The 564,660-nt window shown below is 46.0% G+C and overlaps 5 protein-coding genes across 8 annotated transcripts; 1 reads left to right on the top strand and 4 right to left on the bottom strand.

Moving 5' to 3' along the window:
- Window positions 1–102,489: 102,489 nt before the first annotated feature.
- On the top strand, window positions 102,490–103,540 carry LOC124987299 (ribosome production factor 2 homolog). The gene has a single exon (XM_047556472.1). It carries the CDS (start codon window positions 102,490–102,492, stop codon window positions 103,387–103,389), a length of 900 nt encoding a protein of 299 aa, XP_047412428.1. The 3' UTR covers window positions 103,390–103,540.
- An 82,655-nt stretch (window positions 103,541–186,195) lies between these two features.
- Window positions 186,196–216,751, bottom strand: Fgf18 (fibroblast growth factor 18). The gene is made up of 5 exons (XM_047556160.1): window positions 216,162–216,751; window positions 215,991–216,027; window positions 203,862–204,042; window positions 193,270–193,376; window positions 186,196–187,203 (listed from the first exon to the last, which is right to left on the bottom strand). The coding sequence occupies exons 1-5, from the start codon at window positions 216,191–216,193 to the stop codon at window positions 186,937–186,939; spliced, it is 624 nt and encodes a 207-aa protein (XP_047412116.1). The 5' UTR covers window positions 216,194–216,751; the 3' UTR covers window positions 186,196–186,936.
- Window positions 216,752–222,857: 6,106 nt separating this feature from the next.
- Window positions 222,858–236,952, bottom strand: Npm1 (nucleophosmin 1). The gene is given in 11 exon segments (XM_053743417.1): window positions 222,858–223,228; window positions 225,322–225,396; window positions 227,856–227,911; window positions 227,914–227,956; window positions 229,108–229,165; window positions 233,233–233,300; window positions 233,396–233,502; window positions 233,842–233,935; window positions 234,193–234,312; window positions 234,745–234,824; window positions 236,764–236,952. Coding segments are annotated over 11 exon segments (798 nt in total). The 5' UTR covers window positions 236,822–236,952; the 3' UTR covers window positions 222,858–223,189.
- Window positions 236,953–274,084: 37,132 nt separating this feature from the next.
- Window positions 274,085–276,782, bottom strand: Tlx3 (T cell leukemia homeobox 3). The gene is made up of 3 exons (XM_047556598.1): window positions 276,275–276,782; window positions 275,685–275,928; window positions 274,085–274,769 (listed from the first exon to the last, which is right to left on the bottom strand). The coding sequence occupies exons 1-3, from the start codon at window positions 276,693–276,695 to the stop codon at window positions 274,559–274,561; spliced, it is 876 nt and encodes a 291-aa protein (XP_047412554.1). The 5' UTR covers window positions 276,696–276,782; the 3' UTR covers window positions 274,085–274,558.
- A 7,585-nt stretch (window positions 276,783–284,367) lies between these two features.
- On the bottom strand, window positions 284,368–562,379 carry Ranbp17 (RAN binding protein 17). 4 transcript variants are annotated; one of them, XM_047555336.1, is made up of 28 exons: window positions 562,259–562,379; window positions 555,613–555,759; window positions 552,673–552,763; window positions 547,542–547,708; window positions 544,477–544,542; window positions 539,894–539,998; window positions 537,862–538,027; window positions 534,663–534,736; window positions 532,128–532,247; window positions 529,785–529,931; window positions 529,000–529,172; window positions 526,601–526,794; window positions 508,691–508,796; window positions 498,245–498,380; window positions 381,684–381,757; window positions 380,619–380,699; window positions 372,100–372,163; window positions 371,901–372,009; window positions 358,288–358,391; window positions 352,518–352,606; window positions 344,774–344,881; window positions 342,582–342,664; window positions 326,849–327,063; window positions 324,761–324,899; window positions 311,167–311,333; window positions 289,404–289,502; window positions 287,397–287,524; window positions 284,368–285,893 (listed from the first exon to the last, which is right to left on the bottom strand). In XM_047555336.1, the coding sequence occupies exons 1-28, from the start codon at window positions 562,274–562,276 to the stop codon at window positions 285,797–285,799; spliced, it is 3,267 nt and encodes a 1,088-aa protein (XP_047411292.1). In that variant the 5' UTR covers window positions 562,277–562,379; the 3' UTR covers window positions 284,368–285,796. The 4 variants fall into 4 exon arrangements, with proteins under 4 accessions (XP_047411292.1, XP_047411293.1, XP_047411294.1 ...); XM_047555337.1 differs by lacking the exon at window positions 529,785–529,931; XM_047555338.1 differs by lacking the exons at window positions 529,000–529,172; window positions 529,785–529,931 and having other exon boundaries at window positions 526,601–526,745.
- Window positions 562,380–564,660: the final 2,281 nt, after the last annotated feature.

The raw sequence follows: 564,660 nt of genomic DNA, 5'->3' as shown, positions 1-564,660 counted from the left end.
GTTCAACTTAAATTACCGCGTAGGTCTTGCATATCGATGTTGTAATGTTCCCTCTGGTTTTGATTTTCCCCCCCGATCCTGGTTTTTATCTAGTTACATTTTTGCTTTATTGCATGTATTTCTTGTAAGCCACCTCAAATCTTTTGTTAGATAGATCTGTAGATCAAAACAACTTGGATTTGTGGTTCAATTTAAGAAGAAATGAACGTTTCGGTTTGGTTTCGGAGTTCAGCAAATTAGTGTGATTAGCTCTGATTTGAGGTTTACAGTTCTATTACGTTCAAGTCCTTGGTATTTAATACATCACAGGGCCCGCGAGCTCGCACTTAACCTCCCACGTGTTAACACTGCACAGTGCCTGGCGTGCCTGCTTCCAATGATACGCGGAGAGACGCCCTCCGAGGAGCAGGCGGCAGCCCCGCTCGCCCCTGGCCGGGGCCAGATGCGTGTGTGAGCTGCAACCTTCAAATGCAGATGCAAGGAAGGGCTCAGGGAGGACAGTGACCGCACGCACTCTGCACCCAGCACCCTGCCCCCGGCAGTTTTCCTTCCCGAGAGGCGGAGGCCTGAGTCTTCTGGAGACAGAAAGCACATGCGCTCCATTGCCCGGAACCCCACTTCCGGTCACACCAAGATCACACTGCCCCTGGTCCTGTCCACCCTGTCAGGAGTCAGGAGCCATCCTACCGGGGGATGGAGAAACTCAGGCCCAAGAGATGGTCTAGTCCCCCAAAGAGGAGAAAAGACCCTAAGGAGGCTCAGTTACAGTCGAGCGCTTGGATCCCCACAGCAGCCCTGGTGGCTCTCCCGGGAAGCCCTGGGATTCGGTGGAAGACCACTCATGCTAACGTCTGGCGGAGGAGTTGGGCACCCAGAGTTCTGGCTGTCGCTGGACAGTCTCTCCTAATTTGCCCTGTGTAAACTCCTTACTAGAGTCTGGATCTGCAATGTCCCCAAAAGATCCATATGTCAAAGGCTCGGTGCCCAGTTTGGTGCTATTAAGCGTGGCGAGTCATGTGCCTGTGCTTATCTAATGGATCCCCCCAGTTTTGTTTTGCTTTTGGTACCTGAGATTGAACCACTAATGTGCTTAACCACTGAGCCACATCCCCAGCCTTTAAAAAAAAAATTTTTTTTTTTTTTTTTTTTTAAATTTTAAGACAAGTTCTTGCTAAATTGCTTAGGGCTTCACTAAGTTGCTGAGGCTGGCCTTCAACTTGTGATCCTCCTACCCCAGCCTCCCAAGCCACTGGGATTACAGGTGTGGGCTACCATACCTGGCACCCCCAGTTTTCCTTAAGATGAGTTGATTCTCAGATGGGGTTCATGCCAACCTGGACCCTGGGAATACAGGTGATCTAGAAACAGGCCAGACCTATTACAAAGTTAAAACTCAGCTTGAGCAGACAGTCCCTGATGGCATCTTCTACTGTAAAAGTTTGCCAACAGCAAAAGATAATCCTCCTTGGAGGAAATAATATCCTCTGGAAGCCTCTATAATTTCTTATACAGAGTTTCTAAGGTTACATCAAAAGTTATCAGAACAGGACCAAAAATAATAGAAACAGATCCATAGGAGATTCAGATATTAGAATTATCAGGCATGGACTTTAAAAACAGAGACCAACTTTTTAAGGAAAGTACACAACAAGTTGAAAAATTTCACTAGAGATCAAAAGTCTATGTAGGAATCAAGTAAAAATCCTAAGCATGAAAAATATAAAAATTGAAATGAGGAACACAGGCAATGATTTTAACAGCAAATTAGACACAGCTGAAGGAAAGTTAAATGACCTGGAAGATGGGTCTATGGAAAATATCTAGATTGAAGCATGAAAATGCAAAGAAGGCAAATATAGAAAAGAACCTAAAGCACATATGGAAGTGGTGAAAAGGACTTTCCTACTTCGACTGAAGTCCCAGAGAGGTAGGAGGAGGGGACAAGGCATCTCTAAGGAAATAATGGCCGAGCACTTAAAACAAAACTGGTAAAAATGTCAGACCTTGCCAAGTTGCTGAGGCTAGCTTTGAACTTGAGATCCTCCTGCCTCAGCCTCCTGAGCTGCTGGGATTACAGGCGTGTACTACCGCACTGGACGAGGAGGAGATTTAAAAGTAGTCAGACTGGGGCTAGGGATGAAGCTCAGTGGTAGAGGGCTCGTCTAGTAAGCATGAGACCCTGGGTTCAGTCCCTAGTACCACGGCCTCCTCTCTCCTGCACCAAAAAATCAGCCAGACTGAAGATGATGCTTTACCCTCCAAGAAGCATACTAGGACTCAGAAACTGAAATGAGGCAAACCAGAAGAAAAAGGAAAAGTGGCTCAAGAGAAAGTGAGAGAGTTTATAACCAGGGAGAATATCCTTCAGAAATAAGGCCCAGGGACAACCAGACAAACACACAGAGAATTTGCTGTCAGAAGACTTGTCCTACAATCAACCCTAAAGTAACCTCTTCAGAGAAAACAAATCTCACCCAGAAAGATACAAAGAGGGGCAGGAAGGCTGGAGAAGCAGGGAGGGCAGAAATGTGGGCGAGGGCAGGCGAAACCTGCCTCCTGCACAGCGACAGTGGTCACATCCTGCAGGCCGCAGACGTGCGCAGAGCACGCAAAGCGTCAACGTGTTTGAGAGCCACAGCATATACATTCAAAGAGGCTACTATAATCAGGTCTCACCAAAACAGCTTAACGGGCTTGGTTCTATCACCCATAAGTGGGGGTGACCTTGACCCCTGTTAGGCCTTAATGAGCTGGGATGCCCGTTGGAGATGCAAAGACAGCTCTTTATTTGTCTTTAGATCTTTATTTCATTTACTTTTACGTGGTGCTGAGGATGGAACCCAGTGCCTCACACATGCTAGGAGGCGCTCTGCCACTGAGCCACGACCCAGCCCTGCAGAGACAATTCTTAAAGCAACAGCACAAAAAGGTAAACTTGCAAGATAACACGTCGACAATAGACAAACTATTCACTGTGAAGAAGGCCAGAAAGAAGAACATGGAGACTGGGACTCTGGAAAACAGACGGCGGGAGGAAGCCTATTCCCCAGCACGCAGGGGTCCCACCGCAGGGCAATGAGCTAAGTCCTTCCATTAGAAGACCACGGTTGTCAAGTTAGGATTAAAAAGGAGAATTAAAAAAAAAACTAGTCACTTTTAAGAGCCTCATTTTAAAACCTAAAACCTGGAGAGACTGATTGAGTAAAGGATAGAAAAAAATATGCCGCAAATGACACTCCAAAACCGAGGCAGTGATTGACACTGACAGAGAGAGAGTGACAAAGGAGAGAGTGACAAGGCCTGAATCTTGGAGGGCAAAGGGAACAAGGGACGGAGAGGTCTGGTCAACCTGAGGAGCCAACCGACCGCCTGAGCTTGCTGGCCAGCGGTGCCGAGAGCGCGGGCCTTCCCGCCTCCAGGCTGCGCTCAGCGCCAGCGGACCAGGTCCCCTCCCTCTCTGGCCCCTTCTCTCCTGTTGCCCTTAGTTTTTCCCCGGCTGCCTCGAACTTGTCTGAAAGGAGAAAAGGTATCAAGAGAGACATTGAAACCGAGGTGCGTGTCCGGGTGAGCTGAGTTTGGGAGTCGGAGTGCCTGGGTTTCCTCTCCAGCCCGGTGGCCTCCACCCCCCGAGGGTCAACGGGAACACAGCGACGCGCAGGGTGCCCGCGAGGCTTCCCTACAACAGCCCACGGCCAGTGCCTGTGTGGAGCCAGCCCGCCGTCCAGCCCGCCGTCCTTACCCTTCTGTCTGTGCCTGCCATGTGCAGAGTGGGTCTTTGAACTGAGACCCTGAACTTGCCTTCTGTCCAAACTCCCCAGTCTGCTGAGTCAGCCTTTGTGCCTGTGCGTCTGAAGAACAGGAGAGAAACGTGGTGGCTGGAGCTGGCGGTTCCTCCCAGCCGTCTCTGGGAAAACAGGCTGCACGCGTCCCTGGAGCCGGCAGGGCGGGCAGGCTGCCCCAGCGACAGGGTCAGGTGCACCCTGAAGCTCTGTGTTTGGAAAACTTCTATTCCTTCTTCAAAACCTGGGACAGGAGAAGCCTCTGGGCCTGAGCTCCCCAGTGACGTCTCGCCCCAGCACCTGCTGACAGTGACCTCTTGGTTCTGTTCCACAGCCATCAGCTGACACAGTTGTCCCCGCTCCAAGTTGGTGCATTTGTTTTATCATATCTGGATCCTCAGACTCAGCCCAGGCCTGAGGCCAGAACAGTAAAGGCATGTGGCAGGGTGACAAAAGGCAAGATGCACCCCGTCCCTCTCACGTACCGCACGCTGCTGGCTGGAAGGGAGGTCTAAAGCCTACCCAGAAGCAATGTCCCTGGCCTCCTGGAGCTGACGTTCTCGTGAGGAGACCAAGGATGTTGGCAAATAAAGAGAAGATGAATGTTTGTGGTCAGTGCCACCTCAGGGCCGGGGATGGTCCAAAGAATTAGAGAGCCCCTTCCTGGCAGAGGGCTGAGTCAGCAAGAGGACTACTTAGCATTAGGGCATTGCTTTTAGAGGGCAAGTGAAATTCTTCACTGCATTTCATTTAAAATAAATAAAACACAGTATCATTGGAGAAGGTGGTAGCCAGAGTTTAGCAGCCCCTAAAACCCTACAGGACAGGGATGGCAATTATGTGACACGTGTGCTTCCACTGCCTACTACTAGTCCCAGGGCAGACATTGCTAATCAATTGTCGAGACCATCTTTCCAACTGAGCCTAGGTTCCCTCTCAGCACCACCCTCTAGGCACACGTGAGCAATAAGGCAACTGCGCTCAAGTTGAAACGCCCTCATGCTCCCTTCCTGGGTACCCCCTCTCCCTTCTGGCTGGGAGAGTACAGCACTCTGGCAAGAGCTTCAGGGGAATCCAAATCCCTGGACCGGTCTTGGCAGCAGTGCTTAATGGGGGGGAAAAGAAAAAGGAAAGGAAAAGACTGAAAAGAAGAATTGCTTCTCAAATATTTGGTTTCCAAACATATTTATTTGGAGCGCCAAGCCTACTGACCATATGCATTGCATCTGTTCTGGATTGGGATTCAAACAGGGTTTATGATTTATTAACTTTAAAAAACGCATCTCTAGGTACCTCCACTCGAGAGGCCAGTGAAGGAGGCCTTGGTCTCATGAGGACACATTTCCTGAAAGAGCCAGAGCACCCGGGGCCCCTCCGTGAACAAATCCCAGGGCTTGATTGATTTAAAAGAAGGGGGAGGGGCGGGGGATCGGGTGTCTCCCAGTGGCTTCCCGTGAGCTGTGCAGGCTGCCGATTTCTCAGGGCCCTGTGAGGTTTCCTGCTGGGTGTCCCAGAGGCGGCCAGGCTCAGGTGGATTGGCCAGGCCCTCCTGGTGGCCTCTCCCTGAAGTCCCTGCGGGCAGGCGTCTCTCCTTCAGCCCCTGGGCTTTCCCAGGGGCCTCTGTGCCTTGTCATGGCTGTACTACCCTGGCCATGCCCTCCCCGCCCTGCGCCACCTTCGACCTGTCTGGGCCAACGATGACTCCCTGACTCAGTCTCTGGATCTCTCACATTCTCGGTTTTCTCATCTGTCAAATGGCAATTGAAAGACTCCTGTCTCTGGTTGCCACAGCGATTTGACGAACTGATTCCAGTCGGAGCACAGCTTGGGGTGGGGACGGCCCTGTAAACAGTGGCCCTGCCAACTCAGGCTGCGGCTGCATGGCTGGCTGTTTTCATTTTCACGAGACACCGAAAGGCCGGGCACACGCCGGGTGCCTCTGAATCCCGCGGGACTGCGGCAGTGCACCCTTTGCCCAGCCCACTGTGGAATCTGCACCTCAGCCGAGGTGAGATGCGGCCTGAGAATTTGCTTTTTTGGCCAGCACCCCAGTTCACCGCCCCTGAGAAACACTCCGAGTGAAGAGAGAAGCTGGCCCCAGCTCTACAGATAAGGAGACTGAGGTTCAGAGAGGTAGGTAGCTGGGGCGGGGTCTGAAGCAGCCCTGGGATGAGGTCCCCCTAGGGGCCGTTTCTGTCGGTGGGTCTTCAAGCCTACAGTGAGTCCTCCTGCCTCTGTGACCCCTCATCTCTCGTCATGCCAGCCTCTACCCCGAGAGGACGTGGCGGCTGGAGAATGTGTGACGGAAGGCTGCTCAGGATCCCTGAGCCTCGGGTGTGGAATTTCGTTGGAGCTCCATTTGCCGGTGCACCGTGCTGAGCTTGCCCCAGTGGGCACCGCCCCCGGCCCTCTCCTGGGACCAGCAAGAGGGCACAACAGCCGCAATCTGGATGAGGACGAGCAGCAGGTCAGGGTGTTCCCCAGCCTCCCTCAACAGGCAGTGACTCCTCCTCCACCTGAGCCAACCCGCACACCATCCCGGGATAGGAGCTGGCGAGAGCCTCGGGCACGGGCCTGGCACGCGGTAACTGCCGGCGAGGGCTGGCTCTCCGTGACGGGGCTCAGTGGCAGTCAGGCTCGCTTTCGAGCCAGGGAAGTCGGGAGCTGGAAAGGGGGCGGGGGAGGGCTGCCGTCTGCTTTAAGGGAGGCTGGGCCACAAAATCCTTTTAAAAGGCGAGGCTTCCTGGTGGCTTTCTGCGTCCCCATCCCCGGCAGGGCTCTGCGCTTCCGGGTCCCCGCTCCGCCTATGAACGTTTGCGGGGGATACCTGAACCCGATCAGCCACCCGTCACCGGGGTGGGCTTTGCTGAGACCCAGCTTCAAGCAGATCAGACTCCTGGGTGCCGCAGCTGTCATGGAGTCTCATCCCACAAACACCGACTTCCAGAATCCACCGTCTCCGTTCCGTCTCCTGGGCCACCACCCGCGCTCCCCGTGGATGTCCTACTTCCAGACTCCTCGGGCTGCCATCTCGCAGCCTCGAAATCATCAGGACAAGCAAGCCTCAAGATCCCGGACGCTGCCGGTGGCCTCCTGCCGCCCACAGGGTCATCTCCAGACTCCCCAGCACCAGGCCCATTTCCCCCTGGGACACCCAGCACCCTGCACTGGTTTCTTTGGAAACTCAGAACTGTGTTTACCTGCTTCCTTCCCATGCTGGACCACGCTGAGCGAGCAGGTGCCCACAGGGACCAGGGCCCTGCCTCCACCCGCTCAGGCCCTCCTGCCTCTGTGGCTGGCCGTAGCTGTAGCCCGACTGAGAGTATTTGAGGAAGAAATTGTATCTTTTCTTCTGAACACTACAGCTTTTCCGTCCCTGCCGTTGTTCCCTAGAGGATGATGTCTAACAGCAGTGACATTGTATCTGTCCCCTGGAGGGGACTCCAGCTGTGCAGACAGGCCGTGTGCAGCACTCGCTCTGACATTGAACCTGGATTTGGGATCTGGGAACAGCAGGAGTCCTGGAACCCAGCCTTTGTGGATCCTGAAGGACAGCTGTGCCCACCCAGGTTCCCCACCCTTGAGAAGGTACGGATCCCCCACTTGGAGCTGGTTAGGAGAGGCCCGTGTTTTTACCTAGTTGCTGGCTAAATACCTGGAAGTTCTTGCAAAGCTCAAAACAATAACGGGAATGAAGGCCACCTTATCTAAACGCTAAATCAAAATGCATTGCTTCAGAGAGAAGCAGCCCCTGGTTGGAATCGCAGGACCCCTGGGAAACCCCTGTGCCCCAGACGCGCCGCCTGCCTGCTCTCTGCTGGCCCGGCCGACGGGGCTGCGTGGCATCTGGCTTTGATCTGAGGTGACACTGCTCCCTTGGCCTCTGCTTTCCTTTCTCCACAAGGCCGTGTGGCCCACCACAGAGGTGCCAACAGACAGGTCCTGGTGCCGGGGAAGGAGTGGTCACTTAGCAGGGCCAAGAGATGAGAGGAGGAAGGCAGCAGGGCCCAGTGCCCCGGGAGGAGAGCCAGAGCACAGGGGACACCTGCTGCTTTTGCTGCTGGGAATTTCTCAGGAGAAACCAGGAGTATGAACCTTGGTAGGAACATTCCTATGTTTTTAAATGTCAGCAATTAATTTAAAAACTTGGAAGCCCGAGGAGGTCAAGCTAGCACCCTCTCCCGGGTGAACTCGGCCTGGTTCATGGCCTCTGCTCTTCTCTGGACCAGACGCTTGACGCTTGGTCCCCTCACTCATCCTCTCACCATCCGTGAGACCTGCTTTCTTATTAGGCACATTTCACAGAGGGGGAAACTGAGGCTCAGAGCCACTTGCCCAGAGCCACTGGGAAAAGACAGATTCAGATTCAAACCCAGCTCTGGCGATTCCATGGCCAGCTGACACACCCTGACCTCTCCTGAGGCCAGGACTACGTCAGGGCCTGCCCTGGGGTCCCGGACACGGTGGGGCCTGGGCTGGGCCCTGGGAGGCCGGGCTCCCGTCCCCCACAGCAGCCAGGGGGGACCTGTCTTGCCAGCTGGCATCTGCTGGGAGACTGGAGCCGGCTCCCACGCGTGGTCTGCAGCCATGGGAGAAGTGGACACTTGGACCCTCACACGTGTGGCTGTGGGGTGAGCCTTAGAAAGGGAAAGTAGCCTGTCCAGGGTCCTTGATTGGGTGGCAGAAGGGCAGTGGCCCAGGGAACCTTCCAGACTGACCAGGTCCAAGGTGGCGGGTCCCTCCTGGCGGGTCCCGTGCTCCCGCCTGCCCTGTGTGTCTGTGCTTGGAGTCCCTCCCCGGCTCCTCTCCCCTTCTCTCCTCCCGCGCCCCCTCGGCTCCCTGCCCTTCCCTCTCCATCTCCCTCCTCCACCTCCTGCCGGTTCTCCTTTTCAGTCCCTCTCTGCACTTCTCTGCCACCTCCCAGTTCTTCCGTTTTTCTCCCTTAATTTTCCCTCTTCGCCGTCTCTCTCCATCTCTCAGGATCACAGGCACGTCCTTCCACACGCTCACGCCAAGGGCAGCAGGAGGTCACCAGCGACACCAGCCACTGCACTGGCCTCTCTCTCTCAGGAGGGGCAGGCAAATTGCTCGCTCGCTCTCTCCTTCCCTCCCCCCGTCCCCTCCCCCTCCCCCTCTCTCCCCCTCCCTCCCCCCTCCTCTCTCTCTCTTCCTCTCTCTCTCTCTCTCTCACACACACACACACACACACACACGCACACACACAGCTTGGCATCCTATGGCAAGTTAAGTAGTCTTCCAAACACAGCCAGGCTGACGTGCCCAAGGCCGACGAGTCCAGCTAGACGCATCTCCCTCCTGCGAGCCCCTGAGATGCCCTTGGTCTATCTCCCACCTTCCTGTACTTCTCCTCAGCCCTCCCCCTCCCACACACACGCACACCCTTACTGCTGTCCCCTTGAAGGAGAGGCCTCTGTCCTCAGTGTCCAGCAAGGCTCTCCGCCTGGCCTGGGTGCCGGCCTGGGTTCCCGGGGCTCCTCCACCTGGGCAGCAGCGCTGCTGAGAAGGTGCACCATCTTCACACAGGCAGAGCCTGCAGCCCAGAGAGGCGGAGTCACCTGCCCAAAGACACCCAGCCAGTCGCGGTTGAAACCTGGAGTCCCAAGCCCTCCACGCGGCTGTCTGAGGGATTCTGCAGGCAATTTCTGAGCCCTGGACACCAGCTCTCGAAGGCCTCCTTGAGACGTGTATGCACCTCGTGCCCCTGCTTCCTCACCTCTCACAGACAACGGCCAGCTCGGGGGTCCCCCAGCCCTGTCGACCTCACACGTTTCATCTGCCCACAACCCTGGGGAAGCAGGAGGCCAGGGCAGTTACTATCCCCACTTTGCAGATGGGTAAGCTGAGCCCTGGAAAGGGAAAGCAACTTGTCCAGGGTCCTTGATTGGGTGGCAGAAGGACAGTGGCCAGAACCCATGTCCCCGTGCCCTGCTGCGGGTGGGTGTGTCACAGTCCTGCAGAGCCCATGGGAGGGGCGGCTTCCTGGAGAGCTGCGGCACCTGACTCGTAGGCATGCAACTTGTTCTGTGGGGGCAGACATCCTTCCCCTACCCTGGCCTCTGGTTTCCACATCTGTCACATGGAGGCGATAACGGCTATAGGATTTAATATCGGAAAAGGCAACAAGTTAGAGTCTAAGCAATCCTAAGAAAACATAAAACAGCAACCATTCCAGGGCCCCTGTAGGGGACAGTGAGGGTGCTCAGCATTCCCTGCAGGCACCTCTGTCCAGCTCCTGGGGCTGAGCAGGACCAGCGCCCCAGCTTTGGTCAATGGGTCTGGCCATGCACTGACCTGCTGGTGTGGGAGCCCCTCTTCCTCTCGGCGTAAGCTGGGAAGGCCTTGTGCTCCAGATGAGGCACCCGAGGACAGGAGCCAGGATTGCAGAGCCACTGTGTAGACAGAGTCGCTCTGTTCTCTGGCCCAGACCCAGAGCAGACTGCAGTGCGAGCAGGAAACTCGTGCGTGTGAGCCGCTGAGATTTGAGGGCTATCTGTTATTGCAGCCCAACCTAACTTATACTGGCACATACTCAGCATTACGTGGGCATGTATGTTAGGCAAGAGTCCCAAAGTGACATCCGGATTTTCACTTAACGGGCACCAAGGAAACATTTGTTGAGCAAATAAAGAAGATGAAGGGTCAAAACTGAGGTCTGGTTCTGCTGTCGTCTCACTGCACAATTCTGGGCAATTTACTCTTGGAGATTTCATTCCCTCAGCTGTAGAATAAGGTTATTAATGTTTTCCTTGTCTACTTATAGTTTCCACAGTTTTAAAACTCTTGGTCCTTTTGAAACTCAGGGGGTCACAATATGCCATGTCCACAAATTTTAGGGAGAAAGCAGTAATAGATGCAAAAATGCTTTGTGACATGTGCAAGTTAAGGGACAAGTGTCAGACTCAGTTCCTGCCTTCAAAGCTTACAGTCCAGAAGGGAGGTGGGAATGCATGGAACACATACTCTTCCCACCTACTCCTCATCCGTGGCAGACATCACAAATCAATCACTGCACCTCAAGCAGACATCTCCAATTGGTCAATACTGAAAAGAGCAGCACAGTTTGTTTATTTGCTATCCTGGCTACAGAAGAAGGGGAAAAAAAATCCACCAATCCCAGACACGCATACTAAGTGCCTAAAGGGCTCCAGAGGGAAGCCTCTGCTTCCTGAACATGGTCCCCCAGCCAGTTAATTCCACACATGACTTCACCCGACCTTTGCCACAAGCGTACAAGTTAGAGGTCATGATTCCCTCTTCCCAGGCAAGTCCTAAAGACCGAGGCCTGGGGCTCACCCCAGTTCCCCCAGCTGGTAACTGACAGAGCCTGCCCTTGACCCTGGGTCCACCTGTCTCCCAGGGTTGTGTCCTGACGCCTCTCCACACCAGCAGGTGAGGCAGGGCCTCAGACATACGGGGCCATCTCAAAGGTTCCAGGGAGAACCGCAACAAAGCTGCCGCTTTCCCAGCACATTTTCACTCCTGCTGGCTGCGGAGGGCCTGCCGGGACTCCACTGGCCTCCTGGGAAAGGCAGCGCATGCTATTTTGACATTGGACCCGTGCCCATCAGCCCAGCGAGGCACAAGCCTTGTACACATCTCAGAAATAAAACTCACGGGATCATCCAGCTTGGCTCCAGCTGTGGGCACAACCCCAGAGGCCCGGGCTCTGCGATCCTCGCATCAGCCTAATAGGAGAACAATTATCAGTGTCAGGGTACAAATTTAGCACCAGACACTTCTTTGGAGACTCAGAGGATTTGTGACTTGCGGCTTCATTTTGAAGAGCTGCAGATTGTTGACTCTGGGTAGTTCTCGGCTTTCTGAAGGAACGAAGCCGCCTGAGCTGCTAATGGTAGAATCATTAGGTGGTGACTGTGGCCCATCAGAGGATAGAAATCCTAACCCAGCAGCCGGGTCTCACACTGGCCTCTCTGAAATTAGCCCAAGAGTGTGTTTATTTAACAATCGCATTTAAAAACTCATTAAATGGCATTAAAAATAAAGAGGAGCTCCAGGAGCAACAGAAAGTTAGAAGGACGCTCTTCTGGCCACGCTCAATGCGACACTATTGATTGAGTGCCCGAAAGGCCCCTATATGGACAGCAGCCATCAGTAAAATTTCACACTGAGGCAGAGAGTGTGAGCAGGACCCAGCGACCACACATACCACGACTCACAGTGAAGCCGGGCAGTCGGGGTTTGAATTCCAGCTTCGCCAGCTGAGGCCTGTGCCGCCCACCTCGCCTCTGGACACCTCGGCTGCCCTCTCAGCAGATCCCCTGAACAGGTCCCCGGATGTCCGTCGCCTCAACGGCGAATGCGCTTGCGCATTTGTGTGCCGGACGTGGCCTCAAACCCTTTAGCTCTAACAACGCATCTAGTTTCACAGCTGTGCCGCCAGGTAAGCAGATCGCCACCTTCCATCACATCAGGGGGAAACTGAGGTACAGAGCCTGCTCTTCTGTCCAGGCTTTAAGCGATGCTCCAGGTGAAGTGGGGGGCGTGGAGGCTGGGAGCTGAGGTCGGGCGACCTGCTGGAGTCCAGCTCTGTGCATGGCCAGCCTCAGCCCCGCGGGGGGAAGAACCCGCACCGCCCACCAGAGTCCTCGGATGTGACCGAGTGGAATTAAAACCCTCTTCTCGCTCTTCCAAGTGGGGCTTTCTGATGAATCATCAACATTTCTCTATTTGATAAAAATAGCTTGGTGACTTCTCTCCCTCTGTCCCCCTCCAAATAGCAGGCACTCCTCGGGAGAAATAGCTGTGTCTCGTCGACGGTGACAAGGTCAGGGCTCCCTCAGAGAGGGCTGGAGGGCGCTGACTGTCCCGGCCTGAGAAATCACGGCACTTATTTTAAGGCGGAAAGTTCTTACATTTAAAGCTTGTCATCAGGCTGCAGCTTGTTTATTGCATTCCATAATTATGATGAGTATATTTTAAATAGAAAAAGATTGAAAATGCAGCACAGCTGCAGACAATACGGTGTCAATCATCGGGGATCAGCCCACATCTGGAGCTGGGACGTGGGTGGGGACGGCTTGTTTTGCATTTTTATGACCAGATGCATCCAGATTAGATGTACCTTATAAACTTCACCCAGACAACTGTCGGGGCCAATCAGCCCTAATTGAACGTGACATTCTCTCCCCCATCCACCCTGAGCCCAGGCCAAGAATCCCCCGCATCACGCACAAGCCCTGAGTGAGCTCTTAGCTGTGCGCACAGAATCTGTCAAACGCAGGCCAAATTAAACACTGGACCTCATTCCACGGCGACTACCAGTCAGAGCAGGATGGACTCTGGAGGCCTTGGGCTCCCCGGGGCCCCGTCTCCAGGAGTCACAATCAGGAGGAACCAGGGAGCCAGGCTCTCCCGATGCCCCACACCTCGCGGCCCGTGCAGCTGGCCGTGGAACCACCCCTCTCTGTCCTTCCCACAGCCCAGCCAGTGGGGACGCCTCCGCCATCTGACAGGCCAGGAGACCGAGTCCCCACGGTGGCGGAGAGTCTGGCTGGAGCGTGTGGGCAGGAGGGCAAGGGCGTCCTCACCGCCCAGCGTCATCCGAAACGTGGTGGTTCTCAAACTCCTCGGGGAGTTTGAACAGGTGGAGGGCAGAGCAGGGTGCGCCTGGCAGAGGGCACTACTGGCCCGAGTGCCAGGGACGCTGGTGTGGGACTGGTGGAGCCGCGGAGGGAAGAACTGACCCCTGGGTGTGCTGGTGCCGCCCGCCCAACCTACCCAGCCCACGGCCCCTGACCTGGCCTCGCACAGGCTGGCGCCCACGAGGAAGGGGTGTTGGCTGTGTCTTGGGAACATCAGGCTCGTTCTAGAAGGACGAGGCTCCCCCGTGGACTCACCACTGATGCCCAAGGGCCAGAGAGGGCAACCGAGAAGGGGGGAACACACAGGAGGCGAGGGGAGGAGAGTCTATTTCCAGAAATAGCCCGTAGATCTTGGCCCCAGCAACTACCCAGATCAGCACTATTACTTGGAAGGTCTGCAAATCAAAGCAGGATGATGTTACAGGTATGTGTGAACAATAAAATCTTCACGGTCCACGATTTCTACTTCTCCAGCTGGAACCAAGTCAGTCTCACATAAATGAGCAACCAATTGTAATAAAAATACTTACTGCCTCTGGTATTCTAGCTCTTATTCCACGGGGTGGGGGGTTTTGTCAAATCCCTACAGCAATGTAAATTAACAGCTATTATTCTGACCCTCGAGAGGAGAGGACACTAAGGCTCAGAGAGGTTAAGTAACAGCCCAAGATCACACAGCTATCAGGTGGCAGAACCAAATTTTAAGCCTGGTGCCATGATCTGAACTCATGGGAGTCGTGCGAATTACATTTCTGATGTTACAAATTAAAGGACATCATAGCTAGTTTTGGTGACAAAATGAAAAATGAACTTTGCCTCTTGAACTAGTTTGAATGAGAATCCAAAATGGAAGGTGACTTGACTGTTAAACCAGAGAAAGACTGGAGCCCTCAAGCACTGACAAGACCAGCCTCTCTGGAAGCCCGTCCCCATCAGCACGCCTGGCTTTAACAAGCACCATCCTTTGTATCTAGTTGAGTGGCGAAGAGATTTCTGCCAGTCGGGCTGGGATGGAGGACGTTGCTGATCTGATTACAACAAATTCTCTTCAGTGAGAGAGTCTGCCTGGCGGAGGTTTTCAGTCTCTCGCCCTCCTGGAGATGCCCTCCTCAATGAGAACACGGTTTGGGATTTGTCCTTTGTGAAACAGAAATGAAATTAACAGACAATTTACAAAAAGCTTTCAGGCAGAGAGGTTGCAAACTCGGAGGCCTCCAGGGACCGGCCAGAAGCGGAATATGAACGAAGTCAAGTGGGTAGTGTAATAGGGAGGGGAGAGGACTGCGGCCAATTGAGGAGCCTGTGCTGGGCCAGCTGCCACTTAGCTCCAGCCAATTATTTCACGGTGACATTAGATTGACACATATTTTACTTTTCAAAAGAGTATGGAATTCTGGTTTAAAGTCTCCTGGCAGTCGAAGGTTGATAAATTAAAAATGTTTAAAAATGATGTGGGCCAAACCAAACATGCCTGTTGTACAGTAAGTGACCTTTTGGATGTTGGCTTATGACCCTGGACATCCCACACCTCCTTGACCCTCATGATAGCTGTGGGGATGGACACCCTGAAGATCCTGGTGTAGTAGTGGAGAGAGGGTGACCAGAGAGGGCAACCGTCAAGTCCACAGCCCCACAGGAGGCAGGGGCCTGCTGTGGCACCAAGGACTTCACTTCAAAGTATCTAGAGTCTTTGTCAAACTGGTCAAAACATACGTCTATTTGTTCTTCAAGAAGTAGACTGTGTAGTTGGGCACAGTGCTGCATACCTATAATCCCAATGACTTGAGAGGCTGAGGCAGGAGGATCACAAGTTTTGAGGCCAGCCTCAGCAACTTAGCAAGACCTTCAGCAACTTAGTATAACCCTGTCTCAAAATTTAAAACGAGGGGTGGCTGGGGATGTAATTTAGAGGTAGAATACCCTCTGGGTTCAATCCCCAGTACAGGGGCGGAAAAAAAAAAAAAAAAACCAAGCAGTTATTGTTACTCAACTTTCTATTACTATGACAAAATACCTGAGAAAATCAAGTTAAAAGGAGGAAAGGTTTGTTTGGATAGTTCACAGGTTTTGTGTGGTGGGGAAGCGTCCCACCTCTTAGCAGCTTGAAAGCAGAGAAAGAGAGAGGAGGGACAGGAAACACCCTCCCTTCCCGGGCATGCCCCTCTTTCCTCTAGGCCCCGCCTTCTCAAGGTCTCAACACCTCCCAAAAGAGCCAGGGCAGGGACAAAGCCTTCAACCCAGGGGCCTTGGGGGACATTCGGGCTCCAAGCTCGAGCACAGTATCCCCAGCTCCCTTCTTGTCTCAGCTCCCCCTCTGCCATCGGATGCGAGGCCCCCGGGAAGAGCCAGGAAGAGCTCATCTCCAGACCCTCTCCCCCCACCCCCGACACACTGGCAGCCAGCAGGAGGGGCGCGGACGTGTCTCGGGAGACCGCTGAGCCACCATCGGCCCTTCTCCAGGCACCCGCTCCTTACGGGAGATCCGCTGCAACCTGGAGCCCCATTCTGCCTCGGGGGATGGCAGTAGCGACCCAAGACGCCTGCCTATCTGTCACCTACTTCCTGTGTGGCAGCCCTCTGGGGAGGTGGGACCCGGGACGGGAGCCAGCCCAGACGACTGTCCCCACACGGACTGTTCCACACGGTCAAGTGTCCCCAGTGAGTGCTGGGCACAATCCTGGTGTCGTCCGCATTTCCCCAGGAAAAGGGGCTTCAGAATCCCAGAGAGGAGCTACCCTGTGGCACTGGGGCCAAGGACCAGCCGGCTGCCAGGAGCAGCCCAGCCTGGCCCCGTTGGACTGTGAGACAGCGGGTCACTTGCTCGTGTGACCGCCAGGACCAGGCGTCCCCAGACCGTCTGGTCTGTGCCAGCTGCTTGGAGCTGCAGCCCTGGCCCCCCGCCACAGCTCTCCCCTAGGTTTCCTCCTTGAAATGTCGGGGTGTCCTGTTCTGTACCAACGGGAGTTGATGGCTTTTCCTTTCCCTGCACAACAAACAAACCACCAAAAAGAAAAGTTCAATCTTCAAGTTTTTTTTTTTTTTTTTTTTTAACAAGGGCAGAACACTCACTCATGTTGGAAAGCATTTGGGACACGGTCTCTGAGAGCCGGCTGGGGTGGGTCCACTTGCCGGCACCTCTGGACTCGGAGGCGGAGGAGGGCCAGGCGGACAGAAGCGAGCACCTCACTCTGCTATGGCAGCCTGAGAGCGCAGCTTGGGGTGGTGGGGAGGCACTGGGGTCCTGGCCCAGGGCTGAAGTCTCAGTGGCTCTACCTACCACGCTGTGTGACTGGACAATTGACGGCCCTCTCTGAGCATCAGTGTCTCCAACTACGAAGTAGGAACAACAGCCATGCTGTGCTGCACCCTCGGGAATCCTTTTATTTCATTTCTTCAATTGAGAAACGGACCATGCGTTTATGGGAGGGTTCCACGTTCCCCAGGGACATGCTTCGGAGCCCACGAACCTGACCTCCGTTTGTGACACTGGCAGTTACTCCATGTCCACCGAGGGGACCTCCCAAGTGCAGAGCGGGCTGGCGCCCACGCCTGCCCTGAGCCTTGTTTGCTCACCTGCAAAGAAGGACCCCGGTGACGGTGGCAGCCCGCTGACCTGGCTGGCGCCCAGTCGGGCGTGGCGGGCGGCGCTGAGATGCTGTCGCACTGGAAGGAAGCAAGGAACACGGCCCAGCTCCCACCGAGGGTGGACCGAGAGCCCTCGGCGGAGGGGCTCCGGTGGGCTGCACGGTGGCTGGAGGGTGTCTCGGGGCACACAAGTCTCCATCGGTCTGTGCCGCCTCCGCAGCAAGGGCTTCGCTCCCAAGATGCAAAGGAGCTGGGGCCTCGATTCCTGGGCCTCACGTCCGAACAGTGGCCTCCAGGAGAGGCCCCAGTGCCTCTTCTGTGACTCACTTTTAAGGAGAAAACGAAGCCCAGCGGCAGGCCTGCCCTCACCCCCCGGCAGGGTGCAGGCCCTGGCGGACCAGGGGAGGCCGGGGTGGCGGGGTCAGCCCCTGCGGCTGGTGGCTCTGCAGGCCGGAAGCGACCATCCCCGTCAGAGTTCTCTGGGAAGAAGGGTGCTTCGGCGGGGTTCTCCAGGGCACACCTGAAACTGGAGCGTCCTTCCTCGGAAACGTCACAGGAGGAGGAGGAGGGGCGAGGCGACAGCGAGTCAGTGGATCAGGCCAGCTGTCACCTGTGACCTCAGCTGGACCCACCTACGGCGTCCCGGCGGGGCCGGGCCTGGGTCTCCCTCCAAGGCCAGGCAGCCCCCTCTGCTCCAAGCCGCTTCCTTGGGCTGTCGGTGAGCAGTTCCCGAGGACAGAAAAGGAGCCTGGCGGGGAGTGGCAGGTGCTTGGGGGCGGGGCGCCCGGGGCGAGGGGCGGGGCGTCCCGCCTCTGAAACGGGGAGGAGCCTGGATTGGCCGCCAAGGTGCGCATCTTTCCCAGAGAGAGAGGTTTCTCTGCGCAGCGCAGACCGGGGCCCCAGGATGTCCGGGACGCATCTGTCCCTTGGATAAGAGTGCTTCAGCTCCTCAAGGCTTCTTCCGTCCCTTGCAGACTTACAAGTCTTCCAAATCTTTCACTTAGGTCTCCGGAGACATCTCCTGGGAACCTGGGGTCGCTGGGATTCTAGAGCAACACAAGTGACAAGTGCCTCTGGAATAGACCGCTCAGAGGACCCAGGGATTGTGCTCGATGCAAGGCACCTCAGCCCCCCCAGAGCCCCGAGGAGTGGAAATGTCACTATCCCCATTGCACAGACAGGGAAACTGAGGAACAGGCAAGGGAATGACTTGTCTGACGTCATAAGGCAAGAATTCCTGCCAAAATTCTGACTCAGCACAGTGGGCTGGTGAAAGGTGCTGGATGGGGCCACTGTCCCCTGACGTCTCCTCAGTGACAGACGGAACAGGGCAGAGGAGGAACCAGGAGCCTGGCAAGGGGCTTCCTCGGGTGGTTGGCTGCCTAGTGTCAGAGCATGTGGCGGGTTCAATGACGGCTGGTGAATAAGGAAAGCGTCCACAGGTGTCATGGGGTCACTCCCACATTCATGGAAACAGAAGGTTCAAGTGCGAGTACGTTCCGCAGGAGCTGGGATTCACAGCAAGCTCTCCCTGCCTCTCTGTGGGGTCTGAGTTTGGCCCTGTGGGGCAGCCCAGAGCCACAGAGACCAGTTGCCTTTGAAGTGGTGGCTGGCCTGAGCCCAGCTCTGGCCACTCTGCTGTCACTGTCCACTGCTTGCATCAAGGGCCCTGGGTCAGTGTGGGCCACGCTGCCCAAGCGGAACATGGAAGGGGCCAGAAGTCAGCTGCATGGGGAATTGTTAATTTTCCAGTAGCCACATGAAAAAAGTGAAGAGAAATGGGTAAAGGTATCTTTATTAGTATATGTCGCTTCACTGAATATATAGCCAAATGTAAGTTCAGCATATAATTAACATAAAACATCACAATGCTGAAATTTCTTTCTTCCTTTTTTTATTTTACTGAGGATTTTGAGTCCAGGGGTGTTTTATATTTAGGATGCATTTCAATTTAGAACGTCTATATTTCTGGCGTTGAAGAGCTACCCACGGCCAGTGGCTACCATATTGGACCAGGCAAGTCTGGATGATCCAGAAAGATGATCTCATTCTTCTCCCCTCAACTCACACACAGCCTACACACACACACACACACACACACACACACTTCAAAACTGTGTCTTACATTCTTAGGAACCAGTGCTTACTGACACAGGAATCAAGGAACTAAAAACTAACTGCAATGTTGAATATGTCTCCCCAAAACCTCATGTTGGAAACTTAATTCCCAATGCAGAGGTGGGGCCTTGGGAGGCCGTGGGTCCCTGAGGGGCCTGAAGATTGCCAAAGGGCTGGAGGCTGGGAGCTCTGGCCTGCTCGCCCTGGTCCTCTACCCTTCCACCTCAGGTGGCCCGGAGCAGGTCCTGCATTTGGTCTTCCCAGTCCCCAGAACCAGGACCCACGTAGCTTCCTACTGTTTATGAGTTACCCAGTCTCCAGCCGGATGAGGGAATGCCAGGGGGTGCCAATTTGGGCACATAACCTTTGACTCACCAATCTAAAGGTCTGATCCTGAGGCAATAGCAGGAAGTGTGTAAAGATTCGCATACAAGGATGCTCTTCCGAGCTCCTGTGGACTTCCCACCACTGCTGTAACACATTGCCACTGACTTAGTGCTTAAAGCAACACAAACTTAGTATCTTGTCGCAAGTTTAAAATGGGTGCCACCGGGTTAGCGTCAGGAGGCTGGAAGCTGCGCTCCCTCTGGAGACTCCAGGGTCCCACCCGTCGCCTCGTTTGGTCCAGCTTCTAGAGGCACCTGCATCACGTGGCTCACGGTGCCCTTTGGGTCAGCGGTGTTATCCCTCTGACCGCTCCTTCTGCCTTCCCATCTCCTCCTCTGACTGTCCTGCCCCCCTTTCCTTGATAAGGAATCATGTTTACATCAGACCCACCTGGAAAATGCAGGAAAACGCCCTGTCTCGGGATCTTTAACCACTGCCAGACCCTCTTTGCCATGGAAGGTGCCATGTTCACAGGCTCCAAGATCAGGGCATGAACCTCTTTGGAAGGCCATCATTCTACCCTGCATAAGGTTATTTTTAAAAGAAAAAGAAACAAATAATCCCTGGGGCCAGGGACTTGATGAAGAATCCCTGGCTACAACCAAAGTATGATTCATAAAATCAATCAACTGAGCTTCATAGAAACTGGAAAGCTTCGCTTGGTAAAAGACTGTGTGTTGTCACTATTTGCTGATGACATGATTCTGTATTTAGAGGATCCAAAAAACTCCACCAGAAAACTTCTAGACCTCATAAATGAACTCAGCAAAATAGCAGGATATAAAATCAACACGCATAAATCGAAAGCATTTTTATTTATAAGTGATGAAACATCTGAAAGGGAAATGAGGAAAACAACTCTGTTCACAATAGCTTCAAAAGAAATAAAATACTTGGGAATCGATCTAACCCAAGAGGTGAACGATCTCTACAATGAAAACTATAGAACAGTAAAGAAGGAAATTGAAGACCTTAGAAGACAGAAAAATCTCCTGTGTTCTTGGACAGGCAGAATTAATATTGTCAAAATGGCCATACTTCCAAAGCCGCTAAACAGATTTAATGCAATTCCAATTAAAATCCCCATGACATTTCTCATAGAAATAGAAAAAAGAATCATGAAATTCATCTGGAAGAACAAAAGATGCAGAATAGCCAAAGCAATCCTGGGCAGGAAGAGTGAAGCAGGAGGTATCACAACACCAGACCTTAAACTCTATTATAGAGCAATAGTAACAAAAACGGCATGGTATTGGCACCAAAATAGGTAGAACAGTGGTACAGGAGGGAAGACACGGAGACATACCCACATAAGTACAGTTATCTCATACTAGACTAAGGAGCCAAAAACATGCAATGGAGGAAAGATAGCCTCTTCAACAAATGGTGCTGGCAAAACTGGAAATCCACATGCAGTAAAATGAAATTAAACCTCTATCTCTCACCCTGTACAAAACTCAACTCAGAATGGATCAAGGATCTAGGAATTAGACCCAAGACCCTTCACCAAATAGAAGAAAAAGTAGGCCCAAATCTCCATCACATTGGCTTAGGACCAGACTTCCTTAACAAGACTCCCAGAGCATAAAAAATAAATGCAGGCTGGGGAGATAGCTCAGTTGGTAGCGTGCTTGCCTTGTAAGCACGAGGCCCTGGGTTCGATCCCCACCACTGCAAAAAAAAAAAAAAAAAAAAAAAAAAAAAAAAAAAAACAAAGAAATAAATGCAAGAATAAATAAATTGGATAGATTCAAACTAAAAAGATTTTTCTCAGCAAAGGAAGCAATCAACAATGTGAAAAGAGAGCCGACAGAGTGGGAGAAAATCTTTTCCACACACACTTCAGACAGAGCGCTAATCTCCAAAGTTTATAAAGAACTTAAAAAACTTTACACCCAAAATACAAAGAACCCAATCAATAATGGGGCTAAGGAACTGGGCAGACACTTCACAGAAGATATACAGGTGATCAACAAACATATGAAAAAGTGATCATCACCCCTAGTAATTAGAGAAATGCAAATTAAAACCACCCTAAGATTTCATCTAACTCCAATTAGAATGGCTATTATCAAGAACACAAGCAATAAGTGTTGGTGTGGATGTGGGGAAAAAGGCACACTCATACATTGTTGGTGGAATTGCAAATTGGCGCAGTCACTCTGGAAAGCAGTATGGAGATTCCTCAGAAAACTTGGAATGGACCCACCATTTGACCCAGCTATCCCATTCCTTGGTTTATACCCAAAGGACTTAAAGTCAGCATACTACAGAGATACAGTCACATCAATGTTCATCACAGCTCAATTCATAAGAGCTAGATTGTGGAACCAACCAAGATGCCCTTCAATTGATGAATGGATAAAGAAACTGTGGTGTATATATACACAATGGAATATTAGTCACTCATAAAGAAGAATAAAATTATGGCATTTGCTGGTAAATGGATGAAGTTGGAAAATATCATACTAAGTGAAATAGGCCAAACCCAAAAAACCAAAGGCCAAATGTTTTCTCTGATAAGTTAATGATGATATATAATGAGGGTGGGTGGCAGGGGGAAGAGAAGAATGAAGGAACTTTGGATGCTGTAGAGGAAAATGAGGTGGAAGGGGATGGGGTACAGAAAGATAGTAGAATGAAACAGATGGTATTACCCTATGTATATGTATGATTACATGAATGGTGTGAATCTACATTGTGCACAACCATAGAAATGAAAAGTTGTACCCCATTTGTGTACAATGAATCAAAATGCAGTCTGTAAAAATAAAAAAAAATTAATTAAAAAATAAAGAACAGACTCATTCAGACAGGAAAAAAAAAGACTATGTTGAAAGATTGAAAGACACTACAGACTCGGGGAAAATATTTGCAAACCACAGATCTGACAAAGGATTCATATCGTGTGCGTAAGTGTGAGTGTGTGTGTGTCTGTGTATTGTTTGACAGTAACATCACAATCCTACAAGAAAAATATATGAAGAGACAGTTCAACCAATAAGCATGCAAAAATCTGTTCAGCATCATTAACCATCAGGGAAATGACAATTAGGACTTGGTATATCAATGCACACCTCATAGGACAAGCAAAAGGAAAAACCGTGACTATATTGAGTTAGACACTTTCATCGTGACAGAGTACCTGAGATAATCGACTTAAAAGGAAGAAAGGTCTACTTTGGCTCAAGGTGGCCATCCACGGTCTTGCCTTTGGGCCGGTGACGGCACAGAACGTGATGGCGGGGAGGGCATGGTGGAGGAGGCTGCTCACCTCAAGGCAGCCAGGAAGCAGGGAAAGAAGGGGTGTGGGTCCCAACATCCCCTTCAAGGGCACACCACAATGACCTAACTTCCCCCACTAACCCACCTCCCGAATGTTCTATCGCTTCCCAATACCACCACAACTAGCGACCAGGTATTAAGCTCACAGGACTTTGGGGGACCCTTGTCCAGACCATAGTCAGGAGATAAATGTTGGTGGGCATGTGGAGAAGCCGGAGCTCACGCGCATTGCTGGCGGGAATATAAGATGGTACAGCAGGTCTAAAAAACAGTTTGACAATCTCTGAAATGAAATAGACACCAAATAACCTGGCAAGTAGAATCTGAGTGTTTCTCTCGGGTAGTGAATGACACAAGTCTACACAAAAACTTCTGCAAGATCGTTCATAGCAGTTTTGTTTGTAATAGTTTAAAAAAAAGAAAGCTATAAACGACATTTGAAATAGAGGAACAGCTAAGAGGTGTGGTACACCCATACCAGGGAATACTATTCAGCAATGAAAATGAAAAGGGAATTGACACAGTCAACAAGATGGTGGATCTCAGGTCTTTGTGCTGAGTGAATGTGATGTGCAATGCGGGACATTACCGCATGATAGTTGTAACACTGTATGATAGATGTAATATAAGACTGTTACATAACATTCTTAAAGTGGCAAAAGCATAGAGATGGAGAGGAGGTTAGTGAAGTCAAGGGTTAAGGAAAGGGGATGAGAGAGGGTGGGGTCATATGAAGACGTAACAGGAGGGAAAATCTTGGTGGTGATCAAATAGTTCTGGTTTTTGTTGTTGTTGTTCCAGGGATTGAACTCAGGGGCACTTGACCACTGAACCACATCCCCAGCCCTATTTTGTATTTTATTTAGAGATAGGGTCTCACTGAGTTGTTTATAGTCTCAGTTTTGCTGAGGCTGGCTTTGAACTCAGGATCCTCCTGCCTCAGCCTCCCAAACTGTTGGGATTACAGGCGTGTGCCACTGTGCCTGGCTAGTTCTGCACCATGACAGTGGTGGTTATATAAATCTACACATGGGAAAAAATAGCAGAGCTATGTACGCAGATTGTAGCAATCAATGTTGATATCCTGATTTTGATGTTGTACTACAGCTATGTAAGATATAACTATTGCACACAAATAGATAAAGGCATACAGAAACTGTCTACACTCTTTCCAACTTCCCGTGAGTCTACAATTATTTCTAAATTAAAAAAAAATTTTTAAAGGGAATGAAAAGAAGACAGAAATAACCTAAATGTCCAACAGTAGGGAATAGGTTAAGGGAACTGTACTCATGCAATAAAGTGATGTGGAGCCATTTAGAAAACTCAGTGACAATCACACAGGGTGATGAAGAAGAGCAGGATACACAACAGCATGTGAAGTGAGGTCCCTCTGTAGCGAGGTTTGTGTGGCACCTGGCAGATGGAAGTATGGCAGGCCACCCTGAAAGTCAGCAGCCGTGATCTCCAGGTGACTTTTGAACTTTTCAAGAATGCTTGATTTTTAATGACGTACATGTACCATTTTGATAAGGAGGGAGAAAATGGTGTTTCTCTTTTGGAAAACAGATGAGTAAAGGGCAGCGGATCGCGTCGTGTTGCCAACTTCTGTCCCCAATGCAGCTCTGTGGAGGTGTGCAAAGGGAGGCAGGTAGGCCCGCAGGGACATTCTCCCGGGGAGGGGACCGTGAAACGTGCGCTTTGCTTTGTGAAAGGAGATGGAGTGATTCCGACCGAAGACCACGGCAAGTCGGGACAGCGCGGCCCCTGCTTGGCTCCAGCTGCAGCAGAGCCGGGCGTCCCCCGGCTGTTGGGGCTGGTGCGACCCCGGCCCTGGGCCTCCCGCCCCGTCGTGCTCTGCAGCGTTCCAGCTTTGTCCTCAACTGAGAAGCCCCTGCCCTGATGTCTACAGCCACAAACTCCAGAGCCTGCCGCTCAGATGGCACCCGGGAGGCCGTCGCCCCTGAACGGATGGCCCTCAGGCTCTGCGGAGGTTGAGCAGCAGCGAGGGTGCAGCTGGGGTGACAGCGCAGGCTTCGAGGGTCGCAGCCAGCGTCCTCTCCACCTGAGGGTTCGCTGTGGCCAGGCACTGAGGAGCTGCTCCGTGGAACGGTCCCCAGGTGACTCGGTTCCCCAAGTCCGGCGGAGGGATCCAGTCCAAGGCCACGCAGCGGATCCCTGATGGAGCTGGGGGAGCCCATCCCATCTGCCGCTCCGAGCCTTCCCGCCACGGCAGCCGAACCCCATTTCCCTTGGGTCCCCCCGTGAATAGATGGAGGAGGAGAACAGTCTGCCTGTGACCCGTGGCCTCCGCCCAGCACAGGAGGCAGCCGCTCAGGTCAGACGCCCGCAGGTGCCGCCCGGACGGCCCCTCCTGACCGCGCCGTCCCTGGATGCCGAGCGGCTGTGGCTGGGACGGCATCTCCTGCGCACAGGCTCCCCCTTATGGAAATGAGGGACATTCCTCCGTAGCTCCACTGTGGCTGGGGACCTGCGGCTCCACCCTGGCCGGGAGGCTGCCAAGGCCCTCTGGCCCCGTCCAGCCCAGCACCTGGAACCAGCCCTCGGCTCCTGCCAGTCCTGTGCCCCGTGCTTCACGCTTGGTCCCTCAAAATGTCCCTCCCTCCCTGTTCCACTCAGGGTTGTGTTCTGGGGTCCACACGTTATGGAACGTTGGCAAACTGACATCAGCTGACGGATCCATGAAGACCGATGCCGTTTACAATGACCTCTGGGAGCCTTCTCCTGCCGAGACACCAGACGAGAAACACCCCTTCCTAAAAATGCATGCACACGCACACACACGCACAAGCACGCACACGCACGCACACACACGTGCACGTCACATTTGTACCGCTTTATTTCCTACGATGGCTGAGAGCTGCGTTCTAACCACAGACTGGGGCAGATCTCATCCTCACCGAGAGCCTCAGTGGCCTCATCTGTAAAGTGGGTATGACGTCGCTCAGGACGCAGAGGCCTGTGTCCATGAAGGCTTCGGCAGGCATTTACCACTCCCTCAGGTCCTTCTGGAGACGTCCTCACCCCAGGGCTTGTTACAGAGCTGCAGTCTGGGAGGTTCCAAGCCAGCCTGCGTTGCTTCTTCACCAGTTAAGCTGCTCCACAATGTTTCCTGAGCACCCACTGCGCGCCAGGCACAGGGACGCACTCTGCGTCTCTAACGAGTAGCATGGGATCTGGCGTCTGCGTGGGGGCAGGGGATGTTTGGCAGATGCCACAGGTGAAGGTGGGGGGCAGTGTGGTCCCCCTGCACCTGCTGTCCACTGCATCTGCTGGACCAGGACTCAGGGCGCCGGGCTCCAGTGCGGTCCCTACTCCTCGCTAATCTTCCTTTGTGTCCCTCCTCCCCATTCTCTGAAGTGTGACCTACCCAGCAGCAAAGTGGGAGAGCAGAAGGTGCCTGGTGGGGGTGCCCACCCTCTGCCCAGTCACGCCTGATCCAGACGGTCCCGTCTCTGTCCCCCGATGCTCTTCCTGAGTGTCCCCACCCATCTCGGTGCCCCATAGGGTCCTCAACCCCAGGTCACTGTTCCTGTCTTACTAGACTGGGCCGGGGTTGAGCACCAGGGTCCCGGCTCTGGAATCCAAACTTCAGTTTCCTTGTCTATAAAGGAACCTGTGATGGCCTGCTGACCCGATGGTGAGGACTTAACCGGGAGGATCCCTGTGGCTGGCCAGTGCCCTCCAAGATGAACGGTCTCGCCCTTGGAATTATCCTCCCTGGCAGCCCTATGGAGGTACCACCTACAAGATGGCTTAGAGGGGACAGAAAATGGGGGACCTCAGCTGCAGGGCTTGCCGGGAATATACCCTCTGGCCTCCAGAAGGAGAAGATTCCAGGGCCACCAGGATAAGAGTTGAGCTTGAAGCCGAGCAGTGGCATGCGAAAGGCATCCCGGGCGGAGGGAACACAGGGCGGAGCTTCAGGTATCACCTGGCCTGGATCTCGGCTTTGGTCCCCTCAGGGAAGATCCCCAGCTCTTGGGTGAGGGAGGGCGGCCATCGGGGGTTTGGAAGAGGAGCGTGGTGGGCAAGGCGCCCTGAACACAGAGGGTCTGTGGGCGCCAAGATGCTTGGGGTTTGGATTCTAGACTGAGGCAAGTCACGTGCGTGTCAGTGGCCAGAGCGGAGAGGGTGGTTACAGACTGAGAGGCCAGGGTAGCCGTGATCCAGGAGGGAGGAAGAGGGAGGACCGGATGAGGTCAAGGCCACGGGGACGTGGAGAAGGGAAAGTATTTGAGGGATGTTCCCGGGATGGCCCAGTGGGCTGGCTGATGGATGGACTGTGGGGCGTGAGCAGAGGGAAGCTCCTGCCATCTAGCTGGAGGGCCAGACAGACGCCCAGGGAAGGAGAGTGAAGTAGATGAGAGGGAGGATAATTAAGTGCTAAATGGTGCAGCTTCGTTTATTGTTTGGACAGTTGCCTCGTGCTATAAACCCCGTTGCTCTAATGAGCGCATGACATCAGTCAGCAGAAAAGCTTGCCTAGCCCATCGCCCGTCCCAGTGGGAGCCGTCTGTGGGCACTGCCCACATGCCTATCTGGACAGACCATTGCTCCTGGGCTTCTGGCTCGGTTCACAATGGGGGTCACCAACCTCTGGCAAGACCCTTTTCCTTTTCTTAGAAGAACCTGAAAGCCCAGCACTCTCAGGCATGTCGGTCCAGAAAAGAAAAGAAGTATAGAGTTTGAATTTGACCTTGACGCAGGAGCCTTGGGGACCCAGGGAGTTGGGATCACATCCAGCCCCTCCTGCTTTTGTGGCCTTGGGCAAGCCCCCAACCCTCTCTGAGCCACAGCTGCCTTGCATCAGGGGGGTGTCTGTGGTCTCCCGTTGCCATGAAGATTCCCCCAATGTCAACAGACCTTAAAACACCAGACAGGTAAGAGCGCCACGTGCCTGCGTGTGCCACATCCCGGGCTGCTGCTCCTGGAGGCAGAGACCGATCCTGTCCCCCTGCTCTGGATGGGGACCAACCATGTGTGCTTGAGTCTGTAACTGTGCTTATCGCCTCTGTTTAAGAGATTTTAAGTGGTGTAAAGAGAGAGGGAAACCCAGGCAAGCTTCTTGGAGAATGTGGCACCCAAAGTGGGCCTCGGATCACAGCTTAGGCTTTCTCCCCAGAGAACTGTCTCTTGCACTTGTGCTTCTGTGCAAAGTCACTCTAATGTCTTGTTGGAGGTGGCTGAGGACATGTGGGTGGAAGGCCAGGGCGCTGGAGAGGTGGGTCTGCTCTTTGGGAGCACACTGTGGCTTGGGTCTTTGATTTCTTAAGGCTCGGTCCCCAGCGTGGTGCTGTTGGGAGGTAGGAAGACTTTTAAGGGTTGGTGCCTAGTGGGAAGTTTTGATGTCCCTGGGGCTGTGCTCTTGAAGGGCACTGTGGAACCCTGGTCTCTTCTTTCTCCTTTTGGTTCCTAGCCACTAGGTAAATACACTTCCTGTGTCCTGTGTTCCTGCCGTGATGTGTTGCTTCATCATAGGTTCAAAAGCAACAGGGCCAACTGACCACAGCCCGAAACCTCCAAACCTGTGAGCCAAAATAACCCTCTCATCTTTTTAAATTGATCGTCTCCGGTGTTTTGTTGCAGTAATGGAAAGGTGACTAACACAGAGCGCCTTATGTAAGATTGAGAAGGTCGGTTGTCCACATCAAGGAAAGACAATCTGATAGAGATTAGGGAGTAGCCAGAGTTCTTACTGGCTTATCTCCCCAGGCCACCACTTCTCTGGACACTGATTGTAACAAGAATGGAGAAACTGTTTATTGGATTTTCTGCTTAAAACGTGCACCCCACCACCTCTGCCATAGGAGATACCTGGCCCAGGCCGGCACCCAAGGTGTCTTTGTTGAATAAATGCATGAAGAAAACTGAAGTAGTCACCAAAGTCCTTCACACACAAAGAAGATATTTTTTTAACCTATCCGGTCACTAAAGGTTAAAAAATGACTTGCCACCCCTGACGTCCATCCCAGTGAGAAGAAAGCGCTCTCTGGTGTAGCTGTAAGGCTTCCCCGGGACAGAACACAGCTTCTAGGCTGCCTGTGCTCTCGCATGGCGGTGGCTTCTCAGGACGGTGTCCTGGGGAGAGAGTGTACACGTGCAGAGAGAGGTCTGGCCCCGAAATATTGGAACTGTCCAAATGTCCAAGGGTTGGAGATTGGTTGAAGAAATGATGACTGTCCTCAGAATGTGGTGGAAACTTGGAAAATCGTGACTGAGGTGTGTGTATAGGGAGGGTGCCCCTGGTGCCTCAGTAGGGAGAACCTGTCACCCTCTGGGTCTGAGGGGACAGGTGTCCGGACCCCCTGCAGATACCAAACCCCACCGAGGCTCAAGTCCCTTATAAAAAGTGGCATCGTATTTTCACAGCTCGGGCATCCTTTAACAGCCTCTGGGTTCTGCAGGACACCCAGACGGCGCCGTGCAAGTGGTAGTTGGGCGGCTGATGATCAGGAGGAAGGTCTGCGCGTGGTTGGCGCAGATCCGCGCGTCGGTTTCCAGGTGTTTTCGGTCCTTGGTGGAATCCGCGGAGCGGTGCGTCCGGCTCGGGGCTGCACGCTGAGAAGGCCTCAGGGCGCAGGCCAGCTCATCCTTCCGTGTTCTCCTTCCTTGCCTGTCAGGACGTTTGACATTAGGAGCAACATGCCGTTGCTCTAAAACAGCGTGGTTTCCGCAGTGGCTTTTGTTAGGCTCGGGCGGAGGTGGGGCCGGAGTTCCCGGCGTCCCTCTGCCCGTGGCCCCTCTGCTCCCCGGAGTGCTCTCAGCTTGGCCAAGACAGGGGGCCATGGGGCAGCCCCTGTGTGGACAGGACCTGGGACATCCCCTGATGGGAAGAGCAGTGGCACATGGGGACGTGGGGACGCAGACTCGGGCCACCTCCTCCTGGCTGGGTCCCTCGGCACCAGGCTCTGGTGGCGAGGACAGCAGGCCGTCCTCAGCCATGCCCTCCTCCCCGGCCCTGGGCCCATCTAGAGTCCCAGTCGCAGTCCCTGCTCCAACTCCAGGGGCGTGACCTCACCCTCAGAGTGAAGTCACCTTCTTGTGTGTGCCCGAGGGCCACCAGGTCTAGCCTGCAGGTGTTGAGGGCACCGCCGAGGGGAGCGGGGACGTGGGGAAGGTCATCCCAGGCCCTGCTGCTGCCCGCTTCCTCTCCGCGCTGGCCGCCAACCCTGAGAGAGCCCGGGGCTCCCTCCGCCCCGCTGCTTGGATTTCCTGGGCCTTCGAATCCAGTTCCTTCTGCTCAGCGGCTCCCGGAGGAGGCGACCAGAGAGGCAGCCTTCGTCCTCTCCCCAGAAGCTCCAAGGAGCGTGTCTGTCACGGGTGAGGGCTGGAGGGAGGGCCCTGTCCAGAGGCCAGAAGGTCGGGATGGGACCCTGCAGAAGGGGCATCTTGGTTGGAAGAGCAACCTGGAGGAACGTTGCTGCCTCTCCAGATCCGAGGGTGGAGGTAAAGGGGGATAGCCTGGTGCGTGCGCGTGCGTGTGGTGCACGTGTGTGCGTGTGGTGCGTGTGCGTGCGTGTGGTGCACGGGTGTGCGTGTGGTACACGTGTGCGCGCGTGCGTGTGTTGGGGAGCTGGCGAGGTGCCCCAGGTCTGGCTCCTCTGCAAGGCCCCCTCTGTCACAGGAGGGCTGTGCCTCAGCAGGGCCCCACTGCCAGTATTCCTGCTGGCCAGGTGGGAGGGAAGTCCAGAGCCGCTTGGTCAGCCCAGCATGGGCTGGATGGCTCAGGAGTCAGGCTGCTCACAAAGCTGGCTCCCCTTTTCCTACATAGGGTGCATTTGGGCCAGTGGTTTGTCTACCTGAGCCTTGGTTTCCCAATCTATGAAATGGGTCAGGCTCTGAGATTGTCACTGGGAAGACCAGGGATAATGTTGTCCATCACCTCACCCGGCCTGGCAAAGTGTAAGAACTGTTTTTTTTTTTCTTTGAATAATTGCTTTGCTGGACTCCATATGCCACACAGGGTGGAGACGGGAGTGGGTGCGGGGGCCCAATTCAAGGAATATGATGTCGTCCTTCCTTGAGATGAAACCAGGTGGACACAAATATCCCAAAGCAAAGGAACCTGTCCTCTCCCTCTCCCATCATTCGAGACCCGAGGACCTTGCCAACCAGGTTCTCCACCTGCTTCTGCACTGGACAGTTCTCTGGGCCTGTTTTTGGTAACTGTCCCCAGCAGACAGCCACCTCAGCAACTGAAGGGTGGACAAAAGAATATAAGCCCTACTGTGTGTCGGTACCCTGCCGGCATCTGCAGAGGAGGAGCCAGGGGCTGCCCCAGCAAAGGAGCCGGCACAGAGCCCGCTGGGGACCAGTTTGCTTCCTTCCTGCCTTTGTCCTCCCCACGCTGGCTCTGATTTGCAAAGACGTATGCTTTCAAACAGGGTCCTGCTGACAAACCTGCCGTGGAGTAAAGTGTGCGAGTGTGTGTGCGTGCGTGTATCTGCGTGTGTGCGTGCGTGAGAAAAACAAAACACAACACAGACAATGTCCCCAAGTTGTCTCCCGTCGGGAGAGTGCTGCCTTTTGCCCCCACTCCAGGGTGGCTGCGGCATTGTCAGCAAGTTGCAGACCCCCAAGCCACCAGAACATTCTGTACCTTGTGGCAATTAGTCCCCACTTGCTTAAGGACTCCAACATCAAAGGAGGTCTCGCAGGCTGCCCCCGGGAGGCTGGCCCGCAGTGCTTCAGAATGAAGCGCTTTCCCCCTCATTAGAGGGCTCCAGCCCCCAGCAAAGCAGACTCTGGACAACAGACACGGCCCCATCAAAGGCCCCCTTCCCCAGGGAAGGCCTCTGTAATCCAGTGTCTGAGCACGCCCTGCCCCCTCGCCTGGACCAGCTCAAAAGCCCCCGTCTGGGGACACCTGACCACTCTCCGACAAAGCCAAGTGAATGCATTTCCAAGACAAAGCACCATTTTCCTGCCTCAGAACTCCCAGGGCCCTGCTTTGAGCTGCCTGCCGTCAAGGCCTGGCGGCTCACAATCCTGTCCACTTACAGGGGCCCCCAAGTCAGGGCCCTCCTCTGCAGTCTCCCCAGCCTTTGAAAGCCCCAGAACACAAACAGTCTAAATTAAGCCACTCTGCAACCCTCTTCAACCCTAATCTGCGCCCCCAGTAAAGTAGGTGGCTAATCCGGAGCCAGCCCTCCTGACAGCCAGGCCCTGTTGCCTGTAAGCACAAGAGGCTGCTTCCTCTACCACAGGCAGTGCAAGGACAAGAACCACAGCCGCTCCCTCCAGGGTCCAGGATTCTCAAACAGAGGGCCAGAGTTCATCATTCACTGGCCCTCTGCCTACCTGGGCTTCCATGCCTCCCTCTCCCTCCCTCCCTCCCTCCCTCCCTCCATCCATCCATCCATCCATCCATTCATCCACCCACCCACCCACCCATCTATCCATCTATCCATCCATCCATCCATCCATCCATCCATCCACCCATCCATCCATCCATCCATCCATCCATCCACCCATCCATCCATTCATCCATCCATCTACCCATCCACCCACCCATCCACACATTAGTACATCTACCACTTCATCTCTCTATCCATCCAGTCACCTATTTGTCCATCCCATCCATCCATCCATCCATTCATCCATCCATCCATTCATCATCTTTCCATCTATCTCACTGCATGCCATACCCTGTTTCATGCCCTGGTGTTCCAGAAAGGAGTTAGATGCATATCCTGCCCTCAAGGAATTCCAGTGTCCAGGAAGAGCAGACGATGCCTTGGATCCATAAGAAAGGGGTGCTCCAGAGGCAGTCGAGCTCAGGGTCAAGTCTGGGGTCACTGAGGAGATAGCCCTGCAGGTGCAATAGCAGGAGCTGGAAGGTAAAAGAATATGACCAAGCAGGAGGGGAAAAGGTCTGAGGTAGCCCGGAACGTCTGGGAAACCTGTAATTGTTTAGCTTGTGAGTTGGATGAGGGTGCGAGGTGGAAGGGATAGGGTGGGAGAGGAACCTGGGGCTACAGGGCATGGATCCTTCGTTCCATGAAATCCACCCTGTGGACTCTCAGACCTACCTGCACACACACACACAAATCTCCACACCTGCAAACAGCAGGTGCGCGCAAACACACAGAGTGAACACCTTTACGTGTTTACATGCTCATACCTGTGCAAGCACATACACGCAATTGTGTTCACACACACATGTGCCCACATTCAGACATGCTCTGTACACAGCATGCTAACACATGTGAACTCATGCACACCACGTGTCCTACGTGTAAACACAAACTGCAAACACACGTAGACAAACACAGAGACTCCTTGTGACATTTGTGTTCGCTCGTGTGCACACACACACGCAGTACCAGGGAAAGGCCAGGCATAAGACGCCTGTCTCTCATTATTCCCTGTCATGAAGCTGCGCCCCAGGCAGTGAAACTTGGCAGAGCGGGGCCATCAGCCGCACTCTGGGCTGGAGCCGGGTGTTACCGAGCTCCACTCGGTTCTGCCCGGGTGGGGGCATCCTGTCCCCATGTCAGCCTCCTCCCCTCTTCCCAGCCAGTGCTGCTCCCCTGGGAGAGCTGTCTTCTCCTGCGGCCTCTGCTCTGCTTGGTGGTGGGACAAGTCTGAATCTGTCCAGCACCTACCCAAAGGGCAGGGTGGCCAGAGCCTGTCTTATGACATCTTCCAGACTGTGCCCACTCGGCTCTGGGCAAAGCCCCAACATTCCAGGTGCTAGACCACTGGGCTCCCTCTGGCTCCTCCAGTTCCACCTCACAGGCTGCCCCCAACCCAGCCTCTGCTCCCGACACCCTGGATCTGCCCTGGTCCCCCCTTCATTCCTGATGTGATGAGACCACATGAGACCACAGCAGGAGTGCTGTGATCTGAGACTCCATTATCACCACCACCACCACCACCACCACAGCCACCATTACCATCATTACCATCACCGCTACTACCACAATCACCACCACCACCACCATCACCACAGCCACCATTACCACCATTACCATCACCGCTACTACCACAATCACCACCATCACCACCATCTACTATCATCACCACCATTACCACAACCAAAATCACCACTATCACCACCACCGCTACCATCACCATCACCACCAAAATCATCACCACCACCACCACCATCACCACCACCATAATCAGCACCATCACCACCACCATCACAACTATCACTGCCACCACCCTTACCAACATCACCACTACCATCACTAACGTCACCATTACCACCTCTGACACCACCACCACCACCACCGTAATCACCACAACCATCGGTTACTACCACCATCTCCACCCCACCACCAGTGTCAGCACCCCCCAACTCCACTATTGGGACCTCAGTTCAGACAGCACTGTGTCCCAGCATGTCCTCCAAGTCCCGCGGGGCCTCACTCTGACCTGCCCTTCATCACACTGGGTTACAGAGGGCATGAGGCAGGGGTCTTGCCAGATTCTGCCACTGCTCTGTTAGCCTATGGCCCAGGGGACACACTCCGTGACCGTCTGTGAATACAGGGATGTGCTTGGCCTCCACTGAGGCATGTGACGGAGGACGGTGTCAGCAGGAGCAGCCCTGGGCTGAGCGCTGAAGCCAGGGAGCAAGTGGGCAAGGGGACCAGAGAAGGGTGGCAGCAGAGCCACCGCCTGGGGGACAGCTGCATGCTGTGGGGACTCGGTAAGTAGGTTGGGAGGCTGCAACCCAGAGGGCAGGTCGTGTGGCGAGGTGTGACAGAGGCACGGGCAGGGTGGCTGGCGGGGCCCCACAGGCAGGGGGACAGTGAGAGGCTCTGGAGAGCGGTAAGGCTGGCGGTCAGATGTGGCTCTACGGCGAGTGGGGACGGCTAGGGAAGAGGGGTGACAGGTGGTGGCAGCTGCCTGGCAACTTCATGCTAGTGTCCGGCAGAGAAGGTGGAGATGGCTTCCGTTCAGTCCAGAGCAGTGGGTTTGGAGATGGAGAGAAGCGAGCAGAACGGGGAACCACAGGGAACCCCAGGAGCTTCAGGCGGCCTTGGACTTGGAGTGAGGAAGGAGCCATGTTGCCTGGGTTCTGCTTCCACAGCTGGATGACGGTGACACTCTTAGTGGGGGGCAGAGACCAAGGGCTCACCAGGGCGTTGGTGTCTATTGCTCGTATTGTTAGCCGTACCGTAACCGGAGCAATAACTACTGTTCGTTGCATGCTTACCAGAGGATCCGCTAAGCCATCTGCCAGAGCCACAGAGGGCTCGTCTTAGTGTGCCATCCCAGAAGCCAACCTTGAACCAAGATCCACAATCTCCTGGAGAGGAGAAATAGCAAAGTGGGAAGCGAGACGGGAGGAGAAGGCCAGCAGAAGGTGGGTCAGATGAGCACGACCATAGGAAGACAGTTTAGTCCCGCTGGGGATGTCGGGAGCTGCGGAAGACCCACCCGGAGTCATTTCACGGGGGCTAAGGAAGCCGGGGCATGGTAGTCCCCCTTATCCTTGGTTCACTTTCCATGGGCTCAGCTACCCATGTCAACCATGGTTCAAAAATATTGAGGAAAATTCCAGAAACAAATAATTCACCAGTTTTAAATAACTAGGATGGCTCATTTTCTTGGTTATTGTTGTTGGTCTCTTACTGTGCCTAATTTATAATTAAACTTTACCATAGGCCTGTCTGTGCAGGAGGGCACATGGGATGTATAGGGTTCAGTACTGCCTGAGGTTTCAGGCACCCATCGGGGGGTCTTGAACATACCCCCACGGACAAGGGGGACACTGTGTTTATACACAAACTCTGACTGGTCAGACAAGGGATGCTGCTCCCAAGGGTGTTAATTCCTCATCCTTCCCAGCCTTCTACATAGGGACAGACAAGGCTCAGAGAGAGAGAGTCCTCAGGCAAAAAGACTGAGGTTCTGGTAGTTGGAACTCAGACCTGCATGCATTGCGATGGAGAGACGGAAGGTGTGGAGAATCACCTGCCTCCACTACTGGCAGTAAGTGGTCCAATACGGATCCAAATCCAGGTCTTCTTCTATTTTTTCCTTTTCCATGGGGTGCTGGGATCAAACTTGGGGCTTGCACATGCTAGGCAAGGATTCTACCAGTGAGCTGCAGCCTCGGCTCAAATCCAGGTCTTTTTAATTTCAAGTCTATAAATAGACAAATACATGGATGTTTGGCCAACTGAATGAAAAGATGGGCCCATGGACAAATATGTGGACAGATGGACAGGTGATTGGATCAAAGAGATGGGTGGTTAGGGAAGTGGCTGTGCGTGTGGGTGGGTGGGAGGAGGAGCTAACTTGCAATGGGAGGACTGGGAAGATGGAAGGACCGATGCATGGGAGACGGTGGAGAGCGTCAGCATACGGGCACGTGGTCAGATTGCTTAAGAATTGTATGCAGGACCCCGTGGATGCAAAGATGAGCAGTCAGACAAGAGGTAGATATACAGAGAGCAGATGGGCGGGTGAACGGGAGCATGGATGACCAGGCTGTCTGTGACTTTGTAGAGCAGAACCTCAACAGGGCTTTGGTGGAAGTGAGTTCAGCTAAGGTCGCCACCATCGCCTCTCACCTCCCACTACCCAGTGAGATCCATTTTGGATTTCTTAACTATAGAGCTGAAAGGTAAGGCCTTTGTGTTATCTTAAGTCACCAATTTTGTGATGATTTGTTGCAGTAGCAATAGAAGACAAGGACAATTGCTTGATAACGATGGTGATGGAGATGATGATGAAGATGAAGGTGGTGGAGGTTGTAGTAAAATGGAGATGATGGTGGTGGTGATGGCAGAGGTGGTGATGATGGTCATGATGTAGCAGTGGAGGTGGTGGTGGTGATGACAGGATAGATGGTGATGTGGCAGTGGAGATGGTGGTGATGATGATCATGGGTGGTGTTGGAGGTGGGAGTGGAGGTGGTGATGGTGGTGATGATGGTGGTGTTGGTGGTGGTAGAGGTAGAGGTGGAGGTGATGGTGTTGGTGGTGGTAGTGGAGGTGGTAGAGGTATTAGAGGTAATAGTGGTGGTGGAGGGTGGTGGTGGTGGTAGAGGTGGTCATGGTGGTGGTCATGGTGGAGGTGGTGGAGGTGATGGAGATAGAGGTGGTAGAGGTGGTGGAGGAGATGGTGCGGGTGGTGGAGGTGGTGGTGGTGGTGGTGGAGGTAGAGTTGGAGGTGGTGGTAGAGGTAGTGGAGGTGAGGTGGTAGAGGTGGTGGAGGAGATGGTGCGGGTGGTGGAGGTGGTGGAGGAGATGGTGCGGTTGGTGGAGGTGGTGGTGGAGGTGAGGTGGTGGAGGTGAGGTGGTGGAGGTGGTGGTGGTGGAGGTGGTGGAGGTGGTGGAAGTGGTGGAGGTGGTGGTGGAAGTGGTGGAGGTGGTGGAGGTAGAGTTGGAGGTGGTGGTGGTAGAGGTGGTGGAGGAGATGGTGCGGGTGGTGGAGGTGGTGGTGGAGGTGGTGGAGGTAGAGTTGGAGGTGGTGGTGGTGGTGGTGGAGGTGGTGGAGGTAGAGTTGGAGGTGGTGGTGGTAGAGGTGGTGGAGGAGATGGTGCGGGTGGTGGAGGTGGTGGTGGAGGTAGAGTTGGAGGTGGTGGTAGAGGTAGTGGAGGTGAGGTGGTAGAGGTGGTGGAGGAGATGGTGCGGGTGGTGGAGGTGGTGGAGGAGATGGTGCGGGTGGTGGAGGTGGTGGAGGAGATGGTGCGGGTGGTGGAGGTGGTGGAGGAGATGGTGCGGGTGGTGGAGGTGGTGGAGGAGATGGTGCGGGTGGTGGAGGTGGTGGAGGAGATGGTGCGGGTGGTGGAGGTGGTGGAGGAGATGGTGCGGGTGGTGGAGGTGGTGGTGGTGGTGGAGGTGCTGGAGGTGAGGTGGTGGTGGAGGTGGTGCAGGTGGTGGAGGTGGTGGAGGAGATGGTGCGGGTGGTGGAGGTGGTGGTGGTGGTGGAGGTGATGGAGATAGAGGTGGTGGAGGTGGTGGTGGTGGAGGTGGTGGAGGTGATGGTGGTGGAGGTGGTGGTGGAGGTGGTGGAGGTGGTGGTGGAGGTGGTGGAGGTGATGGAGGTAGAGTTGGAGGTGGTGGTGGTGGAGGTGGTGGAGGAGATGGTGCAGGTGGTGGAGGTGGTGGAGGTAGAGTTGGAGGTGGTGGTGGTAGAGGTGGTGGAGGAGATGGTGCGGGTGGTGGAGGTGGTGGTGGAGGTGGTGGAGGTAGAGTTGGAGGTGGTGGTGGTGGTGGTGGAGGTGGTGGAGGTAGAGTTGGAGGTGGTGGTGGTGGAGGTGGTGGAGGAGATGGTGCAGGTGGTGGAGGTGGTGGTGGTGGTGGAGGTGGTGGAGGTGAGGTGGTGGTGGTGACTGTGAGATTCACTTTACAGAAAGTCACTTCCTGGGGTCTTCTTAGAAATCTTTGGCAACATTCTCTTTCTCTGATCTTCCCTGAATGACCCCAAATTTTGCAGTGTACTTTCCTGAGCAGGAGCTGGAGGGGAGAATGATGCAGGAAGGGACTACCGGTCTGAAAAGTGGCTCTCAAGTCACGGAGGGCTTAGGAGGCAGGGAAGAAGCAGCGCCGAGGTAGCAGGGCCTGGATTCGTCAGCCATTTCATGTGTTCATTTCCCTCCTTGACCCCTCTCTGCGGAGGGCCAGAGCGGCCTCGTGGATGGCCAAGTGTGGAGATGGACACACACTGCACTGCTGAACCTCTGGGGCCTGAGTTCAGGGGCCTGGAGGACTTAACTGTGGTCCAGGAGATTTCCCCAGCACCTTGAGGCCCAGAGTGGGCAAAGGACACTCCAGGGTCATCCAGCAGAATCGGGACTAAAACAAGGCCTATAGGATTCCCATTTTGTCATTGCCCCACAAACTCTTTGACCCCTGAGTCACCCGGGAGCAGAGAGGGAAAGAGAAGACCAAGGAGACCAGGCCTTTGAGGTCTTTCTGCTCAGGCCTCTCCCCTCCTGAGCTCTCAGCCCTGCTGGCCGGCCTGGGCATCCCCGCCCCAGCTACACCACCCAGGCAGCCCGGAGTGAGGACAGGCTTGGGACAGACTCTGGGTCTCCAGGGCGGGATCTTGGCATGGTCCAGACACGTGCAGGGCCCCCACCCCACCCCGGAGGGGTATCAGCCACCGTCACACGTGGGGCAGAGTGGCGCCAGGCCCTAGTCTGGTCACCACAGGAAGACCTGCTGGCACCTGTGGCCCAGCTCCTGGCCCCTGCCTCTCCCTGCACGGCCTCATTAACACCCTCCCTGGGGCTGGGGCGGCCGGCTCTGGGGGTGGAGGACAGAGAAACGGCTGAGGCAGTGGAAAGAGTCCCAGCTTGTGCCCTTAACTGGTTGTGGGACTCGATCCATCATTTCTCCACCAACTTTATTTTTATCTGTAACACGGAGATACCCAAAACATGGAGCCCAGCACGGGGGCCATGGTGGAGCGCTTGTCGGGTGCCAGGCCCCAACCATTGAGCACTGGCGGCTGCTGCCATCCCTGCGGGCCTGACAAAGGGACCCTGCTCCCCGCAGCAGGAGGCAGCAGGAGCCTAGGCGGCACCTTGGGCTTCTTGCGGGCGATTCCATCCCAGCCGCCAAAGCCCTGTGGTGGAGAGCAGGCCGGCGAGGCCTGGGCCAGAGCCAGACCCCGGCAGCCGCCTCTCTGAGGTCCACAGAGTGGGCATGCTGGCCCCTGGGGGAGGCCCGTGGCAGCTGTGCGGCCACTCACTCTTGGTCCGCCCCTGCAGACAGGCCCGTAGCCGGGGTTACGCCCTGTCTTCCCGTCCGCTCAATGGGATGCTGACGGTACCAGCTCAGAGGCGCTCAGGGTGGAAGGAGCCCGGGCAGCCGCCCCCCGGAGCCTGCCCTCCACCCGCCGTCTGGGGGCTGGCCTGGGGGCTCTGCTAGAGAGGCCTGGACGCTGGAGGAGGGAGGAGGGGCGGCAGAGGGCCGGCCGGCTGGGCTGTGGTTTGTGCCCTGAGAGGCCAGGGATGCCTTCTCGTCATCAGACTTTCCAGTCACCTGCCTGGGAACCGGAGGAAGAGATCAGGCAGCCAAGCGCGTGTTATTTCTTTTGTTCAAGGTGCCAAGTTTGAAGGGATGAATCGGCCATCTGTTCTCCCAGCTCCACTCTGGCAGGGGAAACCTCTGCTTTCCAAACCACCACTTCCCGTCAGTTGCAGGGGGTGGGGACAGGTTGGGGCTCCCCTGCCTCCGAGGGACCTGGCTGACTGACCGTCCATCCACCTGGTTGCCTGCTCCAGGCCGCGCCTGCTCTGGGCCTCAGGCCCTCCCCATGGTTGACCCTGTGAGCATCTCCCAGCCTCGGTTTCCCCATCTGTAAAGCGAGGATGGACGGGACCAGCACACCCTCTGGATCCGACAGGCAGAGTGGCAGTGTCCTCTGAGGCCTCATCTACATGGACAGCTTCTGGGGCAGGACCAGCAGCGAGGACCCTTCCTGGGTGTTGGACACCAGAGTCCTGAGTCCCCTTGCTGGGATCCCGTGACTTGGAACTAAGGTCCTTTCTTCTCCCTTGGTGTGGGATCAAAGCGAGGGCTCCCAGCCCAGGGACTGGCTGTCCTGCAGGAAGGGGGCCCGAGGGTGCCATCCTGAAGCCAAGGTTCTTCTGAGTCTGGGGTCTCTGAGTGGGTCTGTGCATTTTCTCAGAGGTGTAACCTCATTTTCATCTGATTCTCAAGGGACCCTGTGACCCTAAAAAGGTCCAGAACAGGTGATCTGGAACCTGGGAGTCAGGCCTGCCACTTCTAAGTGGCAGCCCCAGACTAAGGGGACAGAAGAACAATTAAGCCGTTCACACCCCAAATGCCGGTTACCCCTGTGGTGAGCCAGTGGCCTGGATGCCTCGGGCAGATGCTGGGTTTGGGGGTCCGGAGGAGACAGGCAGAGACAGCCGGGAAACCCAGGCAGGCGCCCAGCCACCGGGGGAGGAAGCAGGTCTGGGGCCGGGTGGGGAGGGGACCGTGGCTCCAGACAACAGTCACACCCTGCCCTTCACCAAGGAAGACAGAGCCCAAAATAGTTAGAAAAACAGCTTCTATTCCAGGTGATTAGGACAGGGGTTAAGAGCGCGGGACGGAGCAGGGCTCAGCTCTGAACACAGCAGCCACCAGGGAGAGGTGGTGGCCAGGGAGCAGGCGGGGGCAGAGCGTGGAACGTGCCTCAGAGGAAACACGGGGTCGGGGGATCCTGGCTAAACCCACAGGCAGACATCACCAGGGGGACGGAGGAGCAGGAGGAGCCCACAGGGCGATGAGGTACCAGGGAGGCGGGGTCCTGCTGAGGTCGGATTTCACTGGGACTTGCCTGGACGGGCCTCACAGGGTTCTGGAGTCCGGCTCAAGTGGGCCAAGCGAAGAGCGTCGCTCCTCACGGTGTCTGCGGACGTGGGCTGCCGTCGGGAATGAGGCCGAGAGCCCAGCTTGGTTTTTAAGCCCCATTTATGTTCCTCTGTGGCCTTGGAGTCCAAGGACTGACTCTGTGACCTCCTGGTCTCCAGGCAAGGGACCCTGCCCACCTCCAGCCCCTCCCCTCAGGGCAAGGAGGCAGGACAGCCGGCCACCGGCCTGCCCCAAGCCCGTGCTGGCTTACTCTGAAGCCTCCAGACTGGGACACACGGCTAGGCCCCATTTCACAGACCAGGCCACTGAGGTCGAATGACAAAGCCAAGGCCACCTGCTAAGGCAGGTCCCATCCCCCCCAGGTGCTGGGGCTGCAGGGCTGCACTCCCTCACTGAGCCACTGACCAGCCCTCCTGGGCACAGCCTCGTCCACGTCCTCAGCCCGGGCCTCAGGCCTGTGACGCTGGCAGGTAACATAATCCTGAAAGGATCCCGGCCTCCTGCGCCGGCACCCCTCCCCCAAGAGCGCCTGCTGTTCTCCTTCCAAACTGATTCCAGCCCGCACGGGGGGCAGGGAGGGGTGGGCCAGCCCCGGGCTTGAAAGAAAACTGGAAACACACGTGCACTGCCTTGGCTCCGAACCCTGCGCCCTGGCCCGTGTGGCCCGGCACCGCCCCCCTCCGCCGGGCCCACCTGCACCTCCCAGGGCCGCTCTCCATGCTCAGCCCTTGCCAAGGAAGCAGCTGGGCTCCAGGACCTGGACAACCCCTGTGCTGGAGCCCCTCCGCCTCTGAGCGGGACACTGAGGCCCCCGAGGAAAGGCTGAGTGGGAGCAAGACCCCACATGCCCCCGTGCAGGAGGGTCAAGGCCCAGGCTGCCCAGAGCCCAGGCTGCCCCTCTTGGTGTGTCCACCTGAGCTGCCCTGGCACCTGCTGCCTCCCTCGCTCTCTGTCCCCGCTGGCCTGGGCTCAGCCGCCCTCTGGGAGCTAGAATAGGAGGAGGACGTGGGGGACGGGGGCGGGGGGGAGATGGTGGGGCTGGAACAGGGAGCCACCGGGAGTCCCAGGGCTGCGCTGGCCTCCTGCTGGGCCTCCTCCTAGCCATCAGCTTGTGTCCTCCAAACACGTGGCTCCCATCTCTCCTCTGAGACGTGGAGGCCGGGGGAGCGCAGCCGCCGGCAGCACGATGGCTCGTGGGCAGCCCGCTGGGCAGTGCCGTGAGCGCTGAGCTCTGGGCCGCCCCTCCAACGCACGGCCCACCTGGTTTGCAGACTGGATTCCCGTTTGGGAGGGTGTGGCCTGGGCACCGGGCTAAGAGCTGGGGACAGGTCTGGGGCTCTAGAGGGAGAACTGGGTTCAAAACCCAGCTCAGGCACTCAGGAGCTGAGGTCAGAGCCTGGGCAGCCTGGGAGGCGTCCCTTCTGCATCTGTGAGAGGGACTCATGACTCCAACACCACGTGACGGCGACGGTCAGGCCTTGACCCGTCCCGGCACTTGGCAGGCTCAGTGTAGCCCAGCGCCTTTCGAGACCACCTCTCCTGAGGTCCACTGTCTGTCCTGGTTGGCCTGCCACCTGCCAGGCTGCTCTCTGACTTGACATGCCACGTTCTGGGGACAAGGACCTGAAAGCAAAGCTCCGTCAGAGCCATGTGTTTCTGGACAAGGCCCTTTTGCTTTTCCGACTTTGGATAACTAAACTGAAAATGCTGCTGATGGTGGGCAGGCTGGTGGGGTGGCTGAATGACGTGCCGTGGACACTCCAAAACTAGCCCCCAGGGACTCGAGGGGAAGGACAAAGACCCCAGGGCTCGCTGTCCCGGGTTGGGGTGAGGGTGGGCTGGGGCAGCTGGCCGATGTCCTCTGAGGGGTGACAAGGGCCGGGCTCCCAGGCAGGCGAGGAGGGGCCGGCCTTCTCCCCAGTTCCTGCCTCCAGCTCACCTGCCCCCGCCCCCCCTCCTTTATGACAAAGCCCAGTGGCCCCACACACAGGCCTCAGTGGACACACTTCAGGTGGCAGGAGTGTGGGGAGAAGCCTCTGCTCAGAAACCCCAGGGATGTCACCAGGAGGCAGCATCCAGGGCCACAGTGTCATCTCTGGGGACTAGAGCCCTGGATAGTAGCAGGCTGGAGGATCCCCGGCTGGCGGGAACATGAATCACCCGGACCAGGAGGTGAACGTCTGGGGTAGTTGGGGCTGGGTGGAAATGACAGATCTGCCCTCAGCTGGCCTGGGAACTCAGCAACACATTTTCCTTGCCCAGCCTCAGTTTTCCCATCTGTACAAAAAAATTGTCCCCATTCCATTTTGTTGCAGCAAGGGTTGAATGTCATCTGCATTAGTGTCCTAGGGCACCATAGCAAATTACCAGGTTTAAAGCAAAAGAAGCCCCTCCCTTCCCAGCTCAGGAGCTCAGAAGCCTGTGACACAGGCGTCCTGGGTGCCCCTTCCAAGGCCAGAGGCCCTGGCAGGAAGAAACGCCATGCTCCTCCCAGCGGCGGGTGCCCTTGGCCTTCACAGGCTTGAAGAAGCAGCGCCCTGGTCTGCCCGTCTTCGCCTGGCTCTCTTCCCCTCCTGTGTCTTTGTCTACATTTCCCTTTTCTTCCAAGGACCCAGTCATTGGACTAGGACCCACTTGGATCTGACCTCAGCTTGATTATGTCTGAGAGACTCTATTTCCAGAGAAGTTCACATTCACAGGTACCAGGAGTTGAGACCCTTTGGGGGACACACTTCAATCCAGTGCCCCAATCATAAGACCATGGAAGGTGCTCAGTAATTGGGGTTGGTTTTTGGATTCATGTGCACAGGGTGAGAGCCAAAGAGGAAAGATGCTGTGTCCCCCTGTGGAGATGCTTGCCTTCTCTGTGCCTCCATCTTCTCGCTTGTGATGGGATGATGGATATTGTCTTCCCGGTGGTGTTATGAGGCTCACCTGAGGCCATGTTTGCAAAGCCCCTGCTACACAGGTGCTCAAGAAATGGCAATCCCCTCCCCATAAAGAAACAGCAGTGCCCTGAGTTACAGTGGCTCTGCTTGTGACCAGGAGAGAGAAGGAAGGGCGGAGGCAGGTGCTGGGGAAGGTGCCACGCCAGGTTGTTTTCAAAGCCCCAGAGCCGTGGAAGGTGGGGCTGAGGAGCCATTGACCTTGGAGCCCACAGGCATCATTCCCCCAAGGCCTGAGACAGGACCAGCGCTGGCACCCAAAGGCCAGGCAAGACCCGGGCAGCCTGGTGGGTCTGGGATTGTTTGGTCCTGGAGTGATTGGAGATGGCAGGGGCCTGGGCGGAGGGCAAGCGGGTGCAGGAGCCAGCAGGGCGGAAGGTGGCGCGGGGGAGGCGCAGGCGAGGGGGAGGCCCCTGGGGGTGCAGGGGCCTGGCTGGTTCCGCAGGGAGACCCAGGCGCAGGCGCAGGGCCGTGCGGGTCCTCTGTGCCCCACTTGCACCCTCCTCTCCTGGCCGCGTCCCCTGCTGTGCCTTTCCTCTCCGTCTTTCTCCTTCTCCTCTGAGAGGCTGGATGGCGACACCCCAGATGTGTGCTCGGGAGCATCCCTGGCCCCTGTGAGCGCCTCCTCTGCAGGAAAGACCGCGGGTGGGAGGAGGGAAGATCTGGAGCTGCCTGGTTTTCCCCGACTCCTGGGTGAGCCTGCACCGTGCGAGGCGAGGACCAGTCAGAGGAGAAGGGGGGACAGCAGCAGCAGCCATCAGGGCCCCGCCATGGGAGGCGGGCGCGACCAAGGAGCAGAGCCACACGGGAAGCTGGGTAAGTCCTGAGTCAGGCTGTCCCCTGGAGCCCCAGCGGGAGCCAGACTCCTTGGTTTCGGGCCTCTGGAGTCATGTTTCTGGCCTCCGTGGCCAGAAGAGAAATCCCCTGCATGGTCTGGTCCACCGCGGGAGCCACGTCCCAGCAGCGGGAGGAGCCCTCCTGGCCAGCGCCACCTCTGCTGCCCGCATTTCCTCCTCCGCTCCCGCAGCTCCCTCTCCTTCCCCTCCTTCCCTTTCACATCAGCTGGACCAGCTCGGCCGCCCCTCCACAGCAGCCGCCACAGCAGAGCGCAGCTTTTTGGAATCTGTCAACTGCCTCCGGATGCGTCCCTGGCCGGCTGTGCGGTTAGACAAGTCACTCTACTCCCCTCATCTCAATGTTCCCAAGTCACTGGGTGCTGGGTTCTTAGAAGAAGTAGCCTTGGCCTTGGACAGGGCCTGGTGGCCACCGTGGAGATGTGGGCCTCTTTGCATGTTTCTGGCCGGCATATCATCCAAGGCTCCACCTGGGCTCTGGTCAGCGTGGGCACCTCCCTGGTGGGATGGGGCCTCCCCAAGATTACTGACCAGTCGGACGCAGACCTCCCAGCTCCTGCCCGGGCTCCATGCCCACCCGGGCTGTGGCAGACACCCCAGGCTGTCTCCACCGCCCCTGACCTGCTCTCCAGCTTTCCTCCTGGGATCCGTTGTGGGACCAGGCAGCGTGAGTGACAGTTTCCCAGGAGCACTTGCTAAAGACACAGTCACACCTGGGGGAGGACAGTGGAGCCCGGTGCTGACTGCGCTCTCAGACACAGGTGGGCGGAAGGGGAGGCGGATCCCCACTCTTCTCTACGTGCGGAGGGACTCCCTCGCCTGCCTGCCGTCCTGGGAAATCAAGCCTCCTCTTCCTGCGGCTGCGATTCCCCAGCGGTGTTCCCGTGAATGAGCCAGTGAGGGAGAGTCTCCTGTGGGTTCATCAAAAGTTCTCCCATCTCTTGGTCACGCTCGGGGGACCACATGGGCCCGCGATCATCCTTGGATCATGGTCTGGGGGCTAAAGGGATTAGGATCGGTCTCTTTGGTTCTTCCATTGTGTGTTGGCACATGCCCCCCATTTCAGATGCAGAAGCCAAAGCTCAGAGCAAAGCGAGGGCAAAGCTGGACAAGAGGCAGCAAGGAGTCACTGCCCCTGGCTGCCCCACCCTGCTTGCAGGCTCTGCGGACAGTCTCGTGGAACCAGGGGCCAGTGGACAAAGGGGCAGCTGGAAGGCACCACCCACTTTCTCCCTCGCAGGGATTGTCCCCTGCCCCAGGTGATGAGTAAGAACTCTGTGCCAAGAGGCAGTGTGCTTCTCTTGGAAGAAGGGGAAGCTTCGTCTCTGTGTGCAGTGAAGACACATATCTGCCGGGGGCAGCTAGGGCGCAGTCCCTGAGGCTTCCTGGACTCCATGTCCTGGCCACCTCTCTGTCTCCCAGGCTGGCCTTCTGTGTGAGTGGCCTTCGTCGGATCCTGAATGCCTCCTGGTCACCCTTGCCTGTTCCTCGGTGGACTTCTCTTCCAGAACTACTTTCCAGCATAAGAGGCAGTAACACACACATATTTATCAGCCATGGCTAACACTGGTGGTGGGTTTTGAAACTCAGCGGAGTTGGGTGTCATCTAACTGGACCGGAGCAGGGCTCATTCTCGTGGCCACGCCCCTTAGGCAAGAACTCACCTGAGGTGTGCGCACACCCTGAAGCAGAAGCAGCGGCCACCACCAGATGTTGACCGAGCACTGACTGCATTCGATTGCCAACTTATGCAACTTGCAGAGGCAGGAAGCACCCAGTAGAGACTAGACATCTCATTCTGAACTTTTCCTAGGTGAGCAACACACGGCGTAAGACTCTGCGATGCTGCGCGTGGCCGTGAGCCCAGCCTCAGGTTAGCCCCGCCGTCACAAGGAGAAACGGCAAGAACTCTGCACATACTGTGTGGCTAGCAGCTTGTGGATGCAAGTATCCCACAAAACACATGAGGGGTCCACGTCTTACTGTAAAGTGGGCTCTGCTACGTGATTTGACAGCTGTGGGCATAGGTCACATTCTGAGCGTTCAAGGGAGGCTGGGCTATGCCGTGTGTAGCAAATGGACTTCGGCTTAATATTTGCACTCTGGTATGTGTTTAGCAGGAAGTAGCCTCTTCACAAGTCCAGGAGCATTGATGTAGGCCAGGCACTGTTCTAGGCACCACAGTTAAGCAAATAGATACATAATTGCATTATGTTAGAGGGTAACAGGTGCAGAATGGATGGGACAGAGGGAGAATTTGGAATGGGCAGGCTGGAGGTTCCCTGCAGGAAGTGACATTGGAGGTGAGAATGGAGCTCTCCAGAGACCTGGAGGAAGAGCCCTTCAGGCAGCGAGTGCAAGGGCCCTGAGGCCAGCATGACTGGGATGTGCTAGGAGGAACTTTCAGTGGCAAAATAAAAGAGTTCAGAGAAGGGACAGGGGCCAGATCGCAGGGTCTGGGGGGCCCTAGAGAGCTGGGATTTCTCTAAATTCAATAGGGAGACATTGGAAGAGTTTAGGTACCAGGTACGACATGAACTTTTCACATATTGTGCACACAAATAAGCTTCACTTCCACTAAGTGCTTGGTTCGCACTTGGGAAGCTAACTGTCTCCAGAATAATAGTTGTTTGAATTCTTCAGTCTCCACGATGATCTGCAACTCCTCCAAGACCACTTGGGTTCATATTTTTCTGGGTGTACTTTTCAGTGTTTCTCCAAAGCACATTGTCCTAAAGTGTTGCCAGAATATTTACTTTTCCAAAGAGCAAATTGTCAACACTGCGAGCCAGAGTTTTGAAGAACTTGCTCATGTGGCTATAATCCTGGATCTCTGCTGTATTGGTTATTTTCTCAAAGAACCTCGGTTTTATGCTTATAGGCTTTTATTATTTACTTTCTTTCAAACAACATTTCAGAGAGGACTTCACCACCAAATGAAGCCCCTGGGTAACTTCCAGGTAACGGCTGCCCTTATCCATAGAGCACTTACAGAGTGACTTTATGTCATCTCACCCTAGCCCTCTTCCCATCTCATGGGACCAAGCCCTAATCGCCACGATGAACACCAGTCCCATGTATTTGAACCCCTGCTTATCTCAGCAAGAAGGGTTTGCTCAGCCCTCTCCTGCTCAGGCACTGCGCTGACACCTGGAGACCCAGCAGTGAGTGACAAGGACATGGTGGCTGCTCCCAGAGAGGGCCAGACTGGAGACCAGCAGGTCCCATGAAGAATGAGGACCAGATGTAGGAGGTCACAGACACAAGGAGTCCCCAGTGAGACTCAGGGCTCAGGGAAGGCTCCTGGTCCACCCGACAGGAAGTGGTTCTGGAAGGGGGTACTGATGCCATCCCCCCAGGCAACTGACACTCACCCCCTGCAGGGGACCTGAAGGGTAGATCTTACAGATTGTGGTCAAGGTCTGCATCCTGATAGTAGCAAAATACCCAAAACACCTTGGCAAAAAAGTGGTCATGAACATAAAAACATTCCCGACAGTACTCTCAACCACAACGAAGCTGCATTACTAACAAAAACACGCAGGTCCTCCTATCTGGAAACTTTAAACTGTCAATTAAACAACTCCTAGGAAAGGAGATGTACAAGCTGGCATTATATTGAGTCTTTGAAAATTGATGACCATGAATACAGTCCGTATCAGAGCCTGTGGGATGCATTTAAAGCAGCAATCAGAGGACCTGCCTACCTGAATACGCTAGTATTTAATTCTGGAAACAGAATTAAGCTAAATAAGTTCCTTGCTCAAAAAATTAGACCAATGACAGCAAAACAAACCAAAAAAATGGGGGGTGGGGTGGGGGCATAATAGAGATTAAAATGGAGAAAGATGAAACAGACAAAAAATCAAAATCTTCTTTTAAAAATTAGTAAAATCTATAAAACACTAGGCAACTTAATCAAGGATAAGAAGAAAGCCCTAATACAAAAAATATGAAATGAACAAGGAGACAATAACCATGCAACCGGAGGAAACCTTAAAAATCACACACAGATACTTTGCAAACTTTTAGCAAATAAATTAGAAAAAAAATGATCATGAAAGCATGAAGGTATTTCCAATAAAAAAACAGCTTTCTCATTACTGGAGAAAGATTGTAAATTTCAAAAACTCTGCAGTATTAGATTATAACATGAAATGTCAGTAGAAAGACATGTCTCTTAGGGGCAGATGCATGGGTAGACAGGCAGATAGGTAGAGGACAGCTGCACAGGTAAGGAGACAGGTGTACAGCATGTGCTAGGCGCTCTGTCCACTAGAGGGCCTAGGAGCAGTGACACTCCAGTGGGAATGAGCACACCGAGTTCTCAGATCTTGGTTTCTAAACATCATTCTCCCCCAAAAAGGAGCTAAAGTTCTTTGAATAAATAGATGATTCCAGGACCAAGTTAGGGAAAATATAAGAAGATTCTGGAACATCTTTTGGTGTTATCAAGCTAAAATGATGAAGTGTTGTTAAAAGAGTAATGGGAGCCAAACTGGAGCATTTCTAACCTCCAAAACTAGTTGGGAGGAAGGCACAGCTCTTCCCTGCAATAGAATTCCAATCTGTGCAGAAGGTAAGAGGGAATGGAAAAGCACTACTGGGTAAGCACCACAAAGCTCATCCCTGCAGACAAAATCCACTTACAGATTCTAAACTTAGCAGGGAAACATGAGGAAAACCAGAATTTGAACAGTCTCAAAATCTCTCTCCCAAGGTATTTATTAAATATGTATATTTAATATACATGTAGGAATATATCACAGTGAATCCTGCCTTTATGTATTTTTATAAGGCATTCATTTAAAAAACAATAAATAAGTAGAAGGAAGACTGGCAGAATAGGAGAACAGGAGGAGGAGAGAGAAAGAGGAGGCACTGGGGACTGGAATGGAGCCCATCACAGCCCACGCATGCAAGGTTCTGTCAAAATGAACCCCACTGTTAGGTGTGACTATAATGCACTAATAAAAACATTTTTTAAAAATTGAAAGAAGACATTGTCTTTATGTTTGCAAAACCTTTCAGGAACCACCTCGGCCAGGCAATTGAGATTGGTAATAAGACAGGTCAACATCAAGAGCTGTACCCTAGGACACACCCAGGAGAATCCAACATCACTTCTGTGTATTCTTGCTGATCATACAAATCATGAGATCTGTCCAGGAAAATATCAAATGTCCGAGAAACTATCAAACAAACCCAGATGGAGGGGCATTTGACAAAATAACCCACGGATTATCTTTGAAAGTATAAAAGTCGTGATACCTAAGGAAAGATTTGAAGAATGGTTAGTGCAGGAAACTAAGGAAAATAACCAAATGCAGTGTAGGAGCTGGGATAGGGATCCTGGAACATAAAAACGAAATTAATGGGAAAACCGGCAAAATTAGAACATGTCCTTTACTTTGAAGTTTTGTACCAATGTTAACTTCTTGGTTCTAACAACTGTGCTACCATTATATAAAATGTTATCACTGGGGAAGTGGAATGAGGAATATATAGAATTCTCTGTACACATTTTGCAACTTTTCTGTAGCCTAAAATCAGTTCAGAATTTAAAAAGTAAAAATAGATTTACAAAATAAAGCATGTGACCTGACTGCAAAGGAATTGAAGTACAAACTCATAATGGAAAGATGTCTGGAAAATACCTCAATATTTTAAAATTAAGAATACTTCTAAATAACCCATGGGTCAAAAAAAAGAGAAAGCAGACAATATTGTGAACTGATCAAAAAGGAAAACATGGCATGCCAAAATTGGTGCGAGACAGCTAAAGCAGTAATTAGAGGTAAATTTGTAGCAGTATATGCTATTATTAGAACAGAGTAAGAGTTTCAATCAGTAATCTGCGTCCCCCCTCCCTTAAGGAAGTAGAAGAAGAAGAGCAAATTAAGCACTAAGTATAGAGAAAGAATTAAATAATAAAGATGAAATGATAAATTAAATATAAAACAAAAACAGTGGAGAAAATAAATGAAATTGAACATGGTTCTTTGAAAAGATCAATAAACTTGATAAACTTCCAGCCAGACTGATGGTGAACAGAGAGGAGAAAAACCCCAATAATCAATATCAGGACTGAAAGAGGGGACATTCCAGAAGATCAGAAAGACATTAAAAGCATAATAATAAAATATTATGGAAAACTTCTAACAATAAATTTAACAACTTTGGTAAAAAGTGCAAAATTTTTGAAAGACAAAAAAAATTCAAGGTCACTCAACAAGAGATGGGTAACTCAAATAGTCCTACATCCAACAAAGAAAATCTGTAGTTTAAAATCTAGTCACAAATGAAAAGCAGGACCTGACCGCTTTAGTAGTGATTCTGACCAAACATTTAAGCAAAAACTAATAGCAAATTTATACAAATGCTTCCAGAAAATGAAAAAGGAAAAAGAATTTTCCACTACAACCTATGGAGACAGCTTTACCCCAAACCAAATCAAAGATATTGCAAAAGAACTGCAGACCAATATCCTTCATGAATATAGACTTAAAAAAAATGCTTAACAAAATTTTAACTAATTGAATCCAAAAAAGACAATATAACATGATGATCAATAGAGTTTATGCCACTTACAGAAAATTGATTTAATGTTCAAAAACCAATGCATATCACCATATTCACAGACTAAAAAAAAATGTAATCATCTCAGTAAATGCAGAAAACTCAGTTGTCAAAGTTTAGCATTAATTTATGAGGAGGGAAAAGTCCTCTCAGTGAATTAGGAATAGAAGAGAATTTGCCCAAACTGATAAAGGTCATCTATGAGAAACTTCCAGCTAAGTTCACACTTACTATGTGGCAAAAAACGAAGTGCTTTTTCCATCAGATCTGGAATAAGGCAAAAATGTCTGCCCTCCCTGCTTCTCCTCAGTATCATTGTGAAGAACCCAAACAGAAAAATAAGTAAAGTATACAGCGGACAAGATGGAGTAAAATGTCCTTGATTTGCAGACAGCCTGGTCAACTGTGCAGCAAATCCCAATGGTGCAATTTCACTCCTAAGCAGAGGTGACGTGGCGGGTTGGTGGATGTTTGAGTTTGGATATGTAGTGTCCCCTAGAAAGTCCCCTAGAAGCAGGATCCCTAAGGCAACAAGGTTCAGAGGTGAGGCTTTTGGGCAATGATTAGGGCCCTGACCTCATCAGCAAGTGGATTAATCCAGCAAGTGGATTAATCCATTGATTGCTGAAGGGACTACTGCATGGTAACTGTAGGCAGGTGGCGTGTGGCTGGAGGAAGTAGGTCACTGGGATCGTAGCCTTGAACTAACTCTCTCTCTCTTTCTCTCTTTCTCTCTCTCTCCCGCTTCCTCCCCCTGCTTCCTGGCTGCCAAGAGCTAATTGACCTTCCTATGCCATGTCCTTCCTCCATGATGATCTACCGCATCTCAGGCACAGAGCAATGGAGTCAGCTGACCATGAACTGAGCCTCTGAAATCATGAGCCTCAAATAAACTCTTCCTCCTCTAGGAAAAGGTTGGAAAAGTTATTTCAAAGAAAGAGAATATCATGGCTATTAAAATATGGAGATGCGTTAAGATTCGAAAGAGACATTAATGTCTTTCGTAAAAATGTAAATCAGGGCTACTTAGATACGCAAATTTTAAGAAATTTGACAATACTAGAGTTTGTAGATGGCTAGTTCAACAGACTCTCATATCTTGCTGGTGAGAATAAGAATTGGTACAATTAATTTCAAAATCAACTTGACTTCGTCTTTAAACTGAACTTTGCATAACCTGAAGCCAAATAACTTCCAACCCAAGGGTAGACCCAACAGAAACACATGAAAAACTAAATGCCTATCCACAGGAGAGTGGTGAAATAAATCAAGCTATACACACAGATGGTTATTTCACAACATTTAAAATGAATAAACTGCAACTCCACGCAGCAACATGGATTGATTTTGCAACCATACGTTGAAAGAGAAGAAGCAAGTCTGGGATTTCTGGAACACACTTTTTGTAACAAGAAAATTTAAACAACATATTGTTAAGCCATACATATGCATCTGGAAAAACTATAAATATATATGTTCTCGAAGCAAGCAAATAACACACACACAGTTCGGGGTAGTGGTTTCCTGTGTGGGGAAACAGGAAGAGGAGGGAAGAGAAGAGCACAAAGAGAAATATGTTGATGGGAACGTCCTGGGGTTGGGGTGGGGAGGGTCACTGGGTTTATAATGTTCCTTGTCTCACTCACAATCAGCAGTTAAAAGAGGAACACACGCCAACCAAGAACGATGGTACCTTGCCGTGTGGGTCCGCTTACCATCAGGTCTTTATCGTCATAAATACCCGAGATAATCGGCTTAAAAGGAGAAGAGGTTTATTTAACGGACAGTTTCAGAGGATTCAGTTCGTGACCAACTGACCCCCACCATGGTGGGGCTGTGCGGTGGGGAAGCTGCTCCCGTCAGGGCCTCTGGAAAGCGAAGGGAAAGACAGCAAGGGGCCACCCCATGTCCCCTCCAAGGGCGTGACCCCAGTGGCCTGACTTCCTTCCACGAGGCCTCACCTACTTAAAGTCCGCCAGCTCTCATCGGTGCCACGGGATGGAAACCAAGCCTGGGGGGACTCTCAGGGCCCAAACTGTAACAATGATGGAATCGTCCATCCGACTTGTTCTCCCAAGAGCCGACAGAATCGAATGCTTAACACCGTCTCTGGCACACTTACAGTAAGTGCTCGGCAAAGGTCAAACCTAACTGTGGCTTCCAGAGATGGCCTCTGCTCCCCAGGAAGCCTTCCCTGCTCCTCCAGGCTGGCTCTGTCTCCCCGAACCCTGGAGTCACCCCTGTCCCCGCAGCCTGGCGACTTGACCATATCTCTTCTCAGGCTGCGTGGAAATGGGCTGTCTGCTGACCCGTCTCCCCCACCAGACATGGGCTCCACAGGGCAGCGAGGACGGGAAGGGACGAGGCACAGGGTTGCAGCAGGGTTTTGGGGGGCCCCTAGAGGCGGGTGTTTTAGTCCATGTTCTGTTGCTAACAGCACAAGACCACAGACTGGATAAGTTATAGAGCAATGAGGCTTATTTTGGCTCATGTTCTAGCCCCAGGTCAAAGACCTGCATCTGGTGACAGCCTTCTTGCTGGTAGAGTCCCCAGGTGTCGGCAGTGCATCCCACAGTGAGAGCCGAGGAGCGTGTGCATGTGTCCTGTCTCTTCCTCTCGTGAAACCGCCAGGACTTAGTCGTGGGCCCCACCCTAATGACCTCCTCTCAGGCTAATCACCTCTCCAATGCCCCTGTCAACACCATGGAGACCTCACGCCGGGGATGGTTTTAGTCAGCTTTTTTGTGACGAAAAGACTGGACCAGAACAATTGCAGAGGAGGAAGAGTTTATTTAGGGGCTCACGGTTTCCAAGGACTCAGTCCGTGGACAACAGGCTCCCTTCCTCGGGGCTTGAGGTGAGGCTGAACATCATGGCAGGAGAGTGTGGTGGAGGGAACAGCTCACGTGATGATCAGAAGCAGAGACTCCACTCTCCAGGTACCGATATGTACCCAAAGCCGCGCCCCCAATGCCCGCCTCCTCCAGCCACACCCCCGGCCTCCAGTTACCACTCAGTGAATCCCATCAGGGGATTATTCTCGGATGCGTTAAGACTCCCCTAAACCACTCATTTCTCCTCCAAACCTTGCATTGCCTCACTCATGAGCCTATGGGGGACACCGCACACCCAAACCAGAACAGGGATTAAGCTCCAACACAAGTTTTGGGGCAGACAAACTCTACTCTTCTAGCCATAGCATGGGGGCAGATTGAGAATGGCCCAGGGGCATCTTCCGGCCCAGGTGCGGGAGATCAGTAAGGAGGTGCCCCGTAAGGAACGGAAAGCAGTAAGGAGACGGCCTGCAAGCTCATTGCTTTTGCAGCACCTCCCCTGGCAATTGCCCACAAGGTCAACGATAAAGTCCCGCTGCACACGTGTCTGGTGGTGGTGGTGGGGGTCTGAGTCCTGACGGGCTCGGGCTGCAGGGGCGCTGAGCTGCTTGTACAGGTAGGCTTCCTGTTCACACAGGAGTGTCACTCGCCTGCCCTACACCTTGCGTTCTGCACAAGGCAGCTGGGAAACCCCGCCTCCTGCGGCTCCGAGTGCTCACTTGGAGGCTGAGTTCCTGACACTTAGGAATCGGGGGACTAGCTTTAGGACAGCCACGGCCTCGCGTGACCCTTGAGGCACAACCAACGCTCGGTGGCTGGACCAGCCCTGGCGTCCCTGCGGCCGAGCGGTGATCGTGGAGAGGCAGCGCAGCCCCCAGGTTGCTCAGCGCTGTCGTTCTTTGTGACACTTCAAGCTTAAAATGAGAACAGGAAATGGCACAAACTGCAAGGCATATGGTTTTCGAGGTGCAAATTTTTGTTTGTGCACAATATAGTTTACCTAATCTGAATACTGTAATTAAAATCAGAATTATTTCCATTGTCAATGATTACAACTAAGGAATAAAACGAGAAGATAGTGATTGTGACTGATGGTTATTTAATTATTACTGAAAATGACTTTGAAAGGCAGAAGGTGGGCATGTTAAAGAAGATCCGTCCCAGAGGCCACTGCCAAGGGCCAGGACTCCAGCCCCTTCCTCCATGAATCCTTCAAAACTACACCCTAACCCCAGGAGGATGGGCACACCCCACCTGTGCCTGCTGTGTCCCCTGGACAGGCTCCCACAGAAAGAAGGGGGGAAGTAATGGCGGCCACCAGAGCAGGTGGAGTGGCGGCCAGCACACCCCTAGGCCAGTCCACCCAGCCCTGTGAGGCTCCCAGAGGATGGGCAGGCACTGGCTGTGCCTGTTCCCCAGAGAAAATGTCCCTTAGGGATGTTGCTCCCCAGCCCCCACACAGAGCTCATAGTTAAGAAAAAGATTCTGCTTCTACCTCTTGGTCACTGTGTGACCTTGACTAAGTCACCTCTTGAGCTGAGATCTACATCAGAAAAACAGGGAGAGTCACGAGTCTACCACGTAGCCCCGGCAAGCCACGAGATGTGCTTGACCCAGCAGCTTGACGTCTACCAATAAAGAGCAGCTCTCCTTACTATTTTTCACAACACAGCACTGGAGGACGTCTGCGAGGCCACAGGGAAGGTTGGTGGCCTCACTGGGCCAGGACCCTCCTCTGCTGAGCTCTTTGTCTGCAGCACCTGGCTAAGGATGAGCGTGGAACCTTCCAGAACAGGGTCTGCAGCGGCACCTTCCACCCCAGGTTCACCTCATCCCCCACGGTGGCGCCGGCTCCTTTCCTGGGCTCCTCCCTTCTTCCACCAGCATCTGCCCTCGAATCGGGACCAGCAGCTGCGACGTGGAGGGAGAGGTGGGGGGACCCCGAGCGTGTTGCGGGGAGGCCAGGTGCTGCTTCTGCTTCAGAGGCTCAGGAGGGGTCTAGATGCCGTGTCCACAGGGAACCCGTTCCTGGAGCAGGGTGGTGGGGTGGCCCAGCTCACCGGGGACCCAGGGGAGGGTTAGCAACTCACGAGGACAGGCTGGACCCAGACAAGGGACCAGGTGGTGAGCAAGTCACAACTGAACAACCAGGCCAGGGGCTGGAGAAAGCCACCCTCACACGCTGGTGCCCGGCTGCCAGCTCATCAGTTCCCCTCCTGGTCATTAGCCTGCACTCTCCTTGACCCTGAGCTGGGCCCCTGGTGTACCAGGCATATGGGACATTCCCCAGACACCAGACACGCACCCTATGCCAACCCCTGCGCAGGGAGGGCGATGGGTCTAACAGGTCTCCACTGAGCACCGACTACGTGCTAAGCGTTGGGTGGGGATAGAGCCGAGAGCGCACAGCAAGAGCCACAGGGAGACATGGGGCCTTCGGGAGCCCGGCCCAGCCTGCACAGAATGGTCAGCCTGGGGTCTGGGGAGCAGAAAGTGATGTACCTGACGGGAGTGACAGCAGCCGAGCAGCCATGGTCCGCTCCACCAGCAGGGACCGGGACACGGCTCTGTGGACGTGCCCACGAGTCGGGTTTTGGAAGGGAAGGGTGTTGTTTGAGGCTGTGGAACAGTATATGCAAAGTGCAAAGACGCAGAGGTATGGAGGAACGCAGCTGCCTGGCGAGCCACGGGGGATCCTCGGGAAGGACGGCAGACCTGGGTCCAGGCGGCCTGCAGGGTCTGGGAAACGCAGCAGAGAGGCCACTCCAGACCCCAACGCCCTGACGTCTGCTGGTGTCTCTAGCACCACGTTCCCCTGCTCTGGAGCCTGGCAGAGCCCAGGCGGGTCCCTGCGTCCCCTGCACCCCCAGGCCTGTCACCGGCTCTGTGCCTCCTGCTGCACCAACATTTTCCTCCTGTGATGGATGGAAATTTCCCTGCTTGGGTCGAGTCACATTTCTCCTGATTTGTTGTTCTACACACACTGAGGCTGGAGGCGGGTCCTGCATGATTCATAAAGAAAAACGCACTGTCTGTGGAGGAGCGTAATTTATAGGCGACGTTTTCCCAGGTCCCAGCGCTCAAGCTCGCCAGGGGCGGAGGGGAGGAGAGGGAGCTCGGTCCGCTGCGGGCAGCGGGCACCCCAGCCCTCCTCACTCGCTTGTCCTCCTCACTGGGAGTGTCAGCGAGTTTGGAGAAGCTGCAGCTCTGCTGGGTCCTCAGAGCCAGATCTGGGCGACCAGGAGACAGAGGGGCCCCAGGTTCCCAACATCCTTCGCTGCCCTCCTGGCCAGTCCTACCCCTCCACCCCCCTCGGGTATGAAAATAAATGAAGTCAAGTTTCCCGGCCCTTCTCTGCTGGAGGGGGCCAGGGGAAAGGGGCAGGCAGCCAGCTGACACCCGCCTGACCCAAGCCATACATTGTGAAGGTCGCGAGGCTGCTACAGACACACAAGCTAAGGACAGGTCTGGCCAGTGGCTGCCAAGACTCCCGGGGAGGACAGCCCTTTGCTGGGGAAGGTCAGGGAGTGGGTGGACTTCACAGTCGGGAGAGGAAAAGACCAAGCAGAGTCAGTGGAAGGAACCACGGGCCTCATATATGACCCGTTCCACAGAAAAGGGAACGGGGAGGGGTGGCACCGCGAGGGGGGTTGACCACGTGCCCAGAAAGCGCCAGCAAGAGTGCGTAGACCTCCTGAGTCCAGAGGCGAGAAGCAGAGAGCGTCGGCCTGCGCGTGAGGCTGGGGGACAAGAGTGGGTGCCGGCTCAGAGGAGACAAGCCAGGCAGGTGCCGCTGGGTCTCCCTCCGCCTGGGTGTGGGAGCGAGGCCCCAGGAGGGGGGTTTGGGGTGTCCCTCGCTCAGCCGTGACTCTTCTGACCATTAAATCGAACTTCCAGATCCTGGACCAGTCCTCACAGGAGCCCCATTGGCCACCTGACGGATTACTTTTATGTCCACTGTCCTCTAGATCCCAGGCCCCCGGGGGACCCTTCACCCCGTAGTCCCCTCTTCCCCTGCGCTGGCTCTGCTCTGCCTGCACGTCCCTCACCGCCTTCTCGCCCTGCACTGGGTTTGCAGAGGTGTTCTGCCATGGCCCCTGTCTCCAGGAGCTCACCGTCCAGAGGAGTGGACACCAGGGGGCCTGTCCATGACAAAAGGGCCAGGGGTTCAGCATTTTGAAGGAAAGAGGGCCGGCTCTGCCCGGAGCATTCAGGGAAGGCTGAACTGGGCTTTGAAGCATGAGTAGGAGTTCCTGGGCCAGACGGGCGGAGAAGGGAGTTCTGGACAAGCAGAACAGCCTGGGCAAGGCAGAGGCACCAGCGCCCACCCCCGTGCCCCCAGCCTCGCTCCACTCCTGTGACCCTGGCCACCATCTGCTCTGCCATTCTGGGGCCCCTTTGCTGCCATGGGGCCTGAAGTTCCAGGATCCAGCCAGGGCCACCAGCCCCTCCAGGCGTCCCCACAATGTCCTCTGGTAAATATGCCCAGGACACATGGTGAACCGTAAATCAAGCCTTCTGGGGATGGATCCTGCGGAATAAAAAGCACATTCAGTAGCGAGCTGTCTGTTTTTGTTTTCCTTCTCCGAGTAAATGGAAACACGCGCTGACCTCACTTCTCTCCCAAGCGCAGTAGCCTTCCTGAGCGCCGTCAGGCCCGGCTGCCAGGAAAAAGGGGTGGGGCGTCCAGCTTCGGGAACAAGGGCCCCAGTGGCCGCTGTGGCCGGCAGTGGAACACAGCTGTCAGTGGCTGACATGAGTTTCCCAGGGTGGGGAGGATCCGGCCTGGCCTCCCAGGGGGCCGGGGCATCGCCAGGATGGGACTAGAGACCGCTGTCCTCCCGGCTCACTTTCTGACCTGCAGGCGGAGGGTCCAGGTGGCAGGAGGGCGGAGGGCCCTTGGAGGGCTCGGCTGACCTGGGTTTCCATCCTGGTTGCCACTTCCTGACTGTGACCTTGGCTGACCACTGCCCCTTTCTGGGCCTCTCTTCCTGATCTTTCCGTGGGGCCCTCTGTGCCGACTTGCATTTCCATAGGTGATTGGTGTCGTCCTTTGGCTGTGTAAATGGAGTCGCGAGGCAGGTGTCTTTGGCGCCTGGTTCTTCGTTTGACGTGACGTGAACAGGAATCATCCTGCCGGTGCCCGGAGCAAGCAGTGGCCCATGCTTGTGGTGTGGACCATGACCTCCACGGCCCCGTGCTGGAGCTGGGCTCCTCTCTGCTGAGGTCACCTTGACTTCCTCTTCAGCCTGCCCCAGGTGTGTTCCCAGATGGAGCAAGCCCTGTGGAGGAGCTGGGCAGAGGATTCACTCAGGACAGGACAGGACAGGACAGGTGATTGGGACCGGAAGCTTCTGGAGCCTTCTCCTGCATCCCCAGGCCCTGGCCACCCATCACCCACCTCCCTAGCAATGACGCTCAGGTGCCCACACTTGGCTGGGTAGAGGTTCTGGTAGATGCCGAGCCCCAGAGGCCCCGGTGGCCAGGGTGAGGGACGTCGCGGGAAGTGAGGAGCTGCGGCCAGCCGCCAGGCGGTGACTCCACAACCAAAAAATGTGCTCTTGGCCGGCGGCTCCTTCCTCTTTCTTCTCGGCCCTTTCAGGCGGCCAGGAGTTGGCAGGCCCGGGTGCAGATAACGTCGAGAGCCCCAGGCCCTCTTCTGTCATCGCCTCCCCAACGTGAAACCCAAGATCTTGTTTATTTATGAGGAAATTCTGTTCTGCTGCTCGACAAATGGTGTATGGGGCCAGGGCACATGGAGCGTGCAGCCGCCGGCCGGCCTCGCGCTCTGCGGCTCAGCGGAGCTGGCGGCAGCTGGTGGGCCAGCTGGGAGTGAGAGAGAGGGTCCTCCCTCCCCTGAGCGGCCAAGACCCCCTGCCTTCCCCGACGTGCCCCCAGCAGCAATGGCCCTGTGGCTTGTGTGATGAAGCAGCTATGGAGTCCAGAGCAACTGCTCTCGGGGACTCTGCTCCCTCCCTTCCAGGGAGGGTGACAGAGGCAGCACGTCAGTCCCCAGGGGGTGGAGAGGGAAAGGAGAACCTGCCGGGGACCCACTATGTGTCAAGGGGTCACGTCAAGGGTTCACGTCAGCCCCTTTGATCTGCCGAGAGCGCTGGTGGGTAGACGTGTGGCCCTGGTTCCTGATGAGGGGCTGAGTCCCAGAGTGATGGAAGGATCCGAGCAGGGCCCAGTGGGTGCTGCACCAGGACGGTGAGACGCTGGGTGGGTCAAGTGGGGTCCTTCCTCAGAGACAGGCAGAGTCACAGTGGCAAACAGTATGGAATCCTCGGATGTTTGATTCCAGTCTTCCTGATGTGACTCCCTCACCTCTCCAAGTGGCTTGTCTCCAGTAACGTGTTCCGAGGGCTCCTGTGGTGACACAGCATGCGCCGCTGGAGGAAACTGCCCAAGCCGTTCCCCTTCTGTTTCAGATTAACCCAAAAGACCTGCCAGTGCCTGGGGACTGATGGCCTGCACGGGGTCAGTCGCCGACCCCAGGTTTTCTGGTTAGTTTCCTGTGTGTGTGCAGAGTGTACTGTGCTTGCATGTGGCCCAGGCAGGTGTGTGTGAGACCCCCCTTTCATCTGCTCTGGGGGAACCATAGCCCTAGACCCGGCCATGCTGGCTGTGTGGGGCCAGAGGAGCCAGACCACCATGTCAGCCGGGCAACGAGTGTGAACGGGTCAAATACCTCCGTGAAAAGGCAAAGACTTCAGCCGCAGGGCGTTCCCACAAGTTTCTTCACCCACTTCCAAAGACCACGCCAAACCCCAAATCCCCGAGGATCCCCTCTGTCCCTGCTGTTGTACGTGGCCTCCCCCATCTCTGATTCACTTTTATCATAAAACATTTCAAACAGACCTAAAACTTTAAAAATAATGCAACCCCCATGGATCCACCACTGATTTCACAGAGGCTGATATTTGCCATTGTTTGTTCCAGATCCTTCTATAGAGCCCCAACCCTTCCCTCCTAGGGATTAACTTAAAGATGGCATGCAGCACTTCCACAAAGGTCTAGCACTTTCTCCTACGTGTGGGTGTCACCACAAACTGTATGTGGAGCTGTCACGTGTGTTTAGACTTCTTTGAAATATCACGGGATAGACTTCTGCAACGTGTTTTTTTGGGAATCACACCTATTGAGACACACGCATGTCTTGCATTCATTTGAACCACCAAATAGCGCTCACCGTGTAAATAAATGACGGGGTGCTTCTGTGTTCCCCATGATGGGCAGCGGTCTTGATATCACCCGCAGCATGTGGACCAACATCTCTGTGCTGTCTCCTGTGCACTCAAGCACGCTTCTGGAGTCTCTGGACGTGCCTCTTTGATTGGTGTGAACACTGCGTGACACCTGCTACCTGCTTTCCTCTGTAAGGATGCAGTTTGAGAGGGCTTCCTGCACAGTGACGCCGAGGCAGAGCCAGCACCAGGCTCACAACCAGAGGCTACGTCCTTGACCGTGACATTTCGTTAAGGCTTGAAGAAAGAAGCTGTGCTGGACCATGAGCCACTGTGACCCCAAGCCACTGAGACCATGAGCCAAGTCAGTCTCTGTGGCTCATCAGCCCTGGAGTGGGGGCACCTGCCACTGCAGCTGAGGCCTGTGCAGAACAGTCTCTCTTTCTTCAATGGCGTCCTTGGGTTTGTCCTGTGAGCACTACGCTGATTGTCATGCCAACTCCCGCGTCAGAGCTGAGAACTGTGGTCTCCAGGCCTCTGCTGCCTCGTAACGCTGTGCTCTTGAATCCACATCCGAGATCCCAGTGTGTGAGTCTGGAGCAGGACCTGGGACTCTGTCCTTGGAGAGACCCTCCCCAAGTGACTGTGGTGCCACCAGTCCCCAGGCCAGGCACTGGGGAGTCATTGACCTAAGCTTCCTGTGGTGCTGTTGGCAAAGCTGCCAAGCCAAGCATGCAGCCTCTGGTTGTGTGCCTAAAGCCAGCCTTGCCCAGTCACCCCACTGCCCGTCACTGTGCCTGTGGGCGGGCGCTGCTCTGAGAGGCCCCACAAACAGCCCTCCCCAGGAGGAGCAGGGAAGGACCTGGCCACACACAGCAGGCCCTCGCCCTTCCCTTGTCACTGTCACCACCATGCTGACGGGAGGAGAGGGCCCAGGGGGCCTCATGGGACCCAAGACCGCACTTCTGCCCATAAAATCATGATTAAAACGATGCTATATCACTTTCAGTGAGGAGGGAGCAGCAATGACCCCATTTCACGGACAGGGAAACTGAGGCAGGGTGAGGAAGTGGTGGAGCTGGTGGTTGGGGCAGACCTAGTGCAGCTGACAGGGCTGGCTTAGAGGAGGAAAGGTTTGGGCTCACAATGTCAGAGGGCTCAGTCCTTTGCTCTGGCCCAGGGTGAGGCAGCACATCACGGGGAAGGGCCCAGCAGAGGACAGCTGTGCCCCTCACAGCGGCCAGGAGGAAGAGCGGGAGAAAGGAAGGGGCTGCAGGAAGATGCACCCTTCCAGGGCTCGCCCCCGGGCGCCTCCTCCCGCCTCGCCCCACCTGCCCGCAAAATCCAAGCCTCTCTGCTCTGGATACCCTGCAGCAGCAGCAGCCGTGGGGTACCTCCTACCCGACCAGACGGCTGGGATTCGACCAGGCACACTGGCTTCTGCAGCACCATGGAACCATTCCGCTGGGACACCCCCACTGCTGTCCCCACACCCTGGAGGAGAAGGCTCCCCAGGAGCACCATCTCAAAGGGGCTCCCGTCAGGTCTCCTGTTCTGGGGTAGCGGGGAGGCTCCAGCCTCTACCTCATTTAAAACGCAGTGCCGATGTTCCCCTGTGAGTGGTCATCCTGAGAGCGCCAGCAGCCTTGGCTGGGGGCCCTGCCATGACAACAGGTGGATGCAGGTGCGAGGCCACCTGCAACTCCGGCCCCCAGCTCCCGCCTCCCTGCACGGGCTCCCCACAGTCCTCCTGTGCGAGGTCGCTGGCCTCGCGGCTGAGCTCGGAAGGCCCGGCCCCAGGGCCTTCCCGCCACTGCTCCTCGTGCGAGCCAGCTCCTGAGAGTGAGGCCAGCGAACCCTAAGAGCAGCGAAAGAGGAGCCTCCCCGGACCCGGAAGCTCACCGGTTCTCAGGGCTTCCCTTCCGAGAGCCACGGAACCAGGCGGCCGGCCGGGCTTTCCCAGCCCCATGGAGGTCGGAGCCCCCAACGCTGGCGCTGCCTCCGCCGGGCCACGCCAGGTGAGCACCTCTGCTCTCCTCCCGAGTCCACTGCAGAGCCATCCTCGGCCGGTCCTGTCACTTCACCTCTCCGTCTCGGGCCTCCCTGCCACCAGGTGCCCCTCTCAGTGAGAACGCCGAGCCCCTCCCATCTTGGGGGCCCCCGCGGCCTGGCGAGTGCTGAGCTCCTCGGTGTTCCTTCACCAGGGCCGTGGGTCCCACTAGGAGCTGGAGAGAGACACCGAACCAGGGTGACAAATACCGCCCCAGCGTGCCGCTCCAACGCGGGGGGATCCTGGTGTCGGTTTCCAAGTCTCCCCACGGTGGCCTCCCTCCCTGAGGTCGCTGGCCTGGTGGGGGTCCTGCCCCCACCAGTGAAATCACTCTAGTGCTGTAAGAAATCGGACCCTTAATTCTTTACATTAATTTAAACTTGACGACCAATAATTCGGGTATTGTAAAACTTGCGCTCATATTTGGAACAACTTGGGGGTCTGGGTCTAGCTCTTCGACCACACGTTTCATGAGACCTAAATAAATGTCAAGTATTTCTGAGGAAAAACTGGGCAACAGAATCAAGCCATGAGTGTAATACAGGGGCTGGACGTTGAGGCTCACGTGGAAAAAATGGAAACGTTCTCATTAGTAATGTTTACAAAATGGATGGAGTTGGGGGACATCATGCTAATGGAATAAGCCAAACCCAAAAAACCAAAGGCCGAAAATTTTCTCTGATATGCGGAAGCTAATTCACAATAAGGGGGGTGGATAGGGAAGAATGGAGTTACTTTAGCTTAGGTAGAGGGGGGTGAAGGGAGGGAAGGGGTGTGGGGTAGGAAGGATAGCAGAGTGAACAGACATTACCTCCTGTACACGTGTGACTGCATGACCAATGTGATCCTGCAACATGGATAATCAGAAAAATAAGAAATTACACTTCATTTACGTATGATCTATCAAAATGTATAAATGCATTCTGCTGTCATGTTAGAACAAATAAAATTAAAAATTTTTAAATAATGTTTACATTGATCATTGAAATGATACTATTTGGATATATCATGTAAAAATACGTCTTATTAACATTAATCGACTTGTCCATTCCATTTTTGAATGCAGCCGCTGGAAACTTGTGAGTGACATGTGTCTCCCTTACCTCAGTGAACCGTGCTGCTCCGAGAGATCGCCCAAGGCAGCCACTACTAGTGGATCAGAGCTCGGCGGTGAAGCCTGGTCTGTCTGTCATCCAAGCACAGGAGACAGATCCTATGCAGGGACCTTGCCGGTGGTTGGGGAACCCTCCATTGTGACGCAGGAGAAGGCCTCAATGGACACGCACAAGATTCTGGATCCATGGACCCTACCTAGCAGAAAACACTTTAGAGATGGTTCTTGAATGGATGCCAGAGCAAGGAGGGCCTTCTGAGCCAAGAAAACGGCACAACCAGGCACAGAGGCCTCAGGTGCCAAGCAGGTGGCTGGCGGGAGCCATCAGGTGCAGCTACAGCTTTGGGCTCTGTGGCAGTGCTGTGCCAAGGCACGTGGCCTCTGCTCCCACGTGCTCAGGGACAGACGAGTGCCCAGCTCTGGTCCACGGCCACGGCCTTGCTTCCTGAATCCCCCTCCCTCCTTCCCTTGCTAACTTTGATAGGGTTGCAGACAGAAACTGAAGCACAGACAGCGGAGCAAGTGCCAAAACTTCAGTGGAAACAAACAAAAGCTCTGAATATTGCCAGGTGGCTTCTGCAGACGGCTTGGGTTGAGTGACGATGGGGACGAGTCCCCTCGTAGGAGCCAAGCTGGGCTCCCCACTGAGGCCCACACTTTGGTTCTATACGTGGCTCACTATGCTTATTTTTTGATCCATTCCATGTTTATTGAGCACCTACGAGAGGCAACCAGGATGGAGGCTCCAAAGTCCTGACCACCCAGTAGCTCACAAAGGCTGGGAGGTCAAGACATGTGCACTGAACACTGAGCTAGCATTCCCAGGAACAGAGCAAATCTGGTATGAAGTCAGTAAACGTTTTCCAAGGCATATGCGTGGATGTTCATTGCAGTAGGTTTATAACAGTAAACACCCGAGACAGCATAACCTTCCTCCGATAGGGAACTGGTTAATGGACTGCAGTGTATCACCGCTAAATGTTTTTGTTTGCTGGTTTATTTTTTGCCGACAGGTGGAGGGACTCATGAGTGGGTAGACAGAATAGAAGAAAAGAGACACAGACCAAAGTGAAGATGTTTAGGAGCAGCCGGTGTTGGGGAGTGCCTGGGGTGCAGGGCGTCTTCAGTAAACGCTGCCACGTACACCGTGTTTCCTCCAGGGTATCTGGCAGTACCACCCCTCCAACCCAAAGGTCCCCAGGAAGATCCACGCGTGCCCATGAACACACCCCCTCTAGAGCGTGACACACCTCCCCAAGTTGTTCCAAATAAATGTGCAAGTTTCACAATGACCAAATCATCGGTTACATTTAAATTAATGTAAAAAGTCCAACTTCTTACGCAGCAGCTGCTCCTGAACCTGCAGTTGCTCAGAGGTCTGTGCCCACCCTGGGGATACTCGTCCTTTCTCCCAGTCCTCCAGCAGCTGCCTGGACCACACGGTGCTGCAGAACGTTCTGCTCTGCCAACGGCCTGCTGTTAGAACCCAGATGTGGAGCCAGGAACCTGGGCTGGGGACAGAGCCTGGAGTCACTCCTGTGCAGTGCTTGGGACTGCTCACATCGGCCACCGTGCCCGTCTTCTCCTAAGCCTCTGTTCTTGGGTGTGGGCTGAGTGTCCTGCAGGGTCCACTGAGATGAACTCTCGGTCTGCAGGGCACTCTTGGAAGGTGGTGGAAGCTCTGAGAAGGGGACCCAGCAGGCAGCCCCCAGGGGACTTGGGAGGTAGTTCTCCCAAAGGCGCTCATAAAAGCCTGAGGTTAGCCCCCTTGGGTTCTCTTGGCCTCCTGCCTTGAGAAATGACTGCCCTGGCCCTTTTCCCCCATTGCCATCCATCTCCGTGGGCCCCTGTTGGAACTGAGCCAGTGCAGGCACCGTGCCCTTCAAACCTCCAACTCCATCAGCTAAATTGACCTCTTTTTCTTTATAAGTATCTTGTGTCAGTTGTTTCATCATAGTGACAAAAGCTGGCTATGAGTCCCAGGGACCTCCTTGCTCCTGCACACCCACCTCAGGACTCCTTCCCTCTCGCACACCAGACCTGCTCCAAGCATGTCCAGTCTCCACGTAAGGTGGGACACTCCTACCCCATCCACCTGCTGCCCTGCAACAGGCCCCCGTGGGTGTGGACACACAGGCTCCCTGGTTGACATGATGCAGAAACTGACCTCTGAGGACTGGTGAAAGGAGCAGTCCCTAGCTGGACTCCCTGCAACTGGCTCTCCAAAGGAAGGACCCTCTCTCCCACCCGAGCATCCTCCCAGATTCCCTGGGGAACCTCCTCTGCCTCACGACTGCCCCTCCCCCAGTTCTCTGCCACCCCCATCTGTGGACCACAGGCCTGGCCGCTTGCTACGGAGCCTCGCCCTGGTCAGCCGTCTGAGGCCTCTGAGCTCAGGACTGACCCTCTGACAGCTCCTAGTCAAGCGTCGGCTGTTCTGACCCCGGAGGCCCCGCCCGTCTCGTGAGATCGCTGAGGCCTGGCTGGGAAGCGTGAGCCTGGCCCAGGCGAGAGCCAGGTCGGGAGGCTGCACCTAGGATCCCAACCCGTGCGTCCCTGCAGATTTGGGGACACGCGTGGTCTGCGTTTTCTCCCTGAAGGCCTGGGGTTTGCAGTGATGCGGGCACTGATTTTGGAGCCTGGTGAGCTGGGTCAATCTCCCTCCACCCTAGGGCCTGTGAAACCTCACTGAGTCACTGAGCCACGGAGGGAGCCAGGGTGTCGGGAGGGAAGACCCCAGGCAGCGATGACACCAGGGAGAACAGCTACGCCCCTGGACCGGCACGGGCTGGGTCCTCTGCTGGCATCCTCCAGCAACATGGAGCCCGAATCCCGAAGCACCACTGCCAGGAGGCTCTCGCACGGCTTGACCTTTGGGTCCGGAGGTCGTACCCGCGGCCACCGCTAGGTATCATCCTCCCTCCCTCTCAGAGAACGCACGCTGCCCCTTGCAGGGAGTCTCGGGGACACGCAAACCCAGAGGCCAGCTCGCCCTTCAGAAGCCTTTGGCTTGGGGGCCACATTCCGTGGGGGCGGGTAGCACAGCCAGACCCTGCTCCCTGCAGGCTTTGGATTTGACACCAAGGAGGGTGGCCAGAGGACACGCCTCAGTGCAGGAGAGGACGTTCCCAGAAGGCCTGCTGCAAGGTGGCTGCCCTGGTTCCCAGAGGCACCCTTCCTTTCTGATCTAACTCCTCCCTCTTCCCACCACGCGGGGGCCTTCAGCAGAGTCATCCAGTGGTTGCTCAGCCAGCCTGGCCGGTCAGTCCTGGTGTCCGTGGCTTGCCATCAGTGAACTCTGAAGGACAGGCAGGCAGACCGATGAGGAGAGACTGTGGAATCGTGTGTGCATGTAATGACGTGTATGATAACGACGTGTGATAATGAGCACGTGCAATCATGTGTGTGCGTAAAGGGGTGTGTGTGATAGCGACGCGTGTGATAACGCACACTCCTCCGCCACCTTCCCACGCTCCGACGGCAGCCGCAAGGGGCTTCTTTGATGCCTCCCGGCATCCTTCCCTCCACAGGGCCTTGACACAGCCAGCCTGGAGATGCTCCTTCCTGCCCTCACTCTAACGGCTCTTAATCTTCATGCTCTTCCCCTGCGGAAGCCCTCGGTCCCCAGGCCACCGCAGGTGAGCCTTGTTACGGTGTCTCTCGTGGAGCCTGGTGCTTCCCATGGAGGCTCTCTCCATAGATCAAACGGCATTTCATGTCATTATTTCATTCATGCTTGAATGTCTAGACTCTGGTCTCCGTGAAGGCAGGGACAACGTCTGCGTGCCCAACTCCGTCCCCACACCTAGCCCGAGGCTTTGAGGACAGCGAGCATTCGACGGCTCTCTGGTACAAGCGTCCGTGAAGCTGCGTGCTCCTTGGGGGGAGAGAACAGGACCCTGACCCCAGGAAGCTCTCCGTAAGCCCGTCGTTGGATTTGACTCCAGCACAGGTCAGCTCTGATGGAGAGTCGTGATGAGTCTGGCAGAGGCCAGACTGAGGCGAGTGGGAGGCGGGCGGGAGGCTGGAGGTGTGGAGGACCCTCTCCCCTGCTCTGGGTGGAACCCAGGCCCCGGCGCCCGCCGGGTGCTGCTTGCTCTCAGGCCCTGGAAAACCTGCTCTGAATACTTATCCAGCAGCCTCATCCCCACACACCAAGAAAGGAAGGAAACCCTGCAGGAAAACAGCCCTTCGCTGCTTTAGCCGGAGCCTGGGGGACCTTTCTTCCAATTCTGCGGGGTCTGCGAGCAGCCTCCAAGGGGACAAAGGCCACAGACCAGACAACTGCCTTATTCTTGGGGTCATGAGCCCCTGACTAGGACCCCCACTCTCTATTCTGGGGCCCAACGACCTGCCAGGCTCCCCACAAGCCTCCTCCCCAGGCAGGTGACCCATCCTGGTGTGGACCCCAGCCGCCCTGCTGGGCACCAGGGACAGCTGAACAGGTCACGTGCTCCTGAAAACCAGTCCCTCAGGGAGCAGAGCAGGGAGGCGGCAGGGAGGGACACCGTGGCTCTGGGCTTTAAAAGAGAGGGTGAGCGAACTCTGCTGGAACTTTGGAACCTGGAGCTTCACAAACAGCCTTTGATCTGAAGTTTCCAGGGACTGACCGAGCCCTTCAAGGGACATTGCCAGGGAGGAAATGAGCTTCTCCCTCACTCCCTCCCCTCTCAGGTGAGGACTGAGGTCACTGGGGCCGTGTCACCAGGGGTGTGGCCCCACCAACTCACTGCCACCCACCGAGCGACTGAGGAACCACGGAAGAGCCAGGGGAGAGGGTGCGGCACCAGCAAATGGACTGACTGCCAGACGGACAGAAGGACTGAGGGCCAGTCAGCAGACCCACTGCCTTCTGACGGATCGTTCTGTCAGTGAGCCCGTGGGGCAGAAGCTGGTCCTGTCTCCTCCCCAAAGCCTGGTTAACCGGCTGACCAACTAACCAACGGCTGGTGAGCCAACCTACAGTACCAACTGGAGGATACGGCAAGGACGGCTGTGCCGTGGGGAGACTGACCCGTGTGCAATCAGAGAGAACTCAGCTGGCCAGACGTCACAGGGAGGGACAGATGTCCCCCAAAGATGATCCAGTGCAAAAAGAGAGAGACGGCAGATGCAAAAGGAAGTAGGATGCACACCTTAGAGGATGAAGAGGACCCAGAGGCCACGCCGGAGTCACCTGGCCTCACCTACGTCCAGGGTTGCGTAGAGACTGGGATCTTCCAAGTCAGTGCGGGCGTGGCTCCTCAGGCGTCCCTGGCAGTGGAGGAATCGGAAGAGCAAATGGGCAGGTGACTTTTGCATTCCTGCCCCTCTCCTGCGTCTGCCTCATGAGCTCTGCAGGCTCGTTCATTCCTCTGCGGCCCTGGACGGGGCTCTTAGAACACAGTCCTGGTGACTTCTGGCCACAGGATTAAGGGTGATTCTTTTTTCTCCTCTTTTCTAACTGCATCCTGTAATGGGGCTATACATGCTTCTGCAATGCAAAAAATTACACTTATGATTTCAGAAGGAAAAACAGAAACAAATGTGGACCCTTCCTCTCTTCCTGCTTGTTCAATAAGCACTTCTCCATTTATGGATCCAAGCTGTCTTAAAGACCTGCTTTCCTGACCGTCCGACGTCAGCGTGGTTTACTGAGAAGCTACTGATCCCTCCCCTCTTCCTCCTGGATTGCCAGATCAGCTCCTGCAGCCTCCCCTCTTCAAGTCTGCCTGTCCCTAGGTGCCAAAGGAATCCCCACCCCGTGAACTTCCGGGGGCTGCCGATGCCTAGCTGCCTCTAAACTCCACCTTTCTAACCTGGAGTCAACAGCCTTTGACGGTATTCAAACTTCCTTCCCTGGGTGCGTCTACTCACACCCGTACGTGCAGCTGTGCACGTGCACACAGGTGAGCAGCACACACAGACCCTACCAACCTCCCCGCTCTAGCTCCCTGAACCCTCAGAGCCTTTCCCGATTCTTGAGTCAAGTACAGATCTCATGGCTTTCTCTCAATCAGGACTGGAAATCCCACAACACGAGTGCCCGCCAAGCATCTTGTGGTCAAAAAGTATTTACTAAACACCCAATTATTTGCCCACGATGGTAGGTACTGTGGCACCTCCAAGGAAAGGGAGAAGGGTATTGATTCTCGCTGAGTACTTACCATGCCAAGCACTGAATTCACAGGGGATCTTTTAGTGTCCTCAGTGGCTGAAAGAAAGAAAGTCAAGAAAGATATTTACCTGAGGTCACATTGCTAGGAATCAGTTGATGTGCCAAACTCCAGTCCTCTGCTTGGTCATCCGGGGGAAAGTCCCCCACTCATCCGCTCTCCTCTCTTCTTGCCTCGTCCACTTAAACATTTACTGAGCATCTACTTTGTGCCAGGACCACATCATGGGCTGGGAATATAATGTGGACACAACAGTCATGATGTGTATCTTCATGAAGCTGTTTATTAAAAGGGAAAGAAGGGCTGGGGAGATAGCTCAGCTGGTAGAGTGCTTGCCTCGCAAACACAAGGCCCTGAGTTTGATCCCCAGTACCGCAAAAAAAAAAAAAAAAAAAAAAAAGATGAAAGAAAAAAGCCACCCATCTAGCTACCTGCCATCTGGACCATCTAATACACACCGATTTTCGATGAGGAAAGAACCCAGAACCCTGCGAGGGCGATAGGGAAGCCATCTTGGATTTTACAATACCTACTATGTGAGCTGCGCCACAGTTTCCAAAGACCCTTGCAAACTTCACATGGGACCAATTCTTGAAGGACAAGATTCCAGAGATAAACTGAAGGGCAGGACAATCAGGAGCGCTGACAGTTGGGTCCTCCCCAGAGTGTGCAAGGCTGCTTATTGTTCGGGAGGACGAACAGGACCGTGATCGGGCAGGGAGGAAGCACGGGCTTGGAAGTATGCAGGCAGCTCTCAGGGCCCATGAGACATGGAATTCAAAGTGGACTGGAGGTGGACCCTGCACCAGCACGTGCCTGCAGAACCGACCTGAGAGGTAGACATCCAGAACCTTCCTGGAAGGCCCTAACTCTGTGAGGATGTGAAGGCCTGAGACACGGGGCCTTCCCCAGGTAAACGGAGTCTCCCAGGAGCCTGCAAAAGAAAATGTGTGAAAGCAGCATTCTTGATAATGCTAAGACCAGATTACTTCTCACTTGAGGCAACTGAATAAGATGAACTGCCTACAGAATGTGCCAGGGTCAACAGCAGCATGCTTCGGTATTGGGAAGGATGAAGCGAGGCAAGCTCCTGTGCATCTTGAGATGTGCTCCTTCCGCCAATGAGAACAAGGGCCACGGCGTCCCTGCAAGAGCCCAGAAGCTTCTCCCGGCTGACTCCGGGCTTCTGGGGCCAGCTCTGTCCCTCACTTATCTTCCAAATGCTGATTCAAGACCTGCGGCAAGACTCAATTCCTCTTGTAAAGTCCAACAAAAAGCTTTAGGCTTCCTACCCCGAATCTGCCACTGTCATGCTGGGTGGTCTTGGGCAAGGTCCCTAGACTCCGAGCTTCCAGTTTTCTGCAAAATAAGAAAAAAATCACAGCTTTTCAGGATTGTCACGAAGATGAAGATCAGGCTGCTTCCCTCCCGCAGCAAATCCTGGTAATCTTCTGGCAAGAACATCCCCCTGGCCTTGGAGAAGTGCTCCGGCTCTGTCTCAGACCAGGCGAGACTGAGTCCCCCTCCAGGACTCCAGGATAGATATGTGATCAGCTTGGCCTGTAACCAAGGGCGTCCGCTGTGGTTGGGATATGAAGTGTCCCTCGAAGGTGCCTGCGACGATGCCGAAGCTCTCAGGAGTGAGATGACTGGATCGTGAGAGCCGTGACCTAGCAGACCTTCCTGGTCTGCAGGAGCGGGGTGGCTGGTCACTGGGGACAGGTGGGCGTGGCTGGAGGAGGAGGGTCCCCTTCCTCTCTCTCTGCTTTCTGGCCCCCATGACCTGAACCGCGCTCCTCAGCCAAGCCCTTTGGCCATGATTCTCCACCTCACCACAAGCCGGAGCAATGAAACCAGCCAACCATGGACCAAACCTCTAACGCCATGAGCCAAAATAAACTTTTCCCCTTGAGTTGTTCTTGTCAGGTATTTTGGTCACAGCAATGAAAACCTAGCTAACACATCATCTAGTGAAAGTCAGGCCTGGGACGTGTACTTGAACCTGGGGAGAAGCCTTCTTTCTGCTAAGTGCTGAGCTGGTGGGGAGTAGACTTCCAGTGGGCAGTCATCCTCTTAGCACAAGGACAGAGCCTGCCTGAAAGTGGATCCCAACTGGAAGAGAATGAATTTAAGAAACGGAAGAAGATTGGCTGGACAGCTAGATTCAACCACACCTGAAGCTGTATTACTCCTGTTGACAAGCTCTGCTGACAGCGTGAGGCCATTTGAGTTAAGTGTCTATCCTGCCCATTGGCTATGGTTTGGGTGAGTGTACCCGCAAGGACCATCTGTCAAAGTTGTCACCAGCCTGATGCCGGTGGCGGAACCTTTAGGAGGCGGGGCTTAGTGGAAAGAAGTTAGGCCACTGGGGATATGCCCTTAAACAGAATATTGGAGCCCTGGCCCCTTCCTGTCTCTCTTTTTACTTCCTGGCAACCATGAAATTGCAGCCTCCTCCACAATGTGCTCCTGCCATGATGTACTGTGCCACCCCAGGCCCAAAACAATAGGGCGAAGCCACTATGGACTGAAACCTACAAAATGACGAACAAAATAAACCTTTTCTCTTTTTAAGTTGTCTTACCACAGGAATTTGTTACAGTGGCCAGAAGCTGACCAACACACCATCTAATGAGTCTTGACAGTATCTTCTGAGAAGACACTTCCATGGACTGAGATACTGGTGAACATGGTGGATTGGTTTGTATCCTCCAAGAATCCTGTCTGTAATGGGTTGGAAGAGGCAGGAGAAGAGACTCGAGGACTCAAGGTCCTCATTGACACTGTGCAGGGCAGTAAGTGAAGAAAATGAACAGAGCAAAGGATCCCTAAAGCCTAAGAGGTGTCAGATTAAAATTATTCTACCGTTTGTTGAATATTGATAACGTTAGACAAGTGAAAACCCATCCCTGCATTCAACAAGCATGTGGCCACATCTGTAGCTGTTGGAGGGTCTTGCATCCCAGCAGGAGAGCTGAGTCCCACTGTGAGGCGGCTCGGGGAGCCCATCTCACAGACGGGGGCTCCCAGGGTGCGGTGGAGCGGCTGCCTAGCGTCCACCTCGGTTGAGCCTGGATTCAAGACTCCGACTTGGGTCTGACTTCAAAGCCCTGTTGTCACTCCAGGCCACTGTCTGTAAACTCCGCTCCCTGGAAACATACCCCATTTGCCCCTTTGCCTAGATGGGAAGGGGGAGGCCGGGCTCTGTGCACAGCCTCTGTCTCAAGGGCCGGCCGCCGAGGCGCAGCGCTCGGCCGCGGTGTTTATGTTCCTCATCAGACAGGCCTGAGTGTGTCTGCCCAAATGGGCTGCCAGTCACGTGATGGAGGCTGTAGGTTTTGTCTGAGGCTCCGACCTCAGAGGAACTGGCAGAGGCTGCACTTGGCCACCCTGCCCAGCCTGAGGCTGTGCATGCACCCGAGACCCCGAGTCCAGAACACACTCCATCCATCCCACTCCACCCTGTCTTGGGAAGACACCAATGCGACGTGTGGGAGGCGGGGCCTGGGCGGAGTCTGCAGCAGCTGCAGCAGGCCACTTCCTTCCTGGGGGGCTCCTCCTCTCCACCTGCAGGGTGAGAGCAGCCGGGCCCACCGCAGACTCCTGACAGGGACGAGACAAGAAGGAGACGCAGCGGTTCTTGAACCACACCTTGCACAAGCAGGTCCTTGATGAGCCCAGGGACCTTTCCCGTCTCACAGGAACCCTGCCCTGCAGCTGCCCAGCTCACCTGGGTGCCCCCCGCCTGCCCCAGCCAGTCCCTTCCTCCCATCAGCCCTATCGACTTTAGCAGCCCATCCCTGGTGGCAGGAGCAGAGAGGCCAGAGGCTCCCAGAGCCCCAGTGCTCCTTCATCAGCCGCCACAAGGGCTGCAAGTGATTCAGGCTGCACGTGATTTGGTACAGGGCGCAACAAACAGGCCTGCAGGGAATCACGGCAGCAGGAAGATGTTGGCACGTCTCTATAGCAACTCGGGGAAAATATTTCATGCAAAAGTCCATCTGCTGTAACATAAAAGGAGCTCCAGCCAATAACTGAGTTATAACAAGTTATAAATTAATCCTAATTTGCAAGCTTTATTTTACCAAACCACAAACACACACACACAAATATGTACATATACATACACACACGCTACGGGCATCTCTGCTTACACACATGCACAGACAAGTGTGGTCAGGATGCAGCGGCAAAGCAGTTGCGACTGTCCCGCTGCGTGGTGCTGATTCACCAGCCAGCAGAGCCTTCATCTGAAGGCTGGACGGGTGACCCAAGCAAGCAGCCATGGGTGGCCTCCAAAACCACTGCTCAAAAGGGAGACCACTCACCAGTCACCCAGAGCTTTTGTGCAAGCCAGAGCAAGAGCTTTCCATGAGTTCTGTCTGTTTCTCCTGAACAGGGGAAGTGTCTCTACTCTTTGGTTCCCGATGTCTTTGTAAAGAGACACTAGTGTTGACTCATGGGCCGGAAGTGCTTTGGGGAGGCCATGGAAGTGGAAAAGCCTGTGTGATAATTTGCGCTGTAATGCTTTCCATTCTCCCTGTTGTCCACGCTTAGGAGTGGGCCCCAGCGCTGCCTGGGTGACCGGGTCCCGCTGCGCCTGTCTCCGGCTGCACTACCCGTGCTCTGGAGTGGGATGCCCACTCTGGCTGCGGATCTCGCTCCTTGCTCTTTTCTTCATTCCCTGCTTCCCATGTCTGCTCTGCAACATGCATGTGACCTGGAAAACGGGAAAGAGGGGTAGGTGCCAAGCCAGCGCGAGCTGTCCAGCACCCTCCCGGCAAGACCCCGGGGCCACGCACGCCAGCGTGCCACGGGAGGCCTCCCATCACCCTGATCCCAAAGAAGAGCTGCAGGACTTGTCTCCCTCCCTGAAGCCAAGCAGAGTGGCAAGGGATGCACTCCACCCCTTGAGGCAGACGGCGTTTTGTCTGCATATGACATCATATGACATTGGTAACGAGCTCAGAGGGGTTCAGTGAATTGCTCGGGGTCCCCTAGCTGGGAAGCTGTATAATTTGAACTGATACCCGGTTATGTCTGCCCCACCACCTAGGCATCTTCTGCACGCCTCAAGAGTCACACAGGGACTGTCCCTCCAGGGTGAGCTCTAGCAGGTGACTTCTCCCTTGAAGACTCCACGCCTCGTCCAATCCGGGTCGTTAACCGACGTGCTCTTGGACTTTAAACGGTTGCCTTCTTTCAACCTCACCATGTGCCAAGCAGACGGGAAGACCCCACTTCCAGATGAACACGCTGTGACTCTGGCTGCTCAAGACGCCTTCTCGGGTGACAGAGCTGACGCCAAACCCTGTCCCGCCCAGCCCTGGTGCCCCTTCCCTCTGCATGGGCGTCACTGCAGGCCAACCAGGCCTGGAGCCCACATCCACGCCTTCCTGGGGCTGAGCAGGCTTTGGCCTGGCGTCTGAGGGCGCATGGACTTGCTGAGACGCGGCGGGTGGGGCCCAGGCAGAGGGGTCATCGGGGCAAGAGGCAGGAACACCCTGTTTCCAGATCTGCAGGAGCGGTGGAAAGTGGGAGACTTGGAAAGAGACTCGGCTGCCTGGAGGAAAGTGTGTGGGGATGTTTCCGAAGGCCGGGTGAGCAAGCCCTTCCCCACCCACCCCGGTCACCACGCTCTGGCCCCAGTCCCTGGAGTGGGGGCCACTTCCAGGGACAGTCTCTGCAGGTCTGGGAGACATGCTCCCTGAGGCCTCCAAACCAGCGAGGGGGCCCCTCTCCCGTCCTCCTGGAAGGGCAGGAGCTTCTGCTGCAAGATCTCAGGGCCCATCCAAATCTTTCCCTGAGGGCCCAGAGAGGCTTCCCAGCCAGGGTGACTCCATCGGAATCGGCATCCAAGAACTTCCATCAGACCCGCTGAGCCGGGGCCCGGGAATGGGGAGAGCCCACAGCTGCAGCCCGACCGCGACGTCCACCAGCGGGTTTGAGGCCCCTCTAGGCCTAGTGAGTGTTGAGCGGTCAGGAGACCCGACTCAATAGGCCAGGCCGCCGCCCGCTCCCGCTCTCGCTCCCCACCTCCCCAGGAAAGAGCCTGTTCCCAGGCCAGGGCGGCCTCTCCCGCGGCCGGCTTCAGTGCTGAGCGGGTCCTCGCTAAGCGGCTCTGGGCTGAGAGCTGCACGGGGATCCCAAGGTCTGTGCAGAGGCCACCTCAGGACCTCGAGGGCTGGCGGGAGATCCACCCTCCTGGAGCGCCAGCCAGAGGCAGGGCCTCCCCTTAGCCTGGCCAGAAAGGAGCGACCCCAAGCAGTGCAGGCGAGAACCACAGGCAGGCCAGCAGCCCGGCCCCTCTTGCGCATGGGAACTTGGCTGCAGCAGCAGGGACCGGGAGAGGCAGCCACGCCCGCCATCTTCACCTCCACCGCGCGGCTCCCAGGCCTCCCTCACCTCTCAGCTCCTACCCAGGCCCCTCTCCAAGTCTGCCCTCGGACGGCAGAGACCGTGCTCCCAGGAGCCCAAGGGCAGACGCTCGGGAAGGCCGTCAAGTGTGGTGGCCGAGACCTCAGAGTTCAATAGCCTGCTGTGGTCAGATGACTGTCCCCGAAAGTCCACCTGCAAACCTAGGTCCTCAGGTGGGCAGTGCTGGGAGGGGTGCGCCTGCAGGAGGTGGGCCTGGTGGGGGGTCTTTAGGTCACTGGAGGTGAGCCCTAAAGTGGGGCTTGGGGAACCCTCCTGTCCTGGTCCCTCTGCTTCCGGGCTCAAGACTTTGAACTCGATGTGGAGACACTCCAGCATACCCATGCTGTCCCGTGACGCGCCACCCTCCCCAGAGGCTCAGACTGACCTGGGACTCAGACCTGCAGAACCATCACTTCATTCACAGCCTGCGTCAGGCATCTCGTTGCAGTAACTCCAAGCCGGCCAGTACACAGACCTTGGTTCAGAGCCTGCATCTGCCCCTTTCTAGCTGTGGGAGCCTTTGATCCCCCTCAGGAGCTCCAGTGTCCCTAGCTGTAAAATGGAGACACTATCACCCATCTCATGAATGTGGTTAAGCAAAAGATGAGATAATACCTGCAAAAACCTGCCCCGGCTCAGAACAAGGGTCCAAAGACCATGGCTGTTATATTTTCATCGCTGCCCCTTCCAAACCTGGCCCTGGGATTGCCTCGTAGGTGCTCACTTGCACAGGGGTGAGGAGCCCCCAAAGGCACAGCCTGCATCTCTGTATCTTCCTAGGACGTGGGAGTTGGATAGGATGTTGGAAAATATCTGAGGCCAGACGGGAAACATGTCCTGGCCATACTCCCTGCCTGGTATGTGGCAGAACGGGACGCAAACGCAGCCCTTACGTCTGGAGATTCCTTCTCCTCATTAATCATGTATTCAACAAATATTTACGTTGACCGCCCTTTGTGTCAGGGCCGGGCTGGGCCTGGGCGACGCGAGCGAGACGGCCTGCAGCAGGCGCTCGACCTGGCGCTTCCCGCCCTCAGCGCCCAGCCACTCGCGTGGGCATATCAGGTACCCAGCCGCCACGCCCTTCCACCCGTCTTGGGTCCGAGCCTGGTTTCCCTCCTTGGTTTGGTCTCTTCCAGAGCAGACGAGCCCTTTGCCTACGCTGGCTGGGGACACACAGGTGACATCCAGGACCACACTGCGCCGCGCTCATCCGCAGCTCAGCCTCTCCCCGGCCTCACTGTGGTGGGTGAGCGGTGAGTGACTGCAGAGGGGAGAGCAGGCTGGGCGCTCGCCTGTCCCTCCATCCAGCCCCCATGCCTGCGTCATGAGTTCACAGGCCCCAGCTACGGCGCAGAGTGGGATCTGTCCTACACTCAAGGAGGCCCGGCGGACCGGCGTGAGCAAGGGCAGGTGTGCCCGGAGGGTGGCCGAGGGTCCCGGAGGGACTCCGCGCAGGGCCACGTCCTGGTCCGTTGTCCACGTCTGATGGTCCCTCCTGGGACAGTGAGAATGGACTTGGGGTCCCAGCAGCTGAGAGAGGAGCAGCAGCCTCTTGTGACGGTCAACAGGGGCATGCGCCAAAAAATGTGTGGACACAGCCTCGCGGGAACAGAAACACAAACGCCCGCCAGCAGGCGCGTGAACGGATCAGCCTGCTGCAAACGCACCGTGCCTTGTGTGGCGGTGGCAACGAGGGACGTGGCAGCGCCCAGCGATAAGCTGGCTCCGAGCGAGCTGGAGAAGGCCGTTGGGACCACCCCCTACCGATTCAGGGGCACAGGTCAGCTCCGGACTGAGTCCGGCGGGCAGGCTCCGGGCACGCTGGGCTCTGCAGTCCTGCCGTAGCGGGGCCTCCTCATGAGGCCAGGGTCAGCAGGGTCAGCAAGGAGACTGCTTCTGTTGACTGGGAGGACGGTGGCGACTGAGCCACGCGCTTCTCATCCCCCAGCAGCGCTCAGGCCCCGGCTCTGCAGAGGAGCGGGAGACAATTCCTCCTCAGGCCTGTCTTAGTCTGCTTTCCGTTTTTATAACTGGACACCACAGAAGTTTAAGACAGGTGCTGGGGCGCGTGCCTGTAATCCCAGCCACTCGGGAGGCCGAGGCAGGAGGATCCTAAGTTCAAGGCCAGCCTCAGAAACTTAGTGAGATCCTGTCTCAAAGTAAAAAATAAAAAGGCTCAGTGGTAAAGGGCCCTGGGTTCAATCCCCGGTGCCAGAAGGGAAAAAAGAAAAAAGAAAAATAAAGATGAATCTATCTCACGGTTCTGGAGGTGGGGTGTCCAGAGCAGGTGCCAGCAGCCACTGGGGCATCTTGCAGCATGGTGACAAGGCAGAGGGCATCACCTGGGGAAACGGAGCCAGCGTGCCAGCTCGGGTCTCTCTTCTTGCTTTTAAGAAGCCACTGATGCCATCATGCGGGTCACCCTCATGACCTCACCTAATCCTAATTACCCCAAAGGGCCCCTCCAAAGGCCACTGATGTATGACTTTGAGGACGAAGTTTCCAGCACAAGAACTTTAGGGGACACAGTCCAACCCAGAACAGTGCCTCTCCTAGCTCCTCACGTGGGTCAGGAGGACACAGGGAAAGCCCAGATCTGAGGGAGGGGACGAGGCTCCACCCCTTGACAGGAGGAGCTTGGCAGCCACGCAGTGAAGGGGGCGTGGAGCGGGGAAGGGCACAGGGCATCCCGCAGGCCATCTCCTGGCTCAGCAGCACAAGATCAGGCAGGAAAAGTCAATTCCAAACGTTACCAACAGAACGCCACTCTTACAGAACACAAAGGAGACTCGAGGAGGAGTCGGATGAGCAAGGTGTCTCATCACTTTATCACAGGGAGCAATAGAGCAAGTCACAGGACAGTGACAGCCCTGGCTACAGACGGCCAGGAAGGAGCAGGAGCGTCACATGATTGCCACAGCTGGGGTTCTCGTTGTCAAAAATAAAAAAAAAATTTTTTTGATTTTTTGAATCTCATTTTATTGATTTGGTTTTGGTTTTTTTTCAGTACCAAGGACTGGACCTGGGCCCTTTACCACGGAGCTTCCTCCCTGGTCCTTTGTATTTTTCATTTTGAGGCCGAGTCTTGTTAAGTTACCTAGGCTGGCCTTGAACTTGAGTTCCTCCTGACTCAGGCTCCCGAGTCGCTGGGATTACGGGCTGTGCCATCGCGCCCGCGCAGAGATAAGGAAACTGTAAAGACAAACCATATGAAAACAGATGATAGACAGTCACGCTGTGGATACTTGAGGTCCAAAAAGGGAAAGAGAAATGGATAGAGCGGCAAGGAAGGACCCCTGGAGAGGCCGCCCAGGACAGACTTCCAGGACACGGGAATCTCAGATATGGGGAGCAAGGAACAGGCACCTCGTCCAGAACGCGGGCTTGGAGGACAAGCTGATGGGCATCCTGGAGCCAGGAGGCTGACAGAAGAAGGTGATTTGGAGAAAAGCGAGCCCATGTTCCTAAGGCCTGTGAAGATCCACAGAACACGGCCGACAGGCTGCTGGCTCTCTGGAACTGTGGGAGCGGTCGGGCCAGAGGAGCGGGAGCTCCAGCAGATGCAGAATGGAGACGATCCCAGAAAACTCGGCGCTGCTTCAGGACGGACGGCCTCCCTCTGCCGCCTGGCCTCAGCGGGGCCCCGGCCTCCCCAGCCCCTTCCGACGCGGCCCCAGCCAGGATTTCCTTCTAAGCCATCAGGCCTCCACCCTGACACCCTGGGCCAAGCAAGCCAGCCTGAGCTGGTGGCTGAGGGGCCCCAACAGCAGCCTCCTCCCCCAGCAGGAGCGACGGGACCCCGGAGGGGCTGGCTGTTTGTGAGGATGACATGTTTACGGCCCAGCCTCTCCTTACTCATGCTTTTGGCTCGCCCTGGCCGATGCTGGTTGGGTGGATCCCAGTTCTGCTGCTGGATTTGGGAGCCTTGGGGCTGGGGCTGAACAGAGTCTCCTTTAACAGTTCCAACCTGGCGGACGCCTCCAGCCCCTTCCCCGCTCCCCAGGCCCGTCTCTCCCACACCCAGCTTTATTACAGATGCAACTTTTCGGGGCTGGGAAGGGCCACTGGTACCCCCTCGCCCCTCACCCCTTTGCATAGAGGAAGAAACTGAGGCCCAGAGAGAAGGGACTGCCCGAGGTCACCCAGGCAGGTAGGGGCAGGAGACCAGGAGGCCTGACTTCCAGCGGGGGCTCCGAAGTCGTCCCCCGACACCAGCCTCCCTGGAGGCTGCCGTGTGTGGAAAGGACAGTTGGGCCTTTGGAGCCTGCAGAGGGAGCTCCCCCTCCCGGGGAGGCGGCAGACAGTGACGACGCTTTGCTTTTACACTTTAATTCCATAGGAAATTGGAAATTGCCCGTCAGTGGTGTCCGGGTGGCCCAGCTGCCGGCCGCCCCACACAGACCAGGCCGCCCCGCCCCGACCTGGCCGCCACCGCACCCGCTTCTCCCTGCTCCCTGGCCGGGCGGCCCTGGCGGAAGCTCTCCCCAAGGCTCCTGTGGATCCTCGGCCTGCTCTTCCTTCCAGGGCAGGATGATAGAATTCAGTGCGGAGCAGCCAGGCCTGGCTGGGGACCTAAACCCTGACATTTAGCTGTGCTGTTTCCACCCTAGGCTTTTGGGAGTCTCTGGCCCTCGGCGCTGGCCTGGCTTCAGCACCACCTCCTGCCCAGAGGTCACAGGGCACTGGAGGAAGGGGCTCTGGGCCCTGCTCCAGGGGTCTGGGATAACCAGGAGGCCCTGAGCCCCACGTTGCCTTTCCAAAACTGGTCGCCTCCCCACGGTTCCTGAGACGGCAGCAGGTCACTTACCTCTCCCTTCCCTGAGCATCCTGCTCTTGAGAGCCTCTGCTAACATCCCCAGCATGTCTCCAGAACCAGCCTGGAAGCTTCTGGAGGTTGGTGCTGCTGTCGCCTGGTATTCAGAGATTCAAATCTCCGGCCTCACGCTGCCTGGATAAACCCAGGGCAGCTCCTTTGGATTTGGGGCCCTGGACAAATGCTGCCCCTCCCCGGGCCTCCGCGATCTCATCTGTAAAGTAGGGATGGTAATGACTGCACCGAACATTTCCAAATGCAGGGGGTTGCTGCGCTGGTACGGGGCGGCGCACGTAAAGCGCTGGAGAGACCTTCGTCCCGCTAACGTCTGCCCAGCGTCCCGCCTCCCTTCCCAGAGCTGGGCTGCAAGAGACGCGGGCTCCCATGAACTGGCCCTTTAAACAACCGGCAGAAAACAGAGCAGAACAAGCCCCGGTGCCTCTGTGCAGCCAGAGCGCGGGGTCAGGGACTCCCGGGGCAGGACGCCGGGGTGTGCCCACCAGGCGCTCCTCCTGGGGAGGCGACAAGCTCTGGAGCAATCCCAGCACCATGGCCGGGCTGCAGGACAGAGGCGGCTCAGGGCCTCGGCCCAGAGGAGGCACGGCCGACCCAGCCTGATGAGCATGCGTGCGTGTGTGAGGGGCGTGGGGACAGCGTCCCAGACCAAAGGGGCATCCTGCGCCCCGTGTCTGAAGGAGTAAGACGCCGTGAAAAACGGAACAGCGTGTAGCGTGGCTGCAGCGAGAGGGAGGGGAGCGGAGGCTGGAGGGTTAGGGAGAAGCCAGACCTCGAGGACTCTGGAGGCCGGTCCAGAGGCACTGGGGAGCCACGGAGGGATCTAGAGCAAGAGAGGGGGAGGCAAGACTTGCCCTTTAGATCCGTGGTGGGCTGAAGGCAAGCTCAGGCAGGAGGCAGGGAGGCTCATAGGGAGGCTGTAACAGTCATCAAACTGAATATGAATTAAAGTTCCTGGAACACTTGAGGCCACTCCCAAACAGCCCACTGGCCTCCCCCATTTTCCCTCCACCGAAGCGGAGTGCTGAGGGTATCCACAGAGATCCGGGCGGGAACTTGCCTGGCTCCACACAGTGCACTGTGAGAAATGGCGGCCTTCACGATCATCAGTGGCAACGTGCTGGGTGTGCCCACCCGGGCTCCTGCCAGGTCCAGAGAGGCACAGGACTCATTTCAGTGGGTTTCCAGAGGATTCACTGGGCACTTGCAGCTGGGGATACAAAACTGGGTTCCGTGCCATCCACTCCAACCACATTGCTGCCCTGCCTGATCCCCAAGGGACTTCGGGCTGGGAAAACAAAACCAGGAAAGTGCCTGTCTAACCCTGTGGGTGGAGAGGGGCGGGGAGCCACACCCCTGCTTCTCTTTGGAGGCTGGGGGGATATGGCCAGAAGGAGTGTTGGAGTTTATCCAAATGCTTAAGAGACTCGAAATTATTTAAGTTCCAGAAACCCAGTGCCTTTGCTCTCTGCTGGTCCCGGGTTACCTGCAGCCAGTCCCACTGTGCACAGACGGTTTTCCTGGGGTGGATGAGGAATAGCATCAGCACTAGGGGTTTCACTGTTGTATAATCAAGAACCTAAAAAACAAAACAAAACAAGACAGAAGGCAAGAAAGCTCCCCACTGCCCCGGGGCCCTTCTTCCAGATCAGTACCTGATGGGCAAAGCAGAGACACCAAGACCCCAGGCAGGACCAGAGGGCTCCCCAGCCTGGAGACACAACTCGCAGATCTAAAGAAGGAGCAAACACCAATCCACGTAAGGGGGTGGACTAAACATGCAGAGACCCTCTCACTATGAACACTTAAAAATGCTGGAAAAATACTCAGCCCTCTTTTCAGATGCCTTGACAAACTTGTGGGAAAACACAACAAACCTCGTAAGACAGACCCCACAAGAAAGTGTGGCTCCGTAAAGAGGCTCTAAAGTGAGTGCTGTGGTGCCCCCTGCAATCCCAGCAACTCGCAAGGCTGAGGCAAGAGAATTGCGAGTTCATTGTCTGAGATTCTGTTTTCCAAGTGGTCTAGTCTGTTGGTGATGCTTTCCATTGATTTTTTTATTTGGTTTATTGTTTCCTTCATTTCAAGGATTTCTGTTTGGGTTTTTTTTTTTTTTTTTTTTTTTTTTTTTTTTTTGAGAATCTCTATCTCTTTGTTGAAATGATCTTTTGCTTCCTGCAGTTGCTCTTTCATCTGCTTATTGGTGTGATCATTCATTGTCTGCATTTACTCTCTTATCTCATCCTTTGTTTCAGGAATCATCTTAATCATGTGTAATCTGAAGTCCTTTTCTGACATTTCTTCTACCGTGCTGTCACTGGAATCTATTAATATAGAATCTAGGTTTATTTGGATCATTTTCTTCCCTTGTTTCTTCATGTTGTTCATGTATTTTCCCCTCTAGCAGTGCAGATCTGGGGTATTGCATTTTCTCCCCATAGGCTTATAGAGACCCTATAGGTTTCCTAAACCTTTCCTTTAGGGGGAGATCAATATTAGCAGTGCCCAATTCAGACAGTATGCAACCCTGAACCAAATAGCCCCTATGAGGACATTAACAATATTGTCATAATAAACAGAGTGAGTTCAATTATTATCTTCAGTATAACAAACAGATTTGCAATAAGGTCTGCAGTTTCTAATGGAGGACAAAGAGGATGTGGAGGGGTGTAGGATGTCACTGTAAATGGGATAAGAAAAGAATATATAGAAGTTCTAGATCATAGAAAGAGTGACAGTGTAATCAAAAGAAGTAGGTGGTTAGCATGGGAAAAGGGAGAAGAGACTCTGAGGGAACAGGTAAACAAAAGGAAAAGAGAGCGAGAAAAGTAAAGAAAGAAAAACTTAAATTTTTTCAATAAGGAGAAAAAAGAAAATCTACACTATAACTATAACACTATAATAGTATTCAAACCTCCTAGTCTTCAGTAGCCTGATGCATGAGAGGTGCCTGACAATGAGCTTCCGGTCTCCAGCAGGCATCTCAGGATCAGGAGGACTGCAAATTCAAAGCCAACCTCAGCCACTTACTGAGACCCTAAGGTACTTATCAAGACCCTGTCTCAAAAAGTATAAAAGGACTGAGGATGTGACTCAGTGTTAAGCACCCCGGGGTTCAATCCCTAGGACCTCTGCAGATCTCAACAGCCCTGAACTTGGGCTATAACGGGTGCACATCTGGAGATGGAAGGCAAAGCCAGAAACCCACACAAGTGTAGAGTCACACAGAGGTCCTCTGCACAAACCTGGCACCTCTGATAAGGACACCCCAGGGACAGAGTGGGGACCCTCATCTGTCGTCCTTGGCCTTGAATACATTTGTGAAAAGGAAAATATTCCCATGAGATTCTTTAATCATGTGTTCACCTCCAAAGTGACTTGAGGACTAATGTAAATGACTTAGGTAATCTGAAAACCCCAAAACAAAAGTTTGGTTTATAGGGGTCTCTCAGTGGTACCCCAGAGAATGAATGGGAGATTCCTTGGAATGAACTTTGGAACCAAAGAATTTCTAAAGCTGATGTGAGCTCTCAGTCAAAAAGTATAAAGCGTATGAAAAAACAATCGCGTGAGGAAACAGGAATCGTGGAGGCTCGCCCTGCGGCCCTCCACCTCCAGCGAGGATGTAGGACATGATTGATGTCTGGTTCCATGGCAACAACAGGTAACCTGGGAAGAACCAAAATCTAGTCCTTGAAGAACCCAACTCCAGACAAAGCACACTGGTACCTGTGCTAAGTGCGAGCAGAGCTGTCGAAGCTGTGGAGGCAACTAGGGGACAAGGGGCTAGACCCCAGGACGGGCGGTCGGGAGCCTGGGAGCATCTCAAACACAGCCCCAGGGACTCTGCCAGACACGTTCCCACTACATGTGCTCCCTTCTCTCAGGTTCTGCTGGAAAAGCAGGAGTGAAGAGAGAGTTGGTAGACAGCCGAGTCTCAGGCCGACTCGTGACAGCGAGACCCCAGCACCCGAGAGTCGAACTCAAAAGCAAACCAAGAATGCCTGAAACTGCAGCCAATCACAGCCCAGCAAGATTTTAGAAAGCAGCAGCTTGGACGGGTGGAGGCTGGGACAACCACAGACGATCCCAATCCAATCAAAGCCATGACCAGCCCCATCCCAACTAGATCAAAGATAAACATCCATGATCCGATGTTAACTTTTACCATCAGTCAGAATAAAAAGTCTTCATGTGGGAGAGAAACAGGAACGTGGACTCTAGTTTTCACTGCTCGCTCCATGTAATGTTTGAAATACAATGAAAACCTTTGTGTCATTTGGAGAGGTGGGGGCGCTTAAAAATGATCATGATAAAGAGAAAATACAACCAATAGAAACAGACCCCCAAATGCGACAGTTAGTGAGACTGGCAGATCAGAACTTTAGAACAAGTGTCATAAAGATGTTTACATATTTAGAGGTAAATAAGGATATAGGATGTGAGGAGACTGGGTGTATCTGCAAAGAATTATAAACTATAAAAAATGACAAATGGAAAGTCTAGAACTAAAATATATAAGATCAAATGTCCATTGGGTACGCCTCTCTAAAAAGAGGGGGAATGGAAACCACCAAGAATCTGGCTCTCCACCTGACACCTACTGAGTCTGGGACTCTGGAGTCTTCGGAGGGCGAGCAAGTTCCAGGGAGAGGCACGCCTGGTCAGTGAGGGCCAGTTTCAGCCTTTAGCCGGGTGGCAGCCACTCATCCCCTCTCCCTCCTATGCTCCTGGAGCAGCATGCACGAGGTCTGCATGAGCCACCGAGGACAAAAAAGACCCTGTGCTCTGTGCTCTGTGTTCTGGGCATCTCTTTTAGTCAGATTTCTCACTGCTGCCAACAAATTTTAGGAAGAAAATTTTACTTGGGGCTCACCATTCCAGAGGTCTCAGTCCACAGATAGGCAGCTCCATTCCTTGGGGCTCCAGGTGAAGCAGAGCATCATGGCAGAAGAGCGTGGCAGACAGAAGCAGCTCATATGATGATCAGACAGCAGAGAGAGAGAGAACGACTCCACTTGCCAGATGCAAAATATATACCCCAAAGCCACACCCACAATGACCCACCTCCTCCAGCCACCCCGACCCACCTCCAGTCACCACTTAGTGAACCCCATCAGGGGGTCAATTCACGGATCAGGTTAAGGTTCTCATAACCCAGTCATCTCACCTCTGAATGGTTTCTTGTTGTTGTTTTTTAGTTATGCATGACAGTAGAATGCACTTTGACATAGCATACATACATGGAGTATAACTTCCCATTCCTGTGGTTGTACCTGATGTGGAGTTACACTGGTCACGCATTCATATATGAACATAGAAAGGTTACGTCCAATTCGTTCTACTGTTTTTCCCCTTCCCATCTTCCCTCCCACTCCCTCATATTCCCCCCTGTTCAATGTGAAGAACCTCCGCTCCTCCCTCCCCCCTGCCTATTGTGGATCAGCATCTGCATATCAGAGAGAACATTTGGCCTTTTGTTTTTTGGGACTGGCTTATTTCGCTCAGCATGATAGCCTCCAGTTCTATCCATTTACAGGCCATGTTGTCATTATTCTTTATGACTAATATTCCATTGTATATGTACCACATTTTCTTTATCCATTCATCTATGGGAGGGATTCATCTAGGTTGGTTCCATAGCTTAGCTATTGTGAATTGAGCTGCTATAAACATTGAGGTGACCACTGTCACTGTAGTAGGCTAATTTATACCTTTGGGTATTTGCTAAGGAGTGGGATAACTGTGTCAAACGGTGGTTCCATTTCAAGATTTCTGAGGAATCTCCATACTGTTTTCCAGAGTGGTTGCACAATTTTGCAGTCCCACCAGCAATGTGTGAGTGTACCTTTTCCCCACATCCTCACCAACATTTATTGTTACTTGTTACTTAATGATTGCCATACCTCTGAATGTTTTTGCATTGCCTGATACATGAGCTTCTGGGGGGCTCCTAATATCTAAACCACAACAGCGTCTGTGGACTGGCCTCTGTTGGTTTCTTCTGTTCACAGGTGACCCTGGAGGCCATCGTTATTAATCTCCCCAGTGGTTACCAAGGCCTCTCCTCTGTCTGAAGTAACTTTCAAGAGAGTTAAAGCACTGGCCTTCTTTTTCTCTCTTCATTTCTCTTTTTCCCCTTTTGGGGAATTCAAGACTAGACCATTCAAAAATATTAATATTAGAAAGTGATCACACATGTCCAGGGAGAGGTGTAGGCTCAGAAAAGACCAAGAAGACCTTGAGCTTACATGCCAAGCTTCACCTTAGCACAGAAACAGCCTTAATAATAAAACAGATAAACCATAACAAAAACAGGAAACCCCGAGGAAGGGGAGCATATGAATTCCAGAGTTACATTTGGATCTATTTTTAGATTCAACAACAACAACAAAATCACAAAGAACAGGAAAGTGTGACCCAATCAAAGGAAAGAAAGAAATCAACAGTCAGTGACCTGGAAAAGACTTGGAGGCAAATCTACTAGACAAAGACTTAACATGACTATGGTAAAGATGCTCAAAGACAGGCAGAAAGCCAAGAGAACCATTACAAATATAGCAGAAATGTCAACAAAGAGGTTCAAGAAAGCCTGAAAAGAAGTCAAAAAAGAAATACACAGCATAAAACACAAACACTGGAAAGAAAAACTCACTAGAGGAAATGAAAGGCAGACTTGAGCACCCAGAAGAAAGAACCAGCAAACGTGAAGACATGGTGATGAAAATCATTGCGTCTGGAAACAGAAAGAGAAACAATCGAAGGGAAGTGATCAGAACCTAAGGGACCTATGGGACACCATCAGGCAGACCCACCTGTGCCTCATAGGCGTCCCAGGAGAAGAGAGGAAGGGGAGAGAGACGACCCAAAGAAATAATGGCTGGAAACTTTCCAAATTTGGTGACAAACATCCAAAGAACTCAATGATCTCCAAGGAAGACAAACTCAGAGAACCCACACTGAGAGACATTATGATCAAAATTCACATTACAATATGAAGTTTTGAAAAGAAAATGAGAGACTCTGGAAAGCAGCAGAGGAAAGTGACTCATCACATACAAGGGACCCTCATAGGACTCTCAAAGTATTTCTCACCAGAAGCTGAGGAGGCCAGAAGGCAGCAGTCCGATAGTCAAAGTGCTCAAAGTGTGAACCGAGAAGCCTCTGTCCAGTGAAACTATCCTTCAAAACCATGGGCAAAGTTAAGATGTGCCCAGATAAACAGAGGCCAAGGGAGTCGTGACTACGGGACCTGCCTGACAAGACACGTGCCAGGGAGCTCTGCCGGAACAAATGGAGAGACACTTGCCAGCAATGCAGAGCCATGTGAAGAAGTAGAGATCTCAACAAAGAAGGTACATGGGCCACTGTAAAAACTAGTATTATCACAACAATGGGATAACCCTGCTTCTTGTCTTCTACACGATTCGAAAGCCTTCTCTAGATGTTCCTAAACTAACGACAGGGAGGGTTACATCCTGGTACACCCATCGTAAGTTGAAAACATCATAAGTCAAAAGTGTCCTAATACACCTAACCGGCCAACACCGTGACTCAGCCAGGCCTAGCCCTACGTGCTCAGAACATTTCCTTTAGACTTCAGTTGGGCAAAATCAACTATCACAGAGCCTATTTTATGATAAAGTTAATATGAAATATTATGAATTAAAATTCAAATTTTGGAGTACAGTTTCTACTGCATGCATATCACTTTGAGACCAATACAAAGTTAAAAAATCTCAACTTGAAATCTTGTAGGTTGGGGACCGTCTGTATATATTTTTTAAAATTAACTAAAAACTAGTATCATTATGACAATAGTTTATGACAATGTATTTGTTTTCTCCACAATTTAAGCAGCTAATGCACATAAAGGAGTTATTAAGTTATGTTTGGGGACATACATGTACAAAGATAAAATACTGTAAGATCAATGAACTGCAACAGTTGGGACAGAGGTGTCAGGGAGCATAATGTTTCAAATTTTTTGAAGTTAAGCTGCCAGCAATTCAAATGAGAGTAGTATAACTTTGGGGTGTTGGATATAATTTATAGTAATCACAGTAAAAACATGCAACCAACAAGATAAATTTTATGATGTCTTGTGTCCATTAGAAAACTACCAGGCCTCAAACAACACAGCCATTATGGAGAACAACATGGAGGATCCTCTAAAAAATAAAAGAACTACCACACGATCAGTAATCCCAGCACTGGGGACATACCCAAAGGAGATCAAATCAGCTTGTCAAGGAGACAGCGACACTCCTGTGCTATTGCAGCACTAGACACCACAGCCAAGAGGTGTACCCAACCTAAGGAGCCTTCAGGGATGAATGGATTTTTTAAAAAGTTGTACATATTCACAATTGAATCCTATTCCACCATAAGAAAGACTTAGTGACAACATGGATAAACTTGGAGGACATTATGTGAAGTGAAATAAACCAGATACAGAAAGGCAAATACTACATGATCTCACTCATGTGTGAAATATTTAAAATGTTGATCTCGTAGAAGCCCCAAGTACAGTGTTGTGCTCAGGGCCTGCAGTGGATTTGAAAGATGTTTGTCAGAGAATACCTAGTCACAGGTAGATGAGAACAGATTTCAAGAGATCTATTGTGCAGTAGAGTGACTATAGTTAATGAGGATATACTCTTGAAAAATGTACAGAATGAATGTCAATCACCACAGACTATAATTATGTAAGTAACACATCTATTAGTTCTCTAAGTTGAATGCTTTTGTGAAGCATATATACTTCAAAACATCACATTGTATGTGATGAAAACATGCAATGTTATCTGGCATGCAGATATAGCTTTTAATGTTTGTACTTCAGCATGTGACATTCATTATTTCTCTGGCTATTTTTAAGGTATTTTCTTTATCACTGGTTTTTGATCAATTTTATTATGATATATCTTGGTATACTTTAATTCATATATTTCCTTTTATTGTTTGCATATATATGTAATATACACATATATATGTATATATATGTAATCATTTTAAAGGACATTCACTCCTCAAAAATGCCAGACATTCAAAGGAGCAGGAAATACAACACATAATGCATAATGAGGAGAAAACTCAATCAAAATTGATCCAGGGGCTGGGGAGATAGCTCAGTTGGTAGAGTGCTTGCCTTGCAAGCATAAGGCCCTGGGTTCGATCCCCAGCATCACAAAAAAAAAAAAAAAAAAAAAAAAAAATTGATCCAGAACTGACACAAATATCAGAATTAGCAGAAAAGGACTTTAGATTATTTATTATAAGGTTATTTCAGTTGTTCAAAAGTGAGTGAACCAAGATTTTAAAAAGCACAAGTCAAACTTACAGAGAAGAATTTGACAATGTCTGAGATTTGAAAAATACACTGGATAAAATTAAAAGTGTGTGAGATACTGAAAAAGTAAAATATTAGTGTGTTTGTACACAGCAATAGAAATTATCAAAAACAAGAGACAGAAAGGAAAATCAAGGTAAAATGAAAAGAGCATCTATGAGCTGTGGTAATTTCGAGTGGTATAACATACATGTAATTGGTGTCCCTGAAGGAACAATGGGTATAGAAGAAATATTTGAAGACCTTATGGTAACGAACTTTCAAAATGTAAAGAAAACTATAAATCCATCATCCTAGAGTCTCAAGAAATCTGTCTCAATAAATATGAATTGAAGCACACCAAAGTGTATCATAATTAAATTGCTCAAAACCAGTGATAAAGAAGAGATCTTTAAAACAACCAGAGAAGAAAAGACATGCTACATGCAAAAATATAAAGATAAAAATGACATCAATATTCTTTTAAAAAATTTTTATTGGTATCTTATAATTACACATACTAGTTGGACTCATGGTGACACATTCAGATATGCACGTGATAATTTGGTCCATTTCATTCCCAGCTCCTCCCCTCTGCCCACTCCCCTAGTCCTCTTCCTCCACTCTGCCAGCCTCCCTTCTATTTTTCATGATGTCTGCCCCTCCTGGTTTTTTTCCCCATTTTTCCCTCTGGCTTCCACATATAAGAAAAAAATTATGACCCTTGACTTTCTGTGACTGGCACATTTCTTTCAATATAATGGTCTCAAGTTCCATCCATTTTTCTGCAGATGACATCATTTTGTTTCTTTTTTTATAGCTGACTAAAACTTCATTTTGCATATATACCACATTTTCTTTAACCATTCATTTTCTGACAGGCATCTAGGCTGGTTCCATAACTAGGCTATTGTGAATTACGCTGTTATAAACATGGGTATGCATGTATCTCTAAGGTGATTTTCATTCTTTTGAATAAACACTGAGGTGTGGTATAGCAGGGTCATGTGGCAGTTCCTTTCTTAGTCTTTTGAGGAACCTTCATACTGATTTCCATGGTGACTTTACTCATACAGTCTCACCAACAGTGTACCCGTTCCTTTCTCCCCACATCCTTTCCAGCATTTATTATTTTTATTGCTGATGGCTGCTATTCTATCTGGAAATAAGATAAAATATCAGGGTGGTTTTGATTTGCATTTCCCCAATGGCCAGAGATGCTTAACATTTTTCATGTGTTTGTCAACTGTATTTTTTCTGTTGAGAGTGTTTGTTTAGTTCATTTGACCATTTATTTAGTGGGTTATTTAGGTATTATTTTATGTTGATTTTGGTGTTTCTTATATACTTTGGATATTAATTCTCTGTCAGAAGAGTAGATTTTCTTCCATTCTGTAGGCTCTCTCTTTATACTCTTAATTGTTTCCTACACTATGCAGAAGCTTTTTAATTAAATTCTGTCCCATTTATTAATTCTTGGTATTATTTCCTGAGGTTTAGGGGTCCTATTGAGTAAGTTGTTGCCTATACCTACATGTTGGAGTGTTGGCAGGATGTTTTCTTCAAGCAGATGCAAAGTTTCTGGTCTAATTCCTAGTTCTTTGATCCATTTGGCTTTAGCTTTTGTGCAGGGTGAGAGATAGGAATCTAGTTTCATTCTTCTACATAGGGATAACCTATTTTACCAGATGACAACAAAATTCTTTGGGAAAACAATGCAAAGAGCAACATCTTAAAGTACTCAAAGGAAAAAAAAAACTATCAACCTAGAATTTTATACCCAACAAACACATTTTTCAGAAACAAAGGCAAGTAGGATTTTCAGAAGCAATTCATCACCAGCAGAACCACAACATAGAAAATATTTAAGGAAGTTCCCCTCACATAGAAGGGAAGTGAGAGTAGCGTGGATCTGCACAGAGAAATGAAGAGCACCACAGAAGGCAACTTCAAGACATAATAATGTAGAGTAGACTTATAAATTAAGTATAAGTAAAGAATACAATAATAGCACACAGACTGTGAGGGGAGATGTGGATGCATACCATCGCAAGGTGCTTGCACCACATGTGAAGTGGCGTGATGTCACCTGATGTGTGCTAATATTGCATATATTGTGACTTAAACTATATTGTAAATGAAACGGCATATAGTATACTCGAAATCAGATCACTTGAGTATGATAAGTTAAAAATGTATACTGTAAGCCCTAAAGTAACCACTAAAATTGCAAAGGAATTATGGTTAATAATCAACAAAGAAGATGAAATTGAATCATAAAAAATTCAATTAATTAAAAAATGTCAAGAAATGAGGGAAAAGAGAACAAAGAGGATATGAGAATAATAGAAAACAAATATCAAAATGTTAGATTTAAAGCTGACCATATAATTACATTAAATATAAATGTTCTAAATATTCTCAATTAAAGGGCAGAGATTTTTAGCTTAGATTTTAAAAACAAATAAAAACTTCACTAAATCCTACCTATAGAGAATGCATTTTACATATAAAGACAAAAATAAATTGAAAATAGAAATCAGAAAATTTTTTTATCATGCCTAATCAAATGAAAGCTGGGGTAGCGATAAGAATATCAGACAAAGCAAATAATATTATCAGGAATAAAGAAGAAGATATTTTTGTCCTGTTAAAGTGGTCATCGTCAAGAGCTGAAAACTCTAAATGTTTATACACTTAATAACAGAATTTCAAAACACATGATAAGAAATTAAACCCATCACTGTATTCAGAGATTTCACTATCCTTCTCTCAAAAACTGACAGAATAAGTAAAGAAAAATCAAGAAGGATATAGAAGACTCGAACAACACTATTAACCAATGTGACCCAATTGGCATTTATACAGCACTCCACCCAACAACAGCAGAATACACATTCTTTTCAAGTGCGCAAGAATCATTTACCAACATAGACCACATTTTGGGCCATAAAACAAGTTTCAATAAACTTAAAAGGATTCTAGTCCTACAAAGCAAGTTCTCCAACCACAATGAAATCAAATTATAAATTAATAACAGAAAGGTCTCTAAAATCCACAAATATTTGAAACTAAATAACATACTTCTAAATAATTGAGGGGTCAAGGAAAAGAATCAAAAGGGAAGTTACAAGTATCTCAAACTAATGAAAGTGAAAACAACATATCATGCTTTGTGGGCTACCACAAAATCAGGACTTACAGGAGAAATTATAGCATTAGACACACACAGCATAGAAAAGAAATAGTGACCTCAGCTCTACCTTATGAAACAGAAAACAAAAGAGCAAATTAAACCAAAATGAGGCAGAGGAAAGGAAACAATAAAAATTCCAACAGAAACTGATGAAATATAAAACAGAAAAACAATAGGAAAATCAATGAAACCAAAATCCAACTCTCCGAGAAGATCAAGAAAATTTAAAAGCTTCTGATTCAAACCACCAAGAAACAGGAAGAAGAACAGGAGCAAGAGAAATGACATCACTGCAGAACATACCACTGGCACTATTAAAGAAAAAGAACTTTCAGCTAAAGATCATCCCAAAACAGAACTCCAAGTCAGACAGTCTCACTGGAGGACATTTATGGAAGAAGTAAGATCCACTGAACACAAACACCTCCAGAAAACTGAAGAGAAGAAAATGCTTTCAACTCATCCTACGAGACCACATTACCTGATCCCAAAACTGGGATTAGAAATTAAGAAATTACAAGGAAAAAAAGAAAAAAGAAACTATAGGCCAATATCTCTCACGAACACAGATACAAAACTTCTAAACAAGATTTTAACGTATGGAATCTACCAATGTGTAGAAAGGATAATGCCCCATGATGCAATGGAGTTTAGTACTAGGCACCTGAGTTGCTGTAGTATTCAAAAATCAATGTCATGGTGAAAAGTAAAAAGAAAATCCATATGTTCCTCTCAAGAGAGGCAGAAAAAGCATTTGACTCAATATTTATGCCTGATTTTAACACAAGAAACCTCTCAGCAAACTAGGAATAGAAGGAAATTTCTCAACCTCATAAAGAATGTCAACAAAAAAACCCAATGCCTAACATCATCCTTGATTGAGGAAGACTGAATGTGTCCTCCTTAAGATTAGGTCAACACCAGGATTTTTTCTTTTTTTTTTTTTTGTGGGTTTTGGGTGGTTTTCTTGTTTGCTTTTGATGCTGGGGATTAAACCCAGGGCCAGAGCTGTACCAAGAAAGTGCTCTGCCACTGAGCCACACCTCCCGCCCGAGGACATTCACTTTCAACACTTCTATTCAGCACCGAACATGAAGTTCTAGCAAGTGCAAGAAGGTAATGAAAATAAATAAGACAGCAAGACTGGAAAGCGGGGAGGAAGATTTTTTCCTTCTCACAGACAACACATTTTTTGTGAAATGGTCAAAGGAATCCATAAAGAATCTATTAGAATAAGTGAGTTTAGCAAGGTTACAGGATACAAGATTGATATACAAAAATCTTCTGTGTTCGGCTGGTAATGAAAAACTCAACATAGGAATCTGAAAACCAGTATCATTTGTAAAAGCCTCAAAATAGTAACTACTTAGGGAAAATCTGACAAAAGATGTGCATGACCTGGACACTACAAGTTAGAAAATGTCACTCAAAGAAATTAAGGAAGGGGGCTGGGGCTGTAGCTCAGTGGTAGAGTGCTTGCCTCACACTCCTGAGGTGCTGGGTTTGATCCTCAGTACCACATAAATAAAGAAAGAAATTAAGGAAGAACCAAACGGGAAGAGAGAAAATGAGAAGGTTTAATATGCTAAGGTGTACGCCTGTAATCCCAGCAGGTCAGGAGGCTGAGACAGGAGGATCGCCTCTGTCAGCCTCAGCAACTTAGCGAGGTCTTAAGCAACTCGGGGAGATCCTGTCTCACAATAAAAAATAAAAAGAACTGAGGATGTGGCTCAAAGGTCAAGTGACCCTGGGTTCAATCCCTGATACCGAAACAAAACAAAAAGATGTCAAGCCTCCCAAAATTGTAAAATTGACCTACAGAGTCAACACAAACTCAGTCAAAATTACCAGAAGAGATTTTTGTTTTGTTTTGTTTTGTTTGTTTTTGTTTTGAAATTGACAAGCTAATGCTCGAAGTCTTACAGACAACACAAAATTTGATTGACCTAGTACAGCCAAAACAACCTTGAAAGGAATAAGGTAGGGGACTAAAATCACCTGCCTTCAAGACTTAGTCTAAAGCTTCCACAACAGGACAGCGTGGCACTGGTGGAAAGAGAAAAACGGAGATAACAAAACATAACAAGGAGGTCTAGAAATAGACCAGGGTGCACAGAAGCAAGTGATTTTTTTTTACAAAGATGCAAAGTAATTCAGTGGAGAAAGAACAGCCTTTTTTAACAATGGTGCTGGAACACCTGGTTATCCTTATGCAATAATAATTATAAAGGGAGAGGAGGAAGGGGAGGGGGAGGGGAAGGAAGAGGGGAGGAGGAGGGGGAGGGGGGCTTTGATACACAATTCACATGGCATAAATCTCAAAAGGTACTACAGACCTAAGGGTGATACCAAATCTGCAGACCTTCTAGAAGAAAGCATAAAGAAATGTCTCTGTGACTTTGGATCAGGCAAAGATTTCTTAGACCAAAAGATACAGACATCAAAAGATACAAAAGCAAGCTCATAAAATAGACTTTATCAGAATTAAAAATTTTCATTCTTCAAATCATGATGAAAAGACAAGTCACACAATGGGAAACAGTATTTGAAAATCATAATGTCATAAAGAACTTAGAGCCAGAATAAAAAAGGACCTCAAATGCCATACTAAGAAAAAACGAACAACCCAATTGAAAAATAGGGGGCAAATTGGAATAGACACTTCCCTCAGAAAGAAGTACGGAGCTGCTCACCACCCTTGTCTTCAGGGAGACACAAGCTACCACCTCCATGAGGTCCCACTGTCCTACTGCCTGTTAAGACGGTTCAAGTTAAAGATGCTGCTTGTGTCAAGAGTCTTCAAGGTTTGGAGCAAGCAGAGGTCTCATCGGTGGGAATGTGAAATGGCACAGCTGCTTTGGAAAACAGTTGGCAATTTCTTAGAGTCAAACACAGATGAACCATATGTTCCAAACATCACACTCCTAGGTATTTATCCAGAGAAACAAAAGCCCAGTCCATGGCAAGGCTGGTACGGAAAAACATCCACGGCCATTTGATTGCACTGTCCCCAACTGGAGACAACCTTCATGTCCTTCAGTGGATGAATCGTGGTATGTCCATCACAGAGCACACCTCGGTTCCAAAGGAATGAACTACATGGACATGGCGTGTGATTTCAGTGTGTGCACTTTATCGTATGTTAATTATGTCTCAATAAAATCATTTTAAAGAGCAGAGTGTTGGTTCTATTTTTTATGTAATGCCCAGCTATATGCTGTAATCGGGCAGTTCATTCTAAACATGAGCACACAAAGACAGCCAAAGACATTCACTTTTAGACACAAGAATTGAGAGAATTTACTAGCAAGAGGATAATGCCTGAGAGGACATTTTTGCAGTGTGTGTAGAAATGGAAAACATGGGCTAAATCTTCACAGAGATTTTACTTTTAAAAACACAAAAATACCTAGTCTGGGGAGGGAAATAAAATAGAACAACATGTTTCAGGAGGAACTGATTGGAAATACAGTATTGTTCAGTAGGAAGGCGGACATACTAACTTTGTCTTATTTAGTTCCAATATGCATGTTAGAATTTCTGAGGCATTTTGGAAAACTAAAAACAAATTTCTAAATAACTCATTGATCTTAGGAGCACTGATATATTAAAACATTTAAATGCTTAGAGCTGAAGGATTATAACATCTCTCCACACCAAAACTTACACAACGCAGCTACCACTGAACTTTTAGGGGAAAGCACAGTTTTGAATGTTCACGCCAAAGAAAAAGAAAGCTCAGTTTTAATCACCTACGCATTTAACAGCATGAACCCAAAGAAAATGTTTAAAGACTTGTAAGAGAGATCCAAGGTGGCAACTAGAGGGAGACTGCATTCCTCTGTAACTCCAGTTTCAAGCAGAGGATAACGTCTCTTGGTGAGGCAGTTTTTGCTGCTTATCGATCCCCTGCTGTTTACCCCATTTGTCTGCTGTGATGACCTGCAGTCTGCCAGCCTATCGACGCCTTTTTTGAGTGCAGATTGCTCACTGTCAGGCGCCTATCATCCACCATTTGCCTGCCTCTCGCCTGTCCATCTCCTGCCTTTCACCTACCCATCACCCACCACCCGAGGTTCACCTCCCAATCATTCGACAACAGTCAGCAAACTGATCGCCGCCTGCCAGTGGAGCACCAGCTGCCTGCTGCTGCCTGGAAGTTCACTGTCACAGGACCTGCAGGTTTGATTACACGTGGCTGCCGCCATTTTAAGACAAGAGCCAGGCCCTGTAGGACCCCTGGCCAGACTGACTGAGCCCCGTCTCCAGGATCCCTCAGCCTGACGATCACTCCCTGCCTCTGTGGCCCTCACATTGACTGACTGCTCCTTGCCGCCAGGACCCCCAGACCAACTGACTGCGCCCTATCACTGGGACCCCAGACTGACTGATTGCACCCGGCCTCCAGGATCCCAAAACCACACCAAACACACCCAACCTCCAGGACCCCTGCTGGACCAAGTGCATCCCGCCTCCAGGACCTCCAGCTGACCACCTCCACACCCTGAGCTGCAGCTCCCCATTTGCCAACACATTTAGAAGCCAGAGCGGCCATCTTGGATAATCCTGGAAGCCGTAGCTCCGATCTTTAGGTGGGGCAAATCCCATCTGAGACGCCTGCTGGAGGCTTGAAGCTCATTGTCAGGTACCTCTCATGCATCAGGCTACTGAAGACTGGGAGGTTTCATTACTATATGACTATTATACTGTAGATTTTCTTTTATCTCCTTATTGAAAAAATTTAAGTTTTTATTTCTTTACTTTTCTTGCTCTCTTTTCCTTTTGTTTACCTGTTCCCTCAGAGTCTCTTTCTCCCTTTTTTGCATGCTAATATCCAATTTCTTTTGATTACACTCTCACCCTTTCTATTATCTAGAACTTCCGTATATTCTTTTCTTATCCCATTAACAGCCACATTCTACATCCCTCTGCATCCTCTTTGTCCTCCATTTGAAACTGCAGACCTTATTACAAATCTGTTTGTTTTATTGAAGATAATATTTGAACTCATTCTGTTTATTATGACAATTTTGTTATTATCCTCATAGGGGCTATTTGGTCTAGGATTGCATAGTGTCTGAATTGGGCACTGCTAATATTGATCTCCCCTTAAAGAAAGGGTTTTGGAAACCTATAGGGCCACTATAAGCCTATAAGGGGAAATCTGCAATACCCCAGATCTGCACTGCTAGAGGGGAAGATACATGAACAACATGAAAAAACAAGGGAAGAAAATGATCCAAACAAGTCTAGATTCTATATTAATAGAATCCAATCACAGTATGTTAGAAGAAATGTCAGAAAAGGACTTCAGATTATACATGATTAGGATGATTCGTGAAAAAAAGGATGAGATAAGAGAGCAAATGCAGGCAATGAATGATAATACCAATAAGCTGAAAGAGCAAGTGCAGGAAGCAAAAGATCATTTCAACAAAGAGATAGAGATTCTCAAAAAAAAAAAACCAAACGGAAATCCTTGAAATGAAGGAAACAATAAAGCAAATAAAAAACTCAATGGAAAGCATCACTAAAAGACTAGACCACTTGGAAGACAGAACCTCAGACAATGAAGACAAAATATTTCATCTTGAAACTAAAGTTGCCCAAACAGAGAAGATGGTAAGAAATCATGAACAGAATCTCCAAGAACTATGGGACATCATGAAAAGACCAAACTTAAGAATTATTGGGATTGAGGAAGGCACAGAGATACAAACCAAAGGAATGAATAACCTATTCAATGAAATAATATCAGAAAATTTCCCAAACCTGAAGAATGAAATGGAAAATCAAATACAAGAGGCTTACAGAACACCAAATGCACAGAATCACAACAGGTCCACACCAAGGCACATTATAATGAAAATGCCTAACATTCAAAATAAAGATAGGATTTTGAAGGCCACGAGAGAAAAGCATCAGATTACATATAGGGGGAGACCAATACGGATAGCAGGTGACTTCTCAACCCAGACTCTAAAAGCTAGAAGGGCCTGGAACAGCATATTTCAAGCTCTGAAAGAACATGCTTGCCAACCAAGAATCCTATACCCAGCAAAACTAACCTCCAGATTTGAAGATGAAATAAAATCCTTCCATGATAACAAAAGTTAAAGAATTTACAGATAGAAAGCCTGCACTACAGAATGTTCTCAACAAAATATTCCATGATGAGGAAATGAAAAAGAACAATGTAGGTCAGCAAAGGGAGGAACTACCTTAGAGAAAAAACACTCAAAGGAGAAACTAAGCCAACTTAAAAAAACCAAAAATAAGCCAAATGACTGGGAATACAAATCATATCTCAATAATGACCCTGAACATTAATGGCCTAAACTCATCAATCAAAAGACATAGACTGGAAGATTGAATTAAAAAGAAAGATCCAACAATTTGCTGCCTGAAAGAGACTCATCTCATAGAAATAGATACTCCCAGACTAAAGGTGAAAGCATGGGGAAAAACCAACCATGCACATGGACTCAGTAAAAAAGCGGGGGTTTCCATCCTTATATCAGATAAAGTGGACTTCAAACCAAAGTTAGTCAGAAGGGATGAAGAAGGACATTTCATACTGCTTAAGGGAACCATAAATCAGGAAGACATAATGATAGTAAATATTTATGCCCCAAACAATGGTGCATCCCTGTACATCAAACAAATTCTTCTCAATTTCAGGAATCACATAGACCACAACACAATAATTCTGGGAGACTTTAACGCACTGCTGTCACCACTAGATAGATCTTCCAAACAAAAACTGAACAAAGAAACCATAGAACTCAATAACACAATCAATAACCTAGACTTAATAGACATATATAGATTATATGTCTATTCTATCAACGAGTGGATTCACTTTCTTCTCAGCAGCACATGAAAACTTCTCAAAAATAGACCATATGTTATGCCACAAAGCAGCCCTTAAGAAATGCAAAAAAATAGAGATACTGCCTTGTGTTCTGTCAGATCAAAATGGACTGAGAGTAGAAATCAGTGACAAAATAAAAAACAGAAATTACTCCAACACTTTGAGACTAAATAATATGCTATTGAATGAAACATGGATAACAGAAAAACATCAGGGAGGAGATAAAAAAAATTCTTAGAGGTCAATGGGAATGACGATACAACATATCAAAATCTCTGGGACACTATGAAAGCAGTACTAAGAGAAAAATTCATTGCATGGAGCACATTCCAGAAAAGAATGAAAAGTCAACAACTAAATGACCTAACATTACAGCTCAAAGCCCTAGAAAAAGAAGAACAGAATAACAGCAAAAGGAGTAGAAGATATGAAATAATTAAAATCAGAGCTGAAATCAATGAAATTGAAACAAAAGAAACTATTCAAAAGATTGACAAAACAAAAAGTTGGTTCTTTGAGAAAGTAAACCAAATAGATAAACCCTCAGCCACACTAACAAAGAGAAGGAGAGAGAAAACTCAAATTACTAAAATTCGTGATGAAAAAGGAAATATCACGACAGACACCACTGAGATACAGAACATAATGAGAAGCTACTTTGAAAATCTGTATTCCAACAAAATAGAAACTACCGAAGACATTGACAAATTTCTAGAGACATATGCTCTTCCCAAACTGAACCAGGAGGACATAGACAATTTAAACAGATCAATGTCAAGCAATGAAATAGAAGAAGCCATTAAAAACCTACCATCCAAGAAAAGCCCAGGACCAGACAGATTCTCAGCCGAGTTCTACAAGACCTTCAATGAAGAACTCACTCCTATACTTCTCAAAGTATTCCAGGAAATAGAAAAGGAGGATCCCCTACCAAACTCATTTTATGAAGCTAATATCACCCTCATACCCAAACCAGGAAAAGACACATCAAGGAAAGAAAATTTGAGTTTGGGGATGCGGTAGCCATGGACGCCTTGGATCGAGTTATAAAATCCAAAACAAAAAGGGCCAAGAGATTCCTTGAGAAGAGAGAACCGAAGCTCAGTGAAAATATTAAAAATGCCATGCTGATTAAAGGGGGAAATGCAAATACAACAGTGACACAAGTACTTAAAGATGTGTATGCACTGAAAAAACCGTATGGCGTTCTATATAAAAAGAAAAATATTACAAGACCATTTGAGGATCAGACATCACTGGAATTCTTTTCAAAGAAGTCAGATTGTTCTTTATTCATGTTTGGCTCCCATAACAAGAAGCGGCCAAATAATCTAGTAATAGGTCGCATGTATGATTACCATGTGCTGGATATGATTGAATTAGGTATTGAGAAGTTTGTGTCTCTCAAAGATATTAAGAATAGTAAATGTCCCGAGGGAACAAAACCCATGTTAATATTTGCTGGTGATGCTTTTGATGCAACTGAAGACTATAGAAGACTAAAAAGTCTTCTTATTGACTTTTTCAGAGGCCCCACAGTATCAAATATTCGCCTGGCTGGATTAGAGTATGTTCTGCATTTCACTGCACTGAATGGAAAGATTTACTTTCGAAGCTATAAGTTGCTGTTGAAGAAATCTGGTTGCAGAACACCACGGATTGAATTGGAAGAGATGGGACCTTCATTGGATCTGGTTGTGAGGAGGACACACCTGGCATCAGATGACCTTCATAAATTATCTATGAAAATGCCAAAAGCCCTCAAACCAAAGAAGAAGAAAAATATCTCCCATGATACTTTTGGTACAACTTATGGAAGGATTCATATGCAGAAACAAGACCTAAGCAAACTACAAACTAGGAAAATGAAGGGGTTGAAAAAACGACCTGCAGAAAGGATAACTGAAGATCAGGAGAAAAAATAAAAGAAAATGAAAAGAAATTAGTGGAACTTAGCCAGCCCCTGCAGTTTTATTCTGGTCTCTTAAAGGAGTTGTCAAGCTTCAGTTCATTCAGTTTCTTACAAGATTTTATCATAGGGCTGGGGATGCAGCTCAGTGGTAGAGTACTTGCCTAGCATGCAGGAGGTTCGATTCCTAGCACCATACACACACACAAAAGATTTTATCATATATTTTTATAACATGATAACTTACTATATATTATTATGAACAGTAATATAAAGTAAACCTTTTACTTGTAGTGTTAAAAAAAAAAAAAAAAAAAGGAAAGAAAATTTTAGACCAATATCCTTGATGAAGATAGATGCAAAGATCCTTAACAAAATATTGGCAAACCATATCCAAAAACATATTAAGAAAATCGTGCACCACGATCAAGTGGGGTTCATCCCTGGAATGCAAGGATGGTTTAACATCCGTAAATCAATAAACGTAATACATCATGTCAGTAGACTTAAGGATAAGAATCATATGGTTATTTCAATTGATGCAGAAAAAGCATTCAACAAAATACAACACCCCTTCATGCTCAAAACACTAGGAAAAATAGGGATAGTAGGAACATACCTGAACATTGTAAAGGCTATTTATGCTAAGCCCATGGCCAACATCATTCTTAATGGAGAAAAACTGAAACCATTCCCTTTAAAAATGGGAACAAGACAGGGATGTCCTCTTTCACCACTTCTATTCAACATTGTCCTAGAAACTCTAGCCAGAGCAATTAGGCAGACTAAAGAAATTAAAGGGATACAAATAGGAAAAGAGGAACTTAAGCTGTCACTGTTTGCTGATGACATGATTTTATATTTAGAAGATCCAAAAACCTCCTCCAGAAAACTTCTAGACCTCATCAAGGAATTCAGCAAAATAGCAGGCTATAAAATCAACACGCATAAATCTAAAGCATTTTTATACGCAAGCGACGAAACAGCTGAAAGGGAAATGAGGAAAACAACTCCATTTGCTATAGCCTCAAAAAAAAAAAAATACTTGGGAATCAATCTAACCAAAGAGGTAAAAGATCTCTACAATGAAAACTTCAAAACATTGAAGAAAAAAATTGAGGAAGACCTTAGAAGATGGAAAGATCTCCCATGTTCTTGGATAGGCAGAATTAATATTGTCAAAATGGCCATACTACCAAAAGTGCTATACAGATTCAATGCAATTCCAATTAAAATCCCAAAGATGTACCTTACAGAAATAGAGCAAGCAATCATGAAATTCATCTGGAAGAATAAGAAACCCAGAATAGCTAAAGCAATCCTTAGCAGGAAGAATGAAACAGAGGGTATCACAATACCAGAACTTCAACTATACTACAAAGCAATAGTAACAAAGATGGCACAGTATTGGCACCAAAATAGACAGGTATATCAATGGTACAGAATAGAGGTCACGGACACAAGCCCAAATAAATACAATTTTCTCATACTAGACAAAGATGCCAAAAATATGCAATGGAGAAAAGATAGCCTCTTCAACAAATGGTGCTGGGAAAACTGGAAATCCATATGCAACAGAATGAAACTAAACCCCTATCTCTCACCCAGCACAAAAATCAACTCAGAATGGATCAAGGACCTTGAAATCAGACCAGAGACCTTGCATCTTGAAGAAGAGAAAGTGGGTCCAAATCTTCACCTTGTTGACTTAGGATCAGACTTCCTTAACAGGACTCCCATAGCACAAGAAATAAAAGCAAGAATCAACAACTGGCATAGATTCAAACTAAATAGCTTTCTCTCAGCAAAGGAAACTTCAGCAATGCGAAGAGAGAGCCTACAGAGTGGGAGAATATCTTTGCCACTCATACGTCAGATAGAGCACTAATTTCCAGAATATATAAAGAACTCAAAAAACTCTACACCAAGAATACAAATAACCCAATCAACAAATGGGCTAAGGATATGAATAGACACTTCACAGAAGAAGATCTACAAGCAATCAACAAACATATGAAAAAATGTTCACCATCTTTATTAATAAGAGAAATGCAAATCAAAACTGCACTAAGATTCCATCTCACCCCAATTAGAATGGCAATTATCAAGAATACAAGCAACAATAGGTGTTGGAGAGGATGTGGGGAAAAAGGTACACTCATACATTGCTGGTGGGGTTGCAAATTAGTGCAGCCACTCTGGAAAACAGTGTGGAGATTCCTTAGAAAACTTGGAATGGAACCACCATTTGACACAGCTATCCCACTCCTCGGCCTATACCCAAAGGACTTAAAATCAGCATACTACAGAGATACAGCCACATCAATGTTCATAGCTGCTCAATTCACAATAGCCAGACTGTGGAACCAAACTTGATGTCCTTCAATTGATGAATGGATAAAGAAACTGTGGTATATATATACAATGGAATATTTCTCAGCCATAAAGAATGATAAAATTATGGCATTTGCAAGCAAATGGATGAAATTGGAGAATATTATGCTAAGTGAGATAAGCCAATCTCAAAAATCCAAAGGATGAATGATCTCACTGATAAGCGGATGATGACACATAATGGGGGTTGGGAGGGGGGCAAGAATGGAGGAAGGAGGGACTGTATAGAGGGAAAAGAAGGGGTGGGAGGGGTGGGGGGGGAAGGAAAAAATAACAGAATGAATCAAACATCATTATCCTATGTAAATATATGAGTACGCAAATGGTATGCTGTTACTCCATGTACAAACAGAAACAACATGTATCCCATTTGTTTACAAGAAAAATAAAATAAAATTAAAAAAAGAAAGTCTTGTAAGAGGAGAACTTATTGAAAAATAAAACATACAATAAACAAGAGTTGGCAAGGTCAAAAGTCTTCCGTTTGAAAAGACTAATAAAATAGAAAAATTTCTAGTCAGACTAATACGAAAGAAAACAGGAGAGAGAAAAGCACAAAAAACAAAATTAAGAATGAAAAGAGAAATAAAAATAGATGTGATTGATATTAAACAGACAATACGAAAAGATTATGACAAATGTTGGCAACTTATAGGAAAACTTAGAGAAACTCCAAATTTTAATAACTTCCTGTAAGAGAACTTCTGTGTGTGGAAATCAAGATGGTGCTCCTGGACGAGGGAGGGAGCGGGGGAGGCCTCTGCTCCAGGGAGTCACTCAGGCCTCTTCTTGGCCTCACCAGACAGCCTCACCAGGCGGCCTCCAGGTGATCCCGGGGACCCATCTCCATGCAGCAGGCAGAAGGGTGGTTTGATGGGCCGGTCCTGAGAAGGCTCATATCACTTGAGCCCAGGTCCCACTGACCAGAACTCAGGGGCATGTCCATGCTCAAGGCAGAGGAGGCTGGACCCTGCGCCTCAGTTATGAGCAGAGCACAGAGAAACCTGTAAAACCCACGGACACCTCACAGGTCGGAGGGCTGGAAACCTGGGTGCCTCCTGCATCAGGCACCCTCCTCTCCTCTGTAGCCACTCTCCCAGCCGCTGAGCTTTTCTGGTTTCCTTTGTAGGCTTTTTTTTTTTTTTTTTTTTTTAAACCTAGTACTCATTTCTGGGCTTTTCATTTAAAAAAAAAAAAAAATCAGGTTCTTTTTTTTTGAGGCTTATGTTTAAAAAACTCTTTTGGCTGGAGACTTGGGTGTGTCTGTTCAGATGCAAACTATCAAGGCATCCTACCCCTGCTGAAGTTCTCCCCGGAAGTCCTCTGCACAGGGAGCTGATCTAATCCTCACCCCCTGCGGGAGGTGCTACTTTATCCAAGTTTTCCGAAGGAGAAACCTGAACTTGGAAAGTCATGTGGCTAATAATGGCAGGACTGGGATTGGATCCCAGAACTCAGTCCAAACTTTGTTTGTTTGTTCTTTGTGCTGGGGATCAAACCCAGGGCCTCACACATGCCAGGCAAGCAGTCTACCTTGGCACTCCATGCCAGTCCTCGGTCCAGGTTTGTAATCCAAATATATTTCCCTGGGTACTGTGGGCTATTTCCCTGTCCACAGGGCTAACGGAGGGTCTACCCTTACCCTAGAAATGGACACAGAAACTAGACCTAGCCAATTCTACAACCTTGGCCATAGTAACTGGTTCAGGGGTGAGCAAGTGACCCAACCAGACTTGAGGTATAATATTAACACCTTTGCAGAAACTTGAACTAGAGAAGGGATAAGTGCTGGATCTCTCGGTGACCATCTTGTCACAAGGGGAGGTTCATCCTGAAAGTAGAACCAGAGTTCTGAATGCAGAGCTAAGAGACCGAGGGCAAGCAACTGAGACTGATGATCTTTTGGGATGCCCTGGATTTAACCATGCCTGAAGCCCCAACCACTTTAGTCTACATAAGCCAATAAATTCTTTTTTACCTAAGCCCATTTGAGCCAGGCTTCTGATACTTGAATAAAAATACTCCAAACTTTTACACAGCTTAAACACTGTTCACAAATGTGTGAGAAAATTCACTGCGGATCCTTCATCGTCTCCTCTCCAATTAGAGAACAGAAAAGCACCTTTCCCCAGCTGCCCGCAAGACCTTCCTCCCTACTTCCACTCCCTGTGGAAGAGGGAGGGGAGAAGCGCTCCCCTCTGTGAGCCCGGACAGTGGCCATCTCATCCCAGGAGACTGGGGGGGAGGGGTGGTCCTCGGTTAAAGTGAGAACAAAGCTAAAACTATTCTTAACTAAGATCAGAAGCAATCAGGTGTAGAGCTAGCAGAATCCAAATTATAAGTGAAACGCTTCTGTTCTTTCACCGAAAACCACTTCAGTGCTCTCGTCCAGCTACCCAATCAGGACATGGAAACCTCGCCCTCCTTCCTGTGAGTCTGCACCCGGCTCTTCTCTCCTGGAATTAGGAAGGATAACAATTCCACTTCCAGTTGCTTGATGCCCACATTCGGTCTCCGTCCACTGGTCCCACTCTGAACCGGGTCCTTCAGTCATTCATCTGCCTCAGCACAAGCGGTCAGGGACTCCTAGAGGCTCCCTGAGCCAGGTCCCTGGCCAGCTCCTGGGGGTGAGCCTCAGCGGGGTCCAGACCCGGGGAGGGCCCTTCAGCAGAGACAGAGTCCAGGTCCCAGGATCAGCAGAGCAGACAGCAGAGAGTGAGGGAAATAACTTAGAACTTCCTTGTTCTTGGTTTAATCAAAATTAATTGAAATTTAATTTGCATGCCATAAAATTCACCCTTTTAAGTGTACAATTCAGTGTTAGGATGTTTGCTTTGTTTTTTACCGTATTCACAAGATTGCATAACTGTCCACTGTGCAACTCCGGAACATTCTCAACAGTGCTAGAAGAAACCCCATACTCACCAGCACGTCAGTGGAAAAGGAGACGATGCCACACCCAGGTTCCTGGGGTTGGGACTCCCCTGTCCCTAGAGCGAGCGGAGAGGAAAGTCCTTCCTTCACGTCGGAGACGGCTGGCTGGAGAAGACACGAACCACAGCTGCTGCTTATCCCCTTGACCTTCGGCTCGACTCTCAAACACAAGGGCAAGAGGCTCAGCCTGGGCCGTAGGCACCAGGGAAACGGCTCAGTGAGGACGGAGTCTAGCGGGTGGTCACCGGCCAGCACTCTCCTTTGGCAAGCTGGGGCTTCAACCTGGCACACTCTCTTGGCTCCTCTGTGAAGGAGGAGGTTGCCCAGGGTGAGAATTTCAAGGAGGCTCCACTCTCCCAGCACCCAGGGCAGGGTACAGTCCACGCCAGGTCCTGTGACGCCCTGAGCTTGGACCACTCAGGGCTTGGACTTCCTCTGTCCATCTGCCTTGTGAGTCCCCAAAAGTTCGTATGTTGGAAACTTAATCCCCAAGTTCACACGTTAATGGTAGATGGAGGTGGGCCTTTGGGAGGTCATAGGATTCGATGAGGTCATGAGGGCGGGATGTTCGTGGCTTTAAAGAACAGAAGAGGCCTGAGCCCCATACCTACTCTGTCTCCCACATGCTACCCTCTGCCAGGTGGTAAAGTGGCAAGAAGGTCCCACCAAATGCTCCATGTTCTTGGACTTCCAGCCTCCAGAACTGTAAGCTAACTAAACTTCTATGCTTTATAAATTACTTGGTCTCAGGTATTTCCTTGTAACAACAGAAAGCACGCTAAGACACCATAGATAATTTGAGGATTTGAACTGGTTTTAATTTCAGTTAAAAAATGAAGGCAAGCCCCAGGTCTATGAACTCGACCATAATGACTGCTCCAGGGAAATCGGCATTGTCATCTGTGCTCCATAATATAAACCCTACGTGTAGTGACAGGCAGGTAGACTCTGGGACGCAAAGAAGGGACGGAATGGCCTTCGTGACATTCGCAGAGAAAGAATCTACAGCTTCCCAACAAAATCTGCTTTCCTTACAGTCACCCAACTTCACGGAGTCAGTTGAAGATTTCCTCTTTTCCACTGTAGAGCTAGTTTCCCTTTTCTCTGACCACATTCCTTCATTACATTCACTGCGTGCCTCGAGAATCCAGGCAGAGGGCTGGGCAGAGGGCCACCCTCTTTGTTCTTGGAGAGGTCAGTTTATAGGAGCAGACGGAGTTAGAAACAGATCTTCATGGTCCGGTTCTGTGATAGATGGGTCAGGGCGGATGACACAAAACACCAACTTTGAAATTCTCACGGCACTATTTATGGTAATAGAAACCTCAAAATTGTCTAAATGTCCAATAATAAGGAAAGTGGCTGGGGTCCTGTCAGGTAAAAGGGCAGTGTTGATTAATGCAATTGCATAGAAAAGGACATTTCATCTGTAACGGAAGAAAAGAATTTCATTATCCCCTCAAGTGCGCACACACGCACACGCACACTTGATCTTCTTACAGATTCTAAGCAGAAGTCTTAGACTGGCAGCCAAGGGGTCAGCTATGGCAGACATGATATAGTTTTCCCACAATGGTATATTTAAATTTGTTTTTTTTCTACATTTTTTCCTCCTAGGTACTGGGAATTGAACCTGAGCTACATCCTTTTTTTTCCCTGAGATAGGATCTCACCAAGCTTCCCAGGCTGGCCTTGAACTTGCAATCTTCCTGCCTCAGCCTTCCGACTAGCTGGGATCACAGGCATGAACGCTGTGCTCCCTGTCAAAGAGACCAGGAAGGCCATCAAGAGGAATTTGTCACTTGGGCAGTGGGATTTTTCTTCCCTTCTCACACAATAATCCGGCCATTCAAATCTGGCTTGCCTCCAGCACCATAGGCCATTACGGAGGGAGCACGGGACCCTGGTACCAAAAAACTGTGAGGTCTGAGCACCTCAGATGAGAGATCACAGCCCAGAGATCCAGGATGGGGCAACACAGCATGTCTAGGATCCTCTGAGGAGCAGAGACCTGACAGAGGAACAGTCATATTGTCGACTCTGGAGCAGAAAGGAGCATGCTTCCACACAGACTGTGGGTGCTGCTCCACACCCATGACCTCCTCTTCCAGACTACATTTCCCAGACTGCCTTGCAGCTGGTTGCAGCCATGTGACTGAGTTTGACCAATGGAATGCTGGCAACAGTGATATACAGACCTTGCCCATAACACTTCCTGGTCAATCCTCCCAATTTTCCTTGTGTTTGTTAGCCAAGGCCAAGGAGGACAATTGAACAATTTGTCCCTGCCCATTCCCTGTGAGTCCCTGTGAGTCCCATTCCCAGAGAGGGAAATATGGGGGTTGAGTATCGTAGATACTACCCATTGGCCAGCTATGGGTTGTTTGGAAATTATTGTCAACTGTTCTGCCCAAACTTGGCCGCCTATTTTGCAATATGTAGTTTGGCCTGGCTCTACATTTCGCTCTGAGTCATGGGCTGTGTGTAATCACATTCAGACTGTCCTTGGTTTCCAACATGTTCAGGTTAACCATGATCCCAACTTCCATTTCTTGCCACCTCTTGGTGTGCATACCCAGACACTGAGTCCTGTTGGAACAAATGGAAAGTGAAGTTCAAGACCATGAGAGGAGGTCACCGGAACATGCTGGATTCATGTTCACCCAAATGTGTGGTGCGAATGATTCGGAAATAATGCTGTCGGTTCCCCCTTACTGCATGTATCAGAACAGCCTCCTGTTAACTCATGTTTTGACTTTGGTTTTAGTATGTTTTAATACAGATATCCAGGCACAAATTCTTTGACTGACTACATCAGAGACAAATTGTTCTATGAAACCAGCAGAAGAGCCAGTAGAAGACTCCAGGGCCTTTGCAAGTTTCCAAGTTCCTGAATGGCTGTGTGGACAGAGCCTCCCCTCCCCAGCGACTGCACTGGGCTGTGACATGAGCAGGATATAATCCTCCATTGGATCAAGCCCCTGAGGCATGCGGGTGTCTGCTGTAGTACCCACCAGGTTAGGGGGACGCGACCCTGCAGAGGGAGGCGCAGAGGCTAGGGTTGCAACCCGCACGCATGTTATCTCCTCCACTGTGAAGGGAGATAAACCATCTCTGCTCAGACCAGCGCTGCATCTGGATCCCCCTGCTCACCAAGGCCCAGCAGGGAGCGGCACACTCCCTGGCGCTTCAAGGGTATGGTGAGCCCACAGAAAACCTAAGGACCTGGCCCCAGGCACCAGCGAGGGGCCAGACTGTTGAACCCAGCTGCAGGGCCCACTTGTGGCCTCCAACCCACCTGGATCCTGACCAGGTCCCTATTCCTTGGTGGGGAAGGAGAAGCAGCAGGGCCAGGACAGGAGCCAGTCGGTCTGAGAGACCAGGAGGAGGCGAAAGAGGGCGGTGGAGGACGTGACTCATGCAGTCCCAGGAGGGGACGTTCAGGAAATGGACCCACCCTCCTGCTGCTGGCGAGGACATCGATCCCAATCCCACTCCCATCCCCAAAGCCCCTCAGGGGCCGGAGAGAGGAGATGAGCCGAGGAAACAGGGGTCATTGGAAGGTGAATTGAAGCCATAAATGTCCCTTGGAGGCGGGTAGGGTGGGCAACCAGCTCTCAGGGAGAAGGGAGGGCATCTGTGGGGTGAAGAGGACGTGAGCAGCCAGGGAGGTCTTGGGCCACTGGAGAGGTCCCTCAGGAGCCTGCGTGACTGACAGCTCAGCAGATGCCAGTCCCTTCCAAGTGTCCTACCATCTGCCTGAGGGCTCGCTTGCTGCCCACAGGACAGGCAGGAGTGACGGGGCGGCATTGCCGCAGGGCCCTCGGCCGGGGCTCTGGGGACTCTGCAGGTAACGCGCCTGCTCCCTTCCCCAGCGGCCGGCTGGAAGGCCTGCTTTCTGTGCCACCTCGCAGAGCCCGGCAGGACCGAGCCTCAGGCGCCCACACTGTCACTCCTGCCCTCCCCCGTCTCCCACCCCAGTTCCCCGGCTGGCACTCCCGCCCTCACCCTCCAAAGAAATGACCTGTGCACACCCTCATCTCAGCCTCTCCTGTGGGGAGTGGAAATAAGACGAGACAGCAGATAGGGAGGCTCTGGAAACTTCCAAGAGGAGATGTGCAGGGAGGAGAGTGGCCAGAGAGGCGGAGCAGGGAGCCGGCTCCGCTGGGGCTCCTACCGAGACAGGCCAGGCGGCTCCAGGCCAGGCCCCGCCTGGATCTCATGGGCTTCAGCTGCTGCTCCTCAGGATGGCGCTCACTGTCCTCAGCGTGAGTGAGGCGGGAGAGAGGGGATCCTCTGCTCGGACCCCAGGACTCCCTGTCCCAGCCAGGCTGGGGACAGAGCCAGGGCCCAGTCGGGGGACCAGCCAGCTTTCCAGAGCGGCAGTTCTCCGTGAGGGGCTCCGACATGGGGCTGGTGAGGGGTCACCATTGGAGGGGTTCAGGACTCTGTGGAGGGAGCCTGGACAGGGCCCTCAGTCAGGGACTGTCCAAGGAAACCCACCTCTCCCCACAGGACACTGCCGAGACCACTTCTGCAAGCCCATGTTCTCAGGTTCCTTAATTCAGCAAATGTCGATTGCACACCTGCCAGGTGCCAGGCACCCGAATGTCCCTAAGGGACGGCAGAGAATTAAACAGGCACAGCCCGCATCTTCAGGGACCTTTCATTCTCCATCAAAAGCACATTGTAAACAAGAAAGTAAACCAACTAACTGCAAATTTAGGAAACAAAACGATATGTTAGTTGCTACAAGGGAAACCCAGTTTGAAGGCTGGTCAGGGAGGGTTTCTCCAGAGATGTCCCCGGTGCATCTGAGCTGAGACCTGAAGGTGACAGAGACCTACTGATGGAATACCATCTGCCCAGAAAGAGGGACTTAACTGCCCCTCTAGGGCAGGAGGAAGGTGCTGGAATCTCCATTTACACAGGAGAAAACCCAGACTCAGAGAGAGACCCATCTGCTCAAGGTCAGCCCGACTGGTAGGTGGCAGTCCTAAGCTTTTCACCCACAAGGCCTCCGTCTTCCCCTAAGGTCTTTGCTTGTCTCATTCTTTTTTTTTTTTCTTTTTTTAATTTAGTTTTTTTGTAAACAAATGGGATGCATGTTGTTTCTGTACGTGGAGTAACAGCATACCATTTGCGTAATCATACATTTACATAGGGTAATGATGTTTGATTCATTCTGTTATTTTTTCTTCCCCCCCCCCTCTATACAGTCCCTCTATACAATCTTTTCCCTCTATACAGTCCCTCCTTCCTCCAATCTTGCCCTCCTCCCAACCCCCATTATGTGTCATCATCCGCTTATCAGTGAGATCATTCGACTTTTGGTTTTTTGAGATTGGCTTATCTCACTTAGCATGATATTCTCTAATTTTATCCATTTGCCTGCAAATGCCATAATTTTATTATTCTTTATAGCTCAGTAATTTTCCATTGTATATATATATATACCACAGCTTCTTTATCCATTCATCAGTTGAAGGACATCTAGGTTGGTTCCACAGTCTGGCTATTGTGAATTGAGCAGCTATGAACATTGATGCGGCTGTATCTCTGTAGTATGCTGATTTTAAGTCCTTTGGGTATAGGCCGAGGAGTGGGATAGCTGTGTCAAATGGTGGTTCCATTCCAAGCTTTCTGAGGAATCTCCACACTGTTTTCCAGAGTGGCTGCACTAATTTGCAGCCCCACCAGCAATGTATGAGTGTACCTTTTTCCCCACATCCTCGCCAACACCTATTGTTGCTTGTATTCTTGATAATCGCCATTCTAATTGGGGTGAGATAGAATCTTAGTGCAGTTTTGATTTGCATTTTTCTTTTTACTAAAGATGGAACATTTTTTCATATATCTGTTGATTGCTTGTAGATCGTCTTCTGTGAAGTGTCTGTTCATATCCTTAGCCCATTTGTTGATTGGGTTATTTGTATTCTTGGTGTAGAGTTTTTTGAGTTCTTTATATATTCTGGAAATTAGTGCTCTATCTGACGTATGAGTGGCAAAGATATTCTCCCACTCTGTAGGCTCTCTCTTCCTATTGCTGATAGTTTTCTTTGCTGAGAGAAAGCTATTTAGTTTGAATCTATGCCAGTTAGATTCTTGCTTTTATTTCTTGTGCTATGGGAGTCCTGTTAAGGAAGTCTGATCCTAAGTCAACGAGGTGAAGATTTGGACCCACTTTCTCTTCTTCAAGATGCAGGGTCTCTGGTCTGATTTCAAGGTCCTTGATCCATTCTGAGTTGATTTTTGTGCTGGGTGAGAGATAGGGGTTTAGTTTCATTCTGTTGCATATGGATTTCCAGTTTTCCCAGCACCATTTGTTGAAGAGGCTATCTTTTCTCCATTGCATATTTTTGGCATCTTTGTCTAGTATGAGAAAATTGTATTTATTTGGGCTTGTGTCCGTGACCTCTATTCTGTACCATTGATCTACCTGTCTATTTTGATGCGAATACCGTGCCGTTTTTGTTACTATTGCTTTGTAGTATAGTTGAAGTTCTGGTATTGTGATACCCTCTGTTTCATTCTTCCTGCTAAGGATTGCTTTAGCTATTCTGGGTTTCTTATTCTTCCAGATGAATTTCATGATTGCTTGCTCTATTTCTGTAAGGTACATCATTGGGATTTTAATTGGAATTGCATTGAATCTGTATAGCACTTTTGGTAGTATGGCCATTTTGACAATATTAATTCTGCCTATCCAAGAACATGGGAGATCTTTCCATCTTCTAAGGTCTTCCTCAATTTTTTTCTTCAATGTTTTGAAGTTTTCATTGTAGAGATCTTTTACCTCTTTGGTTAGATTGATTCCCAAGTATTTTTTTTTTTTTTGAGGCTATTGCAAATGGAGTTGTTTTCCTCATTTCCCTTTCAGCTGTTTCGTCGCTTGCGTATAAAAATGCTTTAGATTTATTCGTGTTGATTTTATAGCCTGCTATTTTGCTGAATTCCTTGATGAGGTCTAGAAGTTTTCTGGAGGAGGTTTTTGGGTCCTCTAAATATAAAATCATGTCATCAGCAAACAGTGACAGCTTAAGTTCCTCTTTTCCTATTTGTATCCCTTTAATTTCTTTAGTCTGCCTAATTGCTCTGGCTAGAGTTTCTTGGACAATGTTGAATAGAAGTGGTGAAAGAGGACATCCCTGTCTTGTTCCCATTTTTAAAGGGAATGGTTTCAGTTTTTCTTCATTAAGAATGATGTTGGCCATGGGCTTAGCATAAATAGCCTTTACAATGTTCAGGTATGTTCCTACTATCCCTATTTTTTCTAGTGTTTTTGAGCATGAAGGGGTGTTGTATTGTCAAACGCTTTTTCTGCATCAATTGAAATAACCATATGATTCTTATCCTTAAGTCTATTGACATGATGTATTACGTTTATTGACTTACGGATGTTAAACCATCCTTGCATTCCAGGGATGAACCCCACTTGATCGTGGTGCGCGATTTTCTTAATATGCTTTTGGATATGGTTTGCCAATATTTTGTTAAGGATCTTTGCATGTATATTCATCAAGGATATTGGTCTAAAATTTTCTTTCCTTGATGTGTCTTTTCCTGGTTTGGGTATGAGGGTGATATTAGCTTCATAGAAAGAGTTTGGTAGGGTACCCTCTTTTTCTGTATCCTGGAATACTTTGAGAAGTATTGGAATGAGTTCTTCTTTGAGGGTCTTGTAGAATTTGGCTGAGAATCCATCTGGTCCTGGGCTTTTCTTGGATGGTAGGTTTTTAATGGCTTCTTCTATTTCATTGCTTGACATTGATCTGTTTAAATTGTGTATGTCCTCCTGGTTCAGTTTGGGAGGAGCATATGTCTCTAGAAATTTGTCAATGTCTTCGGTAGTTTCTATTTTGCTGGAATACAGATTTTCAAAGTAGCTTCTCAATATGTTCTGTATCTCAGTGGTGTCTGTCATGATATTTCCTTTTTCATCACGAATTTTAATAATTTGAGTTTTCTCTCTCCTCTTTGTTAGTGTGGCTAAGGGTATATCTATTTTGTTTACTTTCTCAAAGAACCAACTTTTTGTTTTGTCAATTTTTTGAATAGTTTCTTTTGTTTCAATTTCATTGATTTCAGCTCTGATTTTAATGATTTCCTGTCTTCTACCCCTTTTGCTGTTATTCTGTTCTTCTTTTTCTAGGTCTTTGAGCTGTAATGTTAGGTCATTTAGTTGTTGACTTTTCATTCTTTTCTGGAATGCGCTCCATGCAATGAATTTTCCTCTTAGGACCGCTTTCATAGTGTCCCAGAGATTTTGATATGTTGTATCGTCGTTCCCATTGACCTCTAAGAATTTTTTTATCTCCTCCCTGATGTTTTCTGTTATCCATGTTTCATTCAATAGCATATTATTTAGTCTCCAGGTGTTGGAATACTTTCTGTTTTTTATTTTGTCATTGATTTCTACTCTCAGTCCATTATGATCTGATAGAACACAAGGCAGTATCTCTATTTTTTGCATTTCCTAAGGGCTGCTTTGTGGCATAACATATGGTCTATTTTCGAGAAGTTTCCATGTGCTGCTGAGAAGAAAGTGAATCCACTCATTGATGGATGGAATATTCTATATATGTCTATTAAGTCTAGGTTATTGATTGTGTTATTGAGTTCTATGGTTTCTCTGTTCAATTTTTGTCTGGAAGATCTATCTAGTGGTGACAGTGGTGCATTAAAGTCACCGAGAATTATTGTGTTGTGGTCTATGTGATTCCTGAAATCGAGAAGAATTTGTTTGATGTACAGGGATGCACCATTGTTTGGGGCATAAATATTTACTCTCGTTATGTCTTCCTGATTTATGGTTCCCTGAAGCAGTATGAAATGTCCTTCTTTATCCCTTCTGACTAACTTTGGCTTGAAGTCCACTTTATCCGATATAAGGATGGAAACCCCCGCTCTTTTACTGAGTCCATGTGCATGGTAGGTTTTTCCCCATCCTTTCACCTTTAGTCTGTGGATGTCTTTTTCTATGAGATGAGTCTCTTGCAGGCAGCATATTGTTGGGTCTTTCTTTTTAATCCATTCTGCCAGTCTATGTCTTTGATTGATGAGTTTAGGTCATTAATGTTCAGGGTTATTATTGAGATATGATTTGTATTCCCAGTCATTTGGCTTATTTTTGGTTTTTAAGTTGGCTTGGTTTCTCCTTTGAGTGGTTTTTCTCTAAGATAGTTCCTCCCTTTGCTGACTTCCATTGTTGTTTTTCATTTCCTCCTCATGGAATATTTTGTTGAGAACATTCTGTAGTGCAGGCTTTCTATTTGTAAATTCTTTTAACTTTTGTTTATCATGGAAGGATTTTATTTCATCTTCAAATCTAAAGGTTAATTTTTCTGGGTATAGGATTCTTGGTTGGCAACCATGTTCTTTCAGAGCTTGAAACACGTTGTTCCAGGCCCTTCTAGCTTTTAGAGTCTGGGTTGAGAAGTCGACTGCTATCCGTATTGGTCTCCCCCTATATGTAATCTGATGCTTTTCTCTCGTGGCCTTCAAAATCCTATCTTTATTTTGAATGTTAGGCATTTTCATTATAATGTGCCTTGGTGTGGACCTGTTGTGATTCTGTGCATTTGGTGTTCTGTAAGCCTCTTGTATTTGATTTTCCATTTCATTCTTCAGGTTTGAAATTTTCTGATATTATTTCATTGAATAGGTTGTTCATTCCTTTGGTTTGTATCTCTGTGCCTTCCTCAATCCCAATAATTCTTAAATTTGGTCTTTTCATGATGTCCCATAGTTCTTGGAGATTCTATTCATGATTTCTTACCATCTTCTCTGTTTGGCCAACTTTAGTTTCAAGATGAAATATTTTGTCTTCATTGTCTGAGGTTGTCTTCCAAGTGGTCTAGTCTTTTGTTGATGCTTTCCATTGAGTTTTTTATTTGCTTTATTGTTTCCTTCATTTCAAGGATTTCCGTTTGTTTTTTTTTTTGTTTTTGTTTTTGTTTTTTTGAGAATCTCTATCTCTTTGTTGAAATGATCTTTTGCTTCCTGCACTTGCTCTTTCAGCTTATTGGTATTATCATTCATTGCCTGCATTTGCTCTCTTATCTCATCCTTTGCTTCGCAAATCATCTTAATCATGTATAATCTGAAGTCCTTTTCTGACATTTCTTCTAACATACTGTGATTGGATTCTATTAATATAGAATCTAGACTTGTTTGGATCATTTTCTTCCCTTGTTTTTTCATGTTGTTCATGTATCTTCCCCTCTAGCAGTGCAGATCTGGGGTATTGCAGATTTCCCCCTATAGGCTTATAGTGGCCCTACAGGTTTCCAAAACCCTTTCTTTAAGGGGTGATCAATATTAGCAGTGCCCAATTCAGACACTATGCAATCCTAGACCAAATAGTCCCTATGAGGATAACAACAAAATTGTCATAATAAACAGAATGAGTTCAAATATTATCTTCAATAAAACAAACAGATCTGCAATAAGGTCTGCAGTTTCTAATGGAGGACAAAGAGGATGCAGAGGGATGTAGAATGTGGCTGTTAATGGGATAAGAAAAGATTATACATAAGTTCTAGGTAATAGAAAGTTTGAGAGTGCAATAAAAAGAAATTGGATGTTAGCATGCAAAAAAGGGAGAAAGAATGTACAAATAGAGAAACAACATGTATCCCATTTGTTTACAATAAAAAAAAGGGAGAAAGAGACTCTGAGGGAACAGGTAAACAAAAGGAAAAGAGAACAAGAAAAGTAAAGAAATAAAAACTTAAATTTTTTCTATAAGGAGAAAAAAGAAAATCTACAGTATAACAGTCATATAGTAACAAAACCTCCCAGAGTTCAGTAGCCTGATGCCTGAGAGGTACCTGACAATGAGCTTCAAGTCTCCAGCAGGCGTCTCAGGATGGGATTTGCTCCACCTAAAGATCGGAGCTCCGGCTTCCAGTATTATCCAAGATGGCTGCTCTGACTTTGAAATGTGTTGGCAAATGGGGAGCTGCAGCTCAGGGTGTGGAGGTGGTCAGCTGGAGGTCCTGGAGGCAGGATGTGGTTGGTCAGGCAGGGGTCCTGGAGGTTGGGTGTGTTTGGTGTGGTTTTGGGATCCTGGAGGCCGGGTGCAATCAGTCGGTCTGGGGTCCCGGTGATAGGGCACAGTCAGTTGGTCTGCGGGTCCTGGCGGCAGGGAGCAGTCAGTCGATGTGAGGGCCCCAGAGGCAGGGAGTGATCGGTTGGGCTGAGGGATCCTGGAGACGGGGCTCAGTCAGTCTGGCCAGGGGTCCTACGGGGCTTGGCTCTTGTCTCAAAATGGCGGGAGCCACGTGTAATCAAACCTGCAGGTACTGTGACAGTGAACTTCCAGGCAACAGCAGGCAGCTGGTGCTCCACTGGCGGGCGGCGATCAGTTTGCTGACTGTTGTCTGAAGATCGGGAGGTGAACCTCGTGAGCGTTGGGTGATGGATAGGTGTAAGGCAGGCGATGGACAGGCGAGAGGCAGGCAAATGGCGGATGGTAGGCGCCTGAGAATGAGCAATCAAGGTACAGATATCCTCTGCTTGAAACCGGAGTTACGGACCGACAAGGAACCTCTATGCCTATCTTGACAGAAACAACAGACTTTTCCCCTGACAGAAATAACAGACTTTTCCCCTCTTTCTTTAAATAACCTTCTCTGCTCTTCCTTCTCATGGCCTGGCTGAATCCCACCACTGGGCTCAGAGGTCACCTCTTCCAGGAAGCCTTCTCTGACCTACTGAGCCTGAGTTAATTCCTTCTGTGATTCTGCAGGCTGCTAGCACAGCAGGAATTGCAGTGTTAAAACTGGTTTTTGTTTTGTTTTGTTTCTGATAAAGTCTCTTTTCCACACAATTCACATAATTCTCAAGATTATAGTCAAGTCTGCCATGCTAGTAAATGGCTCCCCCCGTGGCTACTGTTGATTGGCCCAGAGGGAGGAACCTGATAGCAGCTAAGCCAATGAGAAATCTTCCCTGGGACTTTAGAATTGGAACCCAGCAAAAGAAGTCTGTCTGCACGAATGGCCAAAACTGAGACCATTATGAAACAGGAGCCCTGTTCCACTAGAGGACTGAGAGCAGAAGGGCCACAGGCTGAGAGAAGAGTGGAAGCCCCTACAGGGAGAGGCAGAGTGAGAGGCAACGAGCGAGCCTGCCTGCGTCCCTGCGTCAGGCTGTGGTTCCAGCCCTGCCACAGGAGCGTTCAGCTCAGGGAGGCCAGGAGCTCCCATGGTATCCCTGTTCCTCGTGACCAAAAGACCCCAACCACAAGCTGCTTGGGAAACGTGTACCAAAGGAATGGATCAGTCAACCTGGCCGATTCCCCATCTCACCGAGTCTTTCCTTGACACCGTGTTAAATTGGAGAAGAACAGCAGCGCAGGCCAGGCCAGCTGGCAGCTCCCTGTGCCCAGGAGAGGGGGACAGCAGGACGCCCCCGCACAGCTGGCCCCAGAGGTGTCAGGCCCCTCTTCCCCGGGGGAGCTGCCCTCACACCCCTCCACAGAAGGTCGCGGGCATTAGACGCGTCCCCCCAGTGACCTGGCCAGACCCTGGGTGTGAGCGGGAGGAGGCGGCCTGGCTTTGCTCAGGAGCCAGAGGTCACCAGTCAGAGCGGATGCTTTGAATTTAGACGTAGGTTTATGAGCCACAGCGGCGGCCAGCAAGGACAGGGCCCAGCCCTTCCCAGGCCAGGGGCCGCAGGAGGAAGGCTGCTTTTAACGGAGAGCTTGTTTCTCCCAAATATTACGCTAGGCAGGGAATTTGGACCAAAATGAAAGCAGAAGGTCTAATTTTAGCCGGTACCTATGAATGAAACCTGACCCCAGCGGGCGGAAACGCCGTCCAACAGCCCAGGCAAGGCCGGCGTGTGTGATTTTCTGCTAAATTAGGCAGCTCTGCAGACAGGTTACTGCGGGGACTCCAGCTCCCACTTCCCTACGCTAAATTGGCTAGACTCGTTATTTCTCAATCTCCACCTCCCCTCCCTCAGCCCCCTTCTTTTGCAAAAGCTTCTGGTGGTCTGTTCCTCGCATTCGGGTCAGATTACCGTCTGCTCTTCCTCCCTCCTCTCCCCTGCCCTCCCCGGGCAGCCCGACCTAAGACCAAGAGCCCAAGAGACTCGGTCACACACACAGGACAGTGGAGCTGGGTGCTGGTCCACCAAACCCGGTGGCAGCTAAAGGGGTCTGGCTGTGGGCTCCTGAAGGCAAGGTCACTCTGCTGTCCTGGGCTGCCTCCAAGTGCTCCGCACAGACTCTGGCAAGGATGCAGGCTCAGTCAACACCTATAAAGTCTTAAGAGAGAGACAGCTCCCTCCTGGGTGCTGCATCCCAACCTGGTGTGAGTCAAGCAGAGGCATCTGGCAGAGATGGACCCTCCTCTACTCCCCTTCTTTCTCTGTCAGCCAGGAGCAAAAGTGCTTGAGCTGCCACCACCACCAGTGCTGACCCAGGACAGAGGAGGAAGGAGCTGCCACAGACCCCAGGCCGGGCTCCCTTCCCCAGTGGTCTCCCGTCTGCATGGCCTCTGCCGAGTCTCTGATCCTCAGTCGGCCTCCATTTCTGCATCTGTAAAATGGACTCTCCGTCCCAACTTCCCAGAGTGGCCTGTACTGCTGACTCCTCCCCCAGAAGGCGGCCCCACCTCTCTTCCAGCTCCAGGTCCAGCAGGGGCCTGGCCAGGCTCTGGGCCTAGGGAGAATCATGTCGGCGGACGGGACAGGTTGGAAGCATTTGGTTTTCAGCCCTGGCCAGGCTAAGATCGGGTTCCTCTGCAGTCCGGCTGCATGGCTTCGGAGCTAAGGCCCGGGGAGCCTGAGGCAGCCCTTCAGACAGCAGCCCGGAGCGGGTGGCAGTGACCATGCCGCCTGCTCCCTGCCCAGCAGGCCCTGACCATTTGCTTGTCCTCTGCCCAATGACTCAGCCACTCAGTACCCAGTGTCCCTTCTCTCGGGACCTTCCCAGCTCCGTTCCTGGGGAGACAGAGACACTTCCTGGAAGATGTGTTTATCTCTGAGCGTTTATTTTCTTTGGGGGATTCGGGTGGAGTTTTTTAGTGAAAAAAGGGCACACTCTGTCCTCACCTTGACTCTTAAAAAGCGAGCTGCGCCTGTCCCTCCCACGCCACCGTCCCTCCGCGGCCCAGCCAGGGACTGCACTGCCCAGCCGCCTTCGCTTTCCTTTCTCACCTTCCTCCTTCTTTCCTTCCCCTCTCCTTGCCTTTCCATTCTTCTCCCTCCCTCCTTCCTTTAGGTCTTTTTCTTTCCCTCCTTCCCTTCCTCCCCTCCGTCCTTCTTATCTTTCTTTCATTCAAGTTCCATTCTGCAGACCGGCTCTCGGCCATGCCCTGCTAGCCGGGGTGCAGGGGTCGGTGGTGGCCAAGCCCCCAGCCAGCAGGGCACCCCCAGCCCCCAGGGCGAGGTGGAGACACCCACCCTGCCGGGGAGAGACGCAGCCGCAAACTGGAGGGAGGTGGTGTCTGAACGAGGCTTCCAAGGTGGAAGAGGAGTTCACTGGGCGGGCAAGAAGGGAGAGGAAGCAGAGGGTCCCACAGCACGAGGCTGACAAAGCAAGGTCCCCGGGGGGAATCTGGGGCAGACTCATGGCTGCTGGGGGTGTAAGACTCGGGAGCCCCAAACAACAGGGACCGGATCAAAGGCTTTAAGAGCAGGGTGAGGAGGAGAGGGGTCAGCCTGGAGGAGGGCCTGCGAGGGGCCTTAGTGGGAGGCATCTCCTCAGGAAGGGGAAAGACGTGGCGCAGAGAAAGGGGTGCAGAGCAGCGCCCCTCAGGTCTCCGGGGACGCTTGCAAAAATATGGGCCTTCCCGCCGAGAGTCTGATCCCAGGTTCGGAGATGGGCCGGCGTCAGAGTTTCTTAAAGCTCCCTAGGATCCTGGTGCACAATCACGGGCGGCACCCCTCCCCGCTCTAGAGTCGGGGTAGCCCAAGCAGAGGAGGCAGAAAAGGGAGGCAGCGGGAGGAAGGCCTGGGAGCCACGCGTGGGAAGAAGAAAGGCAACAGGCTGGCCCTTGGTGGCAGAGGGCCTCGAGTGCCAGGCTCGGAAGCCTCGCCTCCGTCTGAGCCTCCCATGGAGCCGCTGGAAGCTCTCAAGCAGGGGCACTGGGAGGGCTCCGTCAGAGTCAAGGGTGCTGGAGGCAGGGAGGCCCTGGAGGGACAGGCACTGGCCAGGGGAGAAGTAAGCAGCCTGGCCGGGGTGGAGCTGGGGTGGGCTCCCATGGGCAAGTCCTGGGCCTCTGCCAAGGGAGTCACCAAGTTCACCTGGCAGCACCTATCTGCTGGGTGCCCCTCAAGTCCACAGCCACCAGGGTGGCGGTGTGTCACGGCCTCTAAGTGTCACCTGACTGCCCGTGGCACCCAGACATGTGGTCAAACGTCCTCCCAGAAGCTTCTGTGAGGGTGTTCTTGGACAAGGTTAACATCTAAACTGGTGGATTTGAGTAAAGCAAGTTACGGTGGACTTCATCCAATCCGCTGAACACCTGAATGGAGCAAAGGCCTGGCCCTCACCTGAGTTCATTCTCCATGCGTCTAAATGCTGTTCTACTAGTTCTACTGTCCTGTTGGAAAAATTAAAAATTCAGTTTAAAAGAGAGTCAATTCTGAGCCTGGTGCAGTGGTACACGCCTGTGGTATAGCCTCCCAGCGGCTTGGGAGGCTGAGGCAGGAGGGCCCATTCAAGCCAGCTTCGGCATCTTGGTGAAGCCCTAAGCAACCCAGCCAGACCCTGTCTCTAAATAAAATATTTTTTTAAAAAAAGGACTGAGGATGTGGCTCAGTGGTTAAGTGTCCTGGGTTCAGTCTCCAGCACCAGGAATAAAAAAGTTAATTCCGCAGCCGGTGGCCTTTGGACTGGAAGAGACACAACCTTGGCCCCTCACCTGGTCTTCAGCCCACCTGCAGATTTTGGATTTTCTAACCTCCATAATCATGTAAGCCAACCTCTCTCTCTCTCTCCAACACGGCAACACAGTAAGACACCTCGGCTCCTCCGCCACAGTGCAGGGCTGCCGGTGCCAGTCCGTGGCAGCGTGAGGCCAGCTGCCTTCCCAGCGCCCACCTCACTCTCTACAGGAACTTGGTGCCCTAAACCTGAGTAGCCATTTTGGGTTTTCTCTGCATACACCAAAAATCTCATAAGCAAACTCAGAGTATCCTGAGCCTTCAGCAAAAAGAAGCAAGCAAACAAAAACCCAACGCGAGAGCCATCAGAGACCCGATTCTGGCCAACGAGGCATGGAGCCCAGGGCCAGGGCAGGCCTGGGACATGCAGATTCAGCACACGGCAGTCATCAGCGCCCTTCCCAGCATCCTCTGTGTCTCAGTGTGGGTTTCCTCCTCAGCCTGTGGTGCCAGGTGTCCCAACCACACGAACAGCACCAAGGGAAAGCAGGAGACCCTCACTTCCCACAGCTCGCTCTTAGGAGAGAGGACACTCTTCCCAAAAGCCTTAGTAGATTCCTCTCATACCTCGCTGGCCAGAATCGGGTCACCTGAACCAAACACTAGTGAGGAGGGTTAAATCATCTCAGGTGACTTGGACCACTTTGGATGGAACGGTTGTTTGAACAAAAGAATGAGGACAACCAACTGGACCCTCCGTGTTGAAAGAATCCCTGGGTATCACATGTCTGTCTGACCAAAGTTCAGTTGAAGTCGCGAGTTCTGGCTGCATCTGTCGGTGAGTAGTCTGAACGGTATTTCACCCTGCAGTGTCCCTCAGGAGTTCCAGAACCCCTGACCGTCCTACAATCGTTACCACCTGCATGTCCCTTTCTTCCAATGTGGCTTTCTCCAGCCTGTGTGAGAGATCACACTGTACAGTGGGGACCCTGGAAGAGGGTGACAACAAAATGCTTAGCACAGTGCATACAATATGTCACCAGGTCCCCCTGGGAACCCTAGATAGCACCTGTCAGTAACCCCGAATAGTGGGGTGCTTCGGATGCCAGCAGCAGAACCCCTAAGGACAGAGGACGGCTCTACCTCCTGGAACGCAGGCCCCAGGGTGACCCCACCGCTCAGCATTGCCACTGGGGTCTTCCTACCCCTTCCCCTGCCATCCCGAGGGCACAGAATTTCACCTCTGTCTCATGGCGGCATGGTTGTAAAGTAATCGCTTCGGCTACGACTCTCGACACCTTCCACCAGCATACTCAAGGCAGGAAACGAGGGACAAGAGAATGTTTTGCCTAAATCTCCAACCGGACATTCTCCTGGTTCATATTTGGTCACATGCCAGTTCCTAACCCAACTGCTGATCTAGATCAAATATGATGTGTCCCCCCTGCCGAGCACACCACCACGTGGCCGGAGCCTTCTGTCAGATGGGGTGATGGCTATTTGAGGGACAACTTAGAGTTTCGACCACGTGCCCAATTTGCAAATGACTGAACAGAGGCTCTGAGGGCCTAAGTGAAATGCCCAAGCCTCACACTGCAAAGGTGAAGTTCAAATCCACGTCCAGATGTTCCAGATCAGGGTCTTCCCACGGTGCCATGACAATGTGAGAATTTAGCCCTGACCTCATTTATTGTACATGTCTGAATTTTCCATTAGTCAATGACCCACTTCTTGCTGGGCTCTCCTTGGTCACCCCCAGCATGGACAAGACCCCATCCTCAGTGACCAGCTGGCCCCATCGGCTGCAGCCACCCAGGCGAGGGCTCCCAGGTTGCTGCTTGGGACGTGCTCAGGCAGTTCTTCCACTTTCACAGCACAGCCATGACAGCGCGCCGTCTCGGGGAACAGCTCGCATTTGTGCTGAGCCACGTCTATGGCTTCCGGTGAGCACAAGAGAATGGCAGACAGATCCATTATGGCTTAATCTCAGGCCTGCAGTGACATAAATGCTTAATGCATTTCCCAGGTGTGGGTTGAGGGAGTCGCGTGCATAACCTTGGGCTGAGGAAGGATGACATGGGGAAGGCCGGAGTTGCAGGAAAATACAGTGGACAAGTTCTGGTTAGGGAACCAAGCCACCTCCTTCTAGTTCCTTCTCTGATGTGGACCAGCTTCAGGATCCTGAGTGGGTCACTCTTATCTCTGGGCTGCTTCTACTTGTCCCCTTGGTTTTGGAGGAAAGGAACCAACTCCATTCATCTTTGTTTTCATTTTAATGGCTAAAATCTGGCACAAAGTAGGTACTTGGAAGTGGATGAAAATGAATGAATAAATGGCCTTCATCCTCGAAGTGGGAGTAACATCTGAATTTTCCACACCTGAGACCCAGGAGGAACTCAGTGCAGGTCTGCTGAATAGAGACATGAACCTGGGGCAGTGTCTGCTGCCTCTGCTTGGTCCTTACCCCTGGGAGTCCCTCTGCCCCTGACTCTAGAATGTCCCCTTCCTCGGATGCCACACCTGAGCACCCTGGCTGTGGCGGGCCACCTCTGCATGCTCCAGCACATCTTCTCCGTTCCCCTCCCTGGTATTCTTCAATACATCCTTATTTTACTGTTTGGGACCTGTCTTCCCACCACCACACCGTAAGTTCCTTCAGGGCCGGGTTTGTGTCTGTCCCTGCGCTGCAGATCTGCACTAGAATGTCCGGCACATGTAACCCTCTGTATTTAAGTAGTCAGCCAACCTCAGATGGAATGTATTCAGAAAAAAATACTGTGTCTACACTGAACATGCACTGATTTTTTCTTGCAATTTTTTCCTAAAGCACACAGTGTGACAACTATTTACATAGCATTTACATTGTACCAGGAATTATAAGTCATCGACAGATGATTTAATGCATATGGGAGGTTGGATGTAGGTTCTGTGCAATTACTATGCCATTTTATATATGGAAATTGAGCATCTTCTGATTCTGGTGTCTGTGAAGGGTCCTGGAACCCACCCCTGAGGACGCTGAGGGATGGCCACGGTTAGAGTCCACTTACATCTGATCTCTGTACAGGTACAAGGGCAAGTACCACATGGAAACAATCAGCAAACTATTAAATGCTAATATTTGCATATTTTCTTTCTTCAAGCTTTCCTTGTGTTTTCTTATCATGCTTCTATATCCCTTGTGTAATTTCTGAAAATATCGGGTTGACCCATGTGAAGCTGCCATTTTGGTAGATCAACAGGTGGAGCCGGGAGTCTGGGGTGGTGGCTCCGTGGGGGAGCACCTGCCTGGCACGTGTGGGGCCCTGGGTTCCATCCTCAGCACCACATAAAAATCAATAAATGAAATAAAGGTACTGTGTCCATCTACAACTAAAAACAAATTTTTTTAAAGTCAAGCAGGGCTAAGGATGTAGCTCAGTGGTAGAGGACATGCCTAGAATGCTCAAGGTCCTGTAAAACAGTCAACACCTGCTTCAGTGATGGATGAAATACACACGGGACCACCTCACGTTTGGTCAGGACTGAAGGCTAGGTTGGGAGGCCTGAGCAAGAACGAAGACTCAGAGACCCAAGGCTGCCTGCCGAGTGGACCTGCAGAGCAGGGAAGCCCCGTTTGGAGACATACAAAAGGGGTAGGTGTTTAAAGTCATAGGGCTGCGAGCCCTCTGTGTCTCCTGTTGGAAATCTAATGTCTCGGTCACTGCTGTGACACCTGGGGTTGGGGATGAGGTCAGCACTGGTTCAGCTGGAGGAGTGGATTTCCACGCCCCCTGCTTTGGTGCCGCGCATCAGTGAACCAGCTTGGAAATGACGGTTACCCCCAGCAGATGTCAACTGCGCTGCTGTCAGCAGCCTGAGAGGCTGAGTCAGGACTCACCCCAGGAAGGAGGGGAGGAGCCAGGAAAGGAGAGGCTTGGTCTCCCAAGCCCAAGGGTCAGTGGCAGGAGCCTTCTCCTGGGTGCTGCGCTTTCTCACGTCAGTTTCTGGAAGGGGCAAGGATGTCACGTGTCTGTGACAGTCACTCAAGAGAATTGCGTGGTCAATAGGAAAAGAAAATCCCTGCTTTAGATGTTCAAGAGAGCCTTTCGTGAAGCCCCTCAGCAATGCCTCAGTTGGCTGTGGCAACATTAGAAGGTTTGTCACAGAAAAGGCACCCAAATGCAAATCAAAACCACCCTAAGATTCCATCTCACCCCAATTAGAATGGCGATTATCAAGAATACAAGCAACAACAGGTGTTGGTGAGGTTGTGGGGAGAAAGGTACACTCATACATTGCTGGTGGGGCTGCAAATTAGTGCAGCCACTCTGGAAAGCAGTATGGAGACTCCTTAGAAAACTTGGAATGGAACCACCATTTGACCCAGCTATCCCACTCCTCGGCCTATACCCAAAGAACTTAAAATCAGCATATTACAGAGATACAGCCACATCAATGTTCATAGCTGCTCAGTTCACAATAGCCAGATTGTGGAACCAACCTAGATGTCCTTCAATTGATGAATGGATAAAGAAAATGTGGTATATATATATATATATAATGGAATATTATTCAGCCATAAAGAATGATAAAATTATGGCATTTGCAGGCAAATGGATGAAACTGGAGAATATCATGCTAAGTGAGATAAGCCAATCTCAAAAAACCAAAGGACGAATGATATCGCTAATAAGTGGATGATGACACATAATGGGGGGTGGGAGGGGTTAGTGTTAGGGTTAGAGTTAGGGTTAGGGAGGGGGGCAAGAATGGAGGAAGGAAGGACTGTATAGAGGGAAAAGAGGGGTGAGAAGGGTGGAGGGGAAGGGAAAAAAATAACAGAATGAATCAAACAACATTACCCTATGTAAATTTATGATTACACAAATGGTATGCCTTTATGCCATGTACAAACAGAGAAACAACATGTATCCCATTTGTTCACAATAATAAAAAAAAAAGAAAAGAAAAGGCACCCAGCTCAGCAGCAGGAAGCCAAGGGTGAGGAAAGATGGTGGAGTGAGAGTCTCCAGGCCTTGGCGGTTCAGGGTGTGGTCATAGCCAGCCTCAGGCACTGCCCTCAAACCAAGGGTCTCGAGGTTGGTGTAGACAGTTGCCCACAGCCCATTCCGCCATCGCAGGCTCCATTCCTCCGCTGGGGCCACGGCAGTTTAGCTTGGACATGTTGGCAATGGCGGAGAGGACAAGCGATCCCTATCCCCAGAGGTTCCCCACAAGACCCCAATGGATGACTAACTCACAGAGGGAACCAAGCCCTACACACTATGTATGCATACCCATGACAAGCGTAGTTTATAAATCACGCACCGTAGGAGATGATTGACAATAATAACTAATAATGAAATAGAGCGACCACAACAATATATTGCAATAAAAATTACTTAAACTTAGGAATCGTTTATTTCTGGAATTGTCCATGTAATTCTTCCAGATGCCAGTGGACCATGGGTCAAGGACACCAAGTTCAGCAGAACTACAGGTGGGGATGATGGAGAACGTCAGTTCATTAGAAAGAAGCAGGAAAAGGCCACAAAGATGATAAGACCCAGAACTTAGGGGGGGAAATAAATTCAACCAAAGTGACGAGAAGCGAAAATCTTTGTCCAGGACAAATTAGTGAAACAAAACACGCACGCACACATGCACACACGCATGCACGCACGCACGCACAAAAAGATAAACAGGCAGAGAGTGTCAAAAATAATTCATGAAAAATCTGTATTTAACTTTTTTTTTTAAGTAAAGAGAGAGGGAATTTAGCCTCACAGATCAAAGAAGTGCAGCTCAGGGGTGCAGCACTTGAAGGCCCTGGGTGCCAAGCTCAGAGGCAGAGAGAGAGAGAGAGAAAGAAGCAAAGAAAAAATACAAATTAAAATTAAAATGAGACACCAATATGTCAATCCTCTATTGCCAAATTAACAATTGTAAGTTTTCCAAGTATCTACCGACCCAGGTTGATGAGTCCTATGGATGTTCTCCTGGTCGTGTGGAAACTGTGAATGTATCTGTGTCCTGGACATTAACAACCCATAACCAAAATTTCAAAGTGTATTCAAGACCATTGACCCAGTAATTTTGTATCTTAGCATCTGTCCTAGGAAAGCAATTCTTTTTTTATAAAAAAAAGTTATTTAGTTTTTAAAATGAGGCAAATTAAATCTTCAATAATATCGGGATGATGAAGTAAATGATATATTCACTTAAAACAGTATTACAACGATCCCAGTGATGTGTGCAAAGTATTCATAAAGGCAAATAAAAGCATGTCAAATGTTTCTCATGATATTAAGTAAAGAAAAATCAGGAAAAATCCGCATATATAAGAGAATCCAAGTTTTGTACAAATAAAAGTTAAACAGAATAAAAAAGACAAGAAAGAAATCACCCCAAGTGTGAGGCCCGGCTGGGGTGGCCTCGGTGACTGGGTTTTCTTCATGCTCTTCCTCGGTTGAGAACAACGGGGTCTATTTTTCGACAGACGATGAAGAAGGACAATGTGGATGGTCACAGCATCAACAATACCATGCCAGGAAGGCCAGCGCGTCCCTGTCTCTGCCGTCCCTGCCCCTGACGCCTCCCCTACCCTGCAAGGTCCTGCCTCCTCCATCAGAGCACAGGTACGAAGGCCACCAACCCAAGAGACCAAAAGGACAGGACACTCCATGCCAATAAATCTCCGGAAACCAGGAAGCCCCCTGGGCTTGGTGCTTACGGAAACACAAAAAGAAGGCGAGCACATCCCTTTCTGACCCGCCCTTAGGAAAAAAAGAAAAATCTAGAACTGTTAAAAAGTGGCTAAAACAGAAAAGAATGCCTGAAAAGCAGATATTTTAAAAACTCAAAGGGGATTGAAAATATTCTCATCTCAAAAGAAGTGTGAACTTTGATAGATATAATCTCTGCAGTCCCCAGGAGAGAGGGCGGCCCTGGGGGCTTAAGTCTCCCTCCTTCACTGGCTGACCCTGTGCACTGGAAATCACCCGCTATTCCTGGAGGCTCGTCTCTGGCCTGTAAAACGGGCGAGGCATGGCTCCCTGCTTGGCTCTTGGGCAGTCCTCAGCAGGTGCGGGGCAGCCTCCATGGTTATCTCGAGCAATAAGACAGCGAGGGGGATGAGGAACTCCACTCTCCCGCCCGGGGTGATCTGCTTGCGGATAAGCAGCCACATCCTAAGGGGTAATAGGTCCAACTGCCTGCACTCAGGCAAGTCTGGAATTCTCCAATACAACTAATGTGCCTTCTGTCGAGCCTCAGGCACTTAGTGAACACCTACTACATACGGGAACTTGCCTGTTGCTGGAGACCTCATTATAGACAAGGCAGCTGTGGACCTGACCTTCTGGAGTTCACAGCCTCGTGAGAGACAGACCAGAAAGCCGATATTCTCCAACAGAGGCTGACAGGAGAGCACATCCAGCTCCACCATTTCCTTTCTTTTCATTTTGGTGCCAGGGATTGAAGCCAGGGGAGCTTATCCACTGAGCCATATCCCCAGTCCTTTTTGTATTTTATTTAGAGACAGGGTTTCTTGCTGAGTTTCTTAGGACCTTGCTAAGTTGCTGAGGCTGGCTTTGAACTCACGGATCCTCCTGCCTCAGCCTCCAGAGCTACTGGGATTACAGGACAGCTTCACCATTTCCTGTCCAATGACCTTGGACCAGTAACTGCATCACCTGTAGCTCAGTTTTCTGGCCCATGACGAGTGGACACCAGTAGCTCCCACCCGGGAGCACACTGAGAGGCTAAAACAAACTCCTGAGTATTGAGCGCTCAGAAAACACAGACGCCGGTGGGCCTGTGGTCAGCGCTCACTATTTGCAGGACTGTCCACCACACTTAGGGTTAAAATCAGTGTGGACATTATGGTTAGGGTCAGGATTACCATAAGAAAGCACTGGGGATACGAACCCCCTAATCCAGGCTGGAGCTGGGTGGGGAGGGAAGGCTTCCTGTAGGAAGCCCGAGGAAGGGCTGGGAGCTCCCCTGGGGAATGTGGGGGCGGGAAAGTGTCCCAGAAAGAGACACTTCTCTGTATGTGTGAGAGAAAGGGTGACGGCAGCAAGCTCATGCAGAAGCTTCCAGAAATCCAGCGTGGCTGAAGTGCAGGGGGGAGTGGGCAAAGGAGGCGGCGGGAGGTCACTGAGGGCTTTTGGTGGGACGGGGGAGGGCAGGAGGGCTGCCTGGAAGCTGGGAGGGGCAGCGGCCGTCCTTCTTGAGGACCCCGGGGCCCAAATGGAGGCCTGGCAGTGAGGTGGAAAGAAACGGCAGGTCCAGGAGGACCGCAGCGAAGGGACGGAGAGCAGGAGCCAGCCAGGGAAGGGCGGCTCCGGCTCACGTGACAAGGACTTTGGTTTTAAGATCTGTTTTTAACTTCTCGTGTTTCGAGTCTGCCTCCATAACAAGATAATGAAGTTCTTGGAGGCCGGGGACTGTTTTAAGCATCTGTGACTCCCAGGGGCCTGGTACACAGTGGGCGCTCAATGAAGGTCTCCTTGCCTCTGGCCCCTCCCAGGCACCAGCCATTCCGCTGGGCTGAGCCCCTGCCAAGCCCTTTACCACGGAAAAGCAAACCACGGTGGGTTCCCAGAAATGTGGAAAACATCCCGCAGGAATCCAGGCGTCCCCCGGCCTCCTGTGCAGCCGAGAGGTGGCAGGGAGCAGGCCCAGGGAGCTCAGGGCGGCAGGCCACCGCTGCCCGGGGAGCCCAAGTGGCCCACAGGGAAGGCTCCAGAGAGGGTCAGGAGAGCCAGCCTAGAGCCCAGCTCTCAGGAGCCACCGAGTAAGGCCGGGACGGGAATGCGAAGGCCGTGAGGCCTCCGGCCCCCGCCGGGCCGCCCAGCACACCCCCACCTCACGCCATTTCTCCAGCATTGCAGGCGCTGGCGCTGGACGGGACGTTCCGCACACACTGCCTCCCACCATCCTCCTCTTGCCCTGGGACGTGAGGTGGCTGATGGACCTGAAACAGGCTCAGGGAGGTGGACCCACCTGCCCGAGAACACACAGCCAGCGGGGAGGGACGCGGGATTCGAACCCAGTGTGTACGATGCTAAAGCCCTGGCTGTTCGCTCCCGGTCCAAACGGCTTTGCAGTGTGGAGCCAGTGGCCATGCGGTCAACTCAACATGCACACATGTTTTGTTTGGACCTAACACTGTTTTAAAAAGTGGGAAATTTCACATAAAAATCCAGATTTCCGGCTTCTCTTTAGAAACCAGATCTGGCCCACATTTCCGCAGGGCCACAACCGGCTGGGCTGAGGAGTGGCTGCCCCTTATGTGAGGTCATGCTTTCCACGCCCTGCCACCCACCCCAGCCCTCGGACCCCCTTGATGTCCTCTGCCCGGCCCCGTCAGGGCCGGAGTGGGCTCCGACCGTCCCGGACTCCTCTCCCGTGGGGATAACGGGCCCCCTGCATGCTCTGCACCCCTCTCTCCTCCCTGTGGTAAGTGGAGGATCTTCTAAGTGAGGCCTGTGGCCAGTGGTTTCCTCACCTCTAGAGCGAGGCTCGCAGGAGCGCGTAGGTGACAGGGTGAAGCGGAGAAGCCGTGGGCTTCCAGCCTCTGGGAGGGTCCTGAAGACCTCTCCCTGCCCCTTCCTGGGGAACAGAACAGGCTCGGCCAGGTTTGAGGGTCCCTGGGGCTGAGTGAGGTGCACCTCTGGGCTCCCTGGGGCCTCGGGCTGAGACTTTCCTAACTTGTCAGGCCTGAACTTCCGGTTCTGGTTCCTTCTGCTCCTGTGGCCTCATCGGGATGCACGTCTGTGCAGCCAGTGACCGGGCCGCTTCATGCCTGGAACCCCAGGGCGCTCTCCACATTGGGGACACGGCTCAGGGATGGCAGGCTCTGGCCTCTTCTCTCTGCCATCTACCCCCACTGGCCCTTCACACACCAACAGCTCCCGGATGGACCCCGACCCAGACCTGCCACGGAGCTGAGGCTCTATTTAACTGTGTCCTCGGCATTGCCACTAGAGATGGGATGGACGTCTCAGACTCAGCGACCCAACCTGAGCTCCTACCCACCCTGCCCGCCACAAGAGCTCCGTCCCCAGCCGTCCCCTCTCCAGTGATGGTGGCTCCAGCCTTCCAGTGTCGTCCTTGATGCCTCTCTTCCTCCCGCACGTGGACTACTGAAGGCTCTTGTCAACGCCATTACGGTTCCCCGGGTCCAAACTGCCACCATCTCTTGCCTGGAGGGTGTAAGAGTGTCCTAACTGGTCATCACCTGTTGGTGCCTGACGGTCTATTCTCTGCACAAGACCTGGAGTGACCGACCCATTTAACACTAAGATTGTGCGTCTTCTCTGCTCAAAACCCTACCCTGAATTCCACTGGAAGCGCGGGCTGCACGCTTTCTAAGTTTGCATTCGACCTGCATATTTGAAGACCGACTGGACCTTGGGCGAGAGCTGTGTTCCAGTCATTTCTCCACCTCTGGTACCTGGCCCTCGGTAAACATGGAGGGTGGGTGGATGGATGGGTGAGTAGGTGGTGGGTGGGTGGGTGGGTGGGCACCTGATTGGATGGGTGGTTGGGTGGATGAAGGAACAAACTGATGGATGACTTACTGTTTAACCCAGAGAGCTGAGGAGAAAAGGGACAGAAAACGAGGCAGGAGAGAGTGGCAGGGCCGAGGACTGCCGAGGCCGGGGGACCCTCCCTGCTCACCAACTGCTTGATGGGGAGCAGACTCGGAGCCACGGACTCCTCTGGAAGGCAAACTGAAACCAAGGACAGCGCAAGCTTTAGGATCAGAGATTCGGGTTCAGACCTCGTCACCACAACTCGCTGGCTGTGCGGCCCCAAGCCCCAGGCCTCGAAGCGGCTGTGGAGAGAGCATGACCCTCTCCGCTGGCCGTCGTGAGGTCGGAGCGGTATTAGACCGACGTGTGTTCTGGAGCGCCTGGCACCTAGTAGGTATGCAGGAGTGGGGCTGCCACAGCCAGAGAGCAGGGCCTCGCCAGGTCTGGCACCTCAGAGTGGCTCCCCGTCCTGCCTGCCCGAGAAGCTTTGATGGGGGAGCCAGAGGCCCAGGCCAAATCCGCTGTCTATATCCGCCCATCTCCTGGCCACTGACTGACTGGTCCAGCTGGCCAGGCGCCCTGCAGCGAGCACAGGTCAGCCTGGCTGGGCCTGGGTGCAGAGCCGGCCTGGCCGCTTCCCTCCCTGACAGGTTCAGAGGGCCTCTGGAGGGGCCAGCCACCTGCCCTGCCCCACCCAGCTTAGCGGAGGACTTGGCCTCAAGGTCCAGAGCCCCAACTTCTCAGGAAACCCTCACATGAGGAACTTTCCATCCACATTGCAGGAATTTTGTGCAGAAAGGGGAAAAAAACCTAAAACCCTTCATCCTCTGGCCTCTGAGAGAATATTCCTTTTATGTGAAACTGGCAGGGAGGAAAATTCAAGATTCCTTCTCTTTCGCCTAATTGATATCAACATGAAATATTCTGGTGTTGTTTTAATAAGACTTTGGTTTTCCAGCAAGAGTCGGGGAAAGAAAGAAAAGAAAGAGAAAAAGAAAAAAAAGATCTTCTCCTGGACCAGCATATTTTTAGCAAAAATATTTTGCTTGTGTCCCCAGCCCCCGCCCTCGCCTGTTCCTGTCCTGGCTTCAAAGGCACAGCAGCCCGTTCTGGGGTGCTGAGCGAGCAGAGGCCCACGCCGGGCAGCCCCTCCCCCCGATGGCAGGCAGACCAGCCGGCAGTGCCAAGCCAGGAAGATATTTTTTCCAGAAGCGGCATCTGGCTCCTTGGCAGCTGCACAAGCAGCGTGCTGGCAGCCGGCTGCCCGGGGTCTGTGCGTGTTTAGGCTGCTGCTCCTGACTCGCACCCACAGACGCGGGCTTCTCTCTTCCAGGAGGGGCCCCTCCCACCCAGGGTGGGGGCACCTCAGAGCACCCGAGGGCTCAGCCCCTTTCCTCCCAACAAGATTTGATGCTGGAGACCCACCTGGGCTCGGTCGCTTGCCAACACCACCTAGCAGGTGGTTTAACTACTCTGAGTCCTCAGTTTCCTCCAGTGAGGAATTGGAGCCATCGCCACCTACATAAATGAATCTGCCTGTCTGCTTGACCTCTGCCTGACTTTCCAACTGAACCTCTTACACTCCTCCCATCCCATATGAATTCCCTGAGAGCACAGCCTTCTTTGCTTTCTCAAACCTGCAGAGTCTTCACAACCCCAGGGCCTTTGCACTTGCTGAATGTGCTCTCTTGGCCCAATTTGTGAACAGTTGGTTCTTTTTCCCCCTTCAGCTCACCACTCAAAGGCCACCTCCTTCAAGAGACTCTCTGACTTCCCCATCTCGAGCAACCCTTTCCTGACCTGCTGTCACAGTTCTAAAACCTTCCTGCTGAGCACTTACAAGAACAGGACTTCTCTGTATTTAGTATTCTTCACTCCTCCACTGTCCCCAGACTAGAGGCTTCATGATAGCCAAGATCTCATCTGTCTCGCTCATCTTCACTCCCAGGCACCACACATCGGACTTTCTGGACAATTTGTGAATGAGGGAAAAGTCTCCCAGGTCCTTGTAGACTCGTCTTGATTCTCCTGTCAGCAGCCCTTGAGAGTCGGGAGACGCCAGCCCTCCCTCAGAGAAGAGCAGCATCCTCACTGACTTACAGGCTGTGAGGCTGAGGAACTGGCACACTGTCACCCAGGTGGGATGTCGCCAGCTCTGCCCACCCTCATTGCCCTCTTTCCCACACTCCCACGACTGGTCCCACCCTGGGTCACGTTAACTGGAGGCTCAGTCCTGATACTGGGTTGAAGGCCCATGATAGCCCCATGCACAGTCCCTCATGCCTTGCTGGTGTCCTCCATCCATCACTTCAGGAAACTTAAAACAGCACTGCGGTGGTGACTGCTAAACCCCATCTCGGAGATGAGAAAACCGAGATTCTCAAGAACAAAGTCCCTTCTCTGGGCACGTTCAGGAAGCAGGGGAATTCCCTATGTAGGGATGGAACACTTCCAGAATGAGATTCTTTGTCTTATAGTCTGTTTTCTGTTGCTGTAACTGAACAACACAGTGAGGATAATTTACAAAGAATAAAGGTTTATTTAGCTCACTGTTCTGGAGGTTGGAAATCCAAGCGCACCTGCATCTGCTCAGCATCTGGTGGGGCTTCCTGCTGCAACTGAACATGGCAGAGGGCAAGCATTCCAGAGAGAGCCACTCCCTCAATAACTGTTAACCCATTAGTCCGCGAACAGAGTAATTCATTCACAGGCAGAACCCTCATGACCTAAAAATCACTTCCCAAAGGTCCCACCTCCATATGTCATTAACATGGAATCGGGGATTAAGTTCCCAAAACATGAAATTTAAGGGATTCATTCAAACCATATTAGCATTTGTGCCATGCTTTCTAAAATGCCCTTGACATCCACAACGAATCACACTGACAGATTGTGCCCGTGTTCAACAATCAGCCAATGGATGGATGGATGGATGGATGGGTGGATCAATGGCTAGGTGGGAGGGTGGGTGGCTGGCTGAGTGGATGGATGAATGGATGGATAGATGGATGGATGGATTGATGGATGGGGGATGGATGGTTGGATAGGTGTATGAGTGGATGGATGGATGGGTGGGTGGGTGGGTGGGTGGATGGATGGATGGATGGATAGGTGGATGGATAAATGGATGATGGATAGGTAGATGGGTGGATGGATGGATGGATGGATGGATAGGTGGATGAATGGATGGATAGATAGGTGGATAGATGGATGGATGTATGGATGGTTAGATGGATGAATGGATGGGTGGATGGATGGATGGATAGGTGGATGAATGGATGGATAGATAGGTGGATAGATGGATGGATGGATAGGTGGATGGATGGATGGATGGATAAATGAAGAGAAATATAAATGAATGAATTCCACAACTGGAACGTAAATCTTGATTTCCCCAGTTAACGAGGACCACTGTCCTCACTCTGCTTCTACTCCTCATCCCAGCTTAAATCCCCTACATGGCCAATGCCAGCTTCAAGGTATGTGACCTTCCCTGGGAACTGGCCCATTAGAGAAACCAGCGGGACCAGCCATGCAGGTCTCAGTCTCCCCATCCTCATCACCTTGCAGAGGGACCAGGGTCAGAAGCCACAACTACAGCCAATGAAATCTGTTTCTCCAGTCACTGCCTCAGTGGCTACCCAACTCCACCTCCCCTTGAGACACCAGAATGAGCGCTGGGGAGCAGCCCCGGGGCTGCAGGGAACTGAGACAGAGGGGAAGGCGCCTGTCAGTGTCTCCCAGACTTGGGGTGGGCTTGGTCTGGGCAGGAAGAACTTCACAGGCAGCTACCTGGGATCCTCCCCCATGAGGACGGCCTTGCAGATCCCCCTTTGCAGATGGCAGGCCTGTGGCTCAGACGCAGCCCCACGTCTGTGGAGCAGCAAGCTAATCAACCTTGACATCCTCTGGCTTCACAGGCAGTCCTGATAAGCTCAGCAGACACAATTAAACACATCTGGAATGGTTTTCCAAACCAAGAAATGAAGTAGACTAGTTCTCAGGTTAAGCCAAGTGCCCCTCCGTGGCTCACGCCCCCGACCCAGTGTTCCCAGCAGTCCGCCTGGGTTCTGACCCTCTCCAGCCCCACACGCTCACTGCTCGGTCTCTCCCTCCTGGAGCCCTGCCCTGCTTCGCCCTGTAAAGTCCTCACTGGGACACACCTCGAGCCTTCCTCCTTCCTGGGCCCTCCTTCTCGAGCCCACACGCCACTCCTGGTGGCCTCTTGGCAGAGCTGGCTCCAGCACCGCTCTGTGAGCCCATGCAAAGAAACCTTGTCAAATGATCCTGGCGTCCCCCTCTCCCTGGTCACTCCCAGGACCTGGCACATTTGGGAGCTGGTCACTGAGGTCCTGCCTCCCTGGAGGCTCTCTCTCCTACACTGGGTGTGGCCGGCCGGTGGGCGTGGCCGGCAGGTGGGCGTGGCCAGTCGGCGGGCATGGCCAGTTGGCGGACGTGACAGAGGAGACTGATTTAGACGAATGTGGCTCTTTTCTTTCTGGACCCTAAATCCTCACTGGCCTGGACTCAGAGGGTCCCCAGCACCCAATGCCAGCCTGGCACAGGCTCGGTCTCTTGCAGCTCAAATGTGGCTCTCAGCTCAGCAGCCTCTGAGCGGGCCAAGTGTGTGCCTCCCATCCCTGAGGACCAGCTCAGAGCCAGAGGCCTGGGCCAGGACCCGCCTCCGCCCTGCATGGAAGGTGGCAGGTGAGCGGAGCGCCAGCGCGTGGCACTGCGGCTGGCTGGAACCTGACGTTGTGAGGGCCAGGAGGGGTGCGGGACAGGGCTGCAGCCTCAGGAAGGCCTGGCCCCCCCTCCCCGATGCCCACACAACCCAGGGGCCTGCGATCCGCCTGTGCCCTAGGCAGAGGCCGCCCTGCCTGCCCACAGCTCTGCTGCGGGGCAGGTGGGTCTGGGAGGCCGCGTCCTCCCTCCCTACCCGCCCCACCCAGCGCGGCCAGCTGTGTGGCAGACATTCCTAGGTCTGCTCATTGATATTCAGGAATGGAGCTCCGGCCGCCCGGTGCCCAGAGCGGCCCTTGCCTGGGCTCTTCCCCCAGGGCCGAGGGCCTGTGCACCCTGGCCAGCCAGAAAGAGCATCTCAGGCCACAGACGCCCGCGGCGGGCTGCTGGGGAAACCGAGGCCTGTGGGGCAGCTCGTGACAAACTCAGAGCCCCCAGGAGCCCCGGGATGTGGGTGCCTGAGGGCTCCAACCCCACGTGTGGGGAGCTCCTTCTCCACAGCACCAGGAGCTGCAGTGTCCCCAGCTCCCTGTCCCTCCAGGTGCTTCCAGCCCCACGCTGCTCTCCAGAGGCCCCACCAAGGGAGAAGGCTGGGCCCAGGTGGCCTCCCCACACTATCGCAGCGGGAGAAGGAGGCCCTACCCTCAGCGCCGAGCCCCCACCTCACACCTCCGGGTTTTGCAGATGGCTTGTTTTTCCTCGGGGTGTGAAAGAGCCTTCCTGCCTCCAAGCAGCTGGCGTGGGCCAGCCACCAACTCCCAGCTCCTGAGGAGAAGGCCCCTGACCCAGGGGTCATGGGGTGGGCGGGGTGGTGCCCTCCCAGAGCCAGCTGGCAGTGGCCACAGGGGGCCCACCCAGGAGGTGGCAAAAAGGAGCCTCCACCCTCCTCCTGCGAACCACCCCCACTGCACTGGCCGAGGCTTCTGGCCACACTTGTGGGGCCCAGCAGGGATCAGCTGGGGCCCCAGTGTCCTTGGAAAGGACCCAGCAGGTTCTCGTTCCGGAAGGCCGGCTGCCCCAGGCGCATTCCACTGAGGAAGACCCTTCTCTCTGCCCAGCTCCCACCTCCTCTCCGTCCGCACCCTCTCCTGCTCCCTAGAGGAGCTACAGGCCCATGACCGGCATTCGCTCCCACGGGACCCGGCTCTTCCTGTCCCTGTCCATCAGGCAGTGCTGAGAGCTGCCTCTCCTGAGGGCATGACCCTCTCTGGCCCTCCCAGGGGAAGCCGGCTTCACCTCTCAGAGGAAGAAGGTAGGGGGCAGCCCCCAGTTTCCCGCGGCCACGTTCTGACCTCTCAGCACTGCTCCCTCGGGGCTCACGCCCTGACTCCACCCAGCCACTCCCTGACGACTCCCCACCCCACCCTGTGCCACTGCCCCAGGTCACCGCGGCACCGGCCAAGCAACGCCTGTCCCCTCTGTCGCCTGGCCCTCCTCCACCTCAAATCTGGGGTCACAGCCATCACGGGGACCACGCCTGACCTCCCCCCCAGGAATTCCGGCAGCCCACCCTGCGTCCAGCACTGGTAACCCCTCTCTCCCAGTCACAGGCCTGTGCCCCAGCCCAGACCCCACGGTCCTGCTGCCACGGCTGTGCTGTGCCCCGCGCTGTGCCCGCTGCCTCCCCGGCCCGCGCCTAGCTGAGTCACAGCAGCTGACCTACGGCCCCTGCCCCTGCCTCTGTCCACCCGCACGGCCAGTTCAGCTGAAGAAGCTCACCCGGTGGGCAGCTGGCCTCTGGCCCAGTGACCCACTTGGGTGGCGTCCCACTCCTGGGCTCCAGCTGGCCGCTGTCCTCTCCTCAGTGGCGATCCCACCCTTCCCGTCCTCTCCTCCACCCTCCTCCAGTCAAGCCCCTCTCCTTCTCTCGGTCTGGATTTCACGGAGAAAACGAGTCCTCCCCACGGGAGCCGCACTGCCCCCTGCCCACTGTCCTCCCCGAGGAGATGGTGGCCAGCTCCGGGCCCCCACGGCCTTCCTCTCCTGCATCTCCATTTTCTCCCTCTCTGCTGGGCCTCTCCCGTCCCATTTCCTGGTCTCCTCCTTTCTGCTTTTCAACCCATTTTCAGAAGGATGACCTGCACCCCGCTCCTCACCTGCCCTTCATTCTCACCCCTCACTCGAGGCTGCCCTCGCGGGGACACCAGTGCTGGCCATGACCTGTGCGTTGGTCTCTGGCACACTTGGCCTCCCAGCAGGTCTGGTGACCCCTCCCTCTTCCCCGACCCTCTGCTCGCCCTCCTGGATCTCCCCTGCCCCTGGCTGGTCCTCCAAGCTCCCTTGGGGCTGGGGTGGCCAAGATCCCAGTTTGCCCAAGACCAAGGAGCCACAGGCCATCTTACTGGGGGCGTCACCTGCTGTCCTCACTGAGCTCCCAGAGCTTGGCCTTCAGCCACTGGCCGAGGTGCCACACTCCTGGTGCAAGCGTCGTCCCCCATGGATGCCCTTGAAACCCGCCAGACAGTGACTCCCAAAGGCGGGTCTGCGCCCAGTTGCTCCCCCACCCGCTCTTCCCTAAGCATCTCCAGAACGGTCACTTGTTCTTCACTCCGTGTCCCTGTGGACTGGTGGCTGCCACAGACCCTGTGGAGATAAGGGTAGTAAGCATGGACGCCGGGCTCCTGCGTGGACACAAGCCCCAGCACTGCAGCCCAGCCTGCTCTCTGCAGCAGGAGGTCTCGCCTGGATAGCCAGGTCCCCCGACTTGGATTTTGAGCTCAGGTGAACAGTTACCTCCCCACCAGGGCAGAGGCAGCGATCCTAGAGTTCAATCGGCCTCTCTGTTCTTAGAACTGCAGCCAGAGGAACCGTTCGCCAAGAACCAAAGAAATGTGCGCGGGAGCGGCCAGAGCTCAACCTGGAGTCAGGCTCTGGCTGCGCGCAGCCCTTCCCGCCGAGCCCTTGAACCTCACTCCGACAAGGCGTCTGCTTCCCACCTCAGGCTCCTCGGTTTAAAAGAGGCGGCAACGGCAAAGGTTGAGCGAGATAACACACGCAGAGCTCTCGACCTGCAGCGTTACGGGTGGACCGGCACCTCGTATTGAGGGAGCACACGCTATGTTCCCGCACGGGGCTGACGCAGGGTTCAGAGTGGAAGAGCAGACTGCGGAGGGCTGGGACAGGAAAACCAGCCCGTGAGACGCGGGCCATTGCTAGCGGAGCCACTGTGGCTGAAATCGGCGGGCACTCGGGGTGAAGGGAGCCATTGGTCTCTCACCTCTGCGCCTTGGCAGGCTACTCACTCTGCCAGGGACACCTTCCCCTCGCCCATGTCTAACTGGAAAACTCCTGCTCAACCGGTGACACCCAACCCAGGACTCACCCCTCTCTAAGGTCGCCTCTGATTCCCATTAAGGAGGATCAGTCCCTTTCCCCGGGCTAACCCTTGCCTTCTGTACGCGCCCTGGGAGTCCTTCATTCACTCACAGATTCAGTCAGTTGACAAACATGCACTGAGTACCTAGGTCCCTTAGAGGCACTGAGGTCACCGACAATAGCAAAACGCTAGCACCTGTTGGGTACTTACTGTGAACCAGGAGGTTGAGAGGCTCTGTATATTCTTCACAATGACCCTGTGAACAGGAGCCGCGCCTGTCTCATTTGACAGATGGGAACACTGAGGCACGGAGAAGTTAAGTTACTCACCCAGGTCCCGCAGCTGGCCAGGGGAAGCCAGGCATGCTGCCGGGACTCGCTCCCTCTGGGCCACACACGCCTGTCGGGGGCTGGATGAGTCACAGGTCTGCCTTGGAGTTCCTCTCCGGCACCTCATTTCTTACTTCTAGGGCAGGCAACCCACCAGCCCGGCTTGCCTGGGACCAGGGAGTGTCCTGGGATACGAGCCACCCAGTGCTAAGTGGGAAATTCCCGGGCAGAGCAGGACAAGCTGGCCACTCTCGTCGTCCCTTGAAAAGGTCGAGGACTGCGATCCACACCTACCGCTCTCAAACTCCACACCCACCCTCCCAGGCAGCCCCCAAAGGAAAGAAAGCAGTCCCGTCCCGCGGCGTCCCGTCAAAAGGCAGGAAAGCCCCTCCTGGTGTGGGTCCCGGAGACCCATGTCCTTCCCCCAGTCCCTACAGCTGGCTACAGACACGGGGGCCGGGGAGGCCACCTCAGAGCAGGTGCCAGGCACAGCTCCTCCCCAGGACCAGCCCCAGTCACCACCAGGGGACGGCTCCTGCCCACCCCACCCCTTCCTCAGCCTAGGGAGGAGCTGACCATTGCCTTGTCCAGTTCAGCCAGGAACCAGAGAGGACCCCGTCCTGCTCTGTCGCCTTCTGGGATGAGGAAGGGAAGGGCCCCTGCCTGGTTGAAATGGCTCCCTCCGCCTGGCGCTCCTTCTCCCAGCCCCCTCGCGGGTCCTCCAGATCCTCAGACACCTCCTCCCCTGCAGGTCATGAGTGCTCGGAGTAGAAGGGAGATGATTGCTTGGCACTGAGGAGACATAAGCATGGGGTGAGCACACCAAGCCCTGAGCAGAGCGCCCACAGCCCACCAGCATGGACACAGGCCACCAGGGCGCACCCGCCACACGGCAGGCTCCCGACCCCACAGGCCCCCAGGACTTCGCCCACTTCCTTCTCCCGTGTGGTCGAAAGCTCCAGAAGGCCACGGTCATCTCCCACCGCCTCCCCTCCCGGGCAGAGCATCTCCGTAGCCCAAGACCTCGCCAGACCCGCCCTCGCCCTACGGCAGCCCTAGGGTCCTCCCCACCCCGAAGTATACCTCGCACTTGACCCTGGACCCCTCTCTCTCCTGTTCACCCTCTCCAAGCTCCCTGGGATGATGACTCTCCACCCCACCACCCCTAAACAGCGGAGAGACTCCGGCTCAGTCCCCCGACAGGACTTCTGCCTCTGTACTAATCCCTGGGGGATGGAGCTCAGCGGTTTCACCTTTCTTAATAGAGTTCCTGAATACAGATGAATTCCCAAAACACAAGGCCCCCAGGAGAGAAGAGGCTCCCAAACTTACATCTTCATCCAGACCTCCTCCAGATAAGCCGTTTCTATACATCCTCAACACCCACCCCAAGACCCTCAACACCCACCCCAAGATCCTAAACACCCACCACAAGATCCTCAACACCCACCACAAAATCCTCAAAATCCTCACCAAGATTCTCAACACCCACCCCAAGATCCTCAACACCCACCCCAAGATCCTCAACACCCACCCCAAGATCCTCAACACCCCCACAGAGATCCTCAACACCCACCCCAAGATCCTCAACACCCACCCCAAGATCCTCAACACCCACCCCAAGATCCTCAACACCCACCCCAAGATCCTCAACACCCCCACCAAGATCCTCAACATCCCCACCAAGATCCTCAACATCCCCACCAAGATCCTCAACATCCCCACCAAGATCCTCAACCCCCACCAAGATCCTCAACACCCACCCCAAGATCCTCAACACCCACACCAAGATCCTCAACACCCACCCCAAGATCCTCAACACCCACCCCAAGATCCTCAACACCCACCCCAAGATCCTCAACACCCCCACCAAGATCCTCAACACCCACCCCAAGATCCTCAACACCCCCACCAAGATCCTCAACACCACCACCAATATCCTCAACACCCACCCCAAGATCCTCAACACCCACCCCAAGATCCTCAACACCCACCCCAAGATCCTCAACACCCACACCAAGATCCTGAACACCCACCCCAAGATCCTCAACACCCCCACCAAGATCCTCAACACCCACCCCAAGATCCTCAACACCCACCCCAAGATCCTCAACACCCACCCCAAGATCCTCAACACCCCCACCAAGATCCTAAACACCCACCCCAAGATCCTCAACACCCACCCCAAGATCCTCAACACCCACCCCAAGATCCTAAACACCCACCCCAAGATCCTCAACACCCACCCCAAGATGCTCAACACCCCCACCAAGATCCTCAACACCCACCCCATCAACATCCTCAACACAGTCCATCGCATCCTCAGCACACACTTACACAATCTTCACACTTCCTTTACCTGTATGCTTATCCCCCAAATATCTGCAGAGCCGGCTGCAACACACCTTCTCTGGCCACTTTACATAAAGTGTCACACACCTCTCAAAACATCTGCTCCCAAGATCTGCTTTTCTCCCTTCATGTCCCATACCGTGGTCTGTCACATTATATATTCATTTACTTTTGTCTGATAGAATGCAATCTGCTTTAGTGACAGAACTTCTGTACTTTGTTCACTGCTTCATACATATAATATATAGTATGTGTCTGCATTACATACATTTAGTCTATGCTGTAGTACTATCTCAGAGGAGTAGCTCACACACAATGGCACACAGTAAATACAATAGTCCTCCCCTTATACGTGGTTTAGCTTTTCAGGGTTTTAGTTACCCACAGTCAACTATAGTCCAAAAGTATTACATGGAAAATTCTGTAAATAAGCAATACTTAAGTTTTGAGTTGCACACTGTCCTGGGCAGCATGATTAAACTGTGGGCCAGCCTGCCTAGGACAGAACCATTCCTTTGTCCAGAGTGTCCACACTGTATATGCTACTCACTCATAGGAGCTGTCTTGGTTATCAGATTGACTGTTGCTATATCACAGTGTCTCTGGTTCAGGAACTCCTTATTTTACTTAATAATGGCCCCAAACTGCAAGAGTGGCAAGCAGGCAATTTTATTACAATATATTGTTATAATTGTTATATTTTATTTTTGGTTATTGTTGTTCACCTTCTGCTGTTCCTAGTTTATAAATTAAACCTTATCATAGAAATATATGTATAGGAAAAACAGTATATAGAGGGTTTGGTGTTGTTCGTAGTTTCAGGCATCCACTGGGGATTTTGGAATGTCCTCCAGCTGTCAAGGGGACTACTGTATTTGTGGAATGAATGAACGAACAAAGTTGTAAAGAACACACACTCATTTGGACGCTCAGTGAGTAAACAAATCCTAAAGGCACTCGTGATGAATAAAAGGTAGTGCATAGTAACTCAGAGGAATGAATTCCCAATGCAGAACAGGATGGATGTCCACGGAGCAAGCGCGAGAGGCCAGACAGGAGAAGTGTGCATGCGTCACCTTCGTGGAATTCCAGGACGTGCACCCGGACCTGCAGGGACAGAGAGCAGGTCAGTGGCTGCCTGGGGGAGACCCCACAGCACAGTGCCCTTCAGGAACCAGAGACGTCCTTCCTGTACCTCGATCATGGCCGTGGTCTCGGGGCTCTGTACCTCTGTCAAAGCTCATCAAATCATCCACTTCGGGTGGACACAGTGTGTTGGGGAAGTCGTACCTCAATCCAGTTGATTGAAAAAGAAAAGAAAGAAGTTGATGAGTGGATCCATGATGGGTTCACTGTCACCTCCCCGTGCCGACTCCTCCCGGGCTCCGCGCTCACCACACGGGCCTCACTGACACTCTTTTCTTCCCCAGCCAGAGCTTTCTCCAGAGAGGATGGGAATTGGTACTTGGCCTACCCCACGCCAGACGCCACTTCCAAATATCTCCGTTCTTTCTCACCAATGCCTTGTGGAGTGGGCGACATATTCCCATTTGACAGATAAGGGCGCTGAAACGACTCTGAAACCAGCCCCCAGACAGCAGCCGTGCTTCAGACCCAGGGCGATCAGATGGCTAGACTAAGCCACTGTTATGGTTTAGGTATGTGGTGATTCCCAAAAGCTCAAATGGGAGACAATGCAAGAATGTTCAGACATGAAATGGCTCCATTATGAGAGTTGTAAACCTAATCAGTGGCTTGATTCACTGATGTGGATTCACGGGCGTCACAGTAAGCAGGTAGAGTGTGGCTGGAGGAAGTAGGTCACTGGGTGTGTGACTTTGGGGTTTTATCCACGATGGGCAGAGCTCTCTTTCTGCTTTCTGGCTGTCATGTCCTCGGCCACACCCTTCTGCCAGGATGTTCTGCCTCATCTTGAGCCGAGAGCTATGGAGTCAGCCGACCGCGAACTGAACCTCTGAAACCATGAGCCAAAATAAACTTTGCCTCCTCTGAGTTGTTGTTGTCAGGTCTTTTGGTCACAGCGATGCAGAGTTGACGAAAACAACCACGAACTTCCTCCCCACCAAAGGTTCCAGCAGAAACTCGGTGTGTGTGTGTGTGTGTGTGTGTGTGTGTGTGTGTGTTCTCTGTGTGTGTGTGTTCTGTGTGTGTGTGTGCATGCTGTGTGTTTGTGTGTGTTCTCTGTGTGTGTGTGTGATCTCTGTGTGTGTGTGTTCTGTGTGTGTGTGTTGTGTGTGTGTGCACACTGTGTGTGTGTGCACGCTCTGTGTGTGTGCACGCTCTGTGTGTGTGTGTGTGTGTGTGCGCCTTGTTCTCCTCCCATCTTCCCATCTCTTGGAGAGAAAGTGCTGCTACCGCCAAGGAGACCACATGTGTTTGTCATCATGTCTGAGCATCATGAGAAGATCCAAGGAGAAGCAGTAGCCAGGCCAGACGTTGTCTCTGGTCCCTTGAGGACGAAGACATCATCCCAGCTGGATGGAGCAAGAAGTTCAGCCAGTGTTGTCCCTTCTGGAGTGAGAGAAATTGAAAGGCGTTTTTCTATGCCCAAGTATGGGCCAGGGCATTGTGTCAGCAAGTCAGTAGCTGTTTATAATAAACAGGGATAGGAGACACAGAGGAGACCTCCATACAACCTCGCCCTGTGAGCCAAGCCACACAAGTACCAGGAGGAAGAGGGAGGGGCAGAAAACCGACACCTCTGAGACCTTAACAACGGTCAGGGCGTCACGCAGACACTCACAGGCACACTTCACTGGGCCCCACGGTACCCGGTCAGGTAGAGTATTGTATTTCCCAGAAGAAACCAAGGCTCAGAGAAATGAAGGGACTTGTTCAAATCCCCCGAATGGTACAGGATGTGCTGCTTCTCCTCTACCAACCGATTCTCCCAGAAAACAGACCTTGCTGACTTCAGCCTTGTCCTGATTTAGCATTTTCTCAATGAGAACTATAGATGCCCAAGCATCTGTTCACACACGCACACACTCACTCAGCCACCTTTCCATCTATTCTGTCTACCTCTTACACACCCAACCCTTCCATTGCCCATTAATCCACTCACCACACACCAGTGCTCACACAGCCCCCTCTGGCCTGTGCACATATGCTTCCATCCATGCTTCATCCAACCACAGGTCTCCCTAGTTAGAATGGAACTACCCACCGGCCATTCAACCACCAATTGGTCCACCCATTCACACATTTACTAGCTAACCAATCACCCACCCAAACACACAGCTATCTGGCTGTTTACCTACATAGTCACTTAATCATTATTCTAGGACTTACCCACCCATCCACCCATCCATCTACCCATCATCTATCTATCCATTTATCCACTCATCCATTCATCCTTTCTTCCATCCATCCACCCATCCACCCATCCATTCACCCAACCATCCATCCACCCATTCACCTACCCACCCACCCACCCATCTATTCGCCCAACCATCCATCCATCCATCCATCTACTCATCCACCCATCTATCCACCCACCCACCCATCCATTTGCCCATCCATCCATCCATCCATCCATCCATTCACACACATAACAAACCACATACTCTTTATCATCCCATCCACACCTCCGTCCACTCATCAATTCAGCCCTCCAGCTATCACAATCCATATGTACAAAAACACACATACACTATGGTGGCTGATTTCACCTGTCAACCCGGCTAAGTCACATTCCCCAGACATTTGGTCCAACACTAGTCCAGATGTTGCTGTGAAGGTGTGGGGGAGCAGTCGCTTTTGTTTGAGAAAAGATTGACATTTGGAACAGTAGCTTTGGAATAAAGTTGAACCCTCCATCGGGTGGGTGGGTCTCATCCAACCCGCTGCAGGCCTTAAGAGAAAGACTGAGGTTCCCCAGGAAAGAAAACATTCTCCAGAGGCCTTCAGAGCCCAATTCTCAGCTCTTCCTGGAGCCCCTGCTGCCTGTGGGTTCCGGTCTGCCAGCTTCCACAAGCTTGTGAGCCAATTCTTTGAAATCAATCTGCAAATCTTTACCTGTTTCTATGCCCTTCACCTATGTCCTGAGTATGTGGAGAACCCTAAGTAACACATGTGTACGCCACAACCAACTACCTATCCAGAGCGTCTACTCCGTTCACCTGGCTTTCGGTTTTGGGAACTTTCACACGGGTCCCTGGAATGTCACGAGTATGAACATAACAGGCTGATTTTCCTCCATGTCCCGGAGTCATGCTGATACTTCAGGGAGCTTCACCATGCTTGCCGGTGACTTCCTGTGCTCCCTGCAACCCCGCGGACATGGGTTCGAGAAGCACGGCCTGGTGATGAGGAGAACTGAAGAGGTGAGCCAGGCCATGAAATGTCCCCGCCATGTTCCTAGGAGGAGGCCACCTGGAGTCAGGGAGAGTGACGGGGGTGGGAGGGTCTCTGGACCTGGGAGGCGTTTTCACAGAAGCACTGGCAGGACGCAACCGAAAGAAGGTGCTGGAGACCAGCAGGACCCTGTGGCTCCAGCTGCAGGACCCTGTGGTTCCAGCTGCAGGACCCTGTGGCTGCAGCTGGAGCGGCAGCCCTGTGAGAGCCAGGCCCGAGTGCAGGACATGGCAGAGGAAGGGAAGCCACCGGCTAGCAGCTCTCAGAGCCTCTGCAGGAACCCTGCGCAGTGAGGAGACCTGCGAGGCCAGAGCTCACGGGTCAGAGCTGAGGGTGGACACCAAGTCAAGGAGAGAGTGGGCAACAGTCCCACATGAGCTGAGGGTCTCAGGGCCACCAACACTCCTGCACAGAGCAGTGAGGGGACCCACTTCCTGGGTCCTGCCCTCCCCCTGCTGGGAGCCCCTGGGAGAGTTGGGCCCCCGTAAGGGGTTCCCCCAAGCAGCTGCCTCTCTCTGGGGCTCGGGAGGGCTCCCAGGAACAGGGCAGCTCCCGCGCAGATGGAAATGGGGCCACCTCATGCTCTAGCAAGGGGTGGGCCCCGCAGCTCCAGCTGGAAACCCCATTTGGGGGTTGCGGGTGTGTGTTGATTGGCCCCCTGGGTGGCTCGCTGGGCCGCTCAGAGCACAAACTGCTGTCTCTGCCATAAATTCCCCAGCCATAAGGTTCCTTCCCCTCTGACCCCTCGGCTGGTGTGAGAGACTGAGGGCAGGGCAGGGCAGGGCGGTGACCTCCTGACTCTAGGCCACCGGCCTCCCAGGCCACCACATCAATCCTTTCAAGGAATGATGTAGAGTCCGGGCCCCAGCTCTGCGACACACCGCCCTGGCCTGGAGTCTGAGCCTGGCTCAAAGGCCAAGGAGGCCGCTCAGCTGCTGCCCACCTGGGCTCTAGCTGGGGGTCTTCACGAGGCCACTGTCTTAGGGAATTCCTACCTGGCCTCTGGAGGGGCCTGGGGGCTCAGTGCCACAGGAAGTATCCATGTGAACCCTTCACCACGCTTAATCGGAGCCTCAGGGCACTTAACTGCAGAACTGGGATCATCGTAAGACCTACCTCCAGGGGTGCGTGGATAAAGGGGACACCTAACGAGGTCCCACCGGCCACGCAGAGCACGGACCAGAGCTGGGAGGCCTCTGACAGAAAGACACGTGCCTCCCCCCACAACACTTAAAGGCTGGATGCTAAATCGGTCCGACGACACCATGACGACCAGGGAAATAAGACATAAAACGGCCTTATGAGCCGGACATGGGAGCACACACCTGCGATTCCAGCGACTTGAGAAGCTGAGGCAGAAGGTCACAGGTTCAAAGCCAGCCTGGGCAACTTAGTGAACACTTGTCAGTAATAATAATAATAATGGCTGGGATGTAGCTCAGTGGTCAAGGGCCCCTGGGTTCAATCCCCAGTACCAAAAAAGAAAAAAGAAAAACATACAGAGAAGGTTTGGAGGGCCTGCATAAGTCCCTTGGGGACTGAAGCACTCCCAGCTGCCGAGTGTCCCCTGCACCTAGCTGAGTCCCTTTCCAGGACGGCCCTCAGCCAAAATGAGCTCCCTCCCTCCAGGCTCTGCTCCTTCCTGGGGCAGGTGGCCCTGTGGGACTGCAGAGGCCTGGTCTCCACCCTGCTCCTTCCCTGCCCGGGGAGGACTCCCTCCCCCGCCTGCAGCTGCGGCCTGTGCGCCTGTCCAGCTGGCAGCACAGCCTTCTGCAGGTAGAAGGGAAGGTGTCGCAGGCTCTTCCGACTCAGGACAGTTGAGGGAGGCGCCTATCACGACAGAGGAATCGATGGCTGCCGCTGAGTGTCATGCAGGCTTTGGAAATAGACAGTAAAAGGCCACAGCGGTTAAACACCCATGGAAGGAGAGGAGCGAGAGCCACACACTGTCCCCGGCCACAGAAGAGCCTCCCCTATCCCGAGCGCCAGTCCAGAGCTCCCCACAACGGAGCTGCAGGAAGGCCGAATCCTCAACGCCAACCCGCCAGCTCGGCCACACCCAGATCCTGCTTGGAAGGAGGGAGACCCTGCAGACTGGTTTGGGGACATCTGGATCAACACGCTTAAAACTCTTCAGCCCCTGGATTCCTGGGTGACGTGGCCGCCACCCCTTACAGAGGGGACATTCCCCTCCTGTCTGAAGAAGATGCAGAGCCCTCGACTTCCAAAGTCGGGACCCCCTCACTCAGAATCTACCCTCATCCCCTTCCTGGCCGCCAGACCCACAGGGAGGGTCAGTGACACCCGGACCCAGCCGGAGAGGCACGGGGAGGGACTCCACAAGCTCGGGCAGGCTGCTCCCGATGCACCTGCCACGCGGAGCACAGCAAACTGGGCCCCTGAGCCACCAGACGCGCACTCTACCAGTTAGGAAGAAGGGCCGGAAAGAGCTGTGACCGTGTGGGGTGGAGGGCAGGCTCCCCAGGGCAGAGCCATCCCCCTCGGTCGCAGTGCACGCCAGAGGGGCACGACAGCCAGACACCGCACACAAACCCGCAGCCGTCATGTTAAAGAGCTTTAGCTTCATCACTTCAGTTAATTAAATAACAAGTGGCCAGAGTGTCGCAGACCTCAAGGAGACACACCTCTACAGAGGCAGGAGGGAGACCGTACCACAGGGATGCCCACGTCAGGATGCTTTTAGGGGTCCGTAGTCTGGGGCATGCTGAGTCACCCCGCAAATGTAGAAAGGACCCACTGCGTCACATGGAGCCACCTGAAGAAGAAAGCAGGGTGATAGGGTTCAAGAGTCCTGGAGGTGACATGCTTCACACCTGGGGACACTGAGGTCCTGGAGGTGATGCGCTTCACACCTGGGGACATTGAGGTCCTGGAGGTGATGTACTTCACACCTTGGGACACTGGGGTCCTGGAGGTGATGCACTTCACACCTGGGGACACTGAGTTCCTGGAGGTGGTGCGCTTCACACCTGGGGACAATGAGGTCCTGGAGGTGATGTGCTTCACACCTGGGGACACTGGGGTCTGGAGGTGACATGCTTCACACCTGGGGACACTGGGGTCTGGAGGTGACATGCTTCACACCTGGGGACACTGAGGTCCTGGAGGTGATGCGCTTCACACCTGGGGACACTGAGGTCCTGGAGGTGGTGCGCTTCACACCTGGGGACACTGAGGTCCTGGAGGTGGTGTGCTTCACACCTGGGGACACTGAGGTCCTGGAGGTGGTGCGCTTCACAACTGGGGACACTGGTGTCTGGAGGTGATGCGCTTCACACCTGGGGACACTGGTGTCTGGAGGTGATGTGCTTCACACCTGGGGACACTGAGGTCCTGGAGGTGGTGCGCTTCACACCTGGGGACACTGAGGTCCTGGAGGTGACGTGCTTCACACCTGGGGACACTGAGGTCCTGGAGGTGGTGAGCTTCACACCTGGGGACACTGAGGTCCTGGAGGTGATGCGCTTCACACCTGGGGACACTGGTGTCTGGAGGTGACGTGCTTCACAACTGGGGAACTGAGGTCCTGGAGGTGGTGTGCTTCACACCTGGGGACACTGAGGTCCTGGAGGTGGTGTGCTTCACACCTGGGGACACTGAGGTCCTGGAGGTGACGTGCTTCACACCTGGGGACACTGGGGTCCTGGAGGTGACGTGCTTCACACCTGGGTAACTGGGGTCCTGGAGGTGGTGCACTTCACACCTGGGGACACTGAGGTCCTGGAGGTGGTGCACATCACACCTGGGGTCACTGGGGTCCTAGAGGTGGTGTGCATCACACCTGGCGACACCAAGGTCCTGGAGGTGATGCGCTTCACACCTGGCGACACTGGTGTCTGGAGGTGATGCGCTTCACACCTGGGGTCACTGGGGTCCTGGAGGTGACGTGTTTCACACCTGGGGACACTGAGGTCCTGTAGGTGGTGCGCTTCACACCTGGGGACACTGGGGTCCTGGAGGTGATGTGCTTCACACCTGGGGACACTCGGGTCTGGAGGTGGTGCACTTCACACCTAGGGACACTGGGGTCTGGAGGTGATGCGCTTCACATTGGGGACACTGGGGTCTGGAGGTGGTGCACTTCACACTTGGGGACACTGGGGTCCCGGGGTCCTGGGGGTGACGTGCTTCACATCTGGGGACACTGGTGTCTGGAGGTGATGCGCTTCACACCTGGGGACACTAGGGATGTGGAGGTTATGCGCTTCACACCTGTGGACACTGAGGTCCTGGAGGTGATGTGCTTCACACCTGTGGCCACTGGGGTCCTGGGGTCCTGGGGGTGATGTGCTTCACACCTGGGGACACTGGTGTCTGGAGGTGATATGCTTCACACCTGGGGACACGGGTCTGGAGGTGATGTGCTTCACACCTGGGGACACTGGGGTCTGGAGGTGATGTGCTTCACACCTGGGGACACTGGGGTCTGGAGGTGATGTGCTTCACACCTGGGGACACTGGGGTCTGGAGGTGATGCGCTGCACACCTGGGGACACTGGTGTCTGGAGGTGATGTGCTTCACACCTGGGGCCACTGGGGTCCTGGGTCCTGGGGGTGACGTGCTTCACACCTGGGGACACTGGGGTCTGGAGGTGATGCGCTGCACACCTGGGGACACTGGGGTCTGGAGGTGATGTGCTTCACACCTGGGGACACGGGTCTGGAGGTGATGTGCTTCACACCTGGGGACACTGGGGTCTGGAGGTGATGCGCTGCACACCTGGGGACACTGGGGTCTGGAGGTGATGTGCTTCACACCTGGGGACACTGGGGTCTGGAGGTGATGCGCTGCACACCTGGGGACACTGGTGTCTGGAGGTGATGTGCTTCACACCTGGGGCCACTGGGGTCCTGGGGTCCTGGGGGTGACGTGCGTCACACCTGGGGACACTGGGGTCTGGAGGTGATGCGCTGCACACCTGGGACACTGGGGTCTGGAGGTGGCCTGCTTCACACCTGGGGACACTGGGGTCTGGAGGTGGTACGCTTCACACCTGGGGACACTGGGGTCCTGGGGTCCTGGGGGTGACATGCTTAACACCTGGGGACACTGGTGTCTGGAGGTAATGCACTTCACACCTGGGGATACTGGGGTCTGGAGGTGATGTGCTTCACACCTGGGGACACTGAAGTCCTGGAGGTGATGCGCTTCACACCTGGGGACACTGGGGTCTGGTGGTGATTCGCTTCACACCTGGGGTCACTGGGGTCCTGGAGGTGATGTGGTTCACACCTGGGGACACTGAGGTCCTGGAGGTGATGTGGTTCACACCTGGGGACACTGGGGTCTGGTGGTGATGCGCTTCACACCTGGGGTCACTGGGGTCCTGGAGGTGACGTGGTTCACACCTGGGGACACTGGGGTCCTGGAGGTGATGCGCTTCACACCTGGGGACACTGGTGTCTGGAGGTGATGTGCTTCACACCTGGGGACACTGGGGTCTGGAGGTGGCCTGCTTCACACGGGAAGCTCTGTCCTGACCTGCTCAGGAGCCAACGTGGGAGCTGCCGCCTGTGAGTGGGTCCCCCAGGCGGAAAGGCCCTGCAGCTGCTGGGCTGCGGTGCCAAAGCTCTGTCCCCGGCCGCGGGCCCGTGCGCCATGCCGTCAGAAGGAGCAGCAGCGGGAGACGCAGCAGGTTGCTCCAGGAAGCCAGAGGCAATCCGGATGCAGACGTCAGGTCCAGAGCCAGCACGCGCCACCTCCAGCAGAGGACGGCCCCTGTTTCAAAGCAGCTGCGGACGGGCCACAGGGTCCTGGAAGAGAAGGACCCACAGGACATCCAGAGACTCTGGGGACAGAGCGGCTCCTCAGGCACTGGGCTCCTCAGACTCACCAAGTCATAAGGGCGGAGGGCCAGGAAGAAGTCCCACGCCCAGACTTAGCAGAGGGCCAACGGGGCAGCTCAGGAAGCAGACCTCACCCCACGCCGCCTCTGAGCGTCCAGCGTGCGCTGTCCCAGAGCTGCCGAGACACCCAGTGGGAAGACCTGAGAGCGCGTGAGGCAGGGACGACAGACGCCAGGGAAGTAGCCACCTGGGAGCGTCACCTCCAGCACCCTAGGCGGCGACCGGCCTTCGGCAGAGAGAAGGGTGCCGTGGGGACCGCCCCTCGGTCCCTGCGCCCAGGGCCCGGCAAGCTCCCTCTGCTCCCTGCTCTGGAAGACACCAGCCTGCGGGCTGTCACCCAGTCTCAGCCAGCCCCCGTGTCCCTTCCCGCGCAGCCTGTCCAGGAGGGGCTTTCTAAAGCACAGCCCTGACCACCGGCCACCACGACCTCACGGTGTTCAGGTGGAGCCAATCCCCTCGCAAGACCGCAGTTGACCAGGACCTCGAGCCTGTCACCGCCACCTTCCTCCACTCAGCCCTGCTCCGCCTGAACACACCCCCCCCCACACACACACCACACCAAACCCCACACACACCCCACACGCACACACACACACCACACACCACACACACCCCACACGCACACACACACACCACACACACCCCACACACACACACACCACACCAAACCCCACACACACCCCACACGCACACACACACACCACACACCACACACACCCCACACGCACACACACACACCACACACACCCCACACACACACACACCACACCAAACCCCACACGCACACACACACACCACACACCACACACACCCCACACGCACACACACACCACACACCCCCCACACACACACACACCACACCAAACCCCACACACACCCCACACGCACACACACACCACACACACCCCCCACACACACACACCACACCAAACCCCACACACACCCCACACGCACACACACACACCACACACACCCCACACGCACACACACACCACACACACCCCACACGCACACACACACACCACACACACCCCACACGCACACACACACCACACACACCCCACACGCACGCACACACACCACACACACCCCACACGCACACACACACACCACACACCACACACACACACCCCACACACACACACCACACACCACACACACCCCACATGCACACACACACAACACACCCCACACACACCCCCCACATACACACCACACCCCACACACCCCACACGCATACACACACCATACCCCACACACCCCACATGTGCACACACACAAACCACACCCCACACACCCCCCCCACACACGCACCACACCAAACCCCACACACCCCACACGCACACACACACCCCACACCCCACACCCCCCCACACACACACCACACCAAATCCCACACACACCCCACACGCACACACACACACACACACCATACCCCACACACCCCACACGCACACACACACCATACCCCACACACCCCACATGTGCACACACACACCACACCCCACACACACCCCCCACATACACACCACACCCCACACACCCCACACGCACACACACACCATACCCCACACACCCCACATGTGCACACACACAAACCACACCCCACACACCCACACACACACACGCACCACACCAAACCCCACACACCCCACACGCACACACACACCCCACACCCCACACACACCCCCACACACACACACCACACCAAACCCCACACACACCCCACACGCACACACACACACCACACCCCACACACACCCCACACACACACACACCATACCCCACACACCCCACACGCACACACACACCATACCCCACACACCCCACATGTGCACACACACAAACCACACCCCACACGCACACACACCACGCCCCCCACACACACCACACCCCACACGCACACATACACACCACCCCCCACACACACCACACCCCACACACCCCCCACACGCACACACACACACCACACCCCACACATCCCACATGCACACACACACACCACACCCCACACACACCCCCCACACACACACCACACACCACACACACCCCACATGCACACACACACCCCACACACCACACACACCCCACATGCACACACAAACACCACACATATACACTCACCACACACACCACATGCACCACTCACACACACACACACTCACCACACACACACAATACACTCACATACACACACCATACACTCATGCACATACACCCCACACACTCACACACAGCACACACACCACACACACCACACACACACACCACACACACACTCACTACACACCACACACACACACACACACCACACCCCCCCACACACACACACCCCACACACCATACACCCCACACACACACTCACCACACACACACACACACCCTCACACAATGTACACCACACACTCATACACCAGACACATACCCACACTCACCACACACACCACACACACACACATACACACTCACCACACACACCATAAAATAGATTTTGTTTAGGACTGAACTTGACCCGCAGGCCCATACTTGCCAACTCAAATGTCAGAGTGAAATTACAAAACACTGCAGCCTGTTTTAAATAGTTAGCACTGAACAAATTGAAGAGTTTTAACCTCCACAAAAGGCAAGATATTCCTAAGAAACTTAGGACTTCTTCAAAACATCAATCTATGAAACACTATAGGACATGTGATGTAGTGAAGCTTGTCTTCTCTTATTTACGTTAAGATGATTCTGAGGCAGTAGCAGGTGAGCAGTTAACTTTGATTTCAGATCAACAATGCATAATGTTTTAGTGTAAGTATATCCCATGCAACATTTGGGATATACTTACACAAAAAATTTTTGTTATTTATCTGACATTGAAATTTACCCAACGCCCTATATTTTTATTTGCTAAATCTGGCAAGCCTGTATGTGCAATCTCACCTTGAAGAGAACGTTGAAAGTCTAAACCCAGCAGGGTGACGGTGATGCACAACTGTAATCCCAGGAGCTTGGGAGGCTGACGCAAGAGGATGGCAAGTTTGAGACCAGCCTCAGCAACTTATTGAGAAACTATCTCAGGACAAAACACAAAAAGGGTTGGGGACACAGGTCAATGATAGTGCACCCCTGGGTTTAATCCCCAGTCCCAAAGGAAAAAGAAAAAATGGAAGTCTACATCTGCAGCACTTCGTGATTGTAGGGCCAGAACCAAATGGTCCCCAAATGGTCCGTTACCACCCAGGAAAGCCTTGGAACCAGAGCAGAAGAGTCACCTTTCGGGCTCATGGATCTAGGTCCACGCACAGTGGCTGGAACATGGGGTTCTCGGTTTCATTCGTTTGCAATTCTTAATGGGTTTTATTCGCCCTTCATAAGCTTCAGCACCAGCTGCATGACCTGGGCCAAGTGCTTGAACTTTTTCCGAGACTTAGTTTCCCTGTCCCAGCTGCAGAGACTTGGGGTGTAAATCAAACGAGCCAAGGTGTGCTGAGAGCTTAGCCCGTGCCTGGCGACGGCGGTGCTCGCTGAAGTTGTCAACACAGCCGGGGACACCGACTCAGTCATCCCTCCCGAGCCCTCCAAACAGCTGGCAGGCCGGCCGAAGAGCCCATTTCAAAGGCCAGCCCCACTGAGGCTCTAAGGGGCCTCAGGAAGGAAGGAAGAGCTGGGTCTGAACGGGTGGGCCAGCTGCGGTGCAGGCAGCCTCCGCAGGGCTGGGCCGCTCCACACAGCCTGGCCCGGAGGCGGAGACGCCGCTGCACGGTGGCCTCCACAGGCGCCAATGCAGAGCAAGAGCCCAGCTGCCCACCCAGTGACGCTAACCTGCAAGAGCCGCACGTTTGCTCCTGGGTTCGGAGCATTACTGGAGGCAGCTGGTTCCCAGTTGGGCCACTGGAGTCAGAACAGCCAGGGGTCCTGGGTATGAGCAGAGAAGAATCCCTCTGCCCCTCCAAATCCCTGGGCCTGGGCTCACCCGCCCTGCCGGCCACTGCCCGGACAGCAGCTCCCTCAGGCCCAGGGGCTCCCGACGCTGGGACACACTTCCCGGTCTCCCGACCCCGCGCTTCTCCCCGCCAGCGCGAGGCCCGCTCACCGCCTGTCAGGGGCGCGTGTGATTCGCTCAGGGCTTGTCTCCCCCGGGGTTTGCAGAGGCGGAGGCCGGCCTCTCTCACGCTGCACTTTTTCCTAAAAAGACTCACCTGGCCTCGCAGGCCCTGCTCCATGGCACGGGCAGGCTGACCGTCGATGCCCCACCTTAACAGCAAAGCGGAGGCGTGCTGCCCTTAGGCTGGGGCTGGGCAGCCTGTGCTGAGTGGGAACAGGAGAGGAGAGGAAAAGGAGAGGCCAAGGCCTGGACTCTGCCCCAGGGTAGCCCTCTGCTCTGCTCTTGCCCTGACTGGGAAAGCTTGACGGTGCCCTGGGCTAGACCCAAGGTCAGGGTGGCTGGGCTGACCTAGGGCAGCCTTGGCCCCTCTGCCCTCAGCTCAGAAGTACAGTGGGCATCGGCCAGACCCCTGAGCTGGACACCCCTGGCCAAACCCCGGCTTACCCGCCCTGCACAGGTGGCCCCGGGCAGCCCACTAGGCCTTGGTCTCAGTTCTGCCCACAAAAGGGAAGCAGAAACACACCACCCGCTGCCATGAGGGTCCCATAAAAGTCACCTCAGAACTGACAAGCCACGCAAGAGGAGCCCGTGCACGTCCCCCGGCCTCCCTCTGCCTCAGGTCTCTGCTCGTGGCTGGGCAGGCGCTGGAAGGAAGAAGCAGCCCATGTTGGAGGCAGCCCGGGCTCTGCAGAAGGGCTCTGGGGCCAAACACAACACCAGATGATTAAAACTGTGGACCGTAAACACCAGCGTCACCGGCCAGAGCAGAGTGGCCAGCAGACCACCGCCCAGTTCTCCTCACGCCCGTGGCCACACCACCTGCTGCCCTGCGTCTGGCATGGGCCCAGCTCCACGGGCACAGGGCAGACGGGCACGTTCTTCCTAGCTGAGCCGTGGGGCCTGGGCAAGCCCGGTCCTCACGGTGAGGCCTGGGAAACAGCGGGCCAGGCCCGCGCCAGAGGAGCAGCAGCCCACCCTGCCCTGCCCTCGCCAGGCTGACCAGAAGCCCGGCTGACAGGTGCTGCTTGGTGCACACAGGCCGGGGGACCACGCTCACCGGCGGCTGTGGCAGGGTTGCTTTACCCGAGTCCCAGGGGTTTCATTCAAAACACGAGGACCTTAAGGGCCACTCTCTCCCCAGACTGTGGTGGGAGGGTTGGTGGGGGACGAACTCAAGGCCAGTGCCTGACAGAGTGGAAGGCGGGACTGACCCGCTCAGCGTCTCAGCCCCACGCTGGACACCACGACGCTGGCTAGACTGGCCACGCACCCAGCACCCGAAGCTGAGCCGCCCCACTGAGGGTGAGTGGCCAGGCCCGGGAGTCAAACAGCTGGAGTCGCGTCCCCACTCTGCAACGTCACTGTGGCCACTGCCCCAGAGGAGAGCCACGACACCCACTGCCTCAGGCTCCTTCCCACTCTCGGCCCTCAAGAAGATTCGAGGGGACACTGCTCCACCATGCCTGGCGTCTGCAAGGCCGGAGTTCGTCTTGGACACACTCGTTGGTTTCCTACGTTAATTGCCAGTTAATTAATTATTCCCCTCCCTCCCCCCGGGGAGCGAGTGGCCAGGCCCCACGGGGGTCACCACGTAGACAGTGGGCAGGGGTCCAGCAGCTCCTTCCCCACACAGGTGCCATGCCCTTCTTGGCCCACGCAGACCAGGACACAGAAGAAGACAGCGCGCGGCCCACCGGAGAGGGTCTGGAAAACAACCCACTCCAGTCACCTCCGAACTCCCCGGGTCGGGCCTGAGCTCACTCCAGCCCCGGATCTCTCAAGTCTCAGGTCCCGGGGGGCAGGTGGGGCTGTGACCAGGGGCCTGGGGGCTGTTTGCTGCAGTGCAGGCCTGGGGAAGCCCCCGTGGGGAGGAAGAGAGGCTGGTCTCGCCAGCTGAGGCTGGCCTGGCCTCCCTGTTGGCACCCCAGGGTCACGACCCCACAGGGAGTGGGGCAGCAGCCCTGTCCCCGCAGGGCCACCCGGCCTGGCTGAAACCCGAGCCAGAGAGATGGAGCCCAGGCCCAGCCGCCGCTAGGTCGTGATGCGATTCCGCCCGATCACAGCGCGCCTTCCCTTGCTATAATTAGTAAAATGTGGTTGTTTTCTGTGTTCCTGGAAGATGTCCGCACTGAGCCAGCTCCCCAGAGCTTCCCGACCAGCTCGCCCAAGGCCTGCCAGCAGCCTGGGCTCTCCAATTCCCAGCCCCAACCTGGTTCTCCTCAGCCTGGGCTGGAACCTGAACTCGTGGCCCCTGAGGACCAGCCCCAGGGTTTAGTAGTGCTGGGCACGCTGGGGCTGCCCAGTGGACAGGGTGGGTGACCAAGGGGCCAAATCTACAACAGCAGGAGGCCTGTAGGCAAAGGCCACTCGCTCAGGGTGTCTACAGGATCCCAAGAAACACTTGTGTGTGGTGTGTGTGTGTGTGTGTGTGTGTGCGCACCCGTGCACGTGAAACCCTGGCCTTCCTGCGATCTGCTTCCCACCTCCCCAGCCTTGGGTCATCTTCAGCACGACCCTCTGACCTTTGATCCAGGCATTTGACAGACAGAGGGGTCCAGCTGTGTGTCATGCCTGCACCCGGGTGGCTCCCCCGGCCTCTCTGCCATTCTTACCCCCCTGCAACACACACACTTCTTCATTCACTCGGTGAACACTTGTTAAATCATTACATGGGCTAAACGTTGGTTTTGTGGGTTTTCCTTTTTTCCTCAAAGGATCAAGATTCACATTTCCTGCCTTTGCCAAAGTTCCTCCCGCTGGGAGCGCTGTTTCGGGGTTCTGATTAGCACACCATGGTTGGCGATGTAGATTCAGTGGCCTTAGTCTGCTTTGTGTTGCAAGACACCTGAGGCTGGGCACATTGTTTTTAAAAAGAGGTTCCCTTGGCTCACAGTTACAGAGGTGCGAGTCCGTGGGGCCAGTCTCTGCCTGGCTCTCAGGAGCAGCTCATGGCAGATGGCAGCCCCATGCCAGAGTGGCTAGCGGCCTGCAGAAGAGGTACTCGGGAGATGTCAGGTGCACTTACAAACACCCATTCTTGCAGGAACTAATCCAGTCCCACGGGACCTGCCCACTCCAGCGTTGACCCTTTCTAAGGACGGACAGGCCCCAGTCGCCTCCCTCAGACCCACCCCTGAAGGTCCCACCCCCCTAACACCACACTCAGGAACCCTTGGGGACAAAGCATACCCACACCATAGCAGCAGGGTGACGGCACCCACCTCGTAGTCCTGAAGTCCTTAGCGCAGGACACGGCACGCAGGAAGCACGCTTTGAGCTGAGCCGTGGAGATGTCTGCCTCAGAGATGTCGTAGAACACCGTGGGGTGACTCTCGTGTGGCCTCAAGCAGGCTACTCACCCTCTCTGAGTGTCTCCATCAGCCTTTTCCCAAGCCTAGCGCCCCAAGTCCTGATGTTGGCAGACCAGCTGAGCCCTGCATGAGAGGATGTGGCAGAAGGTGCCCGGCCTTGGTTGCTGCCTCAGCCGGGACCTGTTCCTGCTGCCTGGGACACCAGAGGTCCTGGCCAGGCCCTTAGCAGTAATTCTTGGAGTCAGACTTCAATCACCGATCTGAATTTTTACCTGGATTATTGTCCTTTTTATATTTTCTAAGAAAAGCTCACCGAATGTCCAACTTTATGCTTCCTGCAGAGAAACTCCTCCAACACATCTGCCCTTACCAAATGCAGAGAGGAGGTGGTGTGTGCCCCACGGCGCTGGCGGCTGAGCAGGCACACGCTGTGCATGATGCAGAGGCTCTGGTGGTGGCAGCGGGGCCTGACTGAGTCCTGGCACCAGCCCCTACCACGTGCAGAGCTTCCGGTTCTCCTCACGGTGGGCAATTCCATCTGCCTAGTTCTCTGGCTGAGCACAAGGAGAGAGTCACTTTTTTTTTTTTTTTCAATTTGGTAAAATACACATGAAGTTTACTCCTTCAACCATTTTGAGTTTAAATTCAATCGCATGAAGTACATTCGCAATTGTGCAACCAACCTCCAGAACTCTTCCTCTTGCAAACCTCAATCTCATGCCTATTAAACAACTCCCCAGTTTCCCCCGCCAGCACCCTGGGACCCTCCGTCCTCCTTTCTGTCTCTATAAACTTGACTATCTCTGGTGCCTCTGAAGTGGAATCATACGTTCTCAATCTTTAGCATAATGTTTTCAAGGCCCAGCCCTGTGGTAGCAAGCATCAGAGTTTCCTCCCTGTTCAAGGCTGAATAATATTCCACTGTGTGTCTACACCATATTCTGTTTCTGTTTCCACCAGTGGTCATGGGTTGCGACCAGCGTTGGGCTATTGTGGACAACGTCGCTGTGGACATGGGTGTGCGGGTACATGTGCCCTCCTCGTTTTCAGTCTTTGGGGAATCCACCCAGAAGCCGAATTGCTGGATCATATGGCAACTCCACTATTTATTTTTTCGAGGAACCCAACATATTGTTTTCCACGGCAGCTACATCATGCTATGTACCCCCCCAACGCACCTGTTCTCATTTCCATACATGCTCACCAGTGCTATTTTCTGGAAATTTCTGGGGTTTGGTTTGTTTCCTTGACTGTAGCCATCCTAGGAGGTGTGAGGTCCCCTCTCCTGTGGCTTTAATCTCCATTTCCCAGAAGGTTATCGATGTGGCTCAAGAGGTCCACTCCTGAACCATGAAACCAAATGGAGGGTTCTCCACCCCCTACCATCCCTTGAACCAGAAGTGGTTGTGTGCTTTCACTCGTTCGCGCACTCCGTTCCTATGCCTTAAATGCTGTGCCGAGCTTCTGGCTGATATTTAGAAGAATCATGATCCCACAGCCCGGACCCAGAGAGAAGACACACTGTGGATGTGATGCGGAGAAGAATCCAAATACAGGCCAAATATGTGAAAAAATCCTTCCCCTCACTGGTCATCACAAAACCATATATAAACATGAGGAGGACTCTTATTTTGTGCCTCACCTTTTGGGAAAGACTTAAAAGGCTGACCAGGTCCAAATGCCAGCTCTAACACTTATCTGCTGTGCAAATTTATGCATGTCACTCACCCTCTCTGAGCCTCTATTTATTCCTCTCTATAAAGCAGGTAAAGCACAGGATGAGGTAAGGATTCAGGGTGGTTGAGCCCAGCACTGGGTCTGGTTCCCACGAAGTGCTCAGCACACATTTTTGGTTCTTGGGCCCCAGCCCCAGGAGGACCACCCAACAATATTCTCCCAATGCAGGGAATTTCTTGTACACACCGCGGCTGCATCCGATGACCCCTACGTCACAGCAGAAATCTGGAAACTTGGGAGATTTGGTCCCTACAAAGGAAGAGGGTGGCCCCCAGGTAGGACCTAAGCCATAAATTCACTCCATTTCACCCAAGGAGGGCCTCACGGGGAACAGGCCATGGCTCACCCTCGTCCTCCCAAGCTGGGCGAGCTGCCAGGGACCGCTGATCCCACCCACAGAACCAGGCGCTGCCCTGGCGTGTTACCCCGGGGCTGCGGGTCTGGCCCTGAGCAGTGTTAAGATGGGGGCTTGTTTGGGATCTTGGGGGAAGGACAGAGAGAGAATGGGGGCCCGGACCTCTCCCCCAAGCCAGCCCTTGTCTGCCACTGCCATCCCCACCCATGTGTCCCAGAGTCTCCATTCGGGGCCTAGACTCCCCACCAGGGGCGAGAAAGTCACTGTGCAGCAGCTGAGACCCAGGACTTACCCAGTCATTCACCAGCCTGGACCCAGCGGGGACGGTGCCCTCAGCAGGAAGCCAGTGCCGAGGGGGTGTGAGCGGGCCCCAGCTGGAGGGGCCTGGGCTCTCGTCCTCTGCCCTTGCCAGGCCGGCCCTCTGCGCCTGGAGAGGGGTGCATGGGCAGGGTTTCTCAAAGCAGGACAGCTCTCCGTGCCCCGCGCCACGGCTCCCACCCCCTTGCTTCCTTAAACCTTGGGATCCTGGCTAGACACAGCTAAAGGAAGAGGCGCCACTGCAGAAGCCGAGAGTCAGGCGGGCGGAGCAGCCTGGGCAGGGCGGTCACCCGGCCAGCCTCCGCTTGCCCATCTGTAAGCTGGAGACGCAGCGAGAACACATCCCCGCGAGGCCGCTTCACGAGCGGCCAGCCTCTGCGTCCGAGGGTCGCGCACGGTGGACTCGACCAACTGCAGATTAGCAACCTGCAGGACAGGTAAGGAACGGGCGCTGTGCTGACCGCGCAGGCTGGCGTCCCCTGCCCTGAGCAGTTCGCCCACCTGAGCGTGCAGCACCCACGCCGTCAGGGGTCCTGAACCTTCACGGGCTGCCTGAGTCCACGCCAGGCCCCGCGCGCTGTCCTGAGCCCTGGCGTTTGGCATAAAGAAACCTAGCGCCAGCGGCCTGGAGAGGCGGGTCCTGGAGCCAGGCCCCGGCCGACGGACTCTGCTAGACGGGCTGTCCCTTCCCAGCACGAGGTACGTACCTGGCACACCACCAGTGTCCCCTGACTGTGACCCAGCACTGTCACTGTTGAAGGAAACTGCCACAGGTTGGCGCCTGCCACCGTTTGCTTCGGTGGCCTCCGTCGTGTGAGTCTTAGCACCCCGGCCACCCGCCCCAGCACCGGCTCTGGGGTCACTGGGTCCTCAGCTCCAGGCTGGGATTGACCTTGGATGAATGTGGAGTTGGTCCCCGTCACCGACCAGCTGGGTGACCTTGGGTAAGTCATTCACCTCTCCAGACCTGTTTCATTAGGCCGAGTGGGAACGATGGCATCATGGACAGCCTGGGGGCGTGCAGGGACTGGAACAGCACCCAAGGGACAAGAAATGCACAAAAATACTGTCACCGCGTTTAGTTGGGGTGAGCGTTGTTTTTTCAATCATGTTGGGGGGGCGGGCGCCCTCTGGTGGTGGAGCCCTGCGGGGTGGGGTGCAGCCGCCTTCAGCCTGGGGGAGGAGGGTAGCAGAGGAGGACAGCGGGCTCGGCTCCAATGCGAGGTCACCATGGCTGAGCCCAGGACCAGTGATCCGTGCATGGGTTTGGCCAGAAGGGCAGAATAGAAAGTTCTGGCCTAGACTCCAGTGAGCTCTGCAGAGAGGAGCAGAGGCGGCCACAGAGTGGGAGACCAGCTTGGGGACACCAGGAAGCTCCCACCATCCCCTCTTCCACAGGGAGACTCGCCCTCTCCTCCATCCTCCTCCAGTTCCATTCACAGATGAGAAAACTGAGGCCCACAGAGGGAAGGGACTCTCCCGAGGCCACACAGGACACCCAGGGCAGAACAGACCACACAGGTCCACCGCTCTGCCTCGCATCGCGAAGTCGGCTCAGCCACGCCAGGCAGGGGGAAGCAGAGGACATTTCACTGAATCACAGAGAGAAGTTTCGAAGAAGGGAAAAGCAGCAGGCGGGGTTCCCAGGCTGGGCTGGAGCCATGCCCGGCCGGTCCCAGGGCTCAGGGAGGGGGGATGACGCAGCCGGGGCCAGGAGGTCTCAGGAGCACCATTCGCCGGGAATCTGCGGGCAGCGTCAGCCAGGAGGGCCGCAGAGGCTCTGGGCAGGACGGCTGAACCCCGGCCCCGGTGGACTCCACGGGAGCTCCTCGCACGGGCACAGGGTGTGCTCGGGATCTCCTATGTCACAACCAAGAGGACGCCATGCGCGTGCGCGCAAGCAAGGCAGCACAGCAGCACCCCTGGGCGCCAACAGAAGCCCGGACAGCAAGGAAGGGGTCAGCTTAGAGCAGAAAAGTCCCCAAAGACGGGGGGAGGGGGCGACCAGGAGCAGCCATCCAGGCCCAGCTGCGAGCTGAGGCCACGGGTCAAGGCTGTGGACACGGTCGGTTCCCTTCTCCCCTTAGAAAGGCCCCTTCCTGTCCCCCGACCTGGGGGATCCATCCTGCTATGACCGGCGATTTCGGCTCAGCTGAGATTCCCTGCGCCTTTGTTCCCCACCTACAGACGAAGAGGCTGAGGTTCAGGAAGGAAAGGCTGCAGGGCCGTTCTTGCCCAGCACGGCCGTCCATCACGTGCCCTTGATATCTTCCCTTCTCCTCTTCCAGTGCTGGGGAGGAGCCCAGGGCCTCGCACACGCCAGGCAAGTGCTCCACCGAGCGCCCGCCCGCCCTTTCCTCATACCTCAAGGGACGTGGAATTAGGCTACCAGGACAAGAGAAGTGATTCTGCTCACCCACAGCCTCCAGGACTCTTTAGAGATGCCAGCTCCAGCCTACCACCCAGCCATGACCAACCACCACGACCTAGAAATTGTGTACTCCCAGGGCTACAGAGGGAGGTGACGCACGGGGACAGGAAGCAAGCAGATTTTGGCACCAGCTGGACCTATGTTCAAATGCTGCCTCTGCTGAACATTTGCCGTGAGACCTTGAACGTGTTTCTCTCTCAGCTAAGCTGCCTCCTGAACTGACCAAAAGGTGTCATGTCCTCTGCAGAGAGCATTATGGGAGGGGGGACTACCATTTTTGTACCCTCTGGGACCAGGCCCTGCTCAGCGCTTTGGCCGCACTGCCTGGTCCTCTGACCCTCTGCTACAGTACTGCTGACGGCTCCCTTTGCTGGTAAGAAGCTGGGGCTAGGCAAAGCTGGGGCTTGAGCCAGCCTGCCTGGTCCCCAAACGCTACTCTGTTGACTTATAACAGGAAAAACACACGGAAGACAGCAGAGGTAACCCGGGGCTCCAGGCTTGCTTTGCGAGGAAGCCACAGGACCGTGTTCCTTCAGAACAAACACACTCGGCCTGGAGACCCAGAAGAAACTCAGGAAAGGGCTCTGGTTAGGGGCTCTTCAGTTGCCACCGAGGCACTCCTCTGGGTCAGGCTCAGGACTGGACACTCCAGACAAAGCAAATAAGGAACCCAGCTCCACAGTTGGCACGGGGCAGGGCCTGCTCCCCGACACCCCAGTGGTGGGGAGGCAGGAACAGGGCCGACTCCCTGCTGATGGGGAGGCACTCAGGTCAGACCCACCCCCACCTGGCGGCTGAGGCCTCTCATCACCCTCGGCCCAGTCCTGGAGCTGCCCCTTTAAGAGGTCTAACTGGGTCCTTTAAAGAGGGAGATGGGTGAGGCCACCCTGTGCCCCCTCCAGCTGCAGCTGCAGAGTCCTGGCTTCTGGGCCCAGGCTGAGCGGGGCCCCTGACCTCCCAGCCACCCCTCCGCCCCCAGCCCAGGTCCCTGAGCCTGGGTCGGCCCCTCCACAGCCCGTCGCCCCGCGGCTCTTGACCGTTCCCTGGCTGGGGCTCCTGGCTGGGGCTGCCGCAGCCCTTCCCTTCCCGCTCCGTGCTTGGCAGCGGGGTGAGAGTCTGTTCTCCAGCAGGGCCCAGGGGGCCGCCGAGGCCAGCCAGTGCAAGGGGCGGAGGGCAGGGCGGTCCAGAGGGAAGCCCCTTCCCCACGGCACTGGCTCCGCCCACGCGGGGATGGGGGCTGAGGGCCACGGGAGCAGGACCAGCCGGAGCACTCTGCACAGGGACCGAAGCCAGGGGCTGCACTTCCAGCACTGACCGGCCAGGAGGAGGCCAGGCCCTGCAGGAACGGAAAGGGCCCGCAGCTACGGGTCCAAGCGAGCCTCTTCTCTGCACCTGCACTATGCCAGGCACCTCACAGACCTGAGACCAGTCCACCCCTGTGTCTGCCCTCCTTCTGATAAATGGCATTTTCTGGTACCTAGAGAGCTGTGGTGAAGAGCTGGCACCAGGCTTCACGCCGCCCACGGCCTGCTTGCTCTGCCTCCCGCCCCAGCCCAGAGCCTCCGCCCCGCAGGAGCCCCAGGTGGGGGTCCCAGACTTCCTTGGCGGTGGAAAAGCCTCCTCCTGCCACCGTGCTCCCTGCTGCTGGAGGTTCCGCAGAGGATGCCCGGACCACACCGTAGCTTCCTGCAGAAAGTCGGGCCCGGGCCTCCTAAGCTTCAGCTGTCACCCACCTGAATCAAAGTGAGGTGTCGGGTCACTGAGAAGGGCGGCCAGGAGGCCCGAGGTCAGGTCTGTCGGCAGAGCGACCCCGGCCCTCCCGACCCTGTCTTCCCGTGGGAGGTGGGCTGCGCGGGAAGGCTGGAGCCGGGACTCCGTGGGCCTGGACCCAGCGAAGCCGGGAAAGGCGGCGCGGCCCTCGGGGCTGCCCTGGCCTTTGTTTGCTTTATTGAGTAAAAGAAAATACTTTGAACATTTTATGGGGATTTGGGGAGGGGAGGAGGGGTCAGGAGGAGGCTCCGTCCAAGAGAAACAGGCTCGGAGGAGGGCCGGCCAAGAAAACCCGAGGGCAGGGCCGGGAGGGTTCTCCCAGCTCAGCCACGACGGGAGCCGAGGGGGCCAGGAGCCAGGGAGAGGCGACGGGGAAGAGACCCCGGGCTGCCGGGTCCCTCCCGTAGCAGCAAGGCCGTCCCCTGGCCCAGCTCCCCAGCACGCCTCCTGCGCTCCTGCACGCGCTCAGGTCTCATCTGTGCCTTCCCCCGGGCGGTCTCTGAGGGGGAGTCCAGCAGAGGCAGAGGCCAGGGCCCACCAAGAAGGGTGGGCTTCACTAAGGCAGGTGGCGGGCACGCGGTGGAGGGCACGCGGCCAGGCCAGGGGAGGGCAGCCTGCTGTGCTCGGCCTCCAGGACTGCGGCCCTCCGCTGCCCCAGGCCAGGACCCACACAGGCCCCCGCACTCCCTGTGGCCTCTTCTCCAAGCTCCCGAGGGGCTCTGGTCAGACTCCAGCTGGGACCCCTCCCACCCTGCCGGGGAAGACCCTCCCGCATCCTCGGCCTGGGTCACGGACCCCAAAGCCTTCCTCTGCCTCCTGCCCTCGGAGGCCAGGGTTCTCGAGGCTCCAGCTCATAGGCCTTCGGAGCGGCTGGGAGGCCGCGGAATGTGTTCCACGAGGACCAGGAGGAAGCGAGGTGGAGCGAGGAGATGACCGGAGGGCCTGGGCCAGCCGGACCCCCGATCCTGAGGCTGGAAGCCCTCGCAGCCCCCAGCAGGCAGGGCCCTGGAATTCCAGGGGAGTCCCCAGCTGCACCCTGGGTCCTCTAGGCTGGAGACATGGTTCCCAAGCCCTGAAGGGTCTTTCGGCCAAATGTGTGATGATCCCCAGGGGATCCCAAGGGCCCTCTGCCTCGAATTAGCACCTGAGGACATTCATGACTGCCAGATCAGCACTGCTGCGAAGGCCACTGTGGCCCAGGATGCCAGGGGAGAGCAAGATGGCAGAGCAGCTGTCCACCCAACTCAGCACGGAAACGTCAGGGGCCTCTCGCCCCTGCTCGGCCATTGGGTCAGCCAAGCAACCTCTCTGAATTTCAGCACTATAATAAGTGAATAGCTAACCATAGTAAGAGATGTTTTATTGAGTGCTTACTGCTGGCCAGGTTCTGGACTAAACACATCGCGGTTCTATGAAGGAAGCAGATCTTCACCTCTTTATAGATTAGGGAAATAAACTCAGAGAAGTTAAGTAACTTGCCTGAGGTGACCAAGCAACAAGGGAATGAGGAATCTGTGTCAGTCACTCCGACTCCAGAGCCAGCAGACTGAACTACTGGGCTGTCTCTTCCAGTGTTTTGGTGTACTCACTGAACAAATGCACAACATCTTCTTGTGCTGGGCAAAGGACAAGGATTTATCAAAAGATAAACCTTGTAACTACCCTGAAGGAGCTTCCAATCTAATGGGCAAGAAGATAAATACCTGAGTATTTAGTGCAGTGCAATTGCTGTTATTATAAATGGACATAAGATCTTGGATGTATTAGTCAGGTTATTTAATGCAAGCTGCTATAACAAATAGCCCCAGCATCTCACTGTCTTAACAAGACATCACATGGTGCAATGCATTGGTGGGGCTTCTGCTCCATGCAAGCCTTCTGAGATCCAGGCCTCCTTGGAGTCTTCTATTGCAATCCTCTTCTAGAAGTCAGTCAACAAACAAGAGAGAGATGTCACAGAGGGCTGCATGAGCATTTTACAGCCTGGCCCAGAAACTGCAAGCCTTGCTTGCTTGTATTCCCCTGGCTAGAGCCAGTCACAACACCTCCACTCACCTGCAAGGGCAGCTGGGAACTCAGCCAGTACTGAGAAGCAAGTACCTAGCAGCTGTCTGTCACAATGGGGGAGACAATCCTGTGTGGACTGAGCATAGCCACTTTCAGGACGTGAGGATCAGTCTGGGCCCAGTGGTGAAGTGGGCGGTGGCCAGGGTATCCCTGGTGACCTGGAGCGGGTCTGGGCTTTGGCAAACTAGAGTAAGTAACGCAGACCCCACCCTAGGCCTCTGTAACCGGGGGCAGGCGACTGGGGACAGAGCCACGGAGACGTACCCGAGCGCCAATCCTGGCTCTGCGCCTGCGAGCCCCGAAGGCACACAAGCCTCTAGCTCAGGGTCCTCCTGGGTAAAGGCCACGAGAGCGTCTGTCGGGGTAAGGGGTGGAGTCGCACGCAGGGCCACGCTCTAAGCAGAGGCCTCCTCCCCTGTGGGTCCTTGAATCCGTGAGGAGAACCTCATCTGCTTCCCAGCCCGTGATCAGACCGCACCTGACGTTATTTAACAAATGGGAAACTGAAGTGCACTGAAGGGAAGGTTCCCAGGCTCCACGGGTCCCAAAGCAGAGCCCGGGTGCCGACTCTGATCCATTGACTGTGGCTGCCCGGGGACTAAGGTGAGAATTCTGGGGTCCAACCTGGGCTCCATGGAAAAGGGTGCTGGAATTAATCAGTCATGTCCGCCAGGCGAGGGGCTTGGGAGCAGAGTGTAGGCATTACATTCGGAGGGAGACAACGAGGTGCCTGCCCCTCACCGACCTCTGCCGTCGCCCTGAAAGCGGTAGCCACGGCTGCAGAAGACAGTTCCAAGGAACGTCCAACGTGCCCACTTGACGCAAGCGGAGTGTAGGCCCCGGAGCAGGGGCGGGCACTCCGCTGCAGTGGGAGCCTGGGACCCGGCAGGGGGCTGAGGGGGCTGAGGGGCCCGAGGCCATAGCACACGCTGGTCGCGGCCCTTTCCCGGGCCTAACAGCAGCCTGGTTTCCTCTTGAGGAATGTCTTCGTCCCCATTACGCCTTGGCACCTCTTCTAACTTGCCCCTACACTGTCCCGAACCTGGAACTCAAATCTTAACCAGTGAGACACAGATGGGCAACCACAGGGGCAGCTTGCTGCCTGGGTGTCTAAGCTCAGAATGAAGAGGTGACACCCTGTCACAGATGCCTCCACCCACCCTGCTGCTGTTGGTGTCCCAAAGTTCCCCAGGATAGAGACCCTGCCTCACTTACTGGTGTACTACCAACATGCAGTGAGCTGTCCGCACACAGTAGGCTCTCAGTAATTTTTGCCATTCTTGATGGCTGAATAAGTGGATGTAAGAAAACAGGTAAGTCCAGAATCAGATAACAAGACTGAAACGTAGGGTCTGCTTCTCAATTGCCATGTGACCTTTGGCAAGCCTGTTACCTGAGACTCGATTCTCTCATATATAAACAGCAAACAATTACACACGGTCCCAGGATTGTTGACAGGTTTAAATGAGATAATGGATGTGAGATTCTTTGTAAACTCTAAGTGACGTGAAGGTCATTATTCTCATCACCAGGTACAGAAGATGCACAATACAAAGAGCAAGCTCACTTAGCAGGTGGTTTCTTAGTTCAAAACAGCCTTTATTAAACTGAAAGTTCCAGAAAACTTAATTCAAACCAGCTTAGTCAATAAGGAGAATCTATTGGCTCGAGACCTTGGAAATTTTTGGCACTGGCTTCAAGTAAAGGTTTGACCAAGTAATTTAAATGATGTCACCAAAGACCTAGTTTCTAAGCACCAAAGACCCAGTATCTAAACACTAATTGGTGGCCCAGTTACTAAGCACATGGTAAGAACTGAAAACATTTTTGTTGACAAAATAAACAAAATTAGCCTTACAAATATAAACTTCGATGATTCTGGAATCAGGATCTTTGGTTGCAAGCAACAGAAACTAACTTAAGCAAAAGAAATGAATTGGAAGAAGTGATAGGGAGGCTGGAGACTAAGGCTCGGAACTGAGCAGGAATCAAAGATTGGAAGGGCCGGGTCAGAAGGGGCCTTATGAGCCATCACGGAGACCCAAGTTCAGCGGGAAAGCACCTAAGCAGGAGAGCAATGTGCTTCAGTCTGCGTTGAAGAAAATTTCCTGCGGCCGCAGTCTGCAGGAAAGATGGAGAGAAGAGAAGGGGGAAGGACATCAGGAATGAGGTGACACTGGGGTGAAAGCCAGAGGCGGGGGAGGCCCCACTGGGGCTCGAGACCTGAGAACCATCAACAAAGGGGAATCAACAAGACATGGGGACCAGAAGTGGCAAGAGTCAAGACTCACCGCAGGTCCTGAGCCTGGCACCTGGGCAGGCATCGACCTACTGGCAGAAACAGGAAGAGGAGAGAGGACGGTTCCCCCGACTGGGTCCCTGGTGGAGCTGTGCCACGGTCCTGCACAAGGCCTCTGCCAGGCTGCCAGCCCAGGAACTGGCAGGAGAGGAACCCACCCCAGAAGGAAGCCCAGTTTGGCATCAGACGCCAGGGTAATTCCAAACTCTTTTGGGTACAGAGTGGAGATTCCAGAGCCAAGTTCTGGAATGCTCTTTGCCTCTGGCTTCCCGCCACAGGCATCATCTGCAGAGAATATTCAAAGATGTAAACATGATGATTTCATCAAGGTCCTCGTGTTAGGGGACGCATGTGCAGGCGATGGCAGCCCATCAAACCGTGGAAACTCCGACCCGAGGCCGAGACACAACAATACCACCCCCTCCCCCCACCCAATGTGGTTAATTAACGTAATGAATTAAGGCAAACCTGGATGGCGCCTCTGATCTGCTGACAGCTGATACAAACAGAGGCGGTGGCCAAGAATCCCAGGGCGTGCATCGCAGCGCGCGCCGCGCGCACACACACACACACACACACACACACAAAACTGCACCAAAAATAGCCTGCGACTGGGTTTGTAACTCAGTGACTTTTCCATCTGTGCTGGAACACGGCAAGAAATGACGGCTGCGGCCACGGCCAGTGGTGGAGGCGCTGGAGAACCTCACGACCCTCACAGGCAGGTCAGCGGGGCCCTGACCTATGGCAGGGCCTCGCTCCTCCGCCCTCTCGGACAGGCCCTCCTGGCTCCCCGCAGCCAACCCGGCATTTCCTGAAGGAAGGCAGGGACTCACGTGTTCTGAGGACCTACTGTGTGCCGGGGCTTTCTGCACCCAGCAGAACCTTTTGGTTGTAAGCAACAGCGCTGCAATTGAACCAGTCTAGGGGCCAACGAAAGGGGGTGGCTGTGGGAAGGGCCTGGAAATACTTCACATACTCAAGCAAAAATGGAATGCCCAAGCCAGAAGGACAGAGAGATGGCCAGAGCCCGGGCCCCGCCCACAGGACAGTCAACCGATTGTCCTCGCTCACAGACTCGGTATTTGTGAATTCACCTACTCGCTAAAATATATTTTGACGCCCAAATAAACACCCACAGCACCGTCCCGGACACTCTGCCATCCATGCACCCGGGCGTGAAAATTCCTGCTCACCTGAGGCAAACACTCCCCAGCACCAGAATGTTGAGCCCAAGTTTCCCCTTTGAGGTCCCCAGCTTGCACGCCTTGGTGCTTTTCCTTGGTGCTTTTGCAGTTCCAGGTGGACACCAGCACAGCGCCCAGGGAACGGCGGAGCCGCGCGCCTCGCCCAGGCGGGCTGAAAGGTCCCGTCAGCCGCTGGGGAATCAACCACGCTTGTCCCGCAGAGTGCGAGCACGCAGGCGCACAGCAGGGCTCTGAGTTGATGAGGACAAGCGGACCCGGAGCTCGCAGGAGCCCACTGTGCGCACGGGCTCCGGGTTCGCTCATTTCTGCAGCGTGACATCCAGCATTAGCAGGGGTCGGCTGCACCTCCTCATTTTCGCTCTCACCTGCCTCCCTCCCTCCAGCGCCCAGCCCTTAGGAGGGCAAGAAGCAGGCTGCCGACAGCTGCCCAGCCTGGTGCCTCCTGGCCTCCGCCACCAGAAAACGCCTGGACCACACAAGCGTAGCAGGACAAGCAGGACCGGGAAGGCCCTCTGCAGACGTGGCTTGCAATCACTCAAGATTCAGGAACTGTAGTTCCTAAAAGAACAGAGCCCTGCAGCAGAGGGAGGCTGAGGCAGGAGGATCGAGAGTTCAAATCCAGCCTCAGCAACTTAATGAAATGCTAACTCAATGAGACCCTGTCTCTAAATAAAACTTTAACAAAAAAGGCTGGGGATGTGGCTCAGTGGTTAAGTGCCCCTGAGTCCAATCCCTGGTACCAAAAAAACCAACCAACCCACAAACCCAGAGCCCTGTTCTCATGTGACTGGGAAAGGCCTGAGCAGACAAGCAGCCGCCGCCTGCACAGGCACGCATGCGCACACGCAGGATCACGCGCACATGAGTTTCTTATTGCGCGAGTTTTACTACGTCCACATACCACCTGCCACATTACCAACTAGTTTTCCTTAAATTCTTTTCCTTGCTTATATGTACTTAAAAGGAAAATTAAGATTTCTTCCATATATAGAAATCAAAATAAACTCATAATGTTAAAATAAAAAGCAAATGTTGGTCCTGGAGCCGGCCGACCCTCACCTACAGCTGAGCACATGTTTACAGACTGGCTCCCGTGCCTGCCGGGTTGCTGGAGCCCCACTCGGAGGGACGCACCTCTGGCACAGGAACTGGCCCAGAGGAATCCTGAAAGCACCCGAGGCTGTGCCCGCACCTCCCCTCCAGCCAGACCTGGAGAAGGGCAGCAGAGGGGTGAGGGCCGGGGGCGCAGAGGAGAGGACGGGTATCACCTAGCAGAGCCTCTGACCTCGCCGCTCCAGACGGGACCTGTCCCTGAACTTACAGTCCTGCCATGTGCTCTTTCTGTTCTTGCAGCCCCTTCCTGGTCGGTAGATCCCCTTATCCTTCAAATTCCACCCATTTTCTGTATCAACTGGGAATTTTTCAAGCAATATGTAACAGAAAACCCAACTAAAAGAGGCTTATATACAAGAAGTTTCGTTATGAAACTTCAGACAATGAGAGGAGCCCAGACAGCTCAGCTCACCAGATGAACGTCAGCAAGAACCCAGGTTCTCCCCATCTCTTTGCTTTGCCATCCTCAGTGCAGCAGCTAGCTCTCCTCATGGCTGCAAAATGACTGCAACAGCTCCAGCCATCACATTCACCAAAATCCAAAATCCAAAATCCTGTGTCTGTTTTTAAGATTTAAGAAACTTCCTCAGAATAATACCCCAGCCCCCACAGATTTCCCCTCCTGGTTCACTGGCCAAAACATGATCCCTCTCCCTTTCTTAAGCCAGTTACTGGCAAAAAAGCAATTAACATGACTGGGTGAGAAATGAGGACCCTCCCCCTGAGGATGAGGATGGAGGAAGGGGTCTCTGAAGCTCACGACCCCACCAGAGAGCACAGAATCTGAACCAAATCTGCATTCTGTAGCGAGAAGCCGGTCATATTCTTTTCCATGCCTCCTGTTAAGTGCTGCCCCTGCAGGACACTTGTATAAAACCCCTGTGGCCAGCCTTCTCTCCACTTCTAGACTCCTCCACACCAAGACCACTGCCCACCATCTACCGCTTTCATCTACATTTGTTGGATTACTTTACACAGTGTAACAGATAGATGGCAGACACGGGTCACGCACGTGTGTGTGTGTGTGTGTGTGTGTGTGTGTGTGTGTCTGGTGCTGGGCTCCCACCCGGCAAATGCTCCAACCCTGACTGCATCCCAGTCCCATATACAACGTAGAACTACTCTGCCCTGAACCTGTCCTGAACTCCTGAGGTGGGCCGCGGGGCAAAGGGACCCAGCGCCTCACAGAGGGGCTAGAACAGGCAGGCGGGCAAGAGCTCCTGGCAGAGCTTGCTGAACTGCGGGGAAGGCGGAGGGGAGCGGGAGGCCGAGGGAGAGGAGGGGACGGGAACCAGGCTTTGGTGGCAGACAGAACACTCGGCCTGAAGGGCCAACTCACTGAGGGACCTGCGGTTTCCACTGTGGGAAGTGATCGTCTGCTAGCTTAACGACCCTTTCGCCTGAATGACACGTCCCAGACACGGGCACTGACTCGGGAGGGAGGCCGAAGCTCGAGCCCACCTCCACGCTCCCCTGGGCAGGCACTAATTGCCCGAGGTTGAGGTCAAAGGTTACTGCAGGATTAAAATTGCCAGTAAAGTAAAGCCAGTCCTGGACTCCCGAGTTAGCTAATGGCTCTCGCTTGGTGAGCTTCGCCCGGCCTCACTGCTAGCGGGCCTTCTCCAGCGAGCAGGTGCCTCTGGGCCACAGAGCCTGAGTCCCAGCCCTCTCCTCGCTGACCTCAGCCCCTTCTCCCCAGACGCCTCCCAGCTTGTTGAGGGTGTTGGGTGACTGTCACAAAGGAGAGAGATGGAGCCCCCCAAGAGCTGACGCCTGTCCTTTAGCCTCCCAGGAGCCCCCCTGCTCTGGGAGCTACACCAAACCAGGCGCCCAGAACGACCCAGGCCAGGCAGGAAGAGAGGATCCCAGGTTGGTGGCGGGAAATGCAGGGCAGGTGGGGACGACCTGAGACCTCTTGCCACACCAGAAAGCAAAGAGGCCATCGAAGTTCAGGGATGATGGGAAAAGGACATGTGGAGTCCTCAGCAGTCAGAGGTGGAGGATTCCAACTGCAAAAAGAATAGCGACTGTCAGGGAATGGAAGACGGTAAGTAAGTTTTCAAATACAGAAGTTCTTGGAAAGCGGGGCATACCTGGAATCCCAGGGACTCGGGAGGCTGAGGTAGGAGGATCACAAGTCTGAGATCAACCTCAGTAATTTAGCAAGGCCCTAAGGACTTAGCAAGACCCTGTCTCAGAATTAAAAATAAGAAGGGTTGGGGATGTGGCTCAGTGGTTAAGCACTGCTGGGTTCAAGCTCTGGTATCAAAAAAAAAAAGGAAAAGTTCTTGGAGACCCTTAAAAAGCACACTGGCCATCTTTGGAGGATGCTAGTTAGCAAACTATTCTGCAAACTGGTAAATGAAGAGAATCAGACACTTGTGGAGTCTTTGGGGTAGGGACTGCGTACCCATGAGAGGGTAGCCCACCGGAGAGTTCTGCATAGAAGGCTGTCAATAAACACAAGTGGGTGGAATCAGAAACTCATCTTGCCAGGCTCCCGAAATAAGGGATCCAGGCTACGGTGTGTCAACCTTGGCAGGGGTGACATTTGGGGCTGTCCAGCTCCTTGCGGTGTGGTCACCCTGTTTATGGTGCCCAGCAGGCTCCACCCACCAGGCAGCGGGCCCCCCCTCCACAGATGTGACAACACGCTGCTAAATGTCCCTGGGGACAAAATGACCCCACTGAGAATCACCAACCCACGCCACGGTCCCCAGTGGCTGCTCAGCCCCTTAGGTGACCCCAGTGAGGAGCTGACCTCGCCTGAGACAAAAGCAGCCCAGGGAAGCCCAGGGAGGCTGGACCCACGCCACCACCCATCTCCACGTGCCCTGGCCCAGGAGCAGGCCGGGGACCACACAGGTCCCCTACCAGCATCCCCTCTCCCCGTTCTTCCCAAGAAAGTGGCCACTGCTCCTGTGCGGAACTCAAGCCCTCCACCCTGGCTCCTTCCCCCTCCTTGCAGCCGGGCTCTCCCGCTGGTCTCCGCCCGCTTCTCGGCGCCTCTTCCTCCAGGCAGCCTTCCAGACCCCATCTTTCCCCCTGGTCACTCATCACAGTCACTGTCCACTGCCCTCCTCCACGAGACCTGTGGGGTCACAGAGCGCCAGGTCCATCTCCAGCTCCAAGGAAGCCAGGGCAGGGCAGGCACCAGAGACAGCAGGAGGCAGGGGGCAGAGGGAGGCCCGGTGCCACCGCGCTTGGCATGTGCGCAGGCGCGCCCTGGGCCGTGCGTGGCCGGCGTGGCCGTGCGTGCAGGTGATGGACGGCCGCGCAGGGTCGCAGGGGCGGGGCTGCGGCTCCCTCCTGGATCCACCCCCACACTGCACCCGCCCCCTGGCCGCCCCCACGTGGACCTTCGGACTAGCCTGCCCTGTCCACCTCCGGCCGGCCTCCTCCACGCCCTGGCCCGTTTCCTCGAGCAGTTAGCCCTCCGTGATCCTTCTGGACTCTCAGCGTCCCCTCCTCTCCCCTGGCCTAGGTGACCTCTCCTCTATGCAGCCAAAGCCTCCGCCTCCTCCGCGCCCTCTTCTCCGCTGCAGCACTCAGCCCTCCAGCCCGAGCTCCCGCTTCTGCAGGCCCCAGGGGTCGCGTGGAAGCAGCACAGCGCTGGTGGCCAGGAGGACATTTCCATCCTGGTGCTGTCCATCTGCGTGTGGGCGCAGAGCACGCAGTTGCAGCCTGGACTAGCGCGGGTCTAGACATTTTCTTGCTCGTGAGCCTCTTCCGATAATTCTGAAGCTTGCAGACGTGCTGTGGGATGGATCTCGCCTGCAACCTAGTGCAGCTAAGTCGAATCAGCTCTGAGGACGAGCACACGACAAGGACAGCAAATAAGAGATGCACGCCCGCGCTCAAAAAGGGATGTGGACTTATAGCAGCCGGCAAACGACAGTACCTTTCCGCAAGTCAGCGTGAGTGTTCAAAAAGAAAAAAAGCACCCACTTCCTCGTCCCCGGGAGGTTTGGCTCTAAGGCATCTTGCTGGCCAGGCTGGCATCCTGCTGGGCACTGCCCTCCACTTTGAAACGGGGAAAACCGCTCCACCCAGACCAGTACCACGAAAGAGACAGAGGAAAACGCCCACCAAGCTGCGGGTTCTCAGAGTGCCCTTTCCACGTCCTAAATATTGTTATTCTATCATGGCTCAGTTGATAGGTGGATGGATGGGCAGATAGATGGGTGGACAGTGGAGAGAGAGAGACAGACAGACAGGTAGATAAGGCATGGAGTTTAGCCTTGGAGTTTGACCCAGTGTTGGACCTTAGTTGGGTAGAATTGCTGGTCGCTTCCCCAACCCAGCTCCAGGGCCTGGCTCATGACCTGGGCCTGACCAGTTCAACTGTTCTGTCTCCTGATCATAGTGGCTGGTTCAAGAATGTGCTAGAGAGTGAATCCAATCAGAGTCAGCCCTGGGACTTTTACTGGAGCCTCTGGGAAAGGTATGTTTCCGCAGAAGTGATTGATCCAGGAGAGTGTAGGCCTGGAACTTCAGGGAAAATCTTCCCGAGAGTGAGGCAAACACAGCAGAGATCCAGGAGAGGAAACTGAGCACCTGGATCCAGCTTTATCTGACAACAGATGCCCAGGCACTTTCCTATTACTCAAGCTAATAAATTTCCTTATTGACCGAAGTCCGTTTCCATGTGTTTCAGTCTCCTGTAGCCTGAACAACACTGGAGTGGGAGCGGAGGGGCGGCCTCCTCTCTGCAGAGAGGCAAGCTCAATTAACCCCATAGACATAGTTCCAAATCCTGGCTTCACAGCTGCTTAATAACTGTGTGACTTTGAGCAAGTCCCTGGGCCTTTCTGCTCCCCCTCCCGTGTAAAGAGGAATAACACCCACTCCTTGTGAGGGTGGGGCAGACTACTTTGTGGTGTCAGACAGATGACCCTGAGCAAGCGACTGCCCTTCTCTGAGCCTCAGTTTCCTCGCTGGCAGGAAGCAGATAAAGGTAAGTCTCAGAGGACTGATCATGCTCCATGATCACAATTAGTCCTGAACCGGGTGGACCAAGGAGACTGAGGTCCGAGGCTGTCTTAAAATCGGCCGGCACTTCTGACCCACCTGGGACAACATGGGGTCTGCAGCTGCAGAGTGGTCAGCCCAGGAAGCAGAAACCTTAAAAGAGCTCTCCTCCACAGTAGAGCTGAACAGAAATTCTAGCAAGTGCTAATTAGGTCTGTGAAGCCCACGGGAGGGGAGGGGGAGCCGGGTAATCACTGGCCTGCTCTGCAGGGGGCCCCAGGAAGGCCTACCTGCCGCCTCCCCTCCTGGCCAGGGCTGGAAACCTCAGCCAGGAAGCCAGGCCAGTCCCGGGGCAGCCAGCGAGGCTGAGCCGTGCGGCCATCTGGTCCCCAACTCTGCCTAATGTCTCTAGCAGACCACTGACTAATTGCCTGGTGGGCGCACCCTTCACATCTGTAACACCTCATTCACCATTGTTCCTTTGGAAGCCCAATCCCATGGTGAGGAGGGAGGTCTGCCCGGTTTACGGGGCTTTCAAGCCCTGGGCAGGAGGCCTGCCTGACCAAGCTGCAGCCGGCTGGGCAGCCAGGAGGGCATCCTCCGTCCTCCCTGCAGCGTGCTCCCAAGCACGGCCTGCGGTACTGTCACATGAAGGATCCTCCTGCCCAGCCCACCAGGCCGCGTCCATGCCCCTGCCCTGACTTTAGAGAGTTGTCCCCGACTCCATCCTCAGCAGAGGCGGGAAGGAAAGGATCAATCGAGCAGTGAAGTGTGGGAACAGGTAGGCCTGGCCAGGCCTGGCCACTGCCTCTAGTCCCAGCTACCTGGGAGGCTGAGGCAGGAGGACCACTGGAGCCCACGGACCCACGGCCAGCCTGGGCAACAGAGCAGACGCTGTCTCAAAAACAAAGAAGTCTCGGCTCTGCCACTTTCCCCATGGGACCTGGGGTCTGTCCCGTTCTTCTCGGGGCCTCAGGCTCTCAGGCTCTTGGGTCCATGGAATGGGCAGGCTCTGCCAGGAGCCCCGCCCCAGGTCAGGGAGTGGGCACATTATATGACCCCGAGGGCTGCTGTGGAGTAGGCAGAGGGGCGGTCACAGGGGCAGAAGACCCGGGATCCAGACGGCGCTCACGGGCAGAGTGGTGGCGAGGGCATCTTGTCCCCAAACCCACTCTGTCCTGGACCTGGGGCTCACTCTGTTGTTCTCACCTCTTGAACGGCTGGGACCAGGGTCCGCCTCTCCTCGCTCTGCATGCAGACCCTGGGCACCGTCACCAGGGTTGGGACCGAGGCTGAGGCCCAGCACCATGGAGCTTGCTTGGACCCCAGAGGCCAACTTGGGAAGGATGCTGAGGGGGTGTCCTGGTCCCCAGGCTTACCTTCTGCCACTCCCCAGGGGGTGACTACTAACTGGTCATCAAACAGGCTCTGTTGTCACTGCTGCGTGACCTGGAGCAAGGCACTCCCCCTCTCTGAGCCTCAGCCACCTCCTCCCTGGAGAGAGGAGAGGGAGGAGGGGGAGTGAGCACCTGCGGGAGGCCTTTCCAGCGGGAAGAGCCCCGGTGGTTCACCCTGCTGCTTTTCTCGAACATGACATCAGCCCCACAGTCAAAGGCCTCTAGGCCCGGAGAATACCACGCCCAGGAACCACGCGTGTGCCCAGGATTGCACAGCAGGTGAGTCGGCCGACGATGCTCGGGGGCGCCAGGTGCTGGACAGACTGGCCAGGTTCACATGGCTGTTCCTCTGCTGACTAGCAGCGTGACCTCGGGCAAGTGCTCCGCCTCCGAGCCTGTCCCATGAAGCGGGGCTCACAACACGGCTGCAGCCGGCCTGGGGGATCCAATAAGATGGCCCTGGACACATTGCCACTAGGACTGGGGCTCCCTGCCTAGCTGACCAGGGAGCCACAGCCTCCTCCCCAGCAAGTGTCCCGAAGCAGCCTCCATCCTGGCTAGGAGAGCTTCCTGCGGGCCACTGTGTCAACGTGAGCATGCTCCTCACAACTCAGGGGTGCCCAGGAAGCTCGTCCGAGGCAAACAGTTGAGGTCCCATCTTCCCCCGTCAGGGGCTCCAGACAGGCAAGACAAGGAATGACGGCCGGCTGGCCTCCCTGGCGGGGCAGGGCCAGGCTTTCCGGAGGGGCAGGCGGCCCAAGGCAGCAGCAGCGGGCAGCCTAGGGCCAGGATGGGTGCCAGCTCAGGGCGTTGGGCAGTCCCCGCTGGCACCTGCCCTTCCTTCTCCTGTACAGCGTGAGGTCCAGCTCTCAGGGCTCCCCCTCAGCCACGCCAAAGCCCAGGTCCCTGGGTCCCTGCAGGCCCCCTCCCCCACTCTGCTCCCGCCCAGCCGCCCCTGATCCCATGACGCCTGCAGGCCCTCCCTCCGCTCCCTCTGCTGGCATGCGGGTCCCCTCCTCTGGAGGTGGGTCCGCCCCCTCCTTCAGTCCTGCTCCAAGCCCCGAGTCCTCGCCCCCGTCGGGGACAGCAGCCCCCGCCAGCTGGCACCTGGCGTCACCTGCCCTGTGCTGGACTCACTGTCCCTCAGGGATCTGCCTGTCTGGTTCTGTCCGTCTCCCCAGGGGAAGGCAAGCACCATGCCGCCCGCGCTGGGCCTGGCAGGAGTGAGCCCTGCCTGTCGGGTGGGCGGGAAGGGGCTGGAAGCCGACCTTCGACCCTCGGCCTTTAGCTGGTGTGGCTTGGGGCGGTCACTTCACTCCTCAGAAACTTCCAGTGCTAAAGCTACAAAGCACCACCTCACAGTGCTGTCACTCAGTTACATGAGGTGACAGGGTTCAGGGGCCTCAGAGGACGCTCTCCGAGGCTGACGAGCAGACCCGAGGGCCCGTGCTTTGGATCAGGACCTGAAGGTCCACGTGTTCCAGGCTTGGTCCTCCTGGGAGCACTGCTGTGAGGAGCGGGGTCCTGGAGAGGCCCTTGGTCTCTGGCCTCGGCCCCTTCCTCGCTCTCTCTCCTTTCCTGCCTGGGGGACAGCGGTTTTGATCTGTATGCCGCCCCCCATGATGTGCTGTGCCACCACAAGCCCGAAACATTAGGGCCAATTGATCATGGACTGGACCCTCCAACCCTGAGCCAAAACAAACCTTTCTAAGGTGATTATCTCAGGTCTCCTGTTACAGCGACAGAAAGGGATGTCCCCAAGGGTCTTGTCTGTCACCTGCTCACTGAGAGGCCTTGGGCCAGTGGGTGACCTTTCTGGGTGGTCTCTTCATCTGTCAGGTGTGGGGTGGGAGCACCCTCCCCCACAGAGCAGTTGATGGACATGTTGACAGAGTGCCCAGGAAGCCACCTGCGTGGGCCTGAAGCAAAGGGGCCACCAAGCAGCAGGCACATGGCCACAGACTGGCCCTCAGACAGGGCCACCACATCCCATCCAGGGACTCCAGAGGCCTGGCTTGGTGTTTCCCAGCCTCTGTCTCCTCATCGGTCACTGGGGTAGTAACCGTGCCTTCCACACAGGCCCCTGAGGACCCAGGAGGCGGCGCACCTCAGGGCTGAGCTCTAAGGAAAGGCGTGGAGTGGGCGGGAAGGAAGGTGGACGCAGACGAGCAGGCGGGCCGGGGAGAGGGGCTCCGCGCCTCCGTGCTGGCCCCACTCCCAGCAGGGGCCCTCCCGGCCCCGTCCCCTCCTCTCTGAGGGCCCTGTGGGGACCTCTCTGGCTGGTTTGTTTCAGGGGGGCAGATGACAGCAGCAGGACCCCCTGGGGGACCTTCTGCCTTGGTCACTCCCCTGCCCCACAAGGAACACAGTCCACAGGGAGGGCCGTGGACTGGGAGCCAGGAGGAGCAAAAGTGTCCACTCGGCCCAGGCTCCGGGCAGGGCACTGGCGGCCTCTGTCTGCTCCCGGCTGGGGCCGCCTGGACAAGGGGTGATTGTGCCATACTCCCCGCCTCAGGCCTGAGAGGGAGGACAGAAATCCCAGGCCCCAAACCGCCCCGGACCCGCTGACTCTATTCCCTTGTCCAGCCCGTCTGTGGGTGGACATCGTAGGTGACCTGATTCACCCTACCTTGCGACCTCTGTGAGGAGGACTGTGTGTGTGTCTTAGATGACTTCCCAGGACCTAGGAGACTGCCTGGCACTTAGTAGGTGCTTAATAAACATCTGAGCGGACAAAGCCTTCACTCAATCTCAGACTGAAGGGAGGCTTCAGGGGGTTCCCAGAAGTGAGGCCCCCCGTGGACTGGGCCTGCTGGGTAAACCCCAGGACCCCGAACAGAACCTCGGCACCCAGGCCGAACATGGGAAATGCTGGACAACAGAATGGTCAGTGCTGGGTCCGACTGTCCTCCCTCGAGGCTGCCTGCTCAGGGCTGAGCGCCCAACGAACCTAAGAATGAATGACCGGCCGGAGGCAAAGAGGACAGACCCACAAGGACACAGAGAAGTGCCCTGCCCAGCTTGCCCCAGGCACCACGCGCCTCACGATTTTTTAAATAATTTGTCAGTTGTTTTTAATTGTTGAGGCAGTAATACTTGTTCATGAAACTGCAATATACAGAGAGGTGAAATAAATAGCTTATATATATAATATATATAATATAGCTGGTCTTAAAGTAACCCCTTATCATTGGTGCACTAGTCACGTGGTCAGCAAGGCCCATAGCAGCATCCTCCAGGACCGCCAGCAACCCAGGGGGCCATGGCTGGACGAGGCCGCCTGTCGTGGGGAGTCCGCGCGGGCGCCCCGGCACGCCTTCCCTGCGCGGGTCTCGGGACAGCTTGCAGCAGACAATAAATAAATGACTGCAAACCAGAGAGCGATTCTTGTTGGAGTTCGGGGCAGGGCTGGGGTTGGGGACATGGGTTGTCGCAGGAAGGGGAACTACTTTCTCTGTTTTCTTTTTTTCCTTCTTTCTTTGCTTTCAGAACCTTTGGGAAAAAGAACTTTGGTTTCTCGGAGTGTCGGCTCCCTCGTTGAGTCCTCTGGGGACAAGTCAGAGCTGCCACTCCTGGAGAGAGAGGGGCAGGCACCGGTGGGCTGGCAGCAGCCTCTGCCTGAGTCTTGTCCCGGGGTTTCAAGTCAACAGTAAAATCCCGTCGCCCCTCCCCCCAAGAGTTTTGGTTCAGTTTCTTGTCTTCTTTTAAACACAAATGTACAAAAATAGAGCTTCTTCCTTATTTTTCATGTAAAAATATTCCTCTGAGGCCATTCTCTGGGAGTGTGAGCGGGCCGGTGGCCTGGGGCCCGGGCCTAGCCGGGGTGCGTGGGGCGGATCCGCCGGGACCGCTTGGTCACCGTTGTGTACTTGAAGGGCTTCTGCAGCTCTGCCTGCCCCTTGGGGTAGCGCTTCATGAAGTGCACATCCTGCTGGTTCTCCCTGGTCTTCGGGCCCTTGCGAGGCCGCCCCTTCTTGGTGAAGCCCACGTACCAGCCAGAGTACTTGGCCGACATCAGAGCTGTGTAGTTGTTCTCCAGAACCTTCTCAATGAACACGCACTCCTTGCTGGTGCCATCGGGCTGCAGGGGAGAGAGGAGGAGCAGTAAAGAAAAATGAGCCAGTGATCCTTGTGGACCCCAGTCGAGGGGCCATGGCGAAGCGGTTTGCAGCAGGGAGAGAGAGTAGGCCCAACGCCCAGCACAGCAGAGGCAGGCTGGACTTCACAGCCGAGGAGCAGAGTGGGTACAGAGCGGGGACGGTGACTGAGAGGAGATGTCGGGTCAGGGATCCCTGCTGAAGATGGCCAGTGTGACCAGACATCAGCTGGGGGGGAGGGGGAGGGGCTGTCAGAGACTAAGAGTGACCGAGAACCAAGGACAGAACTGGGCTGCACAGCGGGCCCCCGGAAAGCTTCAGAAGCCTGACCGAAGCCTGGCGCCACAGGGTCCATCGGTGGAGGAGACAGAGGAAAGGGCAGGAGCGAGGGGCAGAGCTGGGAGGGGCGGGCATGGCAAGTGGCCACACTGGGGCAGCACAGCGTAAGGCCTCATCTGCACTGTCCACTTCCTGCCCAGTGGACTTTTATCATTGGTCCCTGCATCTCCTCCTGTTCCCCAAGCAAGTCACAGACTCCTGCTGTCATTTGGGACTTCATTCTGTCCCCACGCTCCTGCCTCACGCCAGGGACCCCACCTGGTCCCCACTAGAACAGGAGACGACAGCCAGCCAAACCTCAGTTCTCCTCAGACCTCCATGACCAGTTCACTGGTGGCCACCTGTCCCAGGTCATTCATTCGGAGTGCTGCTGAGACCTTTGTATAAGGGAACTGGAAAAACAGAGGCCGATTCAAACTTGAGGAATCTGTAAAGCTGAAACAGAGGCGGCCATCTTGCCACCCAAAGGGGAAATCGTGTCTGGCTGTGGTGCCAGAACAGAGCAAGCCACGCCAAGAGGAAGAGAAAGACAGGCCCCAAGGCCTGAGTCACGTCATGTGGGCTCTGGATACAGGCACGTCTGAAGTTCAAGTGACCTCACAGTTACGTGGGCCAATACTGTCTCACTTCCTCAGAACCAGCTGAGCCTGTGTTCCATCACATGCACCAGAAAGGAGCCAGGACAGGTTTGTGCCAATCCTAATGTGAAGCAGCAACTCAACCTCGCTCAACCCCGTGAGGCTGAAGTTAAATGTAAATCACATCCAACATGGATGTGGCACGTCTCAGTACTTGGCAGGTGGGAGTCTCACGCGGCCAAACGCCAAAGCCCGTGCCCACGGTCCTGGGCCTCAGGCTCCCCAGCAAGCATGTAAACCCGCTTGGCAGAACCAGAGCACTGAATTCAGAGGCAGAAGTCAAAGGAACCCTCACTTCCTGTGTCACCTCAGCTTGGCTAGCTGCACTCTCCAAGCCTCGGATCCCTCGCCTGTCAAGCGGGAACAATGACTTCCTCTGGGATGTCCTGAGGAGCATGCTTCTCAACAGGTCTGAGCCACAGAGGGAACTGGCTGGGGGAATCTTAAAGAGCAGGGGGTTTCTCAGGACTGGCCTGCCTCCTGGACAAAGGGCGGCAGGATTGCTCTGCGGGAGAGCGCAGGATGCAGGGAAGGCCTTTGTCAGATTTAGGCCGGGCCCACTCCTCGTTCCGCACGGCCACCCAGCCAACTTGGAAGCCGGGAGGTCTGGCTGTGTGAGGAGACTGAGGTGCAGGTTCCAGCCTTTTGTTTGAAGTGGAAAGCGGGCTGGAGCTTCCAGGAACCTTCACCTCTGAGCAGAGAGCAAGCCTGGGCCCTGCAGACCCAGTGCTGAACTTTGCAGAAGGGAAGGCGGGTAAGGAAACACTCTCGAGGAGGCTGCAGAGGGGACAGGCACAGGCTTGGGAGATACCCGGAGGACCGTATGAGTGAGAAGGCCGTGAGGGACCCTTGCAGGGGAAGCCAGGAATGTGCAAAGGCAGCGGAGGGGAGTGGGCCCTGGGCTTTGGTCTCCCAAGGAAAATTCTGGAAGCTGCCTGTCTAACCTGAGTTCAGTTCTTCAACTGGTCTTCACAAAACAGTCAGAGCAAATAGGACAAAGGCTTCGCCATGCGCCTCCACCCTTGCTGGGCTCTTGCTGCTGCCTGGACCTCAGCTTGCTTCCTTCAGGGACCCTCTCCCCGGGCTCCGCCTCTCCCTGCCAGGCCTCATTCGTGCGCCGTCCTCCAGCTCCGAGCCCCGGCACCCGCCCCACCGGGCTCCAGCATTCAGCACCTCCTCCCTCCTCCTGGCCCCAGAGCTTCCCGCTCCAGGCTCAGCTTGACCTTAGCCCAAGCCAGGACGCCCACCGAGTCTCACTGGGATGGACACAGCGGGTGACACGAACAAGTCTAAAGGAAAGCAGACTCTGTCTCCTGGAAGCTCTACCTGTGCCCAGCGATGTCCTAGAACGTCGCTCCTGGGGACACAGTGATCAGGAGGCAGAGCGGGAAGAGGGCTGGAGACCCCTACCGGTCCCACTTGTCCCCTGCTCCTTCATTCAGCATTTATTTGTCACTGACCACAGGCCAGATACGGCCGCATCCAGATGTCACCTCATCCTCTTAACTGGCCGAGGTCGCCTCTGCTCACAGGATGAAGCAGAGCTCACGGTGGGCAGAGGCGCTTGCCCAAGGTCACGGGCCTGCACATGGCAGGCTTGGCCCGCTCCAACCACTCCTGCTCACGTCCCCTGTCTGCTCCAGAGAGGCCCGTGGGGAGAGCGGACGGGGAGCGGACGCCACCCGCCAACCCCTGCCCCGACCCACGGAGTGCCATCGGCACAGAGTGGGCTGCACGTTCAGGGCGTCAGAACAGCACCAGGCAAACAGGCTCAGCACGCGCCTGGGTGGAGCTCAGAGGGTGGCAGGAGGGCTGCCCAACCCCCAGGGCACGGGGGGCCTTGGGAACCAGCCAGAGGCCTCGGGCCATGCCAGGGGTCCCACCGGGAACACAGGCAGCATGCCACACCGAGCCTGACCCTCACCTCTGCTCCTGACGCCTCTGTGGCCTGCTGATCCCTGCAGAGATTTAAACACACCTGTGCGAGGCCCCACCCCCAGAAGGACCGATTCAGTTGGTCCAGGCGACAGAGCGGCCACACCGAGCCAGGAGTAAACAGCCCCACCCAGAACCTTGGTGAAGCGGAGCTCCATTCTCCGGCCCCAACTCCCGCCTCTGACCTCCTAGTCCTTCTATTGGATCTGAAGACTGAATCCTGATAACATCATCTGGTCCCTAGATCAGACCTTACCTAAAACCAGATCCCTAGACATTTTTAGCTCTATGCACCAAAAAATTCTGCTTAAAGCATTTTGAGTGGAGTTTCTGTTACTTACAACCTAAGTGGTCTTAAGGATGTGCTGGTGGGCTCTAAAAAGGGTCTGAAGCTCTACACTGCCCCAAAGAGGACTCATCAATAATCACACACGCTGGATCCTCAAAGCCACTTACGAGGTGAGAGAAAGTGCCCGCCTGGGCTTCAGAGCTGTGGCAAGGAGGGGGACTGCCCGAGCACACAGGGGCTCACAGGAAGGGCGTGGGGGCCGCTGGCACAGGCAGCAGAGGGGGTGACGGCAGTGCAGGGCCCAGGGCATGGCAGGCCCCCGCCAGAGGTGTGCACGGCCGGCACCAGGGTCAGGAGGCCACAGGCGCTGTCCTGTTGAGCTGCTGCAAAGGCGCGAGGCCAGGGGTCGCCACGGCTAAAGGAGCAGCTTCGTGACCCGGCTGCGAAGGGAAAGGAACTAACTTAGGGCCAGCAGCACATCCTCACTTCAGAACGAGGACACTGAGCCTCAGGCAGGCCGGGGCTCTCTGAGCCATCATTCTGGCTGGAAGTCGGGTCAGCTCAGAAAGCCGGAAGTACATTTCTATTTCTTTGATGCTCTTTGCTGTACAAGGATGGACCCCATTGAGCACCCAGGCTGTTGGGGGACAGAGACACAGGACAGACAAAGACAACCAGGGGAGCAGATGAGCAAGAGGGGTGCAGGGAGGACTCTGGGGTGGGCAGGGGCAGACCCAGGGCCAGGGATGGCTAGAGGGAGTTGAAGGCTTGAGCCAGAAGGAAGGCCACCACGCCAGGGGGCCTCCGGGGCCTCGAGTGTCCCCTAGAGGAGTGCGAGGCTTGTAGCCTCGAGGATGAGGTCCAGCAGCATTGGGGGTGGAGGGCATCGGGAGACTATGGACGGGCAGGGGGGAAAGCCTGCCTCACCAGAGCCCAGAAACCCACACCAGGAGGCAGCAGAAGGAAGGACACACCCGGCCATCAAGGAGGGGATCCCAGGACCTGCGGCTGCAGCGGCCAGGGAGGTTGTGGCCGGGACAGCAGCCCAACGGCCTGGATCGCAGCTTCAGAGGCCAGATGGACCACAGGGGCGGGGCCTGGTGGGACAGGGAGTGGGACAGGTGGATGCGGCACCCTGGGCCGGGTCAGCACCGAAGAAAGGCGCTGGGGCGGCGCCTGGGCGAGGAGGGAGCGGCGGGGGCCGGGCCTCCAGCCGCAGCGCCAGCTGAACCGTCACCAATATTAAAGACGGGAGAGAGGGCGAGGGGGCAGGAAATCGGAGCCGGCTCCTGTGGAAGCGGTGACTCAGCGGCCAGCCGGCGGGCGGAGGGCGGCAGGACGGCCAGGACGGCCGCTCCTCTGACCCCACGATGGCCCTGCCGGGGTCAGGATGCCGGGAACAGCCGGGCGAGGCGGCATGGGCATCGGGCACGCGAGGTGCCGCCAGCCCCTTCTTTGGGGAGCAAAAGAGAAAAATGAGCCTCAAACTCAAAGCAGGTTGGGCCTGGGAGGAGGCCCAGGCGGGCAGCAGAACAAAGCGCCTGAAGCAGGACTGGGCCCCCGCCGCAGGAAGCAGCCGGCCGGCCAGGGGACCCCGCCAGGCCAGGGGACCCAGCGCCCACAGCCCCAGCCCCAGACGCGGCCCCGGTCCCCTCGCCGGCCAGCCGCCTCGCGCCGGCCGAGTGAATCACTAATTAAAACCATCCCCACCGCTCTGGGGTTACTATTATTTTGTTCTCCGAGCTGCTTGGGTTGGTACGTGCAATGTGGCTGGAATCTTCTCCTTCCAAACTGGGCTTTGAATCCCGCCTGGTTCTAGTGTGGGACCTGGGACAAGTGCCCCTGGTTGTGGCCAAGCCTCCACTTTCCCACCTGTGAAATGGGGATGGGGATAGTACCAACCTCTGGGATTACTGGGAAGCATTTTGCCAGAAGAAAGTAGCTGCTCAGTTAAAGGAAGCTGGTACCAGCATGTGTCAATTCTCTGCACCTCCCTGGCCCCGTATGGGTATGGGGCAGGGATAAGAGCGGGGGATTCAAGAAATCAAAACGGGCTTCACAGAGGTGCCCATCTCCCTTTACCCCAACAAAACCTATGAGCCGCATAATCCCCCAGGCCCTTATCCCGGAAGGAAGCCCATCCCCCTTGGAATTGGGCTGATCCCATATATACTGAGTAGGGGGTGAGGCGAGCCCTGCGGGAAGAGGGCACCGCGAACGACCTCACAGAGCCACTCCAGCGGCACCTTCCCCTTGAAGCCCAGGGGAAGCGCGTGGGACCTCCGCAGGCCAGCAGCCCGCAGAGGGGTGGGGCTCGGCGAAGCACCGCAGGACCCGCGCCCCGCCTGGGCCACCGCGCCGGCCCTAATTTGTTACATGCAGCTCTCCCGCCAGTTCCAAAGTAATAAAATCTTCCTGAAATGCTAGAACCGTGAGGCCCAGCGCTGACGAGGCGGTCGGCTTCCGGAGGCCGCTGCTGGGCGGCGCTGTGAACCCCTGGCGATTGTTAAAACGATCGCGCAGCCGCAGCCCTTGGCCTGCCGTCCCTCTCCCCAGACGTCAGGGACACGGAGGCAGGACGCTGTGGAGCCCCTTCGGTTCTCTCGCGGCTGAGCCAGCCAGGGCTCGCACCCGCCGGGAGACCCGGCTCTGCCTGCAACCCGGAGTGGCAGCCACCGCCAGGCCCGGCTCCCGCAGGTGCCAGCCCAAGAAGGGCGAAGGGAGGGACGTGGGGACTTGAGCCCCCTCGCGCACGCGCACATGCACGCTCACGGTCTGCTTTCCATAGGGGGCCGTCGGGACCCAGACACACTCTCCCAGCTCGCCAGGAAGCGCCGGCCGTCACTCACCTTCCCCACGAGCTTGCCTTTGCGGTTCATGCACAGGTAGAATTCCGTCTCCTTGCCCTTGATCCGCACTTGACTACCGAAGGTGTCTGTCTCCACTAGGAGCTGGGCTTGGAAGGCAGGAGAATAAGACAGTTTTTAAAGTCTAGTCTAAAGGCTCAGCAGCCTGGTCCCTGACTCTATCCCTGGTCCCTCCGTCCCCAAATCAGGCCCGAGGCAGGCCTCTGACAGGTCCCACAGAAACACCCCGCCCCAGGAGAGAAGGTCGCTGCTGGCACCTGATCCGCCTTCAAGCCTCTCAGCTCCCTCCTGGGACTCAGAGGGCTCCTGCCAGAGTTCTGTCCCTGGTGGCTAAATACCCATGTTCCCTCCTCCTCATCATCCCTCTTCTGGAGTCCCACGACTCCACTCCCCAAAGCATCTCAGACAGCTGTACAAATACCCCTGAGAAGTCGCAGTCTCTGAAGAGAGGGAAGCAGCAGACACATGTGCATGCACGCGCGCACACACACACACACACACCCGACTTTGGGGCTCAAGCCATTTCCTCCAAAAGTTAGGTGGCAGTCCCCCCTCCCCCCCCAAACATCTGGAACCCCTGCTGGTGCCTAGTGGCACCTCTGCCCTTGATGTAGCAGGACACCAGGAGGAGGCACAGCCCCAGGGAAAGGGGGTTCAGGATCTTCCACTTCCCTCCCTCCAGGCCGCCAAAGCTAAAGGGCAACTAAGTCCCCAGGGCCAGAAGTCCCAATCAGGACCGATTCCTCCTCATCCAAGGTGGAGCACACCATGCTAAACCACCCATGTTCCACACGGCCTCCCTGTGGGTGTCCAGTACCGCACCTCTAAACCCCTGACTGAATGGGGGTCAAGAAGCCAAAGGGTGACTATTCCTCCATTAAGGCATGCTGTGTCCAGACCATCCCCCTCCCTCTGCCAGTCCACATGTTTCCCCATCTGGGTGCTGTGTGACTTTGAGAAGGTCACACAACCTCTCTGAGCTCTCTTTGCCTGCTGGACCTGACCCCCATGTCTGGTTCCCCCAGTACCACTTCCCCCCGAAAGCTGCTTTCTTTGGCTGTGGTAATTCTCAGGCTGCCCTCCCTGACCCTCTGCTTCCCAACACCTGCCCCTCCTTCACCCACAAAAGTTTAATTCCAGTGACAAGGGACTTGCTCTCTATAACAAAAATCACAGCCCCAAATTCCTGTGTACAGGATCCTTGGAGCCACAAAATGTGTATCTCAGTGCCCCTAAAATACACTCGATATGATTTTAATAAAAAAAAATCACAGATATAGACCCTGGTACCCTGTTGTGAAAACTGAAACCATGTGGAACTCAGGATTTCCAATAATTAATTCAGTGCTCCTTTGACACCATTACTAATTAAAATGCCTTTCCAAGGGGAAAAAAAAGAATCTACATAAAATTTAAAGATCTAACAAGGATTCAGAAATTCTGGGAGCAGGGAGGCACCCTCTTCCTCCACCTCCCCCAGGAAGCGCTGGGCCAGGAACCTGAACTGGGGCCAGGGGCGCAGGGGGCGGGGAGTGATGCAGGGGGCGGGGCGCGGCGCAGGGGCGGGGCACCGGCCCTCCAGTGCAGGCCCTGGCACCCCGGGGCTGGGCAGGTCGGCAGCTCTGCCCATTCACCAAGCTCCGTCCTGGCCGCGGTGAGGGCACGGGGCCCAGGACAACCCCAGGAGCTTCCAACCCGGCAGCAGAGGCACAGGAGCGCCAGCTCTGGGGCGCACGGAGGCCAATGCCACCGCAGGCCCATGCTGACCACAGGCCCGCAGGCCTTAGTCTCTTCACCTGTAAAATGGAACCACCCTGATTCTTCCCAGTGCCTGCAAGGATGATGTGACCTGGTGTCGCTCTACTCTCAGAGGATGGGAAGGGGAGGCAGCAAGTGTGGCTTAAGTTCCCTAAAAACTGAAAAAACAAACTGTTTTCCTAAAAGGAAAAAAAAAAAAAAAAACAGTGGAAAACACCGCCGCGCGCCCGGGGTGGCCTAGGACCTGCACCCGGGTCGGGCCGCTGATCGGCCTGCCTCTGGGGACAGCGGCCACCAGGAAGCACATGTGGAAGTGCCCGGGGCCCAGGCTCTTGTTTCTGGCCTGGCCGTTCCAGGCTTTGGGACCACGGGGCTGGAACCCAGGACACCCCAAGTAAGTCCCAGGGGAGGCCCCCTCTGCCTGCCTCCTGCCAGCACATGCTGGGCCGTGGGCTCAGAAGGGCTCCCCTCTGGACCTCCTCCAGCCAGCCCGCCGGAGTGCCGGTGCCCATTTTCTGGAGTAGCAACCGAGGGTCAGACGAGCCACCCTGCGGCAGGGCTGCCCCCTGTGCAGGACCCCGAGCTCAGGGACGAGGTCCCGGCTGCGGAGAGACCTGCCTCCAAGCAAACCCCCACCACTGGCAGCCAGGGCGCCGGCAGGGGCCTGGCCTCCGCTGGAGCTGCCCACAGGGCTGAGGCTGGACCGCGCTGGACTGCACTCCACCGCCGCAGCACAGGGTCTGCGCCTGGCGGCCACCACGCCAGGGAGACAGCGTGTGCTCTTCCCGCCCTCCCCCACCCCAGCGGCAGCCAGTGACCTAGACTCACTGAGCACATGACATAATGAGGGACGCAGGCCAGAATTATGTAAAGTCTTCAGGGAGTAATAGCAGCAGCAGTTCTGGGAGCGAGAGGGAGACTCCACCCAGGCCAGGTCTGCGCCAGCGTCACCCCCCCATCACCCAGTCCCCAGGAAGCAGCTCTCCGAAGTCAGAAGCCTGGGCTCAGTTCCATTCATGGGGCCTGCAGCAGGCCGTGTGGAGGGCCGATGACATTATCTTTCTCCCCTCCCTCTGCGCAATTCAACAGGCGCCTTCCTCTGCCATTCTCGTCCCCACCTGTCTCCCCTGCACACACCAGCCAGAGGAATCCTTCAAAACTATCAATTAAATTACAGCTCTTCCCTGCTAAAGACCTAGGGATCCTCAACCCACTTAGAAGAAAACCCGAACTCTTCCCTGGGACACATCCCCCCTGGACCCTGCTCTCTGCCGGCCTCCCCTCCTCCCACCTGCTGCTGAGCCTCCTGTTCCTCCTCCAACACCCCAGCACACTCCCGCCTCAGGGCCTTTGCACTTGCTGTTCCCACTGCCTGGAGGCTGCTTTGCCCAGAGTTTCTCATAGGGGCTCCGCACCTCTCATGATACTCACACGTCACTCCTCAGAGAGGCCTTCCCTGACCACGCTGGGTAATGTTGGCGCCACCTCCCCCGTCCAGCCGACCCCAAACCCCTGCACCACACTCCACAGCGCTCTCCTGTGTTATTGCTTAAATAAGGGCCCCCCAAAGGCCCCTGGAAGAAAGGCTGGGTCCCCAGTCCCTGGCACTGTTGGGAGGTGGCAGAACCTGTAACGGGGGGGGGGGGGGCAGTGGAGGAGGAGAGTCAGGGGGAGTGTGCTGTGGAGGGGAACTTGGGGCCTGCACCCTTCCGCCTCTATTTTTTGCTTCCAGGCACCGTGAGTAAGCGGCCTCCTCCACCTGCACTCCTGCTGGGACGTACTGCCTCCCAGACGCCCAAGAGCAGTGAGCCAACTGCAGCAGACCAAAACCTCCCAAACTGAGCCAAAATAAACCTTTCCTCTTTTCAAGTTGATTCTCTCAGGTGTGTTGTTACAGGGATGGAAAGCTAGCACAGTTCCTTACCCTTTCATTGTCTGTCCCCACTTACAAGAAGGTAAGTTCTATGGGGACAAGGTCCTATCTACTTACTCATCTCTGTGACTTCCGGCCCCTATCCCAGGCCTGGCTCATGGGAAACGACCAGTAAGGAGTTCTAAAAAGTGCACGGACAGCCTTGCAATGGAAGTATACCTAACACTGAGAAGTAAAGAGAGCTGGGCGTGTGGCATGTGCCTGTGACCCACCAACTGAGGAGGCTGAGGCAGGAGGAGCACAAGTTCAAGGCCAGCCTCAGCAATTTGGTGAGACTCTAAGCAACTTAGCAAGACCCTGTCTCAAAATTAAGAAGAAAAAGGACTGGGGATGTAGCTCAGTGGTAAAGTGCCCCTGGGTTCAATTCCCAGTACCAAAAAAAAGCTAAAAAGGAGATGCAGTGAGGTGAAAGGATGTGCCCAACGGCACTCGGCTGCGATGGTTAGGGTGAGGGTTTGGACCCAGCCTCTGATTTCACAGTCAATGCCCTTAACCATTCTGCTCTCTCCTGCTGTGGTCCCTGGTTATCACTCATGCCACTTGCTAGAATCCTGGGGTCCCACTCACTCATCCTCAGTAGCAAAGATGAAAAACCTTGCTGTGCAAGAAAGGAAGAAACCCTGTCCCTCTCTGAACCAGGCTGAGGTAACTTGCACGGCCTCTATCTATGTTCCTGCAGAACGTATAGTGACTCACATTCGTGGAGAGCTTCTGACGTGCTCGGCACTCTTCATGAGCCCTCAGCAACCCTAACCAGAGCCGTGTGAGGGCCGGCGCCGTGGCGCACACCTGTGACCCAGCAGCTTGGGAGGCTGAGACCGGAGGACTGAGAGTTCAAAGCCAGCCTCAGCAACTCAACTCAGTGAGGTCCTAAGCAAGTCAGCGAGACCCTGTCTCCAAGCAAAGTGGAAGAAGGGCTGGGGATGCGCCTCCGTGCTTAAGTCCCCCTGGGTCACCGAGAGGTTAGGACTCTGGCCATCATCCCCATTTCACAGTCCCCAGGGCCACAGCGATGGAGTCAGGACTCACACCCAGGCAGGCTGCCCCTGCAGTCCGCGGCTCTGCCGTCCACCTCCCCTCCTCGCACCGTCCTCCCGGGGAGAGCGAGTAACAGCACTGGGTGGGGGTGGGGTCTCCTCTCGGCCTCACTCGGTGGGCAGAACTCGGGGGGCAGAGAGGCCATCAGAGCAAGAGGCAGAGGCCCACCCCTCCCGCCTCCACTTCCAAGTGACCTTGAGGACGGAGGGGTCCCTAGGGTGACCTGGAGGAAGATGCAGGTGGGAAGCCCTGAGGGGCACCCGGGGCAGGACTGGACCATGGCCAGACGGCCTGGGGACGGGAGCGCTGCACAGACCAGGGGCTCAGGCTGGAGCCCCTGCCCCAGCTCCCCGGAAAGGAGAGCCGGAGAGCAGGCTTCCCAGGGCCCAGCACCGGGCAGCTGGCACGGCCACGCTGGGGCAGGACGTGCAGAGGCACAGGCTTGAAGACCAGGCCCGCCCGCACTGGGAGAGGGGCCGGAGGGAAGGAGCTTTCTAGAATGACGCCTGGTCTCCCTCCCCGTTCTCCTTACAAGCCCAAGGAGAATGGTGAGAAAAAGTGACGCTGACCGTGGTGGAGCATCTGCCAGGTGTCGGAGGCTGAGCGTCTGGAGACCGAACCGCCTCACCTGGCCTCTACCCGCCTCTGAGGTGGAACTGTGATGCATTTCCAGAAGAAGAAACTGAGGCCCCCAGAGTCACACAGTGGGGCTACGCTGGAGCAGAGCAGCTCCCGAGCTGCAGATCCAGACCCAGGGATGCAGGCACAAGGGACCACACAGCCCCGGCCTGCGGTGACAGGAAAGAGCAGGGGCTCAGGCGGCCCAGGGACCGGCAGGTCTCCCAGCCGGGCTCCGCGGTGACCCAGGACCTCGCCTGGAACACTCTGGGCTTGACGGGTGGGAAACGGAAGAGAAAGATACTGAGAGGCGGCCAGGGACAGTCCTGCCAGAGACACAGGGGACAGGACCCGGAGAGGCGGCCACAGAGCACGAGCCAGAGGTGGCCGCGCTCCCCAGGACCACGGGCTTGGGGCCCCGCGTAGGGCACGGGCGCTGCAGCCATCCGGCCACAACAGTTCCAGTGCTGACCAAACTACCGGCCCAGTGCCTGGCATCGTCCTCCAGTGAGGAATGCCCTTGACCCCAGAGGCACTGGGAGGTCACACTGGGTCAGCCTCCCTGCCTGCTCTCTGGAGGTGGGCCAGGTGCAGATAAGGGAGGCCGCCAGGGGAGGGCAGAGGCCTCCTTTCCGGAGACGCTCCCCACTGTGCACGCTCTCACGTGTGCACACGCATGCACACACCCGCATGCACACACGCACATACGCGTGCGCACACACATGCACACGCATGCACCGGCACACACGCGCACGCACGCTGAGGCCCCTTCTCCAGTGCCTCTCCTGAAGTCCCTGGAGGAGAGTGCAGGCCACGTGGGCTCACCAGAAAGGAGCAGGGAAGAAAATCAATAGGGCTGATCAGAAGCTGCATTAACCCCAGCCGTCTCTCTAGTAGCCACGGCAGCCTTGGAGGGGACAGACACGGGCGAACACTTCCCACTGGGGACAGAGGTCGTGTGACAGGAGCCCAGAGGGCAGGAGACGAAGCCTGAGATGTGAAGGTCAGGAGAGGTGACACGTCCCCAAGGCACAGTCCAAGGATGGAGGAGGAAGGAGGGACCCCAACCTGCCACGTATGGACCCCACCGCGTGAAGCACTGAGCCGCGCACCCCACCAGTGGGAAAGAGGCCGCTGGCCCAGTGCCGCAGCGACAGTGACCCCCCCCCTCCCAGGCGCACACAGGACCCACACGTCACCTGCTCAGACACGTCCTGAGCGCCTCTGTGACAGGCTCTGCGCAAGGGGCTACGGCACTGAGCAGAGTGGACACCAGTGCCCAGCGGGCAGCAGGGCACACACCCAACCAGAGAGACCAGGAGCCAAGAACCAAGTGGACAACAGGCCAGCTGGCGGCCATGGCACGCGGAAGAAGCACACCCTTGAAGGACGGAGATGGGGACCCCTGAGGAGGGCAGCGGGACAGAAGCCTGAGGAGGAGGCACGGTCACGGCCGTCTGGAGGTCAGCGTCCTCAGGCTGGGGCGCGAGCGCATGCTGGAGGAGCAGTGGCCGGGGCCCTGCGGTGGCGGGAGCAGCCGTGGGCGCTGGGCTCGCAGGCCTGGGCTGACCTGGGCTCTCAGTCTAAGGGACCCAGCACCTCTGACCAGGCAGAGAGGCGTTCCGACTGGTGGGTGGAGAATGGACAGGGGTCGGACTCGGAGCAGGGACCCTGCAGCCTCCACCACCCCAGTCAGACCATGAGCCCTCCAGCAAGTCCCAGCATGGGGACACAGGGACAGAGGTCCCCACCCCACCCATTCAGCAAAGAACCCACCGGACCCCACATTCCTGGGCCCCCTTCCTGCTCCGTCTGAGGCCCTGCCATTCGGAACCACCTGCACCCCACACACCGAGCCTCACAGAGGGACGAGGAAGCTCCTTCTCCCGCGGGGGCCTCCCCAGGGTCACTGGGTCACTGGGTCTTGTTTACTCAGGGCCTAATCTGCAGGCACAGGCACCCCTTGGGCACTCTCATGCCCGCGACCAGAGAACAGGACCAGAGAGGCTAACCGGGACCCACAGTCTGCCAGCAAATAAGTGGCAGGGCCCAGGTTCCAATGGCTTTGGATTCCAGAGCGTGGAATCCCGTCCTTGGCCCGCTCTCCTGGCCTGCCAGGCCTGTCCTGGGGCTGCTCTGGGCCTTCTTGGCTGGGACAGCTGGCCTGCTGCAGAATGGGGTTTTAAACTTTTTTTTATTTATCCTCAAATAGAGAAGACCTTTGTACAAATGAGGTAAGGCTGGAGTCGCCAATCCCAGGACTCACAGAAGCAGGGTTGCCACAGGCCCCTCCATGGCCGGGGCCCCTGACCTCTCCCTGTGTGGGCTCCGCGGCCCCAGGACTGCCCGCTGAGAGCCCAGCCCCACCCCTTAGCTGCCCACTGCCCATCGCCTGCCAGAGCTGGCGGCTCCGCCCCTCCACCACCTTGGCTCAGGCCCGTCCACCTGGGAAGCAGGTAGATCAGGGACTCCTGGCCCCCACGGAGCAGAAACTGAGTCTGGAGCCAGAGACACCTGCCCCAGGTTCCCAGGCCGCTCAGTAAGAGCCACGGCAGGAACCAGGTCCTGTTGTTCAAGCCTACAAGATGGAGGGGACCAGGACCAAGAGCAAGGAGGAGAGAGGGTGTGGCCCACATGGCCAGGGTGGCTCCCCAACCCCTGCCTGCCAGCTACACTGCTCCTCAGCCTCCAGCCCTCTGGCCGGCTGTGTCCCCCCTCGAGCAAAGCTATGAAAGCACTCTGCTCCTGGAACAGCAACCGGGGGCCCCCAGAGCACTGGGAAAGCTTTAGGGGCAACAGGGAGACCCTCCTGCAGAACCCAGGGGCAGAGCCCCAATGACACCTACAGAGGTCTCCCAAAGGGCCACCCCAGCTGCACCTCTCCCCAAAGGCCTGGACGGGGGACTGCACCCTGCACCCGGTGCACAGGAAGGGCCCCAGGGCGCCAGCTTCTCACGCCTGCCCCAGTGTCGGTGGGTTCTGCTGATCCCAGGCCTTCAGAGGGATTCTGTTCCGACGTGGCAGCTGCTGAAATCCCAGCAGCACGTTGTGAAGGGCCGTGAGGCTACGTGGGCTTCGCGAGTCCCCGGTGGCAGCGCTCTTCCCACCGAACCCCGTCCTGAGAAGAGGGAGCAGGTTCCGGAACAGCCCTGGGCCCAGGTCGCCCCTCCCCCAGGCAAGGCGGGCCCCTCCTGCAGCCCAGGCCTCATAAATCACCCTTCCAATAATATTTGTATCGATCATCTGGATCGGAAGCCTCAGTTGGCCCATTGTCTCCCTTCCTCTCCCAGGGCTCACAGATGGGGTCCCTCCCCTCATCTGCTTTTCTAATGGGACATTTAAAGGGAACGGCAGCAGCCGCAAGGGCCCTGGTCACCCTGGTGTTGGGGGCTTGGAGGAATACATAAATATATTCCTTGAGAGACGGGGATTCAGCTCGAGAGTTTGCAGCGGTGGAAAGCATCAAGGACAAGCGAGTTTCTAGCGATGCAGGGATGGGGTCTGTCGGTCCCACCCAAGGGCCCAGGCCACTGCAGACCCACCCAGTGGACACCGGCATTTGGACAAGACCTCTTGGAGACTCGCATGCGTGTTAACATTAAAGAAGCCTACTCAAAGGCCAAGCCTTCTAGTGTTCAGAAGAGAAACAGGCCCAGAGAAGGCAAAGAGCCTGAGGTCACACAGCAGGCAAGGCCGCCTGAGTTCCCATTTCAGGCGGAGGAAATGGGGGGACAGGTGGCTTCAGAGTGAGAGGCCAGCCACCCCTGGGCTCCTCTCCCTCCCCAGCTCCTACCTCCTGTCCCAGAGTGTGGACAGATGGTTCAGGCCAGAGTCTGGCCCCCACCAAACTCTTCCAGGCTGGAGGGGCCAGCAAGAGCTCCAGGGACTCCCCAGGAGGGCACCTCCTCCTGCCTGGCCGGCCAGCTGCCCCTTCCTGGCAGCCACTGGACAGAAGCTCCCAGGGAAAACCACCACCTGGGTTGGCCCAGCCCAGCCCGGCATCTGCAAAGGGGCCCAGTGCGGCGACCAGCAGAGGGCCCAGGAGACCGGGGCAGAGTGAAGCTGTGGACAGAGGGAGGGACAGAGACAGACAGAAACAAAGAAGAGAAGGCGCCGGAACCAGGCAAGGAGAGGGGAAGGAGGGGAGGGCCAGGGAGCCAGCTAAGAGTGATGGGGCGCACGCAGCGGCAGCTGGCCCCGCAGTGAGGCCCAGCGTGGCCCGGCCTGCCCAGCCTGGCCTGCCCGGCCCAGCCCCCAGAGCCGCTGCAGCTGCCACACCAGGCCCTACCACGAGGTCAGCCCTGCCCTGGGGCTCAGGGAAAATAAATGGTGTCCAAGATAAAGGGTCCAAGAAATTATTTGTCTTGTTGTCACGTCCTGACTGCAATGGGCAGGCCTGCCGGGCAGGCGGGGCATCGGCCCAGGAAGGCCAGGATGGCAGGCCCAGCCTCCTGCACGGCCACCCCCAGCCCCACTCCAGTGGGCCTGGACTCCTCTGGGGACCCCAGCCCGAGAAGGCAGGAACCCATGGGGCAGTGCTTTCCAAGAGGGCGAGGACCAGGAGGCCAGGTGGCGCCGAGCTCTTCCCGACTGGCGACTCTAAGTGACCGCTCTGCACGCTGAGTGTTTTTCGTCCTGGCCGACCCCTCAGTGCTGACCCTGTCTGTCTCGCTTTCTGCTGAGGGTCTTGTGCTGGGGCCTGAGAAGCGGAGGGGACAGAACACCTCCTGCTCCCAGCACGGGGAGGGCATGAGGGCTCCCAGACTCCCGGAGGAGGACGAGGACGTCCCAGGGTCAAGGGCAGGTCAGCAAGACCAGAGTCCAGCGTGTTGAGCGTCCACACGCTCAAGCCTGAAACACACGTGCGCATGTGCACATTCACGCATGCTCACACACCCACCAGGCTGATTCCCCCACAAGCAGCAGCATCCACAAAGCCTGACCCAGCGGCTCCCAGCCTGAGCCCCGGACTGAGCAGCAGCCTCAGGGGCAGCCACCTGCTGCAGGGCCTCCCGATGCTCCCAACAACCGCCGCTGACCGGGGCATTTGCTGGCCACAGCACCTGCTGTTCCCACGCTCGGCTAGGACCCTGCGGGGGCCTTGGGATCAGCACACCGGAAACCAAGGCCCAGACGGCTCAGTGCGAGGTCCGCGACCTTCCGCCAGCACCAGCACTGCGGAGCTGGGGTGCAGCCTGGGGTGCAGGAGGAGGGGCTTGGCACCTACCATACTTGTCCCCGTCCTCGCCGCGGGCGCTGATCCTGCGGCCCAGGACCTGGATGTGCTTCCCGCTGGTCCTGCTGTAGAGCTGGTACAAGCGCAGCTGCTTACGGCTCACATCGTCCCGAGCCCGTGTCTGGTTCTCCACGTGGATGCGGAAGTCCACGTTCTCCTCGGCCACCAGCACCTGACAGGGAAGGGGACAGTGGTCCAGCCGCGGTCATGACAAAGGCAAGGGCCGCCTCCACGTGGGCCCTGGGCCGGGCCTGCCATGGCCACCCCAGTCCTCAGAGGTGAGGGCCAAGGTGGCCCAGCCAGGAAGCAGCCCAGCCAAGAACCAGCCTCGGTGGACACACCCTGAAGCTGCTGGACCCTGCGCTGCAGCCCTGGAAAGCAAGGAGTCCTGGTTTGCCTGCCGCCAGCTCCTCCTCAGCAAGACGTTAAAGCAGAGCCCCTACCGGCCGCAGCCTGCCGTGAGGACACGGCGAGCACACGGAAGGCACCGACCAGGCATCCAGAGGAGCGGGGAGGGCGGAGAGCTGCACTGCGGCCTGGCAGGTCCCCAGCTGGGAACAAGCAGGCCAGAGGCCGTGACTTCTTCCACCAGGCGACGATGCTGAGGCTCCTCCCCATCCCTGTTGGTCCCCCCACTAACTCCATGTCGGATCTCCCATCTACATTCCCTTTATCTCCCGGGGTTTAGCTCGGTCTGCCCACCTCCTCCAGGAAGCCTCCTCTGGTCGCACCGACACGCACCTCTCCAGTCTCCACCCGAGACACGGCCTCTCTTCTGGACAGTGTGCACTGGCCTCCTCACGGCCTCCTGCTAATCTGGTCTCCTCTCGCCACCTGCTAATCCACCCTCCACCAAATCTGGCCCTCCTGTAGAGTCCACCTGGCCCGCTCCCACGCGGCCTCCAGGACCTGCAGGTGAGCCTCGAATGCTCAGCCGTCTTCTCCCGCGCTCCCTCCCCGCCCGTCATGCTGGCGCCCGCGTCAGGGCCCCGCACGGCTCTCCCCCGCGCCACGCTTCTCCCATCTCTACCCGGCACGTCCCTACTTCACCCGCATCTCTGCTCAAACAGGCCCTTCTGGGCCGCCCTCCTGAGGCAGCCTCAACCGCCAGTCCCCACACCTGAGGTTCCCTGGGCTTCTCTGCAGCACGTGCCCCGACGTGCCGTCCACCGATCTGGTCCCTGTCCGCCTGCCCCCACAGACGGGTGGCACCGCGCACGCTGCCACGGCCCAGCTCCCCTCCTTGCCTGCAGCTCCTTCCCAGCACCGAAGGCGTGGACACCCGACGCTCGCTGGAGGATAGACAGATGGGTGGATGGGTGGGTGGACAGTGGACACTGCCAAGACGTGGAGTCCTGGCGTGTCACTTAGCATGACAAGTTTTCCCATGTCCTGCTGACTATGTGATGACCAAACCACCTTAACCACGAAGCTGAGCGGTCCTGAAACCCGCCGGCATTCCGGGTTTGCGCTGAGAACCCGCGTGTCTGACAACGGGAGACTCGCAGGACCCTATTCCTGGGACGCCCCACCCCCGCGCTGGCGCTCGTGGGACCCTGGCTGACAGAAGCATCGCCTCAGGGCTCCCAGGCCAGGGACGTGTTTTCCTCACGCTACAGCCCACACCCAGCGCAGGTGTCTGTCCCCACGCTGACCTGCACATCTCCTGCCCCAACCTGGACCGCACCGTGCTAAGTGGGCCCACAGCACCGAGCCTCCCAGTGTCCTCCCGCCGGGGCCTTGTCCCACAAACAGATACGAGGAAACAGGCGCCACAGCTGGACAGCCAGGAGAGGCCACGCACAGTTAACCCAGGCATGGGGCCCAGGACCGTGCTTCCTGTGCACAGCTCTGAAGGACAGCCACCCTGCTGGGCCCTGCCTGGCCCCAGCGCCATCAGGACCTGCCCCCATGCAAGCCCTCTCTAGCAAGGGGACCAAAGGAAAGTCCCTGTCCTTTCTATGCCTCCGTCTCCTTATGTGGGATGAGGGTGTTGCTGCCGACACCCCACAGGGTGCTGGAGGATGAATATAAAAAGTAGCAGACAGTAGGTGCTCAGAGCTGTGTTCCCAGGTGCCAGCCAGGGTGGCCCCAGGAGGACCTGGGAAGCCTGACAAACCAGGGTACAGTTTGGGAAGGCACAATTGCCTTTGAGGGTTCCCACGACCCAATGTCATGGGAATGCATTTCACCCCCATTTTACAGATTTTAAAACTGAGACCCAAAAAAGTTAAGTCTGTTGCTCCAAGTCAGGCAGCCCAGGGACACGCGGGCTCCTCCTCATCTCCACCTGCCTCACTCCCGCCCTGATGCTCAGGGTAGAGGAACTCCTGCAGGACACGTGTCCCAAGATACCCACCCGCGGACTTCAGCCCTCCTGGAATGACTGCTGGGCGTGGCCTGCCTGGCCCTCCCCAGGGCAGGCGCCAGCATCCCGCCCAACGCCCCTCCTGCTCACAGGAGGCCTTATCGACCAGAGGTCAAACCAATCTCCTCACCCCGGGTCCCCAAGGGGAGCTGCCCTGCCCCAGAAGCTGGCCTCCCATTAATGATTTTCTCCCTGGCCCACTGGACAGAGGCAGCGTGGGTGACCCTGGGTCAGCAGGGGCTAGAAGGTGACCCTTCCACAGGACGTGGGGGGAACAATCCATCTTGCCAGCTTCCTGATTTAAGCCATACCCTGTGGCCTGAGCAATCCCAAGGGAGGGGGTGGGGGTGGCCTCTCCTGGAAACAGGGTCCAAGAGCCCCGAGGCTCCTGGGCAGGGCCTCTGGCGGGCTCAGGGCTGCCCGCGTCCTTCAGCCTAGCTGTCACCTGCCTCAGGCACCTGCCTGGCCCCCGCCTCCAAAACTGGGGGGGGGGTTTCTCTGCACATGCGGCTGTCCCCAGAGTCAAGCTTGCCTGGTTCACCCCTGGGTTTCAGCTCCGCCTCCAGCAGGCCATCAGCAAATGCTTACCAAATGGCTATGGCCAAAAATGAGGGACACCTGGGGCTCAATAGTGACCCTACTTCTTACCACCCAAACACGGGGGATGGCAAGGGAAGTTCTTTTGTTGTTGTTGTTTTGTCTTTTTTGGTACCAGGGATTGAACCCAGGGGTGCCACATCCCCACCCCTTTTTATTTTTTATTTTGAGACTGGGTCTCCCTAAGTTTCTTAAGACCTTGCTAAGTGCTGAGCCTGGCCTCGAACATGTGATCCTCCTACCTCAGCCTCCTGAGCCATGGGAATTGCAAGGGATGTTCTACAGCTACAGAGAGCCCTGCTGGCCTCCGCGGAGAAGCCCCCCAGACAGCTTCTCTTCTGACTCCCTTGACCACCCCAGCAGCTGAGTCCTGTGCACAGATGGGACCTCAGGCCTCTGCCCAGGGCCACAGGGTTGGGCAGGCGAGCAGAGCCCCAGCTTCTGCCTCCAGAGTGCAGGCATGCAGGGCTTCCGGGCAGTGATGGCTCCTTTGCCTGTCCGCTAGCTGGGTGGAGGTCACTGGCCTCGGTGCCGGAGCAGAACCTGGTGCGGGCCTTCCCCGGACAGTCGGAGCTGCCGCCTGCCTGCTCACACCCTCCAGGAGCATAGTCCTCAGGGGTGCCAAAAAGTCACCAGGCAAACAATCCCATCCCACAACTCCCACAAGGTGGAGGGAGGGGCCTGGGGCCCGCTGCACCCCCACCTCACACGTGGAAGTAGCTTTTCCCACCGTGAGGTTACCTGGCAGCCCAAGACCCCAACTTCAGCCCGCTGCCCCTTCCCTGGTCCTGAGGCTTTGACGGTGGTGGAAATACTCTCAACCCAGGAACTGCACAGAGGCCACAGGGGCCCAGGTCTGCCAAAGATACGGAGATGCCAGCCTGGGCGCAGGGAACCCACCCAGCGTGGCTCGGAACGCACGCAGGGAGACAGTCCCTGCCCAGAGCCCTGCCCTGGCTCCCAACGCCTGCAGGACAACATCCAGGCGTCCTCAAGACCCAGCTGCTTAAGACCAGCCTCTCTCCCTAGGCAGATGGTGGGACCCCCTGCAGGGTCAAAGAGGGCTGGCCACCTTGCAGAGATGACCACAGCGTCACCCCGCTGGGGGTCCAACGCCACCTTTGTCCTTTCACTGCTCTGAAAGGCACATTGGTGGCTTCCTACTTCTTCCCAGGCCATGTGGCCACCTCCACCAGCCTGCACCCCGTCACACGCACTCTGCATGATCACCTGCTCCACAGCAGGGCACTACCAGCCCAGGCTGCCGGTCCAGCTGCATCACTGACCGCCTGCTGTCCTTCCTCCACTTTCCCCTGTGAAAACCAGGGTTTGTCTGTATTATTGACCTTGGAGAACGGTAACCTCAGTGACAACAGCAACCTCGGTTTCCTTTCCGTGTGTTCTTTAAACGGCCGCGACATGCTGAGCACGGGACCACCCTCTGCGAACGGCCCTCCATAATCGCCACGGCAGCCCCAGAAGCTGGTTTGCTTATTATCCCCGTTTTATGGGTGGGGAACATGAGACTCAGGGAAGTGACATGGCTTGTCCTAAGTCACAGAGTCAGTGAGGAGAGGACCGGCTTCCCCTGCGCCCTGAGCTCTCGCTGCCCGCCACTGCGCCTCACCTGCTCCCCTGGGCTCCTCCCTACCCAGCTCCCTGCTCGTCCTGGATCTCATTCTCCATGGTCTCCCTGGTCCACTGAGCCCCAAAAGCATTAAATGGGAAATTCCAGAGATAAACGATTCCTCACGTTTTACATTCTGCGCCAGTTTGAGTAGCATGACAAAACCTCATGCCACCTGCTTGTCCAGCGTATCCACACCACGTACACTACCCACCAGTTGGTCACTCCGTAGCCGACTCAGCCATCAGTCCACCGTCCCAGTACAATGATGCCTGCACCTGGGGTTTGGGGCCGTCCTCCCCTGCGGATCTTGGAACATATCCCCCAAGGATAAGTGGGGGTGACTGCATTCCAGGACAGCAGCTGGCTCTGAACAGAGCCCGAGTTGAGGGGTGAGGGAGACTGTCCACAGAACGGCTGGAGACCCTGAACTCCTCCTTGCAAGAGAGTGGGATGGGAGCCCCTGCTCTCCCCACTCCACTCGGGCTCCCCAAACTCTTCCTTGAGCAGCCTGGACTCGGGCCCTGGGGCTGCTGCCAACCATGGCGACCTGTCCATCACCACTGCTGCTGAGAGCAAATCTCACGTCGGCTCCGCTTCATGGGCCTGTGCTCCGTGCCAGGACCCAGGACGCCCATGTGCCAGCCACTGTCCTTACTCCCCATGTGATCCAAGCAGGTCAGAACGATGGCTATCCCCGTGCTCCAGGGGACACACGGAGACACAAAGAGGCCAAAGGACCCCCCAGAGTAGCACGGAAAGTGAGTGAGCCAAGGTCCGAGTCCATCTCTGACTCTGAAACCCACGAAGCTCCTGGCAGCTGGCGCTCCTGAGCAGAAAGCAGAGGGGGAGACCCAGCGGCCCGTCCCCAGCTGGCTTGGCTCAGATGGGCACCCCCACCCCAGCCCAAGTGTCTGGCTTCTCCCGTGTCACACTCCCCATACCCAAGCCAGCCTGGAGAGCAAGCAAGGCTGCAAAGGGCCCTCCCCCACCCCAGCCTGTCCATTAAGCTCCCAGAGCTATCGATGTATTGATTGGCAGGGCCATGCCATCAGCATGGCGGGGTGCGGCAGGATGGGGGCGGGTCCGAGGGCCAGCCTCTCCCCCACACATCAGCCTCTTCCTACAGCCTCTTCCAGACATGGGTGCTGGGGGGCAGGCGGCCACGCCCGGAGCCAGCCTGGGGACGGGCAGACCTGTCAAGCCCTGAGCCTGCTTCTCCTCCTCCCTTTTCGCTTCCAGCCCATGCTGGCTTCAGTCCCACCTCCCTCAAGCCCGGGACCGAGAACTGTCACTCGTGCCCGAGATAATGAGCAAGCCCTGCATTCTGGCATTCGATGCCCACAGGGTCTGTTCCAGTGCCTCCGTCCCTGTGCCCCCCGACGGGCTTGGAACCCTGGCCACACCAGGTCTTCCCTGCCGGAGGTTCAACAGGGCCTCGCCCTGGCCAGCCCTTCTGGGGTGGCTGGGCTTCAGGCCCTCAGCACGGTGCCCACAGCTGCGTGGGCTCCCGCTCCCCAGCACCAGCCTTGGTCTCTTCCAAATCCCAAGGGCTGGCAGAGGCGCTGATGCCCTGTGCCCGGGCACCTGGAGAGCCGCCAGGGAAGCTTCATCCAGGTCCTCCACCCCCACGCCAGTTGGAACCAGGCGTCACGGTGCCACGGCAGGGTCAGCCCTCCCTGGACTTCAAGAACTGCATGCTGGCCCCCCACAGGCCCAAGACACCCCAGAGCCAAGCAAGGACCACAGCTCACGTTTACCTCACACTTACGATGGGCCTGGGACTGCCCCTAGGGCTCCCCTGGGGAACCACAGCCCACCCTGGCCGCAGCCCCAAGGAGCCACGTGAATGGAAAGGCCCTGAATTCGCCCAGTCACAGAGCCACTGAGGGGCCAAGATGGGAGCGACCCAGGGGGTTGGATCCAAGGCCTGAGCTCCCTTCTGTCCCTGTGAGTTCTAGCAGAGAACAGGGACAAAGCGCTGTGCTTCCAGGGTACGATGCCATGGGAGCCGGAGGGGCTAGCAGGTAAGGCAGCCGGTGTCCACCCAGGGAGCCCGGTTGTCTGCTCCGGACCCTTCGAAGCCAGTGCAGCCACAGACAGCAGTGTCCCATAAGAGTTCATGGGTTGCTAATGAGGAAGTGTCGTACATGAGCCCTACTGCATACCTGTTTCAGGACTGGGCTTCCATTACTCCTACCAACAGGTCTGGGGAGTGGTAGTGTTAGCCCTATAATATTCTGAGGCAGCAGAGACTCAGAGAGGTTAAAGATGCTGCCCCAAGTCACAAGCCTGTGAGTGGTGGAATGGCAATTAAACGCAGACCTGAGTCCAAAGCCTGGAGGAGGAGGCCTGCCAGCAAGGTGCTGGCTGTCTAGCACGTCGTGTACCTGAGACGTGGACACACAGCATATAACTGACCTACCGTTAGCCGCGGTGCCAGCTGCTCTGTCTCCAACACCCCTAACAACCCTAAGGAGTAGGTGCTTCTCATTACCCCATTCTGCAGATGGGGAACACCAAGGCACCAAGGCTGGAGATCAGGGGATGTTTGCTGACAAGCTGCAAAGCAGCACAGCTGGGATTCAGACCCAAGCCCAGGCATTCGAGCACCTCCGAAGCTGCCACCCACCTTGCAGACACAGGCAGGTAAACCAAGGCTCAGAGGGAGGTCACTTCATAAGTCAGTAACAAAGCCAGAGCTGGCGTGTGGCTGGTCTCTGGCCCTGTTCTTGAGACAGCAGTGTTTTAAATGGGGCTGAACCAAGGCCCCTGAGACGGCAGAGCCTGACTAGGGCCGGCGGCCCACCCATCTGCTGGTGTTCTGGAACAGACCCCACAGTCAGGCCCAAAGTGCCACCAGCAGGCTGAGGCCCACGCGGAGGCCAGAGGGGCTGGGCACACCTCCTCCAGGGGTCGGCCCAGGGTCCCGGCAGACACTCCGGAGCACACAGAGGCTCCACGGAGGGCTCTTGCCCAGAGTCGATCCCCACCGCAGTGCCCAGGAGGCGACAGCCCTAGGAAAGGACTGGCTGAAGCTGACAGGGCCGGAGGCTCCAGTCGGGAAGTAGGGCTTGTTTTCATTTTGTTTTCACTGCTTTGTTTTTCCCCATTTTACACATGCAGAAACTAAGACCCAGAAAGGTGAAGGAACTTGCACCGGGTCACACAGCAAAGAGAAGGCGGAGCCATGGTTGGAACCAGGCTGGCGACTCTTAATGAGTCCAAGTCCTGAGCCTGCAGTCCCAGGACGGTATCCAGCTCTGCCCTCGCTGGCTGTGGGATCCAAGGCAGGCGACCATGGCCCCCGGGCCTCTGGCCCTTCCCCTTGGAATTCCTACTTCCAACTGGTTGTGAGGCTCTGCCCAAACGCCCCGAGAAGCACCTGCACCTGAGAGCCCGCCGTGCCTGCGGGGGCCACGGAGGCTGCTGCTCTCTCGTCAGCCTGACGGGCCGCGCCCCCACCTTCCACACCCACGGTGTTCCTGTCAGAGGACGAGGTCAGAGCCAAAAAGTCCTGCAGGGGAGGGGCTTCCCTGACCCCTCCAGCCTCCTTCCGGGAGCCTCGGCACCCACAGAGCTGCCCAGGAGGGTGAAGGCTGCACACGCCGTCCGCGCCTGCTGATGCTGGCCGTGCCAACCACAACAGATTTTTAAAATCCACCTCCTATCGCCAAGCAGGTGACACTCTGGGACATCAGGAACGCTGGCAGTGTGCCTGCCTCTCTCCCCTCCACCTGGGAAGGAGGCTAGAAGGAGAGTCTTGAATGCCCCCACCCCACCCCACAAAACACCCACCTCTACCTCTGGGACCCTCTTGGCAGCAAGTCCCCGGAGCATCAAAGTCCAGAGCCCTCAAGCCCAGAATCACCTCCCTCAGCCTGCCTGCTGGGACCGTTTCCCCACAGTGATCTTTCTGATCAATGCCAGGGGTCTCTCTGGAAGTCAGCTTGCCCTAGTGGCATCCAGAGGCTGGGATTCGGCCATACCTGGAGCAAATCCCTGCCTCGCACTCTCCATCTGTGAAGTAGGAATATCACTCCATCCTACCCCGCTGTCTGTACAGTGGTTGGAAGATTGGAAACAGCTGCCCGAGGCCACAGACACTTTGAAACTCTGACGGGCATCTCCTTAGTGGAGGAAGATGTGCCCTGTCCCGCAGAGCAGGGAGCGGTGGTGGACAAACTCCCGCAGGTCTGGCCATCTCCCTTCTGGGCACAGAGGCTGGGGCCAGCTGCCCTCTAGGGCTTATTCTCAGGTCAGCAAGAAGCAGACTCCCCACAAGCAGCTGTCGAGTGAACACCTGCCTGAATGGACAGATGCTGCTGCTGTAAGAAATTAAAAGTGCCAAAAGTAAATAAATAAAAGTGCCACCCAATAGGACAGTTTTCCATCTTCCTCTTGCCCCAAAGGACACTGTCCCTGGTGTCTCCATACTAGCCCAGCTGGAAGGAAGAGTCCAAAGCCCATGGAGGAGGCTCGGTGTGGCAGGTGGTGGGACCGAGAGGAAGTGGAAGGAAACTCCCAGACTAGAACACCTCTTGCCGTGAGAGAGGAAGTGGCGGAGTGGGAAGGACCAGGGGCTGGGAGGGACAAGGGACCACCAGCGCAGCGTCCCCCTCCCCCACCCCGCCTGCTCAGGCCCGGCTTGTCTGGGGAAGGCGGGGACCTAGCTGCGCTGGCGGTGGGGACCATGTCAGGCAGGAGCCGCTGAGCCTCCTGAAAGGCCCGACCGTGTCCTTGTCACAGCTCAGCCAAGTGCAGAAAAGCAATTTACTGGTCACGCCACCTGCTCCCGAGGACGTTTCTAAAATTCTTCCGATTGGAGCTATCCACAGTGCCTAAGTCCTGGGGAGAAGGGATGAAGGGATCTTATTAAATTCCCAGCTTCCCGCTTCCCAGGGTGGCCTCGGGTGAGGGCGGCGAGGACAGTGTCTGGCACTGAATGTGCTCAGGGAAACGTGGCTGGGGGGAGCCCATTCTGACTGGGGCTGAGGCCTGTGCGGTGGGAGAGCCATTCCTAGACTGGACCAGGCCCCCAGAACAGCAAGGCAGGGGAGGGCAGGACACGCAGGCACCCCTTTCCTGGGGGATGAGAAGTCCTAAGACTGCTCTCACCCCTGTCACGTATCACTCCAACCCAGGTCACCCATTTACAAAGGATGAAACTAAGAATCCCAGGGAGCCACAGACAGGGCACTATGGAGCTGGGGCCCAGGCCTGGCCCACCGGTCAGCGCAGCCTCGGCAGACACTGTTGGGGTACACTCTCCAGCACCGCCCAACACCACCTCCACTGCCCCCAACAGGGGCCCACCCTCATTTTGACCACTAAGGGCCGCACAACCTTTGCCCCTGCAATGTAAATGGGGCTGTGAGCCCACCAACCTTACCTGAACCCCCAGGACACCACTACTCTACCTTTGAGGTGTTTTCAGGAATCTGTGGGTCGCTGAGCACCCTCTTTCAGACACAGCACACTTGGGCACGATTTTTTGTGCACTGTTTCAAGGACACCCCTCCCCCCATAATCCCATTCTTAGATGTACTCCAAGGCACACGAACCAGCCGGCTTGGCTTAGACGTGGAGATGCTGGAGGGGACAAAGGGGCAAAGGCAGGAGGGGCGGAAGGAGGGGAGTGGAGAGGAGGCCCCTCACCTGCCAAGGCTGACCTAACCCCGCCGGGCCTCCAGCCCTTTCCTCAGAGGCTGGCTCTAGCTCCAACCCAGAGGTGGAGGTGGGACACGCAGCCAAGGCTCCCTCCCTCACACTCCCGTTGAAGAAGACAAAGACCACCCAGCAGCCCCTCCTGGGCCTCACTTCAAGAAGAACAAGAATGGGATGCACCCTGAAGCTCGGCACCCGTGTCCAAAGGCCCCTCTCCAAGCCGGCTCCTCGGCAACAGCTCCAGGTACGGCGCTCCAGAAAAGAGCTCTTGCCCAGGCCAGATAGGCAGACCTCCGCAGTGACCCTGGGCCTGCCCTCTGCTTGGGGACTCAGCTGCAGACCAGGCAGGCCATGCCTGGCACTGGCCTCTCACTCTCTGACACCAACCATTCCCCACCCGGTCCCCCACCCCCACCACCACACAGGGTCACATCTGCTTTGGCAAACAGCCAGTCTTAAGTTACTGACTCCAGTTGTATTGATTCAAGGAGTCACTGGGGACCCCAGCCTGGCCAGCAGGAGGAAAGAACCCATCAGTCTGTCCCTCCAACCACCCTTCCAGCCTCCGCCCTGCCAGCCCCAACTGGCTGCCCCCAGTTCACATCCATCCCAAGGGTACCAGTCCTCTCCCAGGAGCAGGAAGGGAGATAAGAGACCTGCCACCAGCACCACCGCAAGTGGCTGCTGAGTCTCACCAACCAGCACTCAGCACACGACATTCCTGGTACAAGAAATCGGAGAACGGCACTTTCCCAGTGTGAGGCCGTCTTTGGGCATCTCCAGAAGCCAGAAGGCCGGACCTATGCACCTTCCCTAACCCTGTAGGGACACCTGCCTTTAAGGGAGAGGAGAAGGGGCAGATGATCCTCTTTGGGCCGGCGTCCAGCTCCCCCTAGACCCCCCTCCCTTGCGCTCTCGGTGGGTGGGGGCTCCGCAGCTGGGCTTCCTATTCCCCCTGCCCCCACCCACCATGCTGAGGCAGCCCTGGTCTGGTTCTAATCGGGGCTGAAGTCAGCTCCCTCTTCCCTCCCGCCCCCCTTTTCCTTCATTTCCACGGCTTTGGAAGCCAGCGCGTTCCAACTGTCTGCGTGCCAAGACCTTCCCGAGTCTGAAAGCTGCTGAAGTAACAGATCAGATTTTAGCAAGTGCTTTCCAGGCCGCGCGCCAAGCCCTCTTCTGATTCACGGAGAGCAAGAGTGAACGCGGAGCAGGCGGGAACCAGCGGCGGGCTGCAGCACCTTGGGCCAGGGCGTGCGGAGCGCCGCCTGTCCCGGAGCGGCCTCGCAGACAACCGCCCTCAGGCCCGCCGCCCAGCGCCTGCCGCGACCCAGACCCGGCGCTCGCTCTCCCTCTCTCGACGGTGCCCTCGCTCTTGCTCTCCTTCTCCATCATGCAAACGCCTTTGAAACCACAGAGTAATTTACAACTACAGCTCTCTCCTTGGACTCCAAATCCACTCAATTGAAAGGAGTCTTTTTGTTTGAAAGAGCGAGCGGCGATGTTAAGGGACAGTTGGCAGAGAAAAATCCCTAAGTCCCAACTCCTCGCTGACTTTGGGCAGCGGTCTTGGGGGCGGGCACGTTGCTGGGGCTGAGCCCACTGGCTCCGCGGGATCTCGTCCCAATCAAGGCCGACAGGCGCTGCGACAACCCACAGCGGCTTGCGAGCGACAGCAGAGTCCCTTGCCCTTGGCCCATCCGCCAGCGGCGCAGGGAGCGCGCGGAACCGCCCTTTCGCGCCCTGGGAACAGGTGCACTGGGATCCGCGCCCAGGAGGGTGGGGCACCCGGAGGGGGCGCGGCCCCGGCGGGGGGGGGGGTCGGCATTGCCGCGAGGCTGGGGGGCAGTGAGAACCCACGTACCTGTACCTGGAAGCACAGCAGCAGGAAGTGTAAACACCTGCGGAGAGAGATGGAGAGGCGGTCAGTGGGACTCGAGGGAAGGGGTTTCGGACAGAGACCCCAGGCGGAGTCAGGAGCGCAGACGTGCGGGCGGACGGTCAGGCAGGGTGGGCAGCCCGCGCGGGCGCTTACAGGCAAGTGCAGGCGGAGGGCGCTGAATACATCGCTGGGCGGGGGGGAGGCGGCGGCTCCTAGCCCAGCCTGCACATGTCCGCTCCGCGCGGCCGGGACCGGGCGCCTCCGCCGCCGCCGCCGCCGCCGCCGCCGCTGCTGCTGCTCCCTCCTCGCCGGCTGCTGCTGCTGCAGACTCTGCTGCTCCGGGGCGCTCCGCGGCGCGCCCTGCGGCATCAGCGCCCCGCGCGGCTCCTCCCGAGCGCTGCGCCCTCCGGGCTGGCGCGGGGGCTGCGGGGCGGCCGCCGCTGTGCAGGGGGCGCCCGGTCGGTGCAGGGAAGCTTGCTCACTGCTGTCCGGCGGCCGGCAGCCGTCCAGGCGTCCGCGGAATGCTGGAGCCCGGCTCACTCCGGGGGCTGCATGCGCGACCGGGAGAAAAGCTGGGGCACGTTCTCTGGCCGGGGCGCGGCACTGCGCGAGGCCGGGGTTCAGCGCTCCGGGGCTGGGGCGCCCGGCTGCAGCGCGAGAGCGTCACGGCCGCTCCGTCTGGGCGCCCGCCGGCTCATGTCTCCTCCTCCGCGTCTCTCCGGCCGTGCGCATCGCCGCCTCCCACCACTGGCGGCGGCCGGGGCGTTTTCTACGCGCGGGCGGCGAGGGGGCGGGGGGCCGGGGGCGGGCCCGGGCCGAGCCGGCACAATGAGGATGCGGGGCTCGGGGCTCCCCCCTCGGGGCGCGGCCGGACGGGCGCTCAGCTCGCCTGGGTGCGCCGCGCCCACATCAAAGGCGGCCCTGCCTGCTCGCCTGCCTGCCGCGGCCTCTCCACCGCCGCCGCCTCCTTCTCCTGGCGGCTCCGGGTTGGAGGGGAGGTGCTCCCTCTCGGCGACGGCACCCGCAGCTCCGAAGGGGCAGAACCGGAGAGGCTGGAGCGGGTGAGCGCTGGAAGCCGTCGGAGCTTTGCAGCTGGGCGCAGTGACCCGCACCACAGCGCAAACGTTGGCAGAAGCGGATAGGCGGCGGTTCCCAAGAAGGCAGCTAGGTGCGGAGTCTCCTCACTCGCCCACACTCGCCGTTCGCACTCACACCCACCAGAGTTTGAGTGGGGAGCCGGGAGAGGGCGGGTCAGGCCCAGCCCCCGGGGCGGCTCCACTTGAGGGAGGTCGCTTTCACCGCCCGGAGTCCACACAAGACCGTGGTTTCCCAGCCACCCTCCGGGCGGAAAGCCCACGCTAAGTGAGCCGCCTTCCTCTCTTCTTTCCCTGCCGCCGTAAGTGGGGAGGGCTCCGGGGTGTCTCTCCCTCTTCCCCCTCCAGGGCTCGGGGGTCGGTTCTCGGGATCCCAGCTGGGCTCTCGCGTAGGCGAGCTGGCTTTGGAAACACATGGCTACCACCTAGCGGTTCCAGAGCGTCACTGCAATCCCAGTCTGTGCGGGCTACACGCTAGGGAGTAGCCAGCAGGACTCTGGTCAGCGACCACTCCAGGCCCTCTTCCAGCCTCCTCCCAACGGGCTGATTTGCTTCCATTTGTGTGCTAATAAGCGGCCTGGTTCCTTTGGCAGAATCCTTCTCCAAAGATTGGTTCGGCCGGTGCCCACTAAACCCCAAATGTAGCTGTTCCTGTTACAAGTCTGCCTCACACCCCCGTTAGAGTTTGCAATCACCAAGACCTGACTAGGAAAAATAAAACAGGTCACAGTGGGAAAGACACTAGAGAACAAGCTCAAAAGGAAGAACTCAGGAGTTTGGACTGCGTGGTTAAAACCCTTGTGGCTGAGAGTTCCATCTTCACTCAAGCACAATAAACTAGGTAGGTGCTGTCAAGCAGTGCTGTTTCCTGAAGCCACAGAGCTGAATATCAGTATACTGTGTTCCAAATATCAGGCCTCCCTTCAAGTTATTTTAAGTTCCTTTTCAATACTGAGGCTATTCTAAACAGCACTCTAGTCAAGTACAGAAAACCTTTATAACACCAGGTACCAAGGGAATGCCAAGTCCTTGCAAGTTGCTGGGCTGAATTTATGCAGTCATTCTGCCAGAACTGGACTTGAGAAATTACTAACATCCCAAGTTCTGGAGATAAACCAATCCAGACAGGATGAAATGACCCACCAGGAGGCTGACGCAGAGGATCAGAAGTTCCAGGTCAGTCTGGACAACCTAGGGAGACCCTGTCACAAAATTTTAAAAGGCCACAAGTGTGCCTTAGTGACTAAACACCCCTGGGTTTCACCCGAGTACCAAAAGGAAAAAAAAAAAAAAAAAAAAAAAAAAAAAAGACCCGGAGACAGACAGAAATGCTCCCACTGGACCTGAGCCATCACCATCATCTTTGATGTTTTATTAGGAAATATCCGAGTCAAGGTTTGGTTCTGGCCTCCCAAGACCTGTGTTTAGTAACTTATGGCTAAGACTCATACTTCCAGACCGTACTACTACTAATATCGTCAAGTTTTAATGGAAGGAGTACAAAACTATTGTCCTAAAAGGTTCCGTGATCTTTCTCAACTTTTTGTCCTTCTTCCTCTACCACACAAATATGTCCAGACAACAGTTCCCAGTAGCACAGTCCCAGGTCCTGGATTTGAATGTTGCTTCCATCGCCTCCAGTAAGCAATCGAAGACCGCTTCCTTGTCTACAAAATATGGCTCAGAACACTGAACTTTCACCAGGTCAGAGTATGAATGAAATTATTCTGGCATATACTAAGATTCCAAATGTTTTAGCTGTTTTTAACTAATTCTGGTTTTAGGTTGTCTCCACAATTTCAAGTGGGGAAGACTATTCCTAATTTAGAGTTGAAGCAGCACCTAATCAGAATCTTTTGACTCCAATTTAGTTTATTCCTTTTTTCCACCATTCACTTTCAAACTTTTCACACAGGTGTAGTGGCACCCTAGCAATAACCTACTTGCCATATGCATATCTTAAATGGATCCTATCTGGATTTGATGTGTTCACATGGCACTTAGCATACATATGTATAACTAATTTGGTAGTCGATTGATTCCATCACCATTTATTGGGCTCTTAGTACTATGTCATTAGGCCTGGTTGCAGTAAAAAAGCACTTAGCTGCTACTAGATAAATTCTAGCTTGTTATCAGTGCTCCAAAAGAAACTAATGTGATGAGATGAAGAACAGCAGTAACTGTAGTGGTCCAAAGGCCTCTAACATGTAAGCTAAGACACAAAGATAGACAACCAGACATGCAAAGGAACACTCCAGGGAAAAGACGTCAAGTGCCTGGGATAGAAAAGGCTGGGCAACAGGTAGGAACAGCCAGGAGAATGACAGTGTAAACAGGCCATGTACTTAATGATGCCTAGTGATCAGACCCTCAGACGGAAGGAAGTGCCCCACATTCGTTTACTGTACAATTAGTATTCTTACTGTGTGTTTTAAGAGAGTTGAGAGATTTGACCAATATATCTACAAATACCCATCATCTCTGGCAACTTTCCCACCCTGGTCCCTGTTCCAATTTCACATGAATGGAACCACACAGTATGTTGTTGAGATTTGCAGCTGTTGCATCCACTCGGGATTTCATGGTAAGGATGTACTACTTAACAATTCATCCAGAGGGCTTGGAAGCCGAAGATCAAAATCTAGCTACTCCATCAGTTACTAAGGAAAAAACGAAGAACAGTTTAAAGTGGCAGCAAGGGGATCACTTAAGTCCCCGGTCCACTCTAGGCAAGTGTGGTAGGTGGACCAGGTGGCGAGCTTTGTGTGGCCCTGCTCACCTGCATTCGACTCCAGCTCTATGGTAGTCAGGGAAGTAGAGAATTAAGCGACTTTTCTTACAAATCCCTAAGCACCTAGAACTTTGGGAGGGTGTGTCTTCATGTTTAGGTCCCCTATGCCTTCTGCCACACAGCAACTTCTCCATCTGAGGAAACCTGCTGATTCAGGAGACAGACACTGAGACAAAGCTGGAGAAGTTCTTGCCAAGAACACAGGATGTCTCCAACAGATCAAGAAGCCCCTTAGCACAGAGCAACTTGAAATCTGTCATGGCATCACAGGTCCGGTCCTCTACTGCCAAGTCAGTGAGTCAAGGAGGACCAGCACTTGGGTGCAGAACTGGCTAGAGGGTAGCCAGACTTTGTAACTTTAACCCTAGAATCCAGACCACTATCTTTGACCCAATACATCTGTGACCCTCAACTTTTCTTCATGGCCAATTCTGAACAAATGCCCCACGCCCTAGACAGTGCTTACTGCTCCTACTCATTGCTCATTGAACTAGTATCTGACTAGTATTTTTTACTTAAAAATCGGTTGGTAGCTTTTCCAAGTAAGAAATTTCATGCTATTGGCCATGTACACAATCTGGCCTGTTCTCTGGTTGAGATTGAAGGTAAAGCTCTGCAGGTTTCACCCAGGATCTGCCCTTATATAACCTGAAGAAAAGCCTGACTTCAACCAACTGGTGCACCAATGCCCCTCTCTGTGCTCCTACGACTTTCTCCCTTGCTTCTCCAAATCACAGCCTGCTAACCAGAACCCAGTATTAAGCAACTCAACTAGGATCCTAATGCCATTTTTTAAAGTAGACAAACAGCACATTCCAAGCCTAAGAAAATGAACATGAAGAATCTAATCTGAGACATCTCATCACACTAAAAAGTAAGCCAGTGATCAAACCTGTTAACTGACTGCAGTTATGGAAGGGTCACCTTTTTTACACACGAACTCTCAGGCATTCAGGGTATAGCACTGGATAAAGGACTTAATGGAACCTAGTAATGAGCAATCAAGCAAGGACAGTATGGAGCAAATCTAACTCCTGCTAACTCTGCCAAGGTCTGTGATGGCAAAAGGGGACAAAAAGAGCAATTTTAGCACCAAAACTTGACAGTAGATTGAACAAATAATCTATGTAGGATAAATTCATGGTTCCTTTCAGAGATTAAGACAAGGCATTATAATTGGTAAAAGAACCAAACATTTACACATTTTTCTCAAAGTGGGGACTCTGGCTTACTTGCTAAAAATAAAAACTAAGCTCATTAAGAAGCATTCATATTCAGCAGACTGGCTTAAGGGAAATACTTGTCTCAAAAATACATAAAGTAAACTTCAGACCCTCCTGAACCAGTATTACTCCTGGTAAATAGCCTATAAATTCCCAATTCTAAGCAAAATAAACCAGTTTATCTACTTTAGTAACAGAAAACAAAGGAAAGAGTTAGTTCTTATTGGACTTTGAAAATTTCAATACTTACAGGAAACAAATTTCAGACTAGGTAAAAAGCTTAGCATACAGCACTTGCCTAACATTCAAAACAATGGGTACAAACCCGAGCATGCGCACACGCAAATTCATTTCTCCAAGTTCCTTATACAGTGCTTTTAATCAATTAAACTACACTGACCTAAATGTTAAATATCACCTAATAGTTTCCACTATAGAAAGATTAAGTTGAAAGTAGTTTCCCAAGTCTAGAAGGGAGTCAATTTCCAGATTGTCACACTGAGTTGGCTACCTAGTAGTACTACAGGTGACTTGAGATGAGCAGACAAGCCTTGCTTGCAACCTTTTCAAGGATGGATCTATTAGATTTAATGAGGACCAAGAGGACAACCAGTGAGGCCAACTGCTTTCCTTCAATGGTAGCAGGAGTTCCAGGCCAGTGCAAGCAAAGAGCAGATCCAGTCTCAAAAAGAAAGTATAGGTCATCTTTCAAACCCAAGTTACACAAATGTTCTTTAAAATGGCAGCATATTCCAGCAGAGAACACTTACCATCTCCTCTTACAATAAGCAACAGAGATGTCCTACAGTGAATAATGGAGGAACCACCACCTCAATGACTAGAGGAGACAAGGAAACTGGGAATGGGTGGAGTTGGTACTTCACTCAACTTTTTCCCCCTCCTTAAAAATGAGGAAAGTGAGTCAGAAAACATCACTTCAAAAATCACAACCTCCCTCGAAATCTAGGTTTTGGTTACATCCAAAGAACCACCACTTGGGAAGTTAAAAAACAAAACTAGAAAAGAGAAGTCTTAAAAGTGTAAACAAAAAGGAATGAGGAAAAGCATCCAAGAGAATAAAGCATAAATGGAAGGAAGTGGGACACCAGCCCAGGACCCAGGCAAGGAAACCGAACCTCAGAGAACCGGAGGGTAAGGAAACACATTCTAACGGCAGAAGTCAAGGGTACACTTAGAGGTCTGCAAGAAAAGCAGGCAAGGCAGCACCAAGTTTGATACACCCCACCCAAAGACAATTTTAGAGGCTCAATATCATCGTCCCTTGCAGTCACAGGTACATACCCTATAAGAAGGCAGACACAATAGTGTCCACCTTAGGCTTAAGGTAGAACAGCTGAGTGCTGAGAATCCACCCCTGATATCTTCATGTGACAAGTTAACTTTTCTTCCATTCCCATACAATTTTGGGCAAAATTAAGTCACCCATTTTGTTTGGAGCCAGGCCAAAGGCTGTTTCGACATACCACATTTCCTCTGGGAGGCAAAGTTAGGTCGATGGGAGGTCTGATGCACCATTTGGAAACATGATTAATAGTTTTGGTTGTAAATTATCAGGATCTGGATAGGAATGATCACTAAATGTTCATGATGAAAAATTGGTTTACCATGGGGAAAAATATTTGGCAGGGTTGACAGGTACTTTCCCACTGGATTTTAGGATAACATTAAACAATTATGTACATTTACTTCTTTGACAAAGTATAAAAAGGCTAAATAATAGAAAGAAACAGTGCTACTTTATTAAAATACTGAGTTTATTTCACATGTATATTTTTGTCTCCCCACCATTTCCATGTCTGACCACCACTACTACTATGTCCTATCATAACATTCCATACATACTTAAAAACCAAGCAAAGGGTGGAGTTCCATCTTTAAAACTAAACAGGCATTTTGGACAACACATTCTTGGCAATGGAACCTGGACAACATTTATCAAACACGGTAGGGAAAGTTCTCACTTTGCATTATAAAAAGGACAGCCAGATATCAACTGTTACAGAAATGAAAGAAGACGGAAATTTTTAACAAACTGTTTAAACTATTTTCTTAAAGAGACTTCCTCCACTGCCAGAGATCTTGAATAGCCTGGAAAAAAAAGAAAAAAAGAACTGTGGTTAAAGAACCACAACACTTCACAGACGTCAATAAATTAAACCATGTCTCTCTGCACGATTCAAAATCTATTTTTCATTCTGCCACAAAAAAAGGTTCACACTGTAGGTAATTGAGAACTAATTACAAGTTGATTTATACTCAGATATAAGTTTCAAATACTTTAATTCAGACTCAATCATGAGATTCTTTAATTATACTAATCAAACTTCACTGGCCCAGAGATCAGAGTGGCCAGAGTCACCAAATAAAATTTACATTTATTAATCTGTTATTTATCTGAAATAAACTAGATGTATCTAAACTACTTCTCTTTAGATTTCCCTGATGGTCTGAATTTCCTTAATAAGTACTTTGATTTGCTTATAAAAATTCCTTAAAGGACATGCTCCACTTACACCATAATAGCTCCTACAGCACTGACATTCCAAACTTTTCAATAGAATATGCACATTCTAATAAACTACCAGACTTTTTATCTGATTTGAAGCACCTAATACCACCCCTGACATAATACTTTTTAAAATGTTCACTACAATTAGCCTTAATGACCCTCTCATAAGCTAGTCTTTTCCACAAGAAAAATATTGCACAAGCAAAGGGAAGTTATACACACCAATTGCTTATATCTCTAGCTATGCTGTAAAACTAACTCATATTTTAATTCTCAATGCAGGCTGAGTATCCCTCAATCTAAAATCCAAAACCCAAAATGTTTTTTTGGGTACTGACACAAAGCTCAAATGGTTTCAAAAATTTGACTTTTGGATTAGGGATGCTCAAATGATTCTAAGACTTCTAAACTAGTAGTACAAAAGCACCACCTCCTCCAAATCAGAATTTACAACACTTCTGATCCCAACATTTCAAATAAATAAAAGATTCTCAACCAGTTAAGAGTAAATCAAACTACTGACATTTATTTATCATTTACTACTGCACAAACTCCTTCCTGGCACTTGAAAACATGCTTTCAGGTTTCAGTCAGAAAATACTTTTGGGTAGTAGAGAGCTAACAGAAAAGCTCACACAGAATATGGAAGACCAGTGAAACTTCAGTTGTCTTGACACCTTCACTTGGATTTCCGCCCCCACTACTGGGGACTGAACTCAGAGGTGCTCCCCAACCGAGCTACATCCCCAGCCCTTACTTTTTGTTTTAAGAGAGGGTCTTGCAATTGCCCAGGCTGGCCTCAGCCTCAAGTAGCTGGGATTACTACAGGCATGTGCCACTGCTTCCAACATGGATTTTTCTTAATAAAAAAAAAAAAAAATCTCTCATTTTCATGTTTCCCAACAGTTGAAGAAATGTCTCTTATGCTTAGCTTTCAGTACCTAGAGGTTTGTGTCTGACTTTCCTCCATACTGAATACATGAGACAGGGAGTTCATTGAACAGGATCTATTTTACACATATGTAAAACCTAGCAACCCTAGGTGACTGCTTTTACATTTTCCTTTGCAACTGGCTGAGTTAAGTGAAAATGAGTACACTAAATGAATCAAAGGGCAGGGGCTGTAGCTTAGAGAGCACCTTATCTAACATGAATGAGGCCCTAGTCCATCCACAGCCCAGCAAAAATACATAAATTATTTTCTATTAACAAAGTACTTTCATGGGGAAGAACTATAAAAAATAACACTGAACTGAAGCTAAGAACATACAGAGTAATAAGCCTCTTGCTTCCAAATTTCACCCTTTAGTTTGACTGTAGCGAAATGATTCTCATGTTTAGCCATCTACAAAGGAAGCATTCTTCTCTACTAAGTTCCAAGAAAGCAAATGGACCAGAGACTGTCCCATGCAGGCAACAGCATCAAGAAAACCCTGTTTACTTCCTTTAGCCAAACAGTATCAAAATAGTTCTGCAACAAAAAGAAAAAAATGTACTAAAAAGTTATCTTCTCAATCTCTGCCAAGCAAATTCTTATGTGTTTCCATTTATTTAAGTATTGTCTGTAGTTAGGAAGCTTTTAAAAGGAGTCAACACTTAAAGAGACTAAAAGGATAATCCTAACGAATCAATGAAAAAATTGGATTTGGTCACATCCCCCGAAAATCATTACCTCCTGGTCAGTCATCCGGAAGCAATTCTTCACATAATTGACGAACTTGGCTTCCACTTTGGGAAGAGAACCACCCTATTGAGAAAAAAGCATTAAAAATAAGAACAGAAACATATTGCTTTAGAGCTCTTTAGGAAATTCCTTTTAAGATCTGTTCTTTTACATGTATCAGTTTATTTCTTGTTCCTTCAACATTTTCATTTTAAAAATACTGTTATTTTTAGGCCCAGAAAGACATGAGGTTATCTTGTAACAGGTTTGTTGATGGTTTAAGTCTCCAACAGTCACTCTAGGCATCAGAGACATAAGCTATGTTCTACAGGTATGCAAATATGGCAACTGGGCTGCCTATAACAAAGCAGTTTTATCTTCCTCTTCCATCCTGAACCAAATACAACATACATATACATACCCCCTACTTTGAGAACACTATGACCAAGTGATCAAAACCGTTTAAAAAAGTTAATATTTACCTAAAACCTAGGTTAGCACAACAGTAACTTGTACACCAATATTCAATATGTACAGCTGAATAGGAACAAATTTCTAACTATACCAATTATGAACATGAGAAAGACTATCAGCATCGGCAATACCTCAAACTTTGTCACCAAAATTCTTAAGACACTATTATTTAAATACCCTGAAATATTTTATGATTATCTCATTTACTACATTAGACACTTTTGCCTATTCTAAGTTAATTTGTTTTCTTTATCCTGGGTATTTTTAATGTATTTTATAAAATTGAGAAGCTTCCAAATGCCAAAGGGACTATGCCAGAATCAGCTATCAAGTATTAAGATACTTAACTGCTTATCACCTAGATAATTAAAACCTCACTATAATAATTTCCCTTTTAAAATTATTGTCACATACATCCTTATTTCATTCATTCAAATATTTATTGAGCAGCTAAGGAGGAGATACAAAGGTGATTAAAACATGGTCCAAGAGATGATGAGGCATATGCACAAGTAAGAGCAATATAAGGTTCACTGAATTCACAGCAGTCAAAAGTGCTTTAGGAAATCAAGAGAGATTGCTTCCAGCCTGCAAGTGGGTGTGGGTGGCAAATCAGGAAAGGGGATTGAGATTAAAATAGAAGACTTCAGCCTGGATTGTTGATGATACTCAGTATGGACTATATTTGTCTCTCCTTTTCCTTTCTCCCCATCTTTGGGCTTAATTTACCAGTAGTGCCCAGGGCTGTTCAATGTGCCTGCAATTAAACCAAGGAGATAGGACCACATTAAAATGGAGGGGAGGGGCATCATTTTAGCACTGTATGCAAGGGATAAAAATAAATCAGTGATACCAGGAAGGCTAAGAGGTTACAGTGTTTGACTAAGCAAAACAATACATTCTGGTACTACAATGCTAATTTCCAATCCACTCATCACTGCTTAAGGATATCTTCTGAAGCCAGGTAGAGCCTACAGAGCACAGGAGAAACATGGGAAAAGAGGTGGCAATTCCTCCTCACCACCTGCATTATTCTCAAAAACTAGAGTCTCTATATATCATTTGTAGAATTAAAGATTCTCTCAAATGTGATTCCATGAAATTTAAACCAATTATTCCATAGAACACAAATCCTGAGCTCACTAACGAGAGTTTCAGTCCCCAGTCAAGTAAGCAGCAAGACAAAAGAGCTAATCCTCTTCATGTTTCTTTTGCTTAGGATTAAAGGAGATTATATGTAAGCCCATTTGTTATCTAGATTGAAGACAATACCTATGTATACTGACTGCGAACAACTTGGTGTAAAGGAGAAAATAAATGACTCAATGTACTAGAAAAATGTTGAGTCGAATTTTTATTTTCAAACTAACACCTAGCAGGCAAATCCAAAGTCTCTACTTTTCCAGCTGTTTACAACTGTACTGAAGATTCCTACGCCCTCTGCTGGTTGGGCAGCGTAACATAACCTGAAGTATGTGAAAGATGCTCTCACTGATTTTATTTTAACCGGTTAAGATCAGAAATGCATCTCAAAAAAACGGGCCTGTTGTTTTTCAGTGGAAAATACAAGCCAGTCATAGTGGAACACATCTGTAGTCCCAGTGACTCGGGAGGCTGAGGCAGGATTCCAAGTTGGAAGTCAGCCTTCGCCAACTTATGGAGACCTTGTCTCAAAATACAGCAACAAAAAAATTGGGGGCTGGGGATGTGGCTCAACGCCTCTTGGGTTCAACCACCATACACACACAAGCTTCACATAAGCAAAAAAAAAAAAAAAAAAAAAAACTTCAAAGCAGAGTGTTGAGTATATTAAAATGATAAAAAAGGAACAGTTTGTCCAAACCCCCAGAAAAATGTGCTTTTTTGGAGGGGTATACCAGGGAGTAAACCCAGGGGAACTTTACCAATGAGCTATACCCCCTGCCCTCTTTTACTTTTTTGAGACAGGATCTCACTAAGTTGCTGAGGTTGGCCTCCAACTTGGTCATCCTCCTGCCTCACAGGTGTGTGCCACCACACCCAGACATAATGATTTGAGATTCTAAACTTATTAAGATCATTTTACTCACTTTCTCTATACTTGCTTGCATTTTTGCTTTAATGTCTTCTACAGAACTAGGTCCTTTGGTGTTTTAGGAGTTTTTTCCTGTTTTTTGAAGGATTCTTGACCCTGTGGAAAAAAGTTAATTTCAAAGGTCATAATAGTGCTTAACTAAAACACACCTTCTAGATTTCCTGAATTATTCTTATAATCCTTATAAAACCAAGTACACAACCAGAATTGCTATTTAAGTACATGCCACACGCTTATTTTGTTAGTCATTCCTTTAAGCACGAAATATCCTTACGAGGGTATTAAATACATTCAACTAATAAAAGGGTTCCCAAGAATGAAGCAAGGCAGATCCCTGCACCCTGAAGCCTAGAAGCCACCCCAGTTGACTCCACAGGCAGAGCCTACGCATTGGAGTTCTTTTCAACTCCCTATTACTATGCAGCTGGGGTTGCCAATCTCTGCTCTATGCTGATACACTAAACACATAGATGTATTGCAAGAAACAGTATACATAATCCCTCCAGACAGTATAGTGTACCCAGAACAATGAGCATATTTTAATTCTTTTAGATATCAGATTTGTGACAGACCATATTTTCCACAGTACAATTTCTGAACTATTTTTTAAGCCTGTTTTTATGTGTATGTTGTCACTTACTTTTGATCTTGGTGTTGATGGTTTTGAGTCTTTTCCATTCTGGTTTGATTTTTGTGCATTTTTGGCTGGAGTATCTCGTACAGACTGCAATTAGAAATTAGTGTCACCCTGTGTACACAGTAGACAAGCCAATACAAATAAAGTACCCCACACCATGCTAAAAAATTAGCCTTTTAACACAAGGAAGGTTGTAAAGGGATAACAAATTGTAGGCCACACATAGCTTAAAATAAAACCAAAAAACCATCCATTTCTCATCATTAAGTTTAGTCAGACACGTTAGCACCTATTTATAATGTCAGCAACTTGGGAGGCTGAGGCATGAGAACAGCAAACTTAAAGCCAACATGGGAAACTTTGTGAAACCCTGTCTCAAAATCAAGGGCTAGGGATGCATCTCTGGTAATGCACAGGCCTGGGGTTCAATCCCAAGTATCAGGAGTGCGGGAGTTCAGCAAAGCACTAACTGAGAATCAATCTCATCTCCATCAGGTATGAGACCACCTCACTCAAGCTACAAATCAAGTGAAAAGCACTCAAAAAAAGAAAAACCCATCATTTTTGTATGAGATGCTTTTGATAACCTGCTACCATTTTATCTACTCACTTTCTTCACTGGAGCTTTTTCTTCAGTTTCCTCATCATCAAAATCATCATCATCATCACTACAAACAAAATAAGCCAAGATATTAAGAACTTTCAAAATCTTTGGGGAGAACTGATATAAGAACTGAAAAAGCAAGATCTAAGACTGGAGAACCCTGGTTCACTCCAGTACTATTACTTATAGGAATCCACAGCTGTGGAGTAAGAAAATGTCTATACATGCCACAAAATGTTATCTTAAAAAAAAAAAAAAAAAAAAAAAATTCTGCCACATGCTGCAACATGAATGACCATTGAGGATACAATGTTAGGTAAATAAGCAGGTCAACAAAGGATAACCACTGTTACTTCATTTATAACAAAAAGCATTATTGTGGTTTCCAAGGGATGGGAAATGATGGTTTGTTCAATTGTTTTGCTGTAGGAATGGTTGAATAATCAGCAGACTTTATTATCAATCAAATGGCAACGGATTCTAATTACATAAACTTAACCCAAGTTCTAAGAACTCCAGCTGGCTTATTTTGTAAAAACTGATGCCATTTGGTGATTTCAAACAGTAGTTAAGTATAAGAGCTGAACTATAAAACTCAGAACAGATAAATTTTCAGCACAGTGGATTTGGCATAGTATCTTAGTTTTGACACCAAACCACAAGTGAAAATTAGAACCTAAAAAATTAACTTTTGTGCTTTGGCCACCTTCATGAATAAAGTCAACCCACAGAACAGGACAAATTTTTTAAATGACAAAGGACCAGAACAGACATTTCATCAAATACATACAAATGGTCAGTAAATAACACAGAGATAACCATCACTAGGCATCAAGAAAAAGCAAACAAACCCATAGATACTTTACACCATGATGATGACTACATGCAAAAATAATGGCAAGTGTTAGAATGTGCATAAATTAGAAGTGCCACACTTAGAAAACAAGCTAGGCAATTTCAAGCTAAACCCAGTATAGGACCTAGCTCAAAGTGTGTACCCAAGGAAAACAAAGTGTCCACTAATGTTCACAGCAGCCCAAAGTGAAATAACCTAAATGCTCATCCTGATGAATGTATAAAAACCAATAGATAAAGTCACAACTGACACATCCTCCTTCTTCAAGGTAAAGAAGCCAGAAATCACATCACAATTCAATATGTGAAATATCTAAATAGGCAAATCTACAAAATTCATTAGTGGCTTAATAGAGCTGAGGAACATGAGTGATGACTTACTGGGAACTGAGGGGAAAAAGGGAATCAAATTATTAAAGTCTACAAGAAGTCTGCATTAAATAAGAGCGGAAGTAATTCACGTTTGTATTCACAAATTCAATGTACAGGCCAAAATTTTCCACATGTAGTCTAAATTCAAATCAGCAGCATCTTTGCCCATTTTTTCCAAGTACTGGGGGAAATCCTGCTGTTAGTTGGGAACAAGTAACATGTCTAAAACCACACATGAATATAGTCCTTCAAGTGATTTTTTTTAATAGTGTTGTCAAAATAAAACTTTAGCCTTAGAATCTAAACTCTGCAAGTGCTTCTGTTACAAAGTTTCTAATATCAAGAGCTTTATAAGTACAGATATTCCTGAACCATTTTAACAAGGTGATGTTTAAAAGGACCACATTAATACAGTTGTGCATTGCCTAAAATGGCAATACCTTCTGAGAAACATGTTCTTAGGAGGTTTCAACCCTGCCTAAGTATACTCACAAACTAAGACTGCTATGTCACTAGGCAATATTACAGGGCCATCGTACAAGCAGTCTGTCATTTAATGTTTTGCAGCACATGACTTATAACCAAATCTATAAGATAATCTGCAGAGGCCAGTTCCAGGACCACCTCACAGACCAAAATCCAGGGATCTGAAGTCCATTCTGTAATTTCACACAGTATTTTCATGTTACCTGTGAACATCCTCCCATATGCTTTTTTTTTGGGAGGACTGCTGGGAATCAACACCAATAGGCTTTAAGTCATTCAGATTATTTATAATACCTAGTACAATATTTATATATATATATAATATATATATAATATAATATATATATAATATATATATATAATTTATATATATATATAATATAATATATATATATACTGCATAGTATACTGAGAGGCAAGGGTGGTAGTTCAGAAGTAGAGTTATGTATCTACAAAGTGTACTGGGTTCCATTTCCAGCACAAAATTTTTTATGTAGTGCTTCAGGAATGACAAACAAGTCTATGTACACGTTCAGTAAAGAAGCTACAGGTCTCTCTTCCTATCTCTCTGCTTGCTTTCTCTCTTCTCTCACCCTGTGGGCAGACACTATGCCTATCTGCTTAATAAAATCTCTTGTGTGGGGGAAAAAAAAAGAAGCAAGCTATATTTTCTGAATAATTTTGATCATAGCTGAACCCAGACACAGAAGGTCAACCACACACACAAACTTAAAGAGGATGTTAAAGAGACTCAGACATTCCTTCTTACATTAACAAGTCAAATGGGCCCCTACCATACTCTCTATCCTCAAACCAGGACCACAGATTTCCATTTGAGTTTTAGGAATTCTGGACTATGGCTGGGTACAGTGGTGCATGCCTGTAGTCCCAGCAACTCAGGAGGCTGAGGCAGGAGATGTGGAAGTTCAAAGCCAGTCTCAGCAGTTCAGCAAGACCCTGTCTCTAGATGTAATATAAAAAAGGGCTGGGGATGTGGCTCAGTGGCTAACCTTCCCTGGGTTCAATCTCTGGTACAAAAAAAAAAAAAAAAAAAAAAAAAAAAAAAAAACCTGGGATTATATTTTAGATTTTCAAAATTAACTAACAAACCTTTGGTCATCACCTTTACATTTTCATTGCCATCTGTCAGGTTGTTACCATTTCACTAGTGGAAGAAAAGGTTTAGTAGAAACTTTTTCTCAGGATATCCATTAACTATCTCTGCTATTCATACTTTCCTTATTAGCCTGAATTAGGCAGCTGCACTTCAGTTCCCCATTATACCCTACTCAGAAATAAGAGACCCAGAAGGGCACGAATGCAAATTCTTAATCATGGTCACATCAGTCATCATATGCATTCTGAAGAGAAAAAACTTTATAAGTCCCAACATAATCAGGTCCTACTCCAAAGCCTTCCTGGAAGGAACTATGTCTCTTGGGTTTCAGTGAATATGCCATCGGATACTCAAATCTTTACAAAGGTAAATTTGATACGACCACACTAAATCTCTTTTGGGATGTTATTTTAAATCTGATGGTAAATATTCCTAAAATAATGGCAAACATGCAGCTCATTTCTAAGTGCAATATACATGTATTCTGAAGTTCTAAGCATACAATTCTTTCAGCTTTTTTTCATTTTCTCCCTTCACTGACATGCCCAGAGAATTAATTCCAGAAAAATCAGCTTGGCTATGTTACTAAAATGCCTAATTTCCAGATTTGATCATTAGTATACATTCTCTTGAAGTCTTTCTTAAGATTCATTCCATCTACATTTAGTTTTCAATAAATACATGAGCCAATCTGCAAACTTAGGGAAAAGCAGACTCAAGTATTCAAGCTATAAGTTACTGATATCGTCACATAAAACCAGTAAAGAGTAGCACTTTATTCCACAGTGTGCACGTAATGGCTTATTACCACAGCAAACAAGTTGAATCTTACTTCCAAGCAAACTTTAAATTCCCAAGAAAATGTCACTTTTAGAATCTTATTCTGTCCATTAGGAACCAAAGAAACAGACCAAAATCCTTTCTGGGTATAAAGAAATCATTAGATAACTTATACCATGAATGTAACTAGACTCTGTTCTTTCATCCAAACCACTTATGTTTATGTTTAGCACAAAATACACCAGCCTTAATATTGTATCCAATGGATTTTCATCAGGAGAAAGATGCCTTGTCAAATGAGAAATGCTACAAACAACTCCCTTTCTAAGAGTCAGTGCACAGCTGTAGTTTACTGGGAAATAATACCAGTATTCTTTTAACTCCACTCATGTAAGTCTAACTCAGTCAAGCACTCACCCCCTTTTTATCCAATTATAAACTAGAGAGTGACTGATAAATTTTACAAACTCCTTCTCATTCACATAATCATGCTGTGGAGTTTCCAAGAGCATACTACTTACTCTTCATCATCATCATCTTCATCTTCATCATCGTCGTCATCTTCATCAGCAGCAAGTTTTACTTTTTTCTAAAATAAATAAATAAATAAATGATATATGCACACATATCTTATCACCAAACCAAAGGCTGTAATACACAATTATAGTACAGTTACATCCCTACCTGGGGAACCTTGCTACCACCTCCAGGGGCAGATCGCTTTCCAGACACACTTAAGAGTTTTACATCCTCCTCCTCTTCATCTTCTGATTCTGCATCTTCCTCCACAGCTAAAATAGATTTACACACTATAAAACTCCAAAAAGAACTCAAGAAAAAACGAGGTAAATATGCTGTATATGCTATATTATCTATCAAAAAAACAGATTTCACTAAAAAGACAGCAAATAGGGATCAGAAATTTGTTAAAATGGACATTTTGAGCAAATGTTCATTAAGAAGTATTAAAAGCAAAACTAAGCATTTCCGGATACAAATTACTAAATTCTCATTTAAACTTGTAAGGAAGACAGTAGTACTAGAACTAAGCATTTTTTAGAAAAATTCAAATTGGGAAGGAACGAAGTACCCGAATAAGTAGCACAATACAGTTTATACAAATAACTTACCTACTAAGTGCTGCCCACTAATATGCACAGGCCCTGAACCACATTTCAACCTTAAGACCACAGGTGGTGTGATTTCAAAGCCCCCAAGGGAAACCTAAAAGGAGCAAAATTTTAACCATTAAACATTGGGAAGAAAATGTTTGTACACTAGGCAGTATGGGCAAATCCATAACCAAATCAAACCAATAAATCTGTCTTTCCACCTGACAGAGAAGCAGCTGTAACCATATTAAACAGCTGACATTCATATGTAGCTGTCTACTTAAAGAACCAAATAAAACACTCTTTAACAACTACCATAAAGCAACAGTTCTTAAACCTACATAAAATATAAACTTCAAGTGCCCTTACCGTTGGCTGTACAGACATTTTCAATGTTGCCAATGTTACTTTAATAGGACTGCCTTCATAATTCATTGCCTCTGCTTCAACAATGTGCAATTCATCCTTTGCACCAGCCCCTAAACTGACCTGTTTAAAGGGGGAAAAAAAGTGCTTTATGGTTAAGTCCCATCTATTTTGCATTTTTTTTAAAAAAAGGTATAACCCTTTCATCGTTACCATCAATGAAAAACAAATCTGCAGTATTGTTTCAGTTGCACACAATCTGGCAAACATTAATTTATAAAACAGTCTGTGGGAGACATTAAAGATTACTGCCGCCCAGTAATCTTATATATAACATTATAATGCAACTGAAGTCAAGTAATAACTACTTCGACTGGACTTCACATGAAACCCATGAATGGCAAAGATGCCAAGTTCTTTATCAAAGTTATGGAGATGAGGTATATATAACACCTAGTCATAAAAATACTATCTTAAAAGCAGACAAGAAAGCCAAAGAAGTCTTAAACCACTTAATAGAAAGCTGAAAATGGGTTATTTTGAAAGTTTAAGTACCGTTCTTAAGGATAACTGGTGTTCATTTTCATCATTATCCACCTTAAAGTGATAATCTTTGTCAGCCTTTAGTTCACAACCTGCACAGGAAAAAAAAAAAAAAAAGCAAATAAAACAAAGAGAAAAACAACACCAAAATATTAGTAATCCAAAAGGTGCTTGTGAACTTTTGAACTACTTTTTCACTACTCTAGTCACTCTGTAGAAGGGAAAAGCTCTTTCTGGATTTCCATGAATTCTATCTGCAAACACCAAGTAACAGCCATAAATACTTTATAAACTCAACTTTCTTGTTACACAATTACATTCTCAACAAAAGATAGACCCTACTGTCACTGGTTCAACGATTTAGTACATTTGTATCTGAACCTGGTATCTAAAAACTAACCTAATGAACACTGATGATTTCCCACTGTCTTAAAAGCTGAGTTACAGACCTAAACGTCGTGAAGAGGAAATTTACAAATGAGAGTGGGTGCACAACACCAATATGAACAGCTTAAAAATTAAAACCAAAAAAGTAAAACTAGGAAAAAACCCCAAATTTGTAACAGTGGTTAATGTTCCAGTTTTGAAGCAATAGAACGTGATGGAAACATAAATTCAGACATTGTTTCTGGCAATAGATCCAAAAGATGTTTCCAGTTTCCAACAGAAGTAGTTGCCAAAAATCATTTTGATATAAATTGAGAAATTTTCACTATCCAAAATGACTAGGAATAAAGCCTTCCCATGTAGTGCACATATCCACTCCCACTCCATGAATGGAAAAATTGTTTTAATTACTGTCAGAATGAAACTAATAATTTCTACTAATCCTCTAAGAGTTACTGGTACATAGACTCTTAAATGTTATCTCAACGCATCTCATCAAGGTTAAAGATAAAATTATGACTTGAACTTACTTTAAAATCTGACACAAAATCTTTTACAATTAAAATTTGAATTCTTGAAGTGTGTGTGCTGAATAAAGGAGCCACGTGTCGGGTAGGAGTCCCCAAGTACTGGTTAGTAGCCTCAAGTCATTAACTGAACTCGGTCTTAATGCCACACTAAAGTTGGCCTCTGCTGCCCTTTCTCCCCCCGAAGTAAACCTCATTTCTATTATTTGGAGTAAAGGATCTCGGTTCAAATTTTTTTGTCACTCTCTTTGCAACAACCGTTCAATCATTTCTATGATCTTCAGTATCGTCGCCTGCAACACGGGGCTAACTCCATCTGCCGCACTGAAAAACAGGCAGGCTCTAAATATGCGAACTACCATCACAGTCGATGCTGTAAGCATTAAACAAAGACTTCCAAAATCCTGGCACTGCCAACCACTGCACCCCACATTTCCCATTCAACAATATCATCTAAGTCACCGGACCCCAGGCTCTGGGGTGACAAGACACCAGTGAGCCCCGGATGTGAAGCCCACACCTCCTCCCTCCCCCAACCACGTGGCAACCACGTGCTCCCAGCCGTAGCGGCCTGCTCACGCCCCGCCGCGCCTCCCTCCCCGGGTAACTGGCCGAAGCACCCCGAATAATTCTCGGCCCCAAGCTCGGGACCGAGCAGCAGATCAACGGCAGATTCTACCAATGCCCTCCCTCCACCAAGGCGGCCCAGGCCTAGCCGTGAACCGCACACAGCCGCCCAGGCCACCCGCCGCGGGCCCGGTAGCAAAAAATGCCACCGTGCAACCACAGGCCTACAACCTTACCCCTAGAAAGGAAAATCATGCCCGGGGCTGTGTCTCCCACCCCGGGAAAAGCTAACGTCCAGCCGGCCGGTTCCGCATCACCTCAGGCCCTAGGCCTGGGGCCCTCCTCCCTCCCGCCCCTCCACGCCGCCACCTCCCCCAGCTCCCGCATCCTCCCATCGCCCGGCCCCCAGGGCCCGGGCAGCTCCTCCGACTTCGCAGGCATCCAGCCGGCTCAGCCCCTTCCACCAGCCCAGGCCTCAGTTGATTCCCGGCCCCCCAAGAGCCAGAAGGCCCTGTGCGGCCTCGCTTCAACACTCCCCCCAAGCAGTTACCGAAAAGATAGTTCTGGGGCCTCAGGGGGCTCATGTCCATGTCCATCGAATCTTCCATGGGGTGGTAGCACGCACTTAGGTGGGAGAGAAGGCGGACGGAAAATAGGCTGCTGCCCTAGAGAAGAGACGCGCAGGACGGAATCACGCCAGGGAAAGGACGCGGGCTCCCCACGCATATATATGGTCCTCGAAGTTCTCGCGAGAGCCTTCCAAGTCCCGCCTCCGCGCGCGTACTCGGGAGGCCCCCCTCCCCGTACGGTCGCGCTCCTGCGCAAGCGCTCTTCAACTCTGCTCCTTTCTACCTCGCCCCCGACCTCCTCCAGGTACTTCGCGGGCTCCCACTGAGCACGCGCACTCGTACGGTGCACCGCCCCTCCGCCGCCGTCTCTCGTGCGCACGCGCGCCGGCCCCTCGTACCGCGCGCTCCCACCTCCAACCCTTCCACGTCCTCTCCCGCTCTGCGCGCAGGCCTCGCGCCGAGAGCCTGCGCAGCCCACCCTGCAAGATGGCGACGGCAGTCTCTCGCCGCTCCATCCTCTGGGACCCCCAGGCCTCCTGGGGTCACCGGCACCTCGGGACTTCTGTTTTGCCCGAAGGCCTGGGCTCAGTTAATCGTTTCCCCAAAGTTACAGCTTCAGGTGCCGGAGGCGGAGTAGATCGAGGCTTATTCTTGTTGAGTAAGATGATGTAGCTACTGGCCAGACTTGCTCAGGTCTTAGGGCTCTGCCCCTCCCGAGGAAACGTCCCCAGAGCCCAGGTTCTCATCTCCACGTCACTGGGGGCCAGAAGGGAACTGAGTCAGTCCCCTCCAAAGAGCAAACGACATGCGGGAAGGTCAGGAGGGCAGCCTCGGATAAGGCGCAGTCTGAGAAAGCAGGACTTGCAGGAGGCGCACGAGGCCGAGTCCAGTCTTGGGAGTGCGCCTGGGGATCTGCATAAACTGCAGCTGACACGACCCCCGCGGTCCCCAAGCCTGGGACTTGGAGGAAACCGCCAATTACCGTTTATACCTCAACCTATCAAACAAATGTAAGAAGTACTCTGAGGAATAAACGCCTCTACTCCCTCTTCCCCCTTCGAATGATAAGCTCTAATGCACGTGATCTGATACTAACAATTAAAATCCTAAATTTGGAGAAATCAGCATGGATACGTGAATGGGTCCAAGGACTTCCTCACCTTTTTCTAGCCCCCAACTAAAGAAAAGTCTTTACCCAGATTCTTGGATCCTTTGAGATGCAAAATAGAAACAATTGCTAAAGAAAATCTTGAGACTTGTGAGAATACCTACCTAAAGAAACAGGAAAGTTGGGAAAGGGGAAGGAGAAGAGGATGAACAGGATCTGTTCCGAAAGGGCAAGTGTGACCACTACAGGGAATGTAGGGGGAGACCCTAATGTCCTGTGCAAGTGAAAGTTGGAACTGCTTTGTAATTGCTCCCTGGATTCTGGACCCTAGTTATTTGAGCCCAGCTCTATACAGAGCCTGAACCATATGGGAGCCATTGCTAATGTTTTTTAAATAAACACATTTGTTTTGACATTTCAGGCACCTAATCTGGGTATGAACTCAAAGAATCAAGATGTTTTTTAAAAAGTGCACTTTTTCATATTTGCAAATACAGTGAATGCTTACTGTCTTTAAAATTATATAGACCTGTACAACTTGAAAAGGTAAAACTACACCTCTTTCCATCTCTCTCTTTCTAATCCCTAGGGATAATCATTGTTAATAGTTGTGTGAATCTCCTTCCAAACATCCCCACCTCACTGGTGATTTAACCCAGAAGTATTCTACCTCTGAGCTAAATCCCCAGCCCTTTTGATTTTTGAGCCAGAGTCTAAGTCATCCAGACTGGCCTCCAACTCGCAATCCTCCTGCCTCAGCCTCCTAAATCACTAGAATTAGGGATGCAACACCATGCCCAGGCAGACGACTTTACTTTTTTTTTTTTTTTTTTACTATTTTTTTAGTTCTCCATGTACCTTTATTTTTATTTATTTGTTTGTTTGTCTATTTATTCATTTATAAGCAGTGCTGAGAATCAAACCTAGCTACATGCTAGGAAAGCACTTTACCACTAAGCCACAACCCCAGCTCTCAGGCAGACTACTTTTTTGAATGTATGTATATATGTATATATATATAGAGAGAAAAGTAGTATGTTGGGGGGTGTATATTTTTTTATATGGGTGACTCACATAATAACTTGCTTTTAATACTCAAAAATATGTTTTGGACATTTGACCAAGTTAGTATAATATGGATATGTTATAATTCAAAAGTTCACTGCATTGATGAAATTTTATTCATAATTTTGCTATTAGAAATAATGCCTAGCTGAGCATGGTGGTACACATGTAATCCCAGCTACTTGGGAGGCTGAGACAGGAGAATGGAAAGTTTGAGCCCAGCCTGGGCAATTTAGCAAGACCCTGTCTCAAAATTTTAAAAAAAAATTTTAAAAGGGTTGAGGGATTCCTGGGTTCAATCATCTAGTATAAGGGGGGAAGTCATGCATTAATAAACATCTTTGTACATATATCCATATGGATGTCTGAAAATACTTTTTGTGGAACATAAGTTTAAGACAGTTAAGTACCTGCCCTTTTACATGCACAGTGTAAGGGCAGATACTTAAAATACATGTACCTATAAATGCATTGTTATTGTTTATAGAAGTAGTCACATTTTATATAATGTTCTCCAGTTTTCCTTTTTCATGTGTCTTAGCTGTCTCTCCACTACTGAATTCTTCTTAGGAATATATAGAGGCCTACTGAATTCTTCTTAGGAATTGTGTAGTGTTCCATTATGTAAACATGTATACTATTTTTAAATGCCAGGTTTTATTTTAATTCTTCATTTCTAACACCTTTTCTGAGAGAATTTTAAATATGAACAAAAATTGAATCCTACAATAAATGCCCACCTTCAACAGTTATAGATGCAGCCTGTCTTGCTTCATGTATGCTTTTCCATCTTTGGATTTTAGTATTGTAGGGTGGCAGCAGCGGGGGGAGGGGGAGGGTATCAGTTCTAAAACTAATCTCTTGTGAACACTAAAGGACAATTGTATGACTGTATTTCATATTACACCACATCACATCTAAATATGTGAGGACATGCCAACGCTAATGATTAATAGCTATGCCCTAATGTGTACGTGTTTCAAACCATCATGTTGTCGATCATAAATAGATCATAAGTGTCAATTAAAAGTAAATGAAGATAAATAAAATTTCCCCAAAAAATTGTGTGCATATTCATGGACAATGTTCATTGGTAAGCATATGCTTTTCGATGAATATATAGAAAAGAAAGACTAGGTCACCTGAGAAATCTACGTTTAACTTTTTTTTTTTTCAAGTATCAGTTTTATTTTATTTGACAACTCCAGAAAAATTGCAAATTTGATTCTCTAGGGTTGGAGTACAATGCAATATTTTAATAATTTAACTACATTTAACTTTTTAAGAAACTGTCATGCTATTTTCCAAAGTTGTACCACTGTACGTTGCTAGCAGCGGTGCACGAGAGTTGCAGTTCCTACACGTCCCTGCTGATACTTGGGAATTCTGGACAGTCTAGTGTGTGGAGGTGTCTTGTGGTTTTAATTCTTGTGAATTAAGTAACTAGCAAAGGCGAGCATCTCTGTGTGTTTATTTTACTGGCCACTCATCTTCCATGGTTAAGGTGTCTGATTTCATCTTTTGCCCTGCGTTCCCCTGGTTTTTTTTTTTTTTAATGCGTATGCTCTACCACTGAGTGACAACCCCTGGCGCAGGTTATTTGTTTCTGCTTATTAGTTTTGGGAGGTCTGTATAAATTCTAGATATGAGTCCTTTATCATCTCTTCAATTTGTAAATATTTTCTTCCAGTCTGTGACTTGTCTCTTTATTCCCTTAACAGTGTCATTTGAAGAGCAAATGTTTTTAACTTTGAAGAACTCCCACACCAACTTTCGTATGGATCATAGATTTGCTGTAACATGCCTACCCAAAAGGGAAAAAAAGCGCCCCCCTCAAAAAAATCCTACGTTTTTAGAATTTTTTTCAGTAGATTTTTTCCCAGTAATTTAAAGATGTTGCCCACCATCTGAGTCTGCACGTTTTTTCTAACAGGAAGACAGCTGTCATTTGTATATGTGTTCCTATGACATGCCTCCCACCCGTCCCCGACCTCCTGCAACTGCTTTTAAGATTTTCTATTGGGCTGGGTGCAGTAGCACACACCTGTAATCCCAGCAATTTGGGAGGCTGAGGCAGGAGGATTGAGAGTTCAAAGGCAGCCTCAGCAATTTAGTGAGGCCCTAAGCAACTCAATGAGACCCTGTCACTAAATAAAATATAAAAAAGGGCTGGGGATGGGACTTAGTAAGCACCCCTGAGGATTTTATCCCTGATTTTAAGCAGTATGATCCTGGCATCTTGGTATGGTTCCCTTCATGTTTCTTTTGTCTGGGGGTTCACCAAGTTTCCTGAACCAAGTTTCTGTAAATATATATAGTTTCCATCAAATTAGAACATTTTGGAGCTGTTATTAGTTAAAATGTTTTTCTATCCTTTATTGTGTCTCCTAAGATTTCCCCCCAACCCCAGGAGAGAGGCTCTTGCTGTGTTGCCCAGCTGGTCCAGAATCCTGGGCTCAAGGGGACTCCCTCACAGCCTCCCCAGTGGCTGCACTACAGGGACCCCTGTGCCAGCCCCTCGGGGATTCCAGCCGCACATGTATCAGGCTATGCCAGTTATCCCACGGCTTGCTGGTCCTCTGTTCACTTTCTTCTAGTCTTTCTTTTCTCAATGTTTCATATCTGATCATTTTTAATAGTATCTGCGAGATCTTTTTGTCTGTTATCTAATCTGCTATTAATCCCATTCAACAGGACTCTCCCCTCAGAGATTTTCTTCTAAATCTCCACAAGTTCTGTTTTGATCTTTCTCAATCATTTGTGGTTTCCTGTAATTCCTGTTCTGCTCCACCCCGTTGACCATCTTATGTTTATTCTATCATTTGCATTATTTCTGGCTCTGCGTAGGGCCTTCGCGCATGTGTTGTTTTGTCTTGAGCTGCTGGGCATCAAGCCCAGGGCCTCAGCGTGTGGAGCAGGTGCTCTGCAGGGGAGCACCACCATGCCCAGCAAGGTCACGGCCTTTTCCCCTGGGGTGCTGGGGATCCAACCTAGGACCTCATACAGAGGACCACTGCCTTTTAACCTAAGTTTCTAAAATTTCCCAGCAGACCAAAGTCACTTGCATATTATTATTTCAAAAGCCACATTTCAGAGGCCATTATTAATATAATATGGATAATATTTGTTTGATATAATTTTATTGAATGCCAAATATAAATGCCAGCCATTCTATATAATTTTATTGAGTGTGAAATATTTACATCAGATACTGTGTGTTCACTCACTCGGCACCCATTTCTGACTTTGGTTTTCTCCTATACAGTTTGGAAAACTAAATACTCCAAATCCCAGGCTCCCTCATGGTTAGGGTGACTAGGCAATGCATTCTGGGTAAGACAGATAGGAATATGATGGAAGGAGAGCTGCAAAAAAATCTTTTACCCTCTCTCCTCTTTTCCTATATGGAACAAAATTTCTGGAGTTGATGTAGCTATTTTATGTCTATGAAACAACAACAACAACAACAACAACAAAAAGGATTAAAGCCAGTTGGCTAAAGATGGCAGAATGTGAAAATAAAAAGGGCTTGTTCCTCTATGGCATTGTGAAGTAGCTAGACCAAGTAAGTGATGCCTATTCTGAACTTGTGTGAGACTCTCTGTTCCCAAATTTAGGGGTTGGGGGCAACATTATGTCATCCTGTACTGATAACTGTTCTTTTGAGAAATAGCTTATGGTTTACTACTGAGCAGCAACGGGCACTGGACACTTGACTCCAGGCGCGTGTCCCGAGATGTGTCCTGAGATGCCCACCATGAACTGGGTGTCAGACTCATCCAGTCGTGAACTTAGGTGTGCACAAAAGCACTTCCTCTCCGGATGGCAGGGGCATATATAGACCAGGCTCAGGCAAATCCGGAAGACACAGGACATTTCATGGGAAAAGGCCCAGATGCCCAGGCCAATACTTGCACTTTATTGTTCCTTTCTCCCAACCTGCACTGCCATGGACTGTATTTCTAGAGAAGGCCCCAGTGACAGCTCTTGTCCTACATGCTCTTCTGTACCCTTAACCGACCCTCATCAAGAAGCTTAGGCAAGGCAGAGTGGCCCAGGTCTGTAACCCCAGTGACTCAGGAGGCTAAGGCAGGAGAATTGCAAGTTCTAGGTCAGCCTCAGAAACTTAGCAAGTTCCTCAGCAATTAGTGAGACCCTCTCTCAAAATAAAAGACATAAAAAAGACTTAGGGATGTGGCTCGGCAGTAAAGCACCCCTGGGTTCATTCCCTGGTATCAAAACAAAAAAAGGAAAAGGAGAAGAAGGAAGAAGAAGAAAAGGAGGAGGAGGAAGAGAAAGAGGAAGAGGAAGAAGAAAGAAAGATTCTGTGTACCTTGTCCTTGAATCGGTGCCTTGAAGTGGTGTTCTTCAACTTCCAAGGTTCCCGGGCGCTCACTCTAGGAACCCACGGCCGTGTGAGCATGCCTGAGCAACCTTGGACAGGCCTGAATGGACAGGAATGCCCTTCGGTCCTAGCTGATCCTCAGACAAACGCCAGCACCAACTTGCCAGCCAGAATGGGTCAAGTTGTAAGTCCCACTGACAGACCCTCATCATTTCCCAACTTACTGCGTGGAACGGGGGTGAGCCATCCCTGCTGAACCTTGCCCAGGTGGTAGATTCAGGAAACCAATACAGTATTGTTATTTGAAAATTGTTGTTTGAAAATTGTTATCAATTTTGGAGTGGTTAGTTAGGTATAGATAACCGACACATCATCTCTGACCCTGAAAGGCCATGAGAAGGGACACCCTCTCAGGGTAAACCTTGGAGCAGTATACCTGGACTTCCATTCTCCCCAGAAATGGAGATAGCCAGGGGTCCAAATGTGCAGTGATTCATGGGTGGAAATTCACTTTGGACAATGGTCAGAAACTTGGAAGGAGCATGATTAGAAAATTAGTGCTGGAGTCTGGGGAGACAGCTCAGTTGGTAGAGAACTTGCCTCGCAAGCACAAGGCCCTGGGTTCAATCACCGCACAAAAAAAAAAAAAAAGAAAAGAAAAGAAAAGAAAAAAGAAAGAAAGAAAGAAAGAAAATTAGTGCCAAAGTCTGGGGAATTCCTTTCTGAAAAGGGACCGTGTGTTAAGGCATTTGTACTTCCTGCGACTGCTTATCAAAGAGCAGCCCCAGCAGAGAAGACTCTCAATCATCATGTGGACAAGAGGACCTGCTCTGTCAACTTGGGTCAGTCTCCTTCTCCAGTAACCCCTGTCCTTGCCCCCAGAACTCTTTTTTTTTTTTTTTTTTTTAATGATTTTTTTCAATGGATCTTTATTTTGTTTATTTATTTATATGTGGTACTGAGGATCAAACCCAGGGCCTCACACATGCCAGGCAAGTGCTGTACCACTGAGCCACAACTCCAGCCCCCCAAAAAACTCATGAGGGAAAAAAAGAAATGGTCAAAATGGCAGAAATGGAAGACAGATGAGGTCTTACCAAAGTGGACTTCTACGGCCCAACCCCTCCACAGCAACGACCAACGAGGAGATTCCAAAGAGTCCTCACTCCTCAAGGGGACCGACCAGTCACCAGATGGCTTTCATCAGGTCACTTCCCTATTGGAAGAAATGGCATTTTGTTCCGATTGGAATAGATGCTTCGTATACATGTTTGTTTTCCCTGCCAAAACCAAACTCCATGGATTTCACACTTTTTTGCTATCTGCGTATCATAACGCATTGCTTCTGGCGAAGGAACTCACTTTACAGCAACTGAAGCACAGGAATGGGCTCATGCCTAGTCGACCCCCTGGGTCCTTGTTCACTGTCTCCCTGAAGCAGCTGGCCTGGTAGATTGGTGGAGCGGCCTTAGAAAGATTCAGCCACATTCTCAGCTAGGTGGAGACGCCTTGTTGGCCTGGGACAACGCTAAGTCAATGACCAGACACAGTCAGCCTTCGTGAAGATCAAGGAACGAAGGGCAGGTGGTGATTGTGAGAAGAGCCGCCCGATTCCACCTCGTCCTCCCTGGTGGCTTATTTTGCTTCCCACTGTCTTAACTCCAGGCTCTGCAGGTCCAGAGGTCTCAGTGCCCAGGGAAGAATGGTCCCACCAAGGCTCACAGTGGTGCTGCCATTAAACTGGAAGGGGAGACTCTTGCCTGGCCGCTGCAGACCCTCAGGCACCATGGGAGTTTCTGCCCTAGCTGGGATGATGGACTTGACCATCAGGGGGACGCTGGGCTGGCGGCACACAACGGGCTGAGGAGGGATCTATCTAGGACACAGCCGTTTTCTTGGGTTGCATCTTCATCCTCCCATGGCCTCCAGTAAAGCTGAATGAAAAGCTACAACTCAAAGGATCACAGGGTGCCAAAGCTGGGATATGACTCAGCAAGAAGTAACCCAAAGACGGGCCTGCACTGCGTCCTCATTTTGAAAGCCAGTCAGTGTGCCTTTAATGTGTGACAGAGAGAGCTTAAGGTGCGACTCGACTGTGCTGTTGGCCCTGTTTGGAAGGTAAATAAGGTTAGCCGAGGTGGAGGAACGGACGTGGTTTTCTACGCCGGAGCCGCACTATCTGGGTCCCCTTCCCTTAACTGCCAGGCTGACTCGTCAAGGGGAATAGCTGCGCGAGGCCTGGAACAGGGAGGACCAGCAGCCAGCGGTGCCTGCGGGGGCCTCAGCTCGCCACCCCCACTGCTGGCTCCTCGCCTCTGGATCTTCTCCCTCCGTTCCTCAGGGTTCCGGCACACGCAACCGTGGCAGAGGGATGCGCTTCTTCTGCGGGTGCCCAGGGCATCAAGGTTGGAGGCTTTGAAAAACAGATGTGGCTCCAGCGCCTTCATGAGATTCCGTTTGTCCTCACTGTCCCCTGCTCCACAGCGAACTTTCGTTCCAATCTGCTGACCCTGGTGACCAGCCACGGCTCTACCCTGCCACCAGGCACAGAGCCTCCTGTAGACCTAGTCACCGCTGCCCATCGCCGCCCCTGGCTGAACCACTTCTCTCTTCTCTTCCAGGTTTTCCTAGCCACCCCTAGCACGCCCCTGCCCCTGCCCCCGAGCCTGAAAATTCCAAATATACTTCTATAAAAGATTGTTTACCTAAAGTTCTGATTTAACTCACACAAAGTTTTAAAAGTTTAAAAAGAAAACAAAAGAGGAAATGAAACTGTCTGGTATGTGTCCAGTTCTGTAATAACCTACACGCATACACAGAAAAGAGGCTTCAAATGCAGCAGAATGAGAAAGATTAGTGATGTCCAGCATTGAGGGTGAGACAGGAGTAAACGGGTAGAGAATTTTTAGGGCAGTGGGACTACATATTATAGGAGCAAGCTGGGCAGGGGCGGTGGCACACGCCTGTAATCCCATCGGCTCAGGAGACTAGGCGAGGTGGGAGAATCTCAAGTTCAAAGCCAGCCTCAGCAGATTAGCGAGGTGCTAAGCAACTCAGTGGGACCTTGTCTCTAAATAAAATACAAAATAGGGCTGCAGATGTGGCTCAGTGGCTGAGTACCCCTGGGTTCAATCCCCCGTACCCCACCACCACCAAAAAAAATTATAGTAGCAAATACATGACCTTGTACATATGTCAAAACCCATGAACTTGTACAACACCAAGAGGAACCTTAAAGTGACCTACGGGTTTGGATGATAGGATGTCAGTGCAGGCTCACCAGCTGCAGCAAGTGCACTACTCTGGACAGCACATAGAGCAGTGTGTGGGGCAGGGTGCGGCGGGGGGGCCTCTGCTGTCTACTTTGCAATGAACCCCAAAGTGCTCTGAAAAACAAAGTCTATTGAATGCCACAAAAGCAACACTAAGAGGAACGTGCATAAAAGTAAAGGCCTATATTAAAAAATTAAGTTCCCAAATAAGACCTAACATTACACTTCAAAGAACTAGAAATATAAGAACAAACTAAGCCCAAAGTTAGCAGAAGGAAGAAGATAGTAAAGGTTAGAGTAGAAATAAATCAAGTAGAGAATAGAAAAATAACAGATGAAATCAACAAAACTGGACAGGGAGATAGCTCAGTCGGTAGAGTGCTTGCCTCATAAGCACAAGGCCCTGGGTTCAATCCCCAGCACCGGAAAAAAAAAAAAAAATCAACAAAACTAAGAGTTGAGATTCAAAAATAATAATAATAATAATAATTCAATAGACCTTTAGTTAGACTAAGAAAAAAGTGACACTCAAATAAATAATATCAGGAAAGAAAGAGGAGACATAATGGCAGCCTCAGAAACAAAAGATCATAGGGACTGTTATTAATAATTACATGTCAATAGATTTGATATCCTAGATGAAAGGATAAAGAAGAAATACAAAGTCTGACAGACCAATAACAAATAAAGAGGTTGAATCACTAATCAAAAATCTCTCAATACAAGAAAGGGCCAGGACCACGTGAATTCACAAGTGAATTCTACCAAACATTCAAAGGATGCAGACCAATCCTTAAATTCTACCAAAATATAGAGGAAGAGGTAGCACTTCCAAAATCATTTACAAGGCAGCATGATCCTGATCCCAAAGTCAGACAAAGACACCATGAGAAACTAAAAGTACAGGCCGGTATCCCTGATGAACACAGATGCAAAATCCTCAATAAAACGCTAGCCAACCAAATTCAACAGGACATAAAGTGGTTATATACCATGACCAAGTGGGATTTATTCCCGGGATGCAAGAATGGTCTCAACAAACACAAAGTGATCAATGGGATAACCACACCAACAGAAAGAAAGATAAAAGCCACATGATCCTCTCAATGGATGCAGAAAAGGCGTTTGACAAAACTCAGCATCCATTCATGATAAAAAGAAAAAGAATTCTCAACAAAATAGGTAACAGAAGCAATTTATCCCAACTTGGTAAAGACCATTTGTGAAAAGCCATCAGCTCACATCAGCCTCAGTGGGAAAAACTGAAAGTGGTCCTTCTAAGATGTGGCCAAGACCAGCCTACCACTCTCCTCTCTTCTGTTAACATTCACTGTTGGTCAGTCTTTCATCACTGGGACCAAAAGACCCAACAGGAACAACTGAGAGGAGGAAAGGTTTACGCTGGTTCGCTGGTTCAGAGGTTCAGTCCATTGTCAGCTGAGTTCGCTGCTCTGGGCCCAAAATGAGGCTGAATATCATGATGGAAGGGATGGTGGAGGGGTGCTGCTTTGTTATTGGCAGCCAGGAAGCAGAGAGCACGCATGAGTGGAAGCGGGCAGCGAAGGGTCACCCCTGCAGGACACACTGCCAGTGGCCCACCTCTGCCAGCCATGCCCCACCTGCCTACAACTACCACCCCATCCATTCAAACTAGCATGGACCCAGTAGATCACACAATCCACCCATTTTACCTGGGAACATTCTTGCTTTTGGGGGGACTCCATATCCAAGCCATAACAGCATAGAATCAGAGCAAGTAGACAACATTTTTAAAAGGAAAAACAAAAGAAATAAAAGGCTCGCAAATCAGAAATAAGTTAAATTATCTCTACTCGTGGGTGACATATGGTGCAGAAAATTCTAAAGAATGGACAACCTTACCGAATCTGTTTATTAGTACTAACTAGGTTTTGTTGTTGAATCTTTATGATTTTCTACATGATATCATGTCATCTTCAGGAAATTAAGAAAACAATCCTATTTAAAATAAAAATAAAAACTGGCTCAGTGGTCCACACCTGTAATCCCAGTGACTCAGGAGGCTGAGGCAGAAGGGTTACATGTTCAAGGCCAGCCTCAGCAACTTAGCAAGGTCCTCAGCAACTCAGTGAGACCCTGTCTCAAAATAAAATATGGGAATGTGGTTCAGTGGGTTGCCCCTGGGTTCAATCCTCAGTACCAATAAATAAATAAATAAATAGACAAATAAATAAATAAATAGCAACAAAAAGAAAAATATTTACAAATAGAGGTGAAAGACTCATACTGAAACTTATCAAATATGAAAGGAAATTAAATACAACTTAGGTAAATGGAATGACATTCTATGTTCATAAATTGGAAGAATTGATACTCTTAAAAATTTCCATAGTATCTAAAATGATCTATGGATTCAATGCAATCCCTATCAAAATTCAAATGACCCTCCTGTTTGTTTATAGAAATAGAAAAAAAAAATAGTCCTTAAATAATCAAAGCAATCTTGAACAAGAACAACAGAACTTCAAAATATACTACAAAACTATAGTAACTGAAACAGTATGGTACAGACATAAAATCAGACATATAGACCAATAGAACCATTTATGTAATTTTATAAAAATTATAAACATCTGTCAATTATACCTTGAGAAAGCTTTTAAAAAGAAGACAAGGAAAGTGACCAGAGAGAAGGTCACAGTATGGGCTAGCCCAGAATCTAACAGAAAGGACACAAAATGTTAGTAAATCACTTCCGAGTGCTGGGATTAGCCATTGCTATTCTGTGTGTGTGGGCACATGGGGATTGGTCCCAGGTGCTCCTGTGCTAGTCAAGGGCTTGATCCCTGACCTACACTCCAACCAGTTAATTTGTTCAGTGACATCCATGTGGACAAAATGTGTAGTAGTAGCTGGGTGTGGTGACATATGCCTGTAATCCCAGCAGCTTGGGAGGCTGAGGCAGGAGGATCATGAGTTCAAAGCCAGCCTCAACAAATGCTAGGCACTAAGCAACTCAGTGAGACTGTCTCTAAATAAAATACAAAATAGGGCTGGGGATGTGGCTCAGTGGTCAAGTGCCCCTGCGTTGAATTCCAGGTACCCAAAGGAAAAACAAAAATGTGTATTACTGGTACAGATTTTAAATCAGCGTACTTGCTCAACTGAAATATTCAAGGAAATTTAGGAAATACTTTTCCTTATAAAATATGTTGATTAGTCCATTTAAAAGATAAAGAAGAGTGGCCAAAGCGTTTCCCAGAACAAGGAAAAAGCGGAACTATTTTTTTCTCCAGTGCTGGGATGGAACCAGCCTCCTGAGGGCTCAGTAAGTGCCCTACCGCTGAGCCACAGCCCTGGCCCAGGGCTCCCCAGGACAAGGAAGATGTCGCCATCAGCAAGCCACACTGCGAGACTCGGCACCCGTGGCCAGCGAGCTGCTTTGAAGCTGTGAACCCATCATGCGCTGGCCACGAACGCGGCTGGCAGGATGAAGGGCAGCCGCTTCCACGGGAGGCCTTGTCCTTCAGAGGCATTTCCCATCTTCCACGCCAATCAACCTGCTGCCACAGGCTTCGGTGTCTGCCTCCTCCGTCATTAGTGGATATTTGAAGGGCTCCTCCGTGCCCAGTGATTGCAAGAGAGAGATCCCAGGCCCGTGCGGCTGAGCCGCTGGGCCAGCGGTGATCCACTACCAGAGGCGAGAAGACCGCTCAGTCCCGCTGGGCTGGGCACGAGGGGTCAAGGTGGAGCGTGATCGCTAAGCGCGAGGTGCCTGCTGGAGGCTCAGCGGAGGCAGGCAGGCTGCAGGAACCCAAGAGTGGGAGTTGGGGACCAGGAGAGGGTCCTGGGTTCCGCCAGTGAGCACGGTCTCCAGCCTGCCTGCGTTTGGGCTCGCGGTCAGCATGCAAGTTCTGAGCCCTCAACTCTGACCTCCCGGCCCTGGCCGGGGAAGGCCTGTCTCCCAGCTCACACCTTCCCTCTGGCAGGTGAGAAGAACGCAATCAACTTGTGGAGTAACAGCAGAGGGCGCTGTGAATCCAGACGGCTCCCGGGCTCGGAAAGGTTTCCGCCGGGCTGATGGATTTCAGCCTCCAGTGGATGAGAATAAACAAGAAAGGATCTAGTCCTTATCTTGGCTGATAATGTAAAACAAATCAGAATTTATAATGTTTTACCTTGAACTATCACCAACTTTGCATTTTGAAATGCAAATAATAAAAATGACATAGATTGAAGAGCAAATGGATGATTTAAGTTATAGTTTATGATTTTATGAGCTCTTTAATTTCCAACAATTATCAAAAAGTCAGTACTATAGGGAAGATAAATCTTATGCCTAACTATGTGCAGAATGAAATTCCAATCAAGTATTCTTTTAGGAGTTAAAAATAGATAAGATGTGGACGCTGTCATTGCAGTATTTTCATTGATAAGTGATACTAGCAAATCTTCCTTCCCAGTCAGATACGAAATACTTTTGATGGTACGAATTACCTGTAGAACTTAAACTGCATGAACCAAAGGAAAACAAAGGACAAAATAGTAAATACGTGTGCACTTTGACATTTAAAAATAAATTTTTTCACTTTGCAGTTTTATGTAGGATTAAGTAAGAGAGTCTAACAATATTTCTGAATACCACAGTGCTTGATATTCCAGAAAGCACTCAATAAATGCTAGTTCTTTTCTTCTTTTGCTCCTTTATTGAATTTTCTTCTTATGAAAATATTGTGTTTCCCACAAAGATTGGCCACATTAAATATCATTCTCAGTTATTGATTTGGGGTGTTAGAAATGCAAAAGATAAAACATAGGGGCTCATGTAGTTAGAAAGTAAATCTACAACTGAGAAACCGCTCTGTGGGTTTGTTGTTGCTGCTGTTTTTGATAATGTGCAATTGCAGAAATTTATGAAGATCCTTTCAAGAGGGCAACGTCCTGCCTGCAGAGGCGATTGGCTTGGGCATGGATGGACTCCGAGACTGACTGTCGCCCTGCTATTGAATTAGAGCTATTATTTTTGACAAGTACGGCAGCTGTATCATCACTTTAATCACCCAATAATCCACTGTGTCTCTTTATGCTAATAAATAAAACATCCCTCGTTAAATATTTCCTAGTAAGCAAGAGCAGACCTGTAATCTCCTCCCCCCCATATGTTACAAAGTAAAATGATATAACAGTAATCAAATCAAATCAAATCATGTCTAGGAGTTTTATAGACAACTAATAGCTGCGATTGCAAAGTGCACATCAGATACCAATTGAAGCGTACTTCTCTCTTTAATGTAATATACTATACATATTTCACTAACTGTCTCATGATATCAAATGAATTTAACAAGATGATTATGTAGGTCAAATTACTTAGTAAGTTCTTTTAAGAATGGCTTTTAGACCCATTATGACTTTTAATGGTGCAATTTGTTAAATGATTGGAATTTCTAGAATCCTGCCTGCTAGTGCCGGTCAGAAACACTCACTCTGCCCTGGTGATCTATTTTTAAAACTTACTTCTCACTTGTGGCAACTGAAACGAAAATGACCACCAAAGAGCAACTTCTTGAAGCTCAATTTCTCATTTTTAATTACTGAAACTACTTCCTTACTGCCAGATTATAATTTGAATATTCTACTTTCAAATAACCTTCTGACCAAATTTCCTTCCGCTCTGTACGAAGGTATCTGTCCTGCAAGTCCTTTCTTCCTCTTTTCCCCTCAAATATTAAATATGGCCCTTCTTATTTTTTGTCAGAAGCTATGGACCAAATAGGTATGATGGAAGTGTAAACTTTTTTAAATGGTGAGTTCGTTTTTTAAATCTTTTTCCACTTTCCTTTTGCTTGGTTATCTTTTTGCAGTGCTGGGGTGGAGCAGAGGCCCCCAGGCAAGCGCCCTGCCAGCGAGCCACATCCCTGGCCTGAGCCCATTTCTTTATTGTACGTCCCAAACAGTAGACAGAAAAGCCAAAGGCACATGATGGAAATACGCCTGTCTCTGTCCAGGTTGCCTTTTGGCATTTATTTTACTCAGCTTGAGAAAGCTTAGTATTCAAGGTAACCTTTAAATAAATTGCCTGCATATCAATCCCATAGCAATTTCCTTTTCTTTTCTTTCAGTGGGGTCTCACTCTGTTGCCCAGGCTGATCTTGAACGGGCTCAAGCTTCCTCTTGCTTCAGCCTCCTAAGTGGCTGGGACCCCAGGTGCGTCCCTGTGCCTGGAACACGGGTGAGTTCTTGGTTCCTTCCCTTTAAAGACGATCATCTGGCTTCGCATGCCTTTAGGTAATAACTGATCTTACAAATCAACATCTTTGAAAAACTCATCTTACGTCTCTGGTTGGCAAAGACCTTCCACTGAAATTCTCCTGAACCCCAAGTTCCTGATGAGGACACTGGTTCCGTTATTTTCTCACTTGGGCTTTCGCATCCAGGTGACCCCAGAAGCTAGTCCCTCGGCTTCTCAGAAACCCAGTCGCAGCCCTGAAATGAGGCTGACGACTCTTGATAGCGGCTCCTTGGGGCGGTGCTGGGATTTAATGGGTCCACCGCACACATCCTCATTTTCTGCTCATGCCTTCAGTGAGCTGTAGGTGGGCAGAGTAGATGGAGTATGGGAGCCTGCCTGTAAGTCTGGCTGAAAGTCACTCCAGAACAGTGTTATTTAATTTTTCTGCTTCTTTTAGTTCAATGGATGTAACATCCACAATCCTCTCTCAGCCCATCAACCACAAAAACTTAATTAGATATTATATCTCCTTGGTTTAAAATAGTATTTAATTTTACATAATGTGTTCAGCCAAAATATTAGGATTCCCTAAACAGAAATGTTCCCTCTATTTTTTTCCCTGGGGCTTTTCTTTCAATTTTTTTTTTTTTGAGCTTTTAAAAAAATTATTCTCCTTAAAGTATGATTTCGGCAGTTTCCCTCTGTGAAACATCACTAACTCCCCCGCTGCCACTACTTAATTGAAGATGTAATCCCCACTTAGCGACTTTGGAGCCTCCCAGATACCAAGCGCAGCAACGAGTAAATATTAACATTCCCGTTAAACGCGCTGCCTCTTATTCCTTTCCCCCACAAATTGTCTTCCTGTTCCTCCGAGTGTCATCTGAAGTGAGATCATATTAACTGTGCCTTATATGGGGCCGGGAGCGCCGGAGTCGAAATTAATGGGCAAATATCCTTTTCACTTACAGAGTAAATGAACACTCGGTCTTTGAGCCAGGGCCAGGTGTGACAGGAAGTCGCAGGCCACCCAACCAAGAGCACGGCCCTTCCAAGCACTTTGTTGCTTGATGGGCAAAAAAGTGGAATCAAAGGAAATTTTTAGAATGACTAACTCTTGGAACACAACAGTGCAGGGCCGTAGAAAATCAGGCTCGGGCTACCCTCTTAGAAGATGTCGCCAAAATACTGCTTCAGTCCCTGGGAGCGCTAGCATTGGGTCCACTTGAGGTTCTGTTCCAAGATAACCCAATTCTGGAACAGGACTCCCAGGCGGCAAGGGAGAATCGTGGTTCCCAAACCCCCAAACTCAAAGCAGTAGTAGGACCAAATTCAAGTGGCAACTTTGACTTGACACGTGATAACTGCGTGTGTCGCGGGTCAGTGTGAGGGTTCTACACGTGCATACGACGTGTGGCCGTCAGAGCAGCCCGCGTGGTTCCTCTGTGTGGGCCACCTGAAGCATGAGATGACTTGTCCTGGCCACCGTCATCCTGCTGAACTGCAGTGCGGCCAACTACGACGTGAAGTGAACCCGGTCAGGTGGAAGCTGGAGAGAAGGAAAGCAGTTCATTTTCCTTCCTTGGCGCAGACATTTATGGCTCCCTGAAGAAGCGTTTGTTTCTCGAATTACAGCAGAGGGCACCAGAGACTAGGGCACCGCCAGCTCGCAGCCTCTTACTGCCCGGCTACGGCGCCCTCCACACAGGTGTTTGGCACCCAAAGGTCACGAACGCCTTGATGTTGTTCTTGCTGTGGGTTTTTAATGAAGATTTTCTTCCCCCTCTGTGCTTGTCCTTGGTGCTGCCAGGGAGCACTGCTTCGGGGAGGCCATCCTTCTCTGCCGATGCGTCTGGAGCCGTTCCGAATGCGCATGTCCCCATTAGCGCTGACACATTTGTGCACATAGATGCGCATGTATCATTTTTTAATCAAAACTAGAAGGAAAAATTATTACATAACAACAATCTCAGTCCTACTGAGGGACCTGTCACGGTGATCCTAGGGGGCTTTGTGAACATCTGTTCAGCATCAGTCCCCCACGAAGAAATTATTCTTATGCTCATTTGAAAGACAGGTAACGCACGGTCAGACTGGTACGACAGCTCGGGACAGATGACAACACCAGATGACAGAGCTGGGGAGCGCGGCCGGCGGACGCTTTCAGGGGCAGACAAGCATTCATTTGCTTTCCAAACAGCATTTAAGGATGACATCAACTACTGAAGCCAAAAATCTTGGTTAAAATGCTGTTTCTTTGCTGCAGCATCTGGGAAGCTTCCAGGCCATTTCCTGTACCTGGTGGCTGCCGGCTCCTCCATTTGATTCAGAAAGCCTGGGCTGCAGAGGAAGAAGTGCCAAGAGACCCAGGTGACTTCCTGATCCTGCAGAATGTGGGAAAGGAGGCAGGTCTAGCTGTGTCTCAGGAATAAAGAATCTAGAACTAATTAGAACTCATTTTTTAAAAAAAGAATAAAGAATCTGTCCTTACCAGAAGGTCCATCCTGGGGCTCCCAAGGAGGCAGTGTGTCCTGGGGTTCCCTCTGATGGAAAGATCTAGAAAGGATTCATTTTAGGATAAGACTTTTTGCTGCTTTGACTTGTCTCTCCGCTCAGTTCCTTTGAGGGGCTCAGAGAATTAACATTTGCAAATTCAGGTTTGCAAGATATATAATTATTGTCTCCAAGCGACTCAGTTTCTTTTACGAGCATTATTCTGCTAACGAGCAGAGTGCTGGTCTCAGCTGAGTTCAGTCTCAGTTCTGGAGGCCACAGGGTAGGAAGGGCCTGCGTGCTGGCATCTGGGGTGATGACCACCTCAGCTTGGTCTCTCGTCCATAGAGGATGTTGGCCCTCCTTCCAACCACAGAACCTCCAGACGCTGTCTCTCAGCAACTCCAGACTCCCCTCCTCGGGACATGGGAGTCATTTTGCATGGTCCCTGTGCCCTCTGGGACTCGGTCTCACGCCCCTCTGTCTAACTGCACAGCCACTTCCCTGGGCGTTGGTGGGGGGAGCAAGACAGGGTCCCTCTGGGACAGGTTTCTCCGGGAAGTCTGGGCTCTCTGCTCCCCTCTTATCCCCGCTTCCTTTACCCCCTCTAGACCAGCCTGAGAAGAAGGAGCTGCGGCCTCCAGGCTCTCGGCTCGGCCCCTCCTCTCCTACCGAGGACTTGGGCCCTGTCCCTCAGGTCCTGGACTCTGAAGCCCAGAGGATTTTCCTCACCCCTCTTTGTGACACTGCTTCCTTCAGGCAAGGACACCACCTGGTCTCACAAGGGGGCGAGGAAGTGCAGGGAGGAAAAGCATCCTTTGGAGATGCTAAATATTGTCTCAGCCTATACGCAGTAAAACCAGTCCAGCTTAAAATACAAGTAAAGAAGCCAGAACAGGTGTGAGAACTGGAAAGTCAAGTCCAGAGGACAGCAAGATGCCTCACAGATAGCTCACTTGACCAACAGGCGACAAAGCCTAGGGTTTGCCTCTGTGCTTCCTTGGGGCCGAAAGGGGGGCAGGAAAGGAGATACTGTCCCTCACATTCTCATTTTCAAACGAGGGAAGAGATACGAATTCATCAAGAGAAATAAAGATGGTTTCTTTGGCTCTGAATTCAAACAAATCATCACTTGGGGCCCTAGGATGACAGCCTGGGGGAAAGGTGAGCTTGACATCCCGGCGATCCAGAAACGAGCCCCAGCGACCCTCGAGTCCTCCGGCTCCCAACTGGAAGCTTGAAGCAGGAGGGCAGCTCAGCCGCCTGGCACCCTCGCCAAGTACTGAGTGTTTGGAATCGATGGAAACACACGGAGAAAGGAAAGAAAATTCAAATACTCCAAAGGGGCGTAAGTGCAGGGTCTCCCCTCACCCACGCCCCCCGTGAGTGCTTGAAAATGCAGGTGGTTCTGAACCCCGCGCACTGATGAGGTGTCTGTTCCCATGACCTGCCGTGTTGCCACACACACCGGAGTTGATCCGTCCTGCCACATTTCGGGACCCGGTGCCGCCTTTGAGTCACTACTCTCTCACTTTGGGGCCACTGTGAAGTCAAATGAAGGTTAATTAAATACAAACTTGCAACACCGCCACCATCAATCCGACACCCAAGACGGCTACTGAGCAAGCGATGGGCAGGCAGCATATACAACATGGACACACTGGACAAAGGAACGACTGACACCTCAGGTGGGATGAAACAGGACAGCATGAGGGGTCATCATGCTTCTCAGAAGGGCACACAACTCATGAGTTTATTTCTGGAATTTTCTGTTTGATATTTTTGGACTGCGGTTGAGTATGGAAAGTGAAACTAGAGATAAAGGCCAATGACTACAGTGAAAAACCTATTGCCCTCCCATGACTATCACCCACTCTCCAGCGTCCTCCCGGAGCCTCGGGACCTCAGCTCCTTACCCACCCTTCCAGAGTTGATCCATGTCTACGTAAAGGGTAGTTTGCCCCCTCATCCTTTTATACAGATACAAGTTACTGTGCGCACGGTTCTGTACCCCGCTGTTCACGATAGATCTGGAGACAGTTACATGTCAGTGTTTTTATTTTTTAATGTTTACATGGTATTTCATGACACAGGGAGTCTATGTTATAAGATCAGTCCCTAATGAGATTCATTCAGTCATTTTTCAACCAATTACTTCTCCCTTCTTCCCTCCTTCCTTCCTTCCTTTTTTCCTATTTTTTTCTTTCCAATACTGGGGATTGAATCCAGGAGTGCTCTATCACTGAGCTACACCCAAGACCTCTTTGTTTTTTATTGTGAGACAGGGTCTCACTAAATTGCCCAAGCTGGCTTTGAACTTGTGATCCTCCAGCCTCAGCCTCCTGAGTTGCTGGGATCACAGGGGTACGCCACTGCACCCGGCTCCAGTTGCTTTTTTAAGTGACACGGCAGTGAATTACCCTGCACAGACTACTTAGAGTAAACGTAAGTGTTGGATAAAAATCTGTTTGTGAAATCATTCAGTTAAAGGGAACAGATATTCTAAGTTAGGAAATTTATCATTGAATTGAACTACGAGAGTTTTAACAATTAAGTTTGCCACGAACATTGTATAAAACTCCCTGTTTTCCTTACTCTTGCCAACATGATACATCATTAATTTTTTTTTATCTTGGTCTATTGGATAATATTCTCTTTCTCAATTATTCTCACTGTCATATTTATAGAGAAGGAAACCTGGGTTGGGGAAAATGCCCCACATCAGGGTCATCTGAAGGACACAGGCAGGACCAGCTATATAACTCGCAAAGGGGAAATGTAGAATCCCTTCTTCAGAAATTACCAAGGGCTGGGGGTAGCTCAGTGGCAAGCTCTCATCCAGTATGCATGAGACCCTGGGTTCAACCCCAGCACCAAAAAAGGAGGAAAAAAATGGCGTTAAGGATTTTCAGATGGCAGCAGGAGACCATCAACCTCAGGGCGGGACTTTCCTAAGCCTGCAGCCCGTGTGAAGGGTCAGGCTGAACCCATGAAGCTTCCCTTGCGGCAGCTTATCAGGCAGACGTCCATCAGGGTGGGAAGACATACATGAAAAGGGAAACGTCAAGTTGTTCTTGGACACAACATGGACGTGCTTGAGAGACCAGTGTGTGACTCTGGCATCTCAGTACCAAGCCGGTGTGCCCAGGATGAAGGTTAAACCATGCGAACTTGCTGTGGTTGTAGGTGGTGTTCTCAGACGGCTCTGTGTGGCCAGCGCTCTCCTCCCGTTCAGCCTCCCTGCAAAGCAGACTCAGCGGTTGGTGGGATCCAGCACACAGTGGCACTAAGACAGGAGGGGAAGGGGGCTTGGTCCAGCTGTTCCCACGGGGTGGGGGGCTGGAGCTCAATCTTGGGGGCAGGAGCCTGGGGAGATGTCAGAACATGCCTCTCACCGGGCCACATGCTGGGGTACTAGGCCGCTAGCTCCCTGTGCATCGCTGTGGAAGGCAACAGTGGCCTTCCCAGCATGCCCTGCTGCAGGGGGTCGGGGAGAGCCCAGGGGCAACCCAGCAGCAGCAGCGGTCCTGCCCGCGCCCAGCCCAGCCCAGTCCACCAGGCGCTCACTCCCCGGGGTCCCTCGCAGGGGCTGGCCCCAACAGGGGCGCATAAACCGCACTCTAGCGCTGGCGAGGGGCCCTCTGTCACGCAGTAGGTTGGCACTGCCCCATGAATGGAGGACTCAGCAGGTGGGAGGGTGGCGCCCCATGCTGGGCGAGGGTCTTGGCCACTTCCTGTTGCTAATAGCACCATTTGACTCCTCAGTCTGAATCCATTACACAGAAGAGGCTGAGGCTGAGGGGCAGGCTGAGGGGCAGGCTGAGGGGCAGGCTGAGGGGCAGGCCCGGAGTGGGCAGGGTCTGAAGCAGTGGGGACATCCTGAGTGACAGCGTGAGAGCGCGTGCGTGTGTCCTCCCTCTTCCTCCTAGAAGGCCCTGGACTCAAGGCTAGGGCCCCCTCTAAGCTAAGCTCCCGCTCTGTGGGATCTCATAGGGGGATTGGGCTCCCATTTAAATTCTGGGAGCTCCCGGCAGGAGGGAGGAGGCGCTGAGGACCTGGGCAGAGGGAGGAGAGCAGCACAGAGCTGGAGGGACGGCCTCTGGATTTCCCTTTTGCTGTAGTTTCTCTGTTGGGACCGAACACTCAGAGTCCCCTGCTAACTGCATGCCCGGTGGCTGGGTTGGTCAGTGAGTGACAGGCCTGTCCTCCCAGCCTTCCGCCTTCCCAGGCAGCCTGCAGGCGCCTTCAGGGAAGTGTGACTTCCGCAGTCAGTTTCTGCAGTTCCCCCAAAGCCTCCCTCTTTTTGGGGAGAACAAGAAATCCTTTGACCTTTTTCCTTAAAGGAAATATTGGGTGTTGCAATCAGATTTATAAGTTTTTTTTTTTTTTTTTTTTTTTTTGAGAGGGATGTTCCTGGGGTTCTTTGAACATTGAAGACCTTTAAGAGAAATCAAATATATAGATACAAATCTTTAATGACTCAGTGATCCTGTTTCTAAAGACCTTTGAAAACTTTGGATCAGCCCTGGCCCCAGTTGTTCTCAGGAGCTGAGGATGGAGGTGGCCTGTCAGGAGGGGGCTCCCTTCCCAAAGTCACCCACTGGCTCCTTTCTGAGGTCCGGCCACCCGAGTCGCCCTTGCCTCTCTGGAGTCGGCTGACAGTTTCAAAGCCAAGACTTCTGAAAGGAGCCAGAGGGAGAGGGGTGGTGGGCTTGGCCGGCCGGCAGGCGAGGGCATCTGTGGTCTTGGGTGCTCCTGCCAGATCCGTCACTCGGCTGCCTCCCGCCCCCCACCTCTTTGACAAGAGTCTGCTTGGAAATGCATGCAGACTGGTCGTGACTCTCTCACTCTTCAAGGGTCTCCTCCTTCAGGAGGGCTTCCATGATTGACCCCACAGCCCTGGCCCGGCCTCAGACCCCAGCTGAAGGGCTCTGAGTCCTGTGCTCCTGGGACGTTCATCTGCAGATGTGTGGCTGAGCCGCTGGCTGCACTGCGGATCAGTCCTCCCCGCCGCTGGCTCCGCAGCTGATATGCTGGCAGATCTACGCAGAGAGGGTGTCCTGGCGGCCTGTCGCAGGGACGCGACCTGTGCTTCAGACGGTGGCGGCGCTGAGGTTTGAGCCTGCTGGTCTCACGCCCACTCCTGCCTCCATGTCGGGGCGCCTTGCGTGCCCTCCTCAGGTCCCTGTCGCCAGCCTCCCACGCACACCGCAGAGCTGGGCACGGTGAGGGCCTCTGGATCCCGGCTGGGAACCTTCCTCCACAGCGCGGCCCTTTATTCCTGCATGCGGTCTCTCCGAACCCCGCCCCTGCAGCCGCCCGAAACCGTCCCTGGGACTCAACCCCCGCCGCACCCGCCCTGGCTAACACCCACTGCGACCGCCTGCCGCCCCCTCCTCACCCACCGCTCCTTCCACATGCCACACAGCCTCCAGCCCGGCCCAGAGGCCTGTCCCACGCCTGATCTCGGGGCGCCTGCGCCTCTGGGCAGGCGCTGAGATGATGTCTGTCCTCCGCCTTCCTGCGAGCCAGAGCTGCATGCTCTGCACTCCTGGTGAACATCTGTCCGCCCCACCCCCTGCTGGGAGCCTCTGGAGCGGGATTGTGTGTGTGTGTGTGTGTGTGTTTCTTTTTAATTGACAAATAATGATGGTACATTTTTATGAGGTACAATGTGATGTTCTGAAATACGTATGCATTAAGGAATGATTAAATAAGCCAATTAACTCTCACCTCATCTTCTTATCACTGTTTTGTGGTGAAAGCGTTTAAATTCTACTCCTTCAGCAACTTTGAAATACACAATATATTATTATTAACTATAGGCTGCATGTTGTGCAAGAGATGGCTAAAGCATATTCCTCTTGTCCAACTAAAATGTTGTACCCTTGGACCGTGTCACCCCACCCTGTCCCCACCCCCTCTGGTGACCACCATTCTTTTCTATGATTTCCATGCTGGAGATTCCACAGGTAAGTGTCCTCCTGCACTGTGTCTTTCTGTGCCTGGCTTCTTTCACTTAGCACCATGTCCCCAGGTCCATCCATGTTCTCACAAATGACAAGATTTCCTTCTGTTTCAGGGCTGAATAGTATTCTACTCCATATACCTACCATTGTCTTTATTTATTCATACACTGAACGTGAAGTTTGCCTCCACATATTGGCTATTGGGAATCCTGTGCAGCAAACATGTCTTCCCCCAGTCCTCCTTGGTGCTGGGGACTGTGTTTATTGAACACAAAGTTGAATGAATTGGCTTCAAAGTTAACTTCACTTTTGAAAGTTCCAACTCCTACTCTACTCCTTTAGGGGAAAGTTTTGACAGCAGATTTTGACAAAGGAAGTGGACTACTGGGAAATGTCATTAAGAAGATAACTGAAAGCTGAGCACAGTGGTGCATACCTGGAATCCCGGCAACTTGGGAGGCTGAGGCAGGAGGATCACAAGCTCAAGGCCAGCCTCTGCAACTTAGTGAGGCCCCCAGCACCTTAGCAAGGCCCTGCCTCAAAATAAAAAGGCTGGGATGGAGCTTATGGTGGAGTGGTTGGGAGCCTGCCCGGCCCAGGGCTTTGCATGCAGTCTCCAGCAACACACACACACACACACACACACACACACACACGCACCCCCTCTTGAATCCTCCTGCCCTGAACTTGCCTTTTCATGCCTCGCTCGCTGACGGGTCCAGGATGGTTCTGGGCACCAGGCAGGGTCTTCTCTCTAAGTCACCTTCCAAGCACCTGCCCTTCTGCTTGTGGACATCTCTCCTGTGTCACCACCCCAGTGCCCACCGAGCACTCTGCATGGCCGGGCGGGTAGACACAGCCCGACTTCACGGGGAGCCGAATCCCTCGTTACTGAAAAGCTATCAGTGTTGACATGAAGGAACATCCATTTTAATTACGGAAAAGGGCCTCCTTATCAATTATTTAGATCCCATGGAAAATAATACACTGGAAACAAGAGAAAAACCAGCTCGCTGCCCTGCTTCAGGCTCCTGACACGGAGCTGCCACAGCACACTCAGACGTGACTTCACTCAAATCACATCGACTTAGCCAGGTGTGGTGGCCCACGCCTGCAATCCAGCAGCTTGGGAGGCTGAGGCAGGAGGACCCCAAGTTCATAAGCCAGCCCCAGCAAATTAGCAAAGCATAAAAAGGGCTGGGGATAAGGCTCAGTGATCAAGTGTCCCTGGTTCAATCTCCAGGACCCAAACAAACACCAATAAAAAAGTGCACTTATTTTCCAAAAGACTTTAATTCTTTGCAAATCACAGTGCACTATTGTAAAAGGTGGTGGTCTCCTCAGGCCGGCACTCCTTCCTCCACTGTGTCCGGAGGTCATCAGTTGGGTGTCTCTCTTTGCAGGCGTTTGTCTTACATGTACATGAGGCACCCCTGTGTGTGGTGTTTTTTATTTTATTTTTATTTTTTTTAGTTGTATGTGGATACAACATCTTCCTTTCATTTATTTATCTTTATGTTGTGCTGAGGATGGAGCCCAGGGCCTCACACGTGCCAGGCAAGCGCTCTACCACTGAGCCACGACCCCAGCCCAATGTGTGGTGTTTTAATGGGACAGAATTTACAATTATTTTGCCACTAAATGGTTCACTTTGTAATGCATCATGGACGTCTCCCGGTATCGGTATCGATTTCCCCACCCCTGTTGATACCTGCCGTAGTACAATGGGTGTTGTGTGACTAATCTCTAAATGATGGTCGTATGGTTATTTCCAATTTTTCTCTTAGAGCTGCTGTTAAGATGAACAACCAGGGATAGGTAGCTTTGGACACTTAGACTCCTAAAATGTCTTTTTAAAAAATTAGGTGAAATTCACAAGACCTACAATTAACTTTTTTCTCTTTTATTTTTTTAGGTGCTGACAACGGAACCCAGGGCCTCACACATACTAAGCAAGTGCTCTACCACTGAGCCACATCCCGGTCCTACAATTAACTATTTTAAAGGGTGCCAATCAGTGACAGTACATTTAAAATGTTGTGCAACTACCACCCTAAAGACCCCGTAACTAGTGGGTAATCACTCCCAGTTTCCCCTTCTCCTGTCTCCTGGTAAGCTCGGTCTGCTCTCTGTCTCTGTGGATATACCTATTCAGGACATTTCACCTGTGTCTTTGTTTTGGTGATTTTGGGGATTGAACCCAGGGTGCTCTACCACTGAGCTATATTCCCAGCACTTTTTAAAATTTTATTTCCAGACAGAGTATCACTAAGTTGCTAAGGATGGCCTCAAACTCATGATCCTCCTGTCTCAGCCTCCCGAGTGGCTGGGATCACAGGGGTGTGCCACTGTGTGCCTGGCTAGACGGTTCAAGTAAATGGAGCAATCCCACCCGTGGTCTTCTGGGTGGTCTTCTTTTCCATGTGGCCTCGTGGGTTCAAGGTTCTCACGCGTTGCAGCATGAACTAGCTGAATGATATTCCATGTGTGTGGGTATCACGATCTGTTTGTTCATTTGTCTGCTGCCAGGCTAATGTCCCTTCTCAGGGAGCCGTCCTGAGGGCGGGTGCTCAGGGCAGCCTTCCTGGCCCTTCCACAGTGACCCTGGTCTCAGGCTTCCTGTCTCACTTTCTAGAAGCGGCCCAGGCTGTTTTGCCCTGGAAACTGCAGTCCCACTTTTGCTGTCTCTGTTTGTTTTTTTTAATCAAGGGTAGTGTTCTGGTTTGGATGTGGTGTCCCTCAAAAGCTCCTCTGTGAGGCAATGCAAGAAGGTTTAGAGGAGAATTGACTGGGTTATAGCCTGAACTAATCAGCGAATTATTCCATGATGGGATTCAGTGGTAACAGAGGCAGGTAGGTGTGGCTTTGGGGTATGTGTTTTGTGTCTGAGAGTGGAGTCTCTCCCTGCTTCCTGATCACCATGTGAGTGCTTCCCTCTGCCACGCTCTCCTGCGAGCCCTGAGGAATGGAGTCTGCTGTCCACGGACTAAGACCTCTGAAACCCTGAGCCCCTAGATAAACTTCTCCTCCTCTGCGATTGTTCTGGTGGGGTCCTTTAGTCACAGCGGCGAGAGCACCAAGACAGGTAGGAGAGAAGAGCCAGTGTTCCTCAAGTGCCTTGTGATGTGGGGGGTTTGGAAGTGGAGAGAACATTAGGAAAGTCATTGGTTCGGTCAGGTTTTATTACGTGCGCAGGAAAGAATCAGCTCACTCTCCAAAGGATTCCCGCTGCTCCTAGCCCTGGCCCTTGGGGCTGGAAAAAATGGCAACAGCAATAACCCCTCACTTCAGCCAGCGTGCGAGGGCTGAGTGGCGGGACTCGGGCACTTTCCCGCGTACACTGCGGTGCGTCTATCCAGGGCCAGGGTTTCTCCTAACGTTGCACACTGAGGTTGGACCGTTTCTTCTCATTCCTTCTGTTCCTTGGCTCCTCAAGTCTCTCTAAGCCGGCACTGAGGACCTAAAGCGGCTGAGAGGTGCCCCGGCCCTGCCTTGCTGCTCACGCTCCAGCTAGAAGAGGAGGCCTAAGGAAGACTGCCACCCCGTGGGGCCAGTGGGCCAACAGAAGGTGGGACACCACCCGTGCAGACGGCCGCGGGCTCTGACTGCTTCTCTGGGTGCCCCGCCCCCAGCCTGGAGGCTCACCTGGCTGAGGTCCTGTGTCCTGTGGGCCAAACCTGCAGACAAGAGCAGGGTCACTCCTCACACAGGCGAGTCAGTGAGTGCTGAGGCCTCCAGGCGCCTGGGTTCACATCCTCTCTGTCCACCAGCGTGTGGCCCTGGGGCTTCCTTCCTCAGCCCCCAAATGAGGACAGCACTATCTCCCTGCTGTGGACATGAAGCCGGGTGCAGAAGCACCTCACACAGTAGGTCTCAGGAAGCGCCTGCATCCTTTTCCCAGGTTCCGCTCCACCCACTTCCCCCGTGACAGCCGTCCAGCTTCCTTCTCCAAGACCTGCTCCCAAGTGGGAGAAAGGCCCAGGATGTTCCAGGATGTGTCCGGGAGGGCCCCCGGCCGGCCCGTCTTTCCTCTCCTACTTTGCAGAGAACCAGTTCACATCAGCGCCCTGCACCCCGGTCCCCAGTTCCCCTCCCCTAGCTGGGCTCTCTCTGTTCAGCTCGGTGCCAACCTGTTTTACAGACACGACTTGCTTTCTCGGCCTGTCCCCCCAGGAGCCCCCAGAAATGCCTGAGCATCACCCGAATCTGGCCTCCGCCAAAGGCTGCAGCCGCCGTTGTTCTCTCTTGACAAATTGAGCCCGAAGCGTTAAGATCGCTTCTGTTAGAACTTTCTAACGGTGTCATAAATCTTTTATTAACATTTGGTATTATACTAATTAAAACTGTTCTCTGTATGTATTATTAATTTCTGTAGCACTTCTTGCTGGGGTGACATTTTTAGCCAGCTAAGCAGAATGTAGCACAGTAAATAAGAAGAAACTCATTTCCAGACAATTAGCCTTGCAGAAAAATAAGTTGGTTAATGGAAGGCATGATGATTACAAATTTTACCTAAATAAACAGGGTATCTTAATGGTAACTCTTCAAGCTAAGTAAACAGATTGGGGTGGTAATGTCCTAAGCAATACTTAAATGTAACTGTTTAATAAATTGGTAAATTACTCATTTCATCTTAGAACAAAATGGTAATACTGTAGTAATAACCTAGTATATATTCCGTAAATATGAAGCATTATCACTTTAGCTCTGTAGAAATCACCACAGTGATATGTCAGCATTGATCTAAAACTGCAGCATTTTATCTCAAGTTTATTACCCATTTTTGAGAATCGCTGAGATTTTCAGAGCATAATGGCAATAAAAGAAGAATTTAAAAAGCGCTTTAATGTGCATAAGTTAATCAGAGGTATCCTCGGGGGGAAAAGGAAATTTGGTAAAACATGAATTATAAGCATCATTTAAACTTACTTTGGACACTAGAGATAATAAATGGCACCATAATTTAGAAATAGCTTTTAACATCAATGACGGTAAGTACCACTTTACTGTTCATAAGAATTGCAGAGCGGTGGTGCTGAGGCCAATTTTATTAGCCATTTTTTTCTTTATAAAAGCAATCCAGCCCTTTCCACAACTGAGGAGACAGGAACAAGAGTTACGTGCTAATATGCAAAATGCATTTAAGTTTTTTGAAATAGAGAATAATAAATTGTGCCAAAAGATAGAGTCTGGAGACAAATGAATGATCATTTAAAAAGAATAAGGCACTCTCAGAGTTTACATATTTGGGGAAACTTGATCAAAAAAAAAAAGCCAACAAATTGTTCATACATTTTCCCATTTGCTAGAGCATGCGGGGGTGCTTTCAAATCTGGGAGATGAAGTCATAAATCGCAGCGACTGGAGATGCTGTAACAGGAATGTATTTCTGTAAATTGTCGCCGTGGACAAATCACTTTCAAACTCCAGGCAGAGCAGGTCTAACTTTCTCCTCAGAGGACAGCAGCCTTCCTGCAGGGAAGCCTGCCGTTGGACCTCCACTCCCCAAGCACACGAAGCCATAAAGCCTAAAGGTGGGGACCTCATGCTACTGCACCGACAGGCGCCAGGACTCCATGGGCCACCTACAGTGCTGTGCTGAGCATAATTGGGCCGCGGGAGAAGCTGGTCTGGAACAGCACATAGCCAGGTGGTAAATCCTGGTTGATGTGGAAGAAGCAAGTCTAAGACGTCAGCGCAGACCCTGCCTTTCTGGCTTTAATAACTCCAGGTTCCAGGTCTTTTGCTTTTCCACCCGACAAATTTGACAAAAAAGAGTCCACTTTGCTTGATTGCAAAATCTTAGGTGCATCTAGCACAGATGTCCCTTCCCTCCTCTGCTCTAGAACATGACCTGTGCAAAAGGCCTGGGGACTTCACAAAGGCAGCTCCCTCTGGAGGCTGGTGGGGACAAAAGGGCAGTGAGGAGAGAGGAGGGCAGGGGAGGGGGGACCAGGCAATAAGGAGCAGCTCCCAGCAAGCCATCTCCTCTGTGTCCTGCAGGCAGAGAGCAAGTCCCCAAGTCCTCGGCGTGCTCAGCCCTGAGTTCTCTGTGTCCTCTGGTCTCCAGACACCTGTCATTGTCCACTCACTGAATTTCAGGCTCTCAGAGACAGCCCAGGAAATACCACGTTTGCCTGGCCTCCTCTTGGGAGCAGCGACATTTTGTGCAAGAACGACCTGCCATCTAATTGCATCCGCCTCTCCTCCCAAGAGCACCCGGCTGTGGTTGGAGCACCCGGTTGTGGTTGGAGACTTTGGGGCCAAATTTTGAGACACACTAGGGCATCTGGACTAGAAGTTAGAGGACAGTTATGTTCACATAGCTACTTGGGCAAGTACGCTAGGAAGTTGCTCTCAGCCTCAGTTTTTTCATCTGCAAAATGGGGCTTCCAAACTGTTTTATATGATTATCTTGAGGACAAAGTGAGATCTCAGGTACAGAGCTTGGCACACAGTAGGTGCTCAACACTTGCTAGGATTCTTCTCTCTGGAGTCAGAACACCTGGATTCCAACCCATACTGTAGGTGACATCAGTAGATAATTTAACATCACCAAACCTCAAATTTCTCATGGAATATTAGGTTCTATCAGCTTTCCAGCCTTGTTCCAAGGGCTAAGTACGTAAAATGCTTAGTCCCCAACCTGGCCCACAGTAGGTGTTCTATAAACGCTACTTATTATTATTGTTTAATGAATAGGTACTAAGCACCTGCATTGTGCTAAACATCAGCCACCCAAGTAAACTGAAGCCAGAGTGCAGCAGAGCCCTTTTTACTCTTAGAATAATCGGCAACCGTTTCCGAGGAAAACAAGAACAATATTTATGTTGTGAGGGTTCACCTACCACTGGTGATAACAGGAGGGGATACATCCCGAGGTGCAGGAGGGAACACCGAGACTCCGGAGGTAAAGTGGAATTGCAAAGCTGGGATTTTAACCCAGTTCTATAAAAAGACCCATGGATGTTGTGGGCATTTTGGTGCAGGATGTAAAGCCTGTTAGGTGCCATCTTTCCTCCCTAGGGCTGGAAGTCCTTAGCTCCCACAGACAAGCTGTCACATGCCACTGGCAAGGTTTCACTAGAGGTTGCTTTTAGCCTGGGCTGGGCAGGGGCTGGGTAGCAGAAGTTTCCAGAATCCCTTAGATAAGCCACAGGAACCAGCACCTTCTAACCACCTTCAGGAGGCTCAATAGAGAAATGACAAGGGCATAGTGGCAGTAGCAAAATACCAGAAAAAAAAATTTGAAAAGTAATGCAGGACTGTCTGCTTTATATCTGAATTTAAGGATGACAATATTCAAACAGGCCTGAAGTCCGTTAGGCAGTCACAGGAGACCCTGGCTTCAGGGACTAGAGTTTTGAGGGCCTCAGTGGATAGAAGCCAATGAGCTGGAGTCACTCAGCTCCCATATAAAGTCCTGACACCAGAGGGGCCTTTGAAAGGGCTGTCGCTTCTCAGAACATTGGTTTCCTCGTCTGCAAAATGGGGGTTATGATGACCATATCTCCTAGGGTTACCGCGAGGTTTCCCTGAGATTGTGTAGGTGCTGTCAACAAACTGCCTGCTGTGCACGGAAAGCCTGCTCTCCGGACCACCACCACGGGAGGGTACAGGTGGCCACAGCCCCCAGGGGGGTCTCAGAGCTGAGGACTGGGCACCCCTGCTATCTCTGCTCAGAGAGGCCCCAGCAGCACCTTCCAACAAACTTGAACTGGAGGCATTAATTAAGTGTCCCCCACCCCCAGGACACTCCCTGTGTCCCTGGTTTTAGCTTTTCTCTCTCCCCACCCCCACCGAGCTTAGTCTCTATGTCCTAGGAACCAAAGTGCCCCAGCGGTGGCGGCCCAAACAGCAGAGGCGAACTCGGTTGCTTAGCATGCTGGTGCCCACCAGCGTACAGCACCACCTTCTCAGCCCCGGGGACCCTGCTTCGGGGACCCTCCAGGGTTACCTTCCCACCTCCAGCTAGGAGAGGGAAGGCCTGAAGGCCAGGTCTTTTCCTGCTACTTCCTCCAGCAGGGGCGAGGAATGGATTCTTCCCCAGTGGGGAGGAAGGAGTAAGGGGTGTCCAGCCGACTCAAGTTCCAGGACCTCAAGAGTTTGAGTGCCTCCCGCCTCCCTTCCGATGAGTCGTTGATCAATAGGGCTTGAGAGCAACGCCAATGCTTTGCAGGTAGTGGGTAGCGCCTGAGGTCTGGAGGCTTTTAAAGGCAATCTGAGGTTCCCGCTCTGCTTGACGATTTGGCTTCTTAAAATCAGGGGAGTCTGGGTCAGCAGAAATCTCTCTAATGAACCCGCAGCGGTGGCGCTTTTCCAGGCTCTTATCTGAGTTCGGATCTGTGCTGGGCTCGGGCCTCACACGCCCAGCCCGCCCGGTCCCTGGGTGCACCTTACAGTCTAGAGGCAGGCGCGAGTCAGGGTGGACCTCTTGCGTCTGTCTGTCTTTTCAGATTCTCAACTTTGATTGTAGAATGGAAACACAAGACCTTTCTGGGGACTTGATGGGGTGGAAGGTGGGGCGGGAAAGCAGCTCAAATACCCTGTTCAAATGTTTCCTCCCATTCCACCTCCTCTCTGCCCCTATTGGAAGCATACCAAACAGTTTAATAACTTACTCCTTAATCAGAGGCCGGCCTGGCTGAGAACAGTTGTTTCAAATGAAGTGAGGGCAGATACCACCAGTGGCCCCAACGCCATAGCAGGACATTCACAAGTTTGACAGATCAAGCCAGGACTGGTTTCTAAATGATTTTGCCACCGTTGATACCGTTAAAGGAGGAGGAGAGCTGACAGTGGAGGTCATTGCTCCATGTCTGCCCTTTCCTCCAAAAGAGTGACACGTCTGATTAACCCCCATATCATTAGAAGGTACTTAATTAGATTTTTATCCGGGAATAGATTTTAAATGCTTTAAAATGATAAACTGATAACTAGCTGTACGGAAGTCAACCCCCCCCCCCACTTTCTCTGGGACAGTCTTTAACCACTATTTTTACAGTTTCAGAAACCAAGATGCAGAGAGAAGCCACTGACTCAGGGACACACAGGAAGGGAACAACAGCCCTGAACGGCGAACTGCCACTGGTGGCCCTGCGAGGCGGGAGCAAAGGCAGGGATCGCTGCAGCAATTCCGCGAGGACTTTGGAAGTCCGACTAAGGAAGTGGGCGCCTGGTCTGGGCGTCGCTGAGAGGACACCTCCTAACGCGGTGGCTGCTGGGGTGGACTTGGCCGAGGAAAACCGCTCTCGGAAGGAGAAACCTTCACTTGGCGGGCACGCAGGCGCCTGGCCCCGGCCGTGGCTCTCCTGCCTGCGTCCACAGCGTTTTAGTTGCGCCCAGGCGAGAGGAGCACTTTGTCTAGGGTTCTCTGGAACCTTCAGCCCGGGGACTAATTTAAGTCCTCCAGGAAGCCGGAGGCCACATTCTGCCGCCCCTAACCCGAGCACCCGGCGGGCTGCCTTGAAGCCAGGCGCACCGTTTTCCACAGCAGGGCCCGGGTGGCGGAAATGGCTCAGCTGGCGGCCGATCCCTCACCGCCGCGTCCTTGGACCCCGGGCGTCTCCGCCCCAGCTGCGCGCCACCCTTCCAGAAGCTGCCAAGGCCGACAGGAGAAGTGCCCGTCTCCGAGGAGCAGCGGGGCCACAGGGCCTCCCGCTCGAACTCCCGGCGACCGCGACCAAGTGTCACCATTTCTGCACCGATGGCAAACGTGGCCCATCGCGCAAGCCTGTGAGGCAAGAGATCTGGGAGACCGAGTCCACCGCCTAAGCCGGCGCAGGAAGGCCCTTTCGCCCCACTGGGCCCCGGGGACCCAGAGTCGGGTGGCTGCAGGAGTCGCCTCCAGCCTTCACTGGCCAAGCTCCATTCTCCCCGACACGCACCCGCAGCGCCCGCCGCTGCAGGGAGCGACTGCGTTGGGAACAAGAACGTCGGGCCGCCACGGCCACGCGCCCCAAGACCAGTCTCGGAACCTCTCTGAGCCTTTTTGCTTTCCCGTGCAAACTGGGGAGAGGCGGCCAAACCTGGCGGGTGTGCGAGTCGCGCGGAGCCCCCACCCGGCCTTCGCAGTACCAGGAGCCGCTGAAGGGGCACCACTCCCACTTGCAGAGGCGGGCGGTGCCCCCAAGTTCCCCGCGCCCTTTCTTGAGAGCGTCCCCAATCCCGGCCTCTACCAGTTGCACAGCCTCCCGAGGAGAGCGGAGCGAGGCCTAGCTCCCCGCGCCGGCCTGGAAGCCTCGCCCCGCCTTGCGGACGTCTTCGTCCAGGCCTTCCGCCTGCGTACAGCCGCAGAGCCCGCACGACTAGTGGGTGCGAGGCTGCCTCTGGTCTCTGGTCCTGCATCTGTAGAATGGGCGTGGCTTGGGAGCCGCGGGACCCCGGGCAGAGGAAGGCCCCGGGAAGCCGAGGAGGCGACGTCTCCAGCTTGCCTAGACGCGCGCGGCTTCTGGCTCTCAATTCCCTCGGCCGCCAGCCTGGGAGCCCGCACACCCGCGGGCCTCCCGACGCTCCAGGACCTGAGGCTGGAGGGAATCCCTAAGGAGGAGCCCGTTCCAGGCCTCCCGGACTCCTCCTAAGCTCGGCCTCCAGAGGGCTGGCGCGATCTGGACAGGAACGCGCCAGGAGCGGGGACCCGAGCGCCCTTAGACTCCCAGCAGAAACGGCTGCCTGGCGCTGTCGCACGTCGAGAGTCGGCGGTAAGCGCCACGCGGCCTTGCGCTTCTCGGCCACCGCTCCTACCCACTGGGGGCGCCCACACCGCTCTGGTCACACGTGAGGGCTCAGCCCTCTGACTCCAAGAGACCCCTCGCCTGGCTCTGGCTCGGCAAAGTGCTCAGAGACGGCGGGCCCTGGGTGGAGGAGAGTCAGGCGCCCCGAGGGCCGCAGAGAACACGGGCTCCTCATCCCCTCGTCTGCCTGGACGCCGAGCGCAGGCGGACCTCTCCGCCAGACACCTTTTGTGCAAAGCGAGGGGCCTGAATGAAACAAAAAGACAACGTGGGCGTGTCCCCAAAGAGTTCTAAGAAACACAAGCACGGCCCGGGCAAAGAACACAAATAACTTAGAAAAATAAAACAGTAGACCTTATTAGGAAGCAACAGAATTGAACGGAGGGGGACTGAGAAGTGACGCCAGGCCCCGAGGAAGGGACTACTTAGCCAGCAAAGAAGGTCCCTCTCTTCCCTAAAGGACCAACCTTTTCCGTAGGGCTTTTTGGCGAGAAAACAAAATCATTTCAGGAAAACGCCCAAGGAAAAAACCCGAGGCCCCGTGTCACCCCTGGTTCCTCCCTGTGTGTCTGAATATCCCCAGAGTCGCAGCTCCAGATTAGTCGGGCTTTGGGGTGAAGGCAGGAGAGCTGAGAGTTTGGGGGCGTGTTTCCTGGCCGCCCTCCCCTTCCTCCGCCCTGCAGGTGCACACAGTCTTTCGGCCCGCGTATAACGAAGACGCCCAAACACCACGCCCGCAGGAAGGCGCGGGGCGGTGAAGTGAGGCGCCCGGGGCTGCCCCGGGGCCTCTGGGCATCGCCCCGAAAAAGCGCTTGGCCGTGGGGAGCTACTGGCAGCCAGGCCTGGAGGAGGGAGAGAGAGGGAGAAAAGGAAGGAAAAAGAGACAAAGTCAGAAACAGAGGCAAAGAGCTTCTGAGAGAGGAGGAAGCCAGAACAGAAAGAGAGAATGCGAGTGGAGGGGAAGTCAGACCGGGAGAGGCCGAGAGAGGAGAGGATACAACAAAGAAACGGGCTCAGAGGAGTTAAAACATAGAGAGGGGACCATACAGGGAAGCAAAACTATGAGGAACGGAAAGAAAGTAATCCAAGACCAAGAGTAACAAGCTAAGAAAGTAGAGAATGGCGGAGAGACAGAAAAAAAGAGGCCAAAACCAAGAAAGTCTTCTAAAAGAAACAATGATTAAAACAAAACAAAACAAAACAAAACAAACAAAAAAAAAAAAAAAACAAGGGATAAGAGAAAAATTTTACGGCCGCCTTGGGTGTATGCTTGTCGTTGTTAGAAGGGGCCTCCCGCGCCCAATCTCGCAATCCCGAAACTTCCAACCTCCCAGCAACTGTAGACCTGGGAGGACGCGGTCGAGCGGCTGTCCCCCGTAGGCTTTGGGTTTCGGGTGTTCCGGGCGCCCCGCCCCCTCCGGTCCAGTGAAGGCTGCAGTGACGTCACAGGACGTCACACCCCACCTGGGGTCTCTTGCAAACCCGAGAGCGAGCCGGGACCCTGGGGTTGTGTTCTGCGCTTGCTCCCCAGGCGTTTGGACACCCCGGACGTGCACCCGCTCTGCGCTCACAGTGCCAGAGTCAGGTCTGGGAGTCAGGCCCGTGGCCTCCTTGAGGCCCAGCTGGAAAGTCCAAAGTGGGTTGTGGGATGTTAGAAGGCTCCGTGTTTTCTCCTGCCTTCCCAGAAGTTCGATGCTATTCCGTGTTCCTCCCTCCAGGAGAACGTGACCCGGCGGTGGCCTAGATACCAGCCCAGGCCTGGCCTGTCGCTCCTGAGCTCTCCTCCCCGCTGGTCTTTGACCTTTCGGCCTCGAGTGGCTTCCTCACGTCCCCTCCCCATCCCGCGCGCACCCGGCTGCGGGCGGCGGGCACGGACTGACCTGCACTGCGCATCCTCCGCGGGGCCCCGGGGCTGGGGTTCGAGTTGAGGCGAACACCGGAGAACCTCGCAGAAGTGGACGCGCCCCGCGCACCACCGCTCGGCTGCTACCGCGCAAGGCCGGGGGTCGCAGAGCATTATTGGAACGAAAACGAAATAAAAGCGGCGTTAAGTGAAATAGCTAACTTTTTTATTAAATAAAACGACTTAAATAAAAGGAACGGAAAAGGAGAGGCGTGAACCCAGGCTAAACCCAGGGTGCCCCGGCCCCTGGCGCTTCCCCCAACCGCCAGGTCGGCTGCCCCTCCTCCAGCGGCCCCTGCAGGGGAAGCAGGTGGCCGGTTTCTAAAGAAAAAAAGCCAAAACTTTTTATTATTTACACGTTTGGGCAAAAGTACAAAGTATAATACAGGCGCCCAGCCCGGGGGTGCGGGCGGGGGGCGGAGAAACGTAAGGCGCTTTCTTTGTCAGGCCCGGGCCTGGGCGGGACGGGGCGCGGGGCGGGGGCTCGGATTGTGCTGCCGCGCGGAGCCCGGCCCAGCCCCCTTGGTGGCCGGCCTGTGTACGGCCGCGCCCCGGGGCCTACTCGAGCTTGGCGGCCCCTTCCCCTTTCGGCCCCGGTTCCCCCCCAGCCCGGCTGAGGGTCCAGGGCGCCCCGCCAGGTGGGGCGGCGATCCGTGGCGACGTGGAACGCTGGTGGCTCACACCAGTGAGGTGACGGCGGGGACCTTGGAACTATCCTCCTCCCAGGGTTGCAGATTCTGCAGAGCAAAGAGCGATGAGTTGTGCAGACAGAGCGGGTCGGGCTGGATGGAGTCGTTGAGGCTCTTTTGGAAGGCGTCGTGTTGCAGCTGCAGCATGAGCCGGCTCGCCTGCTGCCGCTCCGCCTCCCGCTCCTCCGCCGTCTGCCGCCTGCACCGGGGGAGGGAGAGGGACAGTGCTGTCAAGCTCCCGGCACCGCGGGGCCACCGGCGGGGCCCCAGCCCTCCCGGGAGCGGAGGCCAGCCAGGAACCTCAAGGCACAGAGCCGGCCTGCCTCGGGGCTCGACACGCCGAGGCCCGCGCGTAGGGAGACTGGACCCTGATCGTTTGTTTTTGTTGTGCACCGCCGGGGCGCCGGGAGGGAACGCTGCCCGACACCCACCTGCACGCTCGGATACTGCGGCTTCGCCAACAATAAAGACCGTTTCTTTCGCGGGGTAACAAGGGAAGGGCGTGTGTGTAACTGATCGGCCCTGCCGGCAGCAGGGTCACGGGGATCCACGGATGGACGAACTGGCTGTGCACAGCCAGCGCGGTCCTCCGGAGGGTCAGTCTGATCCCGTTCTCTCAGGCCCTGCTGGGAACCCCTTTCCGGGGCTCCATGGCTTCGCCATTTATCGGTTAGATCGAAAAAGGGCTTGGATAAAAATGGGGCTGGAGTGGGGACTCGAAGCTGAAGGGGGCCGCCAGCCCTCGGGGACAGTTGGAAATCCGAGAGGGTGGACCAGAATGGGGGAGGGAGGGAGCGTGGGAGGCCCGGGTGTGTGTGTGTGTGTGTGTGTGTGTGTGTGTGGCGGGGGCAGGTGAGAGGGACCCGAGTGGGTGCAGGGATGGAACAAGGGACTCAGGAGAGATGCAGATGGAGATGGAAGAGGAGCCGAGGCGTGGAAGAGTCGGAGACAGCAACAAGCCAGGAAGGCGGCCGGGTGGGGAAGAAATTTGGCAGGGCGAGGGTGGGCACAGCCCTCGGGGGAGCGGCGGGGAGGCGCGCGGGTAAGTGGGGAGAGCCGGGCAGCCGCGCGGGGCGGGGCAGGTGCCAGGTGGGCCGGGCCGGGCCTCTCTCACCGCCACTTGGTCCTCCGGTTTTGGAACCAGGTCTTGACCTGCGCGTCTGTCATTTTGAGGGACTTGGCGAGCGCCGCCCTCTCGGCCGAGGCCAGGTACTTCTGGCGATGGAAGCGCTTTTCCAGCTCGCAGATCTGCACCCGGGAAAAGGATGTCCGAGGCTTCTTGCGCTTGGGCGGCGTCCGGTTCTGGTAGGGGTGGCCGATGCGCCGGGTCACCGTGAAGGGCGTGAGCGCGGCGGCCGCTGCGGAGACACATGAGGCCCCCTGAAGCCCGGCTTGGCCACCATCAGGCCTCGTGTGGACCGGCGGGGCCCCGCTGGACAGAGTACTCCGGTGTTTTGCTGGTCTCCAGCGGCACCAGACCAGTCGGGAGACGCCCCCGCCCCCTTCCTCCTTCCCCGGGACGCCGGTTTATTTTCCCGCGACTCTCCGATTCCCCTCCCCGCCAAGGCGGACTGGGGCCCTGGACACTGAGGCCTCCGCCGCGCTTGGCCTCTGGAATCGTTTCCGGGAGTGGAGCGCATAGGGCGCGGCGCCTCTGGCCCCGGGAGGGCCGAGGCCTGGCGCCTGTTCACCCGTTCTGCTCACCTGTGAAGCGGTCTTTCACAAAGCGGCGGCTGCTCTCCATCCAGGGGAAATTGAGGCCGCCCAGGCTGGAGACCGTGGGCACGGAGGGCATGGCGGGCAGCGCGCTGGGCAGAGGCGGCGGCACGGCCCCGGGCAGCGGCCTGTGCGCTGGCACTCGGATCACGCCGGCGGGCGCTAGGCTCAGGTTGACACTGTAAGATCCCGCGTCCTCGAACGGCGCGCCGAGGCCGGCAAAGGAGGCGGGCAGAGACGGGTATGTGGCGCCCGGACGGCCCCCGGGGGGCCCTCCCAGGTAGCTGGCGCCGTCGGGGCCCCGCGGGGCGGGTGCGCTGTCCTGGTCCGGGCTGTTGAGGATCTGGTCGATGCCGAAACTGATGGGCTCGTGCGGGTGCGGGGTCTGCGCGCTGGCGGGCGCCTCCATCCTGGGCGGGCGGAAGGGCTGGGCCGGGCTGGGCGGGGAGGCGGCTGGATCCCCGTTACCGCGCGGCCATGGAGCGCCCGGCGCCTCTCGTCGCACTGAAACTTTGCCAAGAGTGCGCGGGCCCGACAGGCTCTGTGTCATCTTTCTTGAACCGAACCTGGAGTTTCCGCTGCTAATTCCTCTCCCGCCGCAGCCATTGGCTGCGATCAACAAGCCTCTCTTCTCTCATTGGCTCCCGGCTTTCAATAAAGGCCTAATTCATGGAAATAGGAGCTTAGGGACTGTTCCAAGGTGACATCATTTTAACAAACGAACAATAGGTCAAATTTATTAGCCGGGATAATGGGCGGCGGATATTAGCGCCCGAACCGCAGCCTCCCCAACCCGAAATCTAACGAAGCTGCAATTAGCAGACGCTCCCCGCTCCTCCGGGCCGGGCGGCTTCCTGGCCGCCGCGTGCGGCGGGCTGGGCGCTCTGCTAGCGAAATTCTTCAGCCGAGGGGGTTTTCGTTTCCTTCTCAAATATTTCATCTGAGCAAAAACCGACCCAAACGCGTCTTTTCAGTTACGATGGCGTTGCAACCCCGGAACGCTCCTGCGACACCCGCGCAGCCCCTCGGACCCGGCCTCCGCGGAGCAACGAAAGGGGCGCATCCCCGGGCGCGAGCTCCGCGCGCCGCGAGCGCCGGGTGAGGGGAGCACCGTGGCGTCTCCACGCGACCGAGGACACCGACCCGCGTGGGGAGAATTCGCCCCAGCTGGGGCTTCGGCCGCGGCGTCGCGGCCACTTTGGAGACGCTCCCTGGCTCCGGCCAGGCGGACCGAGGCGTGACTTGCAGGTGCCCACGCGTGCGGGACGGGCTGGGCGGGGGACCCGAGAGCAACCAGTGGGGAGCGGAGATCCGGCCGCTCGAAATTCGTTGCCAGAGAGATGGGGCTGTGGTCGCGCGAGGCGACCCGTCCGAGGTTCGGTAGGTTCCGGGACCTCGGATTCCCGAGTGGCAAAGGCAGGGCGGCTCATGTTTAGAGCGGACCGCGGGATTGTCCAGGCGATGCGACCCGCCAGCCCCTCCCGGCTGCCGCCCAGCCAGGGCGGGGACCACTCCCTGTACTGCCGGTGTCCCTGGGGACTCTGCAGCGGGCCCCGGGGCACAGTGCACAGAATCGCCCGCGGGGCGGTCACCTTCCGTCCAGCCCGGGGAGAGGCACAATTGTTTCCTGCGGCTGTTTCTAAAATCGTTAGCGGCCGCCGCGGGGTCGCCCCTCTGGCCCGGCCTCTTCCTAGCGCTCCCGGTCTGGGGACAGTGGTGAGAGCGGGCATGTGCTGTTGGCCAGGGTGTGTTCAAATTTGGGTCGGTCACTTCCTAACTGAGTAACCTTGAGCAAGTGACTCCGTCTTTTTAGGCTCGCTCTCTCTCTTTTTTTTTTTTTTTAATGGAAAATAATGTGCGCATTGCCAGATGTTGGTGAGCTGTGAGCAAGATGTTGACGGAGTGCAGAGCACAAGTCCTGGCACACGGGGGCATGGGCAGCCGCCACTCTCCTCCCAACCCTCCTCCCAGCGTGGTGGTTGGTGTATTACTGTCAGGGTCCTTGTTTTATTTTCTTCCTAGTTTTCTTTTATTTGTAGAGGCTCAGTATCTTGGAGAGAAAGATTATTTGTCCACTGGTGGGGTCAGTTTCAGAGATCAGGAGGCTGTAGGTTGGGGACTCCTCCTTTCTGCTCCCCAAAATCCAGGGGGTCAGCATTTGCATGCAGAATGTCCTGGCCTGGGCCTGGAGTTAAGTCATTTGCCCGCTGTGTGACCTTGGGCAAGTTGCTGGCCTTTGCAGAATCTCAGCGTTGGGTGGAGACTGTAAGACCTGGGAACAGCGAGGGCAGGATGCCTGGGGGCTTGGCAAGGGTCCCTCACCAGTCCTGGGACAAGCACCCTCAGATGGGGTCCATAGCACTGTCCCTGCTCTCCGGGTCCGGGCCTGTGCTTCTAACTCAGGCACCCCAGGGGCAGTCAGAGGGCTGTGGGCTGTGGGGTCCCTCTCTGCCCCTCCTGGAGACTCATTTTCCTTATTTGTAAAACAGAGGGTGGTGGCCACCCCCTGGGGCAGCTCTGGCGGTGACATAATCCCTCTGATAGCAAGCGTTGTCCCTGTCCGCGGAGCTCAGTGCCAGACGGTGGACCCTGTCCTTCGCAACAGCCCTGTGAGGAAGGGGCCTGTGCAGCCAGTTGTTTTTTATTTATTAAATTAACCAGCAAATTCCACGGACCCAGTGTTTGGTTGGGGAGGGAGCTGAGGCTCAGAGTTTGCTACGGGCCCACGTGGGGCTGGAGCTGGCACCTCACCGGCCCCATGTCCCTCCCAGCTGCCAGGCCCTGCTCTTGCCACTTCCAGGCCCTGTTAAAACAGGATCATGAGGCCCACCCCCAAGAGGCCCGTGGCACAGAATTAAGGAGAAGGATGGGCCCCTGATTAAGCAGTTGGTTCCCACGGCAGTTTGCCAGCCGGGGACGCAGAAGTCATGTCGTCTTTGTGCCTGTCTAGTAGAGAAGCAGTCCCAACCTCGTGGAGGAAGTGAGCTGGTGTGGGTAAAAGCCCTGAGCCCAGTGCCCGGCGTGGGTCAGGGCTCACTGATTGGGTCTCAGCTTCCTGAGGCCCCTTGTCCCTCAGTCATCCGACCACAGGACCTTTGGGCCACTGATCACAAATCTCATTTCCATGGCAAACAGAAGCAGCAGTTTGGTGGCTCAGGAAGGTCAATAAGTTGGGGAAGGCAGAGGTCTAGGTCAGTGGCTCTTCTATTTGTGTGTGTGTGTGTGGGGAGGTACCAGGAACTGAACTCAGGGACACTCGACCACTGAGCCACATTCTCAGCCCTAGTTTGTATTTTATTTAGAGTCAGGGTCTCACTGCATTGCTTAGTACCCTCCTTCTGCTGAAGCTGGCTTTGAACCCATGATCCTCCTGTCTCAGTCTTCCAAGATGTTGGGATCACAGGCGTGCGCCAGCACAACTGGCTTAGGCCAGTGCTTCTTGAAGTGAGTTCTGCACCCCCCGAAAGTTTCTCAGACATGCACCTTCCTGGATGCCAGCCCAGGCCCAGGGAATCAGAAACTCTGGGGCAGGTCTCAGCAACCTCTGTTTAACAAGTCCTCCAGGTGCTTCTGATGCCTGCTCAAGTCTGGAAACCAGTGCCTAGAATATTGTCCATCTCATCCTAGTTTTCAAATTTATTCTTCTGACACTTGGAAGTCTCGCGTAATTTGAAACTCTCGCGTGACTGTACTAACACCCTCTGCTTTTCATTCGGAGTTGTGTTTGAGCCTTCTCTTGATCACCTTGCTAAAGCCATGGCTTATCTTATTGGTCCTTAAAAATGCCCTTGATTTCATTATCTATGTTGTGTCATCTCTCCTGAGTGTTTAATTTTTTTCAAATTAATTTCTTCTTTCTTTGAAGTGAAAATTTATGTTGCCATTTTTCTTTCTTTTTAAAAATAAATGCATCAAAAGCTATACATTTTCCTGTGAGCACTGGCTTGACCAAATAAGTTTTGATATGATATGCCAGCATAGTGGCGCATGCTATAATCCCAGAGACTCAGGAGGCTAAGGCAGGAGGATCGGGAGTTCAAAGCCAGCCTCAGCAACTTAGCGAGAACCTCAAAAGAAAAAAAGGGCTGCAGGGAGGGGCTGGGAATGTAGCTCAGTGGTGAGCACGGTTGTATTTAATTACCAGTACCAGAAAAAAAAAGTTTTGACATATATTTGGTGTCTCTGATATTGTGCTTATTTGCTGCCCCATGTCTCTGCTATCAACTGAACGATGAGAAACACACACTGAAAGAGAGCTTGGAAAATCAAATCCCAAGAACTGGGGGAACCGGGGCAAGGGCTGCTGAGGATGCAGAAGCTTCTAGGCCACAGCACACCTGCTGCTAGGCCCCTTGGGGGAAGCTGGTGGAGGCCTTCCTGGGAATCATGTAGGAGAGGCAGGGTGCTGGAATTTCCAATTGGCCAATGAACTGGGATGTGGGAGGCCCAGATTTCTCCAGGTTAACTCCGGCACTGGCTTGTGTGTGAACTGGGATTCAACTGCCCTGTCTGTGAAGTGGGGTAGAGATTAGATTAGTGCGTTTGGTGGTCCACTCTGAAAGACTGATGAGACACCAGCACACAGGTCACGTCCACGCAGCCTAGGTGGGAGGCCTGCGGGCCTCCAGGGGTCACGATGGAGGCTCTGAGGACACCTGCCCAAATCCATTCACCCACTCGTCCATTCACTCTCCAAATGCTTGTTTATGGAGCGCCTCTGGAATGTCCTGGACCGTGTCCCAGCCTGGGGGCTCCGTTTCCCTTGCTGATGTGGGACAGTGCAGCGAGCCTGTCCTGCCGTCGCTGGCTGCCTCCTGAGGAGTTCTCAAGGACTCAGTGTGCCAGCCCGAGGGAGGGACAAGCCACCAGGTGCTGGGTGCTGCTTGGAACTCCCAGGGCAAGTCATGAGGCTTCACGGATGATTGTCTTAGGGAAGTGAAGGGTGGAGCTGGGATTTGAACCCAGGACTGTCTGGACTCCCTTTGCCTCACCCCATTTCTACTCTGGAGGAGGTGGTAAAGCTTCTAAGTCCCGGCACGGTGGGGAGGTGGTACAGGAGCCCAGGAGTGGGTGAGGGCTGGCCATCTGGGGTTCCCTTCAGCTCCCCTGCTGGCTTGGGAGTTCCTTAGAGCAGAAGGGTGTGGTGGCACTCAACTCCGTGTCCTGGGGCTGGGTCCAGGGCCTGGCCCACTGCAGGGTCACCATCAAGTCTGTTGAGTTTGTCAAATGGCACTGCACGCGGCCAGGGCGGATGAGTCGGAAGGAGAAGGGGTCAGATTTGGGTGGAGGAATGTGTGTGCTCATTTTGGCTCTTACCGAGGCTGGTGCCTGTGTACCCTTGGGCGAGACTCTGGCCAGCCGTCACCTCTCTGCTGGTCCTCCAAAGCCAAGCATCCCCCGTCCACCTCCCTCCCTGTTTAGCTCCACCGTCAGCCCTGAGCTCGCTGGTGTCCTGCGTGCTGGCTCTGAGGGCGGAGACGGGGCCTGGTTCACTGGCTTCTCTGTCTGGGTGACTGAATGAGCCCAGGATGATTTCCAGGTCCCTGGACTGGGTCTACCCAGCTCTGGCTCCGAGGGGACCATGCCTGGCAAGGAGGCTGGGGTTAGACAGGGTGCAGGGCAGGGACCCCTCCCCCACGTGGGGCTGCTGAGGGCACAGAGGGCATTCCAGTGGCCACACAGTGCAGCGTGCTGGGGACTAGGTCGTCCCTGGAGACAAGTGTGTGCGTGGCCTTCCCCTTCTGGGGACCTCCAGCTTGATCTCCCTCCGTTTCCTCCCCCACCATGGGCCGTTTTTCCCATTTTGTGCTGTACGACTCTCCTTCCTCCCTGACAGATTTCTCTACTAAATTTGACTTCGTTTCAACACTGTTGTTGGGCAAATTACATTAAGATGGATGTTGCAGGTACCCTTTATGGTTTATTTATTGTGATACTGTTTGTATCTCACGCTTATAAATAACTTATGTTATAGCTTTTGTTTGTGGAAATGTAACTTACATATTTTATTACGCTTTCTGTAAACCTCAAAAAGAATCTTGTCAAGGAAGCGCTCTTATCAGCAATCCAAACTACGGGACGTAAAAACCGACACTAACATTATTTTTTAATATGCCAAGGAGGCAGGTTACTCTGGCTGTAGTTGGAAAGGTTTGCTGTCATCGTAAACTTGCACCTCAATAAAACATTAAGAAGTCTCAGGAACGATTTTATAAAGTTCAGGGAGGAGGTTGAATCGTTGGCCGCACCCACAGACACAACACAAAGGGCCCAGGGACTGGACGGGCCTTTCTGTGACAGTGCCCTGTCTCCTCTCCTCAGGGGGCAGGTGTACCTCTGCCACCCAACTGTCCTGCAAGCCCAGTTGTGAAGGACCTCGCTCAAGAGATTAGAGGAGAAAAGGAACACGAGTTTCTGGGTCAGGAGGTCCTGACTTTGAATCCTGGCTTGTCCATTTTCTTTCTAATCCTTGTAGTCTTGGGTCAGTCTGTTAGTCTCAGTTTTCTCATCTCTAAAATGGGGATAATACTGGACATTCTTATTGGGAAGCATTAAATGAGAAACATTTGGAAAGGGGTCCCACTCCCTGAGCCCCATGGTGCACCTAAGCAGTCAGGGCCAGGGGATGGGGGTCCGGTGGGCCAAGACAGCTCTTCTGGGCCATGCAGGTCACTATGCAGTGCAAGGACCCTATGCTCCTACCTCCCATCTTAGAAGGTGCCTGGCTGGAGGGCACAGCACAGCAAAATAGTGACGTGGAGAACACGGTCAGGTGCTGAAGTCTGCGTGGAAGGCAGAAATGGGGCCAGGTCGAGACCCTTCACCTGGCTTCGTCCTGGAGCACAGGCTAGCCCCCAAGTTCTGCCCGGTCCCCGCAGCACATCTGTGTGCCCCAGCACCCCCAGAGCTGGCTGCGTGACTGGAGGACGTGGGTTCTGCGCAGGACTGAGCGCTGCTCTCCCTGCTGCTGCGTGAGGACGTCAGTCACGCTGCACGTGTTTAGACCACTGGCTGTGTCCTTGTGAGCTTGCTTTAATCTTGGGCTGGAATGTCCCTACAGAGACGGCTCCCACACGGGTCCGTAGGTCTCTGCCCCCAAGGCAGACTCTCCAGGCTTGCGGGCACAGCCCAGACCAGCTTCTCATGGCTGCAGGATAAACGTGATCCTCACACCACTCCCCTTTCTCCCTTAGGATCACAATGGAACGTAGCCCTCTAGGGAACATCGAAATTCCTTCCCAGTTTTAAGGGACAAACCTGTGGCTAAAACTCCACCTGTGTGGCAAAGGGTGGGCACGAGCTGTGGCAGACAGCTCCGAACAGGTCATTCCCAGCTGTAGGTTCCCGCTGCCTTTGTGAGTCCTCCCCCGGGCCTGGCTGAGCTCAGTGATGTCCTCACAGGGTCAGGACATGGCAAGTGCCGGGGTCTGTCACACGACTAGGCCAACTTGCAGCTGGTGGCGCTCTTGCCAGCTCCTCTGAGAAGCGCGATGCCACGCTGGGAGCTGCCCTTGAGGACCTGGCTCCGGCTAACAGGTGACAGCCCCGTGCAGCCCCAGGAGACCCCGATCCAGGGGACCCAACCACTGGTTCTTGACTTGCAGGAGCTGAGAGATAATAAAAATGACTTCAAGCCACTAAGTTCTGGAGTGATCTGTTATGTAACAACAGGATTCTGAAAGACAAGTGGAAATGGGCCTAAATGTTAAGCAGTTTCACTGGCCATTGGAGGCGGCCAGGGATGCCTCTAAGGTGAGGCACTCTGGGTGCAGAGCTGCCTGTGTGACTTACGTGACCTACAAACCATCTTTGAACCTAGCTTCTGAGTCTGCACAGTGGGGCCAATGCCACCACCTTTACGGGGCTGTGATGAGGCCGAGGGAGGTGCTGTCAGGGCAGGCTGGGTGCTCTGGCTCCCGAGCGCGTCCCCCAGCCCAGGCCCAGGCCCTGCTGACGTCGGCGGTGGGAGCAGCCCTCCACGGCCAAGCCTGACAGCCTTGCTTGGCTGCCGCGAAACCCCCAGGTGACCTCTGGTGGTATGGCAAAGAGAAGCGGGTGCACACTGTCATTTTCTTGTGAACATTTTAATGCAAACAATAGAGTGCTTTTAGATCCCAGACATTTGTAAAGAAAACAGTGCTGAACAGGATAGATAAGCCTTCGTGGGTGCGTTTCTGTGGGATGAGTGCAGTTATAGCCCCCAAGAACAGGAATTCTTGTCACATTTCTCTTGACCACTGACGTTGTGTAGAGTTCCGAATCTGCCTTCGCAAGGAAAACTGCATTTCCTTATGGAACACAGTAAGGCCCGCCTTCCTTACCATCAAACACCAGAAGGCCTCCCACGGTAAGTCTCCCAAGTTCCCCCACAGGAAGACAAACACTGCGAGATAAACCTGGATGACTGTGCTTGTACGTGACAGGCCTGTTGCAAAACTCAGCTATCAAGAAAGGCTTTGAGAAACACTGGTCTGAGAAACGGGACCACGCGGGAGCTGTGGGTTTACTGCATGTTCACCAGTGAGGCCGACCTTTCCTGCCTTGTCAGAAATAAAGGGCACCACATGTATTAGAAGCCTGAGCCGCGAACAGAGCAGGGAGACACGGGAGCCGTCTGATGGTGGCGAGCTCAGGTCAACAGCCCAGCTGCACACGCAGGGGGCTCGCCAGGCCCCCGTCACTTCCTGGTCCCAGCAACAGGGCGAGTCTGTGCGGGGAGATGGAAGTAGGTGCTCCTCACCCCGAAACCTGGGCTTTAGCACCTGGAACTGATCTGGGTGGCCCGAGAGGGTGGAGCTGCTCTCATGTTATATCTTAGTCACCTTGAGCTTCGCTTAGAACTGAACAGAGCCAGGAGGACTGGGTGCCGGTGGGCCCGGAACTGCCTACTGGCTACCGGACTCCCTCTGAAGAGCTCTCTGCGGCAGCAATGGCACGGCTCAACTGCAGATGAGCACTCAGTCAAGCCAGGGACAGACATGCCGCCTGTACGTCAGTGTCTCTCAGAGGCTGCGGAGGCAGAGCCTGCTCACTCCCGGGGAGGCTCTGCGCTGCTCCCAGGCTCCTTCCAAACCCCCACAGCCCAGAGTCCACAACATGGCTTCTTGCAAATGCAGAGCCAACCACTAGTTTCACAGGTCAAATGGCATCTGTCTCAACCCAGGGTTCACACTGAGGTCTGCGTGGCCAACACACCGAGGCCTTGATCGCAGAGCCGCCACGAGCACAGCTTAGGCAGAGCTGGTTTACTAGGTTCTTTGGTTAAACATGGCTTCTGCACCCTCGTGGGGCATTGTGGGAACCGAGAGAACACTCTGGCAGAAAGACTGAAACACGTTTCTGCTGCCGGAGCAAGGACTGCGGTACATAGCTTGTGTACCGTTACAAACTCTTGTCATTAGGCCAGACTTATAAAATGGCAGGGCGCTGCCATCTGCAGAGCAGAGTCCCCTGGGCTAGCCGGCGGTGGCTGTCCTGGCGGAGGCTGCTCGGCGCCCAGCAGGACGCGGGTCAGCTCATCATGTCCAGACCGCATGGCTCCATGAGCCCATGGCAGCGCAGGGCCTCCGCCATGTCTCTTCTGAAGACCGAGAGGTTCTGGGTGAACCTGCAGAGAGAAGCAGCCACAGTCAGAGCTGGTGTGTACCTCTGGACCAAAGGCCGGCGCAGGGTCAGGACTTTGCTGGGCTCCCCACTCCGGCCATCTCTGTCCCACCAGCAGCACCTGCCATTTTCCCACTGGGAAACAAGGGTCACCACCAAACCCACTGATGGCTGGGGCTCTGTGCGGGAGCATTTGTGGTTCTGCGTTCAAAACGTTTGTTGAAAAAGTCCATAAGGGGAGGAATAAAAAGAAAAGAACGGAAGTTTAGGGGCCAGGAGCTGGACTGAGCTTACACACGACCTCGATCACACATCTTTTCAAAGGCAGGTGGGAGACCAGTTTACAAGGGAAATCGAACGCAGAGGTTGACAAAGAGGGGGCGCTGGGCTGACTGGCTGGGTGCAAACCCTGGCTCCCCCACTCGCCAGCTGGGTGAATACTTGGTGCCAACACGAGTGGCTACTTTAGGGGACTGCAAGACCGGGAACTGAGCGAGCCGACTGAGACGACGCCCGCAGACCTCAACACAGCGGCAGGTACAGGAAAACAGTCCCTGCTGCCACTGCTCTCGAAACCGGGGCTGCCCGGCTGCCCAGGGAGCAGCTCAGGGGGCTACTCCGAGCTCCTGGCCCAGGCCCAGCCTTTCCTACTTCCATCTGCTCTGCGGGCTTCTGAGGCTGTTCAACGGAAGGTCAAGGACAGGTCTGCACGCCCACCCGACCTGGCCTGGTGGCCAGAGTACACTGCTGATGGAGGACTAGTGACCGGCGTCCCAGTGCCCATGTGGAGGCTGGCACGGGCAGCTCCCCCGAGTGCGTCTCCTCCCCCAGAATGCCAGCCCAGGAGCAACTGGCGGACCACAGGCGCCCCCGTGCCTGCCCACAGGAGGCTCGGGGAGCTACGTGAATGAATGACCGAGTGCTCAAAGCCTCTTAGTTAGAGATCACTAGCAATGGCCATGCCCGCGGCCCCTGAAGGACAGGCAGAGGGGAACTAACACTTCCTGCAGGTACATGCCCACGCGCCACGCGTTACTCTATCCTGTCACTTGAACACCACCGTCGATGGTCACTGGCTCCATTTTACTGCTGAAGAAACCGAGGAGCGGGGGAGTTACTGGCCTGTGCCAGGCAGCCTGCGAGGGGCAGGGGTAGCTTCTAACTGGAGTCTGCGTCAGCCCTCAAGACCTTTCTGATCCTCCTGGAAGCTCTGGGCCTCCTTCTTTTGACCTTCCCAATTACAGGAATTCCTCGTCTCTCCTGTTGGGTTATCAACTACTTAAAGGCAAAACCTGCATTTTATTCACGTCTGCATCTCTCTCCGGTGCCCAGCACTTTGGAAGAAAGCAAAGGGCAGTCCTGTGTACTGGATGGAACTGAGCTGCCTCTGGGATCACCAGGGAAACAGACGACCCGTGGACCCGCAGGCCGGGTCAAGCAGTCTCGTTTTCAATGAACCTGCAGTGTCTGCCTCCCCGAGGTGCCCTGCGGGGCCACGCACGCTCACCTGTCTCTGTTCTTGATGGACAGGTTCTGCTCCACTCCTTCCATCAGGGTCCTGAAGCACTGGGCAAGGACTTCCTGCTTGGGGAGAGGCAGGCTGTTTATCAGACTTGCTCGGAGTTCACTGAAATGCTGTTGAGGACAGAAGAGCGTCAGGTCTCCCACCCCAAGTCGTGTAGGACGGCCAGGGCCACTCGGATCCACGCAGGGCCCGCTCAGCTGGGAGTTTTGTCTAAGTCTGTATGAAAATCTAGACCCTTGGAGAAAACCTCCGCCTCAGCGCAGACACTTCCAGGTGTGGATCCTATGTCCCTTCTCATAACCATCGCTACATCTGCTGTGGGGCCGGGATGTGATCAGTGGCAGAGGCCTGCCTGGCCGTGAGCCCATGGGGCAATCCCCAGCACATAAACAGCATCAAACTCTGCGGTCCTCTGTTCCACAGTCATTGCTGAGGCTGAGTCCTTGACCCCTCTGGGGGGACTGATCCACGTCTTCCCCAGCTCATCTCCAAGTATCACAGAAAGGCTGAAAGGAAGGGCCCCAGGCCAAGGGAAGAACTTAGCTGCAGGACCGGGGAGCCCTCCGGGTGCTTGAAGGCAGGGCCAAGGGAAAGTTTCCCTCAGGCCTCGCCATCTTCCTGGTTTTCAGTGAGTCACCTGTCAAATGCCTCGGGTCAAATGCCAAGTCTGTCCTGGGCTTGCTCTGCTGAGGCAGGGGACAGGAGGGCTTTGCTTAGCTCTGGGGAGATCACTGGCACTAAGGAAAAAAATCTGTCTCACCTACTCACAAATAACTACCCAGCCCCTTCTTCTCTGCTGGGGTCTGTCGGCTTTTGTACTAACAGCTCGGAGGCTGAGCACAGCTCCTAATCACTGCAAACAGCATAATTTCAGCACAAAGACTACGTTTTGCCAGTCGTGTGTTTATCCTTCCAAGCCCAAGCAGCATGATATTTAATTTCCATCATACATTAAAACAGCTCACATCAAAAACACACATAATTAATATGTAGTCAGACTAATACTTAAATACTATATATCAGAGGCATCACACTTAAACCACGGTGTCTTCCTGAACAAGATCGGGAATGCACAAAACGACTTATTTTTCCCTCTTATAATGATGCAGTGACTCACACCAAATAGAAAATTATTAGTTTTTCATCCCAAACCATGAAATATTGCCTCCATCAGTAAAGTATAATATTGTGATGTCATAAGCTTTTTCTAAACACTGAATTTGCCCTTATTCCCTCTCAATCATTTTAAAAGAACTGCTCTCTTTTATAGAGCCTGGATTTAAATCACAATCACACCGAGGGAAGATGAATGACAGTGCTATTGAATGTGGCTAAAATTGGCTGCTTCAGCACAGGTGAGTGATGGCACAGCTCTGCTCTTTTTGATATATTTTCTTCTTCTATTAGTTTCCTTCCAAGGCTGGGATTTTGTTTGAATTTTAATGTGTGCGGCTGCCTCTAATCTCTCGGTCCTTTTCCCCAGTACTACCTTATCGTGCGGACAATTCATTCTCCCGAGCAGTAACGTACTGCTCCCACTGACTGCTGGGAGCCGGTGGGGTCAGGGGCAAGCTGGAGAGGCTGGGAGGCGCCCCCGAGTTGGCGCTTCAGAACCTGCAGGCTGCGCTCCCCCATGAAGGGCGCTGGCTCGCCCAGTGAATCTTTGAAGGGCTGCTGCCACCACCTAGGGCACTGGGACCCCAGGTATAAAAGGAAGCCACTGAGGAGGCAAAGGGGCTGATGCTCAGAATTCCCCTGGGGTGGGAGAGGGAAGGGAGGGCGACCCTAAAACACTCCTGGGCAAACCACCCACTTCGCTTCATGCAGGGGGTGCCTGGGCTGGGAGAGCCAGTCTCGAGGCCTCTGGGGAAGGACCTCCTGGGGACAGAGGCCTTCCTAGGAGCTATCAGGGTCCTAGCTCCCTCAGGTGGCTCCCGTCCCTCACTGTCACAGCTGGGCCTGGAGAATGGCTTCCCCACCCCTACTCACCTTCTCGTTGAGCAGGATGAGCCCCAGGAGAGGCCTGGACACCGACCACTGGTTCCGACAGTCTTCGAAGACAATGGTGTTCATGAGGACAGACATCATCTAGAGACAGAGGCCCACAGGATTGGCCAGAGCTCCCCTGAACCCAGGCCTTTATGTGCTCATCTTGCTAGAGCCACGAGGGCACTTCCTGAGTGCGGCTGCCTGTGTGAACTCTGGGCGAGACCCCCACCTGTGAGCACAAGTCCCCACCACGAAAGCCGTAGTGAGAGCCTTCTGGACGGGCAGAAGTCAGAGCCACAGAGCCAAGAGGGCCGGTCTCTGCCTCTGGACCCTGATACAGAGGCCCAGCTCACCTCTCATTTCACCTGAGGGGTCATGTCAGGGAGGGGTGACGTCTTCCCATAGCTCACTGGGACAGTGGAATGGGACACATTCCACCTGACCTTGGAATGCCATGTTTCCAGATGGCTCAGATGGTCAAAGGCGCCTCAGTCATCCTTCATTCGGAGCACGCACGCACTCACCGCTTCTCCTGTGCGCACACACTCATCCACTCTTCAGTGCGAAGTCTGTGAGACACACGGGGGTCAGAGAGCTCTGCACGTGGGAAGACCACCCAGAGAGCGGTGATAGGAAGCAGGACCCGGGAAAGGGCTGTGGCCCGGGAGGGCGAGGGCCGCCTCTGCGTCCTTGAGGAGAAGTCGGGGACTCCAGGGCGGAGGCGGCCTTTAAGGAGTCCACCATCAATGTGTCTAGGCAGAGAGAAAAGTCCGAGGGCTGAGTGAGCACGATGGCTTCTGCGATGGAGGGGCTCATGGGATGGGAGGGGACAGCAAGCCAGAAGTGCGACCCGCAGTCAGGCTGGAAGACCGTGTGAGGAGCGCGCTTCACCCAGATTGCAGGTAGGAAAGGCTCCCCCAGACGCGGAGAGCGCAGAGCGTGCCCTGTGCAGGTGAGATGCAGGAGGTGGCCGGGACAGGCTGCAGGACAGTGCAGGCATCAGGTGGAGCTGAGGACACGCCCTGCTTCCCCAAGTCCATCTCCCCCGGCCTGCTGTTCCCACAGCTCCAGATCTCTTTCTCCCAAGGGGGCAGGGAAATTGGCAATTAGGTGGCAGACAACCACGCATACTACCCCAACTGGGCTCTGGTGACTTGGCTTCCTCTGAAATGCTGGCTTCTGACCTTGGCACTTCTGCAGTCCAGTCCCCTCTGTGATCTCTGCCAAGTTCCCGACTCTCTCCCTGTGTCTCCGCTTCACGAACTCTAAAGAGGGAGCAGTGATCGGACACAGGAAGCCGGGCACCGAACGAAACAACGGTGTGGATACAAAGTGCCCCAGGCGCGAACAGTGTGATTGGCCACCTCACGAGCACCTGCAGCCCTCCAGGTCCACCAGCCACATGGTGCCACCGCCGTCATCAGGAGGCTCACGTCCGGAGCGGACGGACGGCTGCGTGTCCAGTCTCCTGGAGTGAGGCTGAACCTGAGCCGCCACGCCGAACAGCATTCGCAGATCCCATGTTTCCGTGCACAAGCTGACAACCACCAAAGTCACCGAGCCACAAATTAAATTGACAAGCAAAACTAACAGATCCATGGAGACGGTCTAAAATATTATGGGCTTCACAATCTGAAGGCAGAATGGATATTTTAATGGAGAAGATTAAAGTTGGAGGCACCAAATTCCTCCAGTAACTGACAAAGCATCCTGAAGTGATGTGCCAATTACTTTATACGGGTCTCCTGTGTATTCATTTGTCTGAATGCACGTATTTATGTCTGTAATAAGTAAGGGGATGTTTGAATAAAATACTTTTCTAAAAATAAAGTTGGCTAAAATGGATGATTTTTTCCCTTTTTTACTTTTCTGGCAATATGTAAAGTAGCAAGCAATCTGCTTGAATGGCATTGAAGTGGCAGCCCATTTCCAGAATTATTTTTCTAATAATCCCCGAGTAGGGTTATGGGGGAAAATGGCCCAACTGATGGGGTGAGTTCCTCTGGGACCTGGGTTCTCTCATCTCCCCACATGGAAGAACCCTCTGAGGTGGTGCGCAGTCCCCGTGGCAGACCTCAGTGGCCGAGGACGAGAGGAGGAGGACACGGAATGAGGAGCACGCTGGGCAACTCTGCCCCTGCCCAGCCACCTGCAGGCCCCCGTCCTGGGTCCAGGAAAGGCCGCGTGAGCTGGGGCGCACTACCCCGTCTTCTGCTGGATGGCTGGGATGGCCCTTCAGACCCGCCCAGTGCTGGGACACTTCCTGGGGCCTACGTCCGAGAGCACACGGCTCTGCAGTGCTGTCATCCCAGGCAGCTGTTCTGCCAAAGCACGGGCAGTCAGTGGGCGAGGGGGGCTGTGTGACTCGGTCTGTTCAAGAGGGTCACCCTGCACACCACCTGGGGAGCCTCCTTCTCCTCCAGAGCTGTGGCAGGAGCTTGAGGAAACCTCTCCATGAATGGAGACCAACAGGGTGTGGCAGGCGCAGGCTTTGCGCTCAGGATTCAGCCCAAATCTGGCTCCAGCATTTAGCACACGGCACTGGGCTAGTCTATAAGCTTTTACAGCCTCACATATAAAACGAGGACCCTAGAAACGTCTCTGAGGGTCTGCTGTGAGCTCCGACTTCCTTTGGAGCTAGTCAGCATGCTTTGCTGAGCGTGCCGCACAGCAGGCCTTCACTATGATGCTCGCGTACTGTAACTGGCGACCCCTCTGGTCTAATCCAGGGGGACCTGTGGCTGCTGTCTTGGCTGGGTGTGGATCCGCGAGACTCTGGCCTCCGCACAATGAGCTGACTTCACTGTGAGCTGCAGGAAGCCGTCCAGAAAGCATCCCTGTTTGGTCTGCCTGTGTGACAGTGTGGACTCTGAATGACAGAGACCTGATAGCTTGCAGTCTTCTACGGAGAACAAAGCATGTTGTGCACAGGTCTACTCATCCCAGGTCGTCTCCTGCTCGGCCTAGCAGGAGATGAAGAGAGGAGCAAAGGCCACCGTGTGGACTTCCCTGCCTGAACCCCCCAGGCCACACTCTGTCCACAGTTAGAGTGACCCAACGCTCTCCCTTCTCGGCGAAGCTGTGCTTTGAGCAGGCAGTGAGGTTGGGCCTTCCTGCCCCGGCACGAACTCTTCCTCAGGAAGGTGAGGCTCAGGTGGTCTAGAGGAGGACGGCTGTGGAGATGGAGCAGAGGCAGGGGGACAGAAGACCAGAACAGAGAAGGCCGCATGGTGGGGCAGAGACCAGCGGCCGGGACACTGGAGCTTCCCCACCGTGTCCCTCGTGCCGAGTCTGGCACCTGGCACAGATCAGAGGCTTAAGGATAGCTGCTAATGAAATGGCGAAGACATAAAGGGACAGGTGAAAGGATGAAAGGACGAATGAGGAGTCAAGCTACAGCCTGAAGCGCTGGAGGGCCGACATGGTGCTGTCCAGAAGAGGGAGACGCCTGGCCTCCATCCGCGCTGGAGCTTGAAACCGTGAAGAATCTAAAGCACTTCGCCGCCTGTTTCCGGGGCTCTGGCTCTTGTGTGCAGGGCCGAGAATGCCTCTAAGTCTTGCTGGCTCCGGAGCGGGTAGCTCCCAGGGAGAGCCTCCGCTGGGGCTTCCAGGTTACCAAGGCCAAGAGCAGAGAAACGCCATCTTCTCTAAGGACAAGCGCTTCCCTAAGAGTCAGCTGTGCCTGAAGAGTTTTTCACCACCTACTGATAATAAAAGCTGTCATCTGTGGAGTCTGCAGGGCGCAGGGCGCTGCTGGGCAGGAGCACACGCTGTCGCGAGTCCTCGACTAACCCTGGGAAGAAAGCACCACCTCCTGCTTCACAGACAGGGGTCTGAGGCTCCTGCAGCGTACGCGCTCGCTCGAGGAGCTGCAGCCCCCAGGACGTGGGCCTCGGGCTAGTCTGCGCCTGCCACCCTCAGGCTGGAGGCCCGTGGTGACCGAAGCCCACTGACCTCTGGGGGCACTGATGGTGTGCGATGAAGGCTCCTCCTGGGCGCGCTCACTCTCCCACTTTGACGGACGCGTTGCCAGGTGGCCCTCTGTGCAGCCACCGTGCCGCCTGCCGATAAGCCAGGCAGCTGCTGCCATTCCTGCGATTAGAGTCCAGGGCAGTGGTTGCTGGAGAGTTCTCAGCAGACCCTCCTGCCTCCCACCTAAAGCTTTTACAAATTCGGTTAACATATTTTCAGACTCTCCAGGTGAAGAGCATCAGACTTAATTAATAGACTGTCTCTGGAAAATGGTTCACTGAACATCTTTATAAAAATGATTTCCCACCAACAGTCCCACGAACACAGCAATTTAACATCACAGAAAACATCAGTAAATTAAGCTGCTTTGGTCGTATCCCTTCTTCCTATGCCCCTATTTTTGTAAATGGAAATGTTTACTCAGTATCTTTATATGTTGGATATTTGTAAATTGCTTTTAATTTTATAGAAGCTCACAATGCAAGATTCCCTGAGCCTCAGTGGGCTTGAACTCTGAGTAATCCCCAAACTATTGAGATTTCAGGGACTTTTGAAAATGGGCTGAATATTTTTGCATTGTCAGATGAGTATGAGCTTTTGGGGGCCAGGGGCAGAATGTTATGGTTTGGATGTGAGTTGTCCCCCAAAAGCTTACACGTGAGACAATGCAGGAAGGCTCAGAGGAGAAATGACTGGGTTGTAAGAGTCTTAATCTAATCAGTGAATTAATTCTGAAGGGATTATTTGAAGTGGCAAGGTGTGGCTGGAGGAGATTGGAATTGGGGCGTGGCTTTGGGGTATATATATTTCATATCTGGAGAGTGGAGTCTCTCTCTCTCTCTCTCTCTGCTTCCTGATGATGTGAGCTGCTTCCCTCTGCCACACTCTTCTGCCATCATGTTCTGCCTCCCCTGGAGCCCTGGGGAATGGAGTCGGCCTTCTATGGACTAAGACCTCTGAAACCTCAAATAAACCTTTCCTCCTTTACAGTTGTGCTGGTTGGGTCATTTTGTCACAGCTGTGAAATAGCTGACGGAAACACAAGCTAATTTTTTCTGAGTTATATATTCCCTGTAAAGCGAACACTTCCCATTACTAATTTTCAAGGTGAATGATGTGACTAAAGATATTCCATAAAGTTGGAAAAAGGTAAAAAAATTACAACTCCTCCCTCTGCTTTCCACCTGTACCACAAGGATGAAACAACCCGAGGAGGTGATGTCGGCTCTGCTCCTATGGGGATCAGGGTCTCAGTATGTGCCGGACACTGCAGCTCTCCCCTCCCCAGCCCAGACGCTGTGCCTACAGTTGCATGATGTTTTAGTTGACTGAAAACTTCCTGCCTGTTGATCAGAGAAACGGAAGATGGCCAGAGTAATCTGCCTTGTTCAAAGGGCTGAGAAGGTGGCTCTGGTTCAGGTAGAGGAAAGAGAGACCAAAAAACACAGACCAAAGAAAAGGTGAAAGACCAAATTAAAAGCCTTTCTGGGGCTAGACCTTGCGTGTGTGGGAGGCAGAACAGACTGGACGATCGGGGCCTGGACAAAGGAGGTGCGTGCTGCAGGAGGAGGCGCTTCAATCTGAAATCCGTGGCGTGTACGTGTCTGTACCTCTGGCCAAGCTAGGGTGTCCTTGTTCTGAGGCAATGAAGTGGTGGTGTTCTAAGGGGCAGCCAATGAGAAGTGAGCCCGCTCTCAGAGCTGCCTGTCTCTGGGGTCCTCTGGCACAGGAAACTGGCCTTCACAGCAACACCACACAACACGTGGCCAGCAGGACCTGAAGAAGTGGAGAACTGTCCCCCGTCCATAGCAGTTTCCCCAGAGCTCTGTGCCCTGGTCGGAGGTCTGATGCCATCACAGAGGAAAAGCCTCCAGGTTTCAGGGCTGGCAAGTCAGGGGGTTTCTGCCATCACCAAGTGCGGTTCCCAAGGCCACGTGCACAGCTGATACTGAAATGTGATCCTGCTCAAATTAGATTCTAGTCATCTTTGGGGAGAAGGAATCAATTGTTCTCTTTGTCTGCTGTCTACCTGGGTGACTTAGTGGGATGTTATGAAAACTGAATGTCATGGACAAATATGCATATATTTAGTTATGCCGTCCTGCCTGGATTAACTGAGCTCCACCGTCTTAAGTTACACTTAAAACCATCTGTACATATTAAGCACACTCGTACATGCTTACAGTGCTTTTTCAGCCTCACAGTAGACGTTTTTAGCATTTCAAATGAAAATAAACAAAAACAAAACAAAATCAAGGTGAGGTGAGCCTCTCTTTTTAAAGAAACAAGACTGCCACCAGTGGTCCACCGTTCTCCCCTGGAGCCACCTGCGGGCCCAGCCTGCACGGCCACTGCACAGTATCAGCCTTGCTCGGACCTGAGAAGCAGGCGCTTCTCCCTCCTGGGCACCCCTGCCGGGTACTCAGGGGCCTGGGCCTGCCCGCGCTGCCTGCTGCACACTGACGCTGGCCGCACCCGCCACCTCCTCCTGACTCAGAGTGATGAACAGCCTGGAACGCTGAGACCTCTTCACCCAGTGTAAAATCTAAGGGAAAACACAACCCAGTTTTGCTGTTCTTTCAGTTTTCTCCATTACCAACTTTACCCTTAGTTCTCCAAACATTCATTTTAATCATGGTTTATTGGGGAAAGAATTACCTGCCAGTCTCCCCGCTTGTAAGAAAGAAGATAAACTTAGACCGAAACTTCAGGATTAATTAATTGAGAGTACTGTGTGTAATGTGTCTATTCTGAATGTTACAGCACACATCACAATGAAAACAGTTTTATTTTCCAGGGTTGAAATAAATTATAATAAATAATTCATTTCAGTGGCAGAGATGTACTGGAGAGCAAAGCAACAAAATTGACTACACTACACTGTGAGCCTCATTCTTGAATCTTCATTATCCATTTGAAACTTTTTACGAGTAGTAAATCATATTTCAAGTGGCTGCAGATCTCATAAAGCGGCTTGCTGCATTAAAATAAAACCAGAAAACCTGGGGCTGGATGCTACAGGGTTTGCCACTCAGCACTATTTGGGAAACACTTTCTCACTCCTATTTTGCCAACATCAAAAAGAACACTTTTCAATTTGATGTCAAAATTAAGCACCATTTGTCAAAAATGTCATCCAAATTTCTTTTGGGTAGGAAGGGTGAGAAAATCTGTATGATGTGGAATAGCTTTCCACTCCCAACTGTTTTTCCCTAATTTTTATTCAAGTGACATGGTGCTGCCTACATGATTAAGAGAGTCACATTCTAGAACCTTCACCAGCCTCAGAGGGTGTCTGAACCGGCAAATGTGTGCAAGCTTGAGAGAGACCAGTAGAGGCACCAGTGCTATGTCTAAAAGGACCAGCCTGTGCCCAGAACAGGTGAGAGCTGAGTTTTAAAAAGGTACACATAAACCAGGCATGGTGTGCATGCCTGTTATCCCAGAGACTCGGGAGGCTGAGGAAGGAGGATCACAAATTCAAGGCCAGCCTCAACAACTTAGTAGGACCTGGTCTCAAGATAAGTAGTAAAAAAGGGTTGGGGAGAGATACAGCTTAGTGTTAGGGAGCCCCTGCTGGGTTTCATGTTCAGTCAAAAAAAAAAAAAAAAAAAAAAAAAAAACAGAGCATATAGTCTAACATAGGAAAGAGGATATATCAAGAAGAGGAAATCAAATGAGGATGGCCCAGGAGACCTGGGCATGTTTAAGGAATGAATAACCCCCCAACAGGAGGCTTTGGAGGCTTTGGAGCAGCAGAGAACAGTGAGGGATGAAGGGAGAAGAGCCGGCCAGGTCCGGGCTACACAAGGCCTGTATGTCGCGAGTCTGGGAAGCAATATCCAGAGCAGCCTTCAAAGAACGTTTAAGGAAGAAGCGAGATGACAAGGCCCACCGTTTAGAAAGGCAAGGATGAGGTTCTGGAGCCGGTGATTCCAGGAACGACGCCCTGGAGCCAGTGAGGAGTCAGATGCCACAGCCATGTCAGTGGAGAAATGACGAGGTCTCAAGGCCACCACAGCAGACAGAGAGGCCCAATCCTTGAGGGCACACCCTGCCCTCCCCTCAGTCCATGAACTCCTTCCAAGGAGGACAATGATGCTGCAGCTGCGGATTGATCCAGAACATTAAGGACACAGCCTTAAATTCGAGAGTGCCCGCTGAGAGAAGGGCTGGATGCCAGGCAGCCGCAGGCGCTGCCCGCATGGGCTGTGCTGCTCGGCAGTTCAACAGGCACGAGGTCCACCCTGGGGCACACGGCAAAGCAGCGCAGCCTCGCTGGGCGCACCCACAGACACCTAGCAATAGGGAGCCCTGGTGCAGGCCGTGCAGCCCCACGGATTCCAAATCTCGAATTTTGCCCAGAGCGCACACTGTGGTGCGGGGCGCCTCCTGTGGCAAAGACGCCACCCTGACGTGGAGGTCAAGGTCTCCCTGCCTCTCACTGTCACTCCATTCGCCCTGATCTCCTGCAGGGACGTGGGTAAAATGGACCTAAAAATATTCATAAGCACCAGCGGAGGATTCTTTTACTTTTATTCAAAATGCTTTTGTGGAGAGAAAAGAAGTATTTTTGTCCACAATTCATGGGGCCCCTCCAAAGCACTTTCCATTAAAGCGTTCACATTTAAACCAGGGGGAGGGCACGCTGCCATCAGGCTGAGGGCTCCCTCTTAAGAGCTGTGTAAATGGCGATGCAAAGTGCTGGCCAAGAGCAGGGATGAGTCAAAGAAGCTACCGGGATGTGGAAGTTCTTTTCCCTAAGTAGGTCCCCAGGGCCCAAGGAATGATCCAGAATGAGTGCTGGGTATAGACCCTCATTCCTGACTGTGCTCGGCCAGGCTCAGTGTCAGACCCTGGCGACTGACAGGCGAACGGGCCACAGTGCCAACCCTCAGAGCCACAGTACGGAAGGACGACAGGACAGTGTTCTGAGTGCCAGAGGCCAGCACAGGAAGCTTCGAGGCCAGAGGAGTCTGCCTAACCCTGCGAGGGGCAGGGGCAGGCAGGGAGGTCTTCGCAGAGAGGGAACCATGATCTGCCGTGGAGAACAAGCAAAGGTTGACAGGTGGGAAGGAGGGTAGGTAAGTGCAAAGGTCTGGCGACCTGCAGGGAAGGTCCTGGGAGGCTGTGGAGGTGGCGGCTGGCACCTGTGAAGGCCCAGTAACCTGTACAGAGAACGGGATTTTATCCTGCAGGAAACGAGGTCACTGAGCCGTCAGTCTTTCTGGCAGTGACGCAGTACTGAGCTGCGGTCTGACCGACCTTCACGGGGTCCAGGCCCAGGAACTCTGGACCATCTGATGGCTCCTGGAAGTAGCAGGTCACCTGCCTGGCTCCTGCTCCTGCCTTGCTGGCTCTGTGGCCAGGACTCTGAGACACGGCCTGACATTGCTTCCCTGGGCCTGCAGCGTATAACTTCCCAGTGGCCCCTGTCAGGAAGCTTTTTATTGATGTTCAGCCTCCACTTTCCTTTCTTAATATTCTCCCATTATGCCAATACGCCACCGTGCCATGCTAAGTAATTCCCTTTCCTCCTTGGCATGTCCATCTTCCAAGTATTTATAGACTTATCAAGGGCCCCATTTAGTTGTCACTTAGGCGAGCTATACATATTTAGCTTCTCTAATCTGCCCCATAAGCCAGCCCTTCCATTCTCCTAAATCACTTGAGGTACTTTCCTCCAGATTTCTGTCAATTTGCTTCCGGCCTCTGTCTAATGCAGGGGCTGAGGAAACGACGAGGTGCGGGGGAGGGCTCACTCCTCTGTGGGACGAGTCCTTCAGCGATGTAGGTGGGACTTTTCCAGGCGCCACGCTGGGCTGGGCCTCTGAGGACTGACTCCCTCTTGTTATCTGAAAGGTCACTTTGCCTGTGCACATCTCGAGTCAACCCCGTCGATGGCATCAGAGGCACACTTGTGACGTGTGCTTAGAGAACCTGCTGTGTGCCAGGACTCCTTGTCCCTGTCCTTCCTCGCCTCCCTCCCTTTTCACTTCTAACACTTCACTCCCTCCCGTGTGTTGGGCCCACTGGTGTGGAGGCGAGCAGAGTGGCCTCTGGGCTTCAGGCTCTCAGGGAGCCTGTGTAGCTACTGCCTCCTCCCTGCCATCCAGCAGCTGGCGTCCTCGCAGACTGCAGGGTCGCAGAGAAGCCAGTCGAAAGCACTTATCTCTAATTGACGCTCCGGGTGCCCTGAGAGCACTTCTGTTCCATCTAGGATGAGATGCCACGCTAAGCGCAGGCACCAGCCAAGCTCGGACGTGGCCTGCCTTGGGGTCCAAGAGGTGCTTTCTCAGGCCTGGCACCTTCTATCCTCGGCGGTTTACTGGATGTGCTTCCTTCACAGGACCTCCGTCAGCTGCATACGGACTACGGTGCTTTTCCTCTCCATGGGACCAGTGGCCAAGAGCGCTGGGGCTGGGGAGAGAGTAGGCCAGGGGGTCTCAACGGCAGGCCTGGGGAATCTGGGCAGGAACTGACAGGGGCGGAGGGCTCAGCTGTCTGACTGAGCCAGTTCTAGTGAGCTGTGGACTCGTGTGGCCGCCATGGCGTGGTCCTCAAGAGGTGAAGTACCGAGTCAGGGACACAGAAGTGGCCTGACTGGAATTCAAGTCAGGTGTGCCGGGTGCAAAACCTGCCTGCTCTGTTACACATACAGAGCATCTGCAATCAACTCTGAAAGGAGGGCTGAACTGCAGTAGCTCAGGAGTGCTCAGTTTCTCCTCTCCTCAGTGTGACAGAATCAATGAGTGAGAGGTCTAGGGTGCTTAGCTCCCGAGAGGTTCAGGGAACCACATTTCGCCCTATTCTGCACCTTGAATCACACCGAGAGGTCCTTGCACACCCATCGCTCACAGCCCCTCAATGGCTGCTGCAGGCTCGCCTTTCTGAGAGCGAAGAGAGCAGTGACCGCAAAGGTCGGATTCTCATCCGGGCAGAGTGCATACTTTGGGAATCACATGGCTTGTCCTGCGGGTGATCTGAAAAACCAGTAACAAATGCAGACTGAACCAAGCTGCCACCGCAAAGCCAATCCTCACGTTATACTGTGCCATCCTTCAAAAAACTCAGAGGCTTCTCAGCATTCAGTGCCAGCCAGCGAGATGAAGGCAGGAGAAATGTGTCATCTGTTGCCCTGCTGTCTCCCTCGACCGGGTGAAGTATAAGAAGAGACAACAGGAAGCGTGGTAGGGCGCCCGGGAAGCCTCGGTGTGGTGAAAACTGTGCACTGGAGATGGAGTCCCAGCGAGAATCTAAACGAGATTCCCGAGGCAAGCTACCTGCGGAGGAAGGCTTACTAAGCCTACGGTTCTGGACGTTTGAAGCAGAAGGTCGGAAGGGTGGACGACATGCATTGCGCTGCGAGGAGCCAGGCCTGCTCCTGTGTGACACCCCGGGCTCCGCCAGGCCCGCCTCCACGGGTTCCACACTGTCTCCCAACATGGCTACCGGGGCTTGTGGAGCCAAAGCACAGCACACGGCTCTTCACTGGCTGTGCGACTGTGTGGACCCACGACCAGGCAGTGCAGCCAGGCCTCTCAAGGGCTCGGAAGCACAGACGTGGCGGCTGGCAGGCCGTTCTAGTCTCTTCCTGGGGCGGCAGGGCTCTCGTTTGAGGTCCTCTCAGCACGTCCGGTTCTTTCCTCTCCCTTGGCGGACTAGCTGCCTCTGTGCACGTGGCAGGGAATGGCTGCCCTGCAGCTCTTGAGTCTTCACCTGAAGTGAGGATGACCGGCTGGCGAGCACTTAGGTGCCAGCTGCTAAATCCAGGAGAAAGCACGCATGAGGCTCAGGCGGAGAGGCCCTGGGCTCCGTCCCGAGCACCAAAGGGTGGGAGCAACCTAGCAGCCTGGCAACCAGTCCTCACAGAAAGGCGCCGAGGCTCAGTCAGGAATTTGTGAATGAGGACCACTCCATGTCTCCCGCCCCAGGCAACCCTGCTCCTGAGCCATGGCGGAACGGTAGAGTGGCTAAGTAAAGCTCACAGCTGTGTGCACGGGGCGAGTTCTCGGACTTCAAGTCTCCATTAGAATATTGGAGAAGCTTAACTACAGAGGTACGCGCACACGGCGTGGCTAGTGCACAAGAGCTTCTCAGCTCCTCTCTCATCATCGTCAGGCACCACCAACACTCCTGCAGGAAGTCTTCACCTCCGGGAGGGCGCAGGGAGGGCCGCCTGTTGGGGGCGCGGCGTGAGGAAATGCTCCTAACCCCATCTCTTCTGGGCAGAAGAGCCAGCCTCCGCAGGGTACCCCGACAGACGTGGGGTGGCGCTGGGCGAGGTGGGTGGGAGGCAGGGAGATGAGCCTCAGTGCCTCCTTCATACATCCGCTACCCCCTTCTGGGGCTGGAAAGACAGCCCTGTGTCAAACTTGGGGGTGCAACTGAGATCCCAGATCATGCGTGAAACGTGGATAATGTTGCTGCCTGTGCTACACCAGCACAGAAACACCGACGTCATCTCCCGTGCTCGTCCTGAGAATTTTCAAAAAACCAACCCACACATACCACCATGACGACAAGAAAAATCACCAGAACCCCGAAGTCCCCAAGAGTCAGCTTCTGATCAGTGTTAAACACCCTGGCAGACGTGCGGTCGCTATTTCATCCACGGGCCGCTGCTGCAGCAAAGTGTGGCGCAGAGGTTGCAAAAAAGGACAACTTCACTGGATCCTTTTCAGTCTTACTCTACGATGACGGCCAGTGATGCCAACCGCGGTCATGGAGAGGGAGGACCATCTTCTTGCCTTGACCACACTGAAAGCACGCCGACCAGGCCTTTTCGCTGGGGAAACATCCTCTGTCTGCTTTGCATGAGTGCGAGGGAGAGGCAGGGCCATTGTTCACTGTTTACAACTCCTCGGCCATTCTGAGAACCTTGGCTCTAGACTAATAGCAGAACTGAGTGTGCTAAACTGTAGACAGAGGAACAAGGATGGACTGCAGTCACTGCAATTCATAAAGAGAACATTTGGAGCCCCTGGGAATGCCAAACCCAGCCACTGGCACCCGTGATTTCATGCTAAGTCCAAACACATCATATTTTTTAGTTTAAAGACAAAGGCTAATGGATATGTGACTTATTTATTTCAAATTCCTCTTTATGAAGAGCTGCTTTTTTTTTTAAAGGACCTTGGAAAACATTATAATTCCCCTATTCTATAAACACACAAATATAATTGTAAAATGACATCATTCTGTTTTCATTTAATTACTCCTGAAATGCTTTCTATTTAATATTCATTACTCAAAAGCTAATTTAAAAGAGAAAGAGATGCAACTTATTCAAAAAGATGTACTGTCATTCACAGCAATAGTTATCTAATATACAGAAGTTAATAAAGCAGATTAATCTACAAGTCCCTTTAAGCCATTCTTGAGTTTTGGACAACTGCCTCTTTGACCTTTCACCCTCATGCTGTGCACCAGTAGCAGGTGCCAGCTGTACAGAAATTATGGCTGCCGCCTTTGGACGCAAAATCTTTTCTTACTTTGCTTCTGACCAGCAGCTGACCCTGTAGGAGTGATTGTTTCTGGTGGCGGCCTAAAGGCTACATAAACCAGTAGCAGATAAACAAAAGGCTACATACACCAGCTGCCTTGCCTAAGGGTACCATCCTGGGCTGACACCTCCACTCCTTCTCCAGCGTCCCAAATCGCTCCTTGTTTGTTTCTAAACATGCATTTCATCCTTGTTGTGTGAGGGGCCAGGGTAGGAGAAAACCCCCCAAAACAACAACGAAAAACCCCTCCCTTCCCTCGAACTTGACTTTTGAGTATTCCATGTCAAACTGTGCCATTATAATGCTAATCTAGGCCTGATTTAGCAACTTTAATAAGAGGCTAAACCCTCTTGTAATTAGATAATAAAACTTTATTATGTATTTTAATATTAAAAGTCTTAAAATCAAACTCTTCAAATCATACAGTGGTACAAAAACTAAGGTACTTAAATATCATGGCCCCAGAAAATGGGAACCTGAAAAGCACATTGTGGCTAATTTCTCATTCTCAGAAATGTAAACATGGAATTCCTATGTGGTAGAGGGAAAGCGCCACACTCTTAATTACGAGCAGGGAAGAATGAATCTATTCAAGTATGAAGCACACTGTACCATTTCCAGCAACAGCATGAGATGGCTTTGACAGTTATTTCTTGGATACAAATTACACAAGTATAAAAACAATCCCCATAATGATTAAATGCAGTTATGTACATAGGAGAATACCAGTGCAAATGGTAACATATTTAAATGGTTTTCCTTCATTAAAAAAATTATATATGATATTAAACCATCAATCACTGCTGAGGCACAGGAGTTTAAATGTATTGTCACTGGCTGAAATAAATGACTTGGAGACTGGATTCTGGCTCACTCAATATGGTGTCTCTGCGTTGCCTAGCCACCCAACTCTCTGCTGGCTGGGGCTACATCTGGTGGATCCCACCCCTTTCAATTAAGAAGGCAAGTCATGCCACCAATGGATTACATCCTTACGCTGTGCTTAGAGGTAGGAAAACACATGTCCTCATGGGGTGGGAGGGCCCTCTCTGTTCTGTCAATGATTTGCAAGAAATCTGAAGTACTTTTTTCTTTCTTCACACGTTTACAAAATTTTCTTGTGGAATTTCCTCAGGGCTAATCCATAGGGTATTATGACATAATCTTTCCTTAGCACTACCGCCTGGCTTACTATGCAGCAGCAGTCCAAGAACATGCTAGATTAAACAGCTAAAACTGTACTTCTGAACATTACTTTGGGGGGTTTGCTATGCAGACATTCACTGATGGTCACAGGTGTCAGGTTCTGTTGGGGCTGAGACAAGTATCAAGATGAAGGTGGTTTTATTTTTATTTTTACGAAGGTGATTTTTTGAGGGCAAAAACACTGAAAATATATCACTATGGTTACATTAATTTGATAATTCATAAATCAAGAATGGGTTTTTATTTTAACTGTTTTTTTCTGTTTAAAAATAACCATTTTTTTATAGTTGAAATAGTCATCCAACAAATATTTCTGTAATAAAAATGAAATCAAGATGGTAAAGATATTTTTAACAAAAAGGATCTGGGCTGGGTGGTGGTGGCACACACCTGTAATCCCAGTGGCTCGGGAGGCTGAGGAAGGAAGATTGTGAGTTCAGCCAGCCTCAGCAAAAGTGAGGCGCTCAGCAACTCAGTGAGACTGTCTCTAAATAAAATACAAAATAGGGCTGGGGATGTGGCTCAGTAGTTGAGTGCCACTGAGTTCAATCCCAATACCTGCCCCCCACCAAAAATAAGGTTTTAGACTAGAATCACCCTTCTACAAATGAAAAATTTTATAATATCACAGTTAAAATGCCACTTTAATTTAAAAAAACTAGTGTTTTTCTATTTTTAAAACTAAACCAGTGGGCTGAGGCTGTAGCTCAGTGGCAGAGTGCTTGCCTAGCACGTGTGAGGCACTGGGTTTGATCCTCAGCACATTAAAAAAACATAAACAAATAAAATAAAGGCATGCTGTCCATCTACAACTACAAAACAATTAAAAAAAACTCAACTTGCCTTTGGGAATAGCAGACACCGTTTTTTCATGCTCTGAGGGTTGCTCCCTTTTGGAGTTTTATTGCTGTTGTCACCTAAATACTTTTTATTCAGTCAAGGTCCTCCTAGATATTCTGGTTTTATCATCAGTAATTAGTTTGTATACACATTCTCTCTCACACACCACCAAATTCAATTTTATTTTTACCTCAAACAAATTTGGGTTATTTAAACAACAAACCCCCAAAAGTTTGGAAAGTGTTAACTCAGTTTCACTGAACCCCTTCAGTATGCAAAGACACAACCAAATGTGCTAAAACGTCCTCAGATGTCTTAAGTATAGCAAAAGCAAAATAAAAAATTCAGTGAAACCAAAATAACTACATTCTTTTAAAACTACAATCTAGAAAGTTTGCTTGAAAAATTATCAAAAAGTCAGCTGGGAATAGCATCACTGTAGAAGTGCCACATGCGACGTCCGGGGAACCTCGGCTCTGAAGTTCCTCAGGACCACACAACACAAACGACAACTGACAGCCAGACACGCGGGGATGGCCTGCCAACTCTCTGTTTTTGTCTTTTTAATTTTTAATCAGTGGCCAACATTTAAGAATCTGAATTTCTGGTTTTTCTTCGGGACAGAAATTTCACTCTCTGGGGAGAGTGGGCTTCCCTTCTTGTGACAATTAGCCAGAGCTGTGTCGCAGCTGCCTGCTGTGGACGGGCAGGAGCACCAGAGGATTCTGGCTGTCCACCTCATTCAGGCTGACTGCTGGCCTTACAGGTGCCTTAGCAGGGCTTGAGGGAATCCAGGCGTCAGACTGGGGAGAACACCAGTAGAACTAACGGTACTGGTCAGCAGAAGTGTCCTTTAAAAGGAGACTACACCGCAAAGAGGTGACGGGCGGCGTTCCACGCTGCTGGATAAGCAGGGAGAGTCATGCACAGAGTCGCAGGGCCGGGCACAAGTGCGAAGCTCCTGCTTCACCCACATGGCCATTGCTGCTGCCAGGAGCAGATACCGTGAAGCAGACCTCAAGGCCTCCGGGAAAAGTCACTGACACAACCAGACTCAGGCCTCCTCGAGGACACACGTCCTCCTCAGCCTCATGCCCTGGGCACCTGGCTATGGGAGGAGAGGGAGTGCCCACGGGCCTTGCCTTAGTGGTGGAGGGAGCCACAGGGCTCCTTCTGCACCGGCTGGCAACATCACTTCCCTCTGCTTTGCCCGCTGCCTCCACAGGTCACCGCCCATCTGCTCTGTCCCGGCTGCAGGACGAAGTTGGGGTATCGGATGACTACTCTAAAGCACTTTACCTTAAAGTCCCATGGCCCCGTGGGACTTACCGGGCGCTCAGCCTGCCCCCGGAACTGTGCAAGACCCATGTGCTGGGCCCTGAGCTCTTCAGGTCGAGGTTCAGGCTGAGACCCTGTTCCTCCCCGGGCTCTGTGGCCCTGAGACAGTTGGTCTTCTCCTGCTTCGATGACAAGGCACCTTCACAGGGATGCTGTGAGGAGGTCAGGAGTCTCACCGAGTCCCTTCAGTAGGTGAAGACAGCCCAAATGGGCTTCGCTTCTCCCAGGAGTGCACAGCGTGTGTGTGCATGGTGTGCGGACAAGACCGGACCACAGGAGGGGCCCTGCCAGGAGGGGCTCCTGTTTTCCAGTGTCTAATGACGGGCCCCTGGCTGCCTTCAAATGCTGATCGAATCGTGAACATTCTTTGAGCTCATTTTTGAGATCAATCTACTGACATATTTTTGTTAATAAAACTACAAATCAACCAGGCTGAGCTATTTAGTTGCACTGAAGGCACACTTTCTGATTAAGAAACATGAGAAATAGTTTTTAGTAACATCAGAAAATCTGGCTAATTATTTTTGAAAGAGGGTAAGAGATGTGACACATTTCACCTGACTAGTTGTTTTCTACTGTGAGGAACTTGCTGGGGTTCCAAGGCCAAAGTCTCAACAGCAGTTAAAGATGCGACTGCACTTTCTCCTACTTACTGTTATGGAATGGCATCTTAAGTATGAAAGATGTCTCGTATAGTATGTCACAATGTTGAGCAATAGCGTTTCAATCTAAACACAGAAATGAAAAAAGAGCAGATGATTTCCCTTTTGCTGTAATTCACTTTGGGATGCATGTCATGAAGAGCACTAGGCAAAAGCAATTTTCATTGATTGACTGATTGAGGAAAAGGGTGAATGTTCTTTCAGTTACGTCCCCTACTGGAGTAGGATTCTCACAGATCCTGACAGCTCTTCACAATGTGTAGTTAAATGCCGTGTTAGCAAAAATAAATAAATAAAAAACGAAATGAAAGAGAGGGAGAGAAAAGAAATCACAATTAGAACTTCTTTGGGTCTTTAGTCAGCTGGCTTGAGCTAAATAGATAAATAGAGGAGGGCAACAAATTCAAATCTAACAGCTCTAGTCCTCTGCACAAAGGATCTGGGTGTTGGATACTCTTAATTACTGAAAAGATCTTGAGCTAATTGCATAATCTAATCAGTAATACTGACAATCACTTCGTGCTTGTTCTACTTCTGTGGAAGCTACTATATTACTAGAGCGACTAGTTTTAAATGAAATTCTGATTTAGAGATGAATTCCTCCACATCAGACTCCTATTCTTATTTCAAACAGAATCAGCCCCATCTCTGAAATGCTCCTCTACTTCTACAAAACATGTGAATCTGTGATATAACTCAGGATATAACTAAGTGGATGCTGATCCACACCCTGACCAGCTCTGAAACATTTCATGTATGAATATTATTTTCCCAATTATTGTAGCAGATCAGTGCCTGATCCACTGTCCTTTGGGATGCTCGGTGACCTGATCCCTGTTACTACTAGTCTGATGGGAAGATTCTAGTTTATTCACCTATTAGTACAACAGCACTGGGGACATCACACCCCCAGCTATGTAAACTGGACTCTTCTCAGCTGCTGGGTCAAAGCAGTGCTGGTGAGGCGAGAATCCTTACTTGATACAGATTCACCTACAGCGAATCTTCAAGTGGACTAGACTTTAATGCTTGCCAAGTTAGATTTGGTTGCAAATATGGAAGATGGCTTATTTGAAGAACATCTAGAGAAGATCGAAAGCCATGTAGTTTGTAAAAAACACATTTCCAGGTGAGCGGCACTTAACAAGTCCTTCCCAGGCTGTGGCATGCAAATGGGAAAGCCTGTGGGGACGCAGAAACCCTCAGCAGGACCTGGCGTGACACGACAAGTGGAAGGAGCTGTACCTTGCTGCAGCTGGGAACTGACAGTCTTCATGCAGCTACACTTCCAGCAAAACAGGTCCAGGTTGGAGGAAGCAGTTCAAAGTAGTAAATAATTGCAGTATCATTACATCAGTTTAGTTTAAAGAGCTGACAAACCCCCTCTAAACTCCAGGCACAATTAGTCATTAGGGTCTAGTTTTTCAGCACTGTTAAGCAATTTGTAACCCATTCCTTTTAATAGGGTTAGGCATTACTTAACCACACAGATGCCCTGAAAACTGAAACCTCAAGATATGAAGCAACAACCTTGTTCATTACCTTCTCTGATAGGCAAATCATCTATAAAAACAGCTTTTAATGGGCAACCGATGAATAATCAATGGCTCACTTTTCATCTGAGTGTGAGAATGAGAATAATCTAATACAAAGTCCCTCCGGTAAGAGGCCGAATCTTGGGCCCTGCTGCTCTTCAGGGCTGATTTATAAGGTTTTGGAAAGCTGATGTAAACAGATGATCAATGGGACCCATCCTGCTCCTAATAACCCCCAACTGGCTCACTCCCTCTTTTCCAGGTCCATCCCTCAGGCTATGCGCTCTGTCCGGCTAATTCTTCCCACTGCCCCTGCCTGCTGCTTTTACTCTGGCCATCCGTTCAGGCCAGCCGACTCACAAGTAATTTTATACGCAGCAGAGAGCGGGTGGAATTGATTTTTCACTCAGCACTCAGTTCCCATCTGAATAATTATCAATTTTACTGCCTCATAAAGGGAAGAGTCAAAATTTCAAATCAATTCAAAAGAGCTTTTGAGACGACAGAAACTGTGCATAAGAATAGAGGTCAAAGTTGTCAGTGACCTGAGGAGATGATGTCAGATATTACTATACCCGACAGTTGACATCAGAGCACTCAAGATGATACAACCTAGTGCTAATGCAAATCATATTTATGCTGACTACCAGAGACCAGTCATTAATATTTAAAATGCTATCTGAAAGCCTACATTCCAAATAAATAGAATGGATTCCACTGTTAATAAAGATATATCACTACTTAGTCATATGCTGCAAAGTGAAGAATTACCAAGTGTCATTAACACACAGAAATGACTTAAGCCAGTAGACACAGGGGAACCCAGGAAGACCCTCAGCTCCTGGCTACAGCTCTCGCGCAGAGCCTCCTGCCTTTGCTTGCATTTTCTACCAACTTAAAAGTGTCTGCCGAACTGGGACTTATGGCTGAATGCTGGCAGGAGGACTTGGTGGTGGACTTGTTCCTTGCCACGGTAGGGTGGGGCTCGGTCTGCTTTCTGGCCCTCCACTGATATTTATCTTCCTCAGCGAGGACGTGCTCTGAGTCAGCGGTTCTCAACCTTCTCCACGGAACTCACGCGAGGGCTGCGACCCTCCCAACCCCACCAGAGGCCACTGCCTCTGGCTGGGGATGGGGACAGCTGGTGGCAGAGGAGCACCAAACCTTGACAGGGAAGGTGTTCCAAGGGACACAGGGACATTCAAGAATCAACAGTGGGAGGAGTGAGGACCCTGGGTCAAGTTCCATTCCCGTGCAAGCTTGCTGCACCTCAGCCTGCTCATCTGTCAAGTGGGGTGGCGGCACCCACCTCCCAGGGCTGTTGTGGGTCTAAACGGGAAGCCCTCCCCTGTCGCTGTCATCGCTTTGTCATGGTATTACCAAAATGCCGGTGATTCTCTTTCCTTCACAACAGAAAACTTTTTACGGAGAGAAATCAGGTCTTCTGGGTCTGAATGGTTCCTGCCCCTTGCACGTGGCGAGTCCTCAACAGATGTGAGCCAGACATTACCAACCTGCCCAAACAGCTCTAGGCCACAGCCTGTGCTAATTCTCACTATGTCCCCTCCCCCTCCTCAGAAAGGAACTGGTTAAATGAAATGTCACCACAGACAAAGTTCACACAATTTCATTTCAATGTCAGCAAAGATGACAGCCAGGAAGGAAGCCTCTTTCACGCCGTCTCATGCTATTTTCATCATTTTTCACACACAGTAACATTTTCTGTGGATTGCAGGTGATCCGTTTGCTCACTAACGACACCATAGCAAGACACTATTGAAGTATTTATATTTGCAAATCAAAGACTATTATGGTTATAATTTGGTAAAAGAAAACAACATAAAATAATATTTTCTAGACTTAGTGGAAGTAGGGGTAGTGACGGTATAGCCATAAACAATGGCATCATTCTCTTGGAAACACGCCTGGTTGTTGCTACTGTGACCTGTAGGAACAGTGCTGATTCTGACCCATGTCCGTTAATTAGAAAATAGATTTGAAAATAAAGAAACTGGTTTTACAACTTACTAATTAAAAATGTTCCTGGGAATATTACCTAATCTATCTGATCTGTGATTCCTCATCTTAAATTGGGAACAACACTAACTATAATCTGATGAGTGGATAGTTCCTAGCTAGCTGCCTGGCACAGACAAGGAGTCCAGCAAAGGGAAGCGTTCTCAAGGCCTATCAGAGCCTACACAGGGCAACTACTGACATCATCAGAGGCTCCAGGAAAGAAATAAGAGATCACTGTTTCTAGTTCGTTTTGCCCTATTTTTCTCGGACCTCTGAGTTCCTTTCTGAGGAGGGGCTGGGGAGCATCGTTTTTGAATTCTAGCCTCACTGAGGTGAGATGAAGGACATCTGGATTTCTTGAGGGTGGGAAGCCTGAGGCCACTTCCACTCTCAAGGAAAAGACTCAGAAATAACTGCTAAAGACTCTTGGCAAGAACAGTTGTTCTCATAACTTTCCCGTGTCCATATATGCGTACACCGCACGTGAAACTCCGTATCGGTAGGTACGGTACAGCCATAAGACTAGGATCCTGATTAGGATAAGTTGTGTATAAGTCATCAAATACACTCTACTGCCATGTATATATAAAAAGAACAAATAAAAAAACAACAAAGAAGAACAGTTGTTCTAGAGACGTTCAGGACCAGGTTGGCTTCTGGGTCACTGTTTCCTAAGTTAGGTTACCTGCTGCAGGACGTCTGGGTTTTGCTGCATGAAGTGTAAGAGTCTCTGACCAGCCTGGGCAGCCTCTCTGCATCGAAGTGGCTTCTTGCCCTCTTTTGCTATGTGCTTGAAGAGGTAGGTGACGATGTGGTCCAAACTGGTACAGCAGCTGGAGGAGACAACTGTATCTGGACGAACGACAAAAAGAAATTCATCTGCAATGGGAAGTGTTTGCGGCAATGGATTCTACTGTCTCCATTGAAAATGAATCACCATCTGCTTTCAAAACACTTCCACCCAACTCCAAGTTCCTCGAGGGCAGAGTGCCTGGCTTCTTTCCTTAAGCCAAGTGCTGATCACAGGGTCTGGCACGGAAACACCACAGTAAGCAAATGATTCCTAGCCGGTACAGGACAGAGGTCTCTGGGACTTAACAGCATCTGTTCAAGTGACTGTTTATTAAACATCTATAGTGCAAAGAGCTCTGAGCTTCAGGGGAAACCCACCCAGGGGTCAAATAGCTTACACTTTGGCACACAAGTCACCATAACACAATGCTATGGAGAAATGGGTAACACTGCTGTGGGGATTCAGAGGGAGATCACACTCAGATGGCTGAGTCCAGGAGAGTTTGGTGAAGAAGGCAGCCCCTGAACCAGGCTTGCAAAGATTATTCCAGTTAGACATAAGGAAGGACACTTTTCAGGTAGAGAGATCAGCATGAGGCAAGACAGTGTGGTCGGAGAGGCTTGGATTTTGGAGTCAGAGGCTCTGGATTCAAATCCCATTGTTTCCAGTCACCTGCTGTGTTGGAACTGGAAAAGCACCACGTAACTTTTCTCACTGTTTGTAAACTATCTTGTCAGCTGAATGAGAAGAAAATGAGAAGCTCGTTGTAATAACAACAGTATTTACTGAGAGTTAACTGCGTGTCAGTTACTGTTTTCAGTGATTTGCAAGGATTATTATTTTCAATCCTCACAACAGCACCATGATAATTTATAGGCCAAGACGGTGAGACTTAGAGAGATAAAGTGATTTGTCCAATGACACTGAGCTGGAGCACTGTGCAGTCATGGTATGAAAATAAGCCAGGAGGAGAACTCTGGACCCAGATTCTTAACCACTATGTTAAAACTAGGTATTAAGCAAAAATGTCTGTAAGCATCTGAAACCTTACAGCACAATGAGCACTCAAGAACTTGCATGACCCGCTGGCCTGCCCTACAGAGAAGGACGTACTCAGGGAGCGGGATCCTGGCTGGAGTGAGAGGACCTGCAGGGAAGTCGGCAGGCAGGCTGACTCGGGAGGCTGGGGTCTTACTCCTTGGCATGCAAACAGGGGGCCGAGATATCAACGTTTAATTTGAAAATCAAGGGAGGCACCACTGACGGCTTGCTGACACAGTCGAGCAGCCATAGAGTGTCTCCTTCGTACACTAAAACTGTCATCTCACTTGATTTTTTTTTTTTTTCAAATGGAATTGTTTTTGTATTGACTTTGAATTTAGTAATTAAAATTTTTGGTTGTAAAGACTTTTTAAATATTTTTTAAGATTTGTTCTAATTAGTTGTACATGACTGTAGAATGCATTTATACATTTTGATAAATCATACATAAATGGAGTGTAATCTCTCATTTTTCTGACTGTACACATTGCAGGATCACATCAGTTATGCAGTCATATATGTACAAGAGGTAATAATGTGTGTTTCACTCTACTTCCTTCCTACTCCCACCCCTTCCTATATATACGATGGAATATTAGCTTTAAAGAAGAATTTCATTTGATTTTAATAACGGCTTTGTAATTAGGTATTGTTTACATTTTTCAAATGGGAAAAACTAAGGGCTGGGGATCTAACACAGTGGTAGAGAGTGTGCCTAATATGTACAGAGCCTGGGTTTATTCCAGCATTGTAGAGAGAGGTGGAAGAGAGAGAGACACACACACACTATTAAAACTCAATAGTGAAGTAGTTTATCCAAACTCCATGATTTAAACTCATAGCATGACACTGCCCATATTTTCAGGCTAACAATGGCATCTAGACCCACCCCTGGGAGTTTATGATTAGTAAAAGAAACAATTAAAAATGGTGAAAGCCTGTGGCACATGCCTGTAGTCCCAGTAGCTCAGGAGGCTGAGGCAGGAAGATCACAAGTTCAAAGTCAGCATCAGCAACAGTGAGGCCCTAAGCAACTCAGGGAGATCCTGTCTTTTAATAAAATACAAAACAGGGCTGGAGATGTGGCTCAGTGGTTGAGTGCCCCTGAGTTCAGTTCCCATGCCCCTCAGCCCCCTGCAAAATGGTAAATACAGTAGAAGTAGACCAAGAAAGTAGGGCTGGGGGAGGTGGGTTATAAACTCTGCAAGGGAAGAGTTTCTAATTCATGTCTAATATTCTGAGATGCATGTACATCCAATGTAGATAAAAGTTGAAATATTAGCTGAGTTACTTAAAGAATGGGAAACTAAAGCTGTCCTGAAAAAGTTTTCCAGAGAAGATCTTGAGTTGTATTTAGTATAATACCTAAGACTGACACAACACTACAGTTAACGACACATCATTTCAGAGACAGGCCATAGAAGAATGAAGAAGGAGGTTTTAGGCAGGTTATGAAATATAGGAGAGAACAGGAGCTGACGCAGGAGCAAGGGGCCTGAGGCTGAATGAAAGCCTACAGACAGGCCTGGACAACAGTTCTGGAAAACTACAGGGTATGAGGATTTTAAGAAAGAAGTCTCTTTCTCCCCTACTAAAGTTATGGCATCCGACTCATCGATTAATTGGCAAATGGGCTGCTTATCTCTCCGCTGACCAGGTTACTGCGTGGGAAAGGGAGCTTGGTTTTACAGCCCTGGGAGATAGACAGGCTGAGGAGTCAGACTTATCTGCTTTCTTTTCCCTTCATATTTCTACACTTGAAGTCCCAAACATGAAGTAAACAGATACGTACCCTAACACCTACAAAGACAAGGGGGAAATAGATATGGCTCCCCTCCCACTGAAGAGCAATATGCTATCAATCAAACACAAATTCTAAAGACTTCCCATAGATGTGGTGACCACATGCCATGCAGGTTGCATTAAAAGGCTCCAGTCCCGAGTCAGTGTGAGAAAGCCAGGTAAATGCTTCAGAGGCAAAGGCCGAGCTCGCGTCCTTGCAAGGAGAGTTTCCATTACAGCTGATTTATGGTTGGGGGCTTTGAAAAACAGAAATGATATTTCCAGGTGAACTGAAAAGTATGGAATCCCAAGGATCAAGGGCATTTGGTCAAAAGCAGAATGAACAGTGCCGAGGACTCTACATTCTTATTGGTTTCATTACCAGCAGTGCAAGCTATTGTGTGAAACTCAGATACTGAGACTCTCCCGACATGAAGGCCAGGAGGATGTCACGAATTTTCGAATTTTGTCCTAGTTCTTGGTGTTTAGAAATCTTTTCAAAAGGATTATAGCCAACTTTTAGACAATTTTGGAAGTAATTTTTAGCCTAGTAGGTACTCCGTCCTTTCTGGCAACTTGTTTTTTGGCGCTGAGAAGCCAAGCACTCCTTTCTCCTGCAGTGGCCTCTGCAGGAAGCACATGCATCATTAATAGCCTCCGTTTACCAAGACCCAGCACTAGAGCAGTTCTGGAAAGTTAACTATGCAGCAAAGAGTGCTTAACTCAGGGTCAGGAAGAGCGATAATGGGTTGAGCTGCCTTGGCTTCAGCTCAAAATTCACCACTGCACAAGAGAGGATGAAGGTCTTAGAAAAATAAGGTCTGAAAGGCAATTTCCAAGACAAAAGGCCTATCTGGGAGGTATATAGTTTCGGAAATAGGAGAGTAGGTCTAAATCTATATTTTTTAGGTGTCTGACTTCACTGAGCTTCAACTGCACAGTCTGTGAAAAGTGTTCACATGCTGTCTACTTTGCACAGGCTGCGAAACATTAACGAGGTGGTGTGTGTGAAGCTGGACCCAGCGCTCAGCACGTGGCCAGGGTTTCCTTTCCCACTTCCTGTTTACTTCCCTGGCTGTTGACCCCTTCGACACCAAGCCTGGTAGACTGCCAGGGTAGCTCTCCTCTCTCATTAGCATGCCGCAATGGGAAACACTAATGGACAGCATCTCGAAGTTCTACAGAGTCCCTGAATATTTTGCTCCCATAGTACATTCATACCATGGATTTAGGAATGTGCTGGAAATTACAAGATGCCCACTCTTAATTCTTCACATACATTTTATTAAGAATGAACTTCACGGGGAAGGTCCGGAAGCCTCCAGCAGGCTCAGTTCTTGCTCCTTAGCTCTCCCAGCCGAGTGCTCTATCCCAGCTGCGCCCCAGCACCCTTTCCTTGTGGAGCTTCCCCACCATCCTTTGCTTCTGCCTGGACCGTGTTCCCATGGCAGGGCCAGTCTTCAGGGGTGTCGCCTGCTCCCACCCCTGCAGTAGTGCACCTGGTCCCTCTGCTCATCACCCCACTGTCCTGATTCAGTTGGCACTTATTGTGACCAGGCATCATGACTTGGCAGCGTGTGTCCTCCTTCAGTTTATGTTTATCTTTCCCCATTAAAACACGAGCTTCTGCGTGAGCAGGGACCATACCCGCCTGGCGCCCTTCAATCCCTTCAGTGCCCAGATCTAGAACAGCACTTGGTTCACGGTATGTGCACAACTAATAATTACTGAATAATCAAGTTAAGACTCATTATTAAGGGCAGCTTCTGGTGAGCCCTGGTCTTTATGTATGAGAGCATGCATGGGGTGTAGGGTGGATGGCTGATTAAAAAAGAGCCTGAAGTTAAAAATGCTGAAAATGCTAATTAAGTAAATTTTAAAAAGTCACGTTCAGGGTATTAGGCAAGTCACTAATTTATCACTGATGGAACTTTTCTGTTCTCCCCTTCCATTCTTTTTCCCCATTGAGGCTATGGTAAAACTGAAATCCACTTATAACCCAAATAAAACCAATAAATGCCTCTTGGTCACTGTATCACTGTTGCAAAAGAAAAACCCAACTGGCTACTTTGAATACTCTTTTGTCTTTCTGGTGGAGTCACCTAATGTCTGTAACATCAATTTGTAACAGTGTAAGAGGCTGAAGATAAAATCATTAATTATAGGAAAACCTTTTCTGTCAGGGCCCTAGCTGTCCACACTGCACCCTTCCTCAGGTGGCTGCTGTGAGGTGAGGGAAGAAGGGAAACTCTTAGCCGTTGTACATCTTAGGTGAACTGCTTCACCCTTCTGAAGACACATCCTGCTCATCTGTACAATGAGGATGATACCACCTAATTATATTTAGGGAACACTTACTGTATGCCAGGAACTGAGAATAAAGCAGTGCCCAGGACACTGCTCTGTCCTTCAGGAGCTTACAGTCAATATAGATAAGGATGACCAGCCTCCCAGAGTACTGCCCGCCTGTGGTGTGCAGGTGGTTCTGAGAAGGCAGAGGTGGACACGGAGGGCCTATGCAGATCCGCACAGGCTGTGCCTACCACACATTAATGAGGCAGAACTGGACTTAAATCCAAAATCAGCCTTCCCTCTGCAAGTCTACTCTGGCAAGAGTCCTTTGGTTTCATTAGAATGCAGACTCCAGGCCTGATCAAGATCACGCTTTGAGAATAACACAGCTGCTTCCAAGTAATTCAAAATCTTTAGTATTACTATGACGTGAGATAAAAAAGACTGTCAAGATAAACTGTAATAACAAAAGACAAGACTTCTTGCCCATGAAGAATTAGCTGCTATGAGAATTTGCCCTCTTGCCATAAACAAGAAAACAGGACAAAATATATGAAACAACGATTTTCAATTATTGCACAACAAGCAGTATAGGACTACTAAACCAGAGAGGAGGGAAATAAATGAGGTGATACTGACAAGGGCGGAAGCTCACTGCCCAAAGCAGCTTCCAGGCTGCAGGCCAGAAAGAGAAACCAAGCAAAGACAAGGACCTCCGGAGCTGGAGAGAGAGACTGGGATCCAGGAGCCGAGGCAGCTGGAACTTGTTGTGCAGACTACCAGCGTGTGGGGCCTGTTGAAGACAAGAGTTCCATAGCTCCAGAGAACTGCAAGGGAGTCCCTGCCAGTGTGTCTGCACAGTGACTGTGCAATGTGAGCAAAAGCTCCCCACGCCTGAAAAGCAGTGGGCCGGACAATCCCCGAAGGTCACAGGGAGCTGGGAATAACTCCCGACACAGGCAGCACCGACGTGTCTTCCCAGGGCCACACCTCCTAGAGGGGCTCAGTCACTCCAAAATAAAGGCTGCTACTCGATCTCAAAGTGACCTAAAAGGTACTCAACTGAAAGAACAAAATCCAAAAATCTTGAAAAAAATGTTAAAATTTACACTAAACAATATAAAATTCACAATGTCTGGCATCAATAAAAAAAATCACAAGGCACAGAAAATGAAAAAATATGAGCCACAAAGAAGAAAAATATAAATTGACAGAAAAAGATCCAGAAATGACTTTAGTAGACAAGGACTTAGTTGTTACAAATCTTATAAATATGATCAAGGCTAAAAGAAAACATGAATTTGATGAGGAAAAAATGGAAGATATAGGAAAGGCCTGAACACAGGCATGGTGACAACTGCCTATCCACCTAAGTGGTCAGGACAGGAGGATCACTTGAGCCCAGGAGTTCAGGGCCAGCCTGCACAAAAAGTGAGATCTCTCATCTCTGAAAAAAAAAAAAAAAAAAAAAAGACCAAAATTCAATTTCTAGAGAATAAAACTACGATATCTAAAATGAAAGAAATACTGGATTAACAAAGCAGATTAGTTAATGTAAAAACGAAGATCAGTGAACTTGCTATACAGCTCTAGAAACTACTCAAAATCAAGAACAGAGAGGCAAAAAGTGAACAGAACAAACAGACAAAACCCCCAAACCAGACGGTACGTCACTGACCTGTGGGCCAAGAGCAAGAGGAACACAGCACACAAGGACCTGGAGCCAGAACTAATGGAAAGGGAGAGGCGGATGGCGATTCCTCAGGAGTAAACAGGGATGACATTATTTGAAGATGCAGATTTTAAAAACCTAGACCACCACTGAAAAATGAAGAGGCAAGGCTAAAGACCACAGGGGATGTAAGAGGGACTCGAGAAATGTTCAGTTCATCCAAAGTAAAATAATGCAGGAAAAAGGCAAAAACAGAGGCAGAGACGGTAAGGAGAAAACAAGCAAGGCCAGTCACACCAACTGGCTGAAATACTCCTCAGAGGCAGCGGCAGTCAGACTCTATATACAGTCTGACTCCACTACATGCTGTGTGTTGGAAAATGTCCTGTTCTATCCCCAGAAATGTTAGGTTAAAAGATGGGGAATTACAATTGCAGATGGAATAAAGTTTGCTAATCAGCTGACCTTAAAACAGGAAGATTATCCTGGATTTACTAGGTGAGCCCACTCTAAACCTTAAAATTGAGAAGGAGAGGCAGAAGAGGTCAGTCAGAGGAGATGCTTGTGACTCCGGAGGCTGAGGCAGGAGGATTCCAAGTTAAAGGTCAGCCTTAGCACTAAGCAAGACTCTGTCTCAAAAACAAAACAAAACAAACAACCCAAAAACAGGGATGGGGGGAGGGTGTAGCTCAGAGGTAAAATACCCCTGGATAAAGCCCCAGTACCCCAAATCAATAACGACAAGTAACAACAACAAAAAACCCTACATTTCTTAAAAAGTAAAGGATGGAAAAGGAGACAAGGCTAAATAAAAAAAGCTGGAGAAGTTATGAAAAATTTCAGAGGAAAGAATCAGAGACAAAGAGGATAATTTTGTAATGATAAAAGGGTAAGCTCATCAAAGGAATGTAATAATTCTAAATATATGTACCTAATACAGAGCTATTTGAACAGAAATATTGATACAAAACCTGATAGAACTGGAAGACAGGACAAATCTATAACTGTAGTTGGAGACCTTAGCATTTCTCTTTGGTTCATGCATAGAAAAAAACAGCACCATCCAACCAACCAGCCAGCCAGCCAGGAAGAACAGAGAGGACGGGAAGGTCACCTTTGACTGCAGCTGGCACAGGGCACTCCCCAGCAATGGCACACACATTAGGTTACAAATCCGTGAAGCATTCACTACAGTGCAGATCATAAAGAGGTCTTAATAAATGATTTTTTACCTTTTAAAATTTACTAAAAATTAAAAATTACTACATATTCGATGATACAATGGAATAAAACTAGAATCAATCACAGAAAAGTATCAGGATCCTCTCCAACTACTGGAAAATTAAACAATATGCTTCTAAGTAACAATCCACTGCTTGAAGAAAAAAATCAGCAGGACAATTGGAAAACATTCTTGAACTGAATATAAACAGAAGCAAAATACACCTTAATTTGTTAGATATAGCTATAGTAGTGCTCAGATTAAAGCATTAAAAATGCATATTAAAGGGGAAGAAAGGTCTAAAATCAATGATCTAAGCTTCCATCTGAAGAAAAAATAAACTAGAAAAGGTAAAAATCAACTGGAGAAAGGAAATGAAGGTCATACTTGAAATCAGTGAAATAAAAATAACAAAAAAAAATCAATGAACAATGAATATAGTTCTTTGCAATAAAACTGATAAACTATAGCTGGAATGATCAAGGAAGAAAAACAGACAAAAGAGAGAAGAAGAGAGGAGGAGGAAGAGGGGAAGGGCAAAGGGAAGGTGGGAGGGGGATAAGAATAAGGAAAATATGATACAAACTGCCAATATCAGGGATGAAAGAGGGACATCATTACAGGTCCCACAGAGGTAAAACTGGAGAGCAAGGGGATACTATTAACGATTTCATGTCAATAAAGTTAGATGAAATGGACAAATTCTTTTAAAGACACAAACAACTAAATAGTCTCAAGATGCAATGGACAAATGGAATAGCTATATGTCTATTAAAGAAATTTAATTTGTGGTTAAAAACCTTCCAAAGAAAACTTTAAGTCTGATGGTTTCACTGGGAAATTCTATCAAATGTTTAAGATAAAATAAATAAACATTCTATACAAATACGAGAAACAGGAGAGAACATTTCTTAGCTCGTCTCATGAGGACACCAGACTGACTAAAACAAGGCGAGGATATGAAAATGGAAAGCTCCACAAGAACCACAGAGGAACATGTCAATGCCTGTCAGCAGTAGGATGCAAGAAGGTAGACCAGCAAACTGAATCCAGAAATATGCATTGGCTATGTGTCACAGCCAATGTGGAATGCAAAGTTGATTTATATTGTGGTTTGGACTGAATGTTGTTGGTTTGAATATTGTTCAATGTGCTCATTAACATTTTATGTAATCTATTAACAGACAAAAAAGGAAAAACTATATGATCATATCAGTAGATACAAAAAAAGCACCTGATAAAATTCAACACTCATTCATGATAATAATCTCAGAAAACTACGAACAGAAGGAATTTCTTCCAAAGGATAAAAGGCAGCTATGAGAAACCTAACATTATACTGAATGGCATGAAACAGAATACTTGCCTCCGGAACTGGAGATAAGAAAAAACGATGTTTGCTATATACTTCTATTCAATATTGTATTGCAGGTTCTAGCCAATGTGATAAGACAAGAAAAAAAAAAAAAGGCATATGGATTGGAAAGGATAGGGTAAAACCTCTTCATTTGCTAATACAGCTAAGTAGAAAATCTTAAGAAAGCTACAAAAAGTTGGCAGAATAAGTGAGTTTGGTAAGGCTGAAGGCTATATTCAATAAATTAAAAAAAAAAGAAAAAAACAATTTTGATTCTATATCAAAGAAAAACAGGGGGCTGGAGTTATGACTCAGTGATAGAGCACTTGCCTGGCATGTGTAAGGACCTGGGTTCAATACTCAGCACCACATATAAATAAATAAAATAAAAAGATCCATTGACAACTAAAAATAAAATTAAAAAAAGAAAGACAACTTAAAATGCCACTGATAATAGCATAAAAACCATAAAATATTTAATTATAATACAATATGTACAAGACTCAAATCCAAAGCTACAAAAATGCTGTTAAGAGAAGTTAAAGAAGACCTAAATGAATAGAGAGATATAATTTTCAGGAATTGAACACTGAACAGTATTAATATGTCAATATTAATGTCATATCCAAATAGAGTTATAGATTTAATGCAACCCCAAACAAAATTCCCTTTTTTGTTTTGTTTTTATTATTATGTTATAGTTGTACATAATGGTTGGGTTCATTTTGACATAATCATACACGGAATTTAATTTACTCCATTTTGGTCCCTGGTTTCCTTGTTTGTCCTCCCCTCCTCCCTCTTCCTACTCCCCTTCTTCTACTCTATTGGTCTACTTTCCACTCATTTAGTTTTCATTGGTGATATATACATATGTGTGTGTATATATGTGTGTATATATAAACTGTGAAATTCACTGTGGTATATTTATACATGCCTGCAGTGTAATTTTGTCAAATTAAGTCCATATTTCCTTCCCTTTCCCATTCCTCCTCCCTCACAATCTCCTCCTACTACACTGACCTTCCCTCTATCTTAATGATATTCAACTCCCTCTCCCTGCTCCCTTATTTTGCTCTAAGCTTCCACATATAAAAGAAAACATTCAATTTTTGATTTTCTGAGTCTGGCTTATTTTACTTAGTATGATGTTCTCCAGTTCATTCTTCTTTATGGCTGAGTAAAACTCCATTATGTACACATACCACATTTTCTTTATTCATTAGTCTATTGATGGGCATCTGGGCTGGTTCCAGATCCTGCTATTTTGAGTTGTGTTGCTATAAATATTGATATGGCTGTATCACTATAGTATGCTGATTTTAGTTCTTTTGGATAATACAGAGATTACTATCCAGAATATATAAAGAATTCAAAAGATTAACACCAAAGCAAAACAAAAAACAAAACAAAACGAAAACAAATAAACAAAAAACAACCCAATCAAGAAATGGGCAAAAGAACGAAACAGATATTTCTTAAAAATAAAAAACAAAAAACCACAAATGGTCCACAAATACATGAAAAAATATTCAACATTCCTAGCAATTAGGGAAATGCAAATCATGATTACACTGATAGTTCATCTTACTCCAATCAGAATGGCAATTATGAAGAATACAAATACTGGTGAGGATGTGGGGAAAAAGGTGCAACCATACATTGTGGGTGGGACTGCAAATCAGTACAATCACTCTGGAAAGCAGTATGGAGATTCCTCGAAAAGCTAGGAATAGAAATACCATGTGACCCAGCTCCCCGACTCCTCAGCATTTATCCAAAAGAACCAAAATCAGCATACTCTTTTCCTTTAAACATGAGAAATGAAGAAGTTGATTCTAAAATATCTATAAAAAGGTAAAGGACCCAGAATAGTCAAACTAATTTTTAAAAGAGAAAAACAACACTAAAAGGCTAAAATACAGGATTTTAAGACCCCCGATAAAATTACGAGATATACTATTGGCATAAGATGAGCAAATAGGTAAGGATGTTCATCAACAAAAGGGGCTAGAACAATTGGCTGTCCATGTGTTAAAAAAAATCATCTGAGCTTTTCCTGCATACCATACATAAAAATTAAATTGAAATATATCACAGACTTTGACATTGGAGGTAAACCCATGAAACTTCTAGAAGAAAACCTAGAAGAAATCTTTATGGCCTTGGCTAAGCATAGATTTCTTTGAACCATCACTACCACTACAAAAGATAACTTGGACTTCCTCAAAACTAAACATTTGTTCTTCAGAAAATGCTGTTAGGAAAACACAAAGACAATCGCAGGCTGAAAAATATCTGCAGAACTGATATCTGAGGAAGGATCTGTATTCAGGATATACAACAACTCTTACTGCTCAGTAACAAAATAACCCAGTTAAAAAAGTTAGTAAAAGGTTTGAACAAACATCTCACCAAGAGGATGTGTGAAAGGCAAAGAAGCACAAGAGGATGCGTAAATCTTTATTTGTTAGTAGAATGCAGATTAAAACCCCAGTGAGATTCCACTTCACATATCGGCATCAGATCTGCTATTTTGCTGCCGCCATTCTTCTCCCTCCCCCCACAACACTTTACAACCTAGACTGCGAGCCCCGACTTCCTAGCCAGTCACGGGTCCAGATTGTTAGCCCACGAACCTCCTCGCCAGCTACTGGTCCGATCTTATTAGCCCACGAAATTCCACTACTTAAGAATGGCTCCCCCGCCATTCTCTCTCTCTCTTACGCTCATTCTCTCTCTCTCTCTCTCTCTTACATGCGCTGTCACTCTCTCTCTCATTTTTTCTCTCTCTCTCCTCCTCACTCTTGCTCACTCTCGGTCTTTCTCTCAACCTGCAGGCAGACTCTCTGCCTGTCCGCTTTATAAAATCTCCTGTGTGAGTTCCCGCGTCCAGAGTGGTTTCTGGGTGCTTTCGTATATGCTCCATGGTGAGATTACAGACACCAGCAGCAAATGCTGGTGAGGGCGAGGAGCGAATGGACCCCTTCTACACTGCTAGAACCAAATGGTGCAGTCACCTTGGGTAACAGTTGCTTCAGATTTTAAAAATATACTTAGCATGAAACCCAGAGAGTCTACTCTAAGAATCTAGACAAGGGAAATAATGACCTTATGAATGATCTATTTATCATCTATCTGCCTGCACACCTGCTTACCTCCTTACTGATCTACCTATCTACCTATCTATCTCAATCACAAAAGAACTTATGCATGAATGTTCACAGTGGCAATATTCAAAACAGTCAAAGACTACAAGCAACTCTAATGTCTACCAGTTAGTGAACGGACAAACACTGAGGTAGTCCACATGATGGAATAATACTCAGCAAGAGAAAGAAAGAAACTGAGCCAGGTGTGGTGGCACATGCTTGTAACCTCATGACATGGGAGGCTGAGGCAGGATGACAGCAAGTTTGAGGTCAACCTCAGCAACTCAGTGAGGAGACACTGTCTCAAAATAAAATAAAAAAGACTGGGGATGTAGCTCAGAGGAAAAGCCCTGGTACCAAAACCCCCCCCCAAAATTAATGAAAAACCAAACAAAAGCACAACACAACAAAATAAAAACAAAACCCCAAGACAAACAACAGTGACAACAAACCCCAAGACAAACAACAAAAAACCCCACTGGCTTGCAAAACAATATGGATGACTCTCAAAGGCATCATGCTAAATGAAAGAAGCCAGACACAAACAACTTCATATTATATGAGTCCACTTACATGAAATTCTGGAAAAGGCAAAGACAAAGCAGACAGCAGTCCTTTGAGATGGGCAGGGAAAAGGAACTGATTTGAGGGGACATAAAGGAGCTTTTGGTGGTGATGAAAGCATTCTACACATTGATTACGGGGGCTCATTTGTCAGGACTGATCATACTATTTACTTAAAATCAGTGATTTTTACTACATATAAATTATACTTCAATAAAATTGATTATAAAATGACAAACTATATCAAAATGTATTTTTCCCACTTGCAAATAAGAGTTCTAAAATAATCTTTCAGTTTGTGTTCACGATACCTCTTTCTCTTTTGGAGGATGAGTGTCTCAACGAGCACACAGATGAAGAGACTGTGAGTTTTGCTAGGCAACAATGTTCTCCACGATCCTTACCGAGAGTAGTGAGTCCTTCTGAGATAGAAGTGAGGACATACAGGAGCACAGGAGGCTCCAGGTTGGTGATGAAGCTCATGTGGTCCTGGGTGAGACACTCCAGGAGTGGATAGTAAGACTGGCTCAGCTTCCGATATTGCTACAACACAGAGAGACCAAACGTCAAGCCACAGGGAACAAAGAGTCACGTACAGTACTCTGGAAATGCCACTTATAATACTGGAAATGGTAAACTTATTTTAAAATACAAGGTCAATAAATATATAAAACAAGTGGCATAATGATTCCCAATTCAGCATTTAAAGGGGTTCTAACAGGAATCCCTGGATCTCTAGAAACATTAATTTGAAGCTATAACATGGAATGTCATTTCAATTTTACTCTATATGGCTAACACCTAAATGCAAGTAAACATTCAGAAGACTGAATATTTTCCTGGATTGGAAATATTATAGCAATGCATAGTGCTAAATAGTGGCTAGGCAACCTTATTATTTTTTGTTTTTTAAGCCTGAAGAAATTTGCTGTTATAAGAGGACTTGGCATCATAGTTTGATATATTTAAACAATGCCAACTCATTTGACTAAATCATTATTTGGTAAATGGCTTCATATTTACCATATACATAAGAAACATACCTGGGGACTGGGGATATAGCTTAGTTGGTAGCGTGCTTGCCTTGTAAGCACAAGGCCCTGGGTTCAATCCCCAGCACCACAAAAAAAAAGAAACATAACTGGAAAATCTCAAATACAACCCAAATTGATGTCAAAGAGGCATGCCACTCATAAGACAGATAAAGCAGAACAGCATTTCCTAAAGTGAGATGAAGCCTACCTCTATAAGAATCACTTGGGGTGCTTGTTAAAACGCAGCGTTCTGATCCCCATTCCAGACTCACTGAGTGAAAGGTTCTGAGGTGAGGTCCTGAAATGTGCACTTTAACACACAAACTACATAGAATCTTATGTAGCCTCAAGTTTGGGAACTACTGAATTGCAGGTTTGCTTTACCATTTAAAAAAAAAGCGAGAGAAAGATTTCTGGAAGGACACCATTTTTCTTGGGGGACCTCAACTATAGAGAGGAGTCCCCTCAAAGAGGAGGCCGTAACATATGGCCCACTGGACCTGAGTGCCTCCTGTGTAACGTCTGGCCTCCAGGCACAGCTTCAGGGAGCGTTCTACGCCACTGGGAGGATGCCTGGCAACTTCGGCTGGAGAGCGGTTCCACGGAGGCTGGCGCTGGAGGGTGGGGGACTCCCTGAGCCCAGGAGTACTTCCCACAGAGGCTGATCAGCTTGTAACCCTGGGGTGGGAGCAGGTGGGAAGGCCTGACCAAATCTAAGGATGAACTATTTGGCTGTGTTACCCAAGAAATCACTGCAACCATGCTGGGCATGCAATGGTTTCTAGGTAATCTGGCAGATGTTAAAAAAAGTTCTGATAATGAGAGCCAAGTGAAGGAAACTGGATCGAAATTTCTAAGAAGTACCCCTGCAGGTGTTCCGATGGATTCAGACACACATCAGAGAAATTAGGTGGCAGAGCAGGGAAGGGCTCGGAGTTCACCTAGTCAGTCCACTTGTTTTGGAGAAAAACAGAGGAGAGCCGTTCAAGGTGGGTGACCAGGCAGTCTACACATCGTGTAGCTCAACCTGCGGTTCTGCACTCTGTCTGCGTCCCACCAGAATTTTAATGGAAAAAAAAAGCCAAGCCACAGGACAAGTTAGAGGAGAATAGAAGGATGGGAAGACCTCGAAGCAATCCTGTTTCTGCTGTAGGAAACACAGGCGTTTTGGAATGAAGGATCTGGTCATAAGCGATCGCCTGAAACTGCTCATTATGTTTTGCTACAGCAGAACCTGGAGCACTCTGGATGACCACGCTGGCAGAAGGTGGCAGCTGCTGCTTCGAACCTGCAGCATAATCACTAGGGTTGTCTAAATGTGGTAAGTGAGACCAAGCATGCTGTCCTCAAGGGCACACTGTCCTGGGGCTGCTCCAGCTCCCCAGCCCTCCTCCTACAGTCGGAGGCCTGCGGTGTTACTGCACACTTCACCAAGACACCCGCGTTACGACTGCTTACTAGCAAGTCACTGTGGGACACCGACAGCAGCATTTTGACAAAGGCCTGGAGTACGTTGTCAAAATGGTTGTCCCCATACAACTTGAAGACGCCAAAGCTGACATAATTTCCACATAAGGCAGATTTGAGAGCTGAATAGCAGATGGAGATGCCCTTGAGTTTCATTGGATAAATCTGATCTTTTGAGAGGCTCCCAAGGGACAGGATCTGGTTACCTGTTTTAGGGTAAAAGCAGAAAGAGAAAGTGCCGTAAGTAGATGTAATTCAAATCAGCTACGGGCACACCGTTTAACATTTCACTTGTGAAAGTTCACTTCCTTTCAGTATTGTTCCCAAAATGGAACCCTCCACTGAAATGAAAAATCTAAATGCATGAGGCCATTTACCGGAGAAGTATAAAGGGTCCAAGGATAATCAATCAAGGACATGGGAAAGTCTGATATTTTTATCTGGATGATGATTACATGGAAATACACAGGAATATGCAAAAATTCATTGAGTTGTACTCTTAAGATTAAATAACTTTTGTTCTCCAATACAGATGTATCCTTTCAATAAAAGTTTTTTAAAAAGTATGATAAAATAACTCACTAAGTCAGAGAAAAAGATAATCTGATTAAGATGCAAGTAACTAAGTTCTGGGTGAACTGCCCACCTTTTTATATGAACTTGATCTTGAATTACTTTGTTTTTAGGAGTCTCACAGGTTTGATTTATGAATTAAATAAGACAACTATTTTTGGCACAGTGCATAATAAACATTATTTCCTTTTTCTTCTTAGCTGTTGTTTTCAGAAGACTTCAAGGATGACTTTTTAAAACTATTTCAATTCTGTTTGACCATCCAAAGACAAAGAAATGTTTGTATAATCACTTAAAAATTTTCTATTGTAGTCATTAGATTTATATCAATATTTATTTATTTTTGGGTGTCAGGGACTGAACCCAAGGGTGCTTAACAGCTGAGCCACATTCCCAGTCCTTTTAATATTTTACTTTGAGACATGATCTCCCTAGGTTGCTTACAGCCTCACTAAGTTGTTGAGGCTGGCTTTAAACCTATGATCCTCCTGCCTCAGCCTCCCGAGCTGCTGGGTTTATAGGTGTGCACCACCATGCCCAGCAACACTTTCTTTTTGAAATGTGTGCTAAGGCATGTTACTAGGCAATATCCAAGCATGCTTTTTTTTAAAAAAATATAGTCATACTGCTTCTTAGCTCTGCTTTTTCCTGTTCAAGTGAGCACTGCTTCTAAAAGTGACCTAGATTCAGTTCATAAAGTTTTAGAGGCATAAGTCTTATCCAGTGTCAACCTGGTTAGACAAGAATGAAATCCATTTACCTGCATGTCTGTGGGTGAAGGGGCCCAAAGAGAGATCTGGAAGGTAGCTGCCCCAAGTTTATTCAAGCTACGACTAGAAGTGGTGACAACTAGGATGCGGAAATGCCTCTGGATCCAGTTTGGGACTACTAGTCCTGCTGACCAAGGACCCCACACCCACCAATCCACACACTTGGCAGTGAATTTACAGAAGCAGCTCTGCAGAAGCAACGGCCTTCCATTGACTTTAACAGAAGTCTATTAGTGCATGTAGTTATCCATAATGGTGGGGTTTATTCTGACATATTCATAATTGCATATAACATCTCAATTCCAAGTACTTCCTCTTTTCCTTCCTTCATCCTTCCCTGATTCCCTTCCTCTGCTTTATGGGTCTTCTATTTATTTATTTATTTTTAACCGGTGCATTACATTTTGACGTGGGAATGGAACACACTGTGACATATTCACACAGGCACACAGCACATTCTGTCAACTGCATTCTCCACTTCTTTTCCTTTCCCTCTGCTCCTCCCCATTTGGTCTTTCACATCTACTCTACAGCTCTCCCTTCTATTTTCGTGAGATCCCCTTTTTCTTGCCTTTCTTCTCTTTAGGTTCCACATTCTTAAGTTTTTGAAGAGGCCTTTCGTTGTTAGCTTCCAGCACTCAAGAGTAGCCCTTGTAGATGAGCTGACACAAAATGTCTGACCCTTGACTTTCTGAGTCTGGCTTACTTCACTTACCTGATGTTCTCCAGTTCCATCCATTTACCAGAAAATGCCACAATTTCAGTCTTCTTTATGGCTGAGTAGAATTCCATCATATTTACACACACCCCCCGCATTTCTTTATCCATTAGTCTATCAGTGGGCACCTAGGCTGGTTCTGTAACTTGGCAACTGTGAATTGTATTGCTATAAACACTGGTATGATGTATCTCTATGATACGCTGATTTTAGATCTCTTGGATAATACCAAGGAGTGGGTCATATGGTGGTTCCATTCTTAGTCTTCTGAGGAATCTCCATACTGCTTCCCAGAGTGGTTGTACTAATTTGTAGTTCCTCTAACAATGTATGAATGTAGATTTCCCCCATATCCTTACCAGCAACTATCATTATTTGTATTCTTGATGATTATCATTCTAAATGGGGTGAAATGAAATCTCAGTGTAGTTTTACTTTGTATCTCTGATTGCTAAGGATGTTAAACTTTTTTTTTTCCATATATTTGCTGGTTATTTGTATTTCTTCTTTTGAGAAATGTCTCTTTAGACCTTTTGCTCATTTACTGAGTGGACTGTTTAGTTTTTCTGGTGTTTTTTGTGTTCTTTTGTATTCTGGTTACTAATCCCTGATGGAAAAGAAGCCTGCAAAGGTTTTCCTCCCATGTGTTAAGCTCTCTCTTCATGCTCTTGCTTCCTCTGCTCTATGGAAGTTTTTGATTGACGCCCTCCCACTCGATCTTTGGTTTTATACCATGATATCTGTCGCTCCTCACTCTCCACCCCTCTTTCATGGTACCAATCTGGCAGCTGGATGTTCCCACCCTCTAGATCTCCCTGTAAGCATGGACATCTCTATCCATGCCATTATTTCAGAAGAGCTGATGAGTCGAATTTTCCCATGAACCTTCAACTCTCCCCTTTGGACCCATTTCCTCATCTTCACCCAAGATTGTAAGAGGTATAACTCCAAAAATACATTCTCTCTTCCATATATCTCTTGTTCCCTGCCTGTGTGTATCAGTCACATTACTGTGAAGAGAAGTAACAGGGTATCCATGTGCCTCTTTAGTAGGGCACACTGTCTTCCCTGCTGCACTGCACACCTGGCAAGTCCCACCCTTCCCTCCTGGCACTTCCTAGCATCTGCACTGCCCTGTGAACCACTGGGAGATGGTGGCATTGCCAGGTGGGCAGCCATGGAAGCTGGTGATAGTTGCTTCTTTGGCATTACTGTCAAAGCACTGAAAGAAATGACGTTTTCCTGAATGAAATAAAACACTTTTGAAGGTTAGAACCACAAGGAAAATCTGTTTCCAGGTTGCTGTGTTGACTTAATTGGGGATGGGAAAAGCCCCAGCCTTAGTTTTACATCCTTAACACTGGTCGTGAACAAGATGGACACTGAGGCTACATTGAAACTCAGGAAAGGAATAGTGTGAACTGAACGGCTAAGGCCACCAAAGGCAATAATGGGGGATAGTCACAAGCAATACAAAACTGCTGTTGTCACTGTACATGCTGAGGCAGTCCAAGAGAGCTCGTTAAATATAAAGGAAAACAAGTGAGAAGTAAGAAAGGGAACGCCTTATCTACATCATCTGGGTTACTAGAAATATTTTCCTCATTATGAGCCTCTATTTACTGCTGTTTCTCCTTCTTAACTTCTACTCTGCCCTTCATGGAGAGGCCTATCATTGTTGTTAGCTTCCAGAACTCAAGAGTACACCTTCTAGATGAATCTCAAGACTTGGATTCAGAAAAGGATATACAGTAAAACCATGTAAAGTCTCTCTGCTCACTTGAATAAATTTCCAGGTCTATTTCTGTAAGCCCTTTTCCCCCAAGTCCCTAACTCTTCCCTGGGTGACTGACTGCAGGTATCCTCTTTAGAAGAGAGCTCCTATATCTAAAGAGGAATGGTCTCAGCTAAAGAACTATATAACAAGATAATGTTCTAACGAAAGATAAATGCACAGTTCAGAGGCTACGATGAACCGGGTGGGTTTCTGAGTCGCACTGACCTGCTGTGAATCCTCGCTCTTTCCTGCTATCTGGGTATCTGAGCAGATAATCAACCTCTGTAAGTCACCGTTTCCTTATGTGTAAAATGAGGACAATAACTCCTTTGACTCTCAGGGCTCTCTTGTGGAGTCAGGGGGGCAACATATGCCTGGTCTTGTATACCCTTGGGTTTGGGCAAACGTATAATGACGTATGTCTACCATTACAGATTCCCTGCTCGAAAGACCCCCTGATCTGCCTATTCACCATTTCCTTCCCTGTCCATGGATCTTTGTGTCATCTTAATAGTTTCTCTTAGTCCAGAAGGTCACAGAGTTGGAATCACAGTTACGTAGCCTTTTCAGATGGACATCTGTCACTTAGTAACAGGCATTTGAGGTTTCATGGATTGACAGCCTATTTTTTTCCTCTCCAGCTTCTTCACTGGTGCATTACAGTTGAACATAATGGTGGGATCTGTTGTTACACATTATACCTGCACACACTATTACAATACAATTTGGCCAATAACCCCCACTCCAAAGCTTTCCCCCTCCCTCCCACCCTGGTCCCTTTCCTCTGTTCTCCCTTTGATTTTCATGAGAAGTTTCCTTTTCCCTCTCTATCTTCCACATATGAGAGAAAACATAAAACTCTTGACATTCTGAGTCTGGCTTATTTTGCTTAACATAATGATCTCAAGTTCCATCCATTTTTCTGAAAATGCCATAATTTCATTTTTCTTTGGGCTGAGTAAACTCCTCTGCGTATATATACACCACATTTTCTCTATTTATCCACTGAGGGTCACCTAGGCTGGCTTCATAGCTGGGCTATTGTGAATTGTGCTGCTATAAGCATCGGTATGCATGTGCCACAATAGTATAGTTTTAATTCTCTAGGATAAATACTGAGCAGTGGTATGGCTGGGTCATATGGTCATAAGACCTCCATATTGGTTTCTATAGTGGTCATACTAATTTATAGTTCCTCCAACAGTATAAAACTGTTCCCTTTTCTCCACATTCTCTCACTTACATTCTTTTTTTTTTTTTAAATAGCATTTACTTTTTAAATGTTAATGTGTGCGTTGCAGGATCACTTACATTCTTGGTCACTGCCATTCTCATTGGTGTGAGATGAAATCTGTCTTGTTTTGGTTTGCATTTCCCTGACTACTAAAGATGTTGAAACTTTTTTCCATATATTGGTTTGGCCATTTGTATTTTGTCTTTTGAGAGTGTCTGTTTAATTAATTTGTCCACTTACTAACTGGATTATTTGTTTTTGGTGTTAAATTTTTGAGTTCTTCATATATTCTAGACATTAGTCCTCTTGACAGCTCAGTTTGCAGTAGCACTGAGTAACATTCCAAGTCTTTTTGTGCAAGTCTCCTTAATGATTCACCTGGTGAGGGTTATCTTGGTTGTCTCCAGGTTTTGGTAGTTGGAAACAAAGCTGCTATAAACCTGTAAGCAGGTTTTGTGTAGACATGGGTTTTCAACTCCTCTGGGTAGATATCCAGGAGCAGGACTGCTGGATTGCATGGTAAGAGTGTGTGAGTGGCAAGGAGCTGCGGCACCGTCTTCCAGAGTGGCTGTGCTGTTCGGCATTCCCATGGGTGAGCCAGAGCCCCTGCGCTCCACTCCCTGGTGCCCAGGTGGTCCTCTTCCCGACTGCCTCTCCCCTTCCAGCCACTGGACAGCTCCTTTCCAGCATGCTTAGGGATGTATCTGAAGATGTTGGAGCAGGCACAGCTGTTCTTAATACAGATTTGCTGAATGAATGGGTAAAGTTCATAAAGCTGACGGTACAAAGCTATTGACTCAAGCTGTGTGTGTGACAGTGGAAAATTATATGCTTAGCAAAAGGTAAATAATGAATTATTATATGACCATAAAATAAAATACTCTGTAGCTGTTTAAAAAGGCAAGAAGGTAAGGTAGGGAGACGAATGTAGCTTGGATCAATCTCAGCACCACCAAAAAAAAAACAACAGAAAAAAAGAGGTAGATTTATATATTAACAGGACGCAATGGCCAAGACAATTAAAAACCAGCCAATTCTAGAATAGCAATTATTTTAGGATACCACTTATGAAAAAATGTGCACATACAGACATTAAAAATATGGAAGGGGATATACACTGCACTCAACTGTTAATATTACTTGGTTTTTCTGCCCACGAGCACATGGTGTCATGGATTTTTGCAGTGCTGGGGCGGAACATCATGCACTCTAGGCAGGCACTCTACCACTGAGCTATGATTCCAGTCTCTAAGCATGCTATTTAATGATTAGAAAAAAAAAGAAAAAAAAAAGATATTTCTATTTTGAAAGAAAAATGATGGGAAAGAAAATGATGGATACAAAAAATATGATAGAAAAAGATGTGGCAGTGTAAGTGGCCCAGGCTGCTCTGAACAGTGACCTCATGGTGTTGAGGTGACAACCTTCCCCGACTGCATCATGGTCTACAAGCCAACAACACGAAAGACATACTCACGCATTGACATAACTGCTCTCAGGACTTGCACCGTCCTGAGTAATGCTGTCCAATAATTAAATTACAAATTCGATAACTAACAAAGTATGTTTCATTTTCTTTTTTGAATAAAACATTTTGCACAGGTTATTTTATAAACACATTAGTGGAGAAAAATATTAAAAACTCATTAACTTACAACCAAACTATTTACAATTTTCTGTGTTTTCTTTCAATTCTCACCATGTGTATAAATTTTATATTACCTACAACACAGGTACAATTTGAATTCTACTTTTACATAGCATTACATGTATATATTTCCTATAAGCTAGGCAATCTTAAAGCATAATTTTAATGGCTGCATGTTAGTCCATTCAATTGATATATCTTTAAGCATGTTATATTTGAAACACTGTTTTCCAATTTTTCATGATTATGAATAATGCTCCAAAGATTTTTATGTAGTTAGCTATCCTGTGTCTTTGAATTATTTCCTTAGAAGAAAAATAAAAATAAGGTTTTATAAAGAGTATAAACTTTTTTTTTAATTGGTAGTACTAGGAATTGAACTCAGGCGTGCTGTACAACTGAGCTACATACATCCCCAGTTCTCCTTTATTTTGGGACAGGGTCTCAGTAAGTTGCTGAGGCTGACCTGGAACTTGTGATCCTCCTGCCTCAGCCTCCTGAGTCACTGGGATTACAGGCATGTGCCAGCAGAGTACAGACATTTTTATGACTCTCTTCCATAAAGCCACACCAAGTAACAGAAAGAAAACAGAGAAAAATGAAGTAATTCCTAATATTTAAAGCTCATGGAGTTTATTATATAACCATTATATATATGTGTGTGTGTGTGTGTGTGTGTGTGTGTGTGTGTGTGTGTCTTCTTATTAGTTGACTGTGAATCTAACTAAAGCTATAATCATCAGCTGGAAATCTCCACTGAACCCTACTTCTCTGGATGGTCTAGGTTCCCAGTCAGCCACCACCACTTCCTGAATGATATTATATACAAATAATAGACTTAGGTGAGGGGGCAAGTCTTGTCCCAGACTGAATATTAACAAAAAGAAAATTACTGTTTGAAGAAGGCAAGGACCATTAGTATGTGCAAAGTAGTAAACATGGTTCTTTAAGTTCTCCAGAACAGATACGCCCTTTTTCTGTGTATGATGGCGGGAATTCTGTTAGACTGTACCATGAGGTAGGAGAGAATCGTTGATGGGCAAGGGGCAATAACAGGATACTCCCATGCTGAGGGCTAACTTAGGTGACTTATTCTGTCCCTTTCTCCTCTAGCTCTGTATCAGACAAGCTGTGTACAATGCCCACTATTAAAGTGGTTTCACAAAAATATAAATATATCACACCACTTTGTTTAGAACCATTCAGCATTTTCCTTAAGGAAAATATATCATTACTGATAAAGTTGAAAGAACACTGAAAACCATAAAACATTGATAAAAGCAACTGAAGAAAACAAATAAATGAAAATATATCCCATGCCCGAATATTGGAAGAATACTCTGAAAATGTCCACACTACCCAAACCATTACACAGATTCACTGTGACCCCTGTCAAAATCCCAGTGACATTCTTCACTGAAATAGAAAAAAAATCTTACAATTCACATGAAGCCATAAAATGCCCTGAACAGCCAGAATGATATGGAGAAAGACAGGGTTGGAGACATCACACGTCCCCACTCAAAGCTGATGACAGAGCTACAGTCATCAAAACAATGCGACACTGGCAGAAAGGCAGTCATGCAGAGAAGGGGGAAAGAAGAGTCCAGAAATAAATCCAAACACACGGGCAACTAAGTTCTGATAGGGGCACCAAAGGACCCAATGGGGAAAGGCCAACCTCGTCAATAAAGGTCCCAGGAAGACTGGCCTTCCAACCTACGAGAGATTAAACTGGGCCTCCACCTTATGCAACACACAAGAACCAAGTCCAAATGGATGGCAGACCTAAACATAAGAAGGACTGCAAAACTCCTTGGAGCTACACAGGGACAAGCTCCTCAGCACCGGCCTTGGCAACGACTTTATTTTCGATCACACTAAAAGTTCAGGCCACAAAGGCCAAAATGGGACTTCCTTAAACTAAAAAGCTTCAGCACAGCAAAGGAAATGAACAAAATGAAATGTGTTCAACAGAACAAGAAACGTATCTGCCAACTATTCATCTGATAAAGAGGTAGCATACAACATTTATACAGAACCTGTACAACTCGATCATGGACAAACAACACGATTAAAAACAGGACAAATGACTGGAATAGACATTCCTTCAAAACACACATAGAAATGGCCACCACGTACATGGTTCCTTGCTAGAGAAAGGCAAGTCGAGCCCACAGAGGCACCTCGGGCCCATCAGGAAGGCCGTTCTCAAAGTGTGTCTGTACATACACACACATACACACACCTATATACAGATACTCACACAGCGAAATATTATTCAGCCCCCAAAAGGAACAAGATCTTGCATTTTGCCACAATTTGGATAAGTCTGGAGGATCTCCCACCAAGTGAAATAAGCCAAATACAGTAAGAAAAATATTGTATGATTTCACTAATATGTGAAACCAGAAAAAAATCTGCTGGTTACCAGGGGTAGTAGAGGAATGGGAAGAAACGGGGAGTTGCAGGCCAAGTATATAGAGAAGTATGCAGGTAAGTGGGATGAATAAGTCTAGCCATCTAAGGTACACGACGATATATGATAAAAGTGTACGCTATCCAGGCTCCATGCTAAATGAGTGGATTCTTAGCTCTCTCACACACACAAAAGGGTAAGTATGTGAGAGCATGGGCATGTTTACTTGCTTCACTAAAGTAACCTCTACTATTTGTATCCCATAACATCATGCTGTATGCCTTAAGTATACATTTATTTAAGAAAGAATAACACTGTAATTCCTTGTTTTGATCCAGGTATTACTTGATATTTGTTCGGTTCATTGCCTAAAACTCTCTAGTATTTGCTTTGGTCTCTGGTAATTTTGAAACCCCTGCAGTTTCCTAATATGCTGTGCTGTTTTCTATTTATGTGCTTTGTAAAAGCTATCCTTTGCTTTAAATGCCCTTTTCAAACTTCTGGGCCCTACTCCTTCAAGAACCCCGGCTCCTCTGACCCTCGGTCTGCATCGCAGTCTCTTCTGGGCTCCACGGCACTCTCAATACCTTTCAAGCCAACGCAGAGCAGAATGCATTGTGATTCTTCATTTCCTGTCTGAATCCCTGCTGGACTCAAGTTCCTCAAGGGAAGATCACTGAGCTGCTGCTTCTGTGTGGCGTGTGTATTTCCTAACCCTTGTAACACTCACAGTATCAGGCATAGTAACTGCTCAATAAACAGGAGCTGCTTGGATGAGGGAGTCCATTAGCATTTTTTGCCTGTATGTGAAAAAGGTTTACTTTTACCGTGGAGTGACGAAAGGGGATTCTCAAACACCAGCAGACTCCTGGATTTGCTGGAATGTGTTTCTCAAGGCCTTCCTGACCTTGGTTTTAGGGTCCTGTTGGGTCCAGTATTCCATGCTACTTTGTTCATGGCTCCTGGATCATCTGTTTTCAAGAACTACTCAACTCCAAGCTGGCATTTCCTGAGCTTCTGATTACTTCAAGCCCAAAGCAGTCCTTCCCTAGCTTGGAATCATCTAAATATGTGTGTGCAGCCATGATCCTCTGTTCTCACAGTGCTTCTAACAGAACATGTCCTTCATTTTCATGATCTTTAATTTTTTTCTTTAAAGGTGATACCTTTTACAAATACATCTTGTGCAACTCGGTATGTGGGTGGTTCTGGCCAAAGTGGCAGCAGAGTCCTTCCTCTACTTTCTGGAAAGCCCACATGGCACTGACAGACTCCAAGGGCTCTGCAAAACCCACTGTGCAAGCCACTGGTCTGTCATCCGGTCACCAGGGTGGTTTATGCACATTAAGTTACACGGACTGCTTGAAAGATGCAAACTCTTACGTTTCGTGAATAATCTCGCGTGTTCTGCCCTTTTTTTTTTTTTTTTTTTTTGGGTGCTGGGGATCGAACCCAGAGCCTTGTGCTTACAAGGCAAGCACTTTACCAACTGAGCTATCTCCCCAGCCCCTCTGCCCATTTTTAAAGTTCAGTTTTCAACACTGAGCTTTCTGACATCAGGCACTGAGGGAAGGGAAGGTGCAGCCCACCCCGACAGCTACGGAAATGCCTGCCACTCCTCCCTCCGTGCACACTCTGGCCAACAGATGTCACCAAAGATACCAGCACCCAGAGGCGCAGGGAGAGATCAGACGAATGGAAATTGAGGATAAAAAACATCCAGTTCTTAAAACTAAGAAGTAGGTTTCTAAAGTAATAAAATTTATTACACTGCATGCAACATTTTAACCAAAAATTTAAGAAAGAAATTTCTTTTATTAAGTTGCTCAGGCTGAACGGATCACAGCACTAAGTTTTGAAATACACGTTCTTGAAGCAATTTAAAACTCATTAGAAATAATAGGCCTGGGCTAGTAGAAAATGTGGTAAAATTTAATCCTCATCCAAATGTTACCTGGGCTGTACAAACAGGAAATTGTTTTGTGCTACTGTGGCTAACCTCACTGCTGACCCTGAGCTGTAACGGCAAGAGCAGCGGAGAGCCGAGGCGAAATTAAAAACTTACATCAAAGTATATCATGACAGAATGTAGATAAATAAAACAGCATATCAGAAGTATTATTTTTCTGCCAGTCTCAGAGAGTGTGAGGGTGGAGGTAGTCCACAAAACATCAAACAAATCAGGAGCATCAGGTAAGGGGTCCTTCCCCTTCCGCACCGCCCAGATCACTGAACGCCACCCAGGAGGGGTGAGCAGAGAGGACAGGGACAGAAAGGATCCCAGAGCGTTCTGGCCTGTTTCCTCCGTGGGTCTCCCCTTCTTTCACACCTTGTCTTACCACAGAGATAAATAATGCCTCGGACTGCTGGGGGCCACCCTGCTCCCTCCAGTGAGCATGCAAGACTCTCCAGAGGTAAAAGCACAGGTGACAGAACATCACACAAGGTAAGAGACCCAGCAGCCTGCCGGGAGCCAGCCTGGGGATGGCTGGAGCGTGGAGGAAATCTGCAGTGCCCGGAAAGGGCACGTGTTAGTCGCTGTACACGTTGAAGGACACTTTCCCATCAACCCTTTGGTGTCCCTTAAGTTTCGGGTCACTGCTTCACCTAAACCTCCAAGGCACCATATTCCTGTGGCACTCCCAGGAGGCAGGAAGGAGGGCAGAAAGACTCCTGGTCTAAAGTCACACTGACTTGGAATGAAGTCCCAACTCACCTCCCTGCCACTGCATCGTATCTGGCTCGCCCCCGAACCCCACAAGCTTATGGGACTCATGGTTAACTGGCCGAGAGCTTCCATACATTATCTAATGATCCTGCAAGGTAGGCGTATTTCCCCATTTAAGCAAGGCACGTGGACAACCCAGCCAAGGTCATGTAACTAGGGAGCTGCAGATGATGCCACCCACCCTGAGGATTCAACAGGTATGTATGAAGAGTGACCTAATTCAGAAGGAGCAGGCGTGTGGCGGCTGGTGGAAACCGGAAGTCACAGCACCAGTGGGTCACGGTGGGAAGCAGAGCCTTTCTTCAGGTAGAGGAGCACCTGACTGGCTCCTCGAGGATGCCTGCGGGTCTCTCTCTCGTCAGCCTTGCTTCTCCCCCTCCAGCCTCTCTCCCTTGGTCTCCCTCCTCCTGCACCTCTCCACCTCCACTGAAGCACCTGGTCCCTGGAAGACAACTGGCGGGAGACAGGGAGTGTCTGAAGTCCACGGAGTTTCCCCGTGTCACTTGCTGGACATCCGTGCTGTCCAAGACAGCCAGTGGTACTGCAAGAGGACAAGGCACTGTTCTTATTAGCCCCACTGCCTGTGAACAAGCCCGAAAGGAAGAAGTGCATTTATGAAGAAATGAGGCAGGAAAGAGCACTGTGACCAACAACAGGAGCCTGACATTGGCCCAGGCCGAGCCCTCCCGACGGCTGTTCTGCAGATGCACTGTGCCATAATGGGACTGTCTCCTTTAACAAAATAAGGAAACTGTCACTCAGTGCTCATCACAGGCAGTGTGGACCAGGCAGGACACACCCTGGACGATGAAGACCCGGAGACCACCACCAGTGAGCACCCATTCCACGCTTCCCCGCACCAGGCCTCCACCTGAGAAGCCCAGTGAACCCCTGATCCTACACAGGCACGAGGTCAGTAGGTCTTTATTATTCCTGATTGTATACATGAGAAAATTGGCAAGAAGGTGTTCATCACTTAAGTCCTGGAGTTGGTAAGTACCGGGACTAAGATTGGAACCCAGACCTTCTAATCTCCCAAAACTGTTCTTTTAAATATACGCCATGCTGTTCTTGGAACCATGCATCTTAGTATGACAAGACATGGACAGGACACGAAGCTCAACTCAAGTGGACCAAGGACCTAGGCACTGGACCAGAGACCCTGCATCTCCTAGAAGAAAAAGGAGGCCCAACTTTCCATTGCGTCGGCCTAGGAACCGACTTCCTCAACAAGAGCCCTGAAGCGCAGAAGTAAAATCAAGAACCAATAAATGGGATGGGATCAAACTAAAAAGCTTCCTCACGGCAAAGGAAACAATCAAAAACATGAACAGTGGACCTACAGAATGGGAGAAAATCCTTACCACCTGCACCTCAGATAGTACATCAATCTCCAGGTTATATAAAGAACTCAAACTGAACGCCAAAAAACCAACTCAATAAATGGGCAAAGGAACAGAACAGGCACTTACAGAAGAAATACAAATGGTCAACAAATATATGGAAAAATGTTCATCATCTCTAGTAATTAGAGAAATGCAAAATGAAACTACACTGAGATTCCGTCTCGCTCTAGTCAGAACAGCAATTATCAAGAATACAAGTAATGATAAATGTTGGTGAGGATGTGGGAAAAAAGGTACACTTGTATATTGCTGGTGGGAATACAAATTGGTGCAAATACTCTGGAAAGCTCTATGGAGATTCCGCAGAAAACTCGCAATGGAACCACCATTTGACCCAGTTATCCCACTCAGTATATATGCAAAGAATTTAAAATCAGCAAAGTGCAGTGGAATAGCCACATCAATGTTTATAGCAGCTCAATTCACAATAGCTAAGCTATGGAACTAACCTAGGTGCTCTTCAACAGATGAATGGATAGAGAAAATACGGTGTGTGTATATATGTACATACATACACACACACACACACTGGAATATCACTCAGCCATAAAGAACGACATTATGGCATTTGCTGGTAAATGTATGGACATGAAGACTATCATGCTAAATGAAATAAGCAAATCCCCAAAACACCAAAGGCCGAATGTTCTCTGTGTTATGTGGATGCTACCACACAGAAAGGGAGGGGAAGGAAGAACAGAAGTTCATTGGATTAGACAAAGGGGAATAAAGGGAAGGGAAGGGGGATGGGAATAGGAAAGACAGCAGGATGAACTGGACATAACTTTCCTATGTTCATATATGAATATACCACCAGTGAAACTCCACATCATGTACAACCACAAGAAAGGGAAGTTATATTTCACATACGTATACCGTGTCAAAATACATTCTACTGTCATGTGTAGCTAAAAAGAACAATAAACAAAAGACAGAGACAAGAATTAGATACACATGGAAAGTAAGGCAACCTGCATTTAGAACACATAAAAGGGGTCTGTTTGCCTCTAGGAGGCAAAGCGTTTCTGTTTTGTATGCTTCCAATGTGTCTATTTTCAAGTAGATAGAAAGCAGTGACAATGTTGTGGCTGGTCCACATGAAAACAAGCGTGAATTCACTCTCGTAAACAGGTGATTTCTAGTTTCCACACACTTATACCTCAAGCTCTACAAATCAAACGTGCAGTGAGAACATTTGACGTTTAGCTGCAGCAGAGGCCTATCGTGTTCACAGACACGAGCTGTAGGACATGTTTCTAACTAAAAACAATTTAAAACACCTATTTTTTCTGTATTTTTAAAAAATAGGCTTTGACTTTTCAAAAAAATAATGTTTTGAATGGCTGTTTACACACACGCATGTACAAACCATGAGCCCAAAGAAACCTTTCCTCATTAAAAATAAATAAATAAATTAATTAAATAAAGGGGCTTCAAAAATTTTTGTAAAATCTGTTTCTAGGTACTCAAAAAAGGAATCAGGGGCAATTTTCTTTCTTTCTTTTTCTCTCTCTGTCTTTCTAGGACCAGAACCCAGGGGCACTACACCACTGAGCTATATCCCCTGCCCTTTTTTATTTTATTTTCTGACATAGGATCCCGCTGACTTACTAAGGCTGGCCTCAAACTTGCAATCCTCCTGCCTCAGCCTCTCAAGTAATTAGATTATAGGAGTGTGCCACTGTGCCCCATTGAGAATCACAGGCAATTTCTGAGTTAAAATGTACTTGAGAGTGAGGAAAATGAGATCAGGCAGGCAAGAGAAAGACAATGAAGAAAAAGAGGACACAAGGAAACATGGCTTGGGTAGGAATGCACTGCAGAGTCTGCCCAGCGTGTGCCAGACTCGAGGATCCTGCCCACCCTGTGCCCATACCCTACACATAAATCCTAGAGTGCAGAGAATTCCATGGATGAAGTTGTCAGAACTGGCAAGTATTAGGGTGTATGGTAGTTCGTGGGTCCAAAATGATAACTAAATTCCAAAACTTTGAGACCCTGATCTAATAGGGCAACCTTCACTAGAGAACTCTGCTTCAAGTAGGGCCATGTCCCAAAGCTTCCGTCATAAAACGTTACTGTTCTTTACAAGGACATTTCCCCCAAATTCTGGAACATACTGGTCTAAGCATTCCTTGACTCAAGATAGCAAATGCCCTGATGCAAGTTTGAGTGATTTCGAGTATGCTATGACTTTTTAATATTCTATCTAGCACATTCCCCTTGCCTCCTGACACTGCGAGTCCATCCAAATGAGAGCCATCAGGCTGGTCAGGCGGGCCCAACTCCCTCCACGCCAGCATGATGGCCCCTGGCTTCCTGCACTCCCTTTAGCCACTGCACAAATTCATACAGATATGAAGCCTTGAAAGAACAAAATAACCAACATCTTTCTTTTCTCCAAAGAGATAAAAGTTATATTGCAAGACAAATATGGAAAAGGATACTCACCATAAGTGCAAATCATTTTACTAGCTTCTCTGAAGAGAAGAATTCCATTAGGAGATGATACATCAAAATTCAAACGCTGGGACCTAGGAAGTAGAGCAAGAAATTAAACTATATGTGCAGATAAAGAAACCAACTATAGGTTGAAAATGTCCAGCATTTTCATTTATTGGAAGCAGCAGTACAATTATCTCCTACACTGCCATTGCAATCAACAACTGTTGATAAAATATGTATGCTAATCTTCTCACTACAAAGATACTAGGACAATTAAGAAGGGTTATTTTCTTTTATTTGCTGATTTAAAGAGTTTATAAACATGGTATCCTGATACGCTGGATCACAGATTTTTTTTTTATCCTCTTCCTTTCACGCAAAGTGGTTGGTGGAAATAAAAACCCCATGTGTACATGTATAAGTTTATATGGAAACTTGGACAGAGTTGTAATTTATACATCTGACATCTTCTACAGTGTCTGGTACATATTTTTAAAGCAAATTCCAAGCAACAGGAAATGCAGGTACCTTTAATACTGCACAAATTCATAATGAATCGTGTCGCATTTCAAGCAAATTTCAAACACGTGAAATCATGTCACACATGACAGTTTCCAGTGCCCATGGATTACGTGAAGAGAAGCAAATGTCAGAAGTTCTCTGATTCCACTTCCCTGGTTCCTGACAGGTGTGAAACAGGGTAAGAACTGACAAGCCATCCTGACTCTGTTCTACTTTTAAAACATCTGTCTTTAGTTGGCTCTGATATGCCCTCTTGGTGTGCTCTCAAGATAACAATGATTTAAAAAGAAGAAAATCGGCAACAAACCAAAAATCCAAAAGCAAACTCGTTGCTGAAGTCCATTTGCCACAAATAGAACTGATGTTTCCCTGTGTTTCCAAAATAGTATCATGTGCAATGATAATGTCTGAAAAATATTTTGTATGCAAACACATACAATTCCTGATTAGAGAAAAGAAATGCGTGTGTGTGTGTGTGTGTGTGTGTGTGTGTGTGTGTCTGTTTGCATTACATTCTAGAGAAATACAAGATAACATATTTTCACTAGATGGTTCTTAGAACATTTGTGCTAGATATGAAATATCTGTCTGGCAGACATAAAAAGCTATACAATATAAAATGCAATGATTTCTCCTTTAGTATGAAATGCTATATCAGTAACATAGTATCGATAATCTGATTAAAAAATTGACATTTAATAGAAAAATTTCTAATATAAAATAGAAAGCCAATCTTCTTTTAGTATTTAAAGCACCCACAAGAATGGTTTTCAAAAAACGAACAGTTTTCAAAAGAAAAATACTCACATGTCTTTGCCAGGTCTTTCCGCCTCATTTTAGAGGAAAGATTTTAAAGCACGGTGGTGAACGATTCGGCAACAGAGAGAAAATTAGAGCTGCACCGGCCCCTCCCTCCCTGCCTGGCATCTCCCTTCCCTGGCGCTGTTTACAAAGAGGCACTGATGGAGCAAGATGCCTAAGTGACAGGTAATTTGGTGCTAAGCAATATCCACAATGACATATTTTAAAGACGTAAACACAATTAGCTTGCTGCAGTTTTTGTCTTTTAGTTACATTTTGTTAATATTTATATGCGGGGTCTGTGAATCTCTGCTGGTCTATGCAAATTATAAGGGCACCCAGGCAATTTCTGCGAAGTGTCATGGCTGCTATTTCAATGAGAACTGTGAGTGCATAAATCATCCAAACACATCCTGGCATCAAGGAAGAGACGCAGCATCCAAGTGGAAGTGGGACAATCCCCAGAGCTCCTGAGGCAACAGCCACATGCCCACGTGCTGCTCTGAGATGCAGGTTCTCATGCACGAAGTGGAGACCCCCTAAACTTCCTTCTTGCTCTAAAGTTCCTTAGGATTACAGTGGAGCAGTGGCAGAGCTGAAAGGGCTGTCCTTCCCTCCGTCTTGTGCCTGAGTGCTTTAGATCACGTGGGTGCTCTAGTCTTCTCATGGGTTTCTATTTCCCTATGTCTCCACGCAGGCCAAGGTCATAGCACCTCTCCCTCCTTCATACCCACCTGAGTGCGCCACACCGTTGTCTCCCCCTTCCTCATCTCCCTCCTCTCCCCAGCCCTCGCTCTCTATTCCATGGCTGTCCCTGTCATCTTCAGTTCTGTCCCTGGGTCTGACATGGGGACATGGGAACATAGGTTGCTCACCTGTTTTGCATCAGTTCTGCCATAAGCTTCAGGATAGGAGTGGTGCAGGCTGGCTCCGCATACCACTGCTCAACGGCTCTCTGAAGAACTGGAAGATACGCCGGGTACCTGTTAGGAAGCCCGTTAAGGAATTTAAGGGTCAAAAAAACCAGTTCCTGGAAATTGATGCTACTTCAAAGTAAAACCAGGAAATCCACGTTTGTTCTGTGTTTAGTATTCAGTGGCAGTGATTCTATGAATGAGTCTTTCCAACCTCTATGCCTCTACTTTTGGTGGCTGCAAACAATTTGCATTTGTTTGTAACACATCCTACTGATTATGCTGTTTTTGGTATTGTTTATAAATGGAAGATATGCTTTTAAAATATCATGTAAGTAACATCTTTAAGGAATTATGCTAATGTTGTAGGAAAGGAAAATACATTGAGTTAAAGAGGAATAAAGATAAACTTGAGTCATTATTATCAGGGTTTCTTGGGAACTATACAGAGAAAAATATCATGAAATTTTAAGAATACATAGAGATAGTAACTCTAGATCTCATGTACCTATCTCCCGGCTTCGAGACTACCCATGCTGCTTTTTTTAAGTTGCTGACTAGCTTTGCTTGGTCCTACTACAGCTCCCAGAAGTATCTGGGAAGCCAGCTCGAAGAAAAGCTGAGCCCTACTAGTCTGCTCAGGGTCCATGATGCTGAGAGGTAGTCGGTCCCACGTGCACACAAGAGGAAACTCTCAGACATCCTGGTGAACACCATGAACGCACGCCCTCCGACAGGCCCAAGCCAGGGACATGAGAACCTGGACACTTCCGAGCCAGCGTCACCGGCCCTGGAGTCCTCAGGTTACCTGGTCCTGGCCAAACAGACACAGAAACACAGGATCGAGGCCTCATGCTCCGCAGAACAACTTCAACAATGCCGCTGCTTTCGTTTCTCTTTCTTTCCCCATCCTTTTCTCTTTCTGATGTTGTCCAATGTGCTTGTCTGTTTCAGGTGAAAGTGCTGAAAAGAACGGCTGAACAGTCTTCTTCTGTGTGACAGTAGGGGCCTCCAGGTGAGAAGCTTCACCGTGACTTGCTGTCTTGCTCTTGGGATACTCTACTTCTTCAGCAGGCTCACAAGGTCCTTTAAGATCTGGCCCCGTCACCTGCAGCTCACCATGGGGCACCGGTGCTCTACCTACAGCCATGCATACCTCCCTGAAAACCCACGAATGCCACCGTGTCGCCTCTCCTCCTGTCACTGCTTCCTTCTTCCCCACACAGCCCTGTCCTTCAACACCTAGCTCCAGTTTCACCTCTTTGGGCATGTTTTCCTGTTGTGTCAAGGGGCACGAGTCTCTTCCTCATCTCTGTTCAGGGGCACTCTTGACCACATCCGTTAGAACACAGTGACTCAAGGCTGGCTGCTTCTAACTATCTGTCCCCTAGGACAGGAGGTTTCCAAAGGGACAAAACCTGTGCCTGCCTACCTCTCCCTCAGATCTCGGTGCATGTCAGTTTTTCCAGGAAGCCATTCCTGACACCACGCAGGCACCACCCCAGCCTGGGTTGGGCGTGACTCCCGGGCGTGGCTTTGGGATCCTGGGCTAGCACTACACAGCACTTCAGCACCAGCTTTCTGAGGGCAGGGACTGGGAACTGACTGTATGCACAGGCCTGGCACGACGGGGATCTCAGTAAACATTAGTTGCACGAACCAGCCGACTTACAGATGAGGTTCAACTTGCTTACTTAGAACTTGTTAACTGTACATTTCACTTTGAAGCTTCAGAAAATAATTCACATAAAAAATAAGTCCTCTAAAGCCTTAAGACTGTTTTCCCCTAAAAATGCAAAAAGCAATGTTTTCCCCATTACGGTTGCCATGTTAAAGCTGTCTTTGTTTATAATGAAACAAATCCCAAACTAGAATTTACTGAAGTCCTATTCTGCAATGAACACTTTTAAGAGTCACCAGACACCAAAGGTCAAAACATTAGAGAAATCCTTGCACTCATGGAATCTATATTCTAATAGTATAAAAAACAAAACAAATACGTAATATGTTAAAAAAAAAAGTACTATGTGGAACGCAGATAACAGTGTGTGTGTGTGCTCGGGCAGGAGAGTGATACAAATATACTGAAAGAGCTGGGCCATGAACTTATTTAGGCTCTAGTCGGATACCTTACTTCTCTATGAACTGAGAGCTGTGATTCTTGACAGATGATGCGCTATGCGCTGTGTACTGTGCTGGGGACCCGGGACCCGGAATTCAGGAAGACGCAGTGTCCACTCACTGGGAGTTCATGCTTTATCAAGTGGCACAGGCGTAAGGAACACAGAGAGTACGAGAATTCTGAGGCAGAGCCGAGGAGCACAGGTGAGAAAGTATTCCATCAAAAGCTCACCTGCAGGAGCATTAGTGGGAAAACATCCAGAGGCCTACCAGGAAACTGCAGAGATCCAAATATCAGAACCGCGCATAGCAGAGGCACACAGGTCCCGGGCCAAGCACGCTAACGGCATTAGGACCACTGTAGTGTTCAGAGCACACTGCGTTCACAATGGACAAAGCCAGGGGACATGAGGGGATGCTCTTCTTTTCTGTGTGGAATGAGAGTGGTGACAATTCTAATATGCTTCTGACAGGGGTGACTGCCACAGAGAGAATGAGTGATTACTGGAAAGCAGAGCAGAGGTCTACCAAGCAGAGAGGTGAAAGGGCTTCAGAGCGAGAGCAGCAGGTTCAGACTACAGGTGAGCCTGGGAACCCATCCCAGAAGTTTAATTTTCCAGTGGCCTTGTGAGAGCTGCACATATAGGACAGGAGGAGGAGGGCAGGAGCCCTCAGGTAGAAGAGGCACAGACCTGATTTCACCTAGATCTTCTCAATGAATTCTGAAGGTCCTCACCAAATAACTGAAAAACAATGGCATATAGCAATGCCTGATTGGACACCTAGTCTAAAAATGTGAAAAGTATCAGATTTTCCTCTACAGTATCCACCCATCCATGCATGCAGTAGCCAGCAGAGAAAGCACCAGAATGCACCAGAAGGCAACACCAGAGTCCTCGCTAAAACCACCAGGAGATAAGGATTTGAGGATGTGATTCCTCAACAGAAACAGCCTGCCAGCTCGGTTCATTTAAAGGTTCTCCAGAAAGATGAAAACACCTGGAACTTTGTTCAGGAAGGCAACTGTGCTCCTGGGAGCCCCCCCTCCCTGTTGGGAAAATGCCTGTCCACTCTCTGAAGCTCAGCACAACCAGTACTCTCCCGGGAAGCCTCCCCATTTGGCCAAAACCAAAAACCTCTTCCTCAACTGTGTTCACCTAGCCTGTTGCAGGTGTCTCTGTGTGTGTGTCTTTGTGCGTGTGTGTGTGTGTGTGTGTATGGGGGGGGAGGGTATTGGGGATTGAACCCAGAAGCATGGCAACATCCCCAGTTCTTATTTTTTTATTTTAAGACAGCGTTTCACTAAGGTGCTCAGGGACTTGCTAAATTGCCTGAGGATGGCCTCAAATTTATAATCCTCCTGCCTCAGCCTCTAGAGCTGAGGGGATTACAGGTGAGCATCACCATGCCTGGCTTGTGGCATGCATCTTTATCTTAACCCACTGATGTCTATTGTTCATTTGGTTTTGTGTCTACTACACTGTGAGTTTCTGAAGAGCACCATTCACCCTTGTGTCTGGCACAAAACATACTCAAAACATTCCTGATCCACAGTGAATTTTCAGGCTTACTTTCTTCCCTTGTTTCTATCTGTCCAACATGACATTGTCTTCTTGACTTATCCTTCTGCTGGGTGTAGTCCCAGCTACTTGGGGAGGCTGAGGCAGGAGGATTGCTTGAGACCAGCATGGGCAACAATATAAAAAACAAAAGAAATACATTTCTGATTTTTATTTTTTAGGTACCAGGGATTGAACCCAAGGACATTTAACCACTGAACCACATTGTTTTTTGTTTTTTATTTGGAGACAGGTTCACACCAAGTTGCTTAGGGCCTCACTAAGTTGCAGAGGCTGGTTTTGAACTTGCACTCATCCTGCCTCAGTCTCCCAAGCTGCTGGGGTTACAGGTGTGTGCCACCACACCTGGCTATAGCTCTGATTTTGTTGGTCAAATCAAAACCTATTCCTACAGAATGAGGATCTACATTCTGTAGTTTGGTATTCAAGGGTCCCAGACAATCTATGTTTCCAAGCATTAAGTAAGTATTATCTACAATAAACACCTTCTCTACTGTTTCCTTTCTAAGTCTGGGATTAGGTTAACTGAAAATCAGTCTTTTCCCATTTCCCTGTGGGCCAGTCCTACTTATTTTGTAAGATTCAGGGCCAAGTTTTCACATTTACAAAGGCATTCCTGACCCCCAGCTAAACACCATCAATTTTCTACTAGTACTTTGTTACATCATTTACCACTTTCTATGTTACTACAAGTCATTTATGTAGATGGCCGAGTCTGCTGAACTAAAGCTCATTTGGGGGTAGGCTTTGGGTCTAAGTAATCTATACCCCTCAAGAGGACTAGACACTGGACTAAGAAAGTCCAATTTGTTAAGTGCACCAAGGGGATTCCCTCGTCTCATTCTGTTATTAGGAAAGGAAGTAAGGACAGTGGTGGAGTACGTACTTTGCGACAGACACTGTACCAGGACCTTTATATGATCACAACATTTCTCCCAACAGAACTACCCGACAGTTACTACCAGCCCTGTTCTATGGAGGTGAAAACTGTGATACAGAGACATGAGGTAATTCGCCCACAACCCACAGGCTCTCAGGAGGTGAAACCAGGCCTGGGATCTAAGACTATCTACCCTAAGGTCTGTGCTCTTCTGAGCATCACCTCTCCTGCTGTCTTTGCATGACCTTCTTATGCACATTAGTAAACAGCAATGATGGCCTGATCAGAAATCAGTGAGCTCAAAGAGCATGACAATTAAGACGGGATCAGGAAATAACATCAATATGCATTCCTTCCCTCCCCCAACTTTCCCTCTGGATTTTTGATACTTCAGTCTAAAGACAGTCTGAGAGAAATTTAAACAAGGTGATTAAATGCACTGCAAGAGAAGGAGTTTCCTCATTGTTGCACTCACTATGAGGCAAAGAAGATACCAACAATTCTCTTCGATTCTCTAGTTGTGGAAACGATTTATCAAGATGGTTGCTGCGTACTTTGAGGCAATTTAGTTTTGGAAGGACAGAGTGATAAGCAATATAGTTTGTGTAGCAGTTAATGCAGTCAGTGTTTGTAGAAATGTTTTTGAATTAAATAGCTAACCACTAAAATAGCTTTTTATCAAATAATTGTCATAAATAAAATGCATTTTGACTTTAAGATGACATGTGCTCTTACAGGAATGTTTCTTCTGCATGCTAAGGATTGTATAACAAATTAAAGAATACACGTTTATGCGGATAAAAGGCAAATAAACTTCCCCCAGCAGTAATGTGGGAATCATCACTGACGGTTTGACATATCAATATTTCAGGAAGAATAAATGACTTTCATATCCATGGTTTTTTTTTTTTATCATACACTTATTCATTTTTGCATTACTGAATACTTTGGAAAGAATCTGTACTTTATCACCTGAAACTGCTTAAAGTATTTCGAAATATTTTAATAAAGCTTTTTGAATTATCAAATAATGTAACTTTTAAACAAATTTTACTATTATTATAAATATTTGCTCTTCATCCCTTGCCCAAAGGAAAACTATAAATCTTGTCTCAACTGAATGAACACCATTTATCATATTCATTTCGTTGTCAATACAATTATGAAAAGCCTTTGGCCTTTTCCCAAGGAAGCTGATTTGCTACAGAAACTCAATTATTATAAGCAAGGCCAGTACCAAACCACTGCATTTGGCAATTTAACACAGCTTCCTGCATGACTGACACTTCGCCCTCCGCCCCTGACCCTCATAACTCCAACACCTATGGTCAAATGGAGGAGACAATGGTTTCTGCCGCAAAACGAAACAGTAAGTCCCAAGATTTTCCATTTGCTATTTTCTGCCATCTGCTGGACAAAAGTCTCATTTCACAGAGGTGCCAGAAAGAAGGAGCGAAGCTAAGAATCGGAAAACAGGCTTTATTATCCTTTGGTGCTCCGAGGGGAAGTTCTTGACCTTGGTTGTTAGTTAAAACTGCTGAAGACAAGATGTGCAGTGCTAATCACGGGAGGGCCTGGGCTGTGGCTACCAATTTTAGAGCACCCAGACTGGACTTTTGTAATTTTCCAAATAAAAGTTTTGACCTTGGTAGCTGCCATTTCTGTCTAGAGGAACGGAAGGGGCATACGTTACTGCAGTTTGCCCTTTAAAGTTAGAAGAATTATGCCTTTCCATGTTAAAATTTACAATCTCTGGAGCTGGAGTAGTAGCTCAGTGGTAGAGCACTGGCCTGGCATGTGTGAGGCCCTGGGTTCGATCCTCAGCACGATGTATAAATAAATAAATAAAATAAAGGTAAAAAATTTAAAAAAAATTGACAATCCCCGTACATGTACAGTATATGCTTATGTAAACAACACATTTGATTCTCCAGAGACATGGAAAAATCTTACCTCTAAACCTTCCCTGGGCACATAAATCTGAGTAGGTGTTAATTAACTAAAAATACAAGGCTGCACTAAAATTAATGTTTAAAATATTTGATAACATACAGAGTTCTATGAACATGCCCATCTCCCCTGCTAGTTATGCCTCTGGCCTTAACCGTGACACGGCAGTTGAAGAGTGCCTTTGAGAAGTTTCTTTTGCAATTTATGAAGAGAAGAAAGGATAAGAAAGGTCTGACTAAAGCAAGTAGAAGTGTGACTTAAAAAGCAGGTTAGCTTTAAACTAGAATTTTTTCTCACGTGCTCTGAAGATGGCACGTATAAAAGGAAGGAAGCCATCATTAATACTTACGTGACTTGTGTAAGTTGTCACTTCTACTAGCATCAAAGATGATTCACACACCACTATTAAAATGTTGGTAACTACTGATGACTAGTGAATATGTGCCAGACATTATAGAAAAGGCATCATACAGTTCAACGGGCATAGTGAGCCATGGCACTGGATAGCCTCCTTTTTCAGATGATGAAACCAGGTCTCAGAGAGAGAAACGACTTGGCCAGGTTCACACAGTCAAGGAGGGGCTGGATCTCCAGCCTCATCCATCTGGCACCAAAGCCTGTGCTCTGCTCTCTTGCACATGATGGGCACTTTTGTGGGAGATTTCTTTCTTGTGTGCTGAACCTTGGCCATGACAAATTTAAATTTTAACCCAAATGACAAATTCTGACCACTGACTACCCACTTCATGTCCATAATATTTTCATGGGAAGAAATTTAGCGTGATGTTAAGACCTCTCAGCTCTGCTCCTTGAGATGGAGTAGCCAGAGATTCAAATACCTCAAAAGTGACAAATGGCAGGACCCACCGATATCAAGTAAAGATGCCAATAGGAGCTTCCCTGCACCCCCAACATAAACAATCATTTGGGGGAAGCAATTTTTAAGTTGTTGATATTTAATGGCACCAAAAAATTGACCTCTCTGAGCTGGGTCTCTGAACGCTGTGCTCAGTTATCTGCACGCTGCCACTGTGCTGTAATTTTTAGCTGATTACACATTAGTTCATTTAGCTTTGTTTCCTCTTCCCTACTGTGCCATACTATTAAACGAAAGCGAGGGGCCTGGCATCCCTCTGTGCACAGAGCTGGTATTGTCACAGTGTAATAAGGATACATCCAGTCAAACAGCATGGTGTAGCTGGTCTTTGTGTTCAGTGCAAAGGCAATCCCTCGAAGATCTCGTGCCAGCCCGATCAACATACGCTGTCAGTGGGAAAGAGACACAGTAATTGATTTTCACGTTAGCGCAGAGCAGATGGAGTAATAATCAGGCAATAATGACCACATATCTGATTTTGATTCATTAGCTAAAATGTCTCGTTTGGATCCCTTTCTAAAGAAAACCATAGACTCTTTAAACAAACAGACCATCAATCTGCTGACCAACTCTGCTTTGCTTCTTATAAATTGAGCTATGTCATAATTCTAGAAGCTTAGGAGCATTTAGATTCTTAACGTATTTTATTTCCGAACATGCCAAATTGGGGGGGGGGCGACCAGGATTGATAATGTCACAAAACAGATATGCACAGGGTCTAGACATTATTTAACAATAGCAAAACTTAATACCAACTTGCATAAAATCATTCCAACTATACAATTTAGAATCTACCTTGGAAACACACTGATATTTAAAGATTCCTAAGAGCTGTCTTTAATAACTTCGGACAAAATAAAACTGGCTAGGTGACCTACTGGTACTATGGCATGCCCAGAATGGCAGTCACAGTCCTCAAGTAAGGAAGAGAGCCTTCCAGTCAATGTCATGAGACTTGAATTTGAATTCCAGGTTCACTTAACTCTTAAAGGCAAGTCAATTTATCTGTCTCAGTTTTCTCATCTACAAGAGGGGTGAACAGAGGCACTCTGAGGAATAAACTTGAAAAATGCCTAAGCAAGAGCATGAAACAGTAAATGGCCCTTGGTTTTATAGCGGGAGAAAAAAAAAAGAAAAAAGAAAAAAAGTAAAGTGAAAAAGAAGAACAAAAAAATTCCTTGTCTTGAATAAAAGAGATCTGACTTGTACTCTTAATTAAGCTGTCCTTAGGATGATGCTTGGAAAGAGAAAAAGAAAACCCATGAACAGATGCTAGAATGTCAGAACAAAGAGCACAAATAAACATAATTGCAGAACAAGGGGGCGGGATAATTGAGATATGCAAACGTGACTTCTAAAGATACTGTTTCGGGAAAAAACTGCCAGAAATGGCCTCTGAACGTCTCTTTTTATCAGATTTCTCTTTTTCCCTCATACCCTGGTGTCAATGAGACCCATCTTCAGGAAGGAGTTTAAATTATCATTAAGGAGGCAGAGGATACTGTCATCTGAACGGCTGAAGCCTACTTCAAGGGAGCAAGTGACAGTTGTCACAAGTCTCCCTTCTTTTCCTAACAGCTGACTCAACATACCTGGATGCTGTTCCTAAGAATATGCACTTACTACTGTCTAACGGTATATGGGAGGCCACGTTCTGAGGCTGAACAAATCTGTCTTTAAGGTAATGACAATGACCTGCTGCTTTCCCTTCTCATCTCCCGTCCTGCTTTTCTGTAACTGGCTGGCCTCGGGTAGTCGCCACCAACGGCCTGCTGTTGCTTTAAGCCCTCTGCCTGGGACGCTGCCTTTCTGCACCACCCGAAACTGTTCTGCTCTTCTGTCTGAGCTTTGCACATTTCTGACAGCCTCCAGAACAAATCACATCTTCTAAGAAAGGCTTCTTGGAACGGTTCTGTTGCGGCTGCGGTCTTTGCAGTCCGGGGATTCTCTGTGGGCCTCTGCCACCCATCAAGGTGGCCTTTTTGCTGTTTTTACTATGTACACTTACATGTTACAGGCTGTGCCTCAAAATCTTCTGCTTACGTACAAGAGACCCACCACTCAACTCTAAATGAGTTAGCAAGAACCATGAATCCTGTTTTCTTTATACCTAAGTAAAAAGAGCTTTTAATATAATATTTTCAACTATTACTTTACAAAAACAGTTAATTTTTATCAGATTTTTCTTTCTTAAAATATACCGAGTTAGCAGAAGTCTTCTAATTAACTTAAATCCACATTTTTTTTTTAAATGCACTGGTCATGAAATGCTATCAATGTTTCATTTTATAAAACATTACTACCGAGCAGAGGAAGCATAACATAACTACATGTAAGTTTTAAATAGATTTAACTGAGCATGAAAGTACAGTGTTAAAGTGATTAAGAAATAGATTTCTTAAGAGTCAAAAGGTATCTTTTACCTCCGAGCAGCACAGAGCACTGTAGAGTCCACACAGCTAAAGAGTACTAACGGGTATTTTCTCCCTAGCCAAAACACACCCAGCTCTGGAATGAGACAGGGAGGCCTCAACTAGGAGCTCAACTCCAGGCTACCGAAGGCCTGGAGAGTGAGAGGTGATCTGATTGGAATCAATCAGAGGAGAGGAGAACCACGATTTACCATCTCATTTAAAACAGGACAAAGAGGTCCATTTTAAAAGTTGCCCTTCTCCTGTGGCTGGTCAACACTGATTGATCTGCGACGTGACAGGCTCCTGCATCTGCAGCGAGGCAGTTTGTGGAGTGGGGCAGGCCTGGCGATCTAACCCTGTGGCTTCCCGTTTAGATCGCTCAGGAGAAACTGCTGAGTGCCTCCTTCCATTGCATGGCGAACGGTTGTCTGTGTGCCAAGTGTGAGACGGATGGGCTGGGAAACAGCTGAACTGCGGCTCCTTCCACCCTGACCCCCAAAACAGGGTTTCTAATGGAAAGTCTGACAGACCCTTTACTGTAGTGGCACTACTGGGGGCAGCTATAATATTATCCTCATAATTCTACCATATAATAACAACAAAGAAAAGGAAGGTGAAGGGTCATTGTGCTTTGTCTTCAGAATTAAGATGGCTGTCTCCATCCTTACAGCACGCTCTTAATTCTGGAGACACATCTTAATAACCTCTAAATAGTTCCAACAAAAGAGCCGTGTCAGAGGAACGAGCAGGCCCCAAGGTGTTTCAACTGGAGTGTTTTCATCTGCCTTTATTGCTCTATCCCTCTCCAGAATTAAGGCAATAACCTGTGATAAATTATTCAGGAACTGCTACAGGGATCAAAGCAAAATCATTCTGTTAAAGTGCTGTTTGCAACATTTGGCACTTAGTGCGAAAACTTTTAATGTGCGCATGCTGAAAATCAAGGATTTTAAATAATTTAACATTGTGGAGTTTTTACGAAGGGACTAAAGATAGTAGGTTCCTATTTAACTGCTCCTCTTCCTCTGAGAAGTTTCCATTCATTTTCCTTAAAACTGATGACGTCACAGCCAAATAAAAAATAATGCACGAATTCGGGAAGTAATGGACTTGACTTTGTTCTACAATGGGGAAAGTTACAGGGGAAAAATGGCATTTTTGGAAATAATACCCCAGGGCCAGGATTTGTTACAGTCTTTCCCCTCTTATCCCCTTTACTGTGGAGAGAAAAAACCGGAGACAAAAATTCAATGTTCTCTTCAATTTTATTAGGACTAAGTAGGAAAACAAAACTATAAATTTGAGAGTTTTGTAGCATTTCCTCTCCTTCACAACGATATTTCAATTTGGCAACACTGGTCCTTCATGTTTCAGTTCATCCTGAAATCTGCATTTGCAAAGTATCTATAAATAGGGAGTTAGAAAATCCTGGTAAGGATTGCAAATTAAATGAATTTGGCAGTCCTGAGGCATTTTCATAGAGATATTTTAACAGCATCACCTCCTGTGGATTGGAATACTAAATACTTTATTGAAGAACAAAACAGAACTGTTTTTATCTCTAGTACTTGCAAAATGAAGTACCTGAAAGCACTTTTGCATGTATTATTTATTCATAGTGATAGAAAAATAGCCTTAACCTAATAAATTACATTTAAAAGCATTTAGTGCAAAAGTTTTGTTTATGATAAAGCAACAGATTTAGTTCTTTATTGGTGGCTTAAAGCACCAAGTTTTCTTTATACAAATTAGACAGATGGTGCTTACAGTAGAATTTACTAAAGGTCTGTCACAACAAATGCAGCCAAGCTGCATATTTAATCACTGCAGAATCTTGTCTACCTGCAGCTGCCAACTGCTAATCCAATTTCCCTGATAAATGTGGCAAGAGACACGATCAGCAATAAAGAGCATCTAACTCCATTTTCCTGCAGGGCGTCTTTTGATGAACATTTAGGACGGAAGCACGGAGTGCACTGTGTGGCCTTGGTTCGTGGCAGCTGCATGCATTCTGAGGCACAGTTCTCAGGTTACTCACTTAATTCTGCCACTATCATTACGTTGCTATTGATCTCAGTAGCTGTTGCCTACACAGCATTACTCTAGATGAAGCTGAATCAGGCAGTTATCATGCATCAAACTTGCTCAAAAGCCTGGAGATTTCCCCTTAATTACTTGTGATTTTATTTGCAAATACCGTTAAAGTGTAATCAAGCAGTCACTTTCCAGGGTCGTTAAGAACTTGCTGGTTTAGGGATATATCACTGGAACTCCATTAAAAATGACTCTAGGAAGATGGTTTCTATCAAACTAGATGGGATTACATCAAACCAGGCTTTGAACATAATGAAATCTTCAAATGAGACAAATGTAATTTTTATAAAGATGGTGTTTTTGAACGGCATTGCTTCTTTTTGATAAAGGGCAGCAACAACCATCTTAAAGCAAAAAGACTTTTTTGGTAAGTAAAAATATTTGGAAGACATCTAAAACATACAGTTAAATACAGTGGAAACTGACAATTTCGGCAAGACTATAAACAAAGAAAATCTGTAAGATCTTTTTTGGTTCAAAAAAATTTTAAAAAAGCATCCCAATAAGCATTTATTTCAAAAACTCCATTTTAAATTAAAAGATACAGCATTTGGCTAGTTGTTTTTTGGCAGAATTACATATATAGCGTCAAGGGCCATCATTTTTCTATTTGACCTTGGTTAATTTTTTGTGTGTGCATGTGGAGAGGAGCCATCATGCAAAAGGTGGTAAATATTCCAACATATTTCAAATAATAAAATATGACTCAGCCTCACCAATGAAGGTGTCTATATTCTCCAGAGTGCACTTATTAGTCTTTTAAAAATAATAATCAGTGTCAATCTATTTAATATAGCTCTGCTACATTATAATTTCAGGAGATACTATTCTATTTACAGAGCTGCGCTTCCCATCCCCCATGTAAAATATGGGGCTGTTTTGTCACAAACAGCTTGCTACACTTAAGGATTTTACTAATAAAACATAATGTTGTCTTAGATATTATGACTGTTGCCACAGCTGAACTGACTTGTCAAATCAATCCTAATATGGCTCCCACAGGCACATAAAAACCTTATTTAGCTATCAGTTATCCTAATCACTTTGTTCAGTTTAAGAATGCAATACTTCAAGACCAGCTCCTATTTATACATATATGCCTAGCCATTTAATAAAGTCTTGATTTATATAAATTCTTGTTTAAAAAATATTTAGAGATGTAAGGTTTTAGCATGTGTATATTTGTGCATTTCTCCATATGGGTAAGTTGAAACATACAATGCAGAGTAGATGAGGGAATCGAGACGTTTAAAGTGGTGTGCCCAAGAGAAATGTCCTATTAAAGAGAGTAACTGCCACGAGAGACAAATCTGTGCCATCTAATCCTGAACAGACTGTCTAAAACCATTCACTGACCTCGGAGTCCATTTGTATAAAAACTAGAAAAGGGCTTATATGACAAGTAAAATGTGAAGACGCATGTGTTTGGGAACACTGGCCTATGCATACAGATGCAGGTCTGAGGAGCACAGAGCACACACAGATCCGAATACCTGGATCCGGATATTCTAGAGGGGTCAAAATTGTCTTTCTTCATGAATGTCTGGAAACAAACCCACCTTTACATCTTCTTGCTTAAAGTTGTTGTTGAATATCTGTAATACTGTTTCAAAAGAGACTGTAAGAGGCAGCATGAAATTCTCAAATTCGTCCTCATCTTCGCCTATTAAAGAAACAAAAGGGTCACCATGCTTTAACATGCAGGCTATGGTACACTAGCCTCACACTGAGCTCCACGCAGGCTGAGATGTTCCAGAGAAGAGGTCAGCCTGCATCCACCTCCATGCCACACTTTGTGCTCTAGCTCATTGAATATTCTGGTATTTTGCCTTCTCTTTTGCACCAAATGAAATAGCAACATTACTTACCATCCATTTTTTTTTTCTGGCTCTTTATTGGATCTAACAGACTCATGCCCCAGGCATTTCAGCTCGTTAGCTTCTGGGTCCCCCAGAGCTTTCCTGATGCTTCAAGGAAGGCCACTTTCAAAGCCTCAGAGACAAGGGTTCCCCCCCTCCCCTTCTTTTTAGGTGCCAAGGCCCTACAGGGCTCACAGACTCAGGTGCCCTGATAGCTCTAAGTTATTATTCTCTTTTATTTATGTTCTTTTAAAAATTTAATTTATTAAATAGATGGCAGGGAAAATTTTAATCTGACAGAAAGGATAGGGTCCCTTAAGGGTCATTGTGGATTTTAACTACATGCTTCAGGGGTACACATCTTCCTACACCAAGCTTCCTCTACAAATGGACAAGAGGAAAAAGAGATTTCCTATTAATTTTTCACTTTGAAGGTAGACTGTACTTTTCTCAAGGATTCTGCCCAAACAACCTTCGCACATAGATATAGATATGTACAACTGATAATTTATATAGTTTTTTTTTTTTTTCCAAAAGCAATTTCTTCTAAATGAGACTGGATTCCCTCATTTGTCCCAGGCCACAGGGAACCACTTTACCGATAAAGAAACAGCGAGGTGAGTGTCTTGCTAGGGAGGCTGATGTAGCTGGAGGTGGCCCAGACCTCCCAAAGTCTATAGTATTAGGAGAGGCTTGACTCAGAGCATGAGTGAGGATCCAAGGTCTCAGAGAAGAGAAGAGACCAGTGGTCTTCAGTTGCTGCTTGACCCAGCAGCATGAACACCAGCTGGGGACAAGTTAGAAGTAAATTTCCAGATTCCATCCCAGATCAGCAGTTCTATTCTAACAAGCTCTCCAGGTGATTCAGATGCCTGTAAACATTTGAGGAACACTACTGTCTACATTATTTTACAGGTAAGGAAACTGAGGGTCAAGGCCACAAATGCAAGTGATCCATGCCAGGATTCTTTGACTCTTGAGAAATGGCTGATCTAACTGACTCCAATCTTCCAGGGTTTCTCTCTGCCCTTCAACTTCACATACTTTATTTCATGAGTCCAACAGAACCAGGGACTTAGCTTGCCCACTGAGATGCCGACAGGCCAATGAGTTTTTCCTAGTGTGTTGTTCTGAACAAGTGTCAAGGCAGACCAAATTACAATCCCTGCTGTCAGCTGGCTCTGCGACCAGGTGAGACCGCTTAGATGAGCCCTCCTCTGTCCACTGGTGATGACATTAGACCTATATGGAAGTTGTTCTTATTTTTCAAGGCCTGCATCAAGGAACAGCTTCTCAATGTCTGAGTTAAGATGTCCCCAGTCCCTCTGCAAGATTCCCTTCTCCCTTTGGATTTCCAAGGCCTTTGGCCTCTTTCCCCACCACATTTTTGTTTGGTGCATTTGAGTTGTAATAATGATGGCATTTGTTGTTACAAATTTATACATGCACGCAATCTAATGACATAATTTGGCTAATATCCCTCCCTATTGCTTCCCTGTCCCTCATTGTCTCCAAACCCCTTGGGCCCTTTCCTCTACTCCTTTCCCTTTGATTTTTAGGAGACCCACCCCCACCTTTCTTTTCTTTTTCCCTCTCTAGCTTCTGCATATGAGAGAAAACATACGACCCTTCACCTTCTGAGTTTGACTTACTTTGCTTAACATGATTTCTAGTTCCACCCATTTCCCTGCGAATGCCTTAATTTCAATTTTCTTTATGACTAAATAAAATCCCACTGTGTGTATACACACCACATTTTCTTTATCCATTCACCTGAAGATGGACGCCTAGACTGGTTCCATAGTTTTCGCCTGACTTCATTTTATAAATTTATTTTATAAATTTTCAGGGCCTTGGGCACACTGAGCACACACTCTACCTCCAGCCTTGTCTGACTCTTCACTAGAGCACAGAGTTCCTAGAGTTCTAGGTCCCTAAGGGTGTATCTAGTACCAGCACACTGTGATGCCACCTCCATCATTCGATCCCCGTTTGATCAGGGATCCTGAAGGGATCGAATGAGTTAAAGATCATGCGCAGGGGGTGCGGCTTAGTGGCAGAGGCTAGCCTAGATGCACAAGACCTCAGTTTGATCTCCACCACCACACACATACAAAGATAAAATTCATACACATATATGTAGATTGTCAACTACCAGCCTACCTGGACAGTATCTGGGGCTTAGCTTTGGGAGAGGTAAGACTCTACCTCTTTGTGTTTCTCTGTGAAAGAGAACGATACAGGCTTTTGCAGTCAACAGACCCAGATGTGTGATTCCTCGATAGACTGTTTAACTTTGGATATTTCATTGATGATTCATCTGTAGTATTCTCATCTATCAAATATGGATAAAAATACCTATCTTTGAGGTTGCGGTGAAAATTAATTGCTATAAAACATGAAAAAGAGAAGATGTTCAATTAATAGTAGGGATGGTACTGGTATTAAGTCTTTATTTTCTTCATACCTGATATAGAGTAGCAGGCAAATAGCTGAAGTAGACATGATGGAGTCCTGTGTAACACACACGTACATTATATTTAACCCACACAATCCTACTCTAATAAGATAAAGTGCTTTCTAAACGTGGAGTTCTTAATGAGAACAGTCATAATTATCACTGTAAGCAGATAAGGCTGCTGGAAATGGGGAGGTCTATCTAAGCTTGAATCCTGGCTCTGCCTCCATTAACTGTCTGGGCCTTTGTGTCCTCATTTGTGATGAAGAGACAAGATATTTAGTTCATAAAGTCAGCAGTGAGGACTCAATGACAACACATGTGGCACTCTTCTTTGCTGGCACTTCATAAATGATAGTTATCAGCATTTTTTGTTGCCTTTAGTTTAACTGTACTTAGTGACTGGTAATCGAAAGAAGCAAGCAGAGAATGTGAGCTCAGAATCCTTCCTCCGGGAAGCTTCTCCAACAAACCTTTTATTTTTCCAAGGGTAAGATGTTTATTCACAAGACAAATTCAGAGCTTTAACATCTTAACCCCTCATTTAATATTCTGAGCTACAGATCAAAAGACTTCCTGGCTCTACCACTTTCTCCAACCAGATTTTGAGGCAAATGAATATAAGGAACACAAGAGATTGGACACTATGAAAGACAGCAGTGTGAGCAGCAAGTCCTGCTGAATGTCACTTCCTCAGAAAGGCCTTTCCTGACCACTCAATCTATAGTAGTACCCACAGTATCCTTTCCCCCACGACACTTTAATCCCATAAATGACCTTACTTTTCTTATGGGACTTGCCTGCTAATCTACACATTTAGGCATTTCTTGTTTGTCTTCTCTATTAGAATATAAGCTTTGTGGGGAAGGAACTCCAATCTATTTTGATCATGGTTGTATTCCTCGGGCCTAGAAAAGCACCTGGCACTCAAGAAATACTTTTGGTGTGACTGAATAACAGGAGTTAATTCCTGAGTGCCTATTATGTGCATGCAATGGATTTGGTACTGAATTTCTTGAAAAACATCTATGTGGCTCATACGCTACTCTATTGCACTGGAGCAAGTAATGATAGTCACAAACAATCCCATGAAGTTGCATGATTTCCTTCATTAGCTAGTGAACAGAGAGGCTTCAATAGCTTGCCCAACATCTGCCAGTTGACACACGTCCGTGAGCTGGGGTCCCCAGGCAGGGCTGCTTCATTGCAGGCACATGCTCTTCCCTCGAATCTCTGCTGGGGCAGAAGGTGCCAGAGGTGTGGACTGAACTTAGCGCCACACAATCTTGAGTTCTGATCTGTGTCAAGTCAGAACACGGCCAGGAACAGTCAGCTTGGTTCTGGTGAGGCACACGGACCCCGCTTCCTGTCGCCTCGGCAACTACAGGAGTTTGAGGTAGGCAAGCACCAGAAACTGTGCCTCACTACTGCAAAGTCCACAATTCAGTTATCATTGTTCTTCTGTTACTGGGACTTGATATATTTATCATCTAAGTTGGAAAACTGGCCATTTTTGCTTATATCACACAAACAACTTTACACAAAGTCTATTAAAGATTTTTTCCTCATTTGTATTACCCACTTATTGTTTCTGATGCAAAAGGAGAAAACATGAGCTATCTTATGACTTCACAATCAAGTATACAGTCATATATTTAGTATGCCAAATGTATACATGATAACTCATGAATCATAATTGAAGCTGCCAATTTTTTTTCTAATGAAACAAGGGCCCAAAACCCAACATGATTTGAAGGTATAATGTTAATTTACAGTATTTATTTTCATTGGAAAGTAAATACTAACATAACATTGTAAGTTCTCAGTAATCTATAAAAAGAAACAATGAATTCATTGGCTTTCAGGTAAAACCAAAGCTAATCATCTCCACTGGCTTTTCTGGGGATATGATTCAATAGGAAGTTACTATTTTTATAAGTTCCAAACATTTTTTTCCTTCAGATATTACATTAAAACAGATCAGTAAACCTTTTAGTATGTTGGCTATCATATGTTACTCGTGGGACATATCATTTACTATTTTGCACAGTGAAAACCTCAAGTGGTAGAACCACTGCACAATGGTGCAGCTACTGTGGACAAGTCTGGCAGTTATCAAATCATTGGAATTGCCATTTGTCTCAGCAACTCCACTCCAAAAGAACTGAAAGCAGATATTCACACAAACATTTACACAAATGTTCAGAGTAGCATTATTTCATAATACCCCAAAGTGGAAACAAATAAAAATCTAAACTGCTTATCCAAACTGATGAATGGAAAAGCAAAATGTGGTACAGCCATACAAGGGACTATTATTCAGTCACATAAAGGGACAAACTGCCAATGTGTGCTAAAACATGGATGAACCTAGAAAACATGCTAGTGAAATCAGACAGACACTAAGGCCGCATACTGTATGATGTCATTAACAATAAATATCCAGTACAGGGCAGGTCCATAGAGACAGAAAGCCATTAGTGGCAGGCAGGGGATGGGGACAAAGAAACAGGAGTGACTATGTAAGGGCACAAGCTTTCTTTTTGGGGAGATGAAAATGTTCTGTAATTGCATGAGGTCATGGCTCCACAACTTTGTGAATATTCTAGACACAATTCTACTGCAGTATACATTTAAAAGGGTGGATTTTGGCAACAGAATCTAAAACAACAACAATAAACCCCACAACAGTCTGGGTTTGCTCTCCCTTCCCATTTTAAATGTGTACAGAACATTGAAACTTCTCATTTCCTCAAACATGAGTGTAAATGGCAGCTAGATTACAGGGATCTGGGGAATCTGGCAAGGAGAAGCAAGTTATGGAAATAATTACGGTAATTATACATAGCAGTAGCCAACGGTTACCTAGGATTTTCTGTATGGTAAAATTTGTGTGAAATACTTTGGCATTACTGATATATTAGTTTGATAGGCAGAATAATCCCTCAAAGATGTCCACACTCTCATCATCCAAACCTGGGAGTTTAATGCTATAAAGGCAAACTGAGGTTGCTAACCAACTGATTTTAAAATAGAAAATTACTTGGGGTATCCAGGTTGAGTGCAAAGTCATAAAGGTCCTTAAAAGTGGAAGAGAAGTTTTGAAGTGGGAGAACCACAAAGATGGCAGCCTGAGGAAGACAAGCGGAGGTAACTGGACCCTGAGCCAAGGAAGGCAGGTGCCCTCTAGAAGCTATAAAAGGCTCTTCCCTAGAGTCTTCAGGAAGGAACAATCCTTTGGTCAATATCTTGGTTTTAGTTCACCGAGTCCCACTTTGGACATCTGACCTCAAGAACTGTAAAACAGTACTGTGGTATTGTTTAAGTCACTAAATTGCAGTAGTTTGTTATAGCAGTATTAGGAAACTGGTAGATGAAGATCTGGTCCAAACTAAAAAAAAATGAAAAGGGGCAAACAAGGAGACAGAGAGGCAGTGGTGAAGCCAATCCACTCAAAACCAAGCAACACGGGTGATCTGGAGGAGTCAGTGGCTTTTGCAGATCTGGCTCATACCGGCTTCCCACTGCTTCCTAAGGCTCCGCCCCTAAATCCCGAAGTCTAGTAGCACAAGGCCATGGAGAGGTGTGCTTAGCTTGTCGCTGAAGGCAGTCCAGGTTGGGGCTTCATTCCAGGTTCCCTCTCAAGTGACCAGAGTTTGAGTCACCTCTGAAATGGCTGGTGGCTTCAGACAGGACTGGCCATTTAGTGTCCATCAGGAAGTGCCCTCAGTTCTCTGCCTCTGTTGGAAACAGCCCCTAATGCAGAGGGCAGAGCAGACTCATTAAGCAGTGAAGCTGCCCCACCCTGAGTCCAGGTGTTGCTTGGCTGGCATTTACTAAGTACTTACTCTGTGCCAGGCATTGCTCTAGGTTCTTTCATATATCTTTATCTTATTTAAATCACAAGATAACAACTCTTTAAGATAGATATTTCCATTTAATAGACGAGAAAAGTGAGGCTTCCTGAAATTCTGCTCCCTAGGGAACCAGGATGTTTAGTTAAGTTCCTAGAGGAAAAACACACTGCCCAGTGCAGAGGATTGCTACTCCTTTTCTAACAAGCCTACCCTGCAAGTTTCACCCCTGGAGCATCTCATTCCCTGGGGTGCTCTGGACTCTCTACCCTCAAATCCAGGTAAGTTATTAAAACTGGATCTGGACTTAATGGGCTGCTTTCTGCCTACAGGGCCATCTAATTAGTCTTAATTATCTCATTATGGATTCTAAGTATTTCCAGCTGCTTCTTTACCCCTACTGCCCACTCCCTCCCCATCCCCCCATGTCTATTTTCCACAGAGTCTCTGCCAAGTCACAGACACAGGTGATAAAATGATGTATTCTATCTATCAGAGCATTCGTTATTTCTGATCAAGTCCCTTACTTGCTAAATCTTCCTGGGATCTATGTTCCTTAATCCATGAGAACAGGCTTTGCCCAATTATTAGACATAAGAACAAAGTTTTAAAATTACATCTGACTTTCACTAATCCTCAAACTGTAACATACCTACAGGGCAAATAATAAACATGAATCTGCTTATTGCAGAAAAGTTCAGAAAATAATCCTTTCTCCTTTCCTCTTGCTACCCCCAAGCCCTAAACCAATCATTTGGTTTAAATGATTAAAATAAAAATAAAGCAGAAAAAGTTACATATCTTAACTGATTGAGAGGGTAAAAGTTGGAGGAAAAATTCATCAAAAGTGGGTATAGACATGTGGCCAGCTAGCTACCAGTTACATGATGGACCTTGGGCAAGTCATTTCATCTCTCTGAGACTCAGATTTCCAATGGAGAGAGAGCAGAATAAGACCTATTTAATATATCCTATAATGAGAATTAAATAGGATAAGGGACATTAAAGTGTTTACAAACCACAGACTTGTAAACAAATGTTACCTATCAGTAATAAAGAAAAGGAAAAGCTCCCTTCCTCTGTGTATTTTTAATCTAATCTTTATTTACTATTTCTAGAATACATATTCAAGTCATTTACTTGCTATCCATAATTTCTCAAATTTAAGCAAGCAGTATCTTCAGGCACCAATTACCTGTTACAAGTCACAAAAGCGAGTGGAGAGCATGCTCCCTTCCTTTCTCGAGGTAGAATCATCTCTAAACATCCATAAGCACCATTTTAATATCAGTCTCCCCTGTCATCAAAAACAAGACTGCTTCTTAAATACCTGAGGAATGCAAGGCTCACTCAAATGCTACTCACATGCTTCTCATCTAGGGTGTTCAATTTAAAGTGAAATTATGAAGTATTCAAGGAAAACAACCACTGGGGACACTGAGCAATTCCAAATTTGTAAGTGGTAAAAACTTAATTTGCAACTAATAATATTTGGTCCTCCACAAAAAGGAATGGCTTCATTACTGCTTCCCCACATCTACCCTCTTTGATATTTGTCAACTGAATTCACCTCCATTCAAATTAAACAAAATAGGAGGTATTTATTTATTCAACTATTTTATACTGAACAGCTCCCTGGAGGGTCTCCATTTTCTGGCATGGGTAATATGCTTTCCCTTCGTTTATTAGATTGACAAAGCTAATTTTAAAATAACCCAGGGAGCTTTAAGTGATTCTTGGAAGGGCGAACACGCGTGCACATATGGTTGGTTACCCGTTCCTTTCTGCATGTGTGCTACTTTTGGAGAAGACTTTCTGGCATTTATTTTAATAATTTCTTAGACTACAAAAAGGATATGGACAACAACTTCCATGTTTTGAAACTTCATCATTCTAATGATGAAATGCTTTCAATTCTGTTCTTCATACCAGTGAACATTTTGTCTATGTTAGTTAAAGCAATTTGATAAAATTGTACAACTGTTGATTGCCAAACCTCCCATTTTCATCTGAAATACAACCTGGGGCACATAGCATCTAATTAAATTCATACAAAGTGCAAATTATTGAATAGAAACCAAAAAGCATTTCAAAGTAAATACCAATTAACATGACACCCAATTTCTTTCTCCTTTTCTAATCACTCCAATGTGCATGGCTTATATACAAAGATATTCCATTTATTTTGTAGGATTCAATTAGAATATACTTTATATTTTAATCACAAGAACCATATCCAATGCTTCTGTAAGCAGGTTGGTGAGGTGTTTTTTCTATTTGATTCTTATCCCCATCCACGCATTCCCAAGATCAGGGATTGTAAAAAGCTTGCCTTGAGGCTGAGGGGGTGTGGCTCCTGCTTGAGACTTGCCTACTTGCCTAGCATGGACAAGGCCTTGGCTTCAATCCCCATTATCATTTAAAGAAAAGTACATCCTCAGACTTTTTGGTTTGAGAAGGATTCTTTTTCTCTTTACTTATATTTTGATTTCTTTCAGTTAACACATGGATCGGTACTGCTCTTGACAACAGCACTCTCTTTTGCTCCTTCCTTCTGTGACAGAACACAGGATACAAAGCTCCTGAGCCATAGGTACAGAAACTCGTAACAGCAACGTTCTGTTAGCATCGCTTGTGAGACAAGGCTTCAAACAACAAAAGAAAAACTGTACTCAACAGTCCTCGGCAAATGATCGCCTGTATACTAAGAAAAAGCTGGAGAGCAAGAGATGACACTGGAGTGGCCAAGTACAGCTCTTGCTCTGTCCAGGAGAGGCCAGTGATCCAGATTCTCCAGAGACCCTGGCAGGCAGCTGATGCAGCCGTGAGGGTGGTGGCATCTTTGTTACTGTGTACTTATATCTGCCCTTCATTCAACAAGCACTTAGTGAGCAGCAATCGAGAGACACTGATGCTAGAAATGTAGGAAAAAGACAAGATCAATGCCCAGAAGGATCCCAATGTATTTTGGGAAGAAAAGCAACCCTGGTTCTTGACAAGAGAAAAGTGGTTCTAGTAATTTATACCAGAAACCATTTGATGCTTGCAATACATATTTAACTACTTAAATAAAACTACTGACAAATATGGAAGCAGCTTCTTTGCAAGCAGTGCGAAAGTTTCCTGGGGTAGCTGCTCCGGTGTCCTCTGTAGGTCAGACACCACCGACCTATCCCACGATCTCTGTGCACCAGGCTCTCCCACTGTGGTCTGCCTCTGTCTCACTCAGAATATCTAAAAAGTACTGCAACAGGACTTTTTATTACTGAACTAAAAATATCAATTTATACTTTACATTATTCTGACTTAAATATTTCAAAGGAATCTAATCCTGGCAAAACTTAGTTAAGATCTTATTCATTATTCAAATTATGTGCTTACTTCAGTTTTCTTCATACCTCAGTTTACATTAAGCAATATTAATAAAAGTAAATATGCCTTCAAAAAGTGCAATGCATCAAGATAAGTATCAATCAGCAGTTCGAGGAGGGAGCCTGAACACAGTGGGTGCGACCCTTTGTTAAGCTACTAGAGAAGAAGGGGTTCCTTTGTGTGTGACAACCACATGTGACAAAGGAGATCTTGGCCCACCCCATTTCTCAAGATGAGAGACATGGGCCTATTTCTAGGAAACCGCTCCAGACATTTCTATTTAACTTTGGTGGCTCCTTTTCTTTCATGAGTGAGATAGTGTCACTGCAACAGCATTTTTCGGGGTGGGAAACAGATTAGTTGTAGAGAAGGTGTCATGGTCTTCTTTAATGCCTGGACAAAGAGGAAGACAAGAAAGGCAAGCTCCTCGAGGCCAGGGCCCAGCACGCCGTTCGCCTTGGTCTTGCGCCAGCACACAGCACAGTGTGCAATGCTCAGTGGCTGCGGAGCACAGGGACCGAGTCTGGGATGCTCCTCTTCTTTCCAAGGAAACAGCCAAGAGGTAAAGCAGGGCAGTGTGCAGGATGAAAAGCTGTCACTCAGTTAGATCTCCCACTTGCCTACGGTAGCAGATGACTGGGTTTTGCATGCCTGGTTTACACTCTTCAATATTTATAGACAGTTTCTCTTTGCCTCCAGCCCTAGTTGTCACTTAGCCAAGTTATACATACATGGTTCTTTTAATCTTTCCTTAGAAATCAATCCCACTAAGCTCCCTAATCATTCCAGTTGCATTTCTCTCAACTTTTGGCTGTTTGTCTTTCTGGTGATTTATTCTGCTGATATACATGAAAATAATAAGGATGAAGAATGCAGAGGGGTTTTAGGTCACCCTTCCATTTCAACGGTTCGAGTCTTTTTTGTAAAAATAAAATTATTTATCTTCTTTCCTTTTGTATGATCACATTTTTAAAACATTCTTATTTACGTTGATGGATCAATCAATACATTGCAAGAGAAAGGACGAAAAAACATCATCAGTGTTATATTCTCTAAGGATGATACTACCATTGATTGAACCTTCTCATGTGTCTATAACTGATTGATCTAACCCAAAGTATCCAAATACGGGGGAAGTGGGAATCCAGAGTCACATGGTTACCCAGAGAGGTTCATGTGCCCATCCTAAGGTTCTGTCTACCTGGTATGCTTCTCATTAAATTCATTTTAAAAATAAAAAAGGCCAAGATTTTTTTCTGGACAAGATCCCAAAAGCAAGGAAACAAAAGCAAAATAGATGAACGGGATTACCTCACACCAAAGGCTTCTCCATGACAAAGGAAGCCATCTACAGAAAACAAGGTAACAACTTATACATCTGAGTTCATATCCAGAATATATACGGAACTCTAAAAATCAGTAGCAAAAAACAACCTGATTTAAAAATGTGCAATTTGATCTAAATAGAATTTCTCAAAGAAGACACACAGACCAACAGACATGAAAAAATGCTCAACATCCTAGTCATCAGAGAAAAATGAAAATCAAAACCACAGTGAGATACTACCTCACACTACTAAGAATAACTCTTATAAAAAATTTAAAAACCAAGTGCTGGTAAGCCATGTTGGAGAAAAGGGAACCTTTCACCATTGCAGGTAGAAATGTAAACTAGTACAGTCATTATGGAAAACAATAGGGGGTTCCTTAAATATTTAAAAATGGAACTACTGTATGACTACTATATATACCCTTGGTATCCAAGGAAACAAAATCTCTATGTAGAAGAGACACCTGCACTCCCATGCCCAATGTAGCTCAATTCAAGCCAGGAAAAGGAAACAACCCAAGTGTCCATCAGCTAGGGAATGGATAAAGAGGAATGTCATACTGGTACACAACGGAGCACTATTCAGCCATAAAAAGAATGGAAATCCTGCATTTGAGACAACATGGATGGAAATGGAGATCATTTTAAGTGAAATAAGCCAATCACAGGAAGACTACTACCACGTGATCTTACTCGTAGGTCACTGAATTTGAGTGTAGAGTGGTTACCAGAGACCAGGGAGAGTTGGGCAGGTGAGCAGCGGATAGAGAAAGACATTCTAGTGGCTATTGCACAGGAGGGTGACTACAGAGGCCACGGTAGACACTTCAGAGAACTGGAAGAAAGGATATTCAAAGTTTTCACCAAAAAAAACCCAAGGTAAATAAATGAAAAAAATGAGTTTACCCTGACTTACACATTATACAATGTACATATGTATTGAAACATTAAGTGGCATCCCTTAACATACATAATTTTTGTTTCTCTATATTAGTTAAAATAAATTAAAAAAAATTTAAATTGGAAATGTTAAAAATTTTACCATTATAAAAATAACAACATTCAAGAAAACTTCAAACAATATGTGGGGGAAAATTACCTATACACTACCGCACCAAGACAAAATTTAGCATTTTTAAGTTATAGTTATCATTTTAGAGTGCATATGCTTATTACCCCCTTTATCATTTTTAAAGAACAAACCGTCACAGACGATAGCCATTATGTGATAAAACAACTCTCCTTGCAGCTTTATTCCTATCTACCTAAAATTTTACATCAACGCTTGGACCAACATCACCCTGCACTGCCTCCCTATCTGCCCAGCCCTTGGTAGCTACCCTTCTATTCTCTAATTCTATAAGCTCAGTCCTTTTGGATTCCCCATTTGAGTAAGACCATGTAGTACCTGGCTTATTGTACTTAACATAATGCCCTCCAGATTCCCCTCACACTGTTGCAAGTGGCAAGGTTTCTTTGTTTTTACAGCTGAATGGTACTAACTGAGTACACATTACCTCGCTTTCTTGACCCATTCCTCCACTGACGGGCGCTTACGTCACTCCCATCCCTTGGCTACTGTGAACAGAGCTGCAGTGAGCGCGGGAATGCAGATGCTGCTCCTATACACTCATCTCACTTCTCGGTAAGCACACCCTGCAGCGGGACTGCTGGGTCAGAAGGTAGTTCTGTTTTGAAATTTTTCAGGAACTTCCATACTGTTTTCCAAATGTTATTATAAAATGTAGCATTTTTGAACAATTTCATTTAAGCCTTTTTTTGCTGCATCTCCCCAGAATGTAAATGATCATACCATTTTCATTGTCTAATACTCTGTGCCTTTTACTTAATATTGTAACACTAAATTTCATGTATAGAATTTTCTTCAAATCATCATTTTTAATGATTACAGACCTTTTCATTAAGTAAGTGGATGTGCCATGATTTTACGATTCCCATTGTTGAACATAACATTGTTTTCATTTTTTCTCTAGTTAAATATCACTAAAAAATTCATAAAACTTTTCTGTATTTAAGATTATTCCTATATCTGTAATTTTAAAATGAATGGATCAAAGGATATACAGATAATAAATTTTGAGGTAAAGAATCAAGGGAAGTGAAGTGAAAAACACCACCTAAGTACAAAGATTTGTCTTTTGGCTGTGATGTTAACCAGTGAACGCTCCAATCTTAGGAAGGCATAAACAACTGTCAGAGATGGAGAATTCTAACAAAATAAAGGTTATACCCATGGCGTCCCACTCTTCTCGTTGACTGAGCTGAAACTGAACCTTACCTAGATCTACCATCAGAAGGCGAGTGAGGGCTGTGTAGAAGGTTGTTCGGCACCTGAAGTCACTGAGACTGTAACTGTCACTGATGCCAAGAAAGGGGAAGTGTTCATTCTAATGAAAGCAAAAAGCATCCAAAGGTTACCAATGCTTGACCTAAACTATCCAGAACATTCTAGTCATTGATTAAGACTTAAGACTTACCGTGTGGTTTTTCAGCATGAACTTCACAGCATCTATTTTCACAAGTTTTTTTAAGAGGATATAGGTATTAGAAGTTAAGGAATCCAGGGAAATATATTTGTCTTATCAGTATGTATACAGTTACAAAATAATACTGAACTAAAATGGCATCGATTGGTACTTACGAAGAATAAATATTATTTCAAGAGTATTCCCATAGAAACATTTGTCATTCTGTTAAGAATGATAATCCATTATTAACCAGTGCAATTACTTTTCTATTTTATACATATTCTAGTTATGGAAGGAAGAATGAATTTTATAATTAAGACAAGAACTACTTTACTGTTAAAGTCTTGATAGTGGAAAATTAAAACTGACCCTTTAACGTTTTAGGTATAACTTGAGAATTTCTTTTCACTTAATGGTTAGTTCATAATAAAATAATTATAAAAATACCCCATAAGAGGCTATCGAGGAAGAGAAAAATTATTTAAATTCTAAGAAACAATGAACTAGTTAGCAGAAAGCTAAGATGAGAACATGGCAGGAGGAGAACTAACAGTTCTCAAGTGGAGTGGAAGGCGTTTTTTCCTGTTATTCCACCTCATCTTTCATAATTATACTGTTAAAGATTATTTATTATTTCTATTACGTAGAGAAGGAAACAGAAGTTCAGAGAATTGAGTTGCTTGCCCAAGACTACAGAGTTGTGGGTTGGCAGTGCTGAGATTTAAGCTGAGGTTGAGCTCGAAAGACCATGCTCCATCCATTGTATTACACTGTACAGCTGAAACTCAGAATAAGAACCTGAGAAATCATAACATGAACATAGAGCTTAAGTAATTTCTACTGAGATGTGGGTTCCAAGCACATCTACTCCATATGCAAACGCCCCTTTCTTACTTGACTGTAGTCGCTGGTTTCCTACTATATCTGGAGCATCCTGGCCCTTCTCTACATTCCTGCTCTTGTCTTCTTTGAAGGCTGGCTCCATTCATGTCACATGTGAAAACCTGGCTCCTTTCCTTCACATCATCTCCAAATACAGAACTCTGTACAGTGGCACTGAAAAGCATAATTCTAAATTTTAGTAGCTGAGGTGTGGGTATAAGAGGACGGGAAACATGGGAGAACGCATGTCAGAAAACCTGGGTTTGGTTCCACTACACCTTCAATCAGCTGGATGAGCCTTGAGTGGTATACTCGCCCAACCTGAGATTCCCTCGCCAACCAAACAAGGAGGAAACCCCTGCCCCAGCAGAACCTACAGGATTGTTTTCAGGATCAAAAGATGCAAATGTCTTTGCCATCTATGTCAGGGAAGACATAAAGATTCACAGACTTTACGGAATGGGTACTATTTGAAAGACTAATTTTCACAATCCCATTAGATAGGTAGTATCACTTCTTTTTTCAGATGACAAACTAAAAAAAAAAATTTCCAAAACGAAAACAGTAGGCATGATTTAGAGTCAAGTCCCTCTGACCTCCAAGGTGACTGCTACAGGTGCACATTAAGCACATCTATGTGGCTCACCTCATATTAGACTGACAACCTCCTCAGGGCAGGGCCTGCATCCATGCACTGCTCAGTGGGATTCTTGATGCATTGTTTTCCTGGCAGGCTGAAGGGCAACAGATCAGATCTGACAGGGAGCAAGTCTTCCTCTGCATTCGAAGATGCAGATTTGATGATTTTTCAAAATCATCAATCACTGAATAGAACTGTCACTCAAGCTTCACTCAGTTAAATAGGGGCGGGGATCAATAAACTTAGAAATATCTTAAGTAATTACCAAATACAATCTCTTACAATTGCAAAGTTAAAAGTGACAGGGTCTATGGGTAATACAAATGCTGCCATTAACAGGAATCTTCCTGTCAGTGCTGTTAATAAACAGTAAGTCATGTTTGACAATAGAATATTTATGGAAGCAATAAACAGAACATTCACAGGAAGAATCTCATCTGCCAAAGACACATTTTCTGCAGAACTGCATCTGTGCACTTTGTACCAAGGCCAGCTTCACTGCCTTTTAATTAAACTCTTAAAAAAAAAAAAAAGATAAAGAATTTTTACTTGTTTCAATGAAGAAAAAAATGAGAATTCATCTGAATATTTATATTTCCTTAAAGCTAGATATGATCTTAAAAGGACTTGTGATGTTAAAAAAAAAAAAAAAGGCAAATGGACACACCTTCATGATCTTTATGCTTTCATTTCATTCTTCTCTAAGAACTAGGGCTCTTGTAAGTTGTGCCATTTTAACTGGGTGGGAGCACTAGATGGACTCTGGCAGCACCAGTTTAGATTTCTGAGGCTGCAGCTCACAGCAGTAACCATGGCAAAGGTGCGTCACTGCAATGGCAGTTTGTATTGGAAGTCTTAAGTAGTCAGAGAATTCAGCAAGGTCACACATGGAACTTGTAAGTGGTAGAGCCAAGATTCCTACCTAGGTCTGTCTTAAGGCAGAAACTCTCTTCACTAGGTTCCAACACATCCATAGGATTTTAGAGAGGCTAGTGTTAGTTCCTTCAAAGATCTAACTAGCTCCTTGAAATACAACTGAAACTGGAAGTAGGTCCAAAAGAGTCAGGGAAATCTCTTTTAGGAGGAACCAATTAGTTACTTGGACACTCTCACATTCAACTGAGCAAAGCTCACAGTTTGGCTAATATTAACCCACTAACCGAAATTTCCAGAAATTTCCTCTATCCCTGTGGTTATAAAAACAGAGAAAGGTGGAGGTGGTCTTCTTCAGGTTAGCATGACCAATGGAGAAAGGCCAAAAGAATGGTTTATCTTACAGAGGCTGAAAATTTGGAAAATGTGTATCCTTGAAGAGGAGGGTAACTAAGTTGAGAATGCACTGGTTTCTTTGGATACAGAAGAACTACACACACCTGCCATTACTATCTACACAGCAGTACAAAGTACAGTCTCAACTTATGATATGAAACCTTCGCTGACATTGACCACATTTCACCAAGCCTAAAACGCCATCAATCTAAAAGATCATTGTTTTAGGTATATTAAAATAGAAAAAGTTATTTAAAATACCATTAACTCTAAGACATATCCTATTTACAAAAGTGTTAAAATGTGAAAAGTCTGTTTGAAAACTGGAATAATATACTAGATACTAAGTGTAAGGAGGTGGATAAAAGATGATGAGAGAAATATTTAGTAAGCACTAAACAGGAGAAGGATTACAACTATTTCAGGTTGGGTTTACTAAATCTTTAGCAAGAACTGAAACTGTGAAAGAGACCTAGTTGTTTACAATGTGCCAAAGAAGGGAGCACAGTACCCTGTGTGATTCAGTGAGAGGTAAGGGCATCAAAGAAAGGTACATAAGTGTCCTTGGCCCAAGTACAGAGCACAAATTGAGGGTAAATGGTAGATCAGGAAATCAGTTATGGGAACTCAACGTCAAGTACCATTAAAGGACTCGAATTCAAATCAATGATTTTACTTTGACCTAAGAATCAAGTGGAAGTGATTCTGCGCTTTTGGGAAGCAAAATGATCAGATCTATTTTACTTGAGGAAGGTAATTGTGTGGAGCAAAAATCTGAAGAACTTGGAGAAGGCCTAAATAAGGTTACAGAAGACAGGTAGAGGGGATTCCCACACCTGACCCTGCCACAGAAGTGAACAGAGGAGAGAGCTTATGGGGCGACTTTTCCATGGTTGACAGAAAGCAAATCAACATTTCTTTTGATGATAAATGTTAATGGAAGTACGCCTGAGGGATGTATGCTGAGACTAGTTTTATTTAACATTCTCACAAACCATCTGGAGATGGTGGTATATTCAGCAGAATGAGTCAGTGCGTTTTAACACCGTTTCACAAAAGCAGAATTACTAGTGTTTACTACTATTTTCCTGTAACAGTCGCCCCCCTTTTACTGCCACCTATCACTGTCATCTCATTCTGGACCTCTGCTTCAGCTCTCATCGTCTATTCTGTCCTGACCATCGTCACATTCAGGATCCCCAGCCTCAACAGTGGGAAGGTCAGGGACACGCTTGGGGGTGACTGGCTTGCACATTACTGGTAATTTAAAAAATGTTACACTTGATGGTTTGTACATCAGGCATACCTAAATAACCTTGAATAAAAGGGCTCCCTTTAAGTAGTCATATCATAATGTTAATAACCACACTGTTTTTATGTGTAGAATCTCAGAAATAAATATACAATTTATTTGTGTTAAATAAAAAAAAAAAAAAAACTATTTTAATAAAACAACTGACTTTGGGCTCTTAGGAAAGGAAGTATGGAACCAGGGTCAGCTCGGCTAGAATTTAAAATCTGTGAGGGGAGGGTCTGTGTTCCATTTGTTCTTTTGTGTTGTCCTTAGAAAGCAAACACTTAATATTTGCTGAACTGAAAGAGGCCAATAAGATAAAGTCAATTATTTAACATGAGTATGGAATTAATCTAAAAATCATCATTTTGTTCTTATTCATTGTTAAATCTAGTAAGTATGCATATCTGGTTATTTCACGTAAATGAAGAGCAAAGCAAAGACAATGAAGTCAGGAAAGATATGAGGTGGAAAAAAATAAAATCATCATGATAAATACATAAGTTGCTTTGATAGGAAACTGACTCTGGCTTGCAAAACCCAAAACAACTGAAAATAAACAGACAGATTTACAATAAATGTGGAAAGGAGTAAACTTTGCCAAATTCCAGTGTAAAGGCACTGAGGGAGAGTCCCAAAGTCTTAGAGTGAGATGGAAGCCAGGCGGAAGGGATCCTTCCTTCCCACCACAGGCAGGCAGGCCAGCTCCCAGGGTGTGGGCTGCACCTTCGAACAGGGCCCTGCGCCTAGGAAGGTCTGATCTTGGTTTACCACTCAGACTTAGAGGACTTGAATTATTAGGTAATTTTGCAGTAACATAAGAATTACTGAGGCTAGCAGCACTAATAAAGTAAGATTCATGAAGTGATGTAGCACCCTTTTTATGGGACCTGTTATTTTGGGTTTTCTCAGTTTTAAGGATTATGTAGTAAAGGACAACTGCCAATAGTGGCCTGACGCCTTGTTACCAGATACTGAAACTCAAAGTAAGACTTCAGGGGCTGGGGAGATAGCTCAGTTGGTAGAGTGCTTGCCTTGCAAGCACAAGGCCCTGGGTTCAATCCCCAGAACCGCCAAAAAAAAAAAAAAAAAAAAAGACTTCATATTGCTTCATATTCAAATAACAATAGAAACATTGCTCAATTATTTGAGAATAACCTCAAATCACAGTTAATGAACAAACAATTTTGAATGAGATTCAACATTTTCTTTTCCTCAGCATGTAAAATTGGTGATCTGATTACTCTTGTACGATCCTTATTTTCTCTTCACTTTCTCCTTAAGCTTCCCTATCCCAGTCATTTGAATAATCTCATCCCTTTCCCATTTAGAAAGAAATTAGAACTTCAGACAGGAAGACGTTTCAGAGGGGAAGAATTGCCATGTAGGAAACTGTGTGTTGTGGAGGGCTGGCCCAGGACAGAGCTGCGCTAGCTCTGCACATGTCAGAAAGAGCTACTCAAGATGAGGAATTCTTGAAATTTCATCTTAGAAGTTTGAAGAGTATGTTAAAAAAAAATTCCTAAAATACATTTGCTAAATGTATTATATATACCCTGCAATGAATTTGATAGAAAAATATAAGTTTTCTTTAAAAAGAGTAAATGGATTTTAAAATTATATTAGTCTTAGCAATTTAGAAAGTTCAAATTTGGCAAATGGCAACTTTGGGTTAAAAGGCAACAGGCTATTTAATTTCAACCTGGGAGTTCATGGAAAGGCACATTACCATTTAGGGGATTCTCTCAAAAAATGTCACGTCTGCCTATTACTGGTGTGGACAAAGTCCTATGAAGAAACGAACGTCCTGGGGAAAGTGCCTGGTTTTATGCTTAGGACTATGTAATTCAGCTCTATTTTCTAATTACCTTGAGGCAGAAATTCTCAAAGTATGATCAATCCCTGAGCCTATATCACCTGCCACTTGTTAAAATGCAAATTCTCAGACCAGGGCCTAAGGCCTCCAGAAAAAGGAACTCTGAAGGGTGGGCCTGACATCTGTCCTAAGGAGCACTCACATCCCAGTGCTCACTAAAGTTCAAGGGCATTGCTTGAAGGCAACTGAGGGCTTCTCAGCAATTTGTAAAAATGACGATCTTTGGGCGATTTCAATTTCGAAACAAGTGATCAGATAAAAGAACACCAAAATTCAGGGACTGGCTTTGGGCACCATAAACACCAAGGTCAGTTCAAAAAAGCAGATAAAAACAGCAAAACCAAAACAAAGTATCTGAAAACATGTACTATAAAGCAATAAGGAACATTTAAAAACTTACAAAGACAATATGTTTTTCATTACCTAATACCAATATATTAAATAAAAACATTTTCAATATTAATATGTAAACATTTCCACTAATTGAGGCCAATAGGTGATCATTTTTATTTTGCATGACTTTCCATTGCTGAAGAATGCTGTCTTAATTTTAACACAGAAATGACGCTTGCTTTAAAATCAAAATAAAAAGCTAAATTATAATGAAGAAATCATTTGGAAACAACAAAACATACATTAGGTAACCAGTGACTGCACTGAAATGATACACCACTCACATATTCCATTATGTAAATGAACTCAAAGATATTTCATGACTGATCAGCTAGAAGGGACATAATGATTTATAATTCAAATAACTGAGCACTGAAATCAAATTGGGCTAATATATATTTTCTAAATATGCAAACCTGAAATAATTGTTAAAAATATAAATCAATGTACCCATGTTGAGATCATTTGTATCCCTTGCTTTAAAATGTTATAGTTTTTTAACTTTTATCTAGTAAGTTTTCTGAAAATATTTTTTTTTAACTTCAAGAAGTATTCAGAAGCAATAAACAGCTTGTAAAATAAAAGGTTATATTTGGATTAAAGAATATATAATAGGTATAATGTGATAGAAAAAGAATCTTAAACAGCAGAAACAATAAATTAGGCATTATGCAAATTATACTAAAAAGAATACAAATCAAATTAATTTTATATTAAATATCAATTTCAACCTAAAAAAATGGGATAAATCTAAACAATAGCTATGTGCTATAAAATAACCAAGGCTTCCTTCCACATAATATGCTCTCCAAGTAATTCATTGTGAAAAGGCCGGAGTTTGCAATACTAGGAAGTACTTATAAACCACTTCATATGTTAGAAATAAAGAGTATTTCAGCATTATTATTAGAAAAAAAATATATAGGTTGAGTTTTTTTAATAAGAAAAAAATACATATCTTAAAAAGCCAAAATGACCACTGGAATTGGGTTGTACATCACTTTCCAGTAAAAAGGAAAAACAGCCTGGACAGGTGTAATTTATCATTTTTCTGATTTAATATCAAAGAAATATATTAAAATAATAAAAAGAATCCTGAAATCCTCAAAATTTGTAGTGATAAATAGCCCTCCCTGTCTTTATTGCATTATAACCTACTAACAGAAATATTGCATGGTGGATTTTGCCAGACAAGGACGATTATTTTCCAATAAAAAGTTGCATATTAATTCCAGCACAAAAGTGGGTGTCTAATACTTTGGAAATCTTTCACGGTTTACCAAGGAACACAATTTTAAACTTAACTAATACAAACATGTTCCTGGAACGAACCTACATTAAAGGTTTCCATCCAAAGTTACCATTTTCAGAATTTGTCCTCATATTAAAATATTAGCTAATTTTAGTGGTTAACTGAACCAACATTTATTTCTCATAACACCTATATATTTGACAATGGACATATACCAGACAATCTACATGGTTCATTCTCACTGATATGACTACAATATCAACTGTGATCTAGTATGAAAAAAATCATTTCTGGTTTTCGGTTTTATAAAAAAAAAGTGTGCTAGAGAGAGCAATCTAAATATTTAACGTGGTACAGGAAATTGACTTTAGGATAGGAGATTAATTCAGTGTGCCAATAATCAAAGTAGTTAAAAAGCCTATCATTTCTTCCTAATACTCCTTTGTGTTTCTCAATGAACGAAAATCATGTTCTTTTCAACCGAGAAATAGTAGAGAGCTATTTACTCTTACATACTCAGTAATTATAAGGTAATATTTTTAGAAGATTTGATCTTCTTAAATTAGTTATGTGCTTTCTTTTAGAAAATGGTGTTTTAGACCATTATGAGAAAGATGGACTCAAGTATACATGGATACGTACTCTCTATGTAGCCTCTCATTACCCTGGTGACTATACACAAAGGTAACCACTTAGGAATCTACATATCCATACATATTCAACTAGGACTCTGAATAAAAGCCTCATGGTATACAGTTGTTGTAAATCTTTAAAAAACATGCATTTATAGATAATGCTAAATGAAAAGAATTCTTATTTTTTAAAAACCTTGCAAAATTATAAAGAAGGAAAACACATGGCCAACAGAAAGCACTTTTTAGATAATTAATATGTAATATCAGATGTACAATGAAAAGGATATCCAACAGAAAGGTCATTTAGGAACTGGAGAGTCCTTGAAATTACAGGCTCACATCTTCCCCAGTATTTAAGGTTTGTAACGCTAAATGCGAAAGAAAAGTTTTATCTTATAAGTAAGATACTTGCTTCAGCAGGGAGAACATAAAAACATATATTTATGTAAGTTAGATGATCTAAATGACAAAATGAAAAGCAGGTTCTAATTCCAATGGAACATGTTCTATTCTATACTTTTTATAGCATTTGAAATTTTATACAGTCAATCCACAATAAACTTGGCTCTCCAAATAGTATATGACTCTAGAAATCTAGTTTTGTAAATTAAAAATTTGTTTAAGTGTTTCGCAGAAGAAATATTAAGTGTGTAACTAAAACTAGGGAGTGAAAGCAGGAGTCACAAAGGAAGTCAGATAGAGGCTCATGGTTATTGCTAAAAAAATGAGCCATCAGATTGTGGTTTTAAAACTCACTTCCCATGATCCCAACTGTTTATCTAGCTTCGTTGTCTGCAAGCAAAGCAGTGCTATCAGTAAAACAGATAAAAGTTTCCAAGTGGAGACACACAACAAATTTAGGCTAAATATACCAAGTTATGTCTATGACTAGAAAGCAGTTAATTCTGCTAGGACTAAGGATAATTCAGGACACTTCTGGTGAACAGGTCTCCGAGTGTCGCAGGTTCCTGTGTGAAACCACCTGGACCTGTCTTAAGATACCTGGACCTCTCTCAAAGTCCCAACTCGCAAAGGAACTTTAGTTGGCGTTTGAAATTCAGTGTTTTTATGTTAATTAAAAAAAGAAGAATAAAAAGCTGCCCTCAAGAGTCAGTGCCTGTAACTCCTTTTAGACCACATGGTGCTTCTGCTGCAACTACGGCTGTACAGGATCATGTCTTCTGGACTGCGAGGTTTAAATATGTGAACTTAGTGCTAGCACTGTACGAATTAAAGCGAAATTTAAAATTTTTATTAAAAATTAATATATGTAAAGAGGCTGAAATACAGTAAGAGGATCTATGAGGTTTAAAACAACAGAAGAAAAATTAAAAACCAAAACAGAAACTCACATTTTCGTCATGAATGTTTCTAGAACATGGTTGTCATCTGTTATTCCTAATACTTCTGACATACGGGCATACACCTGCATGAAAAATTTGTTTTTAAAAAGCTTTATCATTGACATGTATTTTCAAAAGAGTATTCAAATTGAACAAGGTGAGGTTTAATGCACTGTTGTATCCACACAGAGGCAGGGAGTGGGTGGAGGGAGTAAAACGAAGAGTGTTTGGAAAATTCTAAGTTTAAAATTTATTAACTTTTCCCCCCAAAGGTTACCTCTGATTTGAAGTCATTACACACCTATACACAAACACACTCACAGACCCATTCTAATCCCACCACACCACGACTCCTTTTTGCTCAGAGTGGAAAAGTATGCCATTCCTGATGATAGGGGTTGTGCAGAGGGCTGGGGAGGGGACATTTCCATCTCTCCAGATCCAACAGTGCACCAGCTAACTCCAGGTTAACAGGTATTGAAATAAAAGATTTCAAAACTAAAAATGAAATTCATACAAATTCTCCTCAAATATACCCAAATATAGAAGTAGGTCTTACTTTAATGCTGAAACTGAAATCCCAAGCTCAGGGATTCTGTTGCAAAACATCAGCCTGGGAATCCGCTAAGCTTCCAATCAACATTATGTTGGTTCCAGAGTTGGGGTGCAACGTTCAGTCCCAACCAAGCCAGCTGAGCTTATAAGCACAGCCCACCTCCAGTGGGAGAATGCCACCAGCAGCCAATGGAACAGTCCCTGGTAGCCTGGCAGAGCTGGAGGTGGGTTGACACCTCTATACTCCCTGATGCTCTGGTGTGATTCCAGGTTGTCCCTGCCAGACACCAGCTGCATGGGATTTCTCCTCTGCGTTTTCATCCCCTGTGATTGTGTTCTCCCACCTTCTCCTGATCCGCTTATTTCCTGAGGATGGCAACGGAGCTTCCACTCCTTCTGCTTTCTGTTTTCATATTTAAACACCAGCCTAATATTCTGCCACAGGTCACAAAGGCAATATAATATATAGAGCACTACAAATCTCCCAGAATTATAGAACCACACAGGGGAGAGGAGCCGTTCATGGCAGAAACCTCATTTCTGGATTTCAAATGCTGTTGGAGTGAGAAATTTGCATTGCTTCTGACCTGAGCAATGTTGGGAAGGCTCCTGCTGGGGCCGGGAGGCCAGTGGGAAGGAGGGAGAGGAGAACAGGAGGGGAGAGAAGGACAAAGGGGGCAGAATGATGGAGAGAAGTGGGGTGGTGGAGACCGACTAACACTTCTGCTCTTTTCAGCTAACGACTGAGCCCTACAGAAAAGGGTTTCGATGACTATGTATCTGTGCCTTTGCCCAGGAGAGCTGGACTTTATCTCTTATAAGACTGAAGCAGTCATGGAGCTTCCAAAGATGTCTGCATCAAAGGGAGAGCTAGGGAGAAGCTGGTTACCACAATCATCAAAGATCAGACACCTTTAAGCACAAAGGAAGAATGGTGTAAAGAAAGGGAAGTTTGGGCTAGGGAGATAGCTCAGTTGGTAGAGTGCTTGCCTTACAATCAAAGGCCCTGGGTTCGATCCCTAGCACCACAAAAAAAAAAAAAAAAAGAAAGAAAGGGAAGTTTTCCTTAGTTTGCCATGATTCAAAACTTCTCATGGATCTGAGCATTCAAACAGGGTCCCCTGGAAAACCTGTAACTGAGATGATTTATGGCATGCAAATCCTTTCTGCCTTGGCCCCAACCTATCTCATCTTCTACCCGCTGTGTCCACCTCAGGTCACAATGAACTTTTGAGGGTTACAGAGACTTTTCATGCCATTTCAGATCTTTCTGTTCACAGGCTTTTCATTTTGCCTGGATCAGAATCCCTCCTCCTCTTCCTGATCCCCATTCCAAAGTCCTCTCCTCTGAGGCCTGACTAGCCCTCCAGGCAGAGTGAGCTGCTACCGACCCCATGATGTTCCCACAGGAATCCTCCTCTGTGGTGTGCTTTCACACTGTAACTGCCTGGATGTTCGTGTCCCCCACTGCACTGGCAGGTCCTGGAAGGTGACACTACCCCTTATTCTTTGTGTCCCAACACCTGAGATGATATTTCATGTGATTACTACAAGTGTGCTTGATGTGTAATACCAAAAATCATCGTTTGGATCCACAAGACTATGGATCATGATGTGAATGTTACACAATGAAAAATGAAGATCCTTCTTATGAAACAGATATTGCATTCTATGAACAAAAGATGAGAACCATAAATTACAAGAGAAAAATAAAAAGCAGTTACAAAGATTGGTTTGTACAGTTATTTTAACATGTGAATTTCTAGCAGCTGATTACGGCAGTGGTCTTTGAACTTCATTTTTAGTAGGACCCTTGGTCAGAGGACATCTTTCCAGTAAGTTGAGATCATAAAACCAGACAACAGTGGGGAGGGGCACCCTGCCACCTGTTTCTCTGCCCACTATGCTCTTTTCCAGAGACGCAGACTGCATCCTCATCTCTGGACGGCATCTAAGGCACTTTCACTTGACGAGGAGGAAAGAATGCATGGATATGCTCAAACTGGCCCGACCATAACTCAAAGCATAAATTCTCCTGATGGCTCACAGGGCTGCCTTTACATATACATGAAATTAACCATAAACTTCATATGATGATTTTTGGAAAGGACATGACCGTGGCATTATCTCAACTGGCCTATTTTATTTTTGTTATATTTACATCTTTTTTTTCTCTGTTATCTCCTGGTTAATTTTCTTGTTTTGGACCATAGGATGACTATCCTATACGTTTGTAAAATCAAATTTTACATATTCAAGACTATAAATGATACATTTTCATGGCAAAACAGCATTAATCCAAGTTTTATTTTAACTAGGCCACACTGAGTAACAAAATGTAGTAACTAAAATGTGATTAACATTTAAAACATAAAAAAGGTGTATCTTGTAAAAACTGATGGTTCCTACCAGAACTTTCCTGTTGTGACTCTACTTGGCGTGCAAGAAGGGAAGCAAGCAGGCAGGTCTGTTGTGCTCTGCTGTCAAAACAGTTTCTCAAAGCACCGGATTTGAACCAATAACACACCAGAGGAAAGAGTCAACACTGACACATGGCAGTGCTTTAATCCACAATTACCCTGTAACTTGCGCCTTCCTTTTATCATCCATTAGCTTTGATTCCCATTATCCCATCGAGAACTGTGTCAACGCTTTTGTCCTTGGGGACTTCTCTCCACTACCCGGATCTGACAGTCAAGCTTGAGTACTAAACAGGATCATTACCTCTTAAATCCACTTATCTGATCTACTGAATAGTAAATTGAAAACCTCATTAAGAGCAACAATCTGATTTGTTTTCACGTGTGACAGGGTCATTTAAAATCAATGTATGATTACAGCATTTCTTTTAAAAGACTGTCTCACATTTTCTAAGGCATCTTATCATTCAGAGAACATGCAGATAATATGAAAATGTCTCCAATACAATTTAATTAGATCACAGATAATTTGGGGGGGGTGGATGTAATTTGTTCAGTGAGGAAATATCTACAAAATTCTTCATAAAGCACAAGTCAAGGAAGATTTCTGTAGAAAATAATTCTAACACAAGATATAGAGTCTTTAACATTTCTACAACTTTTTTTTTTATTACTTCACCAAAAATACTTTTTAATGATAGCAAGAAGAAACCACAGCACAATACCCATTTTAAGGAAGCATATGGGAGCTGGTGTAGGGATGAAAAGAAAAGAAAAAAAAAAACCCTCACTTTCAGTTCACAGAGTCCTACTCTTTTATTTTCAGAATCTTTAAGATAATTTGATCATAATGAGAAGTAAGCAAAAATCTAAGAAAGGTGAGACCAAGTCATTAGCCCTTCTTCAGAGGCGTGAGGAGGATACAGTGACAAAGTACACGGCTGTGCTGTGGTTCGGTCCCACGCAGGGCTGGCAAATTCCTGCCTGCCTGGGCCTCCTCTCTTTCCTTGTCTTTATTAGACAACCCCGCTCCCTGGGCCAGGGAGAAAGCGTGGGTCTTTCTGGACCACACCTACTACTTCAAACGTTATAAAAGGGTTGTACTGGTAAAATGTACATTTCATTCAATTTCATTTCATTCCTAATCTTTTTTTAACAAAAGGAAAATAACTCATAAAAGCATGTTTTGCTTGCTTTGTTTTCACAAAGAATTTTTTTCTTGTAAAAATAATATATTCAAAATCCAGCTCACAAGGAGTAAACAGTAGCTAACTTTTGTTATTTAAAAAGGTGTGGTTTTAACGCTTGCAGTTTCCTGGAGAAGGCATCCTGCAGATTCAGTAGGAAGAACTCATCTTTAACTGCCCGGTGACAGAAGGTGACTCAGTACTGTTTTTCCCTGGGGCCACTTCAAGCGTGTGCTCCCGGAGGGCAGGGGAGGGGTCTGTTTCAGTCGTACTCTAAACACTGTCTTGATGAACTTAGCAAAGAAGAAAAAGCATAGGTTTTGGTCCCAAAGATATCCGGATTTGAATTCTGGATCTGCCACTAACTAGGTGTTGCTTCAAGTCTCTGACTCTTCGTTTCTTATCTGTCAACGGGAATAATAATTATATACTTCATACTCTATGGGTTTTTTGGAAAGATTAAATGATAAAGAGTTCCTGGCATTTGCTAGTTACTCAACAAATGCTAGGTTCCCCTCTGTCCCCTTTCATGGACCCTTCTGCACAGCAGGTGCTACAACTGTCAACTAACACCTTTTCAGGGCAACGTCCTTCAGATAAAAAATAACAGGAAGGTAGGAGTACTTCTCTCGGAGCCATTCACACAGCAGAAAGGCAACCATCAAAACCAAACCTTGAAATTTGTGTTAAAAACTGGAATCTTTATGTAAATGTTCAGTGAACACATTCTAGTCTCGGAAACCACATTCATTAAAGGTACAAAGCAACCACTTCAAATTTTCATGATATAAAACCCCTATTCTATGTAGTTCTAAATGGTTATATCCTTAGAAGCTAAAAAAAAAAAGTCACCCACTTTCAACAGTCACCCATCTGTCCAGCTCTTGAAATAGAGGATGTTGTTAGAAATGTTAAGAAATCATCACTACAGACTTGAGATGACATACTCTTAAAAAACATTTTAATACACTTGCTATCTTATCTCTATTTGTTTTTCTACAAATATTCTTATACATTTCAGAAAAGAAAACTTGGACATGCACACAATGTTTTGGTGATCCAACATATTCTCTAACTTCTGAACCAATCCCATGATAAACGTTGCCTGTGCCTTTGCAGGTAGCTTCGGTGAGCTCCTATACAGTGCTCACAGGGAACCAGAGAAAGCAGCCAGTGAGCGCACACACGCACACAAGCAGCAACACAATTCTGAGTCGTAAGTTTAATTTAATAGGGAATAAAAGCATGTGCTGTGATAATTTTCAAAATTGCTTTCTTTTTCCAATCCTAATCCTTGGTCTTGAGTATCTGCAGCACTGCCTCTGATGTTCTGGTTATAACTTTGAAGAAACTAATTATGTCAATCCTTAAATTTGAAGTAGATTACAGAACTGGGAAACCCAGAATATTAGTTCCTAAAGGTTGTATGGATATATAATGACAGTCACTGAAATTCAATAACAGCCCTCTATGAAATGCACTCAAAAGCACCACATGAAACAAATTAAAAAGAACAATGAATCTCTCATTCTGTGCAAATAAGAAAATAAGAGAAAACACTGGTTCTATAGGTTTTCATAAGAGCTGTTATAATGAATTAAGATTTTGGATAATGAATTTTTAGAAAATTACAGCAGCTTAATACCCTTAGGCCTTCTATAAATGTTTAAGATGTTGTAGCTTCTCAAAGAGCTTTAGTTCATTATAAACAGGCTCAATGCAGAAAATCAGCAATGCTGTGGAATCAGCAACCAAGCACCCTGCCACTGATGCTCATTTCCACAGAACCAGGTTCTTCTCAAAACTCACATCAAATAATACAAAATTGATACCATGACCCCTCAAATTGTTGTGAATTTAAAGTATTATTTCAATCTATTGAAATGACTTCTCAATTTAGGTGGTAAACTGGTTATCATTTGGTAAAACAAAATCCATCACTGGAAAGGACCCAAAATGATGGAAGCATTGACTGTTCTGAGGTAGAGATTTAGGAATTGCATGTGAAATCAGTTATTATGAGCAAGAAAGCAATTTTCATACTTTTGTTGTAGACTTCTGGTGTCCTTGAGGTCAATTCAGTGCTTTCTAGAAGGAAGACTCAAGAAAGGTGCTGGGAGCAGGGGTAGAAGGAGCGTATAAGAAGGAATTAACGGAGCATTAAATGACTTGGGAGTTAAGATCCTGAGCTCTTTCATTAACATCTGAAGCAGAATAAAACATGAATGCCACAATTAACTTAGTACCACATCGAGAGAAGAATGGCACGACATCAGTGCCACACACTAAATACACAAATTTGGTGATAGGGCATAGATTCAGATTAATCTTGGCAGACCAATTTTTCCATATCATTTAAGATAACATCACTAAATATAGGACTAAAATTAGGTAGAAAAATCTTTTGCCAGAAATGTTAAAACCATCATTATGTTAGAACTCAACAGCAAAGGTGAGGAATCTGCTCACTTGGGGGAATACTGAGTGGCATCGGATAAAGAAACGCTGGCTATGGAAGTATAAAATAAATATGAATGTCAAATTTTCATTTCAATTAGAATAGCTGAAGCCGCCATCTGTGGTGGCCATCTTGCTGAGGGACATGTACCTAACAAATCTCTTAAGGGGCATTCCCAATCTGCTTGAATCGGCTATTGTGTAAGAAAACTTGGAGCGGCCACTTTGGCCTCATATTTCCTTCGCTCCACATCCTATGGCACAAAGCAGGGACTCAGCAGGCTGGGGTGCAGGGCTGCCTGCTGCTGGTGATAATCCCCTCTCCCAGTAGGGGCCTCCACTGATGCATGGCTAAGAACATGCTTCCTCTTTGGCTTGCACCCCAGTGGGGTTTCCATTCCTGACTTGGGCCCAAATCCAGACTGCTAAGGAAGGTGGAAAAGTTAGAGGGCTCCAGATGCTGCCAGAGATATTCCTGGGGTACTTTCTAAACAGCCATTTATCAGAGAAGTACAGGTGTAGTGTGAAGACCAGCAAGACTGGTAATTTTGGAGAGGCTCTTTCCCTGCCCCCAGCCAGGTGGAGGGTCTAACTACCACCTGTTCAACAGAAGCTGGCCCATAGCCCACTTTCCTTCAGGGAGCCACTGACTACGGATCTTCACCAGCGTGGACCTAATGCCTCCCGACAGGCCTTCACCAGCCAAGAGGGACCTGGGTCGAGTGCACCAGTTATTGGTCACAGGATACACAGTCCATAGAAGGACTCCCGTGGCGCAACCAGCTGAAAGCCAACCAGTGAGGATGGAGAATGTGCACTTGTCCTGCCGGCTGCCAACTCACTCCTGTCTGGGGCCAGGCTTCTGTTAGACGAGTCTTCTGTGGATGAAGCCATGGTAAAGCCCTGAGTGTATACAGCATCTTCCCAAGTCCATTAACAAAGAAGCTGACAATGGCTATGACCAGGCTATTGGGACGGTTTGATTTTGTAGAGGGTTAAGACCATGGTTTGAAGGAACATGTCAGGATCTTAAAGAAATATTTATAATTATTTGTACTAGCAAGATGACATGATTAGACTTTAGAGCAAAAAAGTTTGTGAGGGGTGATGGCACAAGTGGGGGACTGGAAAACAAAACGTTTTTGTTCACTCTAATGGCCCCCACCCCTGCCCACTGCCACGCCTCTCCAAGGTGTCTGCCGGAAACACATGCTGGCACAAGAAGTATGTGTTGTCTAGACAGCACCAATAATGTGCTACTCAGTGAAGCGAGGTCCTGCCCTCTTATTTCAAGTGTTGGACCTGGCCACTCAGAAATGTTGTGATCAAGAAACTAAGACTGCTTTCACATGGTGCAATCACACTGAATACAGTCTCTGCAGAGCGTAAGCTGACTATTGAACATCTGGCTATAAAACATGCATGCTGTAGGATTATATACTTTATAAAAATGGAAATAAAGATAACACACCCCCATGCTTATCACCGTGTACACAAGCCTATTTTAGTAATAAGAATATGGGGCTGTAGTGAGATAAGCAATAAGAACTAGAGATCCCACTATAACCAGCAACTCAACTCACCTTAACTATTTTCTAGGCCTTATCTGGATAAATCACTCCTCAGCTGTACAACCTACAAAGCACAGAGTTTAGGGAATTGCACCCCAGTTTAGAAACTACCACCGGGTGCCAGGGATAAGAGAAGGGCAGAAAAAGCCTTCCCAATCTTAGATCCAGGGAAAAAGTAGGTCAGGATCTTTGTGGCTGCCACTTAAAATATCTTTGGGACTTTGATTTTATTCTGGAGTCCATAGCAGAAGCATAGTGAAGTCCTGTTCAAACTCTGAATGCAGTTACATGGATTACAATGGGTTTGCTTCAATGGAATAATTCAAAAAACTAATAACTAAAGGCTAGCCCTAAAAAGAATAAATCATAATAATATTTTACAGGACTATTTTTAGGAATCCATAGCTCTGTTGTCTTCCATGTGGTACTTTTTTGTACAAGTGTGGCAGGTGGAACTAATGATTTCAGTGGGCTAAGTCACCTTCAGAGGGGCAAAAGCACAAACTTTAATAAATTTGTTTCTGTAGTCATTCAGGAGGTTAAGGACATCATACCGAGTCTTCCTCACTAAATCTTATTCTTGTACTCTGTCCTCCACCCCGTGCATTCAAATCCTCTATAAAAGCACAGCAAGTTATAGTTATAGGTATTTTTTTGTTTGTTTGTTTTGGAGACCATGGATTAAATGCATGGGTGCTCTACCGCTGAGTTACATCCCTGGCCCTTTTTATTTTTTGAGAAAGGGGCTCAGTAAGGTGCTGAGGGTCTTGCTAAGTTGCTGAGGCTGGCCTCAAACTTGTGATCCTTCTGTCTCAGCCTTCCGAGTTGCTGGGATTATTAAAGGTGTGCACCATCGCGCTGGCTACAGTGGGTGTTAAGAACATTACCAGTCTCCATGTTTACTCACAACATGTTTATTTTATTCATACATATTTCCTATTAATATAATTCTATTTGTTTCCACACTGCTTGTCTGAAACCAAGTCCTATTTCCTATATCTAAGACAACTTCTGTGCCTTTCTCCTAAGAGATCCTCAACGCTATCCCTCTAGAAGAAAAAAATGTGACATGAAGAGTTCATAATTTTAAGATTTTACTATACGATGCTCCTTTGTACCGTTGGATCTCTGTCTTTCAAACCAGCCTGATGAGTGAAACTTCAACTTTCCCACAGCACGGTGCATCGGTGCTCACCTTTGGATGGCCCCGCTCCTCAACTCAGAGCAGTGACGGGCTCCATGTTAGTCTTCTGTGTTCAGAGTTAGCTAGCATGTATGCAAAAGTCCAACTGATGAACCAAACAATATGCAGTCGCTCATGAAGCATATGCTCCTCTTACTAAGAAGACAGAAATGAGCAAATTTATTGACTATGCATTTTAGGTGAGATCAGCTAGGAGGAAACACAGTATGTATTGTAAGGCACACAAGGTTTTGAGAGAGACTATGATTTGCTAACAAGCATAGTGTGTAGTAGATATCAAGCATCCAATAAATGTTTTCACTGAATGAATTAATTCTATAACCTTAGTTAAATTATTTGGTTTCTCAGGACCTTTGTTTCTTTATTTAATAGAGAATAGTAAAATAAAGAAGAACATCACAAAATTTGCAGGTGGTCTAGTGAGGTGGCTGGAGATGGACTCTAAAGTTCAAGACTAATGGGATTCTGCTCCTTACAGAGTGATTTTGAGTCAGTCTCTTACCCTCTAAACCTTGGTTTCCTAAATTGTTAAATGAAGATGACAGCAGAACCTCATTTATGGAACTTGTGTGGGTATTAAAGTAGTTATTTATGTGGAGTACTGAGAACACCTTGGCAGGTAGTAAAATTTCCTTGAGTGTAAGCTATCGTCACGGTTGCGTGCATCGATCAGACAGTCCCTTTTCTTTGTACTTCATCTGAATCAGACACTGGAAAAGAGATACATGTTCTAAATTGGCCTGTGAATAGCTTTAGTAATGGGTAAAGAAGAAGAGTTAGAAGAAAGAGAGCCCTAATGAAAGGTAGCATAACTAGTTCTTGAGTTCTCTTAAGAAACAGAAGAAGCAGAAAAAGAGATGGGAAAGGAGACAGAAAGAAAACAGAATGGTCTGTGACAGCTGGTAAGCTGGCGATGTTAATCTCGGCCACATCACCTGAGTTCCCAATGTTGAAGCCTCGTCCATGAAGCCTCGTCCTCATTTGAGTCATCTTAAGTTCCTGCTTCATATTTCCATGGTACGTTTTCAACTCACTTGGTGAATATTACCGTGTCCGATAAATTATCAAAGCCTTCCCAAGTCAGATCCATGAGTCAACCCAATTTTCCAAGTTGTTTTTTCCTTTCTTTTCTTTTTCTTCCTTTCCTCTCTCCCTCTTTTTTTCTTTCCTGTCCATTTTTTCTATTTCAATTAGTGCACACAGGCAAGGGGTTCTAGAACATCATCACTAGGGTTTAAAATTATTAAAACATTTTGTGTGAGGGCCTCAAAGGGGCATTCTTTCACATTAAGAATAGAAAGGGCCTGCCTTCCACATATAAACATATCACTGATCTCTCACACTAGACTATAGGTTCTGAATTACTATCCCTGTTGTAGAATAGATTATATCAAATACCTAGGATCTAGCTTAGTTCTCTTGTAACTGATGGCCAGTAACAAGAGATGAGTTTTTTTCTCCTTGGGCAATAATAGCCAATATGGAGATGAAACTTGTGATGCTGGTCTTATCATTCAACCCTCTGAAACTGATCAAGCCTGACCTCATACCTAAATACACATACAGGCAGTACTGTATAGTGGAAAGCAAACTGAATTTTGAATTAGATGGTTTGATTGAAGCCCAGCGTCTGACACTAAGTTCTTAATTTTCTGAAATCTGTTTCATAACAGTATAATAAAGATAATTGTATCTACTAAATAAAAGATTGTTGAGAAGACTAAATGAGAAAAAGTAATGAATAACTCAGCAAAGTGGTTAAAAAGTAGAAAATCAATACAAATAGATTAAGGTTGAAGACAAAACTGTATTCTCAAATGTTTCCCAGGCATTTTTCCTTCTACATTACTTGAAATCAGAATTTGAAACTAACAGCATGGATAATGTTTAATGCTCCTGCCGTGAACTTCAAGGTTGGAGCATGTCAGGTGCCGGGCAGCTGTACCCTGTGAGTGTGGCATCACAGCCCATGTACCCTAAAGGTAACTGGTCTGATAAAAAAGAAGGTCAATTGCACCTGTACCACCAAGCACGGGAACATTTCCAATGAGTCAGCAAAGAGGGCCAGGAGGAAGCAGGGTAGGAAGCCTGGAGATCAGAAAGGACATTAAGGACCAAAGCTTAAAAGGAGGGAAGTTGAGGGCAAAAAACAAAAACAAACAAGAAAAAAAAAAAAAAAAAAAAAAAAAAACCTTTAAGAATTGTAATTCTTGGCGAATGTAAAGCCATCAGTGTATTAAGGTGTTTGAAACCTTTCAGCATTTTCTAGTTTTATAATTTTCCCCATTAAAAGTTTCCAACTCGACTTACTAGATGTGAGAAATTTTCCATGGAAATGCATTTCCAATTTTGTGCTGGGAGTCAATCAGAAAATATAATACACATTGGAGAAACTTGCTTCAAAGCCAACCTGCTTAAACACATCTATTCAGTAAAGCAAGGGATACTGGCACTGGGGAGCCACGCAGGCCTAGGGGAAACAAAATCCCAATAAGTGTGCCAAATGTGCTTTTATATTTCAAGACTCCTTCAACAGAAACATTATGGGAAGATAAAAATTAGGAAAACACTGAACTTAACTAATTTAAAATGTTGAAAAAATATTTTGCATTTATGTTTTATAACCAAGTGCTTTTCCCACATTTGTCCCAAGGCAGCAGATGAGGCGCTATATCTACCACTGCTAATACTAGCAATTGGAACATGCTCTTTGGCAAGGCAGAAATAAGATAATTGTTCAATATAGGCTGGCTTTTCAGAAATACTGGAAGCATTGCCTGTAATTATAGACATCTGTCACTGCTAGCCACTCAGTACTAACCCTGACATCAATATACAACCATAGCACTGAACTGCCTGCAGGCATAGCAATGGAGACCAGATACGCTAGGCAGGCAATCATCTGCTTCATCCAAACTATCTGTCAAAGGTTCCCAACCACAAATAGCTCTTACATTTTGTATCCTTAGGATAATATGTTGATTTATTTTAGATTCTCTAATATTTACAGTCTGGGCCATCTACTAAAATAAAGAAACAAAACTTATGGCTAATGGAGGCAGTTACTGTTCACAGTCATCATAAAAGGTCATAGCTCAACCCTCAAATGTTAAAAATTGATGGCAGCTTTAACCATGTGCTATCATACAGATGTTTCCTTTTGTAGAGGCAATTATTTTCAATAGCAATTCAAAATGGTAAATACAATCTTTCATCAGCAACTATGTTGCCACATTGATCTAATAGAAATGCTCATATTTTAAAGCCTTTTTTGAGACATAAAGGTAAGTTTCAACGTTGAATACAGAAGAATCCAGATTGTCAGTCTGGGTTTAGCTTTATATATAGTACCTTATCTGGCAATATTTTTAACATAAGCAAACAATGTGATGTCTAAAAACTAGATAATGATATTGAAGGATAAAATACTCAGTTAATGAATGAGTCAAATGACATACAATCCTGTTGGATGTAAACTTATGGAAATAGACTTGCATACATTCTTTGATATTTTTAAAAGCCCAAAGACACACTGTGGTTCTAAACATCACTTTTTTTTCTTTTAAGTAGTCAGAGAAACAAACTGAAAATCATTAGACATTCAGACTAATTATAAATAAAGACTCACAATTATCATAATGTGTTACTAAAACCCAGATATTTCTTGGTCTGATCACAACAGCCTGTGCTGAAGAAAAACTATTAATTACTGACAGACAGTTAGCTTACAAGTGAGCTGCATTTTAAAAACCTCCTTTAAAATACAATTGCTAAATGCCTTACAGTGCTGTAATGTGAGACAGGTTCAAATCTTATTACTTCACTGAAATTAAAACCTAAGTTTTAATACTGTTCAAGTCGAACAATGATTCCACACTTTATTGCTTTTGAAATCCCTTGATGATCATAGGAAAAAATGCCCCGGAGAAAAAAAGACTGTTTTCGATAAACAGAAAATACAGTTTGCACTCTTAGCCTCTTTGTCATCACAAAAAAAGGATTTAATGCCAATTCTTTAAAAAAAGACTTTTTCCCCACAAAATGTGCACCTTGTGTGCCATTTGTAAAATCAGTTCACTTTCTTTTATTTATTACTGCAGCGCGGCAAGGCAATAAAGAAGCTACCGATAGCTAATAAATTACATGCCTTTTAAAACAATTCTCTTGCTACAAAAACATGTAACTACAAAGGTTTACATTTACATGGTACAGCACATGAAATGTCTATATTTGTGTCCTATTAACCGTTTTGGCAAATTGAGGACTTTTTCCAAATAGCTGATAGGAAAAATAATAAAGTGATCCACAATGTTCACGCAACATAAAATAAAAGCCATTCAAGAAAACTGTTCTTATGCTGTTTGTACTTCCTAAAAATCCTCCAAAATTTATTTTTAAAATGTTTTGATAAATTACTTTATGCACCAAAAAGGTATTTAAGGACTTCTTATTGGGATTAATTTGAACTTTATTTAGTTACCAAGAACTAAGAAAGGCAACCCACCCCCACCCCTCCAATTTATGGTCTTAAGTGTCAGGCAGTCTTTTAAAAACCACAGCTCCTAGCACTTAGTTAAAACAAATTATAAAAGGCAAGATTACTGGACGTCAGGCAAAATGCCCCAATTCTGTTCCTTAACGTATATGGGATTTTAGAAAGATAAAAAGAACGTTTATTTAGAAAACATCCATCAAACATGTTTTGCTCAGTTAAAATCTCTTTTTAAAAAAATATCCTCTTCACATATCCTTAGGAATGGCTTTTAAAATCTTACTTTATGAAAATATGCTATTTTGTCTCTCTGGATTGTCTATGTACAAATAAATTCTGAAATATCCATACTCCAATTCCAGGATTAAATTGTTAAATTAATCAGGGTATCTGCTTAATGCTCTCATCCTCTATTCTGGTAAGAATATATTCATGAGGTAATGTATCGCCTTTTATTATTAATTTCCTCCATTTCCTGTAACAGCTATCATAGCTGTGGCTTTGTTTGTTTCAAACCTACAAAATTTCAAGTGTGTTCAATTATGCATGAGAAACAATGTTTCAATTTTCAAAGCGCAAACAACTTTTTTTCAATTTCATCTTTACTTCAAGATGATCTACTATATAAAGAATAAAAATTTATATTCTGTAGAACTCCATTCAGATCTCCTTTTTGTGCCTTCTCTTTTGAAATCAACTTGATTATTATGACTAATACTTAGAAATTTGTGGGGAACACATTTTTTGAAGAGTTCAATAAATAAATTTATTTCATCTTCCCAGATTATTTAGAGGAAAATTATTACCATCATGAATAGTAGGATTCTATAACATATATTTACCTATGTAGGAAACCCTAATATATTTCCTAACTTATTTTGTCTCTTTTTAATATGAAGTAATTTTGTTTGCTGAAATCATGACTTTCCTCATATTGCAGTAGACTTCAAATGATAATATTCATAATTACTGACTAGAAAAAGAACTAAATATTTACTTTCTCCATGTTTCCCTTCTCTGTCTCCTGTATCTCATTCATAAAATTCTATTTTAAGTCTTATTTACTTTGGATTATCCTCCTTTGGCTGAGGGAACATCATTCATCATATTTTCTCTTGGATCACTTGGATCATTAGGAATGTACATTTGAAGCAGGTATGACCAGGTACCATTAATTTAGATTTGCAATTTTGAATGGGTAAGTAGAAACCATAAAGCTGAAGATGAAATAAATTTATTTCACCCTCACAAATTATTTAGAGGGAAATCATTGCCATCATAAATAGCAGTATTCCATAATATATACCTATGTACATAGGGAACAGTAGTATATTTCCCAACTTATCTTTGCTTTTTAATATTAAATGCTCATGATTGATCCACCACTCTATGATAGAAGAACTATCTGTAGTCAATATCGTGTTCCATTTGCACATAGTAGACAATTAAAGGTATTTATAATTGTAAATTATAATGTATAATGTATAATGCAAGAAAATAAGTGAGAGTGATCTAGTCCAAAATAACACTGTTACTGACACTGAGATCCTTTCCTTAGTTTACAATCCTTAAAAACAGAACACTGGCTGGTTCCAATCCACTTTCTCCTAATAAAATATTGCTCAAATTAACAACACCTGCATCAGAAAAATGGCTATGAAAGATCAGAATTAAATTAATTTCTGTCTCCATAAAATCTGACCATCTCACCTTACCTGATCTGTATCCAATCAATCAAAAAGAAAACAGTTGATGATCTGTCACTGCCCTAATTGTATTGGTACATACAGGATATGTATAGACATTGCCCCTGTCCTCAAGAATCTCACACTTTCCTAGGAAAATAAGAACACGGAGCACAAAATGCTTAAGGAACAAGGCTGGGAATTCTACTTCACCATTTAATGGATAACGGGCTCAGAGCCACACAGATCTAAGGTCAAATCTTGTGCGTGCTACTAGTTTTATTTATTTATTTATTTTTTTGGGTGGTGCTGGGGATTGAACTGAGGGCCTTGCACATGCTAGACAACTGCCCTACCTCCTAGCTACATCCTCAGTCCTTTCTAAAAATTTTATTTTGAGACAGGGTCTCACTAAGTTGCCAAGGCTGGCCTTGAACTTGCAATCCTCCCACTGTCTCCAAAGTAGCTGGGAGTACAGGTGTGCACCACCACATCTGAGTCTACCTGTGTATTTCAGTTGAGTCACTATGCTGCAGAGTTGGGTAAACAACACCTTAGTCATAAGATTATTTTGAAGCTTACAAAATATAATGGATGTAAAAGGTTTATCATAGTGTCTTACATGTAAAAAAAAAATTTATGCTGGCATTATCATGAAGGGTTTTAATCAGATGTTTTAACAGATGTGATCCAGACACTAAGAACCATAAGTATGCATGTTTGAACAGAAACTGAAGAACCGGCATCTTGTGTTTGGGCCAAGGAGGAAGAGGACAACACAATCCAAATTGCAGGTGATGAGAGGATGACAGAGGGAGCTGTGGGAACTAAAATTGGACCATGGGGGGAGCCAGGTCACACGGCCCACAGAAGCTTGAAGAGCCCTGGTGGGAAGTGGTGGGCTACAGCAGGGGTCGTGCCCTGCGTGGGCAGAGTCCAGAGCTGAAAGTTCTGTAGTTCCCTCTGCCTGCAGTGTGCATGATGGACCGGAGCAGAGAGGCAGGCTTTATCATTAGGGGTCCCTAGCTGCCTCTGACAGCGTTCCCGCCCCTTGATACCCTGGGTTTCAGAGACATCTTGCTTTTTCATGTTGCAGTTTGTCAGTGAGAAATCTCTATTTCCCACATTCTTGAACTGAAAGTATGCTCCACCCTCATACACCCATTCTGAGAGAGTTCATGTGCTCACAAAAGTTCCACTAAATACGCCAGGTACAAACCTGTCAGCCCAGCCACTCAGATGGCTGAGGGAGGAGGATTGCAAGTTCAAGGCCAGCCTGGGCAACTTCACAAGACCCTGTCTCAAAAAATAAAAAGGGATGGGAATGCAGCTCAGTGGTATAGTGTCCTGGGATCAATTACCCACTCCCCAAAGAAATACATATTAAAAATACTAACTCCACAGCTCCAAAAGTAGCCCTTAAGTGCCTCAACTGTATTACCTAAGAAAAGTAATTAGGGCTTGAATTGAAAGAAATGCCAACATGGCACAACTGTGACAGTTTTGGCTCTCTTTCCTTGAACCAGGGGAAGGGCTTGGGTAGGACAGGCACTTGAAGGGGATTCCTACTGCTAAGTTATTAAGTAAGAACAAAATGTACCCGTTTAATGGCTCATCTTGTTATTACTGTCTCTTATTAAGGTACCCATGAACTACCCTCCACCAAGTATCAATGATTTCAAAAAGTTGGAGAGGTAGTTCAGATACTTCTATCTTTTTAAAAATCCACATTTATTAAGTAAACAAATAGAGAATCTTCAATGCATGAACTTATTAAGCCTATCTGCATTTTTAGTTCGTGCAAGTGCTTGGAAAAACAAGTTTCATAAATTTTACTGTCCATAAAAATTGTAATTTCTTCTTATTTTCTCTAAATTTAATGTAGATTTAAGGAGCCTCTTGAATTTAAATATTACAGAAATGCTCATATCCTCCAACTGGACAAAAACAACAAAGCAAAACAGAACCAAAAAATCCCCCCAAACCTGATCTTCCCTCGTAAGGAGACCTAGGGCTGTGTTGACTCCTATGATCAATATGTGAGCTCTGCTCTCAAAAAGTGAAATATAAATCTAGATTACAACTACTAACACTGTGCTTTTAAATGATTTGAATTGAACCTTTACCTAATACCTCCGTGGGGTCAGTTTACCTGGACCAGTGTTAACGGTAGTGAGAAAGGTCTCAAAGAAAGTAACTAGTTCAAGGCCAGCCTCAGCAACTTAGTGAGACCCTATCTCAAAATAAAAAATAAAAAGGGCTGGGGATGTGGCTCATTGGTTGAGCACCTGGGGCTGAATCCCTGGTACAAAAAATTTAAAAAAAAATAAATAAATAAAAAAAGAAAAAAGGAAAGCAAAAAAGCAGTGTATGAGAGCTGGAGAAACCACAGTCTAGCCTCGAGTGTGGTCCTAGCCTCAAGTGTGGTCCACAACAGTTTTCTCAGCTTCTCTGAGAATGTTTCACCTCTAAGATGATGACAGTAATGCCTCCTCCAAAAGGCTGTAGACAGGACTGTGAAAGTGTGGACAAAAGGTCTAGTGCAGTATCTGTTACCCAGGAGGAACTACTTAAATTGAGAACAACAAAAGCTGTAATAACTAAGCTTACAAAGAAGTAGAAGCTTTCATTTTATTAAATTATATAATGCCTGTCCTTTATTTCCCCTCAATGAGAAGGGATGTGTAAACCGTCATCACTGTGTGTCTGTTGTTAGTATATTATACTATGGATGAATAGCTATTTAGACAATTTAAATTTTGATATCTTGAACAAATAATTGGGAAAGGAGAACATCTTAATTGCATACATATAACATACTACACCTACATTAAAAAGTCACTATTCCCTTGAGGACTAAGAATACCCAAAAGATTTTTTAAAGAGTGGCATGGATTCCTGGCTTATTGTAAAACATTCCCAGTTACTTTTAAAGTCTTTTAAAAGTCTAGAATGGCCGACAGTAGGTAAGGAGAATATAAAAGCAGATGGTTCGAACAGTCTGAATACAAACAAGCAGGTGCTTAGCAAAACAGACGAAGCTGCCAGTTTGCCAGCGCTGCTGGTTCCTGCCTCCACACCCCTTCGCCTCTCCCCCTCCGCCCACATCTGCTCACTGGTGCTTGTGTGATACGCTCAACTGACACAGAGGAGGAAGACCAGAACCCTGCAAACCAAGGGCTTACTGAGGAGAGCTCTGTGACTTTAAAAGGGGATTTTCTCTTCTTTGTAGTTTCTTCTCACAGTCTTAGAGAGGTAGAAAAATTTATCTTTCTTCAAAATTAAGATACATTCCTTAGATTTAAGTGATTATTTTTAAAAGAGCTCAATAAAAGGATATTAAGTCTTGATTTTAGAACACATTAATATAGACAGAAGCAAACTAACTCCAAGTTTAAACTATGCTGCAGATTATATTGTCCAGTGCTCAAGTAAAATAAGAGAAGAAATTACTAAAAATGAGCTCTGAGCAAGGGAACACAATTACAGTGTCCTTCCACATGTGGGACCAAACTACACATTAGTATGTCTCACACAGTCTCACATTTTATTTTGCCTCTGAACAAATTGAGGAAGGGACTTCAAGAGAGATTATGATATCATTTAGGAGGAGGCTGAAAATATAGCTGAGTTAAAAGAATATAATTATCCGTCTTATGATGAGAAAACCAAGGTAGAAAACAATTCTCCTGCTCAGATTTCCTTGTTGGTGTGACATGGGACTTTTTTGGGGGTAGAGGGAGATAAATGTTTATATAACTACTTGGCATTTTAAGGAACACTTATGAGAAATGGGCACAACTCAAACCTCAATAAAGAAAGAGTAGTGTTTAAGACCTCAGGTCTCTCCTTAGGCTGGGGATGTTGAGAGTGGTTGCAATGAATATTCAACTGGGAGCAAGACCTATCGAGTGGCCAGGGTCGTCAACAGGTTCTACAGTATTGGTGAAATTAGCATGTAAAGTTAGATGGCCCACCTCTCCTAGCGGCAGCGCCCGTGATCAGGGTCGCTTCACTAACCATCAGTCTCTCAGCTGCTGCTCTAGGTCCTAACCACTTCTCTTGGGTGTACTGCAGGTCCAGGAACGGATGATTGACAATGATGAGGGTAACACGAGTAGCTACCTCTCCCAAGTGCACACAGAGTGCTAAGCACATGTCCCATTTAGTGAGTGTAGTCATTTCATGAAGCAAGACATTAATATCACAATTTTACCACTAAAGAAACTGAGGCTCAGGGAATTAGGTGCTTCTTAAGTTACACCGTATGTTCATAACATAGCTGGGCTCTGAGCCCAGGTCAGAATAATGTCAATGATCACACCTTTGAACACTTACTTTTGTGGGGGCAGTAGTGGGGATTGAGGAGCTTTACCACTGCACTACATCCCCAGTCCTTCTTATTTTTTGAGACAGGGTCTTGCTAAGTTGCTTAGGGCCTCACTAAGTTGCTGAGGCTGGCCTTGAATTTGCCATCCTCCTGCCTCAGCCTCCTGAGTTGCTGGGATTACAGGCCTGTACTACTATGTCTGGCAAGTAATTACATTTATAAATAACTGTTCTAAAAGATGCACATAAGCATATCAATATTAGAATTAAATTACAAAACTGCTTACAAAGAATATCTCATGGCCTCAGATATGGTTTCATAATCACTGATTGAAAATTCACATTCTTTAAATAGGTTTTTCCACATATTGAAGTTCTATTAATTAAAAGTATTTACTATCTGGGATTAAAATTTCTACTTTTCTTTAGCTGCTTAGAAGAGTGTGTCATAATTTCATTTATTCTTCCATATTTTTCCTAAACATTAACCAAACACTACCTAAGCGTATCTGTCAGCCTAGTGCTGACCAGGGTTTCTAGACCTCAACACCGCCAGACAGGCTCAGGCAATTCTTTGTGGTGGGCTGGTTTGTGCACAGTGAAGCCATAGTCATAGCATCTCTTTCCCAAATTATGACAACCAAAACTGTCTTTGAGAAGTCAGAGGTCCTCTGGGAAGAATTGGCGCCAGTGCCGAGCAACCCATGGGCACTTGCTAACTCAGTGCTCCTGCCCGTCATGTGGCAGGTGCCATCCCAGCTTACTGATGGAGGCTGTGGGTGTGCTAGGTGCCCCTGTGAGGCAAGAGCAAAGACGTGGTGGAGTCGGAATTTAGGCAGTTCGCGCCAACACCCGCACTCCTGCCCAGTACACCACAGTGCTACGCTCCTCTAGCAAAATAAGTTAGGTTTTTTAGTCCTGAAGAGCTGCGAAGGACCTCTCTCCCTCTCCCTCTGTGTGTGTGTGTGTGTGTGTTCCTATTACCTGAGAAAAAGTTAGAGAGGGGAATACAACTTAAGGCTCACAGAGCTGCCATGTCCCCAGCCTGTACCTCTTATCTCAAGGCACAATACAGAAGCCCTAATCTTCTGCAGGGTTACACGCTCTTCTGTAAATCTGATCAGAGGTGACCCTCTCCCAGAAAAACACACACCGTACGTCAAACGTTTTCTGTTGCTGCCGGAGGATGCTACATGTGGAGCCTGAGTTTAATCCCTATACCAACAGTTACTGGCTTTATGACTGAGAAGCAGCATGTGACCACGTTCACCTCCAGGTTCTCGCCAGGTTCTCGCCAGTGCATGAGAAGACAGCACTTACACATGACTGTGTGAAGTTCAAGTTGGTGACCTGTGGCAAGCACCGAGCAGAGACTGGCATTGGCACTACTGCAATAAGTGGTATTCCTGTTCTTGAGAATTCCATTGAGCATTTTCTTGTTCTGCTCCTTCTATAAAGGAAAGCCTCACCTCATTTTCAGTAAGTCCTGAATCTTTTGAGCCTGCTGCTTATCCTCTGTATCTTCCTTCCACTCTTTTATGCATGTCTTATAAATTTGATCTTTGTCCTTATATATTAGCTGTGATTACTGTTTGCTTATTTCACCCCAATGCCCAAGGTGAAGGGTGAAAACGAAGGCCAATCTTGGATGCATTCCCTTTCCAATATTTAAGTTAAATTTCATGGAATTGTTGACAGGAATAAGGAAAATTAATGTAAAATGATTGGCATTGCCTATTATGGGTCATTAATAAATGCTATTCTTTCTCCTGGGACCGATTACCCACAATATGAGATTTCCTCTAAAACCTTATCCGAAGGGTACCTAAAAACCCACTTTACCAATTAAATAATTAATTAGGTTCTTCCCTATCTTTTTTTTTTTTTTTTTTTTTTTAATGTTAAAGGAGAGGTAAGGTACTATGCAATGTGGAATGATGTCTAGACCCACTATGTGGTCTTCAGGAGAGAGAGAGACGACATGTACTTTGGGCCTGTCCCAGTTGACAATTTCATTACTGTCATGAGCAACTTCTGGTGTGAGACTTCTTAAAGCTCTCATCAGTTCTTGCTTATTATGCAATCTTTATTGCTGTGAAAAGACAACATTTCTTTATTTTTACTAGTACCAAAACGTTCAGAAATCTCTAAAAAAGCTGCTGAGTAAAGTAGGGAGGGCCAGGGAACTGAGGAACCCTAGAGAGAAGCAAGGGCAAGTCAACTCTTTTTGAGCTTTCAGAATATGAATTATGATGCTAGGAATTTATATAAAAAGTTTCTGCTCCTGCTCTGTTTCATTAAAAAAATAAATGTTGTTAGGACAAGTAAAATAAAGATTTTATTTTAAAGCACAGGTGGGTTATGGATGCATACAGGCTTTGGAGATGGATGGTTAAGATGCTGGCTTACCCGGAACACTGGTTGAGTCCAGAGCACAATGCCAACTAAAATGGCCTCCAAAGATCACCTGTTTGGGGCTTCGGATGAGAAAGAAAGACTTAGAATTTCAAAGAGCTATCTAAAGTAATTCAAACTAAGAAATTTACCTGAACTTTTCTATACACAGAGAAACTCGTGTATTTAATGTTCAGTCTTCATAGTCTATACTAAAGCACTTTTTGATAAAACAATAGCCCTTTCGATTTAATATCATGCAAGCACCACACAAATCATTTCACACTGTATTCAGTCACAGAAAAGCCAAGTGAAACATAAAATGCTCTCCCAACAGCCTGCTTCTCCAGACATCCTTGTGCCTGGAGCCAGAATCCATCACAAGCAAGAACACTCAAGAGAAAGGATAATATAAAATCCATGTGTCCTTCCCATTCCCAATTCCTCTGAGCCAATACAGAGCACTGCATGGTCTGTGACATCCACAGAAGACGATGACAAAAGAAACTACAAATTATCCTGTCTTACAGCAAGTCACAGTGTCATTTCAAGTGAAGCAAACACAGAAAAGGATTACTCAGAGAGTCAAACATTCAGTTCTAAAAGGTTTTCCAAATCTCATCTGTGCTGTTGTGGCAGGCAGACACACTGGGAACAAAATACCTTCAACAGAGCAAGAAGACACCCTGGACGCTTACGCCACGGAGGAGGGTTTAAGGGCACCTCTGCAGGCACCAGGCAGTGAAGGGGCAAGAGGGCTCAAGGGGAATCTGGAGTTTGTATTTTTTGTTTTTTAACTCCAGGACTAGGTAGGGTACTGCCACCAGAATATTTTTGAAATACACAGATGATCAATCACTTCTCTTGGTAATTAAAAATCCTCAGGGACACTCTGTTCTACAGGATAAGCCTTCCCTACCTTGCTATGGTGCACTCTTCTTGGCCTGGTCCTCCCTACCTGCAGGGGAACTGTCCCCTCGCCTTCTGCCATCTCCAGAAATGGGCCTTCCTGAGTCCTCGGAGTGGCTGTGCCTCTTGGTCCTCATTCTGTCTGCTTTGGTGTCTACCTTCCCTCAGCAAGGAGTAATTGCCCTCTCCTTTCAACCTGGCAAAATCATCTCTACCTTTAAGAACTAGTTCAAATATAATTCCTCATGGGATGTGTGTCTTGACTTCCTTCATATGGCACTTCATAAATTCCTTTTCCACTCAGGGCTGTCAATCATTTATTTAACTGTCTCTTCTGTCAATCCAAGAGCCCTAAGCGTAGGAATTGGGGTATAGCAACTAGTCAGTAAAGGTTTATGGAAGGTGAATAAACCATGGCACTGGAAATCCTAGTCCAGCAAAAGTAAAATTACCTTGGGAAGGTCATTTGCCTCCCTGGGCCTTAAACTGCCATCTGTAAGATTAAGAAATGGTGAAAAAAAATCAAGACGCAAAATCATTTCCCAGCACTTACCTAAAGACCAACATGAGGAACAGATTAAGGGGAGTGCTCTCCTCTATGAAGGGGAAGATAGCCTGTCAAAATTCCCCTGCTCCTGAACCACACAGAGTGAGCTAAAAGACCATTAGACTACATATTTTATGATCTCTTTCAGTTCAATATTCTATGATTTTTTTGATACTGGGGATTGAACCCAGAGGGCACCTGAGCCACATCCCCAATCCCCACACACTTTTGTTGCATTTTATTTTGAGATGGGGTCTTGCTAGGTTGATGAGGGCTCCGCTAAATTGCTGAGACTGGCCTCAAACTTGGGATCCTCCTGCATCAGCCCCCCCGAGTCTCTGAGACTACAGGTGTGCACCACCACGCCCTGATGATTCCTGGATGTGATTCAACACTGTTTCAAAGCAACATGTATAAAGTTAAAAAGTAGAAAAATCCCATTGTTCAATTGTTCTTAAGGTACAAAATCTTCATCTTAGAACTTTATTTTCCCATGATGGATCGTTTTGTGCAGTACCTCAAATCTAGACTAGCTGTGCTAAACACCTCTAGTAACCATGAAATCATTTACCCCACTAACTTGCCAGATAAAAGCAGTAGTCAGTCTGGGGGTCATTAATTTTAGTCACAACATATTACAATTAGGTATAAAATATTGTAATTCATTTAAAATAAAAAATGAAAGGAGCTGTAGAATAATATTTTAACAAACCAGGCAGGTATAAAATGTTGAAATTTATTTAAAATTAAAAAAAAAAAGCTACTGAATTATCTTCTAAGAAAACAGATCGTTATTACCTATGCCTAGAAAGAAAATGTAAATGCTTATAATATCCATCTTCATGTGTCTCTGTAGTAAAGCATTCTAGGTCCAAGACGATTCTCTATGATTCATTAGTTACCACTGACAGCCATTTAGTATCAGGCTTAATTTCCTCGTCTCTAAAACTGGTACAAAACTTGCTTCACATAGTTGTTATAAGGACCAAAGTGAATAAAGTGTCTAGCATGCTGACTGGTACACGGGAGGCCCTGAAATACCCTATACTTCACTCCCTAATAAAGGTGAATAAATTGAAAAAAGGCTTTCCCAGAGTTCTAATATTGTTTTAAAAATCTTTGGTTTGGGCATAGATACTCATAATCAGTAATACTCCCACTGGTAATTTGTTAATATAATCAGATCATGCCTGAATAAACCCCAAACTTGAAGGATAACTGCAGAAGCAAGTTTGGAATAGTCCCCTACTTTTGTGGTGGTGCATGCCTGTAATTCCAGCAGCTCAGGAGGCTGAGACAGGAGAATCAAGACTTCAAAGTCAGCCTCAGCAACAGCGAGGTGCTAAGCAACTCAGTGAGATCCTGTCTCTAAATAAAATACAAAACAGAGCTGGGGATGTGACTCAGTGGTTGAGTGACCCTGAGTTCAATCCCTGGTACCAAAAACAAAACAAAATAAAACTTTATAAGGAGTGCAGTAGAACATCTGATTTGGATTACCTCACCAGTGATCACAGTCTGAATTCCAAGGCCTTGACATCTCACTCGCATTTACTGGATATCCAGATGGGAACAGTACCGTAGGTTGCCCTCTACTAATATTTTTTCCCACAAATGTAGTCTGAACAAATGAAACTACACACACAGAAAATGCTATGAAGAAAGTGATCAGTCTGGTTTTTAAGAATCACCTAGTATCTTGAAAGAGGGACTCTTACAAACATTCCAAAAGAGATGCAGAGCACAGAAACCAAAATTAATGGCCCTGTTAAAGACCAGAGCCAATGGTCAAATTGGGCAGAAATTTTCGACTCTTTGATTTCTGACATCAGTGTGTAAGAAAGACTCTGAACTAATGATAGCACTTTGACAATTTCAAGCAGTTAATATCTGTTGGTAATAGGCCCAAAATAGTGAAATTTCTTAATTTGATTTTACTGTGAGGCAACATATCTTATACTTTTTTTTTTTAACATGGTATACTAAATAGAAATCAAAAATTTAACAAAACAAAAAAAAGTTTCATAACCCATGATGAAGGTGGCAAGTATTCTATGCTACAGGTATTATTTAGCAATGGGTCATCATTTGTAATTTAAAAAATGAACTCTTAAGTAAGCAGTTGAGTGTCTTGACTGAATGTTCGTAGTAGCAAAAGTAAGAATAGCTATTTCTGCAAAATAATCATTGTGATTTTAGCCTTCTCTAAATTAGGCAGTTTTCCAGTTTAGGCTTTATGCTCAATCAAAGTGTGTATCCTTTGCCTTTCAATAGTAGCTATGCTGGTAGGGAAAAGAGGAAGTAAAGAGAAACCTCCAGAGACTCTGTAAAGTTCCTTCAAGGAATGGTAAGAGGAAGAATCAGGTGGAGGGGGGTAGGAAACAGTGGCCTCGAGGCTGTCCTAATATGACCAAGTAGTCAACAAGTTTGTTTTCATTCACTCCTTCAATTTCATGAAGAAAGACTGAGATGGAGGGCAGTGAGCAGACAGTGTGGAATATCATGGACTAGGAATAGCTTTTCATATCTTCATGACACACGGATCCACCCCCTGCAATTCGTAAGGACAAGATCATGAGGTTCTTGAGTACAGAGCAAATGCCTCCTTCAAAATACCTGTGGATTTTTAAAAAGTTGAGTATAATTTATATACAATAAAATTCAACCTTATCAAAAGTATATAGTTTTGTGAGTTGACAAATACATAGAGATGTAACCACCACTACTATCAAAACATCCCTCACTTAAGAAAATCCCCTGTGTCTTGAATTCAACATGTTACTGCACAACTATTCCTGAACCCAGGACCTGTTATTAAACAGGCAAACAGAAGATTTACCACCAAAAGGGCTGGGTAGCACTTTTCAAACTGGATAATAACATGATATGTGTTCTTTATAATCCAAGCTTTGCTCAAGAGAAGAGATGCTCTCAAGAATTACAGGCACATCTATTCAGTCACAGTTCTAGCTCTACCGTATATTCTTTTATTTAATAAATGTTCAACTGAATTTAATAAATGAGCTTGATAAATATTCCAACATATGTCACACACTGTGCCAGATGCTAGCATATACAAAATAACACGATCCCTATCCCCATGGAGGTTACAGTTCTAGTAATATACATATTAATAAAATAATCACACAAACGTCACTGGGACTTGCATGTTCCCCATCCTCCTCCCTCCCTATCTGCTGACATTACAGGATGATGCAGGCTGATCTGAGATTTTCCCTGATACAGTCCCAGAATGAACCACATCTCCAGGAAGCAACAGTTACTTTTACTGGAAAATGAAATTTTTAGAAATCAAGGTCTGAGCATTGTTTTGAGGCTCTTTCAATGCTAAAGCATTGTAATTATTAACACATATATGTACATGTATGTGTAAATATGCACTTACACATATTTACATTTATTTTGTATCTATTTATAAATGTATGAAAGAAAAACACGAATTCAAACTGACATGAATCTGATTCAGTACCAGAGTTCACTTTAGCCTTACCGTTTCCATAACAGTGACAAACTGAGCTCATATAGTCTACAATGCTTGGTATTAGGAGTTTTTTTTTTAAACTTAAAACATTCTATTATTTATGGTTTCTCATTATATTTTTAATTTATATTTTCCTAGTGATAATAATATTGAACTTTTCATATGCTTATTTATTACTTATAGACCTTCATCACTGAAGTGTGTTTACATTTTTTGTCCATTTATTGAATGTGGTGTTTTCTTACAGTTCAATTTCAAAACTGTGTATTATTTAGATACAATTTGTCAGAAATGTTACTTGCAAATAAATATTTTCTCCTAATTATTGACTTGCTTTTTAAACTATTTTGACCTAACTTATATAAGATGTGAAATATGGGTAGAAAATATTTTTACATATGGTCAGTCCAATGATCTAGAACCACTTGTTGAAAAAGACCAGCCTTTCTCCACTGAACTTCCTTTGCACCTTTGTAAAAAAAAATTAGCAAACTATATTTGTTTGAGTCTGTTTCTATGTGTCCAAACTTCAGCCAGCATGTATTCTTGTCCCTGATCCTCTCTGTGGGCAGAGAAGATCTCCCTCCCCTGCATTTCCCTTCCTTCAGCTGCAATGACTTTTCATTATTTGCCTTTCATACTATATAAATTAACTTTTTTTTCTAGTAGAGGAAATAGGAAAGAAAGGCTAAGATGGTTCCACTGTTTCTTCCCCTCCCCTGAAAGGACACCTTTTCTCATTTCTCTCTTCCACCTCCCACTTTCTGCAAGAAAGTATACAATCCCACCTAAGGCTACCTGGGGCTCCACTTTCTCTTGCTGGTCCACACTTGGCTTCCACCAATTCATTATCTAATCCAATTCTTCTTCTCAGTATTGGGCCAGTCTCTCAGGTAGGAAGTGTTCATTTTCCTTTTTTCCTAGCAGCGATGATTTCTTCTAAGATTCCTGGCTCTCTGGTTGCGCTGTGACCTCAGTTCTCTACAGGTTCAAGGACAGTCCCAGGTCTGCAGTGCCTACAGCTCTGGGCTGAGGTAAGTGAGAAAGTGATGCTCTTTCCACTTTCCAAAATGGAACCCAGAAATCCTTTGTGTTTTAATCCTAGGGTCAAAAGGGTCTCAGAAACAATCTAGGCTATTCTTTATTTTACAAATGGTAATACTAAATCCCTAAAAGAACAGAACTGACTTTTTTGAATATTTAGTGACACAGGGCAATTCTATGTATTTACACAGTGACTCATCATACACAGTATTTAGGGTGACATATAGCATGTCAAAAAAGTAAAAGATGAATTAAAATGAAACATAAGAACCGGGGATAACATAAAGTTGAGTAAAGGGGAGAAGGAAAATGAACAAAATTCATGAAAGCAGATAAAACGATCATACACAATCGTATATAGCTGAGCAATGAACTGGTGCCAAATTTCCAGATGGTCAAAGTGTAAAGGGAAAGTTGATTTCATAATTAATCTGCTATAGGAATGATCTCTTTCTCTCTCCCCTTCCCTTCTCTCTCTCTCTCTCTCTCTCTCTCTCTCTCTCTCTCTCTCTCTCTCACACACACACACACACACACACACACACAGGTATTTCTTAAGCAAAATTTCTCTTAGGTGGCTTCATGTAGAAGCCTCTAAGAAATACAATGGGATGGTATTTTCAACAGCACCCCTAGGCAAATATAGTCATCATTTATATAAGTACTATAGTTAAACCTTGGATGATAGTGATGATTTTCAAACCTAAGCTTATTTTTCCTCTACAGCATGGTCTATACTACAGCAGCTCAGCAGGACAGTCAGCTGCTGTGCTAACTACCAATGGTACTTGTGATTCAGTGTCTGTTAAAATAGGAACGCCTGTGTTTAAAAACTCTTTCAGATTGGGAGGGATCTCAGTACCTCATTCCAACATCTCAATTAAGAAATCAAAGAGACCATGATAAATATTTTCATGTGAAAACAAATATGTAAACATGGGCAAGCTAGATTCCTATCCAACTTAAAAAGAAGTCTTAAATCCCAGTCTATGTGACAAGATATTCTCCTTTTAGGATGATATTGAAATCAATAATGGAACTTTTAAAATATTTTAAAGCAACTCAGGAAGAGGAAGAGGAAGAAGAGGAGGAGGAAGAAGAGGAGGAAGAGGAAGAGGAGGAGGAGGAGGAGGAAGAAGAAGAAGCAGCAGCAGCAGCAGCAGCAGCAGCCACCGCTGCCGCCGCCGCCGCCAGTCAAAAACCCTCCTGGCACTGCCAGCAATTTACTGAAGTGAAAAAGGGTCAAGATCCAGACAGAAAGACCAAGAGAAACCATGATGCAAAGGAGGGGAAGAGTCGCTCAAGGGATCAGATTTTCTACAATTGCTCTGACTATATAACTTACTGCTCCAGGTTTCAAGTCTGTGATGAATTTTCACTTAATTCTACATATCAAATGGAAAACCACTGCTTTCTAAATTGCTCATTAGCTACTAAAGACAGCTAAAAAAGACCTAGGCTAGGAAGTAATGCCTATCTACATATTCCAAAAACATTTTTAAAAGCTCATGACTATAACTAGAAATAAGAAACTCAGCTAAAATGATACTCTGAGTCTTACTGTAAAAAGAATCCTAACAGCACAGTCTCTAAAAACAAGATTGGTTTTGGATCCTGTTCAAAATGTGTTTGCTACTGAAAGTGCTGGGAAAACCACCTCTTTATAACATAGTCTTATCTAAAATGAGTCTTGCATTATAAACTGAGACAGAAAGGGAGACAGATTCCAGTTCTTCCTCTCTTTAGAAAAAGAAAAAAGAAAAACAGGTGGAGAGATATAAATAAACTGAAAATTTTATATAAATACGTAGATATATACAGACATCTCTTACACATACAAATACTCAGTTAATATTCCTGGACATCTTGACATGAAGAAAAATTTACTTCACCTCCCATTTGGCATTAGACAACTCATGTTTGAAAAAAAATTACTAATAATATTTATATGAGCATACACTTACACAAATTAAAGTGGAAAATGTTACTGTGGATCTATAATCCTGCAGCATTTCGGTTGGGATGCTAGTTGACCTTAATGAGATAAATTATTTGATTCAAATATCAGTGAAATCGAAATCAAGATGAACATAAATGCATGAAACCAAAACTAACAGTAGACGGCAAGTGCATGCCTCATGGCACCTGTCCTCACATGTAGAAAAGAACATCAGCCTTTGACTGATTATTTCTTTTTGACATGATTTATCACTGGTATTCTTTAAACTTGATAAAGCAAATTAATCTTTGATTGCAGGCGGCACTGGAGGTTGCCATTAGTCATGTAGTTTGGTGAGGTTCCTTGTGTTTCATTTACCAGGCACATAGAGAGCGAGCCCAGGAGCAATTGCCTCAGCTTTCACTTCTTCCCCAATCCACCCAGGAGAAATGATCAAAGAATTCAATATACAGTATTTTAAATTACTTCTATAGAACTGACCAACAAAGAGAAAAGAATTTTCTCTTTACCTCATTTTTATAATTATTTTTTAACCAAGGACAAAGGAATACTTGTATCTTGTGATCTCAACATTAACAACTCAAATAGACTTGTTTCTTTGTTGTGGGGGCAAAGGGGTAGGGGTGTAGGAGAGTTAAGACGTGCTCTTTTTAAATACCCTTAAGAAAGGGTGTTTAAGAATTGACTGCCTTGAATGATCTTGCTGATAAGCGGATGATGACATATCATGGGGGGTGGGAGGGGGGCAAGAATGGAAGAAGGAAGGACTGTATAGAGGAAAAGAGGGGTGGGGGGGAAGGGAAAAATAACAGAATGAATCAAGCAACATTACCCTATGTAAATTTATGATCACATAAATGGTATGCCTTTACTCCATGTACAAACAGAGAAACATGTATCCCATTTGTTTACAATTAAAAAAAAAAAAGAGTTGACAGCAAGAGTATAGGAAAGCAAATAGATATTCAATGCTGAAAATATTCGCAGAGACTCAGCACCAAAATGCTTATTGACACTAACATGGCCATCTTCCAAGTTGCAGAAAGGAAATATCTTCTAGATCAGTAAAACCTCCATCCTAAAGTATTATGCAATTTTTACTTTTTAAAAAATCAGTACACAAGGACAGGAAATGTGTCCCGGCTTTCTTAACTCTTTTGGGGGGCTTCTCATTCTAAATTTAACACTCAAAGAGCACTGCATTGGCTTAACCCCATTAGTTATCCCGATGCCTCAGTGTGCAAAACACAGACCAACGTGACTATGGGGAAGCAAACCCGAACCAGAGCCAGGGCTTTCTGCTCGAGGTCCTTGAGTTAACTAACAATGCCCATCAGAGACATTTCTCACAATTCCATAAGCAGTTTCTTTCTTATGCTACCATTAACAAATCATCACTCTATATGTAATCTAGTAAATTCAACAAAAATTTCTTCAACCTAGCCTTAAGTACAGGATTGAAAATTCGATAGCTAAGTAAGGTAATGATCTCTATTAGGTCAAACACTAAATCTTCTAAAGTTGTAGGAAAAACAATTTGAGCACATTTGTAGAGAATTTTATAACTCCTTGATATTTATGGCAAGCTCAATTTTCAGTGCATATGCATGACATTTCCACACCTAAAGGGGATGTAGGGTTCACCGTGTAGTCTAAACCCACCATGTAACAACAATTTATTCTTTTAGAAAGGACCCAAAGAACACATAACAACCACTAAAAATGTGAAATTCCATTTAGGATTTATGCAATAAGCATTCATTTTTAAATAATAATGTTTTATTAAAATTAATTGACTGAGGAAGGCTTGCTATCAATGTTTTGAACATTAAATCTTAGGTGATACCATCTGTTAATAGAACAAAATTCTGCAAATGATCCAAATGTGCACATAAAGGCATCATGGTTAGGTGTTCAAAAGACCTTTTACTTAAGTGAAATGTAAAAGCAGCTCCAAATCCAGTACTGTGCATGAAAACAAACTCGAAGCTCAAGAACAACAGTGTCTGTTTTCCAGCAAAGAGAGTAACTGCAATTAAACAACAACTAGGTTTTCTTCATTTCCCACCAACTGAAAATTCTGGGCAGTCTACATAGACAGATACTGATGGACAAGCATTTATAAAAATAGTGTCAAAATGTAATCTAAAAATAATCCTCTATTTTCTCTTGGTATACTTGAAAATTTATTGAATTACAGCTTCATAAATAAACTATAAATAGATAGTAATAAACCTTTACATAATGATTATTTAAAAAGCATGAACTTGGCATATACTGCCTCTTAAATGCAAACAAAATATATCAGTTGATTTGGCATCATTTATAGAGACTTAACTATGAATTACCTATAATACATCAGATTTCTGAAAACTATCTCCTTCAGCAAATAGTGTCAGACAAAAATGCATATTATTTTTCAAAAAACATATGTAACTATAATTTCCATGTTTTAGCTTAATATATAAAAAGTTTAATCCCATGGCTTATTTTACAAACAATTTAGCTGAAAAATTTTCCTTCTGAAATTGCTATGCTTAATTATAGTTTGGAAAATCAGAGACATGAGAAGAACCAAAGAACTGTCAGAACCGGATGGCTGAAAGAATTTCAAATATGCCATACTAAAACAAACGTTAGTCTTGTCCCCATAGATAACTCAAAGAAAAGTGAGAAAAACAACCTGCTCAGTAACAAAGATTTAAGCCTTCTCCCTCTATCTCTGATGGAGGAGTGGAGCAGAAACTCCAGGAAAGAGCAAATTCAGCGTGCCAATTACAAGTATCTTTTCCTTTTTATTAGCGTTTGTTCTTACTTGTACATTTACTTAAAGCAGGTCCACATGTAACAACTTACTGTTTATATTTGAATATATACTTACTGCTTGGCTCCATTGAGAAACTATAAATTTCATCTATTGAACATTAGCAAAAAATTACATGTGTTTATCATCTGGATTATTCTCAGATTAATAGAGATAAATGACAAAACATAATCAGTAGCAGCTCTGCAACTTAATCATTGCATCTGAGCTATAGGAAGCACTTAATTACTCTCATTTACTAGGTTCAATCTAATGAGAAAGCATTAGCCAAATGAAAAGAATGCAGTACAAACAAACAAAATAGTTATACCATCATTAAAAAGAAACTCTGACAGTGCAGGTGACAGCATAGGCAGGATAAATTACCATAATGTTCTAAATGCTGAGCTGTCAGCATGCTAATGCCGTGATCAGATACCCTGGGAATCTCTGCACTATAGCTGTCAGAAACAGGTATCATAAATCACCTCTCTCTACTGTACTGCTCATTATCACAGCTATAGTGTGCATGTTTTTCAGCATACTTCAGTACAAATCTGAAGGCAACACTTATTCTTACAAGTGAGCCTGTTTACTCTCACAGACACTGTAGACAATCCTGGCCTAATAAATGGATATTTTATTTTGCAATAATGAACTACTGGATCTTAGAACATGATAGGCCTTTGCTTTTAATTCATAAACCATTTGAATGAACAGACTGCAAAAACAGCACATTTTCCCAAGCTGTACAACACTGTAGCAGCAAGCTAGATAAATTAACATTACTCCATTTAAAGAAATATCATTATTTGGAAGCTATTCTTAGATCTGGGGGAAAAAACAACAGCAGATACAAATAAGAACCACCTCCAATGCCTAGGAATATTAAGGCATAATCATTGTTTTTAAGGGTGATTCCATATATCATAGGGAAAATATTTTTGACTTTACGATAGGTAATCTCCTATAATCCTGACAACAACCTTGTGCATAAAACACTATTATTCTAACTTGAAAGACAGGAAAGCTCAGTATTGTAAGAGTCTGAGCAATCTGACTTAAGGATCTAAGTGACAGAACCCTAGTCCATGTAGTTGAAAAGTTCATACCCTTAGCACTAGCAGAGCTGGTAAAAAGAATTGTGGAGACAAGTCTATGGACATATGACACACGAAGGATTTCACAAATGAACTGTGTGAATATATATACTAAAATTCTATCAAATTACTAATTTCCATTGACCAAAAGGAACAACTAAAATGGAAGCAAGATTTTCATCCTCAGAACTTAAGACTATAATATAATTACGCAAAGGCAACAGGCTCTATGATTGCAGATCCGTATTTTCTGTCTCTTTAAAAAAGTATGTGATACCTTTAAGAAATAAAATGGTGTTTCACACACACAAAAACATATTTTCCCATGTTTTATTGATGCATTATACTTGTAAGTAATGATGGGATTTGTTGTTACGTATTTGCACATGCACACATTATTTTTCCACAACAAAAATGTATTTTAAGGTATTTTTAAATGCAGGGTATTTTTAAAATGCAATAAAAATAAGATAACATTACAGTATACTCGGGAAGAAAAGCACAATTTCCAAAAAAAAAAAGAAGAATGGCATTTTCTTATACTCTGATGTTTCTCTTGTGCTTAGTCCAAGAAAAAAAAAAAATGGTGTTCTTTCTGTCCAGGTTTATTGGGTATTGTTGGAAGGTAAGTGATGGGGGAGGAAAGAGTATCAAGGATTGTTATAACGTTCTTTTGCAAAGTGTAATTTATTACATGTTGAAACTTTTACTTCAACAATGATATAGTTCTACCATGCTTTGACCAGAATACACAGCAATTAATTTGACAGTAAGTCCTTCTCTGATTTATATACACAACACAGACCATGATTTTTCTTTTAAAAAGTGGAGTCCTGATACCAAGTTGATTTGTTTAATGTTTATTTTCTTTCCTTATGTTATGCAAACTGGTTTCATTATTTTTGTAGAATTTGGACTCTTTTCTGAGTCTATCATATTTGCATCCGTATCCAGAAATATGATCCATTTCTTGTGGCCTCTCTGTTCCAAGCTCTTTGCACATTACAACAGAAAAGCTCAATAAGGCCAGGGTGGATGTGAACCTGGGACAAGACTGTATGATACCATGCACAATGTAACACTGCCTTCATCACAGGAATTTACTTATTTTCTTAGATGGACACTGGGAGAATATTCTCTATTAGTCTCATACTAATTTCCTTCTTTGACATGACTTAGAGAATTGCTAACTGGGACTGGGAGCTCTGGTGGCTACTGGCTACTCAGCACCATTAGACATCCCTGAAAATGAAGAGGAGCACTCACTGTTAATGTATGATCACACAAATGGTATGCCTCTACTTCATGGACAAACAGAGAAACAAATTGTACTCCATTTGTTTACAATATTAAAAGAAAAAAAGCCTGGGCAGAAGGTGCAGCAGCGCCCCCCCCCCCCCCCAGGCCCCGCACCTTCCCCGGCCCCTAGATGGCACTGTGGGCTCAACTGCAGAGCCAGGTGAAAGTTTATGGTGGAGGGGGGCATGGGGTGAAGAGAAGGCAGAGAATATCTTTTCTAGGTTAAAAGTTCACAGCTTTCCTTAACTCTGACCCAGCTATCAGAAGTACCATCTGAGTCAAGCACAGGTAGACCTATATTTTATTTCTGTAACAAATGTATGGCCATAGAATTGTTATGAATTGATTCCTTCTGACCTACATTGTAATTTCAGAGGTGAGATTGATAAAATTCATTTTCATTTTCATTGATTTTCAGAAACAAGAATTGCTAGGCTTGTAGTTTTATGTATCTTTATCCATTCCTCCTCTTTCCTTTTCACCATGATTAATGTTTAAAAACAACTTTAAGACACAGGGCAGACTCTGCTAGAGGAGAGAAAGAGACAGAGAGCGCACCACACATAGTTACTGTCCTCAAGAAATTCACCTCCCAAAATAAGCAGCTGCCTGGCGTTGGGCACATACCTATGATCTCAGCTGCTCAGAAGGCTGAGGCAGGAGGCTCAAAAGTTCAGGGTCAGCCTGGGCAAGTTAGCAAGAACCTGTCTCAAAATAAAAATCAGCCAAGTGCTGAAGGCATAGCTCATGAGCAAAGAGCACCCAGGTTCAGTCTAGTATGGGGTGGGGGATCTATCTTTCCATCTAGATTATAAAGGCTCTGAGGGCAGGGCCAGGACTAATTCATTTATTCTGGTATTCTTCCCAGACACTCAATAAGCAGCTGTTGAAAGAGTAAGCAGAGGCAAACGGCATTCATCGCCATTTAAGAGCTCAGAGGGCAGAACTAAGCACTGCAATTCGCTTTAAAACCTTCTGAACTCTCAGGTTGGAGGGGGCCTCAGGGCCTGGCCTGCTCTGCCGCCGCAGGGTTACCGCGCTCTCAACCCTGCACTGGCCGCACCGCTCCTTCCCTCATCTCCCAGCCCTTCTCATGAAGCTCCTAGAGCCTCCAGAGACACCTAACCTCTCAGTAGACGTGGGCGGGAGAGGAACTTGCCCTTTCTCCAGAGAAAAGTCACAGCAGTGTCTCCAGTCAAGAGGATTTTTTGAGCTTTTTCTTTCAATAATAGTTGATATTATAAAAAAATCAGACATTTTACTTAGCTGAAAATTAGCAATATGATATTGAACTTTTCTAACTATGCCTCCTTCTACAAACGAACAGTAAAACCAAGAAGAAAAATGTTAAGCCCACTTGCCTTCAATTCTCAGTTAGTGAAACAGACTATTAATCCACATGACATTTTAAAATTCATATTACAGCCACAATTTCATTAAAATGTAACTCTTTGTTATGTCCATTTTTACTGGCCTCCAGAAACTCTACACAACCTGAATAGTTAGGCCAGGATTCAGGTATTGTTGTAGGTTAGCTCCACTCTGTACCTCAAAAGATAGGACCTAATTTTAGGTTCTACCAACTCATTAGAATACATTTTTTTAACTAATCAATATTTTACTAGGAGGTTTTTAAGATATTTTAAACTTCATTCTGGGCAAACTATCCCCTATGAATTCCAGGTGATGGGGTCCCCAAAGTCCCTTTAACTATAAAAGGCCAGTACTACTTGCTGGAATGCTGTTGGGTTGAGCAGCTGGTAAGGATGAAATGGGGAAAGAAAAGCACTCCCCGCTGCACAAGCAGAGACAGAGACCACGGCTTCTAACACAGAGGTGGCACATACATACCAGAATACCGGGACACAGAGTCCAGGCAAGTAAGTACAAGTTACCCTTATGTGTTCCTCAACTTTCTCAATAATGTAGGGGATTGCTCTGTTTTCATGACTGCGTGTACAAACTTCACTAGGCCTTCGACTTTGTCTTAGGGTGAACATTCTCCCACGGCCACTATATAATTAAAGCAGATTTGCTCATGTTACCTTGAGCGAGACTGAAGATCACTTAGTCACTGTTTTAAAAATACTTCAGCATTATATTAGATCTAAATGATCTCCATTTCATAGTGAGGGTAAAATTTAATTACTAATTAAATTATACTCACACCAAAAAGGCTTCAACTATCTATTCCAACTGAATCAAAGCATTTATGTTGTTCTCAGTTCATCACTATTACTAAACTATCACAAGAAACATATCTGAACACATTCTTTTTGGGTATAATCAATTTAAAGGTAAATTATTCAAAGACAGATGATAATTTGAAGACAATACGTACAGACTGCAATGGATAACAATTACAAATAGGACACAAGTGCAACTTTTTCAAGAAGTAACTTCTAGAACGTATTAACATTAATTTTACCAAAATTATTTCAAAAAAAAGTCAACATATAAAAGAATAAACAGAAATATAGTTACAACACATAGCTTAAAAAAATTTTTTTTGTTGTTGTGATGGGCACAATCCCTTTATTTTATTGGCTTATTTTTATGTGGTGCTGAGGATGGACCGAGTGCCTCACACAAGCCAGGCAAACGCTCTGTCACTGAATCCTGGACCCAGCCCAACAGATGCTTCTTAATTTAAGTAGTTTTCTTTAAGTTGTAATGTTTAGTTGAAATGCATTAAAACAAAAGTCCCCTTCATTTGGACTGGCAATTAATATATTCAGTTTAATTTAATTAAAACACACTTATTAAGCTTTTCTTAAAATGAGTAAAATTCTTAGCTGATATTAATTGGTTTGAATGAAATATTGGATAGAAAAAGTGTACGATGTAGGGAATTTAACAACTTCATGGTTTTACCTGAACCTTAATCTTCTGAACTTATTTGAACACAATTGTTATGGTGTGTATTTTCTACACAACTGTGACATATGTAATTCTGAAAATCCCGTTAGTAGCTGCATTTCGTCATACTTAAGAAACTGAAAATACTGAAAACTGAGACCAAAAAAACTGTGACAATGAAAACCCTGCTACTTATATAACCGCCAAGGTATATAGCCCACAAAAATTTCTCCCTCCAAAAGCAAAATGAAATGCTTTGCCGCATCACCTTTATGATATAATGGGAAGATGAGTAAATTATAATATCCATCACCAATAAGCCTTCTTTGAGTGAGTACCAATTGACTCTGACCATAATTGATAACTTAAGCCAATAGTATGTTCTGTTACAATTTCAAGTTCAAAAGGTTAATTATGGCCTGGCCACAGGCTCATCCAGAAACCTGAAATGGACAGCTCTCTGCCTTCCTAATGAAGATGTACTGTATGTATTACAGGAGCACACTGACAAGGGATTGGGACCTCCGACATCAATGCAGCAAGCAGACATTAACCTTCAACATGTCAATTTAACTGTCATTCTCACAGTTTATATCCCACCAGGTCCTTTTATTCTATGAGGAAGAAAGCATCTGATAACCATATTTCCCTTGCAAAGGCAAGATTTCCCTTTTCATTCTAATGAATACAGGAATCAATAACCGTAAGTCAATTCAAACTATGTTATGAATTAACAATACCCAGGAAAGTTAGGAAGGGATTAGAGTGATGAGGGGAGTTATCATTTGTCACCCAAATCTTTAATTTGCATGTAGATTTACTGCGCAGTGCGCACGGTATTCAAGAAGCATCAGCACCTTTCCTTCTGAGGTGCTTTTGCCACTCACCTTCTTACCTGTAGGCCGTGAAAAGAAAAGGGCAGCTGCACCATGAGCACTCACTCCCCCAAACCTGAGGCTGTGTCAAGCGCGGCGCCTGCCTGAGGAGGAACAGGAAGCAGGAATGCTCTAGAAGAGTTGTCGGGGCTAAGGTATCCTCAACACAGCACAGTTTCGCACACACCACGTGACAACACCTAGCAACAAAATCATTCCTTTGATGGTGAGCGACGAGAGGCACAGTGGTGCAAAACAAGAAGCACTAGAATGTGAGGCCCAAGTGCCCTGGCTGTGTTCCTCACTGCCTGCATGGCCTTTAACAAAAACACAGCCTTTCTGACAGTTTCCCTCCCTGCAAAGTAAGAGTAATAATTCCTTCTTTATCTATATCATAAAGCAAGAATTTTCAACCACGACACACTAGAATCACTTCAAACTTAAAAAAAAAAAAAAAAGATGTCTGAGTCCTACCCTGAGAAATCCTGAATTAGCTGGGTTAGGGTGGAGCCAGGCATACGTTTTTCAGAAAAACAACTTCTGACTTCATTTTCCAAATTTTTGTTATGCAAATACCCAAACATATATAAACATATTGGGAATAGATTATCAAGCTTCAGCGATTAGCAATATTTTACTAAGCTTGTATCATCTATTCTCTGATCTCCCAGAATCTAAAAAAATTCCCACTGGAGTATTTATAGCAAGTTCACAATAGGATTGAACAACAACACATCGCTCCATGTGATTACACCGTACACGAGGTTTGAGAATCACATGAAGATTGTACAAGTGTTTTTCCAAATTACAAAGGAGCAACAATGAAGAACAAATCCATGTCCAAATGGATTATCAGGCTCAAGAGTTTTTACTAAACTGAATGAACAAGTTCACAGATTGAAACATTTGGTTTAGTGAATACTACTTCCCAGTCACTTTCCTCCTCTAAACTAATTAGATTTCGCATCCACAAAAAGTTTCTCATTCCTCCCTCATGCTCATGATTTTTAGCCTTACTGTGCCATCTTACAGTTCCCCAAGTGTGCTGCTCTCTCAAAGTAGAAAGACTTACTGGCTCTCTGCAACCCACCTACCAGGCTAACCCCTACTTGCCCTTGGAGGCATAGAGGGATATTCTTGTCCTGGAGGTCTCCCCAAGTCTGGGGTTGAGCCTGCCTCTGGGGACTCCTGCACCCTGTGTTCTCTTTAGTCACAGCTGTAGCACGTTTTCTCGTCTGTCTTGCCACTAAATACAGGATTCTTAAAGACAATGAGTCTGGTCCACAACTGTCATCCAATATATGAGGTTTCAAAATTGTAGGTATGCTCAACAGGTGGCCAAGGGCTTTCACAAGGCACAGGACACTGACACCCTGGAGCTGCTCCTCAGTTGAGAGCCTGAAGCAAGGAGGCAGGGGTGACTAAATAAAACACAAAGAAAGACAGGAATGCACACTGAGTCCTCATCACCTCCCCAAAATGCCCCCAAACTCAGAAAGGTTTGCTGCAGATAACCCTGATTTCTGTACCAGGCTACCATTTAAAGATACAAATTCTAAAAACATACACAGGTGTTTGCTACTCAAAGATATGAAAGAGAAGAAATTCTTTTTTCTTTTTTTTTTCTTTTTTTTAAAAATACAATCTTTCCTCTCCAAAATTCTGATTTAAAGAAAATACCTGCTTCTGAGAAGCTGGGTTCATTAGTGTATGATATATAATACACGGCCACCACTTACATAAACACATCCCCCGTGATTATTTCCCAGTGATTTCTCTTTGATTTAGGAGACCAACGGGAAAAAGAAATGACTGTGTTCAAGGATGAGAATGATAACAGCTGGAATAACAGCAGCAGCAGCAACAGCAGCAGCAGATCCTTCAGCACTCCTTGGTTCCAGGTATGTGCCAGTCACCTCCTCCTCTGCTCATCCAGTGGCAGGGGTTACTGCTTTCAGGCTCTGGCCAAGCTGAAGCTTGGAGGGGTTGAGCTCCTGGCCTTAGGAGCTAGTGAGTAGCAGCACCGGGACAGCCTGGCCCTGAGTCCAACCTCTGACTACTGCTGTTCACAGACAGGCTGTCTTTACTCTGTGGAAAAGAACTCTCAGGCAAGGCTGTGACTCACCTACTCAAAATGCGACAGAGAAATGAATAAAAAGGCAACACTGTGAACAACTCGTACAGCTCAATGTACTGAACACCAGAACTCCTGATACTTCCATTTCTCTATCTGAATGCATACCTGAATGCTAAAAATTAAGCTAAAATTTACATACCCAAGATAATTAAAAAGTGCAAACAGATAAAGTTTTGCCATTTAGTAGCTATGGGGCCACTGAGAAACGACTTCTCAGACCCTTCATTTCTTTTTCTCTCAAACTAAGGATAATACTCCATGGACTCCTTCACTAACTCATTTATTTATCCATCAACTGTGAGCACAGTTAATGCAGAGATGATGTAAATGGGGACCGAAAGCTGTGCTCTCAGCAGGCTGGTGGAGGGTCTGAGGACTCAATGATACACTAACATCCAGCACTTAGCTAATGAGACACTCCTTGGCCGCTGATCTCCCCTTTCTTCTACCTGGTGACTGTCATTCCTGCCTTGCTCTTCCTATGCTTTCTGTATGAAATTAGAATGAAAAATTACACAGATACGGCAAATCTAGCAGACGCCTCAACTGAAGGAAGGAAAAAGCTGAAAAGACACTGACAGGGAGCCAACGAGATTTCTGTTTCCTCCCTCCACTTCTCACTCGTGGCCCGAACAGTTTCAGCACCAAAGCTGGAAAACTGTGAAGGGAAATGTTGGCAGGGCCTCCTTGAAGGAAGACCTTTCCCTCATGAAAAAGGAAGCTGAGAATCACAAGGTTTAATTACATGGTCAAGATTAACATCTCACAACTTTAACCTACACTGTTAGAAATTTTTTTGGCATTAACGTAAGAATTTCTCAAAGTTCCCCCGGTGCTTAAAACTTCCACTAGGCTCTGGGAAGTAATTAAGCACCCCTCCTCATCCTCCTTCACTCACAGCTTTGTTGATGAACTAGTCTGGAAGGCAGAGGCTGATCTTTACAAAAGCTAGTAAGAAGTTAACCCAGTAAAGTGAAACGGACATTATCACTGCTCGTACATGACTGCAGGACCAATGTGAGCCTACAACCTATATAACCAAAAAAGGAGAATCACACTCCATTTATGCATGAGCTATCAAAATGTATAAATGCATTCTACTGTCATGTACAACAAATTAGGACAAACAAAAAAATGTAAAAGAAAGAAATTAACTCCTTTTAAAGATGCAAAATTCAGGCCCCATCCTGGTTGTATTATTCTTTTCTTAAAATTATTCTTTCCCAGTAAGTTGCAACTTCAGGAAGTCAGAGTGAAATAAAATAATGTGTGATTTCTTATGCTACCTAAAATAACAAACCTCCATGGCATGATAAGTTATTTGTTGAGAATGGATCTGAAATTCACACAGCTGACCATACTGGAGTTAATGGAGTACTACATTATATAAATATATATAAAAAATAAGGGGAAATGAAATTATTACAGGAAAAGAAAAAGTAGAGACAAAATAATAAAAATCTGCCAATATGAGTAAATTAGAACTGATAATCATAAAAAGGCTGCATAAAATGAATGCATTCCTGTTGGGCAAATTTACACTAAGATAATAATGTCCTCTATGTCTTCTCTACCTGAAGAGAACATGGTTCTGAAAGACCAAAAGAGGCGGTGTGGGAAGACAAGCCCAGAGAACAGCAAACAGTCCGTGCCTACAGAACCTCATGAGGCCTTGCTGCTCTCAGATACATGAGAGTGGCTGTGGTTATTCAAAGGACCTGTTTTCAAGAGACAGACACACTGGGGAATCCACTCCTTCAGATGCAAAGATCATTACATGAAGGTGATGGTGGTGATGATAATGATGAGGGCAAGAAAAAGATTCAGGTTACAGAAGCATTTTCCAAATGCCAGGCACTGGGCACTTCCCAGACCTAATCGTCAATCCTCTGATAACTTTGCAACATAGCTCTCACTGGCCTTCAAAATATTCACTCAAGAAAAAGTAAGCTTAAGAGTTGGTGACCAGTACTTTGTGACCTGCCGAAGGCATTAAATCTATGGTCTCCAACACATACAATTAAAAATCACAGCCTGCCCCAATCCGCTGTTATCTTCAATTAATTAAAAGCACCCAGCCTTGCTGGAGCGTTAGCTGGTTCTTTCATTCCTGTCCTGTGTGGGGCCTTCTAAGGCAGGCATGCCTCTGCAGAACTCACACATGCCATCAAAACATAAGTATTTCCACACAGTGTTTATTTTTTAACAAAGCATCTTTAAGCTAAGATAACACTGATAATCATTTATAGAGTAACTTACCATGAGCCAGACATGGTAGTTGGTGTTTTAGATGTTACCTCAATTAACTGGGAACCAAGTCCACCCAGTTACAAACCCAGGTGTCTTTCCAACTCACCACCTTGGCTCAGGCGCAGCTTTGATTTGGCGAGCACTGCCCAGAGAACTAGATCAGACTGATGCAGACAGGCGATCACTGCTACAAGAGACTGCATAAAGCCCAGACTAAAAATGACCAGTAAATGTCCAGTCACCTAAAAACACAGATTAGAGTTCTTAGAGCTGCACTTGTGACTATATATGTCCTTTGTCCCTGAAAAAATCATGACAATCAGCAGGTGCTTTTCCAAAGTTCCTCACCACAGACTACTTGGCATTTTTTTCTTGTAGAGAGGGAGCATTATGAAGGCAGCATTTTTCATCAACAATTCAGTTACAATACCATATGTATGAGTTGTATAATTATCCACTAGTAAACATAAGTGACTGTCCAATATGAGTTTAGAAGTAAACACTGGAGAGAGATTTTAAAAAATGCATAAAGCAGAGTGTCTGAGCTCAAGTGGTTTATAGTCCATAGGAAACAAGGTCATGTATACACAGATATTATCTATGACATGCAGAAAAGTACATAACAAATTTGGGACACTAAAGCACACTTTAAGGACTTAGCATTGGTAGAAAGCAGAAGAGCCAGGAAGTTGTCTTTTCACAACTACCTAGACACAAGTGTAGACATTATATATAGATAAGTACTGTCCATTACATGGAACCCAAGCCAAGCAAAACATTAGTGGGCATTCACCAGATGCCAAGTACTGGACTCAAGGACTATATATCAAAAGTGAGTAATGATTCTTGGGATATACGGAGCTCCTCTCAGCACACAGGACAGGTTCCTTTGCTATGAGGGGTGAACAACATTTGGGTTTCCTGGATTTTGTTAGACACTCGATGAACTTCAGAATGATCAAGTCACTATGATATGAGAAACAGCTCTTAGAAAAAATAAATGTAGGTGACAAATACTGTTAAGCTCTCCTGTTTGAGAATTTCTCCAGCTAGACAGAACCTTAGCAATAATCCAGTGTCAGCTCTCATTTTAAAAAATAAGATCTTGACACGGTAAGGTCACACAGCTAACTGTGTGCCAAGCCTCATACCTGGTTTATCCAAATGGCTGGAAGAAGAGACTCAGTAAATCCCTTTTATCTTAGTTTATTATTCTGACACATCATGAAAGATGATTTACTTCTATGTATAATAGAAGTAAATATGACAAAAACCATCAGTAACAAATTGGGAATATTTCTGTTTTAAGACTCACCTCAGAAGAATTTGTCCAGGTAGTCAAAGAGCAATTTGGCCAAGGATGTTCACGCCTTCAACATAATTTGAAATAGTCTTTGAAATATTGAGTTCAATAAAAGTCAAATGCTAAGCTTGAGAACCAGAGTCCAAAAGTAAAAAAAAAAAAAAAAAACAAAAAAACATTTTCAGAACTTAAGAATTCCTTTTAAGAATACTGGAAAAACATGTAAATGTGCAACATAATTGCTACAATAGAAGAATGTATAATAAGCTATTAGAAGAGAAAAAAGACCAATTTTTGGGAATGTAACTTGCATCTTGGTAGAGATTGATGAATCTTACTCAGTGTTTTAGTGAACTCAAGAACAGAACTTTTAACTAGCTCAAAAACAGAATATGCAAATTTAGATTTCACCAAGGAAAGAGGAAACCTGTGGGTTCTTTAGAGGTAACAAACATACTAGGTGGGACTGATAGGGAAATAATTTACAAATGCTTAACATTAAGTCAGAGATTTTGGCATAATTTTTTTCTTTGGCATTTCTACAATTTTTCAGGTTTCAGATCACACTTCTCAATGACTTTAACAAATTTAAAGCATGTCCTTGAGAAAATCTGGTCCTCAAAACAGATGTTAAAAGAATAAACCATTAAAAAGACCATCTCACAAAATAAAACATAAAAGCCTAAGCAAACCCTGTTTAGCAGGTACTACTACCCTAACTTTGCAGACAAGAAAGGTGGGGTCTTGAAAGAGAACATGATCTTCCAATTTATGTGACCAGAAAATTAGGGGAAGAAACAGATTAAAACAGGATTCTTGATTTCTACTACACTCTCTCTTTATAGGTTCTGGTCAGTGTAAATGTTGAATAAAGGGCAGAGGAAGCCGCATCTGTATCTGAAGTATGCACTTCTCATAGACTTTTCACGTTGAAACTACCCAAGTCGCATATTCTCTCCACACATTGAGTGGTGTCCTACAGGCCCTGCAGTTAATTACCTATTCAGCTTACTACTTTATCAAATTCAGAATTAATATCATGTACCTGAAAACTTCAGGCAGCCAGAGAACATGTGAAAATGACTGATCGATTATTCTTTGGCAACTTCAGAATGCCTGGACTAACAACAGTTTAAAAAATTTTTGATTTTTTTTATATGAGAAAAGATCATGTCCCTCTACTTGAGGTGAGTACAGGCCAGGTGGGAAACTGCATCGCCAATTCAGAGACAGTTCCTGGATATTAGAAGACCTAGCTTTCAGAGAAGGGAGAGCAACAATTAGGAATACTATAACCAAATCTTTAATAAACCCTACAAAATGAAAAAATGACTTCAAACCAAAATTATAAACCTGAAGAGTGAAAGTGTGAGAAGGATTCTGAGACCACATAGTTTACTCCAATTTTTAATAAAGAAAGCAAGGCTGATTAGTTAAGTAACTTCCCATTTCTAAAAGGAAAGCGGGGAATGTGCCACGAGTCTGATCCTGTTTGTGTTCAAGGCAGTTAACGCATGTCACAATCAACTGGTAAGTACCTGTCTTCTGATTCCTACGTAAGTCTTCCAATTAACTAACTAAAATAGTGTGTCCTTAAATCTAGATTCACAACAAATTATATATGAAAATTTTTATTTACCAGTATATGTTTCATGGCATTTATGATCACAAAACTGAGTTGATATTCTGTGTGAATTATAAAGAATATTTCCAAATCACACAATAAATATCTGACTTTCTCCAAAGGTAACAGTTGTGCAGTGAGATGCACGAATTAGCTGAGTAGCTGGACAGTCAATTGTTCTGTAATGGCAAGGTTACCATGTTTTAAAGTATTTAGGACAGAAGTATTTTTTACAATAAGATCCATAATTCTATACTTTGAAACAAAGGACACTGTAAGACATATTTAGTTAATATTTGAACACTTTGATCTGATTGCAGCTGATTGTGAATATACCACAAAATGCTGTATCAATCTAATAGTTCATAAATCATTCATAAAAAACAAATCTGCGGAGTATACTGGCAAGCAGTTCTCAGCCATCTCCTTTTATCCAATGACCACGGTGCCGTTCTTATCCGCTTATTAAATGACTTGAAGGTCTGTCGCTAAAGTTAGCCCTACTGACCAGGGGAAAAAGGAGAGAGACAATAAGAGATTCCACTGCTAAAGAAAGAGTCAAGAGTCAAGGTGAGAATGTCAGCTGAGTGACTGGCCCCAGAGATATACTTCTGAGAGTAGTGAAAGCACAAGCTTCAGACTAGACGGTCTGGATTTTAAACACCAGTCACCAGAGGAGGAAGCCCAGAGCCTCCAGGCTTCAGCTTCATCATGGAGAAAATGGAGTCACAGCACATCATCACCTGAACACCCCACACAGTCAAGGTCCACTCCAGCGCAGGTTCTCAATCTACAACATCTATTACTGTTCTGCTGAGGAAAAGTTTAGCATATAAACTACACTTAAGAATAAAGCAAAATTGTGAGATATGGGCCTCTTTTTTCATACAAAAATTCCCCAAAAGGCTCTCTATTACCATGGCCAGTCACATACAGTTTCTTCCTTATAATAATGATGAAGAGTGTTCTATGCAGAATGTTCTATTTACAGCAGCGATTCATTGCATACATGGAAAAAATTGCTGACATGTTGAGAAGATATTTTCCCGTAAAAGGTTGAAGTCCTTAAGCAGCAAAAAACACCAACGTCCATCATCTTTAAACCCTATTGATTTCTGGTGAAGATTTAAAAGGCTGTTTACTTATTTCCCATCATTTCTGTCAGAGCTGTAACAGTTCTCTTCCCACTGAATAAACCTCTCATGATCCTCCTGGTGATTAAGGTCAGACAAAATGTCAAACTCCTAATGCTAAGTGCTTTTGCATTAAAAATTCATGTCAAATCACCAAGTAAAATCCAAACAAGAAGTCAGACATGTAAACAGCTCACAAAAAAGGGCTGTAGTGACCATTACAGAGTACAGGTGCATCGCAGATGTGGAAAAAAGGCTTGGCAACAGGTTCTAACGAGACTCGTCCTCAGGCATTATCACCGACATTTCCTATTTTAGAACTGGTAGGCCATGCTGCATTCAAGGTGTGTGTGTGCATGTGCATGTGAGAGAGAGAATGAATATTTCACCTGGGCCACTTCAGACCATTAAGAAGGGCAGGGAAGCAAGGAGGAAAGTCCTGCAGAAACTGAGATTCCAGCAGAAACAACACTGGAGAGGAGAGGCAAGTTCAGACAGATCCCAGAAACCAAAATGTGGAAAGGAGGATGGAGAGGGAGCTGAGGAAAGAGAAGGCAGAAAGCACTGTACAGAGGGGGAAAACCTAGAAAAGAAATCACAAGGGAAGAGGACTTCGGGAATGAAGACCTCCTTGGCTGTTCCCAACGCTTAGGTACTATCAACCCAAAGATTAAAAGTGCTTCCTACAGATGACATACAGAAATCCTCCAGGAATCCAGCAAAAACTATTAAGACTAATAAATGCATTCGAAAAGTTGCAGGAAGACTGATATATGAAAATCGTATTTTATAGCAATGAACAAACCAAAACTGAAATTAAGAAAACAATTTCATTTCAACAGCATCAAACAGAACAGATACTTAGGAAATAAATTTAACAAAGTATAAAACTGTGAAAATTTTAGAACACTGTTGAAAGAAATTAACAAAGACCTAAATAAATGGAAAGACATCCCACATTCAGAGGCTGGAAGACAGCACTGAGGTGGCAACGTCTTTAAATTAATCAACAGACTCAGTACTGTCCTCATCAGAATCCCAGGTAACTTCTTGAGAGCAACTGCTAAGTTGATCCTAAAAAAAGCAAGAGAAGTGAAAGGATCCAGAATAGCCAGAAAGATTTTGAAAAAGAATAATGCCTTCTTAATTTCAAAGCGTACTGCAAAGCAAGTCATCAAGACCGTTGGCCTAAGGACAAACATGCAGGTCAATGGAAAAGAACTCAGAGTCCAGAAATAAATCCCCATGTTTGTAGTCAACCAATTTTGACAAGTGAGGAAAAGTCAACCAGTTTTTTGAATGAGGGAAAGAATGTTTTCCAACAAATGGATATTCACATGCAAAAGAATGAAGCTAGACCTTAACCTCATACCACGAACCAAAATTAAGTTAAAATGAATCAGTGACCCGAAGTAAAAGTTAGAACTATAAAACTCATAGAAGAAAGCACAGTTGTCAATCTCCATCACCTTGGAGGAAACAGCAGCTTCTTAGATTGAGTGCTGAAAGCTTAAGCAATGAAAGAAAAAAACTAAGTAAGCTGGATTTCACCACACTTAACTGTGCTTCAACGGAATCAGCATGAAAGTGAAAAGACAACTCACAGAATCAAAGTAAACATTAGCAGTCAACTGTCTGATCAGGGATATGTGTATGGAATATATAAAGAATTCTTACAAGTCAGTAATAAAAAGATAAATAACCCATTTAAAAATGAGCAATGGACAATGAATACGGTCCCCTCCATGTTTGTGGGTTCCACATCTGCAGACTCAATTACCTGCAGATTGAAATTACTCAGAAAAAAAAGTGCACCTGTACTGAATATGTATCAACTTTTTCTCCTTGTTATTGTTCTCTAACAATATAGCACGATAACTATTCACACAGCATTGACATCGCATTAGGTTATTATGGGTAATCAAGAGATGACATAAAGCATAAGGGAGGAAGTATGCAGGGTAGATGCAATTACTAGGCCATTTTACACAAGGGACTTGAGTATCCTGGGATTTTGGTGTCTGTGGGGGCCCTGGAACTAATCTCCTATGGATACTGAAGGATGAGTGTACTTACTTCTCCATAGAAGACATAAAAATGGACAATGGGCATCTGAACATTGTTAGTCATCAGGCAAATGCAAATAAAAACCACAATATACCACTTCACACTTACTAGGATAGATGTAATAAAATAGATAACGACACAGGTTGGCAAAGATCTGAAGAAAAAGGAACACTCCTACACTGCTGGTGGGAACAGAAAATGTGCCACAACACTGGAGAAGAGTCTGGCAGTTCATCATGTTTCACCCATCTGCCATATGCTCCATCACTTCCACTTCTAGACAGAGACCCAAGAGACATGAAAACAGATATCCACTTAAAAGCTTGTACATGAATGTTTACAGCAGCATTATGTCTAATACCCCTAAAGTGGAAACAACCCTAATTTCTATCAACTGATTAATGGATAAATAAAATGTGGTATAGTCATTCAAGGGAATATTACTTAATACTAAAAAGAAACGATTTACTCAAATATGCGACAACAACATGAATTAACTGAAAAAACAGTAAGTGAAATAAGTCACAAAGGATGATGTATAGATTTCATTTAAATGAAATGTCTAGAACGGGCAAATCTACAGAGACAGAGTAGATTATCGGGTGCCCAGGGTGGGGAAGATGGGAGGCTTCGAGAGTGATGGGGAAGGAGGAATACTGCTACTTTCTGGGGTGATGAAGAAGCTGACTGGTGAAGGACACACAACTCCGAATATACTTCAAGCCACCGGACTGAACACTTTAAGTGCATTGTATAGTATAGGAACTGTATCTTGATAAAGCTGTTAAAAGTGAGTAACTTCAAAAAACAGAGATGTGCATGCCAGGTTATGCACTGCAGCACTTGTAATGACGGAATATCCAAAACAGTCCCAAGGTCCAACAAGAGTTTGACTCTAGAGGGATATACTCCCTAAGGACAAAAATAACTTTAAAAACTAAAAATTGCTTTCTTCAATCACATCATTGACAGTAAAGTTGATATTCTAAGATTACAAGATATACTTTGTGATATAATAATGAGAAATTATGTTGGTATAACTACAGGAATTTGGGGCTCTCAAGAAGGAAGGAATAATGAAAGAATTCAGAGGCTCGGTACCCTGAAGTGCTGAATTTCTATTGGGTTTCTATGAGTAGGATCTCACATTGATTTTACTTTCAAAACAAATGCATGTAGCTTAGCTCACAGAACAGGCCCAGAAACAAGGACCACCTCGGCAACAATGAAAAATGTGAGAGTCCCAGGTTGGGTCTATAAGAACCATTTTGCAGTCAAAGGAATAAGGGCTTCTGGATGAAATGGCAGACTCCAGATCTGTGGCGGGAAACAGGCAATATCCGCCTACAGAATTTTGTCAAACCAGACAGAAAGGAAGCCATCTGAGAGCTGGTCTGTAACAAAAGGATTCGAGAGGTTGTTCTAGAGTTGGATCTGATTTGAAGAGGCTTCTAAGAGCCAAAGGGGAACAACTGAGAGTATCCATACTATCTTCAGGGATGTTTAAATCATGTGTTCATAATAGAGAAAAGCTCAACTGAAAGATATTAGGGAAACTGATATCTAATTTGACTGTACCAATTGTACCTTGGAGTAAGCAAAGAACTGAACAGAGAACACTTCTCATTATGGACATACCTGGCAAATAAACAAGAATTTGAATAACATCGTTTTTGCAATACTTATAAAATAATGGTTTAGGCTATGATCATTTGTGGTTGCTAACATTAGTAATGGGTGGTTGGTCACTTGCTATGTAGCAGCTTCTAAAAAAGTTACAAACTAACTTATGAAGCAGCCTTGACAAAAAAAAAAAAAGCAAAAAAAAAAAAAAAAAAGCAAAGAAGTCAAGTGTGGTCTTTAGATCCTACTACATTCATGCTTTGCTTAATAGCAGGGATAACCTCTCAGAAACAGTTAGCCAATTTTGCCCTTGTGCAAACATCACAGCGTTCACTTATATAAAGCAAGACAACTTCGATCAACTAGTTGACACAATCTCATGGGATCACTGTTGTATGTGCAGTCCATCTTTGACCAAAATATCATTATACAGCGTGTGACTACTAATGAACTGGAAAAACAGGGACAGAGGAACACACTAAACCAAACCATGGAGACATAACCAGCAAAATCTAGACTGTGAGAAGCTCTACAGGACAGACCAGGTTCCAGGATTAAACACATGTTTAAAATCCCTTCAAAAGTGAAAACACTATAAGCCAAGTTAGAAAATACATAACATAAACATGTACAGTTCTATAAAAATACACAAGAACTTGACTGACTATGGTTTCTGGAAGCAAGACTGTGATGTCTGCCAGGCAGAGGGAAAAGGGCAATTCCCTGTCAATGCACACTTCTCTATTCTGAATTTTCTATCACATGACTATGTTACTTTGTAGAAAAGGTAGGGGAATATATGTTTTTCAAACACAAGAAGAGCATCAATACACTTAAACTACAGAAGCAATCACAAAGTCTTATTTGGTAATGGAATGCTAGTTGGATCTGTATACTCCTCCAACCAGAGGGTTCGAGGCAACCTGGAGACAGTCCCAGAGGCAGACAGAGATATAAGGTGGGAGGAAGGCCTCAGACAGGGATCAAGAGCGCTGGGGTGAAGGTGGGGATGAACTGCAGAGGAGCGTGGCCTAGGGTAAGATTTTTTCCATTCATTACCTGTTTCAATATTTACTGAATGACTACTCTGAGAACAAGGGTGCTGTGGCACAAAAAACACAACCTCTGCTGACAGTTCATCAACTTTAAGGGTCCCAGGTGAATGAAAAGGGCCATCATTTACTGAAGGTACTTGTGCAAGGAGTTCATGTGCACAACTGGCCTTTGCAAATGCAGAGGTTGAACTTTGCCTGACAGGGCCTTGTAGTGGCTTGCCCTGCAAATATGCCACGTGTACTTATTAAATTATTTCAGCTCAATCAGTAAACGCCTCATCTAAAGCAGCAAAGGGGTAGAGGACAAGTAACAAGAGGGGTAGTGAATTTAATTTGAAAACAAAGCAGTATTTGGTCCCATTGTTTTGATTATTTTTTGCCACATTTCACTTGAGTTGAAATTTCTAAATAATGTAAATAAAGACAGGAGATTTCATATTAAAAGAAGGTCTTTTTTTTTTTTTTCCTAAAGGTTAGTAGTAGTACACATATCCCTTCCCTCCTGGTTTGGGTGGAAAATTGGTCACTGAAGATGCAAACCAGGTACCACTCCTTAAAGTCTTCCCGGCCTCCTCCAAGCAACCCAGCGGCAGTCATGAATTCCTTGGTATCTGGCATCAGAGAGTCAAGACCTTGAATTAAGCACTACATGTTTTTAAAATAAAATCCAACCAAAAATCACTTCCAAGACAACTGTAAAACCCATTTGTCTCTTTCTCACTGAACTGTCTGTTCTTGGGGTGTTGGCACTGGTAGGACTAACCCCATACCAAATGAACCCTAAATCACACGAGAAGCTCCATGAATGAGAAGCAGAAAATAATCCACAGTTGAGCTTTAGGGGCCTGATGGGTAATGTTGCTTAGATATGATCTCATCAGTCACACCTTCAAGTGGCAATATCACCATCAACAGGATTAACGACAAGGACAGAGAACACCAGGGCATAAAAATAACAAAAGACTCTTTGACGACATACTCAAGAGCCCGGCATCTCCTAAGGGTCTGCCTAACCATCACTATTCTAATGCTACGCTTTTAGACTCTTGGCTATAAAATGCCCTTGTGTGTGTCACCAGTGCGTCCACCTCAGAGCTGCTTGCAAACTTTCTGGTTTTAATGCCTAGGTTTCTGCTGAATCCCCAGGGCTGCTGTCCTCTCCCTGCCTTCCCTTCCCTTCCCACCATTCCAGGCTGGTGTGCCTACTTCCGGTGGAGGACTGCCCTTACTAGGTTGAGACATCTAGGTTAGCCTCTCCCTTCCCCCTCCCCCTCTCACTTCCCTCTGTCACCTATCTTTGTGGATGACTTTGGTTTCCTCACAAGCTACCGCTGCCACCTCTTCTCCCTCTTTCCTCTCACCTCTCAAAAGTCATCTGACACTTAACCTGCACCCTGACATTAGGTGCCACCAACACAAATTTAAAAGGAACAAAGTCATCCCCTAGGGGACCTCAGACTGAAGGGGACACAAATAAGAAAAGCCCATTACAATGCACACTGTCAGTTTAACACTTGGTATTTTCCCCATGCCTCACCAGGTCCAGACATGCTGCCCAGGCACCAAGTACTCCAGTGTGGTAAGGTGGTCTTACTTCAGTTTCCCTTTACCCCCTTGCCTCCTGGTGACGTGCTAATATTTAAACCACCAGTGAAATTCTTCTGTGTATTTTGTTGTACATTCCACGCTGACCCCTAACACAGATGCCTGCCTGGGTGTCCTTGCTGCCTCCCTAGTGGAGCCTTCCTGGCATGTGGTGATTGTGTTCCTTCAAGGTCCATGAGAAGAACAAACTTTTCTCCCTGTGCTTTTCCTGTGTCCCTTCTGGTGGCTGCACCTGCCTGACCATCTCATTAGAAAACACAAACCACAAAGTATCATCTAATTTCTGCACTGTTATTCAGTATTTCACTCAAAGACTCTCTTCACAGGCAGATTCAATAGACTTCTTTTCAGGCTTCACCTTATTTGACAATCAAGGTTACTGGACAACCCCATCCTCCACATATATAAACCCTCTTCTTTCAATTTCCTTTGGTGTTGAGGATACCGGATTATCTGGATTCTTTGAAGCTACTACTTAAGCAGTCCTTAATAATTAATGGAAAGAAAAGGTACTAAATCCTAGGGAAGGCAGCTGCCATACCCCACCCACAGGAAGGTATTTATTGTCTAAGACAGTTAAGTGAATTTTTGCTGGTGCCAAAGGAAGAAAATACTTGGTCCTAGTAATCTTTGCATTAGCTACTCTGATGTTTATTTCTTTAACTTTAAAAATGTGATAAAATCGTGTACTATATGAGCATATTCCTAGGAAGCTCCTCCTTAGAATACGGGTTTCCAACCATAAAGACTGTCCTTTATTAGGTGGAGGTAGAACTTAGGCATGAAGATGAGATTCTTAGAGATCATTCACAACATTAAAATCTGATGAAACGAAAAATCTTTTTTCTTTGGAGTCTCAAACAGGAGAGTAAAGTGTATGCATGAATTTCTGCTCTATTTCCAACAAGGTAGCTTGTACAGATAAGTTATCACAACTTCCAAGGAGGAGCCAGCAGACAAACACAAACATTAATACAACGGACTGAGACACGGAGCTGGGACTCAAGCCAATGGCTGCTTCTAATTCTTGCAGTAAACTGCCTTCAGAAAGGCCTGGGGTTCAGCTCAGTGGTGAACACTTGCCTGCATGCTCAAGGCCCTGGGTTCCACCCATCACCACAAACAGAAAGTCAAGGTCTTAAATTCCAGAGTAGCTTTATTTGAACCAATAAGTAACACCATGGTCTCAGAGTACAAGTTCAAACAGATATTATACTGTCTTTCTTTTCCTATCCTGAAATTCAACAAACCACAACCAATGCCCATGCTGTTATTAACTTCAAATTCCTCAAAACCCAGTGGTATACTATTTTATTACTATATTGCTTTCTCACAAAAAGTAAAAAGTACGATAGATTTTCTGACAACTTGTTCAACTAGAGATTACTAGTTCAATAGTATTTTCTTATTTAGTTTACTTGACCAATCTGGTTTTTAATTTTTCTTAAAACCTGCTTTAATTAAGTAGGCATGCTTACACATAGAAAAGAACTTGCAATCTTTGATTTTACTCTTTGACTTAAAATAGTAAAAAGTAATTTCTCTGAAGTTCTCCTACTATAGGAAAGGCAATTTACCATAGAAAGAAAGGAGACTAAAGCAGGACCTAGATTTAAATCCTGTACCTGCTAAATTTGATTTCTGGCAAGTCATTAACCTCCAAGTATCAGTTTTTTAATCTGAAAAACTGATAAATATCAGGTATTCAACAAAGACCAAGTGAGGTAGTATATAAAAGTTTCAAGCCTCTAAAGCAGCAATGGCAACAAGAGAAATGCTCTAAAATCAGCTTTCCTTTAGAAAATCAGTCTCAAAATCTGTGTGCAAACCCACGCAGACCAGCTTTTTCTGTTGTTGACAGAAATTATAAAGACCTGAAAACAAGTACCTGTGGTGATGAAGCCACTGGCAGCAGTAATGTGTAAAAGGGCGTCAGACCAGGGAAAGTCGATGATCACAAGAGGCAGTTAATAAAAGGATCCTCAATAAACAAAGTAATGTCACTTACATAAGTATGTACTTTGACAATGTATCTGTATTTGACAGACATTTGATCTTAGAATAATTTTAAATATAAAGGGAAGTTGCAAAGACAGCACACAAAGTTCCCATACACCCTTCACCCAGCTTCGCCAAAGGTTACTATCTTGTAATTGAAGCCAATCTATCCAGTTAAATCATTAATACAATAAAGCTATTAATAATCAATATACTTTTTTTGACTTCCACCTGTCTGCCCACTAAGGTCCTCCTCCTCTATTCTAGGGTCCGGGTCAGGATTCTAACTTGCATTTATCTGTCAAGTATCCCTGGGCTCTCCATTCTGGGACAGCTGGTCAGACTTGCCCTGACTTTTATCACCTTGGTGCTTTTGAAGAGTGCTTGGTCAGGTATTCTATATACTTTCCTTCAATTTGGGTTTGCTTGATATTTCCTCACTTAAGACTGGGATGCGGACCCAGGAAGAATACCACAGGTTCACAAGCTCCTAAGTCGCCTGTGGTAATTTTAACCTTGAACATCTGAATGGTAGTCTGCTGCTTCCTCATTGTAAAGTTACTTCTTTCACTCTATCCACATTCTGCTGTTTAGAAGCAAATTGTTAAGGCCAGCGCACTTTCAGAGAGAGGAACTAAGTTTCATCTTCCAAGGGGATAGTTATATAGATATTGGGAATTCTTTCATAAAGAGGGTTTGGCCCTTTTCCCCAATAAATCAATTCACTTGTTTACATCAATATGGACCCAAGGATATTTGTTCTTTGAGTTGTAATCTAATAATACCATATTTTGTGGCTCAAACTCTTCCCTTTTCCCCCTTTTCTTCACAGTATCTTCCTTCTTCGGGTCCTGAAAGGTACTCTGGGTTCATCTTGTATTTTCCCTGTCTCATATCTAGAATTAGCTTGCCTTCCCACTAGCAAGGAATGAGAGTTCCTGTTGATCCAGATCTTCATCAAGTTTTTTGTTTTTAATAATTCTAACAAGTACATAGTAGTATCTCATTGTGGTTTCAAATTTCATTTTCTAATTATAAATAATATGAATCTTTTCATATTCTCATTTGCCACACACATACCTTCTTTGGTGAAATTATCTATTCAGATCCTTTGACAATTATTTTTTTAAAAACCGGACTGTTTTCTTACTGTATTAATTACTGTGTTAATTTTCTGTTGCTGTCGGTATAGCAAATTATCACAAACTTGGTGTCCTAAAACAATACAAATTTATCTTTGTCTTTATCTTAACAATCCTTTAAGTTAGAAGATTGTCTCAGGTCTCGGGACTAAAACCAAGATGGCAGCAAGACTGTGTTCCTGCCAGGAGGTTCTGGGGGAATCATTTTCAGGCCCTTTCTAGGCGTGAGAGACCAGTCAGTAATCCTTGGTTCATCTTGTTCTTCATTCAAAGCCAGTAAACCAGACTGAGGGCTCTGCATGCCACAGCCTTCTGACCTCCTCTTCAGCCACTCCATTCTTAAGCCACTCATCATTTACTGCTCTCCCACACGACAGGACAGTCTCTCTTCTCGCAGTCTGACACTGAACCTTAAGATTACGACCAGAGGTAATCTTACTTCCCCTCTGTCATATAAGGTAACAGATTCACAGGTTAAAATTAGGAAGTGAACGTCTTTGGGGTGGGCATTATTTTGTCTATCATAATTACTATAATTCTAATAGTTCTATGCACATTCTGGAAATGAGTCTTTTGTTGGAAATGAAGTTCCCAAATATTTACTCCCATTCTGTGGTTGTCTTTTCATTCTTGTAACAGTGTCTTTTACAAAGCAATAATCCAAAATTCTGATTAGGTCCAATTTATCATTTTTTTCTTTTTTATGGATTATGCTTTTTGTGTAGATTTTAAACATCTAATTCAAAGTTGTGGAGATTTCCTGTATCATCTTCTAGAAGTTTTACAATTCTATGTTATACTAGGTTTTGCAGATTTATGGTAGGTCTATGATCTACTATGAGTTAACTGTTTTTGATTTGGTACTGGGGATTAATCCCAGAGGCACTTAACCACTGAGTCATATCTCAGTCCTTTTTTTTTTTTTTGGGTGCTGGGGATCAAACCCAGGGCCTTGTGCTTTCAAGTCTCAGCCCTTTTTTAAAAAAATTGAGACAGGGTCTTAGTAAAGTTGCTTATGGACTAAGTTGCTAACGCTGGCTTTGCACTTGAGATCCTCCTGCCTCAACCTCCTGAGCTGCTGGGATTCCAGGCATGTGTCACCACACCGAACAACAAGTTCATTTTTATATAACGTGTACAGTATGTGGTGAGATTCATTTTTTTTGCACAGGCTTATTCAATTGTTCCAGAACCATTTGTTGAAAAGATTGTTCTTTTTTCCCCTGGTGAATTTCTTTTAAACCTCTGCCAGCAATCAGTAGAGAACCAGCAATAAGTTGCTTTGTGTGGCTCTATTCTGCACTCTTACTTCTGTCCCATGAATTTTATGTCTAAATTCTGGTCAGGACCACACTGGCTTGACATATGTAGCTTTGAAGCATGTCTTAAAATTGGACAGTGTAAATCCTTAACTTGTTCTTTTTATTCAGAGTTTAAATTCTTGGGGGGGGGTCCTTTTCTAGTTTGCCTTTTCACAAATTTTAGAATTAGTCTATTAATATCTACAAAAATACTTTCTGGAATTTTGATAATGATTGCACTAAATATATGTCACTTTGAGGTGAACTCACATCTTAATATTGAATTCAGCTGCACTAATGCTTAATAAAATACAAATTAAAATAAAAGTAAGATATTTTCAGTTATCAGACTGGCAAAAAAATACAAAGAGGGTAACAAAAGGCAAAGTTACAGAGAAACACTTAACTACAGATGCTTCCTTGGTGAGGTGCAAATTGGCTCAATCATCTTGGAAGGCTAACTATAGTTCATACAAAAAATTTCTAACAAATTTCTAAGAAATGAAACTGTTTATCTACTAGGATATACACTTGCAGAACAGCTATGTACCTGAACATTTACTGTAGCACTGAATGCATTTAAAAAAAAAAAAAAATCAAAGCTTCTATATCAGGGAGACAGGTTAAACTACAAGTGGTGTATACATAAAATGGTATACAAAGCAGCCATTAAAAAGACAGAACAATTTTTGTGAATGGAGTAAAACTAAAGTTCTGTGATGGGGGTTAGTCTATGGCAGAAATTCAGTCTCCACCCAAGAGATGCCACGGTAAATGGTTATTAGTATTGCTATGTCAGTATGGGAGAGGGGCAGACAAATAAGAAAGAAAACTGCTTTAGCAATTTATAAAGAAGTTAACTATAAGAGACATTTACATTTCTTCTAAATGACCTACATTTAGATATGGAAAAATAACTCTTCCTATCTCTGAGTCTCGGGCCTCTTCATCAATTTCAGGAATTGTTTGCTTACAATGATCAATGGTCCATGGATGGGGTAGAGAGAAAAAGTTTTATTCAATTCTCAATGGAATCTTTCATCTCCAAAAGTTTAAGATCAGCCCATCTCTTTGAACTTTTCCAGCTTTAACATATCTATTCAGACTACAGGTAGAAACAAACAACTGAAGCAATTCCAAAGAAAAGACTCTATTTTGGCCTAAAAGTTTCTTTTGAGGTATTCCGGAGGGAGGGTGCTTCAGCATTCCAAAAAAAGAACCCAAACAGTAAATAGGATATTTGGTTTATTTACAGAATTAATCTTTTAGGCTCTATCTAGGCTTCCTCGCCTGTAAAATTAGAAGACTGAATTAACAAATTTTATTTAAAGTCTTCTACAAGTAAGAACATTCTCATATAGTCTGTCCTATCAGACTTCAGTTTTCTGGTAAGGAGAATTTGCTTGGTTTGTCTGATGGAGGATTAGATTTTTTTCCTTAAAGACAGGAGAAATACTGAGATGTTCAGCCTTTAAAGTGATCTTTAAGATTCTGTTTATTAAATGGCAAGAGCTTCCTTTTTAAATTTTATATTCTTTAAAAATTTTTGTTTTACTTGTAGATAGACACAATACCTGGATATTCTTTATTTTCATGTGGTGCTGAGGCTTGAACCCAGTGCCTCGCATATGCTAGGCAAGCGCTCTACCACTGAGCTACACCCCAGTCCTAATTTTATGTTCTTGATAATAATAGTGTTACCTTTGTGTATTTTTTATTAGGAAGGGCAGATCCCAGGATGAGTGGCTCTTTTTGGAAGGCTAGGCTTCAACAGTATTATGGTAACTCTACTTACATTTATCCTTCTTTCTGATTTTGTCACCTTATGACCATATTAGTTTTTCAAAATTATTTTGTACTGTGGCTGTATTTCCATTTTATACTGTGGCTTTTCAGAATTTAAGTCACAAATCAAAGCCTTCACCCCTGACCTAACCAGAATAAATTATGCTCTGTCTTCACAGTATCCCATTTTAGGGGCAGTACATCTGCTGTGTGGCAGAGTCCTCACTATTTGCATGCTTTCTCACTTAGTAGCAAGAGTTCCTCAGCTTCAGGTGTGAAGTCTTATGCCTATGTCACTGGTACCTAGAGTACAAGACTTGGCACAAAATTAGTGTTCAATGAAGAAGACTGGTTAAACCAAACTGTGGATTGGACTCGAGCAGTTTGAACTACCCTTTAATGGTGTGCTAAGAAACGGAAACATCTCAACAATAATCTTGTGGCCAGAGGAGGAGGGAAAAAATGGCTAACTAATCAAGATCTGACTCATTAGAGGAAACTTGGCTCTAGGAAAACATACTGAAATATGTGAAGAGTATCCTGGAGAAGTTGAAGAAATGTCAATGTGTAGAACCCCAAAATGCTAAGATCAAACTCTGATCAAGCTATAGACAAAGGGAGGTCCTGGTGCACTGTCTGACCCTGGGATTTTTAAAGAAAATTTCCATCTAAAGTTTCTATGAGTGAATCATTTCTGTATGATATCCAACCTGAAGAGCAAGCTGATTTTAATTATGGAGATAATCCTGAATTACATAAAACCATTAGAATCTCACACTGCATAAAATGTGTCACATTTCGTAAATAACCACTAACATATATATTTGTTTCTAAACTTTGTGTTTTTTTCTTGAGACTATCAGTACCTAAATTTTTAATTTAATGAACTGTTGGCTATATCAATTTAAAACTTGTACTTCTATTCTCATAATCCGCCCCCCACCCCCACCCCGCCCAGTGCTGGGGATGGACAGGGCCTCCTGAACCACACACACCAAGACTCAGGAAACATGCTTTATGCTTACCAGGAAAAAAAAAAAAAAATCAATTAACACTTTATTTAAAATAGTAACAAAATATTTTTTATATTTTCTTTCCTTGGGACATATGTACATATGGTTTCTTTAATAAAATGAATTCTCAGATTAAACTTTTAAAGTTCTTTATCAAAGGAAGCACATCTTAATCATGTTTATTATGAACATAAACATTTAAAAATGATTCATATTCAGTAAACATCAAATGATATTTCCATTAATTACTCATAAAAATTTTATGATTTTTAGTTCTTAGAAGAAATGTACACATTAAGGATGTTAAAATAAATGCCAGATGGTACATAACGTTACAAAGACATACATACACATTACATAAATACAGAATGCTACCTTGATACCCTCTTGTTCACACATATTTACCTGACACTGCATGTAAATATATCTTCATTAACATCACATACCACTAACTGAATGGGATAATCAATCAGTAAATACTTGCAGTTTCCTATGTACCATGTGACAAACAGTTTTAAAAAATGAAAAGCTTTTTTTTTCTTTTTCCTAAACCAGGGAGTCATAAAACTTAACTCCAAAGAATAAAAATTATTTTTTGGGTGGTTTCAAATCTGGATGAGACTACTTTCTTTCCCACTGAGTGAAAGTATAAATCCTGGGCAGACAGTACAGAGAAGAGACTTCTAGACCATGAAAAGTAAACAAGAGTGGGCAGACTGGGGACAAGACCAAAATTCAAACTACTGCTGAGTGGTAAGTTCTATTTTTTTGTCCAGTAGTAGCCCAAGGTAGCCTTAAACCTAAGAACATGTCACAATGCATTCCAATTTTGTATATAACTATAATGTACCAATTAAAAATAAGTAAGTAATATAGACACAAGGAAGACCAAGAGAGTAGAGGAAGAAAGTCAGGGACAGAGGAGGGGAAGGAAAGAGGACCTACTGGGGATGGAAATGGAAAAAACTGTTATATGCAATTATGAATATGGCAAAATAAACCCCACTATTGTTTACAACTATAATGCACTACAGTGGGGGGGACAGAGATAGACAGACATGTACTGGATATGAAGGAAAAAAATTCAAGAGAAGCCTAGGTTTTTTGTGGTTCTGGGATTCATGAGGTTCACTGAACAGGAAAAATCCTGTTTTTGTTTTGTTTTGTTTTGTTTTGTTTTTTTTAATTTATTTCTTTCTAAGTACCCAATCTGATGGAAGCCCAGGAACATGGAAGCTGGGAAGAACCTAAAAGAATTCCTCTCTGACCAGAAAAGTCAGGTTGTAAGAGGGTGGAGCACAAGCCCACTGTGTTCCCTCCCTCTCTGGCCTCCTGTTCCTTGACCCTGGATGCCAATGTGATTACAGGAAATGCGTGGCACAATGTTAAACTAAGTCTCCGACCTAATAGCCAGAGAACTAAAAAACGCCCCAGGAACAGCAAAGTGCTGAAGATACAACAAAAAAGAGGGAGGTTAAAAAGCTTTCCCGTGAAGGATTTATCTGAGTCTAGGCTCAGCAATTACCTAAACCCATGTAAATCTAACACTGAACAGCATACCAAAAGCTGAGGACTTACAGGGTTAGAACACTGTAACTAGGTCCCAAATGTGCCGCTGGGCAGCGGAGACACTGAACAGATCCTAATAACACTGCAACAGCTTTAAAAACTGCATGACAGTGGAACCACAAACCATAACAAGTGGATAAAAACTGTCCCGAAGCCGACCAGGTCAAGTACTGGCTAAAACAAACAAAGAGTGAACCTTCTCCTAAACCTTTAAATAATTTCTACGATTTCATCATGTAATAATTTTTAAAAAGGTTCAGGATATAATCCAAACTCATGTTTCACACAAACAATTAAGGTAATTTCCAAATTTCAAAGGAACAAAAAATCAATGACAATAACACTTGTAACTATTCCAATCATGCTCCAAAAAGTAAGGAAGAACCCTCTTGAAATGAATAGAAGGATGAGAATCCTCATTCAAATGAGGATACAAGCAAGAATCAAATAAAAAAAGACACTGAAATTAAAAATTTCCTTGATGGGCTCAATTGCAGAATGAAAATGATTGAGGAAAGTCAGTGAAATGGAAGCAATCAACAGAAATTATCCGATTTGAACAGGGGTTGAAAGGATAAACAGAACCTCGGAGTCTTGCAGGAAAATACCAATGACATTGCATTTCAAGAAGGAAAAGACAGAGTGTGAAGTAGAAAAAAGAGTGCCAAGTGCAGGAATTGATCCTTTCACTACAACTACTAAGCTTGCAAAACCTATCAGAATCAAGCATTTCAGAACTCTGGAGACTGGCTGAATACTTTTGGCAGCCAGGGGAGAGTTGGATAAAGAAAGCAGCTGGTAAATCTCACCGAATTTCAGTGTACTGCACAGCATTTACCACCTCAAACCTCAGGAACTGCATCAGGCAGTAAGGAGACAGGGGCCTGAATTCCTGCTATGCTTTGCTGTTGCCAGGGTGGCAATAAGGACCCTGTCCACCAACAATCAGAGTTGAGTGTTGGACCTGCCTGTTGGTTCATGAGAAGTCAGTGACTGGGCATTGTTTCAATCTTGAATAGATTCTCTAGAGACTTCTGTTGTCAAAAAATTTAAAGAAATAGAAAAACTATCTTCCTCCCTCTTTTCTACTGGATCTAGGAGTTGAAGTAAACCTATGTCAGGTCAACAGCTAGCTGTAGACAATGCAGTACAGAAACTTTAGTGACCACACACAATGAGAAGTCACTTTTGTAAAACCAGTTTGGAAACCCACCTAGCAGATGACCACAGCCCTCAACAGGCAAAAGCAGCAACCCCTGGGGGAGAAATAAGACTGACTTGCAGTTATTTCACCACAATATTCACATTGTCCTCTTCTAAATAAGAAATGACAAAGCAACAAAGAAACAGGAAAGTATGATCCATTATTAGGAAAAAATAAATCAACAAAAATAATTCCTGAGGGAAGACTCTACATTGCCTAACTAGACAAAGCCTTTGACTGTTAAATATGCTCCAAGAGCTAAGGGAAAACAAAGAACTCAAAGAATCAGGGGAACAATAACAGGACAAGTAGGGAAAACTAATTAAAAAGTAGCAATTATAAAAAGGAACCAAAGAGAAATCTGGAAGCTGGAAAGTACAATGGCTGCAATGAAATGAAATCACAAGAGCTGAAATGAAAACTCACTACAGGGGTTCAACCGCAGATCCAAGTAAGCAGAAAAAAGAATCTAGTACTCGGTCTGGGGTTAGGAGAGCGGGGGAGATCATCACCTAAGGGACCTAGGAGTAACCATTAAACATACCAGCACACACCTTATAGGAATTAAAGGAGGAGAGAAGAAAAATGGCTCAAAAGTCCCAAATTGATTTTAAAAAAGTAGACACCCAGGAAACTTAACAAACTTGATAGACAATGAATCAAGAGAGATCTATACAAGGCACAGTGGTGCATGCCTATCATCCCAGCTACTCAGGAGGCTGAGGCAGGAGGCAGCATGCTTAAGGCCAGCCTGGGCAACTCAGAGAGATCTCAAAATAAAAGCTAAAAAGGGCTGAGTAGAGGGCTCTGGGTTCAAGCCCCAGTAGAGACAGAACAAGAAGAGAGACAGACAGACAGAAAAAACAAACCACAATGGGATGTATTATAAAGAAACTGTTGAAAGATAAAATCTTGAAAGTAGCAAAAGAGAAGGGACTCATCATATACAAAGATCCTTAAGATTAACCACAGATTTCTCATCAGAAACCACGGAGGTGGGGGCTGGGGAGATAGCTCAGTTGGTAGAGTGCTTGCCTTGCAAGCATGAAGCCCTGGGTTCAATCCCCAGCACCGCCAAAAAAAAAAAAAAAAAAAAAAAAAAAAAAAAAAAAAAAGAAACCACGGAACCACGGAGGTCAGAAAGCAGTAGGATCACATACTTAAAAGTGCTGAAAGAGAAGAAATGTCAACCAGAGGTTCTATATACAGTAAAGCACTCATTCAAACATGAAGAAAAATTAAGACATCCCAGATAGAAGAAGAGGAGGAGGAGAAGCAAGGCAAGGAAGTTCACTGCTAGTTTATCTGCCCTATAAGAAATGCTAAAGGAAGTTCTTCAGAGTGAAACAAGAGGACACTACACTGTAACTCAAAAGATATATAAAGAGAGCAAACTCTGGCAAGGGTAACTATGTAGGTATACATGTATACATATAAAAGCTAGTATTATTGTACTTTTTGTTTGTAACTCTTATTTTTGTTTTCAATGATTTAAAAGGCAATGCCTAAAATATAAGTCTATGGTAATGTATACAGATATAATCTGTTATAATAACATGAAAGAAGAGGGGAAAGAGCTATACAAGATCAAGTTAATCTATGCTATTTAAATTAATTTGGTTATCAATTCAAATTGGATTGTTATAAATTCAGGATGTTAACTGTTAATCCCCATGGCAACCATTAAGAAAAAACCTTAAAATTTACAGAAAAGGAATTGAAGAATGAATAAAAATTGGCACTAGGAAAAAAAATCAAATAAGAAGGCAGTATGAGAAGAACTAAGTAACAAAAAAAGATGCAAAATATACAGAAATCCAAGAACAAAATGGCAGAACTCACCAATTAAAATACGGAGATAGAAGAATGAATTTAAAAAAAACTTGACTCTGAGTTACAGTATAGTGTCCTGCATTTCAGCTTAAGGGACTTCCTGCAACAATTTTTTTAGGGCAGGTCTATTAGTGATGGATTCCCTTACTTTTATCTATTTTTAAATTGGGAAATGTCTATAAAATCAAGGCAAAAATTGTAACATTATCTCAGGCGTTTTCCACCTACAAAAAAATTCATGAAAATTCATGTACTACATCACCTACATTTGTAATCTATTATAATACATAATGCAACTATGACAGAAAAAGTGTAAGAAAAAGAGACATATCCTATTTAAGTAGCCAAGTATTAATTATAAGCAGATTGTTAATGGTTAAATATGTATCCCAGCACTACAAATTAAATATGCATATTATAATTTCTAAAGTAATCATGAAAATATCCACTTAAGGATATATAACAAAAAACTGAACAGACAAAAATAAAACAAAAAACTACAAATATTTCAGTGATTTAAAAAGGAGGTGGGAAAGAAGAAACAAATTAAATAAATGCAGGGGGAACAAACTAAATAAGGGTAAACCTAAATTCAGACAATAATAATCACATACAATAGGTCTGAATATATCAATTAAGAGAGATTTTGTGACTGTATAAAAAACAGATCTCAAAGATATGGCATCTACAAGAAATTCATATTAAACATGAAGATACATGTAGCTTAAAGCAAACGGATGGCAAATAGATATTCCAAAGACATATGCACAACAGTGTAACTTTGGGAGAAAGAATTTGTGACCTGGGTTTAGGCAAAGATTCAGACATGACATCAAAAGTATGATCCAGAAAAGCAAAAAACTAGTCAATTAGGCTTCAAGATAAAAATGTTTTTGCTGTTTAATGGACACTAAAAGGTGAAAAGATAAGCTACATACCAAGAGAAAATATTTGAAAATCACCTATCAAAGGACTTGTATCCAAAAAGCTATAAAGTATTCTCCAACTCAACAGCAAGAAAACATATGACCTTATTTTAAAACAGGGAAAAGACATGAACACTTTTTCAGAGGATGTTTGGAAGGTAATTAAGCACATGAAAAAATGTTGAACATTATTCACTGCTCATTAAGAAAACACAAAACTATGAGAAATCTAATCCTATTAAAATGGCAAAGAAAAAAGTCCCACAAAATCCAAACCAAATGAATAAAAAATCTTGCTGGGATTTATAAAAATTAAGATTGTGTTGAATTATATATCAAGTTGCAGAGAACTGACTTAACAGTATTGAGTTCAAATGTTCTAATATTTAATGAAATACAAATTAAAAGAGACTTTCAATTACTAGACTTCCAAAGATTATAAAGAATAATGAAGACAAAGAGTGAGGTTTGAATTGGTTCCATTTTTTGAAAGGTGAACAGTAATTCATATATTTTTTTGGTTTTTAACCTAGCAATTTTATTTCTAGAAAGTGTGGGGCACATATGCTTGCAGAATGGATATGTACAGACACATTTCCTGCAGCACTGAATGTAGTGACTCAGAACTCTGGGCATCTCTGTTGGAGACAGGTTAAGGAGCAGTGCTTCCATTCAACCACAATGTGCCCATTAAGAGGCAGAACTGCCTGGGTGAATGACAGGGAAGTCAAGTTCTAGGTATGATGGCGATACTCTGAAGGAGAACTAAGTTCCGTACACCGCTTAAATTTTACGTTAACTCAAAAGCTGTTATGAATATTGCTAAATTCAATTTGGAGGGGGGGCAGGCAGGAAACAAACCATAGGGTTAAAACTTAGATGAATTTCAAAGGTAGCAGAGTGAAAGATAGTTTCAAAAGGTCAGATTCAAGGATTCCATTTATACTATACTGGAGACAGCCATGGATCAGGGGCTGCGGGGGTCAGGGACAGGGAGGTGCAGCAGTAGGAGAGGGGCTTTTACTTTTAGGAGAAGGAATTGTTCTGTGTCCTCAATGCATACCACCTGGGTTAAAATTCAGAACTGTGTACCAAAGTGAAGACGACGATGATGATGTGAATTTTGCTATACATTAATTTAAAAGGAAGAATGGTCTAGGCTGCATATGCTCACGGAGGCTATTATGTTCTAGAAAGAATAAATCTTTACTATAAAAGCCTTTGTTCATTAATTTCTGACTCAAAGACAATTAGTCTGCAAAGTGAAAGTGATTAAGAAACATTATGTTTGACATCCACAACATGTTATTAACATAAACCTTTCTGTTTGAGAATGAGAATAGAGAAGAAAATTCTTCTTTCTAGTTTGTAAAGAATCAAATCTCCTATGCTATACCATATTTTAAGATAAACTAAAAAGTTTTATCTTCTGAGTAGATTCTGTTCATTCTTCTCATACACATAATTATGTGAAGCATTAAATTGTATATTGAGAGGGTTTTCTTTACAGATATATTATCATTCTTTTGGTCTGAATTTGTGTCAAACCTCTATCTTCAAGCGAACTAGAAATAATGTGTTCTCTTGCACAAGAGAGAAAAGCATTATAAGCATTACAAAACTGTTCAAATTGTTTGTTAAGTTATACATTATAATTAGTTTGGCAGAGCTAATACAAATCACATTTACAGACTAACAATAATAAAATTGAAGTACCAGTTAAATATCCAAAATAATTAAAGGAATCATTTTTAGCCTGGTATAATTAGCTAATTCACTTTACAAGCATTTATTAAAATGAATTCACATGTTATTATTCCATAGGTAGTTACACAATAGTGTTTATACAGGAAAAAATAATGAACCAAACTCTTTGTATCCAGCACTCCACAATTAAAACGAAGACTCCCCAAGTAATATCAATCTAGGATAGACTAATTAAGTTTGGTTTGATAACCATTCATTTCTTCTATTGCCTCTGAGCAAATTGTTTATTAGAGAAAGTTATTTTACACAAATCAAATCAAACTGGGTAAACCATTATATTTGAGGGAAACTTTAGCCATCAGTCAATTAATCCATCATTTTCTCAAGACACTATTGTTTAACGAGCAGATCATATTATCAACAATTTAGATATCATATGATTCAATTATAACACTAAATTTATTGACAGTTTCTCTAATACTTTTATTATGAGTAAATTTGGAATTCTCTTTACCTTTGTGAGCAAAGCAAAACCAATTCAGGTATTGTGGTCAAATATCAAATAAATATAAAATTCTCTATAAATTTTGTAATAGTTTTGAAGTACAGTATCACAAAAGGAAAAATAAGTTTTAATAAATTAAAATTGTCAATAAAGTAAAATCTAATTTCAGCATAAAATCATATTTCTTTAGTATGCTAAAGTAAGAGTGGTATAACTTTAAAGTTATATTGAAACTTCATTTTAAGAAGGGACACAAGAAATAATTAATTTGGACTCAAAAATAAGGAAAAACCTCTCACTTTACTATTAGTATTCAAGCCATATGCCAAAAGAATTCATGTAGCCTGTTAAAGCCTAAGAACACAGGTTTTTAACTCTATTTTTAAAAACACTGCTTTCACAGGCGGCATTAAACTAAAACATCATATATTAATATTTATATAGAGCTTGAGAAAGAAAATAACACCTTTCTACATCTGCTCAAAAGTTCATTTAAAATCATGTACAATAAGACTGATTTTTAGTTCTCGCAGGAAATGCACACATGTATAATTTGTTAGTTCACCAAAATTGGATGAAACTTCAAACAAAAACATTTTCGTTCAAAGATTTAAAAATAGTTCCTGTCTCTATACATTTGCCTTTTTAGAAGCTTGTATTTTAGAGCCCCAAACATTTTATTAATAATTTATCCACAAATTGTCTTTAACAGTTGTATGTTGGCTAGTTTTTATCTCACCATTCTGAGTTTAAATCCCTCTGAGTTATGAACCACAGTGTAAGATGTTTTCTCTACCTCATGACAGGGAAGTTGAAGATTTTCCATTGAGGTTCAATAGATATTTCCTCTCAGAACAGCAGCAGGTCAGTGCTAGGTTTCTAATTTGACCTAGCTAAACTCCCTCTTATTATATAAATACAAAAAGGTTGGGAACTGGAAGTGTCTGACCCCCACATCAGTGTTGAACAGATAAACAAACTAGCATTAACTTGGATATAATTAATAGCAGTAATTAGTAACTCCTGTTCAGCACCTGCAGTTCCCATGGGCTGGCCTAGCGATCTAACTGTGACACAAGTCGTGTCAGCCAAAGTTACAGGCTCCTACACTTCTTCAGACGTCACTCTCAGAGGCTCAGGATCATAGACACTACAGACAGGAAGGGCTGAACCCAGGGAACATCTGGCTCCCTCCGGTCCCACATCCTCACTTCTGTGAGAGCCAGTTGCTTCTGCAAGATCTCATTTCCACTGGTTGTAAAGCAGTTTGCAACCACTATCTTATCCAATGTATATTCCTGGAATTTTCAAAATAAAGTTTTGTTTGTTTGTTTGTTTTTGCGGTGCTGGGGATTGAACCCAGGGCCTTGTGCTTAAGAGGCAAGCACTCTCCCCAGCCCAAAATAAAGTATTATAAGTTAAAAGACTCTAGTTTTAGTTTTTAAAGACTACTGTTTCATTTTATATACTTGCCTCAAAAAGAATTACTTATTACCAAAGTAATTACAGGGAATACATCTACCTGACAAGCAGTCAGTCACTAGACAGAGATCAATATTTGCACAGTACAAACTGTTTAACATGAAGTCATCAGTCAATAGCCAACATCAGCTCTATCTTTTTTCCTGTAGTCTTTTTATATTCATCTACTTGTATGCCTATTAAATTCATTCTTATTATTTACTCATTTTAAGCCAAATACAATAACCTTTTAAAAATATCACATAAAAGACTTTATGTGTAACTATTTCTCCAAATATTTATGATCTTGTACAAAGCACAAATTTAAGAAGAAGAGGGGTCTTTGGGCAAACTTGGTTTTCCTGACAAAAAGATGATGCCCCCCACCATAGTGGGTTATTATAATCACTAAGTGGTTCCTAGAAAACACTTCACCCACTGTAGTTTTACATGTTTTGATTTATAGTTATAATTAAGAAAAGTAATGCAAAAAGGACGCTACTTAGAACCATTTAATCCAAAGATGACTCAAATGTGTTACTGCAGTGAAATTATTCTTGATGTTCCTGATCATCCTCAAGATATTAACAGAAGAATTTCTCTGATTCAAATAACTCACCAGAAATGATTGATCAACTCAACACTCTTACCACAAATATTTTATTAACATGGAAAACAATGAATGTACTTAAGTATAGCATTTACCTATAACAATTCCCTTAAATATGATTTCAACTAGGATGTCAACATAGGATTTCCTTTAACAAATAAGAAATGCATTTTCATACTTTATCAAAAGTTAAACTGTGAAGGAGGGGGTGACAGCAGGGCTTGTGCTGGGAGATTTCACATTTTGACCTAAGATGATAGTTCATAAAAAATGAGGAATCACGATAAAAATGAAGCAAATGGGTGACATCAATTACTGAAATGTCCCACTATTCATTAAATATTACATAACTCGACACCAAGTTTTTACAGTAGCTTTCTATGGGGTAACTCAAATAATTTTACATATTCAATATTTACCACTGTTTCAAACCATTGTAGGAGAAAATGAAGCATGACAGGACTTGGACTATGGTTCAAGGTCATCACTGGGAAAAATCAGGATTTCAATCCAGACATCCAGTTTCCCAAGATTAAGAATTTCTTTTTTTTTTTTATTAATTTTTTTTTATTTTTACAGACTGCATTTTGATTCACTGTACACAAATGGGGTACAACTTTTCATTTCTATGGTTGTGCACAATGTAGATTCACACCATTTGTGTAATCATAAATCTACATAGGGTAATACTGTCTGTCTCATTCTACTACCTTTCTGTCCCCCACCCACTCCCACCCCATTTTCCTCTTCATCATCCAAAGTTCCTTCATTCTTCTCTTCCCTCCCTGCCACGCCCCCCCCCCCCCCCCCCCCCCCGTTATGTATCGTCATCCACTTATCAGAGAAAACATTCAGCCTTGGGCTTTTTTGGGCTTGGCCTATTTCACTTAGCATGATATTTTCCAACTTCATCCACTTACCAGCAAATGCCACAATTTTATTATTCTTTATGGCTGAGTAATATTCCATTGTGTATATATACTAGTTTCTTTAGCCATTCATTAATTGAAGGGCATCTAGGTTGGTTCCACAACCAAGCTATTGTGAATTGAGCTGCTATAAAAATTGAAGTGGCTGTGTCACTGTAGTGTGCTGATGGTAAGTCCTCTGGGTATAAACCGAGGAGTGGGATAGCTGGATCAAATGGTGGGTCCATTCCAAGTTTTCTGAGGAACCTCCATACTGCTTTCCAAGATTAAGGATTTTCTTTCAGATCATGTACCATTCTCAATGAACACATGGTGTCCATTTATGCACAAAAATCAGAGTACCTATGATAGGCCTCGGAAGTGTAAGAGAGATTTACCTACATCCTCACTTCAGGTTTTCAATATACCTCTGTCGTTAACTAGCTTCAGGTACCTCTATTTCCAAATAAATGTTAAGTATCCTAAAGTTCAGAGAGGTAACAAAGCTACTATTTCCTGCTTCATCTTCAATTAATTTCAGACTTACAAAAATAAGTACAAAAATGATTATAAAAAATTCCTATATATCATTCATTTACATTCCCTTTATGGACATGAAGTTTTTAAAAGATGTGCTAGAACCTAAAACAGCTTTCTTTTAAATTTTTAATTTGTTCTAATTAGTTATATGTAACAGTAGAATGCATTTATGCATTTTGATAAATCATAACTGGAGTATAACTTCTCATTTTTCTGATTGTACATATTGTAGAATCACGTCAGTCATGCAGTCATATATGTACATGAGGTAATAATGTGTTTCATTCTACTATCCTTCCTACCTCCATGCCCCCTTAACTCCCCTCTACCTAATATAAAGTAACTCTTTATTCTTTCCTAGCACAACCCCCCCTGCTTATTGTAAATTAGCATCCACATATCACAATAGCTAAACTATAGAACCAACCTAGGTGTCCTTCAAGAGATGAATGGATAAAGAAAATGTGATATATATATATCACAAATATATCATATATATATATATATATACATATATACACACACACACATACATACACACACATGATGGAATATTACTCAGCTTTAAAAAGAATGAAATTATGGTATTTGCTGGTAAATGGATGGAACTGGAGAATATCATGCTAAGCAAAATAAGCCAAACCCAAACAACTGAAACAGCTTTCTGATGCTGAGTGATGCAGTTCTTTCAACTACACAATTATTTTGTCTGTCATGAGCCATGGAGGTGAAAGAAACTATAAGACTATATTGAAAGGTCACTGATGATATCAAGGCTCTTTGTATTAACTATGCTAATAGAAACAATCGAATACTGAATCCAAAACTATATGTAGTGATTTCAATACTAATGGGATTTTTATTAGAACCATCAGTAAGAAACAAAATTACTGTGCCAGTTTCTTCATCTGTTAATTTCTGACATCTTCGGATTTTTTGTAGGTCAAAGTGATGATAGAAAAGTCCAGTACAGTGCTTGAGTCGCAGCACTCAGTCTGATGTTTCATAATGGACAGTCTGGACAGTCTGCATAAATACACTTTGTGCCTCAGGTGGCAGGGCACAGAAGGACGCCAGAGCTGTACTTTCAAAAAGGGCTGAGCTAAATCCCACTCCTTCTGAGTATGAGCTACGCTTAGTGACTCACTCCCAACACACAGAATAAGGGGGCAGAGACAACATGTTGCTTCTCAGGACCAGGTCATGACAAGCACAGTGGCTTCCATTCTGGTCTCGTGGGGTTCATGGGCTGCATATCATGAGGAAACATCCAGCAGCCCCTTGAGCATCCTGCATTTAGCCGGCAAAGCAGCAGGGAACTGTGAGGCCTCGGGAGGCACCTGCAAGCGGACCCCCCAGTCCCAGTCAGTTCCTCAGTCTTTAGCCCTGGCTGAGTATCCTGACTAAAACCCCATGAAAGACCTTAACGTTGGATTCACTCAGTGAAACCTGCTCCCAAATTACTATTCCTCAGGAACTCTGTGGAATAAAATGTGGTTTTGTCTAAAACGGCTAAGTTTTGGAATTATTTACAACACAAACACAGGATGCAACTAGGAAGAATTTCTGCTTCAGCAGCTTCCCCTTCTCTGTTTTAAATCTTAACTTTCACATGTTTTTAACTTCTTCCTTATCTCTGCACTTCCGGCTTCCCTGAGGCCTTCTTTCTACTTCAGTTTTACCACGTTTGGATCCTCTGTTCCTCTCCATCTACCTTAGAAGAAAGCAACTAGTTTTCATTTGTTTTTTACAATTGAAGGACCCCTTTTACAAAATTATGGATCTCCAAACTTCACATTTCACTTCTTTTCATTTGTCAGCAACCCAAATAAACAGAATAACAAGGCTTTAAGCTTGATGGAGCCATGGACTATTTTGGAAGGGCAACTAAATGAAATGATGTTTGCTTTTACTGAGTGCTAGAAGTAAACTAAAAACTATTCATGCCAGCAGCAACACAAACACTTGCCAGTTATGAGATCTAAAAAGCACATATGAAAGAACGTGGCTCATGCTCTTGAAACATTTTGCCACAACTTGTCGTCAACCAAACTCAAGATCTTCACAATTTATAACAAAGGGTTAATATGCAAAAAATGTAATTAAATAGTTAAGAACTAAGTCATTTTCAGTATATTTAGAAAAGCTATTGGAAGCATCATTTGACTTTGGCCTTTAATAGCAAAATGTAACCAAACAACAACAACAAACTATAATGTTATTAAATTCAATATGAATCTTGAACATTACTAAGGTATTAGTTTTAATTTATTATGTTTCCCCCCTTAATCTATTGTGCTGAGCCTAAGTAGCCTTGCTATTCTGTAAACACACCAAACATGCTTTCGTTTCAGCAGCTTTGCATTCACTGTTCTTGGCATATTTTTGCCACACGTAACCATCACGGTTGTCCTGCACTTTATTCAGATTTTTGTTTAAATATCATCTCGCTGAAAGCCTCCCCTGATAAGCCACATAAAACAATGTGTCCAGCACTCACTGTACTCCATATCCTACTTTATTTTTGTTTTCTTATTCAATTTATTTTTGATTTTTAAATTATAATTTGCTATCTATCCAACTAAACTATTTTTAAAAAAACATTTGAAAGTATTTTTTTCCTTTCCCCCCAAGATTTTGAAGCAGATCAAAGTAACAGATGATTTTAAAGATTGAAAACACATCCTTGGCTAAGCCTAGAGCCCCTCAATTGTCCTCGGCATTATGCTTTTGCACGGCTGGTTTTGCTTTTCACGTGGAAGGCTCCTAAGAAGTGATGAAATGATCCAAGAGAAAATCCAAAATACCTTCATATAATGCAAAATGGTTGCAGACATTGGCAAGCGTGGCATGAAGCTGGTTGGGCAGAAGGCTGTACATTTCTTACATTTGAGAGATTTCGCCCCTTAGCCAGTTCTGAGCTCACCTTTCATGCACCTCTCTGTGCAGTCAGACCTCCCTAGAAAGCATTCTAGTTTTATTCCACTGCAACCACCTTCAGTGTCATCAACAATACCTGACAAAGGGGGTGATGATCACAGCGTGATAAGAGTAAGAGTGATGAGTAGGTAGCCTGTAAGGGTACTATGACTTGGGAACAAGGTGTCCTCATTTGGAAGATTATGTTGCCATTTCTAATTCTGCAGGTGGTTACTATAGCTTTGGTTAAGAATGTGTATGTGAACTATTTTATAATCATGACTATATTTTCTATTAGCCTCCAGTTTTCAGCTGTATTATTATTCAATATTTAAATTGTCATGGTGCCAAATCACAATGAGGCTGAGATCAGAAAGCGATTCTGCACTGAGCAGAACTCTGAGTTCCTTAAAATGACCTTGTCTCAAAAGTCAGTCTACTGGGCTTTCTACAGTTCTAAACTATGATCTCCTTGCTCTAATTCATACAGAAGAGCCAAGAGAGTGGGTGAATATATGCATGATTTAACTAACGAGTTTTAATGGTGTGGGATTTTTTCTTTACTACAGACACAACAGTCCTTGTATTTTCCTCTCTGAAACATCAGAAGTCTTGGTGACCAGGTCCCAGGCAGCTGTTCCACATTTTACCTCTCTTCTTTGCTCAAAATATTGCGGCCTTCAAGCCATTCTTTCCACTGAAGAGCCCGAAGAACACTGACCTCATCACCTGAATAAATGTCAGGCTCGGCAGAACAGTGTCTAATCTTACAAGTGACAAAAATGCAAATTCCAGGTCCCGGCCAAGCATTCAAAGTATGTTAGATCTCAAACTTTGAAAGAATACAATTAGAAAGAAAGAGAAAAAAAAAGTTAGAAAATACCAAGAGGCTATGATTCATGTAATACATAAACAATAACCTGCACCTAACAAATATATTTGACCTTTAAAGTAATAAAAACAAATGTAAAAAGAGTCTCCCGTTTTCTATTACTGCCAAGTTTATTTTCCTCGTAAGTTTCACCCCATTACAGTACAATAATCCCTCATTACTGCAGCACAATAATGCACAGTCTATACTCCACCTATAGTTGTCTTGTGTCTATTTAGTTTTATAGCAAGCAAGCAATTTGAGAATATGGTAATAAAGCCTCAATCACAGTAATGATGTACGATGGGCTGTAATTTCTCTGTGCTAATGGGTTACAAACAGTATTACAGAGATGACGGGAAGCTCATTGATTCATTATATGACTGCAATAATATCAAAATGACTTAATATAGATCACTATTAAGTCATGCACATGCTACTAACAACCTCTATATTTCACTATATAGATATATAGGGAAATAAAATTAATATTAGTCTTTCTATATAAAAGTTCACACAGCACAAAACATTTTGTGTTGAGTACCCTAAATCAATGTTTAAAGTTGGAATTACTGCATTGAACTGGTTCTTTGAAAAGAAAACCATTGATTTTAATCTGCTTGAAGCAATCAATTACTCCCTGTCCTCTTTATTCCAAACTGTAATGAAAACTAAACTGCGTTGTCTTGAAAACTAAATGTGAAGATGATCATAAACAGAATTTAAACTCCATGGATTATTCATATCTACCCATTTAGATTTGCCATTTCCATTATGAGTACATTTGCCACGAGCATTTAATGGACATCTAAAAGGGAATTCATTAAAGCAGGAGCTGTTGGCAGCACTTATGGGCTTCAGACTGCTTTATGCTTGCCTTTAATAGCTCACTATTATAAAAGTGATATATGGTGTTCATCCCATTAGTAGTTTGCAGAAAGGTCTGCAAGAGATAACAAATCCTTCTGAATATTTTCAGAACTGAAAGTAAATCATTGTTTGTTATAAGCAGCATATCCTAACAATATACAATTTTAGAGTCAACTAAATTTAGTTGTTCCAAGCCAAGTAAGATTTTAGCAACCACAGATGCATTTTATGAAGCAAGCACCACCTTTTTGAAATATTCTGTGGTTATTAACTTGAGACATTAGCTGCCCTCAGGCAATCTAACCAGTGACAAGAAGGTATGGTAGAGAGAATAGTAGATGCACACTTCTGTGAATTAACGGTAGACACTGCCAACAGAAAAGCTAGGTGGAACATCCCTAGACAACTGCATGCTGAAGGAGAAGACTGTTTCCAGACTCCTGGATCATTAAAAGGGGGTTCCTGGAAGAAATGGCATTCATTGGTCCTTTAAATTTCTTTTCTATTTTTGTTACTCTTAGGTCAGAAAATGCACATGAAGAAATGTAAAACATGATCTTAATGCTTATTACAGTAATGCAATCAAATCCTAAGAAAGAATGAGGAAAGGAGCCCTTCAACACGTCATCTCCGTAATGCCTGGCTTTTGGCTATGCTTTATTTCCAACACAACATGTTTTACCTAAAAAGGAGTTCAAAGCTTATGGAACGTCAGCAACAGGCCCTTGTATTAGAAAAGGCAGATAAAAACTATCAATATGCCTAAGAATCCCATAGCCACGTATTTGGTTTTAGAATTCGTTAATTATTTTTCTTAGCAAATTTGGCTTTCTGATTTTGTTTTGCTAACGTCAAGGTAAAATCAACTATCATGTATGCCCCTTATTACACATATCAGCTGACTCTGCAAAGGACAAAATAGAAATGCTATTGCAGGTAATCTAAACCTATATGAAGTCCAAAAATCTTTGTGTAGATGATTAAAAGATGATTCCATTTTGGTATTTTAAAGACATAAAACTGACTGTTTACGCCTCTAAATTTTAGTTAATTTGTTTATTAAAATAGACACAATTATTTCACAATATAACTTTGAAAATGGGCAAAGATCACATATGCACCTACCCAAAAAACTACTGGTTACAAAAGTAAGATTATGTAAAGGATAGAGATAGGAAAACAAAATAGGAAAGGTTATTTACTACTCACAATCTTTTTACATGAACAAGTGCTCCCAAAGTGGTCAAGTGTAACCCTCAAGTTTCATTCTTTCACAGTTTGCTAATTTCTTCAAAATTACAGCCCTTCAACAACATAACTGATTTGCCCAGCCCAAGAGCATCATGGGAAATCACTGTGGCTTCCTAAGCCTTTGAAACATTCCCACTGTGTTCATTACAGTGCAGATTCTTATATTTAATATACATTTTAACATGAATGATACTCCTGGCTTGGTAATGTGATTCAGATTTCTAAACATTTAAATTACATATTTACATGATTGGGTTAGGGTATGTTTACACACTCAATACAATCCACATATAGAAACCTAATCGTCTTAAAACAGTTATAATCTAGTGGGAAATATCTTTCTATTAGAATAGGAAACAGTTAAGTAAGTGCTTCTCTGTTCAAAATATCACTGGAAACATTTTCTAATACCCAACAAAAATTTTCTGTTCTTTTGCACAAATTAGGGAATAGGAGCATTAAGGGGCATAAACAGGACTTGTACCTAAACATTCTGTGTCTGAGTCCATACTGACTTAATTGTATAGATATAGAACCAAATAAACAATATTTTATTTAGGCTCCAGTGGTAAAATATCAGGCAATTCCAAAAAATAAATGCTTAAAAAGTTGACCTTTCAGCCAAGAAAAGTGCTCTTGATGAAAACTAATACAGACATTTTAGTTAAAACAATGCGTCTCAAGAAGCCAGTAATAAATAAAGGGTGGTATACAACCATTCAGCTTCATGGATGGCAAAATTTCAGAGAAAGACAATCTCTCTTCTTTCTAGTGTGAGGGATCACTCTATTTTAGCAAATTCATTGAAGCATATTAACTTTAGTTTATAATTTATGAGTCATTTGGAGAACTGGCCAACAGGAAGGAATAAACGCCCAATCTACTTCTACCTCTGTGTTGGCGAATGGCAGAGACAAGGTTTATTAGCGCAGTATTTTTGTGATCCTCATAATCAAAACACAAGGTCATCATGATAGAATAAATGAACATTTTATAAGATTGACAGCTAATTTGCTATGGTACATAAACCATCACCTATAAATCAAATGACACGTGATGCACAAGTGCACTCTGAAGGAGATGATGAATGTCAGAATACAAGGCAGACTTTTCCCCCAATTACAACAGCTTCTAGAAAATAAGTTTTCTAGAGAATAGCCTCATACCCAGTCCCAATTCACATGCCAACTCACACGATAGAATCAAAGTGCAAAACAGATGTCAACTAGCAAAGACCACCTGTCTGAGAAGCATAATAAATTTCTTCTTGTAACGAGCACATGGAAACTGAATACAGAACAGGAAAATTCTTGTCTGTCCTTAATCATTCTGATAGTAAATGTAGGACTCCATGGCAAAACAACAAAGACTTTTGTGTGACATGGGTACAAATGTTAGCTCCAATATTCTGAGTCTACTTCTGGTTTCAAGTCATCTATAAACACAATTAATAAGCTATTAACATCATAAGGGTACAAGACTATAAATTTTAGACTAATTTTAATTTGCTATCAATCCTTACAAGTTCAGTAAAACGGAGATAAGGATCAGTACTAAAATTACAACTACAAATACCTGTCTGGTTTAAATATCTTTCTCTTACCACATACGTTAAGATTTCTGGAATTTATGATGAGCCAGTGTCCTGACAATAATTACACTGTACAGTAGAAGAATTTTTAATGATGTGATGAACCATTAATTGCTTAGGTGCATCCTAGAACAAATGGGCAAATGAATTGTGTCTGTTTGGAGGGACTAAAAAACTCAAAAAAAAAAAAAAAAAAAAAACACCTAAGGCTAACTGCTGCTGAGTGAGAGCATGTCTGCATGTGACTTACCTGACCGAAAAGAAACTGGCTTAGCATACAGACTGACCTGCCCTCACCTGGACCCTTACACCGTGATCCCTGGTTCAGATGATGATGGATCAGATCGTTCTCAAGGAGGAAGAAACCCGAGTTGGATATGTTTGCCACAAGCCCTTCACAGGAAGATGTCAGTCTTCTGTGCAAGACAAAAAAAAGAAAAGGAAAAAAAGGTACAGTGGCAGTGGATGAATCCTCCTTTCTTAGGAGAGGGGGAAAAAATCAGGTATGCATATTTTCCATTAGTTACTAGCTCTTTTCTGTACGCAAGGCAAAGAAAAGTCTCTGCAAAAGTTGGGAAGAGACCAAAAGTCTCAAATCACTTTGGAATGGAGGTTACAACAATAAAGATGATAATCTGAATTAATTATTGACATGGCCCCTCAGAAGTTAATTTTGAGAATATCAATAATCAAAATACTGCTTTCATGGAGAAAATAGAGTCCTAAACATTTTTTTAAAAATGTTTAAGGTTGGATATAGAAGATGTCCATGATCTAGCCTCAGTCCTAACGATTAAACTGGTATCACATATTGTATTTACTCTAGTGGTAAAGTAGAAGAATATGACATATCTTTTAAAATTATCCAGCGTTTCAAAGGCCAGTACTTGATATGTTTTTAACATATTTCAGTCAGATTTTCCATACATATAAAATACCCTTACTGAAGTTTCCAAATAAGATTCCTAAAATGTTGTGCTTCATCTCCAAAATTTGTATTTCCTTCATTTAATGTTAGAATCTAAATGTAAAAATATTATGCCAGTCTTTCTTACATACACGTACAAATTTAGAGAATCAATATGCTCCAGGATTTAACAATTGCTCACTCAACACCACTAGCTTTTTGTTTTGTTTTGAATTAAGATGTATTACATTCTTTTGTTTTTTGTTGTTTTTCAGTGCCTTATATATCTAGGTTTTTGTTTTTTGTTTTTTGTTTTTTTTTTTAATTTAACTGTTCTCCTCAAAGGTAAATCTGAAATTTAAGGCTCTGTATTTAGGAGTACCACTTAAATTTTTTTTAAAACAATAAGCAAAACATTCCATTTCACAGGAATAAGATAATATGGTGAGATGGTAAGGGAAGCTAATAGATGATACTTTAATAAAAAGTACTCGGAATAAGAATGGTTACAAAAGTTCAATAGCTACTATAAAAATTCAATAGGCTAATTAATAGCAGAAAAATTTATATGAAATCAAAAATCCCTTCCTTGAATCTAGGTATCACTTCACATTCTATAAAACAACTAGATATTACTAGGTGTACTGATCTATGTCCTTCTGCATAGTTCAAGAGGCAGACAGCAAAGTTGATCTTTGTAATGAAAATCACTAACTACATCAGACTACAAAATTTAGTAGTCAAATCTACCTGTGAAAGAAAATAATTATAAAGGAAGCCCTAAGGACAGTAATATTATCATTAACTATAATATAATGCTACTGAGTTAATTCAAATGCTTTATGGGCTCTCTTTGCATATGCAAACAGATGAATTTCTTAGGAAAACTACTTAGCTCTATCAAAATGTCACACAGGTAATTCTACTTATATTTCATGGGCATGATATAGATATAAAAAGTTCCATGACAAAAATGAATTTGCCAATGCTGAAAGAAAAGACAAAAATAATTCTTCATGATTAACATAGCTGAATCTTTAAGAATCCTGAACCATGAATTAATAACAGAAAAAAGCAAAGGTGCACTTTTTCAAAGCAGTGTCTTGCCTTATGTGATAAACTTATTTTAAAAATAGACTCTTAAAAATTGATTTAAGGGGCCAGAGGTGTAGCTCAGTGGTAGGGTACTTGCCTTGCATGCACAAGGCCCTGGAGTCAATCTCCAACATCACCAAAAAAAAAAAAAAAAAAAAGAAAGAAAGAAAGAAAGAAAAGAAACAAAAAAGAAAGAAATCAATTCTAGTTTAACTCCATGTTCTAAAGGAAAGAAAGTATGAAATATTCTTTGTTTAACCTGAATGTGAATAATTTTTCATCTCAGTGCCAAAGCTATTAATGACAATTAAAGAAAAAACTAAATGTCAAATGGACTAAATTCATTTGCAACTCCTGTGTAATTTTTGCAATGTTATTCCAGATCATTTCTTTAGAGATCAAAACCAAATGAATAAATTTCAGTATTTCTTTGGTATTTCAGATGTTTGATATAAGAAACACATGCTTATCTACAATCACTACGTGATTATTAACTATTAATGAATATGTGCACTAGTATTTGTAGAGAGTAACTATAATCCATTCATTTAAATACAGTAAAAAGGGGCAAAATTAGCTGGAGACCTATGATAAAGCAAAAAACTAGGAGATGTCCCAGTAATCACTGATTAGGAAACAGCAACGCAAAGTGGTAGATGTTAAGTGCCCTTTCAGAAAGACCAGCTGGATTTGAATCATGGCTCTGCCACTTACATGTGACCTTCTGCAAGTGACATAACCTCTCTGAGCCTCAGTGTCCCCATTTAAAAAAGTGAGAACGAGGCTATATCACAGGGTGGTTTTAAGGGTTAAACTAAGATTGTGCCTGTAGCACAGTGCAAACTAACACATGGGAGTTGCTCCACAAATGGCAGCTATTATCATTATTCTTTACCAAATTTCTCCCAAGGAATTTAAAGCCTCCCAAAGAGAAATTATAAATTATAGGGTTTTGTGATAATTAAAAGACATAATATACTCATTATTTCATTTCACAAATATTTGCTGACTGCCAGAAAATGTGCTTGGTGCTGGGGATACAATGGTAAACAAAATAGACACAATTCCTTCCCTTACGAAATTTATAATTTTGTAAGGAAGACAAATAATTACATTAATTATACTTATGATTAATCACAGTTATGGTAACTGCATTAAAGACTAAGGACAAAGTAATACAACATCATATAACTGGAGGCCTTAAAATGGGGAGTGAAGAAGGCTGCCTGAAGAAAACAGAATAGGAATTAGGCCAGGAAGAGACAAAAGTAATCATTCCATGGAGAAGAAACAGGAAGTGCAACGATCCTGATAAGACATTTGGAGAATTTAGGAAGTCAAAGAAACACCAGAGTGTCTACAAAAGAAAAAAGGAAAATGGCATAGGGTAAGGCTGGCAAGGGAGACAGAGGACAGTGTCTTCAGTAGATGCTATAAACCATGAAAAGGATTTTAGTCTAGGCTATGAAATTATAATCCTTATCCTAAAAGCAATGGGAAGTCATGTGTTTTCATTTCAAAACAAACATTCTATGTTGTCCAATGAACCAGACTGAGGAATGCAGTAAAGGATAAATGCGGAACATCAGAAAGCAACCAAAAAAGTCCTGGATAGCTGGCGTGGATAAGGAATGTGGAATCACAGAATGATAACCAATAAAATACTAAAGAAGGGAACTGGAAAGGTCTTGGAGACTGACTGGCTACGATGCTGAATTCTAGGTCATCAACGAGAGCAACAGAGAAACCCACAGGTAAAAAGCAGCTTTTGAGGGGACATCACGAGTTTTGAATAAAACCTACTGAATTATGGTAATAAAGGGATATCAAGCAGACAGTGACTTGGAAACTTAAACATCAGACAAGAGGCCTAGCTAGCTATACATCTGGGAGTCGTCGGCAAACAGAGGGTCACTGGAGACACAGAACTACATGAAACTAGGGCAAAAGCAGAAGACACAGAGGCCTGGCCCCAGGAAACTGCAAGATTAAAGGTCAGACTCAGGAGGATCAGTTCACAAAAGAAGCAGAGAGATCAGAGAGAAAGACAGCATGGTATCAGAGAAGCTGAGGGAAAAAAACTATTTCAAGGAGGGGGTTGAGATTAGTTAAGCTGAATGTGGTGGCTACAAGTCCATTAAGATATGAGTAGAAAGTATGTATGAGCTTTGTGAGCAAACAGTGGGGACCTCAGCTCAAGCAGCACGTGATGTGGGTCCTTTAAATGTCAGGAGTTGGCAAACATTTTTAAAATGATCATATAAGAAATATTTTATACTTGTGAGCCAACTCTCAACTGTCAGGGTTGCCCCAGAGCAGCTGTAGACTGTATACCAAGGAATGAGCATGGCTGCATTCAAATAGGATTTTATTTACAAAACAGAAACCAACACTCAGACTACAACCAGGCTGATTTGTAGCAATCAAGTCTCAGATCAGATATCACGACCTCAGCAAGACTTCAGCGCTCTTCTAATCCAGAGTATACTTTTCCCCATCACTCCCTCCCACGGAGCTGTCCTTACAGCTGATCTATTAACTTAAATTGCCTTACTGATTTATTTATTTAGTTATTAAATGTTTCTCCTCTTCTGGAATGTAAGCTTCATGAGAATGGAGACCAAACCTTTACTATTCATATTTTGATACTTGCAGCATCTAAAACAGGGATGCACGTTTAAACTTTCTGAAGGAATGAACTTGTTCCTCTAGTCACAATACAGTAACAGGTTCAGATTTATCCTATGTCTTATGCAACAAGAAAACTGGACTGAATAAATCAAGCAACAGTTTTGAAATAAAAGCAAACAAGCAGTGTAGGACTGAAGTCCATGTGAAAAAGGAAACAAACAGAATACCCATTCCTAACTGCAGAGAATAAGGTGGGATCCCAGGTACAGCACAGCACAGCAATCCCCTAACACAGCGATGTCACTGAGTTCTAGAGAAGACAGAGGTAAGAGTCTTAGGCAACTTGAATTTTCAAGGCAGAGTTCAGACTGTCTGAAGACTTCTTGTCTGAAACTATGAAAGCCAAAAGACAATGGAATACATTTTTAAACACTTGAAGAAAACAGAAAACTGGAATTCTATACCCAGTAAAAATATCTTTCAAAGGGCAAAATAAACAACTTTCACCCACAAGGAAAACTGTTGAGAGAATCTATTTCCACCAGATCTGATTATAAGATATGTTACAGGAAGTTTTTTGTTTTAAACAAATGTAAAATTAAAAAGATAGTACATGGAAACTTAAGATCTATACAAAGAAATGAAAAGTGTCAAACAGTACATATGTGAGTAAATATAAAAACTTTCCCCCATTCGTCAATTTCTTTAAAAGACAATAGACAATTAAAAATCATAATATATTCAGAAGTGTATAAACACAGATGTAAAAGCTGAGAACAATTGCATAAAGGATAAAAAGATTTAAAGAAAAATTTATTGTTATAAACTTCTTACATAATACATGTAGTGCTATACTATCAATGGGGGGTATATAAGTTAAAGACACATATTATAAACCAAAGAGAAGCTACTGAACAGGTATACCTAATAAACCAATACTAAAGACCAATGGGAATAATAAAAAATGTTCAATTAAAAGGAACAAAGGACAGATGGGATGAACAAAAAACAAAGAGCAAGACTGCAGCCATATTGGTTATTATAGTAAAAGGAACTGGTCTAGAGAAAGAGGTTAGCAAACAGCAGATCACAGGCTAAATCCAGATTACTACCTATTTCTTTATGGCATATGAGCTAAGATTGGCTTTTCCATTTACAGAAATTTTTAAAAAGTTATTTTTTGGGAAAAAAATGATATTTTGTGACACATAAAACTTATAATAAAAATTAAATTTCAATATCTACATATATAGTTTTATTGTAACACAACCAGACCTAATCATTTATGCATTATCTATTGCAGCTTTGGTACTGCCATGACAGAGTTGAGCAGTTTTGAAAGAGACCATATGGCCTACAAGGCCTGAAATACTTACTATCTGGCCCTTAATAGAAAGTTTGCTGATCTGGTCTAAAGGCTTCAATTAAAACATTTGTGAGAATAAAAAAGCAAGACCATTGGTACTGCCTCTGTTAAACCTATTTAAAACTTAAAGAAATAGGTACATTAAAAGGATAGAAAAAATAACACAGATGCTAATTCACAATGGGGGGTGCTAGGGAATAACACAGTTACTTTAGATTAGGTAGAGAGGAGTGAAGGGAGGGGATGGGGGACATGGGTAAGAAGGGCAGTAGAATAAAACAGACATTACCCCATGTACATATATAACTATACAACCAGTGGGATTCTACATCATGTATAACAAGAAGAATGAGAAATTATACTCCATTATGTATGATGTATCAAAGTGCATTCTACTATCATGTATAACTAAATAAAACAAAAAAAGCAGAGAAAAAAATAAAACCTGGACTTCTGCAAATGGAGTAACAGGGACTGTATTTACCCTCTTAAACTAGACACTTTAGATGTGTGAACTAAAAATTTTCAAAATGCTTGAGTCCAACAACAAAACCAATGACTTCTGAGAATCAGAAACAACCATGAAGAGCAATGAGATTGGCCCAGATAAGCAGAATCCTGGTGGAGCCCAGCAGACTTCCTGAGTCAGGGGAGGGGAATGGGAATCCAGAAGATCAAAGCAGCAACAGTATGCAGGAAAAAGTCCTGGAAAAAGAGAGAGCTCCAGAGATGTGTTGAGGATCCACTCTGCAACTTACCCACCATCATGTGCACATGTGAGAACTGTCCAACATCAGGAAAAAAATCTACCAAAAGGATTAGAGAAAACAGTATCTGGGGTTCATAGAGAATCAGAAACAGTGCCTGAATCATCTACCATAATGGAAAACCTCAAAATCCATTGTGCACTGGATTTTATTTCGCATTGCGGCAAAATTAGTCCTAGACTACATGTTCTTCTGGTTCTGCATAACAAAGTTAAAAAGCAAGATCTAAAAGGAACATAATATTTCTAAGTAATTTAACCATCTCCCAGAACAAAACACAAAAGTATTTACAGGAATACAATATGACTGTCATCTAACAGAAAACTCACCTAGGCTTACAGAGAATAAAATTCTACAGATGACAGAATTACTAGACAAAGGTATTAAAAAGTTATGACAACACATACTTCATATATTCAAAAAATCAGAGAAAAGAGTTAAGTAGATACATGGAAGATATAAAAACAGTCCAAAGTGGACTATTAGAGAAGAAAATCACAATGTCTGTTTGGAAAATGCAGTTGGATATGCTCAACAAGAAATTAGACATGCAGAGGAATATCTTAGCAAACCAAAAGAAATCAAAAGAAATTATCCAAGACAAATTACATAGGGAAAAGTGACATTACAAGCTATTGGGCAACTTCAAGTAGTCTCAAGAAAGAGAAAAGAGAAGGGCACTGGGAATGTGGCTCAGTTGTAGAGCATTTGCCTAGCACGTGCAAGGCCCTGGGTTCAACTCCCAGCATATCACACACACACACACACACACACACACACACACACACACACAAAATTAAAAAAAAAAAAAAAAAAAAAAGAAGAAGAAGAAGAAGGGAAAAAAAAATATACCTGGACAAACAAAAGCCAAAAGTTTTCCAAATTTTATGAAACTTTTAAAACCTACAGATACAAATTCCAAGCAAAAAAATATTAACAAACAACATTCTCTTTGGGTCTGAATAAAGGAAATTTCTCAACTAATTACTTCACAATTTCCACTTTCACTTATGAAAAGCATACTTATCAAAGGGTCAGACACCTTGCCCAATGCCAGTTTAACTGAAAAGAGTTTTTTTAAAAACATCCTAAGAATTGCAAAATAATATTATTATAATTGAGGCAGATTTTTCTGTAAGAGTACATGTGAACTGAAAAGACTACAGAAATTTACAAGAGCTGTAGCACTTTACCTTGAACAAATACTAAAAAAGAAGAGCTCACTTTCAATACATATGAGACCAGCTAAATGACAGAAGGCAATAATTAGGTAACACAGAATTGACCTGTATCCTGTATGGGATGCCCACGTGGAATCCAGGGTACTGTGCCATTTGATCTATTTGCTCCATGGTTCATTATTCGTAGGGTATGCTCCTCTTGCAAAAACTTTATTAACTATTACTTTTCCTTAGCTATGCAGTATTCTTGACAATATTGTTTAGTTTTAATACTGACACAATCACTAGAAAAATACAAATTGTAGAATTTTGTAAAAACAACTGGTTTTGACTTTTCAAAAATGTCGACATAATGAAAACAAAAAAAAAGGCACCAAAAAGGTTTTAGAGACTAATAACTGAAAATAATGTGTATCTTCGGTTCCTGTATTTTGAAAAAAAGCTTCCAGGACATTATTGGAACAAATGGAGAAACTCAATTATGAACCATATGTTAAATAATATTCTTACATCATTAAAACATGAGTGTAATAACTGTATTCTGTTTGTGTACGAGAGTATCCCCATATTCAAGAGTATGTGCAAAGTATCAGGGACAACTCTCATGATATATCTTCAAATGGTCTGGCAAAAAAAAAAAGGTTGATATATATACAGTATATAACACATATTGTGTATGTGTGAACAGACATAGAAAAAAAGAGCAAATGTGCAGAAGGTATGGCATAAAGGCATTTGTTATACTGTGCTTTAAACTTCTCTAGCTTTGAAAATTTTTAAAATATGTAACTGAAAAAACAATTTTCTGTACTATGAAAAGAATGGGTTAAAATCAATATAAAAAAGAAAATGAAGAATATACTGTTCATTAGGAAAGAGTGAGGGGACACTGCAGAGGCCACAGACTCTCCTGTCTGTTCTCACTCATCACGTTCTGTGCATGTGCCAATATGGCATAACAACCCCATCACAGAAAACCAAACAGTGGTGCTATTTCTTCCAGTAGCATCTGACAAGATCTACCACTAAACCCATATAGGCCTGGAATTTTCTTCATGAGAAGATTTATATATTTAATTCCTTTTATTAAAATACAAAACATTTAGATTTTCTCTTTTCAGTTTTGATGTTGTTTAAAAAGACTGTGTCATGTCCCCTAAGCTCTCAAACCTTCTGGTATGAAGTTATCCATAAGGTTCCCCAATTATCCACTTATTGCTTGGAGCCTTTATATTTACGTCCCTTCATTCATTCCTGACACTGGTCATTTGTGGGGAGGGAAGTTGTTTCCTCTCTTACCTTCCTTAATCTGTCTTACAGGCTTGTTAAGCATTTTATTAATTTTTTCAAATAACCATCTTTTCATGTCATCAAGGCTTTCTTTTGACTGTATTTTTGTATTTCATTAATTTCTATTCGCATTTTAATGATTTCCTGTCTTCCACTTATTTTAATTTGTCCATATTTTCTGGCAACACAAGGTTGAAATATACCTAGCTGATTTTAAGCTTCTTTAATAATAAAAACACTGATTTAGTTTTATTCAAAAATCTGAGATGTGTCTCACTGTCCAGCTGAAACCTAACTTCTATGTGCGCTTCTCTGAATGGCTGAGAGCAGCATTCCACCTGCTGCCCAGAGCCACTCTCGACCACGGGCGACAGAGAATAGTCTGGACCATGTTCCTTTCATTCTGGGGCCCTCCCACCTCCCTTCAGGAATCAATCACACGTGTCAGGCTGCCTGCCCTCCTGTCTCCTGGTCACCCCTTCATCCGTTTTCTCCAATATTATTCTCTCTGTGCTTTAGTTTTGATTATATATACTGATCAGTTTATAAGGTTACTGGCCCTTTCTTCTGTTGTGTTTACACTTCTGATAATCCCATTTGAGGAATTTTTTATTTCAGAAATTTAAGTCTTCAGTTTTAGGCTTTTCACTTGATTTTTTAGATAGAATTCTCGTATTTGTCCTGAATTCCTCATTTCTTCACCCATTACTTCTTTCTTTCATGTAGATTCTTCAATGTGTTTGTCATAAAGTTCTTGTCTAACACTTTTAACTTCTGGGTTAACTGCTAATCTCTTTCTGTAGACTTTTTTCCCCTGACCATGGGTACCCCTTTCCTATTTATTCACACATCTATTTTCTGACTATAAACTGTTTAATTACTGAATTCTGTAACACATTATCTTCTTCCAAAAAAAAGTGAATTTTATTCTTGCCAGCTACTGCATTAGTAGAGGATCACCCTGACCATGTAAAGGCTTATGCATCTGTTATAATGCACTTATTTTAGTTTGTATTGGTTTTATCACAAAGATCTAGCATAGGATAACATCTATACTGTCATACCAAGTTTTCAACAGTAAGCCTAAGGTACTTATCAAGTTCCTTGAACATGGAGGCGTTTGGACTCTTAAACTGCTATCTCCAGCACCTATGGAGATTTCTGCTTAGCTTCCTGAACTTTCTGACATTGCTTTCCTCCCTGGGTACCTTGGAATCTTGTCCTACAAGTATTTGGGAGAAATTTTTGAGGTTCCTCTATTTTGTGGTTCCTTCCTTTCAGTTTCAGCCCTAAATATCTAACTGTCTAACTCACCGAAAAGACAGTAGAATTCTTCTTGAGCTGTATTCCTGTGCATCACATGAACTTGTATTTTTCTTCAAGGGAAAAGCCAGGTAAATATGAACCCCAACCCGTCTGGTGACTTTCTTCCAAGGTGCATCAACCCTCCAGTTTCTACCTGCTTTTGGTCACTCTCTAGTGCCTTCAAACAGCATTTTGCTTTTTGTTCTTATGTTTCTGTCCAGAGCTATCATTTCATCAGCAAGATGATTCTCTCAAACACGCTACTCCATCAGTACTATAATGATGTGACCTTTGACAGCAAGAAGTATTTATGTCCTGAGGTCTTAAAAACAAGTTTTTTTTTTCATAAAGAATTCCCCCAAGTATAGACTTAGTCAACCTACAGAGGTAGACTATGCAGTGTATAATTAAGAAATTTCATCTTTAGAAAGGAACTCTGGCGATCACTTGGTTTAGTATTTTTCCCTTTTAGGGAATTTATAAATCCCTTACAAATCTAATGAACACAACAAATCTCACAGTAGTGAACAAAATAAAAATATCTACATATTATCTCAAGGAGCCCAATTCATTTCTCCCAATCCACTGAATCTTTTCATTTTACATGAGGTAAATCTAAAGTTTAGGCAAAAGCTAACTTACCCAAGGTCATACAACTGAATACTGCTAACAGCTGTGATTTGGAGAACACCAACCTTGTGTGACACTCCTGACATTTATTATCTCTAACTCTCCTAACAACCCAGCAAAGTGACTTTATTTAGGAAAAATAGCATCTTGAGAAGCTAGGTAAATTGCCTAAGATCACAGAGCTACTAAGTGGTAAAGACGAGCACCAAAATCAAGTTCACTGGAATCCAAAATTAAGATTATTTTATAGTATGTTTTATTAGTGGCAAGGACAAAAATCAGGCAGCAAGACTCTAGACCCTATCTTCCTAATTACAGAGTATGGGTATGTATGACAGGGTACTACACTAAGAATTTATCAGTGCCAAATAAATCTATTAATTTCACATATTAACATGTAAATTACACAGAGTGACAAGAACTATTGAGTGAAATTGTGAGTTACTAAAATACTCTTTAAGATGTGGTAACTATAAACAAGAGTGGTACACAATACTGGAAATGTAAGTATAGACAGACTGCAACAGTCAATATATTCAGATTTAAAAGTAATTTAGCTTTTTAAAAACATTTTTTTAGATGTTGATAGACCTTTATTTTTTTCATTTATTTATATGTGGTGCTGAGAAATGAACCCAGTGATTCACACATACTAGGCAAGCCTTCTACTGAGCCAGAACCCCAGCCCCACAATTTAGCTTTGATAAGTCCCAAAAGGCCTTTGATTATTGTCAGTAGGATTTACATTTACATATACATATATATATACACATACACACACATATGTATACATCTGTATTCTGTATGATAAAAGACTGGTGAAACCAAACCATAAGTTTAGGTGAGAATGTGGACAAATCAGAGTCTTTGCACACTGTTGGTGGGAATTTAAGATGGTATAAACACTGTGGAAATCAGTGTGGGGGTTTCTCAAAAAATCAGACACACGACTGTAGTATTCACACAGCCAAGATGTGAAACCAACCCAGATATCCGTCAATGGATGACTAGATAAAGAATATCCAGCATATAACATGACAGACTATTCTTCGGCCACAAAGAAGAACAAATTCTGCCAACTGTGGCAATATAGATGAACCTGGAGAATATAATGTTAAGTGAAAGAAGTCAGGCAAGAAAGACAAATATCTCATGTTCTCACTTATATGTGCAAGATAAAAAAGAAGTTGATCTCCCCTATATAGATGTATGATTACATGAATGGTGTTAATCTACATCGTGCACAACCATAGAAACAAAAAGTTGCACCCCATTTATGTACAATGAATCAAAATGCAATCTGTAAAAATAAAAATAAATTTTTAAAAAAGTTGATCTCTTGGGCTGAGGTTGTGGCTCAGTGGTAGAAAGCTTGCTTAGCATGCGTGAGGCCCTGGGTTCAATCCTCAGCACCACATAAAAATAAAATAAAGTTACTGTGTCCACCTACAACTAAAACAAAATATTTAAAAAAAAAAAAAGTTGATCTCACAGCAGTAGAGAGTAGAACAGTGGTTACCAGACGCTGAGGAAAAGGAGATGGAGAAGGGATGACTAATGGGTACAGAGCACAGCTGAACAGCAGAATAACTTCCAACATTCCATAAAGCACAGTAGGACAACCATGAGTGACAACCAGGGATTGTACATTTTAATAGCCAGTAGAGACGATCAAATGCTTCCAACACAAAGAAATAATAAATGTTTGAGGTGCTAGATGTGCCATTTACCCTGACGTGATCAGTACACATTGCAGTATCACACTACACAAATATGCACAATTATCATGTAACAAGAATTTAAAAATTAAATGTGAAATTACTGTATGATCCAACAATGCCACTTCTGGCATTACTCACAAGAACTGAGAGCAGGAGCTCAAAGAATATCAGACCCAGACCCACATCCATTCCACAATTATTCAAGATAACTAAAACATGGACCCAACCCAAGAATGAACAGAGAAGCAATGAGTGCCAGAACATTCCATAGGATATCATTCAGTCTTGAAAAGGAGGAAATGCTGAACACATAACTGCCACATGGACGAACTGTGAAGACGTTATACAAAATAAAATAAGCTGCTGGTACCAAAAATACACACACTGTTATGAAGTAACTCGGGAGTCAAAATCACAAAGACAGAAAGCAGAATGGCAATTGGCATAGACTACAGAGAAGAAGGAGAAATTTCAGTTTTCCAAGATGAAAAGATCATGGAGCTGGATGGGGTAATGGCTGGACAGCAATATGAATTTATTTCATATCACTGAACTGTACAATTGAAAATGGTTAAAACAGATGTTATGATATGTATATTTTATCACAATAAAAATTTGGGGGGGAAAGCCTGCAGAAAGATTAATATGTATTATGTTTTGGCAAGTATATTAAAATTCATCTATCTCAAGTTTCACTTTTCAATCATCTTTCAGAATTCCTGTATTTTTCTAAGCATGTAAAAAACAATGATATAGTATTCATTTTTAAGTCTGAAAAAGTACTGATTCTGAATCATTTAAATATTAGTTTACAAATATTGCTTATAGTCTAATAGCATGTGGATGCAGCTTCACAAAGATATTGGCCCTAGACAGTAATTATACACTCAGCCTAATGTTTCAGTTAATGGATGTGCGTTTCAGTGATAATTGCAATGCTTGAGCATAATGTGCCTTTATTAGCAGTATAAAATAAAGACAGCTTATACCAACCAAAAAACTTGGTTATTTATTTTTATAATTGCTTAATCTGCATTACAAAAATATGATAAAAAAGGCAAAAAAAAATGACAAGCATCCAATTTAATTTACAATTATAGAAATATACCTAAAACTTAATTATGGTGAACACTGATACATGTTCTACTTGTGAAAAACATATTATTACAATGATATAAGATATAAATAATGGGTAAAATCTTTATAGTAGGAAAACAGAGGTCTCCGTGCTAATTTTCTTCCTATCACTTAAGAGCTATGAGGTCCAATGAGGTAACTGACTCTCATTGTACCTCAATTATTATTTAAGTGCCTCATGTTACCAGATGATTTCTCATCACATTTTCTAGTTCTAAACTTGGTAATGCTATTAAAGCATATAAATGTAAAAATCAGAAAGCAAAACATTGTAAAATGTGGTAGTCTAGATTCATCAGCGTTCATTTTCTCTATCACGAAAAAAATACAAATGATCAATTTTTAACAAAAACCTTGTAATTTCCTTTTCAAACTAAAAATGTCATACGAATTTAAACCACAGCGCTGAGACCTGTACCCCTCTATCATGGTTAGAAAACCATGATCAGAGAACCACTGAAAGTGCAATAAATGATTTACTTTCTCATCAGGAAAAGTTTTTAGACATACAAGACACAAAGTAAAGTACAACAAAATAGACGAGTCAGTAGGTCTATTTTTAATTAGCAGTAGTTAACATGCCTCAAGAACCTCAGCAAAACTATTACACTGTTGAATGAGAAAGGTTGGATTTCCTCTACAACTGCTGGAATTGATGTTATATTTATAAGCATACACATTTTCAAATATTGTGTACATTTAAATAATGTGATGATGTAAAGTCAAACCACAATCATTTTGATAATTTTACATGGCTATATATATCTAAGAATAAAATACATTACGAAATAGAATTCTATCAAAGAACTGCACCCCAAAGTGGCCTGAGTGTTCCCAATTCTTTGAAATGGCAATTGCTCCAACATGACTATTATCTTCAAAACTCTTATACATAAAAAGGTATGTATCAACCATAAAATTCTATAAAGTCAATGAGAAGCTTACATGTACTTGGCAGAGTTTATAGCATTCTGCAAAACTAATTGTATGATAGAAATGAGAAATTCTTTGATTTTAATTTATATAATCAAATTGTGAAAAGATATTTTTAAATTAGTATTTTTCTTTTTGTAAGAAATAACACTGAAGAATACAAAAAAGCAGATGAAAATAAATTCTGTATCACGAAGAAAGAAAATGAACATTTGGTTCATTTCCTCACAGTGCTTTTGTGTCTCCTTTCTCACATACTTGAGATATTATACATATTTAATATTGTGTACTATTTTCTATTCACATATTGAAATGGTTTTCTCAAGCAATTTCAAGAATTCCCATAATGACAGATGTGAGCCTGTTTATAGTAAATTTACTACTTACAAATATAATGCAGTGAAGACTGATAATTTCCTAATAAGAAATTCCTAGACATGGCATTACTAGATCAAAGGATATGCACAACTGTATTTATGTTACAAATAAATTAACAGAAATTGTGGTTTAGTATGTGCTCTTCTAACAGTTCAGATCAAAAGGCCAAAGACATGGATATCAATTAAACATTCAGTCAACTAGTATTCATTCAGCAAAAGAAAGCATGTATAAGATCTCACTAAGCCAAATAGGCAAACAGCAACCTAAATCAAGCAACTGGAAACACTTCCATGAGAGGACCTGCAAAGTTGTCCCTTCCCCCAGTAGCATGCCTTCTCCCGTGAGGACTGGGAGCTAGCACCCGGAACCAGGGTTTCTTCGAGTGTCCTTCAGGGATCATCTCTGTCACAATTACCAGGAGTGCTTGGTAAAATACAGATTTCTGGGTCCTACTCCAGATCTACTGCATAAAGAATCTCTGAGGGGCATGAGAATCTGTATTTAACAATCTCTCTCTTTCCCCACCCTATAATACTTAAAAACCTCATCTGTCCAGAAATATCACACTGAAGATCCAGAGCCATAATGCAGTTTGGGGGACTTAAGTGTTTTATCCCATTTGGTTAGCAATCTAATTTTCTAGAAACTATTGCAAAACAAATAGGAACAAAGAGAGAAAGAACTCTTATTTTCTTTAGTAAAATCAGAGAAATAATTACCCTTTGCTAACAGGAAGTAGTAACAATGACAGCATGACCAGAAATGCTTTTTAAAAATTTCAGTAACTGAAACAGCACATCTTAGATGGAAATGAGAGAGTCCTAAACATGGTGCCCACAAAAAGATAGTGTTCTGGAGCATGACAATCCTAGGTCTGAATTCATCTTCACTGTTTTTTTAATCTATGAAAACTTTTTGGCATGCTGTAACTACAAAATAAAAAACCCTTCAGAAGAGACAACTTCTTTCATATTTACCCAGTAAGCATCAGATAAGCACTCTAATATATTTACTTCTAAGTTTTTTGGTAACTTTTAAAAACATTTGTATGTTTATAATTTGATATGTAGAAGAAAACAGTATGGAATGATTTAGTGGTTATACCTAGAAAATAGAAGTACCAGGAGGAAAGAATAAATAGTTTTTAGGTTGAGTCTAAATCACCATTTGCCTAATATTTCATCATACAGTCATATCATTTCTTAATCAATCGCTTATGCCCTTAAATATCACTGGAATGAGTAACTCCACACACACGTTGGTCTATATTTCACATTACTTTCTCAAGTTAGACTTTCAGACATGAAACACCCAGTCAACAGATATAAACATTCTTAAGGACCCTGCTATTATAATTACATTTTACTTGGTTTGGTTTCATTGAAGTTAAAATATGAAGGAAAAAGAGGTTACAAAATAATTTGGAGAATAAAAGATAACAGCATTATAACTTTGGAAGTCAAAACTACAGAAATACATCTTTAACCTAAAGCCTGTAAAATGCATTCCAATTGACCACTTGTAATAAAAAGTTAAATGCAAAAATGTATGTGTGGCGTCAAAGTTGTCGAAATCAAAATGGATCCACTTTTGCCAAATCCTAATTAAACACTGCCAGGAGGCCATGAAGAGAGGGAAAGGTTCTTGGGCATAACTTGCCTGATCATAGAGACTACTGCAAGAGTCCACCAACCTGCAGTTTGGCAGATGAGTGACAAGGATACTGCCTGACAGACTGCCTCCACTCGCCACTATAGAACTAAGGTGATTCTGTCCTGGGGGATGCCCCTGTGACCAATTTTCTTTGTCTCAAGCAATTTATGTAATCCTCCTATTTCCACCTTTCAAACCCCCTGCTTTCCTTTGCCTCCCAGGATACACCTACGCCTTCCCCCCAACCCACCTACAGTCTGCCACATCAAAATCTATCACTCTCTCTCCAATCAACTCTTCTTTGGAGAGCTTCTTTCTGAGTGTCTTTTCAGGTTGGCAGCAAACTGGACATATATTTTAAAATCTTAGAAAGACATACATACTGTGAATTTTAGAAATATTTCAACTATAACACATTAAATTTTCACATGAGATCAAAAGCTTTGTTTATGATGATATACAGTTTGTGTTCATTTATTTCTTCCAAATAATATGCTTGACTTTCCACAAATGACTGACAACTTTGAATATTTTTTTGAAAGCAGATATTTTAATATATACCAAAACTAATACTCATTTCACTGGGAATTATTTTTTTTAAGCTACTCTGGGACATTGGACTCAAGGTCTTGAGCATGCCAGGGAAGGGCTCTACCCCGAGCAACCTCTTCAGCCTCTTAAGTGCCTTTTATAGGATTTGAATAGGCAAGTTACAAAGGCTGTGCGGTTATTCCAACTATAAAACGTTTCCAATTATTTAAATGGTTTCTGACATAGGAAACCCCCAGATTTTTGTTAAAGGTATATTCTCCCTTTATTGCTTTACATGACATGGTTATTTAACGTAGAACTGCCTTAAGAACTTTAACCATAAATTCAGAAATAGTGTACACTGACTTTTCCAAATTCCAAATTTATTTTAGCAACAACAAAAAAATCCTGTTTTGAAAAAGTTCTATGAACTTATTAAATTCTGACAGATATGGAAGCACACATCTGTTATCCCAGTGATTCAGGAGGCAGAGGCAGGAGGATCTCAACTTGGAGACCAGTCTCAGCCACTCAGGCAAATCCTATCTCAAAATAAAAAACAAAAAGGGTTGAGGATGTAACTTGGTGGGAAAATGCCCCGAGTTTGGTCCCTAGTAAAAAACAAATGAACAAGCAAACACCTCACTAAATTCTGTTTGTGGAGGCCTTGTGATCCATAGAAAACAACTTGGAAAACGGTCATTAAATTAGATATGTGATCTTCTCAGGGTTCCAGCATTCTGTCATTTTAAAAAGTAGTGTGTACTGGCTGAACTGAAGGAGAAGGGGGCAGGCCCATCATCCTGACCATTCTAACAGCGAAGGGGAACTGTGCATCTGGGTGCCAGCCACTGTGCCATCTATACACATTCTCATTTAATCTTAAAACTTTCCAGAAAGGTAAGTATGCTCATTCCCAATTTCTAGATGAAGAAAGAATGGCTGTGAGAGATTTACACATTTGCCTAACATCACAGGGCTAATAAGAGAAGTAGCAATTAAGTCCATAAATTCTGGTTCTAAAGCCAAGATTGGCAAGCGATGATTGATCAAATCTTACTATAGTGTTTGAGGTACTTTTCTTAAAAAAATTCTTAAGTTAAAAAAGTTAGAGAACTCAGATAGCCACCAATGAAATATATATGAAATGCCATGAACAGGGAAGTATCACAACACTGGAAAACTAAGGCCTGAGTTCAAATTGTAGTTATCCAAAAAGCCAATACCTTAGGAAAAATCTGACTTAAAAATACTTTTATCTTTACCAACCACATGCATGTTAGCTCTTGGGAGAGGAAAACACAGATTCTACTGATGTAACCATTCCCTTGGAGTATTTCAGCACAATGTTTAACTTACAATGGCAAGTAGCCTCCCAGCTTCCTTCTCTCTAGAATCATTCTTTTAAAAATGTTCTTTTGGGTTAGTTTGTAAACAGGTGAAAGGCAGCATCCTTGCCTTCCGTGGCAGGTGGAGAGTGGCATGATGCTGCAGAGTTTATGTCTTACTTCCACCTGTATCCATTTATTCAGCATCCATCATTCTGCCAAGTAGATAGGGCAATGCTTGTTTCTTAAGGTACTACTAGTATTATTCATATTTTAATAAATGATAAAATGCTCCACCTGTTCTCTCCTCTTCTGGTGATCTATTTTTCTCCTACTCAAACTGCTTATCTGGTTTTTGGTTTTTGTTTAACAGGAAACACAATATAACTGGTGAAACATGTCAGCATAACACAACACAATTACAAGTAAGAGCAATGAGTATTATTATTTTACAGACAAGAAAAACAAGGTTCAAGAGAGTTAGTACCACACAGCTATGTATTTATGGCCACTGTATATCTCATGACTACTGCCCCCCAAAGGGTAACAGGAGAAGAAAAAGAAGTCGATGTAGGACACTCAAATTAAATGCAAACACCAAAAGCAAGAGGATGAAAAGTAGAGCCTCTGAACTAATTATGGATTTGATCAGGTCGGAAGTCACACCTCAGTCTCTTCTAAAGGAGCCCTGGCTTTAGAACCTGACTGTCTGGCTTCAGTCACCAGTACTGCCTGGCACCAGGAGACAACACCAACTCAGGTATCCGCCAGTATCGCAAGCATTGTAAACACCTGAATAATTGCCCTAAAGATGAGATGTTTCCAAAGTCTCTACCCAAATAAAAAAAGCTGGGGTTGTGGCTCAGTGGGAGAGCACTTGCCTAGCATGTGTGAGGCACTGGGTTTGATTCTCAACACCACATAAAAATAAATGCTGTTCATCAACAACTGATAAAAGTATTTTTTAAAAAATATTGATCTGTGATAACTTGGTTCATTTTCAATAAGAATTAAGAATTATGTTAGCTGTTCTAAAGATTAGATTTTCTGCAATTCTTTCAAAGAGAATTCTGCCATTACTTTTCATTTATAGGGAGATTTTTTTTTTTTTTTTTTTTTTTCCGGTGCTGGGGATTGAACCCAGGGCCTTGTGCTTGCAAGGCAAGCACTCTACCTACTGAGTTATATCCCCAGCCCACGGGAGATAATTTTTAAAAACAGACTATCTTCTTATTCTTACCAATAATAGTAGCTTTTATTTTGAGCATCTCCACTGATCTAAATTCTATGCTAGGTACTTGCCACATCTTCCTTTATTATCACATGCCTGTGTCCTAGGTATTACTCCTGTTGTATGTAGGTGAGGAAACTGATACTCAGAAAAGTTAATGGATTTCCTAAGAGTCTAAGAACTACGAGGGAGCCAGAACTGCCTGGGGTCCACTGGACTAAAAGGCCACACTGCTTCCCCGTGGAGGGCAGAATCTTTAAATGGACAAATCCTTTCTTAACTGGATTTTGTTGGTAACTACCTTATTTGGGGAAGAAAAAGAATCACAAGCCATGTTTCTAGAACATGTAGCTTCTATCTCCCTGCACTGATAATGTGAGATAATGTGACTACCTTCACAATTCCTACCTTGAGTTGCTTTTTCTAAAATGCAAAATAAATAATCATCTTTATCTCGTAACACATGACAGAGGTTATATGCAGTTCTCATTATGATGCTTTCTTAAACTCTAACTGCTAAACTTAAATGAGAGGCATTTGGTACAATCTGAAAAATATTCAGTTCAATTAAAAGTAATTGATGCATGGTGAAATAATTCTTCCCAAAGCTGCTGTAAAATCTTCAAAAAAATAAAGCTACTTAATAATTTTCATCTCCTACAGGCTAGAGAGAAGCATTATTGCATATTAAAAATTGGAGTGTAGTTTTCCCAGAGGTAAAAGAAAGTTATTAAAACAACCTATTTATTGTTGATATAACTATCCATTTGTGCCACACAAAAAGTAACAAATTTCAGTACATTAAAAGAAAAGCTAATTAAGGCATAATTAGTATTTTCTGTATTTTGATAATTAGGGGTTAGTTGGCTATTCCTTTTCAAATTTCTATTTGATGCACCCCGACAATGCCTTTAATGAGCAACTAACGCTATTGAATCCCTCATGGCAGAGGAGTTTAGTGACCACTACTACATTACTTTCATTTATCACTGCCTCTTTACCTATAAATTAATCTAGCCCTGTAGCTATGTTGATCTACTTTATATCAATTTCTTCATCCATATCAGCTGAATATGTATGGCATTAACCTCATTTGCTAGTTGAGAAAAGCAGAATTAAAATGAGATCTAATTTCTTGTGCACAGCACAATTTCAAAACTGCCTGCTAATTTCCACCACCTGTCAGTGTGAAGAGCCTTTACTTTCTTGTAATTAAATAAAACAGTATATTTTTTAGCAGCTCTGAAAAATGCTAATCTTTCAAAAGTGTTCAGTGATCATTAATCATTAGGACAGTAAAAGAGCCTTATTCAGAACACTCATTTATCCTTTGTTTAAGTGAAAAGAAAAAAAAAATTTTGGCTTTTTCACAAGAAGGAAAAAAATAAATTTACCAGATGGAATATAAAAATTAACTATTATATTTCATTCCACTGAAGTTTCTATTTATCTGATTATCACCACATGGCAGACAGAGGCATTACATAACCTCCAGGCAGCTAGTTTGAAAAAATAAGAAATATAAAAAACACACCATTACTCTGAAACCAGTAGGAATTTAATAGGTGCATGTTGTAGCCTTTTATGTGCAGTAGAACTAAATTGATAAGGCTCTGAACGTAGGACAATTGGACAACTGGTATTGACAACCTGTCTTTGAAGCACTCAATACGCTGACCACCCTGCGTGAGCCACTGCCCAGAAGCATCCTCTAAAGGTGGCGCCTCCGACAGCAGCCGGGAAGCTCTCCAGGCTGCACCTCGCTGAATTCTCCAAATACATATGACGTAACCAGGAGGAGAATGTGAAAATATCAAAAGGCAGAAAATAACAGTTAACAGTTTTGAAACTAGACAACAAACTGATATTTTATGATAAATTTTTTGTTTTTCTTTTGCTAACAGTTTAGGTTTTACTGTTTGTTTCATGTAAATTACAAGTAAATTACCAGCCTGCAATTCTGGTTTAATATTCTCAAATATTTTTCAATAAGTCTAACTTCTTAATTTTTCTTCCTGGATATTAGTTAAGAACATGAATTAGCAATGAACAATGTATATTTGAGGAAAAGAGAAATAAACGCACCCCCAATATATTATTGAAATATTTACTTACTATCAGGCTCTTGGGCTAAACATACTTTTTTTTTTTTTTTTTGTACAAGAGGTTAAACCCAGGAGTGCTTTACCACTGAGCTACATATTCAACCTTTTAATTTTTTTTTTTTTTTTTAAATTTGAGACAGTGTGTCATTAAGGTGCTAAGGCCTGCCAAGTTGCTGAAACTGGCCTTGAACTTGGAATCCTCTTAACTCAGCCCTCCTGAGTTGCCAGGATTAAAAGGCATGTGCCAATACACCTGGCTAAACATATTTATTCTTCAAACGTAATGTACCTTGCGAATAATACTATATGATTACCTTCTTATTCTACGAAAACATATATTAGTACATGGTTAAGTGATTACAAAGATCTTAAGAATTATGAAATAAATGATCAAAACTGAAATGATCCACAATATTCCCCACTCAGATCTACAGAAAGCCCTGGACACTGTGGGATTACTATCTTGAAGCTTAAACCCCTTTTGGAAATATTTCAAACTCATTTATTTATAAACTACCAGTTAATATGACTTCTCTCATCTTTCCAGTTAATTACTCATAAGTTTTTGTAATATATGCCAGGAGTTAAGCATTCACAGAAGAAACAAAGATGTGGGATGGATTATCTACACAGACTGAGGAGCTTCCGGATTTCTGCAACAGAAGTTGGATGGATTCATGCTCATCCTGCTTCTCTCAAAGCAACCTACTTAAAGCAATTATGGGATGAATATGAAATTCTCACCATTAACTAGTTTGACTCAAATAACAAAAATAACCAATTTTAGCGCCAGCATCCAGGTGAATACATTTTTAGCAGATATTCATGAGATTTGCATGTGACTATCACTAAAATGCCAGTTAACTGACATTCTTTCACACATAAACTTTTTTTCAAGCAATTTGACTATTTTTAAGACAGTAGATTCCACCCCAAGACTTCAAAAATGAAAGTGCTAAAAAACTCTTTAAGAGTCAACTATATACTACACATTTCATTTATTATTTTTATCATTTCAACTTCTAAGAACCACTTCAAATTTTTCAAACATCAGAAGCTGGAATAAATATACATGAAACAAAACTAATGAATCTTCACCAGAAGAAATTGTCACTTTCCACCTTATTTTAAAAAAAAAAAAAAGAACAATTGTTCTTACTCAAGAGAACAATCTAACAAATGTCACTCATAAGTATAGTCTTACGTGAAGTTTTATTTTGTGCATTTATCCACAGACCTCAGGTTTTATAAATGCTTTAGAATTTACAGTCATCTCAAAAAAATGGAAAGCCAAGTATAGTAGCACAAGCTTGTAATCCCAGTGACTCGGGAGGCTGAGGCAGAAAGATCTCACAGCTAGGCTCAGCAATTTAGCAAGAGGCTGTCTCAAAAATAGGTGTGTGGGGGGGTGGGGTGCTGGGGATGTAGCTCAGTGGTAAAGCACCCCTCAGTTACAAACCCTAGTACAGGGGAAAATGAAAATAAATATTGATTAAAAATGCAGTGGGAAAGCACACATTTCTCAGGTAATCATAGAATAATCACCCCTGTATTCTTCCAGGGTCTAGTGTAGTACTTGGCGTAGGGAGAAAATAAGTGTGTAATGAATGTATGCATAAAGAATAACATAATTACATACAACTCACATTAAGATTTGATGCCAAATTATGGTAGACTTAATTTGGCATGATAAATAATAAGTCAGCTTTTTAAAAGAATCTAAGCCCATTCTTTTCAATTTACATCCTAAATTCGCCAACTTACATCATGATTTCATTAACCAGTGCTGCTAAGATTTTAACTTTAGGCATGTTTGCCCCAAACTTCCTCATTTCATGCTTAATGTTTTTGAATCAACACTGAAATACACTTAGGGAGTTCAGACTTAAAAACGTAACTTGGCAAATTCATAGACATTTGTTATCTGCTCAACATTCTGTTAAGGTTATAGAACACGTTTTTTAATAATACATATTATGTAGGTGAATTAAGTGTGAAGAAGTGTAGAGAAATCCCTTTTTAAAAAGGGCTTATCTGAATATTGATGTATAATATATGCATAAGATATATGACTACTGAAAGAACAAATCCCTGATCAATAAAACAATCTAGCAAAATACACATTAACTTGGATAATAAGCACCAAGATGGAAACCCTAACTAGTTCAAGTAATACTACCACAAAACAATTGATACATTAATACAGTATAGGGCAATCTGAAAGCAGCCCAGAAATAAGGTTTAAAATGTTGTAAAACACTTAACAGAGAAAACCCCAAAAGTCATTGGGCATTATTCCCAAATAGTTAAGCTTCAAAATAATCTTAATAGTCACAGGTACTTTTCCCCCTGTAATTTGCATGATATATTTGGCACGCTGTAATATTTAAAATGTTAATATGTTTACGGTTTTAAATGTTCTAAAGCTGCTACTTATTTTTCACCAAAGTGAAAACTCTATGTGTGAAACAGTTTTCTTATGATTGAGCTTCCTAAACATTTTCCCCCAAAAACTGTGTATCAAATACAAAGATACATTTAGCAACAATCAAAATACTTCCAAGCACAGGGAAAGCGGTAGTACATTATCTCAAGGCTGGATGGCACTTACAGTTGCAGCAGTCCATTCACGTTGCTGTTATGTCTCTGCTTCATCATTCAGTGCTTTCCTACTCAATTCAACAGGAACTGTTAGTACTATAGCACACGGGAGGCCCTAGCAATCGTAGGGAGACAATGCCATCTGCTGCTTCATGTGTGTCCTCCACGGCGGAGAATCACTAGATAACAAGTGCAGTAACTACAGAAAGCAATTAAGAATCCCACATATGGAAAAAGAAAACTGAGCTCACTCCCACTTTTATTTCAGACAATCAGAAATTTTATCAGTGAACACGAACCACCTTAAGGCAAACATCAAGTTATCACACAGAATTGCAACACGCTTCCATCTCGCGAGTTCACAACGCGCAGCAACAGGGCTTTCACTCACATACTGAGAGACGGTGGAAAGGAAAGACCCTTACTTGATCCTAACAAAGTCGTTTCCTATTTATGGCTTACTACAATCTACTATTTTAAACATCTGACCATGTAACTTACCCTCCAAACAGGGACACTTTGAAGAATCTAAGGTGAAGCAATTAACTAACAATTCTGTCTAGACAAGTTTGAGTTGATAAACCTTTGGCAAATCTGGTCACCAGGTCACCCTATTTATCCATTATCATTCTGTTCCACTCCCGCTGGCATCATGACCTTCTCGGTGCCTTTAGAACTTTTCTGAAAAGCAACTGGGAAAGTTCTAGGAAATACCGAGATTCAGAAGAAGGAGGCAACAGAAAGCGGGAAGAACCTGGGCACGTACTCCCAGACAAGATGCCGCCCCTCCACAGAGCCCCATTTAATTTCACTTCACTTCAGTGTTCTACTTGGGCTCTCTGGCACTAACAAATACCCTTCTTTTGAAAGGGTAAATCCTCTACAGGAGAACACATTCCTGTAACAGCACGACAACCTCTACTTGGAAGGCCGTCCAGCTGACATCTGGCAGACGCCAGGCACTTGGAAAGAAAGCAAACTTGAGATATATGGGTGTGTGCAGGTGTTCGTGTGCGCTGAGGTGTATGCAGGTGTTTGTGTGTGCTGAGGTGTGTGTAGGTGTTCGTGTGTGCTGAGGTGGTCAAAGGAAAACAGATCATTTCAGAGGATGGAACTCTTCATGCCCTGTTCTCAGAGGATGAAAACAGGTCATGAAGAGAAAGACAAACTCTAAGACTAACTTGTTTATTTTAAAATTTAAATTCAGAGAGGGAAAGGGGAACTTGCTTCCCTCTCAATTTCTGATTTCCTATACTGGGAGGCTAGAATTCAGGCATTCTATTAATACTATGCTTTATAAGTGTCACTGATTAAATAGCTCCTTGTGGATCTATTTTTTGGTGAAAAATAGATTCCAGTACCTAAACAACCCCATTTTTACTAACTTTTGGAATTTCACTTACTGGTGAGTTTTGTAATCAACTATTTTAGTCAGATTTTTCACTGCTATAACTAAAGGACCCAACCAGAACAATTGTAGAGGAGGAAAAAGGTTTATTTGAGGGCTCACAGTTTCAGATATCTTAGTCCACAGAAGGCCGGCTCCAATCCTTGGGGCTTGAGGTGAGGCTGAACATCATGGTGGAGTGTGTGGAAGGAGGAGGCAGCTCACAGAAGATCAGAAAGCAGAGAGACTCCACTCTCCAGATACAAATACATACCCCATAACCACACCCCAATGAACCACTGCCACCAGCTGCCTCCAGTTACCACCCATTAACCCCATTAGGGATTAATTCACTGATTAGGTTAAGGCTAGAACCCAATCATTTCTCCTCCAAACCTTGCACTGTCTTGCACATGAGCTTTAGGGGGACACCACATCTAAACCTTAACACCAACCAAGGCAAAACTGATAGTTATGGTAGGGATGGCTTGAATAAATAAAGAGATTAAAAAAAACAAAGTTCAAAACTTCCAACTTTTGGTAGATATTTGTAAGCCAAGCTGTGTATGTTAAAAGTACTCTTATCACTTTTAAAATTTTAAATCCAATTTTAAATGGATTAAAATTAAACTTTTCCTACTAAGTGAATAAATTGAGAAAATTTGTAAATGCAGTAAGCAACAGCAAATAATGAAATAAAGGAGTGTACTATTAACATTTGCCAGAGAATAACTGATGGATACAAAAATATAGAGGAAATAAATAATGCAAGATTCTGCTACATTCTAAGAAATTATTATATTTAGAAGAGTTTTAATGTCTTAGATTATATCTTAATACTTTGAATGGAACACACACACATATATACATTAGCTACATCTTACATTTTGTTTTATGATCATGCTGGATAACTATAATTATATTCTAAACTCCTGAGTCTCATGTCTCTCAGGAAGAACCCACCACACTGGATGCACAAAACCACCACATGGCTCCTTTCCTAGATCTGTCACTCTCAAAAGGCTTAAACTATCTATCTGTATCTGTAGTTCTCTCTCTTAAATAAGTTTCTCTGACACAAAAGCATTTCGCCAAACTCCTGCTTTGGGATTTCAAGCCTAGCTAACAGTTTTACAATAACCAAGAGTTGTGTAAGTTCTAAGTATTTTTAAGCCCAGAATCTCACTCTTATTCCCCAACTGTCTGAATTTTCATTTAAAAATAAAACAAAACTTATAACTGTTCTTGCAAGAACTTGGAAGAGGGAGTCTCTATCTATACTGAGGTAGGTAGGGGTGCTGGGAATCCAATTACTCCTAATGCACATTTTAAATCCATTCTCCTATTTCCAGCTATACCCTGAACCCTAGCATTCAAAGGTATATAGTGTGCCCCAGTTCTGAGCTTTTTCAGCATTCTTACTATAAATTATTTGGTCAACCACTGGCTTTCTTCACTGCAAAAATTTCAGGTTCAGTTTTCTCAGGCGCATTAAGACAGTTAGCACTTATAAACCCAGTTGCTAGCTTCGAGTCTTTAAACTTAACATTCCTCCTACCTTTATCCCTTGCAAATTTATTTCTCTTTATTCCTATAGTGTCATTAGAGTTTCAAGAGTATTCAAGATTAAATATGAATATTTAATTTGTTATGTTTAACTCAAGTTCCTATAATTATTTCTTTTGTAGATTATTAAATGTTTCAAATTTGAGAAAAAGCACAAAATATAATAAACACCCACACACACTTCACATGCAGACTAAAAAAAATTACATATATAACCTGGGCATGGTGGTGTATGCCTGTAATCCCAGCAACTCAGGAAGCTGAGGCAGGAGAATACCAAGTTCAAAGTTAGGGCCAGCCTAAGTAATTTAGGGAGACCCTTTCTCAAAACAAAAACAAAAGGTTGGGGATGCAGATCAGCCCTAATTCTGATATTAAAAAAAAAAAAAAAGAAATTATAGATATAGCTGAAATGTGCCTTTCCCCTAATCCCATTCCTCTTCTCAAGCAAAGACAACCATTATCCTGAATTTATTGTCTACCAATCCTGTGCACATCTTTAAATTTTCACTACAGAGCTCATGAACATACACTATTTTTAACATATCTGACATAAGGGAATATCACATGTATCCTTTTGTCACTTTTTCATATGATATTATGAAGACTTTTTGGATTTATCCAAAAAATGAATTTCACTGTTCTGTATACAGAATCCCCTTGATGACTGTGTCACAATTCATCCATTCTCCAGCTGAGAGCCAAGTTTCCACTTATCCTCCACAATTACACAATAGACTTATATAAATGATCTTTTTTGATAGGCTATGTTCAGCTTTAAGAGATTAACAATCAAATAATTTTCCAAAATAGTTATAACAATTTATATTCTGACCAGAAACAAATGACAGTATGATATCTTCCACATCATTCTCAGGGCTTGGTTTTATTGGTCTTTTTAATATTTAGCCATTTTGCCAGTGCAAGATATCTCACTTGGGTTTTAATTAGTATTTCTCTGATGATGACTAACAACACTGAATGTTTTGTATGTGCCTATCAGTCATTTGGGTACCTTCTTCCAGTGTGCTTATTTACATATTGTAACCTTTTTAAATGTGAGTTATGATTTTTTTTGTAACAGCTTTGAGCCGTCTGCCTACTATATAATCCATACATGTACAATCCAATGGTTTTTAGTATATCCACAGATACCTGCAACCAACACCAAAATCAATTTTAAATATTTCAATACCACCAAAAGAAACTCACATGTTTTAGCTGTGAGTGCCCAATCTCCAAAACCCCAGATTCAGGACTCAATAACCTACTTCCAGTACCTATAAATTTGCTTCTTTCAGAGATTTCATAAAAATGGAATCATGTGTTTTTTTATGACAGGCTTATTTCACTTAGCATAATGTTTTCAATGATCATTTATATTATAGCAAGTGTTTTAGTCAGCTTTTTCACTGCTGTGACTAAAAGGATCTGACCAGCACAACTGTAGAGGAGAAAAGGTTTATTTGAGGGCTCACAGTTTCAGAGGTCTTAGTCCATAGAAAGCTAGCTCCATTCCTCAGGGTTCAAGGTGAGGCAGAATATCATGGCGGAAGAGCATGGCAGAAGGAAGCAGCTCACATCATCATGAAGTAGAGAGACCTCACTCTCCAGATACAAAATATATACCCCATAGCCACACCCCAATTCCCACCTCCTCCAGTCACATCCTACCACTTCAATTAATCCCATCAGGATTATTCACGGATTGGGCTAGGACTCTTACAACCCAATTATTTCTCCTCTGAACCTTCCTGCATTGTCTCACATGTGAGTTTTTGGGGGACACCTCACATCCAAACCATAAGAGCATGTATGATTACTTCATTTCTTTTTATGACTTAATAACATTCCATTTGAGGATATACTAAATTTTGTCTATCCATTCATCAGGTAACAGACATTCAGATTTTTTCCACTTTGTTGCTACTAGAAATGATGCTTCTGTGAACATCTGTGTAGTCTCCATGTGGTTGTGTGGTTTCATTTTCCTTGGGTATATACACAGGAGTTGAATTACTGGAGCCTATGTTTCTATTTAACCTTCTGAAGAACTGACATACTGTTTTCCACATTGGCTGCATCAATTTTACCTTCCCTTCAGCAGCATGAGGGTTTGTTTCTCCATATTCTCACCAATACTTATTTTTTTTAATATGCATCCTAATAAGTAGGATCTCACTATTGTATTGACATTAACTTCCTTGACAACTAGTAATGCTCAACATCTTTCCATGTGCTTACTGGCCATTCATATATCTTCTGTGAAGAAATAACTATTCAAATCCTCTGCTCATTAAAAAAATTTTTTTTAGTGCTGGGAATTAAACCCAGGGTCTCATGCACACTAGGCAAAGGTTCTACAACTGAGTCTTATCTCCAGCCCATTTTGTTTATTTTTGAGTTATTTATCATTTTTGTCATTGAGTTGTTAAGAGTTCTTTATATTCTAGATGCAAGTCTTTTATGGAACACACAATCTGCATTACTTCAGTCCTCCTAAATTTGCTGAGTTTTGTTTTATGGTACAGCATAACGTCTGCTCTGGAGAAGGCTGTGTGTGCACTTGAGTAGAATGTGTGCTCTGGTGTTTAGGGCTGGAGTGATCTACAGATATCTGCTGGGTTAGCTGGTTAAAATGTTGTTCAAGAGCTAGAGATGTGGCTCAGTGGTAGAGCATTTGTCTGGCATGCATGAGGCCTTGGGTTCAATCCCAGTACCTCACTCTCCAGAGTAAGTAAATTGAGTAAGTAAACTGAGTAAGTAAATAAACGAAATGTTGAAACCTGCTATTTCCTTATAGATCATCTGCCTGGTTATTCTATCCATTATTGAATCTGCTGATACTTTGGCCTTGGACTTCCAAGTTTCCGGAAAGTTAGTTGCTTATGGTATTTTTTAAATAACAGCCTGAAGGGTTAAGATGATGTTTATTGGCCACTGTGGTTCCTTTTTCTGTGAACTGTTTATTCATATATATTGCCCACTTCTCTACACCATAGATTTTCTTTGATCAGAACTTAACATAACTGAATATTGATTCTTTCTAGGTTACATGTGCTTTTGTGCTATTTTCTTGCTATTGTTATGAATTTTTGTTTGTTTTTTGCAACAGCCTGTGTTGCCCAGGCTGGCTTGAACTCATGACCCCATACCTCAGTCTCTTGAGTAGCTGGGATTACAGACATGCACCACTGTGCCCAGCTTACAGCTTTTCTTTTACTCTGTTTATTGTACCTTCTGATCCATGGAGCTTTTACTTTATTGTGGGTAGACTATATCAACCTTTGGGTTTGAGGTTTGGGCTTTTTATGTCTTAAAAAAAATTCTTCCCTACCCCTGAATCATAAAGGTAATCTGCTATTCATATTTATAGTCCTCTAATAACTCAGAATTGACTTTTGTATGAAGTCATAAGCCAAAGTCTCATATAAAGGTAATCAAATGTCCCACCGCCATGTACTTAACAGTTTTTCTCTTTACTCATCATATTCAATTTGACTGCATAAATGGATAGATTCTGTGACTTTTTTCTTTAGTTGCCCATATTCCTCTTTAATTAAAAACTTAAGGGGAGGTGGATCGCTGACTTCCTGTCAAATGCTTGGCCCCCCTGCCCAGTACTTTCTTACCAACAGCTACTGGACACTGAGTAGGAATAGGCCAGGGAAAAAGAGGCAGCAGCACAAAACATGCCACAGTGGAATGAAGTGTCAAAAGAAAAGCCTGCAAAGGTAGATCACAGGAGGAATTCATTCTCTACATAATGGGAAACTAACAGAATTTTAAGCACCAGGATGAAATATGATTCCTAAAGTCTGGAAAAACTGTAGGTCTAACCAAAGCAGATGTTCCAATAATGCAGTGCAACAGAAAAGCATGCCTGCTTTGGGGAGAGGGAAGAGTCCCAGGCCAACACCTGGGAGGACAACTTGAAGTCTAGTAAAGTTAGACCTGTGGTCTGCAGCCTGCAATCCACTGTTATCTTCACAAAGCTTACACAAGCCTGAAGAGCCAAGTACAAGAAGGTTTACTGGGTACAGTTTGCAAAATTTAAAGAACTGTAACTAAGCCAACAAATATCACCACACAAAAAAATTACTAAATAATGACATAATAACTGTGATACCACTCAATAATTAAAATAAATTAATTAGAACCACAGTATTATGGACAAATTTCAAAACCAATATTGATCAAAAAAGGCAAGTTTCTTATAAGTACCGCACGCTAACCGATTGCGCCACTGGAGCTCCAAAAGGCAAGTTTCTAAAGATCCAAATGCACAATACTTTTACACAAAGTTAACAACACTATTTTGTTTATAAAAACACTGAAAATGTGGAAAAAGAACAAAATTATAGATGAAAATAACACTAAATTTAGGATCGCTATTTCTTTTGGGCAAGACACAAGCAAAACAATCAGAGTAGCAATAGAGTCATTAAGGTTTAATTCAAAAATACACATATCTGAAATATAGCAAAGCATTAAGATTTGACATAGGTAGATGATGAGCATATGCACATTCATTACTCTTATTCTCTCATTTGCTAATGAAAAAAAAGGTTACTACGGTAGCAGTATGGGCAATGGACAGAAGTGGGGAGATGCAAAATGGAAACAAAGACAGAAAACTTTTTAAATCCAGTGAGAAATGACAAGCAATGACAATGATGTTAAAAAGGAAGGAGGAGGAGAAAGAAGTGAATCTGAGAGGTAATTAGCAAATAAAATAAGCAGGATGAGGTGAGAGATCATATTCAAGAAGTACAAGGAAGAAATTTTGGGTTGACTGCCATTCTTCCTTGAAATAAAAAAGCAGGAGGAAATGATGTCATTAGACAAGGAGTTCCTTGGGAGCCTGTTGAGTTTGAAGGGCACATTCTATGTACCTGGGAGAAGATCCAATAGGAAGCAACATAACAAAGTGGTTAATAGCACAGGTCCCCAAGTTAGGTGCCCAGGTTCAAAGACCGTTTCAGCCATTTTTAAATGGCTCCAAGCCTCAGTTTCCATGTCGACAGAAAGGGAGGGTGATAATAACTATTTTCATAGTGTTTTGTGCAAATGAAATCAGATAACACTTGTCAGGTTCTAAGCAAAATATCTGGTATAGGCTAACCATTCAATAAAGGTCTACAGTGAAAACTCAGGACTTCTTTCTCACTTATAGAATGTACTTCTATCATATATGTCACAGGAATCTTCAGTAATTCCACCCCGGTCCCTGAAGCATTTACTTATGTAAAACATATTGTTATTTATAGAGGTTTTCAATAAAATTATCAAGATAATATCATACCTTATTTAAAATTGAATAATTTTACTGAAGTCAGTATGTCATTTTCCAACTAAAGAATATATTCTGAAAGTACTAAACCTGAGTTATAAGCCCAATTCCTACAGAATTCTACTAAATACGAACATTCAAGTTAGTAGAAAGCATACAAGTCGTATGCCAGGCCCTTGGGGATGATAACAATAAACGAGAGAAGCCATGCTAACCAAAAATCACAGTCCATACATGTTCTGCTAATAATACTTGCAAATTAGCATAATAAATGCTAAAATAGGGGGTAAACAGGTGCTACAGAACAAAGCCCAAAGGATCTGTCTCAGAATTTGAGAGTTAAGGGCATTCAAAAGGATAAGGTATCTGATATGAAAGATAAGTAGGAGTTAAAAGAATAAGGCAGAGAGGTGAAATCTGATTTTTAAAGACATTTCCTAGGCAGAGGGAATATTCTGTTCTAATATCCCAGAAATAGAGCATCTAAGTACTGAATCATGAAGTTGATGAAATGTACAAAAGAGTCTCTTGTAAGTCATATTGTATGTGATAAATTAAATGAGACAATGCTTTAAAATGCTTGGCACAGTTCCTGATCAAAAAAAAAAAAAAAAAAAGGTCTAATTGTTAAATATCACTGTAACCAATACCACCCTCTTATTGGCCATGATTTGGAACCAGACAATATACACACTAAGAAATAAGCTTCCACCTAGTATTCCTTAGTCAGTTGCCAGAAACAGGATGGTTCTCCTGGGTATGCACAGGAGACTGGTTCCAGGACTCCCCACAGAAACCAAAGTGCACAGATGCTCAGGTCCCCTATATAAATGGCACAGTACTTGCATACAACCTATGCACATCCTCTTGCATAATTTATATCATTTCTAGGTTCCTTATAATACCTAATACAATGCAAGTGTTAGGTAGATAGTCCTCTTGTACTATTTAGGGAATAATAACAAGAAAAAAAAATCTGTACATATTCAGTACAAGTGCAATTTTCAGTTCTGAATATTTCTGATATGCAGTTGGTGGAATCCCCAGATGTGGAACCCATGGAAATGGAGGGCTAACTATACAGTACCTATTAAATGTCTTAAGAGTCTCTTCTGTGATTAGTAATATGGGAACAGACACAACAATTGTGACACCTCTTTTTAAGGAACAGAGAATGTGCAGAGCCCCCAGAAGTGGCAGGGCAAATGTCAGGAACCCACAAAAATGGTTCCTGTTACAAGACAAATCATCAGTAGGTCAGAGAAACTGAAGAGTGGGAAGTTAGCTTCACTTTGGGGTTAAGTAATAGGAATGCCCTAGAAATAAAGTCACCTTAGGACTAAACTCTTCTAATTAACAGGGCAAGATGCACACACCAAAAGTGTTAGAGGAATCAACACCAGTCTGATGATGTGTTTACTCTTTCTAATACATAAGCTTTTTCACAAAAGAGAAACTAATTATAACTTACTTTTTCACACTACCTTACATCAAAGTTACACATTTATACACACGTGTGTATATTATTTCAAATAAAAATTCAGGGGGAAAATTCCAAATCTCATTGCTTTAAAACAATTAGTCTAATTTTATATATTTACTAAGCACTTTAAAGATAATAATTACAAAGCTTTTTCACTGATTCCACATTATACTGTTCTGATTTAAGACCCAAGTCAAAAAATACTGGATTAGAAATGTTTCAGGAGTATTCACTTTTGCAAAAGCAATGTAACAAACTCTTTGGGTGTATTAAATAAGACAATCTATTATAATGTGATTTATCTTCGACCTTCACCTAACACCCATCTGGGAGTTAAAAGATACCCTGTATAAAATTTATACAACATAATTCCTTTCTGATCCTACTTTGTCTTATTGACAACTTAATACATTTATTTCTAGCTACTCCTTTTTCTTCATAATGATCTCATTCAATAGTAGCTAAATTCTAAGAAAATTTTACTGATATTCTTTCTAAATGGCAATAAAATATCACAATAAATTTGACTAAGAAGCATAAAGCTATATCACTTCCTTAAAAAGCAAATATGCCTGAAATAAACTAAAATATGATTTTTTAAAATAATTTAGAGCTTTAATTTCATGTCTCCCTCAATTACAGAAACTTTTTTAAGCAAAAGTTTTTTGAAATAAAAATATACATAAATCCACACCACAAGGGGTAGAAACCAGTGAGCAGCTTAATGAATGTACAGAGGGAATATGTCCAAGTCCCCACCACCTACATCAAGATGTGTAGCACCAGCCACTCACAAAAGCACCCATGCTCCTTCATATTCACTGCTCCCATGATTTTGACTTCTAAAACCAGACAAGTATTTGTGCTATCCTACTACACAATTATCAGAAAATCCCAAGTAAACTGAAGGTTAAGTTAAATTACCTAGGACAAAAAAGCCCAATTAAGTGTATAAAGTTTATTTCAGGATTTTCAAATGAAAAACATTCTTCAACATCACTACAACCTTATCTAAAATCTTATTCAAATCACTTAAGAATAAACTTAGAACCTCTTATAGTTACTGTTCCATAAAGTAGGAATTAAAGAAAAAAACAAAAACACTTCACAGATCTTACTAGGGTCCTAATAACAGTAGTCTCTTAGAATCTGGGGAACAGTGGTTTCAGGACCTTCCCCTCCAGCTACCCAAATCTTCAGATGCTTAAGTCCCATAAATAAAATAGCGTAGTATTTGCATATGACCTATACACATTCCTCACATGCTTTGACTCATCTCTAGATGACTTACAATACCTAATACAATGTTGGTGCTGGGTAAACAGTTATTACACTGTACTGTATAGGGAATAATGACAAGGAAAAAGAACGTGATCAGAGTTTGGTACAAACTCAATTTTTAAAAAAATATTTTCCACCTATAGTTGGCTGAATCTGTGGATATAACATCTGCAAATACAGAAAGCCAAGTGTATTCCTAAGTATCTACTTAGGGCTCAACTAAAAGCCCTCAATAATCTCTCATGTGCCTCAAGATCAATTCATGTACACTCGCTGATGCTGAACTTTCAATTATCATATACAAGTCTTCCCCACATTAACGTGAGTTAACTGCAGCCTTTCAAGTACATATCTAAATTCTCCTAATCATCATTATTTATCATGTAAAAATGTAAAGGAATGAGTGAACCATAAGCAAGTGTCAAAAAAAAGCCCAAATTACTGGAAAGCAAATCTTATTTCCAATCTTGAAATACAAAAGGCAAAATCCATTAACGTGTTTAAAACAATCTTAGCTATTTAGTGATTATCCACGTAAAAAATATTTACTACTTCTCTGACAATCTCCAAAGAAAATGTTAAATCTAAATATAAAATTAACAAATTAACTTCACATTGCATTTCAATACCAATTCATCAAATGAGTTCAACTGACCAATTAAATTTCTTTTACAGAAATTCACCAACTGTATCATTCAGCTCACAGTTGTTCAACATGTACATCTTTCTTCACCTCCAATAACATTTTAAAAATCTCTAGTAGTGAACACCTACCTTTGAGGTTCTTTGAAGTTGATCACCAACATATGTTTTGCGAAACTGATCCAAGAACCACAGAATTGCAAGTTCTATTTTCTCATTAGAACACCGAGGCAATCCGGTATCCATTAAAGATATAAGCTGAAAAACTCTTTTCATAAAGAAAAAAAAAAATAGATTCAGTACAAATTCTTACAGAACATTAAAATTCTTATCATAAATATATAATCAATATAAAAAGTGGGAAAATATTAACGTATACAAAGAAAACAGTTCTGAAATCCTACCGATGGAAAAAAAAATTACAATTTGATCTAATTCCTTCTAGACTGTTTTTCCTAAGACATACACATATATATACATGAATACAAACCTATATATGAACATGTAGATATAGATATTATTTTACTAAAAATCTCCACATATAGACACATGGCATATACATATAACTGTATAATACATACACAGATACAAGTAAATACATGCATATATTTTCTTAGCAAAAGAATATTGAATGTGTAGTTTCACACTTTTCTTTTTCACTTAACTTTGTATTTCTAAATAATTAAATATTTTATGATCACGTCTCAAAATTAAAATATCAAGAACTATACCCACGTTACATCACTCTAATGAGTCATAAGTTTTACCTAAACAAACCCAGAAGATGGCTGTAATAAAATCAAATATTTCCAACACTAAACTATTATTTTACTAATGATTAGTAGAAAATCATAAATTTTCTATTCATTATGTGATGGTTTGACATATTAGACTCCATGGAAATGTTATAGGCCAGGCTATATGGGCAATGACTAAACTCCATTTTACCTTGAGACTCTATGTTATGTAGGAAATACTTCTCCCATGGGAACACCCTGCCTCTGTACCCATCAACAGTTGCTTAGCGCCTCCCATGAGAACACCCACTTCTGTACCCATCATCAATTGATTAGCATGACATGTTTGGCAACACAAAATGGCAATTCTTGTATAATGAAAAATTGTTTTCTTTTTGATTCCTATTTTCCTAAACAATGTACCATGTCAACAGTGATTGTCTAGATGTTAGTAACCATTCTTTAATTTGTACCTAAGGTCATTTTGACCCACTTCCCCCTTCTGCTAATGATTTGAGATCTCATGATATTAATTTGTAGTTCTGAATCATAGCAAAAGATGCTTATGATTGATGTACTGACTTAAGGTATAAAAAACCCTACAACCCTATGGTTGGGGCTGTTCTCCCAATAGCCATTTTTGGTGCATTGTGTGAAACAGTCAGCTGACAAGCTAATAAAGACTCTCAAATTTGGACTTCTCAGTGGTGATTGGTCTTAAGTTGCGCCCCATAACAATTACTATTATTACAAACTATTACTAGAAAATCACAAATCAACTGAAGGTTAATTTCCTACAGAAGAAACTTAATAAGTTTAATATAATACAAGTAATAATAATATAATAAGTTTAGTCTTGAATTTTTGAAAAAACTTCTTCAACATTACCTACTTTTATTAATCCATTTTGTTCCACTGTCCCAGACATGCGTGGAACACCTATAAAAGCTTAAATACAGCCAGGTGTGGTGGTGCACACCTGTAATCCCAATGGCTCTGGAGGCTGAGGCAGGAGGATAAGGAGTTCAGCACCAACCTCAGCAACTTATGAGGTGCTAAGCAACTCAGTGAGACCCTGTCTAAATAAAATACCAAAAAGGGCTGGGGATGTGGCTCTGTGATTAAGTGTTCCTAATTCAATCCCTAGTACAAAACAAACAAACAAAAAAAGCTAAAATATAGTTTATATAAGTATATAACAAAATCATACACATAATAATAATGTGTATAACATTTATAACAATAAGACATAGGTTATGATTTCCAACCCATTTTAATGTACCCACATCAATTTTGTTGAACTATTTCCAGAATTGAAAATTTGGGACTTAATGGTTTATAATTTTCTGCTGGGTGGATGCCAAGGGCCTTACACTAACAAAATCAGCATTTTAGAATACTTTTCTGAGAGACAGAAGTAGAGGTTGCTGAGGAAGCAGCACCCATTTGTAAACTGGCACAAAAGCAGCTACAACTGGCCCTGACCCACCTAATCCCTAATTCCTTGGATATAAACACATGAAGAGTTATGTGTCCTTACAAAGATAGATTCTTCTTATAGGATTATATATACTATTCCCAACAAATAAGGCAAATAAGACTATATATTCTCCCCTCAAGTCTTTTACACTCCTGGAGCACACTCTACGTGTGGTCCATGCCTAGCTTTTTCCACTTAACAATGTGTCCTGGAGACCCTCTGTCAACAAAGGGCTCCCTCACTCTCTCTCCAGCTGCTTAACTTGCCATTACAGGAGTGTGCCCTGGTATTTTCAGACATTCTCCTATTGAGGAACACTGAAGTTGATTTAAATTTTTCTGGTAACCAACATGTATTTTTATAATACACATTTCTAAATGGCATAGAATCTCGGTATAGATTTTGTATATATTTGTCTTATATGAGGTTAACATTTTCATTTTTATATTATATGTATGTCCTTTCCTGGGACTTGTTTGTGCATATCTTTTGTTGATTTTTTTTTTCTCTACCAGGTTTTCTTTTTAATACTGAGTTCTATAACTCTTTACATAAGAGAACTCGACTTTCTGCCTGTAATTAATCTGTAAATAAATTTTCATACGTCTGAAATTTAACTATGGTGCTTTTAGAATTCCTCATACAAACATTTTTGTTGTTTTCCTCATGCAGAAAATATATATATTTTTTAATTTTATAGATTTTGCATAACAGCAAGGTCTTACCTGAGGTATTTTACTATTCCAACCTTTTATATTTATATCTCTATAATACATTTGGACTCATTAGTAAAGATGTTTACAAGGCATTCTTTTTATGGTTGTGTAATACTGAGGCTACACCAAAATTTAATAATCTTATTTTGCATGTAAACTCATACATCTAAATGAAACATAACAACTGCCCTCTTATATATCCCCACAAAAATTTCTAGAAACAGAACATCTAGGTCACAGGGTATCCAACTTCTTCAACAAAAAAACAGTGCATGCTGTCAAAGGGCTAAGAAAATATATTCAAAAGTCATTTTATAGTGATCATCTGCTATATTTATATTAAAATACTTTTTAAAAGTTCCCTGTGTGTACCAAATAACTTCAGCACCGCTAAGATTTACAAAAGAGAACCTGCATTAGAATTAGATTACTGTAACCATGTTTGAGTTCTTTCCTATGAAGATGTGTTTATCTGATTTTGGGAGGAGGCACAAGGCTGACTTTTAGAGTCTCTGTACTGCTCACTGAGCAGATTGTTGGTGTAATTTTAAAATAAATAGATGCATACAGCAAAGTTCACCTCTGGATCCAGGTGATTTATCAAGTGACTTAGGAATAGCTTGCTTTTAAATTCTTTGCCTTGAAGGACCTCCCTTCTACACAAAGTCTTTGTTGCCTCTGAGTACTTTCTCATATTTACTTTCATTTCCTTTTTATAGTACACATTCCCAAATCCACGGAAGATGTTAAAGCAAAAGACAGGTTTGTTGGCCTGCCTCAACTATATTAAGTTGGTGATTTACATCTCCTAGCAGGAAAGTAGGAAAGAATTTCCAGCAGGGTTTATGATCCATTTGTCAAGGGAGTTTTGGTAGCTTTACAGGTTCAGAAGTAAGTGCCTGAAATCCAAAACAACAATGGCTTTAAGCAATACAGATGTTTATTTCTCTCTCAAGCAAAAATCCAAGACAGTGTCCAAGGCTGGCTGGTGCTCCGTGGTGCACTGGGGACTCCGATTCCCTCAGTCTTGTTGGTGTACTTGCCTGCAGTCACTTTGTTGTCTAAGGCAGCTTCTTCAGCTCCACCGGTTCAGTCCACATGCTGCATCTAGCACATTCACTTAACATCCAAATGCGCAGGACATAATCTCTTGACCATATCTAGTTTCAAGACAGGCCAGTAACTCTTGTCCTTATTCAGAGTGGACATCTGTCCAGCAAAACAATCAGGTATTTTATTACTATCACCAAGAGAAGAAATATGGGGGACAACAAGCAGTCTCTGCCAGTGTCCTTCGACATGCATAAGATCAGTGTTGTATTTTACACACAAGTAAGTATAATATTCACTCCCAATTTCAATGTATTATTCCTACATCTATTTTTTATCTTAAATTATTTTTGGAAAAAAAAAAAAAGCTTGTAAGAAATAAAAAGACAAAGCATTAAAAGATAAATCTTTAAAGAATTTAATCCAAGTTATAAGCACACCATTTCAAATACAAAGAAATGGATATTGGATAATTACTTGTTTGGATTCCCTTGGATTACCAATGTAATAGGTATTCATTAAGTTAACAAATTTTTGCAGGTCTATCGAATGCCAAGTGTGTATCAGATATTCAGAATACCATGGTGAGCAAGACATATACATCTCTAATTCTCTAGAAATCTATAATCCATCAAAGAAAAGACAATAAAACAAGCAATTAGAGTGAAGCATGACTAGTTCTAAAATAAATGCTATAAATAAACTGCAAAGATAAGTAATGCTCTGGAATGGAGCAGGGCAAAGGGTGTTGAAAGAGGAAGCATGCGCAACCACACAGGGGAGAGAAGCCGCTCATTTAAAGACTGCGAATGGGGGTTAGGGAGATAGCTCAGTCGGTAGAGTGCTTGCCTTATAAGCACAAGGCCCTGGGTTCGATCCCCAGCACCCAAAATAAATAAATAAATAAAGACTGCAAATGTTCAATATAGCTAGGAAACAGTCAAATAAATAAATAAATAAAGACTGCAAATGTTCAATATAGCTAGGAAACAGTCAGTGGTGGAGACGAGATGACGAGAAGGGCCGGAATCAGATCATGGAAAGCCACGCTGATTTTGATCCAGGGACCCCTGAAAAGCAGCGTGATGTCACCCCAGAGTCAAAGCAGAGCACTGACATGGACAGCTCTGTACTTTAAAAAGTTCACTCTGGCTGCAAAAAGGAAACAACAAGGAATCAAATTAAGAACTACAAAACCAGTCCAGGTAGAAGTTGGCACTAGCTAAACTGGCAGAGGAGAGGGAGATAAGTAGACTGGTTGGGATAAACAGAAGGCAGCTCCTACATGAATGCTGGAGAAAGGAAAAAGGAAAAGCCAAGGACGATCTCAGGATGGGGGCAGAGTGGTCAGTGGTGAGACACATGAAGAGTCGGTGAGGAGTTTCATTTCAGCCACTAGTTGAACTGGAGCTGCACATGGGATAGAACATCCCACCGGAACAATTCAATTAGTATTTGGAAGTCAGAAGACAAAAATTACTAAAACAGAACAGGAATGCTGAGCCCTGCGAGGGCTCGGTTGAGGCTGGAACACCAATGACAGTGGCACCTACCCACAGAAGTGTGCAATCTTACCATCACTCAACAAATAAGAGAAAACCCTAGATTCCCCCAGTAGTGAACTTAACTGTCAAAGCGTACTCCCTCCTTTTCTGTGAAGCCAGAGCACATGATGATGCTCAAAGGGCAGGGAGGAGGGCAGCAGGCTGAGCTGAATGGCAAAGGGAGGAGAGGAGGTCAGAGAGCAGAGGATGCTGTGGACCACCGCACAGGCCTGGGAATCTGTGTAAAGTGTCACAGGAAGCCACTGGAGCTTCTGACTAAAAGAATGGGGGAGTAATGTGACCTGCCATGAAACAAGTTTTCAGTCACCCATGTGAAGTAGGGTTTGGGAGAAGCACAAAAGTGTGAGCCAGTAGTCAAAGTCTTCAGTAAATGATGACAGGTGACAAGGAGATGAGCAGAGGAGAGCAACAAGGGGAGACAGGGTGGCAGAGCCACACAGAAGATGTCTGGAAGAAGCAGACTGAGAGGACACATGGTAAATAAGACAAAATTCCTGGGAATCTCTCAAGAGGTTCACATTTGATTGTAACAAATTCTATTAAAATTACTACAAAATTATGTTTACTCAATTGGAATTGTGTGGCCTGAGTACAACTATATTTACTTGCCAAGTTAAAGTAACATTTAAATGTGTTAAAGTAATATAATTTAATGATAAATTATCACATTAGAAACTTTTGTAAATATTAAACTTTTAGGTTAAAATAGTAAACAAAATTTCCACAGTAGCTATGTGATCTTCTAATTCGGTAGTGTTCTTCTAGGAGTTAAGACAGATATCATGACAACACATAGCAGCCAACAATATTATGGTTCTAATTACTTGAAACTTCTTCATAAAAAAGTAGTATTTTACAATTTTACATGAGATCATTCTTACTTCAGAATCTCAATACTCTAACACACATACAATTATGTTGTTCCAGACAAGGTGTGAGTCCTAGCACACACTCCACCTTGAATTTGTGTGACCCACCTGCATACCCACAACCCCACCATCATCTCTCACCCGACTCCTTATCTCCAGCACCTTCCTGTAGTCTCAGTAAAAATTCACTTACTGCCATTATAAATCTTCACCCAGTGGAGAAAAGAGGCCCACCATAGCTCCAGCCTGTTGCTCCAATTCAAGAGGACCAACAGGAAGCTCTGGCTTCCCCAGCAGCTCCTCAAAGAAGCCACGAAACACAACTAAGAAGTGTGGAAATTTAGAGACCCCAATGAGGAATGTAAACCATTAGACACAGGATGCAGAAAGAAGTCAATAGATAAAGTGCTTGCCCTCCGTACCTCCTACCCCAGGCAGTTTTGAGGTACAGAGGTTCCATGTGGCCTCTGGGGAAACTTCCTGTAAACGCAAGCAACCAACTGTGTTTCTCAGTAATGCACTGCCTTATGCAGTTGATTGTCACTTTTCATGGTAGCTGTGTCCTGAACAGTTGCTGAGAGCACTGGCTCAGTGATACTGAATCACTGCTCCTAGGGGAAACACAGGGTGAAGTTCCTGCAAGCTTCTGGCTGCATTTTTGTCACACATCATGACTTTTTTTATGTGTGTTTTTGCTTAAAGACACTGTATTTAATGTATATTGTTGATCTGTTAACATTGAACTTGGGTCTGAATGAAGCTTCTCTAGCCCACATATTTTCTCTGTGAGGTACATGACAGGGTTCTTTAGAACACTGAGCAGTACTGCAGTTGGGTAAATGAGCCAACAAAGAACACAAAAACATGACACGTTGCACTAACTGAACTTCAAAAAGGACAGCTGTTTGGAGCATAAGAGCTGAAGAAAGAAGGCAGAGGACTGACTTATTCAAACTCAGTTGGAAAACTGCAACAGGCAACTCAGATTTCTTTGCCTCTGTGTCTTGCCTGCACACAACAACAAAGACTCCATGAGGACTGACAGACGCATATGACGAACACATCTATCAAACAGGCGAATTCACAGACACAATGTGGAGTAATGAATTGACCGCATTTGTCTTCTCTGGTTGTCTCACCTATTTTCCCTGTTCTACTATTCCTTCTGAAAAATGCACATTTATGCCCCCTTCCAATAAAGCATTAGCCCACAAGCTTCACCTAATGCTGTTTTCTAGGTAATACAGGCTGATACACAAAATAAATTTTATTTAAACATTTGCTGTTTAAAGAAAACAATGATTTTTTTTCTCATTTGCAAATGTACATCTGCTTTATTTTTTATTACATATTTTCCCAGAAAATACTGACAGTGTATATTTCCCTACTTAGTAACAAAATTATTTTTTAAAAAAATCAAACTAATCACAACAAAAAGAATATGTAATTGCCATTTTGCTTAATATGTAATGTCATCTTTTTTTTATTATTACATTTTTTTTATTTTATTATTGTAAACAAATGGGATACATGTTGTTTCTCTGTTTGTACATGGTGTAAAGGCATACCATTTGTGTAGTAATGTCATCTTAAAAGATGGTACAAAAGCAAATTTTTTACTTGGTTAAAAATTAACTAAAGCATTTTAAGAAAGCCCCAAATACCTATTATTCATATTTTCAAGTGACTCAATTTGATATAGGAAATAATGAATCTTTAAAAAACTAAAAGAATTTGTTTATTTGGGTTCGAATGTTATTAAAGAAAATTTAAAGGATGATAGGGTATGGAATGAAAATAAAATTTTAATTCAAAATTATAATTTATCACTTAGGAATATATTTAGTAATAATTATGAGAAAGAATATCAATTAGGCGTAATGATTTTAAGGACTTTACTAGGGTGACAACAATAAATTTCAGGATTGATGGAAAAGTATGAAAGGCCTGGAAAAAGACATAAGGATTTTTTTTTTTTTATCTACTAGTGCATTACAGTTATACATATTATTAGGGTTCATTCTGACATAACTATACAAGCATGAGATTTAATTTGCTCTAATTCAGTATCCAGGACTTTCCCTTTCTTTCCTCTCCTCCCTTTCCCTGTCCCCTTTCCTGTATTCCACCAGTCTTCTTTCTATTTATTTGTACTTTTTAACACTAGTGCATTATAGATATACACAAAGGTGGAATTCACTGTAGTGTATTAATATGTGTATAGAGGACAGTTTGGTCGGTTTCATTCCACCGCTCCTCCCTTTTCCTGAAGACCACCCATGAAAAGACATAAGAATTTTGTATAAAATATAATGGCATTTCAAACCACTTGATGGTGGGATTGGTATTAACTGGTTAACACTTTGAATAGTAGAATATTAAGATCTTTTATGCTGAACTGTTACAAATAAACTAGAATATATAATCACCAAAGCAAATCAGATAATACAGTTGACATAAATTTCAAAAAGTCACAAATTATAAATGGCAAAATAGGAGTAGAAAAGAACTAGTAACCAAAGAAATATAAATTAAAACAAGACATTGGTGCTGGGCACTGTGACACACGCCTACAATTCCATCGGTTTGGGAGACTAAGGCAGAAGGACGCAAGTTCCAGGCTGGCCTCAGCAATTTAGCAAACCCCTCAGAAACTTAGTGAAACCCTAGTTCAAACTAAAATAAAATGTAAAAGGTTGTGACTCAGTAGTAAAGCATCCCCAGGTTCAATTCCTGCCCCTCCCCAAAACAAACAAACAAAAAATATTACACATTAGTTATCCAACACTGGCAACGATAAGAATCCTATTAATCTGGCACCCAACTGCTGAAAAATGGTAACCCTACTAGCCTTTGGGTTCAGAGGATGAATTGGAATACATTGGGTATCCCTTATCCAAAAAACCAGAAGCATTTCAGATTTCAGGGTTATTTGGATTTTGTAATTTTTGCATGGACTACAATGAGCATTCCTAACCTGAAAATTCAAAATCCAAAACATTCCAAAATCTAAAACTGTGTCATGCTGGCACTCAGTTTCAGATTTTAAAGCACTCTGGATTTTGGATTTTCAGAGTGGCACACTGTTCAACATGTACAGAAGGCCATCTGGTAATATGTACTGTAACTCTTTAAAATGCTACATATATTTTGACCAGTTATTCAGCTTTCAGGAATAAACTCTAATAAAATTCACACAAACAACTGAAAGAAAATACACCTGAAAACAATTTATAATAAGGACAAATTGAGTTCCAAAAGTCAGGTCTATTTAAATTGTGATACAGTTTATATATAATATTTTATGTGTATGTTAACTGTTCACATATTATGTTTGATTTAAAGAAGTGTGTGTGTGTGTGTGTAATATATCACTATTTATAAGGTGCTGTTGTAAATATTTTAAAAATATTAACTCATTTGATTCTTATAATAGCTCAAAATGATTATGGATTATTATCATATCCATTTTGTTAAAAAAACAATTTTGGCTTTTAAAAAAAGTTGAAAAGTACACATGTAGTGTACATATACACACATGCATTAATTTAAAAAACTCAAAGGGTCTTTACCAAAATTAAGGTAGTAATTTCAAAATTAACATGAGTTTTCATTTTATTTGAAATAAGTCTTTAACAAAAACAAGTATGACTCTAAGATGTTATTAAAAATAAATCATGTAAAAAATAAATTCAATCATACTATTTTCATATAGGAATGTTACTCAGTTTAGAACAGAAACATGTAGAGAATAATTCACTTGCTTCTTATAAAGGCTGTGGTCATTTGGTGAAATCTCTAGCCCACAATCATAAAGAAACTAACTACCTGTTACTTATTGACCAGATGTATGCCATCCTAATTTTGCCATGATCCAAATACACCCCAATTTTGTAGCTTTATCAGGTGCTAAGTATAAAAGCAACCTAAATCTTCATCACACTGTTTGCACAAGTGTCTAAAAAAATTTGAATCTTTTACTTACTGGAGATTTGACTTCTAAAATCACTTAACCTCTAAATGTTGGTTTTCCTCACCGAGAGCAAGGAAAATAACAACTTTCTCAAAAGGCCACATTAAAAAATGCTTTATCTCATAATACTAAGCAATAACTCATTTCTTAACTATTTAATTTCTGTAGGTTATATGACCATTACTTACCTACAGGATAATTCTCCGTCCATAGCATCATGTTCATCTGTACTCGTATATGTTAATCTTCCTCCTACAACTGTCCCAACTAAGTATACCAGCCACGCAAGACGTCCTAATAGAAAACAAGAAAGAAAAATGTTTAGAAGGTATTGACAGAAATGAGATTTTTCCAAAAATTGCGAAATTATCTCTTCTTTCATACAAGTTATCAGCGATTATGAATTCACTCTTTTTTTTTTTTTTGGTGGTACTGGGGATTGAACCCAGGGTCAACACACATGCTAGACAAGCACTCTACCACTGAGCAACATCCCCAGCCCATGAACTCACCTCTGGAAAGAAACAGGAAAGCCGGGTTTTATCAAGAAAGCACAACTGTGTGCATGGTACCGATCTCAGAACCAGGTAAAACTACTTTTGAATCTCAGCTCTAACAATTTGCTATGATTTTGTACGCTATCATGAAGACTGAAGAGAAAATTAAATTTGATAACAAAACACTACATGCAATGTTTCGGACCAAGGCTTTTATTCAGTCAGTAAATACTATCAGGACCCAATGGCCACCATCTTTTCTGAATGATTAACGTCACCATAGCACCAGTCCCATCACTTTGAAACTGCTTGTGTTTGGAACATAATAGTGGTAATAAATTCACTCCCTTTGTATTTTTATGCATAATTTTTAAAAATCCAAGATTTTCACTGTACCATTCACACTCTTTAACCACTGAGCCGATCTCAAGGCCAAGAGCAGCAGAGGATTAAATAGCTTTATACAGTGACACAGTGGCAACATCTTCAGTTTTCACAGATCTTACTTTGGGACAGACAAAATGGATAAGCACCTACATTCCTTCTATCACAGAAAATGAACAAAGGACCATCAACCAATTGTGCAGTCTATTTATCAGCACTGTGAAACAGACCAAGAACAGTACTAATTGATAAAGTAACCATCAGAAAACAGACTAGTTCCATTACATGTGTAATAAGGAAAAAGCCAACAGAACAAATGCCCATGTGGGAAACAAAGTATTCGAAAGTTACATATTTCAGTGTTTTGTGATAACATGAAAGTTCACAACAGTGTCTGCTGTCTCCTGGAGATGTGTCCTCTGGAGGTCCTGTCTCCTCTGGAGGCTCTGTCAAGGAGCAGCTGCTTTCTCCCCCAAGCCTCCTGTGTCCTGGGCCCTGAAGGCCCGGTGGGTATTCATGTTCCTCACTTCCACTTTGAGAATGCTCTCCCTCTCCTCACTGCAAAAGCACTCAGCTTTACATCTCTGTCACCAAACACTGGATGCAATTATCTACTCTTCCTCAGATTATTTCTCCTTATTTTTTGAAGGTATTGGTTGCTGGCTCACTATAACTCTCCAACATTTCTATCATAATCGCTACTGATTTCAATCTCTACAAGGATGAACTTTTCAACTTCGACAACTTTGATCTACTGAGCATCTCCAATCCATGAATCTATCACTTTTTTAAAAACCAACTTTACTGAATATCATTCACATACCATACCATGAACACATCTAAAAAATAAAATCCAATGCTTTGTAGTAGATCTGCAGGATTGTGTACCCATTGCCACAATACAATTTGAAGCATTTTCATCTCTCAAATTAAAACCCATAATCATCCATCACTCTGCTTTCTCCCCCCCACACACACACCTTAAGCAACCACTGAGCTACTTCACATTTCCAGAGGACACATCTCCAGGAGACAGCAGACACTGTTGTGAACTTTCTTTATCCCTTTCATGTGTGGGATCACATGAGTATGTGTTCTTAGTGACTGTGCTCTTTCAGTTAGCATGTTTTCAAGATTCACCCAGGTTACAACATGCGTAAGAACTTCATTAATTTTTGTAACTGAATAATATCCCACAGTTCGAACATTTATTACTGAGTTACAAAAGTTCTTTATAATATTCTAGATGTAAGCCCCCTCCAAGCTGTGACATACATTTTCTTCCATTCTTGGGTTATATTTTCACTTTCGTGTGAAAGTGGTGCCCACTGAACCACAAAACTTTTAAAGTTTGATGTAGTATAATTTATTTAATTTGGCTTTTTGCTGCCCATTTTGATGTCCTAAGAAACAATTCCCTAACCCAAAATCATGATTTACTCCTATGCTTTCTTCTAAGGGTTATACAGTCTTAACTCTTATATTTAAATCTAAGCATTCTAGTCCTGACACCAAAACGGTGAGTAAAGAATAATATGGGTAGCTCCAGCCCAAGCTGTCATCTGATTATAATATCTGAAATACCCCAAAAAAGAACAGTGCAGCTGAGATTTATCCATGTCCAGAAATTCAGAGGTAATAAAACAAATTGTTGTTTAACAAGTCACTAAATAGTGGCAAAAGATCCCCAGAGCATAACCCTCCAGGTATCCATATCCTTCCTTGCTGGATTTTGTTCTTGGCACTAATGGCTTTCTAACCCAAAGTATATTTTATATATTTATCTTGCATCATTACCTGTCTACTCCAATGGAATGGAAACCATATGTGAGCAGGTATTTTTGTCTGTTTAGTTGTCTATTGCATCTCCAGAGCCTAGAACACAGTGCCTGGCACGCAACTGTCTATGGACAAGGGTTACTCAGTTAACAAGTCATTACACAGAAAATACAACATGAGACAAAAGGTTAATACCAATTTTGAAATTATTAAAATATACTCATTATTAAAAATGAATGTTAATGGTAATTATGTTTCTAATGCTTAATCTCAAAGCATACTCAATAAAAGATGTGATACAGTTGTTCTTGTTATGTGCAGATTCCATTAGTTGAGAATTTATTTGGTAAAACTTATTTGTAACCCCAAAACCAATACTCCAATCCATTCACAGCGATGTGACTTGTGCAGAGCAGTAAAGATTCTGAGTTGTCCAGGGCACAGTCCAAGCTCAGGTGAACAGAGTGACACTCTGCCTTCTTGTTTCAGCCTCACACTACACATAAGTCTTCTTCTGGGGGCCTACTTATTGTGACTCTTTCACAATTTGTTTTTTGTTGGTGACTTCACTGTCTGCAATGGCCAGGCGTCACACTCAAGTGCTCTGTAGTGTTCCTAACTGAACAAAGCCTGCGTGTGCTTTAAGTATAGCATGCACATGTTCAGTAAACTCTGCTCAGGCTTCAGTCACCGTGCTCTTGGCTGTGAGTTTAATACTAAAGAGCCAAAATCTGTTTTGTAAAAAGTGTCTTTAATAGAGACACACGTAAGACAAGGGTATGTGTTCAAAATGTTCTGACCAGAGGCCCACAGGAGCAGTGTGTGCTAATTCAGTGTTTACAGTGAAGTTTATGACTATGACCACCAAATCGTATAATCAGCTGTACCTCACAGAAGGCCAGGGATGCCTGGTACTAGAGTGCGCATGGACTGGGGGTGGAACGCGTTACACGCTTTCTGTAATGGGATGAGTCTGAAATACTGCAAGGATAATTTTTGGTGAATGTAATTTTTTTTGTTTTTGTTTTTTTTTTAATTTTTTAGGTGTTGATAGACCTTTATTTTATTTATTTTTTTAAGTATGTGGTGCTGAGAATCGAACCCAGTGCTTCACTTGTGCTAGGCAAACACTCTGCCACTGAGCTACAACTCCAGCCCGTAATGTAATGTTTTATTTGCCCTAAGGGAATCACTATTTTAAAAACAATCTGCTATAAATAATTTCTTCAAGTGAAAAATATAATGTAAATATAAATAATTACCTCCCTTATATATTTTATCCATTCGGATTTTTAGATGCCAGTTTGTCTTAAAGCAAGTAATATTACTGCTAAAAATAATAGCATTTACATAGTAGTTATATACACTAAGCACTATTCTAAAAATTGTATCTATTATCCAAATCTTTACTCATGAATTCCCATTGAAAAGTGCACAGCCATAATTCAAATCTAGGCAATGAATTTCCAAGAGTTCATTCTCTAACCAGTAAGTTGTCTTTCCTGCTAAGCCTGGGAAAGAGAGTTCTCAACACTGATGTCAATCAGCCTGACAGACCCTGAGATAGTATCTTTGATCCCACACTCTCTTAAGTGTTCAACACATTTTGATTTCTAATTCTGAATTGATCACTACCTGCCTCCCATGTCCTGAGAACTGCCTTTGGGATCATTTTTATGGAGAAGTTACATATTTCTTTTGCTTCCCAAAGCACCTACAATAAAACCAAGAATATGTGACATATGAAATATTGGTTTAGCTGGGTGCCGTGGCACATGCCTGTGACCTGAGTCACAGTCTCCTAAGTAGGAGACTGACTCAGGAGGATCATAAGTTCAAGGCTAGTCTCAGCAATTTAGCAAGGTCCTAAGCAATTTAGTGAGACCCTGGCTCAAAATAAAAACATTTAAAAAGGGCTGGCAATGTAGTTCAGTGGGAAATTGCCCCTGGGTTAAATCCTGAGTAGGGGAGAGATCAATGGGGGATACATTTGTCAATTAGCTCTTGATAAAACAACCCTACCTCAAAATAGAAAAAAAATTTCACCATGTAGTTTTTATATTTCTCTACTGGAAGATATATATTTATTTTAAAAATGAAAGCAGTACAATTTAGCTATCAAAAGCACAGCCTAGGTTCAAAGTTTGCCTCTAGTACATATTATACCAGTTATTCAATCTCAGCTTTTCACTTCCTCATTTTTTAAAAAAAATTTTTTTAGATGCTGATAGACCTTTATTTTATTCATTTATTTATATATGGTGCTGAGAATTGAAACCAGTGCCTCACACATACTAGGCAAGCGCTCTACCACTGAGCCACAACCCCAGCCCCTCATTTCCTTATTTTTAATACAAGAATGGTAATAGTACCTGCCTTACAGGGCTGTTGACGAGCACGAACAGCATCTTATGTGAACAGTACTCATAACAATGTCCAAGCATAAGGGATGCAGACAAGTGTTCAGCCAATGCTGAATAGCTATCCCCCTTTTAATGGTGGTTCTGTAACACACCAACAAAAAAACCATAAAACATACCACTATGTAACATTTGTATGTTCATTCTTCACCTTTAGAAGTCTTGAAAAAAATGAAGTTACACAATATTTAAAAAATTTTAAGTTCTTTCCTCCATTCAAGAAGGTCTGTTACAATGAAAGCCAGTTATAATTAGCTATATATGCTTTCTTAATGCTGTTTGCAAAACAAACAATGCTTTAAAATGAAAGAAATTTTTCCAAGTAAAAGGCATTCAGGAAAACATTCAACTAGTACCTATCATATGTCATGTTATATGGTAGATATAATTTATATGAAGATCTATGGGGAAGAGTAAAATGGGGTAAAGACTTCATGCTCAAGCAATTGAACCTAGTGAGACAGAGGGAGAGGGAAATCAATAATTTTTGCAATGGCAAGTAATAAGCACCTATTGTCTAGTAATAAACCAATGATATTATACATAAGACATGACTTTCTCAAAATTTAAATGTTTGTTGTTTAATTCATTTTATTATGACCTTGAAATTAAGACTTTAACATCAAAAAATGTCTGCCAGGCATAGTGGTGCATGCCTGTAATCCCAGTGACTCAGGAAGCTAAGGCAGGAGGATCCCAAGTTCAAATCCAGCCTCAGCAAAAGAGAGGCACTAATTAAACAACTCAGTGAGACTCTGTCTCTAAAGAAAATACAAAATAGGGCTGGGGATGTCGCTCAGTGGTCAAGCCCCTAAGTTCAATCCCTGGTACCAAAACAAACAAACAAACAACAAAATCAAAGAATGTCAATGTAAAAGGAACATGTGATGAGTAGTAAGAAATTTTTTTTCTAAATTTATGGTGAGTTTTGAATGAAAATTTATTTATCTGGAGAAAAAGAATGCATATGTACTCTTTCCTTGCTTTAGGAAGTAATGATTTCCATTGTATGTGCAATTGAAAAGTAGATATTTCTTAAGAGAAATTTAAGCTGAATTAGAATTAGTATTAGAAATGAACAATAAAATATAAAAGCATTAGTATTAAGCTATCAAATACAATCTTGGTATTTAGCTGAATAATGTGGTATTACTTACAAACATTAAACCATTCCCTAAATATCAACAATTTTTAAGAAGTTATTTTGAGAAACAAGTCATATCCAGAAAGAAAAATACTGGAAGATCTCTGCAAGGTCTCATTTATATTGGGAATCTTAAATAAAAGTTGAAGGAGGGGGATGAATATGGTGGTTACCAGAAAGAGGCAGGGAGGAGAGAGGTGAAGGAAAGTAGGTCGAAAGGTACAGGCTTGCCAGTTATACAGGAAGAGGGCATCTCAAGATCTAACACACAGCATGGGACTGCAGGTAATAACACTGTACACCAAAAATCCCCGAGGGAAGATTTTAGGTGCTCTCTTCTCCCTTCCTCCCTCCCCCGCCACACACACACTGCTATGGTGCCCCTCCCACCATGGATTAAACGTCTGAAATTGTGAGCCCAAAATAAACTTCATCTTCTAAGTTGTTCTTTCTTGTCAGGTGTTTTCATGCATTACCACCTGGCAAAGAACCTGTCTGAATCTTGCCTATGTCTTGAGACTCTGTGTGAGGCTGAATTTAAAGGTGATATACTGATTAATCTATCGGACGAAATTTCAAGGCAGTAAAGCAATACTGCTGATGGCTTTTACCAGGTTTACCGTGAAAATTAGGAGAAAGCAGAGAGGATAATTTGAAAACTTGCAGTTTGGCCAGAGAAGATGCCCATGTAAAACTGGGGTTAAGGAAAGTACAGCTATTGAAGATCTTACTGGAGAACTTAAGTACTCTGCAAAGACGTGACAGGAGAGAGGCCTGAAAGGCACCTCAGGAGTCAAGACACCCATCACAAACTCAAAGGTACAAAAGGAAAAACTTCCTAGCAGGTTTCATTTCATAGTGCTGAATTGCCCAGGCACTTGGGATGCTGCCGCCAAGGTCCAAGGGGGCCTGGATCCTGCTCAAGGTGGCAGCAGACCTTGACATCATACACATGGTGCTGGATCTGCAGGAATGCAGAATGCTAATCTTAAGGGGTCATGGAGACTTTCATCAAGATTTCAAAGGACTGGAAGCCAGGCAATGTACAGCAGGGTCAGAATCACTGCAGGTGGCCTGGTAAGTTGATGTGGGAAGCTGTGAGAATGAAGCAGAAGCTGGAACGCAGCTCCCAAGGAGTAAGAGATGCCAATAACACAAGAAAAGCTTCTGGCAGCAGACAGAAGGAACCTAAGAGAGGTCATGTGGGCTGCAACCAGCAAGGCCACAGGGATGGGGGTTACACAAGCCCTTTTAAGATCACATCTTACCACCATGCACCCTAGATGCTGGACATGGAGCTACAGACTTCTTTGCCCCAGTGGGTCTGGTCTTCTTTGGTCCCATCCCTCTCAAGCCCCTATTCCTCTATCTTAAAATGAAAATGTTCGCTGTTAGGCACTGTATTTTGGATACATGTCACTAGCTTGTGATCTTTACAGGGGCTCAAAGCCAAGAATTGGCCTTGAGTCTCAGATCAGAATTTGGATTTGGTCACTTGGGTGATGCTGGAACTGTCCAGATTATGGGAACTCATGGAGATGAACTGAATGCATTTTGCATTGTGAGATGGACATGAGTTTTGGGGGCCAGGGAATTAATGTCATGTTTGGATATGAAGTATCTCCCAAAGCACATGTTAGGCAATGGAGCAATGCAGTCAGCCAATCATGGACTGAACCTGTAAAACCATAAGCCCAAAATAAAACGTTTCCTCCTCATAAGTTGTTTTGTTGAGTGTTTTGGTCATGATGACAGAAAGCTGGCTAACAAAGATAATGGATAGGATATTCATTACAAAATGTCATGCTATATACCTTAAATATGTATTTTTAAAAAGGGATCTATTTTGGTAAAAGAAATGTATTCATAACATTTAAAGAACCACATAGACCCATAAATCTAAGGTACATTTAGGGAAAAAAAAATCTGTTACATGAGTTCCCTATCTATAAATTTTTCAAAGTCTCATTGTATAGTAGGACTCAATTTCTATTCTAATTTTCCATTTTTCTATTATTCTGAAACATTCAAGGCACTTTTTTAGCAGCTGTTGAAGCACGCAACATTTTTTCCTTAACAAAATAATTATTGCTGTAATAATCTGTAATTATGGTTTATAACTGCAATAATCCCAAAGAAATCAGTCATTACCATAGATCACAAGTAATCGTTAACTACTGTTAATGACCTATTTCTTAGGGATTATTGTTTTCGTAAACCATGACCATATCACCACAAATACGAAAAAGCAAGACAAGATAATACAAATGAGATCATAATATAATAATAAACTTATTTTGTAACATTAAAAGCCATTAAGCATCTAAATTAAAGCACACATAACGAGAGCATATAATTTTCTTTGTTCAACACTAACTGAAGTGTTTACTCTGCACAAAAGAAACTGAACACTACTACACACAATGTACAAACTAGAACCATGTTAGGCAATTTTTTTGTAACAAAAACAATTATTTTTTAGCAAACTGCATAAATCTTTAAAAGGCAGATAAATTTCTTCTCACTGACCTTTTGACTAAAAGGAAGGAAACAAATATTAAAATTTTTCTATGGATCAGGCATATTTGAAAAGTTATTTTATGAAAACTAAATAAGGTATCCAACTATAAAAACTTCATCAGGTCGGCCAATTTATCCAGTCAGACCTATTAATACTGTCAAACTATTACATTTCAGTTAAGCCCACTCATGTACCTTTGAATGTATCTATACTTTCATTCAATATCCTTTCAAAGGAAAATAGGTCTTAGATTTTACAACTGAGTTATTCTACGTTTTATTGTAATATTAATGTATATGAATGCATATATGTAACACATATGAAATAAGACAAAATAAATACCTACCCCAGAACCAATGCATTACCAATACTGCCACACTGTCTCCGGACCATTCCCTGAGTTTTCCCCTTTACCTTCCACCCTGGAGGCAACCAGGATCCTGTATTTGGTGGTTGCTATTTTTTTTGACATTTTAATTTTATCACTTATGCATACACTTCTAAAAATATACATTTCTAGTCTCACTTATTTGGGGACTTTATTAAAAGTTTCATTCTGTAAGTAGCTTTTTGAAAATTGCTTTTCTTCACTAAATACTTGACATTCTTCTTTGTTAAATACAACTATAGTTCTTTTTTGGAGGTGAGGGGTAACCAGGGATTGAACTCAGGGGCACTGGACCACTGAGTCACATCCCCACCCCTATTGTGTATTTTCTTTAGAGAAAGGGTTTCACTGAGTTGCTTAGCTCCTCACTTTTGCTTAGGCTAGTTGGCTTTGAACTTGCAATCCTCCTGCTTCACCCTCCCGAGTTGCTGGGATTATGGACAAGTGCCCAGCTAGTTCATTTATTTTTATCACTGTATAATATTCTATTGTGTAAATAATTATGATCTATTATTTATCCATCTTCAGATTGATGAGAATTTGAGCTATTTCTGCTTTTTGCCATTACAAGCATTAATGCTATGAATATTATTTCATATAGTGTATTATCTTGTGCAGAGATGTTCTAGAGGATACAAATAAAAGTAGAAGTGCCATGTCAATAGACATTCGAATATTTCATTTTATAAGAGAACACCAAATACATTTCTACTCCATTGCCAATGGATTACTTTCATATTCCTACCAAAAGTGTATAAAATTCCCTTTGAACCATATTCTAGGAATTGTTTTTCCCACAGTACTGGGTGTAAAACTATTTCATGGGGCTGATTTAGTAATAAAGCTGAGCATTCTCTCAAATGTACACACCATCTGTGTTTCTTTTTTTTGCAAAATGCCTATTAGGGTCTATTGATCACTTTCCTAAAGAACTGATATGTGTGTGTGTGTATGTGTGTTGCAAACACCTTTTCTCAGTTCTGGTCTTTAAAAAGTGTTTACCTGAGTCAATTTTAGTAGGTTATTTCTATTAATTTATTCATTTCAGATTCCTTAATTTACTGACCTCACAAAACACTATGAATAATTTTAATCTTGTAAATCTTTGCTGCATCTGCAATCACTTTTTGTTCTTATTTATTCAAAAATTTCCTTTTCTTTTAGTTTTAGTGGTGTGTGTGTGTGTGTGTGTGTGTGTGTGTGTGTGTGTGTGTTTGGTACCAGGGCTTAACCACTAAGTGATAGCCCTAGCTTTTTTTTTTTTTTTTTTTTTTTTTTTTGAGACAGGCTGTTGATAAGTTGCTTAGGGCCTCACTAACTGACTGAGGCTGGCTTTGAACTCAAGATCCTCTTGCCTCAGCCTCCTAAGCTGCTGGGGTTACAGGCATGCGCCACCATGCCAGGCAATCTTATTAGTCTTTTTTTTTTTTTTTTTTTTTTTGCGGTGCTGGGGTTTAGAACCCAGGCCTTGTGCTTGCAAGGCAAGCACTCTACCAACTGAGCTATATCCCCAGCCCCTTATTAGTCTTTATAAAGATCTAACTTCTAATTTTTTTATTCTACTGAGTCTTTGCTTTTTAGTTCATTGATTTCTGCTCTTTGATTCTTCTCCTTCCAAAGATTTTAATTTGTTTCTTTTGTTTCAACTTCTCCAGGTGGATGCTCAGGTCATATCATTTTAGCTTTTTCTTCTTTTCTAATATAAGTTTTTTTGTTCAGTACGTTTCCTTTAAGTTAAATTTCCTACTACATTCCAAAAAAGATTGTAATTTCATTATTGTGTAGCTCTATTTTTATTTTTTAAACTATAATTTTTAAATTATAAAACAAATATACAACTTGAAATGGATTTGAGGCAAACTGTACCACAAGCAGATTTTCTTTAAGTGGTTAAACAAAGTTTAAAAAGCAAGTGACAATAAAAGAAAATGTTTCTGGTACAGGACCAGCAACACACACATACACAAAGTGTGTAGGTACCTGAGTACAACACTCATTTTGCAATAGTGCTACTTTTAAGCACATATTGTTGATTGTTCATAGATCGTGGGGAACAGCTCCAAGCTTCAACAATATGCTGACAGTTCCTAAAGAAAACTCCTTTCAAAAAGGCAATAACCTAGGTGTTCCTTCATTTGACAACTTCAGTCTAAGTTTGGATGTGCCAAAGGGCTTGGATATACAGAGTAAGATGCACGAAACACATCATTTGACCAATTTTCTAAAGTAAGGTTTGAGGACAGTGACAAAGTGGAAAATACAGAGGAATGAAATGCTCATTACATGCATCTTTTTCTGTCACAGTAGGGTGGAAACTTTTCACAGGTAAGTATGAAGAAAAGGCAAACAATTTTGTACAAGAAATTTTACACATTCTGTAAAATGTCTTCACCTGCTGTCATTATTTGCACAGACTCATCGTAGTTTACTGAAACAACAAGGTCAACAGCTGCTTCCTGGTCAGACCCTCAGCCTCTGCTAACTTCTGCCCAAGGTCAGTCAGCACATGGTGAAGCTCTGTTGCACTAACATAGCTAGCCATCTTTATCAAAAACATCAAATGCTTCTCTAATTTTTCTTTACTTACTCTTTCATTTTTTTTTCCATCACTGTCAAAAATTCAGAAGAGTGAGTTGTATTAACATCAATATCCAGTTCATTAATCGTGTCCCGTGACTCTGCTCCCAGGAGTGCTCCTAACAGTCCCCAGCCCCGTGCTGTGGTGGTTCTCAGCACCCTTGTTCACAGTGGGAAGCTCCTTCAATTCTGCACTTGCTCCTCCACCAGCTGCTCAGGCACCAGCTTCTCAGATGCACCCACATACTTGGTTTGCTCACTCCACTCAGACTAATGTGTAGCTCTAGTTTTAAATTGCCCTAAGGATGGCTTCTCACATCTCTAAATTACTTGGAAGTGTGTTTTAAAACAGTAAAGATCTGTTGGTAGCAAACATTCTGCAGAAGTTATTTCTACCCAATTTTTTTTTTTTTTTGTATCAGGGATTGAACCCAAGGATGCTTAACCACCAAGCCACATCCCTGACCTTTTTTAAATTTTGAGACAGGGTCTCACTAAATTGCCAAGGCTGGTTTTGAATCTGCGATCTTCCTGCCTCGGCCCCTGCTGGACTATAGGCGTGCACACCACGCCTGGCTTTTGCCCAGTTCTTTAAGAATGATACTACACCATCTTCTGGTTTCCACTGTTGCTGCTGAACAGAGCGCTACTGTCCCATGCAACTCTGTTACGTGATCTTTCTTCTCCATCACTTGTGCCACCTTCTGCTGGGGAGTACGCAGTATGACTGAGGGGTGCTGTTTCTTGTTTTGGACTGCTTGCTGTATTGGTGGATTCACATTCTCCTTTAATTCAGAAAAACTCTGAGTCTCTTCAGTCATCACCTCTGCTCTATCCTCATTACTCTGTCCCTCTAGGATTCAACTGGACATACTGAACATTCTCATACCACCTTTTAAGTTCCCTTTAAGATTTTCATTTTCCTTACTCCTCAGCATTCCTAAAATTTCTTTAAAACTGTTAGCTAATTTCTTCCTAAGTTGGGACTAACTTGCTATTTAACAAACAATTCCATTAAATTTTAGATCACAAAGTTTTCAATAAAGTTTCATTTAAGTCTTTCGTACATCTTCCTGGTAACTTTTTCACATTTTCCTAGTCAATTTCATTTTTCATACTCCTACTATTTGCTCATGTGTGATTCAATTTTTCCCTTAAACATTTCATATATACTTATTTTATATCCTTATCAAATTCCAACATGTGAATAGTCTTTGGGGGGGCCCTATGTTTTATTTATTTCAAATAATTATTTGGTTGATTTAATATACAGGATTCCCAAGGTCCTAAATTATGGCTATTATTCTTCAGAGAAGATTTGAATTTACTTTTCTGGAATTCAGGAATCTACCAATTTGGGATCATGTAATCCTCTTTCAGAGGTTCAACTTAAAGCAGGAGCCTCAGGTTTGGCAACCTATCTTGTTACTGGCCTCAGGTTTTATCATCAATTTTATCACTGATATTGATAATCTACCTTTGAGAGCAATCCTGCCTTTTGCTTTGTTTGCTGCTGACTCTTGGATTAGAGTACCACTTTTGACCAGGGAGAGGGGGCAATGGTCAGAGGAAAGCCGAGGAGTAAAGAGAAAAAACCTCAGACATGTCATGCAACCACTGCAAGCCCTATGATGTATTCAAGATATATTATGCAGATCTGTCTGCACTTCAGGGCCTTTCAGAGCATTCAGCTGACCACACCAAAGTTACTACTAACTCTTTTACTTTTCAGGGAACAAGTATTAATTGTCTGGAACATAAACAAAAGATGAAAATGTGATTTTACATGTAGCTTCCTACACATGATTCAAATTACAATATAACATGATCCAAATTAATGTTTATACAGAATATAAATCGAAAAAGGTTCTATATAATGCCTTCGCTGTGCCATCGGGGAAAACAAAACAAAAACACTACAAAACGAGCTTAAAGGGTCAGCGCATAAAACAAAAAGATACTCAACTGGAGGCAGGTGGGGACGGAAGGCCAGCCTCTCCTCCACTCACCCACTGTTGATCCTGGGGTGCTGCTGCACCTGCCTGCAAGAAGTGCTAACTTTTTTTCTAATTTGCATAAAACACCAGATGCTGCACTACTGAGATTGAAAGAGGATAAAATAAATCCTTAATGGTCAAAAATGATTTGAGTGCTGCACTTTAGAGACAAAGGCACAGAAACAACCAAAAAACTTGAACTTCTACTGGAAGCCAAAGGAGAAAGTTCAGGACAAGTTCTACCTGAGAAGTCCAATAAGAACCCTAAACTTAAAGTTGATGCAAACAGCTACACCCTTAGTGAAAAGGTAAGCTTGGGGGGGGGGGGGAACTACTTGAGAAAGCAATGCAGAAAGCTGTCTGACTTGACTTCAAAGCTTTGTGGACAGGAGGAAAAAACTCCCAAGTCAGACCTGACATGATTGGTGGCCTTAACACAGACCACCAGCGATATGAAAAAGCTCATTCTAAGAAAACAGTTTAAATGCTAATTAAGTTGAAAGCTTTGTCTTCTCCCCATTCAGTTAAGGGACTAACACTCCAATTAAAAGACAAGACATGCTAGCAATGGACTTTTTAAAAGGGAAGAACTATATACGTAATCTATAAGAGACACTTTAGATATGAAGACACCAACAGACTGGAAGTCAATGAATAGAGTAAGATACAGGACACAAGCAGTGAGCATAAGAGGGCAGCGGGTGTAGTAACACCAGATAAACAGTGATACCAGATAAGGGAAAAGTATACCATAAAAACTAAAAACTGTGATCTTTAAAAGTTAGTCAGGAAAGCAAACCACAGCTCAGAAGAAAATAATTGCAAAACATGTGCATGAAGGAAGAAGGATCATCTATAGAATGTAAGGTATTCTTACAATTCCATGATAAAAGCATGTGGAAAGGAGTCAATTGGCCAATTTAAAAATTGGTAAAAGAGGTGAATATTTGCCCTATGACACAACATCCATCTTATTTACCTAAGAGATATGGAAATCTAAATACACAAAAAGACTTATCCACAAATGTTCATATCACTATTCATAACACCTAAAAACTGGAAATACAATTCAAGCCCATAACTGGTGAATAAACTATAGCAGAGTCATACTATGGATACTGTGCAGCAATAAAAAAGAAAAAATTATCAATATATATAACATATTTGAATCTCAAAAATATTATGCCACACAAGGTCAAATACAAAAGACTACTCATTGATGATTCCACTTACAAAGAAATCTGAGAGACAAACTATAGTAACTGAAATCATACTAGTGGTGCCTATACCCAGAGTTGGAGGAGGCTACCAAAGGACATGAGAAAATCAGAGAGTGAAGGAATTCTTCTATCTTGAATGAGGTGGTAGTTACACAGCTGTGTATAAATGCTAAATTCAAACTGCACACTTGAAAATGAATAAATAAAAGGAAAAAGATATTTGCAATTTTGATTAGATAGTTTAAAGAGCTCTTACAAAATGAAGAGGAAAAAATTGACAATCCAACAGAAAAATGAGCAAAAGAAATGAATACTTCATTTACAAAAATAAAAGAGCAATTGGCTCTTACATAAATTTTAACATCTAAACTGATATGAGAAATGCAAATGTTAAGTTATACCATTTTTCACCCAAAGGACTGCCAAAATTTCAAAAGTCTGGTAATACCATCCTATGAAGGGTACATGGAAACAGTCTCACACATTGCTGGAAAATAAGTGGTACAGCCCTCATAGAAAACAACTTGGTAAAATTTGTAAAATTACAAATACATTAACCATTCCACCAAGAGCAATTCCACTTCAATAAATTTATATGAACTTTCACACACATAGAATGACATATACAAAGTTAATCTACACAGTAAGGCTTTTAATAAAAGACGACTGTAAATAAATGACTATAATAGTAGAGAAAATAATGACACATTAAAAAATAAAATACTACATATCTACAAAAAATAAGAGCTCTTTATACAGTAATTTGAAAACAGGTATAAAACACATTGTTAAATGAAAAAAAAAGGAAAAAGAAGAACAGTGAGTGTGTATAGCACATTCTATACAAATCAGAATTGATACATTCATTTCTATATATGCATATAGAAACTGGGAAGATAAAACTAGTAAGAATGATTATTTGCTAGGGTGAAGAATGACAGGAAAAAATAAGAGCAAGAAACAGAATGCATTTTAATTTTTTAACAATGCAAACAGATTACCTTTTCCAAAATATTAGATGAATTAATTAAAATCAAGTTTGATGTAAAACTATTTTAGAGTACACATCTTAAAATGATATGCAAATATCACAAACCTAAAGACAGTATTTACAATTCTAAAACCAAAAGGATTTGTGTCAAAAACATAAAAAGGGGCTGGAAATGTAGCTCTGTGATAGAGCTCTTGCTAGCATGAGGAGACCCTGAGTTTTATACCCTGCACTGCACACACACAAATCAATCTAGGTCCATCTATCAGGCTCTTAAAGTCAGTAATAGATAAATAACCCAAAAGTGAAGAGGAAATGAGCAAAAGAGATTCATATCTATTTCACTGAGGATGACAAAACAGTAAGTAAACATAAAATAATGAAAAACTCAATCAGGAGAAAGCAAAGTAAAACATTTATCAGATATATTCTCTCAATCAGACTGGCAAAAACTCAAGTCCAATAATTTGAGCTGCTGGTGAAAGTCTAGGTGAGGGTTGATCAACTAGTCTGTAACAGCCTCCAGTTTTAAAGTAAGTTTTCTGGGACCACAGTCAAATATACTCTGTACCTACTTCCCAGCTGCAAAACCAGAGGTGAATAGCTGCAACAGAATCCTGAAACATTTACTATTGGACACCTTAAGAACGAGTTTGCCAATTCCTGATACAGATCAATGCTAACTCCTGAATACTGATGGTGGGTGTAAAGTAGGAAAAGCACTTTGTAAATGAGCTTGATCCTGCCTACTAAAGCTGAATATGTAATACATAAACCCAACAGTCTTTCAGTGTTAGTACACTGATTGGATTAGGAGAAAAGAGAGAAAGCAACAAACACCCATTGACAAGAGAATCATAATAATTAGTGCAAGACAATAAAAATGAAAGAACTACACAATTATAAGTTCTCAAATGCATTATTACTAATAATAAAGTTATAGACTAAGAAGTACAGTATAAGCGCATTTGTATCAAGTTCAGAAATATGCAAAACCATGTATTCTTTTCAGAATATAAAGATGTCAGCACAACTATGAAGAAAAGGCATCAACTGATAGACACAAAATGCAATACTGTATTTTCTGCTAATAGGAAGGATGCTGGAAAGATGAATAGAGGGTGCTGCAAAGATACTGACTTTGACTTACCCTTTAAAATTGATAATCATGTTTAATAATGCTATTATCTATGTCTATATACACAGATAAATGTCTTCTTCTATGTATTTGGTATTTAATAATTTTCAAAGCTTTACCAAAGAAAATAGTAATGAAGAGGTCATGCTGCTAAGTATTAGTTCTAGACCATTTAATTTCAATAATGATATTCCAATAAGAAAGAATATTTAGTACTCATATACCCCGTTAGCCATACTACGCAACTTTAAAATGTGATAGAAAATAAATTAAAGGTATCTTAAGAAAATATTATGCAAATGTGAGGGATAATTTAAAGAATTTCTTTAAAAGTTGAGACAGGCAATCACTGGAAGTAAATCTGACTATGATCCCTTACTAAACTCACTTTCCAACACAAGATAAAAGGAACAAATATAGGAAAAAAATTTGAAATTATAATTAAATTGCCTTCTATTAGAATTGCATGCATCCAGTTCCATTCTTAAAACAGTTCATTAAAGAATGTGAGAATATATTTTACTTTTATTCCCTGCCATATTCCTGAAAGACTCTAAAGAGATATACAGAAATAAAAGCCTCCTCCTTAAATAGGGGATTTGAAACAAAACAATGAGAAAAATGAGAAATACAAAAAAAATTTTAAAGCCATGATGAAGGCTAATATGTAAAGGTAAAACCATAATGAGAGCTTACACAAGTTTTTACTGGCTGATACCAGCAACCAACGCTAGGATACATGGAAACATAATTAGTTAAAAGTTACATCATATACTATCTGCTCAGGGATGATTATTAACTTCCCTTGATATTGATTCCATAGAGAAGTATTCTTATGAATCTTATAAAGAATTAAAAATCAACTATTAAGCCACCACATCAAAATATCTAGTAGGTTAGTAAAATTAATGATTTACTAGGGAACCAGAAATTGGGAGAAATACACAAAAATAATCTGCAGTAAGATTATAAAATGAAATAATTAATGATACCACTTAATATTCAATATATTACTTACATAGTAGTCATGAAATTTACTGACCTTCTTGAATTGCCATGTCCACAGGTATCCCAGAAGCTGAATGCAAAAGTTTTTGGTAATTCTGTGCGTTCTGGTCAAATAACTGTACAAGAAGAGTGCACGTCTTTTCATATTCACATCTGCTGACAGTGCACAACTGCTCCAGCTGCTGAAACACAGTAGCAGTATCATCCAGTGGGTCATCTAAATGATCTCTGCGAAAATACAAGCATGCAGATTACATCAGAATGTATTTTTATTTTATTTTATTTTACTTTACTTTTGGGTACCAGAGATTGAACTCAGGGGCACTCTACCACTGAGCCACATCCCCAGTCCTATTTTGTATTTTCTTAGAGATAGGGTGTCACTGAGTTGCTTAGCACCTCGCTTTTGCTGAGGCTGGCTTTGAACTCACCATCCTCCTGCCTCAGCCTCCAAAGCCACTGGGATTTCAGGCCTGCACCACCACGCTCGGCCAAGAATGTATTTTTATTCACCACAAACTTTACGTTAAATAAAGACTCTATGATGGATAAAGAAATAAGACAAATGGATTTGAAAGCAAGAAATAAACTTGTCTACATATCAAGATGACTTGATTATGTACACAGAAAATGTCAAAGAAACCACAAAATGCTACCAGGATAGGTGAGTCTACTAAGGTCAGAGCATAAAAGGTCAATGCACAATCAACTGTGTTACAATATGCTGACAATCAACAATTGGAAATTTAATTTAAAAAAAAAAACAGTATCATACAAAGTTATAGGAAAACAAAATACTATTACATCTAAATAAACCTATGTAAGATATGAAGGCTGAACCTATATAACACTGGTGACAGAGATCAGAAAAAAAGCTAAATAAAAGACACGCTCATTGGCTGAAAGACTCGATATTGCTGTGATCTCAATTCTTTTCCCAAATTAATCTGTATACTCAGGGAATTTGTCAATATCCCAGCAAAATCTCTTTGCAGAAACTGACAAACTTATTCTAAAATGTATATGGAAAAGCAAAGGTAGAATAGCCAAAACAACTTTGCAAAGGGAAAACTAAGTTGGAAAACTCAAACTATCTGGTTTCAAAGTTTGTTATAAATTTATCATAAACAAGACAGGGCACTGTTGGAAGAAAAGACACGAGATTAATAAGAATGGAGTCCAGAAACAGAACCACATAAATGTGATGAATGAATCTTTGACAATAGTGTAAAGAAATTCAATGGAGAAAGGACAGTGTTTTCCGCAAATGGTGATCCGGATGCAAATACAGAATAAGAAGAATGAGGAGGCAAAGGGAGTGGGGAAGGGGAAGGGAGAGAGGGAAGGGGAAGAAGAACTTAAACCTTACCTCCTGTAATATACAAAAATTAACTTTCAATGGAACATAGACTTAAATGTAAATTCTAAAACTATAACTTCTAGAATAAAAAAGAAAACCTTTGTGATCTTGAGTAAGATAAAGATTTCTTAGTTGCAACACTAAACACATGATACAGATAAGAAAAGAAAGGATAAACTGAACTTCATAAAGTGTAAAACTTCTGCTCTCTTAAAGACTTAAAATAAAAATGCAAATGATGGACTGAGAAAAAATATTTTACAAAACACATATATGATAAAAAGACTTCTGAACAGATTATAATAAGGACCTCTCAAATTTCAGTTAGAAATAAATTACCCACTTAAAAAAAAGAGCAACAGATTTGAGATTTGACAGACACTTTGCCAAAGAATATATACAGAGGTAAACACGCACATGAAAAGATGCTCAACATTATTACTCATTAAGGGAATGCAAACTAGATCCACAATGAGTCACTACTACACATCTTCTAGAATGACTAAAAATTTTAAAAACTGACAATATCATCAAGTCTGGTAAGAATGCAGAGCAACCGGATCTTTCATACATTGCAGGTTAAGAATTCAAAATTTGGGGGCTGGGGTTGTGATTCAGGGGTAGAGCACTTGCCTAGCACATGTGAGGCATTGGGTTTGATCTTCGGCACCACATAAAAATAAATAAATGTATTGTGTCCATCTACAACTAAGAAAATATATTTTTAAAAACTTTCAGAATGTTAAAGCAACTTTGGAAAGCAATTTAGCAGCTTTAATAAAGTAAAATATACACTTAATGATGCCACCAAGGAATCTCACACTGAAGAAATGCAAACAGGCAAACAAAACAGATCAGTTACTGCTAGAGAGAACTACAAAGTGTCCAAAAAAAACCTTTTAAGAGTCAATGGAACTATTCAGTATCTCAATTATGATGGTATTTATAAAAATGCACAGTCTCATCAAAATTCATAGGATTTTACACTAAAGAGGGTAAACTTTAAACTTAATCTTAAAAGACTCCAAGATGCAAAAGATGAAAATACAACAGAAACATTTAGTTTTTAATACCTCACAACTATGGCGACAGATTCCAACCGAGAAGTGATAAAGGCCTTTGTGATTTCAGGTGCATAAGTGTCTAGTAAGTGAGGTTCAGTTGATTTCACAAAAGGAACTGATGCTACCATCCTCTGCCACAGAGTTAATAAATAATGAACACTGTTTGGAGCAAACTCCCAATGCTACAAAGAAACAAAGCAAACATAATTTAAAATAACTTAATAACTTTCTAGAATAACAAATACAAAGCAAAATTCCTCAAGATATTTTTTAAATTAACTTTTATTCTGATTATATCACTAATGAACACTTAATACAGCAAATTTCATAAATGCAAAAATGTTAAAGAAATCAACACCTCATAATATTATACTGTTCAGAGATGATCACTATTAAAATGTTATAGTATGTTAAAATATTAAAGTATTTTCTTTGAATCATTCCATGAACATATTTTTCATCATGTAGAAATTATGGTTTGGTAATTCCTATCCCAAATTTATGAAAAGAATTCAACCACGATACAGTCTGTAAAAAATTCTTTTATTCACTCACATAGACATTATTACAGTTTCAAGTTATTCTTCAATTATTAGACACTTTAAGTGATTTTTCAATTTTTCTTATTAAAAATGTTGCAATTTTTTCCCCTAAAACTTTGCAAAGAACATTTTCAGCAAAGTACTCAAAGTAACAGGTATTAAAAAACAAACAAAAAACACCCCCACTAACCTTTATCAAGAAATTGTTCTAAAACTAAGTACAGCTTAACATCAATTATTTTTTTTACGTACCTGTAGGCTAGTAATAGTAAAATTAGCAATCAATCTGATAACTTCAGGATACTCCTTGACCATAACTAACTCTCCCAGTTGATAATTTGTCTTTAAACGAGCCAAAAATCGACAAAATTCATGATAATTACCTGGATCAGACAAACCCTAAATTATGAGACAAAAAGTAAGTCTTTTAAAACACACCAACCTATTGATAATAAAGCTACTAAAATTCCAAAGAATTTTACTAAGTCTTCTAATTAGTTTTCAGAGGTACCTATGGTATTTTACATCAACTGGGTAGAGAACAACGTAAGAAAACAAGTGATTTAATGTTAAATTTAATGTTGTTGTCAAGTATTCATAATAAGGAATCCAAAGTAGAATTTTTGGAAGAAGACTTAATTGCACAACAAAGACTTGCACAACAAAGGTTTGGGAACCTCTATTACACAAAAGCAAGAGTGTGTGTTATAACCTAAATAGAAGTCAGCAAAGGTCTTTAAAATATTTAAGGTGAAAAATAAGAACGGGTTCTTGGTACCCTAGAAAGGAGCAATAAGACCAGACTTAAGTTAAATGGTGTGTGTACACACAAATAACCAATTTCTTTTCATGGAACACTTTCCGAGTACAGGCATTGTGCCCTTGAGTTAACTCCCTGTCTTTAAGTGTTAGTCATTCAAACAAATTACTGCCATGTAGGGAACCAAGTTTAACAACAAGAAAAGACACAAAGGTAACTTCTGAGAGAGGACAGGTTAAAAGGAAAAGACCTAGACCTCTTCCCAGTTGCCTATGAGCTGCATGAAAACAAGACACATTTGTCAACACCTCCACAGTTACCATTCTGCAGAATTTGTAGCTGGCCTGAAAGAGAATTCTATAAAGTGTGTGTTTATACTCAATGAGTCTAAGAAATTTCATTCATAGGAGCTCCAAGAAAGAATATAAAAAGGCTGGGGATGTAGCTCAGTGGTCCAGAGCCTTCCACAGCATGTGTGAGGCCCTGGGTTCAATCCCCCGCACTGCGGGGAGTTGTGGGGGGGAGTTCTGCTGGGCACAGTGACACCTGTAATCCTAGCATCTAAAGAGACTGAGGAGGGGTATCTCAAGTTCAAAGCCACCCTCAGCATCTTAGTGAGGCCTTAAAAAACTCAGTGAGACCCTTTCTCTAAATAAAAAATGTTTTTTTTTTTAAAAAGGTTGGGGAAGTGGCGTAGTGGCTAAGCACCCCCTGGATTCAATCCCCAGTACAAAAAACAAAAAACAAACAAAAGAAATAAAGAATTAAAAAGTATCTAATTATTAAGGACAAATTCCAAAAAGACATTTTATAATCAGTTTTTCTGAATACACGCTTGTAATTCTAATACCATATAATACTTGGACTAGTTTTTATACTGAAACATTGACATGAGAATGCTGGAAAATCACCTAATCGAATCATCTAACATTGATAAAATTTCCACAATTTTGGTTGATGACAGAGAATTAAACAACTAAAAACTTTCAAGTATGTTGATAAAAATGCCATTCACCAGCTAAACAAATAAAATTCACAGTTACACTAACAATGAAAAGATAAAATAAATGCATAATTCATAAATATTCCTGAGAATAACCTGCAAAACATCACTTTTTGGAGAACAATCACATTTTACTTCTGTAGAAAGGTATTATCTGTGCCCCCCCCCAAAAGTGATTAATAATCAAGAGGTTTAGGTAAACCTATTGAAATTATCACTTAATCTTTTAAAAATCTGTAGTTTAATTACAGATATTTTAAACCAGAAACAAAATAAATAGTGAAACAAATTATTTATCTAGATATCTGAAATCACTCATTAGTTATGGCTTTGCAATTCTCTGAAATGGATATTGCCACTGGATCTCTGAAATTAATGTGGAGTAGTTTTAAAATCGATGAACTCACATTTGTCCACAAGAGGGCAAAAAGACATTATTTCATAATTTAAAGCCACTTATCCCAATATTAACACTTAGATTTATATTAAGTCCTCTAGTTCAAAAGGTGGATATATCCCTGACTTAATCACTTCAGTAGTTTAATATGGGCAAGGAAATGTAGCACAATGGTAAAAGAAGCATAATAAGATATATGATCTCTTTTCATATTCAACTAAAAGAAAAAAAATGGAGAGAAACACAGAAGTATTTCATGAAAACATCCATTCTTAAAAACTGCCCATTTCTACTACAAATGAGACCTAAGTAAGATAAATATGATACTAAATATTTTCTTCCAGAATCATAATAAATTCATGATGAGTTTATTATCTGCCTTTGAGCAGAAAAACTTCTATATGCTAAGTATTAATTAAATTACTTCATAAATACCTGAGGGTTTTCAAGTATCCTTTTCACTCCCTTAATTAAATTACCAAGGTACTTGGCACGTTCTGGGCTGCTAAATAAGGACCTTCTTGTAGAAGCAAACTGAACTAAACACGCAAGTGCCTAAAAACAGAAACAAAAAATTCATTGCAATTTTAAAAGTAGCCATGACCACATATAAATAATACTAGTACTTAATTTAAAATGTATTTAATTTTAATGATAAAAGAGGATTATTCAATATAAAATAAAAGCTGAGCATCATCATACTACCACCCACAACCTTTCTATCCCACCACTAAAATTCCTATTTGTGTGCATCCTCACGTAACATGTTTTTCTATACCAAATGTGCCATGGTAGGGCCTAGACATGCCTAACTTAAGAAAACTCTCAATTGCTTATGATGCCCACCCACTGTAAGCCAATGAACCAGATGTTCTACAAAGAGAAAATATATTCTACAAAGAGAAAATATCTCATGGTACAGCACGTTAAGAAATACTGTGAGGTTATTCATTGTATTCCTGCAAAGGGGGGGAAAAAAATCCCGTAACTTCACTTAATCCAGAACAACCCAAATTTATTTAGTCATGGAATCTTACACCATCCATTAGTATCTTAAACAGTTTGGAGAATGCTGGAAGAGTTAGTTCTTTCTAATGATGTCTGTTGAAGTCTTTTTTATTATAAGTAAGGCTCCAAATTGGCAACTTTTGGGCCAAAGTGGCCTGCTTCCCTTGGTCCACATATTTGCTTGTCCCTTTTTTTTTTTTTTTTTTTTTTTTTTAACACTTTTTGATTCTGTGAATATTGCAATGAAACTGACACAGGTACATTAAAACGGGCTGGGACTCTTAATCTAGAGCTTAACTAAAATCAGTTGTCAATACTTAAATAATTTGGAAATTCCATACAAATGTCTGGTTTTCTTGGCAAGGGTGAGAATAGGTATAAAAATTTGAAGATTGTCTTTTTAAAAGGCATGCTTATTTGCCACAGCCCCTATTGTTAAAAAAACAAAACCCAAGTTTTTTAAAAAAAATACGAAAGCCAAATAAACTAAAAACCTCCTCCTTCAGAACTGGGATGTACAGACTCAGGAAACCCTGATGTATTAAAAGCAAAACACTCAGGGCTTGGGGGCAAATACAACCATTGTGTTTTTATTGTTGTTTTGTACTAGAGATTTAACCTAGGGGCACTCGGCCTCTAAGTCACAACCCCAGTTCTTATTTTTTTGTTTTTGTTTTTTTCATTTGAGACAAGGTCTAAATTGCTGAGAATCTTGCTAAATTGCTAAAGATGGCCTTGAACTTGCAATCCTCCCATCTCATCTCTCAAATCACTGGGATTACAGACAAGCACCACCATGTTCAGCAAGAACTGGGTTTTGATCTCGGTAACAATGTGCACAGTGTTGCCCTGGGGGGATTTTGCTTAGCCATTCTGCATGTGTGTTGTTTTCCTGGTCCACCTAGTGGTGACAGCCTTAGGAAACCTGCAGGACCGCTGTGATGGCCAGATCAGACAAGCACCACATCAGAGCATGCCAATAAACATCTCAGGAAATAGATGTTATCTACTTTTTAATTGCCAGTACCTTTTTGTTGTAAAACATAATTACATGAAATCATGGTTTTTAGACAACTACAAGCAAAACTGCTTTGGTTGAAAGAGAAGTGTGGCACTGTCTGGAAACAACAGAGCCCAGTGAAACCCAGTTTAAAAGTCACTACCTTGACCTCCAGGTTCAAGGACAGACGTGCTTTTTAAACGGTGATTTTGTGAATCCACTCCTCCCTTTTAAATGATAACACATCTAAACAAGCATACTACTGGTATATGCTTTAAATTAGGAACATCTTTTCAGGAATGGCAATATTAGAATTCTTCAACATTATTTCTAGAAGCTTGGATATTAAACTTATAATTATTTTTTAACATTACCAGATCTATTATAGACAATGCAAGGATGGAACCTATAGTCTCAAAGTTCTATACAACAGTTTCAAGATTTTTTGAACATATAAACAGAATTTCATTTAAAAAATTCAATAAACAACAGGAGTCCTGAACAAAAATCAAGAAAGTAGATCCCCTTTGTCTTTCATTCAGTGATATCTTTCATTCAGAGGCTCTGTGTCAAGCCCAGGCCCTGGAGGGCAAAGGGGTGTTAGAGAGGAGGCAAGGTCCTGGTAAGGGTGCTGACAGCTGCACTTCGGCCCTATGGGAGCTGACCAGTAAGGAAGGTGTATTTACAAGTTGGCGTGTTGTTCTGGTTCCGGCAGGAACAAAAACATCAGTTCCTGGTTCTGGCTCAACCATAAAATGGAATGGACTACTGACAAAATAAACAAAACCCAACGAAGAGCTGGAGCAACATACATCTGGGATGACCACAAGAACAACTGTTTCAAGTCAACTCAGCCAAAAAGTATTAGCAGAGTTTTTTGGATAAATAAACTCCATCCCTTACTTTCATTAGGTAAAGATCACAGGTACTTTTCAATCAAGTAATGAATGACTTTTACTTACTAACTGAGACAGTAGTGGTGGAAGTGAATGATACAAATTGAAGAAAAGATCCAATGTTTCTGGTTCCAGGAAAACTGGAAAAAAAATTATTTTCTGATACCATTACTTTCAATTCAGTGATCTTAACAAATAAAACATTAGCACACAAACCAAGGACACTGAGACCTCTACACGTAGTCACTTGTCACAGCTGAGCTATTTTAAATTCCTAGCTACTTTCCTCGGAAAAATGAAATAACAGAGATTAAAAACTAGCTGATAGAACATCTATAGTTCTCAATAGGGCAATCTTCTTAACTACTTTCATTTATATTAAAGTAATACAAACATTGTTTAAAATATCAAAAATTATTAAAAAGTAAGCAGTACAAAAAAGCCTACAATATAAAAACAACTATATGCTAGTCAGTTCCAACCACCTTTCAACAAATTTACCTATATTTCCAAATCATGTTCTGCACTATTACTTCTTCTGGCTGTCTCACTTCAGATGGCAGCTTAAGTCTCACCTTGAACACAGAAGGCCACAGCTGTCTGACCCCACCCTGCAGCCACACCTCACCATTCTCCACCTCCACCCTCTCCTCCCATTAGCCATGCGATTTGGGACTAAACCAATTCTGAGGTGTTTACATTTATTATGACTATGCAAGAAAATAAAGAACAGTAACAGCTAATCCTAGAAGTATACTGTATCCCATTCAAAATTCACTCTGTAATTAATCACAGCATTTTTCCTGTGCTTAGCTGTAAATCTGTCACAAACTCTAAATGCTCTGATTTGCAAGATGTTTTTCATGATGTTTCCACATGGTCAAGAGCACCCAACACCTCATTTCCATTCTCTCAGCCCCACCTCCTCTGTTCCCTAACTGTCACACACTGTCTCCTCCCTATGTCTTTCATTCGATCCTGGGTTGGAGTCCCTGTTCCTGCCTCCCCTTCTTCTACCTTCTTGGCTTGTGCATCAAATAGCTTCCTGAGAGCAAGTACAGAAGGGAGAAATTTTGGGAGGACTTACATGTCTAAAGAGGTCTTTATTCTTGGTTATACTTGGTAATTCCCATCTAGTTTGAAAATAATATTCCTGTAGAAGTCTGAGCCTTCCAGTCTATGATGTTGCCATGGAGAAATCGACTACCTTTCTAGATTCCAATCCTTTGGAGGTGACTGCCTTTTTTCCTTCTTGTACATTTTAGGACTCTTTTTTTCCCTTATCCTCTCTATTCTAAAACGTCTTGATTATGAAGCTTAGCACATACACCTTTTCATTCTTGATGCTGGGTACGTGGCGAGACAGTTCAGTCCAAAAACTTTATGTTCCTCAGTGCCGAGAATGTTTTTGGAAATTTCCTCTGTCTTCTCTGTCCTGTCTTTTGGTCCTCCAAACCATCAAATAAATACCAGACCTCGTTTTATCCTCTACTTTTCTTATGTATATTTTCTCCTTTCAAACATCTTGCTTTCTGTTCTACCATCTAAATTTCATTAACTTTCTATTCCCATTCTTCTACTAAATGCTTTTATTTTCTTTTCTATTTCTTTCTTTTTTTTTTTTTTTTTTGGCAACTATCTTTTAAAATTGGGGACATTCTCTGAATTTTTATTTTTAAATAATATCCTGCTCTTGTTCCAGGGATGCATTCTTCTGTCGTCTCTCTACTATTTAGAAGCTAACTTTTACTCTTCACCTTGTCTGTTTCTAAATAATTCTCCCACCCTTTTTTTTTTTAATTAAACTTTGAGATAATCATAGATTCATATTCAATGGCAAAAATCAGTACAGACTGACCTCAAATTTTACTCAGTTTCTCATAACACCACCACCAGAGAACTCAGCTTGATTTAATTAATCAATCTACTAGATTTCCCAGTTTTACATGTACAAATGTGTGTGCACAGGATATATTCAGTCTGTGTGCTTTTTTATTATGTATGTTGGTTCATGAATCCATCGCCAAGTCAAGATTGAGAACATTAAATCCCTTTTTGTTGTTTGATCTCTGATTTCATACTACAAGTTCTCACAAAATCCATGGTGCTTGTTATGGCTTGGATCTGCAACATTCCCCAAAAGGCTCATGTACTCGAAGGCTTGGTCCCCAAGGCAGAGATGTCTAGAGGTGAGACTTTCAAGAAATGATTGGATCCGGAAGACTCTAACCTCATTAATACAACTGATGGACTAATAATTTGAATGGATTACTGGAAGTTGGGACCAAGTTACAGAAAGTAAGTCACTGGGGGTGTGCCCTACAAGGATTTATCTAGTCCCAGTCCCCTTCCTTCTTTTCTGTGTGTGTGTGTCTGTCTGTCTGTCTTCCCCTCCCACCTTCTCAGCTACTAAAAGGTGAGCAGCTTTTCTCCACCACGCCCTTCTGCCATTGATGTTTCTGCCTTGGGGCCAGGTGACCATGAACTGAAACCCCTCCAAATTGTTTATATCAGGTATTTTTGTCACAGTGACAAAAAACTGACTAACACAGTGTTCCTCACCTATATTAGGTATTCCTGATTCTCATATATTCTGATATATTCTCTAGTTTAATTTCTTCAGGAAAAAAAGCTTGGTCTTATGAAGCAAGGGGGCAGTGGAGATAAGGAAGAGAGAGGGAAAGGCAGTCACCTAACTGCACAGGTGGTAGAGAAGAGACTATTCAGAATAGAGCCTTTTAAGCAAGTCCTTCAAGCCTCATTCCCTGCCTGACTTTAGGGGTACCCTAAGTACCATCTTTTTTCTGGGATTTGGGGGAAAAATTATCTTGTTATTCTTGGTATACCTTCTGTAAGAAAGTAAGTTGCAACTCTGCTCTACCAAGTCACTTACTCTAATTTATTGTCTTTATTACTCTGGAAAATATGTTGACATCTCCTACCTATTATTAGATCCTTTTCCATTCTATTTATGTGAAAGTTTCCAAACAGAGCTCTTGATTTTTTCTTTTTCCTCCCAAACCTGCTTTCCATCTAGCCCTAGAGCTTTCTTTTCTTTTTTTCCAAATTCAAAATATGGCAATTACTATCATACAACCTTTTGATACTGGGTATCATCAGTAACTATTCTGGATAGCAAATTCCTTTAAGTAGCAAAACTCTTTTCCGATCACCAAGCACGAAACAAAGATGACACTAGCCAGGGCAAATATATTGCCTCCTTCTGCACCATTACACTGACCACCCCTCATGCTCTTAATCTTACTTGTTCTCCATGTTGTTGGAATCTGGACTGTACAAAGATCATCTGCAGACTCATCTGCTGAACTGCCAATGAAGTCAAAGTTTAGGCAGTTAAGGACCAGTTTCAAGACCTGCATCACCAGATTCTGCTGAAATTGATCTTGAAGATTTAAAGGTTTGGCCAATACCTGAAAAAAATTTTCAAAATAAAATACTATGAGCCAAGCACGGTGGTGCATGCCTGTAATCCCAGTGGCTCAGGAGGCTGAGGCAGGAGGGTCACCAAATTCAAAGCCAGCCTCGGTAACTTAACAAGGCCCTCAGTAATTCAGTGAGACCCTGTATCTAAATAAATGCAAAAAAGGGCTGGGGCTATGGTTCAGTGGTTGAAAGCCCCTGGGTTCAATCTCCTGTATCAAAAAACAAACAAACAAACAAACAAACAACAACAAAAAAAACCCACCATAATATGAAACACATCAATAAATTTTAACTTCATGAATTTAATTCTTCAATGCCAAATGAAAATTATTTTTAAAAAAGAGTTAATAGAGTTATTCCAAATATTAGGGGAAAAAAGTAAAATCACTATCCACAAATTTCTACAATGATAGACTATGTTCAAATTTAATTTTGTGAAATAAGAATGAAGACATTTATACCTGAAGCTATAACTGCAGGTTGTCCTCTAAAATTATAAGGCAGTACTAAGATAAATACTCTCCATAGTGCAACTGTATAAATGTATACAGAATTATTAACTTAAAGGTGGCTTTGAACAAGCCAAAGATTAAATGTTATTCAAGAAACACTGGACTAACTTCAATTATAACAGAGACACACCAATTTAACAAGGGCTGTCAGAACTCTGAGCGTGGGAGGACACAAGCTTCTGGAGAGCCATTCTGACCCCAAAACAACATCCACTCTGACACACCAATATAGACTACACCTTCTAGAGACACCTCATGAAATATCTGCAGAAGAAATGAAGCGAAGTTTGAAATTCTCCAAGAATAATACAAAAAAAAAAAGTAAAGTGAGCAGGTAGATAGAGATGAAACAAGATTAGGCACAAGTTGTTACTATTTAACTGATCCATGTGTTCCTGAGCAGCAATTATGTCTACTTTTATATAAGCTACATTTTGCATCTACCTACTTTTGCATATATTTCTTCTTATTAAAGAAAAGGTCTTTTAGTCTGATCTAGTAGGGCAGTTATCATGTTATTGTTAGGATGAACATTCCCTAATCCAAAAATCTGAAATCCAAAAGGTCCTGTAATATGAAACTTTTGAAGCACCTACATGACACTCAAAAATATTTGCATTTTTGTGAATTTCAGATTTTGGATTTTTGGATTGGTGTTGCTTAATCAATAAAGTCTATGCAAAAATTCCAAATCTGAAACATTTCTGATTCTAAGTTTTTAGGGTAAGGAGTACTTAACTGGTACCACAGAACTGACATAAAGAGAACTAGTTCTAAGTGGAACATACTTTAGGAAGTGCTGTACTACCCTAACTAACAGGTTGAGTGGCACGACAGATTCACCGTGTTAATAAAGAGAACTTAAGGCAGTTATGAATCATGCTATCACTAATGTTCAGTAGGGCACTAAGTAACAAATGGGGAATTCCTATTTCCCTAGGAAATTGTTAGAGTCAGTTATCTTAGCTAACCTAGGAATAAATTTTGGTACTTAATGAATCAGGAAAACTGCACTGTCATTTCATTTTTCATCTACATCCCATCAAAACATGGGCAGGTAGAGAGAGAAATTAAGACTCAATTTAGTTTCTTCAGTTAAGAATATACAGGAGAAAGACAAACTACTACCTAAAGACAAGTTACTAAATTCCCTTTAGATTTTATTTCATATACCCAGGGAGTAAAAGCCAATTTTTTGGAACCTCTTAGAGATTTGTACAAATTTACTTCCTTCTTTTAAAGGCAGAACTAGGGGAAGAGGGAATCCACTTGAAATTCTTTTGAAACTGTTAAAATTTCCTAAGTACTCTCACTAGGAAATTGAATTACTAAATAACTTACCTCTTTTAGAAGAGAACATGCTAGTACTAATATGTCTTTGAGAGAAGTGTCACGAAACGAGGTAGCTATTTTCCTGTGTTTTGCTGAAGGTCTAGAATAATCAACCTAAAAAAATGAAGAAAAGTTAGTTTAACCAGACCTATTCATCTCAAAACCAAAAAACAGCAAAAATGTACTCAGTGAGTAAAAGTATGAAAATCGTGACTAAAGAATCATAAAGTAGAGAACTAAAAGAACTTTTCAGAATCTACCACGATAGGGACTGAGATTGTGGTTCAGTGGTAGAGTGCAATGTCTAGGAGGTGTGAGGCACTGGGTTCTAGTTTCAGCACTGCATACAAATAAATAATAATAATAATAAAAAGGCTAATCAACAACTAATAAAAATATTTTTTAAAAATCTACCAGGATAAATGATTTGTTTTACTAAGAAGTTGGTTTCTGGACTGTTTTCATTCAGTGCTCTTCTGACAAATCACACTGATCTAGAAATTAAAAGGCAGAGCTGATCACACTGTCAGAGGCAACAAAAATACTGACTGCAAAACACCAGACGCCAAGACCATCAGTTCCTGAACCAGGCACTGCATTTCACATCACACAAACAACTTCCCAGTCTCCCAGATGCCATCTGCAACAAGAGAAGTCTCTGAACTCATCGTCAAACCCTAGCACTTTGTAGATCAGTCACTGAATGAGAACAGAAACATTCTTTTGTATGAAAGTGGTATCTTTGTATATATCATATTTGTCATTGGTTCATGTTACTGGTGTTTTGAATAGCATGTCACTGGTATTCTGAAAACTACTAAAAGCAGATACTATAAACAAGAAATCTAACTTATAATGTAAGCAATAACAGTCCCTCTGAATACTTTGTTAGCTGGTGGCATATAATTTTTAGGACTAAATTTACTAGGATTAGGTCTTGAGTTTCCGACCTAAAATATAGTATGTCCAAACTATATTACTGATACTAGAAATATTTCCATTTATTTGCAGGGAAAAGCAAACTAAGTTGAGGTCTAATGCCCAAATGATTATTAGCATCAAGGTCTAGAGTTGCTATAGCATTATTATTTATTCCTTTTGCTATGTGGATAAAGTACATAATCCATTTTTCTTGCTAATGTTTACAGATTTAGAAAAAGCAGCTAAAAATTGATTATCTGATACTTCCTAAGCTCCTACATATGTTTTAGCCTAGACTTAAATGCAACATTTACTTATAAAACATGAAACATCTGAAGTGATTACAGAAAGTAGTTACTGGAATCCATATCCAATATGTAAGATTTGAATTACATTTTCAGTGTTCCTCCCTTGAACCTCAAAATCCCGCCTACAATGCTTCTCTCAATAGATTTTTTTAAAAATCTCTTTAATACAAATAAGAGCGTGTGGCATTATAATTTCAATTTACAAACTACTCTTCACATACTTTATCTTCAAAACTAACCTCTGGGATACATATTATTCTTTTTCTTACCACATGAGAAAATTAAGAGTTTGTAGCATACTCTCTTAGCCTAATCTCTCAATGATCACCCCACGCCCACAGCATGCAGAGAGGAAACAAAGGTTTGCTCGGGGCCTCTGTACACTGGAAGCCACGTTAACAGGTTATCTGTTCTTCACAAGATCCACGTAAGGAGTTGCCATTCTCCACTTTCAATTCAAGAGAATGATATGCAAATTTAAAGAAGTGAAGACGTTTGTACAAAGGAGTTGGCAATGGAGCTAAACTACAAATCCATGCCTTATCCAGCATCTTCTTCAAGGCGTGGTGCTTGTTTTATCTGGGCTACTTACTCACTGAGGTACTGAAAGCCTGAGGTGTGGCATGCACATCCACTTCCCACTGCGCACCTCTGCCTCCACCAGGCAGGTGCAGGACACTTACTTCCTGAGGTTTTTTTTTTTTACTAAATACACTAGAGAAGCCACGGCCTTGACTTCTCAACGAAGTAGGATAACTTATATCCTTTTTAACGTTTAGGAAAACTTGAGTCTGGGTCCTTTTTTAAAAAATACACCCTGTTACTGACACTGAATGAATTTACAAGGCACACATCTGACAACTATTAACACTGGATTTTTCTTATGTAATGCGAATCACCCCCAGAATGTCCTCTAGAGATGCTTAATAAATGTTACTTGAAACTCAAAATTACATAAAATTAGGCCAACTAAAATATCTCCACAGAAGCCATATTCTTCCATAATATGAAGCCAAAATCACACTTCAGACCTTGGAGTTTTCCTTCAAAGGTACTTGGTTCTATGCAAGATAAGCCTGGGACATCCTGTGCCAGAAGGAATAAAAGCATTCAAAGAATGATGAAGAAATGCCCACTGGACACAAAATTCAGCCTGAAAGGTCTCTTATGGCCAAATTTTGGGGAAACTTGAACATCAAAATAATATGCATATATCCTATTAAATAAAATTAGAAACCAGGTATCTTTATTGCTGAAAACAAATCAGTAAAAATGTTCAGTCTGATGAGTAACAGGATATTTTTGATGTCTTAAAGTACCTCTCCATAAAAAAAATTTTTTAATTCCAATTGGGGAAATAATAAATCTACAATACAAGAGCATGGCAGAGACCATATTAAGAGATCAATGTGAGTGGGGTCCAGGGGCCGATGCCTATAATCCCAGCTACTTGGGGGGCTGAGACAGGAGGATTGCAGTCTGAGGTATGAGCAACTTAGCAAGAACCAAAACTGAGATTGGGATATACAGTTCAGTGGTGGAGTGCTTCCCTAATGTGCAAGACCCTGGGTTCAATACCCAGCACCTTATATGAGAGAGAGAGATCAAAGTAAACCTCCTTAGTAATGTGACAGATCAAGTCATGCACTTCCTGGCAGGAGGAATGAGAAGGCCACAGGATCAGTTCTGTAACACTCCTGACAAAGACATGATTTGAATCTAATGATGAGGAAACATCAAACCATCTCAAAATGAGACCTTTTACAGAAAGGTCAAGGTCATAAAAATTAAAGAATGGCTGAGACTTTTTCCAGATTGAAGGTGACTAACAGAACATGAGAAAGAAATACGATGCATGATAAAGTACATTTTGGGGATAACTGGTGAAACTTGAATAGGCTACGAGAATTAGAAAACAGTAACATGTCAGTGTTGACCTGTTTAAATTTTAATGGTGGTATCATGATAATCCAGAAAATACACTGAAGTATTCCCTGGGGGTGGGGGATCATGTCCGAAACTCAGCATCAAAAGGTCAAGAAAACTTCTTTGAACTAAGAACTTTTCTCTAAGTTTTTTTTTTTTTTTTTTTTTTAAAGAAAGATACTTGGTTGATCTCTGAACTATACTTTTATTAGAACTCCACATTATCTAGTCTTACTCCAGTAACACTAAACACAACCCTCATTTCCAGAGCAGCCTATATTCCTACCTTTGCTGGAGTAGGTAATCAATGAAATTGCAAGTTTTATGATTAGCAAAATGTATAAAACTGGATGACTAGGTACACAGTGTTATTATATTTTTCTTTTCACTTCTATGAGGTTAAACTTTCATATTAAAACTATGAAACATCCCTGCCAACGTGATATTATTACTAGTGATGAAGGAAGAGAGCAAAGAAGGGGAGGGAGAAGGGAAGAGAGATACAGACAGACATACAGCAAAGATATCTTCACATTTCTGGGGTGGAGAAGTCAGGAAGATGATAGCCATGGTAAACTGAGAAATCATTTTAAATTTTAGAAATTCTTCCTTTAAGTCTAGAAAAAATATTCCAATTCTGATTTAACTCAATTATAAAAATAAAGATTTTACATTTTTCAAAATACATATGGCTATAGCGACTCCAAAGGGAGTTGGCAAGTGGCCCTGCAGATGCAAGTTCTCCTTGCACACATACACATACCACACATACACACAGACCAAAAGAGGAAGACAGTTTCTAAATTTAAACTCCATAACCCCCTTTATTATAAAATTATCCCATGAAGAATTCAATTTCTGCTTTTGTCCTGTTTTGAAGCACACTTAAGCACAAAAATGAATGGGAACAGGTGACGATGTACTCAGCTGCTGAGCTCACAAAAATCACTGTTGAGGGGAGGTGGAGCTTCCTTGTAAGGGTGAAAATTCCAGGTAGAAAGTGGCAAACTACCAAGAGGTCTGTTTGGGAATGTGTTCTGCTGTGTGTTCACTGCTGAAAATCATTCACCAAACCACTTGTCTGGTATTTGTAAATGAGTAAAGGTTTATTTCTCTTATGCATATAATCGATTTCTTACAGTTATGCATTACTATAGATGCAGAGGATAAAAGGCTAATTCTCCAAGTGCTCACAGAGCAAGGACCATGTCTAACTCTTTGCTCTCTGTAGTACATTCTACTATTGCTGACATTTTCAATAACAAGTATTCTGCTACTTAATTATCCCACCAAAAACAATGGACATACAGAAAAAGATTTTGCTTAGTCAGAGTTTTATGCCACAAAAAGATGACTCTATATTTTGCCACAAATAAAGGCAGCAAAGAAAGAGCAGTACTTAAGCAAACTATGTTCCCGTTAGATGGAAAGGCTTACCAGGTTCATTTCCTGAGTCAATTCAGAAAGGATTATTACTCCTATTATGCAGTGCTCCACAGTACCCTTTGGAAAAAATAACCAAGTTTAGCCTACGTGGAGACATGTGATTGGTTCTTACTGTGTAAACCAGGTAATAGTTACAAAATATTAAATATCAAAACATCACACTTACTTAATAATATATATAAAAATATGTAGAAAAGTCGCTGACTTCTAGAAATATAAGGATTTCAAGCTCATTTTTTGAAAGATAAATTTGAGTACACAGAATTTAAAGGGAAAATGCTCACCAACCTTAGAACTACATTATAGTTTACAAAATGTTTCTGGCACCTGGGACTTATCATGAACTAAGAGTTTCAAAATATGAGTTTAGTCTAGAATTTCTTATAAGTCTACAAATAACACTGACAAAAAAATGATTTTTAGCTCTATAAATTTACTTGACATGTACTATGACAGCTGTATTCAATAAATAATAAAAAGCTTAGGAATTCATTCAAATCACTTAATACAATATCAGATAAAATCAGACACTTTTAATATTATTTAGTAGTATACATGTATGGATTCATTATGTCTACAACAAAGGCATATATATAAAGCACCCAATATAAAGGGTAAATGTATGAATATCAATATGGTATACAGTTTCATAGCCTCTATACTGTTACTAATATAATTGAGTTCCAAATCATCTCAAAACTTCCTTCATATCAAAACTCAGATTTTATATGAATATTAACAAATTACCCTACTGCAAAATCACAGTGGAAATATGAAAATAAGTGTAACTTTGAATTACAGTGCAATCATACAAAAACATTAACAGATGATACACTTTTCAAATATTATTGTTACAGTTGGTCATCTCTTCTAACACTCACAGAATTCCATTAATAATGCTCACTAGATGTAATTAAATTCAAATTACCTCAGAACAACAACAAAATGAGCAAAAGAAACATCCCTGAGTTCTTCCAGGCACTCAGCAGAGTCAGGGTGCCTGATTGAGTCCCTGATTTCCTATTCCCTAAGGCATCCCTCTCTATGTAGAGTCAATAAGTGTTTCTCAAAACGTGGCGTCCTTGCCAACTGCTGGTCCATGAACCCACTGGCCACTGGCAAATTCAACTCTAATGTGAAAATGGCTTGGCACTGATCTAAAACAAAATAAAGAGCATGTACCAGAACAGAACTCAGCTAAGTTAATAAGGATACTGTTCAGTTAAGCTGGCTTAATTTATTTATTTTGATGAGTTTTTCTTGATGAAGGAAGCACAAAATTCATTTACAACCTGACGTAAACTCCTATTGCAGAGCAGCAATTCAAACAGCTCTGCCCTAGATGACAATCTCTTGGATCTGTATGTAGAAAGGAGGCACATATATATGCTGGGAGCAGAGCATGGTAGCAACAGGGCTGCTACACAGGAGAAAGAGGGTGCCCCAGATGGTCAGGACATCAAAGTTCTAACAGACCTATTATTTTCAGAACAAAATTCACACAAGATGCTAATACCCAAATGAACCTTGTGGTACTATTTTAGAGCACTAAACCAATAAATTGTCTTTCTCATGACTCAAGGCTAGATCAAGTCATATACCCAGAAAACAAGTGCTAAATATTCTTTTATGGTATTATAATAAACTTTCAAGATAAAACACTTTGTTTCTTCTTGTCTCCCCAAACTGACAAAGGTATATGCTAAAGCCCAACTTAAAGTTGAACTTACCAGCCACTGAAGAGGGAGTCTGAGAAATGCTAGTCAACAAAAATGACTTCATTTCATGTAGTTTTCAACTTAGGTTTTATTGTAAAAGAACTCCAGGTATATTTTTGTCTACTGTAATGATTCTTACCAGTCTTAGTAAATGACAAGAGGATACTACTCTACTAGCTAAAATTACAAACCCAAGTCTGAAGTGAGAAGCTCATCTCTCTCGGAATAAAACCTCCTCCTGTGCAGTGCTTGCTGCTCTCCACAGGGCTAAGAATGTACTTAACTCCTGTCACATTTCAGATGATCAAACACTTGTTCACGGGGTCTTAACAACATGAATGAAAGAGGAGCTACGCAGGTCAGTATTTCACAGTCTGAGTTTGCAGTACTGCACTATGATGGGGTTACAACTTAGCAAGGGCTGACTTTTAAAGTTTACTGCATGAAAAGGAAAATCTCAGAAAGTCAAAACTACCCTAATCACTAAAACACCAGTGGTGAACCATCCCTCCATTAAAATTGCCGAATATTCCTCGAGAACTGTAACATCACTCACTGTCTCTTCGATGGGCACCAGCTAAGGTAATTGTCCTTCAGCTGAGAATATGTTTGTATGAAAAAAGCATTTTTTAAAAAAATATCTGAATCATCTTAAGAAAGAGGCATAGGGAACCAAGAGCAGATTCAGGACTCCCACAGTATCCTGGGACATGTAATCACTGCAGGTTCTCTTGCTGTTTTTCCTTTTCCCAATCCAAAAATCTGAATTTATGTAAGTTAAGCATGAATGTATGCTATGACTTTAATAACTTAGGTTTAAAATAGTCTTCAGAAAATGATGAGTCAATGTGGTACAGTATAAAATTAAAAAAAAATGGTCAGAAAACTTGTTGAAGTGCTAGCTATACGCTTTACTAAGTCACTGTGACCTTATAAAAGCATTTAACCTTTCTAAGCCCTAGTTTTCTCATTTAGAAAATGAAACCCATTTCCCACCGTTAGAATGAGAATTAAGATTAGACCATATATTAGATCCTACATGAAAACCATTATATACATGGTTTGTATATATGCAGTACATATTCATGTCATAAATGAAAGAACATACATTTTTGAAATTAGAAAACATGTTTATTTGTGTTCTTCTGCTCTGGAAGTTATGTAAGTATGAACTGAATTGACAAAAAACAACAAAGAATGCAAGTATAAGTAATATATATTAGTTAATATGGTGTAGGGCTGGTAGCCAAATCAAACCATACAGCTCTAAGAAAAGAAGTATTCTAAACCAAAAAAGGTAAGTAATGATGTTGGAATAAGGTAATAATGCCTTCTTACCTGAAGAAACTTCTTCACATCAGCAATAATTTCTCTGAAGACAAACTGGTCTTTCTGAACCTCAAACCACCCCAACTTAGTGATTTTAGCAATGACTTGAATAAGAGCTTGGATGACAAAGGGAGCCAGCTTAGGTTGTGATGCCACATAATTCAGAATGTAGTTTCCTACAAAGAAAATATTCTATGATCATTTGGACTTTTTGAGAAACAAAATGGGAATCGCATGAAGAGAAAGAGGCAAAGACACGCTTTTCCACAGAGAGCTCTTTCCTTCCCTCAAAATGCATCCTCATTTATCTTCCATAAAGCTTATTTCAAAGAAGCAAATCTGTTCCACTGCATGTTAAACTGCTAAGGCTTATCAGGGGATAATCGGAGCACAAACGAACATGAGTTTTGTTTCCAAATGATTTCATCTACAAAAAAAAAAAATGCTAAGTAAATGCAGAAAACTATAACCAGGTCAAATGGACCAAAATCTCCGCAAAATGCACATGCCTGATGTATCTACTACCCACCTCAGAGCAGCCACACCCTGCCTCACCTGGTGGTATGATTTTCCATCCTACATCGGATAATCTCCCTTCCGTCACTTCACAGTCATGAGCGAGCTGCAAATCTCAGAAAGCGTTGCACAAACTCTAATCTTTTCAAGTCAAAGTTCCACACTGTCTGTACTGGTCAGGTATTTCTCAACCATTTAAAATGTAAAATTCTACAACACTGTTATTAGATTTCTTTTCTCTATGTGTCCTTAACAAAGTTTTTGAATTGTGTTGCCATAATCTCATTTTTCTCATGATCCTTGAGGTTATTATGTAACACTGTATCATGAATCACTTTAAAACACAGGTCCATACAAAGACTTGTATGTACTTGTTCAAGGAATTATTTATGATGGCCAAAAAGGAACAACAACAAATGTTCATCAACTAGTGAAGTAACAAAATGTGGGCTACATGAGAATATTACTCTACAAAGGAAATTGGAATGAAACATTGATACATGCTACAACATGACTAAAACTCAAAACATTCTGCTGGATGAAAACGCCAAATGCAAAAGAGGATATAATGTATGATTTTATTCATAGACAATGTCCACAAAAAGTTAATCTATGGAGGAAGAAAGCACATCACGAGTTCGTGGTACAAAGCAAGTGACTGAAAATGAGTATGAGGGTGATGAAATAGTCTAACCAAATTGTGATAATGTTCAGACAACTGTAAACTGACTAAAAGTCACTAACTGTACACTTAAAATAAGGCAACTTTGTGGTACATTATACCTAAATAAAGCTATATGAAAGGAAGGGAGAAAGGAGGAAGGAAGGATTGGTTGCTTTCATTTGAACAGAAGGTAGAAAGGACAGCGTTCCAGTCTAGGGAAAGAACATTAAAAAAAGGGCACCAAGGCAGAAATAAGCTGGCCAGGGGGAAGACCTCCAGAAAAATTAACAGGTCACCAAAGAGGCTACAAGGCTGCCTCAACAAGAATGGGTCTTCAATAACAAAATCAGGAACCTTCAGATGGTGCTTCACTGATAACCATAAGCCATTGTTAATTATACTAATAAAGGTCAAAAATAGTGTAAGAGACACAGAGGATACGGCAATTGAGTTCTTCTTGGTTGGAAACTATGAGATATATAAAGAGGTACTGTATAATGAAGGACTAAAGATTTTGAAGCTGGCATGATAAAAGTAATTTGACTGCTCAGGCTTCTTCACATTTTCTACTTTAACTCACATGTCAATTATTATACTGACACATGTTTATTATCATATCATATCATGATCAATCTTCTAATCTACTTGTAGAAATAAGAGTGACAAATCAAAATAAAGAAATTAATAAAGGAAACCCATCATTTCTTCTTGTGTTGAAATTGTCCTGTTTGTTTTTTTCCAAATTTCATTCCTACTTTTTTACAAGTTCACAGATACTCTTAAATTTATGATGAAGAAACATGCCAATAACCCATCGTAAGTTGAAAGTATATGGTAAGTTGAAAATTCATCATATACACATAACCTACTAAATATCATAGATTAGCAACACAAACAATGCAGAATATTAGTTGTTGCCCTGGTGATCCTACGGCTGACTGCAAGCTGCAGCTTCCTGCTGTTGCCCAGTGTCACAAGAATACTGTAACACTTATCATCCAACCAGAGAGAGATCAAAATTCAAAATCTGAAGAATGGTTTCCACTGAATGTTTATTGCTTTGGCATCCTACTAAAATTTTTTAAAAAATCGTAAGTTGAATCACTGTAAGTCAGGGAACATCTGTATTCTCATTTCTAAAACAAAGATTCCATTTTAAAAATGAATACAGGTCAAATAGATAACCTGAATACCTGTATCTATTAAAGATATTAGATCAATATAGTTAAAAACCTTCCAAAACAGAAATCATTGAGGTCCAGACATGTTTACTAGAGAACTATGCCAACTATTTAAGTAAGAAATTATACTAATTCTCCATATCTTCCAAAATACAGAAGTAGAGGAAATTTACCTAGTTTATTTTTATGAGTCCAACATTACCTTAATACCCAAACCAAAGACATTCCGAAAAACTACAGGCCAATCTCTCTAAACAAATTCTCAACAAAATATTAGAAAACTGAACCCAACAATATATAAGAAGAGTTAAACACATGACAAAGTGAGATTTATTCCAGGTATACAAGGCTGATTCAACATTCAAAAATCAATTAGCATTACCTCATCAACAGGCTAAGGAATAAAAATCACAGAATGATATCAAGAGATGCAGGAAAAGCATTTAACAAAACGCAATAATCACTCATGAGAAAAACTCTCAGCCAACTAAGAATATATGGGTACTTCCTCAACTTGATAAAGAACATCTATGAAGAACTTACAGATAACACCATATTTAACAGTGAGAAACTTGAAGTTTTCTTACTAAAACCAGGAATAAGATGAGATGTCTACACCTGCCACTATTTTTCAACACATACTAGAAATCCTAGCTCAAGTAACAGAAAAAGAAAATAGAAAGTATAAAAATTAGGAAAGAAGAAATAAAACTATCTTTGCTTATTGATGACACAATCATCTATGTAAAAAATCTGAAACATCAACAACAACACACCCTGAACAAAGGATTATAGAGCAAGGTTGTAGGATACAAGGTTAATATACCAAAACCAAATGCGTTCCATCATCAACAATAAACAAGTGGCACCTTAAATAAAACAATGTATCATATATAGAAAATTTCTCCAAAAATGAAATATGTAGGTTTAAAAACTGACCTAAGTATAAAACAAACCTATGTAACAAAAATTATAAAACTAATAAAATGAAACCAAAGATCTACATAAATAAATGGCTTAAATCCAGAATACTATCATCACCACATATCTGCTCGAACTGAAAGTCATAGGAACTCACTCAGAGAATGCAAAATGCCATGGCCAATTTGGAAGACACACTCTTACCATATGATCTAGCAAGTGTGCACTTTGGTATTTACCCAAAGTTGGAAACTTACGGCCATACAAAATCTGCATATGGATGTTTATGGCAGTTTTACTCACAATTGTCAAAACTTGGAAGCAACCTTCAAAAGATGAATGGATAAACTGTGGCACATCCAGACAATGAAATGTTGCTGTTGTTATTATTATTACAGAGAACCAAAAAGAAATTAAGTTATCAAGTCATGAAAAGACATGGAATAATCTTAAATGCAAATTACTGATTGAAAGAAACCAATCTCCAACAATACGACTTTCTGGAAAAGGCAAAACTACGGAAACTGAAATAAGATCAGCGGCTGGGGGAAAGAGGAATGAACAGGCAGAGCACAGAGGATGTGGGGGGCAGTAAAACTATTCTGTATAATACTGCACATTATCAAAGTCCACAGAATATATATCAAGAGTGAAACTTAACATAAATTGTAGACTCACAATAACTTATCAATGTAGGTTAATTGACTGTAACAAATGCACCACTCTGGAGCAGGATGCTGACAGAAGGGAAGGCTGCATGTATGGGGGCAGGGACTATATTGGAACTTTGTACTTTCTGTTCAATTTTGCTGTAAACCCAAAACTGTCCTACAAAAATCAAGTGTATTTAAAATGTGTCTCTGTGTGTGCAAATGTCAAATAAACAAAACCCAAATTCTGAGACTTAAGTTTATAGTGTTTGAACACTTATTTTTAATTTTTGTAAATTTCTCTTGCTCTCTTAAACATGCAAAGACTCAAATGCTAAGAGAACTAGCAGTCAAATATATGAGGAAAATGACATTACTCTGTGATTCTGATCATTCAAATTTGAGCTTAAAGATCCATAACACATAACACATATTAATTTTTGTGATACAAAAATAAAAATCATGTTAACCTTGAAGCTAAAGAAATGAATCACCAATCTATCTCTATCATGAGCAAGGAAGACAAAAAAAAAAAAATCCTACATCTGAATTATTAAAGCTTTATTCATATGAAATACAAACTTACATATGCATATGTACAAAAACTTAAAAGTACATTACTTCTGAAAAATATACTGTTATTTTATAGAACCAATGTTCCAACTACAATAGGTTCTAAGCAGTTTACCCACATACAAATTATTAAGGAGTCTGCTTTTGATTTTCAATGCATCCCAATTCATTCTGACATAGCATTCTGAGAAATACTGGAGGTTTTGCTTTTCCTGTCATTCAGTTGCATATCAACTTAAAAACTAAGAGCATGGATTCCACAAAGACTGAATGGATGTGAACGGCAACTCTATCACTTCCTAGCTGTGTGATCTTAGATCACAAAGCCTATCAAATCTAATTTCTTCAACTTGTAAAATAAGGATAACTCATAAATTTGCTTGGAGGATAAAATTAGTGCAAATCTTAGCAAATACTACCAACACCAAAGTGCAAATTATTTACTTATTATTAAACTAGCATGCTTTTTATTACATATTGCACCATATTATTACATGGATAAGTAAACCAGAATTAATCACTAACCTTAAAAAAAAAGTGACAAATAATTTGCAAGCCCAAAAACTGTTCAGCATTTTAAAAGCCAAAGTTTACTTCTAAAGTAAAATTGTTAAAAATCATAATAAACCACTTACTGATATCAATCCTCTGCTCAACAGGTAAAGGACTGATTCGGCTGACAAGTTTTGAAAGACAAGTTGCAGCAAGGAGTTGAGCATAGGATGTCTGTAAAGAATAATTTTTATTTAGTATCATCACAAATAAAACTACAATAATCAAAATATTATAGGTAGTTTTTCTAAGCAAAAATGAGAATTTTTCTGTTTTTTTCGAACTGACAGATTTACAATATGTAAACTATATCAACTTGAGATACATATACACAGATGCATATCTTTTGTTATTACCTGTGTATATCCATCATGTCAGAATAAGATAAAACAAAACTACTTCAAATGTCTAACTTTCAAGGCACAGAACTGAAGTGCTTTTTTTGCAATCATGCTACTACGGCTTTTCTAAAAGAATATATGTTAACAATATCCAACTAAACACTAATCACAAAATTCCCAAATCACCAGAAAAATTAAATCAACTATCTCATCACAGATTGTCCTTACAAAAATGAAAAATAAAATGAGGTCACAACCAAAGTGAAGTTTCCAAGTGGTTCACTTGTTAGCCAGGCAGGAAAGCCACTTTACGATGAGGACTTAATTAAATCACCATGGTTTTACTGTAGCAGCTAAAGTTATATGTGCAGGGAAAATAAACTTTACTAGCCTTTTGGTGAGAACAAGTGTTCAAAAAATTGAAGACAGTGAAGCAAGGTCAAGTCAATTTAAACGCTAGATAAATGATTTAGAAAGATTACTCCAAGCTCTCAATGAGTAGAGATGTTACCAATACTGCTCATATTGTTAATGTTAGCAATACTTACTCCCTGTTTATTCTAGAAATCAATGCTAAGTGTGAAACAGTAAAGAATTAGCCTCTCCTAAGAGTCTGTGTGGAAATACAGATCAGAATATTTTCAAAACAGTTGAGGAAACATTAATTCAATATAACTTGAAGTAGAATCTGCTAGACACTGGTGCTAAAAATATGGAGCAGAAAAGGGCTTAGGGCAAATTTTTAAAGCTTGTAAGAAATGTAAAATGTTTAAGCCAGACATGGTGGTGCATGTCTGTAATCCAGCAACCTGGGAGGCTGAGGCAGGAGGATCACCAGGAGCTTAGCAAGACCCTGACTCAGGATAAAAAGGCTGGGGGTGGAGATCAGTGGTATAAGCTCCTGGATTCAATCCCACTAGGAGAGTTGCGGGGGTGGGTAAGATGTTTCAAGTCTATGGTTATTCATTTAATTATTCATTAGCAAATACACCATGATAAACATTTGAGTCATTCATTCGTATGAATTGGAGGTGAAAACAATGAACTTTATTCACTTTTGTGAAATTATCTTCAGTTCTGGGAAATTGTGTTAGAATCAGAAGCTCTGAATATCTCGTCCCACTTCACAGTAGTCTGGTCACTTATCAGTGGTAAAGTTGCACTGCAATTTTTTTAAACTCAGGGCTGAGAATGAAATTTTTCTGGATAAGAAGACCAAGCCTCTATTGTTCAACATTAAATGGCTTTGGAAATTACTTTTTTTTTGCAAACTTGAAAATCTCTTAATGAATTCAAACCTAAAATTCTAAAACTGCCAAAAAGACAGTGCTTAGTACATATATTCAGAATGACTACAATGACTAATGATGAAATAAAATCAATTCAGTAACAACACCGACACACAAGAAACGTCAAGCTGCTCTACACATTTCCTACACTTCTGAAAGTTAAAACAAGTAGTGAGATCTCTACTTTCAGATTTATTTTCTGAGCACCAACTGCAGTTCCAGCATCACCGTTCAGACCCTGATGCAAGTAAAAAAATTTCCATATTTCAAAATCCATTTAGCTGTGCAATTGAGGAGCTTCCACCTAATCTTCAATTGGAAGTGATTAATCTGCAATGTAATGACATGCTAAAAGGCAAATATCAAGAGAAGATTTAATAGAATTCTATAAATGCTTTCTAAGTGATGAATATGCTTAATTAAAATCATAAGCTCATGGAATGATTTTAGTATTTGGTAGTATCTATCTATGTGAAAGGATATTTTCAAAGATGAAAAATGTAAAATTTTATTACAGATCAGCATTAACACATGAACACTTATAATCAATGCTGATGATAGGAAACACTAACTTTGAAATTCAATTAATAGTCCCAAAAGAAATGTTCTATTTTTTTTATTAATAGATCTCTATTACTAAAACCATATTCAATTATTTTGAATTTTACCAATAAACCTTTGAGGACATTTATTTTCTCTCTTGTTATAGATATACTTATAAAATATCCTCCATTTTGCCTTTTGGCTCACAAAGCCTAAAATATTTACTTGATGGCTCTTTACAGAAAGAGTTTTCCAATTCTGTTCTTTCTGTTCTAAATCGAGGTCTCTTACTCCAGTGCTTACTGTATCATTTCATAGCTCTTTATTTGTATATCTGTGCCTTACCAACTAAACAATGAGCTACTTTAAATCATATACATAAACCATGTAGGCAGTAGAGAGCCTGGTGTTATATGTAAGAACTTGCTAAAGGATTTCTGAAACAACAGCTATGAATATCTGGAAAGGAGGCAAACGAGGTAGCCAGAATTCTTTTGAACAATCCTTTCATGTTTCAAAGTTAACTATAACCTGCTTCTCAATCACCTAGATTTAAAAATGGCAAAAAAGTTGTATCTAAAATGTAATTTTTGCCCACTGAAATGAGACATAAAAAGGGTCCAAGGAGAATTAAGAAATTATTTCAATTCATTCCTATTCTACCTCCTGACTATTCCCTAAATTTGCTTCCCTGGCTTTCCAATTCTTTCCCTGATTAATCTCTTTGATAGTGAAATAAACTATAATAAAAGATGTAGCAACATCTGTCATTGCTAATACACACAAATTGATTAACAATGACATACATTCAGTGATCTCTCATAATTAATTGCTGTTATCAAATACTTACGGTTCCTTGTTCTAATAAAAGTTGACACTTGCTGAGACATTCTGGGCTGTCAATAAGTTCCAAAAGTGCTTTCTCAGCCTCTATTCTTTGTGTAAGATCAGTTCCTATGTAGAGGTGAGTACATAAAGCTTCCAATTCGGTCAAACTCTTGAGAAGGAAAACAAATTAACATTTTACTTGAATGAAAAAAAGAAGGTAAACACATTAAACACAGATGCCAAGAAATACAAATATCCTGTCTGTGTACATTAATCCAATACATATGTGCTGAGCTACAACTACTTTCTGGGGGATACAATAGCAAACAAAACAGGCACATTTCCTACTTCCCAAATTATTTATAAATTGATAATTATGCAATGGAAATGTAAGAGTGTAGCACAGGGAAGGCTTGCCTGATCAAGGAATTAGAAAAGGTATACCTGAAGAAGTAACGTATGCTGACACCAAAAAGGGTGAGTTTGATGACAAAAAAAAAAAAAAAAGAACTAGAAGCTACTTGAGGCAAAGATAGTACTAGGGCCTGTAGGAGCATGAAACAGTGTCATTTCTAGGCCTCAACAGGTCACAGTGGCCGGTAAATAGCATTTGCCAGATGAGGTCAGAGGTGGGTGGGGGAATGAGCATGTACATGTACAAACTGAAGATAATTCAATTTATATTTTCTTTTCATATTGTAAAAATTTTAATGGTTCCACCTATAAAAAGAAAGGATAGTAACTGTAAATATACGCTGATTTGGGGCTTCTGAACTGACTTGTAAGCTGCAAGTGAACTATGACATAATTTTTTTGACCCCTTGGCATTTCTTAGCAATTTAATAACTAATGTATTTTATAAAGCACAAAGACTAATTCATTCTGTTTACAAATATAATCTCTTCTGAAGATAGAAGACACACATAAACAATCTGAAAAAAGAATGAAAAAATGAGTTTGCCATTCCTCTCAGCTTAAAAGATTTTTGCAAAAGTCATCTTACTAATAAAACAAATTACTTCACTAGGAACTTGAATCAGAGAATTGTCCTTGAAGGACAAAAATACTGACAGATTTCAATATTGGGTAGGCAAATGAGAATGGGATATTCCTAAAAAATGACAATTTTGGTCCAGTCTGAATATTTGAGGCAGCATTAGACCTACATCAGTCCATACAGTCCCTCAAATGTGACACCTTCTTATGAATACACAGTTGTCACTGAAAGGGATCCCCTGGAGCTCAATGCCCCTCCCACTCCTCTCTTCTGCTGGGCTCCTTCACAGCATTCTCTGCTTCTCTATTCAGGCCACAGCCCTGCATCCCAGACATGGGACTTTTCTGCTAGAGAGAAAAGGGAAGTCCAAAAGTAATGTTTCAAAGGAAACATTCACAGAAAGGACCTCAGTGAACTTCCCCACCTCCATCAACCCAATGAACTCAGATTACTACTACATATTGTTCACAATATTAAAATGCACAGAAAGAATATAGTTCACGAATACATATGAATTCTCATCTTCTCCAGGAAGAAATACAAAATACATCCCCTGTCAGAATCAACCTCAGAAATCTTTTTCTTAACCTACCAAATTGAAGGACAAAAATTTTAGAACTAATAATACCCAGAATAACTTAACACTAAATTGAACCTGCTGTCATGCATTCATCTAGACCTAAGATGTTTTAAACAAGTAGACTTTAACTACAAAAAGAACTAGGTCAGAAAAAATTACAGGACCTGTTTAACAAAACAAAAGGCAGAAAAGCAGCAGCAGCAGCTGGCAGGGTGGCACATGCCTGTAATCCCAGCTACTTGGGAGACCAAGTCAGAAGGATCCTAAAGTCAAAGCCAGTCTGGCAACTTAGCAAGACCTTGTCTCAAAATAAAAAAAAGTGCTGGAGGTGTAGCTCAGTGATAAGAGTACCCCTAGGTTCAATCCCCAACACAACAAACAAACAATCCTAAAAATAATAGTACCTACCTTATAAGATTTGTTTGGCGAATTAAATGAATTAGTGCCACATACCTTCTGGCACATAGAATATATTATAAAGGCTAATTGTTTTTTATTGCCTCAAAATAATACTGTAATGGGTTGAATTACATCCCCCCAAGACAGGTCCAAGCCCTAAACCACCCCCACCTCCCCACAAGGTCACCTAGAAATGTGAACTTATTTTCAAACAGGGCCTTCACAAAGCTTTACTTAAGTTAAGGATCTCAGGAAGTGATCATCCTGGATTTAGAGTAGGCCCTAAATCCAATTATTGGCATCCTTATAAGAAAAAGGAGAAGCCGATTTGAGATGTAGCGTGACAGAGAGGAGAGGGCCATTAAGGACTGCCGAAGACTGCCAAGAAGATGGAGAGGGGCATAAAAGCGTTTCTTCTTTGGGACCTCCAGAAAGAACTGACCCTATGTATACACTGGTTTTTGCCTTCCACCTTTCAGAACTATCAGAGAATAAATTTGTGTTGTTTTATGCCACCCAGTCAATGATAATTTGTCACAAGAACCCTAAAGAAGGAACAAATGAGAGAAAAGAAAAAAAAAACTAATACAAATATTAACACAAATCAAGTGCGAAAAATCAAATGTCTTTTTTGTTAAAATGGTAACAAACACATACTTGGCAGATTAAACCTTTTTAAAGAAAAGAATGAAAGATGCATATGGAAGGCCCCTTACCCTGGTGGAAAGGCATTGTTCCACTACCAACTGATCAGATAATCATCTCATTAGCATTTGATTTTCCAGAGAATCTATCTATAAGGAAATCTTATTTTTCAGAGTAAATAAATCTGCACTTAGTTTTATTATGTATTGATGTCTGAGATTATATAGAATACAAGAATGCCTCAGAAAATGGGTCCCTTCTCATTGTGTAGACAAATTAGGTCCGGGTTATTAAAGCTGCTACAAGGCTTAAATCAACATTAGAAGTCCATCTAAATAATAAGTCTCACAAGGAGAAATGGGCCTCACATTCCTCCCATAAAGAATCAATCCACTACAACAACAACTTTCACTCCCTAGTAGACAATGATAAAACCCTACCGCCAATTTAAAAAAAGATCTTCCTAATTATTCTGGACCTACTTGACATACAATTGGCCCCCAAATGTGACCTCTTTCTAGATAGCAGTTCTCAGACACACATCTATCAACAGATGAATGTTGAGTAAAAGCCAGGCAAAAAAGTATATATTGTATAGCTCTTCAGTAACAGAAAGTAGCTCACAGTTTCCCAAGCAAGGTAGGGAGAATGGCAGAACAGTACAGAAGAGGGAGGAAGTCAGGAGGGATGACAAACAAGCATAAGAGCACAAGGAAACTTTTGGGGGTGATATTTTCAGTTTCTTGATATCAATAACAGTTTCACAGAAGCATGCATATGCCCAAACTCATTCAATTGCACACTTTACATACATGAATGTCAAGACTGTCAGTTCTCTTGCAACAAAGCTAAAATAGAAAACAATTTTTTCTAGGAAAAAATTCCCTAAGAACAAAATTAAACCACAAAAATTGCACTTGAATTTAATTTAAGGCTCTTTTCAATTACTTCCCAATATCTTTCCCACCTTCTGAAATTAAGCTTCTTGGCTATCACTTAGAGAAACTGCCTTCATTTTAAAACTTATTCATTCCACACTCTTTGCCCCTTACTACCTACTCCTAAGCATCTCTGAAGGCTTAATCCGAGCCTATTGGAGCTCTTCCATGATGAATTAGATAATATTCGCTCAAGTGCTTTATAGATTACCCATCTTTTTTCCAAACCAATCCTGAAAAAAACTCCTGCAAAGTACATATTTTCAGTATGCTCATTTTACAGATAAAAAACTGAAGCTGAGAGATCACAGTAAATGGTCAATTCTGAGTGAAATGCAAGTCTGCCGGCTCTGAGCACTGCTGTCTCCTCAATCTGCCACCTGGCCAACCTTTACTTCAGTCATCATCTACCTCCAGATGATGTCCTAATCCTACCGGTAGCCCCATTAATATATGTCTACAAATCCCTTACTCTTGGAAATCCAGAAAGATGTTAAAAATAACCCTCAGATATCAGAAACTGAACTGAGCATGTTTCCCACAGATTTCCATTCCAAGTGTCCCTTTGGTTTCAGAGGTCTAGACCAGGATCTAGATTTGTATGTTTGATGTTCTCTTTTGCTTTTCCCTCTTCTTAAGATTTTGCCCTCAGCTCCTAGAGGTAATCTGTCTTCCATGACAGGAGTATTTTTGTTTAGGGCAGGGGCTGGTGGTACCTAAATCTTTTCTCACGGATCTCTTGACTTTCATCAATGTCTTGCAATCCTCTCTAGAGTGCCTACAGCTTACTTGTGTCCAGTTCTCCTTTCTCACTCTGCTCCTCTATCTGAACTGCTTCCTCAAAGATGATCCAAATCCTTCACTTCTTTGGGGACACAGTACTGTAATCCACAGCTTCCTAACCAAAATGCATGTGCACTGAATGGGTTATAGAACTAATATGCCCCTGCTCCCCAGGAAGCCAGGGCAGGGTTTGGGACAGTGGGGAAACTCCACACAGCCAGCCTTTGGCTGTGAGCAGTTTATGTTAATCAGTTACACAATTACCATGATGTGAAAAAGACTGTGGAGCAACGCCCTAACTTTGCTCTAGAGAAATCTGCTTCTTTACCCATCATCTTGATGGCATAACATTTAAGTAGTACCCCACTGGCAGGAGACAGTAAGATACGAGTAGGGTAAAGAATACGGAACTTGTAAGTTTCGGGGCCTACTCTAGTTCTACAACCTTGGGCAAGTCACAATTGTTCCAAAACTTTCTCCAGGAATAAAAATATATGTGCACATATATTAAGGAATAAAGTGTATTACATACTTCTTTAAATTTTTTAATTTTTTAAATTTGTTCTTGCATAATCTCTTAATGGTTAAGATTCAACTCTATAAAGGACATGTAGAAATCAAAATGCTGAGTACTGGTTATCACTACTAACAAATGCTCCAAATTAACTGGTTAACAATATGAAACAATGTATTAAAAGAATTCAAACTGAGAAGTGGGGAAACACCTCTCCACCCAAAAAAATCTGTGTGATCTCTTATTTGTTCAATTCCACTTTTAAGGTGTCCACAGCTCTGTACAGTACATTCCTGGGAAACCAATATGAAGAGTTTTGGCATTAGCATGTAATTTTTCCACCAATTTACATCTAAGTATGAAGAAGTCTTCCAGGACTTGATTTACTTTGCATCATCTTTCCAAGTCCGAAAAAGTTCCACAATACTTTTAATTTACTCTCAAGATTTACACCTGCACCATGAACATCTGATTATCTATTTACAATCCATAAATCCTCCCTGTGAGAGTCTTCCTGTGAAAATTTCCCAGAGGCCATATTTACTAAAGTGGTAATAAATATGTTATTTTGACCTGGGGACCCTTTGAAATGGCAAGAAGTCAAAAGGTAATGTGTGGGCCTCACTATCTCTTGGTCCATAAAGTCCTGGAGCTGTCAATTACCTGACAGAGTGGCTGGTTGAAAAGAAAACACCCTTTGGAAGAATCAATAAATAAGGAAGTAATAAGTCAGTGTGACCACAGGGGATCCAAAGAAGTCTACAATACTTGGATACACTGTCACCATATTACGAAACTGCCTCCTCTCCAAGGTCATCTCCTGCCTTCTACAGCCTCCCCTGGTCTCTTCCCTTTCATATGAACCTTAGGCTCCAACCAGAAGGAATTTCTGCAATATGCCACGGTCTTCCAACAATGCTTTGCTTTGGCTCACACTGTATTCTTGTCTCTCAGCTTTCCCTTCTTTACCTGGCTGTCATCTACATTTTTTTTGAGGCCCACTAGACAGCAAGTTTCCTGAGAGCAGAAATCATGAAGCGGTGCTCAAGGCTGTATCTTCAGCGCCTAGCATGGAAGATACTCAAGAACCAATGAACAAGAGGCAGGGAGGCTCGGGCACCTCTTTTGGGAAGCGCAGCAGCCCACTTCTCTCCTTCCGCACACACTCGATTGCCTGCCCCCTTTTCGGTGCTCCGGTGCTATCCCGTGACGGATCTGCCACAATATTTTTCACGTGTACTGTCACCTGAGCACCTGCGAGCTCAAAGTAGGCACCGATGGCGAGAAGGTGTCACCCTTGATGCCCCCTCTGCCCGGTGCTGAGGCGCAGCAGGGCGGCCGGATGGGGCTGCTCAGGGAGGACGGAGGACCGCGTCGGCGGCGCCCGAGGATGCCCGGCCCTGCTCCCGCGGCGCGCGTCCCACCCCTGCAGCTCCGCGCTGCCGGCGCGCCCGGCCCGCTGCTCTCCCGCAGCCGGCGCCGAGCCCTCCTCCGCCACTGCCCGCACCCGGCCCCGCGCTCCGGCCGCCGCCGCTCCGGCGAACCACCCGGGCTCCGGGCTGCGCAGCCAGCGGGGCTGCTCCTCTGCGCGGCGCGGGCTCCACCTGCCCCGGCGCCGCCGCAGCCGCCGTCCGCGCCCGGGAAGGTCCCGCCGTCCGCCCGCCCCGGCACGGCCGCCGCGGCGCGCTGCGCGGAGGGGCGCCGGGTGCGGCCCTGCGGCCTCCGCCGCCTTCCTCGGCCCCGCGCCTCCAGCCGCAGCGTCCCGCGGACTCAGGGGCGGCGGGGCGCGAGCCCGGCGCGGAGCGCACTGACCTGGAAGTGCAGCGCCATCTTCCCGGGAGGCGGCGCCGGCCGCAGCCCGAGCGCCCGAGGGCAGGGACGAGACGGGCGCGCGGAGCCCGCCGCCCCGGGGTCCCTGCGCCGCTCGCTCGCGTCCTCCGCCGCTCGCGTCGGCGTCCCAGGCGCGCGGCGGGCGGGCGGGCGGGCGGGGCGGCGCGCGGGGGGCGGGGCCTCGGCGCCGCCAGCCAACCGCCCCCAACCGCTGCGGCCGCGGGTCGTGCCCTGCGGCCGCGGGTCGTGCCCTCCGACCCCGCCCCGGGCCAACCTCCGCGCCCAACTGCCGGGGCGGCGGGCGCCGCTCTCTGGGCCGCGGGTCACCCAGGGCTCCGGCGCCGGCTAGGCTACCGACGTCCACGACCCCTCACTCCCTCACGCCGACTGCCCTTGGCCGCTGACCCCAGAGCGCAGCTTCGGTTGCTGCTTGAAAATGTTTCAACTTAAAATTAAACGGAGAACCTTCCCGGGGCCCAGGGCAGCGTTCTGGCTCGCCTCGCGCTCCTCGTCTAGGGCTGTTTCCAACTGAACCTGCATTTCACACCTACCCCAGATTCCACTGCAGTGAGAATGGTCGGAGTAGCAGTGAGGTTGCCCGCACTCCTTCCTGGTGCCCTTCATCTGGGGCGGCGTCCGTCAGCACTTAGCAGGAAAACTAGGTTAAGTAGGCCTTACCGTTCAGGGCTGCCCGCTGAGCTCAGGGCTCTTATTTCAGCTCTGCTAGCAAATTCTGCTTTGTTTACCTGGAAGCATCCTTACTTCATGTTAATATTTAGAGGATAGTTTTGCTGGGTATAAAATTCCACGCTGGCTTTTTTTGTTTTTTGTTTTTCAATCTTTCAGTGTTTAAAAGATGTCCTTCCATTGTCTTCTGGTTGCCATTGCTTCTTTGGGAAGTCAGCTATCAGTCCGATTGTTGAGCCTTTGTCTCCCCCACACCCCACCCCCACCCCAGCCCCCAGCCTCAGCTGCTTGAAAAATGTTCTCTTTGGTCTTCAGAAGTTTGAATTTGATGTCACCAACTCAGTGTTTGTTTGCCTTCTATCTTGGCAAGTATTTCTTTAAATATTGTTCTATCTCTTTCTCTCCATATACATGTATACTGTAACTTTAATTACATGTATGTTAGAACTTTTTGCCATATTCTTTATGTCTCTTAGCCTCTTCTCTGTATTTTTTTATCTTTGTGCTTTAATCTGGTTTTCTACTAACCCAAACAGTAGAAACTGCTCTGCTGTGCCTGAGCTGTAATACAACCCCTCTTGAATTATTAATTTCACTTACAATGTATTTTAGCTTTAGATTTGTCATTTAACTCCTCCCCTTCCATTTAAAAAAATAGATTCCAAGTCTCTGGTAAAATTCTTTTATCTTTCCTGTATTTTCTTGAAATTTTAGTCATATTAGTTAAAATTCTAACCAGCAATTCAATGTCACAATCAATTGCGTCCTCCAGGTTTTGGGTATTTGGCACTCTTCCTTCCCCCATGTCTCATCATTTCTTGTTGAATTCAGCCAGTGTGAAAGAAAAACTATAGAGGCTTCCGAACCTTTCTCCAAAATTAAGTTTTCTTACGTTAGTATGCAGATAAGGTAGATCACCTCAATCCCATTGGGGTTTGATTTTAAGCTTTTTGATGGTGGTTTATTTCAGTTTTGTCCTTAATCCTAGGTCATGATCTTTCTTAGGTCTTAACTAAAACCCAGGGGTGTGTACCAAAACCTCAAATTTTATGGAGCATACCCTCTAATCTCTGTTTCACCAGCATTATGCAGCTAATAAGTCTTGGTTTAACTCTTTAGGTGCTGCTGTTCTGCTGGATTTCTTTAAGTCTCCCCTTGTGCCTGTGCATCTTGGGAATTACCTGATGATTTATAGGGAATTTATAAATAGATTTGGGGGTGCTTATTCTGCCATTCTTTCTCTCCAGAACTTTGGCCCTCAAATCCCACCTGCATTTGTTCCCAAGCTCCAAACTCTTTTTCTGTCCTGTAGAGACACTGCTGTCTATTTACCTGTTACTCCCTGCTGCCACTTAGAAAATGTTCTGGTGTGGGGTGCTGAGTGAATGTATATCTTGCCTCTTGAACTTTAATTCTCTCAAGGGTTATGGCCAATTAAGTTCTGCCTTCATGGTTGTACTCCAGTGCCCTCAGTTTATATATATATATATATATATACACACACACACACATATATCTATATATGTATATATCATATATATACGAGTATTGGGGTGATATGAGTGTCTCATATATGTATAATTTCTATTAAATATATATTTACTTGGAGTTATATACATAGAGAATATTTACAGTTACATATATATATTGAATGTTTGTGGTACAATATACACTCACAATTTGTCCTGTTTGCCTAA

This window comes from Sciurus carolinensis, chromosome 6 (genome assembly GCF_902686445.1).
Source record: "Sciurus carolinensis chromosome 6, mSciCar1.2, whole genome shotgun sequence".
Taxonomy (NCBI): Eukaryota; Metazoa; Chordata; class Mammalia; order Rodentia; family Sciuridae; genus Sciurus; species Sciurus carolinensis.
This window is presented reverse-complemented; position numbering and strand designations above follow the sequence as displayed.

Bases quoted from the DNA above. Each gene is read 5' to 3' on its own strand.
- LOC124987299 (XM_047556472.1), top strand. From the start codon at position 102,490: ATGGACGCCTTGGATCGAGTTATAAAATCCAAAACAAAAAGGGCCAAG.
- Fgf18 (XM_047556160.1), bottom strand. From the start codon at position 216,193: ATGTATTCAGCGCCCTCCGCCTGCACTTGCCT. The intron at 193,377-203,861 runs GTAGGTGCCAAG...CTGCCTTCCAAG, and splicing joins CGAGGACGGGGACAAGTATG to CCCAGCTCCTAGTGGAGACA. The intron at 187,204-193,269 runs GTGAGTGACGGC...TCTCCCCTGCAG, and splicing joins AAGGCAAGCTCGTGGGGAAG to CCCGATGGCACCAGCAAGGA.
- Tlx3 (XM_047556598.1), bottom strand. From the start codon at position 276,695: ATGGAGGCGCCCGCCAGCGCGCAGACCCCGCACCCGCACGAGCCCATC. The intron at 275,929-276,274 runs GTGAGCAGAACG...GTGTCTCCGCAG, and splicing joins TGTGAAAGACCGCTTCACAG to CGGCCGCCGCGCTCACGCCC. The intron at 274,770-275,684 runs GTGAGAGAGGCC...CCCCCGGTGCAG, and splicing joins AACCGGAGGACCAAGTGGCG to GCGGCAGACGGCGGAGGAGC.
- Ranbp17 (XM_047555336.1), bottom strand. The intron at 539,999-544,476 runs GTAAGCCTTTCC...TCATTTTTTTAG, and splicing joins TGACTCAGGAAATGAACCTG to GTTGATTATTCTAGACCTTC. The intron at 498,381-508,690 runs GTAAGTAATGGT...CTTTATGAAAAG, and splicing joins GACGGAGAATTATCCTGTAG to AGTTTTTCAGCTTATATCTT.